Source organism: Colias philodice, chromosome 18, assembly GCF_061535455.1.
Source record: "Colias philodice isolate Cphi_HAF_F1 chromosome 18, ilColPhil1 Martin Lab GWU primary, whole genome shotgun sequence".
NCBI lineage: Eukaryota > Metazoa > Arthropoda > Insecta > Lepidoptera > Pieridae > Colias > Colias philodice.
Window position 1 is genome coordinate 530,931 of NC_143103.1, and position 535,052 is coordinate 1,065,982.

General features: G+C 32.5%; 8 protein-coding genes and 2 long non-coding RNA genes across 11 annotated transcripts; 3 read left to right on the forward strand and 7 right to left on the reverse strand.

Annotated features, from left to right (window-relative positions):
* Positions 1-17,532: 17,532 nt before the first annotated feature.
* On the reverse strand, positions 17,533-18,670 carry LOC149480213 (uncharacterized). The gene has a single exon (XM_089706450.1). It carries the CDS (start codon positions 18,574-18,576, stop codon positions 18,016-18,018), a length of 561 nt encoding a protein of 186 aa, XP_089562576.1. The 5' UTR covers positions 18,577-18,670; the 3' UTR covers positions 17,533-18,015.
* Positions 18,671-129,463: 110,793 nt separating this feature from the next.
* LOC149480214 (neural cell adhesion molecule 2-like) lies at positions 129,464-170,847 on the reverse strand. Its single transcript, XM_089706840.1, has 17 exons — positions 170,313-170,847; positions 153,547-153,679; positions 152,836-153,044; positions 152,389-152,499; positions 150,102-150,305; positions 149,150-149,301; positions 147,795-147,936; positions 144,418-144,548; positions 143,941-144,100; positions 138,528-138,684; positions 138,025-138,164; positions 137,442-137,578; positions 136,681-136,846; positions 131,844-131,997; positions 131,331-131,491; positions 130,112-130,260; positions 129,464-129,779 (listed from the first exon to the last, which is right to left on the reverse strand). Exons 1-17 carry the CDS (start codon positions 170,845-170,847, stop codon positions 129,636-129,638), a joined length of 2,985 nt encoding a protein of 994 aa, XP_089562966.1. The 3' UTR covers positions 129,464-129,635.
* A 7,502-nt stretch (positions 170,848-178,349) lies between these two features.
* LOC149480215 (uncharacterized) lies at positions 178,350-186,991 on the forward strand. Its single transcript, XM_089706841.1, has 2 exons — positions 178,350-178,377; positions 186,369-186,991. Exons 1-2 carry the CDS (start codon positions 178,350-178,352, stop codon positions 186,989-186,991), a joined length of 651 nt encoding a protein of 216 aa, XP_089562967.1.
* A 61,603-nt stretch (positions 186,992-248,594) lies between these two features.
* On the reverse strand, positions 248,595-366,249 carry LOC149480216 (uncharacterized). The gene is made up of 4 exons (XR_016317086.1): positions 365,989-366,249; positions 319,872-319,887; positions 288,648-288,679; positions 248,595-248,752 (listed from the first exon to the last, which is right to left on the reverse strand). It is a non-coding gene; the product is annotated as an uncharacterized LOC149480216 (long non-coding RNA).
* LOC149480217 (general transcription factor II-I repeat domain-containing protein 2B-like) lies at positions 262,056-265,503 on the reverse strand. Its single transcript, XM_089706589.1, has 2 exons — positions 265,103-265,503; positions 262,056-264,117 (listed from the first exon to the last, which is right to left on the reverse strand). The coding sequence occupies exon 2, from the start codon at positions 264,114-264,116 to the stop codon at positions 262,254-262,256; it is 1,863 nt and encodes a 620-aa protein (XP_089562715.1). The 5' UTR covers position 264,117; positions 265,103-265,503; the 3' UTR covers positions 262,056-262,253.
* On the forward strand, positions 274,476-276,029 carry LOC149480218 (uncharacterized). Its single transcript, XM_089706900.1, has one exon. It carries the CDS (start codon positions 274,476-274,478, stop codon positions 275,973-275,975), a length of 1,500 nt encoding a protein of 499 aa, XP_089563026.1. The 3' UTR covers positions 275,976-276,029.
* On the reverse strand, positions 332,075-336,071 carry LOC149480219 (uncharacterized). Its single transcript, XM_089706409.1, has one exon. The coding sequence runs from the start codon at positions 334,882-334,884 to the stop codon at positions 332,941-332,943; it is 1,944 nt and encodes a 647-aa protein (XP_089562535.1). The 5' UTR covers positions 334,885-336,071; the 3' UTR covers positions 332,075-332,940.
* A 20,852-nt stretch (positions 366,250-387,101) lies between the features above and the next one.
* Positions 387,102-388,765, forward strand: LOC149480220 (G protein-activated inward rectifier potassium channel 4-like). The gene is made up of 2 exons (XM_089706796.1): positions 387,102-387,186; positions 387,570-388,765. The coding sequence occupies exons 1-2, from the start codon at positions 387,102-387,104 to the stop codon at positions 388,643-388,645; spliced, it is 1,161 nt and encodes a 386-aa protein (XP_089562922.1). The 3' UTR covers positions 388,646-388,765.
* A 15,459-nt stretch (positions 388,766-404,224) lies between these two features.
* On the reverse strand, positions 404,225-486,336 carry LOC149480221 (cell adhesion molecule CEACAM5-like). Of its 2 annotated transcripts, none has more exons than XM_089706960.1 (17): positions 486,219-486,336; positions 470,966-471,398; positions 444,074-444,197; positions 429,441-429,649; positions 428,914-429,027; positions 427,793-427,975; positions 427,137-427,285; positions 426,662-426,806; positions 413,687-413,823; positions 411,598-411,757; positions 410,383-410,540; positions 409,334-409,493; positions 408,008-408,168; positions 407,455-407,650; positions 406,722-406,905; positions 405,956-406,122; positions 404,225-405,514 (listed from the first exon to the last, which is right to left on the reverse strand). In XM_089706960.1, the coding sequence occupies exons 2-17, from the start codon at positions 471,036-471,038 to the stop codon at positions 405,432-405,434; spliced, it is 2,403 nt and encodes an 800-aa protein (XP_089563086.1). In that variant the 5' UTR covers positions 471,039-471,398; positions 486,219-486,336; the 3' UTR covers positions 404,225-405,431. The 2 variants fall into 2 exon arrangements, with proteins under 2 accessions (XP_089563086.1, XP_089563084.1); XM_089706958.1 differs by having other exon boundaries at positions 404,225-405,517.
* On the reverse strand, positions 420,293-422,889 carry LOC149480222 (uncharacterized). Its single transcript, XR_016317052.1, has 3 exons — positions 422,288-422,889; positions 421,716-421,852; positions 420,293-420,903 (listed from the first exon to the last, which is right to left on the reverse strand). It is a non-coding gene; the product is annotated as an uncharacterized LOC149480222 (long non-coding RNA).
* Positions 486,337-535,052: the final 48,716 nt, after the last annotated feature.

A 535,052-nucleotide genomic window follows, 5' to 3' on the forward strand; every position in this document is an offset into this window, starting at 1 on the left:
AAGATTAGTAGATGTTTAAACTTGTCTGTTTAAACATGACACGCCTTTGGAGTTTGGGAAACAAAAAATAATGGTTTATCAACTACCATCTTGAGATTATAAAAATACGTCAAAGATAATAATTTCGTTTTGGTCCTATGAGTTTCAGTGACTATTTTATAAAAATATCTTAGAAAATAGAAATTATACGTACATACTTATCAAAACATACATATACCTAAAACATAATTATCTCAAAACTCAAATTGGAAGAAGTTCAATATCTCGCGATCTAAGCCACTGGGAAGTACAGATATGAGCACAGTTTACGGCCCCGGCACGCCCCCTCTCTCCGCGGGGCCATTAGACAATTTTATGGACACAACTTTTCAGATAGTGCAATAAAAATTTGCCCAAAGATTTCGCTGAATTTGGACGCGTTTTTGAATTCATGATGGTGATGTGTTTATGGTTGTTGTTTGATTAGCATGAGATGAGTTTGTTCCGTTCCGTGTAATTTTGTAAAAAGGATGAATGAATTGATGAGAAAATTATTTAAATATCAAAATCGAATTGTATTACTTCGTGATTCAATACATTACAGGGATTTTGGAAGAGACCAGTTTTTATTTTAAATTTCTAAACTCACTTCGTAATATTATGTTGAACTGGAACTAGTCGCCACACAAATAACATATTTCCAAGGCTATCAATCTTAACAGAAATTTACAATGTAAAGGTTAAAGCAATAATAATTCATAAACGTATAAATAAAATTCTTACTCCTACCTAGTATAGTATATTATCTTATCACTTAACAAAGTAGAGAGGAGCTTACACAGTTCCTTAGATCTGAATATACGTAACAGAGAACAAATAAATGAATACTATTTGAAAATGCATATTTTAAAGTCGCAGAAGAACGGAGGATTATCTACCGCAGCTAAGTTGCTATCCAATGGATGTAAATGAGATTTATTTAAGAGCGCTTCAAGCGCTTTAGAGCGCTCTTACTGGAGATATTTCGCGCTGTATTATTTCGGTCGCTTGTATTATGTTTCGTTTAGGTATATATTATGTTTGATTGTGCATTTTGGGTATGTGAATGAACTTATTGATTGAATAGGGTGATTATTCAACAATTAAGCTTATTTGAAAGAACATTGAATACGAGTCCGCTTAGGTTTTTACTTTATCAATATTAATATCGGTAATAGCTACATACAATTAAATAGAGCAAGGTTCTAGTAGATTCAATTTCTGTTCGGCATTTAAACGAGGTGGTATTTATACCTAATGATAATATTTATTGTTTAAGTTTGCCGAAAATCATTAACTACTTCGAACAAATGGATAAATACACAGTATGGGTGCCTCTCTAGTAAGGAACGGAAAAAAAAACACGCTACGCTTTCAGATACAGACTTAACAGTTTCCATAAACATCTTCAAAACGAATAAGCCAGTCAAAACGTCGCAAATGTAAAAAGCAAAAGACATATTGAGTCCCATATTGTCACACGCAGTGAAAATAAGTTTTTCACTGAGGGCCCTTGAATGCGGCAATCTGAGAATGATAACATGGCGATTCAAATAAAGGGACGATATTTTGCGGGGCCATCGTAAAGTACACGCGTCGGGGAGACGAGTCAGCAGTTCTGGTGGATGTTTACTGAATACGATAAGACGATATATTATTATTATCTACTAGATACGACACGATTTTTTATCGTACTGATTATAACCTAATCGAGTGTAGATTCTCCATTTGTCTAGTGTTCTACAAAATTTATCTTATCATTATGAAACGCATAATTGAAATCTTGAAAACTTAATAGACATTCTAATTACTTTTTCATAATCTTCATAACATTATACTACATCTATACAAATATTATAAAGAGGAAAGGTTTGATTTTTTGTTTGTTTGTTTGTATGAATTGATTAGGCTCCGAAACTACTTGGCAGATTTGAAAAATTCTTTCACTGTTGGAAAGCTACATCATTTCTGAGTGACATAGGCTAGGTTTTATCCCGGAAATCCCACGGGAACGGGAACTATGCGGGTTTTTTTTTGAAAACGCGGGCGAAGCCGCAGGCGGAAAGCTAGTCAATAATAATCTCTAAAATCAAAATTCTTACTTTCTATCTTAACCAAACCATTATAAATATCGTCAGTTCTAAACAGCCCACATAAAACAAAAACCACGAAAGCATGAGTAAAACACGAGTAAAGTCGCGTTTGCATAGAATATTATTGGGAAATATTGAAATATTGCTGTTTTATAGCCCAATGGACATCGCCTGTGAGTGAATGGCAATAAAACTTCTTTGGGACGCATTTGGCGGAGTGATTTTCGATGTCGACGTGTTACTGTTTATCCTCTGAGTTTTAAAGTTTATGACCGGAGTGTGTTTATTGTATTTGAATTTTTGACAGAAATTGATCATTTTGCGACTTTAAAAATAAACTAAGAATTAGCTAGCTCTACATGACGTATTTTAGGAATTTGATTTTGCGTGGATTAAATAAAACTAAGCTAGAGAATTTTACTTAGAACTTTTAGAACTTTTTACAAACTTTTGGCAAGTTTGGCAAGGGATATACAAACCACTCTAGCTTTTAAATATTATAATATGATAGGTTATATGTTATAAATAAAGTGTGTGTAACCAAATTATAGAACAAAAACAAAAAAAAAACTATAAAACTCATAAACTTTCAAATAGACACAACACAAAAATATCCACATTTAAATGAAAAAACAAAACGTAGGTGCGAATTAAATCTCGCAGGTTCAAAGAAAATACGCGCAGACGAACTGAAAGGAGCTTTAATGAATTGTATATGGGTCAAAAGCGATTTCATATAATTTTTCACGAGCGTCAGAAGGCGGCTCATTACCTCGCAGAGGTGAACGAGGTTTCAATGTGGGGCTATAAAACGTGTGGGTCGATTTTAAACTCAAACATTTATTTGTTTGATTGGACTTGCTCTATTACTTTTGAATCGTCATAACATAGTTTTACGATTTGTCAGACTTTTTGTTGAGAATTGTTTATTTAACAATATTCTTCTATTATAATAAAATAAAAGATTATTTTGTACTTTGCTTGAAACGATGAACCTTCTGTCGATTCGATTCGATCGAATCTATTTTAAATTATACTTATACTGTTACATAATTAGGAGTTAAAATACGCTGATTGTGGTGTTATATGCATCAGCTAAATTAGTTTAAAAATAGTTAACACGCAGAGTTAAAATAGTTTCGTTTATTAGCAGAAACTGTTATATTTTCAATGTTCTTTATCACGCTTATATAACTCTCTGTAATTTTACATTGAGAAATGTTATTATTACTTTTCGAGAATCAAGTACAGTATTGAAGTGAAGATCTGAAATTATGATTAACTGCAAATGGGCATAATAAAGTATTTAAATTATTAATTAGGCAATAGAAGTGAAAAAAATTAACCACTTCATACAATGTAACCGCTCTTTTCATAGCCCAAAGTACGGTATAGAATGAAGTCACGGGCGGCGCGGCGCGTGACCACATGAAGGTAATTTGGAGGCCTGTCGGGGGTTCATTATATACAGAATACTCCATTTTTTCATACGTGCGTCCCATGGTACGTGCTTTTGGGATCTGACATTAGTTTTACTGCTTTTGAGAACGATCTAGCGCTTTTTGACAGTTTTTGAAACTAAAAAAAATGGCAGTCTTGTTTTAATACAATAATCGTACAACTAGGTAATAAAGAAAGAAGTATATCAATTATAGACAATCTTTTAAAGTATCTAGATTAATATAATTGTATGGTAAGGAAGTACGAGTAAACGCTTTTTAGTACCTACATGCATTTTCCAAGCTCGAACTGCAATGATTCACGACCGTCTAATTTAAATCTTTCTAATCTTCGGTACTGATTGTAAGAGATAGTTGATGCTACGAATACATACCTTCCTCACTCTTTTTATATTGCGAAAAAATAACAAATGAGCAGTAAAAATGGAATACAGCGAGTATCAACTTAATCGTCACTAGTTTAAAGTATCACAGGAATTTAAAGAATTTTATTTCGACAGCACACGAAATACGTTAATTGAAGTACTGTAAAAACATTGTTTATCGCATTTTCATAGCGCATTTGTAATTTAAATTCTCAACACAACGTGAGTCGGCTTTATTCCAATACGAGTGTAAGCACGCAGCTTCGTCTGTGTTAATAATTCGTACATTTTTGCTAGTATGACATTTATTTTATATAGTAATAAAAATTTAATCATGTCTGTTATAACAAGCTTAAGTTAACTAATCAATATTATAAAATGAGCTGTGATTGAAAGAAATAATAATCAAAATAAAAAATATACCTTAGTCTAATTACTTATTCCTTAAGTGAGTTCATCGTACCAGTCATTCTGGAAAGATGCTGTAACAAAAAAGCAGGACAAACAGCAAAATTTTACATACTTATGTTTTATATAAAGAGATGAAAAAATGATACGGTCTATTAAAGTTAAAAACAGACATTTCAATTTTATTTATTTGTAAAGAGTTGCGAAATACATACGTGAATGAAATCATGACGAATTTAACGCCCTTTGTTGATAAATAATGCGTCTCACGGAATAATCTGGGGTTTTACAGGTTTTCAGGCTTTTTAGGCATATTATTATGTCAATTTGTGTGACTGCGGGTACAGCAGTTAGGGTGAGTGACAGAGAGGTCACGGGTTCGTTCCCAAGTGGAAAATGATATACAATATCGGTGTCTCTCTGTCTATTTGTTCATAAAGAAAAAAATCAATCAACCAAAGAGATGAGAAATTAAAAACAGATGAATCCTAATTTTCAACTGCAGCTTATAATTGGATAAATCAAACAGTTGCTACAGCAAAAAAAATTGTTTTAGTATCTTTTATTAAAACCATTACGAGTTAACTTAATTTACTTTTTTTACTTAATTGTTTAGTAACAATAATTCCTTTACAATATTCGAGGATAAAGTTTCCCAACACCGGGACTTGTCAAATCACATAAACGTCATTGTTTAAAGCCCATTGACTTGATGGCTCACAAACTGTTTATCGTTGAAGCCGACTGACCTCTAGGGTCCCTTAGGAGGTGACAATTTTGATTCAATTGATAAATGAACTGTTAACTTTGAAACGATATTCAAACACTATTGAAAAACAATCTTTATTCAGGCTTCAAGTATATACAATTATACAGTACGATTAAAACTATGGAAATCTTGTGTTATTAAGACAAAACAAATATAGAGCTAGAGCAAGAGCATTCTTTAGTGATATTTAAGTGTAAACGAAAATTCGTATTCAGTGTTGTTCAGTATTATAACATTGGATAGAAAGCCTATCTGACACGTGCTTAATAAATATTATATAATTATAAAGCTGAAGAGTTTGTTTGTTTGTTTGTTTGTTTGTTTGTGTGTTTGTTTGTTTGTTTGAACGCGCTAATCTCGGGAACTACTGGTCCGATTTGAAAAATTCTTTCGGTGTTAGATAGCTCATTTATCGAGGAAGGCTATAGGCTATATACCATCACGCTACGACCAACAGGAGAGGAGCCACGGGGGTGAAACCGCGCGGAGCGGCTAGTATTATATAATTTATAATAAAAATTTTATAGAGATTATTATCAAACTATAAATATATACGGAACCATCAAACCATTGATACATTTATTAGTTTTTAGAGAGCGAGCGCCATTTTGTTTATATAAAATTTAATTTGTAATAAACCCGAAGGTTCTAAAGTTTATTAGCCTAGTACTTAATTAAATCTGCTCCTGATAAAATACATTTTAACTACGTTTCCCTTTGATAAGAATGTTGAAGTATGATAACATGATGAAAATGAGCAAAATATTTGTCAAATAAGTCAATTTCAATAAAATATAATTTCTTCCTATCCCAACCAAAATTCTGCTAGCACAATCCCTCCTTTTACCCATACTTGACTACGCCGATGTCAGTTATGTTGATATTTCCGTAGACCAATTAAACAAGCTCCAAGTCTCCAAAATCTTTGTATCCGCTTCATATTTGGTCTGCGGAAATATGACCACGTCTCTGAGTTTCGTTCTCAGCTCAAGTGGCTACCAATTCGTTTACGCCGGGATGCTCATGTGCTGCAACTTCTATATCAAGTTTTGTTTAACCCCAAAACACCAAAATATCTCAAGGAAAATTTTGTGTTCAGAGGAGAAAACGGAGACTCTGTCCGCTCATCGGAAATGCTCCGGTTAAGAATGCCAGCTCATCATACAGGCTTTCTGGGTAACTCCTTCACTGTTCGTGCGATTAAATTATGGAACGCATTGCCGGAACCAATCAAGAAGGCGCAATCTTTGAATATTTTTAAAAATATGGTTCGTGATCATTATTTTTCTCAGTTACCCTAGTATATATGTACATATATTATGTGTAATATATTATATATTTTATTAGTATATACTTAAGTATATTATATTATTTTTATCTCTTCTCATATGCATGAAATCTATTTGTGTGTATGTATTTTATTTAATCTCTTAATTTTGTGGCTTGTATATTATGCTGTTTTTATTTTATTTCAATTTTTATAACTTATTATTTATTTTTTATTTTTGTTCATATATTTATTTATGCTCTGCCCTACTCCTATCCTTTACTTAATTTCTCTCTGTACAACCGGTTGTCTGGAAGAAATCGCTAATTAGCGATAAGGCCGCCGTTTGTTACAATGTATCCTAGAATAAGTCTCAATTTGTAATTTTTAAGAGCAATAAAGTAATAAATAAATAAATAAATAAATTATATAGATAATTACATCTTTAATATTAACATTACGATGATTATATTTTGTTTATAAAATGTAATGGGTTCGTGACAACTCTTTTAAATGAAATTCTTTATTTTCATGGTATCTTTATTATATTGTTATAATGTTAAGAACAAACGAACATATACATGGCATCTATTTTAAGAATTTAATATTTATTATTGAAGAAAAACCATACGAATCACACCCAGGAAGGATACCATTCTTTTTGTGAGCGAGGCTCAAAGGAAACTTAACAAACGAAATTAAAAACTCCGCAGTCCACAAGCAACGCCGCGGCTAACAATTAGTGCAATATCGTATTTCTGTTCCAAAAGTTATGGAGAGAAAAATATTTTGTTTATCTTTCGTCACAGACTATTAAATTGTGCATAAGGATAAAATGGTTTAATAGTGAGTAAAAAATATCGTTTGCTTTAAAATTCAGTGCAGTTTGGATAGTGGGAATATTAAGGAATAGTTCGAGAATCTTATATTACTTATATAGGGATAATCTTTATATATAAAAATGAATCGCAAAATGTGTTGGTAAGCGCATAACTCGAGAACGGCTGAACCGATTTCGATAATTCTTTTTTTATTATATTCCTTGAAGTACGAGGATGGTTCTTATGTAGAGAAAACATAAACATGTACCACGGGCGAAGCCGGGGCGGACCGCTAGTTTATCATAAAAAATCAAACTCTTAACGAATTAAAATATAGCTGTTTAATTTCACGCGAGTATTATACATTTAAAAATTAAAGACTTTAACGGATTTTAAACGCGATTTATTCTTATTATCTCGACGTTAGAGGCTAGAGGTCTAGAGTGACCACGCTCACTGCAAAGTTTGCGAAATGTCGAGATAATAACATACTGAATAAGTTTAAAATCGGTTAGAATCTTGAATTTCTAACTACATGTCATAAATGGAGGTTCAACTTGGATTCAGACAAATGCAAATACAAAAATTCCAACAATTCTTTAAGTAATCAACGCGAAAGCGTCCATAGCAAAATATCTGTAAAACAATTTTAAAATCAACAAATAGAATGGCATATAAACAGAAAAGATAAACACACTTTAACTTTAAATTATTTTCAGTATCTATATATAGACAAACATAACCATTCTTTGTCACATTTTAACAAAAATATTTTTCTCAAAAGATTTGCGAATAGCAATTTGCATCTATCCCACTATTCCAGACGTATACCAGACGCGTCGCGCCATAAAGCGGTTAAATCGTTCGTCGCCATTTGCATAAACACGAAACAAAATGGCCGCCATAAATGATAACGCTGCACTATCGATAAAAACAAACGAAGCATAAGGTGCCGATAAACGTATTTTCTCTATAACGTCGCATTTCGAGCATACGGAGGTTTTACGAGGTGAAAATCTACTTTAATATGTTGGTTGCTATTTTGTAGGGATTATTTCTGTTTTAAATGACTGGTTATAAACAAGTCTTATTAAAGAGAACCGTTTCTTGTTAAAGTTATTTTCATTGAACTTGAATCAGCACCATCGATAATTTAATAATAAAAAGGTGTGTTTATAATATTAGCAAGATAAACATAGATAGATGTAGGTATAAGAAAATGAGCTTTATGCAAAAGCCTTGGTTTAGAATCTTGTATGGTATTATTTGAGTGAAAGAAAATGTTCATCAAAAAGATATTTTTATATTATATCCTAAATTTACATTATTTATAATTTACCATTATAATTTACTCGCACAAACTAGCTAGTTAGAAAATATGATAAACAACACCAATACAGTTCGTGGAACAGAGATTCATACCTTGCAAAAGATCGCAAAAAAGTCACGGAAAAAATCGACGATACAAATGGACGGCGGCGTGTTTTTATCAATTTTTATGTTAATTATATTTGTGCGGGTACATTTTTCCGTTTCTAGCGAGCGGTTGTTCTCTGCACAATTTGAATTTCAAATTATGAACAAATCCTGTGGCGCGGTTGTTCAAATTTATATTCTGTGAGCCCAATGACGCAGAAATATGGGCGCGATCTCTCATTTTACGGACCGATTTAAATTGGACACACTTTTGTACGTGATTAGACCTTTTCTTGAATTACAATGTCATTAATATTTACACTTCGCCGATTTTTACGTTGTGTACACATGGATTTGGATTTAATTAGCTCGAAAAGCGTAATTGTTCACAAATTGTTCAGTGATTGGATTAACTGGCAATTGACATATTTTTTCAATTTTAATAGAAAGGTGGATGTACCTATGTATGCATTACTATTTTTCTGTTTACGGCTACATCAATATTAATTTATTCTTATTCATTAATTAGAGATAATTCTCTACATTCCTTCTTATTAATAATTATAATACTGATTTATAAGACAGTAAAACTTGAAGCTGTATAGCATTTGTACATAGAAATGTACAAAACAAAACAACAATGCAATAAACTAATTACTAATTTGCTCTGCTGACGGTACAAATCTCCGCTATGACATTTCATACACTACCGTCTGCAGATTTTATCAGCAGATTTATTAAAGTCATCCGACAATGCTACGTCTATACGTACAGGTGCTTCTTTGAGGAACTTAATTGCAGTACAGTCAACAACGAAAGCTCATTAAGGTTCTCTTCGAGACTTGCCTAACGTTTGATTAATAAACTCTTTTGCTCCTGTTTGATTTCATAATGAATTTAAATTTAATTTAGCATACAGTATTAAAAGCAATGGAATGATTGACTTGCACAAAAGATCTTCTCTGGAGAGATATTGAACAATCTTTTTTTGCTCATTGAAACTATGTTGAAGTATATTCTATTCAATTAATTAGGTAATTAAATCTATGAGAATAGATACTATTAGGTTACGTAAACATTACATATTTCATAGTTTTCAGAAAATAATCTTTATCAGAATAGCTTAAAAATATACTACTATCACACCCCGGACACTCCCTACAAAATTATCGTTTTGACAGTCACACTGTAGAGACTGCAAATGTGTGTGTTAACGCTTTATGGTTGGCACATTTGTGACTAGCGTAAAAAAAAATTTGCGTTTTTCTGATGAAATACATCCGTAAACAGCACAATATCTAACCATTTTCTACGAAAAACGATAATCACAAATCTAAAATAATAAAATTACTTTATGTCAATCTGATTAATGTTGTCAATCTTCGTTGCGTATCGTCCTTGCAGAAAAATGTGGACCATTTTTAGACTGATCCTGCAGGGTGAGGTAAGTGTTTAATTTTGGCGGGAGGCGGAGAGTGTCCGTTCTGTAGCGTTTAGCCTACTATTATGTATTCTGTGCTACTATGATTGAAACCGCGAGTAATTAAAAAAAAATAATTAATTAATTCAAATAATTATTTTGTAATTCTTACAAAATAATTATATGAATTATCGCACTATAGAATAATAGCTACAACTGATTTATAACGTTGCTATACATATATCTATCGTAATGTTATTTTAGACTAAGGATTTTAAAAGGCAGCTATGTCGCCAGCAACTAATTATTATAATGAATCACTTCGGATGCTTTGTTACGATACGTATAGATTTATTTAATCCTAATAGAAGTTGAGTGAGAAATATTACACCTTATTCGTTTCGCTTTAATTAAACTTTCGATAGCTGCTCCTCGTCCGGTTGTTGCGCTGTGGTATATAACTGTTAATAATTTTATTTTTATATTTTCTAAATTATATGTTATTTTAAAAGCATCTTGTAAATTTTCAGCCGCAACAGGGGTGGAGAGACCAAGAAGTGTATTTCCAAGCTATGTCGATTACAGTATCTTAAATGAAAGAAGTTTTAGAAATGTAAAATGGTACAACTTATTGTTTGTTCAAATAAAATATATACTATTCTATTCATATTTCTGTGTAAAGTTATTTTCATATTTATGCATGTTTTTCCTTTTTATTTTGAAAAATATTCTTATCAACAACAGAAGACATATTTTTAGTAAGAAATGAAGAAATTTGCGCATCATCAAATCAAACAATCTACACACAGCCTTCAGATTTAATGCAATTTGTTAAATACTTTTATTTTCGTTTTTATCTTTTTTTATTACAAACCACAAAATAACACGTTACTGAAACGTTATGAAACATGTTTGTATATACGTTGTTCTTAATGCATCGATATGCCACACTAACCCTTCCAGTTCCTTCTACATACTACCACAGCGCGGCCAGTTGAAAGCAGTGAGCGTGGAAATTGGAGCGGCTTTCAATAACTGAACTGATCAATTACAGCTTTCAAATATTGAGTGTACCGAGTGCGCCTTATTGAATATCCGTTACAATGCGACCTTTTTATTTCTACGTGCTTTTAGCGCCAGTTAAAAAGTACTCGAATCGATTAAAAATGAATAAATTGTGATAAGGATTGGGAGTATTCGGGAGCGGCGATTGTTCAATATTTTTGTCGCGTTCGTTGTGTATAATTGCGTTTTTATTATTGGAAAATTACAGCATACTGTAGATTTTGACTCAGTTAACTTTTGTTAAGCAATGGGGGCCTTCAAGCGTAGAGTGAACAGGTACCTTCCGGGCGTTCCACCTTAGTCCACATCTCAGCTTAACATCAGGCCAGATTTTGGTCAAGCGCTTCTCTATTCCCAATAAAAAAAGCAAAGTTATTATATTTTATATTTAATTAATCAATACTGTCCGCGACTTTGTACGCAATGAACTTGCTTCTAAAAATCCATAAATGGGCGAATATTAAAAACCCTTACTTTTATAACGTATGTAGCAAAGTTTCAATTTTCAGTACCTGGTAGTTTGTGCTCTAGCTTGCTCAATCTGTTTTCCCTTATATGTATAGAGATTTTATTATATTGTGGCGACTCAACAATTGGTCAGTTAGTTTAGGTGCTCTCAGCTTGAGAGGTTGTTGTTGACTTTGGAAATGCTATTCAAGTTACAAATATAGTATACATTAATAATATAAGAGCTTTGTTTATGCTACGAGTACTTTATGAGTGCTTATTAACATGTTAGCAATGAAGTATCTATTGCTGTCAATTTAATTGAAATTAAAAGTAATTGTTGAATTATTGCAATGTTTAAAGAAAACCAAAAGTGTATTAACATAAATATTGAATTTTATTTTTAATTAACTTGATATTTTGCGAATAAGAACAACATAACTAAATAAACACAGTTCCTACTTCTATTATTAAAACGACATTTTGTAATAATAGATAAATGGTTTTCCTCATTAGCTGATAAACATATGGGATATTTATTTATTTATTTATAATACTTCATTGTACAAACATGAATGGACAAAGCAGAAAGAAAAGAACAAAATTACAAAGGCATCATTTGTACAAAAGGCGGCCTTATTGCTGAACAGCAATCTCTACCAGGCAACCTGGTAGGAAAGGAAATGTAAGGTCGTGGGATAGCGCAAAATAAATGACTATAATTACAATTACATATAACAATACATTGCAAATAATGTAAAATAGACACATATACACACATATTAATATAAACTGAATATTACATATTATATATGTACTTCAAAAATATGTAAACTAAAATGTATACTAAAATACATACATAGAATATTACTAAAATACATATTGTACATACACATACATAATATTAAATACATACTAAACATACACATACATATTACAAAATACATACTATACACAAGCCATAGTACACAGATGATAAGACATTCAAAAACAATGGTTACAGTTACAGATGTCAGCAAGCAGAAACAGAAAGGTAGGGAAAAAGCTACAGTAAGGAAAGGTAGTGATCTTTTAACAGTGATTTAAAAGAAGAGAGCGTTTTAGCGCATCTAACACTCTCAGGTAAAGCGTTCCAAAGTTGGATAGCACGAACAGTAAAAGAGTTGTTGAAAAAATTGGAATGGTGGATAGGAGTGCAAAGTAATAACAGGTTGGAAGAACGAAGAGAGAGGGAATTGCTAGAGCTTAAATACTCAAAGTTGTCCTTTAAGTATTGCGGTGACTTAGGGCTAAAAAGAATAGTGTACAGAAGATGCAGCAAATGAGTATCCCGGCGTTGGCGGATGGGGAGCCACTTTAATCTTTTCCTAAACTCAGAGACATGGTCAAATTTACGTAGTCCAAATATAAATCTGACACAGAAATTTTGAAGCTTCTCAAGGGTGTCCAGCTGATATTCACGAATATCAGGATAGCAGGAGTCAGAAAAATCAAGGAGAGGAAGAAGGAGGGATTGAGCTAACGCAGTTTTGGTTGAGATTGGAAGAAAGTTGCGTAAGCGCCGTAAGGAAAAAGCAGAAGAAAAAACCCTTTTTTTCACTTGTTTAATTTGCTCATCCCAGGAGAAGGTTTGGTCAAGAGTCAGGCCAAGATTTTTAACCTGCGTGCTGTACGGGATAAGTACACCATCAACGATGACGTTCGGAAAATTGGTCCAGTCGATTTTTGAGATTAATTGCCTACTTCCGAATATAATAGCCTGGGTTTTGAGAGGATTAACTGTTAAACCATGATTTTTGCTCCATCTGACAATTGCTGCAAGATCAGCGTTTACTTGGAAAATCGCTTCAGGAAGTTCAAGGAGTGAGGCGTGGTTATACAATTGAAAATCGTCTGCATACATATGGTAAGGTGACACAATAGAATTGGAAATGGAATTTATAAATATGGAAAAAAAGGAGGGGAGACAAAACGCCACCTTGAGGAACACCAGCGGGCACATTGCACCAAGTTGAGGAAAGTTCCTCAATTAGCACACGCTGACGACGTCCCTGTAAGTAGCTCCGTACCCAGTCAGCAGCCGAGAGAGATAAGTTAAGAGAGCGTAAAACAGCTAGCAGTACATCATGATCTACGCTATTGAATGCATTACTGAAGTCAATCAGCGTAAGTATGGTGAGCTTTTTGCTGTCGAAACCTCGGCGGATGTCGTCAGTAATTTTAATTAAGGCAGTGGTCGTGCTGTGCCCTGGTCGAAAACCAGACTGGAAAGGATTTAGGAGTTGGTTATGATTTAGGAAAATGCTTAGTTGTTCTTGAACCAACCGTTCAAGAACCTTGGATAGGAAAGGCAGGATAGCAATAGGGCGGAAATCAGATGGGGTCGCAGGATTCGGTTTTTTAGGAAGAGGAAGAATATGAGCATTTTTCCAATCACTAGGAAATTTTCCTGAAGAAATTGAAAAATTAAGGATATGGGTAATGATAGGATTAATGATGGGAAGGATTGGAATGATCATGCTTCGACCAACACAGTCACTACCAACAGCCTTCGAGGTAATTGACAACACGCTCTTCTTAACGCTACACTCAGAGAACCGACGGAATACGAAAGGAGGCGTAGTAGGGAGGGGTAAGGTATTAAGATGGGTTAAGGTGTTGGATTTTAAGTTAGGAAGGAAATCAGAAGTGGGATTGGAGAAGTGGGAAATAAGGTCGTTGACATGGACTGTACTAGGATAGGAAATGAGCGGGGATTTACCAAGACCAAGGGATCTAAGGAATTTCCACATTTTCGACGGGTCACCGTTGTCAATGGATTTGGAAAAGTGCTGACGTTGTGCATCCCTACATAAAGTATTGCAGCGATTTCGAATTATATTAAATTTTTCCCGATTGGTATCCGAGTTAGACAATTTTAATTTAGACTTTGCTCGCGCCTTCTTTCTTAACAGTTTTTTTAGATCATCTGTCATCCATGGAGCTGGTAAGTGCTTTAACTTAACAGGACGGAGCGGGGCATGCGCATCGTAAAGTTGAATAATCAGAGAATTAAAAAGAGACACTTTCTCATCGATATTATCGGCTGAAAAAATAACCGACCAATCAGTCTTACTTGCGTCTTCAGAAAGGCGCTCTGTGTTTATTTTAGCAAAATTACGATGCATGGCAATTTTTGGTTTTAACTTAGGGGGTTTTAAATTATACGAAAGGAAAATAAGGTCGTGTGAGGAAAACATGTCAGCCGAACACTGACCATGCTCGGTGACATGCTCTGGAGAGGAAACAATGACAAGATCGAGGAGAGATGGAATACAGTTAGGAGCGGTATGGGTAGCTTGTGAAGGAAGGATTTTCAGATTGAAAGAATCTACAATAGATGAAAGCCTTTTGCTGCGATGATCACCCTTGAGCAAGCAAGTGTTAAAGTCTCCCAAAAAGATAATATGCTTATAAAGTGGTGAGAAGGATTCAAGGATGTGATCGAAGGACGGGAAATAATTAACTGTAAGGTTGGGGGAATAGAAGACACCAAGAAGAATTTTAGTATTCGAGGAAGTAATTTCGATAAGAAGATGTTCGGCCGCATCGCCAGGTGGGGGCTGAGGAGATAAACTAATAATGGAATAAGAAATTTGAGACCGCAAATATATAGCCACCCCGCCGCCTGCTTGGCCGATGCGATCATTTCTAATCAAATTAAATCCTGGAAGACTATAAGAAGAGGAAGGGAGACAGGGTTTTAGCCAGGACTCAGAAACTAAAATTGCGTGAACAGGGGTGGAGTCGAAAGTAGCTAGGAGATCGGGATAGTGTGCCGGAATACTCTGCGCATTAATATGTACAATATTTAAGGTATTCTTAGCATTAGTAAAAAGGGAAGAAATGCAAGGAGTAGGAGAACAGGTTGTACTATGGAAGCTGTCATCTTCTGAGAAATCATTGCTTGAATTTAGCGAAATGAAACTTTCATTCTCTGTACTACAATTTAAATTCATAAATAATAAAATATAATATAATATAATAATATATACTACGTATATATATTTAAATAACTAATAATAAGCAAATAAAAATATAATAAGAAATCTAACTCTCAAACATAACCTTTACCACCAGTTACATAAAATAAAAAATAAAAATTACAACAAAAGCTAAAACAATTACTGTCTGTGCGAATTCAAATATGCTAGTATCCACGCAACTGATAATATTATAAAAGTGAAGTTTGACATTAATTGACAAATGACAATAGCCAAAGTGCTGTTTACATTAATAAATTTACAATCGGGTATCTAGCATTAAAATGTAAGGGTAGTAATATTATTATGTATTAACTATAACTAAAGTAGGTACATAACAAGATAAGAATATACTAATTACTAAATTACAACCAAAAGCTCATATGTGGAAATATAAAGAAGCATAGCAAATTAAGGGAAGAGATATTAACATAGTGATAACTCCAAGAAACTGAATTAAATAGCTAAACCATTTCTGGGCAAGATATACAATAGAAATAAACATGCATTGAATGCTTACTTAACTTTGCCGAACCTCTTGGGCCTTACATTTGAAACCGGCTTCGATTGATTGGCTTGTGGCAAATTTGTGGCTGTTGAAGCTGAACCCCCGGCAGCTGAAGGAATGGTTTCAAGATCTGCCATTGTTGTGATCTTATGTCTTGACCCATCTGGAGCTTGAACAATGATGTAACCATCTTTGGACCAACAATTGGCTACACCGAAGCGGGGGTAAAACTGTACATTATAGGGCGTGGAATTTGGGGGTAGTGGGGGGTGGAGAGAGGGGGGGTGGGTACTAGGAACTTCCCCTGTAAAGGGGGGGGCGCGAAAATTAATAGTTTTCGAGATATTTACAAATTAAGTTTTGGTCCGCCTAAAGCAAAGGGGGCGCAAAGTAAGGACTTAGAAAATTTTTGATCTAAAGTGAAAATTGTATAGGAATCATAAAATACATAATTTTTATTCAAAACGCTAAAATAAGCATGTTTTATAAAAAAAACTTTTTCTCTAAAATAAAAAATGGCCGAGATATTCGCCCTCAAAGATTGATGATAAAACCTAACCTAACCCTTTCCCTATCTCCTCATGTCTTTTTTATATTGTCTCAGACACTGCCTTAGCTCCGGCGCTACGGGAAGTGCAGCCCTTCCGCCCTTGCGTGACAAAGCACGGTCGCCCGTACTCCACTTCGCAGCTTCAGCTTATTGGTCGCCTTCGGCGACCAGCCTCAGCCGCTCCGCTCCGCACGTCTCCCTAGCTTTGTCACGGCGGGCGAGGGCTGCTCTCCCTCCGCGCCTCCGGCTTTTTACATACACTCTAGGGGTAGGGCAAACAAGACCACGTGGAATTCGGGGTTGACAGCTTCGGTTCTGTGGCAAGTCTTATGATAATGCAATGCTTATTTTAGCGTAACGTTTTTTAGCTAGATTCGGACTTTCGCAGCTTAATATTGAATACATAATATTCCATCATTGAAAAAATTTACATTTTACAATCCGTCATGTATCTTGGTAATTATCAAGTTTAGAGAAAAGTTGCCCCAACAAAACATGCTTTTATTAGCGTAATCTTTACGATAAAACAATAATAAATAGGTGTTATAATGATACCAACTCCATCAAAAATTTTCTAAGTCCTGCGCCCCCTTTGCTTTAGGTATTTTTTTCCAGTTCCACATTGATCTGAAGCAATTAATATTAATTATTACTTTACAATAATAGTTTTCAATACTAGTAATATTGCATTAGCTCTTTGATTTGAAATATGACAGATTTAATGTAATAGACATTAGTATGACCTGTAGTTTTTTTTTTGTTTGAGTGGGAATCGCCCTAAAGTCGCTTCTGGCACTCGCCGGCCGCTGCCTATAAACCTATAATACGTGCGGCAGTTCTCTAAAGAAACCCCGATAACCTAACTATATAAGTTAGACTTAGATAAATAGATGTTATCGGACGATTAAATTATTTTATTCATCCGGTAATCGGACGACTAATTTATTTTATTCATCCGTTTAGCGGACTACTAGACACTTCGATTAATATTTTTGTTAAATTATAAATTGCGAATATTAATAATTTTATTTTATTTAATCTATTTTACAAAAACTATACTTAATAATAATTATTTTTAATGTTGTTGTTAAAAAATATACAAATTTCATAAATAAAATTTAAATTATAATATTTTTTTTGTTAGATAGAAATGTTTTACCTGAAATGAAACGCGTTTGACAATCGCTGTAGGTCAATTTGACACTGTCATAACAGTAAGTTCGCGTTTCAAAGATAAAATGGAGTAAAATTTTCCGATTTTCAAAAATTCGTGACTCAAAAACAAAAAGTTTTCGCGCTGTGAAATTTCAGATTTAGGTTCCATAGGACAATAGCTAACCACAAAAAAAATTACGACTCTCAACTCCACGCCCTATAATGTACAGTTTAGCCGAAGCGGGTTCTTGCAGAGATGAAAACATCATGTCTTTCCTTAATAAGAAATTCTGACAGTGTGTATCCAGTGCCCTTCAGAGAGGTCTTTGAAAACCAAATGGTGTCTCTTAAAGCAACATCTTTAAATTTAATAATAATGGGCCTGGGCTTATCAGACTTCATTGAACCTAAACGATGGCACCGGGAAATAGCTTCCTGATTAAACTGAGATACTTTTAAGTTATCCACCACTACTTTGGCAACTAAATTCGCAGGATTTTCTTTTGAGGTTTCTGGTATTCCATGTAATAACAACATTTTCCTCCGACTTCTTATCTCCCATTTGATATACTCATTTGAGAGGAACTCAATTTGCAGTTGCAAAGTATGCAGAGAAGATACAACAAAGGAGCGAAAGGTGTTAAACTCCGCTGCTAATTTTGAAGTGGGGCTGGTAGAAGCAGGTTGGGAATTGTTGGTGTTATTAACATTGTGCAGGTCACGCTGGAATTCAGCCATTTTAGCATTGAACATCGCTGCCATGTCTGTCATAGATTGTTTGACAGATTCCATTGTGTGGTTCCAAAAGTGAAGTAATAGTTCTAGTGTGTAATTGTTGGATATTAATATATGGAGATTTAACTGGTAGGTGAAGGTGCAAAATTAACACATACAGGTAAATTAAAACTATGTGTTTGTATGTAAAATTGAATTTTAAATATAGCTTACAAAAAAACGTGTGTCACTTTTTGCTCCTACCCTCGAAAAAAAGTAACTCGGAAAAGGGATAATTTTGCACGGTTATAAATTTTAAACATAGCCCAATATTCTTTTAATCCAAGAACAAGGCGAGTGAAGCCGCAGAACATATCTATCTTTATTATTGTAAAATTAAAAAAAGAAAACAGTTTTAATAGCCTTGCAATGCAGCGCTCGTAGTGCAGTGCTACCGCAACGCTACGCGCTATTTGCTACGAACGTGCTACGCAATCGCTACGTCGTAGGCATCATTTTAAGTAGATATTGTTTTTAATGTTTTTATGTATTCTATCTTAAATACGTATTTATATATCCATAAATATTTAATTTATGGATTTAAAATAGAATACAATATTATGCTTAAACCTTACCAGGCTGAGAATTTTTTTTTGTTAGTCTCTACCAGATATCGGAATTAGGGCCAAAAAAGCGTGAAAAAGTTAATCACTGTACAGAGGTTATGAATAGAATACTTTGACAAAATTTTTTGAAATATATTACGTAAATTATTCCACAAAATATAATTATAATCGGAACATTTTCATAGTTTTTTCGTTAACTGCATTCACTTCATAATTTCGTCTAATTACTATTTTTCGCCAACTTTTCGCATAAATTTTTATACACTAAGAGCTGCGTAGAATTTTAATAACCTTCAAGAGTAAACTAGTTTTTAACTTATTTTTGAAATCTGAATTTTAATTTAATAAAAACCGGCCAAGTGCGAGTCGGGCTCGCGCACAAAGGGTTCCGTAGCAGCAAATATAATAAATTACAGTTAAATCAACCTATCTCAAAAACTATAAGAGATACTTTGATCAAACCAAAAATCGTTGAAAGAGTTAATTAGCATGCATCACCTCTATTTTTTTTAGAATTTTATACCCCGTAGTTATAAAAATAGAGGGGGGGGGACATACTTTTTACGACTTTGAGAGCTGATATCTCAAAAACCGTTCACTTTAAGAAAAATGTTTTTTAGAAAACTTTATATCATTTTAAAAGACCTTTCCATTGATACCCCACACGGGTATGTACATCGAAAAAAAAAATTTCATCCCTCAGTTACATGTATGGGGGGCCCCACCCCCAATTCTTTTTTTTACTATTTAGTGTCATATTTTTGTAGCGGTTCATACAACACATATTCCCATCAAATTTCATCACTGTAGTACTTATAGTTTCCGAGTAAATCGGCTGTGACAGACGGACAGACGGACAGACGGACAGACGGACATGACGAAACTATAAGGGTTCCGTTTTTGCCATTTTGGCTACGGAACCCTAAAAATAGTCTTATTTAAAAATGATTTCTTTATTTCGACCTATAAAATTTAAAATTAAAAAAAAATAGTATGTGCATTTGTAGTCATAAACTTTAGCACATATAATATTATTTAGAATTCAAAATCAAACACTTTATTTGGAACTTAAAACATAAATTCGCATAAGTTTAATTTGCGATGACACCTGTAACAACACCTTAGATACGGCTCAGGTTCTTAAATATGTCAAGGGCACCAACACCGCTTTCATAAAATGATTGTTAAGATTCACTTATTAATATATTTGCAGAAAATATGCTTATTATAAGTACAATACATAGTTTCATGATGAATAGAATAAAATACAGCTATAAATTGGTTAATCAAGTTAATCAACTGATATAAAGTGAATATTACTTAAAGAATCGAGCAATTGTAATTTTCTACAACAAAATAATACAATTTCCCGAATCGTCAGATGTATTGTTAAGGATGATTTAGGAAAAACACCTATTCCATTCTAGGAAAAACACCTTTACATTATAATAGTTGGCTCTTAAACTAATATCGCTAACATTTTAAAGAGCCTTGTTAGACTGTTGTATGCATAATAATGAATTACGTTCATTGCGGTGTTCGTTAATTCGAGCAATATAACAAATGTGAAATGAACTGTTTGTTCGTTACGTTTATGTGAATAAACTTCGTAACAGAAATGGATAACAAATGATTTATGACTGGTGTTTGCATGTTTCTTGTTACAATTATTTTTAATGTTTGCTATTCCATAATTAAGTGTTATTTACCTTTTTATATTAATAATCTACTTATCTTTTTAGTAATAAATCATTTTATATAATTGAGAAGTAAATATGATAAAGGTATTCGTTTAAACTATATTTTAGTTTTCACTCAAACATAATATCAATGTGTGTAAACGTGTAACTAACACTTGAGTCTTGGGTGTATAACGATCACAGATTAACAAATTGTAAAACTAACAACCACCTAAAGCCAATGAATTTGTGAGATTAATCCTTTTAAAAGCTAATTTTATAAATTGCATGGATAAAGATATTTCAATCGTCCAATAACAATTTATGCTAGAAAGCTTTACTTAACTTCCCTAATTTCAATAAATCGCAGATATAAAATATAAAATATTTGCCACACTTATTTCCACTCAAAAACAATACAGGTATTGTCTTAAACATAACAAAGATGCTCAATCGTTAACAATAATGCAGCGATAAATAACATTGTATATTCCATCATTTAGTTGAGAATATTTATGGAGTGAACTTTAATTAAAATATAGATTGAAAGTAAGCTCCCGGGGAGTGGGAGGAAACAATCGCGATACAGGGAAATAAATAAAATATGAGACGCTATGAAACAGCAGTGATGTAAGGGTAAATGTTGTTGTCGATGTTTTTTAATCACTTCCTTATTCCTTCCAAATTATGTTAAATCTATACTAATATTATAAAGCTGAAGAGTTTGTTTGTTTGAACGCGCTAATCTCGGGAACTACTTGTCCGATTTGAAAAATTTTTTCGGTGTTAGATAGCACATTCATCGAGGAAGGCTATAGGCTATATTATATGATCACGCTAAGGCCAACAGGAGCGGAGTATTGCGGGTAAAACCGCGGAGCACAGCTAGTTTTGAATATTACAGATTTTCATGTTGTGCGTTTTAAAAAAATCCTTATCCTATAAAATATTATGAATTTTTTAAGCATTTATAAGGTACTAAGGTTACTACTGAATACCTAAGGAATATACTACGCTTTTTAAAATGTAATGATTATTCACTGCTTATTGACTAATTTATATCGAAAATTTGCATACGCTCAGATTTAGCTATCGGCTTCATGGTATTTGAAAAGCTATATCTATTTAAATTTGTATCATATCTATTACTACTTCACCTTAATTTACAACAAAATCAATACATTTTAATTTCCAGTAAGATATCGACATTTTTGTATCGGTTACATCACTAGTAATGCCGCGTGTATTGTGTATGAAATGTAAGCGCCTTGTAGGTTCAGGCAAATTCAATAGGATTTCACAAGTCGTCAAAGATTGGCGAGATTTTCCCGCATGACTAGTCCCACTTACATATAAAGCAATGGATTTTTCGTTTTATCCATCCGGAGTATTGCAGCAATATTTTACTTTCGTTCAAACACGAATTTAGTATTGTTTTAGCTGCCTGCCTTTGTTGAGGTATGACTGCTTGATTTAATTCCTTATAACCGTAGATAATACCCATTTAAATTTAATTGATCGTCAAGCAGGTTCGTTGGGGGATAGAGTGAAGAAAATGCCCTGCTTCAAGGTTTTGATAAAAATTGAATTTTTACCAAGTATCTTATAATCCAGGACAATCTGATCGAAACTAGCCTATAAATTTATATGAATAAGAATACAGAGACATTTTTGCCATACAGAGACATGTTTGCATAATTGAATTAATATGTTACAGATATCATAGATATACCAAGTTATTTGTTAATTCACAACAACTGAACAGTCAGTTCACACCAGACGAACACATAATTTAAAATAATCAACTACATAAAACAACATAACCCGAACAAATTCACCAAAAAATACAGCTACAAACCAAGTGAACCGTGAACAAACACGTTTCACTTAATCCACTCGTTTCTGTAATGAATTAGAAATAAACATTCGATCGGTCGTGTTTGTCCGGGCCGATCTCGTCCAATTACTGTGGATCCTCACCTCGTTCTAGCGAAGAATTCCGTGTATGGCCAGCCTTTAATGGCGGCCGTCTGTTACACCGAACTGGAAATGGTTAAAAATATTTATTCAATCAAATACTTTGTTTATAAGCACTTTTTACAATAGATCATTTAATTTTTCCAAGGACTCGGAAAGCGTTGCGTTATTTATGCGGCGACAGTTTTGACGTGCGTAAAACTTATTTTCTAAGTGATATTAATTGCGAGAGTTTAAGTGAAGAAAAATGTTTGTACCATAGTTACGTAAACTATATATATTTTAGTCCATCTCCTTGCTAAACAATAACAGGCTGTACCATAATATTATGAACCGTGATATGTATCGCATTATTCTTTCTAATGAAGTGCCGCTTATTGTTAATTGCACTATTCTTCTGGTATTGTTTATTTCATAGTTATCGTAGTTATAACGTAATAATACAATATGAGTCAATGATGAATACCTAAGTCTATACTTTATAAGTTTTTAGCTTTCACAAAAATAAATATAATATAATATATTGATTTAGTTAAAAAACTGTTCGGTGTGACATGCGGCGTTAATCCGTCTCACAAGTGAGCCTTCAAAGCAAGTGTTTGCGAATGTCACAGCGCTGGAAACAGGTTTTCTTAGCGTTGATAATCTGAGATAACAGCTGAGTGTCTCGTGTGGACTCTGTTACGTGCCAGTAATGTACCTCTGCTGGTTTGTTAGTGAAAGAAACACATTGGTCTTTTAAACAGTTTTTTTTATTCAAGATATTTATTTGTATTTTTTAAATCTAAATACGTTCATTGTAAATTTGGACTAAGTAACATTGTGTCCAAGAAATATGTGTTATATATATATATTTATTTTATTTAGCATGGTGTTACTAATGTTTATAAATACTTTATCTGCTAGATCTAAAGTTTCATCTACTTAAAGATTAGCTATTTAAATCTTGATTAATACATTACCAATTCACATATTTGATGAACGTAAGTTAAGATCTCTGTTTATTAAAACAATCTGCATCAATTTCAACCATTTAATACTTAGATAAACAGCCTACAACATTCCTGGCCAATGGTATCATAAAAACATGAACAGCAGAGCCATAACAATTCGTAAACTACAGCACAATATTTGTCAAGCACTCTCGATGTGATCAATATTAGAGTATCGTAACAGATAGGAGGGTCGCTCGAACTTAGCGGAGATAAATCTAAGAACGGATTCTGGGCGTTTGTTATGGGCTATATGCGCCATTTGCAAGCAATGCGTTTTGTGTCCTTTTTTTTGTTTTGGAATAAGGGTTAATTCTCTTAAAGTCTTTTCTCTTAAAGTCTGTTAGGAAATTGAACACTTTTTAATTGACTTTAAACTGGATTTTTCGTTTCGAATCGTTTAGAAAACAGTGATGTCACGGGCAGGCCGGGCAGGCCATGTGATGTATTGAACGCTAACTTTTTTTTTAAGATCTACCTACCTATTTCTTCACAAAGTTAAATGTTCTTAAAACAATATTTTTTATATATCACTACATAAAGCAAAGTCGCTTTCTACTGTCTGTCTGACCCTTTGTATATTTAGATCTTTCAAACTACACTATTATTTTATTATTTTGTTTAAACTATTATTTTGTTCCTTTTTCTAAATAGATACAGTGATTAATGACGAACCTGTATGTAGGTATATAGCACACGCACGAAACCCGGGCGTGTCGCTAGTATTTAAATATCCTTAAAACCGCTTTTCCTTTCAATTTAGCCGCTCAATTTGTCCGTCCATCACAAGCTCGCTATAATGGTAGGGTTCCCAAAGATTATGTTAAGCAGATTCGGTTTTATCAGAATAGGTTGGAGTATCTTTTGTCATACCTACATTATTCAATACATAACGATATTATTACCTACTAGCGGTCCGCCCCGGCTTCGCCCGTGGTACATGTTTACGTTTTCTCTACATAAGAACCATCCTCGTACTTCAAGGAATATAATAAAAAAAGAATTATCGAAATCGGTTCAGCCGTTCTCGAATTATGCGCTTACCAACACATTTTGCGATTCATTTTTATATATAAGACTAGCGGTCCGCCCCGGCTTCGCCCGTGGTACATATTTACGTTTTCTCTACATAAAAACCATCCTCGTACTTCAAGGAATATAATAAAAAAAGAATTATCGAAATCGGTTCAGCCGTTCTCGAGTTATGCGCTTACCAACACATTTTGCGATTCATTTTTATATATAAGAAGATTTTTTAATCCTGATATTTTCTCTGGTATTAAAATATGTAATAACTTAAAAATAACTCACTCGGGAAATGTTTTTATTTTTTACCTGTTTTCAAAAGTGGTGATGTATCAGTAATAAAACACAAAATTCCAATGAAAAATATTTTTGTTGCATTTCAATAATGTTAAAACAAAAATCGGAATTACATCAGTACATAGAACTTCTAGTATTATTTTTAGTAAAACAATTCGTATTCTTTCGTAACTTAACAGGAAAAGCTAAACCGAATCAATATATTCCAGATATTTTATAAAACGCTGATCTTCAAAGCATCTCTGACTTAGAAAACATGCAAAAATATAATATGCATACAGCATTAAATAATCGGTATATTTTTGTTACAAATTAGTTTTAATGTATCATGTATTACCAGAGTAAAACTGCTTAGTACTTACTTACGAGAAAAATATATTTTACTTAGGTATGTTTATGTTTAATCATGACTACCTTGAGCCCGCGACTTCACTTGCGTTATAAAATTTACGGTCACTTATTTTTTACTAAACATCCATTCAAACTAACAAACTTTCTCGTTAATATTATTAGTATTAATAATGGTCACGGGTTCAAATCCAGCCTCAGGTTCGAAGTTATCTATTCTTTAAAATTTGTTTACATTCCCCTCATACAAAAATAATTTACGTACAACAGTATAAGTACATAATATAATTCAGTCTAACAAGTACCGTATCCTCCCCAACGGTATATAAACCGGCTAGGGTCCAATATTTGAAAACGATCAAAAATATATTTGTTCGCACATGGTAACCCTATTGGATGGGTCCCTACATTGTCCCGGTAAATTGTTGCAATCTGTGAATATTTAAAATTTCTTTAACATTGTAAACGCGAACAAACTTGCATAAATTTTATATTGTTGGGAAAATATTTGAAGTTTAAACTTCTAAATATTAATTATTGGTGTTTATTAGAAAACATACCACCATTCTATAATGGTGGTATGTTTTCTAATTTCTAAATATAACTACACTATTGTAGTTATTAATATAATTATTTCAATAAATTTAGTGTTTAATATCATATTTTTACCTTTTCTCTACATAAGAACCATCCTCGTACTTCAAGGAATATAATAAAAAAAGAATTATCGAAATCGGTTCAGCCGTTCTCGAGTTATGCGCTTACCAACACATTTTGCTATTCATAATTCATTTTTATTTATTTTTGATTATCATTTATCAGATTCCAATTTATTGTTAATTTGTTATGCAAACATTTATTTTATCCATTTATGAGTAAATATAATATCAATAACATTTTTTACGAACAGAATTATTAATTAATACAATTATGAATTTATACACAAAACCACAATATCTAGGAGTGTCTGTTGAAACGCGAAATAACATTTACCACGTAAACGAATTAATTCACTTCAAAGTTCAATTTACGTTAATTACAATAATTGGTGCGAACATATTAATATTTTATAATGTAAATTTTATTTATTGAATATTTTTTTTATAATATTATCAAACGTACCTAACACATTTTAATCATAAACACTCACATAAATATGATGCATAAGTTAGTCAATTTGAAGCTTGACACAAACGCACACACGCACTCACCCACACAGACAATCCACCACTCTTTAATAAGTTACTGTCAAATATATAAGCTTTTTATTTATTTGTTACTGTCAAATAATTGTAAAACTCGTATCTAATTGGCGTATTGTTAAGCATAGATATAATAAGACTAAGTTAATAAATTTGTAAGCTGTGAAGTTTTCATTAATAAATTAATAAATTTGTTATATTATAACCATTTGAAACATATTCGAAATGTTTGCCAAAAAAGTATTTTTTTAACCCACTTATTTAACTTCGTAAGATATTCTGGGAAGCAAGGAAGATTAATATTTTTATCCAAGAAATAACATAATGAAATATATTTTGTATCAAAGCTATGTGATATTATGTATCACTTCTGTCTTTATTTATGCTTATATTTTGACACCTATGCAACGAATTTTTATGCGGCTTTTATTATGAGATAGAGTTATTTAAAAGAAAGGCGTATAATCTACCCAGCTCATTCTATAAAAAACAACAATAAGGCTGTAGTTGTCGACTTTAAAATAATATTCAGCAACTCAAACGACATCCGTGCCACTTGATACTAAGAAATTGCGACTTAGGCAGGCCAATATAGGCAAATATAAAAAAGATACGATGGTGTGTAAACCATAGACGTGATGGGAATAAATCACCTTCCCCAGGACCGTTATAAATTTTTCGGTCAAGGAATTGGTCAGACGTGATATAGGACCTTCGTCATGCTACCTTCCGTACTGGGCTTGGATTTATTGGAGCAATATGTGGACTGATGGAAACATCGCCAGGGACGGACTGGGCGTTATGTTTTAGAGGCTATTGGGACCCTCTGATATTTTGAATGATAAATTATGCATCGATTTCAGTTAGAATTACTGGTGTACATGATATGATTAAAATCATAGCAATAATAGCAGTAATGCAAATAAAATATGTAGAATATTTTATCTATGATATTATTGTGGTTTCAATTGTAAGTATCGATCAAATTTTTGACGAGATCTAAAACCCAGAATTTTATATTTGTAATTAGCTGAAAACATGAAAATAAGTGTTAAATTCCAATTAAATTCTTATTTTTTATTGACAATAACGCTTGACCATAATCTCGCATGATAAAAATATGGTATGATGGAACGCGCGATGGTATTGTAAGGTACAATATAAAATTCTAAAATCGTGTCATCGAGTGCAAAGCGTCAAATTGACTAACTTATGCATCATATTTCTTGCTACTTATTGACAAACGTAATAAATACAGACGATTAAAATTTCAATATTCTGGTTTAGTATATTTTAATAAATAAAATAATTGCCTTATGTACGTTCTAGAGCTAAAAGTAATATAAACTTTAGGGCCTAATCGTGTTTAAAGCAACTACAGTCCGACTCTGTTGCCTTATCACTCACTGTTACACACTCTATTCAGTACTTTATCGCATTGAATTAAAGTTGAAAATCACTTGAAATCCTTTACTGGGTTAATTTTGTATTCATTCTTGTATCAGTTAAATTCGCTCAAAAATATTTCAATAAATGGCTGCCTTATATTTTCGGGCGTTTTGCAATTTATGAGGTATAATTTGATGTTGTTAATAAATATTTAATTTATAGTGAATATTGAGGGTTGTCACTCATTTAATAATATATTATTATACAGTCTTTAATATAGTACATTTTATAATGTTAATTTAAATAACGAAGTAATAATATGGTGCGTGGTAAGTATTTATGTAGTATGCTATTAATTAGATTAATAAAGGCGTTCGGTGTATGTAGTTACATACAATGTAGTTGATTATACGCAAGGTATTAGGTATATATTACAGTCATATAGACGCCTTATTTATCTTGAAGACTCAACTTGCAGAAAAATCAAGCAGTTTTGTCATAAGTTCTGAAATTACTCTCGAGTCGTAGTTTGTGAGCACATTTTCCATATAATATTTTCTAAAATTTGAAATCGGTATGCGCAATAACTCAGTGTTGAAATATATGACCAGTGAACAAAGTTTATCTTGTAATGGAACGATTTAATTGAAGAGGTGAAGCGATTTTGGTATGCTAATTTTATTTTCTGCGAAATTTGTTTACAACTGATTATATAACTTCAGTTGTTTTTCTAGGATTTTAACTATCCATACTAATATTATAAATGCGAAAGTAACTTTGCCTGTCTGTTACTCAATCCCGCCTTAACTACTGAACCAATTTGCATGAAATTTGGTATAGAGATATTTTGATACCCGAGAAAGGACATAGGCTACTTTTTACCCCGGGAAATAGGATAGGTTTTATCCCGGAAATCCCACGGGAACGGGAACTATGCGGGTTTTTCTTTTACTGCGCGGGCGAACCTGCGGGCGGAAAGCTAGTATTAATATCCTGTGATTAATATAGTTAAGATAAAATGATTGATTCTAGTGACTTAGAATAGTTATCAAAATTATTAAGCCAGAAGCCTCGTTAATATTCGTCGTTTAATATTCTTGACTTGTGCAAATATTTAGTGATGTTAAAATGTTGTGTAGTTGTTCGTTTTTATGTAGGTATATAAAATTATTAAAAAATATAATATGCTGCATTTTAAATAACACATCTTGCGTAATAACGCTTAGAATAAACTGTAATATTATATTATACTAGCGGTCCGCCCCGGCTTCGCCCGTGGTACATATGAAAAATAGATGTTGGCCGATTCTCAGACTTACCCGATATGCACAGAAAATTTCATGAGAATCGGTCCACCCGTTTCGGAGGAGTATGCAGACTAACATTGTGACACGAGAATTTTATATATAAGATTATATATATTATACTATACAGGCATTCTGGAAACTGTTATCATATATATTTTTTACTCTTTTTTTGATATTTCACAGGAAGAAAAAAAAGTCATGAAGCAGGATTCGAACACGCGTCTTATGCTCTATTGCCTTATACCTATACTTTACCTGAAACGCTTTATGTCTATCACTAGTACCACCACCCCTCGCAGAGTTTCACAGATATTTGCATACAAATTGCCTTCACACTTCCCTCCACTCACCGATCTAGTGCGACGCTTATAAAACCTCGATTATGCATACCGATATCACTATTTAATCGATTTTATCTGCGACTACGTGTTTTCTAGTTCAAGAGATTATGGTATAATTGAAAATTGAATAGGTACGTAATCGTAATTGACCTTTAACTGACGTGGTATACGTCTCACAGACGTCATTATTTTTATTATGACAATATTTTTCAAAAAACGCGACGCGCAGCGTTACCCCTCCCGCTACCTTCCCATCCCGCCATCTTGTTGCCGCCAGTCGCGGCCGCGAGCGCGACGAGTGCACAGGTGTTCCCACAGGAGCGATCAGCGTCTCACAGACGTAAGTACGGTGTTTATGTACAAAAACTAAGCATGTCTCTTGGTCGTCACCTCTGTGTTTACGTAGGTAGCCACATAGGGTCTCGTTGACGTCACATCGGTTTTAATTTTATTCAATTTCGCAGAATGCCTAGAAAAAAGAAATCTGCACCAAAAAGTATGCCACAAACACCTATGCTAGCTAGGAGTATGCCAAGGAAACGGGAAAGAACCCCAGTTGAAAGATCAACTTCTCCACCGGCACTGCATTGGACCAACCGACATGCCTGAACCCCTCCGTCTCTAAAAAGCCAAGCTAATCCGGAACCTGGAACTCGGAAGACGTGTGCAATATGTCCAAGTCGCCTAAAAAGAAGAACAAAGTACTATTGCTATCAATGCAGCTAGCCAATGTGTCTTACATGCTGTCTTCAAATATGTAATGACTGTATACTACGACGTTGAAAATGTACCGAATATGTGCCTTGTCATTTTTTTTGTTATTGAAGAAAGACTAATTATTTTTGTTATTTTTTAATTATAATACAAAGAAGTAACGATTATTTAAGTTCATTTGTCGATTGATGAGTAGATTTATAAAAAAAAAGAGTTCCTAAATTTAGCTAAGCAATTATAGTGTATTCATGAATAAATGTTGATTATTATTAAATTAAGGACAGTAGTTTTATTTTATCTGTAATAAATTGTTCTAAAACATGTATGAATCAATTTGTAAAACCGTTACAGTATAGTATTGTTTAATTTATATTATTTTATTTCAATTTAATTTTTAACGTCTATGAGACGGTACCGCGGCGTTAAAGTTACATTTAGACCAGGTCGTCAGCCAAAGGTTGAGGAGAAAACTTAATACTCTCATACAAAACTCAAACATTTATTTATTCAATTAGACCTCTTCCAGAAGCACTTACGAATCGTCATAACATATTTTTACCATTTACAAAACATGGACTAACTAAAAACCGGGTCGTAAACGTATTAAAACCATGGTCTTAGTAAAAGTCTTATTAGTTATTACAAAATATGTTTTCGCGTTAAATCATAGAAGGAAAATAGGCAAGTACCTCTATTCTATAAAGTTAAACCATATCTGTAGGTATACTCGTGGTTTAAACCAGGTTTTCACAAGTTTTTATATAAACGGTAAGGATATGTATAAAAAATATAACTGTGTTGCTAAAAAAATCCATGGAATGTCCTCTCTTGAATAAGGCTTACCGCAGTTGAGTAATTCTGGGTTTGATTTCCGATGGGACTAACAAAAAGCAGGATCAAAAAGTATCGCCTACTTGGCCGTGAAGAAAAATCGTTCAATGAAACAGATGTGACATACATTTTCCGGTTTCAAAGATACACGAAATTTGAAATGCTAATTTATTTAGATATTTTTGCACCATAATAGTCATTAATATTTGAAGAACAAGCATTGAACTTATGAATATCCTTAAATAAAGAAAAAAAGATATTTTGTTTTTTTTTCTGTCACTTGAGTATACAATATATTGTATGGCTTTGAAAAAATAGATAATAACGTATAAGAAATCATATTTTTATTAGGTCAGTTATTTATTTACCATGCTTTACTCCCCCTGGGGCTTTGACATGATGGCTATGGCGTTACATGGCGGAAACTTATTTCTATTCTTATTGGGCTCGCATTTTATGGTTTTCCTTATTATATTATGATGGGGATAAGGCTCAATGAATTGATAAGGATAAAATATTAATTGGGATTATGGTATTGTTTAACTATAGGCCGCCAATATGGTCGCTTTGTTCGAATAAATCCTCGTATAGAAACATAATATGAAATAAACGCTATCACTGAAGAACAATGTAAGTAGGTTTTTTATTTCTAAAAGCATTTTTTTGAGCTTAGTCGCAACAAACAAAAAAATCAAACCTATGTGACATTTATTTAAATTCGTTAAGGAATAATCTAGCTTCCCATTGGTAAAAATTATTGTAATCAATCGGGCAGTTATTCTACTATAAATCGTAAAAAACAAAAAATCTAATCTTTCCTCTCTATAACATTAATTTAGATAAGCATTGGAATAAAGGTAACCGTAATAAAGTTAAACTATGAGCATATTATGAGTGCCTACAGTGAGGGATCCAAGATTATGACATCATCTCAGGCGCTCGTTCAAGCGTCTGTGATAATGTTTGTAAACATACAGATGTAAAAACGTATTTTTTTTGCCAGAAAAAAGTTGAATAATGTCGTTAAATGTTCCATAATTTGTAAATATATTATGTATAGATAAAAACGTAGTTAAAAGTTTATTTCGGTGAAAATAGTGAGAGGAGCAATAATTTTAAATGACAAAAGGTTTTAGTTTTAATATAAGCGTGTTACTGCATTAGTTATTTCTTATTCAATGATACAGTGTAAATAGTAAAAAGGGGGAACGTATTAAAATATAATTTAATTAATATAGGTACGTCTATGTAATTATAAGTAATCGCCATCGTGAACAACCTTAATAAAAACTTACATCATTAACTTATGTAGACACCAGAAATATATCTCTATCGGAGTGTTTTTAGCCAAAAAGAAAATATGTTCCACCAATACAAGGTCGTGTATTCCAAATATTTTGATGACTGGATAAGTCGGCAAACAGAAATCGTCTCACAATGGATCCCATCGGATTATCGAGACATCGCTCACAGGCGCGCCTTTGTGATCTCAGGTGATGTACCGACAATACTTTCGCTTTCTATACAATTCGTTTGATGATTATTTTTTATTATGTAGGTAATTTATAATCAGGTTTTTATATATTGTAGCGGGAAAGTGCACGGTAGCGTGATTGTAAGCGATCGCCATTGCACCGCCCATGAAAATATTATGCTACCTCTTTTATACCATTAAAATATATGTTCGCCTCTATCTTCCATTAACAAGGTACTTTAATAATATTATAGAGATAGCACAGTTTCTTATGGTTAAAGGATAAGAACGGGATTGTTAACGGGAATAAATGAATTGACTAAAAAGAGTTAGGAAAATGATAGAGGCCTACGAATATTCACGGAATGCGTAATGTATTTATTTATTTACTTACTTGGCTTGCTGAATTTCAGCTTTGATACTTCATACGTAATTATATAAAAACAATGTCCTCATCGTAATTGGATATTTATATTTACTACGAGGGTTGTGCCATTATCCACAAGTGCGTAGGCAGAGGCAGAGGTCGTTGCATTTTTTTGTTTCTATGACACAGCGGTTCTCTGCACCGAGTGGGGCGGTAATGATGCGGATAATGTGCTGATAGATTTAAAAATTAATTTAAGGTTGTGCCCTTGTTCATCTCGAACCCTCAAGCTTTCAGATGATGGATAATAAGACAAGATATTGTTTCTTAATATTATAATATTCAAAGTCATGGGAGTGAAAAAAGTGAACTAACTTTATGTAAATTCAACGAATTTGAATTTTAAATTTAAATGTGGTTAGTAATGTAAAGAATGCAGATTGGAAATTTAAACTAAATATTTTCTTAGTATTAAAAAAGCGTTTCTTAAAAATGAAATTGAATTTGCTTTGTATTTAAAAGAGGCGATTATGTATTTTGTTTCATTGTTGGCTTGTTTCCACACTTGTATTCCTAATAGCTTATAGATTCGATACTTTTAGCGTATATTTTCGTACAATATTAAATTTAAATTTACCTGACAGATTAGCTAAACATAGCATATCCAGAAGTTGTGAAACTGGCATAAGTATTTATTTTAACGTTTTTCTTCATGTGATTATGACGTATATAGTTCTTAGGTTTATCCCAATATAAACAAAGGAATCTTTCTCTATTGTATATAAATTTAAATACAATGATATTATTCAATACAACGAATAAGCTGAACACATAAATTATTATTCATAAGAACACACAGTATTAGGTAAAAGCCTTAAAAATACAAGAGGAGCGGGCACGAAATTTTTCTAAAACAATTTCCTCGGCGGCTTCATCATAAAACAAAACAATTCGTGTTAAAACAACAGAGAGCTTAAGAAACTAATTTTCGATTCAAGAACAAGCAGAACCCTGTTTTTTAAATATTTTAGATACAATTTAGGTAAAAAATTCTGAGAAATCAGTCAAAACTGCGGTAAATAAATATGTTTTCGTTTTAATGAGTAACTTATTAATCATTTTTTTTAACTCTGTAATAAATAAATAGATTTATGTAAACTTTTATACTTCGATATTATTAATCAGAGACATGTATTTGCTTTTAGACAGAGTCTGGGCGGGCGGCTAGTTATTCATGTTACTGAATATTATTGAGCTGGACAATATTATATAATTATCTTTGTTTAATTTATCATAATATATTTTAATTCATCCATTCATATAATTGCGTGCACCAGCACTTTATTTAATTACTAGATTTCCGCCCGCGGCTTCGCCCGCGTTTTCAAAGGAAAACCCGCATAGTTCCTGTTCCCGTGGGATTTCCGGGATAAAACCTATCCTATGTGTTAATCCAAGTTACCCTCTATATGTGTGCTAAATTTCATTGTAATCGGTTCAGTAGTTTTTACGTGAAAGAGTAACAAACATCCATACATCCATACATCCATACAAAATTTCGCCTTTATAATAGTACTAGACTAGATTTTGTTGTCTATAATAAACGACTTTTCTACATTAAGGTCGTATTTTATAACAACTATAAATATACATTACTTCTTTGTTACATTGTTTGCTGTACTAAAACTTATCATCACTATCACTACATAGTATTAAACGAAGTCTGTCTGACTATACCTACGTACGGTAAGTACGCAATCTTTGAAACTACGCAACGGATTTTTATGTTTTTTTAATACAGTACCTAGCTCTCAAGGAATGTGTTATGTATTATCAGCAGACTTTATTTTCTTAGCTTTTCAATATAACACAACTTAGCCTTTATAAATAAAAACATCTAGAAGGACATCTACACCATTTATATAACAAAATTTAACTTTCTAGAACATCCATCCTCTTCAAGTTTCCAGGGAAAACAATTCCAAATTTACACCTCCGCATGCCCAAGTATAAACAGTTAGCATCCAGCCATGTTCGTTAACTGCGCCGTAATGACCCGGCGGTAATGAGAACAATGCTCTCATTACTACAATACGTCTGTCTGTATCAATTTATATTTTACTAGCTGTGCCTCGCGGTTTCACCCGCATTGCTCCACTCCTGTTGGTCTTAGCGTGATGATATAATATAGCCTTCCTCGATAAATGGGGTATCTAACACCGAAAGATTTTTTTTCAAATCGGACCAGTAATTCCTGAGATTAGCGCGATCAAACAAACAAAGCTTTATAATACTATTAGTATAGACAGAAGGAAGATTTGATTGCGAACTGATTAGTATTTTTGCGGTGGTCATTTCCTTAATTTGAGGTCGTTTAGTTTCCTTAATTTGTCTATTGTGTGATTTGACTTCTTTGTATGGGATAGCGATTATGTTAATTATTTTAATTAATAATTGGTGTATTCTTTATGCTCATTACTCTATGACAAGCCAGATTACGAATAATTAGGTGGTATTATTGAGGTATTTTTTTTGTAATTCACTTTTAATTTACTCTCAAACAGAGTCATTTATTACTAAAGTTAAGAATAAATTCAGATACTTGAGGTATACACTTCTCAAAAAGTATTAAGTAGTACTATTATTTCACCCATTGACTTCTTCACTACCAATTGCTTTAAGGTTAACACAGCTAGGTAGCTTCCAGTAATTTTTTCTCGTTTCTTCGATATATTCTTACCCATTTCGATTTCAAGGCCTATTTGCCCGAAAAGCAATAAGTTTAAGGAGCTCTTGACTATATTCAATTACGCAGATAAATGATAGTTGAAGATATTATTTATGTTACTCCTTTTAACGTTAAGACACTTCTCTCGACAGCATTGCTCCGACACCTCGTCGCCTGCATTTTATAAACTCCCCATAGGTATTCTGCTAAAAACAACGCCCGAACTAGTTAGGACCGGTTAAACGCGGTGTTTACCAGTTTACACCGGCTCGGAGCGTTCGAGCCAGCGATTACAAGGTACTGCAGTAACTTCGCGAAGCTTATTAAACAGCTATACGTAGAGTAAAATGTAAATTAGCAGGCAAATTGCGAGCTGCCGCCAGAGTTAACGACCCTTATCCTCTATGTCATACTTGAGCGCGCCGTAGCATCCAGAATCGCGGCGAGAATTTCCTTATAGCGCAGACTCGACATTTTGAGCGCTTGGTGTTAAGTTAAATAGGTTGCCGGCGACACGTTTGATCTAGTTACGTTTTATATTCTTATTTGGACCGGAACAAACATTTGCAGGATCTTGAACCCAGATTTGGCCTTTACAATTTTATTTTTTGGTACCCTCTTTCACCGTCGGTCGTAATGAGCACTTGACAGAAATGAATCTTGTCCGACATTCATGTTTTTAGACCAATGTTATACATAGCAGAAGATAAACAGTTTGCATATAATGTACTCTGCACCTAATGAAAGTTGAGGCAAACTTATTTTTCCGGCGACGCGGCTCCGAATCGAATTACCGACTTGTTAACTGTTAGACGTCCTTGGTCACACGTTATACGCTCTTTAGCTAGTTGCTAACTCGCTTACTTAGTTTGTGGGACAACATGCTCTTTCCAACTAACATTCAATCGCGTGAAACTTGACGCTCGCCTCCAGGGAATACGGGCTATAATCGCGTGAACGCTCTGATAGGATTCTTTCGTGGTAATGGAAGTATGACGCAATCTTGTTGGTCGTGAAGTTTTGAATATCGGAGCTGAGAGTACTGTACGTAAAGGGGTTTTGTCAAGATGAGCTTGATTTTCGATTACGTTATTCATATTTAACGAACTACGTTTCTAACATTTGTTGTATGGATAAAACTAAATTAAATTTCTCCAACAATGAAGTTGAACAAGATATCAGTTTGGAAAGGATTTATATGTCATAATATGATTCGAATAAACTTTGTCTTAAGATTGTATTTGACGTGGCAGATCTTTGTAAATAATTACTTTTTTATGCTTATTTTGATGTCAAATAATGTCAAGTAAAAGTACTAATAAATTATGATCGTTAATAATGAAACAGTATCTATCTCAATATCGTATCATTACCCCAACCCTCCAGACATCGTTACGCTCATGTTAAAACAAACACATTATATTATTATCTCGATCTCAAAAACAACAGCTTTAACCGTTTCATTAACCGCCTCCATAATGTTCATGTAAAAATTCAGCACATCGTCGAAAAATCCATTAAACCAACAAACATGAGGACATTAATCTTCATTGAAACTGGCCCGTCTAAGCCCAGTGAAATAAATTACATTTTATTGTGCGACACCCATCGCTTGTATGTGCGGGGCATATTCGTCATGGTGTAGCGAATTTGGGGATCGATGGGGCCCCAAGATTGGTTTCTCCCAAAAAAATACATTCAGTTTCAATGCATTTTTTTCCGTAACAGATATTTAATCTAAAGTTGATTTTAAGATAGCTTGTTTTACCGAGTTTTAATTGGAATGATTAATAGATATTGATTAAAAAACGACCTCTCCATCACATGATGAACTTACACTTGTGTAGCTACACTTCTGAAACTTTTTTTAAATACCTACCTATATCAAAAATTTATGTTAGTAATGTCATATTACAATGAATTATTTTCGATTTGATAAGAATCGTATCTAAATTTTAGTCTAAAATATTAGAGTCCAGGAGCTTAAGCGTATTATTGGTAATTTAACATTACCTTGCGGTCTGAACCTGTAAAGCACTAATACTTTTATAATTATTAACATTATTCCCCCGTTACCCTCATTTCGAGTCCATTCTGATCGTGCAATACGGAATCGACTTCAATGGACCCGATCATCAATCTTGTGGACAATGACACTTCATTTTGACGTCGATATAATGCAACTACGCATTGTCATCTGAGTGCTGTACTATGGGAAATGGATAACATGCAAGTATTAGATTTTTAAACTATTGCATAGCTTTTATCTCAGACTTTGAGCGCGGCGACCGAATGTAAAAATTCCGTAACGAAAAAACCTAACACACCCCACTCCAACCGGCACAGCGATGAGATGCTATGCAATAGCTTTACCGCGGCAGTCCTCGAGTGCCACACGTATTTTTTTATATATATTTTCAGCCACACCTCAATCTATGTGCACTTACATGGTAATCAGTATATATATAAAATAATATTTATTTGGTCAAACACCTTTTTTTATTTATATTATGGTAGAATAACTATTTTATCCAATTTAAAAAAATATTCAGTCCAATAGTTCGATTTTATTATTTCTGATCCGGCTCGAAGGACCATTTCATTGTTAAAATATTTTATATCATTATACCTAGAAATAAAACATAATTAGAAATCTAATTATACAAGCCATTTAATAATGTTATGATTAACAAATTAATATACCCGGGATTTCAATGAATATTAATTACTAGTGGTCCGCCCCGGCTTAGCCCGTGGTACATAATATTTCGCAATAAAAGGTAGCCTATGTCCTTTCTCGGGTATCAAAATATCTCCATACCAAATTTCATGCAAATTGGTTCTGTAGTTTGGGCGTGATTGAGTAACAGACAGACAGACAGAGTTACTTTCGCATTTATAATATGGATATCAAAAACTAGCTTTCCACCAGCGGCTCCGCCCGCGGCCGCGGTTTCAAAGAAAAACTCGCATAGTTCCCGTTCCCGTGGAATTTCCGGGATAAAACCTATCCTATATTACTCGTGGATAATGTAGCTTTCGAATGGTGAAAGAATTTTTAAAATCGGTCAGTAGTTTATGAGCCTATTCATTACAATCAAACAAACAAAGTTTTCCTCTTTATAATATTAGTGTAGATATACGGTTGTTCGTTTGACACCATTATTATTAATTATAATTTGATTTCTAGTTTTGAATGTTAAATTCGGATACGAAATTGTTTGTGTAATTCTATATACGTTACTGGCTGTTGAACAGTGAAAATTACAAATAATTGCTTACATTTTGCTTTGTAGATTGTTTAATTATTTTATTAATATAATTATATTATAATAGGTTCTATGTATACATAAATATCATCATACATTACCCCCTGGATTCGTTATCCCTTTCTGAGATGTATTAAAATGAAGGTCGTTAAGTATTTCTATAATTTTTGTGTTATTCTGTTAAATAAGCTACATTACTGCCAAGTATTATTAAAAGACATTCAGTGGTTTTCCCATGAATGAGCATCAAGCATACACATTACACATTCATCCCCACATACTTTCGAATTTATAAGCTAGGATAGAAAAAGAGAGTCGGCCTCGTTGTCAAAAAGACAACCAAAGCAGTCGAGATCATCAATTAGTCATATTATAAACTTACTTATCGTAACTTAACAAAGTTAATCAAGCAGATGAACGTGATAGCTTCAGATTCCACTTGACACCAGCGGTTACTTAGTGTCCGAAAACTTGGCTGCGACTTACAAACTTGAGCTTAATTAAATTGTGATTTAAGCATTGATAGTAACAAGAATTGTTTGATCACATGCTTTTTAACTGGATTATAATTCTAGTAGACTTCGATAGCTGATGTAATAGGCAAACGTAGAGTTAGTTGTTATTTTATCGAGGAATTTATTTTATTATAGTATTCGTAATTTTTGTTATTTAAATAGCACGGCAAGACGTTTTAGCAATATGGACCTGTCGATGACTTCACTTGCCTGAAAATACTGATCATCATCTAGCATCTAGAATTATCGATTATGTTTGTGTTTTAACATTCATATAGGTATTTAAAAGAGCTTCAAATTTGTACAATACCATAATGTACTAATAATACAAAATATCTTAAACTATATTATGAAAAATAAGTAAGTTGAATTATACAAAAAAATGTGTCATAGTATAATTCACTATACGACAAAGCTAAAATTATATTAAAATTAAAAGGTCTACTAAACCCTAAGGGTTAATATAATATCTATTTCCCCATTTCAAGACCACGTTTATAACAATTACGCACATCAAAATCTATTTTCATACTTTACGAAGCATACTAATTAAATACACCTACATCGCTCGCTTCGAGGAACACTGTAATTGTTTAAGTCTCTTAAATCCCCTCTGTATAATTTCTCTTGCCAAAATATAGAGAAATAATTTTAACTAAAACGAACCATTATGAGATTGTTAAAGGAATTTCTACAGTATATAAGCATCTTAATTAAATGTTTACTTCCGTTGATATTTGTTTAAGGGAAGTTGATTTTTTAAACGCTTTTAAAACTGAAAAATAAATACCTTTTATAATTAGACAGAAAAATCAACGATGTCGATCGAAACTTTTCCTCCAGTAACAATTAAACGTTTAAATAAACTACCCACTATCGCAATAAAATTTAATGAAGCGAATTCGATAAATCAAACTCTTCAAGTGCAGACCGAATTTCATACAATTTACGAAACGGAACGCAGAGCTACAATCTGTAAAAATCCGCCTGCAAATGAACAAAGCTCGCTCGTTATCTTCGACGGAGCAGTAAATCGGCCCAGTTTAAAACAGAAAAACAACAATTTACTCCCAAAACTTCCACTGTATTACAACGTTTCCACATCAACGGACGCGCCACAGAATAAAGTGGTGGTTCACCCGAAACGCTTACCCTACTGGAGGTTCCGAAAAATTACCCAGCGATCGATCCTGCTCTGTGGCCGTACTGTCTTATTATGACAAGGTCCCAACTCGAGCTAAACGAGAAGGCATTTGTAACTAATTACGACTTTTTCTTTTTACGTTGGGTTTAACAGCGTCGTTCAAGGCCTTCTGAGATAATGTACTGACATTTATTGGTTTTGGGCGCGTTAAGGCAAAAATTTGTTAGGTATCTGTTGGAGATAAAAAAGGATGGCTAATTTCGTTGTTAGATGTTATCTAAAAATTTAGGACAATGGCTTCGAGAATCTTCTCTGAGAAATTTGATAGCGACACGTGACTGAAGATAAGTGGGACTCATTATTTTCTATCAGATTTTGTTGAAAAAGATAATGTTGGCTAAAATATTTAGATAATATTGTTTATTAAAACCTTTGTTTCGGCGAAATTGGATTTGATAAATTATAGTGAGCTGATGGAAGTTGATCGTTTATTTGATGTAGAATTTAGTAGTTTACATAATATAAATGGAACGATATTATTACATTGTCCTTAACATCTCTATTTTTTATAAATATTAGGATACATTATGAGATTATTTTGTGAATTCTTGTTTTTGACGAAGAAGAAAAATTAAGCAAGCTAAACACAAAATCGAAAGATAGGTTAGATTTAGATAAAGATATTATGTTTTCTCGTATTGCTTATCAACAATGCTACTTTAAATTTAGTCAATCAATCAAGAGCTTCTGAATATGGCACACATATTTTATTTATTGCATGCATATTGCATAATATTATGGAAAGATACAAAAAAAAAATATCGGGGTAGAGTCGGGGCAAATGGCTAGTCACTGTAGAGTGAATATTTAAAAAAGCTTTTGGTTACATTTCTGAACTTTGAAGCCAGATAAATTTTATTCCAACCATCAACTTACCGCGCTCTTTCTGTAAGTGTTTGACTTCATGTTGAGTTTAACCCACTTTGCTTCGCTTATTCAATAAATGCTGGAAACTTTAGTGTTTTAGCACTTATAATTAGTCAACTGCCTTGTTGTTCTAATAGTGGAGCTTGGAGTTAGAGTTCTGATTCAAAGCTTGATATTTTTTTGTTTGGTGAAGAAATTAGTTATTATTTAAGACACTGGCTGTGCTCCACGGTTTTACCCGCATTGCACCGCTCCTTTTGGTCTTAAAGTGATGATATAGAGCCTTCCTCGACAAATGGGCTATCTAAAACCAAAAGAATTTTTCAAATCGGACCAGTAGTTCTTGATATTAGCGCGTTATAATATAAGTGTAGATTCGGATTTCCACTATTGATAATATAAGAAATTTGTGTAATAATAGTCTGATTACTTGTCTAATTAGTTTTTAGCTTGGCTTTGTGTTAAATTACTAGGAACTTTATATAATTATGTTCAAATTATATCAAGATGCAAGACTTGATTACAATGGGTATGATTCTGCGAACACAATAGAGCACGTCTATATGTCTCCTCTATAGATAGTAACTATATATTATTATTGCGTTATATATTATATTGATTGTTATGCGTACACTCTCGTTTAATATATGGCAGTAATAAGGCGAGGAAATTAATTAAAGAATAATCTTTACTGACTTATATCTGGGTAACAATTATTTGTGTCTTTTTGTTTTTTGATAATATATGTATAACATGAAAATTACATTCTGTAAGTATGTATAGTAACAATTATAATTCTTAAATATTACAAAAACTAAATTTCAGTATTTCAGAATCATTTCTTACAACTAATACTTATCCAACTTTAAAGAATAAAAACAGGAGGAGGTTTAATAAAACACTTCAGGAAACCCCAGACTAATCCGAACTTAGAACAAAGTTGACTAAAATAGTCTCTTCAATTAAATGTAAGTGCTCATTACACAATTCCAATTTTACAGCGAGATTTTGTAGGAATTCCGAAGCTGGCGTTTTTCTTTGCGGTCAGTTTCAACGATTTTATGGGAGATAAACTTGATGTATTCTTGCGATTGGTATTAGTGACTTTTATTAGTTGGAGATGCCAAGATTTGTTGGCAGTGGTGATAGTAATGAAGTATGGTATAGCAAATCTTTCACATTATATGATGAGGATTATTTTTGTTTATATTTGGGATTGGAAAATAGAATATATTATGCTCTGGTTGGTGGTGAATAGTGCGTATGTTGGTTGGTGTTACAAGTTATGATTAGATTTCGTTGTTTGTATTTTCAAATTATTTTAAAGTCAAACTGTTATGTAATATTCTCAATTTTACTTACATGAAAACTGTGTAAAAAACATTGATTTTTACGTTGTATTTAATATGATATCTATATGAAAAATTCGTAAGTTTTGCAATTATTCCGCACGTTGAGTCTAATATTATAATAACCAAAGGAACTAATTGCATTTTAAAGTTGAAGAAGAAGAATTTGCAGTGAATATCCATTAAATAAAACTATCTTTATATTAAATAATTTATTTTAATAAATATAATACATATTGTTTCATTGTTTACAATTTTCTCATAACCAAGAATCATCTTTTGTTTCAAACACGACGCATAACTTAGACAGGACAAGTCTTAAACTTAATTTACTAATTGTATTTAAGTAATTATGAAGCTGCAGCCTGCTAACTTAATTCCTGTTTTAAAGTAAATTGGGACTGTTTTATGCTTTACTTATTCATATTTATTATAGAGCGGGAAGTTCGTTAAAATCTGGCGAATTCTTGCAAAAGATGTTTAAATAATTACTGCAGGGGAACGGGTATTTATGAGACAAATTGTAAGGGAGCTCGAATGTAATTTGATTTTGGATGTGTTGCCTTTACTGAGAACATTGATAAACTTTCACCCACATTGCTCCTATTGGTTTTAGCGTGTTGATATTATGAAGCCTTCTTTGATAAATGGGCAAATACAACACCGAAAGTATTTTTCAATTTGATCAACCAACCAAACAAACAGACTTTTTAGTTTTATAATATTTTTATTCAGATGTGGTTTCATCTGTAAAGATGATAACATGAATATTCGATGAATAATAAATAATGCTTTACAATGTGTAAATTGAGATTTCATATTATCATCTGTAGAAGATAAACAGTTTATAAATAGGTACAGCATACATATACAAGTGCCCTATTTCTCTGTATTATCTCCTATTTGCTAGTGAATTTCAGCGAATCCTCAGAATAGCTTGAACTGTGGTTTTGTTGCAGATACCTACTATATATTATTATTAATCTTCCTTCCTCTTTCTTGGTACAGTGCTTGACGCTTATGCGTAGAACCTAATGGTTCGATTCCCGGTGGAGACGAAGAAAAGAAATGTCGGGTCTGGTAGGATATAAAAGCTGATCACCAACTTATCCATAAAGAAACAGACGTATGCATATTGCATCTGCCCCACTAGGGGACACGGGACTTCTCATTTTCTTCAATAATTTTACCTTAGACACTTTTAATAATGTTATTTACATTAAATTCTGTCAGATCACGAAAAGACAACCTCTAATCATAATAGAAAGCCAACAAAACATAATTCAGCGCACAAAACCTTTGTTCCATTGACAGCGCCGGCAAATATAGCTTTTGTTCAGATCACCTACATTGAATACCACGGTTCAAACGTGACGTCATTGGCAGGTTCGGTCAAAATAAAAAAATACGGGATCCATTTGAAATAACGAAATGCAAGGATATAAAAACGTATATCTTGTTAGGGGTAACGATTGACACTTTGTGAGTTTAAACTGGTGATGGTGTGATGAATTGTTAAATGAAAAGTTAAATATCAATAATTATGCATGTTAAGTTTAAAGTGCCTGTTTTTTTTGAAATTATCGCTGATTCGGAACAACGGTTCTACTTGCAAGAATAGAAAATATGAATAAATAGTAATTCATTCATTCATTTTTTATAAACACTTTTTTGAAAAATAGAATTGAAGTTTTTCAAAACATCTAAATAATCACTAGGTACATAGTATAAAACAAAGTCGCTTTCTCTGTCCCTATGTCCCTTTTGAATATTTTCGAAGATATTACAGATTTAAAAATTGCGGGACGTAGCGTTTGCGGCGGTACCGGCCGGCCGCCATTGCACCCGTGCGAAGCCGGGGCGGGTCGCTAGTATATATTTTATAAAGTGAAGAAGGGACAGAGAATATAATGGGATAATGTCGCTCGATAAGGAACTGTTAACCATATGATTTATTTAAATCAACAAAGATCATATTATTATAACCAACGAGAGATAATAGTCAGACCTTCAACAACGTGTTCATTGTTCACGCAGCTAAATTCTCGAACATTCGTTTATTCAGTTCAAATGAATCCAGTTGTAGCCAGTTATTGTCCGCTGCAGGAATATGCCCCTACCCGCCGTAATAAAGAATATTTTCAATTTTTCCCGCGGTTTCCGCATTTGTTCCAAGTGACAAATGACAGCGATATTGCCTGCGAAGCAGTTTTCGGGCTTTTTTGCGAGTCAATAAAACATGTAAGTCATTTTCGTTTACTGTGTTGGTGTGAATTGTAATTACACACACGCGTGATAGACTTTATGAGCTTACGGTTTTTCCGCTTACTGATAATGTCGGTAATAGGCTATTCAACATTATACCTATGTTTTTGTACGTTATTTATCTTTTAAACTATAGCTAGATATCTAAAAAAGATATTCATAAAGTAAAGCTTCCGGCTTGTTCAGATATTATTCATTATTGATTTTCATCAGACAGGGACGATAATTCTTTCGGGAAAGTATTTTTCAACTTATTGCTTTATTTATATTCTTAATAAACTGCTGTGAAGTTGTCATAAAACTTTTGTCAAATTATTCAAAAACTATTTAAGTATGTATGTAATGAAATCTGTTCATTTCAATCGGTTCAGTGTTTGAGGCGTGAAGAAGAGACAGACAGACAGAGTTACTTTCGCATTTATAATATTAGTTTGAATTTGTTCAAAGGAACAAGGTTACATACTACTTACTACTCCTAATCATTTTATGAAATACCTATAACGTAACAAATTCCAACAATACATACACAAAACAATAAACACGAAACCTGGTTTCCACTAAAAGCAAGTCGGTAAAATCGTCATTAATCATTAGCAGAGGAACCGTAGCGCGAATTCATATTAATGGTCCATTGTAGGCTGTGCGTCACTATTTGTCGGCTTTCTGTCGCCTAATTCAGATCGAGTTTGCTTTGAATATTATCCAACTGTGTGAAAGAGGGTTATGGTTGTGTTTGGGAGTATAGAGCAATGTATCTAGAAATGCCAATGACTTTCAGGGTAACTATATTCTTGTCTAGGCAATGATACTTAGCCGAATATAATATTATGTAAGGCAGGTAAACTACGCCGTTTAATAAAGATGCTAGGCTATTAATTGTACGGCTGATTTAGGTGTAGTTATAACAGTAGGTATCTATAGCATTGTTAGAAAAAAAAAAGACGGGTTGCACTGGGGGAGTGCCGGCGGAAGTGAAAACTTGGTTATTAACGTTGAGCATGTTTGATATTTTGGAATGGTATCCGTCTTACGCTTTTTCGATCAGGTCACGTGTCCTGACGCGAGTTTAAGATTTTATACCCATTACAGAAAAAGTGCTCAACGCCGCTAAAGAAGTTTTCACTTCAAAAAGACGTGTGGCACTCGGGGACTGCCGCGGTAAAGCTATTGCATGCTATGCCTTCAAGCCACACCTCCGTGCCCGTCGGAGTGGGGAGCGTGAGGTTTTTTCGTTACGGAATTTCTCGATTCGGTCCCCGCGCTCAAGGCCCGCGATAGAAACTATGCAATAGCTAAAAAATTGTATTTCCCTTTTTTGTTAAGTGTGTGTATTTAATAACATTAAAATTGTAGATTGCAGAAGTAGGTATAATTTATTCATTGCCTCATTATGAAAATATGTAGTACACAAACGTATTAATGTGGATATGTTATTCATCATAATCTCTGTTGATCGCAATTAATTATATGCTTAATTGATACGAGTTTAATCTATTAGAACATTGTATAATATTACAATAATAGTATAAAATAATTTGGAATATAATATGAGCAATTTGTGGCACAGGACTTATTTATTTATTTAATGATGTTCCCATAGTTAGATACCCATAATCATCATCATCATTATCATTCCAGCCTTTCAGGACGTCCACTGCAGGACATAGGCCTCCCCCAAAGATTTCCAGAACGACCGATCACCAGCGGCCTGAATCCAGCGGCTCCCCGCCACTTTGATCAGGTCGTCTGTCCATCGCGTTGTAGGCCGTCCCACACTGCGACGTCCTGATACCCATAAAGGATATATTAATTACTAGCTGAGCCCTGTGGTTTTACCCGCATTGCTAATATAGGCCATAGCCTTCCTCGATAAATGAGCTATCTAACACTGAAATAATTTTTCAAATCGGAGCAGTAGTTCCTGAGATTAGTTCGTCTAAACAAACAAACTCTTCAGCTTTATAATATAATAATAATTAATAAAATAATAAATAATATCTAATAATAAGTATAGATTATTTGGTGTTAAAACGTATGTATAATATTTAAAAGGTACTTACAGTTAAATCATCGAATCAATTTCATTTCATTTCATTTCAATATTTTGGTCCATAGCATTAGTTACAGTAGAACTGAGAAAAATAAGATGCAAAAAAACGTTTTCTTAACAAGACACAAGTTACATACGCCAAAGATATTCGGTTCGAGCCAGATCCAATGGATCAGTAGCGGTTTGGCGCGACGACAAATCGTCGAATAAATCAGTTGAGCCCCGGCCTACACCGTTTGTCTGATTTATGCCGCGTTTTAACTGCATTAGCCTGGGCGTCGCATGCGACCTGGTATAACTCCTCATTGATGCTCAAATTGTAGTGCGGGAGATGGCTGTTAAATTTCTTAATCATTGTTATCTTTCAAAATTTTAATATCACCGCTGCTCGAAACGATTAAGGAAATAACGTGAGGAAACCGGCATGTCGAAGAATCAAAAGTTCAACGGCGGATTATGGCCTGCGCCCAGAAGGCCGGTGGGTAATGGGTACATTAGTTGAAACATAATATTATAATATGGGCTGATGATGATGATTTGTCAAAATGTAGTTACCTAGTCAAAGGTTCTGTTCATGTTTATAAGGCCAGGAAAGCTCTTGCAATACTATCAGTATTCTGGACGTATTATAATATATCTGAATTTATTTTGCTTCACTTCACATTAGTTAGTTATTAGACCACAAGCTTTTTGTTTGCTATGCCATAAAATTCCCCGCATTTTCTCTACAATCTTAAATGCATTCTTTTATACACTAAAAAGTAAGCTCCACGTACATATTTTACATCCTTCAATTATACCCAGATCATTTGTTTTTATACCTGTGTTATATCAACCCGTTGTCAATATAACAACATAGTTGACGTCATAAAACGTCAGCCACGTGCACTTTACGGTCCTTTTAATGGTCCTGGAGACGCGACATTGTAAATAATTACAAGTTTATTGCAGACCTTTGCGAATGGTCCTTCGGGTATTGTAGTGGTAACAAGTCGTGGTAATGAGTAAATTCTATGATAGTGGCGTTTTAGGTGAATAAATTAAACTGAAACCTTTGTTTATTTTACTTGGTACCTTTGTCGCTCGTTCCGCGCTCTCGCTTGCACTTTCAAGCCTTACATGGAACGCCTCAGAGCGAGGTAACGCCGCATGAGTCATGTTTTTTCGTGCGTGCAGCCGGCGCTATCGAATTATAAGACGTTGTCACGTCAAAAATGCTAACGCTGCTTCAACACGAAAAGAACTTGAACCTTAATGTCTAGAAGGAATGGTTGGACTACATCGTTTAAAGTTATTAATTATTATACGAGACCTGTATTGTGTTATTAAATAATGAATGGAAGACCAATTCAACAAAAAAAGGCAAGGTTAAGTCATTTGCTGGTAAGTAAAGGAGAAGAAAAGTACGTCTGGCAGCGCCTTAATATTTTCCCGTCTCAGCGCGGAAATAAATAATTTTTTATATATTTTTCCTGCTTATATTCCCAACGTGAACTATGCATGACCCGGTGAAAAATGAAGGTCGGGTTTCATAAATTTCCTTTACACTTTACGATATTTTTCTTGAAATCATTATAACCGTATTCAAGGAGTAGAGCTGTAGAGAAATTGTTTATAAAATAAGGTAAAGCGTGTGTTATATTTAAAAAGGTTTTATCTTTGTTTTAATATTTTGTATATGTGTGGTATTTATTTATATTATAAAATATCAGTAATACAATAATCGAGTTTGGTGCCATCTATAATAGTTAATGATAAGAACTCAGGATGAGTCTTCTTTTAGCCGCTAACATAAAATTATAAATTATACTTCGCTCATTGATAACAATAACATACATGATACAACGTAGAATGTCTTGTACATAATACTAATCATAAAAAAACATTGAATTAACCCAACCACATTCGAGAATACCAATCTAACAACATTCCTTCTTTCCATCTTCCCCGATACCTTTACACACGACAAAATATCGTATCGCAACCCATAAACACGCTTATATTTATGATGCAGTGGCAGTGCACATGGCGTCAACCGCCGGCCATGATTAATAGGCGAATTACCGACGACACCGTGTGCTCTCCACTTAGGAGGCTAGTGTGTGCACTGCCTAATTTATTAGCACCTACAAGCCAGCCAATTAACAGTTTGTTGTTTGAACAAGATGAGCGTGCGGATAAAATTCCTGATTAATCTTTGTTGTGGTGGATTGTTTAGATAAATGGTTTATTGTTTAAAGTCTGGTAAAGCAAGACATTATATTTTTTGATACTTTAAAGCAGTATCACGTTCATTAGGAAACATTACTGTATTTACTATATTGGTATATCAAGCTGATAATTAAACTTGCTGGCAGGTCCCTTCCACATCATCTAAATTTATATTAAATACTAGATAAAGACTACAATCCAACACATAAAACTCCATCAAAATTAGGTCCATTTTAATCGTTTTAATTTACTTGAAAATGACATAACAACGCCATTGCACATTCATAACATCAGTCAAGCGAACTAAGCACATTAAATCTCAACAAAGCCTAAACTTCTATAAGGGGTCACAAAATTATAAAGAAGCATGACATATTTCCACATAAAAAGTACAAAATGGTACCCCAATGAGTCTCTAAGTGAGAAACTTTAGATTAATGGCGGACAGTTTTCAACTGCATTCTGTATGTACGCTTCTAGAATTACTCGAATAATTGCAATGCGGCTATGAAGTATTATCGTTATTTGTTTACTCGCTAGAAATTTTTATTCGCGGTTCTAGTAGAGTTTTGAGCTTGTTTGCGAGTACTGGTTATATTTTAATACGAAAGTTTACGTGGATATGTGTATAGCAAGACTTTCGCACAGGTAGAGAAACGGTAGCTCTTATGCAATATAAGTGATTAAGACACCACACACAATAATATTACCCTGTTAAAAATCTGATTAGTCTGCTCTTGTTAAATGCGACAATAAAATGACGTATTTTCGTATAACAATGTGGTGATAACAAACTAAATAGACCGATCGTTGTTTTTAAGCTATTGCATAGCTTCTATCGCGGGCCTTGAGCGCGGGGACCGAATCCAGAAATTTAGTAACGAAAAACCTCACGCTCCCAACTCCGACGGGCGCGGAGGTGTGGCTTGAAGGCATAGCATGCAATAGCTTTACCGCGGCAGTCCCCGAGTGCCACACGTCTTTTTTTTATTTTGACTGAATTATCTCATCCAACATTATCATAATATAGTCAATACAAACGATAGTAATTAAGCAACAATCCGTTATTTTAGCAACCGATAAGTGACATATCACACTAGCGGATTGCGAGCGGTTTCAAAGCGGAGCGGGTGCGCAACGAATACGTTGCGGGCGCGCAACGAACACGCCGCGGTTGCGCAGCGAATTCGTTGCGGACGCGTCATTTTGTATACTCTCGCACAAAAGCCAGCCCTTCCGCCTTGCCTAACTTCCATTCAATATTTCCATCGTTTCTGTAGCACTCAATTTTTTAACCGTACTGTGGAAATGCACTTACTTAACAGTTAACTAAAGATGTAATAACAACTGGAGTTGTTAAAAAAAGGTGCTATAAAATTGAATTACTAGGACTTTTAGAATGTACCATACATTCCAAAAGTATGTAACGACTGACCAGTATAATCTCTCCCATAGCAACGTATGTTATAAAGAGATTTTGTGAACCTAATTATGAGCAAAGTGATAGTGAGTTGCTGGTTGCTTGATAAAATTTTCTATTCACTGCTATTTATCTAATAATAAGATAGCCCTGTTTTAGTTAAGGAGCTTTAACATTTATTTCACTAATGAACTTTCTTAATGAGCAATTAAGTTATCTGATTGCATTTCGACCAAGATTTAATAGATAAAACAATACCCTAAACATTAACATGTTATGAAACTCGTAAAAAATAATGATCTCATAATTATTATACTATCACAAGTTATAAGTAACAACCAGCACGGATTCCATTTTGTTAATGAGTGTACATGACTGCGACGTAAACGTTGCGCATCTGCCACGCGTCCGCAACGAATTCGCTGCGCAACCGCAACGTATTCGTTGCGCACCCGCTCCGCTTTGAAACCGCTCGCAATCCGCTAGTGTGATATGTCACTAAGGAATCGATTATATTTTTAACTTACCAGAGCAAAAATTGACTTACCAGATGATGAAATTAACTTACCAGAGCGAAAATTGAGCAAAAATTGATTGAAAGATTGTACACTTTCGATAAATAACAGCTGTAAAAGCATTGCATATGATGCAACATTAATGATGAAAAATACAAGAAATACCGTTTTATAAATTTAAAACGGCCAATGCAGTAAATGACGTATCGCAAACGATATCAATCACGTCGAGTTATTGCATTAAATAAAGCTTACACATGACGGATGATAATAACGTCTATTTGCTGTAAATTTGTATTAATGGGCGCGAAATTCAGTTAACTGGTGTTTTATTTTGTGTTTTACTGTTGATGATAAGTAAGTGTATGGAAAGATTTAGACTACAGGCCCATGTTGAAAAATTTATGGGTCATTTGAACCACCAGGTGACCCATCTAGAACGATATAAGAGCATAAAATAATAAGATTCACCACTATGACGTCACTTTTAAGCTGTCCAACTGAGTGCAGATGAGAATTCGAAAGTACAGGTAGAGATTTTTCCCCGTGTCTCCATGATTTTTGTACGGCGTTGCGGAATAATGGATTAAAAGCAGTATAGAAATAGACACAGATGCCGCACATTTTTGCACATTTTTCAACGTGGGCCTGTAGTCTAATTGACAAATGATTGGAGATTAAGAAAAGTTATTCAATGGGAAGTGTAGTGTGTGGTATGAAATGGAAACTATAAACATTGTGTATGTGTTATTCTCCCCTGTAAATAGGTACCTATATAAGATTTTTAAGGTGTGTAGTCATTAGTTGTTAACTGCGTATTACCATACCTACTTTGAAATTGCTTGTAATCATTCAACATCAGTGAACCTGATTATCTTTGTAAAAAAGGTCAGAATAGTATCCTAATATTCCAACAAATATATTGTATGCATATTATACTTCTGAAATTTGTTACAAATAGTACGATAAATAATATAAGGTATATACGCCAAAGACTGCAACAAATAGAGACAAAACATAAACATAACTGCAAACCGAAAATTAATTAAACAGATTATTATCTCAGCTTACAAACTCAAACATTAATATAATAGCAGCTTATATCATTAATTCATTTGAAGACGTCACGGCATCAGCCAAAGCTCACAGCCATTAATTTCCTGAGAGAGACCACACCACCTGTGACTCTGTGATTATATGTCTTAGAGCAGCTCAGTGGTTAAAGCCTCAAGATTAAATAACAAAGTCCCAAGTTCGAGACTGGAAAGAAAAATGAAATTGCTTTTTTTGTAGTTGAATTCCAAATGTCCGAAAGTTATTTTTTTTTATTGCAGATTTCTTGATGATGTTTTATAGCTGACGGATAAATATTAATTAGTTTAGTTACTGGTATGCCAATGAAAAAAAGGTTGACGGGTGAATTATGCCTACTTGGTCAATATGGTGGAGTCGTGGCCTATGTAGTTGCAGTAAGCAAAAATATAGGCTGATAATATTAATAAGCTTGAAAAGAAAAAAACGAATTGTTTATATCAAGTATTAGTTATTATATTATTTATGTTAAATTTAAGCAAGCAAAGCAGCTACAAACAAGTTGTTTAAAATCACTTCTTTGAGTGAAGATATAAAGTCCCATGTCCCCTAATGGGGTAAGGGGCAGATGCATTTATACATCTGTTTCACTGATCGATTTTCTTTAGGGACAAGTAGGTGATCAGCCTTCCTAGTGAATATATAGGTATGCTAAAATTGTTTGTTTCAAATATGATAACATAAAATGATACAAGATTCAAACAAAGATGTTATTAATGACAAAGCCATTATTGAATATACTTCTAACAAGAGTAAAACATAATAAAGTACTTTATTATAATGTTAAATTTATCACAGTCTGTAAAATCTCAATTCAAGCAAATAGAAGGAAATTTTCCAAACCTTGACATAGTATACGTTCTCTGGATAGGGTTGGTAAATCATTACATATATTTAAATTCATGATATATATTTTAGTTAATATAAAATAAATTATATATTTAAATTAATATTATCATCATCATCAGCCCATATATGTTCCCACTGCTGGGACACGGGCCTCCTATGAGGGTACAGGCCATAATCCACCACGCTGGCCAAGTGCGGGTTGGCGGATGACACATATCGTCGAACTTTGATTCTTCGACATGTCGGTTTCCTCACGATGTTTTCCTTCACCGTTCGAGCAGTGGTGATGTAACAACATGCGCAGATAAATTGAAAAATCATTTTATTTCCTGCGCGCTCGCCAAATCAATTTAAATATATATCACATAAAGAACAAATATAGGAATTTTTACTACAGTAAAAATAAAATGTAGTGATATTTATTTGTCGATTTTTTTTGCCTTAGATTTTATTAAAATCTTATGTGATATAAAATCTTATCAGTAAGATATACATTTTATTTACACACCAAATATTTAAAATTATTTACTGTAAATTGAATGGCGGTCAGACTAAAAGTTCATAAAGATTTGATGTAGTAAATGAATTTTACAACACACCACATAATATCACAGCTCCTTCCTAAACACTTGTAAAATCTATTCACATTAAATTCGAATGAATGAATGAATATTTGTGCCAACCCTACTCTTATAGAGATGACACATTAATCAGTCACAGTGTAGCGTTGATGACTGTACAACCTACATTTTAAAAATTACTTTCTGAATGTAAGAATTGAGATTATGGCTTTTCTAAGGCTCTTTAGAAAAGGGGAATTTAGAGCATTATGTAATATAGGATTTAGATTTAGAAATGTAATTCTTTTGTATGTATTGTGTGTTTGTTTAGCTAATATTAACAATCAGTTAAAATCGTCAAAAAGTGGCAAATAAGCTATCAGTGATATTATCAGAAGGAAACGGTTAAGAAACTTTAGCTTGGTTTTTTAAATGAGAATTAAGCGCGTCACTTTATTGACATTTCAATTTCTAACACAAAAGTAATGTGTTTATTTTGTTTGTTTTAACATTACTATAAGATATTATAGTTACACAATATCTTTAACTCTATCGCATATAAATACCTACGTATTTAAACTGTACCATAAATAAATAAACCGCATTTGCCAATATATCAGCAAAGTATTTAGGAACTATTTAAAACTAAAAATTCTTGCCAAAATTGGTTTTATGTGCTTAAAACCATTTATGCAGCGAAAAACAAATTCGGTTAAAACTCGGCTTAGCTAGTATGTCAAGAGAAAAATTGTTGGATTTAAAATTCAAATACAGTAAGCGGATTTTTTTTAGCAAATAAAATAGATATGTGTGTATTTAGGATATTTTTCTGTGACCAAAAAGTAAGTATACAAAATAATCTGGTTCATGCTTCAAGAGCTTTTAAGTAGCTTTTGCCAAAAGCCAATAGTAATAGTATGGAATACATAATTTAATCTAAAAAAAATAATATTTACCTCATTGCCGGTTTCAAAACATTTTTTACTGCAGAAACCATTTTTAGGATAAATATATTAATTACCAAATAATTCTGCAGGGGAAATTTGACGATACATTTTTAACTTACTTGCAATTATGTATCGTTCCTGAGTATCATACGTTATATTTTATTCTGTTGTGTGTATCCCGGTTCTGCCTGAGCAGAGCGGTAACCTACTAAATAAAGATGCATCTCAAAAGCAGCTTCTTCAATATTTCTTCACACAAATGACTATGAAAATAAAATTTATAGATTAACAGCACAGGTGCCAGGTCAATTCAACAGACCGCGTGTGATTAATATGTCAATCCGTCAATCTGTCAACATGGAACCGATTGGCCGCACTGTGATAGAGTGCTGTGTGCTTTGGGCAATGGTCATAACAAAAATCTATTGGATTGGAGTTTGACCTACTTGGTACAGTGGTTAACATGTTAATGAATACATAACTTATACCTAAGTTCGATTTCTGGTGGAGGAACAAAAAAGATCTTGGTCTGGCAGGAAATAGACGGCTGATATCCTATATTTGCTGTGAATGGTTAAGTATATAGAAATTTACCTTAAAAGAGGGATTAGATTAAAGCGCGTCACACACGGTGAAGATACTATAATATAAAATACTAGCTTTCCGCCTGCGGCTTCGCCCGCGTTTTCAAAGAAAAACCCGCATAGTTTCCGTTCCCGTGGGATTTCCGGGATAAAACCTAGCCTATGTTACTCGTGGATAATGTAGCTTTCGAATGGTGAAAGAATTTTTAAAATCGGTCCAGTAGTTTATGAGCCTATTCATTACAATCAAACAAACAAACAAACAAACAAACAAAGTTTTCCTCTTTATAATATTAGTGTAGATTACCGTATCTTAAGATAAAATATTATAGTATCTTCACCGTGTGTGACGCGCTTAAATCTATAACCACGGTAATATCTGATAGTACCTATAACTGTGCTCTAACTGAGAGTATCCTATAAAAAAAAAGTTTAGTAAACGCAATTATTTATATTATTATTATAATATACAAACTAAATATCAAACAGTTAAAACATGAAAACCAAGGGATTTCTGGCACGAAATCTCACTCAGTTTCCTGTTTTTAAACCCTCACAAACACACAAATGAAAATCCTATTTATATTATGCAACGCAAAGGGCGTTGACCAACTAACCATTGTTTGAAATTGTTTTGAAAACGTGTGCAGGGTAAACGAGCGTTTTTTTTTAATATATTTCTATGTACATACGTACGCTCGTAATAAGATTTAAAAAACTAAAAACTTTTTAACGGATTTTACGAGTATTTCTATCCTGACGAACGCTTTACAGCGTAGCTTTATAGCGAGCATGGTCATGGGGAGTCAGAAAGTATTCAAAACACCGGGATAAAATAATATAATAATAAAAAAATCACGTTTAAAATCCGTTAAAAGTCTTTAATTTCTAAATGTTATATTCGCAAAAAATCACACGCAAGCATTTAATTCATATTTATCAACTGTTTGTTTCATTTCAATACTGCAGTCTACTGTCGCACGGGAAGAGTTAGAGAGAGGTTGATTTCTTTCTAATGACCGAGCCTTGAGTTTAATCCCTGGGCTATACTATAAAAGAAAATCTCAATAACGTACAAAAATGGTGAAGATGCAGGTGTGAAATCCCTGATTTAGTCCATTGTCCGGTGCGATGAGGCGGCGTGAGACGTGTTCCGCTTACGCCGCTCCATGAGGGTAGAGCAGGCAGGCTCTTAGCTTGTTTGGGCCCGGCGACGGGCTGCCGCTGATGGGGTCACGGAGGAATTCTACCAATACCCGTGGCCCTCTCGTTGATGCTGCTTGACGGAACACAGTGGGGTTTTGGTCGGTAGGAATCCGACATAACCCACGGCCCCTCCCCCGGAGGCCGTGGGTATCTATGCAAGATTTCCCCACTAAACAAAAAAAAGGTGTGAAATCCCGCTGCACTGGTCATAATATAATTATCTAGCAATTGCATTGAGAATACACTGAGTAAGAGTACCTACGTCAATACGTAAAATGCATAATTTTTGTAGAAGCATTTAAAACGCTCGTCTACTCAACCACGCGAAGAATATACGTGAATTTTTAATTACGCTCACTGCGCGTATTGTCATGTGTTTCATACTTTTGAGATTTTATTTTTTATTTTTACAATAAATACGAGTGGAAGAATATCTGTAAACAAAACATAAATAGGTTAAAAATTTTAAAGGTTCGTATCATCTACATAAGTAATTTAATATCTGAGAAACTAGCGATCTATTATTATACTGGTTAAAATAAAGAAATGAAAATTTAATTAATTTCTCAAAATATATTTCCTATAATTCAAATTATATTTCCTCTAGATTTGGACAATATCGTTCGTAAATTGATTTTTGCTTATGAATATTTTATAATTGAAGTAAATAACCTTCGCGTGTAATATTATATTTTAATTAAGAGTTACTTATTTATTACTGTTGGTTTATTAATTTCGATAATTTTATTTTGATTATTAATTATTATACAGTTTGGAATAATAATTATTTTTCAATATATTATCTTAATAAAAGTGACGCATATACATAGACCATAAATTATTTCAAATTTTGATATAAAAATATAAAAATTTCGAAGCTCCATTTATTTTGAATAAACATCCGGAGAGTCGCGTTAACAATTATTAAAGTACACAACAGTTAAATAAAATAACCGAGCATTTTAATTCAGCACAAAATAAGCGGTTAAAGAGCGAAACTATATAATATATACGCGAGTTAACTTCGGACAAAAGGTTCAAACATAACATCCCATTTTCCGGCCAAGTTAAAACCGGCAGCGTTTTACATTAATTACCGCAGTACAATACATGGTTTGTAGTATTACACGGAATACACACGGATCGCATGTTTGGCAAGCTTCTAATCGAACTAAAACTTTAAAATCTTATAACTGTATGGTTAATAATGTGGGTATTTTCAAGAGGTGAGTGAATTGGATACCTTACAGTAAATGTGATTGATGAATTTAGACCGTTTTCCACTTTCTATCAGCTCCAGTTGCCTTCTCTTAAATTCAAACTCCAACTCAAATATTTATTTATTTCATTTAGACTTCTTTTAGAAGCACTTACACAATACATACTCTACTGAGTCGCCTGATGGGATATGGTCAATACCGGCCATGGATATTGGCAGAGGTAGGGCTTCTGCAAGTGCGTTGCCTGCTTTTAACGCTGTCATTAATAACATAAATCAAACGCCTACCATTTATTTTATTATTAAATGCAATCATTACGCTAATTGTTCGGTATAAGATATTAATACGAAAATATTGATTGTTGAAATTTAATTGTCATGTATTTCTCTTACCGTATAGAGCTTATGAACAGATAAACCTACAATCCCTAATCTTTTGCTAACCATTCATATAGAGATTATAAGCACCCAAACTACAAACCCGTCTGTCTGTTGCTAGCCGCTCCAAAAATCTGTGTGTATGCACACAGAGCGTGCCAATGCGACTCCAGTGCAGTGTGGATTTACGAGCTGCATTTAAATCGCATACTTCACACTTGCTCTTAGCTGTACATTATCCCAGTTATAAATAACTGCTATCAGCGATGACTGACGCGGCTTTATCGATTTCGTACTGCTGGAATGATCTGGAAAATTATGTCATGTTTGGTTGAAGTAAAACTCTTTTACGTGTATTTTTACTTGGATAAATAGTGATTAACATTCTTGTGAATTCATAGTATGTTTATTATAGGCCAATCTTGTTAAAACGACAAGTTCAGGAGAAATTGTTATGTACGTTATATCGTGGTTCAGAGTCATATATTTGGTAGATAGGCAAATAAACAAATATACATAATATATATTATCAGTGTAACTGGTGAAAGGGTGATTTTAAAAGAGCATTGTAATCAATGCGCTTTTATTCAACAAAAGCGGAATCCTTTACAGTACAAAGTCTTATTAACTACTTACTTATTACTAAAGTACATGAGCCTTAGGAATTGCAAATAAAACTTACTGATAAAACACCCATTTCAATTTGCTCACCAATAAAACTAATATGCAATGGAATCCATAGATCATTCAAATTCGGAGATAAATACGAGGGTTGTCGGTAAGTTTTTCTAGAACGATACTAATCAATTTGGAGGAGGGCGTAATGGCCGCTCTCGCTCACGGCCGCAATCGAAACATACGTCAAGCAGATACTATCTGTGAACCAAATTGTATGGATTTAAGAACACGATGTTATTTTGAGATGAAATCGAATATGTGCGTACTATTGCAATTGTTGCAAACGGTTAAGTTTTAAATATGTATAGTGTGAAAAACTTTATGGAAATGGAAATTTAATATAATTACCGTATTTATTAAAATTGTAATAGGATGGTGGATGTACAATAAAAAAATTGAGTTATATCAGTGCATTTTATTTCAACTTTAATATTAAATTATATTCTAATGCGAATGGAACTCTATTCTTCGTTACATGTTGAAAACAAACCGATGAATAGGTTAAAAAACATTAAAGAACTATCAGTAGATGATATAATGGCAATGTGCATGAAGTCTATTTTAACGTAAACTCAATACTTCTCTACTTAATGATACAGAATATCCACTGTTCCAAACAGATCGCAATCTACAATTCGTTTATCGGCCATTGTTTCTAAATTCCTATTGAGCGATTAAGGTACACCTTCCGGATCGAAACGAATGGTGGGATTAGGTGGGATTCATTTGAGATGCGGGATTGAGATCGCGACTCGCATACGAAGTAGGCGCTGATTGAAACAAAATGTTTTTAGTTCAGATAGACGTAGTTTTGTGGTGATTTTATTGATTTTTAAATATTGTAAATTAACTGTGTTAAGAGAGAATAAATACATTTTTATATATACTTTTTATTATAGGTATAGATCAAAATGATAAGATTCGATTGGTAAAGTGATGATGAATCGATAAAGTCAAAAACTATTTCATAGTTTTTAATGATACTTTCTCCATCTTGTACATAAACAAATATTTTGCGGCACGGTAACAATTCTAAACATTAATAATAATCATACGCTGTGGAGTAGGACTTGACATTTCACATTTGATCAATCCTTCTAACTTACTTTATTATTATTCATGCGCTGCCTTTTATATTAGTACTAGCGGTCCGCCCCGGCTTCGCCCGTGGTACATATGAAAAATAGATGTTGGCCGATTCTCAGACTTACCCGATATGCACAGAAAATTTCATGAGAATCGGTCCACCCGTTTCGGAGGAGTATGCAGACTAACATTGTGACACGAGAATTTTATATATAAGATTTTTTATTAGACACAATAGGACATATTATTATAAGCAATAATGTGGTACTGAATGAGAGAATTAACATCTAAATGCAAGCTAATGATGAATAAACTCATTTATTTGCAATAAGCTGCGGATAATGGCTCGTTCCCAGTTTATTAAAATTTATTCATATTGGTAAAGTAATAATATTTCCCATAGGGATTTTCACATTGTTCTCATAATGCTTATAAACGCTTAAAAACAAAATTAATTTAACCGAACGAAACAAAAGAGCCTTTTTAGGTTAAATGAAATGGTTTCCTTTTATATCAGTTTTATGTCATGATATTATGTGTTATGTATGTTAGTGATTGTTTTTTAACAATGACGGCTATTGATTTGTTTTATAAGCTTTGTAATAGAGTTATTATTTCGCTTTATGCTTTCTTGGACTGCAATGTATAAAATAAAGCTAACCATTATTTTTTTGTAGGTTACGACGTCGATTTAAGTATCGGTTGTACTTAAATTTTTCAAGTTATAAAATACTTAGAAGCTTCAACATAATTAACGCTTCGAAGCTTTAAAAAGTAACACATACTTCTATTATCTAACTGTAAACAATATACACTACTCAAAATGAACGCATAAAACAACATTACGCGAATCTAGTTTAACAGTTTCAAACAAAAGCATTTTTCAACCACAAAACAATGCAAATTGTGGCCATAATTACGGAACGTTCGTGTCAACAGTTTGAACAATAATCTCTTCCAGTAATCACAGCTAGGAGGGCCCTTCAGCCGAAACTGAAAAACATTGCACCTCCGAGCACTTGAAAATAAAATGCATGGTGAATTCGCGAGGTAAGGGCCTGACTAATTTGATGCGCTTTTGTGACAGTTTCATACTTTTGTTTTGTGTAATTGGGGGACATGAATACTATTTTATGTGTATTGTGTATGTTAATATAAGTACATTAGTACTTAACAGCTTTTCCTAGCTACTCGTACTTAGCAAATGGTAAAAAACTAGGTACTAAATTATAACACAACTAGCTGTACCTTGCAATTTTACCCGCATTGCTCCGCTCATATTAGTCTTAGCGTGATGATATTAAGCCTTCTAGCCTTCCTCGATAAATGGATTGTCAAATACTAAAATAATTTTTCAAATCGGATCCGAAGTTCCTGAACTTCGCACATTTAATCAATCAAACAAACAAACTTTTCAGTTTTGTAATATTATTATAGATAATTATTTCAAAAAATATTTATTTTATTAATAAATCAGGATTGAAACGTAAACAATAAAGATATTGCAATAAATAAAATTCAATTTATTCATTGTTATAACAGAACAAAGACTGTAATGTAGGTATCAAATTAAATTTTCTCCCTGATCACGTTCCCGTAGCGTTGAATTGCTTACAAATATACTTATAAGTTTTACTGATAATAATTAATTAATCTTAAAGTTACAATTTCATTAAATCGAACTATTCGTTATTGATTTATTTATTACTAACATTCAAAAATAAATGTTTATAATTCTTACCGTAGCGTTAAAATATCTCAATCCACATCAGAAATCAGAAATACATTATACATCTTATATTATAATAACTACAATTCTACCAACCCAAACTAAACACTAAACAGTTAATAATATCAATACCTTTGATAAAACCTGCATATTCGCAAGCAAAACAACTCGAATAGCAATCATTATTGCACCAACCAGGTAATTACCTCAATATCCAAAGGTTGAGAACATTGTAAGTCTCATAATTGTACTGCTTTGACGCGACTCCTTCATTCCCTAGATACCTAGCTGCTAGAGCTAAGCTATTAGATTTTACGGCAAGCCCTGACATCGTGTGTTAGTTCTGCGAACATTAGGAATTCCAAACTTCGAAATGCAGTAAAGTTTGGGAACAGTTTCGTACGGGGAATAAATTCAAATCGAGCGAGAAACGATGCTTGACATAGAGTAGTCAGGTGATGTTAGTGAACTTAGCAGATCATTTTTAGCAGATCAAAAAAAATGTGAGTTCTTATCGCGTGCAGTTGAGTTCTACAGTTCCTGATACTTTTTAGAAATAGTTCTGGCGTTTTTACCTTAAAAAACGACATTTGAAAAAATGATCTGCCAACTTCCCGTAGTAGATAATTTTTAGCAGATCAAAAAAAATGTGAGTTCTTATCGCGTGCAGTTGAGTTCTACAGTTCCTGATACTTTTTAGAAATAGTTCTGGCGTTTTTACCTTAAAAAACAACATTTGAAAAAATAATCTGCCAACTTACTGACAGTTCCTGATACTTTTTAGAAATAGTTCTGGCGTTTTTACCTTAAAAAACGACATTTGAAAAAATAATCTGCCAACTTTCCGTAGCAGATCAAAAAAAAATGTGAGTTCTTATCGCGTGCAGTTGAGTTCTACAGTTCCTGATACTTTTTAGAAATACTCGCGTAAAATGAAACACTAGAAAATTTATTTATGTCATATTTCATCACGCCGTAGCACCATGCCGTAGCATCATGCCGTAGCATCATGCCGTAGCATCACGCCGTAGTATCATGCCGTAGCATCATGCCGTAGCTTCATGCCGTAGCATCACGCCGTAGTATCATGCCGTAGCATCATGCCGTAGCTTCATGCCGTAGCATCATGCCGTAGCATCATGCCGTAGCATCATGCCGTAGCATCATGCCGTAGCATCACGCCGTAGCGTCACGCCGTAGCATCATGCCGTAGCATCACGCCGTAGCACCATGCCGTAGCATCATGCCGTAGCATCACGCCGTAGCATCACAGCGTAGCATCACGCCGTAGCATCACGCCGTAACACATGCCGTAGCATTACGCCGTAGCATCACGCCGTAGCATCACAGCGTAGCATCACGCCGTAGCATCACGTCGTAGCATCACGTCGTAGCATCACGTCGTAGCATTACGTCTTAGCATCACGTTAAGCCGGGTCCAGGTCGGGTTTTTTCAAATGTCGTTTGTTAAGGTAAAAACGCCAGAACTATTTCTAAAAAGTATCAGGAACTGTAGAACTCAACTGCACGCGATAAGAACTCACATTTTTTTTTTTGATCTGCTAAAAATGATCTCCTACGGGAAGTTGGCAGATCATTTTTTCAAATGTCGTTTTTTAAGGTAAAAACGCCAGAACTATTTCTAAAAAGTATCAGGAACTGTAGAACTCAACTGCACGCGATAAGAACTCACATTTTTTTTTGATCTGCTAAAAATGATCTGCTAAGTTCACTAACATAGTCAGGTGTTGCAAGTTTTGTTTGTTATGGTACTTTTAATATCAAGGATTATAAGTTTAGTGGTCTGTGAATGTGTGCAGTGTGACTGTAGGTCTGGTTTTATTATCATTTAAATAGGCTCTCAACTGTTCCTTGTGAAGTTATCTTCGAGAAAACTACAACGATACATACAAATAATTAAAAATGGTATTAAGAGCATAGCAAATATTCCAGAAATGTGTTTGCAGAATGTATAATTTGCGATAGTATTTTAATTTGGGCATATTTTACACTTAACACTCTTACCAATGCGCAAAAGTAATGTCACAAAAGACTTCCTTTAAGATTATGGCTCTACATTATATGCCAAAAATTCATCAAATAGGTCATCATACTTACGAAAGATGTTTCCTCCTCTCTTTTAAACAAATTCCACACAGTTTCTATGCCACATCTGCGCACATAATCTTTGCCGTTTACGCAGCACTTTACACCTGCTATACCGTCAAACGCGAGAATTTTATTTGGCATCGCATGTACACTGTACAGTGTACAGGTGGATTGTTTGAGATGCCTCTACTGTGGAATAGTTTTATACATCTTTGTAAAAGCAGCTGTATATTTTTATATGCCTGAAAATATTGCAAACGTGAAATATTATGTGTTGCACCTGTCCTCCAAATATAGTTATTCTGTATTTTGTAGACAATTCGTAATAAATGTAGTCAATTAAGTTTTGATGATTATAGTGTAATAGATAACAGAATGCGAAACATTCTAATACTACTAGGAAATAAATAATTACCTAAAAACGACAAATAATAAGTAGACAATATTATTACAGAGTTAACAACGCTTTCACCGGTATATTAAGGAGTCTTCATTCAAACCAATCCACGGAACCCACTCGTTATACAATAATTAATCATGCATCAAATTATTTAGTTTACCAAATTATTATTTTAACAGACTTTCAGTTTCATACCTCCGCACTCTTTGACAAACGATTACACAAAGAGATTAAATAACACAGTGCGCCAGTAATATACTGAAGTACAATAATCACACAAATAACGAGCATGAATGATAAAATAAAATCGTGAAACACGACCCGGCAGAGCTTCCACTCAACTGAAATTACAGTAATTATAAATTAAACATAACATTAACATTGCCTACAGTTATATACGTATACTAGCTGCGCTCCGCGGTTTCACCTGCGCCTCCGCTCCTGTTACTCTTAGCGTGATGATATTATATAGCCTATAGCATTCGATGAATGGGCTATCTAACACCGCAAGAATTTTTCAAATTGGACCAGTAGTTCCTGAGATTAGCGCGTTCAAAGAAACTAACTCTTCAGCTTTATAATATTAGCATAGATATACGCTATGAAACAGGCAGTTGGAAAACTCTATAAAGCAAAATGGATAAAAGTTAGCGAACATAAAAGGGAATGAGTGAAAATTGTGAAAATACCAAAAGTTGTATTAATTAGTGACAGTTTGTAGGTAACTATGTTGTGTAGTGTTTTCAAAACATTCATTACGGTATGACAGGCTTTGCCGAGCATGTTGGGCTTGTGTTTTTAGAAACAGCTTAATAACTGAGTTTCAACAATAAATATGTTGTCATTTTATTAGAATTGTTAAGTGCAATCTGGTATTTGTTTTTGTGTGTGATTTTTGTTTGAAATTTAAATATGTTTTGAGAGGTTTTGAAATAATTATTATGAAATAATTGCACATTTGGGTATCTTACAAATCAGGTGAAACGATTATCTACGCCAATAAAGTAAGACAAATATTAATTTGTTGCATAATATAAAAATAAAAATCATTTATAAAATATAGTGTGTTGTTATAAATTTCTACAAGCCTATAATAATTGAAATTAAAAACCTACCCTTCCTAAACGAGTCGATTAAAAACTCGTTAAAACAGAAGCTTTATTTGAAAACAAGGAATAGTTAATTTAAAGCAATATAAATCTGTAAAAGTGTTACGAAATGAACGACAAAGCAGTAACTAAAGACATAAACCTAAGAACTGTGCAGTTTTATTGCGCTGTTAAAAACCAGTAGCGTCTCGCCAACTTGAAACTTCAATATTAAAATGCGAAATAACTTTGTAAGCTCATACTTTACTTATTGACTGAGTTTTTAGTATTTTAATCTGCATTTCAAAGAGATAACGGATTTTGTTCTATGTTTAATAATCATTTGTTTATGTAGGTAAAAATTAAAAAATGAAATGTAAGTTCATTTTAATAATAAAGAAGTTTATACTTAACTAGCTGCGCTCCGCGGTTTCACCCGCGTGGCTCCGCTCCTGTTGGTCTTAGCGTGATGATAATATAATATAGCCTATTAATAGCCTTTCTCGATGAATGGGCTATCTAAAACCGAAATAATTTTTCAAATCGGACCAGTAGTTCCTGAGATTAGCGCGTTCAAACAAACAAACTCTTTAGCTTTATAATATTAGTAGGTATAGATTGAGATACTAAAAAAAATGGAGCAGAGTCTTAGTATTCGGAAATGAAAATAGTCTTTTCTATCGTTTTTGTTCTTGTTTTTCTAAGTAAAATTACCTACGTTGCGAATACGGATGACCTTTCGGTTTCAGTATTGAGTACTATACTGCACTACATTACGTCGAGCTTTCAGTATGTAGTTTTTAAAGTATTGTTTTGATAATAGTTTAAATACATCTCTTTCCGTACATATCAAAGAATAACCAGGAAACGTTCGCACTGCGATACCTAAGCAATCGATCCTTGATTGGCCAAGGACACAACTTTTTTCCCATTTCCTTTAGTTGCCTTATTCTATTATAAGTGTGTCCCAAACTCAGCCCAAAGGACAATGTATGAATGATAAAACACGAAAGTTAAACAGTTGAAAACTTTCAGTGACTTGTCAGCTCTAAGTTGGTGCGATAAACGGCTCCAGGGAGCCATAGGAACTGGGGAAGAGAGTTATTGATATAAGCCCGAATATACTGGAAGTTTTTATATTATTTAGGGGTTTGAGTGATTCAGTATGTACTGCGCTGAATCGAGATTAAAACAAATCTATAAATAATCTGAAGCTGAAACTAAAGTTGAAGAATTTGTTTGTTTGTTTTCTTGACCGTGCTTATCTTAAAAAGTACTGATCCGATTAGAAAAATTATTTCCCTGTCAGATAGTCCATTTATCTAAGACCAATAGGAGCGAAGCAATACGGGTAAAACCGAGAGGCAAGCTAGTATCAAATCAAGCTATAGGAATGCAGCATGTGAATCAAATTCAAATTAAAACTATTTAAATGGTTTTTTTTATTCGAATGAACTTCAATACATTTTTTTAACTGCTGTTCTGGAAATTATTTTATGTACCTATAAATATACGGTTATATATCAGATTAAAAGCTTTTATCGTTAACAAAACGGCTTATGTAAAAACGTATTTTTTTACATAATTATAAATTAAATAAGTATGTTTTACAAATCGTGTAGACGTAACTTAAGTATTTACAAAAATCCACCGCTGCTCAGGAAATTACTTCGTAAACAAGTTAGTCTGATTTATGAAAGAAGTTTAAAATATATATTTTTAGAGGCAAAAGTTAGGAGGCAGGTGTCCTCTAATATTTTCACGGGTGTCGTTGAGTAATGCAATTATGTAAATATTATGACACTTTTTCCTTTCTTCCCTGAATGTTATGATGTAATGGATTTCTAATCTTTCCCGATTATGGAAACCGATAGTTCAATTTTTTATCGAGTTTCTTGTCGGTTTTTCTCCATAGATACTCCTTTCCGAATCGGTGGTAAATGTTAAAAATGTGTTATGACAATTTAAAAGTGCTTCTAGAAGAAGTCTAATTGAATCAATAAATCTTTGAGTTATTACAACATTTTTTTTTGTTTTTTTCACTGGAAAAGGAAAATAAAATTTTATGAGCCGTTCATGATAACTAGTAGGAACTAATCCTACTATCCTTCTTAAGAATGGAAGGATAGATATTAATAACTCAATACCTTCAGAATGGCTACACGTATCTAAAATGTTCTGCTTATATTTAAACATTCGTTATACAACTTTTCATTTTCATTAAGTAGAATGAGTTATAGCAGCTTACTTGTAATAATGTAATATTAATTATTGCCTAATACATAACCTAACTTTTACCGGATATACTCAATAAATATCAATAATAACAGCACTTCATACGAAAACTTCCAAAACTATAAGACCGCATATTATGGAACAGTTATAACCAATAAGTCAATAGTCCAAAACTAATAAACAATCAAGTGGTCAAATAATATTGTTACGATACCTTAAGTCGGAATCATAAAAAAACTTGTCCAATAATATGAAACAGAATTACTTGGTTTTGCCTTAAGCCCATAATAATCCCGATATAGTAACTAGTTGCCAACTTTCCTCTCGAGACGAAAGTTTCTTGTGTTAGGCGGTTTACACACGAGGCGTAGTTACGCGTTAATAACTTTAATAAACTAAAAACTGTATGATTCATAAATGTATAAACTCTTTTGAATATACATATAATATTTCCCATTCATAATATTGTGAGTAATGGTTATACGATAACATTACACCAGACGTAGGATAATAATTTGGTAAGTATAATATTTATTTAACCACGTTTCTCTTCTTCTTCTTTCAAGTGAGTACTGTGCAAAAACACAACTGAGTCTGAAGCAACTCAAACCCCAGTAAGACTGTGGCGACAGGGAGCGAGACGGAATGAGACTTCGTAAGGCAGGATTTTATTCGCACACAAGATCGCTTACAAATTGTCTACGCAGTGGTCTTCACGTATATTGAAGGAATATAAAATGTACATTATTTCACTTACACGTAGTGAACGTTACTATATTTTGAATATTGACTTTCAATCGACTCTAGTCGTCTAGTTTTATACAATTATGAAAGTCTATGAAGCATGAAATAAACGCCGCGTTTTTTCCGTCGCATGCTAACGAACTTTATATAGACTGTAATTTTTACAGTTTTATTTACAGAGAAATGTTCTTTTGAATTAAATTATTTAACTACTAACAAGGAGAGCTAACAAATGATGAAGTTTCAAGTTTGTGGAGTAGATTGATTGCGTCATAAAAATTATGAGATTTTATATTTCTCTATTGAATCTTTTTCTTGTGTCTGGATTAAGCGTATTTTATATTGAGAATTAAAGTATTTTTATTAAATTGAAACGCATTTTAATCATTCTATTATTTATCCCGTAAGTTTTAATAGCCTACTTTACAAGACTGAAGTTTTTTATAAGTGAAAACTACAGCTTAATTGCGACACAGGATATAGAATAAACAATATATTACTTACGAATAATTTGTATATTAAATAACTTGAAAGTTTTAAACATGAAATAATTTTCAGAAAATAATTTAGTTCGTGTATAGCCTAGTACTTATTATAGCAAAACAATTTATTGACTACAATATGTTCAATTCCACTGTTAATTTTAAAAAGTGTTAAGTGACTGGACCAGTTACCTATGAAAGTAATTAAACAATAAGTTCTCCTCGCTTTTAGAATCCTTACGTATCCAAAAAACTAATTAAAAAAACTTGTGTACCGTCAACAAATTACAAAAACGTCTGAATTTATATTAAATCTTCGCTGAAAACCGACAAGGGTCGAGACAAACACACAACTTTACCCTTTGTAAAGCAATAACCGATCTGGATCAAAGGCACCGTAGCTGATCAAATGAAAAAAGGAAATTTTGTTTGCCGACGCTATTTGCCCGATAAATATTGGGTGGTAACTAATTTGCTGGCTGTGGTTGGGGCTGCGTTTTTAATTATATAGGGATGTTTACAGCATTATCTATTTTTAGATGTTTACTTTTATTACTCTACTTTGCGGAAAAATAATTGGTCCATTTTTTTAGACAGAATAATAAAAATAGAGTTAATAAACCAATTAAGAAATGATTGCCTGAACATAGAAATAAACATAGGTGACTAGTGATTTAACAGTTATGAAAAGCAATTCCCTTATTCCATGCTAGAAAAACAAAAAAAGGTAAAACACATAAATAACGCCACTTACCATATAAAAACATAGATGTTGTAGCGAGTCGATTTCCCTTAGGGCGATCGGTGTTCCTTACAATTGCGTCTTGTTCACTATCAAGGCTTTTTTCCTAAATTGAATGTATGTAATAGAAATTATTTACAGCTGTATCACTTACTGAGGCTAAGAGGCTAGTTGAAAACTGTTGAAACAGAGATACTTATTATTTTTTTTCTTTCATACAATTTTTTATGTTTGTCCGTATAAAATAAGGGTGAGCTGAATTGTTTATAATATAACAAAACGTAACTATGATTCACACTTGAAACAAAACTATAAAAGCATAATACTTAACTTTTTTTCATCAAATGAACTAACACGATCAATAATATTCTTCACACGAATCAAAACCTTCACAAAGATCCAACATTGTTTTCAAATACGTAAATCCGATCGTACCGTAAATAAATTCGTTTACCCTAATCATTCTACCCTCCATTACGCTAAAACTATTACTTTCAATGCAATTATTTGTCCATACTAAACGCTTGTCATTTTCAATACCAATTCATAAACAAGAAAGCGGATCTTTCGGGCAGGTGTCGGACGACAAAAATCCTAACCCCCTGAGGCACTGCGTTGCGTCAGCACTATCAGCCCTTTGTGTTATAAGCGGAAGCGATTGTGGAATCGCTTGCGCTTGGGCCTTATTCTTGTGCCATTTTGTGCCATTTAAAATGCCATTTTTTATTTTTTATCTCTATAGCAACACTACTGGAGAACCTAGATACATAAATAATTATAATTACAACAGTAAATTTCTTTCTATAGACAGATGTTATGGTCTTTTACATATTGTAAGATACAAAATGGATGCTAGTGTTTTTCACGTCAGTCACATTACATAAATTAAATGGAATATTAAATCTCATGTCACATTCCAATTATATGGACAATAGACACAAATAGAAATAATGACCAATACAACATCGTGTTTCTTGCCGATTCATTTCAGTAGAAGTGTGCTAGAAGTGACCTTTCAAATCGATTAAAAATTGATTCTCTATAACTTGTAAAGACATTGTAATTTTTTAATAGATTGACATTATTTTCCCTACCATCTCTTGCTCTCTTGCTCTATCCCACACAAAGCCCCTGACAAATTGAATCTTTTCCCGCTCGGGGCAAGACAAAGGTCGATTCACATTTTATTTGCCATCTGATTCCTTCGGTTGGGAGGCTCCTTCATTTTCATCACTGGTAATGGGATTTCAATTACTTGGGCGAAGCGATATCTCCTTAAATATAACGTTGCTTTTCTGGACTATACACTTTCTCATTTATTAATGGCTATCGAAATTTCTTGGATAGTCACTGTTGTTGGGGTGACCGAGAATTGTAGTATGTTTACAGAATAATGTACTAGCTGCGCTTCGCGGTTTCACCCGCATGGCTCCGCTCCTGTTGGTCTTATCCTAATAATATATATAATGGGCTTTCTAAGACCGAAATAATTTTTCAAATCGGACCAGTAGTTCCTGAGATTAGCGCGTTCAAACAAACAAACAAACTTTTCAGCTTTATAATTATATTGGTATAGATATATATTTAATCAATATAATAGTATTCCTTTAATCACAGTGGAAAAAAGCAGTAAAAGGCATATTAGTATTTAAAATTTAAAATAACTGCGAATTTTTAGTTCTGCGATACCTAAAACAGTTTTAAAATGACTTGCCTACTAAAAGGCAGTGGCAAATAAACATATAGCGCTATACATAGAGCGCTTTTTATAATTCCAGTAATGATATTCTATGAAAGTAGCTGAAACAAACCAATCTAGCAGTACTTTATATATGAATTATTTATTACTATATCGTATTATAACTAACAACACACAAAAATCCACATGTCGTAAGTAGGCACGTGTTACGAAAAATGTGATAAATATATTTCTAGAAAAATCTTTTGCTTATAAGAAAACAGAAGAATCACGTAGTAACTCATAATGCCGTCTTTACTCATAACATGTAAATTCGAGTGATTTAAGTAAAAAAATGTAGCTTGTAATGAAAAATTCAGACAGGCTTATCGCTTTTGGAGACATCGATGAGCATTTTGCTTAGAATTAATAGGAGTTGTATGTTTATTAAAGAAACGTTGATTAGATTAAGTTTCGTTATTAAATAATTGATGTAGATGTACGTACCGGAGTATTGCAATGGGTTTAAATAGTAAGACATAATTATGTATTAACTAGATTTCCGCCCGCGGCTTCGCCCGCGTTTTCAAAGGAAAACCCGCATAGTTCCCGTTCCCGTGGGATTTCCGGGATAAAACCTATCCTATGTGTTAATCCAAGTTACCCTCTATATGTGTGCTAAATTTCATTGTAATCGGTTCAGTAGTTTTTACGTGAAAGAGTAACAAACATCCATACATCCATACATCCATACATCCTTACAAACTTTCGCCTTTATAATATATATACTTATATACTTATATACTTATATACTTATATACTTATATACTTATATACTTATATACTTATAATAGTTAGACGATTTTCTAGCCTCTATGTTAATGAGGCTGTAAATACTCTATGATACGATACAATATAAATATGTTTGAAACAAAGTACTTATAAAATAATTGTACAGAAACAAATAACATTACGAATCCAAGAAGTTATAAGTCTTAAGATCTTCTTCAGTAATATTTCGCAAAGAACATACTGATCCTTGTCTTTTAGGGTTCCGTAGCATAGTTAAATAAGATTTTATAAGGACCTAAGCAGTTGCAAAAGTTCTCTTTTTTTCTAGAAAAATTGCTCACATTTTCCTCAAAATACTTTCAAAACGTCCTCATGGTTTTTTTTTCATTTAATTCTTGGATCTACAAAAATTTCATCCGTCTTATTAATTTTGAAACTTTGAATTAAATTAGCGTTTAACAAACAAAATGAGTAAAACGATTTACGAAAACGGAATCACGTTAAAATCTAAATTAATTTACTTCGTGTACGGGCATAATTCGTCCAAATCGTATCGAGTACACAATTAAGTTTCATTTATATAATAAATCTCTATTTAAAACCGCTTCAATTAGTGACAAAATGTGCTTATTATTTCTATAAAAGCATCCAATTAAAATTCCCTAGAAGCATCATGGAAGTGCATTCATTGAGAGTATTATACGGGGGACGTTAAGAAAAAAATGGCGCCATTTGCCAAACCATTAATTCCTGTTCCATTTTAAAAGAGAATTAACATTTAATGTGGTTAAACGTATCTGTGGCTGGATCGGACTATGAATATTAAAATATTTCGATCATTATTAATCGGTCTGAGCGCTGGTGGGTGATGGGGTTCTGTTACACCGTTGTGTAACCGCGAACATAGGTAATCAATTTATTTTGGATAATATTTTGGATTGTAGAGATACAGGTTTATGCATGTGTAGGAACGTACCGACGGCGTTGTATGTACTGTTACAGTACTGCAATATTTTTATTTGATTGTATGATATACATGATTGGATTAATATTCAGTTAAGTAGCTTTATGACCAGTCGAAATAACATTAAACTAGCAATAGTGCAATGTAAATAACGTGAGCATCGTAACTTTGCTTAGTTATGTATTTACTCAAAAACCTGTACTTATTATGAAATAACTGTCATTTCAGTTATATTTTGATTGCAGTATCGCTATAATCAACGAGTTCAAATCGCGTAAATAATTGCAAATAACATCAAATGCTCTTAGTTTATAATTGCTATTTGAAATTATTGGATGTCAAATTATTGTTTTAAAGTAACAATTAATTAAAATGAATTAATTACCATTAATCATTAGGCTTTAAGATGCACTTAAACTCTATAATTATCGAGTTTTAAAATTATTGTGAGAATATTTATAATACAATTAATGTACCTAATATTATATAATAATATATAAAAACAATAAATTTTAATCTAGGTACAAGTAATTTGAACATTTGAAATTATATCTTCTACAATTATTACGCTCAAAAAATACTGCTTGTTACAACACGGTGTAACAGAGGACTCAATAAACCCCCAATCGGAAGGCAAACCGCTCGAAGCGCCGATCTGGAGATAGGGAATAATTTTTCACCATTATTTATGGAGGTTCGCTGGATGCGCACAAGACATTCCTTAATTGCTTGCTATATTAATATTGCAAAGATATTCGGTGTGATAGAATTTTTCATCATAGTTTTACATTTAAATGGTTTTTATTAGCTATTGGTTTGATCAAAAATAGGTACTTAAATGGTTGAAAGGTTTTCGACTAGTCTATACTAGTGACCTAAACTAGTTAACAAAACTTGAACTATAACAACGAACAATGTATGCGTATTCAAATTTCAAAAGCTTTCAGATTTATAATAATCAGCTTCTTCTTATTATTATGACGATTAAGTTTCTTCCATGTCTTCATTACCGTAGTATTCCCATCTTATTAAATTTGAGTAGTATCAAGGTTTTACTATGAATTCATACTATATTTATCTCTATCAAATTACTTGAGCTGTTCTTGTGGAAATAAGAACCACACTTCACTTCTACCATGTTTAAAACTAGTAAGGGGTACAAAATCATGTTAAAATGAATAGAATATAAAAAATAATAGTTTAAAAAAACTAAAAAACACGCTTTTTATAGAAACCGAACTAAAAAATGGAATAATTTTAACAAATTAGTGTATTGTCATCGGTCCTCAATAAATCTACAAAGTTTGAACGAAATCTGGCCGTTTAAAGTGGGTCAAAATCGCGCCCAAAGAAGTCGGTTACAAACATACAAACATACAGGTGAAGCTAATATAAAGCGTGTAAAAACAGTTATTATGGTCATAATAAGTCTATTTTAGTTTACCTTAAGAACAGGTTTAAAAGATATTTACATCCACAGAAGCTAAGTGGGCGCTATTTTTATAAAGCTGTTTATTTCTGCCCTTTGCCCAGTATTTAAAAACCTTATCAAGATGAATTTTCTTGAGGCAAAACTGTAAAAGAGATATTATATAAAAACATTGGTTTTCCCGGAATCGCTAAACAAAATATTATTTGAATCTTGTACCGGCTGTTATATTCTATCTTATATATAAAATTCTCGTGTCACAATGTTAGTCTGCATACTCCTCCGAAACGGGTGGACCGATTCTCATGAAATTTTCTGTGCATATCGGGTAAGTCTGAGAATCGGCCAACATCTATTTTTCATATGTACCACGGGCGAAGCCGGGGCGGACCGCTAGTAATAATATAATTACCTATAAGAATACTTACGCTAATTTTGGCATTCACATGCTTTATAAAAACTTCATAAGAAATTCCGTTCTTGGTATTTTTTCACTTGTCTTATATCAACATTTATCTTCTAACACATGTAAGTTAACAAAAAGCAATATTAAAATACTATAAAATAATTAAAATTATACGCTTCCTGTTTAAAAACAATGAACATATTTAGTCTTTATTATGAATCTCAATATAAAGTTAAATAGAGCTTAACTATGAAATCTAATATTAGATAAAATCCACATGAAATATTATTTAGTTCTACCTTTTTTCTCTATCTTTCAATACTTACCAGTAGCATATCGATATTAGTAAATAGTTTTCAATTAACAACTCTACAATTAAATAAAAGACATAATAATATCACTACAACATAACATTAATTTCATCATTTTATTCGTTCCTACAGAAGCCTCAAGAAATATTTTAACAACATATTACCTTAAAAGAGTATTAATCAAGTGATTGTTGATAACCATCTGATAACGGATAATATAACCATATTTTGTTCGTTCATTATAAGAAACATCAGACCCCGTACCATGATGTCGTATAGCAGTATTATTTCCAGCGTGGGAAAGTGATGACGCTATACGAAATATATAGCTCTGTCTCTTTTTCCCACTGGAAATAATACTGCTTTAAGACATCATGTATATGTCAACATTAATGCAATAATGGCTTCGAGACCGGAGGTTCGAGACCTAGCGAGCGAGCAGGAAATAAATTGATTTTTAAAATGATCTGCGCATGTAATAGCATCACCACTGTTCGAAACGGTGAAGGAATATATCGTTAGGAAATTGACATGTCAAAGAATCAAAAAACTCGACGACATTTGACATCTGCCAACACTTGGCCAGCGTGGTGGATTATGGCCTGTACCCTCATAGGAGGCTGTGTCCGAGTAGTGGATCATACATGGGCTGATGACGACATCATGGTACAGGGGCAGGTGCCATAAATCTTTTATTATTACCTGCATTTGAAGAATCCGCAAATTACTATGCCAAGAAATAACGAGGTGATGGAAAAATGGTCACAAATTGCAATAAGTGGACACTCTTGCAACATTTAACCTTTAGCGGGAGCCTTTAAGTCTTGTTATTTTGTATAATGAACGGTTGGTTGGAATTTACGAGATTCATCATGTGGTGATGGAATCTATATGATAATATGTGTTAGTGCGAAAACATTTTCTTCATAAGGTGCCGCCGGTAAACTTCATTAAAAGCTTACAATTCATACATATTCGGTATGTAGCATAATATCTTCGTTTTTAGTCATCCAAGTCACTCACTTGCGTACAATGTACGAATGTTTGCACGCATGAATGGATAAAACATTTTCAAATGAAGTTCTACACTTGTGGGTTTGCCTATTCGTGCCAATGTGAGTGACCGACATGAGAAAAATAAGAAATGCAGAAAAAAACAAATATTTTTTGTAATGATTATCTCGTTCTGTATTAAAGGCGCTACAGTGGACATAAAAAGTATATATATTAAAGTGATCTGTCTGTAATTCTAAATTGTAACTGCATTTCTAAGGTTGATAAATCTATTCTAGGAATAATGGATCAAATAGCATCAAAAATCGTCTTATTTCACACCCACATCAACTTTAATATCTAACAAACTATAAATAACAAGTACAATGAACAAATAAAAACTTCTACAAACATTAATTTACCATATCACAAAAAACTCTGACAATAATAAGATAAACTTCTTTGAAACAAAAACGAAAGAGAAAGAGCATCTATTCAAATATCCTTAACTTAGAGTAACATAAATTGCTAGCAAATGTATTGAAAATAGTTAAGTTTCTTCGTAAGCTGAAACTAGACACGCAGGGAATGTCAGGTGCAATGCTATACTCATCCCGAGCACCTGCCGCTTTACACGAAATTTAGGTTATGGGTACATTAATAACGGATAGCGATTTGATACATTTTATTTGAAATACAGATTAAATTGCTTTTTGTGGACTTAATTTAAAATGTTTTTAATCACATACATAATATTTGGCTTGTGAAGATTAAATATGACAAAAAATAAAATGCATTTCCTTCTTTAAAATTGGATATGATTGACTGGACTGAATTTGATTTTTAGTGATACATAGCAACATTTAAGCTAGGCTAGAAATTAAAATTTCACATTAATTCATATTTTAAAAGTTTATAGCTATACACTTATTGGTAATTATTGTCATAGCTATTAATCAAGGACCTAAAAGAAGAAAAACATCCAGCAGGAGTGTACGTTGCCTGTTCATGAAAACAATGCAGTTTACGGTGCTTAAAAGCTTACATATAGCGGATAAGAAATCGCTATATAACATTAATATACCATCACCCTTAGCACCGACAGGTAGCTGTGTTGATGTCGGAAGTATTTTGCTCTAATGATCAATACAGTGAAGGTTTGGCTATTAGTGCTGAAATATCACTATCATTCACAGAATTTCCTCTTAATGTGAATTTACAGTAAAATATGTTATTAACACTGGCAAAAAACATGTAACAATTCGATTTTTAGAAAGAACTAAGTAATTATTATTTTCATGTGTAATGATGTGAAATATGAATTCTAGTTCAATTGAAATTCAGCTCTTTGAAAAAATGACCAATGAGCACAGAATACATTTTTACACAGTGGTTCATTACAACATCATAGCGTTACTGGGTTTGTATCCTGAAAGAGAGCATGAAAGTAATTAATCTCATCGTTCCTTAGTCCGGAAATAAAAGGTTGAAGTGATACATAGTGATATATATGATATATGATGTCAATCAGTCAATAAATGCATTTTTTGTATTTACGAAAATCAGGTCCTAAATTTACGAAGTCATCGACGTGAAGTGTCTACAACGAAGATGTATTTAGAGTTATAAAATAAGACAAGTGTCTCCTTTCTTCTAATTAAACTTCACCCAGTGTTTCATACCTTTCTATATCAAATCTATATAGTACACTATTAGTAAATAATCCCCTAAAAGAGAAGTGCTTCACAATCCTTAATATTTCCACGCCATTTATAAGCACATACAAAGATTCAATAAAAATTGAACGTAATAACATTCTAACTTCGCTAAAGAGGGGTAAAACCTCATTCATCTCCGACACTCGTCTTGTCGCTGCATCTAATTGGCTTTGAGCTATCTTTTTAAAGAGCTTAGATGTAGTGCGGGGCTTTACCACTACTTTATGTTTTTTTATATGATGCATGATATTTTTTTGCATTTAATAAATTCTTGTGTTCAATTTTATGTAATTCGTGGGTGATTTTAGGTATAAGAAAGACAAAATATACCTAAAGACGATTTTTTTGTGCTTATCTGCGTTAGTGAACATCATAATATCAGTTCGCTTCATTTTCCCTTTGCTTGCCCTGGTATGAAAAAATTTTTCAATATGTTATCACATAAATATTGAACATCTCAAGTGTGCAGCCCTAAATTTAATTAGGGCACTTCAGGACGAGTAATGATTCAAAGGTATAAAGTTACATTCTTATGCTTTTCTTACAAACAACCAATTTCTAGTAATATTAAATTGCTCCTAGTTCCAAAGCTTAAACCAATATAGCACCTATCGACGCATTTATCACTCAACTCTTAACTGACTTAACTCAAGACAAAATTTGTCGTGCACAGCTCCCAGAAAATGTCCGTAACCAGTGGCAAACTGCGCACTTAAGCCGTCATTGACATCGACTGCATAGGCCCATTCATCCCGCTCAAAATATTGACAACCCCATTCAGCGCTTGAAAGCGCTCGAAAATAAAGGCGAAGACCCGATTTTTTCCTTACTAAGTCCCTTCAATGGAACGCATAGGGAGTTTCCCGAATAACTCTTTCCGCAGTAAGCCTTTAAAAAAGTGTTTTCGGTTGAAACAGGCTTTAGGAATCGTCGAGATCAAAGATAGAGGATCCTGTAATGAGCATTTTGAAGGACTATTCATGGGAGCTGACTATTTGAATATTATAGTTATGTTTGTTTGTTTGCTGTCGTTTGAAAATCGAGACTGAATCAAGTTAATTTCTGTCTCTTATACAATACTAGCTTTCCACCCACGGCTTCGCCCGCTTTGTTTAGTCCTTTCAGCCTAAGTAACCTAATAAATTATACACTAAAACCTTCGCCTTCAATCTCTTTATCTATTTAAAAAAACGCCTCAAAATCCATTGCTTAGTTTTAAGCATACATAGGGACAGAGAAAGCGACTTTGTTTTATACTATGTGATACATGCCTTGCATAGGCATTTCTTATTAGTCAAGCTGTATCACACTACCAATTAATTCCTTGTCCCAGTAAATCCCTTACTGGGCTTATATTTTAAATAATCGTGCACTTAAGTGTTTAATTATCAATTCCGGTGAGCACGTATCACGCGTGGAGAACTGTCGGAAGCTGTTCATTATGGGCTATCTGATGTTATCAGTTGTTAAATTACACCTCACTGCATTTTACTTTGCGTTTAAACTGACCTGGAATAGGTCTTCTTGCTAATATTATAAACGAGTATGTGATGTATGTTTGTTCCTTTTCCACGTGAAAATTAACTTTGTTTTCACGAAAAGTAACCTATGTACCAGATCCAGTTTATCTATATAATAGGAATTGGAAAATGTTTAAGAATGCAAAAAAATGGGTATATAATAAGTACCTTAGTATTTTTTTCATAAGATAAAAGATAAAACGCGTAACGCCTTGAGTAAGAAGGGTGATAGATCCATAAGACGTGTATTCTTATTATTTTAAATTAAAAGCAAAATATTATGGAAATAAAAATTTCCTCCAAAGTTTACTAGTATTTGTACAAAGTTGAACTCTTCTACTTCATCTGTCCCTATGTAAGCTTGAATCTTTAAAACTACGCAACCGATTTTGATGCGGTTTCTTTTAGCAGATAGAGTGATTCAAGAGGAAGGTTTTAGTATATATTTTTTTAGGGTTTAAACAAAGTGGGCGAAGCCGCGGGCTAAAAGCTAGTCCTTTATAAAAATTTAATACCACGAACAAAAAAAAATCCTACACTGCACATATTAAAAGGGAATGTTTTAAAATCGCAAAATACTAGAAAGTGTTAAAACGGTTTATTTAACCAAATACACATAAAGTGTTAACTATTAAAACATCATTTTAAACGAAAGCATAATAATTATTATGTTTAATATAAAAACGATTTTCAACCGAGTGAGCAATAAAAATAAATAAAATAAATACAGTATCTGTGAGTATAATTTATATTTATAGAGATTTTATTTATTATAACTGTATAATTTCGTTACAGCCAGTAAAGCGTGTGTTGGTTTTAAATCGATTTTTCATGATATAGGAGTCCTTGTGAATTTATTATTAACTAGCCTCTTGTCCCGTATTTGCCTGAAATGACCTGAAATAAAACGAATATTAAATTCAGACTCAGTACAATAGCTATGTAGTGCTAAAAAATTTTCTTAAATCGTCCAACAGTTTTGAGCTAAATCATAACAAACGGAAAATTAAATCTTCTCTCTATAAAATTAATTAACAACACAACAGTCCAATTTATCCCATATTTATTTTTTAAAATTGAAATTTTTTTATTAAAGTTATAGACCGTAGTAGTTTTCCAAATTTTTCAACAATGCAAATTATTACATAAAAGTTGGTAATTTTAAAGCTTTTATTTTCTGAACACAAAACTTTTGTATAAAACCAATCTCGCGAAAAATAATGATAAAACAATTAAATGATATTAATTATTTTTAATTATTCCTTTTTGTGGAACCCTAAAGCCAAATAATGGCTTATTGCATCTGTTTGCTGAGATAAATGAACTGCAACGGTAAATTCTTATTAATGCCTCTGAGTTATGTCGATAATAATAAGCTTTTTAATTTTTAATTTGTACACATTGCCTGGATGATATTGCTAGTTTGAAATAAGGCAGTCTTTTGGGCTATTTATAAGTACAATTATAAGTGTTGCATTACTTAGTATTTATAATAATTATGACCAAAAAAATAATGATGTATGAGTTTAGTTTCAATTTCTATTGAAATCTTTATTAATTAAGTAGTTGTCAAACGATAACCATAAACTGTTTCCCTCCATTTAATTGAAGCTTCAAATATTCAAAGAAAAATAGTAAACGTACTGAAAACATTCAAATAAATGAGTACAGCAAAACTAGAATACAAAACATTTCAAAAGGGGAAATATACGTCAGTGTGAAAAGCCCTTAATCAAATTTCGATAGAGCCATCTCAGGTGTTGTGTATAATAAAACGAGAATTAAGCTATACGGTCTTGACCAAGTTTGCAAAACCCTTTTCTTTCAAAACGTCGTTTATCCATAATCCGCGTAAAGAATTTTCAACTTTATATTAAGTGAATAGAGTTGAAACTCTATTGTGTTTGTCTCGCAGTTATGTGTTGTGTTTTAATTTGTTTGAGTGTCGATAGTCGAAGTCTTGTTACAGTTTCAATATGCTGTAGTTTTGAGGGTGTATTATAGAGAGTTCCAACTCATTTACGATTAGTTTGGGCTAACTTTGCCAACAATTTGACTAGATATTAGCCATTGTATGGAATATTGCATTGGAAATTTCCAGATTATTCGAATTCTTTCTCTGATTGTGATGTTGTTCAGAATAATTGCTTGTGGTATTTTTAATGATTGTACTAATGGAGTTACATTTGCTTTGTTTGTGTGTGTGTGTGTGTGTGGTATCGTTAGAATCGTCTCTTTTGTTGAAATATCATGGGTTTGGTTACATTTAAAGTCAGTCTTTTATAATAAATAGCTTGTAAATTTATTTATTTAGGTAATAAATATAATTATTTCGTGTTATTGGTAATATAATTTAAGATTAAGTAGGTAGGCTAGCCGCTAGAGTAGGGAGTCATGTGTAGGCTATGAAGCTTGAATCCTATGAGAATTCCCTTTGATCACGATGGCGATGCCGATGCCGCCGCGCCGCGCCTATAAAACATAGTAGTTGTATGTTACCGGAAGAATATTTAAAATTAATTTTATACCTACCCACTTTACTCATTTCTCACAAGATTATTCATATCTAAAAATTGTTAATTACGTATAGCATCCGTTCTATATATCAGTACCACAAATAATATACTTGGTACATACTTATAGAGTACTTTGTATTCTGAACATTGGATGCACTTCGCTTCTGCTCGCTTCGGATTGGATACGTGATAGCGTGCAGTAGAAATTTCATCAGTTCTATAGAAATTTTAGACTATTCCGCTGTATTGGAATGAGTATTACTATGCTAATGTTATGTGGAAAGTGTGAAAGTGTACGTTTTATATTCTGATACTTATTAACACGTACTTATAGTTTAAATCACTGATTACACGAATATAATAAACTTGAAATTAGGCTATTTGATTTTCTTGTAGGATATCCTTTGTGTGACATAAAAAAATGATTATATATGTATTATAGAAACCGAAAACACACAATAATGATAAATCTTATTAGCTACTGATGTAGCTCCATGTTGTTTACTGTTCTTGTTATTACAAGAATGAAATAATATATCATTTACAAATAGAAAAAATCTATATACGTTGTGTTAAATCCAAAAGTATCTAGATTCCTATTTTTTACGATATTAAGGAAATTCTGTATTTTGCTCGTCGAATCTTCCTTACTCTGCTACTGTTACATACCTACTTTATACCTATTTCTTCCAAACTCAGAAGTATTAACATTCGCAAGAAACACTTTTTCCAGAAAACATTTATCGCTGTTTATTTTTTCGGACGAGCGCCTCGCATATCTCATGTATTGAGTTTCATATCTCCCGATCCATTAGACACCCCTTCCGGTTTGGCTGGATTCAATGAACGACGTTGCTGCGTCTTTAGTACTATGTTTTAATAGTAAAAAGGTTATAATAATTTGCTATCCTACTTTTAAAATCATAATTGATCGCCCAATTTGAAAATTATATTATCAAGGCAGCTCTATCTTTACCGAGTAATATAGGTTAAATTATATTTTTCTATGGGTGAACCCAGGCTAAGGGGCTAGTGTACAATATAGATGCAGATGCAGAAGCAAACAAAATGAAAGTAGCTTTTCCCTACTAGGGCTTGCAGGATTACTGTATTTGGCCTTGTTAGAGAGCAGAATAATATAACCTATTTACAAATTTAATAATCAACGTAAATCTAGATCATGCAATTTTAGTACACATGTTTTAAGAAAACTTATAGCTATTTCATTATATTATATCCTAAAGTATAAAATATAATACCACAACCGTGACAATTTGAAATACAATGTGTAAACAGCCTTACTCGTTCCATTTGTACCTTCCCATTTTGCCAGCAGACCAAAACGGTTTGATACATCTCTATGTTTTATCAGCAAGAAGACTATAATATGCTATCCTACTTATCCTAATAAGCAATACAATAGATAAAATAATTCCCTATCCACCGAGGACCACCCAAAGCACAATAAATGATAAATTCGCTGTACAAAATCGCAAGAGACCATTAGCCCTTCACGAGTTCCCCGCCCTTAAGTGAAATACCACATTAATATGACTTATCGAAGCCTCGCCATAATTGTAGTGTCCTCAGAATGACAAATGCTTGCTTTTTATGGCTTTCAGATATAGTATGCGATTTATGAGTGGAGAAATCAAAATATACGTACGTTGGAGGTTTTATGGTATCTAACATAATTTTGAGGTCTATCCACTTTTTAATTAATTCTCTACTGTCCACCTTTAATAGGAATTATGTTTATTGTACCCATTTCTTTTAATATTATAATGACTGAATATACTCAAAAATAATTTGGAAAATCCAAAAGTGCACGCCTCATAATTTTTTTTTAATAAATATTTATTAATTATTATTTTTGTTTATTTAATAACAATTAAACCACATCGAATCAGACCCTGAAAAATGAAAGGGTTCTATTCCTGAGCATACTCAAGCGTAAGAGAAAAAAAAAGACTCGATTAGTAAAGTATTTCGGTCGCTATCGTGTTAACAAGAAAAAGGATCCGCACATACAGACACACGGACGTCCAAGACAGAACTTTTTTAAACTGTTTTTTAACTAGTTTAAAAAACAAAAATGACATCAAAAATATCATGAACGTTAAAAATAGTGTTTTTTCTTAATATGTGTGTGTATGTATTATCTTACAAGTGCAATGTATGATACATAAAGACATTTTAAGTTTGAAAAATCAGATGTTTTGCGCGAAGTGACAGTAGTACCCACCTCAACGCTTCGCTTATGAGGCGTGCAATATTACTTATGATAACACTCCTATAAAAAGAACTGTTCAGGTCTAAAACATTTGATATAGACATTATATCATACTCCTGATTAGCGTGCTTTTTACACGGTCACGAGGTGAAAACCAAAGGTTTCATTTAGTGTTAAATATTTGTTACTTAGTTTGTTTTTGATTAGTACTATTAATATTAATTATATTTATCGTTAAGATTTCGTAGAGATAAAACTCGAACTCAAACACTTATTTATACAATTAGACTTCTTCTAGAAGCACTTTTGAATCGTTACATATTTTTATCATTTACCACCGATTCGGAAAGCAGTATAAATTATGGAGAAGAACTTATTCGTTTAATTTAGTGTTTAATATTTCTTGCTTAGTTTTTATTTGATTAGTACTGTTAATTATATTTATCGTTAAGAGTTCGTAAAGATCTTTGAAGATAGCCTATTTCTGAGTTTATTATTGCTTTTATTTTATCGAGTTCGCTAACCTGATTTGTTACACACAATGAGTACACCTTTGGTAAGAAATATTGTTAGTTATTCACAATTAATTTCAATGTATGCTAGTTTCTTTGTAAACGGTTCATATCAGGTATTATTTTTGTATAATTTTGAGTAAAAATCTTTCCTTCAATCTTCCGGAACATTCTTTTTCTCGTACAGATCTCTACCTAAGATATTGGTACCCCAATAATATAGGATTGACTAAAATAAATATTATAATGTTTAGTGAATTCAAAAACCAAAACAGTAAACCTAAACAATTGATAGTTGGTAACAAGGAACCGAAAGACATATTAGGCCAATAATTAAAGTCGCTCAGGGACGTCCCTAATGGTCCCAAAGGTACCATCTGTCCCAATCATGGTGACGTCACGGGCTTTGATCGATCAGACTTAGTTCTTATGAGCTTCCTAATGCTTGCTTAATTAATTTGGGTCGCAGGAAGGTGAGACTTGTGAAAATTTCTAGTTGATTCTCGATGGTTGATTCATCATTTGGTGAGAAGTGGTGATAAACTGGGAGTGTTGTTAGTTTTCTGGTCATTCTGATTATTTCGTATTCATTTCTAGTTCATCAAGGGTATAATATTTTTCGTTTGTTATATCAACATGATTTAGTAGTTTTTTTTAGGTCCAATATTTTTAATAATAAATCAGTTATTCAGAAGACCTATCCGTGGAAGCGGCCATATAGTTTCACAGCATAGCTATTTTATTTTCATAGCATATCTGCGTATTACATCTCTGGTGGCAATGCACCCTTATTTTCGAATGTTTCATACCAATTGCAATTTAAGATGTATCCATTATACCATTAAACAAATCCAAAGAAGTATTTCGGACAAATTCGCAAAGTTTTCTCGATCAAAACTCGTTAATTCGTTTGAATTAAAATGAAATTTGGAATCATTACGATTCCGCCATCTGCTTGTAATTTCGGGAGGGGTGAGGGGAGCCCTTCGGTTACTCCATTAATGAGCAATAACCGAATGTTCTAGCTAATTCGAAAAGAAATGTCGTGGTCCTTGGTGTAAGCTTCAAGCTTCCAGAGAAAGCAAAATAATTATTATAAATTTTTTGAGAAAATACTTTTCTTCTGAGAGAAAAATCATATAAGCACTAATTAAAATATTATGTTGTACACGATTTAAAGGTATTTGACCAAAAATTTTCTGTATAAAAGTGTGATAAACAAGATATGAGGTAGAGCTTTAAAGATTATCTATTATCAGACCAAAATAATGACTCATTTATATATCCCAGAAGCACGTGGATATTTTAGGAAGAATGCCTCGAACATAAATATGCAGAGAAAAATACTATATTTTGTCTGTATTAAAGTAAAGTTTTAGGGACGGCTTCATCACAAACTGATAATATCCCTGACAACTTTTCAAGCGAAATTTCATACAATTTGTCTACTTAACTGTCAAATAAGCTAACCAAAACAACCAGGAAGCTGTGGAACCTTCTAGTCTTGTATTATAAACTGGTATACATTATAATCCCCTTGAAACGTGACACTGTTGCTATTCACCGACCGTCCATCTTGGCTAATTGTTAATTGAAAATCGAGCCACGGAGGTTCCCTAGAAAATTAGAGTATCCGTCCAGTGCCAATGTCAACTAGAACTGTTAGGGAATAGCGATACATACATACATTGTACATACATATACATACATTTCTCGTGTTTGCTTGGTCGCTGTTTTCATTGCTTTGGGCTCGTGGAACACAAATTATATGTTGCTAACGTGAAGTTCGTGGAAGTTCGCATGATAATAATATTTGCTAGCAAGCTGGCCGCGGCTTGACTCTCATAATATGTTTTAGTGGAAGGCGAAGTGGTCTATATATTATGTATCATATTAAATTTACAATCTGAATTTACGTATTTTCAAGTTTCTTCAAATGTTCATACCCCGTATTAATTAATTCCCTCATAATATAATATTAGTTAAATTGCTAAAACAAAGAATGTGTTGTCTAATTCTAGATGCTGAATTAAACTTCTTCGTGAGAGCGTAAATCAAAAACAGATTGATGTTCATATAGTTACATAATATTTTTGTGGTTACAATTGGTTTTATATTTATTAATTTCATCTCTATTCTTTTTAATAAAATATCTTACAGTATTAATGCAAAATTTACAATTCCTTGGACCACGCTCGTGACCGCTAAAATTAACATTAACAAATTAGCTGATTAAGCCTCCAAAGGACCCAATTAGTGAATTGGAATTATAAAATTTCGCTTAACGTATCGCCATCTGGCGCTTTGTGATCTCCGTTTTATTGTAATGAATTTATGATTTACGATTACTGTTTTATTAGGGATAATAGTATTTTCATTAATGTGTTAATTATATTTTGAGTGGCTGAAATCGGGTATTAAAGTTTAGAAAATTAGGTTAGTGTGGTTTTGATAATAAAATTTATCATGATACCGTATAGTATAAAAGTACACAATGACATAAATAAAAATAATTTGGAAAATCCAAAAGTGCACGCCTCATAATTTTTTTTTTAATAAATATTTATTAATTATTATTTTTGTTTATTTAATAACAATTAAACCACATCGAATCAGACCCTGAAAAATGAAAGGGCTCTATTCCTGAGCATACTCAAGCGTAAGAAAAAAAAAAAGACTCGATTAGTAAAGTATTTCGGTCGCTATCGTGTTAACAAGAAAAAGGATCCGCACATACAGACACACGGACGTCCAAGACAGAACTTTTTTAAACTGTTTTTTAACTAGTTTAAATAACAAAAATGACATCAAAAATATCATGAACGTTAAAAATAGTGTTTTTTCTTAATATGTGTGTGTATGTATTATCTTACAAGTGCAATGTATGATACATAAAGACATTTTAAGTTTGAAAAATCAGATGTTTTGCGCGAAGTGACAGTAGTACCCACCTCAACGCTTCGCTTATGAGGCGTGCAATAGTCCATAAAAAACAAACTACGCCCATTCACACCAAAAATATACATCAGTCCATAAATAATATAATATGAAATCATGTTTAAAAATGTCTTGTATAGCAATAGAAAGGTCTTAATAAAAAATAAACCCTATTTTGTGAACAGGGAATAATTTATGCAGATATTTCTGTCGATTGACTGTGTTATATTTAACACACGTGGGTTGAAAACCAGTAAATTGTATCCAGAAATACGTATGATAATTTAAAATAAATGCTAATTAATTTGGGCTGTAAATTCATTGTGTGCGACCACGACGTTCTGTGCCCTCATAAATCTACTGCTTAGAGCAGTCGGTAATTAGGTATACTGTGATGCTGAGCTTACACGAGACGAGACAATGTTATTTCTAATACCATGTGATTTATTGTTTAATTCGGGCAAGAATATGTTTTTAGCTCATTGGGAGTGTACTGCTTTTAGTTTGGAATGCAGTTTAGGTTGCACAATTGGAGGAGAGAAAATTTGGTTGAGAATGTTGTAATTTTTATTAATTACTCCGTTCTTTCTCACTCACGCAATTATAGTTAGATTTAAAATAACGAAGACGAGTTGTTTCTTATCCAATTCGCACATCTATGATGCAAACGAATGTAATTAAAAACATAAATATAACGATCTTAAGATTAAGATAGATTATTCTAATTCGAAATTCTCAGGAGTATGCCGGAATTACAACAGAATCATCACTATCACTATCACTACATAGTATAAAACAAAGTCGCATTCTCTGTCCCTATTTCCCTATGTCCCTATGTCCCTTTGTACGCTTAAATCTTTGAAACTACGCAACGGATTTTGATGCGGTTTTTTTTAATAGATAGAGTGATTCAAGAGGAAGGTTTATATGTATAATAACATCCATTAAATAGTGGAGAAGTACTGTTATTTTTGAGGTTTCTAATGTTATGTCGTAAATAATTACATTTTTTCCGCTTACATTGCAAACGCAGGCTGAACCCTACGAGTTTTATCAAAATAATGTACTAAGTATTGTACACATTGAAAAGGTCTACAGAAAAGTCCGCGATGGCATATGTCTATCTCTTATGGATAACCCACAATAACTTTTTTTTGTCATTTACTTTTTACGACAAATAATGGCTAATTTTCGAAGCGATTTTAACCAATACAGCATTAATCCTTAACCAATTAAATACCTTGAATACATTGTTCATTTAATATAGATCTATATGGCCCTTTACACCGTATGATTTAAGAGAATATTTTCGAAGATATTACAGATTTAAAAATTGCGGGACGTACCGTTTGTCGCGGTACCGGCCGGCTGGGCCGCTGTTTTTATATACAACGTTAAAAGTTTTTTCTCTAACTGTGTATTTAGTATCAGCATTGCACCCGTGCGAAGCCGGGGCGGGTCGCTAGTTATATTATAAAACAGTGATACGTTACAAACATTAAATATTTTCCCCATATTCTGCATAAGGCTTTACTAGACCCACAAAAAGGGTCATTCACAGATCGTTAAACTTGCATCCTTAAAAATACATAAACTCAATATTTCGTTACAAAGACATCCTCAAATAAAAGTAAACAAAAAAGCGAAATAACCCTACATTATACGGAATATAGTCCCCAGGTGACCGTTGAGCGAATGACCGAACGAATGAAGGAAATGAATGGGCCGGCCCAGTTAATGGGCGACGTCAAGACTTCTTTGTGGAATAAAACAAATACGGGTAATATTTATTACGAAGTGTACTCGAAGTGGTCGGGTTTTTGATACATACGCTTGTGAAGTTGTTCCACCAGTGAATATAGCGAATCCTCTGACTCCTCAACCTACGAAACGAATAAAGTATTTTAGGAAGGTTAGATGCTCGTGTCTACATAATTTTATTTATCAACTGCTAGTCTCAATCGAGATTTGCCACCATGACCCGAAATTCCTCAAAATAACTATAAGGCACCCAAAGTCTATACACAGTCTATATGAGGATGTTTTCTATTATAAATGCTGTGTTAAAATACTTCAATTGCGATTCAGATATTTTAGATCCTAAGAAACTAGTCCTGCTGATAAATGAAAAAAGTATGGTGTGTATAAAGGACATGAATAATTAAAAATGTCCTATTGTTAATCAATGTTATAAAAGTAGCGTAAGTTGCTAATTTACTCTTGGGATAATATAAAATTAATTATTTCTTTTTGATGACACTTTAAATAATACACTGAGCTACTTACCAGAAAAATCACTTATAGAAAAAAGTTAGAGAGATAAAATATAACACTGTTTTTCTATACAATAATAACAAAAACATTCTCGAGAAAATCTGTTTATTTTCACATCGAGTGCCTTAATACTAAAGCGCTTAACATAAAACAATAAAATATTTTGTCTAGACTAAGGTTCTAGTTTTTCCGGGCTGGTAACTGCATCCGGTTTCCGGGGTCTCTGCCGGAAGTTTGTCCGGACGGGCGTCCGGTGCGTTGTCCTTGCGAGCCTTCGATTATTTTGTACTGTATTTAGTAATTGGGTTTATTGTTTAAGGTAAAGCTATTTAAAGGACAGTATGAGCTAAAATAAATAAAACACAGCTGCTATTTCAGACCAATTATTGTCATTTAATTGCGATAAAAAAAAAATTATTTACTTGTGCAGAATGTGTGTCGCAATGTCTAATTTCATTTCGATTCATATAATAATTTAAGTTGATCATGGTTGGCAATGTTTAAAACTACAAACTTTGTAGTCATAGACATACTACACTAGTTTACACTTTCCCGATATAAAATTTATTTTGCCATCAGTCTTTTGTTTTATATAAAGTTCGTCTATAAAGAATAAAAAAAAAAAAAAAAAAATTTCGTCTATAACAAACAGAGATTAATTAACTTTATATAAACTAGAATAACTTTATCATTATATACTCTAAGCATTAAAAACTAAAGCAATTAGTTACGCCTTAGTCAATAAACGCATGTCCGTAGAAGTTGGAGTAAGTTCCATGTTGTTGGATTATTGAGTTGCTAACCGGGAGGCGACAAACTATTAGTCGATTGTAATTATGGGTTAACTCAAACTCAAGTTCCAACTCAAACTCGAATTTGTACTTGTATGTATTGAGATTATTTGAGAAGTTTTGAAACTCTGTAGATGGCTCTTTTAACTGGTATGTAATATGAAGATAAAGAACAAAAGATTTTGTTAAAGAATGCTTTAATCTGGGGGCACGGCAGTGCCCCCGCCAAGTCGAGCAAAAAAAAAGCGGCACGGCCGTACCATCCTTTTCTCGAAGCAATTCGGGCCTTTTTCGACCCCCTATAATTCGGTTGTGGATAAAGCAAGAAACCTGAATCTTCAGTAACTAATCCGGCATTGTATAAACACGGAATATTTAAAATTTCAGTCAATTTGAACCAGTAGTTTAAGAATGACAACTTGTTAAAGTTTCTAAATTTTGTCACTCACTGACTCACCGATCATCAAAAGTCCAAGGCACTTCTAGCAGACTTAGAAGCTTCATATTTGGAATACATATAGAGTTTAGTGTCTTAATCATGGGAAAACTTAAATATTTTGTAATTTCGGTCCAGTTTTCCAAATACACCAACTGCATCAATAACTTTGTAATCCCATATAAATATATAGGATTACAAAGTTATTTATGCAGTTGGTGGTTGGTGGTGGTTATAAATTTAATAGGTGTAGATAGGTACCTACCATATGAGGCAAGGGAGGGGGTATAGGGTGGGTAAGGGTGTGTTTAGCACATGAAACTGAACAACATTATTACTTGTAAAATGGTCGACGTAATGAAAAACACATGATTGGACATGTCTTGAAGTACGAAAATCTAATAAAACAATATATTATAATTTAAATCTGTTATATATAAATTGTTGGCGCGACTAGCCTCCTTACAGACAGACTGGCCTCTATTTTACTTTATGACTGAGTAGATGGTATCAAAAAGAAAGGCTCTACAAAAAGAAGTGAGATCCCATCAAAAACATCCTGTAAAAAACCCAAGTCTCGCAGCTCAGTCTTTCTACCGTCAAAAGTTGTGAGATCCATGTAATACCAAGTCGGTTAATCTATTTAGTGTCTACTTGAAGGACCTTCTGTCTTAAGTTATTACATAAGTTATTATCATGCCAATATTAAAAATATTTAACGTTTTAAACAAATAGATCGACTTGGACATCGCTTGATTTGATTATTAGTATGTATCACACTACACAGCACGACGGGCCAGCGACCAACAGGAACGAGAGTTTCAATCGCGTGAGGCGCGAGAGACTAAAGAATCTAATATAATATTGTAATATTCATTTTGTTTTCATGCGATGTCCAAGTCGATCTATTTGTTTAAAACGTTAAATATTTTTAATATTGGCATGATAATAACTTATGTAATAACTTAAGACAGAAGGTCCTTCAAGTAGACACTAAATAGATTAACCGACTTGGTATTACATGGATCTCACAACTTTTGACGGTAGAAAGACTGAGCTGCGAGACTTGGGTTTTTTACAGGATGTTTTTGATGGGATTATTTTTTAAACGCCAGTAGGTACCTAGAGTACCTAAATATCTTACGTAATATCGTACGTAACTATAATAGGATATACTTATGTAACTCTAGAGGTACTTTATTAAATGGTTCATAATTATTATCATAATTAATTTGTTTATAAAATTTCGTTCAAGGGGAATAAATTAATATAATCTTAATGAACATCTGTGTTGATAACTTGTTAACACAACTATAACTTTTAAAATATAATATTATCTCGTTGTAAAATTTATCTAAGCGATTAAAAAAACTATTATAAAGCTTCAAGACAATGTTTCTTACTGTGTCAAACACAGTATCAAAGCTTAATTGATTAATACGCATTTTCAAATTCCAATTATTAGTTTATGATTATTCATATTAAAATAACATTTCTAAAAAAAATCTTTTGCTATGTCACATTTTGACTGCCATAATATGTAAGCACATAGCACTAGACAAAACATAAAATTTAATTCCGCTCTAATCTAGGTATTACAAACCGTAAATTTACCATTATGCCCTCACTATATATTCTATTTGCTGTATCAAGTGAAAGTAAAACTCAAACGATGCTAATTAATCGTGGTTTTGGTGCAACCACAGCAGTATGTGTGTATTCATTTGGAAGCGCGTGGTTTTTAGGGTTCCGTAGCCAAAATGGCAAAAACGGAACCCTTATAGTTTCGTCATGTCCGTCTGTCCGTCTGTCCGTCTGTCCGTCTGTCACAGCCGATTTACTCGGAAACTATAAGTACTACAGTGATGAAATTTGATGGGAATATGTGTTGTATGAACCGCTACAAAAATATGACACTAAATAGTAAAAAAAAGAATTGGGGGTGGGGCCCCCCATACATGTAACTGAGGGATGAAATTTTTTTTTTCGATGTACATACCCGTGTGGGGTATCAATGGAAAGGTCTTTTAAAATGATATAAAGTTTTCTAAAAAACATTTTTCTTAAAGTGAACGGTTTTTGAGATATCAGCTCTCAAAGTCGTAAAAAGTATGTCCCCCCCCCTCTATTTTTATAACTACGGGGTATAAAATTCTAAAAAAAATAGAGGTGATGCATGCTAATTAACTCTTTCAACGATTTTTGGTTTGATCAAAGTATCTCTTATAGTTTTTGAGATAGGTTGATTTAACTGTAATTTATTATATTTGCTGCTACGGAACCCTTTGTGCGCGAGCCCGACTCGCACTTGGCCGGTTTTTTCTGTATTCTCGAAACGGTAACTTCGTTTATGTGTACATTTATAATGGGTCTAATTAAAATGTGAAATAGTAAATTCTATAAAAGGGTATATTCAAATATGTATTCAATATTGATGTATCCTATAAAACTCTGTTGCTCTGGTATTCATGCCTAAAAATCAAATATAAAAGGGCTCAATAGTTGAGATTTTAATTGAAAATGAAGTATACAATTCGTTTTTGAATAATCTACATTGACAATGATGTTGTAATAATATCATTGAATCAGTCTTTTGATATGGTTATGAGCTATTTCTTCTGGAACTCGTAGCAGTTATTTTGAATTAAAAAGCCTCTTCACAGACAAAGCCACATAAAAAATAGAACCTGTTCATCGCTGTTCAAAAATACAAAGAAATTTAAAAATTATGAGAGAGAAAAGAAACTAACGCAAATTTTAAACCGGGGAACAATCAGTTGAAAGTTCAACCGGCAATGCAAGAATTACAAGGTTGAGTCCGTTTTAATTAATCCTAGTATGTCCCTTGGGTGAGTTAAGTTTTTCCATTTCGGATTGTAAGAAGTCTGGGGCTAATTCGCATTTGATTGCCTTTCCTGCGACGTTGATTAGGTAAGGTAGACAGTAATCCAACTTTTAAAGAAGGATTTTGCTAGGAATTCGATGGTTTTGTTTTGGTGTTAAGGTTTTTTATTTAAAGTTATATTTTTTGTAACTTTTTAAGCAAAGTAGGCAAACAGTTGCTTGTTATACTATAAAATATATTATTTACTTACTATTTTAAATAATAGAGGTGGAAAGTTGAGGAAGCCGGCATATCGAAGCTTCGAAACTTCGACGACATGTGACATTTGTCAACCCGCACTTGGCCAGTGTGGTTGGTTATGACCTGAAACCATCCTAGGAGGCCTGTATGTGTGTCGTGTGAAAATGTATGACCTGATGATGTTGATGATTAATTATAACTGATAGTAATATAGGTAGGTACGATGGTTTAAAAGGGTCTGACAACAGACACTTTAAAACATCGATTTCATCAGATAAATCACGTGCTCAGACTGTTAGTTCATTAATTAACACATAAATATAACATCTCCATTAGATTCACAGACAAATTGATACATTTGCATTAACATAACCTCAAACCAGTTTTAACTTCAATTACAACCGTATAAATAAAATATCACCATATTAAAAACCTGCCTGACAGCGAACCATTAAAGTTAACGCAGTCGTTTTATAATTTCTCACTTTTTTTCTCAAGGCGAGGTAATTGCGTTAACCTGTGAAGCCTCGGGGCGTAATTGCGATCACCCCTTTACTTGATCTGACAGATATTACACGTAATTTTGCATGTTTGCGCTTTATTACACCGCATAGTCCAGGAGGCGGTGGGAGAAATGATATAGACTTCGGTTTAAAGGAATATTTTAGCACTACTTTGCCGGACAAAGAAAATTTAAATCGTGAATAACTAATTCATACATTGTTTCGATAACTTAAATATGAGTATTTGTTTTTAAAAGTATAAGATACTTATTGTTTATCTATGCGCTGGTGAAAATATAGAGTAGCAGTAATAAACTTTATTTTATTTTCATAATATGCAATAGTATGAATTATCACTTCTTTGATACCCTAAGCTATAAATAGTTTGTTTATGTACACTGTAAAAGCATCTAAAACATATTTTATTTTTGTTTGTTAATAATAAACAGCTTTATCCACAATTTAATCTCATATTCCACAGCGAGCTCCTGGTCTATACGAAGAGATTATCGCTCAAGGAATATTTATGCGCCATAATACACAGGATATCAATAACGAGGAAATTGCGGTGAATTATGTATTATTTTAAGACTAGAACGGTGTTATATGTATTAAATATTAAAATTAATGTTGTACATTTACCTATTTGTAATAGTTGTTATTCTGAGCTAGGTATTATGTTCAATACAATAAAAGATAACCTTTCTTGTTTTATTTAATCTACAGTGTACAATGGTTTTTAAATTAAAGACCATTATATTAAACGTCGGTTTAAAATTGTTTGTGGACCATAAAAGTGTACATGGGTTTTATGTAATAATTTTGAATCCTTTTTCATATTTCCTAAATATTATGTTGTATTGAAAAAAATACGTTACGTGAAAACTACGTGAAAATTTTCAAGACACATTTGAACGGTAAAATCAAAATTTTACAAAATTTTATCGCACCTTGTTTTTTATTCTGCCCTAACACAAACATAACAATAATTAAACCTGAAACTTATATTTGTAAAAAGACTTTTCCGGATGATGTCCTCATATTTCCCAACAAAAGAAAATACTTGTAATAAGAAAAAAAAACGTAAAAATGTAAAACTGGTGCTGGGGTGCATAAAATAAACGTCGTTGAAAGGAAACTTCAGAAATAAATCGAAAGGGGACCTTTTATGTGTATCTTAATGATGTATCACATTGTTGGTTTTGATTTAGGGGAATACTTGTAAGTATGGCCTTTATGGTGACGCATAATTTGATGGATTTTGCTTGACGATAGTCGATAGGTGGGAGAGTTAAAGATGCATACATAAAAAATAATGTTTCAAATTTAAATGTTAAAATTAAAACAAAATTGTTTTATTTTAAACAATTAATATATAATATAGTAAGAGTCAAATAAAGATCCTCTACTTTTTGGAAGCATGTAAGCTTCTCAAAATATAAAGTTTCATCCTTCCTTTATCGAAATTACAGTAGAATTTAAAAAATAATAAATAAGTAGAACATCCAAGGTACTTTTTATTGTTAGGTATCGTAAGTTAACGAAAATATCACATATGAAGTCGGTTTTATCTATGTTACAGGTTCTATTTTAAGTTAGTTCCTCACAAAACCTCAGGTTACTAAAATTAGCCGCTCTAGTCTAGAAACTGGAGTCTGTTTCTTGGAACAGATATAACATGGTCCACTGATCGGTTTATTTATTTATTACGAGCCAATATCATCTATAGGTACATATAATAAATCTGTAGAAGGGTCAATTCTGTACATTGAAAATATTGAAAAAATAAATAGCAGGGGGTGTTACTGGATCGATACCAAACCCAAATATGTGATTAAAAAAAATTTTGTCTGTCTGTCTGTCTGTCTGTCTGTATGTGAAGACATCACGTGAAAACTAACGGTTCGATTTCGATGAAAATTGGTATAATTATACCTTATTATCCTGGGCGTAAAATAGGATACTTTTTATCCTGGAAAAAAACGTAGAAAAAAAACAATCCTAATTTTTCAGTTTTATCCATAGACGTTGTTCTGTAGAACTGCGAACACACGTTGGGTATTATTATAGGCCTAGCCGTATTTGGGTCCAATAGATATTTATAAGATGTCATTGTCAGAGTTACTCAAAATGGAGAAATAAACCATCCACGCGAAGACCGACATCCGCGCAGACGGAGTCGCGGGCGGAAGCTAGTATTACATATAACGTTAGACATTCTTCTATGTCAAGATCTCAATATAATTTTTGTTTATGTTTGTGATAAACATAAAGACTTCTTAATTGATTTTTGCATTATTTCACTGTATAGTCCATTTATCACTATGCTAACACCAATAGAAGCGAAGCAATGCGGGAAAATCGCAGGGCACTAATAGTATAATATTTATAAAATACTAGCGGTCCGCCCCGGCTTCGCCCGTGGTACATATTTACGTTTTCTCTACATAAGAACCATCCTCGTACTTCAAGGAATATAATAAAAAAAGAATTATCGAAATCGGTTCAGCCGTTCTCAAGTTATGCGCTTACCAACACATTTTGGGATTCATTTTTATATTATAGACTAGCGGTCCGCCCCGGCTTCGCCCGTGGTACATATTTACGTTTTCTCTACATAAAAACCATCCTCGTACTTCAAGGAATATAATAAAAAAAGAATTATCGAAATCGGTTCAGCCGTTCTCGAGTTATGCGCTTACCAACACATTTTGCGATTCATTTTTATATATAAGATTTTCTTAAAACATGAGTGCGGTAATTAACAAAAATGATGATTTGTCAAAATGATAAATTTGTAACAAGAATTTAATGCGAATAGGACCCGGTCAAAATTTAGAGATCCTTGGGCTATAATAATGCCGGCCTCCCGTTGGTATTACCTGGAATTCATTGGAGAAATATACAGGCGTTTATTTTGCTTTTGAACGTCGCGAAACGTAGATATTGTTTGAAATATAGTGCTTAAAATAATTAGAGCAACACTAGGTAAACTGCAAGAAGGATTTGTAGAATTTACATAAATACAGTGTATTGTACTTACGTAATATTATTATTACAATTTAATGTTTCCAGTTAAATGAGCTTATATAGAAGCGCAAGACAGCGTTCTCTATTTTCTAGCCCTAATGAACAGTTGCAAAACCATACATAATATATTTTGTCTCAATACACTATTTACTTGAAGTATTCTTAAAACAATTATCATTAATCTTGTTTATTTATTTAACTCTTCAATATGTTATATAAACAAAACACAGTATAGTGCGTAGATAAGGCCGCCTTAATAGGCGGCCTTATCACTTAGCAGTGGTCTATTCCAGGCAACCGGGGCACATGGTAACCAGCGCAATAAAATTCAATTGGCATATCGAAAGAGACATAGTGATGTGAACAAGATAACAACAATACTACATACAATAACATGACCAATTCTAAGGAGACACGTACAAAATTAACACCCATGTATTCAAAAAGTATCGTTTTTCCTTTCGATTAGTCGAGATTAAATTACCCGTTGATCCCAAACAATGCCCTCGGGAGCCCCCGTCTGGTGTTTAACCGTTTCCAAAGGCCTCTGGAGGATCGTCTTAAATAATTCGTTTTGTTTAGATTATTGTTAGAATCTTTAGAACTGAAGGTATAGAGGTGGAGTTGGGAATATATTTAGAAGTGCTGATTACGGCAAAGAGAATTGTAAGAAGATTGTGTTTTAATGGTATGTTTGTGATGGTTTCTGTATGGTTTGTGACGAAGTTAGCTACTACTACTATTATTGGATTGATTTCTTCCTTTTAATTCTAGTTTTATATCTAAAAGATAATGTTAACGTAAAAGCTTTCCTTCGTAGATCAAAAAATCGTTAATAAATTAACCAATCTTTGACGTTTCATTAGATATACAACACTATACAATTCACTTTTATCACAATAACAACCCCAAGATAGGACTAATATATTAATTCACGTCATCGCATGCGAAAACTGTTGTAACAAAAGAGAAACGAACTTTTCCAACAAAATCGTGCCCCGCCTTCGATACTCCATTTCTAACAAGACCATTTAAAAACACAAAAAGTAACAAATGAACGAAACAAAAGCGGCAAGATTTAGCTGCAATGGAACAAAAACGTTACGCGAAATAGCGGAAGTGGTTGTTCCCGCCAAATGGGAGAATCCACTTCCGGTATGGCTCCACCGGATGTTTACTTAGCCGCCACAACCTCACGGCCGGATGTAGGTATTGATATATCGGTTATCTATAATTTTAATGACCTTTTATAAAGTTATAGATGAAATGCTTTGGAGAAAGCTCCTTTCTTAACACACACATGCACATTTAATACATCATAATTCATAATATTAGTATTGCAAGAATGTTTATTTATGTGAATTGTGAAGATGATGAGTTGGATCAATTATCGATTCTTAGTGTTTCAAAACAGGTACTAAATAATTACTGAACAGATTTTACTGACATTTGTTTCTAGCTAATTGTTACTGAGAATATAACTGTCTAAATTAAATCAGTCTCTGCAATTAATATGTCAAGAATACGATTTTAAAGCTTTTAAATATACTAGAGTGCAAAAAAATAACAGCTATGACTTAGTCATATTTCCAAAACCACACTCTAAACACTATAGTTACAAAAATTATTAACAATAATAATATTATATAACGCAGATACCTAGTTTAAATAACGAAATAGACAGTTAAGTTTTAACGTGATAAAACGCGAAACACAGCTAGTATCGCATAAACTGTCGTTCTAAACAAGCCACATAAACAGAGCCAAATTAAACAGGAATATAAAGTATTTGCGCAGCGGAGATAATGAAAAAACTTCTAAAATGATCACTCGTCCGTACCTTAGCAGGGGACCTGACTTTGTTCAACTCTTGTGACTTTTACGTTAAACACGACTAACAGTGTACGGGGGATTTTATTATGAAACCACTTTGATTTTTAGTACTTTTTATTAGATTTAGTTTGTATGTACGGATCTTTACTTAGTCTGTTTTAGACGCATTCCGCCGCTCAGTGGTGTTAGCGTGATGATACCTATAGCCTATCCTCGATAAACTACATAACAATGAAATTTGTTATGACAATACAAAAGTGCTTCTAGAAGAAGAAGAAGAGTAATTGTATGAATAAATGTTTGAATTTTTTAGATATTTTTTTTCCAATCACACCCGATTCCTGAGATTAGCACGATCAAACAAGCAAACAAACAAACTCTTCAGCCTTATTTATTAGCATAGGTGACCTTCAAAAAGACTGAAAAAACCTTTCAAGTTACATAATTTATCTCACGATCTTGGCCAGGTGACTAGAACATTTCACGCATACAATAAAAAAAAAAACACTTTAAAATGCTCTTCTAAAAAATATGAAAATAAAATCTAAAAACACGCTGTAGTTTCATGGACGACCAGTGAACTATTTGTAACATTTGATGTCAAGCACCTCACGTTTTTAACAATCGAACGCTCTATATTTAAAATTTGTTTTCTATTTTTATTCTGAAATGTATTTTTGTAGTTTTTCAGAGTATCAATAAAAAAATAATTATATAGTGGTGCTTGGCAAGGCTTTGTTTAGGTGAAAACTAAACACATACGTGCAATCAGGGTATAATTGTCTATATTTATCAGTTACATAACTGATAAAAAATTTTTTCAGCAAGAAGTCGATCAGTATCTTGTCGCCTTCAAAATACAGACAAATAACTCCTATGCGAATAGTTAACCAACTCTATCAAAACCGTACAAAAGTACAGCATTTCCGACTACAAAAATAGTTACATAAACTATACACTAAAAGATTTATAGCACACAAACCGGACAAAACAATGATGCGTACAAAATAAATGGTGGGTCTAAATATTTTAGTGCCGAATTGGAGCGAGCCTCCCAGAGGCAATCGCTCGGAAACTCAATGACAGTTATTGGTCCTGTAGAACTCTTTCTATGCAAATATTTTAAGAATCCGCCAAGTTTACGGTTAGCTTGTTGATTTTTTAATCATGCGAACAATTTATTTTAATTTCTCCTTTCAGAGGAAAACGTTTGGAAATGTATTTTTAGTGTAAAGAATTTAAGGGTTTTAGCTTGAATATTGATAACGAAGCGCAGAATAAGGCAATCTGCGCTTCATATTATACAGTAAAACGTTATAAAAAAATCTTATTTTGTCTAAAACTAAAAAGTTTGTTTGTTTGGTTGGTTCAATTAGTTATCTTATATAGTTAATTATGAAACATTATTAGACAGTCTATTTATAGTTATTGTTACGTTTCTAAACTTTAACGTTACGCTTTATTTGTATGTTACTCGCCAAAAATAATTTAATTAATATTTCTTTTAATTCCTCAATACATTCAGACCTATAAAACTAAGGCTTGTCACACATGTGGTTAACTCCCAATCCCTCAGGGGATACGGAAGCGATGTTACCTTTTAAAGTTGTCAACCCTTCACGACCTGTCTCCCCTTTGGATTGGTTTACAACTGTCCCCAGGGCCCCTTAATGTGTGAGGGTAAGCAAATTGTTACCTTACCTCGATTATGACATGCCTTGCGTTTTTAGCCAAAATAACGTAATCTTTGTGAAGTATATCTCAATATTTTTACCAAATTTACCAGTATAATATATTTCATATCTATAGATACTTACTAATACTATATAATATAGCTGAAGAGTTTTTTGTTTGTTTGCTTTAAGCCGCTTATTTCAGGAACAAGGGGTGCGATTTGAAAAATTATTTCACTTTTACATAGTCCATTTATATCGAGTATGGCTGTTAAGCTACAATCATCACGGTAAGGCCAATAGGAGCGGAGCAATGCGGGTAAAGTCGCGGGGTACAGCCAACATTTTATATTATAAAACACAAAAAATATATCCCACTGTGCATTACGGACATAAAATCTACTAAATCATTATTATTTATTTAACTCAATGTAAGTCATTAATCGTTGCAATTTTTAGGGCAAACGAAAGAGCAAGTATTATAACTTTTAATGAGCAACTGTATTAACTTAGCGGAAAAATAATCCCCAACCAGGGGATATTGCTAACAGTATTTTAACGAGCTCAGAAATTCATAGTATTAATAGTTGTGCAGCTTTTGTTTTTCGCCTGACTTTTATACCTACATATCTTTTTTTTCAATGTAATGTACCTATTAAGAAGTTACTCTTGGATATTGGTGTGAATTTTAAAAAATTTAGGGTTCGAGTTTGAAATTCAAATTTAGTTTGTACAATATTTGTGTCAACTTTACTGAAATCCAAGGAAAACATACTAAAGTGTGCATTTTATATTACAATTATTTTCAATATCAAAACTAAAGCACCGCCGAATTGTCAAAACTGGACAAAATTCAAATGGGACCAACAAGAAGGCACTAGCTTTTAAATAAAAATATAATCATCAAAATCGGTTCAACCAGTTGAAAGTTCTGAGAAAAAAATTACAGCCGAATTGGAAGCTTTTCCATTTTTTTTGAAGTCGGTAAAATCAAAGTTCGACGACCTTGGGTTAGCTTTATGGTATAATTTGCAATGAATAAGCTGTGATTACTCATAAAATATCAGCTCATAATGCGCGTTTATGTGAAAAATTATGTTTCCCATTTAGAATACTAATATAATATTGTGCTAAGAATATAATAAACGTGAAATATTTCCAAGAAGCCGATTTATAACACACTAGCCGCGCCCCTCTTGTTATTAACTACTTTCTGACCTTTTTTCTTGTAACTTGGCCGAGTTTTGAGGCCTCAATTGCCGTGATTTTAAACGACCCACTACCTTCCTCAAGTATTACGGTAGCAATTTTTCTGCCAGACTGAGTTTCTGGTAAAGATGCATGCAAATGATTGTTATCTTGGTATGATATTTTGACTACTTTAGTAGGTAATCTGTGAATGGGCAGTTTATTGGCAAGGATAATACTTTTGTTTCACATTTGTACAATGTAATAGCATCAATAAGCTTTTACTTACGTAATAATATGCCTATGTAGCTTATAAAAGCGTGTTAAAAATTAATCATTACGGCTTTTTTTAAGTGACTGAGCAACAATCTTTCGTATTTATTAAGCTAAACATCTACAGACTCATAAATAAAATGTTAAATATGATCTAGAGGTAAATTCGCGCTCAAAATACCGCAAAAAATCTTGAAAGCCAACAAGAATCAAATTTAGCGTAATCCCATAGATTACACAATAAATTTATTGTAATAACGGCGGTGATCGCGTGATCGACATTATAACATGGCGTCGAATTAATACTAACAATTACTCCCGTCGCACGCACAAAAAAAGCGGACAAATTGCTTGTGTGCGTGCGTTGGATGTGTGGGGGACGAGGTGTAAGCTTTGGGACATTATATAATATAATACATAATATAATCTATACTAATATTATAAAGCTTAAGAGTTTGTTTGTTTGTTTGAACGCGCTAATCTCGGAAACTACTGGTCCGATTTGAAAAATTTTTTCGGTGTTAGATAGCCCATTTATCGAGGAATGTTATAGGCTATATACTAATCATTATGCTAAGACCAACAGGAGCGGAGCCACGCGGGTGAAACCAGGAAGCGCAGCTAGTATGGTAATAAACATAATATGTATAGGTTTTGCTATAGAAGCAATTAGATATGGGACAGATGCTCGAAAGGTAGTACATTAATTAATGCATAGGAAGGACGCGATTGTAAAATATAATTATTATTATTTTAATGTTAGGAATGCTGAAACCGTAGGTATTGTTTAAGCTGATTCAAATAAAAAATAAGTTATCGCTTTTGCCTCTAACAAAAGATTATTTTTGCGTTTCTTCTAAACAAAACTAGATGAAGGAACTACTAAATTTATTACGTTAATTTCATGTCAGTTAAATGGCATAAAGCATCCCTCTTCTTTTTTCATCGTTGATACTTGTACACATTCCTTTGCACAATATAATATTTATAAATTAGGTAGGTACTTCATAATTTTGTAACAGGAATACAATAGTAAATCGCTCCCGCTTATGACTTTAACGCTTATAGGTTGCGGCGTTCTTGATATTCGATTAGATCAATTATACAGTAGCAATACGTATCGCATATTTGATTAGTGCTATAAAATTATTGATGAACTTAAATTTAGATATCATTAGTTAATATTGGATCAGTTAACAAGCTTTGTAAGTGGAAGTGGATATGATAATGAGCGTCGCGTTTTAATTGGACATTTTATTGGGATAATAAAAGAATTTAAATTAATGAACTCATTAAGACTAATGTAGTGATGGCTCAGTGGTGAGGACCACAGGCTTCAAATCGATAAGTCGGGGCTTCGAGATCAGGCGAGCGTGCAGGAAATAAATTGGTTTTTCAATCTGCGACATGTTGAAGAATCAAAAGTTCGACGACATGCGATATCTGCCAACCCGCACTTAACAGAAATAGTAGTAGTAATAGTTTAATTGAAAAAAAAAATATTTACTGAAATAAGTTTCATTAGAACATAACTTGAAAACAGAGCTGAAATTGCAGCTTAAAAAGTACAAGACCACGATTACAAATAATCCGTTGATTACAAAACATCTAATACCATTGGAAATGTATTATATTTTTATTTACTCCTTTTTCAATTAGTAACGGATCTCAGCTTCTTTTGACCCTTGTCACGGAAAGTCCGCGCCGGTTTTACTTCGAAGCCGGCAATACGTTTTTGTAGAGACGTATTTACTTGGCTGAAATGGAAAATGAGGTAAGTCGAAAGGAAATAAAAAAGTACTAGATTTTAATACGACACTTATTAAAAACGGTATTTATATTATGACAAGTCAATAACTGCGTTAAAAACAACCGACTTTAAACTTGCACTTGCAACATTTACAAATACAGACAAAAATGCTCATAAAATAAAAACTACTGAGCCTATCCGAATAAAAATTTTATGGGACCAATTCGACACCATCCCGCATCGAACAAAAAAAGAATCACGTAAATCGGTTCAGAAACCACGGTGTAATAGGTGTACATACATAAAAAAAAAACATACCGGCCGAATTGATAACCTCCTCCTTTTTTTTGAAGTCGGTTAACAAAGCACTATAATTTACTTGGGTGAGCTATAAACGAAGAAGAAGAAGAAGAAAATTATATTTCAGTTATAAGGAGTCAGGTTTAATAAAATAATTGATAATAGTATAAAACCTTTTGTAGCGGCTATAATATAGAATGCCAGAAAGATTATGCCATAAAAATAAAATTAAGTAAACTTGAAACTCCTCTTTGTTCACGATTGTACAAATAGTTTAATTGTGTTATTTACATAGAAATCATCAACATTTAACTATAAAGAAAAAAAATAGATTTTGTTCTTTTCAGGTGCAATGCTCATACGATACTAATAAATATAAATGAACCACAAAATAAAATGTCCCTTACCAAACGTTAAGCTGTTACAGAAATAAGTAAATACAGGCAAAATATTACACGAGGATACAGAATCCAAGCGGCACAAAGATTCAAACGAATCCCTTCGTAATTAAAATTTTAATCCTGACTTTATGCTTAGTTTTAATATGACGACCCTTTGGGTGAAACATTTATAACATGATTATAGAATTACTATACTTTTGTAAGCCGATTAAATGAAGATTTGTGCTGTTGTTTTGTTTTTCGCGTGTTTATGCATTGGTATATTGGAAATTACTATTTAAGCTTCTGCTTAAATTGTAATAATATATACACTCATAATAATATTATGATAATAATTACTTAATAATTGTAATTTATTATACTCATATTAATTATTTTTAACAGTTGCTTTCAAAAGAATAAGCATGAGATTTGAATTAATCTTTAAAAGTAATTTCACTACATAGCAGGTAAGTAGTTTTGAAGTGAAACTTCTTTAGGCGAGTTGACCGTGAAATTTCAAGGTCACGTCTTGGCAATACCGTCACGTCATGGATTAAGGTGACGATTTTGGTATCTTTTAATCTTGCTAAAGTAGTTTCACTTTTGATACGTGTGCTCGGCACACACGCTCTTTTTTATAAATTTCTAGTTTTTACATTCATTGGTTACCAGTCTACTATTCCTGTTGCATTTCTTTTTTCAAAGTACCTACCAATTAATTTTTATTCACTCAGCAGTTCAGTTATAACACAAAAACAAAGCCCGAAAAGAAAATAATTAAATACAAGTATGTTATTAAAATGTTCATTTAAAAACAGCGAATTACAGATGTATCAAAATGAACTCCCGCCCACTTTATTTTGTTCATTTGACCTTTCTTTTCACATCAAAAAAGCAATTATCGAAGCTTCTTCGTTATAAATAAAGCTCATATTCCTTTAAAATATTCGGTCTATGTGCGTCTATTGCATGATCGTTTTTGCCATAGAAAATTAAACCTTATCTTTATGTACTAAGGTTCATATTTGCGTCAACAGTTTTTGGATACGGTATGAAAAAAAAATCCCTTTGTATTAGATATAAATATTGAACAGGAAGCATTGTGACAGAAATTATGCCATCATATGTGACGGGAGCGTTTTTATTCAATTTCGTTTTTTTCGGTCACGTTGTGGTATTATTTTGTTGTACGGTTAGCATAGAAATTCCTTTCAATTTGTATAAAGACTTATTTGATTCTTTGCTGTTCATAAGATTAAATGATTGTGGTGCCTTTCTATACTGCATGAATGAATTTGAATTAAATAAAATTATTATTCACTATTTATAGCGTTACTAATTGAATATATGGTTAACTAAATTATTAATGATTATCAAATTAATAACTATTGTGTACCACTGTCTCATTGGGCGTATTTATTAATTAGGCTTTTGCCTCCCAAGGTATCACACATCGATGTCCATATACTGAGCGCTTACATTATTTTAAAATGATGACGTTAAGAGATCGCCGTAAATTACACGACCTGGTATTTCTTTTTAACTGTGTAAATGGTTTAACTACCTGTGAGGATATTGTTTCTGGGATCTCTTTTCGAATCCCGTATAGTTTACCCAGAAAACCGATTAGTAATCTCTTTGATCTACCAGTGAGTCGAACTAATTTAGTACGTCAAGCACCATTGCCTCGAATGTGCGCAGCATATAATCAAATTGTCACATCTATACCGGACCTTGATATATTCTTTGGATCTCTTGCACAATACAAACATAAAATTATTAATTGCTTGATTAATAATAATTGTAAAAATACTTAATTATAGATAACATTAATTAAAATAAAATTCATAAATAATTCTATATAATTTCGAGAACTATCTATTATTGTAAATGCTGTGTACACTGTACACCTTTCATTGATAAGTACATAATATTAATTAATTAATAATGTTAATTTTATCATTGTCAAATGTATTTATTGTTGGTGTGCCAAATTAAAATAAATAAATAAATAAATAATACCTAAAAATAACAACGATAACAATATTACAAACAATATTATCCATTTATTAATTCGCAAAAAATCTTTGGTTTGTATTTTCTAATCGACGTAATTTGATAAAACTATTTTTTACTTAATATAAAAGCCCAGCTCTGATTTGTTATCAATTGGTTAGGTAAACCAACAAAACAAAATACAATGGGGTAGTAAATATTGATTATTATCACTATTTTTATAAGGTCAATTCACAAAACATTTATTATCTCCGTTATATTTTCTATTTCATTATTGCGTTGCTGACTCTACATATTCATTTTGACATTTAAATGTGTTTCGCCATGTTGCCGTAACAATTGAATTGTACCAGCCGCATGCTATCTTGTACTGTACAGTGTTGTAGTAGCGTCAGCAACGTAAGATAATAAACAAACTTGGTCTTGCATACGACTCTATTATGGTGATTTATGGTGACAGTAAGGCATATATTACTAAATATTTATCGATAATAATACGATGTATAAAGAGGAAATAATTCATTGTTTATTTGTTTGTTTATGAACAGGCAATTAGATCAATTTGAAATTTAAAAAAATCTTTGACCCCAATAAAGTAAAATTATCCCTTTTTTTTTTTTTTTTTTTTTTGTGGTGTCTCTCAATGTTAGCCAGAAGGGCTTCTACATTTTAACGCGGACGCGGGGGTGAACTGAAGGTTCACCCTGGTAGCGACATGCACAAGGGCGTCCCCCCTTGACGGGGACCACGAACCTCGGCTTGAGCTGTCGCTTGAGTGGAGGAGGCCAGAAGGGCCCTAATCGGACGGGACCCTGGACGGGAAAATTATCCCGAAGGAACATGAATATAAGCACTGTGTGTGTAGATAGTTTCCTACCCCTCTTATTTACTATCCTATATTCCAAACAAAGTATTTTCCTTTTTGTGTTAATTGAATATGATAAAAAGAGCGGAATTAAAAAATAATAATAAAACAAATTAGTCATAACACCGTCTTCTCAAGCCAATCATAAAATATTATCATGCGGTTTCGGTATATCTCTTGCTTATTATAATATAATCTAAAGTCTAAGATAGTACTTAGTAACACAGATTATTTCGGTCAAATTCCGATCTAAGCCACGACCTCTATTGCTCGCTATTACAGATCACTGGACAAACCAGATCGTCAAAATATACCAATAAAAATAACATATCAAAGAAGGGAAGCAATAAATTCGCAAAGTGAAGGTTTATTTCAACAAAACACCATAAACTCCCACGTACAGTTATTTTGTGGGATATAAAAACATTCCGGGATTCAGTTACATCGATTTATAAATTTATCATTACCGTCGCTGTAGGATTTGTGAGAAAGACAAATGTATACCAGTCTGGTAAGGGCTTATTCTGGGAGATTTTAATTCGAGGTATTTTATACAATTTTTTTTTTTAAAAGTCGCATTTATAAGATGTATGAAATTTAGTAAAAACATAAGAATTAAATAATAATTAATTTCGATTGATTTACTTCCTTCGTAAGAGTAGGTTTTTATTTACATAAATTATTTTTTATATATAATTTTGAGCATTGTTATGAATAAAAAAAAATTAAGTATATTGTACCTACAACTAGCAACCTGACTGATAGATCTTATGTGCCATTAAATTAAAGAGTTACCTAGATGTTGATTAATTAATTGCCTAGCCAAGTCATTCAAAAGGAAAATGCCGCAAAATTTAATTTATACATTATATTGATGTATAGAGCACAAATAAAAATATTTAATAATGTTTTGTCTGATATTTTATAACAGCCGGAAATAGTACGAAGTTAGTATTTAGAAATAGTTCAGAAGATGATATAGCTTGTGTATACAATATAATAATCGTTATCTATGAAAGGTTTCGGCCAAACTTTCGTTTCTGATAATCTATAAATTGGTAATACCGAGTATTTGACTTGATAAAATCATACTTAGTATGGGAATATTTACTTGTTTGCTCCTAAACAACTGTTTAGTCAATAATTTTGGGAATTAAAACATCAATCATTACAAACTAACGCTTGCTCTTCGCCTGGGATGAAAACATATCTTTAATATAGTTAACAGATTAAATAATAAATTAAAACCAGATATCAATATTTTAGTTTATCAGAGTAATTTTTTACAACGTCGATAGATTAAGAATAACAGTCCCAGTTGAAATGAGAAAAATTCCCAAAAAAATTACATAAAAGTGTCAACTGCAAGGAAACTGCCTCTTATTAACATAAAGTACAAAATAAAGCATCAGAATAATCCTTCTAAAGGTTATTACAAACCAGTCCGGTAACTCGATCGCATGTATTGTGTATTTGTTCTATGACTAATGTTCATATCCAGCGGTTAAGTTAATGGTCTCACTTTAACCTTTTCTTTATGTTTTATCGAGTTATTCCCGTAATTATGTTAAAGGAGATTTAAATGATTAGGATTATTTGTAACTAGTTAAATTGGAAAGGAGCTGAATGATGGTATGTGAATTTAACATAGAGATGTAATTATAATGTTTTACGCTGCCATTGATAAAATAAATAAAATTTTCGTGTCGCGATGTTGTAAATTAAACTTTTCTGAAATCAGATGTTTATGAGTTTTTGTGTGAATAGTGTAGGTCTGTGAACCGGACAACATCTATTTTTCATACCCGTAAGTGATATTAAGGGTTTGGTAGAGCAACGTTTGCCGGGGCATCTAGTATAATATACGCTCTATATTAATATTTTTTAAATAATGAAACTACTTATAATTTAATGCATTAAATCTAGTCTTAAATCGAGGCAAAACAGCTTCTACAAACACATCTACCGATTCCAAAAAATCTGACAGAAACATAAAAAGTTAAAACGTGGCAAAACAGCGTCTGAAAACACAGCTATTGATTTTAAACCAAATCGGGCAGAAACATAAACCTATAGTTTTCACAGATCTAAAACAAGTCTAAACTTAAAGGTACGAAAAAGAGCTATTAAGCGGATAAATACTTGCAGTTTACAAATGTAACAGGACTCGTTAGAAGCCCGCATCCATCTGTTTGACCAACATTAAGTGACTATTGACAATCGTCTGATTGCTACCTCTTAGTCTTTATCCAAGCTGTATTCCTTTTAGTTGAGAGATTTCATTGATACTTGAATCGTTTTAAAATTGTGATTTTAAATAGTGAATAGGGATAGATACGTTGTATCACATGACTTATTATTTAAATTTGTACACGTAATTTTATCGATAATTTAATCCTTATTCGTCGAATAAAGTATTAATAAAACCGTTTCGAAAATGTATCCTTTTATTCGATTTTTCATTTATTTATAGATTTTATGTTTATGATATTGTAAATTACTTTATTGGACGAATAAGTAGTAAAATGTATTGAAAAATCGCCTCGTAAAAGTAGCCTGCTTTTGATCTTGGTCTTCGACTGTGTTCATTCAAAATTAATCTAAATCGGTAATGTAGCCGTCAAAGTCTAAAAAAGATAATATTCTCACATTTTTATTAATATCTAAACATTTCGAGTAACTAAATTATGTTAAGCTCAAAATGCTACACTTTCCAGATGTTAGTCTGCACTCAATAGGTCAGCTGAATGAAGGTTTCAGTACGTGACACGGTGGATTTTTATAGTTGTCTATTTGATATTACTAGCGTGAATATTCTGGGAATCAGGTTTGAGTTATGTTAAAGGAGATAGTGTAAGGAACGGATTCAGTTGCAATGTTAAATTGTAGTTTACCTAATTATGATGCATAATATTATAACTTTCATATGACATTAACAGTTTCTTTCAATATATCTATACTAATATTATAAAGAGGAAAAGTTTGTAAGTATGTATGTATGTATGTATGTATGGTTTTCACGCAAAAACTACTGGACCGATTTCAAAAATTCTTTCACCATTAGAAAGCTGCATCTTTACTGAGCAACATAGGCTATATTGCATTTTCAAAAAAATTAGAGATCCTTACCAAAAATGCAATAATGTAACCCAAGGTGTAAAAAAATCCTCAATAAAACTTCTGTCATCGCGTGCGCTGCGGAATCTATTGAAGATAGAACAAAAAAATGTTCTACGGTATTATAGAATGGATCAATATCTACAAGAAAGTCCGCAATACCATATGTCCATCTTCAGTAGTTATGTTACTACAACAACTTTTTTACGTTTTCAAAGTAAATAGAAGTGCCGACAGTAATCAAACCATGTTATCCATACACATATATTAATCCTTATCCCATTAAATGATGTTTTATTATAGACTGTTTCAATACCAGCAAAATACTTTTTAAATGAAAAGAATTGGATATTCCATTCAAAAGATATAACGAATTTATAAAAGTGTCAATCTACAGAAAATAGTAGGTATACTGTTCGAGCAGGCCGTAGTGCGGGGGTCACGGAGGAATTCTACCAATATGCGTCTTGACGGAACACAGTTGGGTTTTGGTCGGTAGGAATCCGACATAACCCACGGCCCCTCCCCCAGAGGCCGTGGGTATCTATGAAAGATTTCCCCACTAAAACAAAAAAAAGGCCATAGTGCGGGAAGGGGTAAAGGTGATTTTCATGTGATTAAAAATTAAACCTATAGTCCGAGCTATAGTAGACTTTTCACTGTAACGATATCGCTATCTATGCGGGTGAAACCGCAGGCCATTGCTAGTTATGTATAAAAGATAAAAATATAATTAGCACATAACATGATTATTGATTTACTGCTCTGTTCTTTTTAAGTTTGTATGAAGTTCCGAATCACCTTATAGGCTATAAGGTAAATGCATTTTGCAACAGTTTTAGTAATTTGATTTCTTCCTAGTTTTCTGTATCCTTTTGGAATTGGGAATCGAACCTGCGACCTCCATGTTTCTTTCTCCGTATTAACCACTATACCTAGATTCAGTAAAGTTTTTTTAATACCTTTGCCCTCTATAAAACTATTGCCCATATCTCACACTCAAATAACATCAATATAGTGTTGTAGGCGTTATAATTTATCGATGTGTTTACACTAATGACGTTTCTTTTGTTTTATTCGTATACTAAACCACTTTCATATAAAACTCCGTTAAAAGTTATTAGTGCGTTCGAACCGCGCATCACTGAACAAACCCTTATTTCAAAACTAGAGCATCCGCTTGAAGCGTTCTCAACTGGAGATGCTTTTTAAACATTTTCCGTTGCATTATTGAGAGTGCCGACAGCTCCATCGATTGTTTGTTCATAGATTATGTGAACAGGTGCTCCAAACTATGACAGTTTAATGCCTTGGTAAGCAGAACTCGGGGAGGAACTTGCTTGCTTTCACTTGCTAGGAATGATTTATGTACATTATACACTCCGTGATGTTCTTTTTTGTTTGGAGACAGCAGTTGTAAAATTGTGTAACAAGATTATATTTTTAATAAGAAACTAAAAAAGACATTTATAAGATATTAGTTTCATAGTAATCTTCTTATTATTATGCTGCACGTCACGGCCTACTCTATATGTCTACATTAATTAAAATAATATGTTCTCATTTATTTTCATAGAGACCCTCTATTACAAACACGTAATGACAGCTGGTAACAACAATTCTTACATAATATTTAATTGTATATATAGACGGTCGAGTTTACATACATCATTTAACTAAATATTAATATTTTTTAATACCAATCCGTAGTATACAGGGTGGAAGGTTAAGATGGGGCATGAAGGGCAGGTACCTTAACCGTTGTAGCTACATGAAAACGTTCTTATGAGACTATCCTTAAATTCTTGAGAAATTTTAATCTGCATTCACAGATTTTTGAAAAAATGTACGGTCAGCAAGGAAATCGGCAGTTTTCAAAAAAAATTTTTCTAATGCCAATCGATCCAGTTTCTCATGGGGATCAAAACACTCTAAAAGACCAACTGAGGTATGAGTACTAGAAAAGTCAGAAATCGCGAAAAACTATTTTCATTCATGAGCAAGTAAAAAGACAAAGGCACAGCAGCATAACATGCCAGCGACGCGGGGCGTGAGCGGGCGGTGGCTGGCAGCTCGTGCACGAGATGAAAAATTATTTAAATTTGAATATCGAACGAACAGGTCACATTTTTATGGCTTATTTAACAATAACACATAGAAAACAAAAGTTACCAAAAGTTACTCTGTCTTCACTAAAAATGTCCTTAAATAATTTGGAACGTTTAGATCTGTTAGTCGCTTACTTTTTAAATACATAAAAAAAACCCAACAGTTGCATTGGAATGGTACAGGAATAAATACCCAATGCGACATGTACCGACGCGAAAGGTAATTGCGAATCTTGTAAAAAATCTTGTCAGCTGCTACGCGCTCAGTAGTAAAACGAACAAACCTATGTTTACGTCAAAACGGTGACCACTTTGAGCATCTCATATCATAAGTTTTATGTAAATTATTTTAAAAATTATAAATTATTATTATTAATTCAGGAATTATCACCACTTTAAATGTTGTTTTTGTTATTATTTTGTTATTTTTTATTTTCTTTGACAACCGTTTAATTAAATTAATGTTTCTTCTTATTATCAATATGTGTTTTAATAATCAGAAACAAAAAATATTGAAGCCTGAAAATCTCTTTGGAGTTTTCTATTAGCGCATCTTTTGTTGAATCACTTATTTTCTTAGTGAATGTGTGGAAATAGTTTTTCGCGATTTCTGACTTTTCTAGTACTCATACCTCAGTTGGTCTTTTAGAGTGTTTTGATCCCCATGAGAAACTGGATCGATTGGCATCAAAAATTTTTTTTTTTGAAAACTGCCGATTTCCTTGCTGACCGTACATTTTTTCAAAAATCTGTGAATGCAGATTAAAATTTCTCAAGAATTTAAGGATAGTCTCCTAAGAACGTTTTCATGTAGCTACAACGGTTAAGGTACCTGCCCTTCATGCCCCATCTTAACCTTCCACCCTGTATAGGTCTATCAATCCTATAGGTCGAAAGGACAAAGAAAAAATAACGGCACACTAACACATTGTTTGAAACCACATACCACATCTGTTAGTTTATTCTTTGCCCCAAAGATGAAGTCTACTGGAAAGCGAGTGTAATATAAACTTTAGGTTTTTCCGTTTTTATTTGTCGATGCTCAAATACAGTCGCAGATAGTTCTTGTGTCGGTCTTGAGCACAAATTATCGCTTATCGTACTTTCAAGAAAAAATCTTCCAATAGGAATGTCTGAACTACGAAATAATTTTGCGAAGAACCAGCGAGTTTTCTTGTTATTTCTTTCAAAGATTTTTTTATCCCGAAAAGAGCCATATAAAAATGAATCGCCAAATATACTGCTAAACGTAAATCTCGAGAACGGCGGATCGGATTTCGTTCTTTTTTTGTAATATTCCTTGGAGTGCGAGGATGGTTCTTATGGAGAGAAAACGTAAACATGTACCACGGACGAAGCCGGGGCGGACCGCTAGTACTATGTATACATATATAGCAAGATTAGTTTAACAGTTATAAGTTTTAAATGTAGCATTCATAACACAACTCTAATTTCTGAGATAATAAGAGATAGTGTGTCTTAATAATTCTACTATTCATCTCGTTGCTTCATCAAATATATCTATCGAATAAAATGTATTCCGACTTCTTGATGGAATTTCATTATAAATTGCTTAATAAAATTAACCAATGCTTCCATTTCATTTCCAATTATAAAACTGTTTCTATAAATGAATTCAATTACCACTGGCTTCCACAAACGGCGGAGAGGTGATATTTTTAAACAGCTTTATATTTACTTGTTTAATATCCATTTAAGTATCGTTTAATTATTTATAATATCATTATCATCATCATCATCATCAGCCCATATATGTTACTAGCGGTCCGCCCCGGCTTCGCCCGTGGTACCTAGATGTTTAAACTATCCTATCTCTCAAGTTGGATCGAACTGCATGGTGTGCGAATTTTATTATAGGAGTCCATTGAGGACAAACATTGTGACACGAGATTTATATTATATATATGTATGTTATTATGTTCCCACTGCAGGGACACGGGCTTTTTTTGCTGGTATATATCATGAAAACAACGTTAAAAATGTCACATAATTGTTATTCTTAGTCATAATATAAATCTAACGAAGTAGTGCTACTACTTTGTACCTACTTCTTACTTACGCCGACTATTTCGAGCGTTTATGAACAAAACTAAACCACAAACTTGTTAAATGTATAAATGTCTAACTTGTCTCATATTTAGGAACAATTTTGACTCAGTTTTGTAACAGTCTATTGGCTATTTGGCAAAAGCTTCCAACAAAAACAGATAATATGATTTCGCGGAGTTTTCATAAGTGGCTAAAGAACTTCCGCATAAAAGAAAGGAAGTCGGATTCTTTTATTTTTTCTAACTTTCTTTGTGCAGAAATTGCTGTTGGAAATCTCAATTTGAAATGTATTTTGGCCTTTGAGTAATTTTAATGTTTAACCATTAGGGTGCATGGGATTTCTTTTAGGTTTTATGTATGAATTTATTTTATTGTCTGTGTGTTTTGGTGGTGCTATAAAAAGGCTTTTTCGGTAGTTTTAAATGTGTGTACTCTATGGTGGGATAAACTAATTTTCTTTATTTCTAAAAATAGATTATTTGTATCTGACTTTACATACGTCATCATGTCATAATACCAAACTATTTTCGATCCATGATCCGACCTGCATAATGCTCTCTTGTAACCTAGAAATATATTTCTCTGAGATTTCTTCTTCTTGAGATCTTACATAATTTAATCAAAATTAAACTATAGCTTTATATGCAAAAGATTAATTATCAAACAGACAAACACTTATGTACCTACATATTTTCTACTCCCCTTATACATTAGGTAGTCTCAAAAATTGTTTTAACTCATTTATCAAAACAACAAACTTAATCAAAAATTCAAAATCCCTTCCGCACTGCAGTCAAATCATAACAGTTTCATAAAAATGTGATCAAAGGTATTTTAAAAAATAAGAGAAAGGTAATTTTTTTGTGCTCGATTAATTTTCGTTTATCAATAACTCAGATGAGAATGAGTTGTCATTTCAGAGCATAATTAGTTACGGGATTATGGCCCCCGTACAAAGACGATCGGGCTATTAAATATATTTTTAATCGGAATGATTAATCTATATAAAAAATGTATTTTTTTTCTAGTGTTTTATCGTGTGTGTAACTTTCTTTGTAGTAAAATAAAATTGGTTTTTATCTACAGAAATTTTAGACAATGTTGAACCTAAGGTTATAACTTGAAATAACTATAGCATCCCCACATAAGAATCTAACCAGAATCTAATAAGCAGTTTGTTATATAATTGCGTTCTTAAATGAAATTCTGTAAAGTAAAGCTATTTATCAAAGTAACTACAAAAGAAAATCTGGTAATTTGCATGCAATTGACGACTGTTTCAATAATCCCCTTAACAGACAATTAAAATAATTATAAACAAGTATTTTTCTTTCTTCAATCAGGAATAGGACCTAGGATCTTTAATTCACAGCTTACAACATTCCCTGAGCCAGTCAAGTTCTTAACATAATAAATGTTTACTAATAAACCAACTCCGTATCTTAGCTCACGATAGCCTTAATCAATACAAATGTATCCCCTTTTCATCCCCATAAGATTTATTTTCGTTACCAAAATCCAAGATTGAGTTTTTATCTATGCATATACCTAAAAAATAAAATTATGTTCTTGTATGAAAAAGTCACAGAAACAGACACAATAAGATTTTTTATTATATCTACTAGGCGCTTGCTCTGGCTTTGCTCAGAAGCGGGATGCAAACTATATACATAGCCCATGTCAGTCATGAGTCATCACTACAGTAGATTTATACTGACAAAATATTTCAAAATAGATTAACTTGTTCTTGACTTTATTCTATAAAAATACACAATAAACTTTATAACAATACGGTTACAAAACACATTTATAAAACCGTACTATACTTATGTTAATCCTTAACCATAAGCGGTAGCGTTTTAACGTCCACCGATCGCGGAATTAATGGCCCCATAATTAAGTGACTAAGTAATTTATGGAGCAGTTAGAACGCAATAAATTAGGAGTTAAGCCATGGTTGCCATTAATTACATTGATTTTGGTAACATCGGCTATAGGCTATAGCTCTCAATAAGCTGCCATGTTGCCCAAATATTCTAGTTCATCAAATAATACCTGTATTTGCCTTACCTAGTGTTTAATTGAATAACAGTTAAGGATATCATCATAAATAAGTAATAACGACAGACTAGTATTAGTCGTTTCAAAATCGAAGAATCAAATCTAATGAAAGAAATAAAGAATGTCTTGAGAAAAATATAGTTAGGTACACATAATAACATCGATAATGATGACGGGATTAATACTGGACAAGGTTCAAATTGAAAAAAAAATCTCTATAATTTCAATGGTAAAATTAAGGACGCGTTTACGAATCTGACAAAAATACGCAGTTTTTCAGTGCATTTTGCGGCGAAATAGTACAAAACCAAATATAACTAATAATTACCATAAATAGATTACTCCTTAATCTTTAAATGGTACTATATTTTAAGTCGAAAATTTTGGTTTATAATATTGAAAAAAATAATTTCCGTTGCCTCTTCACCCAAAATTGACAATATCGTGCTGAATAAACGAACATTTTTCTTGTATTTAATAAAACAAATTGATTTATTTAAAAATATTTTAAGTAAGTAGACATGTCTAACTCAAAAAGGTACTAGATAAAACTATCAAAATGTTACAAATAGGCTGAGAAAAAAATGAAAATGAAACCTTATTTTTTCACATATTTAGTTGTAACGCGTGATACTTATTGGATTGAAATAAGGGTTATTTTACCGGCGCATCTTGATTTATTGCACAAAAATTTGTAATGAAATATTTTAGTCTGCGCCAAAGAGTACTATAATAATACGGGTCTGCGCTCGGCCGCCGTTGTGAGTGGACACTGTGACGCTTGTAAGCAGCTCCTCGTTTACGAAAAGATCACTGTACGAATACAAAATATTTCACCTAATAAACTTGATCCTTCACGCATTTATTTTATTTATAGATTTTATACTTATGGGATTATAAATTTCATATTTAGTTTCTGACTTGATGGAGTGACCTGAACGTATACTTCGAAGACTGCTACTGGAACTAATAGACGAGTAGAGCTAGGTATGCCGAGTTTGGGCTCGTTTTGTTAGTTATGTTGAGACCTTACCTCCGGACTTGATGGAGTGACCTGAAGGTGTACTTCGAAGACGGCTACTGGAACTAATAGACGAGTAGAGCTAGGTATGCCGAGTTTGGGCTCGTTTTGTTAGTTACGTTGAGACCTTACCTCCGGACTTGATGGAGTGACCTGAAAGTGTACTTCGAAGACGGCTACTGGGACTAATATACGATACGATGATAGTGGTAATATAATGTATCTATCTATTTATAATCAATGTGTAGAGTAGAGTAGTGTAGGGTAGGATAGATAGGGTAGGGTTATGTAGGGTAAAAGATAAAAAAATGGATAAAACTCACGAAAAACAATTCTTTTTAATTAATTCTTAGTTTTCATTATATTACTATGGCAATTTGATGAATGTTCCTGTAGTTCCATATTTCTTTTGAATCTTGGATCGGTCAATTCTGGAAGGAGGCTGTTCTTATAAAATGGAATTAAATGTGTCTTCATGTTCTCCTTCAAAAATTGATCGTCATATCTTTCCAGTTGCCCTTCGGGTGTATCATCACGACTACCTTCACGTAGCTCTAATCGTCTATTAGTCCCAGTAGCCGTCTTCGAAGTACACTTTCAGGTCACTCCAGCAAGTCCGGAGGTAAGGTCTCAACGTAACTAACAAAACGAGCCCAAACTCGGCATACCTAGCTCTACTCGTCTATTAGTTCCAGTAGCCGTCTTCGAAGTACACCTTCAGGTCACTCCATCAAGTCCGGAGGTAAGGTCTCAACATAACTAACAAAACGAGCCCAAACTCGGCATACCTAGCTCTACTCGTCTATTAGTTCCAGTAGCCGTCTTCGAAGTACACCTTCAGGTTACTCCATCAAGTCCGGAGGTAAGGTCTCAACATAACTAACAAAACGAGCCCAAACTCGGCATACCTAGCTCTACTCGTCTATTAGTTCCAGTAGCCGTCTTCGAAGTACACCTTCAGGTCACTCCATCAAGTCCGGAGGTAAGGTCTCAACGTAACTAACAAAACGAGCCCAAACTCGGCATACCTAGCTCTACTCGTCTATTAGTTCCAGTAGCAGTCTTCGAAGTACACCTTCAGGTCACTCCATCAAGTCCGGAGGTAAGGTCTCAACGTTACTAACAAAACGAGCCCAAACTCGGCATACCTAGCTCTACTCGTCTATTAGTTCCAGTAGCCGTCTTCGAAGTACACCTTCAGGTCACTCCATCAAGTCCGGAGGTAAGGTCTCAACGTAACTAACAAAACGAGCCCAAACTCGGCATACCTAGCTCTACTCGTCTATTAGTTCCAGTAGCCGTCTTCGAAGTACACCTTCAGGTCACTCCATCAAGTCCGGAGGTAAGGTCTCAACATAACTAACAAAACGAGCCCAAACTCGGCATACCTAGCTCTACTCGTCTATTAGTTCCAGTAGCCGTCTTCGAAGTACACCTTCAGGTCACTCCATCAAGTCCGGAGGTAAGGTCTCAACGTAACTAACAAAACGAGCCCAAACTCGGCATACCTAGCTCTACTCGTCTATTAGTTCCAGTAGCAGTCTTCGAAGTACACCTTCAGGTCACTCCATCAAGTCCGGAGGTAAGGTCTCAACGTAACTAACAAAACGAGCCCAAACTCGGCATACCTAGCTCTACTCGTCTATTAGTTCCAGTAGCCGTCTTCGAAGTACACCTTCAGGTCACTCCATCAAGTCCGGAGGTAAGGTCTCAACATAACTAACAAAATGAGCCCAAACTTGGTACACGTAGCTCTAATCATCTATTAGTTCCAGTAGCCGTCTTCGAAGTACACTTTGGCAAGTACTTGTTTACCAATCAATCACTGTCCAATGAAATTAGGTAAATGGTATCTACTTTTGTGACCATTCAACGTTACAAACAAATCAAAGTAAATTAAAAAAAAAAACATGGCAATAAAAATAAGTTCAATTATCAAGTCGTGTCAGTTTAGTCATAATTTCGTCGTTTCTCGCATTTCGCTGTGTGTGTGAGCCGTGCACGTGTAGTAGTAAGACTCAAAACGTAAAATTGATGCGCGTCAATTTGTATATGCGTCCTTAAATTATATTAGAAAATTATTCCACCACTAGAGCAAACAAGGATGAAGGAACGATTAATGAAATACATAGAATAAAAAAAAAACGGAAAACGGAAGATATTCTACATGTATATATTTTATTTTATTATAGAAGTTAAAAGTGATCTTATATGCAATTCGATAATATGCAATATAAACAATAAAAAATAGATTTAAATCCAGTGTCAGAATATAGATTTTATCGTTCATCAGAAAACAGATCAAAAGTTTTGTTTAATTCAATTCCTTCTCACGTACTAAAGTTTTATTAGAAGTTATTAAGTTCAACAGATTTATGTTGTCTCATTTCAAATTTTATGGTGTTTATAAATATTTGTTAGGGCCATAGGCCATTATTCGAGTGTACCCACTGTGCATGTCGATATCGAAGTGATAACTCTTGTTTTTATAATTGAACTGATGAAACGAAACTACTGTAGAATACTTACTGTATTATAGCTGGGTTCATCAAAATAGTAGTAGCGACCTTGTCCAGGAAAATAAGGTAAGATACAAATACCTATACCTATTGTATGTTTTTCTTATATAAATTCAGAAACTAGAAGAACACAATTTTGACTGAGCTATTTTCAACAAAATAATATTCCTTTCCATTACCTAAGCCGTACTACTTCCTTTTCATTTACTATATTTAAAATCATGTAAGTGAGTGGGAATGTGGATAATTAAGCTGATAATAATTTAATCAGAAAGCAAAGCAAAAGCGCTTAGTGCGTAAACACTCCTATACGCATCCAATTGAAAAATGTTGTAATTTGTAAAACAATTTATTGTGTTTATTTATTACGTCTAAATTCTAAATATATTTAATAAATCCCACTTTAAATTCATGTTTGAATCGCGTCTCTTAATTAATTTGTTACTAAGTAATCTTAATATATTATATAAATCTCGTGTCACAATGTTTGTCCCCAATGGACTATAACAATGGATTATAATAAAATTCGCACACCATGATGATCCAACTTGAGAGATAGGATAGTTTAAACATGTAGGTACCACGGGCGAAGTCGGGGCGGACCGCTAGTTATTTATAAGTACCTAGTACCTACTTTACATATTACATGTTCAACTTGTCAAGCGGTATTACGTAAGAGTTGGCCACTTAAGTATAGGAATATTATACTTACTCTTCTTTATTTAGATAATAATAATTAATTGATTCTGTTTTGTAATTCTCATAGATCAAGCTGTAGGTACCTAAGGTAAATATCAGAGAAATTCAATTCTCAAAGGGAAAAATAAAAATAAAACACGAAAAACCATTAATGCTCGATATTTTAATTGAAAACATTTACAGAAACAAATTTGATTCTCCATTCAACAATAAACCATACTTTGTATGAATAGACAATTGACGTAAGTCTATTTGTGTTTATTTTTACAGTTCTTAGCACCGTTAGCACTAATTTAGACTAGACATTTTATGTATGTACATATTTACAATATTTACAGTAACCTTAAATTAATATCGTGACGATATTTTTGCGATATCGTCACGATATGAACCGCTTATTCACTAATAAGCTAATGTTAATATTCAGAATAATTTACAAGGAAATTAATTTAATTAATCTAATACAATAATTTCGTATGTAACAAATTCACAATGACACATTAAAATAAACATAAAAATACAGAATACTTACAAAGAATAAACAATAATATTAAAAACAGTCTTTGAATACTGAAACATAACATTACTCATAGTTTAAAATTATACAAAAATAAATATAAAAATTCATCAAATTACCGACAACTAAAACTTCATTGTTACATTAAAAGAAGTTTCTCGAACATGATGATAAAGGCTTTTAAAACAATATATTTCAAGACAAATGTATGCAAAATTTCATCAGTATCTTCTTATATATAAAAATGAATCGCAAAATGTGTTGGTAAGCGCATAACTCGTTCGACGGCTGAACCGATTTCGATAATTCTTTTTTTATTATATTCCTTGAAGTACGAGGATGGTTTTTATGTAGAGAAAACGTAAATATGTACCACGGGCGAAGCCGGGGCGGACCGCTAGTATTCCTATAAAATAACATAGAAACAAATACTAGGAGACATTTGAGAGCGTTATCTATGTAGCGTCAGATAACATTCTATGACGTCACTGGTTCAAAACGAACTGGGAATATGTATTTTGACGGAATAGCTAAGTTTTACTGTGACCAATTAACTTTTAGACTAAAATTGATAGGTATATAATATATATTATTTTCAGATATTTAGAAATTAAAGATTTTGACCACGTGACCACGCTCGCTGCAAAGTGTGTGAAACATAGTGAAAATAATATTTAATGAATAAATCGCGTTTAAATTCCGATAAAATCTTTAATTTTTGTGTTAAAAAAATATATAAAAATGCTTCATAGTTTTACCAATATAATTTAGAATATCGTTAACAAAAACCTTTACCATCACATCAAAAGTAAACTTCACATTTCACCCGGTTTCACATCAATATTGTCGTTAATTTGCTAATAACACTTGAGCGAAGTATTTACAAAAGACCTAATTACGGCCACACACAGCATCAATACTAAAATTATAAAGCTGTTGTTTATTTGTTTGAACGCGCTAATCTCAGGAATCAGTCCAATATGAAAATTTCATTCGGTGTTAGATAGCCCATTTATCGAGGAAGGCTATAGGCTATAATCATCACGCTAAGGCCTAAGACCAACAGGAGCGGAACACTGCGAGTAAAACCGCGGGGCACAGCTAGTTATTAATATAACGCTATTATAATAATATATACTCCAATAACTTTGGCATACATTGCATGTTTTAACCAAGACAATAACGCTACATCCTAACATTTGCAGAAATGTAATACACATTCTCTTGAACAGAGGTTTTATTAAGAAGTTCCGCACATTTCAAACACAAAGCCTTTGCAAGTAATATCATATAAATTGCTCAAGGTATGTCTTTAACGAACGTAAATCTTCTTATATATAAAATTCTCGTAATGTTAGTCTGCGTACTCCTCCGAAACGGGTGGAACTCATGAAATTTTCTGTGCATATCGGGTAAGTCTGAGAATCGGCCAACATCTATTTTTCATATGTACCACGGGCGAAGCCGGGGCGGACCGCTAGTATAATATATAATTTATATAGCATAGTTTCTAAAACAACAAAGACGTCTAAATTATTACAAACGAACCTAGAAGAAAGCAAAGAATTATATTATAGTCTGTTTAATTTTCTTTTGGTTTAAAATGTAAGGTAGGTAATATAAAACCACGCTTTTTCAATGGTCATTTATTTCACTTGATAAAATAACTGTAACTCTTCTTTCACATCATGATTATTGTTTTTAAACTAAGAAAAATAAATATTTACATAATATTTGTGACTTCAAAATATTTCAATTTATTAACAGTATCGCACGAAGTATTTACTCTATTAACTATTTGGTCTTCAAAGTCCCGTGGGATCTAGAAAAATCCACGAAATCACATCTAGTTGACATCTGCATCGATAATTGGGTGACAAACAAACAAACAGTTTGACAACTGACCCGCCTTTGACAAATGACAGACTTGTTAATTTGAAGTGAAACATGGCATACATTTGTATAGAAAAGTGTGAATGCCGACTTTTATAGTAATGTGGATAAAATATTTTATAATATTTATGCTAAATTTTCATATTTATTTATTGATTTTAGGACACATGTTTATTTAAGTATTTGAAGTTGGTAACTAAAATTTTTAATAAATAGAAAAACATTTTTTGATCTACAACATCTAACAGTGTTTCTTTCATTTGTTTTACTTTATTGGTAAAAAAACAAAAATCAATTGTCTTCAAAATATGGTCTCGACATTATTTAAATGGGACCATCCAGTTTACCAGGAAGGTAAACCATAAAATACAGTCTAAATGAGAACCTCCTCCTTTTTTAAAGTCGGTTGAATAAAATCCACAAAACAGTATCAATGCACGAAACATAACTAATACTATTTAAAAGAAGCGAAAAATCAATCTCAAGATGGCGATCTTCAAACAAATTGCTGAACTTTGTTTTTCAATCAAATAAATTATCGTTGAAACGCCTCTCTTGTGAAGAGCCATTAAATTGGTTCAATTTTCTGAAAACCACGTCGAAGAAATCGCTGATAAATATTAGTGTTGATTTGATTTGCGGTCACGACCTTGTTGTAACTTTTATAACCTTTTAGATAACGCTATCTTACACATTTACTTATCTAAATAATATTCAGAAGCAACCTCACTAATATTATTGTGTATTTAGTCGGACAGTCCGACTAAATACACAATATGTTAGATAAAATACACAGTATGTTTGATATCCAGTCCGACTCGGACTGGATATCAAACAATACTAAACCACTGGACAGATTTTGATATAATCAAGTATTAGAAATAGTAGCAAATTCTATATCAAACGTAAATTTTATAAAAAATCATCCCCATATTATAGTATTAAATAAATCAAATAAACGGATTTCTAGGAAATGGTAAAATTTTAAATCTTAACTATTTTAAAAGTTTAATTAAAATTTTACTGCAAACGTTCATAAAAATAATATAATCCCAAAAATTATTACACATAATAGACTCTATTACCAGATATAAATAGCTATTCCAAATGACGTTAATTATCGTAATTTAAACGAAAATGGTTTAAAAAAATAATTATCTGCTATAATAAAAATTCTCATATAAAACAATCATGAAGCTATACGGCCTACGATATCCGGTATTGCATTGTTTAAAAATTAATAGCTTTGTGACAACATAACGTATTTATTCTACCTTTATATTCAATGACTTGTAATAATTGTAGATGACACATGAAACCAATTATTATTATTGTCCTATCCTATTAATATTATAAAGGCGAAAGTTTGTAAGGATGTATGGATGTATGGATGTATGGATGTTTGTTACTCTTTCACGTAAAAACTACTGAACCGATTACAATGAAATTTAGCACACATATAGAGGGTAACTTGGATTAACACATAGGATAGGTTTTATCCCGGAAATCCCACGGGAACGGGAACTATGCGGGTTTTCCTTTGGAAACGCGGGCGAAGCCGCGGGCGGAAATCTAGTAAAGAATAAACCATTATTTTAAGATAAACCCACTTTGACTTTGTGTTGAAATAATGTTTGCACAATTAAATTACTTTTTGTAAAGTAAAGGAAATTTTCTGCATTCACACTTGCAGCACATACCATATTATTTTTGATGAAATATTTTGCAATCACATATTTCCAATTCATACAAAACTAGTTTCACTAAAACCCTTTGAAGATTATGTTTTTATCAGATAAAGACGGACAGAAACTCGTTGATTTCAATTTACGTAACACGACGTAATATAAGAGACAAGCTTGTAAATGAATATACGTTGGACAAATGGAAAATTGCATTTGGTCGCGTAATGTCTTGGAGTGGCCGTAATATCTCTGAGGACGTGGCATTACTTTTTCATGCAACTCTGTTTTATGTCTGATAAAATGTTTGAAATGTTAAATTAAGATATAGCTTTGCGTTATTTCTGTGGACAGTACTTTTGAAACAAAATAAATGAAATTTCATTTCAAATTACGCGAGAAAGAGTACCTAAACGTAATGCAGTGAAATCGTAAATTAAAATGTAATACTTTATGGATATTATAAGAGATTTTTGATTAACTTTAAGATATTTTTTAAATAATATATTTCAATATAAAAATAAATAAATACAGTTTAAGTAGATAATGTACTGTTCATTTAATATTGAATGTTTTATAAATATTAAATATAACATTTTGTTTTCAAAACGTGTATGTAATACTGTGGCATCTGGGAGACACCTGTTAACTCCATTTTTGTCAAAATTTTGTTAGATACATGTTTGATAAGTACAGAAAGCGCAGATTTTTTTGATCCAGGCGTGATATCTCTACGTCCACGGGAAGTAAATGAAAAAGAAATGTACACTCCTGTTAAATCCAAAATTTTTTGCTACAATCAAGATATATTATAATTATCATTAATATATCATAGTAACTTTTGATGCCAAACCTGATAACTAATATAACAAGTACATAAATGTTAATTCCAAGCTTTATGCCTATGGACTAAAACTTGTTAAGTCCCAGTTACCGCGTATGTACCAAAAACATGAGATACCTACATGTTAATTAATGCAACTTATCAGATTTGGATTTATATTTCCAATTTGGTATATATAACGGTGACTACTAAATAATTAAAATACAGTGTTATTTTAATGTAAATATCTATTTATTTTCAAAATAACCACCATTTTGCCGATGGGGGATAATTGATGTGGCTCCAGGGTGACTAGGAGAGTGGCGGTTATGAGACTGTTCAATCGGAAAAATTTCTTCATCTGTGAAAAAAATATTATTCCACGCTTCACCAGCGGAGCGCGCTTTCAGTAAGCGACATATTTCAAGGAGTATTGTTTTATCTTTATCACCCAACCGCTGCGCTTTTCGCAGCTTGTATGCTGTTAACTTGAGTTAACAACGTTGAATGACTTACACCTAAATCTCGAGCCATTTTTCTTACCTTGGCTTGTGGATTGCGGGTCAATCTTTGTTTGACGATATGTCGAAGCCTAGGCGTCCTCAGAGTTCTTTTTCTGCCTCTTCCCGGACGATCACCAAGATGGCCAAGCACATCGTATTAAAGTCGCAGTATCTCGCACTGCCGCTTACCATATAAGGATGTTATTGCAAAAAATTACTAATTTTTAATTTATTCTCTTCACAAATAACTTTAAGTTGGCGCCAAATCATGTGAAAATAATAATTAAAAAACAAAAGCAACGCAGCATGTCCCATTTTTTAAATTTATTATTTTCAAATTTGTCAACTTAATTTAGAACCATCCTGTACCTATATTACCTGTTATGTATTGTATTGCATTGGCTCAAAAATCTACCCTTAAAGAAATCCACCACAAGTTTCTCGTGCCAGGTCACACTAATTTTATTAGAGTGTGATCATGCGTTGATAGAAAGATTTGTTAAAGAGTACAACCCGAATATTGCAGTTGAATGTTATAAAAATGATAAGCAAAAATTTCTCGGTGAAATTTATGACACAAACCGAATTTTACGGTTTTTCGAAAGTACTAAGAATTTTGTCAAAAAAATATTGACACTTCAAAACAATCTTTTGCTTGGAAAAGTATTTTCTGGATAAAATTGGAAAAAAAATCAGCGGAAGTAAGTTTTAAGTATTCATTGGAGAAATCAGAGCCTTTTAGGACATTTTCAATGAAAAGAAGAGGAAGGCAAAGTATATTTTATTTAGAAACATTACTCCCTGAACAGGCATATGTCGGAGGATTGGCGATTGATCCATTAAATCTTTAACCAAAAAGTTTAAGGATTTAATGGATCTTATGCAATTCATTGATCCAGTATATCGCGATTTCTATTCTAATTTAAACCAATCAGCTTCTGTTTTGGAAAACTACTCAGATAGCGAAGAAGATTATGATTAGTATCCAAATGAGTGATTCTTTTGTTTTGGTATTTATTTGATATGTGCCTTTATTTAAATTTTTCGTTGCATGTGCACTCCTGTTAAGTCCATACTTTTATTAAAATTAGCCATAAGAGTGATTCCATTGTGAAATTAACTTATAAATAAAGAAATATAACAAAAATAACGTAAAATTGTTTTAATTAAATGAATAGCAATGAAATAATCATTATTTTTATTTTGCTCATTTTGAGATAAGTCCATTCCACTGCAATATTTTTTTTTTGGTTAAAATCTGATAAGTCACATAATTCGCTAAACTACTGCGTCAATTTTGTAAACTGTACAATCAAAAAGAGGGTTAATATATGATATTTCATTATAATTTGACATAATTCATTTATATCTTATATCCGATTTTTAGCAGCCAATAATATGTTAAATTGCTTCTCCTGAAAATTTAACTTTTTGGAGTTAACAGGTGTCTCCCAGATACCACAGAATTTATATTTCATTCAATTAAGATTTTATGAAAGTTGAATGAAAAAGTAAGACCATGTGCCAAATTAACTTATAACTACAGTTCGAAGTAAAAACATTTTTACACACGTTTAAAGGAACACAGTCATCTTATTTATATTTACATCGGAGGGATTTTGAGCATTGCTATGAGTCAGTTTTAATATTTTTGCTATATCTATTGTACAAAGGTAACGTCAGAGCAAGGGAGCATTATGACGTCATGTATTTTAGCTACAGCTATCACTAAGAAAATACTTAAATAATATACAACGTTAGCTAATCTGGTTATCTTTAATAAGAAAAACAACAGTAAATTGTCCAAAATATAGGAATTATTTCATCTAATCGCGAAAATCATTTCTAAATATAGAGCAAACCTAATTTTTTAACTTTTAATTTTTTGTATAAATATTTGTTCATTGCAACCACTGAATATTAGAACAACAAGCCATTTCACAAATTAGCAAAAAAATGTCATATTTATTTTCAACATGCGTTGGTACTCCTACGCTATTTGCAAAATGTTAGAAACAAGATACAAATCATATTTTATCAAGGAAAATTTACAAAATTGTATATTATTAACAGCGTTGTTATTTATAGCAGAAATGACTATGTTGTTCTTGAGGTGTATATTGTTGATAATTTATATTTTTAAACACGCCCATGTTATTTTAAGATGTTTATCGATTTCCTTTTTTAGCAGGTGACTAAATCGTTAAGATCGTTAATATTATAATTGCTTATTAATTAAATATCGAGACAAGCAACTCAGTTGTTGTTTTGTTTAGTGTTGAAATAAACTGTTGTTTGGTCTATTCAAAACAGACCTGGTGTTCTGAAATAAATGCGTAAAACATACAAATTATATATTGCAAATTACAATTATTCAAGTAACATTTCTCTAGTTTACCCCCTATTTTGATACAAAAAAAATTTAATGGGCCCTCCACACAATGGGCAGCGTGGGGCGAGTAGAGGCAATCACAATAGTGTAGAGGGTCTAAATGTCTATGATTGGCCGTCATTGTGATGTTTATTCATAGCGGTAAACATCGCTGATTTGTTGGGCCAACACTGCCCATTGTGTGGCCCATAAAACCAAGTAAACATCATCACAACAATGCTCCACAAAATATCTAAATGCAGCTCTCTTGCACGCGGTGCGACGTGGTGACGACCTCCGGCCGCAAGCGGTGCGCGGTAAGTGATGACGTCACGCCGCCGCCGGAGCTCGGGCTGGTGGTTACGCCCTTGTTCGCGCGGCCGAGGCTGTGGTATGACTGTGGAATGCGGGTAGTTTGTAAAAAAATATTTTTTATGCGATACAGAAATTGAGATACTGAACATCATTACAGGTACTACATGATTGTTATAATGTTATTTAAAATTTTAGACACAGAACATCGATAAGCTACATTAGAGGAAGCTGAAAACGCGATGTTATCACAGAAAAAAAAATCAAATCTTATTCTTGAACTACGGCTAATGGAAAGGACTAAAAATTATGCAAGTTACATGGCTAGATAAAATAGAGATCTATATTTATCTAAATAGAGAAATCATTTTCCTGTATCAAAAATAATTTAATACCAGATAAAAGTCAAATACTCACACTAGTTAAAGGTATCTTATAATCTTTCTTCCTAAAGTCGTAATACCCCCCACCATCAGGCTCCGATCTCGCGTCGTCGTTTTTACTTAACTTGCTGTTCGATAGAGGGCGCTGAAGGCTCATGTAGCCATTCGATACTGGCCGTCGTTCTGTGTAAATAAATTATTATATAGAGAATCAAGCTACTGTTATAAATTAAGTGAAATTTTTATGAATTAATAATTGCTCATAGAGATGAAAAATTCTTCCTGATTTTTTTTATGTAATCGAATATTTTCCACTTTGTATAACATTTTTACATGAATATTCAGATGATAGTAATTTCCTAAATTCTCCTAAATTCTTCATTAAGGAATAGTTTTTAATTGACTGATGAAAACAGAACCTAACGTTATATTTTAATAAATTGGACAAAAATTAAAGATAAAATCTGAACAAACAGTAACCAAGATATTCTATTTTATTACTTAATTAACAGACATTTTTTCCAATATTTTATTCCTAAATAATTTTATTTTTCGATAGGTAATGTAGAATGTACACGTGTTCAAGTCAGCACCCAATTAACGTTGGAACAAATATTTGCTTTACAACCTTCGTTGTATGATTAAATATTATCGACATCAGCATCGTTAACAATGCTTATTACACTTCGATAGTACAGTAGCGTTTATAAATTTAAAATGTATAGGAATATAGCTCTTGTGATAGGTGTAAATAAGGTAGAATATCAGGTTGGGCGTCCTATTATACAATTATTTAGATAGCATTAAAATTGTACAGGAATATAAACCTTATGGTAGGTGTTAATAAGGTATAATCGGGATCACCGTCCTATTCGACGATTTAGATAGCATTAATATTAAGAAGAGTGTACCTTATGCACAATACAAATTAGGTATAATATCGTGGTCAGCGTCTTATCATACAACTAATTGATATAAGAATCGTATAGGGATATCAACCTTACGTATTACATAGGTATATAAATTATTAGGAATTATATTGGTGTCAGCATCTAACATAAAAATGTAAATAATGATTCGAAATTCAAAATTCTACAGAATTTAAGACTGCGCCTTCTATTCCAGAATAGGAATGAAGACCTTACGTGCCATTCAAATAAGGTCCAATATCGGGTAAAGATTCTTCTAGGCACTAATACATTTTTGTTTCTTATAAAAATTAAATATCGCAAAGGAATATCGACCTTACGTACCATATAAATTAGGTATAATATCGGGGTCAGCGTCATCCTGCGGCTCGTCCCGTAGTAGCGCACCGCCCGCACCCGCCGACCCCACGCTGGACACCTCACCTCGAACTTCTTGCTTAACTGGCGTGGGGCACTGGCCAGCGCGTTCGGTGTACATTGCTTCGCTATTATGAAAAAATTATGAAATGAAATTGGTTAAGGAAATAGATGGTTCGATGTATGCTAAAATTGTATATTTTGGATTAAGTATAAATACATGAAGGTGACTGGTATAATTAGGTAATTATTATGCGTTAATATTTTTCATAAAAGTAACTGTAGGTCAGAAAAAGTTGCACAAAAATAAAAAAAAAAGTACTTGGTGGTAAAGGTATTCTGAACTGATTTTAAAATGAAAATACTATACCTAGATACAAAATGTATTATTTACGCAAAATTTCAAGTAAAATATTATATTACTATAGGTACACCAAATAAATCTGTATTGAACGTAGTTTATTACGTTAACAATCTCACCTCAAGGGAGCGTGTTTAGCGGGCAAGTGGCGGTGCCTGCTGGCGTGCCGCCGGTACAGCACAGCGAGGATGCCGCACACAGCCGTCGCCAGCAGTGCTGACATCGCCGCGATCGAGGCTAGCACTGGGGATACGCCTAGCGAACTGCTTTCACCTACGTAAAAGATAGCACGTTATTAAAGACTTGGGTGGTAGTGGATGATGGCCTAATCAAAAGGAACAATGGATTTATAGAAGAGCAAATATTATGAATTAGTTGAATTATTATATCGTTACTGTAAGTGAATGCTTCAGCAAAAATCTTCTTAAGGAATAAGACACTTAATCGCGGTAAACAGTAGACCACTTTTATATGATATAATTTTCAGTAAGTAGTTGTAAACTTTCTTGTTTTTAAGTATTTGCTTACGAATAAATAGTGGAACCAATTAATGTAATAATCAATCAATTTTATTGTTTAAAGAAATATATCACACAATCAATAATTATGACTTTCCATAGGATAAGCTTGGTTTAGTCACAGCAGTAAATCAAACACTAAATATGTACACACATAATGTATTTCAACTACAATCTAGATCTGTAATGATAATATCCCTAAGCTATAATACCTGACATTATGCTATCTAGGATTATAAATAGCACCGAATAGCTTAATACAATGATTTGTGTATTACCTATAGGTTTACATAAATTACTAGCTGAAGTCTAGAATTTCTCATTAAGCTTTCGTGTTGGCACGCGATTGACTTCTTTCGGTATTTCTGAAATTGCATACGTAATTGAGACGTTGTAATGCGCTGGCTAATAGTTTTGAAGGTGCTGTGTCGAATGCAATGTCAGAAATGTGAATATTTTGCATTTCTGTATAAATTTTTGATGATTATTATCTAATTAACAAAGCACTGCAGTAAGTGTTTGATGTTACAAATGACTAAGCAAAGATTACAAATAAGAAATTATTAATAATAGCCAAGAAGCTTATATCTAATACACTGGAGATTTCGGTATGAACATTTGACGTGTAACAAGAAAATTGTTGTGTTCTATCACTTTCACACCTAACTTGGTATTGCCACTGTTAATACGAAGTTTTCCCAAGGCTACTATGTATGCTGTAATATTCTGTGCAAAAGGTTAGTTTTTGTACATGAGTTTCTTGATAAATTGCCAACAACGTCATTCAGAAGCATTGTTGGATGAGACAATTATTATTTATGCTAAATAAAATAAGTATCTGAACCAATTATTAAAAAGCGATATTCCCTGATTATGGGTAGTTACCATAATAAAATTGTAGCAACTCTCACTTTGACAATATGACATAAGTGTCAAAAAAATTGCGTCGCTTCGAATATTTAAGTTAATATTGTTGCGTATTTAATAAATATTTTCCGAATATTAATAATGTATTGCATTGTGAAAAATTGCAGAAGTTTTTGGACACCAAATTCTGGCCTATAATTTCACAGGCAAGTGTATATTTACGTTATTTACAATATTCCTCAATACTCATGAATTTACCTGTTTAGAATCATTTTAATGGCAAAAATCGTCAAATTTATCATCACTTTACTAAGCAATCATGTTAAATAAGTTCTTTTCCTAATACTTTCATCATTTTTCAACAAGTTTTCAACAAACAAATTTAACAAGTAAGGTAACCATGATGATGGGTTTTTACGGATAGCGACGATAATATATGGCTAAACAATATTATGATGAATATTTAGAACACCATTTTAAAAAAATTTATACTAGTAATGAAACAACACACGACATCGGTATTGCACTCACATGTTGTGGTTTGTTCTTTTTTACATTGAAATTTATACTTTTTAACCTAATATTTTTTTGTTTTACGTATTTCAGCTTTCCAAAAATGAAATAAAAAGAAATAAATGGCTGTCCATAGTGCCTATCAAGGGTAAAATTTATCAACATGCCAGAATATGCAGTTTGCATTTTAAGCCTGAGGATTACGGTCCAGAAAAAAAATACCTTTTGAAAAGTGCTATACCTTTTTATTTACCACATTCTTGTTACTGCGTCTCAACTGATAAAGTAATTTTAATTATATTATAATTAACCACCATGAAACCATTAGTAACCGTAAGTACAGCTCCTGAAAGACATACGAATTTCTGAGAACTGTAATATCGTTACCATACATCAACACTAGCGATGCAACTCTCCCTTTGGAATATTGAAAAGTTTTAGACTGAAGCTTGAGTAACCAAAACGATGTTTTAATGTATGTAGCACTCATTTTAATTAAAAAATCGTAGTATGAGATCAAAAGTTATCAAGCGTTATTTAAAACTATCATTCTCTACCAATTAAAATGGTATGTACCTATAAAGATGATTATTATTCATGTAAGTTGACCAGTAATATTATAATATAAATACTGTTAAAAATATATGTCGTTATTATTTATAGACCATGATTTTTAGTTTTTTTTATTTCGAAAAATCCTGAATATACAAACCAGTGTGGTCACCCACAGAAAGAGACAAAAAACAACACTGACGTCATTCAAGGTTATATTTTCTTGTGACAAGTTAATGGTCATAGTGCAATCTCCAGTGTATTAGATATAAGCTTCTTGATAATAGCCCTTTTGTCTTACCCCTCTCTATTACCTATGGAAAAATGTTGTAACAGGCATAATAAAAAAAGAACTACACAATTAATTACGTAAGTTAGTACTGTGCTGTTATAACATTTCATAAATTAAACGCCCACCATGAAAAACCACTGAAAATAAAACTTATCCTAATCAAAGATTAAACGCAAATCTTGTCGCGTCCATTAAAAACCAACAGAATTTTATTATCACAATTTACAAGGAATAAATGCCTTTCAAAATGAAGTCATTTCTTTTTCCGCAATGGCGTGACTCTGGTTCCAAGATTACAAGCGAATTCACGGCTTTATTATTATTGGGTAGTAAATAAACGGTCCCTGAATTAGATTGGGATTATCTAAACAAAATTGCACTTTATTTCCATGGCACACGACTGGATTTCGAGCAAGCGCCCAGTGTGAATAAGTAGGTTGTAATGTAATTATAGTTTTATAGAGGAAAATTGGCTGAAGATTTTTTTTAGCCAAAGCAATCCGAGTTGAATTAAGGATCACAAAATCTAGACGTAAGTTACTGCTATAAAGGTTAACACTGAATAATGATACTTACAATTTTCTTTAATTTTACGGAATAAAATAAGCTACTCAAAATAATAGTAATAAACACAAAATTTATTTTTAAAACTTACAATTTATGTGGAGGGGATTGAATTCCCTTACATGCAGTTATTATATTAAAGAAGAAAGTCAAAGCTTTGTAAAACGTGTCCTTAATTAATTGATTCCAAATTGTAAACTGGGAAAACCTTGTTCTTATCTTTTCTCTTTTCTTTTCTTTTTTTACGATAAATAAAGCTTGTTACATTGTGACTAGGGAATCCAATCCCGCAAACGCGGGATCCCGCTAATGCGGGATCCCGCACCTTTTTTGCGGGATCAAAAATGCGGGATTACTCATGCGGGATCCCGCACGTTCGCGGGATTGAAAAAAAGTAAGAAAAATAGGCTCAGACGATGATCTGAACTATTATCGGACGGAACGGAACGTAATCAATGTCAGTTCCAGTAGGTACTCTATGACTGGGGATTCCCCTACGGCGCACGGGGATTTAACTTTGCGCGTACTGAATGGGTGGCAGAGTCTAGAGCTGCTGTGCGTGTACCCACTCGAGATAATTCAACTGATTTGATATTGACACTTTTTGAATGTGGAGGGAATAGGGGGAAGTATTTGGAAGCTGTTTATACTTATGTAAAGTCAATTCCGCCTACAAGTGTGGAAGCCGAGCGTGCTTTTTCCGCCGCTGGTTATTTATGCAACAACATAAGATCAAATCTAAAAGATGAAACGTTAGATACTTTATCATTTCTTCGAAAGTATTTTCAAAAATGCTTTCGAAGAATGTTCTATTTCAAATAAAAATCTAAATATGAAACGTGAAATATTGTGAATATTGTATTGTCTTAAACATCATCATTATATTTAATTTATAATATACTAGCGGTCCGCCCCGGCTTCGCCCGTGGTACATATTTACGTTTTCTCTACATAAGAACCATCCTCGTACTTCAAGGAATATAATAAAAAAAGAATTATCGAAATCGGTTCAGCCGTTCTCAAGTTATGCGCTTACCAACACATTTTGGGATTCATTTTTATATTATAGAAGAAGTGATAACTTTGCTTCATGTTGATAAGAATAATCATAAAAAAAATATTTGTGTGTATTTTCTTTCTTTAAATTACATGAAACAAAAATAATAATAATTAAAATCAATCCCGCAAATCCCGCGGGATCCGCGGGATTGATGATCTTAATCCCGCAGGCTTGCGGGATCGCGATTTTGATGCGGGATTGGATTCTCTAATTGTGACAAGCTAGTAGCGTGGACACGATTTTCCTGCTATATGTTCTTGCTATTATGATTTTCTTGCTATTATGTATATTATTATGTTCGCAATTTCGGATATCTATTATCATTGACCATATTACATAGTAGGTATACATAGTATATTATGAACAAAGTTGATGTATATGTCGCAGGCCTCTGTTCATCAGTTGAATCTGCTATTTGATGGAATGATTAGCGCGTTTATTGAATGACGACATTTAATTGAACGACTAGCCAAACGTTAACAGCGCAACGGATTTTGATGCGTTTTTTTAATAGAGTGATTCGAGAGGAATGTTTATACCTATGTATATAACATGCACTGAAATGTTAGTATTTGTTTATTATTACTTACCAGTGAATTTAGCCTGTCCCTTTAACGTGACGTGTTCGATCGTGGACACGTCGCTCCGGCCTTTAGCGTTGACGGCATACAGGTCTATCCTGTAACTGACCCCTGGTGGAAGACCACGGATCTCGAAGTATGGAGGTGTCCTGTTTGTTGATACGTTGTATCGTACCTAAGGAACGATTTTGAAGCTTTAGCGATTTTGAAGCTTAGCCAACGATCGTGGTTGCGGGGTTTAAAATTCGTTTAAAGTGTTTTATTACTTACGTAGTACGTTACGTAGGTATAATACTATGGTAAAAGCAAACTTGTTCGGAATAAATAAACTACAAAGTGAGGATATTATGAGGATATGATTAAAAAGTAGGTAACGTCTTGTTGTATTCTTATGGCATAAAGTAAATGCTTGACTTTACTTTTAAATGATATTTTCCATTGATATAATTTTGAAATTACTTGAAAAATAATTCTTCAATCTATACTAATATTATAAAGCTGAAGAGTTTGTTTGTTTAAACGCGCTAATCCCGGGAACTACTGGTCCGATTGATTTGAAAAATTCTTTCGGTGTTAGATAGCCCATTTATCGAGGAAGGCTATAGGCTATAATTATCATCTCGCTAAGATCAACAGGAGCGGAGACTGCGGGTAAAACGGGTAACTAGCTGTGTTCCACGCACAGCTAGTTATAAATATCCAATTTCAGCTTTCATAAAAATGCTCCGAAAAAATGCAACAAAATTGGCTTTACTAGGCTTTACACTTACAATCAAAGAAGGTAGTTCAAGCAGTTCCATGAGGAAGGTCTGTGGGAGGCCACCATCGAAGTTCTCAACGCACTCCACGTATAAGGAGTCGAGACTCTGGTTAGCTACCGTGCAGTTTTGGAGCTGGAATGGTCGACCTGTGAAGACATAGGAGATTGAGAATCTTCGAACTGATATAAATTGTTTAATACAAATTGTTATATAAATAAATACGAGATATGTGTATAATCATGTGTTTTATTTAAATTCAACTATTACGCCTAAATATAAATTAAAATAGATTGAATATTAATTATTTAGTATTCCTCTGCAACAGTGCCACATGACTTAGATCCAGATTTTCGTATTTACTTCATACCTCAAAACACAATATATTGATCGAGGGATTCGTATCAGATGAATATAAAAACAAACATACATTTAAAATAAGGCAATTTTTCACGAAAAATATTAAATGAAATAAAAATTATAACACCTGAAGGAAATTTAACTCACTATACTGTCATAAACTATATACATATTATATATTCTTAATAATTGTTTACAATCACCCTAAATAGATAATAATTAAAGAAAATCTCACCAGCAGCGACCAACTGGAACAAGCATGGCACCTTCTGCTGGCCAACCGCGTTCTCGCCATAACACGCGAGGGTTCCGTACTCCATGTCCGTTGTTGGTGTGTAGTTTAGCGTGGATGTGTGCCCGTGGGTGCTGTATAATCTGTGGAATTGAATTTATTAGTAAAGTATTTACAAGAAAAAGAGTGTAAAGAGTGTTAAAAAAAAAAAAAAATCGCGTATGTTTTGTCTAGAGTAACATTTAAGGCGTTTTGGCACGTGTCCAAAGCAGATTACTTTTACAATTGCAAATTTAAGATGGGATAACCTTTTAAAAAACTTTGAAGTTCTCATTTTTCTATAGCTATCATCAAGCAATCTATCATTTAAAAAATTGTATGTAATATATGTAAATAAACGGTATGACCACCGTCTCTTTTGATTCTCAGTTTAAAGGCAATAAAGTACAAATACAATATTATATCTCTACATGCAAGGAAAGGATCATAGATTAAAAAAACAATACCGTGGCGGCAGTTCAGACTGTTCCCCAGAGTTGTTAAACGTCCAATGGAAGGAGACAAGCGCTGGGTTCGCGTCCACAGAGCAATGCAGCAGTACTGTTTCGTGTTTCAGCGCGCCGAAGAGCTCGTTGTCTCGCCTCTCAGCGCATACTGGTGCATCTGTGGATTAATAAGTCTGTTGTATATGGAATAAGGAATGTTGATACAAAATAATTAAGTCCTGTGTTCATGGTAAAGTTTAGCAACATAGATGAATGAACTGTTGAAGAATTTATTACAACACTGTGTGTTGCAATGTTGAAAAGTTCTAACCCGATACATTTAAACAATATTTTCAGCAAAATTATAGATAAACTAGATTTCCGCCCGCGGCTTCGCCCGCGTTTTCAAAGGAAAACCCGCATAGTTCCCGTTCCCGTGGGATTTCCGGGATAAAACCTATCCTATGTGTTAATCCAAGTTACCCTCTATATGTGTGCTAAATTTCATTGTAATCGGTTCAGTAGTTTTTACGTGAAAGAGTAACAAACATACATACATCCATACATCCATACATCCATACATCCATACATCCATACAAACTTTCGCCTTTATAATAGTATTAAGATTGTTGCTCAAAAAATGTTTACTATGAAAATTTTGAGAAAAGTCGTAGAATGCATCCGTCTGATAGCACCTACAGGGAATCACTGCACTTATTAAGTAAACTACAAAATATAATATCACAAAGATACGCATAAATAATATTATGTGTATCATAAACTATTTTTCAAGAACGAATCTATCAAATAAAAATTCTTGTAAGTAGGTACATAAATCGATAGTCTAATAAGTCAGTATAAGAATGAATAATTATAAATTTCCAGCTTCTCGACTAATCAAATATACGAACAGTAATAATAGTTAATTAATATTATCGCAGTGAAATAAGAAATGGACGCAAAGTCGAAGAAATATTCCAACTTCCTATCAAAAGACTGAAATAAAACATAATTAAACAAGAATTTCAAATGCACATTGCGATTCTAATAAAACTGTAGTACCACTTTAGAAAAATCTATTCCGTACACGTTTTTAAAATTAAATAGAAATCTATATGGCAGCGACATGCGGTATTAGAGGGAAAACAGATGAAATATAAAGGTGGTATTACATTGTGCATTAATTTTGCGCAGGTTAATTATTAATATTTTTTTTTTGTGGTTTCTTTTTTCGCATTTAAGTTTCTGTGTCGATAATAAACTGCTTTGTAGGTATTCGAATAATGACTGTATATTTATCTTATGATATATTTGTATTACATCTTGTGAAATATTATATTGTGCTTTTGATTTATTTCATTTTATTAACAAGAACAAATTATTTGGTTTTAAGCAACGATACGTACTAATTAATATATTTAGATTTCTCTTATTTCACTAACCACTACAGCTTCTATTGTGGGATGAACTGACTTAAAAATAAAAATTAACGACAAAGCTTATAATGTAATATTTTTTAAATCGTTAGAGTACTCCTCTTTGTAATATAAGTCTATACTTATAATTTATTATTAAACTTGCTACATTTATAAGCATTTAAATGAAATGTTACCCAATTATCCACCTCACTGAACTTTCCTAATTTATTTGGACAGTATCCGCGTAGCTGAATCAGTATAGATAAAAATTAAATAAATTTAATCTAATGCTTGTAACTGTGCCCAATTTATACTTCTGATTTTACACACAGTACTTGCGAAGAAGGGTAAAGGTTCGATTCCCTTTGCACAAAAATGTAGTGTGGTATATTTCATTTTTTAATTACTGTTTGATTTATTTTTCTTTAGAAAAACATTCACTAAGTTATGTAACAATAGGTACTAGATAACTTTTCCTAATTATATAATTTCCGCCTAAATACACATTTAATCGTGACACACACACACACACACAAACACACAATTACAATATTTAAATAACCATACACCTACAATTCAAAACAGAAGATGTAAACCAAGCTTTAGTTCAAGGAAACAATATGCACCTACCTTTTCATTTGATTATTGCGATCAATGATTGGCTCGCGAATACCAATTGAATATTTTGTTTTCATTGTATGAACCCTTTTGATTTCTTCTAATTGGATTCCAGATACTGATGTTTCTCTGATCACATTATTTTTACGTTCTTTTTGAATTACAACGGAGTTATTGTTTCGTTCAGTGTGTTTTATTAGATTGTAGAGCTGTGTTTTTTCATCTTTAAAAGTTAGAAAGGTATTTTTTAAAGAAATTTATATTGTATACTTACTTTAGGAAGAATATTAGCCAAATCTTAGCCAAATTGAAAACCAATATGTCAACGTAGTTACGTTCTTTTTAAAAATTGTTAAAAATTGATTAAAAAAGTCTCCAAGGATTCAAAAATTATCTTGAATACTACTTACCTAAAAATTGCATGGCTTTAATTATTGTACTTAACTTGTTGATATTTTTTTTTATTTAACGGCTATTTAGGTATACCTATGTAATTTTCAGCCAACGTGACCAAAATATGTTATTTTCCTGGTTAAAATGCGCCTGGTCAGAATGAAATGAAATCTAATTTGTTCTAATCTTGCCATGTCTAAAGGAACACTTCACACCAAGATTTGTAAACCACCAGGTCACGCGAAAATCGAATGCTCGTTTCCATTGTCAAGCCCGTCTCATAATTGGATTACGTCACGTGTTTTCCCGTATCGTGCCGTGAGCTCAAACGCCCTAGTTTCTAGTTTACCACATTTTAGCGTATTAAAAGTGTACTGCGCTTTTTTCCTTTTGTAAACATGGTTGTGATGAAAAATTCACAGAAGTTTGATATTATTAAAACGTTATAGTTTGCTTGCGAAAGATGAATCTACGAGATTTGAAAGGGTTTTGTTATTATAATAATGATTATAAAACGTAGAACGACTATAAAAGTATCTTATTACTAGCTTTCCGCCCGCGGCTTCAGCCGCGTTTTCAAAGAAAAACCCGCATAGTTCCCGTTCCCATGATATTTCCGATATAAAACCTACCCTATAGGTTTATCCAAATTACCCTCTATATTTCATTGCAAACGGTTAAGTAGTATTTGCGTGAAAGAGTAACAAACATACATACATACACATACATCCATCCTCACAAAATTTCGCATTTATCAGATTAGTAGGAAGGATTAACATCATTACTAAAAATTCTTTACGATTTGAGAACCAAATCTATCTTTTTCATTAAGATAAACATTGCAAGTTCGCTCTAAAAATGTATAATAATAATTTTAATAGCCTCCAGTTCTAGTGTGTGCTGATATAAAATGTGCATTTAGTAAAGCAAACAATTTTCATGAGTGATAAAAGTTTACGTTAGAACGTCGGCCATTTTGTTATGCTGTTCAAATTACGTGACCGGTGCTCTGAAATTTTTATGTAAAATTTTTAGCAGTGGAAATATTTTAGTAGTGTCTACGTGCTAATTGTGGATAAAACATTGTTATTTTGTATAGAAATAAAGTTTTTAACACTTGATACGAGGTAACTTTTTGTTTGTATGTGATTTACTGCTCTAATTTCTTGCGTTTACAAGTAAATAAATTAACGTTGTTAAAATTAAAAGTACGCAAAGTTCATATAAGGTTTAAGTTTCTTATTATTAATTTAAATTATGATGTTGTTGCTCTATTTTTCAGAAAATTCACAGTATAAAATTTTTACACTTGTCCGAAAGCTGGAATTACTCATCATCATAATAATATACGAATATAAAATGCTGCTTCAGCAATAATACATTGAGTAAATACTTTAGTACACAACTATGTTGGTAGATAAATTCACTGATTCTAAAAATAAGTTAAAAAATACTCCTTTCATATGACGATTTGACACCAAGTTTTTATATAGGATCCATTGCCCTCGCTAGGGTCTGAAAGGGTTTCTGTAAACCCTACTTAGTCATTGTTACCGAACCTGAATCGATTGACGATAGATTTGAGCTTTTATTGTTTTTATCAGTAACAGATTGATCGATATTTCACTTAAATGTGAACACTTTGAGATAAATCTTGAACTAATAAGTTTGAATCTATTTCCAATATATAATTATATAGATCAAGAGCCCACGACAGCCAGACTTTCCTTTCTTTAGGAAAGTTGAAAGTTTCTCTGTATATGTCTCCGATAGCGATTATCAAGTCTGGGTTGTGGTTACTTTGGCAGGAAACAGGTAGTAAAGGTGTATAAAATTGTACCTAACTTTCATTATAGTTTAAAAGCTAAATTTTATATATGTTACTTGGGGACGTATAAAAAGATGTTTTCATGATTCTTACATATTGCCAGGCACATTTAAAAAATAACTAACATAATATCATAAAATTAACGTTACTATCTATTAAAAAACTCGTCAAAATCCGTTGCGAAGTTATAAAGATTCAAGCATACTTATGGACGAACAGACGACGACAGTGACTTTGTTTTATACTATGTACCTATGTAGTACCTAATAATCTAGAATAGCACATGTAATTAATTTTAACTACACTGAAATTAGACTAGTAAGTATTATCATGATTTCCTTAATAGGCCACATGGCAAATGCATTTCGTATAACTGAATCGTATTCACTTTTTTAAGCAGATTTACCTGCACTTAGCCTGAGAATAAATAGATGATCCAACTTTAACTATGAGAGGCTAACAGGCAAATGAATTTCACAATTAAATTATTACTAAACAGTTTGTAGACTAAATTGTCCTCCAATGGTAGATTTTAGCCGCTCTAATTGAATCGGGTTGGGAACCATAACTACGCCATGTGGGTAATATATGGCATAATTTAACAAGTTATAGTATATCTGGTGATGTTTGATAATTGTTTTGAATCTATTTATTTTGAAGATTGTCTAAATTAAGAAGGTATATTGTAACTGTAGCAAATAGATGAAAGATTAATCTTAAGGTAATTAATTACGTCATTTACTACATTTAATTATACTTTTTCAATTTATTTTTTATATAAGGTTAAAGTTCGCAAAACTAGCCTTAAGAAATATTCATATTCCGCTTAATGCTGTTCGTTCCGGCTCCTCCCAATTTTTTATCATTCTTATTTTTTATCAATTCTTATCATAATCCCAACGAAACGAAAACTACTTACTTACGAAAACTACTAGCAAAAAGTCATTAAAATCGCTTCAGCCGTTCTGCAGTTATCAATAGTGTAACTAACATGACTTTCTTATAGGAATTAATGAATTTAACATATTTTAAACGCGACTTATTAATTAGGTATATCATTAACCCGACATTTCCCATACTTTATTTTCTAATATAGAAAGAATAAAAGTGAAACTAGTGATGTTGTGCTTCTTTTAAAAATCTTAACTATACATATATACATAGAAGATTCACTTACATCGAACCAGCAAAGAGACGGGATTACTCGTCCCTTTTCCCTCACTGTTCGCAGCCATACATGTGTAGTCGCCTGCCGCCGCTCGCGTCACGCTCTGTAGTACTAAACTCTGAGCACTTAGAATGATGCCGGCCGCTTCATTGTGGTATATTTCTGTGTTCTAGAAATAAAGCATTGTATAAGCAAATAATTATATGAATATTTTTTTACAGAATTAACAACACACACCTGTTTTAATAAGTTTATAGTTACTGTATTAACATATTTGGCATCGGCATGATAAATATTATTAAATAAAATAAGAAGTATCAATAATTAAAATGAGCATTAACAATCTCATGATCGCATTCAATCACCCAAAACCTACATTTCAAAAGACATGTTTTTACAATGAACTTCATCTATGAATTATACCATTTACAAATACACCATAGTAAAAATCTTATCGGAATTTGGCTTATACAATTTCGTACTTACCCCATGAAACCACACCAGTCGATGTGTCTTAGGATTTGCTTTAACAGTACACTCGAAGTACACGTCGTCCCCTTCTTTTATCTCATCTGGGTTTAAATTGGATCCCATCTTCAGGTCCACGATTGGTACATCTGTAACAAGATAATTTTTATATTCTGAGTTACTGGAAAGCAATATTACATACTGCTTAATGAGAAACTCATACAACAGATTAGTAAATACTAAATCGTTACTTTTACTTTATAAACAACTAGCTAACCGCCCGCGGCTTCGCCCGATTTGTCTAAAACCTAATAAATTATATACTTAAACCTTCCTCTTGAATCACTCTATCTATAAAAAAACCGCATCAAAATTTGTTGCAGTTTTAAAGATTTAAGCATACAAAGGGACATAGGGACAGAGAAAGCGACTTTGTTTTGCTATGTAGTGAAACTTAAGACAGCGGCTTATATTACACGTATAGTAGTATGTATCTTCTATTAATTTAAAATAAATATTAATATTATAAAACTGAAGAATTGGTTTATTTGTTTGAACGCGCTAATCTCGGCAACAACTCCCATTTATCGAGGAAGGCTATTATAATATCATCTCGCTAAGACCAACAGGAACAGAGCAATGCGGGTAAAACCGCGGAGCACAGCTAGTTTAAAATATATAATAGTAGTATCTACTATAAATAAAAAATGTATATATAAAACTTTTCATTTCAGTTCATTCATTTTCAGTTCATTTTTTTACAAAATTGGGCGTAGGTATATAATTTTGTTCAGTAAGTTATTGTTATAACAGCATTTAAAACATTCCTACCAACAATATCTGTAAATGAATATGAAAAAAGTTACTCTCTATCGTATTTTATTATAAGCAATACTTTTTTTCCAATTGAGACACTAAAATACATGTTTATTTCAACATAAAAACTCTACCATCACTAAATTATATTAAGTAGAGTTGAAACCTATGATGCTCTACCACCCAAAAATTTAAGTACAAATTACATTCTACAAAAAACTTTCCAATAACCTTTTCTCTGTAGACGGTTACACTGAATTCCATCTTGAAATTCAACTTTATTAAAAGTATTTTAATTTAAAAATAATTATGTAAAAAGGTCCCTGGATTTCATTTTAAAACACAAGAAATCTTTATTATTTTGCATTTAAAATGTAAAAGGTTCTACACCAAAACTGTATTAAATGTTTATTATATAGGTATAGTATTTTTAAACCATGTTTAGTTGCAAATAAACGATTTATTTAAGTATTTATTTATTTAAAAAAAAAATAAGAAAGAAATGAATTAATTATTGGTTCAGATTTCATTAGTGAAAAGATTAACATAATATTATTATCAATGCTTCTTTTCAATGATTTTTTTCGTTAGTATCTTAACTTTATAATTTGAAATTAATCAAAAATTCCTGTGCCACATTTGATTAGTTTTTTAATACCAAATAGACAACTATAGGTTATCTTTTTTCAGGTATATTTATACTGTGTCACTGAGTCATAATTAAAATACGTCTAAGTCTCATCTTAATTGATGAAAAACTCGACAGTGAAATGGAAAATTGTTTTAGATCGTTTTAATTATATGAAAATTAAGAGATAAATGTTGGTAGCGATGTTATATGAGTTTTGAAATAAGGCGTTTGTAGACTGATGTTTATGCTGAATAAATTTATTTTCATAAAGTTGTTATTCCAAGACTTTGAAAGAAATTATAAAAACAAAAACAGGACGAAAGTTCAGATAGCGTAACATATTATTTGAATTTAAGTTTTAGAATTATTCATACTGCTTAGTTTTTTGTAATTTTTATTTTATAATTTTTATTATTCGTTGATAATATGTGCATAATCAAAGTTACTTCTTTAATTTATAGTTAAATGTATGCTTTATCACTACATAGTATAAAAAAAGTCGCTTTCTCTGTCCCTATGTCCCTTTGTATGCTTAAATCTTTAAAACTACGCAACGAATTTTGATGCGGTTTTTTTAAATAGATAGAGTAATTCAAGAGGAAGGTTTTAGTATATAATTTATTAGGTTTTAGACAAAGCGGGTGAAGCCGCGGGTGGTAAGCTAGTATTAAATATAAATTCCTCTACATGTATTTCACTTTGTGTTACTTCAATTCCGGCATTCCTATTCCCTTTTCTTCATTTATAAACATTTCACAATTAAGAAACGTCCTAAAACTGAGAAATATCATTAAAAACGCTCGCGTGTATCCCGCCTTATGAATGAATATTATAGTTTCCCCGCTGTACAAGCAAATGAATTTTTAATTAAGTCGTAAGACTTATATTTGCGTAGGACTAGATTGTCTTTGCGAATACATTTTTATTAAAACATTTAGCAGTAAGTATTTAAGCGTTTATTTAATAAGATAACGACTTTACTCACTTTTAATCTTCTGATTTAAAAACACAGCTTTTCTTTGTAAAAAATAATTGATACGAAGTGGCTCTTATCGACTTCGAAAAAGGAGATTATTAAATTGAGACGTAAGACGTCCGTTAAGAGAAAATTCTCTATATTATTACCTATATTATATAAAATAAAATAATTAATGGAAAAATAGGATTATAAAAGAATATAGGTACAACGTTACATAGGTTTAGGATTCCGCTTCGCATTTCTCAAAAAATCTTCATCGGATTGAGACTATTCTTTGTATAGATATAGTGGCTTATATTTCTGACTAGACCCGCGGCTTCGCTCGCTAGTCGCTTCGTCTAAAACCTAATAAATTATATACCTACTATAATTATGTACTTTATTAGTCACAAAAAAGATCTAACTAATTGCTTTTTTTTGTAAAAAGTTTTCAAATCTCAGCTTAGAAAAACTTTTATTTAAATGATAAATATTTTACGATTCTAAACGTAAACATTTAGAATACTTTTTTCTAAAAATCCTGTAACAAAACCCGTTACTGTATAGCAGAGTACTCGACTGTTTCATACTGCCTGTACAAATATTAGCTTTAACCTATGACCTATATCTAGTACTCACAGCTTTGTTAATTATGCGCATATGTATATGGGAATGAATAGAATTAACATTTTAAAATTGTTTTTCTTGTATTAATTGTGTTTTATGTTGATACTGTTGTATCTAATAACAGTTTTGTTTATTAGATTTCTTACACTTTCACAAGGTAAACAGTATGATCGTACTTTTTGTGTAGGTATCTATAGGTTGATTATTTAAGTATCTAGGCTTTAGGTATAGGTCGCGTATGTATGTTATATACGAACGTATAAAATATGTATCTACAATCTACATAATATTTTTTATAGTTTTTGTTTCATATTTATATTCTAAAAATGTGTTATTATTAATATAAATTATATTACTACTTACAATGCACGTTCAACCGCCATTTATCTTCAATAGCAGAGTCTGGTATGAACTTGTTCTCAGCTCGGCAAGTCAAATACTTGCCGTCATCTTCCACACTCGGTAATAGGCTTAGAACACTAAGTGTTTCGTTGTTTTCTGAGAACTAGAACAAGGAAACATGATTAATTATTTAAACATCTATACATATATCTATACTAATATTATAAAGCTGAAGAGTTTGTTTGTTTGTTTGAACGCGCTAATCTCAGGAACTACTGGTCCGATTTGAAAAATTCTTTCGGTGTTAAATATCCCATTAATCGAGGAAGGGTATAGGCTATATATCATCACGCTAAGACCAACAGGAGTGGAGCGACGCGGGTGAAACCGCGGAGCGCAGCTAGTATAAAATAAAGCCGGGTTTGTTACAACACATAACTCCTTTCATTTTGCATAGCTTTAAAGACCAATAGTAAAATGCCATAAACAAACGTTATTGCCAATATATCACGAAACTTTAATTTCATTTTACGGGACTCATATTAAACAATAACAAACACCATCCATTATAAATTATAATTAAAACAATTTACCGCAAAACAGAAGCGTTATAATGTTAATAATCTAAATGAAAATCTAGACAGATCTTAACAAAAGGTACCTTAATTAACCGCCTATCTAAGAGAACCAAACTTCGCAAATATTAAAGGCCTAGCGGAAAATTTGTTCCAGACAATAGTTTTTCAAAACGAAGGAAAAAACACGAAGAATCCCTTGCGGAATTCCCATTATAGTTCAAGACGGAACGAAATATCGTTTATGCAGCTCTAATTAATTTACAACTTGATAAAACGGCGCGGATGTAATTAAAATTTATTATTCTTGCAGTTTCAAGTTAATTTATTGATTGAAATCACTATATTTCAATGCTTTTAAAGGTATGAACTAGAAATAAGGTATTGTTACTTTTAGGGAACATTTTATAGATAAGGTCATTCATTTAAAAGCGAAATTCTCAAAAACTACATTTTTACGTTATTAAAAATTTAATACAATTTATCTGACTGACAAGATAGAAGTTACCCTACTATTTTCTTCTTCTTGCATTATACCAGAATCTACATTTTAAATTAACCTACATTCTTATCTTAATCTTTATCTAATGTCTAATCGAATCTCTAAAGAGATAATGTTTACGCCAGTTTTAATTAATGTATAATGAATTGTTTTATTGTATTAAATAAATAAAAATAATAATGTTTTACTAAATAAGTTCCTACATATTGTATAGTCATCACAACACCGAAAACTCTTACTCCAAACAATACAGAATTCGCAAGAAAGGAATCTATCAATTACAACAGACAATAGCTCACATTTTTCGCCATCCGCTTCAGTTGCCTATTGTTCTTCCACCAAGTGACTGACGCCTCCGGTCGGGAGCCTGTCGTCTTGCATTCCACCTCGTACCGTTTGTCAGCGGAGACCTGCCGCTCCTTGGTCAGTATGGCCACGGTTATCGGCTTCACTGTTCAATGAATTAGATTTATTATAAGTATTCGTTGATGCTTGAAGCGTGTCGTTTGTTTGGATTGATTTACGGTTAAGGATTTGTAATATGTTACCTGTCTGATAGATTTAATATAATGTCGAATAATATGAACTGTGACCTTTTTCTTTTTGGGTACTTTTATTGATACATAAAACTAATCATTTTTTGTTAAAAACATTAATTTCATGTAACACATTATTATTGTAAAGATATTGACAAAATCATCATGTGAAGAAGATATTAATACGTGTAACTATAATAAAAACAAAGCTGTTTTATTGCTATTTAACAGCTTGTTTAAAACGATCATAAAAAAGCAGTAAAACTTACAGTATAATTATCTGATCACTGTTTTGTGTTTATCATCATGATCAAAGCAGAAATTTATAATGTATTTTATATGTAACGCTATTTAAAGCAATTACTGTAAATATTAATAAAGTTTATGAACAAAATTTAATTTATAATGAAATTATTGTACGTACAGATATATTTATTTTATAAAACACGTTACATTTTGTCTTTTGCATATACGATAAATGAAATAAGCAAAGATAATTCATTTTGACGTGACAACGTCTTATAATTCGAATATAATTATAAGGATGCGGGTTCGAGTCCCGCCTTGTGATCGAATTTTTTTCTATTCTTTATAAATTTATATTTATAAAGCATTTGAATGCCATAAAACAAAAAATATCAGTTTCAGGACATGAAAACCAAAACAGTGCCACAATCAATTATTTTACCAATCAAAAAACATATTATGTACTCACAGTTAATATCTAGTATCAAAACTTTGGTCTCCGGCGGTGCAAGGTTGGTATTGGACGCCTGGCACACCAGTCTTGCATTCAAGTGTTGTCTGCCAACATTCGGGAAAGTCAGCGTGTTGACCGTGATCCCATCTGCTCTTTGCTCGAAGGAGTCATCTATGACCACGTTCTCGAGGTACCACGTGACGCGTGGGCGTGGTCGACCTGCGAAAGACATTAACCACATTTTTAAGAGGTTCTGTTAAAAACGGAAACGTTATTTCGTTTGAGGTAAGGCTACTATGGTTCAATTATTTATTTTGACATGCTATTTCGATCAAATAATTTTATTAAGAGTTAAGAAAAAATACTTATGGAACTTGTAACAAAAGTAAACAGATATTCAAACTAATGATAGATTTTCATCTAATTTATTTGTATCGTTCATTAAAAGTCATGAACAAACACATAATTTAACCAACCAAAATGAAACTACCAAAGATTTAGTACCATGAGAATATTCACACATATTTTCAAACATTTCATACTTTCAAACAATTGCTAGTAATACAGACTTTACTAAGAAATAAACCTACAACCCATACAAATCTAAATTATCTACACCTCTTCCTTCACTATTCACAACAAATTACAAGCATTGTTTGAAATTCAAAGCAATTAAGCCGCCCATACACGAACATAAAAACGCGCGTGTATAATTAAATAAAGCAATAACATAATAGTTTGTATGTTAAGACAATAGACACTTCTCAGTTATAATGACGACCACGTTTGGTCTATGCCATGTTCGATTTCATGTAATGATCCTAGAAAATTACTTCCCACCTAATTGAATGTTTGGTAATAAAGTATCGTGTTTAGTTGTGAGTTAAAGATATAGCAGTGATTGTTCGACATGACGTGTAAATAATTGAGTTTCTGTAGTTATGTATTGCCGAGTCAAAACAAACTACGATTAAATACAATAGAATTACTATGAAGGGATAAAGCTATTTTTTGGGATTGAAATAAATTTTGTTTTCTATTTGAATTATTATTTAAGTAGGTATTAAAGTAAGTGAAAGCAATTATGGAAACAATTCTATAAAGGATATTAATAATTTATAAATTTTATAAGATTGAATTAAAAAAAATTAAAAATTCTTTATTCTTCAAGACACGTACATTTTAAAATATTATTTTATTATTTCCTGTTATTTTTATATTCGCATATTCATTCGCATTCGATAACAGTTTACCTCTTCTACAAATAATATATCACAATAAATCATTAAATAAAATAACAGGTCGAGTATAGCCAACACCGATCCCACAAACACAGGTAAGCCCAGGGTGGTCGTTTCTTTAATGATCTGATAACAATCAAGATAATATAGTGATATGATACTTAATGTGTGCATAATGTGGAGGTGTTAAATTATGGACTTTAATTATTTATAACGAAAAACTGGTAATTTGTGGTATTTTGGGAAATTAGGTTTGACTTTGTAGTATAGTGTAGGTGTAAGAAATGTTAATTGTCCCCTTTTTTAGAAGAAAATTCTGATGATGTATAATTTAAACGTTTTATTTGTTCTTAAATTCCAATTTATTTATTGATTTAACACTATTGATTATTGATTTAAATACGTATTTAATTATTTAAAGAAATAGCTGCGACTGAAAAAAAAATTGCTGAATTAATTTCTCATAGTTTGTTATGGATATTTATCCTAAATTATCGAATTTGATCCATTTATTAAAATGTATTCGACGTCTTATTTGGGCGACAAACTAATAATGCGTTGAACAGCTCAAAAATGCACAGTTAATCACAGTTTAAACCACGTTTAAACAGAACGTGAGGTTTAATCAATCATTTGAAACTAGAGTGTCAGAAAGCACAATGTATCAAACGAAATTTTTAGCCAGTAGCAATTTACGGGGAATCAATAATACGTGATTACTGAGCTTTGTTTGCCAATTAGCTTATTTCAAACCACTTTATTCAACACTAGCTGTGCCACGCGGCTTCACTCACGGATGAACCTACAAAATCAAGTATTTCTATAGCTCGTGTTTTATTCTGATTACCTATATTACTATAAAGTTTCCATCAAGTCTGTACAGTAGTTTGTTCGTGAAAGAGTAACAAACATACACACATCCATCCATTATCACAAACATTCGCATTTACAATATTAGTAGGAGTAAGAAGTAGGTTGTGTGTTAGTTTTAAAGATGTTATTAAATTAAGTTTGATAGTTTTTTTTAATATAGATAGAAATTAATAAAGTGTTTAACTCACCTCCCTCGACTTCGCAGATTAATAAAACATTAGAGCCTTCGTTATAAGGCTCTACGAGTTTCGTTCTGTCTCTTCTTTTCGCGTCGTATATTGTAGGTCTGCTGGGTGGGACTGAAATTAAAGTATAATTTAATTACTCTGTACAATAAAGTTACATTTATTTTGATGTTACTAATAAGTGATGACTTTTTTGGGTTATTTATTGATTTTTTTGAGTTGGTAATTTATTTTGGTGTTTTTTTATGTTAAATGTTCAGTTAAAATTTGATAAATACACATAGATAAATATTGTTGTGCTGATTTAAGCCTAACGCATTTTAATTTCATAATATTCATCCATATATAACTATTTGTATTTTTTTTAATATTGTAAATTTTTAACACAAGAATTAAATACAAACTTTCAATATACCAACTATACTACTACATATAATATTATATACTTACTTATAACAGTAAAATTGACTTTCAAATTCCTAGTCGGCGAATTCTTAAAATCCACCCTACATCGATAAACGCCCGCATCCACGGCCATAACGTTGTCTATCATAAGCACCGCTGGCGTGGCGCCCCCCCTGAAGTACGCCCTGTTCCCGAAGACCAGAGGGGAGGACCAGAGCTTGGGCTGGTTGTAGGAGCGGCCTCGGATATCGTAACTGGTGAGAACAAAAAAAAAGCCCTGATGACATAAATAAATAGTAATTAAACCCTATTTTAAGAATAGAAGAATAAGAATAAGAATAAGAATAGGTGTTGCATTTCATGTTTTCATGATAATATGTAACATGATCGGTTACTCTTCAGTAGGTACCTACACAGAGCATCGCAACAAAAAATTAAAAATCACACATCCAGCAAAGAATCTGCGGTCCTACCAACCCCCTTTTAATACATAATAAAGCTCAAACTACCACGCACCTGTACAGCGGTTCACCATCAGACTCCTTGAACCACAGCACCATCACAACCGCGTCGTCAGAGTGCAGCGGCTGGATGTTGTACGGCAAAGATGCCACGCTATATTCGCTTCTAATATCAGACAATAAAGCTCAAAATCCCACGCACCTGTTATATAGCGGTTTACCATAAACGGCAGGCACAGATACCAAGCGAACTTCGCTTCTATCAACACATAATAAAGCTCAAAATCCCACGCACCTGTACAGCGGTTCACCATCAGACTCCTTGAACCACAGCACCATCACAACCGCGTCGTCAGAGTGCAGCGGCTGGATGTCGCACGGCAATGACGCTTTTTTGCCGAGCACCCCTTGCACGTCTGATGTTGGCACTGCAAAGAGAATACATTCAGTTATATAGGGTGTTATATTTAACACCAAGAGTAATTCAGGTGATATGTTCTGTATGGGGAAGGATAAAGTTTAAGATACTAGCTTTCCGCTCGCGGCTTCGCCCGCGATATCAAAGAAAAACCCGCGTTTTCAAAGTTCCCGTTCCCATGGGATTTCCGGGATGAAACCTATCCTATGTTATCCAAGTTACCCTCTATATGTGTGCTAAATTTCAATATAATCGGTTCAGTAGTATTTTCGTGAAAGAGTAACAAACACACACACATCCTCACAAACAGTCGCATTTATAATATTAGTAGGATTAGTAGGATGTATATCCTATCCTGTAGGATAGGATAGGATATGCTATTAAGTATCAGGTTAAAAAATATATACCTACTTTTTTGCGTAATATTTGTAATAATAGATAAACATTAATTAAACATTAGAATACTAAAGTTAAAGAAAGTAAAGTACGTATCTTTTAGTTTTTACTTTATAAAATACGGTTTAATTGTAATCTTTATTGAGCCAAAGAATAAAATGCTTGTTATAAGTACATTTAAAAAACGTAAACTCGAGATGTTTAGAAAAATTTGAAATTCAAAAAGAAAGCCTAAAAAATTCACATTCAAATAGGTCAAGACGACTTCAAAGAAATTGTAGTTTATCTCGTCTTTGTAAAAGGTATTCAAGTAAATTGACGTTTTTACAACATTTTAAAGTATTTTTGTTCTAGAATTGAAATTTCAATTGAGGCTATAGTTATTGTTTTAAAATGGAATGTCTTGAAGGTATGAAGTTCAAAAGTTTTCCTTCATTCAAGTTTTTAAAATTGCCTTTGAAGACTAACTAGAATCCAAAAAAGGTACATGTCAGACTGATGATTCTCAAAATAGAAAAATGATAAACCGCATAAAGTGCGCACCGGGAATCGAACTTAAACCTTTTCTCTTGTTACGCTCAAATACTTTAGTTTATCTGTTATAATATGCACATTAAATTAAAATACATTAAATATTAATTACTATATTGTGAATTAAATTAATAAGATTTTTAATTCATTAATTTTAATCATTGTTTATAAACTCTTCTTGATCTCGCTTTAAACATAGAACACAAGAAATGAAATACTTTTTAACGGATTTTAAACGTGATTTATTCATTATGTTAATGACAATTATATAATTGCTACCTATCGTTTAAAACCCGTTAAAAATAATTCATTTTCTAAATGTATTCACTCGCGTAAAAATACATGAAAATACGATAGCATAAAAGCCTAAAAATATATAGCATGTTTCCCTTCAGTTAAATCCACATCAAGGCTTATTCTTCGACAAATATAGTCCAGTTATAAGTGTAATACGACGAAGAAACGACGTTGCTCTGAAAATACATTCTCACTATAATATGAAACAGAAATACGAGTGTCTGAAGCTTTGTGAATGAAATAGGAGATATTTCACAGATTAGGTGCAAGTATTTCACATAATAATATTATGAGTAGTCGTTTTATTTTGTTATTTTAATGTCAATATATAAAAATGAATCCATATTATTTCCCTTGGTCACGGCATCACGCGTGAACGGGTAGACCGATTTCGATAATTATTTTTGACGTGACAACGTCTTATAATTCGATAGCGCCGGCTGCACGCACGAAAAAACATGACTCATGCGGCGTTACCTCGCTCTGAGGCGTTCCATGTAAGGCTTGAAGTGCAAGCGAGAGCGTGGAACGAGCGACAAAGAAGCACAATCGGAAGTTGTCACGTTCAACTATCGTCAGTAAACCGACTTTACAGACAACCAATTTTTTTTTATATTCCTTGAAGTACGAGGATGGTTCTTATGGAGAGAAAACGTAAATATGTACGACGGGCGAAGCCGGGGTGGACCGCTAGTACGTAGATGATAAAACATTATAGCGAAGTGAAGTGCATTCTAATAGACAAACAAACATATCAATTGGAATGAATAGAAAATACAGGGAAAAAATGTGAACATGAATTTTAAGTGCTTAATAATTATTCGTCTTTATCAATAAGTCAAAAATGCTTTAATATTTTAGATCCTGATATTAGTAACTTACAACATTTTCTGATTGTACACTACCTTGACATAAGCTCGTAATCATCATTTTGAAAGTTCATCTGCAATATTGTGTTGCCTTTTGTATGCAAATTTTTGTATGTTCCTGATTACTTATATTATAAAGAGGAAAGGTTTGTAATGATGTATTTATGTATGGTTTTTACGCATAAACTACTGGACCGATTACAAAAAGTCTTTCACCATTAGAAAGCTGCATCTTCACTGAGCAACGTAGGCTATATTGCATTATCAAAAAAAATAGAGATCCTTATCAAAAATGCGATAATGTAACCCAAGGTGTAAAAAAATCCTTAATAAAAATCCTGTCATCGTGTGCGCTGTGGAATCTATTCCTTGAAGTACGAGAATGGTTCTTATGAAAAAAAACGTAAACATGTAGGTACCACGGGCGAAGCCGGGGCGGACCGCTAGTTACGAATAAAACGTCTATTTATACATTTAATATCCGCATGATTTCAAGCCAATAAAAAGTAACTTAAACACTTCGATGTTCTAACAAAGTAAGGCAGGAGTGTCAGTGTTACTTTATTAGCAATCAAGTATCGAAGACTCGGTCATAACTTACTTGTTACTAAATAAGTCACGGATGTGCTTAGGGGTGGGGGTACAGTGGGATTATTGGTATATTTATTTAGTTTATTATAAACTAACATTAAGAATATAATTTAAAAGAATTTGAGCGATGTGTATAATATTATTATTGTTACACTAGCGACCCGCCCCGGCTTCGCACGGGTGCAATGCTGATACTAAATACACTAAAGAAAAACTGTAAACGTTGTATATAAAAACATAGCGACCCGCACCGGACGGCCGCGGTACCGCCGCAAACGCTACGTCCCGCAATTTTTAAATCTGTAATATCTTCGAAAATATTCACTTAAATCATACGGTGTAAAGGGCCATATAGATCTATATTAAATGAACAATGTATTCAAGGTATTTAATTGGTTAAGGATTAATGCTGTATTGGTTAAAATCGCTTCGAAAATTAGCCATTATTTGTCGTAAAAAGTAAATGACAAAAAAAAGTTATTGTGGGTTATCCATAAGAGATAGACATATACCATCGCGGACTTTTCTGTAGACCTTTTCAATGTGTATAATACTTAGTACATTATTTTGATAAAACTCGTAGGGTTCAGCCTGCGTTTGCAATGTACGCGGTATGTACGCGCAAAAATGTAATTTTTTACGACATCACATTGGAAACCTCGAAAAAAACAGTACTTCTCCACTATTTAATGGATGTTATTATACATATAAACCTTCCTCTTGAATCACTCTATCTATTAAAAAAAACCGCATCAAAATCCGTTGCGTAGTTTCAAAGATTTAAGCGTACAAAGGGACATAGGGACATAGGGACAGAGAAAGCGACTTTGTTTTATACTATGTAGTGATAGTGAAGTGGATATATTTACAAATTTTATTTGATGCCACATTGATTGAAAATATCTACTACACATGTAACTGAAGATATCGCTAGTAACAACAGATTTAAAAGGTTTATAAACGTGTTAATGACGTAATAGTGCAAAGGCAAATAGAAATGATAATAACAGATTTTTGGTACATCCTACTAATATTTTAAATGCGAAAGTTAGAGGGTAACTTGGATTAACACATAGGATAGGTTTTATCCAGGAAATCCCACGGGAACGGGAACTATGCGGGTTTTACTTAGAAAACGCGGGCGAAGCCACGGGCGGAAAGCTAGTGCATTATAAAAATGAAATATTCAGAATAATTATTATTGTTAAAGAATTTTATCCATTAAATGTAAGCAGACAAGTTGTCTGACCCACGTAACTTCAACTTAGCTGAGCACTGTCATTTTTCTTTTGTTTGACAATACTTGTCTTGATCTCAGACTTGACAATGGAATAATCCTCCCACAGACTCGGTAAAAATGGCCAAAATAATCGTGATTTAACTTTATTTATCGTGTCGTCTTTGTATTATCTTCTTTGAAAGAAATTTCAAAAATTCTATGCAATTTTAAGTTATAAAATAGGATACTTCATTGCAATAAACGCTTAAGTAATTCTTTTTATTTCTAAAATACCTGCACACAAGACATTATATCGTTTGATTATACATTTACAAGTTATCATATTTGATCCACATTGACCTTCGACTTAGCTAATAGAAAAATAATAGAACTTTAACTTAGCTAGACAAGCAAACGCCACGATCTGATACCAACTGCTCATGTATCCCCGAAGCACGCAGTTCGTTACCCCGCGTAACCCGCGGCTATGTACCCCTTAATAAAAGCCCAGTGTGCCACGACCTTTATCTTTTTATTCACCTGAATGGAGTTCGGACACGCCAATAGGTGTGCACTTAATGTCTGACATAATGTTTGTTGATAGTAAAACGGTAGTTGAGATATAACGATGTTCCAAAGCGTTGTTAGCACGAATAGGCTGTGTTAAGTTTTATTATGTAGACGATGGTAGGATAGTGTAAGTGTGCAGTTAATCTATGAATAACGAATTAGTCTTTTGATTCGGTTGTATTTTGTATTTGAGATGTAGAGTTAAAAATTGCTGGATCGTAGAGTTAAATATAATAGCGTTATCGGAAAAATTGAAGAAAAAAACAGTGTTTGTTTCACAGATCTACACATCACAGTTAGTCACTAAGAAAGTTATTTTTGGTAGCTCGTATATCACATTTTAATACATAGAAAAATAATATATCAATTAGTTTGATATTTATAAAATGTTGACATGTTCAAGTACTTCATGTTTGAGGAAGTTAAAACTATTTCCGACAGTAATTAATTGCAATCGACTGTAAATAAACAATATAATTCACTATAATGAAGCAAAACAAACGTATATTCGTAAATCCTTTTACTAGCCCTATCATTCCAAATTGACTAAGCCTATACTAATAACTGCTTTTTATGTCACTGTTTGTTCACCAATGTTTGTCAAACATTTGTGCGTCGAGTGGCTTCTTGATCGATGTCAATCAAATATTAAACAAAATAAACATTTCTATGATTCTTGACATACATTTTGATTGGTAAAAACTTTCTTGTTTGCCCATTGAACACATAATATGTGTGTTGAAATAAAATAGAAGGTTGTAAAAGAAATCAAACAATTAGGAATGATTAAGTACGTTGTACTAGATATCGAATTTTGTATGCACAATTGTGTAGGTGTATACAGGGTGTAATCGTTAAGTGTGCACAGGAGATTATTCCGTAACTATTGGAGATATCAAAAAAATTTAAACTGATATCGAAAGTACTTAACCTAATGAGTAAAATGGCCATAATAAATTTTTAAAAATAAAACGAGAAATATCTTAAAAACCATCCCATACATTTAGTATAGTTGGATATTTCTCGTTTTATTTAAAAAAAATTGTTATGGCCCTTTTACTCATTAGGTTAAGTACTTTCGATATCAGTTTAAAGTTTTTTGATATCTGCAATAGTAACGGAATAATCGCTTGTGCACACTTAACGATTACACCCTGTATATGTATGAAATATGTTTATTTCATACATTGTTCTTCTTTGAAATCTCATGTCGTATGTGTCGTCTCATTACATATTTTCATCTTTTTAACTATTTTTTGAATTACAAGCCAGTTTGTAAACATAACTTAGCATGATTCATTAACACACTTTTTTCAATATCCGTGGTACTTGTATATTCTACACCCACGTGGGTGTTGTTGTTACGTAACAATAAACGCGATTGTTACACATTATAACGTGTAACACAGCAATTTTACCAACAAAAAATAACGATAAACAAGTAATTATCATCTGTAATAATAAAATGACACAAGAAATAATCAATCATCACAAGGACGGCTACGACATCTCGCTACAAATGAGTGTCTTGTAATGATGTAATCGTAAAAATTGAGTCATATTTTTTGTGGGAGCTTTGATTAATTTGAATCGGTCAAGGTTTTAATTTTAAAGCGAATTTACATCCTGTTTATGTAATGACGAATAACAATAGCTCCATGGGATTTAATAGTAATCATATGCAGGATTATGTTCTTAGAAATCGTAAGTATTATGACTATTTTTTTGTGCAATGAAAAACAAATTAGTACATGCACTCTTTGTGTGATTCAATACCGGAACAATTGTAGGTACATACACTTAACTATAAACTAATCTTCTTTATTCTATATGCTTTTATGAGTGCTCATATTTAAAACTGTATTTAAAATAACAACAATAATTCTTCTCATAATAATTGCAATTTGTCTAATTGTAATTGTTGGTAAGTCGTTTCAAACAACACCTCGTTTTATATAGGCCCCTTCCATTTCAAAACCTTACTCAACCAATAATCCTCGTGGTGAGATCTATGCTATCTATTACAAAGCATATATTTGTCCCGTTATCTCATTACCATCGCTCGTGACACTACGGTCAACTAGCTTTGCTTTGCGGCTTTGTTTGATTTCTAATGTTTGAGCATCCATACTTTGCGATTTTGCATGGGTGCAGTGAAATTCCTACTAATAGAAACGAGTAAGAGTTTCTGAATTTAGTATTGATTTGATTTAAGGTATGAGAAAGCTCAAGAAAATGTTTAAATCATTTATGTATAATTTGAGACGTTCTAGGATGATTCACGCTACACTCACGAAAAATACCATGGGAATGGGGAGTTTCCCTATGACTTTGCGAGCGAATCTGGGGGCGAAAAGCTACCATCACACCATAGTACAAAACAAAGTCGCTTTCTCTGTTTCTATGTATGCTTAAATCTTTAAAACTACTCAATGCAGTTTGATACAGTTTTTTTAATAGATAGAATGATTCAAGAGGAAGGTATTAGTATACAATTTATAGGGTTATAAAGCCGGCAAAGCAGCGGGCGGAAAGCTATATGTTATCATAAAAATTGTTAATCACATAGCTTGATACTAAAAACTATTACGCTTTTAATAATCTATCTATTAACTTCTAACTCAATTAACATCCTAAGATCCCAAGGAACGTTTACAGGACATGAACCGATGCTGACAGCGAAACGGTCAGTAAAGTGGCTTTAACAACTTGTCAGTGAGAATTACAATCGCTTTTTAGTTAATTAACAGTGGCCCTTCGATCTGAGATGTTCTTGGAAGGGTTTTAGCTGATTATTCGATCTTTTGCGAGGTATTTCAGTGTTATATTTTAATGATATTAGATATAAATAAAGGTAAACAACGATTTTGTAAACACTAACGATTTTTTTATCGATTACTTTTACTAACATTGATTAAATTGACAATATTTAAAAAATAAGGTTAGTTTTAAGAATATAATCTGTAGTATGTTGCCTGTTAAAATGGCTCTAATATACGTAACTTAATTTATTGAAACAATAAGACCAATTTGGTATTAAATATATTTATAACATAATCAATTATATTAAAAATGTACTCCGTTTAAGTTAATTTGAGTCTTTTAAAATTATTAAAGTGAAACTTTTATTACATCGTCTCAAACTTTTTGGTCTGTGTAGCGCATGTCGCGTGTATCGCGGCTGCCGAGTAGGTATACCTACTCGGCAGCCGACCGCCACGCGACATGCGCTACACAAAGCAGTGTTCGGAACCGTTTGAACAGTTTCACTTTTACCGTGGTTTCATAAAACCTCACAACATTTTTTTCTTAATCATTTCCTTTGTTGTAAAGTGTAGTTCGCCAGTAGTATCTTTGAATCATGAAATTTTAACATACCATCATTCATTTAACAACATCAATATGTTTTATAATCGTGGGATATAAAATAGGATCGATATCCCATCACAGAACACGACCAGCAGCCACTAAACTTAACCAATGACCTAATCCTGCGTCACTTACGGTCAGAATTAATACAATAGCGTAAGATCTGTATCGGATTAGTTAACTAAGATTACATCTGCATACTGCAGTGCGTTCACTGTATGAAGGTTCATGGCAAATGGAAAACGGTAGCGTACTGTGACAAATAGCTAGATTTACTTATTTATGAACAGTGGGAACGTTTTTTTAATGAGCTATACCTCCCTACTAATCTATTATTATTTAGGCTGAAGATTTTGTTTGTTTCCCGGTAAGGAAAAAACGGTTCGAAGTGAAAATTTGTTTTGATTGTTAAAACAGAAACAGCTGCTTAAGAATATAAGGACATTAGCAGCGAACAATTAATGTGTGAATTATGCAAGACACTATTATAGTAAACTAGCGGTCCGCCCCGGCTTCGCCCGTGGTACATGTTTACGTTTTCTCTACATAAGAACCATCCTCGTACTTCAAGGAATATAATAAAAAAAGAATTATCGAAATCGGTTCAGCCGTTCTCGAGTTATGCGCTTACCAACACATTTTGCGATTCATTTTTATATATAAGATTATTATAATTCCTCGGCAATTAATTAGTAATTCCACGTCGGTAGCAAAATACAAATTTTACCATAAGCTCAAACAGATGCACAAAAACTGAGTATTTACTTTCTTATTAATTTCTTATTAATTTCACAGAACTGAATCATTAAGGATAACTAATAAACTTAAGAACTAATGGTAGTTCTATATGGATGTGTTTTACTTCTATCTTAGCATGGACAAAACATATCCCTATTATCCTATTAATTTACTTTAATCATGCCTGTAAATAGAGGTTTTGTGCGATATTAAAACCCCACTATTTAATACAAAGCCGGTACTTTATCATTAATCTATATGAGAGACAGTTTAATAGATACATATCATGGGCGTTCACTTAATTTGAAATTACAGCGTAGTTGGTAGTATAGTATAGTTTAAGAACTGATGTAGGAAATTTAATATGTATTTACTATGAAGAATATTAAAGTTACTTGGTCTAATGATAACTGTATTGTAACGGGATTGATCTTTATATTCTCCTACTAGCTTTTTACTAACCAGTTGAAATATCAAATAATCATGAAACGGGTTTACTAAAAATTATTAGAAGAAAAAAAATCGATGCTTAAAACAGAAATAATGGTACAAACGTTAACGTAATTGTAATAGTATCTAATCAACATAAGATTTCTTAAAAATCCTTACATTTTATTTTCACAATGTAACAAAAACTATGGAACTTAATTAGTCCATACATATTTTAAGCTATTGCATAGCTTCTATCGCGGGCCTTGAGCGCGGGGACCGAATCCAGAAATTGCGTAACGAAAAACCTCACGCTCCCCACTCCGACGGGCACGGAGGTGTGGCTTAAAGGTATAGCACGCAATAGCTTTACCGCGGCAGTCCCCGAGTGCCAAAGGTCTTTTTTTTAATGTGACAATAATAGCCCGCAAGTTGTATGCAAAGATCGTGCAGAATATTATCATCGGCTCTTTTACTATACTATAACTAATCAAAGCTTACTATACTATCTTATTACACTAAACTGGGCGTGGATTGATTAGCCATTCTCTTAGTTAGTACTTTACTACTTTAGTAAAATATTTACTGTATTACTACAAAATAATTTAAAATCTAATTAAACACATGTTTGGCTTAACTTTGTCATAATCTAAATAAGAGTTAAACATAATATTAATGTTTAAAATTTACTAACAAAACGGTTTTTTAATGTTAAACTACGTCTACAGTATACATAATCACAGTATTAAAGACACAAGAACAACAAACTTATTTGGTACAACTTATGTTTTTGTAGAAATATCAAATAACCAAAATATTTTGATATTTTTGTTCGCGACTTTAGTCTCGAGTCCTATATTATGATATCATTTCTTTATATTAATAAGCATAATACACACACCATAAAAACACTCAATCGATTTAGAAATTATTATAGACTTTAACGGATTAAAAAAAAACGGTTTAAAATCCGTTATAGTCTTTAATTTCTTAATGTATAATACTCGCCTAAAATCAATAACAAGAGAATACTAGACTCAATCGTATTGGAAATTATTCACTTCTAAATCTAAACCACACTAATACGTGCCAATACTATCAAATACAAGCCTTCAATACACCATCTTACCATTTACGAACTAAAACCAAAGAAGTTTTGAAAACATTCCAACTGAGCTATCTAACTCGTCTATCTCATGCAATTTCCACTCCATAATGAAATAGAAAATTGAATTATTTCTGCGTCTCAGTTCTGAACAAGCCATTGGTTGGTTCGTCTAACCGTTCAAACGGAATAATTAAAAATATTTACCGTTGCTATTCACTTGTTTTTAAAGCTTAATGTTATATTTTCTCTTGAATTTATCTTTGAATATTCGGAGCAATTAATTTAAAGTGAAACATGGCTGTAATTACTTATGTTATCTGAGATATCTATTTGATATGTGTTAATTTAATTTGTTTATCATTACAGGCTTTTTAAATCTTAAAAGTAGCTTCAGTATCAGCCATTTCAGTTCACCTATTTTAATTAAAACGTTAAACAAAAATATATATTAATGAAATAGATGCATAATGCTTCTCTTCTAAGAGAACACTAATATTTATTTGATTTGTTATTCTGGAACATTCTGGATGTTTAACATTTCTTTTCTCATAACACCTTTCACCAATTGGATCAGTGATGTTATAATTGTGCAGATAAATTAAAGTTCATTTTTACAGCTCCTTCACTAACAAAGCCAGAATCCAGCCATCTATTGTTCATTCTTTAATTGATACCAAACATCCATTTGTCGTGTCTTCCACCAGTTTTAGTAATTTACTCAATAATCCTCTTACAAAGGCCATATCAGTCGTGGATAATCAGTAATAGACTTGTTGCCTTCAACAACCTTAGTACATAATGAAGTGATTTACTCCGACAAGCCGTATTATGACTTATTGCTGTACACATAGGGTGTACATTGGGATGATGGATAATTATAATCGGAATGAAGACATCAATTTCTGATTTCACGGGTGTACAATTCTATGCGTGGCAGTCGAGCCTTCCTAGCTTATCGTAAAGTAGGATAATGTACGAGCTTTCTCTAACTAGAAAAATGTAAAAATTGCCTTTAAGTACTGTGGAGATAAATAAGGAAATTCTAAGGTTTTTGTGGCTAATAATATATTACTTAAAAAAGTACTTATACCAAATGTCATATTAATTGCACGAATACGATAATACGGAAACTTTTTTTAAAACCATTGAGATAATATTAATATGGAGACGACACCGCCTACACTACTTATGTTCCACTCAACATACGCCATGTGGCGTATGTTGAGCGGTTTTTTTTAATGGTTTTAAACTGAAACGCATCAAATATGCCTTCGTGTGTGTTACGATATTGCACAAATAATACAAATAATACGGAAAAGTGCAAAGGAATAACTTTCATCGGTAAGTACCTAACTAGCTAATAATTTTTAAAACTTAGTTAGAGCAAAAAAATGGCGCACAGATTTTGTTCGTGGTGTCTCCTCCATACGTAGTAATATTATCTCAATGTTTATAACTTAATAATATGACAAAATGTTTCTATCTAGCAGTGCTTAGAAAGTTTATTACATACACTTCAGAAAATCGATAAATCAAACAATAGATTGCATCTACCCTGTACGCTACAAGGGATAATGTGTCTTGATACTGATATAATAAAGTTTAATTTTACTAACCACGTTTTTATAAAAGACTTTATCAGAGCAACATTTCGCATATAAAATCTGTTGAACTTTTATCCGCAATTGTTTAATGTTAAGAGCTTACAAAAAATATACTGAAAGCGCTAAACTCAGACAAACTTTAAATTAGCGACAAAGTTAAAATTAGCGTTAAACTTTTTAACTGAAAATAATTATAAATTCCTTTTTTTTTGCGCTATTTAAATAATTAAGAATGGGTTCATGGAAGATGTATGTATAAGAATCATTTCAAGATTAAATTCACATAAAAAAATTATAAAAAAAAGTTCATTTATTTGCCTTCACAACTTAAACTATTACAAAGGAACTAAATATGTAAACGTGTAGCATTTTCATTGTGAAGGACTCCATGACGTGACGGTAGTGCCATGACGCGATCTTGAAATTTTATCCTCAACGCGCCTAAAGAAGTTTCACTTCAAAAAGTTCATTCGTTTAAACAGGCAAACACACATATACACATACATATTTATTTAGCTTACAACTCTCTATTTCATACGCAATCATAAATGGTTTACCACAAGCTTTTACGAGGATCTATCAATTCCTAAAATTGATTACGTTTACATTAAAACAAATTGCTATATATACTATTAGCTTTTGACCAGGGATTTTGCCGTGTAATCTATATCGTATTCCAGAACATACCTGCGACCTGCGTATCAAATTCCAGTAATACCGTGAATTAATCGTAACTAACGTTTGTCCAGGATGATGATTTAAAGGAAATTGTGGGAGGAGCGACCTGGAGAAGAATAAAAAGGCAATCGTGGAAGAGTTTGGAGGAGGCTTTTGTCGAAAGGCAGGCAAGAAACCCAGAAGAAACCTAGTTAAGCTATAATTATTTTTACATGTAAATTATCTTGCAATAAAATCTTTCAAAGAACAACATTTTACCGTCGCGACGCGCTTTTGTGGACTGACATAATTTGACCTAGTATTGCTGACTAGGATGTTCGGTGGTCATTGCACCGAACACATTCATTCAACGTTTGTCCATCCGTCCTTCATATATTTATCTACCACTAGCTGCGCTAGCAGACATTTTCTGCGACAACTCACTAATATAATTTTAAATCATATTTTCAAAAATAAAAAAAGCGAAACGAAATAAAACTATTAATTACAAGATATTTGTGATATAAAAGCTTGTCGCCAGGCTTACTAATTTAATAAATAAAATATTTTTCCTAGAATTATTTACGCAGAATCAAGTTACATTGTATTCTTGTTTACAAAATATATTCTTCCAATAATTGCTAATAAATATTTAATCAAAGATTCCAAGTAATATAATTGCTCTATTTACATACTATTTGTGCCGCGCGGTTTCACTCCTGAATAAAACCACGTGTAAAAACTATCATCCCTCATTTCATTAATTGGGGGATTGATTTTGAAATGAAAAGTCACTAATGTTTGGCCCTGGGTCTACTCTATCTATTTTGTTATTAAATTGATTTTTTTTCAAAATCAGTTGCGTTGTTTATTCGTTAAAGCGTAACAAACATACGAATAGACTTTTGCATTTATAATAATAAGTAATAGCTATACGGATATTGGATATAATATTTTTAACCCTCATCAAAAAAGGAAGCTATTGTTAAATTGGACAATAGTAATTATTCTTTAATTTTGAGCTATATGGCATTGCAACGCTTTATAAATTACTAGCTTTCCGCCCGCGGCTTTGCCCGCGTTTTCAACGGAAAACCCGTATATTTCCCGTTCCCGTGGGATTTCCGGCATAAAACCGATCCTATGTGTTAATCCAAGTTACCCTCTATCTGTGTACTTAATTTTATTGTAATCGGTTCAGTAGTATTTGCGTGCAAGAGTAACAAACACACACATACACATCCTCACAAATTTTCGCATTTATAATATTAGTAGGATTAGAATATATAGTTTTTACTTTTTATTTCACTTCAGCACCGAAAATTAAAAAAGAATCTACTTTTTAACACAAAGAAAGCAGTATTTACTAAGGAGACAGGATTAAGTACTAAAAGTAAGTTAGTACCTACTAGCGTATCGCACGGCTTTAGTCAAAGTAGTTTTTGGATTTATTTTATCAATTTATTTAATGAACCTTGCTAAAGTATAGTTTAATTAATTTAATGGATTAATTTTGGTTAAATTTATAAGGTTACTATGGGAAAATAAACTTTACATTGATACGTTTTATGATTTGCGCTTTTAAAGCTAGGAAATAAATAATATTAGGTGGTGGTTTTTCCAGACTACGTACCTAGTAGGTAACCCACCTAATTGAAATCAAATTCCATCTCACAGGTAATCAATTATCAGTCAGCGATTTCTTTCTATATATTTTCTTTAATACGATAATTCATAGACTTCTGTTATCTTCATAGAATTTATTAAATAACATTATAAACAGTATAATATAAACACGTAATAAAGAAAATTGATAAATGATGTAAATTAGATGTTTTCGATAATGGAGCATGTTCCTTTATCGAATCGGTCACGCTGATATCGTCGTTTTTTATAAAGATAAAATGTAAAGTATAATTATTACCATATAAAATCCCAACACGAATCCTATTTAACCACATGTATCACTACATAGTATAAAACAAAGTCGCTTTCCCTGTCCCTATGTCCCTATGTCCCTTTGTACGCTTAAATCTTTGAAACTACGCAACGGATTTTGATGCGGTTTTTTTTAATAGATAGAGTGATTCAAGAGGAAGGTTTATATGTATAATAACATCCATTAAATAGTGGAGAAGTACTATTATTTTTGAGGTTTCTGATGTGATGTCGTAAATAATTACATTTTTTCCGCTTACATTGCAAACGCAAGCTGAACCCTACGAGTTTTATCAAAATAATGTACTAAGTATTGTACACATTGAAAAGGTCTACAGAAAAGTCCGCGATGGTATATGTCTATCTCTTATGGATAACCCACAATAACTTTTTTTTGTTATTTACTTTTTACGACAAATAATGGTTAATTTTCGAAGCGATTTTAACCAATACAGCATTAATCCTTAACGAATTAAATACCTTGAATATATTGTTCATTTAATATAGATCTATATGGCTCTTTACACCGTATGATTTAAGTGAATATTTTCGAAGATATTACAGATTTAAAAATTGCGGGACGTAGCGTTTGCGGCGGTACCGGCCGGCCGCCGTGCGAAGCCGGGGCGGGTCGCTAGTATAATATATAGATCAATAAAGGATTTTACAACTTTCATATCAACATACGATATCGAGTTTGATTTAACTTTATCTAACGTGATAACAATACAATAAAAACATATTATTGTATTGACGAGTACAATATGGGGGTCTTCAAGCGAAAAGTGAACGGGTACCTTCTAGGGAAGCGCGCTCCATCTTAGGCCACATCTCAGCTTACCATCAGGCGAGATCGTGGTCAAGCGGCTTCCCTATCATACAATAAAAAAATTGTAGTCTTTATGCGTGGGTGTAAAATTAAACTATATCGATATATACTTGAAAAATCGATTTTAATAGTGATTAATTCAAGTATTGAATGTACGTGGGAGGCTCGTGAAATTCGGCTTGATTTTTATGTATATTAATCAGAGATAATAACCGCTATAAAGTATCAAAACTGTTAATGTGATGTATGGTTTAATTTATTAAATATGTTATTTATAACTGGGTTCTATCGATAGTGTGATAATTAATTAGTTCAAACGATGATTTGTATAGTTGTAAGCTTTTTGAGCGATTTATCTCAGAAACGACTGATCGGATGTGTTTGAAATTAGACTCGTAGGTATTAGCCCATAAGGTCATTTTTTTTGGTTCTCAATTATTGTTTATATACCTACTTTTTGTTTAATGTATCATGTTACAATGAAATATCCTTTGACTTTACACCTATAGCATGTTCTTGTTAGGTCATGGCAATCAATTTATAATTTTAAGCTAGTTTTTAGACGATTTTGACAATCTTACTACCTTCTTGATAGATGTATTTCTATTACAAATATTCTGTCAATTCTTTTACCACAACTGTTAGGTTCAACAACATTGTAGATCCAAAGCTATTGTACAGAATGGACCCTGACGAAGCACATTACTTAAAGCCCTAAAAAACGTCCAAATCATATGAGGTTCGAAAAATATTTGTGATGGATGAATTATCGTAACTAGGTATGTTTAAAAAAACGATTAGGTTTTATATTTTGTAAATGTTCATTTAATTTAGATATTACGTACTTAATTTAGTCCGTACTATTTGAATTACTAAAATGTACACGAAAGAAAGAGTAATCACTATATTTATTATTGATTACCTACTTATTTTTATAACGTTATAAGCCACTAGAAATTTGTATTTAGATTTAAACTTCAATTAAAAATCCGTTTAGAAATACACACCTTTACCGTTGATGAGATTACAATATAGTTAAACTTTGCGGGAGCGATTTGACTTTTTTAAAAAAATAAAATAAAATTAAAATTAAACTTATTTAATTATTAACTATAACAAGTGGACGATTTGGAGTCACAAATGTTAATGCCAGAATTACATGCAATGCTACAATCGATACCTTATTGCGAAATAAATGTTTTTCAATAACTGCAACGCTTATGCTAAATTGCAAGAACTCTCCGGTGGTCTTGCTGAGGCCAGCGGAAGGCTATTGCTCAACCTAATACAGAGGGTTGGGGTGGATGCGTAACTCCTCCCTCCTTAAGTGCGAAATTATCGGTTTGTTCATTTTTAATAACTATCCGATGATTTCGCAGACATGTTACATTTAATATCTTATAACGAAGTAAGTAAAGTAAAAATAGAATTACAAGTACAAAGATTAAAAATAGAGACGTATAGCCTAAAGTAGCACTGAATCTAAAATTTCTTTCACTGTTAACCATTTCACTATCACTGAACACTGATTGCTTTAATATCGTTGACATATATTTAACTTCGTCCAAGTTGATGCCTCGCATATTGAGTACACGTGTACTGGATAATATTGGAGTTCTATTCACAGGTAATTGCGGCAAAACTATAATTTTTGTTGGTTCTACAGGATCATTCTCAGTGATTACTTGGTGAGGGCGAATCGTTATATTCTGGATCTCGATGCTACATGGTTCGTCGATGGTCATTATGTATGTGCCCACGACAGGATATTTACTGACATCACCATTGCAAATTTGAGTCAGAGTATTTCTGTATTTTGAGAAAAGTATCCAACTTATAGGTGTGATTCTTTGAATTCTCACATTCTCTATATTGATTAGCTGTTGTTCGCAGTGCATTGGGTTTCCTTCAAATTTAAGCAGTTGTTCTATGCAAGTAGTTTCAGGATATGGCGTTTGATTTTGTTCATCGCATAGAAATTGTTCTCCAGCAGCGAGCGATCGGCACGGTTTTACGATCGGTAAGTATTTCATCCCCTTTGCCAACAGGTAAGGATATTTAGGAAAAATGGAAACGATATTACTATCGGATTTACGGTACATAGGTATAGAGTATAATTTGTAATAGTTATAAGTATAATTATCTGTAATTGGAACCTCCATTATGAACGTAATCTGGTTTTGTTTAATATACGATTTAACATTAATAGTTTCTTCTAGTTTTACTAAATTTGCCTCACTCGCTTTAAACACTAAATTTTCAGTTTGAGATATAAGAATTAAATGTTGCAACAGTTCAGTAGAATTAATAATACTTTGATGTAATATGGATACTCTACTAAATGCTAGAGCAGTCTCTATTTCTCCTAATTTTATAAAAATAGAACGAAAATTACTAACAAATAAATTTAAAAGGCTTACAACATAAGTAGTATAAACCCAATGATTATCCTTAGATGCTAATTCCTTAATCATAGATTCTACAATTTTTAAACGCTTATCTAATATATTAGAATTTTGATTTAAGACTTCAGTAGAATTGATAAAACTATCGAGCATTTTAGATATTAAGGTAATTTTATTTCTAATGATAGTCTGATCGTTTTCAAGTTTAGCTGTAAGTTTATCGTATCTAATTGCGTCACTATAGTCTAAATTTCCCGTTATAATTTTAATTAAGGAACCCAGAGGGTTGAGGATACCTCTTTTGACGCGTTTGTGTGGAACTAACTGTTCGTATTTCTGAACCGTTATGTCGCGAATATATTCAGCGTGATATTTTGCCACTTGAAAATCGTGTAAGTATGAAATATTCTTATTAATTAGACTATCGAATTCACTGTATTTGCTAATAATAAAATTTAAGTCATCATTTATCTTATCTAAATTTAAAACCTTAATTATAGTCCAATAGTCTGTTTGGAGATATGCTTGCCCCTCTTTCACAGGATAAATTCCCGGGTTATGTTGAAGAAGTTGTAGTTGAAGGGCCAGCGCGGACCTCATCACTATCAGCCAACACCACCTGCGGAGGGCGTTTTACATTTATAATAGGGACCTTAGTCTTCCTTTTACCAATCTCTATCGGTATAACGTTCCTTGAACCTTGTCCTATAACCTTAGCTTTATGGAATCGCGGCTTATCCTTGCTTTTTCGCTTATTAACGTCTTTCGCAAATATAATTTTTCCTGAAGGGAGACTGATTTGATCTTCACCACCTCTCCTATCCTTTACCTTTTGCTTAGTTTCGATCATTTTCTCTGCTAAATGTTTATATAGAACCTTTAAACGTTTTGCATGGTCCTTAACCAATTGCTGTACATAATGCTTCTCGAAATCTGCGTTAAATAAGCTACCTGAATCCGTGTGACCAAATACTACTTCAAAAGGGGTTAAGCCCGTAACTGAATGAATTGAACTATTATAGGCAATAATTGAATACATCATTACTGATGCTGCATCCGTACATTTCTCTTCATATTTCGCACATCTATAAATTTCGCTAATGGTCGAATGTAAACGCTCAATTAATCCCATTGAATTAGGATTATTAGGTGAACCGATATGAAGCTCAATTTTATGTAAATTCAAAAATTCTTTCATTAGCTCGTTGTTAAATTCACTACCGGGATCTGAACTAATCTTTCTAGGAGTGCCGTAAAACGAAAAATACTTCATGAGTGCACGCACTACCTCTGCCGTTGATCTATTATCTATTGGAATGGCTTGACCTAACTTACTAAATGCGTCGATAATTGTTAAGTAATAATTTCCTTCTATCTGAAAAATATCAATAAATATTTCTTGGAAAGGCGCGTCTTGTGTTTGAGTTAACTGTAAAATGGGTTTAAAGGGATTACGATCATACTTCATTTTAGAACACGTTTCACAAGCATTAATAAGGGCTGAAATAGTTTCCTGCATATTGTGCCAAAAATAGTTTCTACGTATACTTGCTAGAGTCTCTTTAATACCGCGGTGACACGTTTTGCCTTGATGGTGTTTTATTATAATAGCCTTTTGTTCCTTCTCATCTTCTATAAAAACTACACGCTCCGTACATTCAAATAACAATACTGTATCCTTTCTAAATAATTCTATGACAATGCTAGTGAACTGTTTGCGATGTTCATCATCTTCGAAATAAATGAAATACTTAACTTTCGGTTTAATATACTCTTTTAAAAATTGTTTTACTAGATCTGGGTTATTAGTAGGCAAGAATACTTCTAAAACCTTTTGCTTTTCACGTGAAAGGTCGTGAACTTGCATTTCGTTCTTAAACCACGTATATACTAAAATTTGATTTGGTTTCGTATCTATTGCTTCATGTAATATAGGTATACCGGACGATTCTACTATATTAGCTGAATGAACTGTATCCGATTTTGACGTTACAGATGGTGACCTGACTGGGTAGTCAGATGTTCTAGGAGAACTTAGCGCCGATAAAGTTTCAGAGTCGGGAATAGATATCGTTTCACTAGAATCGCGTTCTGATATAGTAATTGTACTAGAGTCGTCACGCGCTCTTGGCCTATTGTCTCTATCGCCTATATTAACAACCATAGATTCGTTTTCATTATCGGAATGCGTAGCGTTAACTCTAATTCTAGATGGAGCGTCCGCGTTAAAATTTTGCTTCCCAGTTTCAATAAATTTGGAATTAGTTTCAGGAATATAAATGTGTGGTAATTTCAGATTTGGATCGCAATTTAATTCTATGATTTTTTCTTTATAGAGGCTTTCGTTTGAAAATTTTCTTCATCAGACGGAAGCACATTAATGTCCTGAGTATCGTCAGTGGGTGTATAAATCTTATTCTCATCGTATTCGTAATTCGTATAGTCGTAAGGATTACAGCCATAGTAATTCGTATAGTCGTAAGGATTATAGTCATAGTAATAATTGTCATATAGTGAATTGTCGTTATGTAAGTCGGTTTCATTCACTCTAAAACCTGGCTGAGTTATATTTTGTGGTCGAGGGGGTGCCGTCCTCATGGAAACGTCAGTAGACTCAAAGCGGTTATTTTGAGGAGGTTTTTGACCGAAATTCTGTGGCGTCATACCAAAAGTTTCAGGAGGCCTATAACCAAATTGCGGGTTTTGATTAAATGTTGGCCTATAACCAAATTGTGGATTTTGATTTAATGTTGGTCTATAACCAAATTGTGGATTTTGATTGAATGAAGGCCTATACCCGAACTGTGGGTTTTTATTAAACGGTGGCTTATAACCAAATTGTGGATTTTTATTAAAAGGTTCTTGGGGTGTGAATTTAAAACCAAATTTTTGAGGTACATTTGGTGTCCCAAAATTAAATCTTTGTTGAGGATTTTGTAAAAATTGGGGCACCGTTGTATTATTATGGGTACGATTGCGCGACTGATATTGTTCGTGAAAATTAACTTCTTCTAACACAATTTCTAGAGCCTGTTCTAATGTATTAGGCGATTTTAGTCTAACAATTCGCACCATATTTTCGGGCAAATTATACAAGAAAACGTTCAGGGCTGTATGATTATAAATCGCAATTTTCGCGCGTTTAATTTCCGTATCTACCGATAAATTAACCTTCGATATTAGTAACGATCTAATATTCTGTATCCTATTACAAAATTCAAGATAACTTTCCCCGGATTTTATTTTACAGGACTCGAGAGAGATTTTTATGCAATCCTCAGTTCGCGGATCGCCAAAATGTTGTTCCAGTAATTCTTTTAGCGCGGGCCAAGTGTTAATATCTTCGCGCTCGGATAATAACGCGGCGGCATCGCCTATTAATCTACTAGTTATTGCATGTAAAACGTAAATATTCTGCTCTTCATGCCCTCTAAATTTATTAATTATATATTCGCATTTTCGAAAGAATAAATTCAAAATTCTTTTGTCTCCACCAAAAAGAGGAATAAGCTTTAACATATCACTCGGAATTGTTATTACGTTTACGCTTTCCATGTTAAATAAGTACAGAGTAATTAAAGTTCTGAAGTCTTTAACCAATTACAATAATTTCGAATTATAAAAATCACACACACACAGAAATCAATTTAAAACACAATATAATAAAAATTCTTAAAATATAGCACAATAAAAAAATTATATGTTATCAATTACCATAAAAATTAAAACTTGAAGTAAGGTATAAAATCACATATAAAATATAAAAATTATTAATTGAATTACGATCGATTTTGAGATCAATTAAATCAATTAATATTAATATTTCTTTATGCAAAAATCATTTAATTTTCTAATTTAAAACTTTTAATTAAGTTACACTCTATAGTTAATTAGTCTGTGCAGAGTTTTATGCAAGACAATTTCTTAGAATTAAATACGATATTTCTTACGTATAACTAACTAATTACTGATTTAATAGAATTTCATATTAAAACCAGATCCGTTATAATGCGAGACGTTCAATCCCAAAATAACAGTTAAAAATAGTTAAAAGTCAAAATTACACTCTCGTGAAAAGGATACAGGAATATATCAGAAAGGATGGCAAAAAGTTTTACTCACCAACCGATCGTCGATCCCATGTCCTCGTCGTGGTCGTTTAACAAATTTATAATTCGGTTCTTTTAGGATAGCACGGCCTTTATAGCAATGTTCTAGGGCTAATTTTGAAGACCTCTAGACATGCAGACCTTATATGGCTATCCTACCGGCTGCGCCAGTTAAACTTTGCGGGAGCGATTTGACTTTTTTAAAAAAATAAAATAAAATTAAAATTAAACTTATTTAATTATTAACTATAACAAGTGGACGATTTGGAGTCACAAATGTTAATGCCAGAATTACATGCAATGCTACAATCGATACCTTATTGCGAAATAAATGTTTTTCAATAACTGCAACGCTTATGCTAAATTGCAAGAACTCTCCGGTGGTCTTGCTGAGGCCAGCGGAAGGCTATTGCTCAACCTAATACAGAGGGTTGGGGTGGATGCGTAACTATATATTATTTAATCCTACGAATTAATCATCAAACTTTACTATAAATATACAGTTATCACAAACCAACTGTTATACATGTATATGTATACACATAGTTATACATAGAAATGACGAAAGGTGTAAAAATATAAACACCAATGTTTACCTCGACCACGGACCACCCGTGGCGTTTACGATTTCCATTCTATTGTTATATATTTTTTATTGTACAGTTGACAAGTTAGGTGATGTTCGTGAGATATGTATAATTGGGTCTGCTACTTAAATACCAGTTTTTGATGGTGATTTATGATCTAGTGGAACAATTATCAATGCTATGATGAATAGTGGTGTTTCGTAAGTAGGATTAGGTTTAGGGCAAATTTAGGTATTTTTTGCAATATATGCACGTGTATTTTTATGAATTTTATAATTTTAAAACATGAAATTCTAGAGATTCTGCTATTAAAAGCTCTACCTATTAATTTCAGGTTTTTAAAACATCGTCATCCAACATTTGTCACCTGTTTCATATATATATTGTTGTTCAGACTACTCGTTAAAAAAATATTTTACATACAATTGATCTGAAATACTGAAAGATTTATTTGATATTTTTGTTTTATAATAAGTATCTATCGTTATCTTATTAGTACGATTCTTTAAGATTTAAAAATCATAAGTTAAATACTATGTAAGTTAATAAAGTTAACTGCTAAACTTCATGAAAGCACAAAATATAGAACTATAAAATTTGTCCATTTAAATATGTATATGTAAATCTGCTTTTATATTCATTACTGACATAACGTTAAATACGCTTTCTGAACAAAATTGAACACATAACTTCTCTTTACGCGTCACAGGTGGGCGGCAGATACCTTTTGAAATAGTGTCCACCCTGCCAGGCTATAATAGCATCTTAAGATATATCAATATACGTCTTCAAGGACGATTTTAGCATATCAAGGATTGGAGATACGTCGTTATGGTTTAACAAGATGCTACACAGATTTGGGAGTATTCGTCACTGCGAATTTTGATTGAATATGTTTTGAGTTTCTTAGTTCTGTGCGGTTTATTGAATTATATTTTGAGCGTGTGCTCCAAACCTATAAACTTTCGTAATGAATGTTTAATAATTTCTTAGTTTGTTAGTGGAAACTTAGAAATTTCTGTGATCGGCTGCCGTGCGATTAAATTTTGTAATATACATAACAAGTAATTTATACTAATTATAATATGACAAAGAGGAAATATGAGAGATTTCTTCGATTTCCCTTCATGTTTATATCTATTCATTGAAACTGTATAAGATAGATCGTGGAGATAAACATACGAATTGAAAAACGCATTCAATAAAGAAGTCAGACGTATCCTTTTGAACATCAAGCAGAGTCGTTCAAAACTGTATGATGTGCAAATATATCACCATGATTTTTCGAAAGCGAATGCAATATACAATATAAGTACATATTATTTTGGAAATATGTTTTTAGAGTGAGTTGTTTGGGAAACCGTTTCTATCATAGCTTTCTAGCGGATAGACTAATAATTACAGTTAGGTTCGATAATCGAAACTTTAACGTAAGAATTTTTAGTATTCTCTAAAATATATTTTCATCAAAATACGTATCGAAATACTTAAAAATATATTGCTATTGTAAAAATACATGTAACGTATGATGTTGTATGATAAAATGAAAATTTAAAAACATAATAACAGATAAGCTTATCAATTCGATATCCAATCGATTCTTTATCCGAAAGAATCGTAAACAGATGTAACTACGATGTAAAGATAGTGCGGAGTATCGAGTGGAAATAAATCGATATCAGATTTGAATCGTTACTCGAATAATCGAATAAAGTCGTGTGATCGATGTTTCCTTACGAATATTGAACGTGTTAACATAAGTTTTGATTTCTATCTGCGTGGAATTTATTTTCTTATCATCTACTAGCTTTTCATTCGGCTTCGCTTGTGTGTTTGCGGTATAATAGCTAAACAAATTTCCACTGAATGTTTTTCCTGTTAAGTTTTGTGAGAATAATAACCTATATTCTACGTATAGAAATACTTCAACAAAATCGGTCAAGCTGTAGTATTGGTATGACAATAGAATAAAATAGAAGCAATATGTTTGAAAGGTCTAGAAAATAACAATAAATATATGGAATGAATTAACTTCTCAATAAAGGAATTACTGACTACAAATTGTTCACTTGAAACTCTACATTTTTACAGTATTTGTATAATATTTCGAATCGCTTTAATTGCTACTAACAATTTTCTTCTCCTTTATTTGCACTAACGTAGTACATTCAATATCTTTACAATATTATAAGGTTTATCCTATGTTTCACCACTACATACATCTCACATAATGTCTCTCATATAATTTTTAAAGCATGGAATGATCTCGAAGCAACTAACCATAGTAGTGGCATGTCTCCTGGCTTTAAGTAAACACTATTTGGGATTTGGTTATTTCGTCCACCATTATCCGACCGGTTGCGTAGTCCACATCACTGTACAAACGTGATGCATTTTGTGTATTTTTAATTTAGCCGCATTGTTTTGAATTGAAATGGCTCATTTGAATGTGCAGTGCACAGGTATTTATGGGAGGGGCTTATAGTCTGTATCTTAAAGACTACAGGAAAAACATTTTTAAAAAATGTTAATTACATCATAGTTTTGCTTATTAACCGGAACCTGTGAATGATTTATGAAATGTATAAATTATAAATTTTGGGAGTCTATATTTTTCTATTATTTACCGAAACGGTATACAATTGTAAAATATATTTCACATATATCTACATGTTCTTTTACTATGAAATTATTTAAGAAAAGGACTCTACAATGGTTTTAAATCCGAATAATTCATTCCACCGCAAGTCTCGACCTCCGAGTGTGGTCACCGGCACATACGATTCCAACAAAAGGCTTTTAGACTGAAAAAATAAAACAAATAAAATGGCAAACACTGTTAAACATTTATTTATTTAAACATACAATTGTATTTACAAACAAATTTGGTTTCATAATTCATTATTTGTATTATCTCTGTGTATATCTGAAAAATTATGTAGGTACTTTGATAGAACTTGGCCACAGGACACATGGACTAAACCGCGTATTTAATCTTCGTTTAGTATCGTACTAACTTCCGCCCGCGGCTTCGCCCGCTTTGACTAAAACCTTATAAATTATATTATACTAAAACCTTCCTCTTGAAACACTCTATCTTTAAAAAAACCGCATCAATATCCGTTGCCTAGTTTTAAAGATTTAAGCATGCATAGGGACAGAAAAGGAAACTTTGTTTTATACTACCTATGTAGTGATAAGTATTAATTTATTTTAGAAAATAATATCCAAATATCTCGTCACAATGCACAAAATTGCATTGCATTGCCTTTGAAGCTGTAAAAAACCTGCATTTCATATTATACCGTCAGTTTGGGCTTTAAAATTTTATATAGAGACGATAAAATATTGTCATCGCTTATGGAATGTCATTGAACATTATGAAAATTTTAATATTAAATATCTGATAGCTGCTAGCTTTTATAGTCCAGTATGTATGCAGAGAATAGTCAATAGTATTGTTATATTGGAATAATGCTATGTGCGAATGAAGAGTCCTAAATACATATATAGAGGAATAAAATATGATTCGATTGGAATAAAGCAAAGGTAAGAAACAGTATAAATTTGTATGTTTGTTTGATTTTCTTGTATGAAATTAATAGGTACCTATCGAACAAAATTGTATGTAATATATATAATTGTATGTCTCTTTGTTTTAAATATAAAGTCAATATATTCAACCGGTTCACGACTTGCATTTTGTAGCGAGATAACAAAAATAATTTTTCACCTACATGAAATGAGTTTCAAAAATTTCGAAATACAGCTGAATTTGGCTGATATCCACGAAATACTTAAATGTAATTCCCAAATAGCAAAAACCAATAAAACAAAAGTAAATAGACATTTAACGGCAAATATTTGCGAACAAATAAATAAGTAATTATATCAGTATTGAAGCAGGATCGTGACAAAGTTCAAATTTATTAAATCTCTTTTGAGAGGGCAACACAATGACAGACGTGGAATTATCTTGTTTTGTAATAAAAATATATTCCAATGTTTTAATGAGACAATTTGTTTTATTTTGTTCAACTTTATTTGGAAAGCTAGGTTCTAAGTTTTTGTTCAACTTTATTTGGCTATATTGAAAATTAGGAATAGCGCAAATAATAATACGTATTAGAACGTAATTAGGACTTTACATAGTTATAATATGTCGTATAGTAGTATATATTCGACTGTCTTTCTTTTACGCTTACACGCGTAAACCACTGAAACAAGTCTATAGATGTTTCCAACAGGAATAGTTTAGACTTTGGCATACGATATTATCGGCTCTTTTTTCTCAAACAAGAAAAAAAACTTTATGGAAGAAATATTATGTATGACTAATAACGTAAAGTTAATGTAAGGAAAGTAAAAATATCTCAAGTTCCATAGAAAATTATTGTGATCTATGTTTGATTATTACGCAAAATTATTGAACAAATTTTCGAAGAGAGAGTGATAGCGTTACTTATTTCACTTTAGCTATCAAGGTAATTGAAACCATTATTTGTACGAAAATACAATTTAAATATTGCTTCACAGAAACTGGTGAGTCACTGGTTTTGTAATAGTGAATTAATGTCACCATTAACAATATAGTTTCACCTTCAATGTTATTATTTATTAGACTGGTGTTATGCAGTGAAACTTAGCGAAATGCGGATTGCTAAATTTTGAACCCCCAGTATAAAATTAAATAATATTATTAATTGTTCAATTTTAAATAATAGCATGAAATTAAACCAGTTAGAACAACTATCACAAATTGAAGGTAGAACAAGTAAAACTTATTATTAACATCATCAAATCATCGTCTCTAATCACTCCACAAACGAAAACTACAATAAACAAAAAACCACTTCAAATCTTTATTTATTCTATTATCTATCTTAAAAAAAAGACACAGTGATTATTTCAATCAGCAATTAAGTGTGTAATAATTAGTAGACAATTCAGCTTTAAGAACTGAAGTCTTATATCGTGGTTTTTTATAAAATCGCTGTCGCCTATACAATATAAACACACCCAAACTATCGAGGTTATACTTTTAAAATGTGGGTGGACAAAGCTTGACCCGTTATAATCCGCTTGCGCTACAATAAACTTTTTACACTAAGATATAATCTCTGTCAATATTATGAATGTATTGGTATTATTTCGCCAATAAATTTGTGCTGTAAATGCTTGAATTATTTAACTAATGATATATTTTATGTGGGATTAGTTTATACTAGTATTTCGACCTGACTTCGCATGGAATTTTATTTTTCTGTTGTTACAATTAGATGAAGCTGAATTACGTAAATGTAATGCGTTTCATTTTGCATACCTATATATTATACTAGCTTTCCGCCCGCGGCTTCACCCGCGTTTTCAGAGAAAAACCCGTTCCCGTAGGACTTCCAGGATAAAACCTATCCCATGTCCTTTCTCGGGTATCAAAATATCTCTATACCAAATTTCATGCAAATTGGTTCAGTAGTTCAGACGTGATTGAGTAACAGACAGACAGACAGAGTTACTTTCGCATTTATAATATTATAGTATGGATTACCCATAAGTATATATTATGCACACAGATGTACAAAATTGGTTTATCTAATGCAATAATTTGTTATAATAAACATCCTCTATGCTTGTATAATATATTCGATACATAACTATAGCTTCTTCGAAATAAAATGTATACAATAGATATAATAATTTTCATTGATACATAAAACAATTATCTGGGGGCACGGCAGTGCCCCCGCCAAGTCGAGCAAAAAAAAAGCGGCACGGCCGTACCATCCTTTTCTCGAAGCAATTCGGGCCTTTTTCGACCCCCTATAATTCGGTTGTGGATAAAGCAAGAAACCTGAATCTTCAGTAACTAATCCGGCATTGTATAAAGACGAAATATTTAAAATTTCAGTCAATTTGAACTAGTAGTTTAAGAATGACAACTTGTTAAAGTTTCTAAATTTTGTCACTCACTGACTCACCGATCATCAAAAGTCCAAGGCACTTCTAGCAGACTTAGAAGCTTCATATTTGGAATACATATAGAGTTTAGTGTCTTAATCATGGGAAAACTTAAATATTTTGTAATTTCGGTCCAGTTTTCCAAATACACCAACTGCATCAATAACTTTGTAATCCCATATAAATATATGGGATTACAAAGTTATTTATGCAGTTGGTGGTTGGTGGTGGTATCAAAAAGAAAGGCTCTACAAAAAGAAGTGAGATCCCATCAAAAACATCCTGTAAAAAACCCAAGTCTCGCAGCTCAGTCTTTCTACCGTCAAAAGTTGTGAGATCCATGTAATACCAAGTCGGTTAATCTATTTAGTGTCTACTTGAAGGACCTTCTGTCTTAAGTTATTACATAAGTTATTATCATGCCAATATTAAAAATATTTAACGTTTTAAACAAATAGATCGACTTGGACATCGCATGAAAACAAAATGAATATTACAATATTATATTAGATTCTTTAGTCTCTCGCGCCTCACGCGATTGAAACTCTCGTTCCTGTTGGTCGCTGGCCCGTCGTGCTGTGTAGTGTGATACATACTAATAATCAAATCAAGCGATGTCCAAGTCGATCTATTTGTTTAAAACGTTAAATATTTTTAATATTGGCATGATAATAACTTATGTAATAACTTAAGACAGAAGGTCCTTCAAGTAGACACTAAATAGATTAACCGACTTGGTATTACATGGATCTCACAACTTTTGACGGTAGAAAGACTGAGCTGCGAGACTTGGGTTTTTTACAGGATGTTTTTGATGGGATTATAATATAATCATAATTTTAACATACGAACCGACGTTTACGCCTGAATGCAATGATTATTTGGAAGTTTTAATATATTCATTTAAACAAGCTCCGGTTTAAACTTCACGGAAAGATTAACTGCGTCCATTAGCTTAAAGCTTACAACGATAGTATCGTATACAGCGAAATTTAAATGGCAGATTAAGTAAGTAATACTTTTGTGCACTAAAAATAGTCTATTTTAGGAAATACTTAAATTATTTCACATTAATTGAAGGCAAAGCATTAAGCAAAGGCAATGGGTCCACATACTTACAATATATTAAAATACACTCAAATTGAATTTGATATTTTTTGTTTTATAGCATTCAAATCTTCTTATATATAAAAATGAATCGCAAAATGTGTTGGTAAGCGCATAACTCGAGAACGGGTGGACCGATTTCGATAATTCTTTTTTTATTATATTCCTTGAAGTACGAGGATGGTTTTGATGTAGAGAAAACGTAAACATGTACCACGGGCGAAGCCGGGGCGGACCGCTAGTGCTTTATAAATATAAAATAAAGAATAGAAAAAGTTCGATCACGAGGCGGGATCGATTATAAATTTATAAACACTCAAATGCCCTAAATTAAAGTTTGAACTATAGCAGTCTAATTTAACTTATCCTTAAGTTGTTGTTAACCTATTTAGGGCCGATTTTTTCAATGCTTGGATAAAACTTATTCGTCGAATAATGTATAAAACAACCATTTTAAAAAAAACATATTCTAATTGCCCGTATTTGACAGTTTACGTGACATTTTAATATTATCGTGTAATACTTTTTCACGTGTTATAATATAAACTATTTTATAAACGTTATCAAGGAATATCATGTTTGATTTACACCATAATATAACAAAGAAATTTACTAACAAAAATATATAAAAATCCGTGAATACGTAACTAGAGAAGCCACTGACAGTAAATATACTGTTTCACTGTGTCGGTAGTCAGTGTATCTTTTATATTTTGTATCGTAATGTGTTATTTAAAACCAACGCCAAAGAAAGATGAAATTTCAAATTTATATAAATATATACACCAGAATTTCATAAATCTACTAATCTACCTTGATCGATTTTTTTAAAATATTTACTCTCGAAGATAATAGATTTGAAAATAAATCGTAGATTGTTTTCAAATTTAACAAAATATATTATTAACTCTCGGTGATAAGGATTTTCTGATCGAACTGGCTACAATTATTATGGGCTAATTATATTTATTACCTGGTTTTAAAATCGCCTAGACTCTATGTACTAAGTCTATTAACTAAGTTTGGATTTTTCCTATGTATTCATTACATTTTCTTTCGTACATTGGCGCCTATACAAAACTTGGTCTCTTCAATGATCATTAAAAACACAACAAACGCAAGCGAAAAAGTTTTTTATAAACACAATACAAAAACACACAATTGATGTTCGTTAGAATGTGTGGGTGTATAGAATTGTTTGAGGCGATAATATGTCAATTACGTATGTAATTATTTTGGATGTTGTATTGTAATGTGTTGTATACGAGGTCAAAGTGAATATGAATTTCACACTAATAGTGAAAACATCATGACATCAGTCATTTGTGTAGGTTATAAAAAAACTATATTAAGGCATGTGCGGTATCTTATCTGTGCTTTAATTATTTCTATGTAGGTCTACTTAATCGCAGCCTATAGATAAATGTCATATAGTTAGCTATATGATGATATATACATAATATAATATCAACTGACAATAAACCAATCAATATTGTGTGAACATGCTTGTAAGAAATAACGCATCTAAATCGCTACAAAAAGTATTATTTATCTGTTTCGCAACAAATAAAATATTGCTCTACTATTTATAGAGCTATCTTTATGCCAAATTTCATCCAAACCTGTTCAGCCATTCGCGTGATTACAAAAACAAGTACAACTTTAACGCTTACAATAAAGAAGGATTATAACTAAAATGACAGTTGACACTCGTCAAAATCAAGTGTAGTAGGCTTTTGTTTCTACAAGTACAAGACATAAAGACAAAACATTACACAAGTATAAATCAAATACTTATATAACAGTTAGTATTGTCAATCCGTTTGTTGGACACCTTGTTAGCTGCATAATCGCCTTACAATTTAATTATATGTAAATACTGTCGGCGTCTGTTTGTAATGTGTCCGTTAGTTTTGTCATTGTAATAAGCGATTGACGATGTATTATTTATTTAAAGAAAAGTATTCAATGTAGGTACTAGTTTTTAAAACAGGTATTGAATATAACTTAACAGTGACTCTGAAAAAACGATTAACGAATGCTTATATTATATATCCATAGATTATATTGTGTTATTCTGATACGCTGCATCACTGGCGAGTTCCACCAAATGTTGTTGAATAGTTCTGGAGTGACGGAGCAACGAGCAATCATTCTTACTAACAGCGAAACTAAAAGAAAATAATAACTTACGCAGATATTTCTACTTACTTTTAAACAAATTATTTTAAAACGTACATTACAATCATTCATGTTTTTCCTAAAACGACAATTCTTATTAATGTTATTTCTATAATTCCTAGAATTCAATATAAATAACACAAATATATAAATGAGAAGCTATTCTTAACTTCGTTTACACCTCAGCGTTACCAACAAAAATCTAATGACAACTCTATACTCAAATATAAACTTACAGCAACAATGCATAAAAATAACACCAATGATTTATGATCGTTTATTATGCCATTATTTATTATTTATTTCCGTTTTACTGTATTGTCGCCCACAATGCGTTCATTCTAAACACGCCATATAGTACTATGACTCCCACATACACAAAAATTACAAAAAGACATTACATATAGAACTAGATGAGATAAGTGTATCAATTATAGGTGTCACTTCCAGTAGCGATATTCCGATATGGCAAAGATCATGAAAATCATCATGGAAAATGTTGAACATTAATATTATATTCTTCTTAAATTAAAATGATAACAAAAATGATTTTACAATAGTTAAGATTCATAATAACAAGACTTTGAGGAATCAGACAGACATTTTTACGATTAAAATGGAAAGTTTGTTGCTATTTATAAGTATTATTTATTATCAATATATAAAACATGTACGGTATAATCTTAGAAATATACAACAAAATAAAAAATATTAATCTATGGCTTCATAACATCTATAGTCTATACAATACGCTCGTCCTACTAGATTTTATCGGATATCTTTTGTCAATGTGTAGAGACATTTTATATAAATTAATCCAACGTTATTTGTGGGTATACAGCCTCGTAGAAATAATTTCAAACATTTATCTGAAAACATTTAACATTTTTCTCTCTTAAAAAATTAATATCAATAAAAGTAACGCTCAATTTAATAACGCGTTTCAAAATTAATAACTTTTTGTTAACCATTTTTTAATATTTACACATGGGTGGCCATAGTTGCTCATAACAATCATAAAACATGAAAACGATAATATTTCAAATACGAACAAACAAAGTAAGTTTTTAGGTATTTACCAGTAATTTAAAAATGTTTACAATGTAATTCTATAAAACTGTATGTAGAACATATTTCTATATCTCAATACCATATTGTTTAAAATCTCATGCAAAAATTTTCCTAATGCATTAATTCTATTTCACAGTGTCTTCAACAGTCATCATCACGTTATTAATAATCAAATCCATGTACGCATCATGGCCGAATCCAGAAAACGATACACTCATATACATAGCAAATCCAGTCGAAGCAGATTTACCAGGCCACTGGATGCCTCTCAGCGTCATGAAGATAATCCTCGGAGGAACTACGAAAACCACAGCAAAGAAGTTAAAACAAACGCAAGCAACAACAGTGCCGATGACAAGACCAACAGTTAAGATTACAACAGTGAAAAAGTTTGAAGCACTTACGGAGCCTCTTACGTCAACAACAGAAACGTTACCACCTCCTAAAGAAACAGACCCACCATTAACAATTGAAGCTACAATTGAAGCTACAACTGAAGCTACAACGGAAGCTACAACGGAAGCTACAACCGAAGCTACAACTGTAGCTCCTCCGCCACCAGCATCTGAAGAACCTCCACCTCCACCTCCGCCAACAACCACACCAACTACTACTACTGAAGCAACAACAACTACCACAACTTCTACTACTACTACTACTACAACTACTACTACAACAGTGCCCCCTCCAACTACCAAGAAGGGACCACCTCGAAAACCAAAACCGGCCACTGATGGACATGAAAATTTACCTAGTTAAAATAACACATAGTAAAAATAAATTACCAAAATTTTCCGAAGTTTTTGTCAATTATGCAGAAACAAATCATTTAAAGTTTTGGTTTTAAAATTAAACTTAGTAAGCATAAAATTAAACAACACAACTGCATTATGAAAAGACAATTAATGATGTAGGTATGAATATAACAACAACCACAAACATTGATAACATAAGATTTGTAATACAACTTGAAATTATTATAAAATTGTAATAAAGTGTTCCCAACATGTCACAGGATCATCTAACCAGATCACGAAAATTCTAGAAGCGTCAACAAGGACACATTTCAACTTTTTACGCGCCAAAAGCCGTTATTCTTCATAAACCGCCCCCAGAGCGAGGCAATTCAAAACTCGCGACACCTGCAGGTGGACATTTTAAGAACTTAAACCTATAAACTAGGAAACGGCAGATTGCGGAAGGTTTAAAGTTTTCGTGTTATTTATAATTTTGTCATAGAATTCTTAAATCGACTTTGTCAACTAGTATTCAATCAGAGACACAGTGTTTATCCCATTGTATATTTCGAAATATAATTTAATTTATTAAATCCCAAAGAAAATTCTTCATGAACTCTTATTTCGTGTTGCTAACGAAGATACATGACTGAATTAAAATAACCCGCTTATTATCGAATTTTGTTTAATTTTGGGTTACGAAAATTTCCAAGCCTCATTCAATTTTTTGCATAGCACAAATTAATATTCTCGAACATTCATGATATCTCATATAGTTCGCTTTCATAAACCGACCAGCTAGAACTTCGTTTTTATAAAAAAAAAACGGCCCTAATTTTGACAGTTCGAAAAACCAGAATTTAAAGGATATTCCGCCAAAAATTGAAATTCGAATACGAAATCGAACAAAGCCGTGCGGTTCACTGGCCAGTATGAAAAATAATCCCGATTTTGTCTTTCACAAACACTGACTGGCAAAGAAAAAAGTAAAGCGCGGTCGTTCATAGAGAACAAGTGTGATTCGTCTATTTGAAATAAATTGATGTGTGTCTATGGGTGGAAATATTGCGAAAACTGTCAAAGTCACGGGACGAAAAGCCAAAAGCTTTAGATTGTCATTCGTGTGGTTGGAATTTGAAGTGCGAATCGCATATTTCTGCTTTGATATGAACAATACTATAAAATTAATACTTAGCTAGTCGTTTATATAAAATATATTATGTAGTACCTATTGTGATACAAAATATCAATATTTCTCTAAAAAATATCCAATTCATGAACATTGATAATTTTGTAAAACTATCGAGATAAGAAAAAATAATTTCAGATAACCGGAAAAAACTTTACAAGTTTATAAGAAATCGTCGTAGCCTACGAAATCCAACCACAATGTGAGGTTAAAGAACGATATTATAAATACACCAATTGTATCAAACAGGATGTTAAGGAAAATAAACAAATGTGGAGCAAATACAAAAACAAGTGCAGCGGCGATTGTTTATTTAAACGGAACGACGACGGATGGTCCTCAGACTTCTCTTGCACACGTTTTAGCGGGAAACGCGGTATTTTAAGACTTTTATAACCATGTTTAAAGTGGTAAAGAAACAACGATAAATAGATAGGCTTAGACGAAAAGCGTTAGATTGTTGAAATAAATAATAATTTAAGGAATCAGTCGTATTTAAAATCCGTGAAAAAGGCTTTAATAATTTATGTCATTAAAATAAAAGAACAGAAATTGGTCCAGTTACTAAAAATGCTTTGGTTATTGTTAAAATTTGATTAATATAGGTTTCATCTAGGTATTCCCATTAACAAGACAATAATTCTGGCCCTTATAAAAAGCGTTAATGTGTTATCATTCAAAAAGTAAAACACACATGTGTGGAAGCGTGTGTATGCGTGTTTGCATGTGTGTGTATTTGTAACAGAACGTATCATATTACTTCACACTAGAGCACAGGAAGTCAAAATCTAAATTCCACTTACCTGTAAGGCGCCGCGTTTATCAATTCACACGCATAAGATCAAAAAAACAAATCAACCATAAAGTATAGCATGTGTAGATAACATAAACAGATTATTGTCTTATGCGCAGCTGTTCGAAATTCAAATATAAGAACTTTTTTCTCTCATTCCGCTTTAGTACCCCGCGGTGAGAGGACGCGTTTGATGTTAAATGAGATCTGTATTTCAACAATAACTTTGTTCTTTCTCGCTTTTACTTTTCTGGGAGGTTATTTTTTGAAATAATATAAACACTAAAATTCACTTTGTTTAATGAAAGTTTATGTAAAGTTTTGTACAAGTTATCTAGGTCGTTACGGCTTTGGAATATTCCTTTGAAAAAAGACATTATGCGAAATATATTCAGTTTGAAAGTAAATTTATTTTTATGGAGAAAGAAAAATACTTAGATATACCAGAATAATATCTTGCCTATTCTAAATTAAAAAAGACGAAATCCATACTAATATTAAAAATACGAAAGTATTTTTATCCGTTACGCTTTCACAGCTAAAGATCCACAACAATTTCTATGACATTTGGAATGAAAACGGACCCAGTCATGAATCATAAGCTACTTAACTCAAAACAAAATCAATGCAAGGATTTGTTACATAAAAATCGTTTCCTAATTATAATTTATTAACCTCCATTTTACTCGGTCAATTAAATTGGTTTAAGGCGGTTAAAAGAAAGAAAGTACATATTATAACCCTTGAATATTGATGATCCTATTTATATAGAATTTGGTGGATAATTATAAACTTAATGGTAGGTAACAGCGGGATACAATCTCATAACAACGAAGGATACTTTAATGAATCAATTTTAATGCTATTCAGTTGAAAGAAGCATTGTTATTTAATAAATAACAATGTGTTTGTACTTTTTATATTGTCTAGTCACGAGTCATGCAGTGGTTAAATATATCTGTTTGGTTATATTTCCTTTTGAAACGAATATCGGGACGGATTTTGTTAAATTCAAAACTTGATGATTAACAACAAATCATCTATTAAACTGTTGAAAATAATATGTCTGTTGAAAATGGGTCTGTGTCATCAACTAACATTCTTGTTTTAAACAATAGCAACATTGAAAATATAATATTAATCAAAAAAAAAATATTCAAAAACATTACTTCGGAATCTAATGTTACGTAAACTGCTAAACTTTATTCCAACAATTTAAGTGCAAAATCATTGGACGGACAAATTAAATCCGAACTTAGTAAAACAATGAACACAAAAGAAACGAGTCTAAAAACAAAAATGAACTACAAATTGAATCACTAGGCGGAACAAACTTTTTCACATTTTTTTGCTTCTAATTCTTTAACGGATATCGATTTTAACTTAGCTATTTGGGGAGATTTGAGAAAATAAAAGCGGTGACGTAGATGGCAATAGAACATCAAAATATTTGATGCAAAACTTGAAACTAAACCTAAAGTATAATACACTTTTGTATTTATTATGAAGTGCCAAAATTTTTATATTAGTATCAAATGTAAGTGAAACGTGAAAACAATTTTTAGTGAATTGTTTTGCTTTCATAAACATGTTATGTATGTTATAAACCATTTCATTACATTTTGAACACAGTAAACCCTTTAATTCTTCAACTAACGTTTTAATCACATTAAATACAGCCATTCCAAACTTCAGATTTATTTCTGTTTTACTGCGCATGTTGCTTCATTACGGAAAATCCAGAAGCTCAGAAATATGCCTATAAAAGAGAATAGGTTTTTCATCTTAAACAGTTAAGGAGTAAATAGGTTCAGGTGAATAAAACTGAATTACTTCCCAGATTTCCAACTCCACCTCGTTTCGGCGTTATTAATATTTTATTTTACCTCAAAACGTAGGCTAAAGTATTACATTAAACTTGCATAACCTTCCGAATATTTAACTTGGGAAGTTTTGTTAATAGGCTTATTTTACTTTGACTTGCACCTAAATGGTTCTGTTAATAACTAGTGTTATGGAACCTTGGAGTATTGAGGAGGTAACTTTATGGTTAATAATGTTTGAATGTAGGATCAAATTGGCTAACTTGAAAGGACATTTCAGCACTTTTCTTTTACAATTGTGGCTAAGCACCATCTTCTCTCTTTCATCACAGCTTGATCTGTACGTTAATTCGTCTAACGTACGGTTAAAAAGTTCGGTTGGTCGGGATAGTTCATACTGACCTGAATTGTATGATTTTAACAACAAGAACACAGAGAACCTGAAAAACTGCTTAGCTGATTTTAAAATTTGAATTGTAAACATTCACATAACAGAAAAATAATGAATTTACGGATATGACGTTAACTTTTGATAAAACTTATTTATCGTGTTGTAAAATATTTTCCAAATTGAACATTCATTTAAAAAAGAGCTCAGGATAAAATAAATGCCATAATCATAATAAAATTTACAATTTTAGCAGCATTCATAATATCTTAAATACCTTCATAGTACACAGATGCAGGCAAACTAGTTTTCCAACTGTCCTAAATTAAACATAATGACGTTAGCAGTTGGAGTGAACAACAGAGATTGTAGTCATTCTAAATATATTTAATGCTATAATGGAGATCTGTATAAATTCAGTAAAATTAAATTCGTTTGTGAAAACTTAAAAAATTGTTGATAATTGAATAACAGCTGTTATCGAAGAAAATATATATTTCACAGAATATTGAGGTGTTTCCCTGAAATTCAATCCTTTAAAGTTTATATTTGTTTGGTTTCCGTTAATTTCATAATTTTGGTAAATAATACTTGGAGTTAATTATGGTGATAGGTTAGTTTGAGTAACGTTTTTTCCAGAGCTCTATAGAAATTTCCTTTTAAATAACTTCAATATTGAAGATACGATCCTCATTCATGGCGTGATGAATATTTTTCCAATGTATTTGAAATTCAACTAGAAAATGATGTGGATCATCCCTCGAGGTAGGTACATTTTTTTCATCTGACTGACTACTTACAAATGGCGGGGTCGCACAGGGGACGATATCGGGGCCGCTTTTGTAAAGATGCGTTCATTGGATGTGAAATGTTTTGAGATAGATCACGATAAGTGATTACTTTTGAGAATATGTTGTTGTTCAGGAATGATAGTTCAGATATATCGGAATTGGTGTCGATATTTCTTTAGATAAATAAAAAAAATTCTAGTAAAATTAAAATGTTGCTCCAATTTGCACTTATAAACGATACTATAACTAACTGACTTGAGTACTCCAGTATTAACAGTTATTTTATTCTAGAATATTAATTTTAATAGTTGATGAAAGTTGGAGTGCTAAATTAATTAATATTGGAACATTCAATATAATTTGTACGAAAGATAAATCTGTGTACCGTTTCATTAAATTAAATTAATCATTTTATCGTCAAAAGCGTTAAGCCGTGAGTAAATCTAATGGGTATAATGTTTTAACAAGCTTTATCCTGCAGCTTTCGGCTACAGATAAAACGTGGGTGAAAAACTTAATACAGCTAATTTTTGATAATTTTAATTTTAATTTTTTAAGTATGATAATTTTTATTTCATTTTGTTTACGTCAGAGCAAACATATTATTCATTTTTGTTGAAATTGATATTTTTTGTTTTTATGGCATTCAAATCCATACCTACTAATATTATAAATGCGAAAGTAACTCTGTCTGTCTGTCTGTTACTCAATCACGCCTTAACTACTGAACCAATTTGCATGAAATTTGGTATAGAGATATGTATTTTGATACCCGAGAAAGGACATAGGCCACTTTTTATTGCGAAATATGTACAATAATATTATGTAGTAGTTAATAATATCAAATCTTTTTTATTTCTTACTTTTCCGTTTTTGAAGTCGGTTGTTTTTAACGCAGTTATTTTTATTTAATACTTTTTAGTGTATTTTTCAACACGAATCAAACGAGCCCAAACTCGATAAAGTTGATTCAATATATTACTGAGTTCCTATGGCCACCTTCCGATTCCATCATCAAATCAGCTTCATGTCATGATAATGTTTCATCGCTATCAAATTTACATACGTATTCAAAATTTCAGCTCAATCGGTTACCGGGAAGTGAATCAAAGTTACTTGCTACATATCAACTTAGTCATCGAGTACAGACAAAAATGCTCATAAAATAAAAACTACTGGGCCTATCCGAAAAAAAAATTATGGGACCAATTCGACACCACCCCGCATCGAACAAAAAAAGAATCACGTAAATCGGTTCAGGAACCTCTGAGTAATCGGTGTACATACATAAAAAAAATATATATCGGCCGAATTGATAACCGCATAAAATCGCATGGAGAGCTTAATTTTCATTAAAGGCTCTAATCGCACGGAAAGCTAAATTTTCACAAAAAAGCTCTAATCGCACGGAGAGCTTAATTTTCACAAAAAACTCTCATCGCATGGAGAGCTTAATTTTCACAAAAAGCTTTAATCGCACGGAAAGCTTAATTTTCACAAAAAGCTCTAATCGCACGGAGAGCTTAATTTTCGCAAAAAGCTCTAATCGCACGGAAAGCTTAATTTTCACAAAAAGCTCTAATCGCACGAAGAGCTTAATTTACCCAAAAAAGCTCTAATTGCATGGAGAGCTTAATTTTCATAAAAAGCTCTAATCGCACGGAAAGCTTTATATTCACAAAAAGCTCTATTCGCACGGAAAGCTTAATTTTCACAAGAAGCTCTAATCACACAGAGAGCTCAATATTCACAAGAAGCTCTAATCACACGGAGAGCTTAATTTTCATAAAAAGCTCTAATCGCACGGAAAGCTTAATATTCACTAAAAGCTAATCGCATGGAGAGCTTAATTTTCATTAAAGGCTCTAATCGCACGGAGCTTAATTTTCACAAAAAGCTCTAATCGCACGGAGAGCTTTATTTTCACAAAAAACTCTAATCGCATGGAGAGCTTAATTTTCACAAAAAGCTCATATCGCACGGAAAGCTTAATTTTCACAACAAAACTCTAATCGCACGGAGCTTTATTTTCACAAAAAACTCTCATCGCACGGAGAGCTTAATTTTTCTCATTAAGCTCTAATCGCACGGAAAGCTTAATTTTCACAAAAAGCTCTAATCACACAGAGAGCTTAATATTCACAAAAAGCTCTAATCACACGAAGAGCTTAATTTTCATTAAAAGCTCTAATCGCACGGAAAGCTTAATATTCACTAAAAGCTAATCGCATGGAGAGCTTAATTTTCACTAAAGGCTCTAATCGCACGGAGCTTAATTTTCACAAAAAGCTCTAATCGCAAGGAGAGCTTAATTTTCACAAAGAGCTCTAATCCCATTGAGAGCTTAATTTTCACAAAAAGCTCTATTCGCACGGAAAGCTTTATTTTCACAAAAAAAACTCTAATCGCACGGAGCTTTATTTTCACAAAAAACTCTTATCGCACGGAGAGCTTAATTTTTCTCATTAAGCTCTAATCGCACGGAAAGATTAATTTTCAGTAAAAGCTCTAATCACACGGAGAGCTCAATTTTCACAAAAAGCTCTAATCGCATGGAGAGCTTAATTTTCACAAAAAGTTCTAATCGCATGGAGAGCTTAATTTTCACAAAAAGCTCTAACCGCACGGAGAGCTAAATTTTCACAAAAAAGCTCTAATCGCACGGAGAGCTTAATTTTCACAAAAAACTAATAGCACGGAGAGCTTAACTTTCACAAAAAGCTCTAATCACATGGAGAGCTTAATTTTCACAAAAAGCTCTAATCGCACGGGGAGCTTAATTTTCACTAAAAGCTCTATTCGCACGGAAAGCTAAATTTTCACAAAAAAGCTCTCATCGCACGGAGAGCTTAATTTTCACAAAAAACTAATCGCACGGAAAGCTTAATTTTCACAAAAAGCTCTAATCGCATGGTGAGCTTAATTTTCACAAAAATCTCTAATCGCACGGAGAGTTTAATTTTCACAAAAGCTCTAATCGCACGGAGAGCTTAATTATCACAAAAAGCTCTAATCGCATGGAGAGCTTAATTTTCACAAAAAGCTTGTCGTAGGACATAGGCCACTTTTTATTGCGAAATATGTACCACGGGCGAAGCCGGGGCGGACCGCTAGTGCTTTATAAATATAAATTTATAAAGAATAGAGAAAATTCGATCACGAGCGGGCCTAAATGACTAATAACTTTCGTCATTGTATAATATTGTGTTTATTCATAAACGCCGCAATGGTGGCAAACATCGACGATCATTTATTGGGCCAACGCTGCCCATTGTGAAAGCCCATAAAATTTCATCCAATTTGGTTGTACTTTAGCAGTGAAAACAGAACAAACTTTACTCACAATATTATTATAAATTCAGAATACCCTATTTAAAGAGAAGATTGATAGCAGTTTGAGGAATAGAATCCTATGTTTGTACAATGTATGAACTCGGAAGCTCTCAATTCATCTCGTCAGCTGGTTTCAGTTGACGTTGGATTTATTGCCACCTCGTATATTACATCGACGGTTAATGTCTGATAGAATTGGCGGGGAAAGGTGTAGAGCGGCAATGGATAGCGAGTTTTAATTAAACACACTTTTTAGTATACGATTTTCTAGTAAGATTAATTTATACTGTGAAAATGAGTACGATAGCTGATGAATATATTTGTGCATTCGTGTGGACACGCGTAAATGTGTGAGTAAATATTTAAAGTAATAGATTACGTATATTTTGTATAACAGAAAATTGTCTTATTTATCGTACTCACCTGAGACTTTTTATTACATAACTATAAATTACTAAATCCAAATACTCTTCTGTTATTCGCATACAATCTTGAATGTATAACATTTCTTAGTTACAATACACACTAGAATACTAGGTATATGTATGCAGATAAATATTTGATGTGAGAATTAAGATTTCTTTACTCCACTTCTGTTTTCTAAAACAACAGGCCTGTTTTTCTATCATACAAAAATACATTTAAGTATTATTCTAACAACAAATAGTCAACATTTATGTATGTACTGAATTCTCACATTGTAATATTGTGAAGCGATGCATATGTAAATTCAGTCTTGTTTATATAACCGTTTTATGGACCTTTATTTAAACGAATACATTGTGGATAATTTGTTACTTTATAAGTTGAATTTTAAATAAACCGACTGTTATTAAGTTATTGTAAATTAAGCTCTTTGTTTAAATGAAACTGAGCCTGCAAAGAATTGGCTTTGTATAGCTATCAAAATGGTTTTTTTTTAATTATGAGAAATTTACTTAAATAACGCCTAAAGTATTTTAAGTTCTTTTGTTTCTGAAAGCCAAACACACGCTTTACTTATTTCATTTTATGATATGCATTCAGTAAATAATGGTTTATAAGCGCTTTGCGGAATTAAAAAAAAATATATTTTAATAGCATTGAAATAGTTTCTTTAAATATTATATTTTTAAGAATAGCTGAAAGATTGGTCAGGTCGTCACATTACGGCGAAAGATGCAGGTTCGACAGCCGCCTTATGATCGCATTATTTTCTTTTATATAATATGTTTCCAATTTAAAAATTTCTCACATAAGCGCTCTTCAACTTCTCCAATATTTATTTTATACAAAATATCGAATCACAGACCGACAAAACAAATAAACAAATATGTTTCTAATAGAATCTCATAACAAGCCATAACATCTCGTTATCCTTCTTCAAAACTGATCAAAAACGTCGATCGAACTCCGTCCCTTCTAGATTGCAAGCTCGTAATATTATGAGAAATAGAAAACTTTTCATATCATTGACAATTTAATCAAAAACTCAAATATTTACTTATAAGTTTTTAATTTATACTAATATTATAAAGCTGAAGAGTTTGTTTGTTTGTTTGAACGCGCTAATCTCGGGAACTAGGTACTTACTGGTCTGATGTGAAAAATTCTTTCGGTGTTAGATAGCCCCTTTATTGAGGAAGGCTATAGGCTATATAATTATCATCACGCTAAGACCAACAGGAGCAGCTAGTAGAGAAATAAAAGTTGTTATCTTAAAAATTAGTTATTTTACATGATTTTTCAACAAGTTAATATATTATACCAACAATTAAGAGTGAATAATTATAACAACGACACCTTGTCACTACTCAAATCAACTCCTAATTATTGTTCTTTGGAATCCGTCCTCACTGGGATCGCGAATTGCCATATAAGAAAGAGAAGAAGAAGAAACATTTACAAAATCTTCAGTTTCAATTCACACTCAAGCCAAGTCGGAAAAGTTAAAACCTCCAAAGAACATGAAGTGAAAACTTATTTGTTGGATTTACACCAGTACATAATATTATATGAAAAGCAGTGGTAATTTATAACATGTCCGGCACAAAGCAAGCGCCGTCTTTATTCGAGCCGACATGAAATATATGGGAGTGTTTACTTAGCGACAAGAATTTAAGACTTCAGGTGTATTCATGGCTATAGAGATTAATTTTATTTGCGTTTCCCTTTAATCAAACTGACGGGGAACATTCGCTTGTTACTTGATACGAGTGCGAGTTTTTGCTCGCCTTTTACGTGAAAAGAGTACTGCTTTTAAAAATTATGTAACAACTAAGAGTACACATCGATACGTGAACCGTGTTTTAGTTGTATGTAATGTAAAAAGTACACTAAATGTTAATACAACTATTCCAAGTATAGTTACAGAGAATTATCGTCTTAAATCTTGATTTAAATCACTTTTACGGGTTTGTAGTAAAATGCTCTGCCTGCACATGCGAATTTTATTTACATACCGCGATTGTTAAGCTATTGCATAGCTTCTATCGCGGGCCTTGAGCGCGGGGACCGAATCCAGAAATTGCGTAACGAAAAACCTCACGCTCCCCACTCCGACGGGCACGGAGGTGTGGCTTAAAGACATAGCATGCAATAGCTTTACCGCGGCAGTCCCCGAGTGCCACATGTCTTTTTATTTATTTTTATTAAGCTATTGCATAGCTTCTATCGCGGGCCTTGAGCGCGGGGACTGAATCGAGAAATTCCGTAACGAAAAAACCTCACGCTCCCCACTCCGACGGACACCGAGTTGTGGCTTGAAGGCATGCTATGCAATAGCTTTACCGCGGCAGTCCCCGACTGCCACACGTCTTTTTTTTTAATAAAATTGATGGATACAATCACTTGATAATAATATCCATAAAAGTTTTACAGGAATATACAACGAAAATCTGGTAAGACCTTAATACTGTATCTACTTACCTATACTACATACTTTACTTCTATAATAGTCAAACTACACACCAAATCAAAAATACCCAATCTACAACACACTACACTCCCAACCTGACAATTCATAAGTGTTTATTTAAAAGCCATAACGTAATCTTTGCAGTAAAACTGAGGGTAATACGCCCATTTGGTGACTTCCCAAGCGTTAAATAAATCAGTTGACTCGTAAATGCTAATCTCATGCGATCTGACTTCACACATAGTCCGAAATTATGTCTTCATTGGCACCCTGTTTGACGAGCTGGGTGCAAGCGATTTATGAAAATATACTAATCAATATACTGACTACTATTTTTATTAATATTTTAAGTAATTAAAATTATGTTACGAGTTCGCTTTTTATTTCTATGATTTTCATTGAGAATAAATCGGTGAATAAAATACCAATTACCAACATAAATAAAATAATTATTGATAATATAACTCCGTGCTATATTTAAATATATGAAACTATCGGTCCGCCCCGGCTTCGCCCCTGGTACATGTTTACGTTTTCTCTCTATAAGATGGTCCTCGTACTTCAAGGAATATTATAAAAAAGAACAATATATTTAGCCATTCATTTTTATTATATAGAGAAGATGATATTATATTGATCATATAGAATATAGATAGATATTATATTATAAATATAAATTTAGCATTTCCAAAATATTGGTTATAATTGAAACTAATTTTAATAAATATAATTTCCGATATATTAAACACTATAAGCTTATAACTTGCCCCACACCCGGGTGAAAGGAGAGCCGTAAAGATAATGCAGAAGCTGATCTCATATCTCAAGAGTCGGGAGATTTGAGTACCAATAAAACTTATTTAACTGCCTCTACAGGATGCAAGGGACTAACTTTATGCTCCATATTGATTTAAATTACGACGGTGATGATTACCTGAAAAAGAAAGAAAAATCTTGATTACTATGTGAGAAAATAAAATACAATCTTATCAGTATCAGAACGTAGACCGTATACTGTATAACTTTAAATCAAAATTATTACATTACAGAAAACTGTTAAGGCCGAAACAAATAATAAAGTTATGGATGTAAGTACTGTTATTATAATTATCATAAATTAAAAATTAATACAAGGTTATTCACAATTTTTATATAACAATATTTACTCAAACATGATACCCGTGAAATCAAACTAAAAAGCGAAAGATAGAAAAAGCCACCGATCATTCAAATAAATATTATTACAATACTCCAAGATGTACAATTTATCTAACCGGAACCTTACAAACTTAACCTAAAACATAATTCTACGACGGGAAAAGATTTAAAGGCTGTTTGATTAAAAGGCAAGTAAATTGCGTTTTTAAAGCACTTCTAAGGGCTGTGGGGCAATAAATTAGGACCTGATGTGTTTATATCGGGGTTTTTTTGGGTTCAGATAAATCTCACCTTTGTTTATTGGAGCTATACGTGTTGTGCCGATGTTTTATGTGTTTTGGGGTTTTAATGAGGTTGGTTTAATTTGTTGTGAATGAATGATAGCACTTTAATTATTGCAAAAATAATAACAAATAAACTGTAGAGGGCACGAACACTTAAAACTTATTGTGAATAAATATCGGTGTATTAAAATTATAAGGTACTAATTGTGTAGTTAACTATTTGAAATCAATTTAATTAAAAATATTTACTGACTTGGTAAACACGATTTTTATAAATCTTTCGAATAAGTACCTAGTTTTTAAGTTGAATCGAAATAAAACATAAAATCTGCTTTATAAAATTGTTTTAAGTATTTATTAGCAGCCCTTCCTCTATATCTATAAAGGTATGTCCATCAAACAATGTCATTCATATAATAATTAATATCAAAGACGAAATTATTTCCTCGAAAATGCAAGGGACTAGCGTTAAGGGAATACCTAATTCCCATAACTGGAATTCTGGCGGATCTTAGACCTTAAGATTCTATTGTAGGGACCTCCACAGCTTTGAGTTTAAATGTATATATTATAATCAGGGTTGTCACAAACGTGTTTTAATGAATTATAAAATTACATAGGTAATAGTTATCATTGTTATTTTCTGGCTGTCAGTGTTTCTTAACTTAATATTATGTACCTATAAAAATACAGTCAACAACATGTAAGTCTTGTGTGGAAGAAATCACTTCTAAATTAATAAATGGTAAATTTCTTTCCACTTGCTCTTAGAAGAAGCCGCATGCAGTATTGCGGTAGTAGCTTTTATAAAAAAAAGTTACTTTAACTAGCTACAAAATTTTATAAACGTACGCAAGTGAACGAATTTTAGCAAAGAGATTAAGTTTGACCTATAATCCACACAAATTAAAAATCGGTATAACGCTGTGCCAGCCCTAACCACAATTGGTACTCTTATCTAGTAGGATTATAAGATAACGGGCCGACTCGGGCCATTAGACCGAATTTTGAGCTGGTTTTAAGAAGCCATTGTTACAATGTGTTACGGTGTAATAGATTTTAATCGTTCTTAATTAGGTAATGGTGTTGAGGTATTGTTTGAGATGACTCGGATAATATCAACAGAAAACTATACAATAGTGATAATATTCTATTATTCTATGAATATACGGAAATAAAAGTACTTAGAGCTGTTGTTTTTTAAATGACCGGGTTTTTATGAATAGAAATAATGAGCTGAGTTGTTTTCAAATAGAATCAAATGTAGATAGAGCAACAAAATTAATTGCTATTTTTATATTCCCAATTTATTTCCAAAATATAATTTAACTAGCCGCTCCGCGCGGTTTCACCCCCGTGGCTCCTCTCCTGTTGGTCGTAGCGTGATGATATATAGCCTATAGCCTTCCTCGATAAATAAGCTATCTAAGACCGAAAGAATTTTTTAAATCGGACCAGTAGATCCCGAGATTAGCGCGTTCAAACAAACAAACAAACAAACAAACAAACTCTTCAGCTTTATAATATTAGTATAGATTTATACAACATACACAATACAATACACACCTACACCTCGATATAACAACAAAGATTCTTATAATAACCGAAGTCTATCAAATCCAAAGTTAACCAATAACAAAATTTCCGTACGAGAAATATTCATTCGTCGAAACACAAGTAAAGTTCCCGTATTATTCATTCAAGAGTGAACAAGTTAGTACATTTTCACAATATTCAACGTTAAGTGGGAAAGAGTTGTGCGCATTTATTAAAAGTTCCACGCAAGTGTGGAACTTTCTCGAACTTTCTGATACTGTATGGAAATAAGATTATATTTTGTGGAAGGAAAAAGGGAGATAATTTTGCGCGACGATTTACAAGTAGGTATGATGGTTTTTAATGGAAACATTTGCATTGATTGCTTAAGTTAATAATCTTGTGATTAGATCAATAGTCAAACTCTTACTTCTTACTCTAGGTGACTGTTATCATGCAGATTTATGTCAATATTTATCACAGGAATCACTTTCTTTTATAAATTATTATTTCTAAGGGAAGTTTTTGTGTAAAAAAAACGCTCTCCATATCAGTTCTTTAGCCTATGTATAGTATAATATGATAAATTTGAATAACATGTAGGTATGTAATACAAAGTAATCATCAAATATTTCCGCCACTTTCATTTCCTAAAACTACACGTGTCACAAATACACTCAATTTCGTAAAATAAACAGTTGAACAATCTATAAATTACCGAACTACAAACACTCGAACTTAGAAAACGAAGCTCAAAGTATTTTCCGCAAGCATTCCGATATTCTGGAACATTCCAATACGAGGCAATGAATAAATGAATTTCATTATACTTTCTTTGTACAAGTTGTAAGCCGAGGAATTTATTAAGGAAACCACTCAAAAATTGCTTTTAGTTACTGAATTTCGGAGTTTGTGAATGTTTTAACTTCACAAATCTGTTGCAGAGATAAGCGAAAAGAGTGCTGAAATTTCATGGTTTCCTTTTTTAATACAAAACACAAATGAGGGATGTCGTTAGCCTTTCATTTTATAAAGTAGTTTCCTCCCGCGGCTTCGCCCGCTTTATTTAAAACCTAATAAATTATATACTAAAACCTGCACTTGAATCATTCTATTTATTAAAAGAAACCGCATCAAAATCCGTTTCGTAGTTTAAAGATTTATGCATATATAGAGACATAGGGACAGAGAAAGCGACTTTGTTTTAAAACCTACAAATTCGTCCAGATCCACTAGAGTCTAGATCAAAGGCAAGTTTGTAATAAATCATCTGAAAGATTAATAAATTAATCCAGTAGTATACGCCCCAAAACATCAACTTCAACAAATGTCAAAAAGGGGTCCATTATAATCCATTGGAAAATGGATCAAATACTGAAAAACGAAACATCCTAAACCTATATTTTTTAATTGTAAAAATAGCTTCAAAAATTTGCTATTCATAGGTACTGTTGGTTTCGTGAATGAAGATTGTTTCAAAGCAATTTCAATGTTAATGAGAACTGGCCAATCAAAAAGCAAGTTACGTAAAAAGTATGTTTACATTGGCCCTCATTTCGTGAGCAGTCACACGCAGGTTACGTTAATTTTATACGAACTTTTACACGAAATACAGAAATTTCTACACAAACGTATGGTTTTCCTATAAGAAATGGTTTTGCTATATCTGATTCCTGTAAACTATATTCAGATCTAATATAATATATTAACCTTCTTTTCCTATAATGTATTTTTGAAGTGAAACTTCTTTAGGCGCGTTGAAAGTAAAATTTCAAGATCCCGTCATGGTAATACCGTCACGTCATGGAGTAAGGGACGATTTTGGTATCTTTGAATCCTGTCGAAGAAGTTTCACTCCTAACACGTGTGCTCGGCACTCACGTATTTTTTGTTAATATTGGTTAGCTTACGCAGCAAATCTTATTATTTTCCAAAGAAGTGAATTAATTATCTGTGGTTGTGATATCTAAAGAGCTTCTATAAGTTTAGTCAACGAATTTAAATTTGAATACACAATCCAAAAAATATTATTTACTTATTGTTTTTAGCTATAACAAATCTATGTTTTTATTAATAGAAATAGGAACGACAGTCCTACATTATTATTATTATTTCACAGATGTTTTTAGTAAGACCTATAAATAGAAAGAGGGTCATTAGATAACTTTTAAACTTGAATAAATAATAATAAACTGAACCATATTCCGAGCTGACCTTCAAAGAATTCCGACAAAGGGCAAAACAAGCCACTGACATCTGGGGTTAAAAAGGTAACAATAAAAATAGGCTATAGTTCACTGACTTAAAATATACACTCCTTAGGTTAGGTTAAAACTTATTCGTCGAATAATGTATAAAACTACCATTTTAAAAACGTATTCTAATTGCCCGTATTTTACAGTTTACGTGACATTTTAATATTATCGTGTAATACTTTATTGTACGGATAAGTTTTATCCAAGCATTGAAAAATCGGCCCTTAAAAATAATAAAAGAAAGTGTATAAATATTAAATAAAGGGTTTTTATGACGATTTAAATAAAATGCGCACATGTTGAATTATCCGACTGTTCTGAGAAGGAATGTAATGAAAATCATATTATACGTATTCGGAATTTATCATCTTAATTACTTTTCCAGCTAAAAAATATGACATTGTATGTATGTAATAGGTATATAAGGCCGGACATCGATGATTTCCAAACGTTATTGCCATTTTACGAGAAAATGAATGATACACCAATTGAATTTAACAGTAATTAAAAATAACGTTTTACAATATAATATCATAATTTTAATGTAGAAATTTTTTATATACTTAACAATGAGCTGATCGCCTCCTTGGTACAGTGGTTGACGCGTGAGCGTAGCACCGAGGGGTCCTGGGTTCGATTCCCGGTGGAGACGAAGAAAAAAAAATGTCTCGGTCTGGCAGGACACAGAAGGCTGATCACCTACTTGTCCTTAAATAAAATCGATCAGTGAAACAGATGTATAATGTATCTGCCCCTTACCCCACAAGGGGCATGGGACTTCACTTTTTTAACAATGAGCTGCGTTAACGATATTACTATTAAATATTTATATCTATATTATACAGTAATTTGACAAAAATATAAAATCTGTCTTCATGCTTCCTACTAAACGTATAGATATACCCCTTGCTACTTGGTAGGAAGGAACAGCAGCGGAAGGCAACAGTTCTTTCGTGGTGAAAGAACTGTTGCCTTCCGCGCACTTCTCATAGTAAACACAGTCTTTTTGCAAACTATCAAGTCACTCTCATTTACCCGCCCATAAATTTCAATCCATTTACTTGGCAATCCTTATCGCGTTAATAATAATCATTAAATTAAAAGCGAACAGCGAAACTGTGTTATCTCGTAGGAACAGCTAAGTACAAGTAAGTAATATTCGACACCAGCGGAAGGCTTTGAAGATGATTGATGACGCGACAAAAGAAGAATGTGTGGTGCAAGTCATGAGCGGCAGCGAGATTTAAAAAATATTTATGTACCTATTGTATGGTTTTGTAAGGTAGGTAATAATTAGATACGCACGAAAGGTGTATAATAAAATAATGTGTATTGTTTTATAGCAATATAATGTGTACGTATAATTAATTAATACATTTGGTAATATAAACTTCAAATCAATTATTAGTGGTAAATCAAAGGTTACTAAAATTTAAAAGAGAAATTTCTTTTGCGTTAGTTGCTCGCTTGTTTTGAAATCCTTTAGGCTCTAGCACTAGCACGTCCTATATCGTAATTAATAGTAAATCGCTTCCACCACTAACTTAGACCACGTAGTAAAGAGTATCACGCGATGTAAACACCGAAATGTCGTGTTGAATATTGAATTTTGTTCGTGCTAAGTAAAGTTGTAAGCTGCCCGTGTGTGGATGGCATTATGTTGACATCTTAGTTCATTTCGCACACATTATACACACACACGTATATAATATGTGTGTGTGTGTGTGCGTGGCGTCTTGTGTGGGGCAGATGCAATATATTTCACTGATCGATTTTGCTAACAGACATAATAATATATGATATAAGGCTGTACTAAATTCTGTGTAATAATTTTTAAGACAAGTTTTTGTAATAACAAAATATCAAATAATAGGGTACAGGCGTACAGCGTACATTTTTGCTTTTTTCCCTGTCACTTGATTGTGTCTGATATAATTTGCAGGTGAGATCAATTGAAAATATTTTTATATAGCAGAATATAAAATGAAAAAATTGTAGAAGTAACGTATGAAATTTTAATTTATTTTCCATTGTGAATCGAACTGCGAACCTTATAACTGAAGCCCCGGAACCACAGACACAATAGAAAATCTATTGTGTCTGGGACCGATCGGGCCGCTTGGGGCTCAATGGGTTAAAAAATTGTTACACTACTAAAGTTACGGTCAATAAACATATTATGATTTTGTAATAATTAGAACCAGTATGTGCTTCAAAGGATTTTATTACATCGAAATATGAACTGAGAATGTACACTCGATCTTATTTCAAGATACATTTCTATTCAGATATTTAAATATCAGATTCGAAGTAATGTTACACGGATATATCACGGTTATACTAATGATTTCGTAGGAATTATCGAGTATATTCCTTTCTTAAAAATGTTATGTGGAAATTTATTTAGTATCGAAAAGAAGAAAAGCGAATACCTAAATTTCTTTCATACATTGAGATTATGAACTCAAGAAATGGTTCGTACGTCATTGTAATACTTTTAAATAATAGGTAGTACCTTCTATAATGTTCTTTACTCCTTTTTTGGTTGTTCAAAATTATACTTAATCGAATAAGATAAACACACGTCATAATTCTTTAAATTCATCATTCAGACAAAGCATTCTTCAAATTTCCATACACATTAATTCAGTAGTTTCCGGGCAACAGACACACATATTAACATCTGCAAAACCAGGAAATACAGCAATGCGCAGTCCAAACGGTGGCAGTAAAAGACCTAAAAATACAAGTACAAACTTAAATAATTTACGAGTTGCAAATAGCGTCGAGGAGATAAATTAAACACAAAAGGGTGAAATTCTGGCCAACGGGGCGGTCATAAATAACTGGACGTTTAATATACCCCGGTCAAAGGAAAATTTAGGTTCTTTATGATCTTATAAACTGACTTAATGCTTCAATTTTTTGTGGAATTGAATTAGAGGCTGTGGTTTGTGGTATTGTTACTAGCTTTGGTACGCGACTTTACTCGTAGTTTTATGTAGTTCCATTCCTTATGCCGTGTAAAAGTTAAATCAGTGGTGGGAGTGGCTACTAGCCTAAAAATAGAACTCCATCATATTAAAAACTATCCTGGACTATCAACTAGCTTACTAGATTTCTAGCTTAGAAATGAAGCTAGTTTTGTCTACTCGAAGCTAGAGGTACTAGCTTAATAGCTTACTGATAGTAGCTTGCTATCCTAGCTTGAAAATCTATGCTCATGTATCCCGGGCATTATACTTCATTTGTTATTTGCTATTTTATTCTGTACCAAAGTCTAGTCTACATGTGTATATAAACTTAAACTTCATGGTAATCGATTCAATAGTTTATGAGTGACAACATAACAGACCAACAACGCTATTTTTCATTTAAAATACATATTATGTGGGGATAGGGATATCGGATGGCTGATAATATCATCACATGTCAACATAATCAAGTTGTGTGGCCAACTTTTAAAATATTTTACGGGATTTCACAACGTATTAAAAAAGAAAATTGATAAGGCCTTCAGAGTTGTAGAGTGTTTTTCTTTACACTTCTTTAAGCTTAAAAAAGTGACAAGGTAACCTTACAGATGTTAAATACAGTAATATTGAATACCTCCACTTTTTCAATTCGATTAATTATTATAAGAATAAATGCTATACGGAGTAAGTGGAATGTTATGCAAGTCTTTGAATATGTATTAATAGTCAGAATTGTAAGCCAAAGTTGTAAGTAAATTGAATATTTCACTCATACTGAGTTATGAAACGCGTTTTACTAAGTGATTCGCAAAATATTGGCTAATTTATTCCGTCGAACGTAAAAAAAACTACCATAGCCCTAAGTAAAGAAATATTTTCACGTAGAAAATTATTTATGTACTTAAACAGGATCAGGCCTACGTAAACAATAAATGGACAAACTGTAATACAAAATAAAATAAATTTTCAAGGAACTCGCGAGGATTTCAAGAAATATTTAAGCTTCTGGTGAAATATGTCGTTCAATATTAGTTCTACGATTTATATTGTGAAAAATAAGAATCATTTCTCTGTTAGCCGGGTCTCGGAGGCCACCTACCTGGCTCGTGCAATAAAGAGTGTTTAATTTCAACCAATGTAGTATAAGAACTTATTTTGACCTATATTTTTAACACAGAAAGAGGGGTGTTCTAAGTTTGATGTTTGTGTGTATATTATGTGTGTCTGTATGTAGCACCATAGCTCTCAAATGGGTAAACCGATTTTGATAATTTTTATCTGGCCTTATGCAAATTGATTGCCGACTTTGATAGGTATAATATAAAGAAACGATTGATGAGGGGAACAAGGACTGGTATGGAATGTGGATAAGAATGCGGGTACTCGGATATTGATTTGTAGAACGTTACAGACTGTATATATGAAACATGTATACAGTCTGTAACGTTGGTGACGTTTGTTATAAACTTGACAAACATGAAAACTTTTTTGTATGAAATATTTTATTAATAGGCATTTTTTCTTCTAGCATCAGTAAAATTTAGGATCTAGTTCATTTTCCACCACAAAAAGCAGTATTACGTCATCGCGCACTAACCCCGAACTAAACACGTAAAACATTAGTCAGCTGTCGCGTACCAATATACGTAATTATCTTTTTTCGAGTACTTTACGTTTTTTCGGTAATAACACATCAATCCTGACGTGTGACGAGCTTGAAATGGCGACTCAGCGTACATAATGATGGATGATGACTTAATACTCGACTTTTTTAGCAGAGTCGTCGTAAATAATTGACGTAAACTGGGTGTCTTTGGTATTTGGTAATCGATACTTTGTTGTCAGCGAAATTCCCTTATAGTGTAATTGATACTTCGTTCTCTTCCTTTTGAAATTCTCTTATAGAGAAATCGATGGTTCGCTCTCTTGCCAGTGAAATTCCCTTATTCTGTCATCGACACTGTCATTTTCATTTAGTGGTTCAAATTCAATGTTTTTCTTTAATTCTACCTGTTATCCATTAAAAGACATAATTATTTATTGGTACCATACCAAACTTGCTTGCGTCTGTGCTTGCGTTAAATTCGGGAGTAGTGATTCGGTATTTTTAAATTAAAAGTATTCATTCAGTCTCAAATGCATAAAATAATTATTCCTAAAGCCATGTAAACTATAAGGAGTTAGTATAATTCTATTACTTTAGATTAATATCTAACCTAATGCTTTACTTGACAGGGACTATTATAGTGTGTAATGAAACCTATCTAATTGAATTTTAATGTAGTCAGATTCATAATCACATTGTTCCAAGTTCCTTCGTAACTATAAGTAATTCCCCTTAACAATACAATAATATAATACAAATATCTCGTAGTAATTCTAAATTCTTAATTGTAACGTTTGGTGGTCATTAAAACGCAAAATTTAATCAATCTGGGAATCAATTCAGTCCATTAATTAAACATCAGAATTGTAATCACGATTGTAAATATTATTTTAAGCAGAACCTTATAATTAAGTCAGAATAGACCGTTCTGGTGGAGTCAGTTAAAATTGTAAGTTTTTAATGTAAATGGTTTGACTTGGTTGTTCTTTTTATATGCGTAGAAATTTTCTAGCAGGCGTAATGTGTTATATTTAAATAATTAATATTTACTCCTACTTTGAATTATAACCATTATTGAAGAAAACTTCTTGAGGTGCGTTGAGAGTCAAATTTCTAGGTCGCATCATGGCTATACCGTCACGTCATGTAGTAAGACGACGATTTTGGTATCTTTAATTTTGCCAAAGAAGCTTCACTTCTGACACGTGTGCTTATTAAATTTAATAATTGTCGTCAGTGTCATAAAAAATCACTGACGTGACGGCTAAGAGAGAGCCTAAACACAATCACCCATCTCATTTCATTTATTTTTGACGAAATGAGTCGAAAATTCAACACAATGGCTAGTCTGCTTTGTCTCGTGAAAATGGCGAAGACCGTAATCCTGGTTTTATTCAATCCCATTTTATTAAAACTAGAGAATAATTCTGTGGAAGATATTAAACATTTGCGTAGGACCCTAAATATTCATATAAAAGTCATATTTTATCTAACAGACCAGTAAAACCAGCGTCTAACGGCATAGCTCATTTATTTTGCGGTATCTTTGTTTATTAACAACTAAATACAATAAATAATAGATAATGTTTTTAACGAATGATTTATTTTTCTTACAAAGGTAATGTATGTTTTTTTTGTAAACGAGCGAAAGCTGTAATAACGCACAGATATAAAAAAAAAAACTAAATATTTGTTTATACTTAAATTTCCATAGTTAACTCAACTTAACCTGTAGGTAATTATTTACCTGTAGTATGATTTACAGAAACGAAAAGCAACAAACAAAGATGCTATCAAAATGGTACTTAAACCAATTATATCCCCTAATTATTCCAATTTCCAACCCTTTAACAACATTACCCAACAATATAACAAACGAGTTGAAATTATCATAATTATTGGACGAGAAGATACATCTGTCAATTCGAATCGGTCCTTTGTAGGGGATTAAATTATGCAAATCACATCGTATTGGAAATATAATGGGGACCATGTTCCCAGTTATAGCTTCCATGGACCGTCTTGCGAACGGAATGCTAAATAGCCGGGTGTATTTAGTAAAATCATAATTTCATTTGGAATCTTAATGCTCAGATATTTCGGTATTTAGATGTCCAAGTGAACAGATTTTTAAGCTATTGCATAGCTTCTATCGCGGGCCTTAGCGTGGGGACCGAATCCAGAAATTCCGTAAAGAAAAATCCTCACGCTCCCCACTCCAACGGGCACGGAGGTGTGGCTTGAAGACATAGCATGCAATAGCTTTACCGCGGCAGTCCCTGGGTGCCACACGTATTTTTTATAAAGGTCTTACTTAGTACCTATTGTATAAGTATACGGCTAATAGTCTTGAGTCGGCTAATGAAATAATACAAATTAATTATGAACCATCAGCTATCTGTTCTTGGAGAACAATAATTATAATACTTTTTAACATACCTAATCATACATTCTAATTTGTGTTAATTTTTTTGCACTTCGATGCACTTTTATTATGTGATATTACCAATGTAATTTGAAGTGAATAGAGTCACATACCAATTACGGACACTATTATAATACCAGTAAACAAGTTTGCTCCCATAAGCAAATCGAATAAAATCTGCTTTTCAACAAAATGTATTAATAAATCGCACAATCACTAAAACATCAAGGCGTTTTCAATGAGAATAAAATCCAATGCTAAAACCAAGTGACAGCAATTAGATTGTAATACGCATCAGGCTGATCAACCAAAAACAGCGAAATACTTGAGACAACCGAAACGGATTAAGGGCGACCAACCGTTTTATTGTTTTCAAATATCTAGTGCAGGAGATGGCGATAGTTTCTCCTTTGTTTTAATAGTATTAAAATTTTCGAAGTAAACGGAGTTTGTAGAAGAGGCTACAAGTACAAATTATGTAAAACTAGCGGTCCGCCCCGGCTTCGCCCGTGGTACATATTTCGCAATAAAAAGTGGCCTATGTCCTTTCTCGGGTATCAAAATATCTCTATACCAAATTTCATGCAAATTGGTTCAGTAGTTAAGGCGTGATTGAAAAATTAAGCTCTCCGTGCGATAAGAGCCTTTAATGAAAATTAAGCTCTGCGTGCGATAAGAGATTTTTGTGAAAATTAAGCTCTCCGTGCGATTAGAGCTTTTTGTGAAAATTAAGCTTTCCGTTCGATTAGAGCTTTTAATGAAAATAAAGCTCACCGTGCGATTATAGCTTTTTTGAAAATAAAGCCTCTGTGCGATTAGAGCTTTTTGTGAAAATTAAGCTCTCCATGCGATTAGAGCTTTTTGTGAAAATTAAGCTCTCCGTGCGATTAGAGCTTTTGTGAAAATTAAACTCTCCGTGCGATTAAGAGCTTTTTAGTGAAAATTTAGCTTTCCGTGCGATTAGAGCTTTTTGTGAAAATTAAGCTTTCCGTGCGATTAATTTTTTGTGAAAATTAAGCTCTCCGTGCGATTAGAGCTTTTTTTGTGAAAATTTAGCTTTCCGTGCGATTAGAGCTTTTTGTGAAAATTAAGCTCCCCGTGCGATTAGAGCTTTTTGTGAAAATTAAGCTCTCCATGCGATTAGAGCTTTTTGTGAAAATTAATCTCTCCGTGCGATTAGTTTTTTGTGAAAATTAAGCTCTCCGTGAGATTAGAGCTTTTTTGTGAAAATTTAGCTTTCGTGAAATAGAGCTTTTTGTGAAAATTAAGCTCTCCGTGCGATTAGAGCTTTTTGTGAAAATTAAGCTCTCCATGCGATTAGAGCTTTTTGTGAAAATTAAGCTCTCCGTGCGATTAGAGCTTTTTGTGAAAATTAAGTTCTCCGTGCGATTAGAGCTTTTTGTGAAAATTAAGCTTTCCGTGCGATATGAGCTTTTTGTAAAAATTAAGCTCTCCATGCGATTAGAGCTTTTTGTGAAAATTAAGCTCTCCGTGCGATTAGAGCTTTTTGTGAAAATTAAGCTCCGTGCGATTAGAGCCTTTAATGAAAATTAAGCTCTCCATGCGATTATTTTTTAGTGAATATTAAGCTTTCCGTGCGATTAGAGCTTTTTATGAAAATTAAGCTCTCCATGTGATTAGAGCTTCTTGTGAAAATTAAGCTAACTGTGTGATTAGAGCTTCTTGTGAAAATTAAGCTTTCCGTGTGATTAGAGCTTTTTGTGAAAATTAAGCTCTCCATGCGATTAGAGCTTTTTTGTGAAAATAAAGCTTTCCGTGCGAATAGAGCTTTTTGTGAATATAAAGCTTTCCGTGCGATGTGAGCTTTTTGTGAAAATTAAGCTCTCAATGGGATTAGAGCTCTTTGTGAAAATTAAGCTTTCCGTGCGATATGAGCTTTTTGTCAAAATTAAGCTCTCCATGCGATTAGAGCTTTTTGTGAAAATTAAGCTCTCCGTGCGATAAGAGCTTTTTGTGAAAATTAAGCTCCGTGCGATTAGAGCCTTTAATGAAAATTAAGCTCTCCATGCGATTAGTTTTTAGTGAATATTAAGCTTTCCGTGCGATTAGAGCTTTTTATGCAAATTAAGCTCTCCGTGTGATTAGAGCTTCTTGTGAAAATTAAGCTCTCCATGCGATTAGAGCTTTTTTGTGAAAATTAAGCTTTCCGTGCGAATAGAGCTTTTTGTGAAAAAAAACACCGATACAATAATCATAAATCGTAAATCCTTCTTCAGCTCTTGGCCATAGAAAATTCCAGAAGGGCGTTTGAATTACTGCGTAGGCTTTGCGTATTGTAATTATTTATCTGTCTGACTTGAAATACTGCGGAAACTGCTCGCTGGACTAGAAACTTGCCTTTCAGCGCTTCGTTTTGTATTAAAGGGTTGAGATGTTAATGTTTTCGAAATGTTTCTGTGAGGAAAAGTGATTTGGTAATGATATTTAACTAGCTTACCGCCCACGGCTACGCCCGCTTTGTCTAAAACCTAATAAATTATATACTAAAACATTCCTCTTGAATCACTCTATCTATTTAAAAAAACCGCATCAAAATCCGTTGCGTAGTTTTAAAGATTTAAGCATACAAAGGGACATAGGGACATAGGGACAGAGAAAGCGACTTTGTTTTATACTATGTAGTGATGACAATTATAAGTTATAAACTTATAAAGCTGGTATGATTAGTAGAACTTGAACTTTCACGGTTTTATGTAACAAAAGTTATTGGAAAATTAGTTATATTTTGTGAGATTTCCTGTTTAATTAGCAAGCTAATATATTATAAAGTAATTTTTAAAAGATGTATTGATTTCTCTAATTAATACTAGCTAGCAATGTTCTTTATATTTAAGCGTCGGTATGTAGAGAAAACACCCTCTTATTTTTATGTAGAAATCGATATTCATCGGATTTTGTTGCTACCAGTATCTATAAATAGCCCCACTTCCATAAATTTAACCAAACTGAAGGACACAGTACTTAACATCACCGTAAGAGGTTCATATATAATGCACAAGCTGAATGTGTCGTTAATTATATGGAAGATAAATAATATTGCATCCAAACCGCAGATTTGATTGGTACTGCGGTTACTGACTAATATTCTATACTGTATCGCTTGGTATCTGGATAAAAGTATACTATGTGTTTATGTAGATTATTGTCTATCTCTATCAAATTGATTACTGATCTGATTTGATGTTTTTGCGTGTAAGAGTAATTCTTGCAAACGTTTTTAAAATACATAGGATTTTTCTAGTCTCTTAAAGAATTTAATATTATGGCATCTCTGTTAAATATGCCTATAATGTTCCACTATTTGATTGTGGATTACCACAATACCTTGCTTCAGCGTCTCATTATTTCGTCTTTATTGCTTATAAATAAAATGGCTTATGTACCCGTTATTCTCATAAGGAAAAATGTTGTGTGGTTTTATGAAACCACGGTAAAAGTGAAACTGTTCGAACGGTTCCGAACACTGCTTTGTGTAGCGCATGTCGCGTGTCGGTCGGCTGCCGAGTAGGTATACCTACTCCGGCAGCCGCGATACACGCGACATGCGCTACACAGACCAAAAAGTTTGAGACGATGTAATAAAAGTTTCACTTTAAAATAATTTAATAAAACCGTATATCTATCCAACATGAAATAATAATCAAAATAAACGCTAATATCAAAACAACAATGATACAAACATAACAATTGGTACCTCCAATCGCTTTGCCATTTAAAAGTCAGGGCTATTACAGTTACACAAAACCTTTTGATGAATAAATACTTGATAGTATGGTGACATTAATTGTCATACAAGCTCCCACGGTTTGGGAAACTTCCAAAATGCATCAAATTGTATGTATTTAAATTCGTCATTGAATTCTTGATAAATGAGTTTAGAAATTACTATGACGTCACAGTTAACTACTTAAATATGAATGTGACGTCATTTTAATTGACTTCAAAGGGGAGGTTTGTTTTCTTCTAGAAAAGAAATAGTTTCTTCATAGCATTATATTATGTACTTTAACTTTGTCATCACTGCAAGTTTTGTTAAAATCAGTGTATTGGTTTACATCGTACAAAATAACAAAAAACTGGTATTTATTACGTAATTGTAATATTTGACCATCTTTAAAATTTACTATATGGAATGAAACATAAATAAAAAATTTCTAGTTAAAAGTCGCAAATTTCAGTGAAATTTACTTTTAATTTGCTCTTTGAGAAGCAATCTCAAGCAATTACCTTCGTTTCGAAGAGAGGTCACCTTCTATTATATGAAACTTAATTGGTGAGATTACGGCCTTACTACGAACGGAACCTCTAGAAGACCCTATTGCACATTTTCCGTGAAAATTAATATTTAAAATTTTATCTCTATAATATATAAAAATGAATCCCTATTATAGCGGGTGAACCGATTTCGATAATTCTTTTCTTATTAGATATATTCCTTGAAGTACGAGGATGGTTCTTAAGGAGAGAAAACGTAAATATGTACCACGAGCGAAGCCGGGGCGGACCGCTAGTTAATTTATAAATAATAAGTAGAATTTAATATATTAAATATATTATGTATTTTATAAACATTACATCGCTATATAATATACAACAAAGTCATTTCCCGCTGTCTCTATGTTTTTTTTAGATCTTTAAAACTACACATGTATTTTGATGTGGTTTTTTATAGATAGTTCAAGAGGTAAGTAGTTGTTTAATGAAATAAATAAATAGGTACGGGTTTGTAATATCTTTTGTTTCGTAAAACATCCAAAATGAATCGATTGATTGTAACTTTATTTCGATAATAGTTAAAAGGTCATTGTCAAATGAAATCGTAATTCAGGTAAATTAATAATTGAAAAACAATTGATATCTACGGATATATAATTATCTGGCAATAAGTAACAATAGGGTAAGACATTTAACGTTCTTCTTTAAAGGTCAAAGTGAGTTATATAACTTATTATTTCCAAAATATGTTTTACTAGCGATTACATACAGAGATATATACCTACAAGGATTACGCACAGATCGACGGGTGTAAGAAATTTTGTAATAGGTCGCATAGTTCCTGAGATGCATTCAAATAAACACGCTTTATAGTATTATTATTCTATACTAATGTTATAAAGCTGAAGAGTTTTTTTGTTTGTTTAAACGCGCTAATGTCAGGAACTACTGGTCCGATTTGAAAAATTATTTCGGTGTTAGATAGTCCATTTATCGAGGAAGGCAATAGGCTATATTATAATAATTATAAGGTCTTAGCGTAATTATTACGCTAAGACCAACAAGAGCGGAGCTATGCGAGTGAAACCACGAAACGTAGCTAGTAAAATAAATATTGCATAATATTTTCCTCAACTAAAACAATATATATTTGCATCTTCATCCACTTAACCCTAGAAGCCTAATCTACGCCTGCGAGGCGTACAAGAATTCGAATATTGGATGTCTCTTTCTAACGGTTGAAGCTAGCGTGTCGAACTCTTTAGTTATCTCAGTGGCCGACGGGAGCTAGGTGACAATGCCTGTATCATTAAGGTAAGTCCCGCCATTTTTGATTTATCGAAGTGTTGCACGCCTGTGAGACGTATGTTTAGGCTTTGTGTAACTTTTTACTAAGATTGAGTGATTTTATTTTTGATTGTTTTTCGTGTATTTTATATCTTTTTTCGGAATTGTTTCAGGTATAAATATTTCACGGCCCAATATATTAAATGAAGACGACATTATCGCAATTTTGAACGGAGAAGACGTCCTTCTCACGAGGATTCAAATTCCGAAGTTGTGAATGACCAGATTATCGACGACGTTCAAAGCCAGGACGAAAAAAATGAGGTGTTTGAGTTCGTTGCGTCATTTCAAGAATTTGGGCCCTCTGAAGAAACTAATCCAATCATGCATTTCAAAATTACTGTGTAATAAATGTAAAAAATCTGTGTGTGGCGAGCACAAGGTTGATTTATGTGTAGCCTGTTCCTAAAGTTAATCTAGTCCTTTAAAGTCTGGTTAGTTGTAATGTTTGATCTAAGGATATATAATTAGCGTAAAAAAAAATTGATATTCTATAAAAATAATTTATGTTTAGTTGATTTTGAAGAAGTTAATTTTTTTGTTCCAATTTATGCATATTGTTTTTTATGTTGTAATAAACAACTGTGATTATTGTTATAATTGATAAAAGTGTGGTTTTATTTTTAGTTTATTTCCCAAATTCAAATTTCCGCTTTATTAAAACAATAATAATTAAACAATATACCTTAAATAAGGGCTTTTATATGTGTACGCCTCTGAGACGTATATTAAGGCTTTGTGTACGTTCTATATAGATTAGGCTTCTAGGGTTAAACCGAAACACTTAACTAGAGTCTACAATAATGAATAACCAGAATTTCTTCGAACCAATACCAACACAACAGAATTCCTAAAAGCTTTAGAACATAACAAGCATTCAGAATCAATTGAACAACACTAATTGTTATCGTTTGCAAGTCTATAAATCTTGGGCTACAATTAAAACAATGCTTCGAAATTTACGGTATGTACAGACCCTTATCTGGGGGAACGCTTCATGTGACCTTGGGCTTAGTTCGGTTAAATTATTGGCATAGTAAAGTTTGTTACGGTTCCAATTGAACGTTGGAAAGAATTTATTGATCGTGTTTAAGTTAAGTTTATATTGAATGGCGTTAGAAAACAATTGGTAAATAGTTTGTGGTAAAGATAACGACATTACAATAATAAAATTATTGTTATTATGTGTAGGTACTAGATTTCCGCCCGCGGCTTCGACCGCGTTTTCAAAGGAAAACCCGCATAGTTCCCGTTCCCGTGGGATTTCTGGGATAAAACCTATGTGTTAATCCAAGTTATTCTCTATATGTGTGTTTTTCATTGTAATCGGTTAAGTTAAGTAGTATTTGCGTGAAAGAGTAACAAACACACACATCCTCACAAACTTTCGCATATATAATATTAGTAGGATAGAATATTGAGAAAAAAGATGAATTATTATGTTATTTTACTCCATACTTATAAATAACCGTCTTCTACAATTTATGCAATACAATCGTAGTTACAAAAATCGTTTTAAAATATGAAGGAATCAATTATAATACTTTGTATTCGGTAGTTATAGTTCGCAAAATCTGGTCATCCGAAAAAAATATATCATTAAACAGAGATAAAATTCATTTGTGCCATCATTTTCATGTTTCTTTTGGCTCTACCATACAATAACTTCGATATAAATTATCACTTATCTCTCTTCTCTCTATTTATTTCATTCTAATTAAATCTAAGTCGATCTGACAAGTCGCGCTGATACCCACAAGACCATTCTAAAACAACAAAAAAGTCTGTCCATTTCATCGATTTTTCAATGCACAGATTCTTCCAGAAGAACGTTCCATAATGAAATCCCGCTCAATTATTTACGAAGCACGTCGCAAATTCTACCCGGTAATGCCTTACCGGGTAGAATTTGGCACGTAATTCATCCCACATAGGCACCACTAAATTGACACTCAACAGACACATGCAGTGCAATCTGGGTGCGGATTACCCGTAGTATGAATCGATCAAATGAATTTAAGAAGAGATATGTGCATTTATCATTCGAGATTGAAGGATGGTGGGTTTTTTGGCAATTTTGTTAGTAGCTTACGGCCTCGTCTCAAGTTTAAAGGAAATTCCCGTAGTAATCAGATACAAACTCGGGAAAAATAGCCTATGCCTCTATCCTAGACACAAATATCATGAAATCATTCCGTTACAATAGAAAGAAAGACAAACAAGCACCCTTTTCATCTATTATAAAAAAATAGTACAGAATTTCCATTGTTTTGTCTATGTGACGTGTACTTTTAATTTTTGAAAGAAAACGTGCTAAATCAATAAAATACAAAAATTATTAAATTCTAAGAAATAAATTGAAAAATTGTATAATAAATGTATAATATTCATTCTTGGATCATAATGAATTGGGTAGCTAATGCGATTACTACATATTAAGTGGTATATAAACTCTAGACACATTAATCACATTCAAATTTAAAGCTTAACACATTTAACTTTAGAGTCTACTTTTAACCGTGTTTTACACTGTATATGTAATATATTTAAACGGCGTAGATTATATAGCCACTAGACACTACAAATTACGATAAAAACTGTTTCCCCTACACTCTATTTCTTTTAGGGTGATTATACGCAAGCGACTGCCAAATTTATTTTATTTACTTTTTTTTTAATTTGTAATATTAGATATATTGTTTAAATGAAAAAAAAACTATGGTCTATAAATTTAAAGAACACTGCATTATATAGGTTCTTATTAATTATTGTTATATCATGTAATAAACAAAAGTAAAGTTAATATTAATTGTTTTAAGGTTATTTTTAGAATTAGATTTATACATTTTTTTCTTATAATACTGTAGCCGTACATAGTATTTCAACTAATAAGATAATTTGCATTACTCTATATTTTCTAATAACGAATTAATCTATACTTAATCGCAAAGTCGCTCGTCTGCACCGCCCTAATGAAATCAAGGAGTGTCTCTCCACACCCCAGGGTTGGTTGCGATGATTACGACTCGTTGAGACGAGGGGCTATAAGACGTTTCAGTCGCACGTCTGTGCATTTTAATGCTTTTTAACTAGTTCCTGTGGAAATAGAAAGCCAGAACTGCTAGTCATCTTTGAAGGGGATATCTGGTTAAAATTGTATATCGAAAAAAAATATGATTAAGTTTGTGAGACGAAAGAATTAAAAAATTTATTTAAGTATGATTTGATAATAAATATTTTATTGGATTGTCAATCGCGTTTTACTCTAGTTACCTAGTAGCCTTTTAATAATTTCGATATTAAACACTGACTGATAATTTTTCAGGAAAAGTTTTATGTTAAGTCTCATGATGAGAAGCTATCTGAAACACTAAGTTAGGTTTATCAAACGAACAACAATCATTATCTTCTAATAGTTGGAGTTGGATATTGAAAAAACTTACCACGACCACAGAATACATAATAGTAGCTAAACGCTACAGAACGGACACTCTCCGCCTCCCGCCAAAATTAAACTTACCTCACCCCCTCGCGATCAGACATAAAATGGGCCATATTTTTCTGCAAGGACGATACGCAACGAAGATTGACAACATTAATCAAATTGACTTAAAGTAATTTTATTATTTTGGATTTGTGATTATCGTTTTTCGTAGAAAATGGTTAAAGATATTGTTCTGTTTACGGATGTATTTCATCAGAAAAACGCGAATTTTTTTTTACCCCAGTCAAAAATGTGCCAACCATAAAGCGTTAACACACACATTTGCAGTCTCTACAGTGTGACTGTCAAAACGATCATTTTGTATGGAGTGTCCGGGGTGTGCCACGACATACCGTAAAAACTTAATAAATTAAGCGTCACATTTGTCTCCGTTACAAGAAAAGAAATAAAAACAATAATGAATAAAACTGCGGTATTTCACACATTCAAATTTAGGAAGCGCTTACAATTTACGACAACAGCAAGAAATACTCTAACATCGTTAAACAGTGCGTAAACACAATACGATGTCCATTGCTTGCCACCTATCTAACTTAGTATTAACACTCTCTAATATTCCTACACGAAGAGCGATGTATTTCGAATAATGATAATCGTACTGTCGCAATGGGGCTTAGTACAGAGAGAATCGCGATTCGCGTGGTTAGGCGGAGAGCCAGCAAGTTTGAGGTTTTGTTGCGATAATATTACATTCGCTTTACATTCGGTTTCGCTCGTAATATGAACGGGTGTCATACATTGCGACTCATTTTGCGGTTGGTTACATGACTGTGTGAAGAAATATAGGCATAATGAGACTATTCGTTTCAGAGAATTGTTAAGCTAGTGGTTCAGAACTTTGATATTTTATTTGGGAAACTATGAGAATTGAATTTTCTTGTATAATGGTGATAGAAATCGCACGAACTATGTTATTTTTATAGCATTTCACTTTTTTATTAGAAAGTAACTTATTATTCGGTCTATGTTTTCGTGTTTCAACTTTTGTGCTTTTACTTCTCTATTTTTTATCTCCGTTGTGCATCCATCATTCTAGCGACGGTATACACCATAAGGCTTATATAGTAAATGTTATGTCCCTCAGCGCCATTTGGGCATAAATAAAGTAACAGAAACGAAATATTGAACCATTCTAAAAACTTTCCACGGTTAATTTTGTTTAATTCCAAATTTCACCTAAAATATTTCGAATTGTGTTTCAGATTAGAATGTTCCAGTCCTTTATTGTAACGGTATCGGTTGACAAAGTTAAAGCCAACATCCAACAACGTTCGCAATGTACCCTCAGCAAGCTAAACTTTCTTAATTTATTCATAACACGAAACCTTCTTGCAATCCTTAACAACACGGACGGGTTACCAAAATAATTCTCAACATGGCTATCGTGGTACTTTTCTGTATTTATGTTTTTAGCAAGATTCAACTTTAGGGCACTAGCTGTTTCTGAAATTCATATTTGAATTGCTGTGTTCTTTAGATAGTTGTCTCTTTCAAGAAGTTTATTTATTTTCTGTATTCGAATGGTATTTCTTAAGTTAAGTTTTTTATTTAAAACTAATAGATTTATCAATATTAGGACAGAAGATGTAATTTTACTATATTGGCATATTTTCTTATGTCTGATTTATCGTTTTCATATCGGATATAATCGTTTTCATCGTGCACCCGTTTATAAAATATTTTTCAATTATTTGCATTTAAATTTGTTCTTTTTCTTCGTTTATTTTTTGATGGAACATCAGTATAAAATACTCTTAACTATAAGGAATTTCGAACCAAAATGAGCCGAGGATAAAAGAAAGTTGATATAAAATTGGAATATATAGTGTCCATCTAATATTATATTAACTTCATCATCCTTTTACAGTCTAATATTTTTCTTGAAAGCTTATAGAAAAGTCTAGAACCGCTTTTTAAGTGACTAATAAGATTGCAAGTAATAAGTTTGTCAGACGCAGACACTGTTTACGCTGCGCGCACCCAGTTATTGTTCTAGCGAATGCTCTTTTTGGTTGAGAAAATTTCACGTTACATCATAGGTTTTGTTACCAGACATAGCTTGAACTGTGCTTCTTACCGTGAAGTGTACTTTGTTCAATATGAAAATATCTACTTCAGGTCTAGTGCAACGCTGATTTTGTATTATGGTAGGTTTGGAAGTAGGTCAGTGGTTTTAAAAATGTATTTTGAATGCTTAGGGCTATAGGTACTTGTTATAAATAATTTGCCTGTAAAAGCAGGCATGTTTAAAAGTGTAGTTCACTGAAATGCCTGGAAACTGTTATAAAATATAATATAGGTATATAATGTTTCACTAAAACTATAGTACTTACGTTTTAATAAACAGTTTTGTAGTCACTTAGAAGCATGTACAAATTTATTATTAGTCACACAAAAAAGTTACCTATACCTTGTATACGTTCAAAAATAGACCATAATATTATCAATCTAAACTCTAAAGGATAAACACCAAACTAGTTTGTACACAGGTAAATAACGAGCAATTAAATATCGCCTCTGTATTTACCTACTCTGTAATTCTCCGTTGTTCCTTACTATTCTAGACCTGAACAACCTCAATTTTTACTCCTCGGTAAACACATTTTCGCAGCAAATGAAATTACTGTGAGTTAATTACAAGAGACTCCGTAATATCTGGCTTTCAGCTAATTTTTTTCCTCCTTCCTGTTCTTCATCAAGCCTTAAAACTGTGAAGCCAGCAATTATCTTGCTTATTTATGTTGTAATATATTTGTTTAGATAATTCTGAGTAAAATGTCTTATTTACGCAAATTTCTTATTCGAGTTTAGCATAGGCACGCTACTTTTTATACATATTTCGATCATGTATACTGTTTTTCTATTCATTCGATTTTAATGTTTATTTTGTCGTGTTATTATCTTGGTGGTTGTTAACAAAACGGATTATTGATTAAAAGCAAAATATAAAATTGCATTTCATTGGCGTCATTAGGCGTGTACCGCCGTATTCCTGAGTCGAGCTACGATCTACTCCGAGCTGCTTTTCGCGGAAAAATTTAAGTAAATGGTCGTAGAAAGACGTAGAAAAGTAGCGTTATTCAAAATAATAACACATAAACTAACTTAATATTACAGAGTAAAAATATACTAGAATTATAAATATAATTTTACCACGCTTTATACAGTGCTCAAAAAGGTTATCCATAATAAGATATTATATTCTTTACGCGGCCATACCTAAACGAATTCAAAAACTCATACATATACGTACTTACACAAGGAAAATACGTTAGCGTAAAATATGTATTACACCATAATAATATATGATACAGTATGATATTTTTACTCAAAGCCTTACAAAGTTAATTTCCCGTTGGCGCCCAGGACAATTTTATCGTAGGGCGTACTGTGTTGTAATGGCGAATTTTGTCCGCTCTTACTTTGAGTCCGTGTTGGGGCGTAAATTGAGGGACAAGGCATAAGTGGAAGCGATTGGTTTGAAAAGGGGACTGTTGAAAGTAGGTAGAGCAGTTTGAGCGAAATGGGAGAAATGTATTGTTAGATTTGTATTATATTTTGAATCTAAATACATCTGCAATAATATATTGATATGTAAACGAAATATATCGATATAAGAAAATGATGAAACGAATAACTGTTCATTAAAATTAAGGAATATGCCCCCGAAAAAAATATCCTAAAGTGCAATGCAATGCAATAAACATTAAACATATACTTCTGTTATTATAGATTTTTTTTTCAAATAGATACCTATACAAACTTTAATTATGTAAGACAAATAAATAACAATTGTTCCTTCAAATACTAGATAGTAGAACATGCATTCTATGATGTAATGTATAAAACTCGCTATCGCTTATCACTTCCACTAAACTCTATTGCACAAAGCGAGCCGAGAACTTGCGTAATTTATTCATAGTCAAGTAATGACACTCGATTACTTTAACGTTAACCCTTTTCATTTCAACGAGGTTTTTTGAAGCGTTTTTTAAAGAAACGTAGGGTCTGTTTCACCCCACAGTAATTATGCTGGGCTTAATGAAGGCTGTATTAAACGCGGCTTTTTTATAGTATTTCTATTTTATAATATACTAGCTGTGCTCCGCGGTTTCAGCCGCATTGCTCCGCTCCTGTTGGTCTTAGCGTGATGATATAGCCTATATTCTTCCTCGATAAATGGGCTATCTGATACCGAAAGAATTTTTCAAATCGGACCAGTAGAGAGACGACGAGTGAGATTAGTGCGTCCAAACAAACAAACAATTTCTTCAGCTATATAATATTAGTATAGATAATAATATATTCCTTTATATTTGAACGTTTTAAATATGAACTCTATTTTGATATGGGAAGTAAATGATTAAAATGCTAATGAACTATGTTAATGACTTAATTACTTTTACGTTAATTTTTTATTCAATTTTTAATCACATTTTAAATGTTTTATTAGATTTTCTACGCTTATAAAGATACTAAAATCCAATCAAATAAAATAAATCAATGATAATAAAATGCGCCTATTATAGAATGGAGTACTTTCCGTCGTTTTTTGGGAACGGTTGAAGAATAACCATTTACTTTAAACGATTATGTTATCATATTTCATCGTATGACACTCGTGCATTAAAAATAACCATAAATATTTTTATTTACAAAACTATACTTATTTTTATATAAAAACTAGCTTGTCACCCGCAGTTCCAGTTCCCGTAACATTTTCGGGATAAAAACTTTCGTATGTGTTAATCCAACTAACCGTCTATATGTTTGTCAAATTTCATGAAAATCGGTTCCGCAGTTTACCGTGAAAGAGTGCCAAATAAACACATAAACTTTCGCATATATAAAACTAGTAGGATACAATTGCCAGCTTTCTAGAAGCAAACTCGCGTATCAAACTAAAATCCTCTTGTTGTAAAGCTATACAAAACGGTCATTCAGTCCCATCTTCATTAATTCAAAGCGCAAAAACGTTGACATCCTAAGATTGTGAAATGAAAACAAAAAGCTTGGCAAGTCTTTTTGCTTTTAATTCCGTCTGCCTTTGTCGAGACGTACAGTCCCCACTGTATTGTTGTTGAAACGTAAGTTCTTAAAGGGACTGTGTGATATATTGTATTATATATCTCAGACTAGCCGCTTGCCCCGGCTTCTCCCTGGATAAAAAATAATGTCTCTGTTTCTTGAAAAAGATTCTTTCTGATGGTCAGAGAATTTTAAATTGGATTGAGTCGGTACATAACATAACAACAAATAAAAATTTAAATAGTAGGTACATAACAACAAACAAAAATTTTCTTTACACTTTCCTATAACAATAAACTATCCTATGTGATGTGATGAAAGTACCTATTTTGAAAATCGGTTAAGTTTGAAGTTTATCGACTAAGTACTTACAAACTTTCATAATCATACCCTTCTTTTTGTCTTACTGTTACTTATTTGGAAATAAGTTCATTTGACACACAGATCATAGTAATGGAGGTATTATTATAAAAGGACATTAGTCAGATAATATAAAAGAGATGTTTGATAATGATTTGAGTTGGTAATTAACCAAAAACATACCTTATTTATGAAACCTTGCGTGACAAAATATATCAAAACAACGATTGCCATATTACATTAAAATATAAATGTTAATTAATATTCAGAAAGTTGAATCAATATTTTAAGGTCAATAAAAAAAATCTTATAGTTATTATATTCAAGACTTTTTTGTACTCATTTATTTGATTTAAAGCGCATTTTATAGACGATTTGAGGGACCTAAATCCAAATCTTTCCATTTCAAATTATTCATGCCTAATTTTCTTTTAAATTTTGTATAAGACCCTTTTACCTGAATAAAACAAGCATTTCAACGCAAGTTCATATTTTAAATATAAAGTTTTTGGTAGGTTATAATATTTATGAGCAAAATTACTGTTCAAAAGAGCGAGTAGTCTGTTAATTACTTAGAAGGTATACTAAAATGATAATCATAGTTTCCATTTAAAATTATATAACACTAGCTTTCCGCCTGCGGCCTCACCCGCATTTTCAAAGAAAAACCCGTATAGTTCCCGTTCCCGTGGGATTTCCGGGATAAAACCTAGCCTATGTTGCTCAGTGAAGATGCAGCTTTCTAATGGTGAATGAATTTTTGAAATCGGTCCAGGAGCTTATGCCTGAAAACCATACATACATACATACTTACAAACCTTTCCTCTTTATAATATTATTAGTATAGATTTAAAATTACACTTATAGAAGAGTTATAGAGTTCTGAAATCTATATTTACTATACTTACCTTGTACCTATTAGATACGTTTATATTTTTAGTCCATATAACAATTAATACAAATTTATATCTTCCTACTCTTGCGCATAAAATTTACCCATAAGTTAATTATAAAATGATTCCATTACAACATAAAGATTCGATAAAAATCACAGATTAAAAATTAAATAAACGCTTCAATTTATTTGCGTCACTATTTCTAAACATTTACATCATAAAAGCTCTTTAAACATGATTTATAACTAACGTTAAAAACAAATTACTATAAGATCAACAACTGCGATGTTAACATTTTAAAATGAGGCCATTTGACACGTGTTTTAACGTGATTTTCATAAATACTTTACACAGGTGTTTGATGAAAATGATGTTTATAATACGATTTTTAAGCTATTGCATAGCTTCTATCGCGGGCCTTGAGCGCGGGGACCGAATCCAGATATTCCGTAACGAAAAAACCTCACGCTCCCTACTCTAACGGACACGGAGGTGTGGCTTGAAGGCATACTATGCAATAGCTTTACCGCGGCAGTCCCCGAGTGCCACACGTCTTTTTTTTCTATTGGCTTTCTGTCTTCTCGGAGAAATACATATTATATAAGCTTAATTATTGACAAAAGAAAGCTTAGCCTACATTAATGAAGCATGTACATTGTACGCTTTGCTTAAAATTCTAAGTTACTTACATTAGTAGATAATATTATCTACTCAATGTGCTAAGAAGCAATAGCATAATTTCTTAAAGAGTTATTGTATAAAAAATATGCTAGGCTCTAGGTATGATCCATTGTAATAAATTTGTGTATGTGTATTATGAATATTATGGAGACAAAAATAACACAAATAATGAAATAAATAATGGTTTTAGGTTAGGTTAACTTATATTTTTATATAATATCAACCACTTATATTTTTGACTCGACACGCAGACTAGCTGTCTGAAGTAGCACGTTACCTTGTAAACAACAAACGAAAAACCACGTTCTAAATCATTTAAATATAATAAATATAATATTCACGCAAAACCAGAAACATCTGCCAAATAAATTAAATCATAATTCAATATTTTTTATAGCGATCGACTGGATTTTAAATGATAAATTAATAAACACAAAAACCGGTTGTTTGTGAACGTAGGTAGGCTTAAATCAATTTGACACTTAACTAATGTACAGTGGCATCAAATCTGGACATCAAATAAATATTTCACATAATTATCTTCCAAAATCAATCATTAAACTACGAACAAAATAATGTGTTCATAAATCTTAGTCATTTTATTAGAGGAGCATAGTTATCAATTATCATTATTTTTACATCATTGCATAATTTAAAATTGAAGTTATTTCTATCGTGGGCAGATTTGTTTCACTGATTTGAATTTACTTGAAGAAAAAAAAAGCAAGTGAACATTATAAGAAGCAGTGTAGTATATAAGTTTTAGTATCCAAGAATCGAATCTAGGACCCCTATAAAATCACCACTACACTAGCACTAAGTCATACTAAAATGAATCATATTTTGCAAGAGGGACTAGTTTTCCGCCCGTAGTTTCGCCCGCTTTATCTAATTATGTACTAATAATACCTAGTAAATTATATACTAAAACTGCGCCAAAACCTTTCGATTGAATCACCTATTAAAGAACCGCATCAAAATCCGTTGCGTAGTTTTAAGGGTTTAGGCATACCTACATAGTGACATAAGAACGACTTTGTTTTATACTATGTAGTAATGTTCTAGAAATGTCATAATTACGTCATATAATAGTAGATATAACAAGTTCTATTCACAACATAAGTAGAGTTTAATTAAATCGTCCTTCCTTAATTGTTTAAGTAGCAAATTATATACTTAATATTCTATTTGAATAAACTACTTTCGTCTAGTGTATGCGTTTCATAACTATTTTAAGAGTCGACATTCTTGATGTGATATGCTTTAAGTGTTACCTATGTTATTTTAGTTATTTTTTCTGACATCGAATTAAAGACCGCATGGATTAACCACGGCATTGGATTTTTTATATTATTTACGTACTTTTGTATTTTAAAATTTCAATGCAATCTCTACAACTGTAGAGTTTGAAAAAATAATAGTATGATGATAGCCAACTATGTATAATATTTTCTTATTTGACGTTTCCACATTGATTCTTAAATTAATTACTTCTTATTATTTTTCTTATAGATAAAAAAAGAAACATGATATAAAAGGCAAGAGATAAAACATTGATTAAATTAGTAGGTAAATACTAAATATTAATTTTTATGTCTAGTAAGAACTATAATTGTGAAAACAACACACGATACAAACTTTTACAATAAAACAAATAAGAATAATATAATTTACAAGCATAACTCACACAGCTTATTAATATTAATTCCGAGCAATGAATATTCATATACCATCTCGTTTCGGTTAAAAACTGGTTTTGAGGTCAAATAGCAGTTTACAAATCCGATATTATGTGAAGTGACCTTTGGAAGGACGTAGCGTGATAAGAGATTAATTCATAAGTTATTCGTAGGTCAATTTACTATATTGTTCTTTAGAAGTTAAAAATAGATATAAATGTCAATACACTATGTAAATAGGCACCTTTGATAGTCATTTAACGATATCAAAATGAACAAGTTAATCTATTGATACTATTTACATAATTTTTTTATCAACAAATAGCATTAAATAAAGTACAGACTGTTCTATATGCGTTACTTCATTCATAAAATGATTAAGCAAATCATTGAATGAAAATTGCCAAATATAATTTATAATAAGTGAAAATGGCATCAGAATTGGTTTCTCAAGCGCAAAAAGTCACAGATATTCTTATCATATAAATAATTAAACAGTTTTCTGTCCTCTCTCTGTATATAGACAGCAATCAGATTCATTTAAATTATAGGTATGCAAATAAATTAAAGATAGAAAAATTAATGAAAGAGAAAATAAGGAAAATCGTATACTTACTGACATACAATGTTACAAATTGAATAATAAATTAACGAAATTTAAGGTAAAAAAGTAACGTAAAGTATAATAATCAGTACCTACTTACCAAGAGTGACTTATTTATTTTGATTTAATCTAAAATTATTGTCACCCTATTACAGATAAATTTGTCCAGTAGATAATGCAGTTCCCGATATTCTCGGAGTTACCAAACTTTTTCATACTATTTCCAAATACAATGCTTAAATATATTAATCTAAGAGAGTGACCTATTTATTTTCATTTAATTTAACTCCCTCAACCATGAAAACAACGTAACAACAGTATTTTATACCCTAAAATTAAAGTTCGTCCGTCCTTGAAAAACATGTCAACCTATGCTTCTAAAGGTCAATCGACCTTTGAACTTTATAGCAATCGAATATAACGATGTTTCGACGTTACGGTGCATTTCCATCAAACGAACATAAAGCTAGAGCAAGAGCAAGAGCATTCTTTCGTGATCTTTTAGTGTGAATAAAAACTTGAATTACGTGTATTCGGTATATGAACATTTTATAGAATCTTTTCGAACGCACTTAAAAACGAAAGAATGCTCTACGGCCTACGCTAAAATAAATTGACATAGTGGGGTTAGAATGAGCATTCGCTCGTTTGATGTAAATGCACCGTAAGAATAAATCTATAAAATTGATTGCTAGTTGCGCACCTGACTTGTTATATTGAATAAGTTATTTTTAATTTGGCTGGGTTGCATTTTAGGGTTCCGCTTGCTAGTTATAAAGACTCAGTAGATACTGGCTTTGCTGTGAATAAAAGTCTACTGTTAAGAACTCAGTCTATATTTATATGGATAGGCCATTTCAACATGGCAGTTTATCTATAAGTACATAATATGTATAATAAATCTGTAGAAGGGTCAATTCTGTACATTGAAAATATTGAAAAAATAAATAGCAGGGGGTGTTACTGGATCGATACCAAATCCAAATATGTGATTAAAAAAATTTTTGTCTGTCTGTCTGTCTATCTGTATGTGAAGACATCACGTGAAAACTAACGGTTCGATTTCGATGAAACTTGGTATACCTTATTATCCTGGGCGTAAAATAGGATACTTTTTATCCTGAAAAAATACGAAGAAAAAAAATAATCTTAATTTTTCAGTTTTATCCATAGACGATTGTTCTGTAGAACAGCGAACACACGTTGTTTATTATTATAGGCCTAGCCGTATTTGAGTCCAATAGATATTAATTATAAGATGTTATTGTCAGAGTTACTCAAAATGGAGAAATAAACCATCCACGCGAAGACCGACATCCACGCGGACGGAGTCGCGGGTGGAAGCTTATTTTAAATAATTTTACCTGTCATTAAAACCTTTGCCAACAAATGAGTTCTATTTTACTGAGGTAACTTAACATAATATTTTACTACACTATTTCAACTTTTCATAAATAATGTATTTTAAAGTTTTTTTTTTTAAATAAAGCATATACTAGAATCATGACAAGTTAAAATTTATGACTCATTTGATAGTGATTTTGACACATTAAAATAAAACTAAGATAAAATGAACTCAACAGCATATTAATGTTTATTTTATGCTTATGAGCAAAAATTAAGGACTGTTTTGATATAATTAAAATCTACCTACGCAATACCTTTTGATTCTCATTTACAACACAGAGTATTTATCTATACTAATATTATAGTTTGTTTTGAGTTTGTTTGTTTGAACGCGCTAATCTCAGGATGTACTGGTCCGATTTGAAAAATTCTTTCGGTGGTAGATAGCCCATTTATCGAGGAAGGCTATAGGCCTTCTATATCATCACGCTACGGCCAACAGGAGCGGAGGACAGCGGGGAACAGCTAGTTTAAACATATTTCTTTAGGAATTTATTAAAAATACATTCACTTTTACCTTTTTTTAACGTTTAATTGCAAAATGATTCGTCCTTAACCTACTTGTATACAATTTTCTCCCCAGCGTACATTTTTAGACCTAATGTGGAATTTCTATACAAATGTATACTAAAAAACTTTAAGAGTTATTCAACGCACCCTATTTAAGCTAGATACATTAGTACAAAGTTTTTATATAATATACCTACTTGCTTTCCACCTGCGGCTTCATCGGCGTTTTCAAAGAAAAACCCGCTTAGTTCCCGTTCCCGTGGGATTACCGGGATAAAACCTATGACTTACTTTTGACTTATTGTCCTATGTCCCCTATGTGGGGCAGAGGGCGTCCACAGTGCGCCGCCATCGCGTTCTGTCTTGGGCTACGCTCTTCACCTCCGGCCACGTCAACCCAATCGCCTTAGCTTCCGCCGCCACCGAACGACGCCAGGATTGCCTAGGACGGCCACGCTTCCTTTTCCCTTGGGGAGTCCACTCCAGGGCTTGCCTGGGTATATGCGATGTGTTTCTTCTGAGAGTGTGGCCGATCCATTTCCACTTGCGGCGTGAAATTTGGCGCAAAATCAGCGTCTCGTGGCAGCGTTCCAGCAGTTGTTCGTTTGATATTTTCTCGGGCCAGTAAATTCTTAATATTTGGCGGAGGCATCGGTTGACGAAGACCTGGATTCTTTGCGTGATAGCTTTAGTAACTCCCCACGTTTCACTACCATATAATAGGACACTTTTTACGTTGGAGCGAAATATTTTAAATTTCACTCCACGTGTTAGCTTCTTCGATTGCCATATGGATCGTAGCTGCGCGAAGGTTGCCCTTGCTTTGGCGATTCGTGAAGCGATGTCCTCTTCGGTTCCTCCTGTATTGGACACCACACTGCCTAAATAAGTAAATTGCTGGACACGCTTTATCTGCTGGGATCCTAGTGTTAGCGCTTGTGGATTTCTTCCTTCGGTTCGCATTTCTTGCGTCTTCAGGGTGTTAATTTTTAGTCCACATAATGCAGCCTCGCGTTGAAGGTCGTCGAGTTTGGATTGCATGTCAGCGTGTTTGTGACTGAGCAGACACAGGTCGTCAGCATAGTCAAGGTCATCTAGTTGCTCGGTCAACCCCCACTCTATACCGCGTCGCTTTCCGTCGTTGACTTTGTGCATTATGCCATCCAGAACAACTAAAAACAACAGAGGAGATAACAAGCAGCCCTGCCTTACCCCTGCGCTGACATCTATATCATCGGAAATAAGCCCGTCATGTGCCACCTTGCATGCGTATTTTTTATAAAGTGCTCTCAGCATGTTGATGATCTTGCTTGGAACGCCTATTTCCTCAAGTCGGCACCAGATACTACACCACGTGACTGTGTCAAAAGCCTTTTCAAAGTCGACAAAGGTGAGATAGATCTCCCGTTGCCATTCTGATGCTTCTTCCAGTATGATTCTTAATGTGTTTATCTGGTCCGTACATGAGCGGTTAGGGCGAAAGCCTGCCTGCTCCCTCCGAAGAATAGGTTCCACAGCCTTAGTTATTCTATTTAATAGTATCCTTGTGAGCACTTTGGATGGAGTTGAGAGCAGGGTGATGCCTCTCCAGTTACCGCATTGGCTGAGATCTCCTTTTTTCGGAACCGTTATAAGCAGGCCCTTGTTCCACTCATCTGGCAATTCTTCCGTCGTCCAAATTCTCTCCAAAAGAGGTGTTAGTGCTCGGGCGGAGAGTTCGATGTCCGCTTTTAGCATTTCCGCCGTAAGAAGGTCGATTCCCGGGGCTTTGTTATTCTTTAGGGAGAGAATAGCCATTTTAATTTCCTCCTTTGAGGGGCTAGACGTGTTGATGTCCAGAAGATGAGATGCGAGTGTAGTACCCGTTGAGTCCTGGCGATCCGTCGGTGATGAATGAAATACACTTTTGAAATGTTCACGCCAGCGGGCCAGCTGGCCTTCAGAGGTTGTGATAAGACGGCCGTCAATATCGCGGAGTGCACGTTTTCTATACCCTCGTTTTCCAGTAAGTGATTTCGTGGCATTGTATAGGTCTCTTACGTTTCCGGCATCAGCGGCTCTCTGTGCTTGTTCAGCGATACCATTAGCCCAGTTTCTTCTATCTCTTCGGATACTGCGGTAAATACTTCGACGTAGTTGACGATACTTTTCTCTGGCGTCTGCTCGTTCGCTATCATCCGTTGATGTTTGGATTTTCAGATTCAGTTCTCTCCGGGTTTCAATTAGATCCCAGGTAAAGTGAGAAATCCATTCATCACGCTTTCTTGGTCGGTGCCCTAGGATAGAAGCGCTTGTTTCCTGGTAGGCTGTCTTGATGAATTTCCACGTCTCATCTATATTATTTGTATCCAGAGGAAGTCCAGAGAAGCGGTTGCGCAGCTCTAATGCAAACTCTCGTCGAACTTCGGGTTCCTTCAGTTTGCTCACGTCATACCTTCGTCCCATCTTACTAGCACCGGATGTTCGGTTTACAGTTGCAAGCTTCAATCTGACTTCAGCTACCATCAGCAGGTGATCGCTGTCGATATCAGCACCTCGTCTGTTTCGGACGTCCAAGAGAGAAGTGCGCCAGGTGCGGCTAATTGCCAGATGGTCGATCTGGTTTCGTGTCACTCCGTCCGGTGAAAGCCATGAGTATTTATGGATGTCTTTGTGTGGAAAGAGGGTGCCACCTATAACTAGGTTATGGTTCTGGCAGAATTCGACAAATCGCTCTCCGTTGTCATTTCGCGTACCAAGCCCTTGCTGTCCCATGTGCTTTTCACAGTTTAGGTTGTTGTTGCCCACTTTAGCGTTCAGGTCTCCCATCACTATCACTATGTCCTGTTTTCGTATGTTACTCATGGTTTGTTGGAGGGCGCTATAAAAGTCATCCTTATCCTCTTCTGACGCGACATTTGTTGGGGCGTAGCATTGTACTACCGTGATCTTCCGCGCTCTGGAATTAAAACGCGCGGTGATTATTCTTTCGGAGACCGGTTTCCAATCTATCAAGCTCTTTTTCGTCGTTTCAGAGAGGAGCAATCCTACCCCGTATTCGCGCACGTCGTCTTCGTCTTCCTTGCCGGAGTAGAGAAAAGTAAGGCCATTTGGTGTTCTAAACTCTCCAAAACCGTTTCTACGCACTTCACTTATCCCAAGTATTTGCAAATTATATCTGATCATTTCGTGTTCTGCTTGTACCAGTCTACTGTCGTCATAAAGAGTTCGCACATTCCAGAAAGCAATTCGTGTCCGTTTTACGACACCGGATAAAACGATTTTCCGGACTTTCGACGGATTTTCCGACGTTTTTCCGGATAAAACCTATCCTATGTATTAATCCAAATTACCCTATATAAGTGTGCTAATTTCTTTGTAAAACTTACACACATACATCCATCCTCACAAACTTTCGCATTTATAATATTATAAAATACGTAGAATACAAAAAAATAAGTACGTACGATTTTTTATATCTATCCGTCAAAATTCATCAATGAATAAAAGAACTCTTCACTCCTATTAATTATTAATACCTAGATAAACAGAACTCACAGAATACACAAACAGGTACCTACTTAATGTAAAAAATTTCACGAACATTTTTTTTACCATCATCTGGACTCGAACCCGCTACTATTTGATTGAAGTCAAAGTTAACCACTGAACTACTGATCGAGGACGAGAAACTAATTAATTATTAATATTTAAATGAAAAGAGGAATCACGTGTAATATTACATTATTAAAACTCTAAATGAGGTTCACGAAACGTTGGAAATATGGTTTCCTTGTGAATAAAAATAATTTCCCAAAGTTTAGTCTACTAGGACTAATTAAACTGACTTCGCATGGAAATATATTTTTATTTTTTATTATAAGAATTATTATTCATTTTTTTTTTGTTCCAGATTTGTTCCAGTGCTAAGGGAGTGCTGACAGAAATGTTCTAACGATTTCAAGAAACCACCATCAGTTTTATATTATCACTACATAAGTACATAGTATAAAACAAAGTCCCTTTCACTGTATCTATATCCCTTTGTATGCTTAAATCTTTAAAACTATGCAACGGATTTTGATGCGGTTTTTTAATTGATAGAGTGATTCAAGAGGAAGGTTTTAGTATATAGGTAATTTATTAGGTTTTAGACAAAGCGGGCGAAGCCGCGGGTGGTAAGCTAGTTATAAGTATAGAAAAGAGAGTGTGTGCCGAGCATACGTGTCAGAAGTGAAACTTCTATGGCAAGATTCAAAGATACCAAAATCATCGCCTTAGTCAATGACGTGACATGTATTGCGGAAAAACAGCCACATGAGAAGAACTGTAATATTTATACTCCACTAAAACTTTACAAAACTTCAATTGTCCAAAAAAGTTCGATACAAAGTTTTCGGTGAACACACTTGTTAACATGAATGAGACTCCCTTGTACTAAATTCATGGTCACCTAACTTTTGTTTGAATTATTAGTACAATGACGCATTGCGGCTATAAGAATTGTATTTGGAAAGAATATATAAGTTTGGTAACTCCGAGAATATCGGGAACTGCATTATCTACTTGATAAATATCTGTAAGTAGTTATTAGGACGTCAGCGAACTTTAATTCTGCATACTTAATGTATGGAGCTGTGCCCCGCGGTTTTACCCGCATTTCTCCACTCATATTTATCTTAGCGTGATGATATACATAATATAAGCCTAGCATTCCTCGATAAATAGGCTATCTAACACCGAAATATTTTTTAAATCGGACCAGTAGTTTCTGAGATTACCGCGTTCAAACAAACAAACAAACTCTTTCACTTCAATAATTTATTTAAGAGCATTTGTAAAAGTTGACACGATTATAGTTTAGAGTTATGTTTTACTTATACTTTATGTGAAAATATAATATTGTTATTATTATACATTTATTATACTACCTATTTATTTCTCTTTGTAGCTTCTTATATGGAGGATCTTGAAGAGCACATCCCCTTCAAGTGTGGGTTTGTTACCTATAAATTTACTAATAAATAAAATTATAAATACAGATTTTAAATGTCTTTAAATTGTTCTTAATTTAACAAGATATTACGTTTTATTGTTTTTGAAACCAGTTAATACTTAACGAAATATTTTTATTGCAAAATTATTCGATATTAAAACACGATAAGATATACATAAAACAACACGTTTGCTTTTTTAGTTAAACTATTTTTAACGAACGAATGTTTTTTAGGAGATTATAATATGATATTTATGATATAAGCTTACTATTAGTTTTTAAGTTTTAATATTGATGAAATTAAATTGTTTTTCGCACAAAAAATTAAATTCAATTTTTTATTGACTCGATGTTACGAAGATTACTTTTATACAATAATATTATTAGCCGCAAATTGTTTATATTAATAACTAGCTTTCCACCCGCGGCATCGCCCGCGCAGTCAAAGAAAAACCCGCATTGTTCCCGTTCCCGTGGGATTTCCGGGATAAAACCTATCCTATGTCCTTTCTCGGGTATCAAAATATCTCTATACCAAATTTCATGCAAATTGGTTCAGTAGTTAAGGCGTGATTGAGTAACAGACAGACAGACAGAGTTACTTTCGCATTTATAATATTAGTATGGATTATAAAGTAGTATTTAAGGGAATAGTGAAAATAAAACAAAATTATTTAAAAGAAATACGAAGGTTTTCCTCGACTATTATGTAAAAAGGAAGAGCACAACTGTGAGCACAACCTAATTATGTTTTTAAAAATACTTATAAGTCCAAAGCCAAAAAATGGAATCAAAAGAAAGTATTTTAGCAGTGGATTACAATCAAAATATTTTTATCATTTTAACTTAATTTTGTTCAGTTTAGCCATTGTGTTTTTTATTTATACGTATATTATATTTTTAAACATTCTTCAATATCGTCGTGGGCGATCTAAATCTTTATCTTTACAGCGGCCATATTGTTATCTTTAAAGATAGATTGTGTGTAACGTGGGATGTTCCCGTTAAATTTTAATATAATTGCATGTATTCAAAAGCTGATCCATATCGATGTATATTGTTATCATTTAGATAACGTTTTGGCTATTATTATATGAAAATCAATTTATTTATCAATTTGTTTGGAAATTATGTGTTGGTTTAAAAATAACATCTATTATTCAAATTTAAATGTATCTGGATTAATTTTTAAATGCTTTTAATTTACCGTTTATGAGATATACCAAAAATAGTCGGTTAGATGGGCAAACATTTATTAATTGTGTTTTATTGCCTGTCTTCACATTAAGTATTTAATTGTAATATGTAAATTGTATATTTCCTGAATAAATTATAAATAAATAAGTTTTTAATGTAATTCTTAATTGTTATAATACTTTTGGTTATATTTTAATACATTATCCTGTTATTAATATTATTAACTGAGTTATTTCTCCCGTAAAAAGACAAGCTATATCTTCAGTAGACCTTTCATGGTATTATGATAAGAATTTTTATCAACAAGCCGCAAAGACATAAAGAAAATTAATTTAAAACACAGGCCATAGTTCATGCGCCGCAATAATTTTTACTGAAAGAACCCTTAGGGTAAGAAAATTTGCAATGCGTATAACAAAGTGCCTTGTAAATCATTCTTGTAGTTTCATATATTATACGGTATGTGACTGAATATGATAATGACCGCCTCCTTGGTAGTGGTTGCCACGTGAGCGTAGAACCGAGGGTTGGGTTCGATTCCCGGTGAAGACAAAGAAAAAAATGATAGTACAGTCACAGTAGTTTCTGAGAGCTTTATTAGTCTATTTATAAAAAAATGTAAGTATAAGGATGCAAACAAAAAGATAACTGTGATTTTTATTAGAAGTTATCAAAAGGAGTTTTATTTTATTCAATATCTCAATAATGTTAGTACATACACCAAGCAAATGAAGCCACGGGATAAAACAAGGTAACTAGTTATTTTTAAATTTGCAAATAGTTGGGAGCTTACTTAATCAACTTTAGATAACTTTAATTTAATTCAATAAATGAACCGTTTATTTCATCATTTAGATTAACACAACAAAGATGCAACAAGGTACGAATAAATGTTCACGAGTCTATCTCCAGAGCTTCTAATTAAGCCGAAATGTATTATATTATTGCATGCAATCTCGAATATTAACAAAGTTACATGTGTCGGCTTGAGGAGCTCGAATTACTTCAAACTTGTAAAACACATTTCGTATTAACACAACTCGAGCAAAAAGTATGAAATTTTGTCATACAGAAACGCTGTAAACAAGCACTAAGGAAAATTAACTTTTGGAAGTAGGTAATCCCTAAAAGGGTAAGGAAAAGATTAAAGGTAGAAAAGTTTAAAAATATTAATCCTTTTCTGGGGAATTTACCCTTCAGCAAAATTTTCGAGGGCGGGGTTTTGCTAAAAGGTTTGCAAATTCTATGAAATATTTCTACATTAAAATTGAATTAAAGAATGTCATTGGAGGATGAAAATGCTGTTTGTAATTAAAGTTTAAGTGGATTCCGATACTAATTACTTTAACCGATATTGACAAAAAGATGGAGGTGAATTTATAATATTGTATTGTATTCAAGGTATTGGTAATTACTTAGACATATTTGTCGAATTGGACATATTTTGAATTTCGATTTAGAATATTACGAAGTCATTGAAAGAAGTTTTGACTGGCCGGTTGGCTTGGTTGGTAGTAGCCCTGCCTTCCAAGCCAGAGGTCGTGGGTTCGATTCCCACCCGGGGCAAATATTTGTGTGATGAACATAGATGTTTGCTTTGTGTCTGGGCGTTAATTATCTATATAAGTATTTATTTAAAATTATACATGTATGTTTATCAGCCATCTGGTTTCCATAACACAAGGGAAAGCTTAGTATGGGATCAGATCGTGCCGTGTGTGAAATTTATCCTGAATATTTATTGAGTTATTACAGCATTAAGGAATATATGGAAGATAAAAACCCATGGAGGATTGTCGCGTAAAAACCACAGGACAGTTCTTTGGCATACTATGATAATATACAGTTACATATTTTGTAAAATTAAATTGTAATACTGAAATGATTTAAAAGAGCAACTATGGAGTTTCTTGCCGGTTCTTCTCCATAGATACTGCTTTCCGAATCGGTTGTAAATGTTAAAAATATGTATTGACGTTTCAAAAGTGCTTCTCGAAGAAGTCTTATTGAATAAATAAATGTTTGAGTTTGAGTTTGAGTGTTGAAAAAAGACAGCGTTATATACCTATGTCTAGCGCCATCACTTTCCGACACTGGAAAAAATCCTGCTATTAAACATCTCTGGTTACTATACTACACCTTTTTGTACATAAGCGACGTAACAACAAATATTTACTAAAACAACACGGTAATAACACTATTCCGTTTAATTGTCACGTGAAACCTACATATTTGAGGGTCCGGGGTCCGTCCCAAATATTTGACCCGGGACCGTATGGGGAATGCAAGAATTACAACCCCTTTCTTTGTAAACTATTGGATATTATGCGGTATTTGGTTACATTTTGCATCGACAGGGTAAACAGGGTTGTTATGGTAAATTAATGTGTGATTATTATTTAGTTTTAGTAAATTAAACATGTTAATGTAGGCAAGAACGAGTACCTAATATTAATTCTTGCCTAATGAATGCTTCCAAATACAGAAAGAATCATCAAAATCGGTTCGTCAAATCGAAAATTCTGAGGTAAAAAACCCAAAAAATACAGTTGAGAGCCTTCTCCGTTATTTTAAAGTCCGTTGAAAAAGTAAAGAAAAATCAATACACAGGCTGTAATGTAGGTATGTTTATCAGCCATCTGGTTTCCATAACACAAGCGAAAGTTCAGTATGGGATCAGATCGTGCCGTGTGTGAAAATTTTCTGAAATATTTATGTATTTATAAAATAGTTATTCATCAATGTCTATGGCAGGTTATTTTAAATCAACTAAATTTGTCTATTAAACTCGTCTGATACGATCGCTACTGAACTGTAAAACAACGCAGGTTTCAGACAAGCTATAATAAACTTTAATAAACTAAACCTTAATCTAAGCTACGTAATTATATTCGTAGGTATATCGACAAAGATGAAAGCTCTACCTTATACCAAGTATAAAATATGCGTATATTCTACTACCTGCCTAGTTAATATATTAAGGGGAAATAAATACTAAAAACAGCGACTGAAAAAAGTACCTACTCCGCCAAAACGATCTAATTGGAGCTTAGAAAACAAGGTAACTTTATATCGTATCAATTTATTATCAAATACAAACTTAATACGAAGAATATGTATAAAAATTTACAGACCGCTTGGCTTAGTTGGTAGTGACCCTGCCTTCCAAGCCAGAGTTCGTGGGTTCGATTCCCACCCAAGGTAAAAATTAATTTGTTTGCTCTGTGTCGGGTGTTAATTATGTATATGAGTTGGTATGTGTTTAAAATTATATATTGTGTATGTTTATCATCCGTTTCCTTTCCATAAAACAAGCGAATCGAATAGTATGGAATCAGATCGTGCCGTGTGTGAAAAAATGTCCTGAAATATTAAATACTTCTAACCGAATTTCCAACAAAGGTCATATTAGGATAACCTAGGAAGGTAACCTAGCCAACTAGTTATATCAATCTAAAATCGCAAACAAAACTGCATTACCATCACACCAAATAACTTCGTCTATAAAACTTAATACAGAAAATGGATATCACTAGCGAATATTCGTGCTATGAAACTCACATCAGACGTTCAATTTAAACTGAGTTTAAACCAAGGTGCGGAATAAAATGTCTAAAGTGCGATGCAATTTGCTAGCACGATACTCTGCGGTGGAACTTAATGGGACTAATTCCATGCAAGCCTGTTTTTCTTGAGGTTTCTAAGTGATTGGTTGAACGTCATGGTGGATGAAGGGAGTAACATTGATTGAAATTGTGCGGCGAGATTAATTAGTTTTTTGGGCTATATTTGGGGTTTATCATGATCATTTAAATGTCCAAATTTAACATTTTCCCTCTATAACTTTTATAAATGCTATTGAAAGCAAGAAGACGCAAAGAAATAAATCATTTATTCTTATAGAAATTAAAGACTTTTTAACGGGGAGACTCTCCCCGTGACCACGCTCGCTGTAAAGTGTTCGAAACGTCGGGAAAATAATAGAATGAATAAATCGCGTTTAAAATCCGTTAAAAAGTCTTTAATTTCTAAATGTATAACACTCGCGTAAAATCAAACATCAGAAAATACCATTTATTCTTATGTCACAATGTCGTACAACAAAAAAATATTATATGAAATTAAAATGTAGCAGCGTGGCACAGAAAAAGAGACAGCATAATTATGAATTGAATCCGTTTTAAAGGAATCTTGAATCAGAATTAAGTATGATTGATCAGAAAGCAGTTTTAACAAAGAAGGGCACTGAAGAAACTTATATTATACAACTAGCGGTCCGCCCCGGCTTCGCCCGTGGTACCTACATGTTTAAACTATCCTATCTCTCAAGTTGGATCGAACTGCACATGGTGTGCGAATTTTATTATAATCGGTTAAGTGGTTTAGGAGTACATTGAGGACAAACATTGTGACACGAGATTTATATATATTATAAGATTTCCAGTATTCATATATTTTTACTTCCTGAAAATGTTCGCATGATTGGTTTATTGTTAAATAGCAAACAAAATCACATACCAAATGTAACTATTATCCTTCGCAAAGAAACCGTATATTTACATACCTTAATAAGTCATCAGGTTACCCAAAAATACACAACCATTTATCTGGTTAAATGTTATACTTTATGGTTCGTTATCACGCGAGAGCGATAAGGTTTTAGTATCGTATCATGTTATGTTGGTATGACGTAAATCGTAAACATGATTCCGTTTTCTTAGGTTTTCGTTATGTTAATGATATGTAGAATACAAGGGTATATAATATACTAGCGGTCCGATCCGGCTTCGCCCGCGGTACATATTTCGCAATAAAAGGTAACCTATGTTCTTTCTCAGGGTCTAAAGATTGTCTGTGCCAAATTTCATCAAAATCGGTTGAGAGGTTTAAGTGGGAAAGCGTAACAGACAGACAGACAGACAGAGTTACTTTCGCATTTATAATATTAGTAGGGATATACAAGGTTATAGAGAACATAAATTACATGAAAGGTAAAAAGGAATAGCGCTCTAAGCTATACTACATACTAAGTAGAGAATTTCATAAGTTTACTCAATTGCTGAAAGCAGGTGTACAGGGTTCAAAACATCCTACTGATATTATTATAAATGCGAAAGTTTGTATGTTTGTTAGTTACTTCTTGACGCAAAAACTGCGGTACCGATTTTCGTAAAATTTGACACACACATAGAGGGTTGAGTTAACACATAGGTAATAATATATTAACACATAGATAGATAATATTTTTATCCCGAAAATCCCCCGGGTAATATACGATTCCATATTCAATAAGTGCGTATTCAAAATTAAAATGGTTAAAGTAAGTCTTATGTCTTTGAAGTAAAGAGTAAAATAGTAGTAGTAAATGCATAATCTTAACAGAAATAGATACAAATAGGTCAATCCAATATTCTAAAACCGGAATCTAAACTTAAACGGAAGGTAACAATAATCCAAGAAATAGCATTGGTCAGATACCGGAATTCGAGTTCATTCTAACGATTCTCGTTCGAACGTATCAAGATGGAACATATATTCAACAAATCTGCATTGTAATATGAACAAGGATATATGTACTTATCACTAGATTTCCGCCCGCGGCTTCGCCCGCGTTTGCAAAGGAAAACCCGCATAGTTCCCGTTCCCGTGGGATTTCCGGGATAAAAACTATCCTATGTGTTAATCCAAGTTACCCTTTATATGTGTGCTAAATTTCATTGTAATCGGTTCAGTAGTTTTTACGTGAAAGAGTAACAAACATCCATACATCCATACATCCATAAATCGATACATCCTTACAAACTTTCGCCTTTATAATATAATATTAGAAATATTAGAATGGAAATTAGAAATATTAGAATATTAGATTTCTATATTATTTCGATGGTATACTGTTAAATACGCAAGAGAAATTGTTCGTATAAAAAACTAGCTGTATCGCTCGATTTCATCCGTGGACGAACTCGGGAAAAATCAAGTATTTCTATGGCTCATGTGTTTTTATTTTTTAATTTTATTTTATTTTATTCATAATATTCTGGTACATAAGCTACATCACTGCCAAGTATCATCAATATCCGTTTCGCTGTTTTCGCGTGAAAGAGTACATACATCCTCAAAAACTATTGTATTTACAATGCAATAATCGTATGATTTCTTTATGTTAAAGGTAAAATTCTTAATGATATAATTAATAATTATTATGTTTACTTTTAATAAACTAAAATACCTTTCAATAAGATAAAACTCATGAAATTACTGTATTGTAACCGACCCTTGATAAATGTACAAAGTTTAAATTAAATCTGTGTGTTTAAAGTGCGTCAAAATCGAGTCTATAAAGGACAGCCTACAAGTCCTACAACCTACGAACATACAGGAACTTAATAAGCGTGTCAAAAGTAACAAAATATTCAAATCGATTAATCCCTCATATAAGTAGTGGAAAAGTAGAAATTGCCGTCAGCTTTTGACTATTTAAACACGATTATATTGGCTTATACAAACATATAACTATGTATATGGTTTAATTTATTATTATGCGTCGATAATTCGATTGAAAAGGGGATTATCAGCCATCATTTTGGTTTTATCTGTCAAAATATTTTGGAAGCTATTTTAACATATTTATGTTGTTTTATATGGAGTTATTATCGTACAAGCTATTCGACCTGGTGTCTCTCGCGTATGTAGTTATATATTATGGAAGTGTAATTATTATATGTTTGTGTCGTTATAAATAATAAGAGAAAGAATGAATACAAATCCAGCATAAAATGTTCGGTAAGAATTTAATCTACACGATGTTAAAATATCTTTTGCGTGATTTACATGGACAAACAAACAGTAATCACTACATAGTATAAAACAAAGTCGCTTTCTCTGTCCCTATGTCCCTTTGTATGCTTAAATCTTTAAAACTACGCAACGGATTTTGATGCTGTTTTTTTAATAGATAGAGTGATTCAAGAGGAAGGTTTTAGTATATAATTTATTAGGTTTTAGACAAAGCGGATGAAGCCGCGGGCGGTAAGCTAGTTAATAATAATTAATTAAATATTCTTTATCTATATAAACTGTAACGAATTTTTTAGTTGCAAATTGACCCGTTTTATGCGATATAGATATCATTTCATTCATTTCTATTAATAAAATCTAAATTTGTATGAAATTTTACAAGCTTTTATGATGTAAAGATTAAAAATTATTCAAATGGTAATTTCAACGGATTTCATTCATATAAAGTTTAACAGGTGCCTTTGAATAGAGGTTTTTACGAACCACGTTAAAAGTTATCCTAAAACTTTTTGTATAATTTCTACAAAAAAACTTTATTTAATATTTTGTGGGATCATTTTTTTCACGTCTGAGTACTGAAATAAAAAAATCAAATGAAAGATGTAATTTGCTGAATGAATTTGAATAAAATTTATGATTTTATAGATCACACTGACTCATGACTGCAAAAAGTGGCTGTATCGTTTTAAGGGGCCCTTGTTCAAAATGTATGTTTCTAAATCATGGTTTTTGGATATAAATCATCATATTTAAAATCCTAAAAAAATATATAGCACAGATAAACGTTTGATCTAGTGACTTTTTTGGATAAAAACACAATATTAAACATTTAACTCGATCAAAAAAAAATCAGAAGTAACATCGATTTTGAAAGCATAATCAGTTTTATGAGAATTAGGGGAACGCTATGTTTATGAAAATTTTACATTTCATTTACTAATCAGGTTTTACAGGGAAATTTTTGGATAGATTTATAATTTAGCCCTTATTTTTTTCTATATAAAATATAATACGTAAAATGCGACTCGCGCGCACCACGTCAGTGCCGCCAGAGTCCAGCCGGACGTCATCGAAGGAGGACCTGTGCTAGTTTTGCTCCCGACCACGTTGTAGTCGCCGCTCGCGTATTAGAACCGAGCGGCGAGTAAAACGGCGAGCACGTCACGGTATAAATAAATCAGTAGTTTGATTTTGTTTGTTATCCTAGGATTATTGTTGTAAATATAAATTAACTTCTTATTCTATTAAACGAGCAATATTTGCATATTAATATATTTGTTTGTAAATACAGTGTGGAAATTTTCGATGGGCCCTGGGTGAAAGTACTAGAAATACTGGAGATAGCAAATTTCCTTTATTTTTAAAAAGAAATAGAACTGCATTCAAAGATTTTCAAAAATTCATTTTCTTCGACCGGGAATCGAAAGAACTATAAAATCCGTTGCGTAGTTTCAAAGATTTAAGCGTACAAAGGGACATAGAGACATAGGGACAGTGAAACCGACTTTGTTTTATACTATGTAGTGATTTAAAAAAATTACCTTGTAAAATGTTTTAAAAATTACCTTGTTGTAAAATAGTCACACTTTTTTAAGTTGGTTGAATACACTAACATACTTATTACATACTTATATTCAATTACATATTATTTTGCCTTTTTTATTTGTTTTACTTTTAATTATTATTACCAATATTTTCAGAAGAAAATAAATTAATGTATCCAGAACGAGAGTTTAATTTTAAACTTTAAATGTATGTATAAAATAGACCAATAAACCAGAAGCGTTCTTTATGTTGAGATGATGTTGATTCTACAATAAAAATGTTAGATTCCATGATATTTTTATTTCTAAGAGCAAATATTTTTACGAGAAATTAACAATAAATTATCTTTTATATTGTTTCTATCGATTTGAATAATAAAGTAAAATTTGAAAAAGGAATGTTACCTTTCAGAAAAATTTGCTATCCCTGTATTTCAAGTACTTTCCATTCAGGGCACATCGAAAACTTCCACACTGTATATATACAAACAAATATATAAAAATGCAAATATTGCTCGTTTAATGGTATAGGATAAGTAGTAAATTTATTTATCAAATACATTCCTACGATAGCAAATAAAATCGAACTACTGATTTATTTATACTGTGGCGTATTCGCCCGCCTTCATAGGTCACCGGAGTTCATGCCGCGCCGGCTCCTGCGCAACGCGGGCGCGAGCCGTCTCGCAGTGCCTAAAATGCCTAAACTTTCAGTATAATGGGCTCTTAAGTGATGTTTGATTTGAATCTTCGAATATTATTTACTATAGACTATAGACTATAGACTATAACTATTGACTATAGACTATAGACTATATAACTATAGACTCTATATTCCTGATTTAACATGTTATGTAAAATAAACCTCCGTAATTTGGCAAGTATGTGGATAAAAATTATGAATTAACCCTTAAATTGTCACCCCTAGATAACTTGTGTTTATAATGTCCAAATTTGGAGGATGTGTTGGAATTAGGATAGAAAAGAGGAAAATGAAAAAAAAAATTAAAAATTTTAATTTTTTCTATTGTTTTCACTATGTCACATAAAACGGACACTGCCAATTATATGTACATGTTCGAACCGTCACATATAACGGACATGCACATTATTCCTGCAACCGTGGTACATGAATACAATGCACATTTTCAACTCTGTAATTCAAAATTATTATCAAATTATAATTATGGACGATCTAGAATAAGCTTTCCAAACATCTGTCTTAAAATGTTGGTTAAAACTTTAACGATATCGTTAAAAATAATGGATTTTAAAAAAAACGATACTACCAAAAATCACAGCCTAAGAATATGCTAAGAATTTGAATATAAATAGTATTACATAGCCTGAGAACTTATCTAATACACCAAGAAAGTCCTCTTCCCATTCCTTATATTGTACAGATTGAAATGTGTTTGCTTCATCGTATGCAAAGAAGTCGTATACCATGCCTGAAGTACCAAAACAAACAGGAAATTTAAATCGCTTTTTTTTGGATTCTTTGGCATATATTATATCCATTTTCTGCCAGTTTTTTAATTTGTAAGGTATTATTATTTTAATTTTTCAACATTAGTGGTATTTCTGGTAAGTAACATCATGCTGTGGCTGAAGAACTACTGAGAAGTAGGGAAGATTCATCTCGCACCGCATGTAATGGCTGTAATTCTGCAGCAATAATATTTTGTTGATGGTAAAAATTCTGACTTTTTGGGTCTTCATTGTGTCTCAAATCAATATGTCGTATAATTCCGAAGGTATGGTGCTGGGGGTAAATGATTGACACTGTTATCATAGTGAAATCACTCCCGTAGGTCTACATTTCCTTCAAAATCGTCATCTCAACTCAACGCCAGACTCTTCAGCTTCCGCCAGAGATAGGTAGGGAATTTTTTATTGATTGCCAAGTCATGCTCCTCTAAAACATATTAAAAATAGAGAAAAATATATCAAAATGATGACGTTGAAATTGGATGGCCTTATTGGCAACGTCCGTTACATAGGACATGTGAAGAATACCCTGGTATATACTCCAAGTTGTCAACGTCCGTTTTATGGGACATCGTATATAAACTAAGATTTGTATTGCAAATATTGTAAATTATGTAAAAATTATGTCAAAATACTATACTTACAATCGTATTCTAACTAATAATATAACATTATAAGCAAAATAGCCAAAATACTTACAGTTATTATCAATTTTATCAGGAGAGTCAAGAGATCCGTTTTTTGCAATTTTCAAATGGTCACCATTCGCGACTGTACTTCGCTTTGGTAAAACAACCTGCATGTACGCGAAGGACATAGCTAGTCCCTTCCCAATATACCGATTAGCAAAGCTTAGGTCTGCTATAACAGCGCCAGCATGTGTGTAAATACTATGTCCTTTAAAACGGACGAAATCAATTTAAGGGTTAATACTATAATTAATGTATATAGGTACTTGGTAAGTAGAGCAATAATTTCAATAATGTTATTCTTATTCATACGAAAATTAAGTTGAATTAAAAAATTAAGTTACGTTGTTTATATATTTTAACTAGCTTCAACCCGCGGCAACACTTATAATACTGACCTTCTAGATCATAAACTATCGCTACTACATTCAATAGTGTTTACATATAAAAACACCTAATAATACAACCTTACTAAATTCGATTTCTCATAATTATTTTAAGAAGAATAATATTAAGCTTAGTTCTATTATATAGCAAGATTGTTAGTTCACAAAATGTTGTTTTGACATACAATAGATATGACATTTTTACGCCTAGAGGCTTCTGTTCTAAAAATGGATTCCCGTTGCAATCATTTTTCATGTTCCAAAACTGTATAGCATTGAAGCTTCTGTTTCATTTGTGTGTGCAATAAAGAATGAGAGTATTGTTATTTGTAATTTTGTTACTTATGATACTTTGTTTTTATATTTTGAATCATTTGACTTTCACTGTTTGGCAAGATTTTAGCCGCGGTGTTATGAACAATAGTTTTATAGGACCGATTTAAACCTTAAGTTCAATGTAAGGTATCAATATGCATTTTAATTTTCAAAAATTTCAATAATTGCTTATGACAATTAGATTTTTTAAATAATTGTGATGTATTATTTATATAATAATTCGCAACATTACAACTAAAATACCCTGTACATTCAATGTAGGTGTAAATGTACCTAGTATTCGGTTTTGATGAAAACTTGTCTTACCTTATAATTAGGATTTTTATCATGCGCTTTTATCTTGCCGAAATGCAAAAACAATCTAATATCTATATATATACTCTTGTAGTGGGTTATGTCCTTGTTATGTCGGATACTTACTGATTAAAACCCTACTGTTGGAATTCTTCCGCAGCACAATATAGCTCGGTAACTATCTAGTACCGATTATTTTGTCAAATTACCTGGTTTATCCAAATCACTCAAGAACTCCTCAGTGTCCGTGTACGCGGTGGTGAGTCCCAGAGCGAGGGCCAGCCACGCCCACGTAGCCCCCGGCGTCCTCATGACCTCACGAGCACATCACTACACTCACAACACTATTTGTCACTGTTCTTTTGTACCTGAAACAAGAGAAATATAATTATCAGCTTGGTTTCTAAAATTATCCTACTAATATTATAAATTTTAATGTTTGTTTGTTTGTTCTTTCACGTATAAACTGCTGAACCGATTTTCATGAAATTTAGCACACACATAGAAGGTAACTTGGATTAACATAATTTATCCTGAAAATCGCATGGCAACGGGAACTACGCGGGCAAAGCTGCGGACGAAAAGCTAGTCAGGTTATATTTTGGGAAATCTTGAGTTGATAGTTTATATTTATATAGCTATGTTAATATAGTCTCTGACTTTGTTTTTAATTGAATGATAAACACAACATGAAATTAATTGAAATTGCTTAGTTATCTTTTGCACCATTAAAATTGAAATATTACGAAATATCTTTAAGTATCTAACTGATGTCCTTGAAATAAATGTTTTTTCTTTCTTTCTTTCTTTCTAACTGATACAAAACAAAATGAGAAACAAATTGGGAACTTAAAAAAGTTATAAATGATGTAATGAATGAAAGTTAAGAGTTTTCATTCATTACATTGCTATGGTATATATTCTGATTTTAATGAGACAAAGATTACTCTGCAACATTGACACAATTTATTCCTAGTGCAGAAGACAAATGAGCACCAAACCAATAGCGTTCAGCATTTGAATAGATTTTCGCTGGACAAGCTGCAATGACGTCACCAATTCACATTGAAGCATGCTTCACATCTACAAATATACTTCATCTACGTTCAAACTTACAATAATAGTTAAAATATATTGACACGGAAAATCTATTCGTGGCAGTAACAATAGCCCATTGTTCCAGCGTTCAAGCGAATATCTTGTTTATCTTCAGCAACTCGATATTTTAACAAAAATAAGGACGTAGATACTGCGTTATAAAAATTTTCCGAAATATTTTTCTTTCCGGATCTAATTTACTTTCTTCAGGAAAGGATTTGTTTAAGTTTCGACTTAAATTTCAAGCTTTTTCGAGCATGATTTTTCTGCACGGGCGGACTTTTGGTTTATCTTTAATGGATAAATTTCTAACGTAGGTACTCGATTATTCGCTGTTTCTTGTTTTTGTCTAATGATATTTTTATTAGAATACTAGCGGTCCGCCCTTGCTTCGCCCGTGATACATATTTACGTTTTCTCTACATAAGAACCATCCTCGTACTTCAAGGAATATAATTAAAATATAATTATCTAAATCGGTCCACCCGTTCACGCGTGATGCCGTGACCAAGGAAAACGGGTTTCATTTTTATATTATACTAGCGGTCCACCCCGGCTTCTCCCGTGGTACATGTTTACGTTTTCTCTACATAAGAACCATCCTCGTACTTCAAGGAATATAATAAAAAAAGAATTATCGAAATCGGTTCAGCCGTTCTCGAGTTATGCGCTTACCAACACATTTTGCGATTCATTTTTATATATAAGAAGAAGAAGATTACTAGCGGTCCGCCCCGGCTTCGCCCGTGGTACATATTTACGTTTTCTCTACATAAGAACTATCCTCGTAGTTCAAGGAATATAATAAAAAAATAATTATCGGCCCATAAACTTTTCAACATGGGCCTGTAGTCTATAATAATATTACACGCATCCTTAAAAGATTGTTATCTCGAAAGGAATTGAACCGAGGATCTTTAAATTGTGCTCACTTTTACCACTTGACCACTGAAGCAGAAACATGACCAGTCAGTGGTCAGTTTGACAAATTTTATCGAACGTATTACGTAAGTAACGACCTTAATGTCTAATTGATTGATTAAACGAGATTATTATCAATTATTTAATATAATTAACATGTCATAAAGATTAAATGATAATATTATTATATCTCTATTAGGTTTTATAATTCTTACTTAACAATATATATAATACAATCTAATTAATAATTATTTGCGTTACACTTTTTATGTGCTTTAAGATTTCGGCAGATAAGATTTTATTTGAACGCGCTAATCTCGGGAACTACTGGTCCGATTTGAAAAATTCTTTCAGATAGCCCATTTATCGAGGAAGGCTATATCGTCACGCTAAGACCAACAGGAGCTAGTGTTCTATATATTTACATTAACTGCTAAAAATAATCTCATTACAAACCACAAATTTTAACAAAAAGTTACTAGTATTATAATATTAACTAGATAGACTTTAAATTATAATTTGAAGCCACTAAGCCGTAAATTATGTTCAATAAACTATGATAAGCCAAAGGCTAAACCGCACCCGATAGTTCATACAAATGTAATGTTTTAATTAAATATAGTCACTAGCCGTGACTTGTTGGTCTGTACCACAGATCAAAGAAACTAAAGGGAGATATGGTTAGGGGGCGGGGCCGGTGTCGCAGCAATATGCCCAAAAAAAGAACACATGCTGTTTGTTGCATTCAGTTGACGTTCGACCGTCGGCCGGGTATTATTTGACAATGCCGTTAAAGTTTGTAAAAACCGAAGTGAAACCAGCAACTTTAAGTCAAATGGAATCACATACCATCGTTAAGTACTGAAAATTATACGATTTTCTTACTAAAATTTCAAAAACAATATTACGTAGAGTGATTTCTTGTCTTCATTATGTGACAGAAAAACAGTCACAATAATTTATGTAAATAGTTTACAATGCTTCTTCTGTACGTGACTCTGTTCAAACGCGAAGTTCGAATACCGCAATGTATAATGAACATAATAAAGCTAACAAAACGTTCGATCGTGTAGTACAGGCCGCTGCTCGCGGTCGTTAGTTGAGGATGCGCGTCGAGTGTGTCCATGTCGATAAGATTCGGATTTTTTATCGTATTATGTATTATTTTACTACCTTATTTTTATATCATAATGTATTACTATTAGCTTAATATCTGATTGTATTATTATTATTTGATAGGTACTCGAGCAATAATTTTATAGTAATTATTATACATGGATTAAAAAAAGAAGTCACTTATTTCATACTTATATTACTTTACAATAAGTCAATAGGCAATGCTTTATGTACTTCATCACCATGAATGCTACCATCAAGGTGTCCATTTCTATTTTCTACGTAGTTACTGTATTGCCTATAAATTGTTTTAATTTTAACGTTTCTCATTTTATCGACAAGCAATCCCTATCGTAAACGCATATCTTGCGGCTGTGTGGTGCTGTATACGTACGTCACTTACAATCTAGTGTGCGAACGAATAGTCGCTCTTAAATTTTTGTGTGATGACACGCACACAACGCGAAGTATTGTTTTTATTTTGTTTACTGTTGTGTGCGTAAATTTGTTATGAGACACAGGTTTCGTACTCAGCGCAAGCGATTGGCATCTCTCTAGATCTCTATGGTCTGTACTGTGATGAAAGCAAAAAAGAGAAAGAATAATAATTATATTACTACAGGGTTTTGTTAACTCTAGGGTATACGCTATATGAGTTTTGTAGAAATAGGAGTCGTTATGGTAAACTATCTGACCTTTGAAACTCAATTCACTTACAGTCGTGAAGTTTTCTGAAAATTTACAATTGTCCATACAGTTGTAATAATTTGTTACAAAGTATTAGACAACGTAAACAAGAATGATGAAATATAAGAGCAAATTCTCTCCAATCATTCAACTAAGAGAAATAGGTTTCCTTTTCATAAACACAGTAAAATCACGCGTTATCAAACTTACCTCCTGTTATAATACGCCACCAATCACTACATAGTATAAAACAAAGTCGCTTTCTCTGTCCCTATGTCCCTTTGTATGCTTAAATCTTTAAAACTACGCAACGGATTTTGATGCGGTTTTTTTTAATAGATAAAGTGATTCAATAATTTATTAGGTTTAAGACAAAGCGGGCGAAGCCGCGGGCGGTAAGCTAGTATACTATAAATTATCACATTAAGTAATTACACCTGTACGAAATCTATTAACTTTACCGCTCCCTACGGAACCTTTTTGCACCTAAAAAAGAGAAAATGTAACCTCCAAGATTCAGCCTGTGACAGACAGATGGGTGACGAGGGTCAGAGGAAACGTGACCAGCCTTCTGAGTGGGTTGATGAAACGTTTTTATACTATACCACTATGTCAATTTTATCATCTCGAGAATTGCTACTGTGGACTTCTGAATGTTAAGTGATTGGTGTTGAATCGTTATTTGTATTAAATTTTTTGTACAATGTCTGAATTATATATTTGAAAATGTTAATCTAGAAAGAAAGAAAAGAAAGAAATCATTTATTTCAACACACACAACTCACAAGTACATAATAAACATTAATCTGTATCTGTTATCATAAATTTTATGTTATATTTATATTTTCAGCGCTTGGCTTCATATATTATATTGCTGTGTGTAGGCTTTGGCCTATAGATTATAATAAAATAAAATGTATTAATATCTGTAACAACAAACCATGTAACGAAAACTAGTAGAGTTCACTCTACAAATGATTATTTCTGCACATTTTGTATTAAAACTTCCCTAATATTCCATTTTTTTTTCAAATTTATATTACTGCAAGCTATGTGCTTATTACAAGATGGTCAATTCGAATCTCGTCTCGTCTATAAAACTTTAACAAAAACAGACGTAACTCAAAAAGCGAAACTAAAAAGCAGAACTTTAAATTACGCCCGACTTGCAGAGAACGCTATCAATGTCGTATAAATTAGACCTCCTTACCAAGTGGAGTCCCAACGCAATGTTTGAGTAAAAACTTCATTCGTATTCAAGAGATAGGAATTCCCATAGCGGCCAAGTGCGAGCTGGAGTGGTGATAACGAATTAGTGAACATACTTCACTTTTTACAATGTGTGTGTGAAATTAAAGAAGAACTATACGACGCTTTGTGAGATTGAATAGGCACCTTCTTGGTAAATGTGTGATTTGATATTATAGACCGAAACATAAACTTATATGTGTTTATGATAAATCTGAAGAGTTTCTTGTTGATTTGCTTAAACGAGCTTATCTTATGAACTACTAACAAATATAGGCATATTATTATAGAGTTAGACGTTATACGCTACAAGGAAACGGACTCATTAAAAGTGTTGCAAAATGGTAAAAAAATCACTTTGATTTATAAAAATGCTATTTACCTACCTACTATCGACATTTTTATAATAATTCAATATCACTAGAATATAACCGGTAATTTGAGTATGTTACTCTAAGCTCTTACTTATTTGAAAATGTTGTGATAAATTATACGTCTTAATTTCTTTATCATAAAATATTTTATCGATAAACTGTCTGATATATTACAGAATTACACTATACAAATTGCTTACAAATTTAAAAAAATAGTCACTTCCACCTTAAACATCACCAAAACCTTGTCAAGCTTTAGACCAATCAAAATAACGTGTCATAAATTCAAATCGATACTTTCGAATACATTTCGACCGTTTAAGCGCTCATAAACATAATGTTTTATCGTTTTCAACATAACCAGTTTAACTCGATTGTCAGCTCATTATGTCTGGTCTATTTCCCTAATCTTGTTTTTCTGGCATTATTCATTTTGATAGTGGTACCGTTAAATGAGTTAATTTTGAATAGTAAATTCTATTCACACGAAGTTCATTATCGATGTTGTATTTATTGCATTTAATCATATATTGTGATTTAACGGTGACGTTTGGAGATTGTAACTGATTAGATATTAAACAGATATAGTGTGACATTTATGGTAGTTATATTTTTTATACATATAAATGTATAAAACATTATATATTATGTAAATAATAACATTTTTTCTACATTTTCGTAGCTCCGGTCGCTTAGATTCCCAATCGGAGCTTATAAAATTTACTGCTGCAAAGCTACACAGGCAATTCTTATTTCAGAACACATTTTATAGTAGTAACAATTTATTCTAGAGCTGTAAAACATTATTTTTATCTATTTGAATATGATAATTTATGCAGTATTTTCATGTTAAAAATATTACCTAAGCCATTCTCTACAATGCTTCTTATATAAAGACATATTTTAATACTCCAAGACACAATCTCTATAAATTCCAGTTACACATAAATTATTTGACTTAAAATTAAGCCTAAGGCGTCTTAATATTTCATAAAGTTGGCTTAAAGTTCACAACTCAAATAATAAATAATAGCGAAGGCTAAACAGACAAAAATAGGCTATAATCTTAAATAAATTGACTCTCCCTTTTATTGAGCCTTTTTTAATACAAATTTATCTATAATCTATACCAATATTATAAAGCTGAAGAGTTTGTTTATTTGAACGCGCTAATCTCAGGAACTACTCGTCCGATTTGAAAAATTATTTCAGTGTTAAATAGCCCATTTATAGAGGAAGGCTATAGGCTATATGTGATGACGCTAAGACCAACAGGAGCAGAGCAAAGCGGGTGAAAGCGCGGAGCAATAAAAGCCGTACAGATATAACAAATATATCCAGAATGAAATGTATAAAGCTCTATGCTTTATACTTCCTATTATACAGGGTTAGTTTTCAATGACCGGCCAAATTTTCAGAAATGGTTCAGAATCGATAACATTTTCGATCTAATGAAAAAAAAAAAACGTTTTTTTTAATTAGATTTAATTCCTGTCCGCCACTAAAAAGCGAACGAACATTACAAAAGCACAATTCAGTTCAACAACCTAGATAGGTAGAAGTTAGCACACACATAAATTTGGCGATTCGCGCACGCACACAAGTGCATTGATTCTCAATAAGTAAAGCTTATATTTATATCTTTCTCAATAAGCTTATACCGGTTTTTTTTTTTATTCGACAATAATATTTCAAATGTACCTTTGGTTTAATATCTAGATCTTAATTTTAAATTTTGGCTGGTCATTGAAAACTAACCCTGTATACTTCTTCTACTACGATTAACATCTAAGCAATCGTATCATTACTTAGATATAAAAAGCTTTCGTAGACCAAATGGAATCTGACAGTTACATGTACCAGTAAAGAATCTCGTAGAGTCAATACACAAGGAAAAACTAAACATGTGGGTCATTAGTTACAATTTCCTCCGACAAAAAGATTCTAGTTCTATAGTCTGTTGAAAAACGAAAACAATACATTTGTCATTGTTAAAAGACTTGCAGTTAACTAGTTTTCTGTGGTGTGTGTTCGAGTTACGTTAGAACTGGCACATTTGACATTGCACGGTCAACATCACAATCGGATATCTGATCATGAGTCAATTACAATTGTTGTATCGGGAGTGCGATAGCCTTGTGTTTCTGTTTTTGCATGAGAAATGCTTTGTGATCGGTTTTTAGATATTTGACATATCAAAAGGTTTTTTGTTATGGATATGTCAGCTGTGAGCAAATTTGGAAACGGAATAATCTGATATTTGTGTTTTTGTTTGTATTTTAAGCTATTGCATAGCTTTTATCTCAGACTTTGAGCACGGCGACCGAATGTAAAAATTCCGTAACGAAAAACCTAACACCCCTCACTCTAACCGGCACAGCGATGCGATGCTTTGCAATAGCTTTACCGCGGCAGTCCTCGAGTGCCACACGTATTTTTTTGCAGACATGCACCATACTGATTATTATCCATTTAACTGTATAGCATTTTGTTATAAATTTTATCTATGCAAGAATTATAAGCATATTATACCCAAAATTACATTAATTTATTTCCAAGAGGTATATAAACCACGTACAAATAAAATGTAGGTATTATTATGTTAAAATACCGAAATTGTTAGACTACGATCAAACAAAACTTTGAATACATACATTATGTATGTTTCATACATTCTACATAAGGGTCCTCGCCAAATTTGAACGAGCTTACCTATAACCAAAATAGAAGTGACAACTATAATATATTATTATAAGCAGGTTGAGACGAATGTCAGAGTATAGAATATGGGCGTATTCAGAAAGAAAGCTTGAAACTTATAAGCGCTTATCGGCGCTTGTCATGTTCATATATTTTCCTGCGCGGGTTACCAGCGCTGACAAGCGCCGATAAGCGCTCATAAGCGCTTATAAGTTTCAAGCTTTCTTTCTGAATACGCCCTAACGCTAAGGAATAGAAACTGCTAACGTTAATTATTGGCATAATCTCATGACATTTTTGGTAATGGTTCGGTCCTTAGGCAAAACATCATACGCTTAAGTGAATTTGTATCGATAGCGTATTCTATTTCTTAGCGTTTTGACGTTTGTCTCAGAGCTAAGGTCTATTTCTTGGTCTATTTGTATCTTGGCTTGACTTGATGTATTGAAAGAAATAAGCTTATATTCTTGACATACATAAATAGAAAGGAAACTGAAATATATATTTAAATCTTATATAATCATATTATTACGGTCTTGCGGTGCATTTATAGATCAAACGAACATAGAGCTAGAGATAGAGCAAGAGCATTATTTCGTGATCTTTTAGTGTAAACGAAAATTCAGTGTTGTTCAGTATTAGAACATTGCATATTATAATCTTTTCGAACGCACTAAGAACAACGAAATAATGCAATTATAAGAAAATAGATTGTACTTAAACTTAACAGCGAAGGTGGTTGCTGTCAAAAAATCAGAATAAACTGTCTGTTAAAACAGTCTACCTTATATAGAATCCTCAATCTTTCCGATTCCACGAAGTATTTATTTTTATTTTTGCACAAGGTAATACAGGCCATCATAAAAATAGATTCTGAAAACATTTTGTCTTACATGTGTCCTCATTCCACACACTTCACTTTTAAAGTAGGGTCGGCAGATATCAAATATTGACGGCACAAATACTCGGAACGAAGGAAAAGGTCTTAAAATCAATAAGGAAACCTGGGATCAATTCTGAGACCCTGGTAGTTGCAGAATAACATGCTGTACATATGTGGTGGGTACTTCGATTTGTATTTATTATAAATTAGTTATGGTAACAATTACAATATTATATTGCTATTGTTTTTGAGATATTTGTTGACAATAATTGGAAAATGTTTTTTATATTATAAATAATATACGAGCTTATTTAAGTAATTTATTAATTAAGTTTCATACTTTAAAAACAGCATGTCTAAATATCAATTGTAATCTCCTACATCGGACATCTAATCCCTATCCATCCGACCTAAAATTACTTTTATTTAACAAATCAAACGACAAACTTCAAGTTAATATCTATAAAGCTAAGAACATGTTACATCCTCAACCTGAATAAGCAAAGAAACAGGAACATGGCCCGGTCACAAAACCAAAAACGTGCGGCGTGAAAACAACGATTCATACAATAAAGTAATAACTCCCTAACTAACCTAACCCCGTAACTTCAACATATTAATTATCTAGACAATCAAAGCTAAATCCTTTAAACCATATCTCATTGTTTATGCTATCACGGTTCCCAATTTACTAGACCGTAAGATAGATGGTGTAATCTTCACTGTCGCGAAAAAATAACGCTAACAAAGGAAAGGAATTTAAAAGGCCATATTTCACTGTACCTCTCCGAACCCTTTCCGGTCCCACAATGTTTTCACGAAACGAATAAATCATGCTGTTTCAATTATACTACACTTACCTACTTTATACCTCTGCAGTGTGTATTATCGTATTTAGAAATATGGCAGATATTAACATTTTAAGGTAAGGTCAATTGAAAATAGTTGAAGGGTAAAATTACATTCGTAAGTTCAATTTATAGGTATTTTTAGCGGAATTTTGATCAACGTGACTAATCTGATTGAGATAGACAACTGCGCAAGAGCCAGTGTAAAAAACCCGAGCTGTCCCTGTTCAATGGACCTCACACAACTGAATCGTGAACCTCTTTTGGTAAATTTTTTATCGGACTGTGAAACTGTAATATTAAAAGTAATTTTACATCCGTTTATACTGTTTCCAGTGACAAAAACTCTTATTTTTAATCAACATCTACAATTGATATCCTCCCGTACCCTTCTTCATGTTGATTCTTAATATCATACATTACAATAAGTGAGGAAAAATCAAATTCGACCCGCGTATCTCTTTCCGAAGCCGGGGTACTCCACTGTATGTAATATAGAAATAAATCATAATAAATGACGCCACTGCCGCCATCTTCAACGTAATCTACGTCTACTGCCGTCTTATAAATTTACTTTTTGTGATAAAACTGTTATGAGAATTTTTGGGACTTTGTTTACTTCCATTTTTATTTTAAGAGCGAGCGCGTCGTTTGGAGTCTTCGCGGATGTCAATCAAGGAAATATACAATAATAAACTTCTTGACAATAATTAATCCATATAATATAATATATACGATTGATTTTTACTTTCACATAGCAAAAGCAAAGTTAAATGTAGGAATATCCATTATGTGACATAATATATTGTGTGTGTTCCATAAGCCTTCGTGATTATAAAATGAACGTTTTGCAACCAAAAATAAGAGAAGATATTAAAAAAGTGTAAAATGATTTTGGTCGTAAATTAATTTAACATGTTCAAAAATATTCCCTGGTAAACTGAAACTGGTTTCTTTGAAAATAGTTTATATTTTAAATACATATTATGTAATAAATATTAACAATTAAATAGTTGGTTTGTACTTAACAGTAAATTGGTGAAAATGAATTCATGTTTTCTTTTTATAGATTCGACAACAGCATACACTCCAAATACCTTATATTATTAGTAAAATTCTGGAACAAATTTTAATTAAAAACAACAATAACAACACACCAGCACCTATAATGCTTAACCGAATGTTATGAACAAAAACAAACATTACATTTTCATCAGATAATGTAATGAAAGAATAATATTTCTTAATTCCTTATTTTACCTATTACTAATGTCGTCTTGAACAATCTTAGAACAAAAAATCTGTCAAGTGTGGGTATAACTTACCCCAGAGGATTCAGAGATGTTTGTATATGAAAACGGAAATTGAATTAGGAGAAAATAACTTCTGTTTTCTATTTGATAACATCTTGGAAGAAACGTTAAGTCCTATAGCATCAAGAGGCCATACAATTTTATCTAATGAATATCTATATTAAAAAAAATATGAAAGTATACAATATCAGTTCATAATAAGTATTTCTAGACTTGAATTTTTTCGATACTCCAATCAACTAATGCACGAATCAACATTTACGTATTTCATCGAAAATGATGTGATATCTACTTTCAGAACGTATAAAAATATCTAAAACATATTAACCGGCAAAAGTACAAGCATGTATCATACTCGAAATAACAATTTATATCAAACCCTACATCGTAATAAATAAAGGAAAACTTGGAAGCCATATTATATTCCGCCAATAAAATGTTTTCGTACTTCGATTACGCATTACATCTCGACCGACATGCCGATAGCTTGATTTATTCGAGATGAAAACATTTAGTACAGTCTAAGGTAAATGTAATTTTGGCTTCTGACAACCGCTCCGCGATTGAGATTAAAAAACTTTTCCCACGAGGCCCGTGGCGTAGAGGGAAAAAAATATTAATGAAAATTTTTGGGAAACCACCCGATGACCGAACCCCCGACTTCATCAAAGTATCCTCTGCAGTGGATAGGCAATTAAGAAATTCAATTTTCTGTTACTTCCTCGGAGACTGCGATTACAATACAACATTGAGTTTGCGACTTGTTAACGACTGGATTACGTTTTGTCAAATTAATGCAAATTTCATCTTTTGCCCTAATCTCGAAGATTTCTCGAAAATTAAATGCCATTGCTTCTTTAATCTTTGTGATTATCGCACAATGAAATTCTGAATGTCTAATTCATATTTCTGCTTTGATAACCTCAATCCTTTCCATAATATCGATAATGAATTAATTTAACTTCAAACATATTTCGAAGTTTATTTTATCTTTATGCAGGTATATATGTATTTTTTTATATTTAAAATAACAATCAAGTACATGATAAAAGGTCCAAGATTAATTTGTAAAGATAACCAAATTCTAAAACTGAAGTTTGCGAAGAAAAATACAGAACGTAATATCAGTCTGACCTTGGCGAACTCAAATAACGAAGAACCGTCCAAGTTTAAGAATTAATGATCAAAAAGTTTGCAAGTCTAGTGAAATATAAGTAAGTAAATATTACAAAAACGCTGAGGATTCAAGAAAAAAGGTCGAAAGCGTGTAGGCAGACCGAAAGGATTCTTGTTAAATCCGTTTATTACCTACATGTATGGGCGAAGAAATGCTTCAGCCATTTCATTGAAATTCGAGTGGCACATAAACCGGGACGTAAATTTCATCCACTAATGTTTGGTTTTTGGGTCTCGACTGCTCGGCTTTATCTGTGTTTATGGGATCGCTTCTCGGCTGAGCTCGATTTTTGCAAGATACATTCGGTTGTCCTGCTTTATTTAATCACAATAGCGCATTTTGGCGTCTTCTTTCGCGTGGATATTGCAATCCCCAGGGAAATACAGGAGATGAAAAGCGAAATCCGAGTCTAGCCTAGCAATGGCGCCGTTGGAATACTAAAAACATTTTTGAAACTACTCCGTTGAGCACCACTGAGGCTCGTTCGGAGAATTTTACCTTTTTAATTTTCCTTTTTATTGTACTTGTGTAAGAGCATTTACTTTTCATATTTGGATATAATATTTTCTAATGATACATACATGTTAACATGCTCTAAAATATAACAAATGACTGGATAGTTTTGTATTTATATGACAGATAAAACATGACATGTAAATGATGAGTTCCCGTGAAAAATGTACGTTTGAAAATATTAGCAGACAGGTCTGGATCAAGGGGATTGAAATAAAGAATAGTAGCAACGAGCGAAGAGTGTATTATAGTTGTGGACAGGTTTTGTTTCCTCAGCCTTTGTTCTAGCGCGACCCAAATATTCCGTGCCGTTTTTCTGTAAACAGAGCTGGCGACAAAATGAGGCATTCACAATCGAATCTTCTGGAAACGCTAGTATTCAGCAACAAGTTGATTTATTTGAAAACGTGATTGAGTTGAGTGGATTTCGAGAAATCGTAAAATTTGAGGGTAAATTTACAGAGCGTTTCGAGTGTAAACGGCATTCTGTGAAGCAGGTTCCTGATTGATGCTTATTTCCGCTGTTTTGGTCTGATTTAATTTCAATTTTCAATTAATTGAACTTGATTGTTTATATTTAAGCCTTCATACTATTAATATTTTCAACTCTATTGGTAAAGTTTTATCAGTCTCAATCACTGATACATAAATGTTCGTCTACTGTATCCATTGGGTTATGTAGATTGTAGATGCATTTTACAGCATCTCTTACCGACATTCTGTCAAGTTGGTTATCAGCCTTATTCTCAGCTCCTCTAGCGAGATTTTATTTGGTTCCCACAAGGCTGCTCAACCTTTTTAACAGTTGGGCCAAACAGAAGATTCAGAAATCTTCGGCGGGCCACTGATGGTTCCTATTTAAGATACTTATAGTGAGGCTTATAAAATTAAACTCCAGTATTATAAAACATAATGTTGTTTATTGAAAAAATGAAACAAAGAGCATCTTATGCCCAATGTCAGAAATCACATTGACCAAACACAGAATTGGTCAATGTGATTTCTGACATTGTTTTTGCTCTAATAACTTTTTTATATTAGGCGTCAAATCAGACGTTGATAGTAAAAGCAAGTCGGAAATATGTTGCTCTGTTAGTGATGTGCGGTATTTATTTTTTACATAAGTAAGACTTGAAAAAACCTTTTCACAAGCATATGTTGATCCGAAGCTACTTAAGAACTGCAAAGCCAGGTCAGTTATTGCAGGAAAATCTTCTTTTGGTACCAATTTCCAAAAATCTGAAAAGTCATCTGAAGAATTTTGAGGTTTCGAAGATATTTTTTCAGCAAAAAGGTTTTTTAGCGCAAAATGATTTTGCAATTCAGTGAGTTCCAGTTGAATATTGGCAGGATAACTAATTATTTCACTCAAACTGATTGTGAAAGGATTCATAAAAATTTGGATATTTGGTTTTTTACTCTCAAAATCCTGAAATCTGCTCTCAAACGACTGTAATAAGCATCTAATTTTAAATTCGTACTTAGAGCAATTCATAGTGACGATATTGAGGTTTTCTTTCAAATCTTTGAGTGTTGGAAAAAGGTCAATATTTTCTGTGGCTAAATTCATTAAAAATAGATTTAATTTAGCTTTGAATCCACTTATCATAGTAAACATAGTCGGAAGTGTGCAATCTTTGCCTTGTAATTTAAGATTCAAAATATTAAGGTAATCCGTAACGTCGACAAGAAATGCAAGATCACCCAACCAGGATGTATTCTTCAGTAATTCGGTTTCCAAAGGTAATGCCCCTTTTTCCTCTAAAAATTCTATGACCTGCTTCCTCAAGTTGAAGAAATGTTTCAACATTTTTCCTCTTGAAAGCCATCTTACAGCGCAGTACAGTTGTAACTCTCCATATTCACCGATTTCTTCTTCAAATAAAGCTCTGAATTCACGTCTATTAAGAGCTTTTGCACGTATGTAATTTATGCAACGTACTACTGGATCCATAACATCATCCAACTTCATGTCTTTTGCACACAAAGCTTCCTGATGGATAATACAATGATATGAAAATAGTGTTCGACCCAAGAAATTTTGTAAAAAAGCTACGCAACCATTTTTTTTACCAGTCATTGCAGGTGCACCATCAGTGCAAATAGATATCATTTTATCCCATGGTAAGCCCTTTTTTTCAATGCATTCCTTAATTTTTAAAAATATGTCTTTTCCTTGGGATGTAGTTTCTAGGTCACAGAATTCTAGTAAATCTTGCAATACATTCCAATCTTCATCAACACACCGTACAAAAATAGCCAACTGAGATCTACTCGTTAAATCACAAGTTTCATCTAACGCCAATGAAAAATATTTGCATTTTGATACGATCTCTTGGATCTGACCGCTAATATCAACTGCCATCTCCTCCACCCGTCTTGTGACAGTGTGCCGTGAAAGTGAAACACTATCGGCTTTAGCTTTGACACCTTTATCATCACAATTTTGTGCAAAAATTGTCAAAGCTTCTTTAACAATTTCTCCATCAGAAAAAGGTTTCTTCTTTTTTGCTAATAGCAAAGAAATCTCGTAGGATGTTTTGACCATGGATTCAAATTGGTCATGCCTTTTAACGAAAACATTCTGTTGATTGAATAGTTCCCGTTTCTTCTTCTTTAAATAATCTTCTCTGATTAGACTACCGACGGGATAATCTTTTTCAAAATTTATATGATTTTGCTTATAATGTCTTTCTACATTATATTTTTTTTCAACAGCTACTGTAGTGAAGCAAAGTAAACATATGGGTTTATGCGCCTTGCTTTCAATAAAACAATATTTATTTTCCCAGTCAGCATGAAAAACACGGTAGGATTCTGTCGATTTTGACGAACTTGGTTTGCTGTGAGCCATACTAAAACAAAAAAAAAATATTTTACTTTCAGCCAGGCTAACATAGCACACAGAAACATGGCACAAGTAAGACAAGCCAAGACACTCTTTTTACCTAATACGGCAAGACAAATGAGTGTCTGGGCTTGTCTTTTCTTTCTCCACTAAGGAAAGGAGATTGCCCAAGTGACTATGGCACTTGGTATCGCAATCAAACTTATTGTGTCAAGATGAAATATAGCTCAATTTAAAGCTTGATGTTAGTACTTTTAGAAACGATTAAAGTTTTTATGTAAATAAGCCGCAGTTGGCGACAATAAAAATAAAACAATAGTTTTATTCAACACTTCAAAAAAATACTTTATCGAGTTTAAACTAACGATGAACGTTAAGTTTTACATTTATTACATAGGTAATATTTTAATTTACAAGACAAATGTGAAAAGTAAATCGTAATAAACATTATTTCAAAATAAATAACGTCGAACAATGCGTCGAATACATTCATTTCAAACAGAAACTGACATGGCGCTTGCAAAAGAGATAGATATATATGTGTCAAAACAAAACTTTTACTTTTATTTCTATTTATTCGGTATAATTACGACTTAATAGTGATAAATATGATCATTATAAATACAAATAGGAATTAACAATATCACGAACACGAGACACAACTAGTAGGTATTTTACCGATTCCATACGTGGTCATACATGTTTCAAAACACAAACTTTTACTATTATTTCAATTTATCCGGTATAATTAAGACTTAATAGTGATACATATGATCATTATAAATACAAATAGGAATTAACAATATCACGAACACGTGGCAAAACTAAAATTTTACCGATGCCACCCGTGGTCATTCTCCTTTGTTTGACTGCCTCTTTGGAAACAAGAATCTTTTGAAAACCCAAGTCTTCACTTGGCATGTAAAAGAGAGAGAAAGAACAGGTATAAAAATACGAAAACTTGAATAAGCTAATAATAATAAATAACTTACATTTCAACGCCAATTTGAAAACAGGACAACTGATTAGATATGTCCAATGTTTAGTTCAGTTCTTCTCGTCATAAACACAACTTAAAAACTTTAATATCGCTTTGAGGGAAGAAAATTACAGTAAATAAATACGTGCGCGTGCTATCTTTTCTCGAAACACAATGATATGGATGTGGAAGTATGATCGAAATGGGCGGGTGGCGGGTGAGCGGGGGGAGCGGGGAGTCGATCAGTTGACCGCGTGTGAGTTTCGGTTCACTCATGTCTCATTCTTTCGGCGGGAGGGCGGCCGCGGCGGGCATAACATTTTAGACCTGGGGGGAATTTTCGAACTTGCTCCCGCGGGCCATTTGAAATTCGTTCGCGGGCCATACTGTGGCCCGCGGGCATAGGGTTGAGCAGCCTTAGAATATTGTTTATCAACTGGTGCTCAACAAATGTTTACCATGTGGGGCTTTATACATTTGCCTTTTCTGGAATTTGTCTGATTCATCAAAATACAGTACCGGTTAAGGAGAAAAGACATCGGTTACGTTCAGTTAATTAAATTTATATTTACATATTTTTTATACTGAATTAATTAATTGATATCTTGAATTTATCTTCTTATATATAAAAATGAATCGCAAAATGTGTTGGTAAGCGCATAACTCGAGAACGGCTGAACCGATTTTGATAATTCTTTTTTTAATATATTCCTTGAAGTACGAGGATGGTTTTTATGTAGAGAAAACGTAAATATGTACCACGGGCGAAGCCGGGGCGGACCGCTAGTAATTTATATAAAAATGAATCGCAAAATGTGTTGGTAAGCTCATAACTCGAGAACGGCTGAACCGATTTCGATAATTCTTTTTTTATTATATTCCTTGAAGTACAAGGATGGTTCTTATGTAGAGAAAACGTAAATATTATGTACCACGGGCGAAGCCGGGGCGGACCGCTAGTAATTTATACAATCCACAATCATGTTATGCCAGTCTATATTTTTAATCTACAAAAATATTATGTCAAATGGTTGGATAAAGAAAATTTTTGATTTATATTTACGAGGGTTTATACCGTGTAAGTAGAATAAAAGTTTGATAAGGCATAGAGGACCGACCTATCTTTATAAATAACTACAGCTACCTACATAAATACTAACAATTCTTTTTACATACAAGTTATTCTGAGGGATTGGGTTTTACGACTCTTGGATAAATCAGGTTTCTTTTTAGATAAATTTGAAAGCTTTCCAAAATTTATTTGTGGGAAATAATATAACTATATTCTATTCCCTTCAAAAATCATGGAGGTTTTAATACGTTGAGTTTTTATAAAACAATATATATATTTTTAAGGCTGCAGTCTAGCAAAATTGCGTTTTCAACAAGTTATTTGACAATTTTTTCCCGGCTAATGAAATGATAAACTGAATTTTTTTTTCTTGTTTATCAATTAGTGTTATATACGCAATGCGCGTGAATTTTTTCACATTTATAAAGTTACTTTATGTTACCTTAATCAGGCCTTCAAGATAAGTCTCTTTCCCCCAAAGACATTTCGAGCTAACTTTGTGCACTCACTACGTTGCAACCGATTACAATTTACACAATCTGATCAGCGCATTATTATCCTTATATAGTCGTTATTAAAAACTGCTGAATACAATTGCCGAAAAACTTATGATTTTCTTAATTAGAACGTTATAAATTCATTAAATTTCCCATTTTTTGCCTTACAAAATCTATTGATAAATACTGCTAAAAGTTATTTTTTCCATTAATTTATTCGAGTTGGTTGAAGACCAATGAGTATTAATCCTTTAAAAAAAATTTTTTTTAATTTCGATAATTCTTTAAATATTTAAAAAATATTTAAAATAATTAGGAAAAATCCTAGCGAATTTCTTTAGTCGCGCTCCTTGGGCCGGAGCGTTCTGACGTGTGCTCCACGCTCGATTTTCCTTCATACCGAAGTGAAAGTTGCTCTACTTCATTAAATTTAATATTTTTGTTAATTGATTATTTTTATCTTAGTTTTGTGCAAATATTCGTATTTTTAAACATTTGATTTCGATATGGAAAATAAACGAAAAAAATATGCGTGTAACTACTAGAAAAAAAATTATCTTCGAACATAAAGTTAATGAAACCAAATAGATTGCAAAGGTGATTGGCAACAATTTCTTTATTTTACGGGGTGTCAGTAAAGGGATGTATATTTCTTTAAAACTAAAGTAAGCTCATAAATTTTCTTATAATATAATTTTTTTGAAGTTCCAAAAATGTTTATTTTTCGTTTGAGAAATGCATACTAATATTATAAATGCGAAAGTAACTCTGTCTGTCTGTCTGTTACTCAATCACGCCTTAACTACTGAACCAATTTGCATGAAATTTGGTATAGAGATATTTTGATACCCGAGAAAGGACATAGGATAAGTTTTATCCCGGAAATCCTACGGGAACGGGTTTTTCTTTGAAAAGACGGGCGAAGCCGCGGGCGGAAAGCTAGTACGAAATATAATATAAACTTGTATTGAGAACTTGAACTTCCCAAGTTCATCCGGGGAAATCCCCATACGGGGAAAATGATTTGTTTACTCCAAAATTGATCCGAGGTGTTTTAATTTTTTCTTCTAGTCATTTTCAACGTAGCGGCATTTTGTTTGATTATTAATTTTGTAACTTAAATACAGGATGTTGGTTTTATATTCTGATCTTACAGACGCGCTGACAAATTTAGTCCGCCATTTCTAGTTTAGTCTACCAATTCTAAGTACCAATATTAAAACGAATGGATTATCATCACATCATCAAAACTCAGATGTAATGGAAGATCACAATAACATAGAAAATTCAGTGGGTGTTGAGAACTAAACAAACAGAAGTAACAGAGACGCGAAGAATAAAAAAAGAGGACGAAAACGATAATTCGTTGATGCTTTCCCTTTTCGACGTATTGTTAGGGTACATCAACAATCTGCAAAAAACAAAACTGATGATTCCCAATTGCTGATTAAAAATGAAAAACAAATAATCGACAACAGTGGTGAAAATTTGCTGATCACAATGAAACATCCTTCAGTGGTAGCAGATTTACTCATTAAAAATGTATCGGTGAACAGCGTAAAGGAGAGGAGGACAGGAAAACATTATGAATGTGGATGGTGGATTGTATACAGGGTGTAATCGATAAGTATGTGCAGGCGATTATGACGTTATTATTGCAGGTATCAAAAAAATTAAAACTGATATCGAAATTACTTTATCTAAAGAGCAAAATGACAATAATAACTTTTTAAAAGTATAACGAGAAATATCTAAAAAATTTACTTTATACACTCCCATATCAAAAAGGGAAAATGGGACTAGTAGAAGTTAAATGTCTAATTCCGGCAAAAGACATGAATGCGGAAGATGCGGTTAAAAAAAAAATTTAATATTTGAAATACAATGCAATTTTTTGCATTGTATTTCAAATATTAAAATTTTTTAAACACTTTTGTCATAGATAAGAATCATGACTATTTTTTCCAAATTCAGGGACAACTAAACGTTGCAGAAGCAGAAGTCTGCTTATTTGCAGTTTGGACTGGAGTGAATCATTCGTTAAAAATAGAATATATAAAAAAGTATGTAACGTTTAGGCAAAATAAAATGATGGACCATTATCAAGATTTTACATAAATTGCCTACTGTCAGAATTGATTGATTCGAGACTTCAGCATTCGATGTCCATCAAGGACCCATCCTATATCATTCAAGCGATTGAAAAAAAAGAGATAAATCCAGTGCAACCGATAAAGCATCAGAATGCTAGCAAAAGATTTATTAGGTTTATCAATATAAATCTATATATTATACATAATATAATAAATCTGTAGAAGACGCGAAGACTGACATCCGCGCGGACGGAGTCGCGGGCGGAAGCTAGTCAGAAATAAATATCTTTTGTTTTCATTTGCGTATTTTTCTATTTTATAATTTTTTAACACAAACATTACATTTTTTTTATTATATACAAAATTTGTTTATCCGTTTTATTAGTTAAACTGAACAACTTTCACTAAGAAACTTAGGTCGAAAAAAATGTATAGAGCTATGCATTTTGTATGGAAAGCTTATTTTTTTTTATATTTCGTCCAAATTTCTTTGTAAAAGTTGATCAGTTATATAAACATGAAGTTGAAGATATCAATAGAAAGTATTCGCAAATTTTGTGTACTGATAAAAAAAAAATCACCCGGTGTAATTTTCACGAAAATTGTTTCAAATTGTCATTTTTGGTACTTATTACGAATATTAAATTATGCATACGAATGATTTAATTTTTAAAAATTAAGTGGAGCAACTTTCCCTTAGTACATTTGTATTATTTACATATAGGATGACAGGATGCATTTGTTTGCACTACTAGACCAAGCCCTTAAAAGCTTGGTAATTTTATATGCGTTTGTTACACGTACAAACAAATTAAAGATTATTTTGGCCATATACTTAGAATTGTATGTACCTAATTAAAATTAATAAAGATAATATGAGCGTAAAATTATATAGGGTACTTACATAGTTATTTTTCATCACGCTACTTATAAGTTATTAACGTCATTGCTCTCAATTTCTAAACTCTTCAACTAAAAAAAATCAATGGCAAATCAATTAAGAACTACAAATCAAAAAACAATAAAATACAAAAAGTAAAAAGTTCAATGCTTCTATTCAAATACACTAACAAGTCGATATTATAAAAGTGCTAACAAGTAAGTTAATTATGAATCTCATCGAATCGAGAGATACTTCGTTAAAATTTTCCCGAGCGAATCAAAACATCAGTCGGAATATTAGCATGAGTTTCGCGTAAAACAAAAATAAAGCGGCCATTTTGAATTCTTTTTCGATTAAAAGATAACAATTAAAGTTTAAATTGGAAAACTTCGAGTGGACAGCTCCGTTTTTATGTCGATTGATATACTTTATGTTTTTCTTCGCAATATTTTTACGGAATGAAACGGATTTTTTACGGATTTATTGAAAATGTTTTTTGTATGAGAGCGATATTTTTACATTGTGTAGGTGTTTGATAAAACACCTATTGTTTTATCCCTTTTATCCGTGATTGAAATTTTAAATATTTGGATATTACATAAAAGTGGGACCGCCTCCTTGGTTGACAGTGGTTGACGCGTGAGCGTAGAACCGAGGGGTCCTGGGTTCGATTCCCGGTGGAGACGAAGAAAAAAAAATGTCTCGGTCTGGCAGGACACAGAAGGCTGATCACCTACTTGTCCCTAAAGAAAATCGATCAGTGAAACAGATGTATGAATAATGCATCTGCCCCTTACCCCACTAGGGGACACGGGACTTCACACACATAAAAGTAATAATATTGAAGTTTATTTTTTAAAAGTTTGTCTATCAAAATTAATTTATAAGCCAACTAGCTTTCCTCCCGCGGCTTCGCCCGCTTTATCTAAAACCTAATAAATTATACCTATAGGGTAAGGTTGCTCAAGTCGTACCACGGCGTTAGTCGTACCCCACCAATATCTCGTCTGATACCATTGAATTGGGCCATCTAGTGTTGTTAACGTGAACTATTTAGTCGCGCGAGCAAGCGTAAACAAGTGGTCAGGCGGTCGGCTTCGTGCAGCGAAAATAATTCAAAAAGTAAGTTTTTTATCACTTTTCATGTAAAATTAACGACTCATTCATAAGCTTTTTACGGCAGGAATGTTATCTTTATATTTTGTCTTTGTTTACAACGATTTTTAATGCTTATCTGTCAATCGTTTGGGCATACTCAAACAGGAGAAAATTTTTAGGTTGTGTTAGTAATTTTATTTTTCAACCTCAAAGATAAGTATGCTTAAGTCGTACCTGTTAAAAATTCTTTACTCGTACTTCTATTTAGGTCTAAGATTTTGTTATTCACTAAAATAATTACCAAATAATATGCTTAAGTTCATCTCAGACTGAATTATTTGTAATATATATCTTCACTAAAGTGTATTTTCTAAGTACGACTTAGGCTGTATGTGGTACGAATAGGCAACTAGGCGCCTTAATCGTACCGAAGGTATGTTTTTGAAAAACGTTAAAATATATATTTTAATATTAACATTGTTAGTTTCTGTGATTTTTTAATAATAGACAACTAAATAAAGATTCAGTAAATGTGGATTATTTTGTATTATTTCAATTGTCGTGAATATTATAGCATAATTTCCTTAGGGGGTACGACTTGAGCAACCTTACCCTACTAAAACCTTCCTCTTGAATCACTCTATCTATTAAAAAACAACACTCAAACAAAACACCAACACAAAAACATTACCCTCCATACGCAGTCGGATAAAATAACAACACTGCCCTTTATCCACTCAAGAATATTAACCATCTCATACAACAAGCAAATTTTCGTTAAAATAGTTTGAATTCAAAAGAACCCATTCGTGAACCGCTTCATTGATCAAAGTAATGAATGTGCAAAGGCTTTCTAGCCACTTAAACTTAGTGTTGTTTTGATTAAATTTTCATGTTCCTATAAAGTAAAAGGCGTGGTACAGTTATTTTAATTCATAGTGCACGGTATAAACGTTTTTAATATTTTAAAATGTGGAATAGAATTGTGTACATTTTAAGTACCTTGTGGCATCTGCGGTTTAAAACATTACATGAACATTATGAACTGCTGATGAAGATGTTATTACAAATATTATTTCGCTTTAAACATCACTTTTATTTGGTATTTCTTCACGTTTTTAACATATCTGGCTTTACCGTCAAACAAAAATACGCGCAAACTTAGTACGGATAGAAAACAAGTCAATAACTGCGTTAAAAACAACCGACTTCAAACTTGCACTTGCAACATTTACAAATACAGACAAAAATGCTCATAAAATAAAAACTACTGGGCCAATCCGAATAAAATTTTTATGGGACCAATTCTACACCATTCCGCATCGAACAAAAAAAGAATCACGTAAATTGGTTCAGAAACCACGGAGTAATCGGTGTACATACATAAAAAAAAAAACATACCGGCCGAATTGATAACCTCCTCCTTTTTTTGAAGTCGGTTAAAAAAACAAGAGACTATACGTATAGTTGCCATGATTACTGCAGACAATTATTTTGGTAGTAGTAAAATGTTAAAATTTCAATTATTTATTTTTCCAGGGACGTCTTTTCTTCGAAGTACCATCTTAGACCACATCTCAGCTTAACATCAGGCGAGATTGTGGTCAAGCTCTTCCCTATCGACAATAAAAAAAAGTTTTTTTTTCTATAGACATACAATATACATAGTTTCCCTTTGATGTACGAATGTTAATTATTCCTAAGTTTTCATACAAATAAAAAATATGTATGTTATCTACTTCATTACATGACGTCAATACTCAATAGTGGTTAAACACAGAGGTTTTTGGCTCAATTATTTCAACATTCAATCAATTATTTAACAATGGTATTAATGAAAATACATAGATTTGCGCAGTTAAATGCACTGAGATTAATCCTAAATCAACAAACCGTTTTCATATTTGAATTGGCAGAGCGATAAAAGGGCTTAACATTTTTCAATGGATATGTAAATTTTGTAAGTTTTTTTTGTATCATTATACATTCATTGGACTTTTGAATTATTGTGTGAATTTTTCATAACTTCTCTCATTGTTCGATTTATCTTTTGTTATTGAACAAATGCTTTGAATTTTTAAATTTACGAAAATGTTATAACATTTACGTCCAATTGAAATAAAGTAAAGAAACGATGGAATGTTTTATATTGAAGGAATTTATAACAATAAAATACAAAAATGTTTGTGCTATAAAAGGGACCTACACTCAGCTATATTAAAATCTAGAGACTCAAATATTATTTAATACTACACTCATATTGGTAGTATCAACCGAATAGGTACTTTAATTAATTAAAACAAGAATTTATTAATTTTACATCAAATCCTGTTGAAGTTTTAGATTTAGATATTTATATTCACGAAACAAATAGTATAGCAACAATTTCCAAAATGTATGAAAACGATTTGTTTAATGAACTTCAAATTTTTCATCTAAACAGCTGCAACTAAATTGGACTGCTTTATCGTCGAAAATTTGATACCTATGTGTCGTCATGGTAACGAATACAAAACACTGTTATGTTTGGTAAACTAACAATAATTGTAACGTAGTTTCACGACTTGAGCTATCGTACGAGTGGCTCAGTGGAACTAATGTGGAGCGTAGATCCGCGGGTCGTAAGTTCAAATCCACACGAATCTCAATGCATTTTTTATAATTATTAATATTTTTAAGAAACGTCTGGAAATCCTTATACGATGTCATTGAAAGGACAGTGGTCGTTGAGCAGTGGATCTCGGCACACCGTTTGTCGGTGTAATTTGTTTGAAATAATATCATTATTATAAGTGTGATTACATATTCTAAGTTTGTGCTATTATTTTCGTGCGAGAAGGGGTAAGTTATAATTTTAGAACTATAATGTTAAGATAATTAAAACTCAAAAGTAAATAAAAACTAAAATTATGTCTTGTTTGTAGCCTGTATGAAACGCCTTCAATCTCGCGATCAAAATAATACGCGTTCGATATCCATGCGACTGATTTTTACTACCTGGAGCTAACTAAAAGGCAGGGATTGGAAGGATCCCGTTCAATAAATAAAATCCTCCTGGCGCCCTCACTAATTTGCTAAGATTACTTAGATATAAGTCCTATTAAAATTAGTTACGTTAGTTACTACCTATTAGTTATTATCCTCTGGTTAAGTCTAACTGTTTTTTTTATAATAAGTATATGTACCTAGTTCTTACTTTTAGTTAAGATTTCTATTGATTGTGTACGTCAATGAAATAAAACGTTTCCTTTATAATAGCTTAGTTGTTTTGCTTCATATCACCGTGTGCTTAAGAAAAATAACCCATAACAAAATGGCGCCCAACGCTAAAACAATGGGATTATTTATTTAAATTAATGTATATTAATTTAACAAAACTGTGCTTGTTATTTTTAATTAGCTAGCGGGTTAATCTCAATAATAGATACTTGATTAATTCGTTTAGTTTTAATTTAGTATTTTAAAATAGTTTAAATACATTATTTTTTGAATACATGTAAGTGCTTAATACTTGTCAAAATAAGATTTCTATTCATTACTATTGTGGATTTGGTGTAATATTATGTATATTATATGGAATGATTGTTTATAAGAAATTTGTTGATCGAATATAAGATTTAGTGTTACATGGATAGTGATCTTTTTATACACACTTATATGTAAATTATTTGAGGATACAACTTATTCTTTCTTGCACGGTTTTATAAGCGCATTAGATTTTATAGTATACCTACCTTTTAATTATGGATCCACAGTATTTGTTAAAGGATGAGGTGGAGTTTGAACTCGCGTGCCGTGGATACGTGCATCCAGGGGGCTTAGCCTCAGCATTAAAACTTGTTTTAAAAAAAATGTTACATGTTGAAAATTTAAAACTGGTTTCTTATGAATTAAAAGCACCCAGCCAATGTAGTGAAAATCCTAGTAATGAATTAGATATATGCTCAGATAAATTAGATTGCATTTTACGTTATGTATCCGAATTAAAAGAAAAACCCGATAAGCAGCTTTATAAACGTTTAGTCTCTCGTTTAATTCATGTGATGAATAGGTTAAAATTCATTGAAGCAGCTGAAACATTAGATAAGGAGAAGCACAAAGCTTTGTCGGATAAGGCTGTTATATTACTTAATGATTTAGAAGCTAAGGATGATATGGAGGATGATGATAAAATTACTAAGGAAATGAAAGAAATTCTACAAAAATCATTGGGTGAAGATAGTCATAAGATACTTAATGAATTGGATGTTGACGTCATTGGGCCGTCGACATCTAAAGTCCCCTGCGAAACGTATTTAAACAAAGAATGCACTTCGAAAGTAGACTTAGAACAAAAGAGAGTTAGCTTTGCTCATGATGATTTAGGCATTCAATATTTTCATGATAAATTACCGGCGAACGTTTTTAATTCGACGTCAGTAAATGATGCTCAAGTGACCCATATATTAAGACACAAGTTGGTGCCTATTAGCCAATGGGGTGTTCAGTTCTCGGGCGACACTAGTTTTAGTGTTAACGCTTTTATTGAGCGAGTGAATGAATTGAAATATGCTAGAAATGCAACGGATGAAGATCTTTGGAGACACGCTATTGATTTTTTTAAGGGAGATGCTTTAATTTGGTTTCGCGCTAATAGAGAATATATAGAAAACTGGAATGAACTAGTCATCTTATTAAAACGTAATTTTCAGTCGCCGTACTATCAAGAAGAATTGCTGGCTGAAGCGAAAGCTAGAACACAGGGTTCTAATGAATCTGTAGTTATTTACGTATCCGTCATGCAAAATTTATTAAATAGACTTCCAAACAAAATTTCGGAAATGGAGAAAATAATGATAATTATAAAAAATCTTCAACCGTACTATCAAAGAGCCGTATGTAGGGACGTATTTTCTTCTATTTCCGATTTGATTAATGTTTTGAGAATTTTGGAAAGAACCAAAATTAATTGTGATAACTTCAAAGAACCTAAATCATCTTATAGATCTATGGAACCGGATTTAGCCTATAAGTCTAGTATTGAAAATAATCACGAGATACATGAAGTAAAAGCTTTAGTTCCAAAGACATATAGTAATAAATCCAGATGTTGGAATTGTCGTGAATCTGGACACTCATTTCGATCTTGTGCAGCGCCCAAGCAACGACTTTTTTGTTATAGATGTGGTCGATTTGGCATTACATCTAAAGAATGTAATTGTATGGGAAACGAGAAAGGGGAAGGGCAAGACACTGCCAACTAACCTTTCCCCTTAGTCGAAACAGTATTGAGTGGCAGAACTGGTTAAATTACGTTCGGCTATTCATGTCACAAGAAGTAATTTCGCCTCTGACCTTTCGGAAGGGGTGTGATAATAGGTCATACGTTTGTATTAACATCCTTGGTAAAAGATTCAGTGGCTTATTGGACTCGGGAGCTACTAGATCCGTGGGTAATTTAAGGTTTATAGAATATTTAAAGGTTATAAACTTAAAGACGCAGAAACGAGAACCCGTTTACATTTCTACTGCAGATGGAACTAATCACACTCTTTCTGAAATTGTTGATGTACCCATTAAATTTAATAACAAATTTCACGTCATGTCGATATTGGTAATGCCTAATCTGTCTCAAGACCTGATTTTAGGCAAGGACTTCTTTGAATTATTTGATATAGGGTTTACATTTAAAGGTTATGATATAAAAGAGGGTTTACATATTAATACGGTATCAGATGAAGAACCAGCAATTATAAGTGAAGAAAATTTAAATGAAAATGAGAAAAAGTCTTTATATGAGGTTATTAATTATATTAAGGAAGAAATTGGGTCAGGATTAGGTAGAACAACAATTCTGAAGCATACAATAGATACCGGTGATAGTAAACCGATATACCAAAAGCAATACAATTTTTCTCCAGTTATTAAGAAAATTATTGAACGTGAACTAGATGAAATGTTAGCCAAGGATGTAGTAGAGCCATCTTACAGTCCTTGGTGTTCTCCAATAGTACTGGTTAAAAAACCAAATGGCTCCAATAGACTCTGTTTAGATAGTAGGCAGTTGAATAAGGTCACTAAAAGAGATACATACCCCTTGCCTAGAGTGGCTTCTATATTAGACAATTTGCGACACTCAAAATTTCTTAGTACTCTAGATCTCAAAACTGCTTTTTGGCAAATTGAACTGGATAAGTGTAGTAAAGAGAAGACAGCGTTTGCAGTGCCTGGTCGAGGGTTGTATCATTTTAAAGTAATGCCTTTTGGTCTTGTAAATGCATCACAAACACAACAAAGACTCATGGATATTTTGTTTCATGCCTTAGAGGGCAAAGTTTGGGCTTATCTGGATGACATTGTTATTTGTTCAGAAACGTTAGAGGAACATCTGAACCTTCTAAAACAAGTGTGCAGCATATTAAAAGATGCCGGTTTAACAATAAATATAGAAAAATGCAAATTTGCGCGTTCAAGTATGCGTTTTCTGGGATACATTGTAGATAAAGATGGATTGCGTACTGATCCTGAAAAAGTGTCAGCTATTATTAATTTCCCAAGACCTAAAAATTTAAGAGATTTAAAAAGATTTATTGGAATTGCAAGTTGGTATCGAAGGTTTGTTAAAAATTTTGCACTCATTGCAGCACCCCTCCATCAGTTGACAAAAGGGAGAAAATCCAAAGCATTTAAGTGGACTGATGAGGCAGATAACGCATTTGTTAAAGTAAAGACACTCTTAACCACGACGCCAGTGATTTGTTGTCCTGATTTTAATAAACCTTTTATTATTCAATGCGACGCTTCAAATAAAGGTATAGGAGCAGTCTTATGTCAAAAGGTTGACAACGTCGAGAAACCCATAGCTTTTCTTAGTAGAAAACTTAATGAGCGAGAACAATTATATACGACATCGGAAAGAGAACTTTTGAGCATTGTGTATGCTATAGAAAAATTCAGACCCTACATAGATGGATCGCATTTCGCAGTCGTCACTGATCACAGTGCACTAAAAATGCTTCATAAAATGAAAGACCCACATGGTAGACTTGCGAGATGGGCCATGAAATTGCAACAGTTCAGTTTCGATATAATCCATAGGCCCGGTAAATCTAACGTTGTTCCTGATGTTTTATCACGATCTATTGATGCCCTTGGAGACTGTATAGGAAGTAACTTTCTCAGCAATTTAGAGAAACATAAGGACGAATGGTACAGAAATAAAGTCTTAAAAATTACTAGTGGTAGCGAGGTTCCTAATTGGCAAGTGAGAAATGGGTTATTATATAAGAAAATTCATCTGAAGCAATATCCAGATAAAGTTAACGACTGGAAATTGTACATTCCGCATGCTCTCAGAGGTGATGTTTTGAAACGTTGTCATGATGATGTCACTGCAGGTCATTTGGGAGTACGGAAAACTTTATTTAGAGTAAAACAACATTATTACTGGCCTGACATATTGAAGGATGTTAAGATGTATGTCGGGAAGTGTGAAGTGTGTGCAAGAGCAAAAGTGTCGCAACAATTACCCTTAGGGCATATGGGTAGTCATCGTACAGTCACTAGACCGTGGCAAGTGATTTCATTAGATCTCATGGGACCGTTTCCTAAAAGTAAAAACTGTAACACTATGTTACTTGTCATTACATGCTTATTCAGTAAGTTTGTTCTTCTATTTCCGCTACGAACAGGAAAAGCCGATAAGATTTGTGACATTATTGAAAAACAGTTTTTACTGTTTGGAGTGCCTCAAGCGATTATTTCAGATAATGGGAAACAATTTGAATCTCATTTATTTAAGGATTTGATGTCAAAATACAATACCAGTATTTGGTATACGCCCAGTTACCATCCCCAAAGTAACCCAACAGAACGCGTCAATAGAGTTGTTGGCACTATGATCTCAACATATATTAATAAAAAAAAACATAATGAATGGGATGTACATTTACACAATTTTGGTCATGCCATTAGAACATCGATTCATGAAACAACAGGTTTTACACCATCATACTTATTTCTTGGTAGGGAGACTGCTGTGCCTCCAAAAACCTTAAATTCGAGGGATTCGCAAATAATAGATGTTGACTCTATCGTCATTAAGACCGATGATTATTTGATGGATTTAAAGAGAAGAAGCCAACTTTTTCACGACGTTGAGCATAAAATTAAGACCTCACATTATAAAAGTTCAAAATTATACAATATTAAACGTAGGCGGGCAAATTTTAACATAGGTGATGTAGTTTGGAAAAGAACTAAGTTGCTTTCTAATGCTAGTAATAAATTTATGGCAAAGTTAGCACCTAAATTTGAAAAAGCCATAATAGTAGCTAAGTTATCAGATAACATCTATCGTCTTAATAATTGTCATGGTAAGTCAATAGGTATTTGGCATGCTAAAGATTTAAAGCCTCTCTGGCGTGAACATAACGCATGAAAGAAATGAGATGCATAAACTATGACATCTCATTTCTTGTGTTGGTTGGGGGAATGTTATGTTTGGTAAACTAACAATAATTGTAACGTAGTTTCACGACTTGAGCTATCGTACGAGTGGCTCAGTGGAACTAATGTGGAGCGTAGATCCGCGGGTCGTAAGTTCAAATCCACACGAATCTCAATGCATTTTTTATAATTATTAATATTTTTAAGAAACGTCTGGAAATCCTTATACGATGTCATTGAAAGGACAGTGGTCGTTGAGCAGTGGATCTCGGCACACCGTTTGTCGGTGTAATTTGTTTGAAATAATATCATTATTATAAGTGTGATTACATATTCTAAGTTTGTGCTATTATTTTCGTGCGAGAAGGGGTAAGTTATAATTTTAGAACTATAATGTTAAGATAATTAAAACTCAAAAGTAAATAAAAACTAAAATTATGTCTTGTTTGTAGCCTGTATGAAACGCCTTCAATCTCGCGATCAAAATAATACGCGTTCGATATCCATGCGACTGATTTTTACTACCTGGAGCTAACTAAAAGGCAGGGATTGGAAGGATCCCGTTCAATAAATAAAATCCTCCTGGCGCCCTCACTAATTTGCTAAGATTACTTAGATATAAGTCCTATTAAAATTAGTTACGTTAGTTACTACCTATTAGTTATTATCCTCTGGTTAAGTCTAACTGTTTTTTTTATAATAAGTATATGTACCTAGTTCTTACTTTTAGTTAAGATTTCTATTGATTGTGTACGTCAATGAAATAAAACGTTTCCTTTATAATAGCTTAGTTGTTTTGCTTCATATCACCGTGTGCTTAAGAAAAATAACCCATAACAACACGCACACACAAATTGAGTGTAATCAGACCATAATATGAGTAATTTCAACTGATATAGTTCTTTCTAATACCAGCTGATGCTGGTATCTTGTAGTCATAGGGTATAGAATATTCTTTCTTATTCCAGAATCATCATAGTATAATCACGGTAGATATAATTTCATATTAATTCTTGCCATTTCAACGAAATTTTCTACTTTATCCAAGTGCGTGTTGCTAGTGGCACCTATACTAAAACCATACCAGTTTATGTAGTGATAATGATAATAATACCATCACTGATTAGAACATAAATAGATCTCCTATACTACAACATTAAAAGAAACCCAACACATCAAAAAAAATTGTAAAGTCGACCACTAAAGCGTAAACTGATGACCCTCACAATATGCGAAATAATAAAAGCGAATTACAAGCACTTGAATATTCAAATACAATCAATGTTGAATTAAAAACTCGTATTGGAAATACGATTCGAGATAATAAAATTAGCATGTAGATATTAATTTCTCTCGCTGGAACCCCAAATCGCTTGTTGAGCTTTGTGCCAATTTCAAATGTAAATTGGCAATTTGGTATGCGACGATTTACAGACTAACCGACGTTGTAGACAATGTATTTAACAATATATGTGCTTTAAAAATAACTGAAGATATTGGAAAATATATGGTTGATAGAAGAGTACTGAATTGAAAAGTTTGGTAGCTAGGCTTAGCGTTTGATTATAGATCTGAGATCGTTTACAAATCATATTTAGAGCTAAAACTAAACTTCATTTTTGTGAATTTCAATCAAATACACGAGGATACATTAAAATACAGTAGTGTAGTAGTGTAGTTGAATGTTGATAGTAGATAGGGATACAACATTACTAGATGTCGTGGCAAATGTTGTTCTGCTACTCATATCATAGGGGTATGACAAATAGATGTTGGATGGGCACACAAAATGTCATGAGAATCGTTCAAGCCGTTTCCAAGGACGGTATCTAACATTGGGACATGATAATCTATACTAATATACTAATATACTAATATTATTATAAAGAGGAAAGGTTTGTAATTATGTATGTATGTATGTATGTATGGTTTACAAGCATAAACTACTGAACCGATTTCAAAAATTCTTTCACCATTAGAAAGCTGCATTTTCACTGAGCAACATAGGCTATATTGCATTTTTTTAAAAATTAGAGATCCTTACCAAAAATGCAATAATGTAACCCAAGGTGTAAAAATTCCTCAATAAAACTTCTGTCATCGCGTGCCCTGCGGAATCTATTGAAGATAGAACAAAAAAATGTTCTACGGTATTATAGAATGGATCAATATCTACAAGAAAGTCCGCGATACCATATGTCCATCTTCAGTAGTTATGTTACTACAACAACTTTTTTACGTTTTCAACGTAAATAGAAGTGCCGACAGTAATCAAACCATGTTATCCATACACATATATTAATCCTTATCCCATTAAATGATGTTTTATTATAGACTGTTTCAATACCAGCAAAATACTTTTTAAATGAAAAAAATTGGATATTCTATTCAAAAGATATAACGAACTAGCGGTCCGCCCCGGCTTCGCCCGTAGTACATATTTCGCAATAAAAAGTGGCCTATGTCCTTTCTCGGGTATCAAAATATCTCTATACCAAATTTCATGCAAATTGGTTCAGTAGTTAAGGCGTGATTGAGTAACAGACAGACAGACAGAGTTACTTTCGCATTTATAATATTATTAAGTATGGATGTGCTATTTATTAAATTGGTTTGAAGTTGGTGCCGAACATTAAGCACTTAGTATTAAGCCCGTGCACCGACATCAAACCTTTTTAATAAATAGCACATATAAATAATATGTAGTAAATAATAATGTCAAATCTTTTTTCCGTTTTTGAAGTCGGTTGTTTTTAACGCAGTTATTTTTATAAGTGAATATTAAGCTTTCCGTGCGATTAGAGCTTTTTATGAAAATTAAGCTCTCCGTGTGATTAGAGCTTCTTGTGAAAATTGAGCTCTCCGTGCGATAAGAGCCTTTAATGAAAATTAAGCTCTGCGTGCGATTAGAGATTTTTGTGAAAATTAAGCTCTCCGTGCGATTAGAGCTTTTTGTGAAAATTAAGCTTTCCGTCCGATTAGAGCTTTTAATGAAAATTAAGCTCACCGTGCGATTATAGCTTTTTTGAAAATTAAGCCTCTGTGCGATTAGAGCTTTTTGTGAAAATTAAGCTCTCCATGCGATTAGAGCTTTTTGTGAAAATTAAGCTCTCCGTGCTATTAGAGCTTTTGTGAAAATTAAACTCTCCGTGCGATTAGAGCTTTTTGTGAAAATTAAGCTCACCATGCGATTAGAGCTTTTTGTGAAAATTAAGCTTTCCGTGCGATTAGTTTTTATGAAAATTAAGCTCTCCGTGCGATAAGAGCTTTTTTGTGAAAATTTAGCTTTCCGTGCGAATAGAGCTTTTTGTGAAAATTAAGCTCCCCGTGCGATTAGAGCTTTTTGTGAAAATTAAGCTCCCCGTGCGATTAGAGCTTTTTGTGAAAATTAAGCTCTCCATGCGATTAGAGCTTTTTATGAAAAATAAGTTCTCCGTGCGATTAGTTTTTTGTGAAAATTAAGCTCTCCGTGCGATTAGAGCTTTTTTGTGAAAATTTAGCTTTCCGTGTGAATAGAGCTTTTTGTGAAAATAAAGCTCTCCGTGCGATTAGAGCTTTTTGTGAAAATTAAGCTCTCCATGCGTTTAGAGCTTTTTGTGAAAATTAAGCTCTCCGTGCAATTAGAGCTTTTTGTGAAAATTAAACTCTCCGTGCGATTAGAGCTTTTTGTGAAAATTAAGCTCACCATGCGATTAGAGCTTTTTGTGAAAATTAAGCTTTCCGTGCGATTAGTTTTTTGTGAAAATTAAGCTCTCCGTGCGATTAGAGCTTTTTGTGAAAATTAAGCTCTCCATGCGATTAGAGCTTTTTGTGAAAATTAAGCTCTCCATGCGATTAGAGCTTTTTGTGAAAATTAAGCTCTCCGTGCGATTAGAGCTTTTTGTGAAAATTAAGCTTTCCGTGCGATTAGAGCTTAATGAGAAAAATTAAGCTCTCCGTGCGATGAGAGTTTTTTTGAAAATAAAGCTCCGTGCGATTAGTTTTTTTGTGAAAATTAAGCTCTCCGTGCGATTAGAGCTTTTTTTGAAAATTAAGCTTTCCGTGCGATTAGTTTTTTGTAAAAATTAAGCTCTCCGTGCGATGAGAGCTTTTTGTGAAAATTAAGCTCTCCGTGCGATGAGTTTTTTGTGAAAATTAAGCTTTCCGTGCGAATTGAGCTCTTTGTGAAAATTAAGCTCTCAATGGGATTAGAGCTCTTTGTGAAAATTAAGTTCTCCGTGCGATTAGAGCTTTTTGTGAAAATTAATCTTTCCGTGCGATATGAGCTTTTTGTGAAAATTAAGCTCTCCATGCGATGAGTTTTTTGTGAAAATTAAGCTCTCCGTGCGATTAGAGCTTTTTGTGAAAATTAAGCTCTCCATGCGATTAGAGCTTTTTGTGAAAATTAAGCTCTCCATGCGATTAGAGCTTTTTGTGAAAATTAAGCTCTCCGTGCGATGAGTTTTTTGTGAAAATTAAGCTCTCCGTGCGATTAGAGCTTTTTGTGAAAATTAAGCTCTCCATGCGATTTGAGCTTTTTGTGAAAATTAAGCTCTCCGTGCGATTAGAGCTTTTTGTGAAAATTAAGCTTTCCGTGCGATTAGAGCTTAATGAGAAAAATTAAGCTCTCCGTGCGATGAGAGTTTTTTGTGAAAATAAAGCTCCGTGCGATTAGTTTTTTTGTGAAAATTAAGCTCTCCGTGCGATTAGAGCTTTTTATGAAAATTAAGCTTTCCGTGCGATTAGTTTTTTGTAAAAATTAAGCTCTCCGTGCGATGAGAGCTTTTTGTGAAAATTAAGCTCTCCGTGCGATGAGTTTTTTGTGAAAATTAAGCTTTCCGTGCGAATTGAGCTTTTTGTGAAAATTAAGCTCTTCATGGGATTAGAGCTCTTTGTGAAAATTAAGCTCTCCGTGCGATTAGAGCTTTTTGTGAAAATTAAGCTTTCCGTTCGATATGAGCTTTTTGTGAAAATTAAGCTCTCCATGCGATTAGAGCTTTTTGTGAAAATTAAGCTCTCCGTGCGATTAGAGCTTTTTGTGAAAATTAAGCTCCGTGCGATTAGAGCCTTTAATGAAAATTAAGCTCTCCATGCGATTAGTTTTTAGTGAATATTAAGCTTTCCGTGCGATTAGAGCTTTTTATGAAAATTAAGCTCTCCGTGTGATTAGAGCTTCTTGTGAAAATTAAGCTCTCTGTGTGATTAGAGCTTCTTGTGAAAATTAAGCTTTCCGTGTGATTAGAGCTTTTTGTGAAAATTAAGCTCTCCATGCGATTAGAGCTTTTTGTGAATATAAAGCTTTCCGTGCGATTAGAGCTTTTTATGAAAATTAAGCTCTCCATGCGATTAGATCTTTTTTGTGAAAATTAAGCTCTCCGTGCGATTAGAGCTTTTTGTGAAAATTAAGCTTTCCGTGTGATTAGAGCTTTTTGCGAAAATTAAGCTCTCCGTGCTGCGATTAGAGCTTTTTGTGAAAATTAAGCTTTCCGTGCGATTAAAGCTTTTTGTGAAAATTAAGCTCTCCATACGATGAGAGTTTTTTTGTGAAAATTAAGCTCTCCGTGCGTTTAGAGCTTTTTTGTGAAAATTTAGCTTTCCGTGCGATTAGAACCTTTAATGAAAATTAAGCTCTCCATGCGATTTTATGCGGTTATCAATTCGGCCGGTATATATTTTTTTTATGTATGTACACCGATTACTCCGAGGTTTCTGAACTGATTTACGTGATTCTTTTTTTGTTCGATGCGGGATGGTGTCGAATTGGTCCCATAATTTTTTTTTTCGGATAGGCCCAGTAGTTTTTATTTTATGAGCATTTTTGTCTGTACTCGATGACTAAGTTGATATGTAGCAAGTAACTTTGATTCACTTCCCGGTAACCGATTGAGCTGAAATTTTGTACACGTATGTAAATTTGATAGCGATGAAACATTATCATGACATGAAGCTGATTTGATGATGTAATCGGAAGGTGGCCATAGGAACTCAGTAATATATTGACTCAACTTTATCGAGTTTGGGCTCGTTTGATTTGTGTTGAAAAATACACTAAAAAGTATTAAATAAAAATAACTGCGTTAAAAACAACCGACTTCAAAAACGGAAAAGTAAGAAATAAAAAAGATTTGATATTATTAACTACTACATAATATTATTGTACATATTTCGCAATAAAAAGTGGCCTATGTCCTTTCTCGGGTATCATAATATCTCTATACCAAATTTCATGCAAATTGGTTCAGTAGTTAAGGCGTGATTGATTAACAGACAGACAGACAGAGTTACTTTGGCATTTATAATATTAGTATGGATTTTCAAAAGTGTCAATCTACAAAAAATAGTAGGTATACTGTTCAATACAAGGAGCAGGCCGTAGTGCGGGACGGGGTAAATATTTTCATGTGATTAAAAATGAAACCTATAATAGTCCGACCTATAGTAGACTTTTCACTGTCACGATATCGCTATCTATGCGTGTGAAACCGCAGGGCATTGCTAGTAGTATTATAAAAGTCAATACACTAATAATCTTATTTACAAGTTTAAAAAGTTAAGATTTACAACGTAGTAATTCATATAAAATCCAAGTTTTAATGGTGGTTTGTAAGACTGGTCTGATTTCATATTCATAAAGTACTTACGTAATACATCTTTTAAGAGCTCATCTTTTGAACATTAAATATCGCACCTAATGCATAAACACCGCTGCGATAAAATAATGGATATCGTACTAGATTGAAAATAAAAAGATATTATTAATTAAGAAATACGTTAAAGATTTCTTGTTTTATATATTATATCTATACAGCTGGTGATGTATGTAGATACCTCACAAATTACTATCTTACCATACCATTTTAGCAAGCAAAAACTAAGCTGCAAAGTTTTACTAATTAAGTCCGCTAGTTTCAGCAAACATAAGTAATTTAGTTTTTGCGGCGTCCCACAAGGGACCCTTCTCGGACACTAATTGTTCCGTTAGGATTATTATGAACCGGTTATTCGCAGTGCGAAGGATTTTACGTGACGGTTTTAGATATATTGCGTTTTAAGATGAAAAGTTCAACCGTTTATGGCATAATTTACATGTGTAAGGACGTTTTGTCGGCATGATTTATGTAGTTTAAAATTTAGATATTAACACTATATAATTGCAGTTTTTCTATTGCCTATGATTGATTTGTAAGTTGGTACATATGTTATAGGCAAACTCCGAAGCTCCGGCGCTCCTAGGTTGGACTGGTCAATCCTCAGGTCAGACTGAATGACTTAGTCAAAGCCCAAACAAATGTAAATTTTCGGCCTTTGACTAAACAATTTTCGTCAAACCTGGGAGAGACTAATTTGGTCAGGCAAACGTCAAAACACAATTTTATTAAATCGGGGTTTGACGAGTCAAACTCCGATATAGGTATGAAGTGTCTTATCTTCGTATATTTGGAAGCATTTTATCATTTAAGCAGCTTTCAAGTCTTAAGAACCGCTTAACTCTGCCAGTTCTGACACCTGATTGGTCAGCTTACGTGATTTTCACTTTTATATTTGAGATGCTTTGAGAGAATGCCGTGTGGCATTAGGCCCGCCTTTTGTACGATGTGCAATAAAGTATAAAATAAATAAATAAATGCTTTGGAATATACGGAGGTTAGTTTGTATAAGATTAAGTATAAAAAAATAACATTTTTAAAATTTTGATTATTAAAACAATAAATGTTTTAATAATTTCTTAAGTAATTAAAATGAAAAATTAATCATTTTTCTGACATGGTGAGGCATTAATGTTAATTGTTTTAATAATTTCTTAGGTAATTAAAATGAAAAATTAATCTTTATTCTGGCATGGTGAGGCATTATGACATTTAGAATTACACAATACATTAGACCTTTTACATTTGTATAATTTTGAAAAGCATTTTTTATTGCAGTGGCATTTTATAAAGCCTTGGCCACCAAATTTTGAATCCTTTGCACTGATTTCTCTAAGAGACAGCCGAACGTCAGGCACATCTTCGATCTTAAGAAATTTTTCAACGTTTGACCGAGAATTGCAGTCGCTTCTAGGATTGACTAGGCCAAAACCGAAAGAGAATAATTTACTTTCGACGTTTGACTGAAAAGTTAGGAGCTAACTAAAAATACTTCAGGCAAAGGGCGAAATTGAAATGTATTTCGGGGATTGCCTGATGGCTTTGGCCAAACCTAGGATAAACCAGTCCTTCCGCGAAGAGACTGTGTATCGGACTTTGACTATAACACATAATATAATAAATATTGTTAGTAATCTTTGAATGAAGAAGTGAAATTAATGTGTCAATATTTTATGTCTATTTGCTCTGGCATATCTACGAAACGGCTCTACAGATTTACAATCAACTTTATGAGGTCACTGAAATCACTCATTCGCTTCATAAACCATAATTTTACAAAGCGTTTATCTACCTTTCACACCATACATCCACAAAAACAGCTACACCTCATACATACGAATTCACGAGTCCACAAAATAAACACTTAAATTCGCATTTGGTTCACAATACGACGATTTAAGTACACAGTATCAGCATTACAATGGCCCTTGAGTACACTGTGGGGTGACAGGCGGGCGTCAAGGCATCATTAACGATGGATAAACATATGATTTACAAACGCTTTGGCGGGAAAGGGTATGTGGGATATGGGAGTATTAACCGACTTCAAAAAAGGTGTAATAATTCGACTGTACTTTCGACTAGGTAAACCAATATTGATTCTTATTCTTATTTAAAACTTTCCTCCCGTGCGTGTTTAGTTTACTAATTCAGGAGCCTGATATTTATTTTACCTAGGTATTATTTATGTTTAGTTTTTTTGTTAAAGCTTCTAATAATACGAATATAGTTATTATAGTAAGAAACTATTTAGTACAAGAACTTTTGAATCCTGACCTGTAGGTCTGTAGATCGTGATAGCAATTATCAAATCAGAATTCAAATTCGATTTATCAAAATAATTTAGTATTTGACGTCAATAATTTATATTTCAGGTGCCCTAAGCCCTTTTGATGTCACGAAGAATAAGTATAGAGAGTTGTATTTAAATGACAATTGATAGGTCGTAAATTAGAAATGTATTACTACCTATGTGACTAAACATCTGCTCCTACTTTGTCCGGATTGAACTAGTAGGGAAATTCAGAAATGACTTTTCGAGAAGAAATCTATTCTAAAGGTATAATTACTTTTACATAGATGTTAAAATTTAAAGAGCTGCGTTTTGCATAGTATGCAACTAGCCATCTACCCCTGCTATGTCCGGATTGAATTAGAAATAGTAGGGATATTCAGAAATGACGTTTCGAGAAGAAATATTTTCTATATTATTTTGAAAGGTAAGTTGGTATAATTAATTTTACGAAGATGTTCAAATTTATAGAGCTGCGTTTTGCGTAAAGTTTTATTTATTAAAATATTTGTATTCGCGGAATTGGTATTTTCTTTTATAGTTAAATTGCAAAGCTTCATAGTACTTACATTCCTACATGATGCGATTACACCCGTCCAACCTGAAAACAAAGGAAATTTTATGAGAAAAATGTATTATTTAAGAATATTAATTCAAAGCTCTTAATAACTTATTATTTTTACGTCTTATATTTTGTTATTATTAGGATAATTTTATGTCTCTTAAATACAACAAAAATTGCTTGGAATTTTCCTATTAATCAGGAAATAATACAAAAAAACCTCCTTACTTTTATGTTTTGCTATAAAACTCATCTAAATAATATAAAAAATAGTCGTATTATGTAAACACTAAACATGTTGATAAAAAAATGAAATACTTAGTTGATTAAATGTTGATAAAATATAGTTAGTTCAAAATTCAAACGATGTTAGTCTTAGCGTGATGATATAGCCTATAGCCTTCCTCGATAAATGGGTTATCTAACACCGAAATAATTTTTCAAATCGGACCAGTAGTTCCTGAGATTAGCGCGTTCAAACAAACAAACTCTTCAGCTTTATAATATTAGTATAAATATAGTATAGATTATTGAAGTCCCATTGCATACAAAACAGAATATAACACAACGATAAATTCTAGACAAAGAAGCGCAGAATCCAACGCTTAAACCCTTATTGAACATAACCTATAATAATCTCTCAGTCAACAGCGGAGCGTGACACATATGATATATTTGGGATTTCCCATCCAAGAAAAAAGGATTTGCTATCAAAACGTCGATATACTCTTTGCACAGTTTAACGGTTATTATATGCGTTATATTTTGTTTGGAAAAGGCTTAATTTTGGCAATATTGCAAAGATAATATGCTTCTAATTGAGGTATTATATTTAACTAGCAGTCCCGGAGCAAACGTTGTTCTGCGTTACTCTTATCACTTCGGGGTAAGAAGAAAGATGTCCTATTCTCAGAACTATTTATGCACACAAAATTTCATCAGAATCGGTCAAGCTGTTGAAAGTTTAATTTGGACAATTTATTCAGGACAGATTTCATGTTGCTAATTGAGGTATTATATTTTCACGGCAAACGTTGTTCTGTGTTACTCTTATCACTAAGAGGTATAAAATAGATGTCCGATTCTCAGATCTATTTATATGCACTCATAATTGCATGAGAATCGGTCAAGCCGTTTCGGAGGAGTTTAACTACAAACACTGCGACACGAGAATTTCATCTAATCATTATATTTATTGAAAACAAAACTACATTTCTAAGCTCTATTTGAAGTAAATTAAACAAAAAAACATAACGTAAACATTTATTTTTTATTGTAACTATAAGTCCCTAGAATAGACATGAAATAATATTTTACAGCTAATATGTTTACACACTTTATCGATAAATTAATTATTGGTTTTCTATACAAAACATGACCGCCTGCTCGGTACAGTGGTTGACGCGTGAGCGTAGCACCGAGGGGTCCTAGGTTCGATTCCCGGTGGAGACGAAGAAAAAAAATAAAAAAATGTCTCGGTCTAGTAGAACACAGAAGGCTGATCACCTACTTGTCCCTAAAAAAAGAAAATCGATCAGTGAAACAGATGTATAATGCATCTGCTCTTTACCCCACTTGGGGACACGGGACTTCACTTTTATACAAAACATGGAACATTTGAGTATATAATATGATGAATACGACTGACTGGTTGGCTTAGTTGGTAGTGACCCTGCCTTCTAAGCTAGAGGTCGTTCAATTCCCACCCAGGGTAAATATTTGTCTGATGAACATGGTTTGCTCTGTGTCTGGGTGTTAATTATCTATATAAGTATTTATTTGAAATTATAGGTAGTATATGTATGCATCAGCCATCTGGTTTCCATAACACAAGCGAAATTTTAGTATGGGATCACATCGTGCCGTGTGTGAAAATTGTCCTGAAATATTTATTTTATTTATTCATATGGGTTGTTTAAAAACAACTAACTGTAATGCCACAAATTATAATTTATGCTTTATAGGGACATATGTTTTCATTTATAATCTGCAGTTTTCAAAAGCATTGAAAGTTGTCCTTTCATAGTTTTTATAAAAGGAGATTACGTGAATTAATTCAGTGATTTATTCAGCGCCAAAATAATTATACGTTACAAAATAATATTTCCTCTCAGGCTTTGTGAATCTAAATCTAGTTTAAAATATATGGCGTTTTTATTATTTTTTTATTATGGCCATGTAGTTCGTTATCCCTTTGTAAAGTTTTCAGTCGGAATTAAAAATGTATAGATTTATACTATTTATGCATACATTGAATCATTTTTCGGTGATAACTGTAAAATATGAAGGCGAATATTTTGATAACATTATGGTTTTAATATTTGTGTTTTTTTAATTTGGACAAGAAATACTGTTTGTATTATATTATTTTTGGAGCTACTCTGAAAAACGATAAAAGTTGAAATTAATGTATTTATTTATATTAATGAAGTCGGTTAAAAAGCTATAGTTAAGTTTATTCATCTGTTATGTACAAAATACATTGATGAAATTAACGATAAAGCTGTAATTTGCTGTATTCGGTTGCTACACTTTTGTAGCAACCGAAGTAAAAAAAAATAGGTTTTGGATAAAAAGGGTAAACAAACAGTACTTCCGAGAAACCTGCTGATGTGTTTATTTATAGAAATGCTTAGTAAATCTCGTATTGTGTTTGAACCAATTGTTAAGGTCTAACAATAGCTTTGACGATTAACATTGATAAGCGAAAAAAGGCTCTGAGAACCTTCATGTCTTTTCCTGTCTATTTGAAATCATGATGTGAAACTTATTAGTTTGATGTCTCTTTGTATCTGTAATATCAGGTTCTGAATAGAGAAGCTATTTGTTTTAGGGAGATTGCTCAGAAATAGTACCTAATAGACTACAGGCCCGTGTTGAAAAAATTATGGGTCATTTGACCCACCAGGTGACCTATCTAGAACGATATAAGAGCATAAAATAATAAGATTCAGCACTATGACGTCACTTGTAAGCTGTCCACCTGAGTGCAGATGAGAATTCGAAGGTTCAGGTAGGGAGGCAGGAAGGTTCAGATGCCGTACAAAATCAAATGACCAAATTTACCCCGGCAACTGTCGAAAAATAAAAATAAATTCCGACTTTGTGGACCACCATTTTTGTACGGCATCTGTGTCATACTATTTCTATACTGCTTTTAAGCCATTATTCCGCAACGCCGTACAAAAATCATGGAGACAAGGGGAGAAAATCTCTACCTGAACTTTCGAATTCTCATCTGCACTCAGGTGGACAGCTTACGAGTGACGTCATAGTGCTGAATCTTATTATTTTATGCTCTTATATCATTCTAGATAGGTCAGGTGGTGGGTCAAATGACCCATAATTTTTTCAACATGGGCCTGTAGTCTATAAGTATATTTTAAATTGTTATTTTTGCCAATAATGTTTCATCTTCTAACCTGTTATTAAATATTATAAAATATTAATGCAATCTACGTTACTAACAGTAAAGTTGCAGATTTTTACAGTAAAATATATTTTTTTACGGTCGAAGAGTTTATGCGTTTAATCATTAAAAATAAAAAAACAAATCTTTCCTCTTTAAATGTTTAGATGAGAGTGTCGATCAATAATATTTTCTATCGTTTGAATCGCTCTATGTATTAAAGACTCTATATTTTTAACCTTAATCTAGATAAATCTTCACAAAGCATAACAAAATATCACCTTATACGAAGATTCAAAATGCGTAACCTCAATCAAAATTTCAATCTCAAATTCGTAAGAAATTGCAATATAAACTCTTGTTAATGTTTATTTTTCATTTCGACCTCCCGCTTGAGGAATCGCGGCATTATTTATTTTTTAAACAACTTCTCCGGGACGGACAAATAAAATAACATCCAACCATCTTGTGGAAACTATGAAAATATGATTATTGACTTTTCTTTCTGCTTTTCTAATATTTTTTACTAGCTGTGCTGTGCGGTTTTGCCCGCAGTGCTCCGCTCCTCTTGGTCTTAGCGTGATGATATATAGCCTTCCTCGATAATTGGTCTATCTAACACTAAAATAATTTTTAAAATAGGACCAGTAGTTCTTGAGATTAGCGCGTTCAAACAAACAAACTCTTCAGCTTTATAATATTAGTATAGATTAGATTAGTATAGATAAATTGAATGGATGGATGTATGGATGTTTGTTGCTCAAGCACGGCACTATTGAATGGATTTTGATGAAATTTTGCAGTGTTGTAGTTTATGTAACACAATAATATACTACAGAAGTACAAAATCATTGTTTTGTAATATCAATCATGCTTTGTATTGTATGCCAACCAATCAACCAATGTGTAGGTACATTAATTATTATATTATGCTTTGTACAATTATTTGCATTAAATATATTAAACAGTTATTTGTGTTTATTTCAGTATTATTCCATCACAACCGTCCCTTGAGATAACAATATCAGGTAAGTATAGTAAATAATCTATTTTCTATCGTTCTATTACCCAGTTAGTTCATTTAATAAAGAAAGTTATATAATAACAACAATAGTAGACGTGAAAAAATATGAAACATTCCTTTTGAAAGCGAACAAAGTTGAATTGAATTTAGTTTAGATAATTAAAACTATAAACGATATAAAAAGTACTAAACTCAAAGCATTACATTGCCTCCATAAAGCCTTACAACCTCAACATCAATTATAGATAACATTATAAGTAATAGATAACATCGAGGTTTAATTGTTGGTGTGAACGTGAAAACATACGGGACAATGTTGTTTTAATTAACGTGGCGTCTTTTTGTCAAGTTTCAACAGCATAATAGTAATATGTATGACATATGCAATTAACTATTAAAAATATAAAATCATCAAAATTGTCTATTGTTGATATATTTGAAATTACATCAATTACCTGATTCCACAAAAGAAGCAAGTCAATTATTTAGCCAGAAATTTAAAGCATCAAAGATGATAAAAGTTATACAAATTGTTATTTGTTTTTTTTTTAAACTTCATCTATAATTATAACATTAATTTAAATCAATGACAATATAAATCGAACATTGAATAAAAACGTAACGTTAATAAACCGAGATATTACCCGTACGTTTTCTAGTCTGCGTGTGGTCACAACCATCTTCCCGATTAGAATCGTAGTCGATAATCGATTGAACGAATTAAACGGAAGCCGATCCGATAAATTTTATTGACCGGTAATGCTGCCCGTTATTTATCGATTCGATTCGCGATAACACTGTAAAATTCCGATTTAGGCAATTTGTAGCGACACGGATGCAAAATTTGGGATGAGATTTACGGTTCACGGTGGAGAGAATTATAAATGAATTTCACGAATTATTTGAGGTTATTTTTTGGAATTGTGTATAAGCTATTTCGTATTTTTTTGTTTATGCTACTTAAAACTCATCTGATCCCATTTTTATTTATAGTCTGTTTGATAGAGTTAAGGAAAACAAACTCATTATTTTTTTTTTTTGATAATTTAGGACTTTGAATAAAACCTAATAAAATAAAAAAAAACAAAGTACTACTTCAAAACACCTATAATTGCTTAGGTATAGAAAAATAATATATTATTTTTGTGTAAAGTAATATATAAATACACAAAAATAATACATAATATTATAATTAATATGAACATTTATTCAAAAGTTAACTACTGTTAATAATAACCATTAATTAATGAATAAATTAAACAATTAATCTACACTAATAGAAACAAAGTACTAGGCTATCAGAAATCCCAAGTGTTACTATCAAAGCACTGTTTCAAGGATTATTCCGCTCTTGTTTACATTTCACTGAAGTGGATTAGGGAAAATTATTCTGCTATTGTAGCTGGACATGATAATATTTTAGTTATTTAAAATATACATTAACTAGCTTTTCGCCCGCGGCTTCGACCGCTTTGTTTTAAACCTAAATTATACATATACTAAAACCTTCCTCTAGAATCACTCTATAAATAGATAGAGGGGTTTTGCGTTTGCGCTCCCGTATATAATCGAAAATTCTAGAGAACTTTAAATTATTCCATTACTTTCATAAAACATATAATATGCATTTTTTTATTACAAATTATTTTAATGTGTATTTTTTTAACTCTGTTTTATGTACAAGAAATTCGACGCCATATACGCATAAAATTTCATCAAAGTAAGGCTATTTTATCTTAGATTTTCTTTGAATTTTTGAATAAAAGTACTTAAAATTCCTCGAACACTTTTTAGGATGTCTCAGTGTCTTTATTGTTGTATATTTTATAAACTACAAAGACACGATCGTCCCGCATTGAAAAAATTGAAAAACGCCTCAGCTTATTGGCTATTAAACAAACTGGACAATGAAAATCAATGAATTGTCGCGGACACTTTTTAGATATTGAATAAATCTTTAATTTAAGATATTATAACACATTGTTGCTAACTTAGTTTTCTTAAACGAGCTCCTAAATAATTACAGAAACAAGTCAAAATCACTCTAAAATCGATACGGCCTCTTAAGCATACCTACATAGGGATAGGGACGGAGAAGCATACGTTCATAAAGATAATACAGACTTATATGGAAGTAAATATAAACAAAACTCTTCATTACAATACATTACGAATTAACTTCAATTCAATATGGTTTAGGTACCTATGCCTAAATCAACAAATAAAGATAATCCCCAAAACAAATGGGCTGATTTTGATAGACTTTATTACAAGCAAAGAACTCTTATATATAGACGTCTACTTATTCGTTATATTGCAAAAACTCATGTTTAATGATAATATTTCGGTACATTTTTGCAAATACTAGTATACGATGTTTTTTGTCTTGTTACAAAATATTTTTCAGCGTTACTGAATGAACTACCTAATAGTTATATCGTGGAATTTTTTAATCCTTTCAAATGGATATATTTTTATCTGTTTTAAATGTATTTAAAACAATACAACGATTGATATAAATACACATTATTATAATTTAATTATCAACTCGTGAAATGTTTGAATTAAAATAACTAAATAATGGAGGTATGCTAACTAATTATTCGTCTCATAATGTTTGCGCATAGTTTTGATGATTTCGTCCCAAACAAACAGAGTAATGTAATGAAACTCGATTGTTTTGTTTGTACTTATATGAAATTAATACTAGTTGTGAAAATGGTTGACAAAATGGTATTTTATAGGCGAAAATGTAAAATATTATGAAATAGCTAGGCGTTATTTTAATTAACTTTTACTGTTTTTTTACTATTTATACTTTTAAATGTAATATTGAAATAAATCATCACAATGTGAAAAAATATCGCAATACCGTCACGTCATGGAGTAAAGCGATGACTTTGGTATCTTTGAATCTTGCCAAACGCTCTTTTTATATATTTTCTGTCTAAATACTCGTTTGGAGTTTCAAACTATTATTTTGCTAGAGATAACTTAAAAAAAAAGTATATAATATTTATGCTGTATGATGATGATTATCCAAACAATATTTTAATATCAAATCGTTTCAAAAATAATACCGATTAATGCAATATACTAAAAAGGTTTGATTTACGAGAGTAACTTTTATCAAGCCTCAAATATTTCACTCTATATTATGATTTAAAATGAAACATTCAAATCATACCGACAGATTTCGATATCATCAATGTTACTAAAATATCGTTTATACGACTGATTTTTAATCAAATAAATATTGCTATTTGGCAAGTCAAACACGTTTCTATGGTTTTATTATAATAGTTCTTCAATAGGTTTAGTTAAGGGTTTAGTATGTTTGATCAATTTTACCCGAATTGAACTACATAATACAAAAATGGAATGTATTATTGATTTATACCGGAGACAAGTCGAGTCCTTTGCATGTATTTAATATTTAGAACCTAAAATCGCTTCAAAGATATATAGTTATTAGTTATAATAATTTTATTATATAAAAATGATTTCAGTCGTTAGAATTGCATCCAAATTGACAAATAATATATACTATTCTTACGTACATAATCTTAAGTGGCTTGTATACTACGCGAAACTTTGAGCCGCGGGTATCAGATAGTATTACATAAAGAATCATTAATAACTAACACCAACGCATCAAATTGCAATGTTGCACAAAATCATTTGACAGATTGCTACACGACAAAAATAGATTGACATGTCGTAACGATATCGTGTCAACGATTGTTGCGAACACGTTGACGTCACAGCGCGACAATTATTTTATTTCACTGCACACACAAATCGTATTGAGTACTCAGTAATTGCTGTCCAATTATGTCAGTTGATAGTGCAGTTTTATGCGTGTTTTCATCAATATTACATCGTTGTTAGTTTCCAAATATGATCCATTTATTAACGGTATCACTATTATCATGTTCGAAATATGTATATTTATTTTTGAGAGACGTACACTAAGTAGGTATTATAATTTTAAATCTAAAACTTTGTAGTATTCAATTTTAATTTATAAACATAATACCGTACCGGAGAAACATAGAACCAGATATAAAAACCAATGCAACACTATAAATTCAGCAACAGTTTTAGATAAAAATCTTACTTTATAAAACACTAGCTGTGCCGCGCGGTTTCACTCGATGATATTATATTATAGCCTATATTACTCGTGGATAATGTAGCTTTCGAATGGTGAAAGAATTTTTAAAATCAGTCCAGTAGTTTATGAGCCTATTCATTACAATCAAACAAACAAAGTTTTCCTCTTTATAATATTATTGTAGATTCTAGAACTCCAATTAAGCGGGATGTAAATAGTTTAGCGCGCATTGTCGTTAAAAAAGGATTATAAAAACTCGATGTTCGATCACCACAGATTGTGCCAACATGTAGAAACTACATGTACAACAGCTACTCTCGTGCAATGAAAATAAGCCTTGCTTATAAAATCTGCGTATTTACATAACATTTTATAACCTCCACAAAGCATCAAAAGCACCTAAATTATTCATACAGTCACAAGAATCGTAAAAAATAGGACAAAATAATAAAACTATGGGTTTATTTCGGTTTTATAGCGAGCGATGACAGGTGAGGCTTACAGGCCGCAGTCTTCAGTGCCGCGGGTATATTTTTATGCCCCATATGGGTACTGCGATAAAAATTGTACGAAGGACACTTTACATTAGACGGGATGGTTCAGTTTTTCACTTTGTGTGAATATTGTTTAATACTTATTGAATATTTTTTCAAAAATATAGTTTTCATTTTTCAAATTTAGGTACATACTAAAATATTTCTATCAAATAAAATGTCGTTCAAAATATCTATAAGTACAAAGGGACAGAAGTAGGAAGCGACTTTGTTTAATAGTATGTAGTAATATTCCATTTCATCAATATTATTTCTTAAATTTAGAAAAATTATATCCAACTTTCCAAAATCAATATTTACGAATGCTAACAATAAGTAAATATTTTAAAGGCCTCTCGCACATTCTGCCTAAAATAGCATCCCACAGTTTCCATAGAGTTTTTGTATCAAAGATAACAAACATATAATAACTTTTTTATTTATAAAACGAAAGGTTGAAAAGACCACCGTTTATATGAAGGGAGGATCCTTGCTTCAAGGGGTCAAACAAACAGTAACTCTTAAAAGGTTATGAGATGGAAGGAACCGTATTTATCTGTTTGTGAATATTTCAAGCGACTCTGCTATGTTTTATACCTCATATATTCTCCATTTTGTGCGAGTTAAAGAGATGAAATTTCATTTAAAGCTTAATAATGTCTAAATAGCTTAATCTTTCATGGCTTTGTATCTTGTTAAATATTAATCTATAGTTATTTTACTAGTAAACTATATAAAAATAGGTTCTTCATTCAACTAAGGAAGAAAAATATATCGCTTACAAACTCCTATATTATTATTATTCATAACCAGCTGCGTCTCGCGACTTACGATTATGATCAAGTGTGTAAATATATTTCAAGGCAACGCGTTATTTTTCCGGGATATAAGCGTGTTGCTTTAGTTATAAAATTAATAGGATTATTCTGTATAATAAGCTTCAACGGTCTTTGTACGTAGATTAAATGTCACCTCAACCTAAATCGACATTTAAATAAAGATTTAACCAAACATACAATTAATAACGTATGGTAAGGATGAGCTTTACATGTAAACTAGCCCCACTTATATCCAATACTGTATATAACAGTAATATTGATATGCCCAAGCGCTGAAAGAATAATTTTCGGTTAATATATAAATGCAAAAGTTATTGCTAGAAAGTACACGGGGCGCAAGGTTCGATATTAGTTTGAACGTAAGAAGAATGTACTGCGATTCTACACAACTCCCTAATTGATGTAGACAGTTGATAAGAATACGCGGCAAGTCAACGACTATTAGCAAAGTGAGGGTAGTCGGGTCAAACGTCGTATAATCAACTATTCATCCACAAAAATATAAAATCAAAAGTAACGTCTAACATTATTATATATAATTTAAGTTATATTAAGACCTTTAACTTTAACTATATTTGTTGCTTAATATAAAACAGAGATGTCAAATATTCTTACATTATCAGAAGCTTATGCAAAAGAAGCCTCGGTCAGTAATAAAGCCATGTTATCCATACATGGAGGTATTACTTGAGCCCAAATAACCTTATCCAATTTATTTGGAACGTTGGTAAATCTTTATTTATTGGTTGGCTGAGTTACATCTATTTGTGTCCCGATTATTGGAGGTAAATTAAAGGATATGGAGTAACGACCCGAGTAGGGAAAGATTGTGGTCTCTATTGAATTATAATATTTGTTGGAATATAATAATATAATGCTAACTCAGTTATCACTAGGTACACATGTCAAATTAAGTTTGGTATTGGTCTATTACACTATTTTGTATTAAAAAAACATGGTTCGGTGGATGTCCGCCCTAAAAATAAAGGATATTACTTCCCATACTAAATCTGGCATTTACAGCCGTTCCTGAGGTATAAGTGGTCTAACTAACACGAATTTCTTTTGCAAAATATAATATGAAATGGTGATTGAAATTCGACGAACATACATCATCGTTGACACATTTGCATTGTAATCGTATGATGACAGTGAAATATGTATCATAGGGTAACATGGAAGAAATTTTCTCAAACATGCTTGAAAATAATATTCATTCATTCAGGCAAATCGATTTTTTATAGTGGTACTAATTGATGAGCATATTACATATACATTCTATACAACAAAGTGGCTTTCTACCGTTTGTGTGGCTGTGTGATTTTGCTGTGGTTAGACTAGTCAAGAGCAATGTTTAAGAATATAATTTATTAGATTTTAGAAAGATCGGGCGAAGCCGCGGGCCTTGTGCTAGTAAAATATAAACGAATAGACGTTGAACGATTCTGAAACAATACTGGCTAAGTCTGGAGAGGAAGGCGTCGATCGTCTTGTGCTAAAGATTGACATCTCAGGGGAGATTGTGGCCAAGCGCTCCCCTATTGTACAATATATATAAAAAAAGCTAGGCTTCTGCGTGTTTTTAATCGAATTTTAAAATATTATATTTGTAATCTAAACACTAAACTAAACAGTTATTCCCAAAAATGATAAATACACAAACCAATTCAAAACGGCATTGCATTTATCAATTCATAAACATCTTACAAAACATTCTTTGTACCGGCGAATAATTTCCTTAAATATTAAAAAGAGCCTAGGGGCAGAAATCCCTTAGTTCGCGAACTCGTATATTATTCACGCTTCCTTACCAATACCCTTTTCCATTATATCCACAAAGAATAAGCAAGAAAGTAGCCGCATCTCAAAGCAAGTTCGCTATTGTTTCAATATTCACAATCTTAAAGCTTCCAAACTTTGTGCACGTCGAAGTATGTAGTTGTTACAAACACATTAGCTTGAAAAACATATTAAAATCATGCTTGAAGGGATAGCTATTGTTTTGTGAATATCTCCGCAAACTTAGAGATCAATGTAAGGAGCTTAAACATTTCTAAGAAAGCTTAGTGAAATTGGAATATAAATTTTAGAACGTTTGCAGTATTGTAAAGTTTTGTAATTAGCTTCTTTTGAGAAGTGTACGGGGTTAGTATAAAATATAATATGTGGTGTGACAATGACAAATTATAAGCCGTATATTGAATAATATTTATCTTATACTAGCTGCGCTTCGCGGTTTCACCCGCTTGGCTCCGCTTCTGTTGGTCCTAGCGAGATGATATATAGCTTATAGTCTTTCTAGATAAATGGGCTATCTAACACCGAAATCATTTTTAAAATCGGATCAGTAGTTCCTGAGATTAGCGCGTTCAAACAAACAAACTCTTCAGCTTCATTAGTATAGATTGAGAAGTGAACATACAAACGTACTTCTGGATGTTTAAAAAATACTATTAATAAAATAAGTTAGTAGAATCGTTTCATTTTAACAATATACAATTTCTGTATAAATGATTACGCACGTGAGAGTTTTGGAAAGTTGTCAAACAGAGACTTTTAACTTCAGGGAACGTTAAGCGGAGTTTGGATACGTGAGCAAAATTGTTTATTCCCAAAGAATACATCTATTGTCAAATGTGATAAATTCTCTTTTAAGTGCCTCCAGCTTTTTGATGAAATTTGATATTATGAAGCAAGAAATTCACAATATTTAGTTGATAATAAACATGTATTATAGCATTAGGAAAAAAATGTCTCGGTCTGGCAGGACACAGAAGGCTGATCACCTACTTGCCCCTAAAGATAATCGATCAGTGAAACAGATGTATGCATTAAACATCTACCCCTTACCCCACTAGGAGACACGGGACTTCACTTAAAAAAAAATATTACACGTTGGAATAAACGTATCAATTATTCAGATATAAATCGCTAAGAGGTGATTTTTTATGCATCAACACATTCGTAAACCAAAACAAAAATAAATAATGATGACGTTACATTTAATATTGATTGACAAATCGAGAAGAACACAATACAACAACTGCAATGGTCTAATATCCGAAAATATCCTGTCCAGGATTTTCCCAGTCAACCCATTTTTAATACATTTTTTAATAGACTAAATTTATTATAAAATTGGTCTCATTATATTATCACGCCGGTCGGTGCAGGTCGACCTATGTTCGGATCTTAGACCACAACCAATATTCGTTAAAACCAGACATCAAATATCTATCATATACATCAGTACAAAGACTACACCTCTATCGTGTGGCCACTCAATCAATAATTGCTTTAATCATCACCCAATGGCCATGTTTGCACGCGTCCCACTCTCTAATTGGCTTTTACACTAAACATAGGTTTGTACAGAAACCAATTACTGTACGATAACTCGATGAATACAGGATTAATCTGGGGTATCTTAGGCTATGTATGCAATACATCTGTACTGTGTAGGTAACTGCTGTAAGCGCTGGATCTATAGCCCTGTGATAGTTCGTTTTAGACGATTTTGATAAGATGTTACCTGTGTTTGTTGGATAAATTGGAGTGTTTACTCGTATGGTAGTCATCTAACTTTAGAAGTGCTTCTGAATCGTCCTATTACATTATAATTATAGATTATATGTACCTTCAATCTAATAGCAAGCCGGTATGGATCTGTTTGTGTTTTTCTCAAATAAAATAAAAGTAATTAAATTGCACTGAATATTAAAAAAGGACCCGCCACTACTATAAAAGTAATAGTGATTCAGTCTTAAGAATAAGCGACTTTGAATTCATTTTATAGCTAAATTTAAACACAGTATACTTATCTACTATTAGAATCATACACAACATCAATCCCACAGAGGCTAATGAAACAGCAGCTGATAAAATATAGAAATTTTAAACTTTTCCTACACATTATCGATCGATTTATAGTAAAACCTTATAATAAAATTATTTATTCATATTCATGTTATGGCCACAAGTTATAGTCAGTTAATTAAATAAATGCCTTGTAAAAAAACAATTATTCCAGTGGTATACGATTGTCAAACAAACTACCACTTTCACAATTACTTACAAGTTTTCATAGCGCATAATTGTGATTGTAAAATTGCGAAAACCTTCAATAGGAAATCCTTCGTATTCATTTCATCAAAAAGTTAATTGCCTTAGTTTTATGAACAATAGCAATTACGCTGTGTGAACTAACCCCTTTTACGTCAGATTATAGCTGAATTTCCTTGATTAGAAATGACGTGACTCGTTTGCTGTAGTTCAAGGCAATTTGGGGCAAACGTCGATAATAAGTATTTAGGAATATTCAAATTACCAATATTGTTTGCTATAATTGATCACTTAATACAGCGTTCGGTGAATTGCTATTTATAGCTTCAAATGGCTGGGCTCATTATTAAAATTTGTCGATATAATATTTTGATTTTTCTAAGCAAAATATACTTAACTAGCGGTCCGCCTCGGCTTCGCCCGTGATACATATTTCGCAATAAAAGGTAGCCTATGTTCTTTCTCAGGGTCTAAATATTATCTGTGTCAAATTTCAACAAAATCGGTCCAGTAGTTTATGCGTGAAAACCATACATACATTATTATTAGTATAGATAAGACAGAGATAAATTCTAAAGTAAACGAACATTCATGGTTAAGGATATTGTGCGTCTCCTAGTGATTACGAAATATTGACCTCACCAAACTATATGACGAGAAATAAATAATGTTAATCACTTTCAATTTGAATTGACCTCCACAACTTCAAATGATGTTTTTACGTTTACAATCTAAATTAAACTTGGTCAAATGAAATTTATTCACCAAATTTACCAAAATACCATGAGAAGTACAACATCACCGTAAAATGATTCGTCATCAATCCCCTCAAGATCTGATAGCGCGAATTCGTGCCGGTATAAAAGCCTCGAAAACTTTTGACGGTGTTTTGATTCGGTGTTAGTCACGAAATACCCTCATTTGGCTTTGATCTTCCACGTCTGTAATGCTTTCACGCTATTGTGTTTCATTAATGAAACGTCGATTGATCGGATTGACTCGATGGGTCAAGTTTTCCAGTTAGTACCCACCTCTACCGATAGCTAATGTGAACATAGAATCTTACCTCACAATTTTACCAGTTAATACTACTCAACTGTAGCTGTATGGCTTATAGCCATAAGGCCGCCCACTGTATGCCGATTGTATCTTTTATTTTGTGTCGTCTTAATCTTGTATTTCCTATACAGTGAAGAATAAATAAATAAATAAATAAACTGTAGCTAATGTAAAATGGAACCTTTCTTCATGAGAATATCAATTATTAGTTGCTGATAGTTTCGAACCTGTAGTTTATTTATGGATCCGATAGATGCAGTGTTAAACAAAGATAAATTATTTTCAGTTTTGACACTCACTAATCAATTATGCTATATTATTGATTATAATTTTTAATTAAATTCTAAATGCATAGAACATATTTTGACATTAAATGGTATATAATATGAGCTACTAAATAACTCACGTTTCAAAATTTCTGAAATCTACACTAATATTATAAAGAGGAAAACTTTGTTTGTTTGTTTGTTTGATTGTAATGAATAGGCTCATAAACTACTGGACCGATTTTAAAAATTCACCATTCGAAAGCTACATTATCCACGAGTAATATAGGCTATATATTATCACGCTAAGACCAACAAGAGCTGAGCCACGCGGGTGAAACCGCGCGGCACAGCTAGTAGATAATATATATGAAATTATAAAATTTCCACTGAACTGTACCTACACCATTTTTTTAAATTACTACCACGTTCATGCTCAAATAATTGTATCCACGATCAGCAAACAAAATAAAATTGCGGCCACAAATGGCCTTCTGTATACCTAAATCGATTCCAAAGAGACCATGACAGTTTCAACGAATCGCCCCATCAAGTAAACATTGCATTGCTGTCACGTGAAGAGTCCATCATTAGGTTCCAAGTTAATTGGCTCTGGATCAACAAAGATTACTGCTTTTTGATAGACTCCAATAGCTTCCTGGAATTCAGTAATTATACGTATAGAATTTAATGGACATCCATCATTTTATGTTCGTGTTGTTTTAATGATAGCAGAATTTACATTATTTGCTAATGAGGCTAAATAATCCTCTTAACGAAATGTAGCTTCAAGTTGAAGTAAACAAATGATTTGATCATGTTTCTGTATTCTAATTGTTATGTTATTATCTGAGTAATAGAGATCAAAATCGAAACGCTTAGGCTTTGTTATGCTGAAATTATTAACATTGAGCAATCTAATACTTCCAATAAAACAATACAAGTTTATATTCATTTACTTAACAATATATTTGTTACTCTTTTCATGAAACGGGTTAGTAAATTTCTGGTATTTGTCAACTCAATTCATGATAAAATTGAAAAAAAATATTTTTTGTCACAACTTCCGAGAAACAGAAAACGACAAATAAAGAACATCAAAATTTGAGGAAAACCGCGACTACAAACCATCATCAGATAATATTCCTTCGATAAAAAAACTAAATTTAAACCCAATTATAAACCTATTTCAAGGCCTATTTTCAGCAATACAAAAGTAGAGTCCATTCCAACAGCTGACCACTCCAAACTATAATATATTTAAACTAGATTCAATGCAAAAACAGCCAAATTATACATTCGCAAGCCTACTAACCTACTTACTATCGCTTTGTATTTCGTACCCTTAAATAATCGAGGCCTATGAGTAAATAATAAATATTCATAACTGGTTTTCCGGACTACTCGCTGAGTGCTCTTTCTCCTAAATTGCTAATGTGATTTATGAAGATTACATTAACTAGCTTTCGTCTACGGACTTAATGAGGATTTATTTCGAACTTCTTCTTGGACTTTGGTAGACAATCTGGTGACAACTTGACCTTCAGACCATATTATGGTGTGTAATATTTAGTTTTATAGCATTCAAATACTATAAATCATTTGAAGAATGAAATATTTTACAAACATTAGAATACAAAAAATTTGGTCCTTCGTCTTTTTACCATACCGGGGCAACGCCTAGACTTTAATTTTGTCTAATCATTTGTAATTTTGAAGTTCATAATATATTCTAAATAACTAGGTACTATTATTGTTATTTGAATTATTAGTAGTAAGTACCTTCAGTAAGTTTATTTATTTTTTGTTACTGACTGACAGAGTACTCGCCCACTCTTCTCTGTTATGACCTTAGGTTATGAAGATTCAACAATGCTTGTAGAAGAAGTCAAATTGAATAAATAATTTCAGTGTCGTCTACGAATAAACTTGATGATAGTCTTGTAACAGATCCAGGTAGACGTCAGCGAACCGACTAGTTGCTATAAATCTACAAGTGACTCTTAACAAGGCATTTTATTTGCTACACGCTCCACATTGTCCGTGCACTTATATAAAAATTGTATAACTTTGCGAGCGAGTCATATTCCGACATCGCCATTCTTCAGCTTTCAAACGTAACGAGACACGGACGTGAGTTTCCTTGCTTTTATATTTTCTATTCCGTAGCGATGTAACCAGGTGAAGAATTGGTGTTTTAAACATGGGTTGAATGTTTGACAGCTGTTTTGCTGATGTTACCTGTATCACTACCGAACGGTGGTGCTCTAGTGATCTTTTTGCTTGCATCGCCATAAAAATGACGCAGTAGTTTAAATCCTGATAGTGGAAGGAAATTGTAATGAACATAATATTCTTGTTATGTCTGGATGTAAATCTGTTTGATTACAGGGAAAAATTTATGTTTTTGTAATTTATTTATAAGCTTTCGTAGTACAAGCCTTGCATTGATTGGGAGAAGGTGGTATTTGTCATACCTGTTGTAGTAAAAACATGAAGATAATGAACATAATTCATATGATAGAATTGTGGAATAAGTATTATGGCACTTTTTGATGATGTTCTAGGTATATTTAGAAAAAAATAATCAATGATTAAACTCAAAATAAGTACTGAAACGTGAATTACAGAAATAAAATTGGTATGCGAAACATTCGCTGTAATATAAAGAGCAAACGAACGAAGCCAAGCTAGTAAACACGTAAAATGATAAAACACATTCATTTTAAAATGAAACAGTATTCGCATTAAATAAAGTAGCTTTAAAATCGAAAAGAAATTACTTGAAATTTTACTCAATCCAATTAAATTCTTATTGAAATGTAATTTCGATGTCTCTGAACTCTAAGCTTTATCTGTCTAGACTAGATTAACCATTTATGGCTTTTTTATAGCAATATTTATTACCCGATAAGATATAGAATTGATCTTAATCTTAGTTGTTGAATGTAAGCGAAGTTTTATTAGAAATAATATAAAAATGAATCCCAAAATGTGTTGGTAAGCGCATAACTTGAGAACGGCTGAACCGATTTCGATAATTATTTTTTTATTATATTCCTTGAAGTACGAGGATGGTTCTTATTTAGAGAAAACGTAAATATGTACCACGGGCGAAGCCGGGGCGGACAGCTAGTTAGAAATAAAAACGATATTGTATATTACTAATAATTACTAGGGTCAACTCATCTAGAGGAGGCAGAGCGGGTGCGCGAGAGGGATCCTCACGCGGACCCGATCCGGCGCAGACGTCTTATTGGGCGTCGTCGCCGTGTTGCGGCCGCTTTACACGGTCGCAACGTGCCTCCTTGACGAAGGGCACCGGGCGGTGGAACGGGGAATGTAATCCATCGTCCGGTGCGGTGAGGCGACTTGAGACGTGTTCCGCTCATGCCGCCAACGGGAGGGAAGAGCAGGCACCTTTCCTGTTCTTGGCTTGCGCCTGGCCTGGAGATGGGCTGCCGCCGAGGGGGTCGCGGAAGAATTCTAACAAATACCCGCGGCCCCATCATTAAAGCGGCTCGACGGAACACAGTGGGGTTTTAGTCGGTAAGAATCCGACATAACCCACGGCTCCTTCCCCGGGGGCCGTGGGTATCTTTGGAAGATTTCCCCACTATAAAAAAAAAAAAAAAAAAAAACCTATTTGCCTTTAATACCACGACGCATGACGTACATAGCTGTAAAATTATTAAAGATAATATATTGAAACAACAAATCTTGATAGATGCGTAGCACAAAAGCAACTGAAGAGTTTTTTGCAAGCTGTTCTTTGTAAATACTGTTTTCCATATTTCTCGCACTATAGGTTTTATAGAATTCTTACCAAAACATTTTCTATAATATTAATACATGGATAAAAATGTTTATTAACAGATTGTGGATGGTCGCACGAATATGTTTCTATTAATAAAGTAACATTGATGCATTTCTATTCTGTTTTTAAAACACAGCATCAATTGCAACTAATGCTGTTAAACTAAAACAAAAACCGATTGTCAAAACTGAAAAAAGCTACTGCATCCTTGATTAAATTCATCCAAATTTGAACTGTAAACAACACACATTAGGTTGATTTTTAATTGGCGTCCGATCCTAATCAGCTAACAAATTGACGTGTGCACGCAACATCAAACAGAGGTATTGAATAACCGAATTTCCAGCAAGTTCCAAATTAAAGCCGGCTCCAAACTATTTTCCTTTGTTTCCTAATTAATGGGAATAAGGCATCTGACCGCGTTCATTAGTGAGTGTCTTGTGTAAGTTCTTTAGGTTTAATCGTGGAAGAAGAAATGCTGTCTTTGTTTATAATTAGGCAGGTCCACACAGAGCGAGCAGCCTCGCGAAGCACACAGGTGCAAGCAAGCGAAATGTTCTCAACAAAGTTCTTATTTCGCAGAACGAAAGATGTTCTTAACAATTTTTTTTTGTATACTATTGCACGCCTCATAAGCGAAGCGTTGAGGTGGGTACTACTGTCACTTCGCGCAAAACATCTGATTTTTCAAACTTAAAATGTCTTTATGTATCATAAATTGCACTTGTAAGATAATACATATTACATACACACACATATTAAGAAAAAACACTATTTTTAACATTCATGATATTTTTTATGTCATTTTTGTTATTTAAACTAGTTAAAAAACAGTTTAAAAAAGTTCTGTCTTGGACGTCCGTGGACGTCAGGTATGTGCGGAGGATTTTCTTGTTAACACGATAGCGACCGAAATACTTTACTAATCGAGTCTTTTTTTTTTCTCTTACGCTTGAGTATGCTCAGGAATAGAACCCTTTCATTTTTCAGGGTCTGATTCGATGTGGTTTAATTGTTATTAAATAAACAAAAATAATAATTAATAAATAATTATAAAAAAAAATTAAAGGCGTGCACTTTTGGATTTTCCAAATTATACTACTTTCTTTTTTCTCCGTTGTGTAACTGGTTTCTGAAATTAAAGTTTATTCTATTCTGTTGTATTGTATTCTAAATGGCAGCACACACGTTATCCTCGGCCGAGCCTTTCCACACATACCGACTTGCTTCGCCCAGGAATTGCCTCGCGAGGATGTTCGCACTGTGTGAAGCTGCCTATTGTAGATTTGTAGATATTATGTAGTGAAGAATCTTTGACAGTGTACAGTAAATGATCTTAAATAATGACGTCGCAAAATGATGTTGTGGTTGGTTGGAACCTCATTTATACCATCCCTTATTTTTCTAACCACAAGGATGCTATATCCTTTAAAATTATAATATTATGTGTATCGAGTAACAAAATACCGAAAATATTTCGGTATTTATTTTCATAAACAAAGGTCGTTAATAACTATTACTCTAAACCCTATTATGTTGGGAATTTGAGCGATTATCACGAGAACCCTTAAAACTGAAGGACCTTACCTTATTCAGCCTACGCAACAAGGCGTAACAGGAGCAGAAAATATAATACTTATAGTTTAGGAGCTAGTGAAATACTATACTTATTATAATTTATATTTATTATCGGATCAGCGAGGCACACGGACAGACATGTCTTTAATACAATATTGAATTCGATATAATAATATTATGTAAATGATATTATACCTACTATCAAACATTTCTCTAAATATCTTAAGTGTACAAATATGTTACATTTTAATTATAGTGTTGTGAAGTAGGTAATAGCATTTTTGATGATATTAAACACTTCTAAGTTATAAAAGTTACTTATTTTGCTGAAAATTATTTTGCTAATAGGACATTTATTGGGTTCCTTATATTATACAAATGAAATCATAATGTAACTAATGTGATAACTAATTTTGATCAGCCATATCAACTATCAAGGTTACTAAATATATGTATGAAGAAAATATAAAAAGAAGCCGTGTTTTATTTTAAATGTTAACAGAGATATCTGGTATGAACGTTGTATTCAAGCGTACATAACAGTTGATTGAGCTTGCATTTTTTGCTCGGGCTTTAAAATCTTTTGGAAACTTTTGAGTGAGTGAAGTGAGAGTCACGGGTATTGATGTGTTCATAAATGTTTTATGTACATTATACATTGATGAATTAATTAGTGTAATGAAACAAAAATTATGAGAATGTGTGTACTTGTGGTGTGGTGTGTATAATGTTTTATATATAGCTAGAGGGTAAAATAATATATTAAGTTTATTTTTCCTTAATTTGTGCTTATAAAATTGAAGTGGCTATTAAAATACGTTTTTATTTGGAAATAAAAAAATGACGTAGATACATCATTGATACATGAGAAAAATTTAACACTGAGAAATAAAATGATATTAATTATAAACATAATTAACAGTCATGAACTATTTTATAATCAACGATAATGCAAGATTTTCAATAATTTTATTAAACTCATAATGTCTCAAACCTGAATGATCACCTAATTCATAACCTAAATATATAACCTAAAACATAAGCCCGAAATTATTCACCAGCTCTCAGACACACGTATTACCCAACAATTTCCTTTCAAAATCCTCAATTGACCTGACCACAACCTCCTACCCATTGTATGGGCTTAATTTATGATCCAGATAATATCGTACTTTGATCTGCTTCGTAATGGATGCTAATGTTCGAATTATTTCTGCATATACGTAGTGCAGTGGAGTATGATATTTCCTATGATATAGTGCAAGACATATTAAATGTTTTTATATAAAATAATTTATAAGAATTCAATAATTTATAAAATAATTTATAAGATTTCATCTTATTAGAAACATAAATCATTTCTTAATACCTTAAAAGTTGTTCTTTCTATAGGTAATAATAAAATATTCGATCCACTCATTCACAAATCCATTCCATTCACTCAGACTCTAAATAATTACAGCGATTAGATACAAACATACATTTACGAATCAGGCTTTTAATTGTATTTTATTGGTCAAATGTTTCCGTGTTCTTGTTAAAATCATTCCACTCCTTATCATTTTTAGTCCCAGAATACATTCTAAATTGCACCTTGCAAGTATAGAAATAGAGTCGATATTCCCATGTAGAGTTTAGAAGAATGACAAATGTATGGAGCAGATAATGTCTCAGTGTTTGGGAAATTTTAATAAATTGAAGGGGATAGGAGAAATAAATTGGTTGCTGATAATGTGATGTTATTCTTAATGACAAATTGTTGTGTATAGTAATCGAAGGTAGGTTAAAAGTAATTGGTCAAAAATTGTTGTTTATAGTGTTTTAAAATGTATCTATTATTTAAAGATGTATTAAGTGCATAATATTATAATAATTTATTTCTGAAGATGATGAATATAAGCCAATCTAGGTATCAACGTTCGACTACCTATCAAACGATTTTTTTATTTCAAATCACGGATCCATTCCTTCGTCCAAAATAATAACATTTTTATTGCGAATATCAGCCATTATTTCGCTGTTTCAACAAAAAAACAAAAGCTACACTAAAGATGAAACTTTTGCTAATATGAAGCAGTTGAATTTGATCAAAACAAACAGAACAATCACTCCTCTTCATACTATGTAAAACTTTAGATATATAAATAAGGTATATAAAAATCTATTAATATTTCCTCTTCCTACCACAACCTTAGATATACATACATAAATATCTATTAATGTGTGAGGGATGTCCCCTCGTTTCCGCAGCAGACAGTCTGAACATGGGGTGACAAATTGATAGACAGCCACTTTTGTACACCCCATCATTTGTACATTTGTATATCTGTGATACTATTTGCTGTTATTTATAAGTCTGATGAGTTTTTAATCACAAGTAAATTGAAAAACCCCCTACCATTGCGATTTAACCAAAATACCGTATATTTTCGATATACTTATGCCGTTTTATCTTTTCGATTGATAACATTGTACACTCCTACCACTTTACCTATCAATATTAACCAAACATAGCTAAGAACCAACGCAAGCAAAGTCGGTCCATCTGTTTGAAATCTGCGATACCACAGACACACGCACACGACATCGACCTTAAGCTTATATCACTCCACCTTTTGCTTCGGAGATTAACAAAATTGTATTATATTTTTGGTTTTTATGGCATTCAAATGCTTTATAAATATAAATTTATAAAGAATAGAAAAAATTCGATCACGAGGCGGGACTCGAACCCGCATCCTTCGCGCCATTCCGGGGCGGATGCTTGACCAACTCAGCCACTCGTGATCCGCCAGAGCAATCGAATTTATTCTATTCTTTCAACAACTATTACTAATAACTATTTCTATTCTTTACAATATTGTATTCACTGAAAAGTGCTTCATATTGGTTGAAATGGTTGTTAATCATCTCAATAGATGGCGCGCGGTGTGTCCCTTCAGACACATAAAAAACTGAAAGAATAGAATAAATTCGATTGCTCTGGCGGATCACGAGTGGCTGAGTTGGTCAAGCATCCGCCCCGGAATGGCGCGAAGGATGCGGGTTCGAGTCCCGCCTCGTGATCGAATTTTTTCTATTCTTTATAAATTTATATTTATAAAGCATTTGAATGCCATAAAAACCAAAAATATAAATTCAACAAAAAAGGTCGTGTTCCATCGTTACAATATTGTATTCACTGAAAAGTGCTTCATATTGGTTGAAATGGTTGTTAATCATCTCAATAGATGGCGCGCGGTGTGTCCCTTCAGACACATAAAAAACTGAAAGAATAGAATAAATTCGATTGCTCTGGCGGATCACGAGTGGCTGAGTTGGTCAAGCATCCGCCCCGGAATGGCGCGAAGGATGCGGGTTCGAGTCCCGCCTCGTGATCGAATTTTTTCTATTCTTTATAAATTTATATTTATAAAGCATTTGAATGCCATAAAAACCAAAAATATAAATTCAACAAAAAAGGTCGTGTTCCATCGTTACAATATTGTATTCACTGAAAAGTGCTTCATATTGGTTGAAATGGTTGTTAATCATCTCAATAGATGGCGCGCGGTGTGTCCCTTCAGACACATAAAAAACTGAAAGAATAGAATAAATTCGATTGCTCTGGCGGATCACGAGTGGCTGAGTTGGTCAAGCATCCGCCCCGGAATGGCGCGAAGGATGCGGGTTCGAGTCCCGCCTCGTGATCGAATTTTTTCTATTCTTTATAAATTTATATTTATAAAGCATTTGAATGCCATAAAAACCAAAAATATAAATTCAACAAAAAAGGTCGTGTTCCATCGTTACAATATTGTATTCACTGAAAAGTGCTTCATATTGGTTGAAATGGTTGTTAATCATCTCAATAGATGGCGCGCGGTGTGTCCCTTCAGACACATAAAAAACTGAAAGAATAGAATAAATTCGATTGCTCTGGCGGATCACGAGTGGCTGAGTTGGTCAAGCATCCGCCCCGGAATGGCGCGAAGGATGCGGGTTCGAGTCCCGCCTCGTGATCGAATTTTTTCTATTCTTTATAAATTTATATTTATAAAGCATTTGAATGCCATAAAAACCAAAAATATAAATTCAACAAAAAAGGTCGTGTTCCATCGTTACAATATTGTATTCACTGAAAAGTGCTTCATATTGGTTGAAATGGTTGTTAATCATCTCAATAGATGGCGCGCGGTGTGTCCCTTCAGACACATAAAAAACTGAAAGAATAGAATAAATTCGATTGCTCTGGCGGATCACGAGTGGCTGAGTTGGTCAAGCATCCGCCCCGGAATGGCGCGAAGGATGCGGGTTCGAGTCCCGCCTCGTGATCGAATTTTTTCTATTCTTTATAAATTTATATTTATAAAGCATTTGAATGCCATAAAAACCAAAAATATAAATTCAACAAAAAAGGTCGTGTTCCATCGTTACAATATTGTATTCACTGAAAAGTGCTTCATATTGGTTGAAATGGTTGTTAATCATCTCAATAGATGGCGCGCGGTGTGTCCCTTCAGACACATAAAAAACTGAAAGAATAGAATAAATTCGATTGCTCTGGCGGATCACGAGTGGCTGAGTTGGTCAAGCATCCGCCCCGGAATGGCGCGAAGGATGCGGGTTCGAGTCCCGCCTCGTGATCGAATTTTTTCTATTCTTTATAAATTTATAAAATTGTATTATATCATTATATTATTATTATGTATGAAAAGTGAAAAGCTACAGTGTTAAAAGTGCCAGTCGCAAATTAACTTACATTAGTCATCCAAAATGTTATTTAGAATAATTAATCCCGTCACAAACTAAGCTTAGACTTAACCGTCACCAAAATTATTATTTGCGTGAGTTATTTCACTATATTTCAGAAGTAACTTCATAGGAATTACGTTCTACAGTAAGTGCTTTATGAAGACGGGCAATTATCTAAATCCTCAGCCTATATCTATAGTTATATATTATACAAGTAAGTCATCTTCTTAAGACTTCTTAATAGTATGCATGCGCATGGGACGCTAGTATACTAGACACCGAGTGATCTTAGTTTGCATAAAACTACATTAAAAATTGATAGTGAAACTAATGTTACGTAAGATCAACAGTATTAATGAGAATAATGTTCCAATATATTAATTTGTATCAATATCCATTTAACCAAAAATTTATTAAACATTAAGAAATAATAATAGAGTTTTTATCTGTAATAACTGCTTTCCAAATCAGTGGAAATCATGTTAAAATTCATATTTGTTCCAAATACATTTCTATAAGTAGTCTGTTTCAATAAACAAATGTTTAACTTCGACTTTGAAACAATTGACTGCTATATAAATCATAAACATATACGATAAAAATCCACGGTCACATCAGATCGGTAAAAGCTCATATAATATACGATAACCTAAACCAAAGGGTCTGCAGAATTGGCAGCGACATGTCACGGTATGTCACTGACATGCGAATCCACGATATATGTATATTTATGATTCCGATAACATCTATTGCAAAAATCGACTTGTATGATAAGACGATAATATGGTTTTCTTATGTAACTGTATTCGATTCAAATTGGATTCAAACGATCCTTCTAATTCTGTTCCATACCATATAATTATCTTAATGTAGTATTATTTCCTGTGTACAAAAATGACAGCGCATAGGTCTTCAAGTACCATCACGTTCCCATACTGGAAATAATATAACTATAAGACATCATGATAACTCCCCTAGTTTAAAACCTTCTTGTAATGTAGAAATGGGAAGAGTAGCTTGCAATTTAACTTGGCAGTATTATACTTGCATTCATACTTTCATCTTCTTATAGGTGTTACTCCAATAACTATTAAATACAATACTAAAAATGTATCGCTCATAAATAATGTCTATAATTCTGATCATGTATTACATCCTTAATTATGCTTCAGATAGCTATCTTGCCAAAAGTCTACACTTGGCGTCTCTCCAGTCGCATTGAATTAAATGTATGACTAATTGTCAGTACTTATGCTCTATATCGTCGATAATATTAATAAGTAATGGGCTGTGTTTGGTTCCAAAAAGAACTGGGAACATTTTATAGAAGTATTTTATATGGCAGATTTATAGGGACAATTTTCTTAATTTTATAGAGCTATAATCGTTATACATAGTATATTGTTTACAATACGTACCTACACTAACAAGTACATCATTTTTTAGAACAATTAAAACTTCTACCCAAATTCCTACTATAACGCAAACGAAAAATATCCCTACACTCACAGAATAAACCCACGATTTATTCCAAGTAATGAACGTATAAAAAATAACAACCGACTGTTTATTCATACGACGCATCTAAAACACACAAACACCTGTCAATTCATACCGCCACGTAAAAACGTATTCTGTTTACGCAGCCTCCGTTTTATTTATGTAGGATCGGCTCAAAATTCAAATTTCGTATTGTTTACCATAAACAAGGAACATCACATATGATGCATATTTTTAATCTTGCCCGAAATTTCACAATGTACATAAACATGTGTTTATTACCTCCCGTTTCGAGCGAATATCTCTCTTTTATTTCTCACGTATGAAGGATTAAGCATACATTTTTCAAGCGACTGTTATGACAATTGACTCTACAAAAAAAAATCGAATGCTGTGAGAATATAAAAAAAATAGTTTTTAAAGCTATATTCGCAATATGCTTAACAAAGGAAAATAACAGAAAATGTCACTACGATTTATTAATACTTAAACTAAAAATATAAGAGCGTACCTATATCAAATACTTAAAACAATACACGACTGTACCCTACTTATGAATGTACAATTAAACGCAATATACCCTTATTAATAACCGCTATATAGAACAAGAATACATTTAAAGGGGCGAGGCAAATATAAAATATTACCCGGTCCGAATCCGACATAGAATCGAGAGCCTGAATATTTGATGAAAACCACGTACTTTAAGAATCATCTAATGATAAATTCAAATCCCAAATCCTTTGGCGAAGCAATCGGACGTCGAACAAAGGTTACGTAGAAACTAGAAACTTACATTCCTCTGGGCCTCGGGGAATGACGCTTGTTCCGATCAATTGTAGTCTTCGAGAGCTCAACTGGGGTAAAGTATTAGTTGTCAATCCAGCGGTGAACAAATATTTAAAGTATACAGAGAACGAAGGGAATATATTACGAGAAATAGACGTTAAATCTCGTATACCATATCGTTATATTAGTTTTCTATGGGATGCCAATATTTCTCCGCGATAAAAGGTATCCTATGTTACTCTCCTGTAACTATTGGAATACATAAAAATCATAGCATAGTCGCTTCATTGCGATATGATAGCAAGACAAACAAACAGACACACTTTCGCATTTATAATGTTATAAGTAAGAAAATATGTTCAAAACGAGTCTCTTGGTTGATTATTATTATAATTATTAGGGTATTATCAATGAGATAACCTTGTTTTTAAATAGCTATAACTGTGTTACTACCGAGTTCTTTCACTTTTTCTAAACCTATATATTATAAAATGTGTAGGTAATGAAAATGAAAAATAGTAGTTTAACTAAATATTCAATATCTTATTTCATAATATAATTACAATGTCTTGTTAGATATTTTAATGCGAGAAAAGAGATTTAAATAACAATTTCAAGTAAAGCATACGCAGTTGACGTACGCAAGGTACCGAAGTCAAGTTCTGAAAGCTTCGAGACTAATTATACATTCAAATCTTGATCCTTTGGGAGTTGAACAATTAGAAGATGCGAGTTACAAACTCGAAAGACAACTACAAGGTTTTGCTGATTAAAAAGAGCCTCTTGAAATTAGTTTGTTTCTAGATTCGCGGTAATTAATTTTTTTAATTCCCTCGTCTTTAATCACGTAGTTGTTATCGACGGTCCTAATGAAATTTCTGAGATTTCAATGATTAGCTTTGCGTGTTAGTTTGGATAACGGTCGAGATGGGAACGACCTTTGGAAAAGTTTGGCTAGGTCGAAATTAAGTTTTGGTTGCCAATTTGTAGAAACATATATATACAATATTTAAGGTATCTATACATATTTATTATATGTATAGATACCTTAAATATTCTGTAGAAGGGTCAATTCTGTACATTGAAAATAGTGAAAAGCAGGGGGTGTTACTGGATCGATACCAAACCCAAATATGTGATTAAAAAAATTTTTGTCTGTCTGTCTGTCTGTCTGTATGTGAAGGCATCACGTGAAAACTAACATTTCGATTTTGATGGAAATTGGTATAATTATACCTTATTATCCTGGGCATAAAATAGGATACTTTTTATCCCGGAAAATTACGTAGAAAAAAAATAAATCTTAATTTTTCTTAATTTTTCCGCGCGGACGGAGTCGCGGGCGGAAGTTAGTTTGAAATATTTTATTAAGAATATATTAACGAGTGTTATAATAAAATTAATGATGCTACATTTCCGACTTGAGAATCCAATAAGGGTATAATTTTTTATTCTCACAAACGCAATCATATTTTTTGTTCGTCATGAAATTAAACGACTGATATAATTACTATTCTAGAACACATTTTATGTGTACCTATATAAACATAAATATTATCAGATGAACACACAGACACAAAAAACATTATATTCATAGGACAATTTTCCAGTAGTAGGGTCCACGCCCTCTAGAAGAATAAAATTAATATATCACGATCTTAAAATATTAAGGGCCGATTCTTCAATGTTTGGATAAAACTTATTCGTAGAATAATGTATGAAACTACCATTTTAAAAACGTATTCTAATTGTCCGTATTTGACAGTTTACGTGACATTTTAATATTATCGTGTAATACTTTATTGGATGGATATTAAGTTTTATCCAAGCATTGAAAAATCGGCCCTAAATCAAAATGGAAATGGATTTACATAAAATAAAATTCATCTGACTAAGACGTTACTAAACAAAGAAATTACGAAAAGCGATTGGTCAACATTCTGACGGAAGCGTTGAAATATCCAAATCCAAAAGATTCGAGAAGATTCGAGACCACGGGAATACGTAAAACAAATAATAACTTGAAATCTTCCATCCAGCAAACCCAAAGTTTCAATTTAATGTCGAATACTTGATCTTAAACACAAATAAGAGACTTGAAAAACTTTTAACTCTGGTCGGGGCTAAGTCGCCCGTTCAGCGAAGTAATTTGGAGTTTGTTTAAATATTTTAAGGCGTTATAGAATTATAATGCTGAGGGGGAAGCTATCTTCGTTGTTTAATTACGTATGTTTTGTGCGAGTTTTTGTAAATGTTAAAAAAATTTACAGGCATATAAAAGTTTGGGTGTAAGGTACTGAATATACTTGAAGTTATCAGCTTAGCTTTCCTACATTAGGTACCTAAAAGATCTCTTTCATTTCGTTGATTCCTGTACATTTACCATCTTTTATCATTTTATAGTATAAACAAATATTTCTACCTGTCTTAATACATCAATTGACATGTTTACTTCCTAATGTGTGCGCGATTCTTCATACAAAAGTTATGTATTGATTAATATCTATTGTATTTCTGCTGATAACCTTCAAATATTACCGATCCTTTATCCTCGTTGAGCCAATTAATTTAATTTTCTGATATATTGTATTCTGGAATATTTTCTACATAATATAACAAAAGGTCATGACGATATTTTATGATAAACGTACCTATATCGTTTAATTGGAATACAAGTATGTGGAATTAAAACAATGTATATAGAAAATTCTTAAATGGATTGCTTAATGAGGTATATTATTTATTCATTAAAGACGTAATTTTATACACATTTTCAAAGATTGTACCCATATCGCTTTTGAGCATTGAAATTTTACAGCTTTTTTTTCATTTTGGTTTCTATTCCTACAATATTCATGGCAAATCAAATTAAAAAGTACACAACAACTGTGTGGTCTATCAATTATTTAAAAACAATACCACCCAGAACGTCATACTATAAAACAAATGTTTGTGTCAAATTGATTGGCCATAGTACTTGCTATTGTAATAACAATCTTATTCCCTTAATAAAAGATGTATTTTCGCTTATCACGAATGAAAGGCCAACCATTCCTTCGTTTGACCGAATGATGGCCATTGAATACGTTCATTGAATGATTTAACAACGTTTCGATTAGTTCAAATTGGTTTACTGGGATTGTAAATTGTTGGAAATGAAATGAATTTGAATTTTTGTCTTGCTATTATTAGCTTTGATATATATTATATTTATAATTGTAATCAGTAGGTATGTATGTGAGTTCTAAACGTCTGTAAAGATAATGACTATTTTTTTAATATTTATGAAGATCTAAAAATGTCTATTTTATTCGAGAATTTTATTTTTTTAAGATAGCTGAATGAATTATACTTTTAATTGTTATTATACAATAGAATGACATGGTGTTAAAATTAAATTGTATTGAAATACAATTGATGAACGTTGACCAATGTATAATTTTATAGAAGCTGGCATTTCCAATACAAGCAGCAGCTTATCCAAGACGTATAGTTGAAACTTACATGATCCAAGAAATACCTGTAACAGAAGATTTTCAATTAGTTATAGAGGTCTATTAATACCTAATTGTATTTTAATTAACATTAAATGAATAAATTTTCATATAAGAATCCAGTGAGCGGTGTTTACACGGGTGACTAAAGCCGCACGATTTCCGCCGCACGGCGAAAATCGACCGTCTAAATGGCGATTCGGCTAGGCCGCAAGTGACTAAAATCGCAAGCCCCAACGTAGACTAGCATCCGACTTTTGCCGCGCGGCGACCGGTCGCATGCGGCTGGTGACTAATATCGACCGTGTAAAACGATCAGTTGCAGGAGATGGCTCGCTGCATGTAACCAATGGTTGCCATCCATGAATAAAAAAATGATCGAGCTGCGTGCAATTTTAGTCACCTGTGTAAATAGGCTAGCGATGCGGCATGATGAGGCGATTTGTCAAGCAACTAGCCGCACGACGAAAATCGACCCGTGTAAATCCCGCATAAACATTTAAATATTATGTTTTTCATCTGCTATAATACTATGTATGTAACAGTGCTTTTATTCACACGTCAATATAGATCGTATTACTTACAGTAGCATTTTATAAATGCATTTTTTGTTATGTAACATGATATTTTGGCTGCTTGTCGGCGGCTTGTCTTATACAAGCCGCCTTTTGTGTTTTAATCCTGTTCGATCTGATATAATATAAAAAACTTATATGATTTTATTGTATGTTTGTTTGTAACGATGGAACTACAAAACTACTCTACTGTTTTAAAATTAGATATTTCAACATCAGAAGGCTATATATTATCTAACCAAAAGCATATACTATTTGTCAAGGCGAAAGATTCGGATTTGAATTCCAGCTCACTATCGTTTTTTAATCATTTATATTATAGGCTAAATTTTTAATAAGCCGGTACAAGTAGTAAGTATTATATGTATACTTGAGCATGAGTTTATGCTTGTTCTCAAGCTCACAGATCTTATCAATATTACTTCTTCGCAAAGAATCAGTTTTTCTTTCTTTTTCCTTGCGTTTTATCTATTCTCTTATCCCCGTTTAGTTTAAATAGTGTCATGGCATTGTCTTTTTAACATTAAAGCACATTTAAGCAGTTTTACAAATTATGCAATAGACTGAAAACAGAATAAATATACCTATATCGGTTCGACTTATTACCCTGTACAAATTTAGTATCTATAGATAGATTTTATATTAAGTAATGTATTATTATTATGAAATTAAATAATCTTTATGAGTATTCATCTACTTTTTAGTAAAATATTAATTTTAATTCAACGATTTCAACTTCATAATATAAAACCTCAAGTACTTAGATTATGGATTGGTCTCCGCGCGCGCGTCGTAGCGCGCGCGCGGAGACCAATCCTTAATCTATGCTCAAGTAATTATTTCACTAAAAACGTATACCCAATCTATTGTTTAGCTAAGTTAAAAAATATGCAAATAATGAAATTATAAGCTATGTACTACATACTGCGTGTAATAATATGAGTAGATAATGTCTAGGTCTACAACTAGTGCTTATACATACGACTTTTCTTACGTATATAAAAACAATCAAAGCAAAACAAAACTATAGACAGATGTCTTTATTTACACAAACAAACAAATATAATGATAAGATTTATCAGTGTTCAGCTCAAGTTAAATCCGTGGAAGTGTTTGTTAGATCACACTTAGCGGAGCGTCGGATTTGAATTAAATACAAGGCTTACTGGATAGGGGCGTAATGGCGCGGAATAAGCTTTACCTAGAGCATTCAATAAAACTGCTTGTGGTTTTGCTACATGATACGGTTAGGTCATTTTAGTACTGACAACCTTTTTAGTAATTTGTGTCAAATATTGGATATTTATGCTTGATGTTGCAGTTTGAAGCTATAAGAAATTATTCGTTGATCGTCGAACGTTAGATTAATTGTTGCGGAGAAAATATCTGTAACTTATTCTTAAACTCTGGCATTAATGGGTTCATACGTTTACCAATACTTCAAAATACAATGTGACAAATTAATATTCCTCACACATAATTCTCATTCTGGCAGTTAAATGAGCAAAAAGTAGCTTTTATCCTTCTGAACTATTCTAACTTCCTATGTATTAAAACTCACCCAAGCTCTTTCACTGGATTAGGCATAAAATGCATTTAGTATTGATATTTAAGATTCTTAGATTACTAAAACAGTAATTACACGATAATTTCATCATACAAGTACCAGTCTCAAAAATTAAAGTTCAGTATATCCAAATAATAACGGACACACGTATACGAAAACCGTAAGCCTCCACAAAACCACTACCCATGATAAAATAATGTTCTATTATGCACCCACGCACTTAATGCACTATTTATTAATTCCATCACACAATTACGGGCAAGCTGAATAGGCTTTTATCCTCTAAAATAACCTTATCATGACCGTCGCACGCTTTCCGGCGACCCCGACTAACATACATATAAACTCCATCAAAGCATAGTTTTTGGTATTGTTTAATTATGTTTTACATAGATATGCAATCTTGTAGTTTATATTATTTAAAAAATGCTCATCTTGTTAGTACTTTACGTTTAATATTTTTCTGTTAACATAAAAAATGTGTACCAAGTACTGTTTTATTATCCATGTATCCGAGTGTTATCCAGAAGGACGCTGTATCCCCACTGTCATGGGCTTCACCGGTAAATCCAACCTCCTTAAGACGATACACAAAAAAAAATCTACTGCTTGGCGGGCGGAGTCTAATAGCTCGCTATCGCGAACGCGGGTGTGCGCGAAGTCATTCTTGCAAACTCGCCGCACTGCCGCTGGCCGACTCGGGACAAACATGTATGGAGTCGTCAAACAGTTATAATATTCTTATACATATATTTAATTGTTGATTTATTGGTTTTATTTTCTTGCTTATAAACAAATAATCTTCTTTTTAACAACTACTTAGACATTATTAATAATTATTATTATTTCGTAATGTTTACTTTATTACAAAATAATACAGGTTATAAATAATCTTTAAAATAACAAAAAATATTGTTACTCTGAAAAAATGAAATGGTACTCAATAACGCGGACTACTGAATGGATTTAGATAGAATTTGATGCTGACGTAAATATTACGTCATGCCCAAAAATGAAAGGTAATATTTCTGAAAGAAGTTATAAACCCTAATTCTTCTCAGTCAAAGTCAAGAGTGGAAGATATCACTAATACAGTAAAACTGATGCGAAACTTTGGATGTTAATTTGTATATTTTTTTGTTAGTTGTTACTTAATCACGTCAAGACTACATTACCAATTTTGATAAAATATAGCTAATTGCCTGGATTTACACATAGGATACTTTTTATCCGAACTGAACACTTCTGTGGGATAAGACAGGATTCACGATATAATCTAATTCCACGCGGGCAAAGCCGCGGTCGGAATGATATTTTTTTAAATAAAAAAATTGTTTAAAAAAAACACAAAATATATTGACGCATGTATTTATTTTTTGCACTCTATTATAATTGTAATTATTCATTACAAATAATCAAAATAAAATAGCCAGAACAAAGTTAGGCCCTGGTAGGGTAGGTAGGCATTTACAGCAATGTGAGACGAACACTGGCTTATTTATACCAATAATAATGTATTATAAACATTAAATTAAGTTTACTTTCTAACAACAAAAATACATAATATTAGCTAATGTGAAAGCGAATCAACCAATCATCCCACAAAAATGAAATGTGCACACAAATATTCATCCAAATCGGTTCATGTCATTAGGAGGAGTGACTGCAGCGCCATCTTCCGGGCCCAATTGTGTTTCCAGATCACCCAGGAACTCAATTTAATATACTTACACAAAATTTTTCGAAATGAAAACTCACATTACTATGTAAATATGAATATAAACCTGTTTTATTACTAAGCAATTTCCCGCACAGGTGTAGTAAGTATAAATGAAATAAATATCAACATCAAATTCTTTATACAACATACTTATCTACCACCTTCTAAGAAATGTAATTCTTGAAATTATTTCGTATTTTTTTTAAATATAATACTACTCCAATGAGCTCCTGTTCCATATTATGTCCGCCATACTTCCACTAAGTTCACCATGATTTTTTATTTCTTTGCACTTTGTTGCTTTTTGCTAAAAATGGAATCATGCGATAAAACCAGTAGAGCTTTGATAACATACATTTTTGACTGAATAAAGGTACTTACGAAGGACTGGATTCACATTGTGAACAATCAGTGGGTTTATTTTCCTTCTGGATTCCGGATTTCTGAACAGATTATTTATACTATAAATGAAAAAATCTTACACATTCGTTATGTACTTAAAACAGGGGTACATATCAAACATCGTCTATAATACAATTATCATCAAATTTAAAATAAAACCAACTTACTTCATTAATTTGTTCCAATTGTAAGCATTCTTTTTCCTCCAACCTTTATGTTTCTTCTTCTTATTTTCTTTATTGTCCCCATTTGTCTCATTTTGTCTTATCGTGTTGTCACCCTTTTTTACGATTGCGCGAGCGACACAAGTTCCCCGTGTGACGGCCGTAGCGGGAATGACTCGTGCAGCGATCGGGGTAGGAAGGTACAGGGCGGCTCTCGCTATATTGGCTGGTCGCGCGCTAATTTCAAGTATTTCTTGTTTATTTCAAAACCATCGCATATTTCAAAATTCTAACACGGTAGACGTATAGGTTGTATATTTTATAGTTAATATCCAAAAAGTCGTAACTTTACGTTTGTTATTTTGAAGATGCCAGAGATTAAAAAAAAATAACAATGATAACTTTGTATTTTTTTTCTATCGAGAAAATATCATGGAATCATGTTTCTAAAACGGTAGACGTATTGTGTTACTATTGAACTTTCTTGTCAAGAATTTTCATCACGATAACTTTAATAATATAAAAATTACGAAGGTTTGAAAAGGGCCGTAAATGTTAGAAAAATTAATTCATCACCTTAAATATTGTTTTAAGGAGGTAGGAACCAGCCCATTACTACTAAGTATTTATTATTATGTTTATACATAATTATGAAACAGGATTAACCATACGTATCAAATTGTATGCTATTAAATATGAAAATGACCTCTTCTGCATATCAAAAACACAGCCTCTGCTACCGATTTTAACTACTAATTCAAGGTAACTATATTTCAGCTCTTTGTCCACATAAAACCTCTATCTATGACGTCACGCAAAATACATTCACATTATCACATAATATATTGTTTATTAATTTAAAAGCTTTCATGCCACTAAAGAAATACTTTTAATAGAAAAGATAGGAATTGGATTGTACGTGGGTTGATAATGATTATTTTAACGAATTGAAATAATGGTATGAGATATGAGAATGATTTAAAGTGACAAATTAAGAAGAACTCACACATTTTTCATCATTGCTTCATAGGAAAATCAATTTTACTGTTGTTTTTTAATGGTTCTATATAAACAACTATTTTGGTTTTATAAAAAAAAACTTCATAATCGTATTAACTTCTTTATTACTACTTTAAAAAGACAATCGATTAATTACTATTTAATTTGTGTTTCAAAATAAGATTATTCTCGAATTCAATCACATTGGAACTAACCAATGAACGAACTCGAATACGGTGTATTTAAGTACTTATACATAATTGATTGACAATCTTCTAGCAGCCCGTTTTTGCGGTCTTCAACCCGGACTTTACACTGAAGACTTAATTCTCTACAATAGTAAATACTCACACAATTGCAAATATAGCTAAAAATCTTATGCATTTGTTTGTAAACTCAGGAAAACTTAGTGATAATATGACATGATCATTTGGCAAAATCCCTTTCAATACATGGCGTCTCACCACTTATCCTATATTCAGTAAAGTGTTGAAAGTCTTTCAAAAGTAATCTACCGTTATCTCCAAAAATATACTGTAAATGGGGAGTATTAGAGTCCCTTCGGCCCATTGAGGTGACTCCATTATGTAAATTGAGCTAGTGATATTTTTATAAAAATATTTCGTTGCTATATTATATTAAGGTTATCCACATGCAAATTTCTTAATGCACGCCATCTTAGGGGACAAATGAAAAGTTCCAAAGAAAAGATTACATTAGCATATTCTTATGCTTATAATAATTTAGGATGGTTAAATCCTTATCAGAAAAAAGATAAGAATATGTGGTACTTTTCAAATTGGCTTGAATTAAGCGTCCCCTCTATAAGCAGTTAAATCCAACTAATTGACGGAAAAAACCAAAAAGCCCCATCACCACGCTTTGACTCCACAATCCTGTTCCAATCTCACACTTAACTAAACCCATAAATAAATAAAAAGCTCTAGTTTTTCTCGAACACATTTCGCGACCTTTAAGCATTAACTGACTTAAGCCGTAGTGGGCGGCCGCGACTACTTCTTGTTGTTAGAGGTATATGCCCCTCTCGGTCCCTTCGAAGCCCCGTAATCCCCGCTGATGTCATCATTTACAGATAATTTTTTTCGTAATAACGCAAGAGTGTTTCCAGAAAAATCGCTACCAGCATTTTTAGGTACGCTTTTAGAGGTTCGCTTTACTCGTTCGGAGCTTAGTTAAAAGCTTTTAAAAAGGTTAAGCGTTAGAGTGAAAAGTAGCAAATAATTTTTGTCTATTTTTAACGTGGTGACGGAATTTTAAATAGGTCTTTATCTGGCTTGATTCTTAAATGTACTAAAAAGCTTTTTGGTATTTTGTCTGTATTTAATCAAACAGCAATATAATTATATTCCAAAATATTAATAACACAAGTATAGTTCTAGGCAGTTTTACTGTTTTTCATACCCACTTTACTGCAGTGAAGCAATGACAAATTTGGCCATTTTTCATCCGGCCTTACGTCTCAATATTTTATGCTACCCTTTGTTGGATACGGTGACATGAAAGACGCAAACTAGCTTGGATATCTAACATTAATTTTAATTGTTTAATATATATATATTGTTATAATCTATATTGTAAAAATGTATGATTTAAATGCAATTCATATTGGAAACATTTCTTTAGGCTCTAAGGAGAAAATTGATGATTGAATTGAAAAAAAATTATCCTTTTTTAAGCATTATGTATTAATAATAATATTAAGGGGAAAGAAGATCACAATCGAACATTAAAATTTTCGAACTACCCTCCAAAACCCGAAGTAATCACCAGATCTAAACTAAACTGTTATCTGGGATAAACAAAACCGTGTGTAAAGTAAATATGAGGGATAATGTTATAAATTCCAGGCCATGGATGTTCGATACAATATCTTGAAGTGTAGGGTTGCCATGATTTTACAGTTTAAATATTATTCAACTTTTAGCAGTGATAAATGTATGCAAAGTATATTTTATATAACATTGAGAAGGCTCTATCTTATCACTGAGCTTGTTATAATCAGTTGATTGATGTTCTTTTCAATTATTATGATATATTACCACCATTATGTACCATTATTTCATCATAATTATGACCAATGAGTAAATTGGGCACAGTGTCAATGTTTCTAAACCAAGCAATATTTATCAATTATTATTAAATATATCAATTATATTCTTATTTTTATCAATTATATTTTTACTTTAATATCGATAATATTAGTTAACGAGTTTCTTACTTATTCTGGCAGGTAGAAAACACATTACTAATCGATTAAAAAGGGACGAGCTGAACGTAAACACTAGTTAAAGTCAATCAAAATCAATAAAATGTTTTTTTTTTTTATGTTTTAGTTTTACTTTGAGTTAAAGTAGAAGTTCACAACTCTAAATATTTCAGAATGTAATATGTAACTATCACACCAACTTGTTATCATGAAACAAGACAGTCCCATATACTGCGAACGTGTGGCAACCCTATCTACGGAACCACTTTGAAACTAGATACGGTGAAGGGTCGCCATCAAAACACGGACACCGTCACAATTTCGTATTTATCATTTTGCTAAATTTTCACTTTAAGTGGCTTAGGAGTTGGGATGAGTGATACGGGGTTAGTAATTAGTCTTGTTCTAGTTGCATATCGTGTTACGTTTATTTTGGATTTATCGATTATTTTCTGGTTTATATTATTTTCTGACGTAGTAGATTATTATTTGGAACGTGTCGTGTTTTGGAATTAATAATATTTTTTTTTACTTCTTAATTTATGAAGCTTTTCTTTCATTAAAAAAAAACATGTAACTGGAGATACTTCGACATGGGTTGAATCAATAATCGTGTATATTTTACTAAAAGTTATAATCATCATCATCTGATGTCCCAGCAGTGGGAAAGGCTGATGCCCATGTACATGACGGTTGTTTTTGTGAAAACTTAAGTACCATTTTATTATATTGTGATAACAAGAATATAACCTAAACCAACTTTTAATTGATATCAAAAAGAGTTGATTAATTGGCTCGATAGATAGTTATTAAAAAAATTGATCTCTTAAAATTTAATACCGACAAACGAGTTTTGATCAACACACTAATAAAAACTTTGTTTCTTATTAAAATCGACACATAAAAAAGATGATTTGATCGACACGGATCCGATAATATCTCACGGTTCAATTTGCATTCAAATTAAATTAATAAATAATATAGTTAAAACAAATATCTCTTTTCAACGCAGATATGAAGAAATAATTGGCATAGGTAATTACAACAGCTTCATAAATCATAACTTGACTGTAAATCTTCAATAATGACGCACATCATTACATCATTATCAGCCCATGTTTGTCCACTGCTGGACATAGGCCTCAGTTATGGAGCGCCATTGAGCCCGGTCATTCGCTCGTTGTCGCCAGTTTTGCCCAGCAACCCTGCGGATGTCGTCACTCCACCGTGTAGCAGGGCGTCCTACGCTACGTTTGCCGAGCCGCGGTCTCCACTCTATACATGTGTGCCCCAGCGGTTTTCCGTTCTGCGGCACATAATATTATGACGCACACATTGATACAATTCATACACACACGCATAATATTCTTACAGTTACGGTCTTGCCCGGGAATAATCCTGGATAAAAAAAATCAGCGTGAGTCGAACTCTTAGACACTGAGTTCCGTACAAATAAACATAAGAGCAATCTCTAACTTTCTAATTACCATAGTTCATGAGATACACTCTGGTGACAGATGAACGGACGGAGAGACAGGACGGACAACGAAGTCTCTGTAATAGGTTGCCATTTTTTCCTTTAGGGAACCCTAAAAACCGGTAAAACAAAAATATTTCCTCTCAATAATACACCAAACATAATATACACAACCTGGCAAAATATGAGCTATAAAGTAATATAATTTCCTCCTATTAGCATTTTGTTATATTTTTACCTAGTAACAGAAAAGATACGAGGAATAAAATTATAAGAAGGCTCTCATAATTTATTACCAACAAGTTCTTTCAATGTATACCTAATGATTCTGTAAATGAATTAATTGAAATTCCTTTGATATTGCTACAAATTCTAGATATTTTGGCCAATTTATATTAAACTAGCTAAGATCTTGTTAAGTTGACGACGACGCGGTCGTCTAAGGCCCTTCGCTCATGGAGCTACTCAAAAAGAACTAGTCACAAACTCAAATTACTAACGAGTTGCCTGAGCGTCACAGCCCATACATATGTTCTATGGAGATTCGCACACGACGCGACTAGTTACTAACTGGTGAGTAACGCGTTAGCAACCAATCACGCGCGACGCGTCGTGCTGGTCTCCACGCTACTGGTTTCCCGAGTTTCTTTGTTTTTTATGATAAAAATGAACGAGCAAACATTGACAAGTGACTGAAACCTTATAACTTGAGTAGCGTTGTATGCGAGATACAATTTGTAACTGGTTTGTAATCGTAATTACTGATTAGTTCAGTCATTTTTGAGTAGCTCCATGAGCGAAGGGCCTAAGTTGACGACGCGGTTGGCGCAGTGGTAAAGTAACTGCCTACTGAGCCGACGGTCCCGGGTTCGATCCCCGGTCAGGGCAAATATTTGTGGGATGAACTCAATTATTTGTTCTTGGGTCTGGGTGTTATTATCTATATATGTATTTATAATATTACTAGCGGTCCACCCCGGCTTCGCCCGTGGTACATGTTTACGTTTTCTCTACATAAGAACCATCCTCGTACTTCAAGGAATATAATAAAAAAAGAATTAACGAAATCGGTTCAGCCGTTCTCGAGCTATGCGCTTACCAACACATTTTGCGATTCATTTTTATATATATAAAGACTAGCGGTCCGCCCCGGCTTCGCCCGTGGTACATATTTACGTTTTCTCTAAAAACCATCTTCGTACTTCAAGGAATATAATAAAAAAAGAATTATCGAAATCGGTTCAGCCGTTCTCGAGTTATGCGCTTACCAACACATTTTGCGATTCATTTTTATATATAAGATATTTATCGTCGCCTAGTACCCACAACACAAGTACTGTGGGACTAGGTCGATTTGTGTAATAATGTCCTATAATATTTATTTATTTATTTATTATCTGCCCAGGTTTGAACCGGGATAGGAACAAAAAAGCAACTCAAGATTTTGAAAATTATTTAATGTTAGTACTCTTAATTAACTCTACAGTAAAATATTGCAGTTAACTTTTGGTATTTCTTAATTTTATCACAAATAGAGGAGTTAGAGGGATATACAAGATGTTTAACAACACTAGATGATCTGTATAGCGCTGTGAGTTTTTCACTGGAAATTATACTGGCTACTGCTTTAAAATATACGGCAGAGATCCAAAATATCAAATTCCCTCATGATATTATTATAGTTATAATATTATAACACCTACCATTGTCCCATTAAATCCCACAAACTTCGTCAATGCTTAACAAACTTTATCCCAAATCCCACTAGGCTGTTGGAATTGCAACACAATAGCAGCCATCTTGCTTTTTGCATACTTCAGAAGTGGGATAACAGTCGAAACAAAGACAATATGGCTAATCTATGTAAAGTGGGAATGTTATGTTGTCGTTACTTATGATTATTTTTTACAAAAATTTCAAATCATTTAAGAACTTTACTGTCCACGTCTTGCTACTTATTATTATTATTGAAAATTATTCAATGGTAATATCATAGAAACACGAAAGTTTAAATTTTTTAGATGCTGACATATTGAATAATTTATTATTAAAACTTAAATTGAAATCTGATATCTAGATCTCGATACATGGTGATAACAAAATGCGTTCGAGAACATTCCATATTAAATTAATATACATAACGTATTTTCGAACATTTGAAGACATTATAATTCAGCACTTGATCCGCATTCAATAACTCGAAGCGTGTAAGCCTTGTCATCGGAGGCTTAACCAAATCTCTTCAATGTTACCTGAACTTTTTTTCCTTATAAATAATAATTTTATATCCCAAGATTCAACTGAGGCGAGTGTCCTAAGCGAGTATCGAAACTTTCCCGGCCATTCTCAAAACACTGCATGTAGTTTTAGACTTCATTTTGAATTTTGTAAGCTGGTAAGCTTTTTATTAATTTTCTTAAGATAGCTTTTGTGAGCTTTTTCGATACAAAAGCTATATTATGAGGTTTCTTTATTTATTATTAATTTATGTACATTGATTATAATATGAATATCAAATAAGTTTTGCACCATCTTTTATTTTATCTTGTCAGGCATTTTACAAAATGTATGTGCATTTTTCATAAGAATCTGTTTGAAGTAGTTAGCGCGAAATGTGACAAAGAACATTGCTTTATTGGGTTTTATGAAAAATGAAATGATAAAAGACTGTATATTATAGTCTAGGTATACTAGTAATGGCTCTAATTTTGCTTCAATTTTATTAGAAGTAAAAATGTGTAGATAGGTTATCCAAAATATTCTGTCTTCAAAAACGGCAAACTAACGCACACGATTAGACGTCATACGATGTCATGATTCAACAATCGTGAGCGAAAAAAAGACAAGATAAGTAAAGTATAATTTTAATCAATAAGTAAAAAATTATATCTAATGAAAAATGTATTTGCATGTCGTTGAATAACGGCTAAACATGCTGAAATAATGTATCTTATTCTTAACACCTATTGGTCGCGCCAATATAAAAAATATACGTAAATATATTCTCGATATGAAAGTGGACTGTATTTTGATCTACGTGGTGTTAGCAAAGAGGGATAGACAGGATACACACGGCACGTACCTCGTCGGAGGGAGTAGCGTCCAGAACACACGCGCCGCCACGCGGTCAGGGTCCTCCAGCTCGCGGCGGGCAAGAACGGCGTCCAGTCCCACACTCCACACAAACACACACGCGGCGGTGAGCGCGACCAAGGGCCGGGGCACGGGATACCCCGGTGGTGTTACAAGGGCACAATGCCTGATGATCTAGAGAGCCTCGTGGAAGCTCTCCGGCGGTGGCCGAGTCCCGAACCTCGCGAAGGAACGGAGCGAACCCGACTAACTGCAGCGACACGAACGTCGCGTTCACGTCTTATTGGACGTGTCACGTGGTTAGTGACCACGCGGTGATTGGTTGTGCTCGTATGTAGGGAAGGATGAAGGAACACACCACAAACAATAAACGTTTAATTTCTACATTTACTATTTTAATTATATTGGCGTTACCATATCCACCCGCCCTAAATGGGTCACCATTTAAAACCAATCATAAGATACAGCGAAAAACTATGACTCTAGGATCGCATAATGCGCGCGGGTTAATAAAAGTCCTAAGAGCCACGGCGGTAATATAAATAACAAGTTCTATGGCTCTAGGAGCGCAAAATGCGAGCGGGATAATAAAAAATCCTAAAAGTCACGGCGGAAATATAACTAACAAATTCTATGACTCTAGGATCGCGTAATGCGAGCGGGTATATAAATTCCTAAAGTCACGGCGGTATTACAACTAACAAATTCTATGACTCTAGGATCGCGTAAAGCGAGCGGGGTATAAAAAGTTCCTAAAGTCACGGCGGTATTATAACTAAGAAATTATAAACGAAAGCGGTGCAAAAACTTAAAATTAAACTTAACTAACTGCGGTAATATACTAATGCGGTATAACTATTGTCTTGGAAGCGGACATAAACGAACGACCGGGCGAAGGTAAGTTCCCTTGGCGGTTCTAACTGTACAAACGCGCGCGACGTCGTCCTTTGAAGGATGTACTTTCTCTACGACGGCTAAAGGCCAGGTTAGGGGCGGTGTATTATCATTTATTACAACCACTACCGTTCCAAGAGTAATAGGTGTGGAAGGCGTATTCCATTTCTGCCTAACCTGCAAACCGTGTAAGTATTCCATTCTCCAATGTTTCCAAAACGACTGAACTAACTTGTCCAGTAGCGAATGCCTATCAAGCAAACTGACGTGATCAGATTTGACTTGCGGCGCGGGTAATGATAATAAAAGCGCGGTAATTAAAATAACACGAAACAAATGCGTTTTAATATACATATATTTAATATGATAATAATCAATGATCATGATAATTATGTGATCATTGCGCGGTGATATCACTGGATGCTTATGTGCATATTCCAGGGCGGAATCGCTTAGACGTCCGATGAGGATAAGTCTGTTGCGAATAAAAGGCTTCGAGCGGTTGAGAGCCTGCGAATAAAATTTATAAAAGAGTATATTATAATACTCCTCTGCAAAATATTTATTTTGCAGGGCGGGAATAATTTTATTCTCAGCGAAATTAGGTTCCTCTACGGTCATCATAACACCGCGGCGGGTTAATAATATAAGGAACCTATAAATATAAAATACACGACGCGACGAGACGCGAAGGGCGGTATCGTATAAAGCGCAATGCTTTATAGGCGAGCACACAGTGTGCGCTAATAATTTTCGTTCGGGAATGTCTGCAATAGACTCACCATCGAGACTCCTAAGAGGCCAATCAGATGGGTCCGAACGAGCCCACTGGGGTCCGTGGAACCACAGAGGGTGCGGTACGAGATTTTGTGGCGAAATGCCACGCGAAAGAATGTCAGCGGGAATTTCAATACCAGAAATATGGTAGAAGTTATCTGATGGGATTTTATACACGACTGTGGGAGCAACGAAGCCCATCATGTCCCACAGACGGGCGGTAATTGACAAGATGGAGTGCTTAGTGCACATCACATCGGCGGGAGCGGTAATTTTAAAATGAAAACAATCATCAACGGTAGACCAATGCAGACCAAGTAATTTATGTTGCACGGTCTTATCAAACTCCACCGCGGAGGGTAAAAGTTTGTGCGAAGCGGGAAGATTATCTAACACATTTTTGCTATTACTATTCCATTTAACTAGATCCCACTGAGCTCCCTTAAACAAATCGATGAGCTGCTGCGACGCGGAAACTGCTTCACATTCCGTGGGAATAGAGAAGGCGATATCATCCATATACAACGACGAAGATGCAATGCTACTCGCGAGCGGATATTTCGCGCCGTCATCTTCTACGAGCTGTCTTACCGTGCGCAGTGCATGATAAGGACTAGACTTGATGCCGAAGCAAACTCGATTAAATTGATAAAGAAACAGCGGATCCTGCGGGCTGAAACGATATAAAAAACATTGAAAACGACGATCAAACTCACGCACGAAAATCTGCAGAAATTGTTGGCGGCAATCGGCGGTCATGGCAATCGCGTGGAGACGAAAACCTAAAATTATTGTAAACAAATTGCCTTGTAAATTCGGCCCAACATGCAGAAGGTCATTCAATGAACGCTGGCTTCCAGAAGTTGGCATGCTAGCATCTAAAACCATGCGCAGCTTAGTCGACGATTTATCCTCGCGCAGAACAGCATGATGCGGTATAATGTAAATAGGTGTAGGGTCACGCGGATCATACGGAGGCGCGGGTGAAATATAATTTTTAGTTAGATAATCTTTTATGACGTCATCATATGCCAACCTTAATTTAGGTGAAGCTTGAAGCTTTCTTTCGAGGCACATGAAACGTTTTGCGGGCAATATTAAATGAGTCACCGAGAGTGTAGAAATCATCCTTAAATGGAAGCGAAACAATATATCTACCACTCACGGGGTCGCGGGTTGTAGTTAATTTATAATATTCTTCACATTCAACATCATCGGGATGTTGAACGGGCGGTGCGGTAGGAAGCTCCTCGAGCTCCCAGAAACGCCTGACTAATGAGTCAATAGCGGCGGTCTCTTGAACGTGACAACACGTCAAGGGCGGTTTATGTATGTTAGGTATGGTGGGTACTGAACCCATTATTACATAGCCTAACACCGTGCGCAATGCAGCGGGCGCCGACGAGTCACGAGATGCATGAACTACGTCGGGGAGAAGCAGATGAGGGAACAGAGAAGCACCGATTAATAAATCGATTTTATTTGGCGTACCAAAACTCTCATCTGCGAGCGGTAAATGCGAAATATGCGATAAGACAGAAGTGTCTATAACAGCGGTAGGTAGTAAATCCGTAACATGATCAACAACTAGCGGTGAAATATTAAAAGATATGTTGTTGTCAAGACGTGAATAAAATTTTATATTTATAGAATTACTATTTATAATTTTTTCTGAACCACCGAACCCCTTAATAATAGTACGTTCGGTTTTCTGCGGTTTAATACCTAAACGTTCACAACATTCATTCGTAATGAAGTGACTTTGCGAAGCGGAATCTAAAAGCGCGCGAATAACAAGCCGTTCGCCTTTACAATTATAAGATACGACTTCAGCGGTTGATAATAAAATAGTACATTGTTTATTCGCGGGCGCGTTGCATTGAAATGCATTATCAGTATCAGCTGTATAGCTAGCGGTACATAGCGCAATGTCGGAGCGGACGCACTCGCCCGACGCGGACGGCGCAGGCAACGGCGGTGTGCTGCGCGGCGGGGGGTGAGACGCAGGCGCGGGAATAGAAGATTCGCGTTTCAAATGTAACATTGTATGATGTTTTAATTTACAAATGCGACAATTAAAATTCGACGAACAACTAGAAACTCGATGTTTTATACTGAGACAATTTATACACGCGTTTCTATCCTTTACGTATTTCAAACGTTCCTGCGGACTCATTTTATGAAAACTCGAACATTTATATAAATTTTGATGCGTAATATTTGTACAAAGACAACTATATGCGGAATCAGCGGTTGTTACGTAAGACTGATACTTAGGCGGAGCAGACGAGATATTATTTGAACTGCGGTTATAATTATTATTATTCTTTCGAGGCGGATTATTTATTCCCGAATTTGTGGAAGGATGAATGCGTTCTAAAACCTTCGCACGAGTTTGAATAAATTGAACTAAGTTATCAAAAGTGGGCATTTCACTACCAAACTTAGTCTCGAAAGCGCGAACAGTATCTGAGTCTAACTTCTTCAACGCGATATGAACAATCATTAAATCTGTAATATTATCTAACTTTATATTCTGTAAGGCGCGCACTGCGCTAATAAAGTTATCTGTAAATAAATCAAAGTTTGTTGCGGACGGAGAATGCAAAGGTTTAAAATCAAACATTTGATTTAAATACGCGGAGACCAACATACGTTTATCATCATATTTATTTTTTAAAGTTTGTAAAATTAAATTATAATTTTCAGCGGAGGGGGTTATACCAGCTATAACAGTTGTGGCCTTCCCCGTTAATTTACCTAGTAAATAATATAAACGCTCGGCATCTGTAAGGCCGGGATTGTTGTGAACAATTGATTCAAAATTCGAAAGAAACAGCGGAAATGAGCGAATATCACCCGAAAATGGTACTAATTCGATAGGCGGTAATTTAGGCCTATTTTTATGCAAATTATTAATATCTCCGTGTGACGGACTTGGTTGCGAATATTGCGATTTAATTCTTATAACTCTGCTATATAAAGACTCGAATGCAACGAGGCTTTTATAATCAGGTTTCGCGGTAGGTGTTAATAATAATAAGCGAGTATTGTATTCGTCTAAACACTTTTCAAATCTTTCACGTAATGATTCTATCTGCGCGGACTCGTCAAGGAAACTTTCCATAAGCGAGGCGTTGTTATGAACGTTTAAAGACAAATCATACATTTGTTGCACCATTTCGAATATAACTTCGCGTTTAGCTAATAACATGGATAACTGCGAATCATTTATATCTTCCGAATCATTAACATCCGAAGCGTCACTATCAGGTAACTTAGTTATTTTCTTAGGCGGCATTTTTAATAACAAAAGTATATATTCAAACAGAGAATGTTACAATACAAGTTACAATAACAAGTAATACGACTAAATAAAGTAGGTCAGCGACGCAAGCGTAATATGAACCGAGTATGAATTTTCAATATGGTCGGATTATAACAGCGGATCGCGGAATGACCTAGATAACGTTATAAATTTCGAGCGCGGGTAGCGGGTAAATAAATATGATGAAATATGTTCGATTTATAATGATTTTAGCGTTATAACTGCGGATAAACAATATGAATATAGTTTTAATTAACTATTTTAATAATAATATACGCGTAACTTAATGTTACGGGCGGAATAAAATATATTTTAAGCAAAAAATAATAGATGACGCAATGTCGATCTATGCGGTATATTATAGTTATTTCACAATGAATGTACTATTAAATCGCTTATTAGGGCCTACAATGAGTGTCCTAATAAGGGCGGGTTTAAAATATATTTTATATGAATAGTAGAAGACGCATTGTCGTTCTATTATATGCGGTATATTAAATAGTATTTCGCATTGAAGATACTACTAATCGCTTATTAGGTCCTACACAATGAGTATCCTAATAAGGGCGGTGGAATCATCAGGTATTATCCTGCTCGAAGTGACCACTCAATGGTTACTATCCGGGTCGAAGGTACCACTCAATGGTCGCGCCAATATAAAAAATATACGTAAATATATTCTCGATATGAAAGTGGACTGTATTTTGATCTACGTGGTGTTAGCAAAGAGGGATAGACAGGATACACACGGCACGTACCTCGTCGGAGGGAGTAGCGTCCAGAACACACGCGCCGCCACGCGGTCAGGGTCCTCCAGCTCGCGGCGGGCAAGAACGGCGTCCAGTCCCACACTCCACACAAACACACACGCGGCGGTGAGCGCGACCAAGGGCCGGGGCACGGGATACCCCGGTGGTGTTACAAGGGCACAATGCCTGATGATCTAGAGAGCCTCGTGGAAGCTCTCCGGCGGTGGCCGAGTCCCGAACCTCGCGAAGGAACGGAGCGAACCCGACTAACTGCAGCGACACGAACGTCGCGTTCACGTCTTATTGGACGTGTCACGTGGTTAGTGACCACGCGGTGATTGGTTGTGCTCGTATGTAGGGAAGGATGAAGGAACACACCACAAACAATAAACGTTTAATTTCTACATTTACTATTTTAATTATATTGGCGTTACCACCTATGTATACCATGTTTACTTGCAAATAAATGATTTATTTATTTATTTATTTAAAGTGTGGCTACTTGGCCAGTGGCCACATTTGGACGTTCACACCTTGAGCGCTAATATCTACATAAACTTTTATAAATAAAATATCATGGCCTGCAGGCAAATTATTACAATTTCTGTGGTTCACGAGTGAACATACATGGATTAGGGAGTGACTATCACTTTCACATTAGAGCAAAGATAGTTCGTAGTTAGCAACCAGAAAGAATTTTCTCAGCGCGTCAGAACCAATAACCTTTTTCATTTATAACCTGTATACATCTTTCGCAAACAGAAAGTCACGCGACCCGGTCATAAGTAGCCGGGCAAGAATTCTCTAATTGAAGCTGACGGGAAAAAGTGGCCCGGATGATTTACCGGGGACGAGTGTCCGGATGGCCCGGGATAAACCGAGCGTACATTAGTGTGGATCCCTTTATGTCTTTATTTTTATTTCTTTTATCTTGCGACGTAATTTATGGGTATTTTCTGTTGCGCGGTTAATTGTTTCCTTGTTTTTGAGTTGCTCTGGTCTTGATTAATTTGGGGATTTTGGGAACCGGATTGGAGATGGTGATAATAAGGGTTGCTGGATGTTCTTATGATGCAATTCAGTCGTTAAGTACAAAGATTGCATAAGGAAAATTTACCTTAGCTTACCATATTTTTCTAAATAAATATTAGATATATTATAAATAAAGATATGTACTTAGAAACTTCCATTTGATTTATAACCTAGACCTAAAATACATCTTAATCATCATCATTAGTAGGTAATACTATCCATACTAATATTATAAATGCGAAAGTAACTCTGTCTGTCTGTCTGTTACTCAATCACGCATCAACTACTGAACCAATTTACATGAAATTTGGTATAGAGATAATATTTTGATACCCGAGAAAGGACATAGGCTTTTTTTTACCCCGGGACATAGGATAGGTTTCATTACGGAAATCCCACGGGAACGGAAACTATTCGGGTTTTTCTTTGACTGCGCGGGCGAAGCCGCGGGCGGAAAGCTAGTACTCTATATAATATATTATAGTATTTTTTTGTCCCTAGATATTTAGGAATGGATGGAAATGGAAAGGAACAATACCTACCTAAAATATCAACGTGAACTTCGTCAAGTCGTCTTTTACAACCTGAATCTATAAAAAAACCTCCTTCAACATAGAAGTCATAAAATCCCCTTCAACGTTGAAACTCCATTTATTTCTGCATCGTTATGCATTGTAAATCTGCATACCCATTGCTCGAGCGGAGTCCTATTTAGCTCTGTGATTGATGACGTGTACATGCTACCTTGTAACAATGTGTTGTGGAAAAGTGCACATAACTTTGAAGGATATTTATATGTTAGAAATAACAGGCTATAGATACAAAGTTCTACTAATTCTACTAATATTGGATAGTGTACCTATACGTATGCATGTTTATGCGTAATATATGCTTGTTTCAAAAAAAACGCTCATAGTTCCCGTTCCCGTGTGATTTCCGAGATATACCTAATATATGTATAACCTATCCTATGTGTAAATCCAAGTTACCCTCTATATGTATGCTAAATTCCATTGTAATTGGTTCAGTATTATTTGCGTGAAAGAGTAACAAACATACATACACATACACATACATCCATCCTCTCAAACTTTATCAACGCGAAAATCACAGAACGAATTTCAATGATACTTGACAATGATATGGCTTATGAAACAAAATAGCACTTAAGTTAAATAAGTACCTACTTTGCAAAAGGGGTACATTCATGAGTAGCTAATAAATTAAACTATTTAGGACTTTTTAAAATCCAAGAATTAAATAGACAAAGCGATTTCTAAAATGAAGTATATTTTATGATTATGTTTTTCTTGACCTTGTTACAAGACATTTTCAAAACAGAACACCGCATGGAATTTCGCCAACGAATTTTATACGTCTAAATCAAGAAATTTCAGGGATTTTCACGTGTAGTCAAGTTAAGCGATTCTTGGAAGCAAACCTTATAGAATCACGTCATTCACATACTAATGAGAAGTATTGTGTTAGGTGGTGTTAGTCTGTCGACTAATGCTTTTGTGAGAAATAAGAACACATTTGTAATATTAATGGGGCTCTTTGTCGAGTAGGTTTTTCAATTTTGTTGGGTGTGCTCGTGTAAGGAGAAGTGATTTAGGTTTTCTTTCTTTTGAAAATGAGTTAGGGTTTGCTTCAAATTTAATGTTTGACTATGTATATACGAGAGTCCTGAGTTCACATCTTGTTCACATGCTGATCATAGGAATATTATCAATTTTTAAATAACAACTATTAAACATATTTAATTTGCTTAATATTGTCTTATATAATTGAGAACAAACACATACAAAATTCAAACGTGTCATTATTAAAAAATCACCTCATCTATAAATATAGTCACGGCATCACGCGTGAACGGGTAGACCGATTTCGATCATTCTTTTTTATAATATTCCTTGAAGTACGAGGATGGTTCCTATGGAGAGAAAACGTAAACATGTACCACGGGCGAAGCCGGGGCGGACCGCTAGTGTAAAATAAAACCACATTAAAATGTACTCAGCAACAATTTATGTACTTTTAATTTAAGTATTTAAATTAAACAACAATAGGCTTCAGATTTATTTATAAACAATCTCACCACACGACGAATATCAATAAAGAAATGAATTTAATTAAGCCACGAGGGCGAGGTATTCGAATTTTATCGGATTTTAATTAAAACTCTTTGTTGTGATAATGAGTCTGAGCATGCAAATAATTTCGCCGCGTCAGTCATTCACTTTAAATATTTTAATATGAAAGCTTTGACCAAGAATTTAACTCTAGCCACTTCATTAAAATGGGTCCAGTAGTTCTTGAGTGCTTGTTACAACTTTATTAAACGTAAAACAACCTTCAAGTAGGTATCACCTTCTCATTTATTTTTTGTTCAAAACTATACGTAATGATTATACTTAGTCGATGAAAATGATTATTGTATTAGAATTAAATTCTGCGTTAAAAAGTGTATTGGAATGAAACGGAATGAATCTTTTTAAGAGCGCATATTCAATTTAACGCAAGTCAAAAACTCCGCGATCTATTACGATAGATCGCGGCTTGCGCTATCCTTTTACTATGAACAGCATAGGTCCGCAGGAGAGCGCCGAGCAACATGTCCTCTCTCTGGAAAGGCTCGCTGCCGACTGATTTTAATCGGGTCGCGCGCAGTGTTTTATAGTACTTTAAAAAAATTTGTAGAAAAATAATAGAGGTACCTTAGTTGATTTTTTAAATTTTATCTTATAAGTAAGACATTCTTTTATTGCAATATGTATAAATTATATTCAATTAAGTCAAATATCTTGGTGAAAATAATCATTTTGTCGACTATAATTTCTAAAAAAATTCACATTGTTCGGATTTTAATTTCGTAAGTTAGGAGTCCAAAATAAAAAAATCTTTTAACTAACTATTTTAATAAGGATTTTTGCAGTTAGTTAAAAATAATTGTGTGTTAGATCTGTCAGCAATTTCAGATATTTTTAGCTTCGAAATTGACACTAAAAGTGAAATAAAGGAATCATCGGCTCAGTTATCTTGATGGTATTCAGAAATACTGTATTCATTGAAAAAAACTCTTAACTAACTACATAGACAATAAAATTTCCTAAAATTATTAGTAATTCATATGTTTGTAAGATAAGTGGTTGATGGACAATCTGGTTTGAAAAATCACATATTTGAGCCAAACAGCGCACGGACCGCGTACACGGCCTTAATATGGACGCAGGGAAACTTTTTGTATTGTCTATATTTTATTAATGACTAGCGACCCGCCCCGGCTTCGCACGGGTGCAATGCTGATACTAAATACACTCCAGAAAAACTGTGAACGTTGTATATAAAAAACATAGCGGCCCGGCCGGCCGGTACCGCCGCAAATGCTACGTCCCGCAATTTTTAAATCTGTAATATCTTCGAAAATATTCACTTTAATCATACGGTGTAAAGGGCCATATAGATCTATATTAAATGAACAATGTATTCAAGGTATTTAATTGGTTAAGGACTAATGCTGTATTGGTGAAAATCGCTTCAAAAATTAGCTATTATTTGTCGTAAAAAGTAAATGACAAAAAAATGTTATTGTGGGTTATCCATAAGAGATAGACATATACCATCGCGGACTTGTCTGTAGACCTTTTCAATGTGTATAATACTTAGTACATTATTTTGATAAAACTCGTAGGGTTCAGCCTGCGTTTGCAATGTAAGCGGAAAAAATGTAATTTTTTACGACATCACATTAGAAACCTCAAAAATAACAGTACTTCTCCACTATTTAATGGATGTTATTATACATATAAACCTTCCTCTTGAATCACTCTATCTATTAAAAAAAACCGCATCAAAATCCGTTGCGTAGTTTCAAAGATTTAAGCGTACAAAGGGACATAGGGACATAGGGACAGGGAAAGCGACTTTGTTTTATACTATGTAGTGATTTACCTTAGAATTCATATTATATTTTAACCATTTTACGTCATTTATAAACAAATGTATTTTCCTTTACAAACAAACAACCATTTCTAACTTCTGGCCTAGTAAACCTCTCCCTACGTCCTCGACCTGTATAGCGAGATGGTGTAAGGGCCTTGATCAGTTCACTAGATCTATGAGAGATTGAATTAAAATGCTGTAAAGGTAAGTCTATATCTACTAATATTGTAGAGATTTGATTGTTTGTTTGTTACAGTTTAAATGTTATTAAATGATGAACCTCTACGTTGTATGTTTTTAGGTAGTCGTACATTATTGTATATTATAAGAAATTACACGCGAGGCCGGGTTAAATATTAGTTTGAATGTAATGAGAAAGTACTGCGATTCTACACAGCTACCTATAAATTGATGTAGGTAGTTGATAAAAAAACGCAGCAAGTCAACGACTATTAGCAAAGTGAGGGTAGTTGGGTCAAACGTCGTATAATATAAACAACGTCCGAGCCCCTAGGCACGATTCGTACGAATGCACCACGAGGAAAGCGGCAATTTATAGTTTTCGACAGCAACATGTTTTGACAGGGAATAGTGACAACTATTCATCCACAAAAATATTAAATCAAAAGTTACGTCTAACAATATTGTAATTGATCCAAATGCTATATTAATTTTAATTGGCTTCTTCGAGAGATTGAATTGAAATGTATTGCTGTAAAGGTAAGTCTATACTATATTACAGAGATTTGATTGTTTGTGTGTCAAACATGGCAAGAATGGTGTGAAAATTAGATACGTTTGCTATTTGGAAGATCTTTTCCGAGTAACGTTTGTTGTATTCTAGAATTATAGTTTTAAAACAGAAATTATTTATCGTGGCTGAAGTAGAGAAGAGAGAGATAAATGCGTAACATAAAACTATTATTTTGAAAAAAAATGCCGAATTTTCGCATACAAATAAACAGCAATATTTGAAGAAGCAGATGGCATGAGCGTTTATAATAAGTTATACATTTAAATAATTTAAACCAATCAGAAATCGTAGATAATAATTGAAAGTTCCCGTAATCACCGTTGGCATGTTACAGCTCGTCTTAATTTTACGATCTTACTTGACCTAAATTCAGAGAACCATTTTCGATTATATCCTTCAAAAGTCTTGACATCTTTGATAATCCCTGGAGCTAGTCCATCTTCAATTATTTCAATTTTGTAAATTACTTCAAACCAGATTATAAGGTAATTATTATTACATTGAAATTTACTTAATAATGCAAACGAATCGAAGGAAAATAAACATAATTATGTTTCTTTGTGACTGTTTTCCTTATTTTTAAGGAAGCTTTTTCTGTAAGTATATAAAAAAAGGTAACGACATTTTGATTAAAAAAATGCAAATAAATTTTATTTTGCAAACAGGATACAGAAGGTCTTTTTTATAGAAAGGTTTTTATGGTAAATCAACATAATTAATACAAATTGCCATAGAAATGCATTTTTTATCCTTATTGAATGAAGCACGATTTCCAGTAACATTACCCCGGTTAAAGTAATCTATATGTATAATATATACGAGCGGTCCGCCCCGGCTTCGCCCGTGGTACCTACATGTTTAAACTATCCTATCTCTCAAGTTGGATCGAACTACTGCACATGGTGTGCGAATTTTATTATAATCGGTTAAGTGGTTTAGCGGTTGAGGACAAACATTGTGACACGAGATTTATATATATCAAGATTATAAGATATAAAAATGAAACCCGTTTCGCGTTGTCACGGCATCACGTATGAACGGGTGAACCGATTTCGATAATTCTTTTTTTTATTATATTCCTTAAAGTAAGAGGATGGTTCTTATGTAGAGAAAAAGTAAATATGTACCACGGGGACCGCTAGTGTTAAAAAAAGAAACAATCTATGATTCAATAGATCGATTAGTAGAATTATAGGAAGCTTTTACCTATATGTTACAAGAACAGATGCATATCTATGATACTAATTTTTATTTTCCAATTTTCTATTTCTACACTAATATATTTTCCAATCTTCTATTATATAGGCGATGTGTAATTGTTATTTGTTTGTCTCCTTCACGCAAAAACCGCTGAACCTATTTTCATGAAATTTATTTAATAACATAGATGGCAACTTAGATTAACAAATATGATATGTTTTATCCTGAAAATCCCACGGAAACGGGAACTATGGTTTTCCTTTGAATACGCGGGCGAAGCTGTGGATGAAAAGCTAGTTATTATCTACATATAATATTATATTGATAGTCATTACAAGCTTCTAGTCCTAGCTTTCGTCTTATTTATATTCGTTAAAAAGCCTTACCTCTAAAGTATCATACATATAATATATTAATAGTAATTCGTTGTTTCTAAATCGCCAGTAACGTAGATCCTCTTAGCCTATATCCAAAGGACGTAATGGCTCTTACCCCGCAAAGCTTTTACTGCCTAACTATTGTACCGGAAAACCCCCCCTTAGCACCATTACCTTTTAACTCCCTTTGTTTAATTAATTACGGTTCATTTGGATAGATACGATTATTTCTAATGGTGACCTGTTTCGATGTAGTGGTAAAATACACGTGTGTAATAGAAGTAGAAGAATAACTAATTATTAAATTACTAGCTGTGGCCCGCGGTTTCACCCGTATTGCTCCGCTCCTATTGGTTTTACGGTGATGATAATATATAGCCTATAACCTTCCTCGATAAATGAGCTATCTAACACCGAAAGAATTTTTCAAATCGGACCCGTAGTTCCTGAGATTAGCGCGTTCAAACAAACAAACAAACTCTTCAGCTTTATAATATTTGTATAGATTTAGATTGTCATAAAATATTTCATCTTGTTATTTTGAAGTGTTACACTTATTAATTCTTTACAGTTATAGGAATGATTAATTTGATGTTTATTTTATAATACAATACTCATTCAAAATATTAGGTAAACATCTAGGAAGAATACACTTAGTATTAAAAATTGAACGAAATTACATATACGACACAAAACATAATTATTATTATACGAACTTAACAGAACTATCAAAACTGAGCAACAAACATTAAAATACAAACTTGCACAGTTTTAAATAAACGTCATGAGTTTAAAAACGAAATTACGCGTGTTCAAATTTCATTCGGCGCGTGCTTCCACTTTTATAGTTTCCTAAATCAACATGATGCGAGAAAACATCTGTCGCGATTAAATATAAAATTATTATCAAAATACGGTCAATGCAAATACGTAGTCCAGGAACCGGTTTCGATTTCTACTAACTCATCACGTTTGCAAATGGCGTATAAATAATGATTAAACAGACATTTATGTTACGGTTCGGAATTCACTTTTGTTTGGAATACATTTTTCGTGGATTTATTGATGATGATGGCAATTGGATGTGGAGTGATATTTTCATAATAAACCAGAAATTAAAGCTCACATTAAAGTGCTTTTGATATAGTTTTCTCTATGATGAATAAAGATTTCATCTATAGAAATGATAAATACATGTGTTATACTTAAGTCTAAATGTGATTTTAATTTAATAATTAAGAAAGTTTCCTAAATCATAATACAACATGAATACATTATCAGCAATCGAATATCAACCCATAATAAATGAAGAAGAAAGAAACATGTTACATTTATGGTTCTAGAAAATACAAGGAAACGCGTTGATCGCTTTTAAGCCATACATAATTGATGATAAGCACTCGAATCTTCATCCACCATCAATGTGCCCAAGCCAAATTAATTATTCAAATGGCAGATGACCTACCTAATCTCGCACCGAGCTCCCGAACTAAAATAACTTTCTTTAGCACAAACTGTTCTAGATTTTACGTGTCCAACTTTAGTGATAAATATTGCATGTAGGCTATCGTTAACTCCATTGTGCGCTTGTCAAATTCATGTTTTGATTGTGGGTTACCTAATGTGACTCTTGACATTTGCGTCTGCGGAAATTGAAAAAGAAATATAATGAGACGGTATGCTGTTCCGTTGTTTTGTTGCCACTTCTCAAGGAGAGCCGTGTTGATGATTGTATGAATTCATGTTCGTATTTATGTAGTTGTGTTCCGAATTTTGGTATTGTAAACCAGGTATTGGAAAATTTTCGAAGTCAACTTCGACGGAATAAATTTTAGTTACCACAGTCTCTATATGTATGCATGGTTGTAGAGCATATTTTTAGGTTGACGTGTATTGTAATTATTGATCCAAATGCTATATTTAGTTTTAATTGGCCTCTTCTTAGATCTTTTTTACATGTCCCAGAATACGAATCGAACCTCTATAAGACTTTCATATTTTCACGTGCGCTCAAGTTAAACATAAAAGAATAAATTTTCTCAGAAATAAATTTGAAGAAATCATTCAAATTTTCCTTTACTCTTATTTATATGCTTCTAGGAATCAAAAAAAAAACTATTATACTCGAACTAAAATTACATTCCTTTTAAGTTCTCGACTCTCTTTAAACAACCTCCAGCTACTAATAACATATTATCCCCCTGGTGTATGTAACAATTACATAATCTCCAAAACAAGCCATCAACATCTTTACACTAAAATCACTAAATACGAGCACATTAATAAAGACCAACTAGGGCTAAACGCTCCCTTACGGATTATGCTAATTTAGTAGAAGATATTTTGTGCTCATTTCAAATAATTTCCGTCCCGGCCGAATGTATAATGAGAATTAGGGTCCGCTTAGTTTGTTTGTGTATGTGTATGCTACATGTTACATATACACACATATATACTTTGATTTACGTAATTATTTTCAAAGTAATTTGCGTTACGTTTAAAATTTTTTGCTGTCAGTTAAATTTACCATCATGAGTATGACTATTCTTTCCCAAGATTACAATAATTTACAGCTTAATTAGCGATCGAGATTTTCGAATTATTTCTTATTTTTATTTGATTGACAGTTTTTATCGTCATCATCAGTAACTATTCTCCCCCTTCAATTAACAATAAGCCTACTGATTTTGGCTTCAATTCAATAAGATATTATCTATATATGATCCCAGTAAAACCTGTAATCTAATTTTTTCTACAACACAAATTGTCCTTAATGTGAATTACCATATTATCACCATCTACAATCAATTATACATAACATAGCTTTCTATACCTAATTCAAGTATTACATACGTATGTGTCTATTGCCAACATACACACGTTTCAAATTTATAACACCCCTTTCCGTTGTCAGGTGAAAAATGTGACCAAATTACATTGTAATTCTGGGACCGTTACGGGAAAAAATAGATACATACGTTATTCCTTCCAGAGATAGTGAGCTGAATAATCTAAAATGATCGTTCGCTTTAACATGAAGTCAAGACAAAGACATCTTTGATCTGATCTTGACAGACACTTATTTGTATTGGCATCTGTTCATCCTTTGTCTTCTTTCTTTTACAATATTTACGGAATGGTGAATAAGCTTTTTTGTATCTTTTACAGAGACGCGAGTAAAATACATTGACATAGTCATAGGTACCTTTGGATTAAGGGGTGTAGTCTCAGAATTACACTATAGTATAACTAGAAGACATGTTCCAGTATAAAGTATATCGTAACTATCACAATTATATTATTCGTCCTAATAGTTACTACAAGAATAGACCTATGGAGGCTTAGATCATAATCGCCTACAACGGCTAAATACTGGTTGAGTGTAATACATAAAATACATAGTTAATAAAAAATTTAACTAGGCTCATAGTATCACCAAGTATCACGCTATTAGTCTATTACAAGGTGCCCTTTCATATTCACTGTTCTAGTCTAGGCCATGCCTAATATCAGATATAATATCATACTTTTAAGGTAAAGTAAATGTGTGATAAATTGATAAGAAAATTCATTCTTGCACGCACTCCCAATTTGTAATGTCAAACTATCGTTTTAGTTAAAACACAGGTTAAAATCTCTGTACTTAGGTCGTTATTTGTCAATTCTATTTCCAACCACAAAAAACTCCAATAAAAATGTTTCTGAAAATATTTGACACAAAAATTGCGTATATGGGCGACGCATTCGCCTTAAATAGATGTAAAGAAAACTTTTAAGGTGAAATTTTGAATCGGAGTAATTTGCCGTGTATTCCGATACAGGAATCACGCAAGCAAAAGAAAGGTAGTGGCTTAGAGCGTATACGCACTATGCGGGTAGCCGCATTGCGGGTAGCCGTCCGGCTGACCGCAAGCACAATTATGTACGTAATATTCATTTCTATGCGCACTGTGCGGTTGCGGTAGCCGCATCGCAGTGCGCATAGAAATGAATATTACGTACATAATTGTGCTTGCGGTCAGCCGGACGGCTACCCGCAATGCGGCTACCCGCATAGTGCGTTTACGCTCTTAGATGTGCGGTCATCCGTCAATATTTACATTAAGGAGGGTGATTTCTCGATTCATGTTTTCCTTTCGAGTCGAGAAGACTTTCTTGTTTGTCTTTTGTTGTGTTTTGTTTTGCCATGAAACAGGAATATGTTGTCGGATCGTGATGTGCCTATGTTAAACATTGGCTTGACTGTTCGTGAATTCAAAGTATGGGATGACTGTTTGTAGAGATTTCATGGGTGGGTTTGTTTTGTGCAGCGTATATTTTGTTTTAAAAAGTATGTTTATTTATGAAAAGAAACAAACATCTTAAACTGTTAGAGCCTTTTTTGTTTTACAATGGTATCACTGATCATCCAGCTTTTATAATATAATTTTTCATTAAGATCTAAATTATCATGTAATTTCTTTGATTTTATTCATATCAAAGTATATTAAATTATATAAAAACTTTATGAATAAAAATCAAAATTTTTCTTGTTTTAGCATAACAGCATCAATCCAATAACATAATAAAATGTTTTTATTCATTGAACATGGTACAGTGTACTCCACCCCAAACCCTGTATCCACTATTCAATGCCCCATTGCAAGTGTATCCATGCCTTTACATTTATAATGAAATTACGTCCCTCCTCTTGAAAAATATGAGTTTTTGATTACTCCATCTAACATACCGAGATTGAATATGCAAGTACTTGTTTACAGTGCTAGGGAAAGCATTAAATGAAATATTGAAGTGTTGTTTTTATAAAATACTAGCTTACCGCCCGCTTTGTCTATAACCTAATTAATTACTATACTAAAACCTTCCTCTTGAATCACTCTATCTATTAAAAAACCGCATCAAAATCCGCTGCGTAGTTTTAAATATTTAAGTAAGTATACAAAGGGACATAGAGACAGAGAAAGTGACTTTGTTTTATACTATGTAGTGATTTTTTATTATCTTACTATTGTGGATTGTATTGATGGATAAATTAGTTTTTGTTTTGCCACTTAAAATCCTGTCACGTTCGTTTTGAATAAGGAAGATTTTTATGGAAATAAAATCTGTTACAAAAAATAGTGTTAATTTGTTTGTTTGTCATAAGCTAATTTGTTATAATATTTTAACAAACTTTTCACTTTTCATGGCATATGAAGTAAAAGTATACTTTATCAAATTTTGCAGAGAATTTAATTATCAGTAGAAACCACACAGTTTATTATTTCATTAAATAAAAATAATAAACACAGACATAAATAGCATTAATTTAAAAACAATAAACGCCGCAAGGCGAGATTCTTCGTCAAGTAATTATAATAATTAATCTTTATAAAAGAAAAACTCCTTTCATTATTCCACTTCAATTATTGTATGAATAATATAAAGTTTCACAATTTTCTTTTATCTTATTATTTAAGTATTCTTTGGTTTTTGCTTGGAAATAATTTATTTTCTACCCTATATTTACCTAGGTAAATACTAGTAGATATTCTCCGACAATTTGGCTCTCTTAAGTAATAACTCCTGTAATGCCTGATCTATTGATTATAATATATTCTTCATTATTTAAATAAAACAAATTATTTATATACTATTACTAGCGGTCCGCCCCGGCTTCGCCCGTGGTACATATGAAAAATAGATGTTGGCCGATTCTCAGACTTACCCGATATGCACAGAAAATTTCATGAGAATCGGTCCACCCGTTTCGGAGGAGTATGCAGACTAACATTGTGACACGAGAATTTTATATATAAGATTATATACTATTATTATTCCATAATGTTTCTTCGTCTTTCTTACTCAGTTCTTCTGTCTAAAGCATCAAACAAGAGAATACTTCTGTAAGAACGTTTACGTTAGTTTTACAATGTGTAGGTAAACAAAAACAAAAATATATTTTTATAATTTACTTTTAAAAATAAGTTAATTTCTAGAACCTAAGTAAGTAAAAAAAATAATATTAAAAACTATCTAATCTAGTAAGATTTTCGATCAAATTACTTTCTACTACGATACTTGTACAAAACTAAGCCATTTTCTCATCAAAATTATCCCAGTGTAAAACTTCATCCCTAATTAAATATTGTAATATTAAGATTCTTGTATTCTCTGTGAGTGCTAGTTCGTAACGCTTACAAAGGATACAGTCCTTATATAATAATAACTATAGCACTAACTACAAAGGGATAAAGCAATATATAAAAGAATCTTCAAAGATAGAGAATTGTGTATAATATTTTGTGGTTTAGAAGTACCTAACGATTTTTATCAGTAAATCATAAATTGACATGCTGTTACCATATTCCTTTTAAAACCTTTTATATTTATGTCTAAAGACTATGCATACATAATTCTAGTTTGTTTTTACCTTTTATAATAAAAGGATAACATAAGAATAAAACCATTTAAATTATAAGTCTTAAAACACAAGATCTAGAGTTTTCAAATGCATCGCTGATCATATTACAATACGTTGTCATGTAATTATTCAGTCTTTAAAACAGAATACACATTCTCTATTCCTTTCATTAACAGCTTCCAGTCAAACTCACCAATTAACAATACAATATTAAAAGATCCATATCAACAAAGCTACAAGATAGCATAATTAGCCCAATTTCATTGGACGCAAATTACGCGGTAATGAGATCATAATTAAAGGTATCGCAAGGGACCTGCTAAATGACCCTACGATTACGGTAAGATTTTATGTTCACTACAGCTTACAATTTACGAGAATAAGGGCCGATTTCAAAGCTTCAGGTTATGGTATTTAATTGAGCAATGAGCATTCAAAACGCTCCTTATTTGAGAAATTTTTAAATAATGGAAAAGCCAGACGGGATTCGAACACGCGTCTTTTGCCTTCGTTAATTGCTCTGGCGGGATCACGGGTAACCGAGAGGCTAAATGTCGCTCTGGTATGGTGGAAGGTGCGGGTTCGAATCCGGCCTCGAATTATTTCTTTTTCTTTAGATTAAGTTATCTGTCAGTTAAAACTAAAAATAATATTTGAACATATACGCCACAAAGAGTCAAATGAGCCTATACACTAACCTAACACTCTTTCAAGAAGAGATGAAACAGGCCCTTAAAACATTAATAGAGAGAGATTAACCTATCTATTGTATGTTCTCATTTCTACATTCACAGATCTATTTGAATTTAATTAATTTGATGACTTTAAAAAAGGTTTGTGTAAAAAATATGATTGTTTTGTGTAAAGGGATTGTTGAAAGAGTAAATAAAAATGGTATTAAGTCAATACAAACGTACAAACATGAGATAGCAAATAAAGTATGAAATATTTCATTTAAAAATGTACAGAAAATTGTAAATTTATGAATGAAATATACTCATAAAGGAATCTCTTTATTGTTTTTAAACATTCACCTTATTTAATACAGCGCAATTAATTGTACATTGAAACATTGAAACGATAGCAATTTGTTAATGGTAGATGTTAATACATAGAAAAGTAAGACAAAATTTCCATTTAAAACGCTCACTATCAATACATCAACCCAAATTAGTATTGGCCCATCAAATACATTAACAAGCCAGACCACAGTTCCACCTGATTGGCTCACACTATATAGCCAAAACAATAACCTATAGGTATAAATAAACAAAAGCCTACTAAACGCGAAATAAATTGAAATGTAAAATAATCCGCTGATGTTAACCGGCTCGTTAATATTCATGTGTTTTACCGATACCATTATCATGATAATTATGGTAATTTAAGCATTGATTATGACATGTATAATCGTTCTAATGAAATAATTGAGGGCTGTAGTACATCAGATGGTATGGCTTATTGGTGATAAAGAACGCATAATGTTTGTTAATCCGTGGTGTTCATGGTTATGGTGCTTTTGAATCATTTATTAACATTTTTGTGCATGAACTGCATTCGTGATTACAGAACGATAGAGAGTGTAAGTACCTACCTAAGCCATAATATATATTTAGAGAAGAATAAATAGCAAATTATTATAAGTAAAAGAAGATAATATTATTATAATGGCGACATACAACTTGTTTTACATATTAATAGAGATTAACATTTCGATAATAATAAGAAACTTAAATAAGTAACTTATAACGATAACAGAAGTATACATATGCTACATATCATACAATCTTAATCTACAACTAATACAAATGAGTCCAAACTGAAATCTCGTCTGTGTATATTTTAATTATATTAATTATATGGGCTACAAAGTGAAGCCTCACATACAATATCGCAATTATAATAACAAAATAATCGTGTTAAACAAAAACAAATACCTTTTGAAGTTGAAAGGGATAAATAACCAAGGAACGTAAGCTATACATTTCACGGTCGAATCAATAAAAGCATCCAAATAACGGGATTACGAGAACAAGTCTAGTACTCTTCACTTAATCATTTTACACGAAAACAGGGAAACATGAAAATAGCCAGATTCCGGAATGTTCATTATTCAAAGGACCGCTAATTTAAGCTATTAATCTCCCAAGATTACCTTTGAAGACCCTTCTAATTACATTTTTATTATTCGAAGATTCGACAACATTAAGATCGCGACGGAATTTACCGTAATCCGGTTTTATTTCGGTAGTTTGAATATTTTCTTCGATTAGCAGCTGTTTGTGAGATTATACCCGTTTTAGTATTCTTTCTTCATTCTTTAAGTAGTAGTGAAGTCCCATGTCCCCAAGTGGGGTAAGGGGCAGATGCATTATGCATACATCTGTTTCACTGATCGATTTTCTTTAGGAACAAGTAGGTGATCAGGCTTCTGTGTCCTGCCAGACCGAGACATTTTTTTTTCTTCGTCTCCACCGGGAATCGAACCCAGGAATCCTCGGTTCTACGCTCACGCGTCAACTACCGTACCAAGCAGGCGGTATTTCTTTAAATATTGTATTGTTAAAATTGTTATAACGATGCATTTTGTTCATCATCATCATCAGCCCATATACGTTCCCACTTCTGGGACACGGACCTCCTATGAGGGAATTTGTTCAGATATTATGTTTATTTTTACTAAAATAACCATTCAAAGAATTTTCTGGTAAATACTTATTTGAAAATAACATAAGCTTCACAGGCCCAACTTTTTGAAGCTCCAATCGATATTTCCACCCACACGTTCTAAAGGCACTTATGAACAATGTTATCGGTTAAATAAATTATTAACTACCTAATAAGGTAATAAGAGTCAAGTAACCTAATCATCTTAAGAAAATATTAACCCTTAACTAGAGTCGTGGGTCCAATGGACCCAGGTTGAGTTTTTAAAGTCTCGTTTAATCCACGGCACTTACCGCAGAACCTCCCACTGCTCAAGACCTTCCTATAGTACGCCGGAGCGTATCCTGTGAGACAGACGTGTTCGGCTCGGTACTCCTTAAGGTAGGTACTGACCTTTACAGGGGTCCACTGGACCCACGACTATAGATACGTATCTTTTTTATTTTCGTTATTAAATTTATTATTGTATTTTTATTTAGTTTATCGCTATGTAGAATCCCAGAAGTATATGTGTTGATAACGAAGAGATGTTAGAACAATGGTTAAATGAAGAATTGTTAAGAAATGATGAAGACTCCGATGAAAACTCAACACCTACCCGTATTGCAGAAACTAAATCAGATAATGAGTTTTCCGATGATGATGTAGATTTTGTTGTTAGATAAAAATAAAAGGAAGCGATGTTCATTCTGTTTGCCTGGCAAAAGAGCAAAAACTGTACATTTATGCACTAAATGCAGGGAGCCTATATGCATGACTTGAGCAAATATAATTTGTAAATCTTGCACGTAATTAGGGATTGCTATTTTTTTATATATAAGAGTTTTTAGTTTGTTTTTGTTTTTTCTAGGAAGCAACATACTTTTTTTAGTTAGATAAAAAAAATTGATTTAAAAAAAATAAAAATTTCGTTGAGATTTTTAATTTTTGTAAGACGCCTTTTTGTTGTATAAGAAAACAACGACTGATTTTATAAGTGAAATTATGTTAAGTAAATAAAAGTTCTAATTGTTGATTTTTATAATATATATTCTTCATAAACTAAAATATCATATTTTATTTAAATTTACATAAATAAATGCATAAATAAGTAATTATGACCATTTAAAAATACATGGGTCTAATGGACCCACGACTATACACACGTAACAATTGTTCACGACTCTAGTTAAGGGTTAAATATCAGTAGCCTAGCTTAGCCAGAGAACGTGTTATGCATGTTTTTTTTTTTATGATACCAAATAAGATTTATAAAAAAGTAACCATAACTACTCTATTGTAACCTCGTCTATTTTCCTTTAAAGTTTCTTCAAAATTGTTCAAGCTATTTTTGAGATATACCGCCTTAGCAAAAAATATGTTATTTGGCTCTAGTTCTAACTTATACATTTAACGACGATTCACTTTATATATTACTTCAATGATAACTTCAACAGAAACTCAAAAGCCTTATCGATTCGCCTAAAAATAAATCACACTTGAGAGACGCTCACAGCCTACAATAATAAAAATCTGCAAAGTGAAAAATCTTTTTACAAAAGAACGGAATAAATCGTCAGCGAGATAAAGTAAGCAAAACTCGCATTTTTGTTTAAATACACTCGCTATTTATTAAGTTAATTCGTCAACCAAAGAGAAACATCAACTCTACAAATTTAATGATAAATTTGATGACTGACCGGTTGGCTTAGTTGGTATTGACCCTGCCTTCCAAGCCAGAGGTCCTGGGTTCGATTCCCACTCAGGTCATATATTTTTGTGATGAACATAGATGTTTTGCTCTGTGTCGATTATCCTTATAAGTATTTATTTAAAATTATATATGTTTATCCTATGATATATAAAAAAGCTAGATACGTTACCCGCTCTCTATTTTGGCAAGAAAAAACTCAGCTAAGTGCCCGAGTTTCACTTAGTCACGCACCATTCAGCGTCGTGGCTGGACGTATTTTAATCGGCAGTTGTTAATTGTTATTACGAAGTACATGAGTGAGACATGTATTATGTCTCGTGCGTGAGAGTGAAAGAGAGAACAACTGTATTGGTGATAATGCGTTAGTAAGTAGGTATGTATTAATTAAATAATTACGCTGTTTTTTAGTGCAATGATGTTGGCGTATGCCGCGTCTACTAGTATAATAGGTCATTGTGTTTATCAGCCATTTGGTGTTTCCATAACACAAACGAAAGCTTAGTATGGGATCAGATCGTGAAGTGTGTGAAGATTTCCTTAAATATTTATTTATTTAAAATTTAACACATGACGATATACGGTACAGCATGGCGGCGAAAAGCTGAAGACCGAGCTCTATGGCGTGCCTTAGGAGAGGCCTACGTCCAACAGTGGACGGAGAAAGGCTGAAGAGAGAGAGAGAACACATTAACTATTTTCAAAATGCTATGTGTACTCGAGGCCTGTCACATTTATCAATTAATAAAACGAACATGGTTGTATACTTATTTTAATGAATGCCCGGAATATCTCAGCGTATTTGCATGTAGTTCCATATGCAGTAGTGTTTGTAGTTATAAAATTGGAAAGCTTTTGTGGACGTAATGTGGAACGTTAGGAAATTTGTGTTTGATATGAAAATAGAGAAAATCACTATGATATTTTGTTGATTATTGATTTTCATCGTACCTTCATTTTTTTAGCGCTCTACATTACTAAGTTGAAAATTACTTTAAACGTATAAAATATATATTATGTTATATACTCTCTAGTTTCCTAACCATCTTTATACACAAAAAGCTCCGTTACGAAGTGAAGGAAAGCCAAACAAAGAAACACACTTTTACATTCGCAATATTAGGTAGTGATGATATTAATTATTACGCTACTGTTAAAATGATCAATAAAATACATCTTATACATATCATAAACTGTATAAAGTAGTGGAAGTATAAAAAAGGATTGATTACAAAACAGCAATAAATCAATTATTTTAAAATACGTGAGTGCTGTTAATTCACACAAGTATATTTGCCTATGTGTGCGTGCGATTAAATGATTAAAACCAAAAAGTGATTGACCAATCACGTAACAGCAGTCAAGTAAGCCCGTAATGAGATGTTTCAGTCCAAACAATTAGTGGTCCAGCCCACGTATTCGGAAATAACTACTGATTCTGTTTTATCGATTTTTTACTAGCAACTAACAGCATTGTTGACGAAGCTTTCCATACCTACTATGTGTGGAGTGTGCCGTTTTTATTTCTTGAATTATAAATGTATAAACTATGGAGTCATATTTATCTTCTTCTAGTCTGATTATGAGAAAATAGAGTTTTCGATAGAATAATAATTAAAAAAACCAACATCGAAATCATAAAGGACAAGTCTGTAATATTAGCCAAAAATATGTATACTTTAAAAAAAAGCATTAGAAAACAATTTGTATTCTCAGCCAACATCAATAAAGAGCTAAACGATAAATTTAATACATACTACCTATATGAAAAACACGGTATTAAAAAGTCTTCAAAGTCTATATTATAAAATTGCACACAATGACCGAACTTAATAAAGTCATTGAAAGAACCCTCGTAAGCAACATTTAATCTCCGATTAAGCTCCCAAACGCAAATTATAAAATATAAATGAAAAGAATGTTAATATCAGGCGAATCCTAAACCTCTTAGAAATTTTAATCTCCCCTTTCTGTTTATATATCATCCCAATTCAATCCTTCAGATTTTATTTACATTAAGATCCATTTAAATGTTTCTTACAAAAGTGTTTTAAGCTTTGTTTTTTTCTCATTTCTAACGAATTCCTTCTAGATTATTAGACTTTGCATTAACATTGTTATTTCATTTCCATTGATTTGAAAATATATTTGTCGATTTAAACCTTGCTACGGCAAAAATAGTTTTTGCATAACATTATCTCTGTATATAAGTTCATAGCTTTCTACCCGCGTTGTATTTGTACAACAACAAATTATCTACTAGAACCTTCATCTTGAACCACTCTATCTATTAAAAAATCGCATCAAAATCCGTTGCCTAGTTTTAAAGATTTAAGCAAACAGGGCCGAACGACAGCAATTTTGTAATAAACATAAAGATAATAATTTAAATTATTATATTATCTTTTGACTAAATTCGAAATAAACTTTAAATGAAATTAGATTTTACGTAAAACTTTGCTAATTTCAAATGTAAATTATAAAGAGAATAACTACCTACGAAGAGAACTTCATTATTAACCGACTTCAAAAAAAAGGAGGAGGTTATTTTAAACATAACATATTTAATGTTTAAAATAGTATTTTAGGTCGAATAGACTCATGCAAAAACCGTTGGAGCAAACGATACTTTGTGGTTAAGACCACAAAAATAGCCTCGCCATTACTCGAACAAAAAATATAATTGTATTCGAGTACAGTTGTAAACTCAGACTTATTTGAAGTGGTTTAGAGGAAAGCATTGTTTTTTTTTAACAAGGACCATTATTTTCAAAATAAACATTTTGAAAATAAAACATTATGTTTCAAATATTTTCCATGCATCTAGAATTCAACAAAATAAAGACAGAGATAAACAGATATTTAATACATTTTTTAACAAATTACCATTACAGGATATCAATATTATAATATTTTATTTATCAACGCAAAATCCTAAATCTAAACTATTATTCTACAATATCCACCCCACTATGTCAAATTATTTTAATATAAACAGTCGTAGAGCATTCTTTAGTTGTTCTTATCGCGTTCGAAAAAATTCTATGCAATGTTCTAATACTGAACACTGAATACAAATTTTCGTACACTAAAAGAATACGAAAGAATGCTCTTGCTCTAGCTCTAGCTCTATGTTCGTTTCATGTAAATGTACAGTAACAGAAACTCATAATTTATCCATGATTTTTAGTGAGTGAAACTATGAGGCACCCCTAGTATAGATTATACTAGCTTTCCACCCGCAGCTTCGCCCGCGTTTTCAAAGAAGAACCCGCATAGTTCCCGTTCCCGTGGGATTTCCGGGATAAAACCTATACTGTGTGTTAATCCAAGTTACCCTCTATATGTGTGCTAAATTTCATTGTAATCGGTTCAGTAGTATTTGCGTGAAAGAGTAACAAACACACACACATCCTCACAAACTTTCGCATTTATAATATTAGGAGGATGTATAGATTACCAAAGAGGTAAGCTATATTTATAAAATGTTATATAACTTTAAGTTAACGTGAAAGCCGTCGAGATGCGACGTGTCGGGAATCAAGCAAGAGTTTGTAAGTGCGTATAACTTTATGAGTAACTTAAACAAGCACTTAAAAGTTAATCACACTTGTATAAGATACGTCAAAATCTGTTTCTTGAGAACTCCAGGCATATTTCAGCTGGTATGATAGTTTAATCTGTTTTAAACTTAATTCAAATTCAAAATTCGCACTTTTCGTTATAATTTTCGTCAAAAATGAATTTTTTTACCTTTGTTACATGATTATCTACTACTGGAGTGACACAGTTCCATTTCTTTTGGAAATTATAAAATTACATGATATAGTTTTTTGGAAAAAATCATCTATTTTCAATACATTTTCCTAGTTTCTCAATAGTAGGTAAACTGCTGTTATTACTGCATTTACCAATCTTGGTATTTTTGCAATTTCCGACTGCTTTTTACAGATGTTTCTAATACCAGATATTTTGGATAAATAGGTAATTTAACACGTTTCACCTTGATACTTTTACATCAATTCCCTCAAGATAATTTTTGATTGAATTTCAAAAGAATGTCAAGCTTTTGTGACGGTTTGCCCTTTGTCACTATACTATGACCGAAGTGGCTTGTAAAACACTCAAACCCTGGAGGTCGAGGTTGTCTGTCAAGTGATTGTATAAAATAAACTGTCACTTTAAACGTATTGACAAGCCTCTCACCCCGGCTCTACCCGGGTTGTCGAGCGAAAAACAAACATAAAAGCCGATTTCGTCCAGGCGTAGTATAGATTTATTCGGATGCAATACATTTTGAGTCAACTATTATAGAAAAATACAGGCAAGCCAGGTGTGAGTGAAAGTTTGGTTGAAATCGATAAAGCCATTATGGTAATTATCCGGAACAAACATACATGTATAGATAAGATTATTCCGTACTTAGTAATAAATATTGTACACTAAAAATTACTGGTCGAATTTTTACAGGGATAGATGAACCTATAGAATTACATAAATATATTATTCAAATACGTAACAAGCTCTTTTATGATGCCAGTTTTAATATAATTGATAGGTATAGCTTCGCATTAGGATCTAGGACATCAACGGTTCTAGTCTAGACAATATTCAATTATTAATCTTTGTCAATTGGAACCAATCAGTTAAGGAAGTATCTTGAAGAAATCGGCATGTGACGTATCCAAAATGTTCCACAACATTAGACATCTGCCAATCTACACTTTATCAGTATGGTATCTACTCACAATATTATTATTTTTTCGTCTGTCCTTTCTTTTGATTGTACAATAAAGTGTTGTAAATAATTAAATAAAATTCTATTTCCTAGTAAAGGGACCAAAAATAGCAATAACTTATGGTAATAAATATTATTTATACCTATACGTCCTATTAATATAAGCAATTTGTCAGTTCCCTGATAGCCATTATTTTTACCAGCAATGTGATTACATTTTACCGAAAACAAATGATATTTCTGTAGCAATTTAAATCGCCCTATCATTAGAGTAGAATTAGGCTTGTACTCGTATCCACAGTTAACTATTTCACCTTGACCCACTTCTGTAATTTTGTTAAAGGATTTGTTATATATTTTTGGGGCGTGAATAATTGTTACAGTTCCGGATATAATTTTAAGTGTAATTACTGCTCTTTGACCGAATCTTTGGTATGGTAAAAAGAGGGGGGGCTAGGTTCGTTGCCTGGTGGATAATAAAAAAAATATCTATCTATATAGTTTATACCGCACCAATTTGTACCGTAAAGAAAATCTATCAATTAAACTGATGGAAAATGTATATATCTTAATATCTATATATAAAACTCAAAGGTGACTGATATAGTGATCTATCAACGCAGAGCCCAAACCACTGGACGTATCGAGCTGAAATTTGCCATGCAGGTAGATGTTAGGACGTAGGCATCCGCTAAGAAAGGATTCCCGAAATTCTTGCGGGAACGGGGAAAAACGGGGATGCACGTACAAAGTCGTGGGCGGAAGCTAGTTATATATATAAATCTCGTGTCACAATGTTTGTCCTCAATGGACTCCTAAACCACTTAACCGATTATAATAAAATTCACACACCATGTGCAGTTCGATCCAACTTGAGAGATAGGATAGTTTAAACATGTAGGTACCACGGGCGAAGCCGGGGCGGACCGCTAGTAAATGTATAAATATTTATCAAACCCTGTAGAAATATCTCAGTATAAGCTACTAGGATTGAAATAAAAGATTCCTTGTAATATTTTCTGAAGACGTCAAACAAAGATTTTGCTGAAGAAAATAAAAAAGGCAATTGTGGAGTAAAAAAGCACTTGTAACCCGAATACGCAGAAGTATGTTAAATTTAGTGGCAAAAGGCACAAGGGAATAGATATTAAATGTTATAACAGATTCTTTACGTTGTATTTATAATGTCGAAGTCGAGTGTATATTTAGAAATGTCATTATTTCGAGTTTCTTTCTATTGGAAAGTTAAGCTTCCAGTTTATTAAAATTATTTTCTGTTCTTCATGAAACCTTATTTTCGTATACTTTTTTATTTTGCTTCGTCTATCTTTAGGTAAGACTACTAAATGATATTTCTGTGTTAATTAAATTGAAATGTTCATTTACCTACGTCTTCTACCTTTTATTCATTAATTATTATTTATTACTTATTTTTTTGATAGTAGAAGTTGTTTTCAATACTGGTTAAAGTTACTTAAAATAGTAAAAGGTTGCTCATGAGTCATGACCCAATTAATTATTTACAAATTGATTACAATTTCAAAATTTAATTGAATAAAATTAAATATAAATGAGGCGGACATTTCAAGCAACGCCATCTCGTGACAAAGTTAGCAATTGTTATTGGTACTATGCATAGTAGAGCAGTAATCAAGGTACTAAAAATATTTTCCATAATATAACAGATATAATTAAAAATACAGATTCATGGGAATCGAACCTTTGGTGATTCCTTGGTCATTGTCACTTACCACTGAGCTAACTAAGGTGACCTTCATGTTGTTCATCTAAACTTTTAGGAAAGATTTGGTAAGAAACGATTTTTCTGTTTGTATCAATCGATAGAAAACCTTTTTGTATAAATACTAGCTTTCCGCCCGCGGCTTCGCCCGCGTTTTCAGAGAAAACCCCGCATAGTTCCCTTTCCCGTGGGATTTCCGGGATAAAACCTATCCTATCTCTCAAGTTGGATCGAACTGCACATGGTGTGCGAATTTTATTATAATCGGTTAAGTGGTTTAGGAGTCCATTGAGGACAAACATTGTGACACGAGATTTATATAATATACTAGCGGTCCGCCCCGGCTTCGCCCGTGGTACATAATATTTACGTTTTCTCTACATAAAAACCATCCTCGTACTTCAAGGAATATAATAAAAAAAGAATGATCGAAATCGGTTCAGCCGTTCTCGAGTTATGCGCTTACCAACACATTTTGCGATTCATTTTTATATATAAGAAGATTAAGATAAGATTATAACCACAATTATAACGTTACAATAGTAGTTTAACATAATACTTATTTGTAGAGAACTATTCAATATTTCTTGCTCACACTAAATCCTGTTACTTAACCAATAATTTATTTCTTTTTTAAAAGGTCTGAAAATTAAAAAAAAAGTTTTCATACAAGATACTTCGTGCCTTTGTTTCGTCTCGTTATGAGGAAATACGTAAATATTGAGTTCATAGTAATCCGTTGAGTTCGTTCTAATTACTTCTAACTGAACGAACTTTTGAAATTAAAGTTAAATTTAAACTCTGAGTTAAACTGTAGTTGTTACTTTGCGAACTTTTACTACCGTTAGATTAAAACATTAATTTCGTATAAAAATGAATGATCGATATTCTAGAACTTTCAAACTGCAGCAGTTTGTCGCAGTTTTGCTGCAAAGATAATTAACTGTATTCTTATATTATGTATAAAACAATTACCTATGTGGTAGGTATAGGTACTACCATGACATAATATGTAGGTACATAATCGTCGTCTCTTATATACGATACTAGCGGTCCGCCCCGGCTTCGCCCGTGGTACATATGAAAAATAGATGTTGGCCGATTCTCAGACTTACCCGATATGCACAGAAAATTTCATGAGAATCGGTCCACCCGTTTCGGAGGAGTATGCAGACTAACATTGTGACACGATTTTATATGTATATAAGATATACGATACTTTAAGTGACTATTTTATTAACTTAAACGTGTCACAATTTTATAGGTAGCGCTTGTTTCAGATTATTTTTTACTTTTTTATACTAATAATCCTAAATCCTAAAATTCGATATGCATAAACAAAAACGCCGAAACAGTTTTATATATATTAAGGCTTTACATATTATGTAATCTCATAGATATAGGTTGGTTTGTTACCAGACCTTGGCCTAACTTGCGGATGGAACCGGAAGACTGTCAGCCTTGAGGCGAGATGACGAGAAGAAATACTCTATCTATGTACCTACATTCGCAAATACATATTATATGTATGTAACTATATATTCGCAAAAAACATGCATTTTAATTTGATTAATATGGTGTTCATAAGTAAGATATAAGAACCATGCATGCCTTTGGTTTTCAGTAAAGGATATGCGTATAATATAATATAGGATAATAAAAAAATATATGATTTAGTTTTAAGTATATTTGAAAATGGCATTAATAGAGATTCTTCTTGGCTGTTTTCTGTAGACACAGATTCTTAAAATCGATAGTAACCGGTAGTAAACTAATCGTTATGTAACATATGAGTCCAAAAAGCTTGTAAAAGAAATCAATTTGAATAGAAACATATTTTAGTTTTGTCAAAAAAAATCCCTATTGATACATATTTCTAACTAGATACAAATAGTTACACACATATGAAATTGCTAAAACGAATACAATTACACAGGAATACATATAAATCTCTCTCGTGAATCTAGTTTAACATAATATAGACTCAATAAAATGTCAGTACACTATTTACTTTAGTGAAAGACGGGTGGCAAAGTATGTTAACAGTGTTGGTCAATATTTAAATGGCTGAGTGTTAAATATAAGAAACTAGTGTTTGACTGCGGTGTTGCTGCGTTTATAAAAGCTATGTATTGTCATGAAAATTAGCAATATCGTTTGAAGATAGGGTGTTGTACTAATGCGTTAAAGAGTAACAAACAAACAAATTTTTGCTCCAGTGAAAAAATCCTAAGCTCTTACTCTTCACTACATATTTACAAAATAGAATGGACTTTCTTTATTGAAATATTTTTTTTTAAAGTTTTCGGATTTTCCGATATTTTATATTTGTGTAATTTTAATTGACCAATGAAGGTGTAACTGTTGAAAATAATATTATCATTTTGATAGTGTCACGTGTCGCAGACGAACTCAAACTCAAATTTTTTTTTATTCAATTAGACTTCTTCTAAGCACATTTGAATTGTCATAACATATTTTTAACATTTACCACCGATTCGGAAAGCAGCCTATGGAGAATAACTGACAAGAAACTCCATAGTTGCACTTTTAAAATCATGTCAGTATTACAATTTAATTTTACAAAATATGTGCATACAATATCATAATATTATGCCAAAGAACAGAACAAAATAAAATTTGTATTGACATAAATATTATAACGAATAAAATGTATTAATTCACATCGCTCATAAATAATTAATTAAATCCAATTATGTTCAATTAATTTGAATTAATGGCATTGTTACGTAACGTTTTGTTAAATATTTTTTTTTATTAAAAGCACTACATCGATTCTCTATATTCTATAATGTATATGTCTACGAAGACTTTATTAAACTAAAATTTAAACAAGGATATAGTATTATATCCCGGCTCTACCCGTGTTGCAATGAAAGATCCCATATTAATTTTCAATCAAAATAATATTCACAAAACTTTCGAAAAGATGACCTATGTGATAAAATAATAAAAATTTTAACTGAAGTTAGCAGTTTTTGCTAGTTGTAGTAGTCGGTGATTAAAATACCCGAATTCCCACTACCTATATCTGAATACTACATTATTGTAAAAAAACCTACCCTTATTTAAACTCAAATTATAATTATTAAACTTAATAATAACAGAAGTACGATATTCTGTTGAATAGACAAAAAATTGCAGCGAAATATTAGTTTCAATTGAAAACATTTATATTTTTTACAAGCGCAATAACCTTGCACAATTAAGAGCAAGCATTTATTTGTAATAAAAAATAATAGAGCCAAAATGCCAAAATAAAAGGCACGGTAGAGCCTAGAGCTTTATGTAGAGCGATAGAAAAAATGTATTAAACATTTTGTACAGCCATTTTTTGGTAAAACCTTTATATATAAAACAACAAATAGAAGGAAAAAGATTTTTTGCATATAAATTTTATTGATTATTTCGATGTAATATTTAAAGCTTGTAGTATCTATGTTATATCTCAAAATATATATTTTTTCATGTTCAACTCTATATATATTTTAAATCAACTGCAAAAATCTCTACCAACGATAGAGATATAGAGTTAGAGTAATTATATTTTTCTTGTAGTTTTCAACTTAGTGAAAAAACTATGTACTTACACCAACAATACACCTAATTAATTTACACTTAGCACAAGCACTAGTTTTTACACCAACCAATTTCGTTACAATCAATTCCAATTCGATACACACAGATACACAACAATCACAACACTGCAAAATCCGCAATCCTGGCAACTAACAAAAAAAGACTAATTCCACATAGATAAATTAGGAAAAAAAAGAATTGTTCGAAATTTTTTAATTACGAATATTCGAACGCGGCGGTTTCTAGCGTAGAGACAATGAATGTACATTACACGCTTCTCGCTCGGCTGGCAGAAGGGAACTGAGCGCCGATACCTGCAGCGGCACGCACACAGACACAAAGCACGCACACATCGGAACAATATAATATTCTTACGATTTTAAAGCCCGTCTTCACGTGCGGAGCTTTTGTGTATTTTGAGTCTAATTCACACGCAGTGCAGTACTACCTTTATTATTTTTGAGCAATTTAGAAAAATGTGATGATATAAGAACTTAACTAAATGTTAGATAAGAATTTACTTTAAAATACTATAATATATATGATAGGTAGGTACTTAATTGGCTTTCAGTACAACAATGATAGATAAAAATATTAAAATTTCATTTTAAATAACGATTAGGTACTCATATATTATTTAAATAATTTAGTATCAATTATTTTTCTTTAATAAAACGTAAAATAAGTATAAAATCTCTGTTTTTGCTTGAATTATTTGCGTTTCAGTAAACACAGCGTACATCGGATAGCCCTTGTCAAATAATTGAATAACGTAATCAATCTCACATAATGGATTTACAAAACCTCTCCAATTACACGGAACCATAAAAATAATTGTTGCCATACAAAATTAACTCTACTGTTACGAGCCCATCAAGCAATAAAGTGATGTTTTTTATCTATATTGTGCATTTTTACGAATTAAGTTGTTAACACATTACTGGTGTTGGAAAAATTTTTCATTCACATGTACTATAAACGTCTGCTATCACGCCTAAATCGTTAAATTATTTTTGATAAGTATAGAGTATTTTATAGATGGAAAGATAGCTCTACATGCCGTGATAGTGAAGGTCACAGGCATTTTCTCACAAAAAAAATCTTGAGGACGGTAAAACATACTTATTGTTCGTCGTGTATTTGGTTAAATATACTCATTGTTCGTCGTGTATTATAACTAGTAGTTTGTCCCGGCTTCGTATACCTAAGTTTACACGAAAAAAAGGCAAAAAAACTGTAACTCTACATAGCCACATATTATAAATGTAGCATTCTACATACCTAATCGAAATCGATTTAGTACGTATTTTTCGGGCTTATTTGGTGTGAACAAACAAAAAAATTATTTCTTTCATCAGATTTATTTTAAAAACTTACAAAAGCTCTACAATTTATTAATTTTAAAGTTATAGTGGGTAATAGCGCAAGTAGGGTACAAATCGTATTTAAATTTCACAGATAATTTATATCTCTATAATATTTAAGTAGAGTATGGGGCAAAAGCATTTTACGTCTATTTTACAAAAATTTTTTTAGGACTTTTTTTTACAAAGTCGTTTGGAGATTGTTTCAAAAACTCTCTAGTTAATATGCTCAAATGGACACAACAAACGGTATGGTTTTTTTAACACCAGGATAGAAATATATATAAAAAAAAGACGGGTTGCACTCCGGGAGTGCCGGCAGAAGTGAAAACTTGATTATTAACGTTCAGCATGTTTGATATTTTGGAATGGTATCCGTCTTACGCATGGAATATAAAAGCTAAAAAAAAAGTCCGTCTTACGCTTTTTCGATCAGGCCACGTGTCCTGACGCGAGTTTAAGATTTTATACCCAACGCCGCTAAAGAAGTTTTCACTTCAAAAATATGATTGTGCTTTTTCACTAGAAAGAAAATATATAATTTTGACTTAACATCAGGTAACATGCGTTGTCCAATTAATATTATTTGTTATTATTTGCAGTCACAAATACAGTTATTAAGATAAATGTAATAAATATAACTCAATAAAAATTCTTTAATATTTGTTTGCTTTTTGAAAAAACTTGGCGTCCTGGCGTCTGTTCGATGTTCGAAGCTCGATACTCAAGCCAACTCTGAATATTTCTTGAACCTATGAAAAAATACAATCAATTGAAGTATAAAGGAAAAGGATAGGGAATAAATAAAATTCGTTTTATATAATAATAATATATTAATATTGAAACCATTGAGATAATATTACTACGTATGGAGGAGACACCACGAACAAAATCTGTGCGCCATTTTTTTGCTCTAACTAAGTTTTAAAAATTATTATTTAGTTAGGTACTTAACGATGAAAGTTATTCCTTTGCACTTTTCCGTATTATTTGTATTATTTGTGCAATATCGTAACACACACGAAGGCATGTTTGATGCGTTTCACTTTAAAACCATTAAAAAATACCGCTCAACATACGTCACATGACGTATGTTGAGTGGAACATAAGTGATGTAGGCGGTGTCGTCTCCTATTAATATTATCTCAATGATTGAAACAAAAATATTCTCACAATAAATTGTATATCAAAGGATTTCCAGCATAACATAGAATTTAACAAAGAGAAGCCAGAAATATTTTCCTTACATGTTCTTACATGATTTTTTTAATAAATTTCTAAAGGGAAAATGTAATATAATAGACAAATCAAGTTAATGCAATAAATACACAATATGTAATTTGAATTATTAGATACAATACTTAGAAATTAAAGATTTTAACGGATTTTAGTCTCCCCGTGACCACGCTCGCTGAAAAGTTTGCGATCAAGAAAATAATATTATAATGAATCGTTTTTAAAAACCGTTAAAATCTTTAGTTACTAAATGTATAGATAATACTCGCGTATAGTCAAACACTAGGTAATACAAGATACAACTTTTATACGAACCAATTTAGTCCAGGATCGAAACTATGATTATTTTGCTAAAATACTTAATACTATTTTATGAGTATAGTTTAGTTGAATCCAACAAATGATGTTAATAGTATTATTAGGTAGGTACAATATTACAAAAACCTTATTAACCTACATATAATCAAATTAGAATTTATTTTAACAAATTATGAAATAAATGGACCCACCAAAAGGAAAATAACGTATTACCTATCCCTACATAGTATAAAACAAAGTCTCTTTCTCTGTCCCTATGTCCCTTTGTATGCTTAAATCTTTAAAACTACGCAACGGATTTTGATGCGGTTTTTTTAATAGATAGAGCGATTCAAGAGGAAGGTTTAAGTATATAATTTATTAGGTTTTAGACAAAGCGGGCGAAGCCGCGGGCGGTAAGCTAGTAGTATTATAAAGTATTCATAAAATAGATAAATGTAGTATAATCATATTATTTATTATGGAAAATATACGCAAAATTATACTATATTCAGTATATTCCTGATTCGGTTCATTTGCATAAATAATTAATTATATTAATTGATAAGTCGTGAGGTTTTGTTATTAATTTTGCGGTGTAGGTATATTTTTGTTCCCAATCCATATATTATGTGTACATAATATAATATGATAATATCCTTTATTTTGTTTACATTTTACCATTATTCTACAGAATTTAATAAAATATTAATTATATGATTTGGACATAATTTGTAGATTATATTATAATATATAGTTGTGTATTTTTATGTTCTATGTATGAGTTTTGAGTTAATATAATATGTATAAAAGTCGATACATTTTTAAGACATTTCTTTGTAGCAAACCCGAAAAGATATTTTTTGAGGTTCTAACATTTCAATGTAAAATATAAAATATGTTGTTTGTATGAACTTTTACGATTAGCCTGTAAATGACTTTTATTGGAATTATTTTCACAATCTTATTCTGTAGTTCCTCTACAGAATAAGATTGTGAAAATAATCATCATCATCATCAATTCAATCCCAATTAATAATATAAATGGAAAAGTAACTCTATCTGTCTCTCGATCTCATCTCAACCACTGAACCGATTTTTAAGAGATTAAGTACTGAATAACAAATATTTTGTCCTAAAACTCTTCCTGTAACGGACTATTTTTTTTTCAGTGGTTTTTCAGTGGTTACCCGGACGAAGCCGCGGGTGGAAAGCTAGTGTGAAATAGTTTTGAAATTCACTTTCAAGTATAATATTTCAACGTATGTCTAAACCGACTAGCCTGGTATTAATATGGGTTTTATCCTAAAGCTATGCAAATTAGTCTCTCTAAAACATAGTCTAGAAGGGACAAGGACAAGGGACTCCGTGTTCATTCATTATCTATATTATTTTATTAGAAGTTTCAAACAACCTCTTTCTCTTATATTATTACTAGTGGTCCGCCCCGGCTTCGCCCGCGGTACATATTTCGCAATAAAAGGTAGCCTATGTCCTTTCTCGGGTATCAAAATATCTCCATACCAAATTTCATGCAAATTGGTTCAGTAGTTTAGGCGTGATTGAGTAACAGACAGACAGACAGAGTTACTTTCGCATTTATAATATTAGTATGGATTGGCTATTTTAATTTCTCGCAATAGGTTTTTAAATTATTGTTAAAAAGTAAGAACTGTTTTTTTATGATTATGATATAATCCTTTTTCATCGATTGCTGATAATGCTTATACTAAATTACATTTCGATAATATTTGCCCTCAAAAGTAAACCAAATTTAGTAAAAACTGGTACCAAACTTGATAACTTTAAAGCAATAAACCGAATTTCCAACTTAAAGCTTAGCTATAAAATATAATTATAATCTGCTTCCAAAAAACCCAACCAAATATAGTAAAACAGATATATAACTTTCATAAAACTATAAATCAGTTTTACAACATTTAACTGTATAACATTAATTATTTTATTTCACGCCTACGCAAAATACACTCGTATATTATATACATACTTTTCTATACTAATATTATAAAGCTGAAGAATTTGTTTGTTTGACCGCGCTAATCTCAGGAACTACTAGATACCGATTTGAAAAATTATTTCGGTGTTAGATAGACCATTCATCGAGGAAGGCTTATAGGCTATATAACATAATATAGCTAAGACTAACAGGAGCGGGGTCATGCGGGTGAAGCCGCGGAGCGCAGTTAGTTTAAAATAAAATCAATAAAAATATTATTATAATCGAGGCTAAATTAAAATAATAATTGTATTTGAACACAGGATCAAATGTCATTTATTTCGTGATAATGTCGACGTGATATTTTTGAAATAATTGCTTCTATAGTATCAGATATCTGCAATTAATTTATTATATTACTTTGAAATAAATTGAAATTTTAACTGATATTTAAAACGTAATAAGCAATAACAGATCAATAATTAAAAAATATATCGTAAAAACGGAATAAAGTAGGTACCCTTTGTACCTACTTTATTCCGTTTTTACGATAATATATTTTTTTTTGTACATATTTTATAATTAATATCTTCTTAATAATATACTACATAATAATAGACGATAGTGTTTTAGTAAGTAAAGTGAAGATCACGATTTCTCGAGTTAGAGCTATGATCATAAACATAAACATTTTTCCTTAAATTCTGAGATTCACGCATTAATGTGCGAACTACATTCAGAGACATGATATTATACCTAGGTATGTATTATATATATTTAAATATATAATACTAGATTTCCGCCCGCGGCTTCGCCCGCGTTTTCAAAGAAGAACCCGCATAGTTCCCGTTCCCGTGGGATTTCCGGGATATCCTGTGTGTTAATCCAAGTTACCCTCTATATGTGTGCTAAATTTCATTGTAATCGGTTCAGTAGTTTTTACGTGAAAGAGTAACAAACATCCATACATCCAGGATACATCCATAAATCCTTACAAACTTTCGCCTTTATAATAGTATTAAGATTGTACCAACCATTTAAGACATATAAAAGAAACATCAAACCCTTCCAAATCCGGATGTTACCCAATCACATAGTCCCCATATAAAGCACACGTCTTTTCAATCTACTCAGTTATTCGGTTATTAAAATCTGTTATTGTTTGTGCGAAATTAATTAACTTTAATTACATCGTGATAATGGAATGTTCAATAAAGCCGTAGAGGGAGTTAAATGGAATATGTTACCTTTTACGTTGTTGTACGATATAATTAATTTATTTTCGAGCGTGTGATACACTGGCTTAAAAAGCTGTTATTGAGATCTCGTTGTTTCCATGGCACACGGTTCGTCTTTAAAATCGTTATAGTAGACATTTTTAACTAGTTAAAAATAAACCAATTATTCAAAATAAATTAATGCACATGGAAACAGTTGTTGATTATATTTTTAGGCAAGTACTCTGTAACAATAATTGACAAGAAAAATATTATGAAAGACGACACAGTCGCAGTTCTATTATACAACAACTTATTAAATCAACTAAATAAATGAAAAAAAACAAAAATTAACATATCCGTGCACCTTTTTAAGAGATTATTGAATATTAAATTGCTACGCGAAACAGCTCGGGCTATGTGGAATCGGCCGAAAAAAATGACAGCACATAAACATAGTAAAATTTTATTATAACACGTTTCGAGGCAAGATCCTTTATATACGCTCACTCAGATGTGATCCAGATAATGACGGTGTTTCAGGCGATGGTCGATCCATCAGATGTTTGGACTATTTCCCATTTATTGTAAAGGAATTTCATCAAATAAAGTCCTTCTGAACCTGTACCCGTGTATAAGTTGAAAAAAAAAATGCCGAAACGCTCTATCCCGTGCCTTGGGCTAGCAAAAATATCATTGAATTTAGCAAAATTTCGTCCGTCGATCTATCACTGTCTCAGAACAATTTCAATCGATTACCGTACGGGCACAAGTCCGGATTATTGGACTTGTATTTCTATTTCCAACTAATCCCTCACCCTGGCTTTTCTTGAAAGCAGTGTACTGATTAAAAAGTATCCATCTAGGTAGTTCAAGTGAATGTACATTTAAAACATTGTCGCTTTATGTAATCTAAGGCAACAGAAATAAACATTTTCATGTTTAGTTAGATATTGTAGTGTACGTGTAGAGTTTAATATTTTAATTATTAATTTATTGTCTCGATTTGATTGAATTGTGTTGTAGTTTTTTGTATGTATGTATGGTTTTCACGCATAAACTACTGGACCGATTTCAAAAATTCTTTCACCATTAGAAAGCTGCATGTTCACTGAGCAACATAGGCTATAAAACATGTAAGTACCACGGGCGAAGCCGGGGCGGACCGCTAGTTGTTAATATTTCTATTCATAATAATATAGAAACCTTAATATACAAAAATCTAATTACATAAAACTTTCAATTCTCTATAAGTAAAAGTTGATACCATATCAGTAAACAATATAAAAAATCCTTCAGTTTTCCATTAAAAACTAGCTGTGCGTCCCGGTTCCGCCCGGGTCGCAATATCTTTGTTTGTTTCTCAAAATGTTATCAGTAATTATCCTAATTCTAATGACGAATCCAATTAAATAAAAAAAATATTAAAATCTGGTAATTTTGAGTTATTGTGGTAACTAACACGAGATAAAATCTCAATAAACATTATTTCTATCTACAATTAAATCAAACTACCAAAACAATAGAAAACATTGGCAAAGTAGAAAAACATTCGCCAACGAAACGATGAAGAAAAATGTTACCGTCTAACATTACACCGCATTTGAAATTATAATAAGCACACTATAGCAGTCTAACTGAGCGTCTCCAACGTAAAATTAAATATTCAAATATTCTTAAAACAGACACAGATAACATTTTACTGGTCGTTTTGAAGTGTTCCGTGGACTCTTATCTTTTACGTTGCGAAATTTCTGTTTATTCGGATTAATAATTGCGATGGAAAATGGTGTATCGATTCATGCATGAATTTACTTTGGATAACGAATGAATTTACTTCAATTTAAGGTTTGACGTTCATAATTATAATTTTATTTTACTGCAAATATAAGTCTCTGTGTTAGTAATCTCAATTTGTATAGTAAGAATGAATGACATAGTTTTTATTCTCTTTAAAATAATATAATTATTTTAATTTCAAAACAGAATTCTAAATATTGATAAACAAAATAGCGAAACGTAAAATTAAAAAAATTCTTGATCAAGGGAATTTGTAAGCTTCCTATTAAAAGTAAGATATATAATAATATTTTAACTAAAAAAAATATGATGGTTCGAAAAACAATTCAAAATTGATACCAAAAATTTTCGCAATATTTTTTTTTCTATAGTCTCGAAAGCTTGAACAAATTAAAGAAACAGCAATGTTTCTTAGCTCTTTAATGTGTATAATAATTTAAATTCTCCACAAATGGAGAAATGATAAAGAAAACAAAATTGTAAACATTTTACAGATGAAAGTTAAACATTTCAATTCTTAACATGTCTTAATACAAGTTACATGTTAACAAGTTTTAAACTCTTGATAAAATTTATAAATAATTTAAAGAATATATTTTAGAATAAACTTTTCTTTGTTAATATTACTATTTCTTATGTATTTAACATCTCTATCTCAATAAAAAAAAATCGTGATTATCGGATCATTCTGTCTCAAAAATTGATGAACTTGTTTTGATTGCGTTTTTTGAACCGAAAGACATGGAGATTGTTCTTAGCCATTCTTAACGATGTTTCATCTCGGAGAGTTCTCGAATATATTCTTGTCTTGTCTTCTATGTCTTTGTTATTAGGCCATTTTCAACATCATGTTAACTAACGAATTATAATTATTATACATATTATGTAGATACTATGTCGATATATTTTAATGAATACCATATAATAATAAGTAATAACCTTTTTTAAGACAGAACCGGGCGAAACCTGGACCAACGGCTATTTCCATAGTAAATATAATGTAACTTAGAAGCTTTTGTTTTTCTATCAAAAAGCACTCGCCTGCCTTTCATGCTTACTGTGGTATCAAAAATAAATCCTATTATAAATATGTTTAAGAACATTATACATTAGCATAAAATAATATGTTTGTATTTTATAAATTGAAAACAAACAATATATATTTTTAAATGGCAAAATCTCTCTCTTTTACAGATTTATCATCTATAGGAGAAATGTAAAATATTTTTTTTGTCTTTATTTTAAAAGACAGAAGGATTCGAGTATTTTAATTTCCGGGTTTACCAGGAGTTGAGAAATTGACACGAAATCTGCAATAATATTAACTTTTCGCTTTGTTATCGTAATATTATGAAAGAGTATTTCAAGCTTAGTATTTTTCAGTAACGATCGTGAACCTATTTATTGAAGGTATGTATTGAAGGTTTGTAACAATTCTTCAACCTTCTTATTCAATTTCTTTTGTGTAAAATATAATTTACTAAATATTTTTTTTATATTTAAAAGTAAATTAGTATTTCGTCTTCTTTTGACAATATATTGTAACGTTATTATAGTTTCCAAATTGACTATCAAAAGAGAGAGGTAATGTCTACTCTAATACTTCCAAACTAATCTAGCTGTTAAGTTAATCTACCTGCAAATAATATTAATTTGCTGCAGTGTTAAAATATATACGTAATATGAATTCGCGTCAGCACTTGAGATTATACCAGAGTTTCCCTTTTGAATACAAAGCGAACAGAATGTTTGCCTTCAGCTGGTTTTGGGAACATTATTATTTGTTCCTTTGATAGTGAACTATTTAGTTTGTTCATTGTAATAATTAATAGCTTGTTAAACTTTATGCCTTTTGATATTGGGTATTAGTATGGACTAGCTGATGCCCGCGACTTTCCTTAATGTAGGTATCTATAAATGAAACTTTATTGGAGGTTATAGTTATTTTCTACAACTTCTTTGTAATCTACATAATCTGTTTACTTATTTTTATTTTTAAATTAATTTCCTACTTATATGTATGTATTTATTCTCTGTAAATATCGAATCATATTTAAGCCGAGTGTTTAGTCTATCTCTCTACAAAATATCATCAACACCGATGCAGTAGTATAGACGAGAAATCGTAGCAGACAAACACACACACACAATATAACAAAGGATAATATACTATCTAAAGTTCTCAAAAGAACTAATTAATTTTAAGGTAAAGGTAGTCCTTAAACTTAATTATTTCAATATTTCCACCAAAAGTGAGTTTTGGGTTACATCATTGAGGGAATACGATCTTCATTTACAGTTTAGGATCTCTGTTGAGTTTCACTGATCCCATAAGCTGATACCCGATACTTGTCTGTAATATAATACAAATATTTTAAGAAATTTGAAAGTCGATTTTTCAGTTTTTCTTCTATAAATCTCTATAATGGTATGTCGACTTTGTTGTGCTTAATCTAAACCGTTTTCAACATAAATCTGCACTAATATTTTTAGGGAGCAAAGATTGATATAGCGAGTAAGTATGTCATACATAATATATTAATATTTTTGACCGGTAAAAGCTTAATAATTAATCTCAGAAAAATATTTTCCTTAGATTTTATCCCACATCTTATGAATGCCGCCGAACTATTGTATATTATGAAATACGCAGACATTCGATACAACCCCATTAAATCTTAAACTAATCTTTTAATGTAGACAACCAATAAGCATACATAAACATTTCTGATAAACATTATATGAATTATAAATACACAAAATACATATTCTATCAACACTCACACGTGCAGAAAAAATATAATATAAAATTATTTACAATAATTTTATTAACTACTTCCAGAATATTGAAGGTAATAAATAATAAACCGTGTTGTGTTTAAGTAAAATATAATAAAGTTTCAAAAAAAATAAATTACGAACAAGATTCTTGGAAGCTTTTTGTATTAGTTACCTGAAGGCAAAACAATACAGGCATCGATACCGGTTGCCTGCAATGTAAACTAAAACGCAACGTTTCAAAACTTATAGCTGTTAGCGAGATTGCAAAAATTACAAGTTCCCTACCATCTTACACAGGAAATTTATAAACGATTTTTCAGGATGAACGGATATTTCCAAGCGCCTGTTGAAAATTTTTAGCAAACACGATTACAACGAACAGTGGAATTTTATAAGGCGTCAAAATATGTGGACCGCAAACAAAAATGTTAAGGAAAATAATATTCGTTCGTTGCAACGCTAGATGAAATTAAACCGCACGTAGCAGGCTAAAATTTGTACAAATATCTGGAGATATCTGCGTTGTAGTGCAATCATGAAAAAGCCAAATTAAAGAATGTCCAGTGGAAACATTAAAATGGAAAAACACGGGTTGCACTCCGGGAGTGCCGGCAGAAGTGAAAACTTGATTATTAACGTTGAGCATGTTTGATATTTTGGAATGGTATCCGTCTTACGCTTTTTCGATCAGGTCACGTGTCCTGACGCGAGTTTAAGATTTTATACCCATTACAGAAAAAGTGCTCAACGCCGCTAAAGAAGTTTTCACTTCAACAACTAAAACAAAATTCCGCTCAAGTTGGATATTTCGATGCATCCATAAAAGCATCTACTTTATGTTCCATGGTCTGAAAAAACTTCTATATTACTCAGAATAATTATTAACGATTGCAAAAACAAGACACAACGCGTACCTATCTAAAGTCTCACTCCTAGATTAAATATAGCTTTAAATATCAGCCCGGTTTCACTAGAAATTCCCGAATAAGCACGTGTTCAGTAACATCCGGATATATCCGGTTGAAACCGGCTCGCACCTGAACGGAGCGCTAATTGAATCCGCAGTACCAACATATTAAGTTTTCATACGGCATTTAAAACTTTCGCAGCAAAATGCTAATTTTTATTTAACCCACTCGACGATGACAAAAATAAATAGCATTATTTCTGTTCACTTTAAATTGCAATGAAGTTGGATACTGTTATTACAATTATTTGTTGTATTGTGAAATCGAATATTGTATACTATGGAGCTTACCTGTTTCCTCTGTAACAGCTGATTATTATAAGAAGATTGACGTCAATTTATATTGTACCTATACAAATAAATAGAATTGGAGTGTCTATTTGTAATGTTCAAACGTACATATTAAGTATACTATATTGTTTACAACCTATTACTTTCTTTCACTTTCATAGCCATATCATATAATGTTTATAGTGACTTCTTTACTTTATTTTTAATAAGAGAGCCCTGATTGATTGAGAATGATTTGAGTGTCCTCTACTAATTATTATTAGAGGACACTCAAATCAGTTTTTATCCGAATATCTTTATTGATATATGACTATTTTTCCAATCGTTTTTGTACATATAGAATGATTCAAAGCCTCAAAGGTACTACTTAAAAAGTCTACTCTCTCTCTCTTCAGCCTTTTTCCGTCCACTGTTGGACATAGGCCTCTCCTAAGGCACGCCATAGAGCTCGGTCTTCAGCTTTTCGCCGCCATTGAGTACCAGCAACCCTTACTAAAAAGTCTACATTATTTATCAATAAATAAAGTTTAGATGGGATAATAATAATTCTGACAATGTTTTCATGAATCTATGGACTATGACGTATCTACGACACCAATGAATTATTGTTACAGTTTTATAATCGTCATTCTACACTATCGCTAAAAACGTTCCATTTTAATTTCACAGAAGTTTCGTTACACGTTCCTGTAACACTAAAACCAGCCTCCAAGAACTACCTGACGTTGATTAAACCCATACTTTCTCCAAACTAGAAGTCGACTTCCTTTGAATGTATCACAATATGCCGCCGTTTCTCCCTATATCGTATTTTTATTGAGCTGATTGATCGCCTCGGGAAGCATTTCGATTTCAAAATAAAATGTTATTTTTATAGTTCCCTTACCCGGTAAATGTGGGGTTACACAGATTCCTTGTACATTTGTTTTCTTCCTGTATGTCAACATCAATATTTTATGATTGAGATCTGTATCGAGTCGCGGGAAATTCTCCTTAGCGACAGTGTTTTTATTTCAATTTTAATTGTGTTGTATTTGATTTCGCTTTTGTTTTGATTTTACAAGAGCATTTTATTGTTTGTTTTGTTTCTTGTGCTTTGTTCTGCTGATGAAAGAAGTTAAATTGATTAATTAATCATAATTTTGTGTTTCAACTTTTTATAGCAAAAATCCACAAATTTATTTTTACGGTAGATAATATGATCTTGTTCTTTGAAACACGCAACAGTAATAAATATAAATAACTATGTAGTTTGTTTGTTGCATGTGTTTCTCTGGAACTGCGACTCGTATATGTTATTGTTTTTTAAGGAAATATCGGGGTAAAAGTAATATTGAGTTTTAAGACAAATTATTGACTTATATATTAAGATTTAAGTCCATCAACGTACTGAAGGTACGAAATGAATGGACAGCCTTTCATAGGTAGGATCATCTTACAACTTTAAACCGATTACTAGCTTCGAGCCAAATTGCTTCCGTCGAGTTTTGTTTTGGAAAACAGTTTAACTGTTATTTTATCTTCTTAATAATAATGAAAGTAGACATAGGTACATCATAAAATGAAGTAATAATTAAAGTAGTGTTTGCTTGCTCAAACAGATTATTCCGAGGCATTTCATATTTTTTTTATTTAACTTTCGATTCACCATTATTGAAAGAGATTACCATTATATTATTATGTTTAGTCTTTGTTAAAAATATTATTTGGTATGGACCAAAAGTACTTACATAAAATAAATAATGAAATAAAACTTGGAACGTTTAAAACGACCCATTTAACAATACAGATTTACGCAGGAGGGTCTTACTCACGTCCAAGTCATCCCCAGGCCAACTTTTAAAACTAAGACAAATCTTGAAGTTAAAGTGTCATAAATATTATCTATCAGCAAGTGAACAAGCCCGTGTTAATCTGAAGAGCTTAACGGCCAAAGTTGAGAAGATTTTTCAAACTTACGAATTGGCCCCATTAAGTGCAAGAGGTAGATAAGTTAGGCATTCGGTGTGTGGCTTTAATCTTATTTAATTTGACACTGGCTGTGACCCGTGACTTTGACTGTGTTTCGTTGAATTTGCTCTAATTTATAGCTGTTTATCTATTATATTTTGGATTTTAATTTAGGTATGTGTGCTTTTTAAGATTACGTTTTTAAATTAGTGTCGATACATGCAAAGAAATAGTTTTCACAAGCCTTACTTTGAAAATATACGAACAGTTAACCTGTTTGTATGACAGTAAGGAAAAATTTAAATACATTAAAATTTCACCAATAGATTTTATTCTATAATGTATGTGTGGTAACTGGTATATTAGTTAAAACTTTCTGATGAAAATGTACAGAGTAATTTAATCAAGTATAGTTAGTATTAAACCTCTACAAATATTCTAAACCGTACCTATATGTATAGAGGCAACAAACATGATTAATGAGTGTCGAGTGATATTCATACATACTCGAATTTAAATCAGTTTGATACGTTTCATACAAATTTCTGTAATACAGTTTATACTCTTTGAAAGCTCGTGTAATTGCATTTGATTTAAAAGCCAGTGTATTTGCATTGGAACATTGTTGGGAATAATATTTATTTCTATTTGTTAGCGCAATACACTCTGTTTAATTCAATACAACTGAAATTTGAATGAACTATATCTAGATATTTATTTGATGTTTCGATAGTGAAATTAATATTTCTTGATTATGAACATTTGATAGACTCAAGCGAAATTGAACCTTGTGAAGGTCAGTTTATAATTTTTTGAAGTGAAACTTTTACAAGCGCGTTGAGAGTACAATTTCAAGATCACTTCATGGCAATACCGTCACGTCATGGAGTAGGGCGATGATTTTGGTATCTTTAAATCTTGCCCAAGAAGTTTCACTTCTGACACGTGTGCTCGGCACACACGCTCTTTTTAGATATAGGTTGACTGGTATGTAAGCTTTTTGGGTTTTTATAATCTATCTAAAAGCTGTGACTTGCCTTTTTGCAGAAAAAATTATTAACATAGATCTTTCTAATATTATTAATTTATCTAAAATATTTCAATGACACATTATCATTAAAATAACGATTTCTAGATATATTTTCATACTGCGCTTTGTTAGCTTCACAATATTATGTATTGATATTTATGAGATAATAGTGTTATGGACAATGGACATAACAGTTAATGTACATTTTCCTATGTTCCATATATATCTATTACTAGCTTTCCGCCCGCGGCTTCGCCCGCGTTTTCCAAGAAAAACCCGTTCCCGTAGGATTTCCGGGATAAAACCTATCCTATGTCCTTTCTCGGGTATCAAAATATCTCTATACCAAATTTCGTGCAAATTGGTTCAGTAGTTAAGGCGTGATTGAGTAACAGACAGACAGACAGAGTCTTTCGCATTTATAATATTAGTATGGATTATGTATTATTTTAGTTGTGAACTTTAATTAGAAACTCAGTTGATTTAGTGTATTTAAACAAATAAACATGGATTTTAACTCAAGTAATTATAATAAAAAAAACACTATTACAAGCCTAAATTATTCTAAAGCTAACAATATAATTCGAATTAAAAACAATCCCGTCGGATTTCTTTGTAAGCGCATCTAAAATTCTATTTAACGAAAACTTATGTAAAATAACTTACACTAATTAGAATGAAAACTTAAACAGGGCAAGAGGCTTTTTTCTAACATATTGCGAGTTTAAAACTATAAAACGGCAGCTATGTCGCGTAGTTACAACTTTCAACAGCAATGTTTATAATTTCAATGTTTATTTAAAACCTAAACTTTGTTTCGAACTATTTAAAATTAAATTAATATTAATATTGTTTCGATACAATATCACGAAAAATGTGTTTTATCCCAAAAAATGGCAATAAATTTTAAAATTTTCACAATAGCGCGTGGTGTTAATAATCTGTAAAGAAGAAGGTAGAGATTAAAATAAAGTTCTAAACTAGTTTTATAGCATAGTATTCTATTTGACACAATCATAAAGCTAACTTGTTACTAATTCAGACAAGTAAGGAAATTCATTTCAGAGCCTAGATTAGCTAAACGGGTTGGGTCTGGTTATAAAAATCAAGATAAAATTATGAGAATAAAATATTAATGTTACTATTTCGATTAGAAATACGTTTTTGAAAATACTTAAAAATATCTACTTGAAATAATATACGTACTCTATATTTTTGTTAAACATTTACATAGAGAGTGTTTTAAGCCAGAGTATTGGATTCGATACTAAATGAATTTGATATAAATAAAAATAAGAATCATTTCAATTCTTCAATATATTGAAAATAATTAATAATTAATTTTCCATGTTAGGACAGAATAGGTATTCTGTATTTTTTTATATAATTTTTGTACATTTGTTGTTGTTCTAAACAAAGTATTTTCATGTAAGTATTTTTATTATTTTCTATACAGTTTTACAACTGAGAAAAACATGAAAATTTACCAACGTTAAACGCACCAACATAAAGGAGGTACAAGATGTGAAGTTAGTATTGACAAGAGGTTTCAGTTTGTTGCCCCCTGATATAGGATCTGTTCATAATGACGTAAAAACAAATAAATATATTTATAATTCAGTTTAGGTAAAAAATGTTAGAAATACCATTTAAATATTTTTAGGTGTCGATTATCATTTATTTATTGAATAATTATGTTACAAGCTGTATCATGTTCACAATTAGATATTAAACGATCTACTAAAAAGTTCTAAAAAAGATCTTACAAAATTTTCAGAGGTTTGTCTTATTGATGCGCGAAAGAGGTTACGTTATTATGTCACACCTCTGAAGAAATTTCAACAGCAAAAAACAAATATCAGAAGGAAAAATAGCTTGAAATAAAGGATATTAACTTGTATGTGTGGACTAAGCGAATGTGAAGCGAAGTCTTACTTACTTATGTTAATCATTAAAAAAAACTAATATTTTTATTCTAAACTACCGCTACCAAATAAATAAATATAATCCGTTTACTGTGAACGCGTCCTAACAACTGCTCGTTACTTCCAAAACGGACGTCGGATATGAGATTCTTTGAGACACAATGACTGATGCTCCAAATACAGCCTTCTGAGCTCAAATGAAATTCTTGTGCGTATTTTTCACGGTCGTGTATGAAAAATATGTATTTTCCTGCATCTGATTAGTTTATGTGTACTTTTTCTATTATGTTTTATTACTGGCACATAGAGTTCATCTAATTTAAAAAAATTTATAGGGTATTGTATGTAATCTATACTAATATTATAATGCTGAAGAGTTTGTTTGTTTGTTTGTTTGAACGCGCTATTCTCGGGAACTACTACTGGTCCGATTTGAAAAATTCCTTCAGTTTTAGATAGCCCATTTATCGAGGAAGGTTTTAGGCTATATATAATCACGTTAGGACCAACAAGAGCGGATCACTGCGGGTAAAACCGCGGAGCACAGCTAGTCAAAAACTATAAGTTAAATTCAGTATTGTATACCACACGGCACACGCACAACAGTCTGTCGGTATTTACGGTTAGTACAACTGATACCAAAAATCTCCAGTGTTATTTGATTGTTATTTTTCCCTTATTGATGTAAACATGTTTTATTGTTATGTATAGGATGTAAAAAATTGTCATTGTGAATCTTTACTATGTATTTAAAATAACGTGTGTAGATGTGTTATATATAACACAAGCGAAAGCTTAGTATGGGATCAGATCGTGCCGTGTGTGAACATTGTCCTGAAATATTTATTTGTCCTGAAATATTTATTTATATATATGCAAACAAAAGTTATATTCCCAGCTATAAATGTTCACCATTCCATTAATCACGAATGCATAAACATTAAATTTCATAACGGACTCCTTGCAGTCAAAATACTGTTAAAATTACAATATTCCGAACTTCCCTTTGTTCAAGTAGGCGAGCAGTTTCTTCAAGTACTTTTGAATAGTCATTAAAAAAGTTGAACTAGCTCAAGTTTTCCTGCGAAGTGGCCAACGTACTTACTAGTTATTTCTTGCAGGTAAAATAAAATATTTAAGGATAGCCTGTAAGATGCATGTTGACCAAGATGCTTTTGGATTCGGACATTGGTTAAATTTATGCAAGTCTGCGCTGCAGCGCTGATGTTACGTTTTTTGAGTTACCTATATTATGTAGATTGTGATATGTATATCATATTATAATAAAGGGAAGATTTTGTTTGTTTGTTTAAACGCAATAATCTCAAGAACTACTGGTTCGAATAGAAAAAATATGTGTGTTGAATAATCCATGTATCGAGGACGATGTATGTAATTTTATGAAAATATTATAATCCAAATTTAATATAAATAAATTAAAATATATACCTACAGACTCTTGTTTCTTTGCAAACTTACGTATGGCACTTCACTTTTCCATACACTAAATCACATTACAATTTCTATTCTTTTTAGTTTTCGTTTAATTACTCAGTAAATAACTACGCAGTACTTGCCATTGAACTCTCTATGTACAAAGAGAAGCTCCACCCTAACTCCCCGGTGTCAGTAATTCATTACAACATTATCTGAGAAGATATTGTTTGGAAAACATTCGAGCCGATATAGAGAACGGTGTAACTAGAAATTAAGAAATAATTTTATGATTTGATAATTAAATGTCTAGTGTCTAGTCATGTGAGATAGAGCCGTTTTTAAATCCTTTTTTATGATCCTATTCGTCCTTTTTCTTCCTTTTTTTATGATTATAACTCGAACTTGAACATTTATTTATTCAGACGATTCCAAAAAACGTCTATAAGACTTCTTCTAGAAACTCTTTTGAATCGTCATAATCGATCGTTCATATATTTTACCACCAGTTTCTACATAGTAGAGCCGATACAAAATTGTATGTCATATTTAGATGTTCGCATTCAGTTTTCATCGTTTATCTATACTAATATTATAAAGCTGAAGAGTTTGTTTGTTTGTTTGAACGCGCTAATCTCGAGAGCTACTGGTCCGATTTTAAAAATTCTTTCGGTGTTAGATAGCTTATTCATCGAGGAAAGCTATAAGCTATATCATTTCGCTAAGACCAACAGGAGCGGAGCACTGCGGGTAAAACCGCGGAGCACAGCTAGTTTAATATATTATATAAAACATGAAGCAGATCATGTAATTGTACTTCATATTTATATTCTTACTATTCAGTGTAATAATTTAATTAATACATTAAAATTCTACGTTACGCCCTTTTCCTCTTGAGCCGTGTCAAACGACAGGCGATCGGTCTACATCATTGTTTGTCATTCTATTAGCTAAGCTAACATCTTTCATATTTTTCGACTTAATATCCGGGGACTCTTAATTATACTGAACACTGCGAATTTTCGTGGACAAGACGCAAAAAAGGACAGAGATTATTTTGTATTAAATCTTTTTTGGACATAAATTGAATAATTCCATCAATGATAATTGATTTTTAGTAATTATTGATTCGAATTCTATATTGAAGTTTAATTTGTGATGGTATCAACCAAAAAGTGTTGTGCCGACGTACATGTTACGTACCTAGTACCTTAACTATTTAGTATTTAGTAAGCTATGCTACAGGGTCAAATGAACGTTTATTTGCTTGATAAAATGTATTTAAAATATAATATCTACTTCAAACCTAACAAGTTATTGTTCCCTTTAATAAGCGTATAAATTCAAACTGAATCCCAGACAGCTTGTAAAGAATAAAATTCATGACGAGTGAGTCTTGCATAAAACTGCAAGTATACGACCCGACTCAAAAAACAAAAACATTACGCGGTCTTAAACAAAATCTGCTGCAAATACAATAAAACCCTTATCTTTAATACGGCGAGATGTCGTCTTCTTCGCTACCGGATTACTTTATCTTAGTGCTCTGACATCTCCCTTTTTATTATATTTATAGAAAACCTTGAGGGAAATTTGATTAATTTCGCGAATTTGTTGTTTAAGTGAACGTTGGGTTTCGAACTCTAATAACTAATTATGTGGTTTAGATGGTTTGTACTTTCAGCGCCTATAAATAAATAAAATTTATCGCATGACTACTGTTCTTGCGCGACTTCGCTCGCTTCGTTTTTCATTTAATAAAGGTTTTTTGACTGTGTCAGTTGTTTTCTTTATTAATAATATATGGAATTGGCGCATCTTAATGAAGAACCTTTGCACTTACAAATTCACAATCACTGTTTGACCCTCCTTTAAGAAAATGTTTTTTTTAGTCATTATTGTAATATTTTTTGGAACCTATTTTATGTACGTGGCTTATTTTTAGAAACATAACGCTTGTCAATTATAACCTATTTTATTTACAATAAAATTATTTACAAAATAACCTATTTTATTTACAATAACCTGTAGTACAATTACTTTATTAAGCCTTGCAACATTGTGGCTATCAGAATAATTTCAATATGAAACAGTACAAACATTGCATATTTTCAAATTCAACGCAGTTTCATAATGCACATACGTTCGCAAAATTTCTTCTATTTGTTTAAGATTCACAAAATCAAGGCTTCTGAATTCTGTGTTTGCTTTCTTAATGCTGTTTTATTTTTATCGTCTATAATTTATCTTATCGTTAATATTTACTCCTACTTATTTAAATACGTAAGGTTGTGATGTTCAGTTGTTTCGCGCAGTTGTGACTATTGCTAAAATTCAATAATGGGTGTATCTTTGTACAGTCACATGAACTATTCTGCAGTTGAATGATTTTAAGGGACACTAATTGGAATCAACGTAAGTAATTATTTATTTTTTATCCAAGTGTGAGTGTAAGTGTCTGCGTGTGTGTGTTTGATATTGACGTGTGTGTATGGAAGTGTTATCTTCTTAAGTTTTGGGAAAATAAGCCACGACCATAAAATAAGTTATACCTATGACGTATTTCATTCTCATTAATATGATAATAGAAATACTATTACTTCAATCATAATTTAGACTTCAATTGATAAAGATTATCTAGGCAAGATATTTATAAAAAAAAACTCTAGGTATGTGTTAAAGGTAGGTAGGTACCTGAATAAATCAACATAAAAACAAATGTATGCTTGTCAGTAATAATGTAACTTTCTTTATAAATCGATACAGTCATTTTAGAGTCAATCTATCACAAACAAATAAGCCAAAAAACCTCTTTATAACATTAGTACAGATTTAACCACTTATAAAGAAGATATGTTACCCGTTTCAGGAAAAAATGGACCATAAAAGCGGATCAGCAATGAATACACATGAAGGGTGCGACACACCCATAGTGCCTGGAATTTATCGTCCAAAAAACAGTAAGTGAATGCACCGTAATGCGAGAAAATAAAACCGCACGCGAGATGTAGAGTGAACTGAGAAATAAAAGATCTAAATTAGTGCATGCTGGGTAGTTTTTTACCGCGGGGTCAAAGGAAAATGCATTTTATTTATAGATGTTTAAGTATTTATAATAGAGAGTAATGCAGTGTTTTATAGCTACCTACGTGTTTTTGCTAAGTATTTTGTAATATTTTGTTTTTGACATTTTAAGCATTTGAACTTCCATATATTAATAAGGATTTAACAATCCGAACATTTTTTAACGTCATTCAAATAAGCAAAGCTTATGAATAATAATTAGTACCCTATTGTAGATATTAATGGTTACATTTAAAAATCTTTTACTAATTTATTGCAGGAGTACCAGTCTCCGATGTAGTACCACGAAAGTACATGCGGGCAGTGTTCAAGAATGGGCAATTAAACATAGAAACAAAAACGAATCGACAAATTCGGCTCTTTTCCAATTACATCGTAGCCCTCGTAGAAACCCGTTGGAGGTGGACCCTCCTCAACTACTTCACAGCTTACCTCTCCGTTTGGCTCTTCTTCGGCACCGTGTATTGGATAATCTCCTACAACCACGGCGATTTCACCATCGAACACCTCCCACCTAACCAGAATATCTCGAATTTCACCCCTTGCGTCAAAAATCTTTACGGATTCACGTCAGCGTTCCTATTCAGCATAGAAATTCATACGACTGTCGCATATGGAAAGCGAGCAATCACCCTCGAATGTCCTCAGACAATAACAGCGATGTGCTTACAGTGCATTGTCAGCTCGATATTCCAGGCAATAATGGTTGGCATACTTTTTGCGAAGTTGACCCGTCCGCGAGGCAGAACCCAGACAATATTATTTAGCAGACACGCAGTTATAAATCTCAGGAATGACAAATTTTGCCTCATTTTCCGAGTTGGAGATATGAGAAAATCCAGGATACTTAATATTAAGACTCAAGCTTACGTAATAAGATTCAAAACGGAGGAAAAAGAAATTGAAATATCTGATCAGATAGAACTCAACGTTGATATCGATGAGTGCGAATCGACATTCTTCCTGTGGCCCGTTACTGTTGTACATTTCATAGATGAAAATAGTCCATTCTATAGACTATCGGCTGCTGATTTGTTGTGCAGTAAAATAGAGATACTGGTAGTTTTCGAGGGGATAATCGAATCGACCGGTCAATCTGTACAGGCGAGGTCGAGTTTTACTGAGTATGACATATTTTGGGGTCACCGCTTCGCGACGATGGTAGGTTATGATACCGCGCGGATGATGTATGATGTGGATTTTTCTAAACTATCAGAGATTCAACAGGTGGATACACCTTTGTGTTCCGCGTGTGAATACAGCTGTCTGTTATCGATCCTGCCTGACACCCCGTTAGAATCCATTGGATCGTATGAATTTAATGAATGGACATGAAATGTATCGCCTAACAAACTATTGTTAAGAATGATCCAAAGTTGTATTTATTACTTGCAATTTATTCGAAGCTGACATTCAAAGAAGTATTGTTAACAATAAACGATAGCTGATGATCCAATTCTGAATTCTTTTGATTATTGCTTGAATAAAGTATTGGAATACATATACCTCCGTATTTATTTTTTATACGTAAAAAGCAATGTTATCAATTGTCAAAGAATAGATAAATGTGATGGAATTACCAGGAAAAAATATTGTATCCTTTTAAAGAAATAATGCATTTATTAACATTTTCTGTGAAACGCATTATTACGAATGTAGCTAGTATTAATAGATACACTCTTATTAAAAACGAAAGATAAAAAGTAATTTCAGCCTAGCTTATAGAATTAATATCGTTAATTCGTTACGTGATTTTTTGCAATGTTACAAAGCAAAGCTCCATTTAATTAAGGCAAGTTTTGACTACGTTTCGCAATTAATTGGCAAAAGGGCTTTGAATCAAAACTAGGTCGGAATCGAGCCGTATTGTGTAATATTAACATGAAAATTACGTTATAGGAAGCGCTTGTTGGTGTTTTAAGATGTTATTTCTGGCATGCTCAATTATATTTTGACATTTGAAATAAAAACTGTATAATTAAAATGTTAAATTCACAGAACTTTAAAAAAATGTGAAATACATGTAAACCAACTACAAGTAGTAAGTACCAAGATAATTTTCATCATAAAAAATCGCGCCTAACGTTTTTATACCGTCTAAATTGCTTTTTAAAAAGGGCAGGCGTAATTTTTCTTAGCTGTTTATGAATGTCGACGGTCAAACGACTTTCCTGTAACAAGATAAAGATTTCAAAGTTCTTAACGAAATTTATGACGTCACTGGAGTCCTACTTTTATCTTCTTTTGAAATGAAACACAAATCACTACATTGTATCAGAAGCGTAGCGTGCCTTGGCGGGGCCCCGTATAAAAATTTGTTTGGGGGCCCTTAGGAAGGGTAAAGATTTCTCACAAAAGCGCACGTTGGGGCCCCCTTGGCGCGGGGGCCCCGTATAATTGATACGGCAGATACGGCGGTAGCTACGCCCCTGCATTGTATATTTGAGATTTTTTCGTAGCACAAGTTTTACAATTATTTAATGTGTAAGTACTAAAGTTAAAAATGTATAATTATTATGAATTAAATAAAATGTTGTAGAGAAGAAAAAATATATTCTTCGATCATTTAGAAGATTTATTTGTTTGGATGCTAGTTACCTTTAACTAAGTAGTTCCCAAACAATTTAAGGTTTATATTATATTTAAACTGTGCTTTCTTTTTTTGCATTTTGTACAGGGTTCATGCAAGCCACGTGATTAATAACTTTTCTAGGTATTTCTATGTTTTCGAAGAACTTGAAAAGTATGATGCTTCAATTAATGCTGATACTGAAAATACAAAAATACATAATTGGATATTTATTAAAACACATTTCCAATACTATTTTATTTAAAACAACCTAGCTATTAGATATAGGAATACCTAGGGTATGATCAATAATGAAAAAAAAGTTTCATACAAAATATTTCTTGTAAGTACATATTTAAAAAAGATGAATACAATAATATGTGCCTAATTTAACGGATCACGTTGTTTTCTTGGTTTATAAGTACTCCCTTGTGCACTATACTCTATACACTCCACTGAGACTTACCACCATGTTTGTCATGGAAGCTCTTAATCATTATATAGTATTATATAGTATATACTTTTGTTCAATAATAAATATAGTAACAATACAAAAAAGAACTAAAAACTAATGTTTTTATAAGAAGATAATCTTACGAAATTATTCTATTGTTCGATCCTTAAATATAAAGTTTCAACTAAAGTTCCTTAAAAAGAGTTACACAGAAAAATAGAAACATACAGCTGCTAATATAATCGTGTTAAAAGTGTACAAAAATATAATATAATAATATGCAATAAAAAAGCAACCTCTATAGAACAGAAACTAAACTTCTTAGATCCCAGATTACGAGCTTAGATACTGACACTCGTTTCATGGAAGCTTCTATTTCCACTAAACATAACTAAGAACTATCTCGACAGTCGAGATCTTCGAGACAAAGGCGTTCAAATCCGAATATTCATTTGATAGAACTAGAACAAGCATACACACAGAATACACATGTTATGCGAATGTACCACGTGTTTGCGTAAGGAGATAAAAACAATAAACTTCAAAAAGGGAGAAGGTTTTCAATTGGACTGCAGTTTTTTGTAACCTTACAACTTTCGATTTAGTAAATCGATTTTGGTGATTCTTTGATATCTGAAAGCTTCCTTGTTGTCCATTTAAATGGTTTAAATAATTTGAAGGTGGTTTAGTTGTTTGTTAAAAATGATTAATACAGTATCTACATCCACGTTTCTAATTTGGTCACGCATTCAACAAGCAAACTTTTAAGATACCAACTTCAAAACCTTACGCAATTCTCGTCCTTAAATCATGGCAATTATGTTTACAATTGTGTACATAATTAATAAACGTGAACGTCATTTCGTGCACGCGTGTACAAACGGTGAAATTAGCTCTGCCCGTCATACGTGTAATATTGTACGTGACTGTACCTCTCTGTACCTCACCTGGCATTCCTGGAATGAGAAATGAAAAGTTTTTTATGGTCCATATCGTCTTCATAATAAGGGTTATATCGGCTATAAACTGTTATGTGTTGTAGGTACACTTGTGTGGAGAAGTAGGAATTAAAAGTTCCTCCATTCTAATATAAATCACTTAATATTACATAAGTACACACTATTTCGTTTCATTTTATAAGTTTAACAATGATATTTCTGTGTTAGGCCTCAAACTTCAGTAATGACAGTCGGGAGTCGAGACTAGACGAGTTAGTAAAAATTGAATTGATTTTTCAGATAATCTGTTCGCTCTTCTTATCGATAATAATACATCATGGGAAACTGCGTAACTTTTGTTATACCTATTATAAACCACTTATAGGCTGTACAATTAAACACTCAAATATTTTATTCCGTAGCTTCGTAACCCTGTAGTAAAACCTCTACGAACTTAATAATGATATTAATCTTTGAATGATATTTTAATTCATAATACATAAAACTACTTTATTATCTCTATAACTTTTTTTATCTTTCGGTAGATTCTGCGCCAAGTGAAATTAAACGACGCACGTGCCAACGTATATAATTTAGCTGGACGTAGAAGCTTGGAAGTTGAATGTCTCTTTTAACTTTCAACTTCTACGTGATTCTAACATACACACGTCTAGAGTAGGTATACTCTTAAATTATGATTATTTGCGATTATTATCTTTTTATCTGTTGCAATTACTTATTAGGTACCTACGCATTATTATATTATTATCCCTGCAAAGTATAAAACAAAGTCGCTTTCTCTGTCCATATGTCCCTATTTTTGCTTAAATCTTTAAAACTAAGCAACGGATGTTGATGAGGTTTTTTTAAGCTATTGTATAGCTTCTATCGCGGGCCGTGAGCGCGGGGAGCGAATCTAGAAATTCCGTAACGAAAAAACCTCACGCTCCCCACTCCGACGGGCTCGGAGGCAGTCCCCGAGTGCTACACGTCTTTTTTTTAATAGATAGAGTGATTCAAGAGGAAGGTATATAAATATAATTTATTAGGTTTTTGATAACGCGGGCGAAAGCGGGTGGTAAGCTAGTTTATTATAAGTTCAAAATATAATTTTATATTGTTTATATAAACAGCAATAAACAGAGAGTTTTATTGTTTTATGTTTAAGACAAGAAAATTCGTATAAGTTTAAAGTAGAAATAAGCGGTTTGGGCGCGGCGTCTCAGAGGTCGCGATAACATGGCGTAATAGGACTGGAGGGGTGTGGGTTCGATTACAGGCTGACGCGAATAGTAATAATATTAGTGGCATATATTAAAGTAGATGATTGAATATTTACTAACTGCTCAGCGTGTGTGTATGGATTGTTTGCGAATGTATTTATAAATAAAAAACTAGAAATAAAAAACTAATCGATTCTAAAAATTGTTTCACCAATAGAAAATTACATTATTCCCTACGTAGGCGATATTTCAAACCCAGGCGGAATCGGGGCGGGTCGAAAACGCCAGTGTGTTACGCAAACGTAAGTGATTAAGGCTTTTTGCAGATTTTTAGAACATTTATTAGCATAACATGATGTTTTAAGAAGATTGTTTTCGAAGTTTTTGTATACAATAAATACATAAATAGTAAAGCTTAAAGTCCATAATTTAAGTTACAACTCACACTTAAAAATGTTATCTATCTACAACTTAAAAATGTCATCTTTATCTAATTGTCCTAATGTGCAAAGATAACAAACAGAATTCGTATTAATAAGTATGAATAAATCGTTCCATTCTCATAAAACAGACCATACGGCATACAACATTTACTAGAACTTGTAAAAGTGATTTTGAGTTTAAAGTTTGTAGTGAAAATAACAATGTGGTGCGCTTTATGTTATAATCTTTGTGTTATGATTTAACAGATTATAAAACAAAGGTTGACATCAGGTAGGTGATTAAATTTATTAAGAAATTTTTAATTGATTTTTATTTAATAAGATATGACATATTTTAATGTTAACGATAGTCTAAGCGGTCTAGGCGATAATATTACTACAGGATATTATTTAAGTGGAAAAATATGACGCGTAGCGTAGTAGTTAGTGTTGCTAGAGTAGAGGATAGCAACGGAAGTTAATATTGAAGTGAAACTTCTTTATCGGAGTTGGAAAAAAATTTAGTATAACATTTTATCGTTACGCGCCATCTTGTTTTTATCCCTAAGGGCTCCCACACATAAACACGATACGACGTCGCGTCGTACAACGATGCGGCGTCGTATCGTGTGGGAGCCCTTATCGTGAAACGATACAGGGCGATTCGTCCTCCCAGTAACCCGCCCGTATTAGCGGGCGGCGCCAGCAACCTGCTGCAGAGGACGAATCGTCCTGAACAGCATCCCCCACGCAGCCTCCTTCGGAGGCCGCGTGTGCGAAACTGCGAAGACCACTCGCGCGTGAAACGACGCCGCATCGTTGTACGACGCGACGTCGTATCGTGTTTATGTGTGGGAGCCCTTACACGCGTGATTGACGTATTTCTGTAAAGTTGCATATACATAGTACATTATTTTTTGAAAAATAAGGTCATAAAGAAGTTTCATTTCTGACGTGTGTACACTAGTACACGCACACATTTTTTTTTAAATATTATATTTTATATAGTTAGGTAGGATAATAAATATAATTTGCATTAGAATCTAAACGATTTTATTCTTAACGGGGGCTAATCATTGTATTCTGTATGTTTTTTGTTTGTCAAGCGTTCAAAATATCAATATGATTAATAAATAAATTGCAATTACAATATAAAATCGTGAATTTTAAATTTTAAATACAGTTTTATAGTCCATATATTTGCCTAGTACATGTGAAGATCTTAATGTAAGGATTGTGTTCATGTTCAGGTCATGAAACACGAAGGTGGCTAGTCAGATAAACATAATTTTCCATTTCTTTAATTGTTATACTCGTAACAATAAAAAACATATAAATAATATTATTTTGTCATAATTGCAACACAAAATCGACTCGAATCGACACTAATAGTTATGTTTCCGAAATAAACGTTACATAAATTAATGACTTTCCCCATAATATAAATACTGCAGCTGTAAATACTCTGATTTATTAAACGTTATTGATACGTATTACTATATATATAAAAATTACTTTTGTCTTATCTATGAAACACGGTCATTGGCTGTTTCATCGCTCACCTTTCATAACTCTAGGTTGTAACATATTATAATAAAAATAAAATAAATTATAAGAAGATTTCTAAGAACGATGCTTTTCATTTATAAGAACCTACTGATCATTAACCGTCTATACTTTGCTCTTAAAACGGAACAAAAATAATAAAAATGGAACCTTTTCATCTATAAAATGTGTAAAAGTCAATAGCCGTTACGACCTTCGTAACGAACATAATACATATATTAAAAAGAACAGATCAAAAAACTTAGTTTTTTATGAATAGATTTTTTTAATAACTTTGAAAATATTATGCTATCAATACCTACAGAACTTAGTTGACTTTTTATAACTTTGCGTTTTCTCTTATAAATTAAATAAAAAATAGAAGATAGAAACCACACTTATAACTTTTCACTGTATTTTAAGAACATATATTTCAGAGTCATAAAAAGCAACTTTTATTATGGTATATAACTGCCAAATATCATCAAATGAATCAAAATCCGTTCAGTGGTGTTCACGTGAAAGATCCTCAAACATTCATCCATTAAAACCATACTTACCGTCACTTTTATGTTGTTGAATAAGGATATTAGCATAATATATCTTCACAAACTTTCTCATTTATAATATTAGTAAGAAGGATATTATCAAGGAAATATATTCAAAATGAAATATTCGCACATGTATTGCGTGCTTAACCTGCGGGTCACTTTACGACGTAGTGCAGTTCAGATTTACTTCGCGCCAACGATATAAATCAAGTACTACGTTTTATAGTGCATCGAGCTTACGACGGATTGTCGCATCACTAGTGTTGCCAATTTTGCAGCGTACATCACTAGTGAAGTTTGGCTGTTGCCAAGTGCTTCTTGAGCTTTTGTTCGAATATACATATTTTATGAAGATTTTTCTTACTTATCTGTAACATACTATAATATTATGATAAGCAGATTCTACTGGTTTTATATGTCTTTTCATATTTTAGTTCAAAACGCCTTAAATATAATATGTTTTTTGTGATGGAGTTTACAAAGTTTTAATTTAAAAAAAATATTTTAATAAATAAAAAATGTATTTTTCACAATTCACAGATTAAGTATTGACTAATAGAATACAATAAATAAATAAAATATCTGTTACGTGTTTTCATGCTATTACGGCTGCATTATTAAAATTAGGGCAGATACAAAGCGATACCGGAAAACTGATAGATACAACAAAGGTTGAAGTTTAGTTTTGATATTTTGTGCATCTACGTTGAGAAAAGTTTGGCAACATATTTGTATTTATTCCAAGTATAGAAGACTAATAATATTACAATATATATAAATTATTATTTAAATTATGCATGTTGCTTTAATTTTTTTTAATAGCTTTGATCCACAGATTTTCTTGCGTAGTACTTATCTAAAGTAACAGAAGCACGATGTTACGGTATATCCATTAGGAAGTTTAATTTTAAGCAATGGAAACAAGCACATTTTTAACTTTTTGCTGGCTTAATTAGCCATGGGATAAATTCTAAGACGTTCTATTTAGTGTTAAAACTAAGACATCCTTTAAATTACTTAAATATTATCTTACAAACACAATACAGAGCACCTCAAATCTCCAAGAAAAATCAGAAATGCATTTCCCAGCAAATGTTCTATATTTTTTATCAGCAACTGGGAACGCGTATGTTAGCCTGAAATGTTTTATTACCGCAGCACCGCTGAGATGGGCGAAAGCTTTTACGTATCTCCGTTCGATATCGTTCCAATAATTCACAATTGCGTCTTCCTTACACAACAATTCCATCTATTGAACGTATAGCGGATGTTGCGGGGAAAGTGTCGATTCGAGCGGTTTGGAAAATGTCCGGTTATTGTAGTTTATGAAGATTAATTGTAGATTATTAAGATTAAGATGATAATGAAGACATTTACGCTTAATATAAATTATTTGGGTTTCGTTTGGTTTTCTACGATATAAAACCTAATTAAATTCATTATTGTTAGACGAGTCTATCATCTAAATAACTAATATGATATTTTAGGACAAAATATATGAAAGCGTTTAACATTAATAGGCCTCATATTTCTTAGAAATACAGAATGCCTTCTAAATTGGGTATCGATAATTTATTCTATAAATATCACAATTTATATACAAAAATACACCCACGCAGATCGTCTAGCAGTATCAAAAAAAATCTTATTGAATTTTTGTTTTTATTAGTAAAAAATAGCACCAAAATATGCCCTAAAACCATTCTTAGTATTAGTACAAACAAAACAATTCAAAAATAACTACAACAAAAGACGGTAATTATAGCAATGTTCTGTCTTCTAAATGTAATATTTTTAACTTCTTCGTAAAACGAAATAAATTTTCATTTAACTGAGAGTCTTTAGAAATTTTAAAACTGTCCTTATACGTTTTATATTTAATGTTTTGAACAGAAAATTACAAAGAAAAATATAAATTAAATGATACTGAGTAAGACTGGATTAATACATTGAAAATAAAAATTAGCCGGTCATTGTTTTATTTTATATCTTCAAACTACAAACCTTTTTAATATGAAAACAAGCATTTTTCCTCATTTCCATTAATCTCTTCAATTTTCTTTAGCCTTCATAATAAAAAACTATAACAAGGCATTTTCAAAATAGTCCGATTACTCATCCAACTGCAACACATGTATATCACAAGGAATGATGTTATTGCATCTATATTTTAGCCGTGGCACATGTCGATATTACCGTGTCGTGACGTACAGCTCTCAAGTTACTCTTATTAGATCATACATGGTAGTACAAGACTATTATGCCTAAGACATTTCACCTTTTTTAATTCATTAAATAATTAATTTTGGCAATGAATAACTAAGTATTTGTTACATATTATGTAAGGACGATTAAAATGATTATTATCTCTCTTTCTTGCAGATTATTTCAAATATGAAAAAAGTAAAAATTACATAATATTATTGAAAAAGGGAAACATGGCCCATACTTTGTAATACACTACATGAGCGTGATCATCGGCGGACTGAAATCATAGTTCATACCATCAAATTAATTTTATATCAAATACCTTAATAATACATGGTAACATTAAAATAATAGTATGAAAAAAAGCTCACAAATTCTTCCTCTTTTCACACACGGTAAATGATTATAATACGTCCATATAATACGATTACGCATAAATATCGTATTGTGATTTCCTTTTAAAGTATTTACAGTACAGAAGAAATATCTTAACATTCAAACAGTAAAGTCAAACGTCTACAGGCGAGAGGTTTTAGGGTCAAGGCCTCTGATAAATCAAATCCATCCAATTCTTTTCGAGTCATTGTTGAATATTTGTACAAACAGGAGGGTAAAGTATGAATTATATTTTCTGTTGTGTAATTTTGTTAAATGGGTATAGGTAACTATTATAGTGAACTAGATTCGGAAATAATAGCTAAATACTAGTTTTGAATCTTCTAGGTAAAAACTACGAATATCAAACGTGTCGAATTAAATATAGTCAGTGATAATCAGCTCAGTGAATAAATTAGAAAATACAAACATCCAGAACTGTACGTTTTTATTTTAAGTGATATCCATGTTACCTTTAACACTGCTAGTTAAGAAACATCAATATCACATAAATAAATTATAACCGACCGATCGGCTTATTGCAACAAAATGTTACGTGTCACCGTATTCCGACAGATTGCAATCGCAAGTTTATAATCGAACGGTTTTTACAACTTAACTGCGACATAAACTTGCTCCACATTTTAGTTTAGCATTGTCTAAAGTAATACGAGCGTCTAAATAATAAGCGCGATATGAGCAGACACGGTCTTAGCTCACAGCATCCAATAAGCATTACGTATGAACGACAATGCGCAGACTTCATTTTTGAGAGCGACAATTTATTTCCTTTAGATCGGGCTATGAAAGCCACGACTATGTGCCTATGAAACATTCTACTTCTATAGAAATTAGGCTATCTATGCTAATATTATAAAGCTGACGAGATTGTTTGTTTGCTTGAACTCGCTAATCACAGGAAACACGGGTCCTATTTGAAAAATTATTTCACTGTTAGAAATGCCATTTATCGCTAAGGCTTATAGGCAAAAATGAATATAAGCAGAGTGCGGGTAAAATCGCGGTAAATTTATGATTGTTATTTGGATATTTGTTACTCTTTATAAATGAACCTGTAAAGAACAGAATGAGAATTGGCACAGAGGTAAATTATTTACGCATTTAGCACATAGACTACTATTTTTTTGGGTACCACGCGAGTAAAGCCGGGGATATCTAGCAGTCGAAGCGACTCTTTAAACTTATAACTGCCTCTTTTTTGTCTGTACTAAAGAACAGTACGTTTGAATTTTAATTTTAAGACTTCGAATGTCACTCCAGAAACAGTTCAATCATTTGTTAATTTAACTATTTAGTCCTAATAGTAGTAGTGAAAACGCGCTTTTCCTCACCACCGTGAAGACGAGTCACGCGGCGTTAGTAATACGACGAAGTACGTCGTCGCTTGACTCTCATTCACGGAATAAGTGACGTCCACAAAGGATAACAAAATGTGCTCCGAATATTGATGCTGTGGCATTAACGCTTAAATATTATTGAGATTGTGTTTTTAGGGTTACGATTTTTTGATCAAGGCTCTGTGTGGCGTTGTTTTTAATCTAGTACCAAGTACGCGGCTTGTTGTAAACTTTTTTGAAGTGGAATTTCTTTTTTTGATCAAACGATTGAGTATTAATGTTTTATGGTGCGTTTTATGTTAATTAATAACCCAAAAGCTCTATCTTTAAAAACATTACCTATGAAATATTTAAAGACTCAGAAGTCAGAGTTCAATGAAATTCATAGAATTAGTCTAAACTCTAAACACTGAAGAATTGTTACACTACAAAACAAAAGACAACCCCTATACTTACAAATTTTCGGCCGACGTTAATAATGTTTTATAAACCATCAAAGGGCTTGCATAAAGCATCTTCAAAGTTATTAACTTTAGATTGCAATAAACTTAAGTGCGCTATACTTTTATAGTCAAATTAGGAGACGTTACATAGACGGCACGACCATTTTAAATGAATTATTATGTTGTGGAAAAATAGTTGTTATGTTGATGGATTTAGGGGTCGTTTCGTTTGCGCGGATTATGTTTGTAATGTTGTGTTTATGGTGAGGTTTAGTAGGGAAATATTCCTTTTTTACGAGGTAAGAATGGTGGGTCGTGTGTTGACGGATATTAATACTGTTTACTCAGGCTCGTCCTCGAGTTATGTTGAATTTGTTAATTGTTTCCGCTAGTTAGATATCTGGGGATTAGCGGAAATAGAGTCATATTAAATGGGGAATGTATCTTTGTTCTTCATTCTTTGTACGTTTATAGTTTGCTCCAAGTGGGATGAAAAGTTATTTGACATTTGTGTTTATCGTAAATGTATATTTTCTTATTTATTATAAGAATGAAATGAAAAAGAAAAGCTTATATTAAATAGATATTAACAACGTATAAAGTCTGAGTGTACGCCGCGGGCTAGTTGATATTATAAAGAGTACATGTGGAAAACCTTGAAAAACGTAATTGTAGTCATTCCCATGTACAACATGAGCATGAAAAAATTACAAATGAAGAAGCTTACACTTTTTTATACGAGAGTGGGCAAATAAGCATGTGGATAGGCAATCACCTTTATAAGTTTCAGATAAGCAAATCTAACTCCAATAAGCATCTATATACATAGATAGAAGATATGTTGCTGACATGTAGTAATTATCATTTAGTAAATAAATAAATATTATGCATAGGTAATGTAAAAAGAAGTAAAATTTAATTTACCACAGTGTAATGCTTACGTGCATAGATAGGATAGAACACTCTAGAACTCATACAAGATGACCAAATATAAATTAATAAATTATAGAGCCGCTATTATAAATCCACAAGCCACTTCTATACGGAACGTTGCATGGAACGAGTAAATAATAAAACAGGCATTTCAGCTAATATTGCTAGGTCGTGCCAAAAATATAATAACTTTCTAAGTCGCCCGCGAGAAAGATTTAAAAATGATTTATGTGCTTATAATGTCTGCCAGAAAATAACCTTTCGCTGTAATATTTTATATTTTTCTTGCGTGATGAAGTGGTGTTCATAAGTGTAAGTAATTTAATACAAATATGTCCTGGGAGAAAATACGTGTGTTATCTTTTTATTTTTCGGTTTGTTAATATTCATTTTATGATATCTCGACGTTAAATTGTCATAAATTTCCTTTTTACGTAGATACATGTAGGCGTTAGTCGCTAACCAAATTTCGTAAACGATTCAGAAGGAATATCGCAAACTACTTCAAAAAAGGTATTTGAATTTATATTCAACATACATAATACCTACATATATACAACATACATATAATTATGTAAGTATTTAGAGTAAACGATGCTATTACCGTTAATTATTGTTTTCCCATTTGCATGCATTTTTTTAACCTACGCTTGTGAAGTTTTTTATTAAGTACCTACATACTTTTAAGTAACAATAGACAAATATTTTTCCTTCATAACTCTTCTAACCGACATTTTACATATAATTTATACGTATCTTTTGTTATTTTTATAGAATTAGCAATTATTGGTTTGGAAATACAATTAATTAAGTACATAAATTATTAATTAGAATACCACTCTAACCGCATTATAAATGCGTTTAAATTCACATAAATCACTGAACCACGTAAACGAAAACCAAAATAAACCTCCATTACTCACACAAAATGTATCAATTTTACAATAATTCAGCAATCAAACTACGCGGAAAACTTCGGGGATTGAATAAATCTGTCTTCGCGGAAAGTAACGTATGTAAATGAGTACGGAACCCAATCATATAATTTAATCAGAACTTGCTTGACACGAGCGCAGCCGACGTGGAGAGGATGAAAAGTTTCCGCCCAGTACCAATAATTGGTTTTATAAATTGATGTTAACAGAATATTTTAAATTGTCAACACATTTATTGAACTTTCACGTACAATGCGTGCTATACTTCTTTAATTACGTCTTTATTTATAACTAGCGGTCAGCCCCGGCTTCGCCCGTGGTACATAATTACGTTTTCTCTACATAAGAACCATCCTCGTACTTCAAGGAATATAATAAAAAAAGAATTATCGAAATCGGTTCAGCCGTTCCCGAGTTATGCGCTTACCAACACATTTTGCGATTCATTTTTATATATAAGATTAGAAATTTAGATTAACATGAAATTAGTCTTGCAGGCTAGTGTGTAATTATTAAAAGGTGTATTCTACATTAGCTTTCTTATTAATTACTAGCTTTCCGCCCGTAGCTTCGGCCGCTTTGTCTAAAACCTGATAAATTATATACTAAAATCTACATCTTATATCACTCCATTAAAAAAGCTGCATCTAAATCTGTTGCGTAGTTTTAAAGATAAATACGTAACAGACAGACCCAATAAGGACTGCTGTAGTCAAGAAATACTTCTTTTGTGAGTAAGATGTTAACTGAAAACTAATTAAATCAGAATAAAGGTCATCTTAACTCGTTAAGAGTCGTGTTTATCCAACCTACGTCTATTGGTAACACCATATTTATTATTATCTAAATTTTAATACGCAGAGGGCTGTCTGCTCATTATAATATTATTTCAGCAACAACATTATATAGATACTTCAAGTGATACTTAACATTGTTCGCTCCAGCGCTTGCGATGTACTTAAAACTGCGTAACTGTATTAGATTTTGTATAAATCATTTAGACGAAGTTCTATACAAGGGTAGGTACCATAATAAAATAATTATGGGTATATATTTTAATCTTTGATGGTATCTAAACCTACAACGCTACGCTACTAACGTATAAATTAACATACCTACTATTTTTTTCATGTTTTCTCACTGAAATTCGTATAATAAACTTTAGAGGCATTCTGATAGTTCATTATTCTTTTTCAATCAGTTGTATTGTAAGAAATTCAAGTCTAAAAAAATGCCTTGATACTAAATTTCCATAATTTTTTCCTTATTTCGTGTTATGTTCCTTCTTTCGTGAAATTATTAATGTTTACTTTATCAAAAACTTACCTTTGTATTTGAATTTCAAACATTCAATTCAAAATTCTTATTTAATTCTTATTTTACCTATTTGATAGATACATCACACACTTTATTCGCATTAAAACTGCACTAAAGTTATTTTCCGAAAGAGATTATCTTTAATAGTGTTTACTTTTAACCCATCGGGAATTATTGTAATGGTTCAATAAATTCCACGCAATTGTTATGGCTTGCTGGTGCCAAATTGTAATGTACGCTGTAAAAATATTGTAAAATAGCTCAACTTAAAATATGCTAAATTACAGAATTGGGGACATTTATGAGAGGAACATGAGAATTCTTAATATCATTAAAAGTGAAGTCCCATGTCCCCTAGTGGGGTAAGGGGCAGATGCATTATACATCTGTTTCACTGATCGATTTTATTTAAGGACAAGTAGGTGATCAGCCTTCTGTATCCTGCCAGACCGAGACATTTTTTTTTCTTCGTCTCCACCGGGTATCGAACCCAGGACCCCTCGGTGCTACGCTCACGTGTCAACCACTGTACCAAGGAAGCGGTCCTTAATATCATAGTCTAGTGATAAACTTCAGGTTAATGGTTGTATAATTTATTCATATTGGTGTTAATAAACATTTAACAGGTGCAACGGAATGGCGAGGAGTGTTGAATTTAGGAGATAAAGACCCGAGTGAACCAGCTTCGTATGACATAAAAAACTGTTTTTAATATAGATTTGGAATTTAAATTATTTGTATTCCTGAACTTAATATTAACATATTTATCTCGCTTAAGATTTTCAAACTCATCCCTCTTCTTTTTCAAAATTTCCACACTATATTTCATACTAAGAATCTGATATGTGAATAACAGTTAAATATCTTTTTAACTTTTATATACCTAACCTTATAAAAACAACGTTTCATAAATAGCGAAGATATAATATAAATTATCAAAAATAATTTTGATCCACGTACTGGGCTCTATATTGGACTCTATAAAATAAAATTTCATTCATAATTCTAAACAGAATTCATAATTTTCTTCGGATATAAATTTCTATAGGATTCTATTCTATCCTAGTCTTGTAAGTTTTGTAGCTTTGCGTAAAGAAGAAGATAACGTTTTCTAAAAATTCGAGGAAGATCCATTTTGAATATAGTTTAGCAAAAAATAACCCAAGGGCGGCGATTACCATTTCAAAGGTCTAGTTTAGTTTTTGTAAGCAAATAGATATTTCCCAAGAAAACACAAGAAAAAAGTTAAAACCAATCTCTGACGTTTCTTTCCAACAAAGTCAATAGACAAAGTGGAAAGAACAAATAAGTGTGAACTAAACTTTATACGGGTCTTAAGGCGGTTGTGGAGCTCTCAAGTCTACATTTTTATTTTACATTGTCACAAGCGACTTTTGAAATGGCGGTACAGAGATTTCTAATTTTGTAATAAATTTCCTTAATACAAAAGAGAAGAATAAGAAATACGTTAGATTTAAATCTGTCTTTTCTTCGTGATTGAAAGCGTAGGTTCAAATCCAACCTACCAATATATAGCTATTTTTGTTGTCTAAAAAGAAAAGTATTACTTAGTACAAGTTACTAAATAAGGGCATAAAAAGGAAAATAAAAGGCAGAGTAAGTAAAATATAAATATTTATTTATTTCTACATATTTGGTGTAATGTAATACTAAAACGTATACATCCGATTGCTTAAATGCAATACAAATTACAGAATTCATTACTGGTAAATAAATAAGTTATGGCATAGCTATGGTATATAAATGACAGTTTAGATTTATTCATTTGTCAAATTTCGGTATAAATCATCTTCATCATCAAAAGTGGCTGATAAAAGTACCTATATGATCATAAAAATTTGTCTAAACAATATTACAAAAAATGTAATTTGCAATCTATTTATTAATTTAGCAATAACTTTGGCATTATAAAAGCCGAATCCTAGCAATTTTACATGTAATAGCGGACTCCACAATTAATTCAAACTAAATCATTTCAAACATACATATTCATGCCGCGAACAGCATTCGAAAACAACCCAGTTAAATAAAACAAAGGTTCAATCTATAGCTGCATATACTCACAATAAATTAAAAACTGCACAATACAATATCGGTGAGATTAAACAGTCCCTTATTCTAGTAATGGAAATCAATACCCGTATTATAGAAATGTAATCGCTGTATAAGCTGGTAATCTTTGGTATATATACAAAACTAAATACGAAACTAAACATTATCACGCTAATAATACTGCATGCATGCACATCACTAACTCCAAAAATTATGGGAATACGCTTATCTAGGATACTTATGTACAACATTTATATATTCATGTTACTAAATTCTTGGTATGGTAGGGAAACATTTCGTTATTTAAACTGAAAGTTCCATCATATTATGTAAAACTATAAATAAAACCGATGATGAATCACTACAGTTATTAAGTTTTTATCTGTAAATCAATTCCCGAATTTGAATAAAGAATAAATACTCATAATAATTTTCACATAATATCATCCTTCTGTAGATAAAAGACTACTGCATTATTTATATACTTGAAAGAAACAATATTCAATATTTACATTCACATGTAGCAACCGCAAATAATTATAAATCACAAAATTGCAATATTTCTTTAAAGAAGTATATGTGACAATTCATATTATTATCTATATGTGTTTTATTACAATAATCTCTTGTGGAGAACAAAATGATCACTTCTCTAAAAACATCCATAATAATATAAGTTAAATGGTCCTTCTTGTTCATAATCAAGATCATATCCGCTTAAATATCTATAAGCAGAAGGATCTAGAATGTACAAATTCTTTGAGTCACTTCATTTATCTAAGAATCAGTTTGCGTTTCCATATTTCCGTGTCTTATAAATTCAGTTTCGTGAATGTCACCGTCGCTGTGGCTATCTGTGTCTGCTGTAAAAAATACATTATAAATATCAAACAAAAAATAAATAAAATAAATACATCGTATTCAATTGCAATCGTATCTTTGAAATTATTAATTCTGCTGTCTTTGGTTCAGAAAATATTACTAACACAGAATAGTAAATTACTAATAACAATGTCAGAAAGAGTGGTAACAACACAAAAATAACAGCTTAAAATAACAAAAATAAACTCATATAATAAACAGATATAACGTGAAATTAGCACGAGTCAGATCGCTAACCTGACGCCGTGCTATGACGGCGAATTGTATTACGTGGCAAATACTAAGCCTAAGTATTGACACAAATGAAAATCTATACCTACGTAAACAATGACGTAAACGTTAAAAATACTATAAGAAATCACAAAAAATGCTCAATATATAATTGTAAAGTCTCAAATACTTTAAATAATATAGCATACCATGAGATCGGCTGTCGAGCGCCAGCACAGCGAGCGGCGTGTCGTCCAGCACGGCGGACCAGCGCGCCGCGAGCACGCGCGAGCCGCGACCGCGCACCAGCACGGTCGGCGCGCGACTGGCCGGCACGCCGCTGTACATCGACACGCCGACGTTGCGGGTAGTCGCGCTGAGCGGACGATATACAGGGTGTTATCGTTTATTTTGATGTTATTGTATAATGAAATGATTAATTTTTCACTATTAATTATTGTGACATACTGTGTTTTCGTTAAGTAGTAGGACTATTTTTCCATTTTTTATGAATTAACCTAGAAAAGACCGTGGTCGGTCGCGGGGTGTTCACCGCGCACTGTCTCTGTCGATAACTATACAGGGTGTAATCGTTAAGTGTGCACAGTCGATTCTTCCGTTACTATTACAGATATCGAACAACTTTAACAACGATATCGAAATTACTTAACCTAATGAGTAAAATGGCAATAATTCGTTTTTAAAAATTAAACGAGAAATATCTTAATCAAGGAATAATCGCCTGTGCACACTTAACGATTACACCCTGTTTAGTTATCGATAGAGACAGTGCGCGGTGAAAACGTGCGACCCGCGACCGACCACGATCTTTTCTAAGTTACTTAATTCATAAAAAATGGAAAAATAGTTCTACTACTTAACAAAAACAAAGTATGTCACAATAATTAATAGTGAAAAATTAATCATTAATTCATTATTCAATAAGATCAAAATAAAATAATTTCAACAACTTACTTCGATTCAATATCTCGTCTCGGTCGTGTTTTCTTCTTGCACATGACGACCATGGTCACGCAAATGGTCGTTAAGATGGTCAGTAGAACTAATGACAAAGCTGCTCCGACGAGTAAAGCCACGCCGTTGTCTTGAGGAGCTATGGGCACTTGCGGTGGGGCAAGTGTCATGGTTTGCAGCGAATCTAATTTAGTGTGAAATACATATTGTAATATACCTAAATAAATTAGTAAATAACAAGTAAGAGTTTTTACCATTTAATATTCTTATAGGTTTTTGTCGCATCCAAAATAATTAGAAAATAAAGTTACACAATACACAAGACGTATATTATATTTTTATTTATTACAAAATAAAGATCTTATATTTTTAAATAAAACACAATTTCATTGACTATAACATTATTTTGTAGATATTAGCACCATAATACTAAATCCAAAATTTATCTAATTCGTCGATAAGGTACATCATTTATCCATTTAAATATCAGTATACACTATACATATATCCAAGATATTTTTTAAGCTATTGCATAGCTTTTATCGCGGGCCTTGAGCGCGGGGACCGAATCCAGAAATTTAGTAACGAAAAACCTCACGTTCTCCACTCTGACGGGCGCGGAGGTGTGGCTTGAAGGCATAGCATGCAATAGCTTTACCGCGGCAGTCCCCGAGTGCCACACGTCTTTTTTTATTTATATTATACATAACCACTATATAGATCAGGTACCAACCAGGTCTATCCAGATCATCCACAGTCCTAACAGGCACGCCATGTAAAGCCGCGGGTCGTAGAGACCTTCCTCTTGGGTTCTCCGCATAAATGAGGAATGTGTATCGTCCCGGCGATAGAGCGTCTAAAGCGAACTGCGGGGACGCGTCGTTGCTTGTTTTGTACACTGTTTCGGTTAAACCACGGCCGGATATGCCCTAGAATAATGATCTAAAGTTAAAATAAATAAATAATAATTTAAAGATTTTGTTAAAGTTCTAAAAGAAAGAATGCCAAACTTACAACTCAGGTATAATTTTATGTTACGACTATGGGAAAACGTCTGTATAGAGATGTAAAAAAAACTAAAAATGATGGTTTTGTTAAATAATTTTAGTATTAAGAAAATAATACTTTCTGGATATTCCACAAAGCCATCCGGTTCTTAACTAAAAAATGTTGTGTTCCGAAATTAATTGAAAATCTGCAAAATTCAAAATCATTCATTCATTCATTCATTCACAGAACACAGTCAGCAATGACCCTACAATGCTTAAAACACAATTCCTGCCCACCTGGTCATTCATGGTGGAATCGATCTCATTCCTCACATGTTCGTACGGCTTCACTCCCAGGGCTTCCATCACGAACCACTGCGGAAGGCCTCCGTCATGGCCGGCTTCACAACGGATGAAGCTGCCGTCTACTTCACACTTGCTGGGCGGTTCAGGGTAACCTGGTAATATTTGTAAAATTTAGAAGAGTAGAAAAAAAGACGGGTTGCACTCCGGGAGTGCTGGCAGAAGTGAAAACTTGATTATTAACGTTGAGCATGTTTGATATCCATCCGTCTTACGCTTTTTCAATCAGATCACGTGTCCTGACGCAAGTTTAAGATTTTATACCCATTACAGAAAAAGTGCTCAACGCCGCTAAAGAAGTTTTCACTTAAAAAATTCGATTAAAATTCTTCAGAACATAATGCCTGTGACTCCACATAATCGAATTTCTTATAGGTGTACTCTTTCTGTTTTATGTGCCTATAGGAATACACCATCTTTTGAGATGTTGGTTAACCAAAATAAACATTATTTTGATGATGTATTGATGAAACTGGTGAATAAATTTTATAAGAATGATTGAGATATGAGACGTTGTGTGTTCTCCAAGCCACATAAAAGAAACTAACTTCTATCAAGTACATACATACTTGAGAGCTCATGGCATAATATTATGTCAAACTATATTAGAAGTGATCTAGGAAAAATAACATTTTAATTTTCTAGGAAATAGTATTTCCTAGAAAATCGAGACGCATCGAGAACTATACCATTTGCACTATTTGATTTTTAAAGAGGTTTATCTCCAGGAAAAATAATATTCCCCAGTTTTCCTGGTATCTATACAATAGCGAGAACCAAAACCAAACTCTGAGAATCTTTGAACTATTAATATGAGATAATACATTTTCTACCACATGAGTCTATTCGCAGAAATCTTGTATAGCTTGCATCTTATATAATTTCAATTTATCAGAAAATTAAAGGAGTTGTAACGTACACTATTTGTTTAATGTACTATTAATATCAATATTAAAACTAACTTATCTAGTGTACTAATTTACCTCTGAATGAAATTTCATCCAAATCCGATTAGTGATCAGATTTTATGCGTGAAAAAAGGAAAAGAAACACATTGCAAATTTGAATTTATAATTCAGTAGTGATATATATATAGTGATATATATAAATATATATATGAGTAGGAAAGTAATCTACTATTTATTTATTTTTTTTAAATTATATTTTTTACGAGATTTATCAACAATTCTGTCTATAATAACATTACATATTTTTTACGCATTTGTATTTATACAATTTTTATTATCGCAAAATACATACCAGCAGGCATAATCCTGAACAAGCACGGTTCCCGTTGATTCCCGATATCGTTTCTGGCCCAACACGCGAGCCAGCCCAGATCCTCTTCATCATCAATACTTGGCAGACCGTGGATAACTGTGCTGCTTGATCCCATTGTTGTTACGTTGGATACTGGTATCTATGGTAATATTTTATGGGTTGTTTTAATATGCACGTCTTAATATTTAAAATTTTAGTATAGTTGTCGGCACGTAACTTGGCCACTTTTTAACGTAGTAGGGGAAGCTTGCGCATATAAAAATGTACTAAAACTTGATGCGCAAACTTCCCCCACCATGCTACTTTTTTGCCAAGAAGTTTGCCGGGCGCTATATCATCATCATCATATTTTAGTTAAGAGATTTTTTTGCATATTTCATTTACGTAATCTTACACCTATTATTTTATACATCATGCAATACTCATACAGCTTCAGTTGTACTAATATCTACTTCTAAAAAGATGTTTCTTTAATTTAGAAGAATTAAGATTTAATTCGATCCTTTGCTAAGCTTTATTGGCATAAATGTCTAGATTTTACTGAATAAGTGTTGGCTCTTGAATTTATTTGATATTTAGGGTAATTGGATGGAATGAATAAATATCGAATGTTGAATATTAAATCGTTACTTTTGAAGTTTTTGAAGTAATAGCAAACACTCGATTTATCTGTAATCAGATGTCTCATTACTTTTTTTACTATTTTAAATAAAACTGACGTTTTGTCCCGGTTTCAACTGTATTGACCAGTAATAAAAATATAGATAAATTATTCGATAAAGATTTGGCTTACTAATGGTTAAATAATTTTTAAAATTGATCGTAACTGTTCGAGAAATATCAACCAAAAAGTAACTAATTCAACCTATTATTTGTAAAGTTACAAATTTTAATTAACAACAAACATCCTATCATTTCGCAAGTTTACCATTTAATTATTTTCTTCATCCATACCTCTACCATCCCAAAAGACAACACTCACCAACTATACCATCACAGACCTCACCAAATGACCATCTTATACTCACAGGCAGCACATCCTTAGTCCCATTATAAGTCCAATAGAACTTCAAAGGCCCCGCGTCCCTAGCTGAGGGCGCACTGACGGAACATCGCGCACGGACCTCCCCCCCGGGGGCACCCGCGATGTGCTGGACTACACTGCCTGCTGAACATTCTGGTCGAGCTGTTTGACGAGATAAGTAGAAGTATATTTCGCATTTATAATATTAGAATCAAATACTAATAGTATAAATGCGAAAGGTTGTTTGTTTATTACTCCTTCACACAAAAACGGCTGATTTTTAAGAAATTCGATACACATGGTAACTTTGATTAAGATTTAACACATACGCTAAAATCAATAGAGTATATAAATAATCAATAGAGAGAGAGAGAGTAATCAATAGAGTATAGTAGTATTCTTGTTCGTATTCAGTAAACTGTTAACACAATTGAGTTACAAAGATTTTCACTTGTTAGTTAGATTTATCAGTTTTCCTAGAACAATTTATACAGAGAAGTATGACGAGTAAATACTAGTCTTTTCAAATAGTTAGAAATATATTAATAAAGGTTTGCTTTGCACCAACCGTTCGCTTTTCATCATCGATTCTCAGAAATTAATATTTTAAATTAATATTCCAGTAATGCTTTTCCTGTAAAATGTAAATCGCATTTCATTCAGTTTGTTTTTATTTTAAACTATGTTTATAAAGACACTAAATCTTATTTGAGTTCATTTATATCTTTAAAAATAAATTTCCTTATTGGACTTTGATCCATATCCCATAAAAATCATCCAAATTAATTCATGAAAACATTAATCTTACATTTCAAATACGTATTTTCTAAATCACAAGTCAAAAGTAGGTAACAAATCAATTTTATAAGCTTCTTTTGCTTTTGTTTTTCGTGTTTTATATCATGGGATTGTACAATAAAGCGTTTGAAATAAACATAATTAATAAAGTTAAGAAACCCTAAAAACACGCTTTAAATAAATGAAATTATTGTATTGTCACCGATCCTTGATTTAAATGCACAAAGTATGAATTAAATCTCTCCTTTAATAACTCAGGCCCCGGAATCACAGACACAATAGAAAATCTATTGTGTCGTGGACCGATTGGGCCGTTCGGGGCTCAATGGGTTAAAGTGGATCAAAACGTAAGTCAATTATCTACATACAAACACATAGGCCTACGTACTTAATATAAGCGTATAAAACATTTCATACTTACACAACACATTTAAATTCATCGGTTCACTGAGTCCACTGCCCTCCGAGTTCCACGCCCTGCACCTGTATCTCGCGGAATGATGCCTCCTCAGGTTGTGGAGGAACAGCTTCTGGCCCTCTATGGATATACCTCCGATAGGATCATCTCGTACTAAGTGATCCTGTTGATTTTTTTGGGTTTTAATAGATTATATACGTATTATGAAAAACTTACCTAAGTAAGCTTATACCAGGATTAAAATTAAAATAATATTTCGTATATTATGCTTGAAAAAGGGTAAAAAATATTTCGGCTGCAGTTTGGTAAAAGCTCATGTTAATTTTTGTGGCGAATGTATAAAACTAATATAATCCTCGCATTTATCCTCGCAATGCATATTAAAATATCTTCGATACTAATTTGTTCATCGAATTATGTCACATAGTCAAAAGCAAAGCCTCCTTGCATATGTAATTCAAAAAATACGGGTCAAGTACCTACAAGTCAGTATACAATAAAATATTCTATTTATTTGTCATGTACCCTGGTCCCTGACCCAACAACCTTTGCGGATAAAGTCCCTCAGACATAATGATTTACATAACATACATAACATATACTCCGCATATAATAAATGAAACCGTTTGATCGTCGAAAAACTAATTTCACAGCGCGCAGTAAATGGAGCGTTATTATAAAGTTATTACTTTTACGGCATAATAAATTGAATTTTCATGTTGAATTAATTTAATACTAATTACTCGGTCACATGTCGTCACGCCACGAGTTACTTGTAGACTTAACTTTCAATTTGCGTGAACGACTTCACTACGCTCTTGATTTCGAGGCTTTAAAATTTTATTATTGTAAGGACTGTGCTTGAGAGTGTGCTGTAATACGACTGTATAAACACCTCGCTAGAGTCTCTTCTGAATTTATAATGCTTTATGTTTGTAATAGTTAAAATGTTATATATCGTACTTGAAAATGAGACGCCATCATGGAAGTACATTTACATTGATAGAGTACCTATTTATGCAAGCTCCGTTTTTAAGCTATTGCATAGCTTTAATTCAGACTTTGAGCGCGGCGACCCAATGTAAAAATTTCGTAACGAAAAAACCTAACACCCCCCACTCCAACCGGCACAGCGGTGAGATGCTATGCAATAGCTTTACCGCGGCAGTCCTCGAGTGCCACACGTATTTTTTTATTTTTTTTTTCATGGATTTTTATAAAATGATTATCATATTGACAAATTAATAATTTAAGTAGCCGTTTGCCGTAGAAACTCAAAATATGTTTGAAATCCAATAGTAAATAATGTTAATTTTTCTAATAGCCCTTATCAGTTTAATGTCTAGATTAAAACAAAAGCTCTAATAAAACTTATACACATATTATAATAAATTAAAAACTAATAAATGAATGTTCATTAAGTCTGTATTTCAAACGCTTAAGGCAAAATCGCGATATTACATTATCATGAAACATGAAACTAATGTTACCGATACAGGATTATTAGCTAATACCTTCATTATAATTAATTACGACATGGGAAGGAATAATCAAGTTTGTTTAGGCTCAAACATAACCTTACTGAAACTTGTTATCGTATCTCATTAAGAAGTTGTGAAAAACTAAATATGTTCACTGATAACAAGCGAACTAACGTTAATTATAATGTTGAATTATTCATTAAGAATATCCAAGTTTTTTATTTTTCTATGCTTGCTTTTTTGCAGTAGCGAAACATGTTTTTGTGCAAAATAATTAATGTAGTCAGATGTAACGTAATCAACACAGTGATTCAAATATTCTAGCTTTTTGTGTGAATGTGAAAGGATTTTTAATAATTTATGCGCTGAATAAAAAATGTATTTGATACACATATTTCACTTTTTAATTTCAATTTTTTATAGACCCGTTTTTTGACTTAATCTATATCATCTATAACTTCACTGCTAGCCATTTAGATTAAAATGAATTAGTTTATTTTAAGAAGTCAGTGTGGACGTGGCTTGGCCGAGGAAAACTGTGGCATACGCGCTTTCCTCGTTCGAGATGCTCGCTCTAAGTGGACCTACCTTATCTTCAATTGTTTCCATACCTCGAAGCCCTTATAAAAGGAGAAGTTATAAGCTGGTGGGGACGCATCAGCGGAACACAGCAGGACGGCATCTTGGTCCTCACGCAGTTGGCGGCTGTCGCGCGGCTCGATTAAAGATATTTGAGGGATTGGTGGATCTGTAAGAGATGTAGAAATGTATTTGTTTGTAACAATGATAAATCTATAAATTAAATCATCATATTACCCCGACGTTTTGTACACTTTGCAGTGTGCGTGATCACGAGCAGACCTTCTTTAATTTCTTTCTATACTCGCGTAAAATCAAACACAAGAAAATACAATGATGGATATTTTACTACGTTTAACTACGACTTGGTAGCTCCATGACCTAATATTATGTAGTGAGCTCTACAGTGTAATGAGCTCTTCATTGAATATACAATTTATTAATTAAAACCATCAACAGTTATAAACATATAAACATTTAACTCAAGACCTTTTTCATCTAGATAATTAAAAGTTTATAAGATTCCGAGTGAAATTAACGCTAACTTAAGTCTAGGACAACTAAGTTTAGGTAACTTTGCAAACAGTAGGTTAGCTTGTGACAAGAATACTGTAAGCAATTAAAAAGCTCGTGTTTGTAATTATTAGGTGCGAATGAATTAACATAATTAAAAATATACAAACTCATGTTTGGGAAATTGGGAGAGAATTTTTTATGGTTTTAATATTATTGGCTTGTTTCTCTTTAGTGGGAAGAAATAAGGTCTGATGATGATGTAAGACTAGCTTACTGCTCCAAGCAGCTCAACCATTTTTTAAATAACTAGCGGTCCGCCCCGGCTTCGCCCGTGGTACATATTAAAAATAGATGTTGGCCGATTCTCAGACTTATCCGATATGCACAGAAAATTTCATGAGAATCAGTCCACCCGTTTCGGAGGAGTATGCAGACTAACATTGTGACACGAGAATTTTATATATAAGATATTCTAGATTTTCAGGATAGAAAATATAATCTATCATGCAAGAAAACGTCAATTATTGCTCTACAATTTTTTCTATTGTTATGAATTTATATAATATTATGTAGATGTAACATTATTGTGGGACTAGCGCCAATAAAGACAGTGTGCAACTACATAATATAACCCGTGTTGTTTGTTCCTTCCCTCCTAACAGTAAAATATCATTCAGTTAAAGACCCATATATACGTAATTACTAATTACTAATTACTAAACACACGTTTGATTTTTTTTTCAAGTTTATCAACACCTTGTCATATTATTTCTTACAAATAAAATACCATTCTTATTTATAAGTTGCGATACAGCAGTTTGCACTATAAATCACATTGAACTTTTTGCCGTAACCGTTCCGACTGACGCTGTTTCTTATTTCAATTTATGTCCATTCCACTGGATCTTGGAATGATTTTTATTTACTGAGTGAGAAAGTAGGTCTGTTTTTATAAAAGGATCGCTTTTTGTGGGTGAAATTTTGATTTCTATGGAATCCTCGAGTTCATCTGTCTTGATGTTTTCTATTCCACTATCCTTATGAATTTAGAGGTAATTTGACAGACAAAAACTTGAGATTTATTTACAACTAGGTTTCCGCCCGCGGCTTCGCCAGCGCAGTCAAAGAAAAACCCGCATAGTTCCCGTTCCCGTGGGATTTCCGGGATTGCGTCATTTTCCCGGGAGAAAAAGTAGCATATGTCCTTTCTCGGGTATCAAAATATCTCTATACCAAATTTCATGAAAATTGGTTCAGTAGTTTAGGCGTGATTGACTTTCGCATTTATAATATTAGTATGGATATTTTATTTTTAATTAATAATTTATCTTTAAACTTTACCGTTGCAACGATACATTTTATAAGGTCGGGTAATTACCCGACACATATACGTAGATGGCTTACCTTTTGTTTTGATCTGTGATTTTTCTCTCAACTTTTCATTCATATCAATTGTGATAACCAGTTGACGTGCAAAACAAGATTTCAATTCTATTTTACACGAACAACATCGAATCCATAAAACACGTTCGATTAAATTAAATGCTACATGCAGGAAACCACGACTAAAAGCAAATTCCTATTATAATATCATAAACGAATCTGTATAATATATTAATATTTATGTAAACTGGATCAAAGCATTCAATATTGATGCATGGATTGATATTATTATGTTATAAATAATTAATAACTAACAATAACTTCTAATGTTTTATATAGTGAAACTGAACAATCGATTGTGATGAATTTTCTGTGTTTTTTAACAATAGGTATTTGTGTAGAAACTGCATTTCGAATTAGTTACTTATTGCTATGAAATGAGTAGTGAATTACACACACATTTTTAAACCTACCTAAATTATTATTGAAATAAAGTCCCCTTTATATATAGAACATAATATAATATTAAAACTCGTATGTAGATGATACAATAAACGACGTCGCAAATTTATATTACCTTAAAAATAAAGAGAATGAAAATAAACCAACACAGAACATACCTACACATATTATATAATTATTAATTGTTGAAATTAATATCTTCTTTTTGTCAAGTCTTTTTTGAGTTGAATTATTGTTCTTACGAGAATTAAGTTTATTTCAGTTAAAGAATATTATAAATGACTTACAGCAATACCAACATACACACACACAATATATAAAAACAGATATTACCAACCTTCGGTCCATTGCATCTATTCAATTATGTCTAAATTCAATTGTTTATTCGGAACGCGTCGCGCTGACAAAGTCCGCACAAAGTATGCAATTCTACAATTATCGCGTTGTTTGTACTGTAACTTTGTTTATTGTTTAGTACGTGCGTTCATAAACTGTTTACAACCACTGCGGTTTGAATGTATCGGTTTGAATAAATATAACTGTACAATGTTGTAATGTTTTAGGGTTTATTTTTGTTATGTGAAGTAACAAAGTATTGGTGATTTAAAAGTAATTTTACATGATACGACAAAATGTTTATGATTTATAGAACATCTAAATGAGATGGCTAGCTTCCCCAAGGAATATACAAGTTTGTTTTTTATGTGTTAAAATACATCAGTTTTCTTATTATGAAATGATATTGTGGAGCTTTAGAATATAATTATAAATACCACATTTATAATTTTGTTACATCTAAATATATTTCTATTTAGAAAAGCTGTTTATTTAGTCTGACAAAAAAGGCATGCAAAACAAGCACAGGTGTATATGATTAAACGGAAAACTTTCCTCACTTTCATCTGCATCTACCACAATGTTCATACTTCACAGTCTTTCAATTTAAATCCCTTACTACATTTTAAAAGGCCTTAATCCAGTAAGTTTTATCTAGCAAGTTAAAACCGCACCGGTCGCTTTGTCATTCAACCAAGTTTTGTGACGTAATCAACTTCTTACGCTCGGCTAATTTCAAGTAGTTGGATAGTTAAATTTTTTAAGTGTCTTTTGTGGACGTCTTCTTTTAATGTGGAACCAATGACAATTCAATCTTGTTTAAATTACACTATTTTTCATAATGGATAACTCGCTTGTATTGGTAGCCCAATAAATTTGATTAAAATTATTATAGTTCTGCAATGAGTTTCAGAAGGTGTTCAAGCATGTAAGATGAAGGAATGGTAGTTTATTGAATAAAGATTTTGATCATAAAGAAGCTATTCCGTTATCAATGTTATTATATTTTTTTATTATTCTAGAGCAGCTTTATTTTAAGACTTTTTAACATATATTGTTACAGATACCTTATTTAACAGTACATTCTTCATACTATCAATACTAATAATGAGGAGGAAGAGCCGGCATTCTAGAATCAAAAGAAGTCGGCATTCTAGAATCAAAAGAAAATTACCAAACAACCAAATAAGCCAGCATTGAATTAGAAGAGAACCCCATACATGATTTTGGTATGGCATAAAAACTTGATGTGCGATAAAAAACTATTTCCCCATTTAATAAAACAGAAGTATTAATACCACATAAACGTAATGTATTAGCCAGTTATCAGCTTACGATAAGAAGTATATTCTAGTGGAAGGTTCGCGATATGCTGGCACGATGCCACTACTTGAACTGAGGTAAGCGACAATTTTTGGTAAGCTGTTAATAGCTACTTTCTATTGGCTGCGACGGTTAGCTGCAAATAGTTTTAGTGCTAAAACTGCTGTGGGAATGATATTTATAGTATAGGTACGAAATGTCTAAGGTATGGGTTCTTAAAAATATTTTTTCTGAGGATGCGTGGTGGCAAATTGTGACGGTAATTTAATTTTATATATAAGAGGAATGGTATGTAGGTACTTAGAAGAGGAATGTTAGATTGTTTGTTTGTACCAATGAAGCTCGGAAACTGCTGAACCAACTTTAGATATACAGTGGTGGACGTTTAATTAGAAACACGTAACAGGATGAAGTAGTCATCAAATTTATTTACTTTTGTGTATTAACGTATTAGTGATTAAGCATTATTTAATATGTAATAGAACACCCGTTAATCTAGTTTTATAATAAATTGCTTATTTTTAATCAAACGTCAGCTTAAATTAATAAAATTAAACAACTTTAAGTGAAACCTGTAGGCGTAGTTTCGACACATTAGTCGACATCGATCTCGACCGAAATCGGTCGGTAACTAACGATGTTCAGTAACTATAGTATGGACCTAAAAAATTTAGTGTTGTTTTTCCAAGAAATTTACCCTGATATTATGGAATATACTTATAGTAAATTAAAATTAGTTACATAAATTTTTCGCATTATTACAAATACAATTGCATATGAAAAAAGCACATGTTATGCACAAAAAACATGGCAGTTAATTTAATTTTAATCAAATTCAATATTTTTTTTATATCAATCGTTTAATTAATGTTCTATTTATTACATATTCATGGAATCCAAAATTCCATGTATGGCAATCTTATTATTTACTTTTTTGACATTTGACATCAATCAATCAAAATAATATTTCTATCAAAATAAATATAAATTTTGTGTTTTCAAGAGGATAATTTTTAATTATATTCTTAAAAATCCTATAAATCTATTGGATAATAAATATCCTAAGAAAATATCAGTCTGCTTTATGTTTTTATATAGTTAAAGCTATTAGTTTTAGTTTAGTAATATTTTGTTACTTATTTGTGAAGTGCAATAAAATTCTAATCAAAAGACTCTAAAAGATCTACAAGATAATTCTGCTCAATTCGATAGCCTTTCGAGAAATCTTTAAGACATCATAGAAACGGACGGAAGTTTTAGGACGGAACGTATAATTTGTATCACTTATATTAATTTTAGCTTGTATTATTATGTGCATCATTGTATATTTTATTACAGTTAATAAGCAAAGGATGAATATATGCAATTGATTTAGCGGTTCACGGGTAATTATTTATGTAACAAATATAAATATTTATCTATAAATTTTATATTTTACAGATGAACAAGTTACTAGAATTATGTTGGTGAGAGATGATGGTTTTGAGCCAAATTTTCAACTACGCTATTATAAACTGTTAAATTAAATTTTTTTAATAAATTTTTTTCGTAATTGGATCGTTTTTATTTTATGTGTATTCATCTGTATAATTTTATTATCCTAGAAGTTCAGAAAGAAATTAATCGAATATGAATGCAATAATTTAGGCTGAATAAATGCAGAAAGCAGTACACTACATATTTTAATATTTATTTAATACTAGCGGTCCGCCCCGGCTTCGCCCGTGGTACATATTTACGTTTTCTCTACATAAAAACCATCCTCGTACTTCAAGGAATATAATAAAAAAAGAATTATCGAAATCGGTTCAGCCGTTCTCGAGTTATGCGCTTACCAACACATTTTGCGATTCATTTTTATATATAAGAAGATAATATAAGAGGCTTCTTAACATTTTCAATAAAATTTTGAAACCATCTTAAAAATAAAACATTATTTGTTTATTTTATTTTAATTGCAATAACATTAAATAAGAGAAAACAATATTGCGTTAAATCATGTAGCATCGGAAGTTTGAAATATCTTTTTTATTATAAAATTATAATAATCTATAATTTTTCAGACATTATCAACCGTATCTACAAATCCACACAAACCGTAGGCCCTTATCCCATTACGATACTTCTAGAATACGATACTCGAGTAGAATACTAGTTAGATATTTGCTCGCTAGTCGCTACCCGATGCTCACATAATATTATGCGACTGAAAAATGACTAAATTCATCATTATTGTGCCTCGTTTTTGTAGACGGACGCTATGTCGAGCGATTCCAGTGACGATGTAAAAGTAGGAAGTAGGTACTGCAGGATTCATCCATATATTGAAAGAAACATAAATTGTAGTTTTTATAGCCGCACGAGAACTACAACATGATGATAAGAATTTTTTATCTTTCTACCGAAGAGATACGCGCGAAACGCGACGCAAAAGCGACCAATTAAGGCGAAATACAATCATGCTTGTGCACCTTTTGGGCTACGCCCCCTGGGTGGAGCATAAGAGCGCGCGGGACGCTTCACAAAAATCCCCTCGCCACGCCACACAACTGAATAGATGACGGAAACATACGGAACTAACGGAGGTTCAATGAACTTTACTTATATTCTAATATTCGCGCGGTTAAAGCTGAGTAAAGCGATCCGGCAACGTCTTTTCGTTGCCGGGCCCATCGAACTAGAAAAATCGACCTTTGTTCCTTTGCACGAAGGTCGATTTTTAATTGGTACAAATCTGGTTACAAAAAGTGAGCTTGTGACTAAATTATTTTATGATGTAATTATTTTTTATTGTTAGAATTGTCGCTACCTACGTTACTAGCTTATTTGCAAATCTTTGTAAACAAATTTTATAGTTTTTCGACATGGGGACTTTACGTACAATATGATAATAAAAATACATAATAGAATAATGCTATTTACGTTTGTTTTTTTTACATTATTATCGGTTTTAAAAGATTTAAAAAAACGGGTTTTTGTTTTCATATCATATTTATTGAAAAAAAAAACAATAATAGACAAAAAAATATTATTTATGTACAATTTTGATTATTTTTGAATAAATATATCCGACATTTTGATATACTTAACATCAGATATTTTCGAATGCTGGTTTTGTTACCATTTTATTGTTTCAATGTTTATCTTCTTGATACGACTTCTTCTCCTTGTTCCGTAAATAAATATGTCTCTTGCCCGTTACTTTGAGCTATCCTTGTACATTGAGGTGCTGAAACAACCATAATAAGTTATAATAGGAGAAAAATTAATTGATAATACCTCTTATTAAAAAGATACTGCCATCAAAACTAGAAAAAATTGCACAGCTGTGTACGTTCCTTTGTCGCTTTATTATCCTAGCCCGCAATAAACTAAATTGTCGGCGTCATACATAGCAAACTTTCTGAGAAAATCGTTCTTTTGTTTGCAAAATTTTACGGTTGACCGCAATTATTATAACAAGTGCTTTCATAAAAATTAGTAAAAAATTTCGCAGCTGTGTCCGTTCGTTTATCGCTCTATTGTCCTAGCTCGTAAAAAAAGTCGATTGTCGGCATCATAGTTACATAACTACAAATTTTTCAAATATTTTTTATATAAAATTTATAGGTAATTATGCTTATGCATAATATGCAAATAGTATTCATAAAAATAAATTAAAAAACTACTCATACATACATTCATTCGAATTGATATATGTATAAATAAATATCCTTTATCTAGTCCTGTCTAGATCTAATCCTTGTCTTGGGATTGCTCACATGTGTATAGAATTGTTAGTAGATCAGCAATAAGCCTAAAATAGCATGATATCTAATAATTAAAAAAAATACAATTACCGGTGCAGTGAAAGACCTCAGACAATAGTTATAATACAATAAAAAAAAAACAAAAAAGTTATACGCAATAGGGTTGAAATAAAAATTGTTTCTGATCTCACTGGTAATTACCTACCCGTCAGTGATAACTTATATTAGTCTGAAATATTCCACTATCTTCAATCTTATGACTTATAAATAAATGACATAAGAATAAACTTACACAAAAAAAGTACTATGTGAAACTGTCTGAAGATCCACATCAGTTTCTGGTAATCATGGTTGGTCTTTTAGACCAACGTGTCTTTATTGCGTCCTGGCTTTCAAGCTGCACATCGGATTTTTCGTGGTCGCGCTTCGCTATTAGAAATAAACATACATACACAAATCAGTAGTATATTTATTGGAAAATGAAATCTCAAAAAACAACTCAAACATTACCTATTTGTACCAATAATAAAATTATAAATAAAAATAAAGACAGAGTGCATAAAATTATAAAATCTTGATTTGTGCGTTGCTAAATTCAAACTTTGTAAACATATATGTACTAGTACAAAAATCATAAATAGGTACCTAGTAATCAAATTATAGGAAGATGAAATCTCAAAATATGACTAAAATAATATTACTTATTACAAATAAGATAACTATCAAATTTTCATTTACGCATTTCTCAATTTAGACTTGTAAACATATACCTAGTAATCAAAATATTGGAAGTTGAAATCTTTGGACTTGTAGCGACCGAAAGACATAATAAATATAAATAAGCATGATAAACATTAAACTTACCTATTTAGGTTCAATAACTGTAGTTTCTTCATCTGCCTTCGCAACATTTTCTTCCTAATGTTCTCACCATCAATGTTTTGGCCACCAAAATTCACCATGTTTATGAAAAACTTTAGTAACACTAACACTAAATCACGTATGCGAGTAGACAACGGCACCGCGCGAAAAAGTTGTACAGGACTGCTCTCTAAGACGCGTTGGCGTCGACTAACAGGAGGCGGAACGGCGGAAGCGACCGGCCTGCGCGCAATTTTTTGCTCATAGTTTATAAATATATTTTTTTTAAATTACTGATGTATTAATTGAAAAATCTAATCCCGCACGTCCCTCAAGAATTGAATGGAAGTGGATGTGGATAAAGTTTCATTGATATTACTTTACTATTGTCCAAATGAAATTGATTCTCCGTTTAATTTTTGGGCAACTTCACAACGTTTTTCTATCGAGGCAAATTTTGTCAATCGTGTTTCGGTTCCCAAACGCCACTAAACAAACTCTTCAATTAAATAAATCGATAAATAAAAAAAATCAAATTCAAAGTTTTTGAAGAAAAAAATTAATTCTCCGTGCGCTCGAAACGTCTGTTTTGGGTCTCATTTCGCCTTAAACTAGTCGCGGACGTGGAGGATACCGATAGCGTAATGGGAGAAGGGCCTTCGAAATCTTGTCGAGATCAAACGTCGGTATCATAACGATTGACAATGTCAAAGAATAATTTGTTTTGACAATATTCGAATGTGTTGCAAAGAAATGATTTTCCAAATCCATGAAATCTATATTTTATTTATTTTTCATATATCTACGGAATTGAAATAATGATGTTATTAATTTAGATAAAAATGCATTACTACAAGGCTATTATCATATAAATATTTTGACGCATTACGGAAAGTTTTGTGAAGAATAAAAATTATAAACAAATATGTATCCATTGTATACTTCCATCAAATTAGGGAGAGGTATTAAGCGACATCATTTTCATTGCTGAAGACGGGACTATAAATTAGTTATCGGTAATTACCGACTAATTTGTACAGACTAGGGCCCCTGATTTTCAAGCATTTTCAGTCTGGACAACAAATTAGAAACAGCATGCTTCGAGTGTTCCAAAGTCAAAGCCTGTTGAAATGCCGACAATATTTTTTTCTTCTACAAATATTTGCACCGTTTTTTAAACATTCCGTATAAAAGTTTCTGAAAATTAATTTGTTTTGCAGTATAAATGGGTAAAAGTAACAATTGTGACCCATCAACAAGAAAAATAATTTTAAGTTTACATTTTGACAAAAACTGGAGTTACAGGAAAGAATAAAATCATTTAGAGTGTTTGATAAAAAGATATTCAATGCTACAGTTTATTTAAAAGAGCATGGTACTTCTGATTAAGTGCCTAAAAAAGCTCGACCATGAAAATCACTGCTTGCGAGCATAAGCAAATAATTATTTTCTCAAAATGGATCCATTTAAAGGTTCCAATTCTATTAGAAAATATGTTTTTGCAAACGTGTTAAAATCTCATACAATCTAAGGCACGACGTTGTAAAGCTGTTGTAAAGTGTTGTTGTCTATAAAGATTATAACAGTCTAAAAACAACCCCATAGATGCCCATACTATAATGTTTCCTCCGCCATGCTTAACTGATTATTTATTATCTAAGGCCTGGTTAACTTAACGACGCGTGTATCCTTTGCCATCAAAATTGATTAAATTAATTTTAGTTTCATCCCAAAATAAAACTTTTTCACTGGCGTACTGTCCACTAGCATTATTTCTAAGTAAATGAAACACGTTGTTCCCTTCCTTGTAAGAAGCTGTACTTTCCTGGCGTCTCTCCAAAAAATTTTGCCTCAAATTACCGCCTGCGAACCGATCTCATCGACACATTGCGAGGTTCATCTTCGGAAAAAACTAATTTTATAATAGAATTTGACCTTTTAAATGGATCCATCTTTTCCAAAATAATCATTTGCCTATCCTCGCGTGCAGTGGTTTTTCATGATAGAGCTTTTCTAGGCACTTTTTCGGAAGTACTATGCTCTTTTAAATAAACTATAGCATTGAATATATTTTTATCGAACACTCTAAATGATTTGCAATTTTCCTGTAACTCTAGTTTTTGTCAAAATGTAAACTTAAAATTATTTTTCTTGTTGATTGGTCACAAATCATACTTTTAATCATTTATACTGTAAAGCAAATTAATTTTCAGAAACTTTTATACGGAATGTTTAAAAAACGGTGCAAATATTTGTAGGAGAACAAAATATTGTCGGCATTTTAACAGGTTTTGACTTTGGATCACGCGAAGCATGCTGTTTCTAATTTGTTGTCCAGACTGAAAATACTCGGAAATCAGGTTTCACTTAAAGTTGTTTAATTTTATTAATTTAAGCTAATGTTTGATTAAAATTAAGCATTGTCTTATAAAACTAGATAAACGGGTGTTCTATTACATACGAAATAATACTTAATCTTTAATACGTTAATACGTAAATGTTAAATGAATTTGATGACTACTTCATCGTGTTACGAGATTCTAATTAAACGTCCACCACTGTACGTTCACCATAAGAAAGCTACAATATTTAAAAGTATAATTATTTGCCTGTGTTTGGTGGTGTGGGTGATCTGTCATCATGCATACCAAATTATAGATAATATTTCATTTCATCTGTTTCATTGTATGTTTCAGTACGACAGCAGTATTTTAAAAGCTTTAATATTATTTAATACGATTTCATGTTTTGATTTTTTTTATGCGTTTAAATGAAATAAGTATGTAGATCATTTTTGTTAGGTATGTCATTTTGCACAATTTATAAAATCGTGCGATATTGTTTCAATGACTTTTGCCTTTAGGTTTCTGGTTCTCAGAAGTTTGTAACAGGTCAAATTTGTAACAATATTTCGCAGAAATTAATTATTATTAGTTAATACTATTGGTTGCCAACTTGCTAACTAATCGTTTCTGAATATTGTTTGTGCATTGAATTTCTGTAAATGAAAATTGGGTTTATTTGTGTTTAGGTTACACGCACAGGCTACATTTGTTTCGAATAAATTTACCGAAAATATACTATAATAATGTATGAAACTTAATGAAATTACACGCTATTTTTAAAATTGAAATGGTTATGAAGGTTAGTTTTGAAATTAAGGTTAATTTTAAGTTTTTAAATTGAAAATCCTTTTTTGATAATAATTCCAACAAATGCACAATATTATGCGTTTCTATTATAAGAATAATTTTCGAGTTTATAATATGAATTCTAGTTTTAATTACTACCAAAACTAACAAGAACAAAGTGAATAGTTATTAGTGAAATAGCATTCACGCGTGTGACAAGTTATAATTAGTGATGTTATTAACAAACACATTATTACTACTCTATTTTGATATTCGGTAAACTTAATGAAATTCGTAATACATGTCACTATGTTGTAGTTTACAGTGTTTAATTGATTTCAGGAATTCACGGTTTGAATATAAAATTTGAATGAAATAACATTGGAAGTTTGGAATTTTAAACATGCAGTAAATTGAATTTTTGGTGTAACATTAATTGTTTGTTGTTTAGATTTATACGCATCTAAAACACAAGATTGCAAATCATCGAAAAATCCTGATACATAAAAATATTTTGCTTACAATTTTAATGCACTAGTTTTCGTTTAATTAGAATCTATCCAGTAAATACCCTCTGAATAAACCGTTTTACAATAATTTTACGTATCCGTATTACAAAAGTTTCATGTACTCACACATATATCTAAGTATATTTACTTTCACATCATCTCTGTGGGAAAGTATATGGGCTGATGCCCATATACGTTCCCATTGCTAGGACACTCGCCTCCGAGGGTAATCCACCACGCTGGCCAAGTGCGGGTTGGCGGATATTACATATCGAACTTTTAATTCTTCGACATGTCGGTTTCATGATGTTTTCCGTTCGAGCAGTGTTGTTTACATATACCACAGAATACATAATAGTAGCTAAACGTTACAGAACGGACACTCTCCGCCTCCCGCCAAAATTAAACACTTACCTCACCCCGCACGATCATGCTATAATTAATGGTCCGCATTTTTCCGTAAGGACGATACGCAACGAAGATTGACAACATTAATCAAATTGTACTTTTATCACAAGTAATTTTATTATTTTGGATTCGTAATTATCGTTTTTCGTAGAAAATGGTTAGTTATTGTGCTGTTTACGGATGTATTTCATCAGAAAAACGCGAATTTCTTTACGCTAGTCACAATTAATGTGCGAACCCTAAAGCGTTAACACACACATTTGCACTCTCTACAGTGTGACTGTCAAAACGATAATTTTGTATGGAGTGTCCGGGGTGTGCATACTCACACAAAACTTCCAAAACAATAGAATCCTCCAATGTATGCGCCGGGAACCACGGGTTGGACACGCGGCAGGCGAGCTCGCGCCCGCTGTCCTCGCGCCGCACGCGCCATGTTAGAATGCTTTTGGTTATTTCACCGTCTACTTCTACCTGTTAAAAATATAATTTGTATGAATTACTAGCTGCGCCCCGCGGTTTCACCCGCATTGCTCCGCTTCTGTTAGTCTTAGCATGATGATATATTATAGCCTATAGCCTTCCTCGATAAATGGGCTATCTTACACCGAAAGATTTGTTCAAATCAGACCAGCAGTTCCTGAGATTAGCGCGTTCAAACAAATAAACTCTTCAGTTTTATAATATTATGGTATATAGTATAGTATATAGTTTAGATTATAATATAATCAGCAGTTTTATAAGCTAACATAGATTTATCGTTTAGCACCGGAAAAACAACAACTTTTTTGATATAATTCTTACCTGCGTTAAAGAAGAGTCAATCCTCTGGGCATTAATAAACCAGTCAACATTAGGTGCTGGTTTGGACCCCCGCGTGGTGCAGACAAAAGAACGTTCATGACTCGCTCTGGTTGGACCTCCTCCCGTCACTCGCACGTATTGAGGTTTCACTGTATAATAAATAAGTGTAAATTGTGAAATTTAGTAAGTGTAGTGTTAAAGTACGTGCTACGATTAATAATTAATCGTTATGGTCGTTATGGTCGTAGCACTTAGCTACGAAAATCGTAGCTTCCTTAACTTTCATTCGCCATTTATAAGGTAAGGAACTTATACCGTGGATAATGATCCGTTATGTGACTAAAAATTGTTGTATCACATTGTCAAATAAATATATAATGTAGCTTTTGGTGAATTTGTTTAAGAATAATTTAAGTAGCTAGGTGCCTGTCCATCACAAACGATACAAAAAAATAATTGATCCTTGTTTGTTGCACTAAAACTGAGAAAGTTACTATTTGGTTAATTTTGACTTGAAAATATTAAGTTGAAAATATTAGTAGGAAACCCAGAAAATAGTTTTTACAAATACATTATGTTAGTCATAGGAAGTTGGACAAGGCAAGTTATTACTTGATATTTCACGATACTCTGAACAACTCACAAAAAAAACTCACAATACAACTTCAAAGTGACATCCCTGACCATCGTCTTCAACAAGGGCGGGTCGACTCGGCACCTTAGCTTCGCGCCGCTCATCTCCCGCGACAGAGTAATGCGCACCAGACAGCTGCTGGCGTCGCGCGCGATAGCGAGCCGGTCGTCCCCGTGGTACCAGGTTATGTCTGGTGGGGGTTTACCTGTGCACAATAGAAGATTGGTAGAGAATCTCCAATATTTATTTATTATTTATTTTATTAACACTTTATTGTGCTGGCATACAAATAAATCCTTAAAATTAAAACTTATAACTAGTCCAGCACAGAAGACGGCCTTATCACTTAAGAGTGATCTCTTCCAGGCAACCTACTGTGTGGAGTAATATTATGATAGAGGAGGTAGGTAGGAAGTACAAAATATATATATAATATATACATAGCCATATATGTTCTATAATAAATACATACATATAAAATATTATATATATTACATATAATATAATACAATTTAATACACATTAAAATAATAATTATAATATTATGATGAACGTTACCTTAAGTGATCGAATACTTTTTAAGGGGACGTACGACATCAAAATATCTGAAGAAATATTGGATACAAAACTTTTATTAGAAGCCTGTTATGTGAAAAGACTTTTTTAATAGATGTAGATATAATATAACCGTAATACACGAATTGTCTTAATATGGAATTTCGTTAATTTTAGTGAAGATAGGCAAAAGCATTTCATGATTATTATTATCATCCTCGGTAAAAAGTGTTTTAAAAGCAGATGTCGATAATTTTAATAAACATCATAGATTAAATTGTCAGTTTATTTCCACATTAAACATCCCCATCATCACCACTGCTAGGACACGGTTCTCCCGTATTTAAACATAATATTATGACTTTACGGAATAAAAACTATCGCTACTATAAAAAAGACGTGTGGCACTCGGGGACTGCCGCGGTAAAGCTATTGCATGCTATGCCTTCAAGCCACACCTCCGCGCCCGGCCCGTTGGAGTGGGGAGCGTGAAGTTTTTCGTTACACAATTTCTGGATTCGGTCCCCGCGCTCAAGGCCCGCGATAGAAGCTATGCAATAGCTTAATATTATGATTTAAATAACATACCACCATCGGCCTGGCAAGTCAGCTTAAGCTCCTGCCCCTCTCTGTATGGCCCAGCCAGGCTCCCCTCCACCTCCCTTCCCTCGCTATCCAGAACCCGAGGGGATTCCGGAGGGACTAACAAACAAACATTATTAGTTATGTAAACAGAAATGATTAAGTTTATTCTATTTGAAGGTAAATGTAACTTTGTTTACAGCCTTTCTTGTCATTTAAAGTGTTTAGTTTTGCTTTGGTGGTTATTAATTAGATTTTGTATGTTCGTATGGAAAAATTGGGAAAATACTATTTAATTCATTAGGAACAGATAAAAGATAAGAGTCAAAAAATAATTACTTAAAATTTTCACGGTATCTAGAATTATTTTAATGAATTTCATGCAGGTAACTAAAATGCTCTTTAAATAAAATAAGCATGTATTTCAAGATACGATACACGTTTTCATTCCGTTAATACAATAAAGAAAGTGCAAAAAAGGTACATTAGAACCGCTTTCAAATCCTATACCTATTAACAAAATATGTACTTACCAATTACAGTCAAATTCACTCTATAATTCCTAGTAGGTGCATCAATATAGTCTATCCTGCATCTATACACCCCTTCGTCAAGTTGCGTCACCTTCTCAACCACCAGGTGAGCTGATGATGGATCCGACTCGTTCAGAACGAAGTGCGACCTGGTTCCGAACTCGCCGGCTACTGCCCAGTGGATTGGTGGACCGTTTCTGAAGTCTACCCTGGAAGATTTAAAGGTTAAACTGCTATTCAAAAGAAAATTAGGGATACTTAAGAAGTAGATCACAAATAATATGACCAATTGAATTATATTTCAACATTGATTAAAGTGACTGTTTAACAATTATAAAAAAACTTGTCATTGGTTTTATTTTGTTAGATACTTATAATTTAAACTTATAGTATAAACATAAAGATTTGATTTCCGACTACAAAACAATTTTAAAAATTTTGAGTATTAAGTTTTTGTTTGTATTTTTACTTTTTTAAGTTATTTATCCCGGGTCAACCTTGGCGGAGTTAGAGCAAGCAAAATTATTATTATTATTTCAATAAACCCGTAAGCCTATGTTAATATCATATGTTATTTTCTATTGTAATACAGGTTTTTAATATTTACATCAGATAATATAATTGGTAACCTGCTCAAGGCAATACAATTTATTCGGATTAGCGTCCAATATATCAGTTATCTGGTATCATAAATGTCATATTATTTGCTGTGTTTACTACGTTAATATCATAATTCCTGAGGGAACAACGTCTTGTTATAACAAGCAATTGAAGCTTGATCGTCTCATTTCTTGGATTCGATCAGGAAACTGATTAAAATGTACCCTAATTACCATTTTACGGAACTTAAATTTAGGAAGAAAATTTATGCAGTAAATTTTACATTTTATTGGGCTTTGTCTTCACAAATATGTAAAGAAATGTTTGATTGTTTGCAAGTTGGTTACTCAAAACTATACTGATTTTGTTAACTTAAACTGTAACTGGATAATATATTTTTTTTACCCATGAGGAAACTGGATCAATTTTGTTCCCAAATACAATAAATCCTTAACAGCTGCAGAAAATACGTCAATATCTTATTGCTGGCGCTTATTTAACGTATGAATTACACAATACCTCAAAGCAAATAGTCAAAATACAAAAGCCCCAGCGTATTGTTAAAATGCGGCTACAATTTTTTCCAATTCATATAACACAAGTGATGCCAAAATGCACACTTCGAACTGAGTCATTTTAAAACAACTCTTTATGTCGGAGGAAGGAAGCAATACAGTCTTGTTGGAAACTGTCCAGTGCAAAATGTTTGATCGTAAGAGGAATCAATAAAGTTTGTTTGCGATATGTACCGTGTTTGTTTTATGGCGATTGCTTTTTATATGACGTATCACGTAGTTGAAGGCTTGTGGACTTGTAAGATCTCGTTAAGTAAGACATTTGAAAAAAAACTTCTGTTTTTTAATATTAATCACTAAAAACAACATCGGTTAAATAAAATTTTTGCGCGATTGGTCATGATATTATGAATAGCCCAATAAAAAAGTTACTCAACTATTTTCCTAGTAATTTTTGATGGATGTAAATTTTGAAATCGTTAAAACTTCAGAATCATATTACACAGATTCTTTAAAATAATATTAAATGAAAATTTCTTAAATTCAATAAGAGTATGAAAATGCTTTGCTTGGTTTCGGAGTTCTTGGAATGTTTATTCTATTATTTATTTACCTTATAAAGACTGAGTTGTTAAATTCAAAGTAAGAATGAAAAGGCTTTGAAGATTGGGCTTTAGACTTACACGTGCTAAATATATTGTTTATTTTTCTACGAATTTATATTTTTTAGTACTTTTATGCGTATTACTAACTTTAAACATAAGTTTCTTTCTTTCTTCCCACCTATGATCGTAATAAAAATTGATTGACTGATATTCATAGAGAAAAGGGTGGTTCTTGTATCTTTGGTATACAGAATCAACTTTTTTTTCGCAAATGATAATTGGGATCGGCTTTTGTAAGAGAAATGCCAAGTTTCTGTACAACCTAAAGCGTTTCTCTATTGACAAAGGTAAAAGAAGTTGCAATGGGAGTTTTTATTTAAGATCTTTTTTGGAATCATTACCTAAAATTTTTAAGCTATTGTATAGCTTCTATCGCGGGCCTTGAGCGCGGGGACCGAATCCAGAAATTCCGTAACGAAAATAACCTCACGCTCCCCACTCCGACGGGCACGTAGGTGCGGCTTGAAGGCATGCTATGCAATAGCTTTACCGCGGCAGTCCCCGAGTGCCACACGTCTTTTTGTTATATATATTTCAGTCATATTATTCCATGAAGCTGTCGGTATGTTTATTATGTCCTTAGATAATGTTTAGTAAATAATACGTGTGATAAAAATGACTTTTAATTTAAAATGCTTTTAGTAAATAAAATAAATTAATGTTGATAAAGATATCCGTTAAACAAAGGTATCATTAAAACTGCTCATAATTTTCCACCACTCAAGTTATCTTTCTTTTAATTTGCGATGATAAAAGCAAGTAGTAAACGGAGTCACAACTCGTTTTATGTGGTACCCGAGAATACTCTTAAAGTTAAAATTCACAGTATTTTTATAATGACAGTTTAGATGGCTTTGATACTAATTGGGTCACGCAATATTACGATTCTGAGGTCTAATAATTTTAGATATTTGCCTAAAGATTAGTGACTAACTAACTCAAAGATGATTTGAACCAGGGACTGAAAGAGATATCTTTACAACTAATATTTATGAACGGTGACGACGTAAAGTTCGAAATAGTATTGACGTCCCTTCCAGAGTAAGATGTTATCAGGTAGTTTTGTGGTCATATACAGTACCATATTATTTATGTAGGTATTATTTAGGTAGGTACGTGGTTAGTACCTAATATTACCGTCAATCAAACTGTCACCGGGAAAATTCATAAAGTCGGAATTTAAGATGCCAAAGATACACATAAGCTACACTTATATTTGTTACTACAACAAACATATTGAATTCCATATCACATAAAAACAATAGTTATACGTCTTCCTAGAAAACATATTTTCTTACACAACATCCAGATTTTCGTATCACACAAATTATCATCGAAGAAGTAATTACCAGCGCAATTATACAAGAATAATATATAATTCTTAACGGAATATGATAATTCAAAGTAAACAAGACCTTCTGGTTTGTTATTTAAAGACGCCCTTGCCATTTTATATTCATTATAGCTTCCTTCAACGGTTTCGCTTGTTATTCACGGCCTGCATACAAATATTTCGTCGCAAGTTTTCGTCTTGTAAGAACTGGTCCTTCGAGGTTGTTTAAACTTCTCTACCAAAAGTTATGCACTGATGTATTGAGATATCATAATAGATATGGTTGTAGTCCTTATTTTTTTGTTGAAAAAAAGAAGCTATATATTAGGTTATATAATAAAATAATAACTTGAAACGATTAATATGAAGATAGAAGAGTGATCTGCCCCCGTAGTCAAGTGGCTTTCTGTTAGCGTAGCGTTCAATAGAATAGACTACGAATGTATGAGATTGACTAAGCTGTAGATACGTTTATCTACAGCTTACGTCAATCTCATACATTCGTAGTCTATTCTATTGAACGCTACGCTAACAGAAAGCCACTTGACTAGGGGGGCAGGTACCTTCTAGATAGCGCAATCTATTGGAGCACAGATCTTAGCTTTATATCAGACAAGATAATGGATAAGTGATGAATGATAACGACCAATGAAATGAATGATAAGATTTCGAATTAACACGCTAAGATACTCGCAGCCAATTCGCAATTCATAGGGTTGTAAAAACTCAAGTAATGTCGTCTAGTGCAGTCAGCTCGATAAATCGCCACGGGTGAAGCATTACCCATCGCGAAGATTTGGCGACTGTCCAGTGGCAACCCTGCCAGGGCCTAACGACTGTTATTCTAAGAGATACATCATTTCCTTGCGTGATAAATATTGTATGCAAACTTTGGAAATGGATTTTGATAATGGTCGAATGAATTGTATATTTTATGTGGTTTGATAATATACGGATATATGGATGTGAAGGTATTGGTTCTGCAAGTAAATGAAGTAGATGTTCGCCGAAATAAAATGTAAAGGGCGATGATATAACCTATTTCAGTGCAAAACGATACGGGCAACTCCTTTTTATAACTTCAAATTCTTCAGTTATCGAAGATCGAAATATGTGACGCATTTGATTTGAAAATGAGTTTATATTGTTTGTGATCGAATTCCCCTGTATTAAAAAATTGACAAGTTTCGAAACGAAACATGTGCAAACAAAATTATTTTTAATTTTAACCCTTAGCCCTTATTTTTTAATTAATAACTCAGTTAAATTTTATTGCAAGCCATTTGATATTCTCGGTAAAACCATTTAGTTCTTAATACATTCAATAACTCGCTATGAAATTACCCAGGTTACTAATTAGTGCCGCTTTATTCATCAATTAAATGTCAATTTAAATATTGCCTTTCACATGCACCCTTAAGGGCTCTTGTATACATGCCACAGAAGCATAGAAATTACTAGAACGTTTTAAACCTAGCAATTTCCATATTCAGAGAAATTATTTATTAGCACTTGAGTATTCGATGAAGTTAATAGCATCAAATTATTGATGTGAATGGTAGAGTGTGATTTTTGTTTTGATTATATATTTATTTAAATTTGTTCTGACTTCTGTCACAAAACTACTGATAAATGTGTCTATATGATAATGTATATAGGTATACGCCTTTTTGAAATTATTTGTTAGTTTAGGGCCGATTTTTCAATGTGCGGGTAAAACTTATTCGTCGAATAATGTATAAAACTACCATTTTAAAAACGTATTCTAATTGCCCGTATTTGACAGTTTGAGTGACATTTTAATATTATCGTGTAATACTTTATTGGACGGATAAGTTTTATCCAAGCATTGAAAAATCGGCCCTTAGAGGGCAAGACAACTTTAAATTTAAGGAAATGAGCGAATGTATTTTATTTAAACATTTACTATTAATTATGATAGGTAATAAGTTTAATTTTTTTTTAAATAACATGTGTCCTCTTAATTTTCCAGATACGTCCTATTTATTTCCACGTAGTTTAACCCAGACGGAGCCAGGTCAACAGCTTGTACAGATAAGAAATTAAACTCTGTTTGCATGAATCAGTCGGCTTCCATTCATGCTATAAGATATAAATCTCGCGACATTCAAGTTTAATATACTTGAATCTTAAATAGAACTGTTTAAATGAAACGCTCGTCATTCCGTCGTCTCGACGAGTTATTTCAAAGTTTTAAATTCATTTATGCATCTTAAATCTCTTTTAATTAGGCGGGCGATGAACGAGCGGTGGGTTATCATGGAATTTTGTGTGATGATTAAACGTTCATGCTTTAAAACAATTGTACACTTGTGTTTATAGAATCGTTAATAATTTTAAATACAGTTTATTTTTTATTGCTTTCTGACTTAGTTTTTGTCGCATTCACAATATCACATTGCATTATTACGTTTTCTAATCCAACGAAGTACTTTTGACAATTCGATATTAATAAATACATGTACTTAAATACACAAAATGTAACTACAGATAAAGAATACATAATAATATGTTAGAAAAAATCCAATTACCTTTATGAATGTTTTTAGTCTGCTATTTTTCTCAGTTATATTATAACTCACGTTATACATATATTATAGCTTACGTTTTCATCGCTCGTGTATAAACAGCCTAATGCTCCTTTGTTATGCCCGCTACTTGGGTACTAGCCAAGTTATATGCAATAGATATTTGGCAAACAATGGAATTTTCATTTTATATTGACATGTAAATTATCTAAGAATCTAGACAGAAGGATTTTATGGGGACCTTTATCTTCTACTTTCTTTGGTTTTATTTCGTCATCTATTATTTTTTCACTGATCAGCAATGCGTGTACTAACATTTATTTTTTTAGAATTTTTGCCTTTTATGGATTCATTACCGGCACAATCTTCATCAGTAAGTGCATATTTATTCCCACTGCAGTTAAGATAAGGGTAAGTGACACTTATTTGTAACACTGATAAGCGACACTCGTATAATACGTGACACTGTGATATATGAACCTACCAATAAAATAACCCATAGGTTACTAAACACTAAAGAGCTCATTAAAGTTTTTATCCAATACCAACATCAAACTTAAAATTCAATCCTCAATGCGACTCAAATAAATTCCTAGCAATATTATTAGAAAGGAAATAATAGGATCTCACAATGATTCTGTCGTTAAAGTTAGAAGTAATTTAAAATCGCTGTATGCGGTCGTGGTTCAATTTGCGGACAAAGGTTGCAATAATGCCTCAAAGAGGGCGGGAGGGGTCATAAAGTTACCTGTTTTAATGCCGCTTCTAGGCTATAAAGTGGGCCCTGGGAGTGCTGAGCTAGACAATTTTACGGCACTAAAAATTAATGCTTGATTTATGTTTAGTGATTTCTTTGAGTGTTTGGTTTGGAGTGGTCAGTTGTGTAACTGTAGAAGCCTGATCTGCTAATGTAGCTCTACTAGAGAAAAAAAACTATGTCCTTACGGGTACGGGGGTATGTTCTTACGGGTACCTATAGTAATGTGTGTTTAATATCTGGGGGCACGGTAGTGCCCCCGCCAAGACGAGCCAAGCGAGGCGCACGGGCACTACCTACCTTTTCTTGAAGCGCTTCGACGTTTTTTTGAACCCTCATAACTTGGGTTTGGATTATGCTAGATCAACAAAATTTTCGGGATATATTGTCAATAGCGGACTTATTGAACATATTAAGTTTTAATTACATTAGCTTTTACACTTCAGATTTTATTTATATCTAAAAAACGCTAATTTCGTCACTGACTCACTGATGATCATCAAAATTGTTAAGGTATTTCCTAATGTCCTAGAAAGCTGAAATTTTGTTTATAAGCTAGTATTAGCACACAAACAACAAAAAAATTATAAAACTTGTAACTTTCATCCCCCAACCCCTTAAACTAGGGGATGGGAGTTTGTATGCGACCTGTAATTTTAAATTAAATTTTGATGACGCTAGAGGTCTAATCTAATAATTAATCTAAAACTTGGTTACCCTAGATATATATATGTATAGGTACTCCTTGTTAAAAAAAAAAATGTTACAAACAACTTACAAAAAGAAATGAAATCCCACCAAAAACATTTTCATGTAAAATGTTGCCAAGACGAGCTCTGTCAAAAAGTTATCAGATCTCATGTAGAGCCAAGCTTCTAACACTACACGCCCTAACTCTACAAGGCCTAACTTCACAAACTCTACACCTTAGTCAAAATATGTGGCTTGGCCGTTCGTTACTACAAGAACTATTGTATAACACAAAAGTAATGAACAGTGAATTAATTTTTCACCTTACGCCGATGTGAATGTGAATGTAGCTCTGCACTAATGAAAATATGAACTAAGCATGTTCATATTTTCAGATAATCTTTCAAAAAAAATATTTTTAAGTTTTGTTTTTCAATTTATTTTGTAAAAACATACCTACCTTTAAATAAAGATATTAATACACTACGTTATGACTTTAATAGCAGCTTTGTTGCCATGCAACGTAGACTTATGCAAAATGTATGTATCTACCTGCGTCTCTCTCGCATACTCATACTCTCACCAAGATGACAAAAGCCTAAGTGGTAGGATAGATGCATGTTAATTTAAAAGGCAAATATTGTTAAGACTTTACTGTACATTTATGGACGCACACAATATTAAATAGTACTATACTTATATTTTTATTATTTTACAAAACCATAACACAATAATAATAAAATATACATAATAATACAGATATATATATGCACATAATTTCTACAGATTTCATATGATGTTTTTGTAAAAAAAATATAATGCTATGCTGCAATATGCGTAACTATGTGAATGTTTTCTATCTAACAGCACTGGCTGTTCATTCAAAACACAAGCATCATTTAAATATTATTTAAACTTCATACCGCACTCATATTGAAATATTGTATGAAAATAGAGTAATTGAAATATAAATAACAGACTTGAGGTCGTAAAACTGAGTCCTGCTACGAGCCTTAACTTTCTGTCATAGTGGAGCGTACATTTTATTTTATGACCGCCATTTTCTTTTAGTTATAGCAGATTCTTCATTGAGAGTTAGTTTTTGAAATCTTTTACGTGTATATGAAATCTCTTTACTTTGTTTATGTGTTATGCATTTTTTTATGTAATTTTGAGTAGGTGATTGTGTGTCGCTTTAAAAAATGTATAAGTTCAATGTGTGTTTGATATTTTTTAAGGAATGGAAAAAATACTTGATTAAATTAATGACTAGAAATGAGTAGGTACATAAATAAAAAGAAACTACGTAGGTATAATAGAAAATGATGCGGTAGAGTGCCCTTTTTATAAGCTTTAGAGTTTAGACTCTGTGAAAAGATCACTATAGAACAATGACGTCGCTTTTTACAAATACATAATGTGTTTAGGTATTCGTTTTTCTAACTGTTTTGCAAATAAAGCGTTAAAAAAAGCTCTAAAAGTGAATTAAGTTAATCAGTCCCATGCAGGTATAACAAGCTAGAACAATTATTTTGAACAATTCACTTGTTTATTCAGCTTTCCGTAATTAAGGCACAGGATTCATTTCAGCCAACGCTATCATCTGTATTGGCGTACCTTCGTAACGCTTTTTGGACAATTGCCAAGCCCTTACTGTTGAAACTCACTTTTTTCTCGATTTTGAATTTTTATACAATTATTGAAATGACACTGTGGGTTGTCATTTTTTTCTCAATTTTGAATGTTGATACTGTTATTGCTACATTTAGCACTTTTTCGTAAGGAAATATATAATTACTAGCGGTCCGCCCCGGCTTCGCCCGTGGTACATATTTACGTTTCTCTACATAAAAACCATCCTCGTACTTCAAGGAATATAATAAAAAAAGAATTATCGAAATCGGTCAGCCGTTCTCGAGTTATGCGCTTACCAACACATTTTGCGATTCATTCTTATATATATATAAGATTATAGGTTTGCGTCACCGACATGCTAATCGCGTGCACATGTTAATATTAAGTATTATAATATTAAAATTCTAAATTAGGTAAGTTTTTTCCATTGGCAGTCCCTTTGACTTTTTATTAAAGTACATAAAATTAAATTACTATGAAATGATGATATAGTATCCTTAAAATATTTACAGTTGCTAATTGTTAGGTGATAGGTTTATATTAATAAACATACAATTATTGTAATACGATTATTGAATGAAAATTAAACATGAGGTATAACTATGTACATGCTATTTAACTCAAGTTGTATCTGTATAATACTTCGTCTTTTCCAAGAAAAAAATCGTATTTCGTTCTTTTTTTCCGCAACCAAAGGAAAAACTTTAGTAAGAGTAATGAACAGAATGTTTTCAGGCCTGTATTTAAAATTCAATTCGTCTTAATTTCTTCATTTTATCACAGAGTTCCCAGGCTGCTGACAATTGCTTGAATACGGCAATAAAAGTATTAGACGAAATTTTATACTGCGATAAAATTTAAGCTAAAGAAAATGTTTATTTTTTTTCTTTTTTATTATGAAAGTGTATTAAGCTTGTTTAAGTGAAAACGGACAGATTTGAATAGTGCTCGAAATGTTTTAGAGTGAAGTATTCATTTAGAATGCTATTTATAAATAGTATTTATGTATTGGTATTTTTAAGTATTTAAATGCGAATTCTTAATAAAGTTCTTAGTATAGGTAATATAATATTATAAGGATTTATTAGCAAAACATAAAGAGCAAATATTAGCTTATTTGTCCATAAAAGGCCGGCAAAGCACCTGTAAGAAGTGTTACAGGTGTTTATGGGCGGTGGTGACCACTTAACATCAGGTGGCCCACCTGCTCCTTTGCTTGTTCTGACATAAAAAAAAATATTCATTTGCTCCCATCTGTTTTTCCTTTTTTCCATATGAATGTATATATTTTATGGCCTTGTCTAAAAGATAAACTATTAATGTGGTTGTCACAAAGATCCATAAAAACCATAAAAATATATCATTGATTCGGAATTTCGCATCTACCAAGAAAAATTGGCAACAAACAGAAGTAACTTTGTATCTATAATCTATATTATGTAAGAATTGATAGAGTATGAACGAAATATGTATTAAGAAAATAGCATTGTATTTTTTAAACGCAAAACATTTATGACTTTCAACTGGTATTCGAACAAAACTGTGTATTTTTTTATTTAAACTTTTATAGGTAACACGATGATTGCATCAATATTCAACATATTATTATATTGTGCAATATCTACGTATGGAAACAATATTTACAAATTGGTGAAAGTATATTTACATAAAATTTTCCAAGGGATCGTCATCACGCACATAAGGGTCTGTATCCAATCAAAAACATGGTATTCAATAGCTATACTGACGTTTGTTCAAAATATATAACAGAAAATATTAAATTATTGTTTTCAACATATTGTTAAAAATAAAACTCAAAAACTGCCGTTTACATACTTATCTGTCCGTGGTCGTGTCATATTACATTATGACCAAGTTTTTTTTTGTTATTAAGGTATCTGCTAAGAAGTTTTTCATGGGGCCACCTCATGCTGTGGTCACCACCTCCTTTAAACACTAGGAAGAGCTTTGCCGGCCTTTTAATGACGAAGTGTGCTCTTTTATTGGAGACCCTAAGGTTGTGATTAATTAATTGTCTACACACAACAGATTACAACATATTGTGCATATTTATTGTCTGCTAATTACGTTTTTTGGTAAAGAATAAAAGTACGAATTAATCCAAACCTGTATTCAGCTCGTAAATAAATAAATTGGCAAATTGTTTAAGTAGTACACGTAGCAGAAGCCAATAGAAGCTGCTTATTCGTAAGATCCTGCGTGATTCGTTGCCCTGGCGACCGGCCAGGGCATTAAGCAGCATCGTTCGTGCATTCGCTTATTTCTATTTAAATCTACAAAACAAATATTAGATATCCGATAAAATTGTAAATCTATTATTTAAAGTTTGCTTGAAATGCTCAGCGCGGAAAACAAGGATCGATTTGATAAATTATATCCGAGTTGAAAATTTACATTTTTGGGAAAAGCTCTACGGGTACGTGTTGTGGTGTTTTATGTTGATTACGTCAAAAAAAATGTAAAAAGCAGAAAAAAATATTATTTTAGGGAGAAGATGAAGTTCCTTGGGTCTGTTTGTGAATTATATTTTACTAGCTTGTTCTGTCTACACCCGGTTTTGACAAAAAAAGATTATGTAGTTATCATTCAGGAATTATGTACCTTTCTGCTGGTGAAAGATTTGTTTGAATCGATTTGTAGTATTATTTCTTTTATCGATACGATAAAGTAAACCTATATTAAAATACAAAACAATATAAAAACAAAATTCCATAGTGAAATATTATATACTTAGGTAGTTATAGAAAGTTACTATTGTTCAATTGAATATCGATACACGTATACACATTTTTAAAGTGAATTCGCCAACAAAACTAAAGAAGAAAGAAATACCCAAATATCCTACGGTCGTAGTTTGCCAAATGCGTTCATATATTGTGGCAGGCAATACAAAGGTTGGTGCACTTAGTAGATTAACAAACAAACTTGTGTTCCAATTTGATACCCTAATAAATAGCCTTTACCTGAGAGACTATAGTGATATATTTGATTTTGCATCTATAGTGTATGTATGCTGCTTAATAACGTTGCAGTTGTTCATGACATAAACTACGATCAATTGATTCGATATGTATAATATGATTATAATATTTACGTATTACTATCTACTAGTTCATATAGCATTTGATTTTCAAAAGAATTAGGACCCTTTTAATTGCTTGACGCAAAATCGCACGAATAAAATGTTTGTAATTTTCATCTAATAGGTGCTTTTCACATACATACTCGACAGCTTATAACGTCATTCACCTTAATTCCTTTAAATTGGTAGAAGCTTGTTATTAAACATTACTACAGTTAAATAATATAAGCAGGTAAAATGGTATCACTTATATAAAGAAAATTGAAATCTTAACGGCTATTACTTCCCCAACATAGAAATAACCATAATTAAATTACGCGAGAACTATATACTTATCTTTTATTGTGTTTTGAATGTTTTGCGAACGTTATCGATAATTTTATGAGATGGTGTTACGTGATCTGAACGAATATTGCTCATTGCGACGATCCATGGGGATTTGTTTTGTAAATTGTTATGGTGGTAGAGATGATGGCAATAAAATCTGTATTCTGTATGTATAATATTTTGCCCTGTATTTATTTTTTCTTACTTCTTCTCTTCTTTGTTTATGGCCCAATCCAATAGGATTTGTTACTTATTAAACTGCTGTTTTCAAGTCAAACTATTTAACAACCGCCAATATTTTACATTACATTTTTAGGAATTTTTACGTCAAATAATGTGCCTGCAATTTTGCTCAGAACCTACCCAGAACCTACTTCAAGTATAGAAATAGACAGATCTAAGACTTAATTACAGCAAAAATTACAATTTTACCCAATCCCGTTACTAATTTCACAGAACATTTACCAAACCGTAGTCCTAGACTGTTCAATCTATAACTAGGTACGTATATTCATAGTCAGATAGCAACAGTGAGACAGGTACAGTTAATTACAAAGGTATTTACTGGAATACGTATGGTCTTGGTTGGGACAAAGGCTCAAGCACGATTTATAGAGCCACTCGTTACGGTATATTGTTATGGACGTCATAAGTTAACAAGATGTGTTTTAATTATTAGTCACTGAGTAAAAGGATGGGGGAGTTGTCCATAGAAAGAAATAGATGGATAAAGATCACGAATCAATCGTCTCAATACAGGAACAAACTAAACTTAGTTCCTGAGTTGAGAACAATGGGATGCTAGATAAAATGTCCCTAGTAAGGGCAATATAATAGGATAATAATTATGTATATGTATATGATAAGCATGTATGTTAATTAGATGAAAACAAGTGATAACTGCGTTAAAAACAACCGACTTCAAACTTGTACTTGCAACATTTACAAATACAGACAAAAATGCTCATAAAATAAAAACTACTGGGCCTATCCAAATAAAATTTTTATGGGACCAATTCGACACCATCCCGCATTGAACAAAAAAAGAATCACGTAAATCGATTCAGAAACCTCCGAGTAATCGGTGTACATACATAAAAAAAAAACATACCGGCCGAATTGATAACCTCCTCCTTTTTTTTGAAGTCGGTTAAAAATAACTACCATTCGGTTTATTATTATTTTTCATTGAGTTAAAGGACTTGATACTAACGTTACCTTATAGTCAGATATAAGTTAGAACAATAGGGTAAAATTTCAAAAGTTATAATATAAATATACACTTATTCATAAGGACCTCGTATGAAAATACGTGTATTTTATCATAAACAGTAGCATAACATGCGTACAAAGTCACAAACATAAACTAGTCAATAAAGTCAACATGTCCAAGATAGTTGTTCATCCATCAAAATCCTGTCACACATCCGCGCCTCGTTATTAATTACCTGTTTTGTGACGTTTTGCAGCTCGATTCCTCAATCGTATGCGTACAGTCGGATGGAGAAATGATATCATCAATCTATACTAATATTATAAAGCTAAAGAGTTTGTTTGTTTGTTTGTTTGAACGCGATAATCTCAAGAACTACAGGGCCGATTTAAAAATTCTTTCGGTGTTTCATCACGCTAAGACCAACAGAAGCGGAGCCACGCGGGTGAAACTGCGGAGCATAGCTAGTATATAATATAATAAGTAAATGGGTAAAGATTTATATTAAGAAAGAACATTAGGATTAGAACAATTATTATCAATATAGATACCTAATGTTCTAAAATAATAAGTATCTAAATCCAAAATAATTTGTTAATTTCTGTACTACGGATCATATTCTCCGGCACAAATAGAAAGACCGTCGTTTAATCTTTAAATTCCAGGAATCCTATCTCAAAGGAAAACTCGAGTTAAACTTATTAATTATTTTATTACCCGTAATTCCTTTTCTTCTCAACTGTACCTGACGATAATTAATAAAGATATGAAACTGTCAACACGAATATACACATAGTTCAGAGCGTGTCAACGCCTCGCACGATAATTTATCGTGACCCCGTGTTATTTGCAACTGTTACCAAATTAGTTATCTGCACAACAGTACATAGATTTGAGTTGTAATTAAATAGCTAGGTGCTTTTGTGCGCGACTGTACATGCCCGCAATTGGGATAGGTCAGGTGTTTTGACACATTAGAACACGTGTTTAAAGAAATTATAATTGTAGATGTTGATGTGTATTTCAAATACGATATTATTAACACGACGTTTAAAACATACACAAATATAGAAGTATTGTACAGTATACCTACGCTGTATATACCGCCTACTGTTAAATAATACATATATACTGATTTTCAGTCAACATACTCAGGACAGATCATACCATAAAATCGCTCCAATGCGATGTGAAAAAAACTTACCTTCAAAGAAGTATACTATATTATAAATTAAGAAAATCTTACGTATATATGGGCATCCTGTCGCCATCTTTGAACCACATCATCATGGCGACATCCCGAGCTGATGCTGCGAGGTCGCATGGCATGCGGGTCTCCCCGCCTGGCGCGGACCACACTTGGATTATATCTGAAAAATAGCGACTATAAGCACTTGATTTATTGACTATTGACTATTGACTCTTATCAAGTAGCATTTGGAAATATGACAAAAAATATCACCTCACATTTTCATAAATCATACACAAAATATTATACAACACTTTTCAAAGCTTTGATGTCTAAAAATACTCTTATATAATGTTTTTTTCCTTTATATATCACAATAATATCTCCGCAAGTGCAGATTTAAAATCGTAAAGGCTGCCAAGAGGCGTAAGGACGTCGCAAGCACGTGGAAGTGTCCATTGTCCATAAGCAGTGTCGCATTAGAGCCTCGTTTACTGTACTCGCCTGGTGTAATCAATTGTCATTTATTTGGCAGTAAAATTTTGTCAAAATAATTTTATCTAAACAGATATGAAGTCACAAACACTTACGTGTGGGTATTAAATATTCGTTTATATAATTGGTGGTATGAATTTAGTGAATGTGATTAAAAAACGGCTTTTATTATATGAAATATGAGTTTTATAACAGAAATAAAAATAAACTAAAAGACATATTGTTTTAAGCTTATTTAAAATAGTGGTGTTTTTAATTCAATATGAAAAGATACAAAACATGTCTTCTTAAATTAGGAATTATATCAAGCGTAATTAAATTAAATAAAGCATTATTAACATATTATCATCGAATATATCATGAATGAACTATTTCTTGTATATTCGATCCTATTCTGTTAATTTTGTAGTTCACAGCTAAACAAAAAGTCGAATCTATTCACACCATTACTTTAAATCCAATCCTATAACTGGCGCTATTAACTGGACCATGTCAAACACAGGTCAATACAAGTAAACCTTGAATTTAATGACGCCTCTAAGGCTTTTGTCGCGAGTAACAGGATTCACACGAGATCTTTGATCTTAACAACTTTGAAGAATTAGGCCTTTGTATTGCTCGTATTGACCCGATTAGAGGGAAAGGCCTTTTGGGAAGTGTCCAGGAATTGTTAACGTTTTTAGGTTATGTTCTATGTGTTGAGAACATTTTTATCTAAATGGTACAGTAATTTCTAGAAATTAGTGAAATCATTCATTCATCTGCTTATCTTATTACATATACATATACATACACCACTTATAACTCAATAACGGCTGATCGGATTTTAATAAGTTTCGGTTTGTCGGATTCATTTCCAATTTGATTATGATAACAACTGAAAAACCTGCAAAAATGTCTACCCGGACGGAAAAGACGAGCAGCTAGAGTTAAGAATTTATTTTGATACAGCTAAGTACATACAATAAATAATTTGGAAAATCCAAAAGTGCACGCCTCATAATTTTTTTTTAATAAATATTTATTAATTATTACTTTTGTTTATTTAATAACAATTAAACCACATCGAATCAGACCCTGAAAAATGAAAGGGTTCTATTCCTGAGCATACTCAAGCGTAAGAGAAAAAAAAAGACTCGATTAGTAAAGTATTTCGGTCGCTATCGTGTTAACAAGAAAAAGGATCCGCACATACAGACACACGGACGTCCAAGACAGAACTTTTTTAAACTGTTTTTTAACTAGTTTAAATAACAAAAATGACATCAAAAATATCATGAACGTTAAAAATAGTGTTTTTTCTTAATATGTGTGTGTATGTATTATCTTACAAGTGCAATGTATGATACATAAAGACATTTTAAGTTTGAAAAATCAGATGTTTTGCGCGAAGTGACAGTAGTACCCACCTCAACGCTTCGCATATGAGGCGTGCAATAGATCAATGTCAGTACTCAGTATGAAAAAAAGGAACAGTAAGTGAATCTCTACAATACGTTGAAGTAATTCGATATATTTGCAAACACGTTGTAGTCAGGAATTTAATAAATGAAAGACAAACTTGTAAACAATGACGTGGAACTATCTTTGCCCATTAATGAGTACTAACTGAAATTGAAGATGGCACTTAACAAATATGTTATACGAGTCATAAGAGAGAGCGATTAAAGACTATGTAAATTAGGGATTATTCCATGTTGGTTATTCTTTACATTTATAAGTACAAGTCTATTGTCACCAGCTTGTCACAATTGTTGTTGTTTTTAATGGTTGATGCAATGCTTATTAATTTCCTTGTCAATTTTATTATCTCGTAAAAATCACTGCCAGTAATAAAGAATCTTACAAACGCAGTCCTCTTCACTTTGCTAATCAATTTTTAACTCTATCAAATACAAATTATGATGTTCATTTGATTTCTCATAAAGACATTCTTCCTTTAACCTGCCTTTTAATAAAATCGTTCATCTTGTCACTTATACCAAACATATTACCATTACTAGCGTTGTTTGTGTATTCTCGTACTTCTGATATATAAGCGGCGTTCGTGAGGAAGGCCCATATGATTATTTCAAATTACCCCCATTTACGTGAATAATGAAGCAAAACTATTACACACATTGTGCTATTTTATTTGGATGCTGTTTTTTTATTACCTATATGGAGCAACATATGGCTTTTGGTATTTGTCTTGTGGGAAAAATAGAGACGGACTTTTTACCCTTAATATGTTTTACGAAAATTAAATCAGCACCAGAAACATTGCAACATTAAAATTATATCATTTTGTGTAAACACAGACTTTGCAAATCAGTCCTACAATTTGATCACTGAAAAACATTATTGAAGAATTTGCGAGTATCTGTATAATAATTGTTATTATACGGACATAGTTATTAATTAATAAATATTTACTGATTATTGTTTTAGACCTTGGACCCATTTTAAATGAAATAATGAGAATCATATTCATGATAATTCTTATTCAAATACAAGCATGTTTTATTGACTCGATTAATTGTGGTTTGTGAGAGAAAATTATTAGAATACTTACCCACTGCGCGAAGTGATATCGATGACTATACGATATAAATAAACGCTTTAATAAAATGGTTCTTATTTGTCTTTATATTACTATTTAGTATTTATTGTGTTCTTAAAGTGTTGTTCTATGTATGGAGACAATATGAATTGTTATTTTTCTATTATCAGAGATACATATCTCTGTCAATTATATTTAACATTATATAATTTCACATTCTTTTATTTAAACAGTTTTCTGAATATTGCATTTTAAGTTAATAACTTATTTTTTAAAATTTGCAAAAACGAGGCAGGAAATTTTAAAAAATGTTAAAAGACAAACGTTATCAAGAAGTCGCAATAGACAACCATAAAATTATTTGATATTCAATAACACTTAAAACAAAGAAGATGAACCTTTAACTTTACATAATATTGTATAGTTTCACCTATAGATTACCTATACAGTTTACAAGTATTATGTTAATGTCTTAATCCTTAATCTTCGATATCACACTGCGTAGTGAGTCGAGCCCTTAGGGCTTCATTATAGTGAACAATTAAATCATTGAAGCGATGTTCATTAACCATGGCATGTGTGATACAATCATGCAAAAATGTAACCGAGATATTCAGTGTTTGTTTAATACATTACGTAGAACTGCTTTTAAATTAGAGACTTGATACTTGCGTAGTAACTCTTTAGTAATTTGTGGTGATACCGATGTCAGTGTTCCTTATTTTTAAATAAAATAAGGTTTTTTTTCTTTATATTTAGGGATTTTGTCCAGAAGGACGATGTCAATCCCATCGTACCTTCTGCAAAGATGTTACACTTAACAATGTCTACATTATTATTATATATTATTCAATGCAAATATAATGAATGAAATTTTATACAAGCAAGTCTCCTAAAAGTGGTTATAATGAAATTGATGAAGTTATAAATATTACTTCAGGCATAATATAAAAGTCTTAAAAAGTCGATATCTAGCTTGATATTTCTTTCGATATAATAACAAAATTTCTAATATTTAATTAAATGTAAATTAACTCTAAAACAAAATATTATTCTGTATTCATCATTCATCATTCCAAATAGAAATGTAAACTCATTCCAGTAATTGCTATTTTGTTTGCTTTCTATTTCAAAATTGCATCCTAGCACAGATAAAGCAAAATATGTTAAATTGCTTCCAAAACCGTACTGAAAGCTGAACACAAAATCAATACAAGCGCAGTTCAATGCAGTAACAAACTTGAAATACGTAATTTTTCACACAAAATCCGATCTAGATCCACTATACAAGAGATTAGTTAGCCTGGTTTGTATGTAAATCGTGAATTCACCGCTAACAATAAATGGTGGACGTATCGAAAGCAGTTGATCCCCTCTTAATAACTGGACTTGTATGGATATATCATTTATTAGGGCGATGTACATTGCTACTGCACTATACAATCAAACCAACTGGTCTGTAACAAAACCAGCAATGTATGTTATGCAATAGAATTTCGCACATCGAAAAAAAGTTCGATATTATTTGGTACGAGGTTTGTACAAATGGAATAATAGAGGTCCCTTTTTAATACGTAAGCCCTGTAATACCTTTTGTATTTTTTATTGGTAACTGTATTTATTATTTATTGCTGTAGCAATGATATCTATTGTTACTTATTCATCTGTAACGTAAAAATAGTTTGGTTGGACAAAGAATATCGATCAATCTAATAGAATTGAATGTACATTGGAGATGTATAAGAAAAAATAATACCTACGTTATTTGCATTACCAGTAACAGGCATGTTTTATAGTATCACCTTGTATATTATGTAATAATATTTTGAAAAAGGAGAACATTGTTAAACAAGAAAATAGTTGAATTTATTTTTCAGATTAACGATAGTTACAAAAAAAGATACCTAGTTACTTCTTCCTAGAATCCATTAAAATTGCAAGAGAAGTTAATACTAAATAATCCTAAGAGACCATAATTTAAAATATAATTACCAAAACCAAAATACAACCTAACGAGCAATTGCTATACCTTAATTTCTCTACCTCGCAAACGCTGCAAATTTCTAATTTAAACACCAATCGGAAAGCAGCACTCGACAATTCAAATTACTGGCAAAAAGCGAGCCGCAAATATAATAGACCGGGAGATACTGACACAAAATTTCGAGTCATTTGTAACAGGATGGCGGTTCTACAGGGGTCTTAGTACGCAATGACAAAAAGAAAAATGATGGTGTGAACGCTGGTACCGGTGGGTTAGTCGCGTGGGCGTTAGTCGAACTCGTCGGAAAAATAGCGAAAGTCAAACGATTTGTAACACAAAAATTTTAGAATTTACCGATAGCCCATAAAAAAGAAGTAGGCGGTAGTGTCATGCCATACTTTTCCGGTATGACTTACAGCCCGCCATACCGACGCGAATGTGTTGATTTAAAAAAAACAATTATTCAACCATTTGTACCAAGCTAACTTTTGCACAGGTAACCATCGTCGTGCAGCCATTTACGAAAATCGCCATGCCATACTTTTCGGACGATTCCAAATGGTCGCCATACCGCCGAAAATCTGAAATTTTTTTTTATTTCGCCTATCTTTTTGTACCAGTATTGCATTTGGCTTTTTGGAGAGTATTTGATAAAATGTGACCATTATTATATTTGCCATACTTCTAGTAGGGGGAAAAAGTGCTGTCATACTTGAAAAATAAATTTATTATTAATTTATATAAGTGAAGATTTCCAACACCTAGATCTTTGAAATTTTGTATTTATATTCGTTGATCCTCAAACTTACAGGAAAAATAAGTGCCATACTGTTACAAATCGTTTGACTTTCGCTATTTTCCGACGAGTTCGACTAACGCCCACGCGACTAAGCCGCCGGTACCAGCGTTCACACCATCATTTTTCTTTTTGTCATTGCGTACTAAGAACCCTGTAGAACCGCCATCCTGTTACAAATGACTCGAAATTTTGTGTCAGTATCTCCCGGTCTATAATTGGTGGTCGCACTCAAAACTATGGAGCTAATTGTGTCCCAGCTTGAATATGTATGGCATCGATCGATCTGATGACGTCAACTGTCCTCTGGGCTTATCTTATTAATAAGTCATCATCAGAATATGACGTGGCCAATCTTTGTGGTTAAGCCGCTTGAAGTGGGAAGAGCATTAAAATGGGCCGTGTTAATGCGATGAACGAATGCGGAGTATTTTTTGTTGACCAATATGTATAAAAAACTAGTGGAAATCTTGAAATAATAAGAGCTCTTTAATGGGCATGCCAAAGAACCTAATAAGACGACATAAGATATATTCAATGTGAACTGGTTTAATAAAAGTTCAATAAATCTAATTTTTCATCATAATTATTTAATATATATTTTTTTAATATACGACAGTTTAAGTTGATCGTTAATGCCGAAAAGAATCGACAAGATATCCATACATACTGAAAACATATGGAAAGATTTTAGGTCCTCATTTAATAAGTAATTGTTACCACTCTTGCTATAGTCAGCTTTTTCGTTAATAACAACAAGTAAAAAGTGAAAAGAAAAAAAGTGACAAGTCAAAATACCAAATTTTCCTCAAACAGTGTTTCATAAGTTTTCATCAAATTGCTTTATCTCAAATCATAAGAACCTTATTTCTACAATATTTTCGATACAATGAAAAATAATTACCAACGAATACTTAACGCAAGGAGAAATATAAATCCTTTATTAAAAATATGACAGCACTAGCTTAACAGGAAGCACAAATAAAACTGAACGAGGATATTTTAAAGTACTGTAGACGAAAATACGAAGCTTATGGTCAAGAAAATATTAACTCAACTATAAAAATTAAGGCGTACAAATATACACACACAAACACATAAAATCATCCTCGCATTAGGATAGAGTCGAGAAACTAAGTGTTAATTTCGAAATAATTACGCATGACATAAATCGGGAAGTGCAGATAGTATAGTAATCCTGTCTCTATAATGTTCAAATCATGGCGGCGGGGGACCACGGGAAAAAATTACTTTTAATTCAAGTGCCCGTAGACCCACTGTCATATCATTCTATAGCAGTGGGTCCACGGGGAAAAAATATTACCCATAGACCCACCAGTTGGTCATAGCGGGGGGACCACGGGTAATACGCCACAATTAAGACGTGTAATTAAATGACTATGCTTGTTATATACAAAATTGCTAGCTGCTTCTGATGTATTAAAATGCAAAAGAAAGGCTTTACAGTTTCTATTAAAACCCATACAAAAAAATGGATTATTCAGTTAGTTTTCCCAATGAATTCAGCAATTTTTTAGATAATATGTCGTACAATTAGCAGAGATGTTCCCTTTATTTTAAAGCCAGACAAATAGCAGTTGAATTAGTTAGGGGCCATAAGTCGTATTATTTTCGAACTGTTTTTGATTATCCTGAATAGTCAAGTGAGTTTTAAAAAACAATTTACAATAAGCAGACATATTCCCTTTACTTCAAAGCCAACTAAAATATAGCAGTTGAATTAGAAAGTAGGGTTGCTAATCAGTCGTCCTATATTCCAACGTTTTCTGATACTTTAAGTGACTCTTGAAAGAAAATTCAATTTCCTTTAAAAATTTACATTATAATATGTAATAGACGCGTATAAATCTTCAATCGAACGGTTGAAAATAATCACTAATGAGTAAACCAATGGGGGAATAAATACACATTGAATATGTATGAGATCTCCCGCTTTACGAAAGACTCCTATATTATTGACACACGTATTTTCCTTGCTTTTTATACTTTGTACCATTTCTGGTTAATTGTGAGATCTTCTGTAATGGTTTGTTTTTATCATGTTTCATAACCGCTTTTGCAAGGGATTGTTAACATGAGTCACAATTTGTTCTTATTTATTTTTCTTCGATTTCGACGGATACTAGAACAGATTCTTTCACAATTGAAATAATGTTATTTTATTACTTACAGTATTACTTTAATAGTAGTGAAGTCCCATGTCCCCTAGTGGGGTAAGGGGCAGATGCATTATACTTACATCTGTTTCACTGATCGATTTTCTTTAGGGACAAGTAGGTGATCAGCCTTCTGTGTCCTACCAAACCAAGCCATTTTTTTTTCTTCGTCTCCACCGGGAATCGAACCCAGGACCCCTCGGTGTTACGCTCACGCGTCAACCACTGTACCGAGGAGGCGGTCATAATACATTTTGTAGATAAGAGTACGTAACAGTACTATACATAAATAAATATTTAAATTTAGGCATTTGAATCTTTCACATTAACTTTATAATTAATACAGATTATGACGATGGTGGACTGTCTGATATTCCAAATGTAAAGCATGAATACAGAATAATAAATTTTGGAATTACTTAATGACGCATTAAATAAATGATTAAAGACTGTAATGGACAGCAGGTCATTATTATTACAGTATCGCATTACCAAAATATGATAATACGATAATATTAAGTTTAACAAACAGATAGTCCTGAAATGATGATACGATTACTAAGGAAAAAATAATTTCAAATTTAACAACTGACTAAAATATTAAGGCTCTTAAGTATGTAGGAGCCATAAAAATATTATTATTAATTATGTTTCCATTATACCAAAAACCCTTTTGTTCCTACCAAATAAACTGCCCAATCTCCAAAAAACTAAACTCATCCAAAATCTATTTCTACTGATATAATATGTGATTAATATTCCTAACACGCAAAGAATAACTGCGTTTCCCAGGAGATTGGGTAAAATTACGCGTTCCTAGAATGCTATTAATCTAAAGGTATTGTAACAAAGGCGAGGTCAATCGGTATTTCATGAAATGGCTAAATAATATCAACGTTGGAATAAATCAATTCTACTTATAAGTAAAAATCGAATAGTCTGACGGCGTAGATTGATAAATCACATGATATTTTGTTGATGAAATAAATCTTAATAAAATGAACGCTTCTTCTCTTATTTTAGCGGTAAACTAGCTGGAAAACGTGGCATCACTCGCATGATCCTCGGGTAAAAAAAAACAATAATATGTTATCACATTATAATCTAACTATGTACCATTTTTTTATACAGATCCAATCAGCTATTTTTACGTATACAGTAACGAACTAAATTGATGTTTCATATATCGTTGCCTTCGAACTTCATCCTTAGAATATAATCAGCCTTGCTTGTTAGAAGAATAAAAGAATAAAATTGCAGCGTTTAACTACTTTTATTATGCCAAAGTACTTATAATAACACAATTCAAATTCAAATTCAAATTTCATTTATTTACAAGAATGTAGTTACAAAAAAGGTGTTATTACAATTGAATATGTTTTATATTTTATTTGCTGTCTCCTTGTCTTTCCCAAATTAGACCGATGTTTACGCAACTGCACTTGCTGGTATGTTATAAAAAACTTCTGTTTTGAAGAAGATTCGATCAACGATAGTTAGATATTATTCAACATAAGCACTCAGGGAAATTGCAGTCCTAATTTACAAACTAGAAATTCAAACATAAAGACATTGTATACGCACTAAAACAGAAGGGTTGCTAATTAATAAACCGCCAGTCAACTTGTCTGTCCGTCGCCGTTTATCTCATTACGTTAGATAGTTGGGCTGTACTAAAATTTGAGGCTTAGGGCAATAGATTAGATTTTAGATAGATGCTCTATGGCAAGTTATTGCCTCCTTCAATGGTTAAAAGAGGCCGTATGTTAATAGTACGTGTGTGAAAGTTTGTGTATGAAGTTTAAATGGTTTAATTCTTTTATTGTAACTTACGTGTCATTCAATATATTTTGTTAACTTTACAAACAGCAGTTGGTATACCTCTAAACTAAAAACATTAATGCCTTGTCGTACTAATGAACTACATTCAGAAAAAAAATTCACTTGCTGTAGGAGCAAACCAGGATGATAATATTATCTTTTCATGTTATTTGAGATTCCATTTCAGTAGTAATACATAATTTTTGTACCTATGTATGACATGTTTGCCACTTTATGGAAATTATAGACATGTATTGTTGAAAAATTCCTTTTCTTGTCAATTGTAGTTTGTGGTATGATGATCAGGTAGTGCACATTGTATTTCTAATGGATGTGTAAGTCGTAACTAGCCTTGGATCATAAAATGACCAAAACTTATGCCCTAAAATTATGAAAATAATATTAATCCGTCCCTGTAGAATTCTGAAGGAGACAATTAGTAGGAACTTTGTCACAGATGCAACTTAATTATGTTTATTCGGGACGCATGGCACTAAAATAGGAATTGTTTAAACAAACGCCTTCAACGTTTACTAAATACACGAAATATTCATGTTAATTTAAGTACATGACATTTTTGATTATGAATTTATCAAGATGATTACCGTATTATGAAACAAAATAAAGTAATTTACATCTTTGTGATCTCTGGATAATAAGTGATCTTTAAATTGTCCCTTTGAAGTTTCTTTTAATGTTTTATTGATTCAATTTGAATTGGATTTGTGTTACGAAGTCGATCTATATTCTATATACTCAACTGAATGTTCCAGACGACTGAAATTCAATAGGACATAAGAAAAACCCAATAAAAATAGCACACTAGAAGAAGTTTCTAAAATAAACATAACAGTAACAGTAAAATAAAATCCACAAACGCATAGAAGCATAAGCAATTCAAAATATTTCCCCAGCATTGAATGCAGTTTTATACGAGAGTGCTATCAATAGCAGCGATTTCCTTAAAGAAGTGCTGACTAGAAATTATTCCAATTGTCAAGTAATACAATTACATGGACAGAAGGCTGGTCTCCAACGAGGTTCATTTACTGAGATAGCATTCAAAGTTGCTCCGTCGATAGCATTGTCTTCAGTGCAGAATGGTAATATTCTAGACGTGTTTTAAATGCATCTGGGTGCAAAATTAAAGATTTGTTTGATTTTTATAATAGAGTATGAATGGGAGATGATGTAGATAATTAATTTGTTGCTGTTAATAAATCTTTGTTAAATAAAAGCTAAGTAAATGATGATGCCTACCACGTTGCCAAAAATAATGTGGTTAAAATAGAACCAATTTAATCTTCTTATATATAAAAATGAATCGCAAAATGTGTTGGTAAGCGCATAAACTCGAGAACGGCTGAACCGATTTCGACAATTCTTTTTTTATTATATTCCTTGAAGTACGAGGATGGTTTTTATGTAGAGAAAACGTAAATATGTACCATCTTCTTATATATAAAAATGAATCGCAAAATGTGTTGGTAAGCGCATAACTCGAGAACGGCTGAACCGATTTCGACAATTCTTTTTTTATTATATTCCTTGAAGTACGAGGATGGTTTTTATGTAGAGAAAACGTAAATATTATGTACCACGGGCGAAGCCGGGGCGGACCGCTAGTTGTCAATAAAAATACTGTAAAATACATTGCTTTTGAACAACAGTACAAATAAAAAAATAACAACTTAAACTATAACGTGACAAACAATCAAAGCAGATTATCAAAGTGCTTTAAGAGATTTCCCTGACAAGCAAACGCAGTCTGTGCCGCGAAGTAGCAGCGTCAATAAATAAAAACTTGCAGCCATTCCAGTCTCGTATTTACTTAGCTCTACGAACTTCGATAGTATTGTACTCAGACTATTTGCATTCAACAATACAACGACACTCATTTTTGCTACTTAAGGACGTTTCAATGTAGAACTGTAGAAATCTATCGATTCATTGTTAAGTCTTGCTTCAACATTGTTTTGAGTTCTATTGTTTAGTTCGGTATACAATGTGGTTATGCGCACAATGTATTTTGCTGTCCTGTTAGATGCCTTCAGTTTGGTTTAAGTTTCAGTTGGATTTATTGTTACGGGGTTCTGAATGTCTGGTTTGATTAGGTTACGTGCTTATCTATTTTATTTAGTTTAGATTGATGTCAAATGTGGACCGCACCTGTAAGAAGTGGACTGATACCAAACAATACATAAAAAAGACGTGTGGCACTCGGGGACTGCCGCGGTAAAGCTATTGCATGCTATGCCTTCAAGCCACACCTCCGCGCCCGTCGGAGTGGGGAGCGTGAGGTTTTTTCGTTACGGAATTTCTGGATGCGGTCCCCGCGCTCAAGGCCCGCGATAGCTTAATAATGCTGACTTCTAATACTCGACTGATAGCTTTTTTGTAGTCAAATGAAAAGGAACTGAGTACGAAATTTAATGATGGGTTAACTCTCTAACAAAGTAGTAACCACACCATAATTAGTTATGTAATAATAACATCATTATCACTTAAACAACATAAGCTATTTACATAACGTAACAGTCTGACCGTTTTAGCGCACAAATTAATCTGTATTGTGGTATTAATTCTAATTTAATGAGGTTTCGACCTGTTTCGCAATTTGGGACCAGGGATATGTATGTATGTTAATATATTGGGCTTGTATGTACGGAATGTGGGACGCCAAGGTCGTTCGCAATGGCTCATCCAATTTTTGGCTCAATTATTCTATCGTTGGATTATATTGTAATTATTTTCATATTTACTCATAAATTATTTGTGCTCGTGCACTTTTAATGTAAAGAAATGGACAAAGCTACTAACAAAGTATTTTTAAATAATGGTTTTCAAATCTATGCCCGTAGTAGATATCACGCTGAAGAACCAGGTGCATACATACTAATGGTTTTGAAATACTTGCTGCCAAGATTATAATTCACAAAGTGTAACAATATAAAGTATATACTCTGGATTAGCACATAGGCAACTTAATATCTGAGTACTACGCATGGCTGTCTGCCAGTTTAAGATTATGTAAATAAATGGAAACTTTTGCGCTGATCTGTTATATCTACGCTGTGAAGGTTCAATGTATAAAGATAATAATTCTACATAGCCCTGTCCCTCTCCCTTATAGCTTTTTGGTTAATAAATTACTAACTTATACACTTATGTATTTGTTATATGAAACCTGTTCTTTTTTCCGAAATATATTCTCCAGCAAGTACATACCTACGAAGATAAAAGAGTGAACGGTTACCTTTTAAGCGCGCTCCATCATAGACCACATCACAGCTTACCATCAGACGAGATCTTGGTTGAGCACGCTTCCCTAGAAGGCACCCGTTCACTCTTAATTTCGATTATACTTGTCGTTAACTGAATTATCTCGGTACGTAACATTTCGGCACAAAGAACAGGTCTCATGTAACAAATACAGTAGTGTTAGCATAAACGTACTGTACATAATAGTTACATTCTCCAGCACTTTACCGAGGCGCAGCTGCGTCGGCATTGAAGTAGGAAATTGCAATACATTGCACCTACAATCAAATCTATATTATAAGGACGGTTGCACATGTGGCTGCTCTTTAAGATAATAATAATATGATGTTTGCATACTTTGCATACATATTTTATCGAGAAAACTACATTGAGAAAACGCCATAAAAAAGAAAGAGTCAGTGGTGAAAGTTTAGTCAAAACATTGCAAATACTAAATAAGAGTTATTAAAGATTAAATAGACGCTGTTAAAATGATTAAACGGAGTTAGGTACCAGTATTTTAACGAGTAGTCACAAAAATATTGCCCGCTTAGGTTCGAATTTATTAGCCTAAAACAATAAACACGATTATTGAGTAGGTTACTTTTAAAGAAGTTCATCCAGGTGAAAGTACCAAAACTCGTTATTATAGCTCCATGTCTCAAAATCGTAAAATCTCTAAAGGAATAATTGGTTCCGAATAATTATGCTAGTGTGGCGATACCCTAAGAATACATTCGTCTACGTAGCACGTTGCTGTGCTTGTACAACAAATGTTTATTTAAAATTTAAATCTACCCACATTTATCCTTGTACTTTACTCATATTATTTTTAGTAGGAAATATATTATGTAGCAATAATATTATAAGGAAGCTTTGGTTTGAGAGATAATAAAGCAGGAATATATTAGAGACTTTATTATAACCTTTAAATATGACTCAATGTTCAACACGAAAGCTTTATGTATCTAATAACTAGCGGTATAATATTACTAGATTTCCGCCCGCGGCTTCGCCCGCGTTTTCAAAGAAAAACTCGCATAGTTCCCGTTCCCGTGGGATTTCCGGGATAAAACCTATCCTATGTGTTATTCCAAGTTACCCTCTATATGTGTGCTAAATTTCATTGTAATCAGTTCAGTAGTTTTTACGTGAAGGAGTAACAAACATCCATACATCCATACAAACTTTCGCATTTATAATATTAGTAGGATTAGTAGGGATAATTTCGGCATACATATAACATAAACAACATAACCTATTAAATACTCACTATTTAAAACATAGCATCCAAACATAACACAAATTGAAAGAATTTACCAATTAATCACTACTTACACTAAAAACTAAATAGTCTTACCGATCCCGCTTTTAAAAGATCAGGCGCTAAACCCACATTCTAACGCCCAACTATAATTCTAAACCACATAAAAAATGTGTGCGTGTACTAGTGTACACACGTAAGAAGTGAAACTTCTTTATGACCTTATTTTTAAAAAAATAATTTACTATATTATGCAACTTTACAGAAATACGTCGAATCACGCGTGGTAGGGATAAGAAAAAGATGGCGCGCGGAAAAATTGCACGCGTAACAAAAAAATGTTACACTAATTTTTTTTCCAACCCCGATAAAGAAGTTTGACTTCAATAAAGATTCAATGTTAAACGAACGTATCATAACAGTACTAAATAAAACTAAAATAACAATTTCAAACAAAATTGTAAACGAACATTACATAATTTCATACGTTGCAATTCGTACGTTTCATCTTAAACCCGAAAAGCCTTAATCCATACTTGCAACCTCACTTGGCCTACAGAGTAAACTAACACTAGACGCTCCCGTAATTTCCGTGCCACGTCTGTCCTTCGTAGCTCTACATCGATTTATATCTGCTGAGCGATTTTATACTCTATTATTTGAAAATAGAGTTGAAAATTAAAATTGGAACGTAGTGATGATTCAGATTTTACTTAGAGAACTTGATCCAGGTTTTGAATTACACGAGTGTAGACAGAGTAAGTACATAGTGTAATAAGCTGTTTTTATCATTGAATATTTGGGGATTCATAAGCGGTTTTGGAAATGTATTTATCTAAGAAAATGTGCAAATTGGAGTTTGAAAACAAATACTGTTATTGTTATTACAATTTTGTTATTGCACGCCTCATAAGCGAAGCGTTGAGGTGGGTACTACTGTCACTTCGCGCAAAACATCTGATTTTTCAAACTTAAAATGTCTTTATGTATCATACATTGCACTTGTAAGATAATACATACACACACATATTAAGAAAAAACACTATTTTTAACGTTCATGATATTTTTGATGTCATTTTTGTTATTTAAACTAGTTAAAAAACAGTTTAAAAAAGTTCTGTCTTGGACGTCCGTGTGTCTGTATGTGCGGATCCTTTTTCTTGTTAACACGATAGCGACCGAAATACTTTACTAATCGAGTCTTTTTTTTTCTCTTACGCTTGAGTATGCTCAGGAATAGAACCCTTTCATTTTTCAGGGTCTGATTCGATGTAGTTTAATTGTTATTAAATAAACAAAAATAATAATTAATAAATATTTATTAAAAAAAAATTATGAGGCGTGCACTTTTGGATTTTCCAAATTATTTCAAGTATGTTTTTTCTAAACTAAATTTTAAGTAGGTAATAACTACTGCAGAAACTTAATATTAACCATGCAAACAGAGAAACTAAAACCCTACTAATATTATATGTGCGAAAGTAACTCTGTCTGTTACGCTTACAAACATAAACAACTGAATCAGTTTTGATAAAGTTAGGATCAGGGATAGACTTGACCATGGAAAAGGATATAGTATGTACATTAAACATAAACACGGTTTGAGTTATGTCGGGGATGAAAATATCATGTATGTCTGTCACATAAAAAAGTGTGCACACAAGCAAAGCTGAGCAGAAAGCTAGTATATTATAATTAGAACTTATTTCGGCCTACTTATTGTTAATTAACATGATTACAATTTTAATTGCGAGTCATTATGAAAGGTGTAAAACGCTTAATTTTCAGAGTTAAAATTAAAAAGGTCATGTAAAAAATGCAGATTATATTTTAAAAAATTCAATTTAATTATGAAGTCTATGTTATGAATTAAAAAGTGATAATTATTTAAAATGATAACAATGGACTATGAAATTTCAATATAGTACAAACATTTACTTTCTCTGTGTGTGTGTTTGTGTGAGTGAGTATGAATTCATTCAATATTCTCATTTGTTACTCAGTAATTAATTAACGGGCAATATATAAAGCTATTAAATATATAATAGGGGCATATATTAAACATAATATTATTACGATCATATATTAATTATTATGTGAACAGTTGGCAAATATTATAATAATGTTATTTCGAAACACGTTTAATAAATTAATATTATTACAAACATTATGATGAATGATTTTGTATCTATATTACATAATAATATATTTTATGTTTAAACAGAAACAGATAAAAGGCTTAATGTTGCTCAAAATGATAATGATATTAAGCGTTTGAGTGCATAAAATAATTTATTTAATTTAATGCACAGAGTAGGAATTAAATATCAATAAACTTTAAAATAAGTATTAACTTAAAGAATTATAAGAACAGATCCCATAAAAATTTATAGCCTAAGCTTTAATTTCGCACTCAAACCAATCAAAAATAAACTTTATTTGATTTCTTGGACACTGCCAAACGTCACACTTAAATATTAATCGCAATTCACTTCAATTAGTCAAAAGATTATTATCAGTTCGACGAAGTTTTTCGGCCCTCCAGTAGCAATTATACTAATTAACGGTTTATAGGAATGATGACTTGTCAAAAGTCACTAGATAACTTTTAATAGCAATTTTAATTGGCAGGAGCGTTGCAATCGGTGAGGGTGCGTTTCCACCATGTGCAAGGGAAATGTGTCTTACGAGGATGTCTAGCTGTGCTGTGAAAATGTGTGGGGCTTTCCACCAAAGCTGTACGAAAGTGTGTGGTGCGTTGCGAAGATTTGAAATGTCTTATTTGTAGTATTATTAAACCTTTAGCACTTTCCTCGCCCACATCCCTCGCTTGTTTTGTATGCGAAAAAAATGTAGCACCAATGAGCCATTTCCACTAGAGATGTGCTGACCGAAGCGAGATAAATTAAGCGATAGTATTGGTTCTTTAAAAAGACATTCTTCATTACGCATCCTCGCACATCTCTGGTGGAAATGCAGCCTTATTATATGGATTTTGTGTGCAATTTAGAAGCTTTGGAATTATGAACACATGTCGCTTACTGATGGTTAATTAGAGATAAACCTAGGTATTAGTTATATCTATTATGTTACTGTTCGGCAGCTATAATAATTAATGTACTATGAATTCGTTTAGATAGTTATTTCAGTTACATAAAATAATAATTATATGTTTTGGCATTAATACTAACATTCCAATTAATGAATGATAATTAATTATCAATTAAAATAATGCAGTAATCTAACTAAATTGAAACTAAGCGTGTGTACGAAATAAATTAAATTAATCTACAAACTAATTATAATTAAATACATTTGAATTACTCAATTACATATACCCGAAACATACATATTATTATACTCGTAATTTTCCGTTAAAAAGTCCTATTAATTTACAAAATTGTTTCCTTTATACATATAGGTTAAATGTATTAATAACTAGCGGTCCGCCCCGGCTTCGCCCGTTGTACATGTTTACGTTTTCTCTACATAAGAACCATCCTCGTACTTCAAGGAATATAATAAAAAAAGAATTACCGAAATCGGTTCAGCCGTTCTCGAGTTATGCGCTTACCAACACATATTGCGATTCATTTTTATATATAAGACTAGGTTTCCGCCCGCGGCTTCGCCCGCGCAGTCAAAAGAAAAACCCGCATAGTTCCCGTTCCCGTGGCATTTACGGGATTGCGTCATTTTCCCGGGATAAAAAGTATCCTATGTCCTTTCTCGGGTATCAAAATAGCTCCATACCAAATTTCATGAAAATTGGTTCAGTAGTTTAGGCGTGATTGAGTAACAGACAGACAGACAGACAGAGTTACTTTCGCATTTATAATATTAGTATGGATTATAGCCTTTTTGACGGACTCTGGATATGTTCTATTTAGCTTTTAAGATAAAATTACTCTAATATATACTGTAAATAAAAACTGGCCCTTTCAAAATTTCTAAAAATCATTTGGTTTTTAGGTGTAGGTTGGTATCAAAGAACACAATGATAGTTTCCGTTCAATGTCTAGAATAGCAAAAAAAAATAGGCTACAATTTTTTTATAATTAGCATAAATGAAAATAACAGACAGTTTAGTGTTAAACTGTCACCAGAAGATTTAGAAATCGAGTTAAGATATAGGGTTGAATTTAGGCTTAAGAGGGGTGAAGATTTAGCCTTATGTACTAATGATTTTAGGCTATATTAATATTGAAAATTAATTTGAATATTAAATATGGTTACACATTTTATAAGTTAAATGTATCTATCTATTCATTTTAACACAATTTATATATTAACACTTTTAAAAATGGGCTCGATTTGTTATAAAAACATGTAATTTTTGTTGCTTTTTTTAATACAGTCGAATTGAGAGCCTCCTTTCTGATGTTGGTTCTAAAGATACTTGTCACATTTTTAGTCTACAAATAAAATATTCAAGACTAACACAGATAAAGTTTTCTTAAAAACCTATTGAGAGTTAGTATCAAATTGTTTCAATATGAAAGTAGAATGAAGTTTAGACGTAGTGTCTTGCACAGGCTAGGAACGTGTTACATACAAAGGAGCTCTAGGAATTGAGTTAAGAGACGTTTGTTTCCATTGTTCGAGGAGGCACGTGATTTCGTATAATAATAATATGATAATTTAGAATTGAGTGGTTTTCGTTGTTTGGATATTTGTTGTTTTATGGCGATTATTTGGGTATTTTAAAATGTATTTAAAATGTTGAAGGAAGGAAAATGTGTTTTATCTTATAACATATTTATTTTATTCCGTTTACTATACATACTTTATAACACTTTTTAACGAGAAGACATCGTGCTGCGAATAATAGGACTCTTTTAACACTAGTATATGATTTTTATTTACAAAAAACTCACTAGATTATTACAAAATCCTGTTTTGTCAAGTATAAAATTGTGCTTTTTCATGCATAAGTATAATAGTTGTTTATATACAGACTAATTCAAGAAAAAAAAAATATTTAAAACCATAGATTAATTCAGCCATAATTTATCATGCTGTGTGACAATGCAGTTTATTTACAGACTAATGCGAAAAAAAAGCTTTAGCTACTTAAGCGATTATTTCCCGTTCCGTGTAACAATGCAACCGCTCACCACTCTACGCACCACGTTATTAGATCATAGGTGGCGTTATGCGGCAAAGAGGCTATGTTTTATGTATGCGGCGTCCATCCGACAATAACGAGAGGCCGATATTAGGTTTTTCTCACAAATATGTTGTTTCGCTGTAACGGAGGCTTTCGTCTCGATGGGATATGGGAAACGATTTCGCCTTTGAAATATTGATACATTACTGGGCACGTCATTTGGTGGTTCGTACGTGGGTTGTTAGTTGGGGAATAAATGGGATATATGTAAAAAGTGTTGGTATTTCAGAATAAAATCCACCGTAGTAAACTGGCAATAGTAAAATGAGCAGAATTTGATAAATAGATGACTGTTCGAAATAGTACTAAAACTTGTGTAAGGTAGAAGTTGGAAAATAAGCAATGGGAAAGTCAGCATTCATGATCTAGAACATAATTTTAATTGCTAACTGAATATCTTGTAAGGTTGGGATCACATGTGCAACATTTGATGGAAAATTTGGAGTAGGTATTAGTTACAGTATTAATAAAGAATAGGAATTAGTATTGAAGTTACTACTTAGAGATATAAAATATCATTTTGAAACATGCTTACTACGGACAATAAGAAACATAATCTGATGATACGAAAACTGTAAATTGAATTCTTAAAAATCTTCCAACAAAATCCACACTTCTTTCATAAAGTATATATGCTAAATGAATAAACACACAAAATAATCAAACACGATTATATTAATATGCATAACATGATCCAATTTAAATTGTTTGTTTATTAATAAATTAATACTATACAAACAATCGCAAACAATAAAACATTGCCGGCGTCATTATTCAATTTAACACGTAATATTTTAAGCCGGCTATGCTTTATGAGTATGAATTTTTAAATGGTTTTTCGATTAGGAGGATTTTAAAATTACTCAGCAGGTTTTTAGGAGAAGCTAGATTTGGAACACAGAATGGGGGTTGATAAGAATGTATTTTTCATTCAGATCTAACTTCGTGTTCGTGGTTTATTTTTTCAGTTGTAATTTATTCTCTTAAGGATGCAATTGTAGAAGACCTGACATGTTTATTTTCATCAATTATGGGAATTCGTTTTGACAAAAAACCGTTCTCAAGTTATAATGTACTAGAGGCCCGCCCCGGCTTCGCCCGTGGTACATATTTCGCAATAAAAGGTAGCCTATGTCCTTTCTCGGGTATCAAAATATCTCCATACCAAATTTCATGCAAATTGTTTCAGTAGTTTAGGCGTGATTGAGTAACAGACAGACAGACAGAGTTACTTTCGCATTTATAATATTAAGTATGATTAGAGTAAATATCGTGACAGTAGTTTAACTTATCTAACTGCCTCCTATCTATAGTACTATAGTCTGTAGCTGCTATAAACAAACAATACAAAAATATCATTCGAAATATTCAACCTTACTACCAAACTGCGGACCGTGTCATCGTTTCAAAACAAAGTTCTCTCAACTAGTCTAAATATATCGGCCTCCCCCATGAAAAACTGTCCTGAATACAGAATTGCAGTGACATCAGATATTTTTGGATCGGCATATCTTGGCCACTCGCCAGAGATCAGACAAAATAAGCGCCAGTAATAAAAAACCACAATCAGCTACTAAGTTCGATGTAAACTGCATCCAGTATATTTGGATTAAGACTATGCAAATGCATTGGTAAAGATCCAGAAAATTCCAGCTCCATAACTAGTAGTATAAACATTTATAGTCTTGAGTAAAAATATAGTAAATATTTATTTACTATGACAACAAATGGTGTCATTAGAATTAAAAATGTGTGGTTAATCCTTACTACATCTCAATTAAAACCCAAGAATGTAAATTCTTCCAAAATAGAGGTATTTATTGAATGTGCATCTATTCTTACCAAATAGGAAATACTCAACATTGTCGTTAACTATCTCAAGTATTTGGTACTACAAAATAACGGAATTAAAGCCAATTCGTTCGTCTGTCCAAATTCGAAAATTAAAAGGCACAAAAAGGCTCGATACAAATTAAATTTAGATGTTCTCGAAGCCAGTTAAAATCAAATGAAGCAGGAAAGGTAGAGTAAATAGATACGACGCTGGCGATACGCCAAGAGGCGACAGTTTTAGAAGATGCCACGTGTCACGACAATTTTGCTGTTTCGCGGCAATTTTTTATCAAAGTCCGGGGACGCTCTGAGCCAAATAGTGAAGCGGTAAGTCCGACAATTTTACGTATTTCGTGGATCTTATTTTAATAGGTTTTGATGTTAATGCCCTTTTATTAGAATCACTTTGTTTAATGTGTCTTCATTTTAAGCGATTATTTGCCCACTTGACTTAGCGTTTTCACCGTTCATCCAAGTTCGTTCTGTCCGTTCGTCTCTCCTCTCAAGTTAATCTCCCATAAAATAGATGTAGTTATTTACTCATACAATAGTTTTTAAGATCGATGCAGCTACAGCCATTTGGTACAAAAACCATTTTTATTTCTATATAGGTAAAAAAGGATCGCATTTCTAAATTTCTGAGTGAAAAAAATGTAGTGTGAACAGGATTTGTGAATATTTTACAAAGGTATTTTCAACGTTGAGGTTTAAAAAAAACCAAACTTCATTGTTTTTATTTACAAAGCTGATAATAGCCATTTTACAATTAGGCATAAATATTTTAAATTAGGCACTGTTTCTTAACAAACACATCCTCGTATCTTCTTTTTGTTTATATTTAAAATATTCAATGACAAGCCGAAACATCAGTCACTGGCGGTCGTTCTCCGACGATAAATGATTACTTTAAGGCATTTCTTTTTTTTGTACAAGTAAACACCGTCACGGATCATTAAATAAACATTTCTGAATATTAACAAAGACACTAACTTTTATACTACTTACTACATTAAGATTTTTGTACAGCAGAAACTGTTCTTTGTAGAAACTGCTTTCCGAACCTACGGTAAATAATTATTTATTTTTGTATTTTGACAATTCGCAAGGGCTTCGATTTCATTTAGAAAAACTAGTTGATTAAATAAATGTAGAATGTAGAAATATAGTAAACAATAATTTTGATAGTGGCTTCATGTTTTGTTCTTCCACAAGAAATGAATATAGGCAACATGATCCCATGCTTCATAAATACTGAAGTGACAAGAGTGTAGCCATTTCGGCTCGATGCTAACGACCTAGCGCTTATTTTGTACACCTGCACGATATAATTAGACGAATGGTATTTTTAATCCTGAATGGACTAATGAAAGAACTATGTTGTTTGGTAGTAAATTCAACGCTGATGGTATTATGTTAGAAATGTTTAAATAAAATGTCTCGAACGATGCATTAGAGTAATTTGGTTACTTCGAATATTAGCATGTTTTTTGTTTGTTACACATTGATGTTTTTATAATTTCTGATAATTTCAATAATCGTCTTTACTGTAACAAAATTAAGTAATAAAATTTAGGAATTACCACACACACTTCCTACATTAACAAAACTTTTAATTCTCACCAATAATCATGCTTAAAAAAATATCTAAATGAACTTCTACCAAAAAAAGACAATCTAATAATAAAGTAAATTTTTAGAAAAAAAACAAAAACCGACTTCAAGACTATACCTATATGTACATTGTACAAATTTAAATAATTTCTGATAAACAGTGTATATGCCTACAAAATTTGAGGGTTTCCCTCGATTTTCCCGGGATCCCATCATCAGATCCTGACCTGGTGCCAATGGGACCACCTCTGACGTATGACCTACCAAATAAAAAAAGAATTATTCAAATCGGTTTATAATTGCCGGAGTAATCGCGTAACAAATATACAAAAAAAAATAAAAATACTGTCGAATTGAGAACCTCCTCCTTTTTTGAAGTCGGTTAAAAAGTAACATATATGTATATCCGTCATATCCACTCCATATTTGCTTTCCTATTATCTTCAAACACAAAAAATCCGTTATAACAGTAGCCAGTGATACGCAAAAAAAGGTTATTCAGAAACTGTCGCACAACGAGCAATCGATACAAATCGGTTTTGTTGCAAGTTACAGAATTAAGGATTCAATCCGATCTAAATTCAATTCTGCCTGAAACCACTATTCACTTGAAACTGAAACTACCTTTAAAATAAAACCATTCAGTTTAATACCGACAACGCGAAAATGGAAGTGAAGTTTTTAAATCTCTACGAAACCAGCAAGGCTGGTTATTTCTTTTGGGCAAGCGTTTGATCAGTGAATTTGGTCTGGTAGTAGTGTCCTCCTCCTATCGTTGGAATAGATACCGCTATATCGTAATTATTAAAACATTTAGGCTTTTTGTAATCATTTTTTAAATTAATACCCAAATGATTTCTTTCGCTAATAATTTAATTAATGCGTTAAGTACTATAAATAATATGCACTGATCCCCAACCCTTAAAGACTCACATTTGTGCGATGCATAAAATATCAATGACGATATTGTTTTGAAATATGGGATCTATCCCATAATTCATAGGTACTTATTTATAACTTCAACTAGATTTCTTTTAGAAGCGCTTTTAATATAAAGAAATTATTTGCCAGAAACGATAAAAAATCTATTCCAATATCTTTGTAACAACAGTAAACAGTTGTTCATGCATCAAAGAATAAATTATTATTTTTTCTATCGATGCTTTTTAAGATTCATATCTTTAACAATCTTGACCTTAACGTGATCATAACTTCGCGAGTAATAAAGGAACACTTTAAAATACTTCAGACGTCCTGGGTCAAAGGTCGATGGTTTGAAATAATAACCCCAGAAACAAAGTTCGTTTGGTCTTATATTTCAAACAAGTTGAACAATTATCTTACTAACTTTTAACCGCAGATTCACTCTCTTATAACTCCTCTGTATTGGACATTTGAAAAGGTTTTTATGCACATAAAATTATTGAATCGATTTGGCTGATTTTATATATTGAATCGAATTCAGACCGAATAAACCTACAGTGGGTTTATTATAATTAAGGGACGATTTTTCAATGCTTGGATAAAACTTATTCGTCACATTTTAAAAACGTATTCTAATTGCCCGTATTTGACAGTTTACGTGACATTTTAATATTTTCTTTATTGGACGGATAAGTTTTATCCAAGCATTGAAAAATCGGCCCTAAATGAAAATATATGACACAATATTTATCCTACACCTACTACTATTATAAACATAAAAGTTTGTTTCAATAGATCAATGTTTGTTACTCCTTCGCAAAAATAACTTTTCGAATCTAGATTAAAATCAACATGAGATAGGTCATGGTTAAACCTACATAATATTTTATATCCAAGTATCACGCAAGCCCACGTGCCAAAACTAATCTATACTAATATTATAAAGCTGAAGAGTTTGTTTGTTTGAACGCGCTAATCTCATCAATCAATCTCTCATATATTATTGTTCAAAATTAAAGCCAGGTTGACTGACAAATATACAAACTATAGATTTTTCTACAAGCCAATCTATTTAGATTTTAAGCCCAGTGTAGTCAGGATGGGTGGCTTGTGTTAAAATAAATCAATGTCGTTCTAATTACGCATCAATTCTACAACAGGTGTGAGAAACATTACAAGACATAGGTCGTTAGCCCGAAAGGTAGATGCGAATATATCACTTATCTATTTCTAGGTCTTGGTATACAGACTTTGGATGTGCCCTAAATGTTATGGTGCAATAAATTATAAGTCTAGTCATTATGAGCTAGTATTCTATCTTACTTCTGTAATAAAAGCACGTAAGATTGTGAGGATTGATGGATGGATGTATAGGAAGTTGCGTCGCTACGTGCACGCACTTTCTTACTAGCCCATAGAGTTGATGGGAGAGACAAAATAGTTGCGGAGACAAAAGTTGCTCTTGCGCGCTAGCTCTTTGACAAAATGGTATCCGGATAATATTCTGAATTAAGATTCGAACAAACATGTTGCCTCATTTATTTCTGGGAAGTCGAAATCGGAAGCAGAAGCTTGTTTAGTAAACACAGCAAAAATAGCAGTATATTTTAATGAGGAAATCCGTAGATGGAACATACATAACTAATACAAATAGTGTCGTTAAAAATACAAACTGTACTTTCATAACAATTCCCCAATAATCTTAATTATACATGAAATAGCCAGTATTAACCCGTACTTCCAGTTATAAGAAATAATACCCCATTCGCGAAACTCGATTCTAAGCTTACTCTATAAAATATTTTAATGACCAAGATATAACGTATCCGATGATAAAATACGACTTAAATCGTACAGTTATTTGCTATTACTATTCTACATAATCTCTTTAAGCCACAACACTCGATATATGGCTCGTAAAGTGTACTTTAGACCTGATATATGTAGTACAAAGCTTTGTAAGTTGTGTTTAATTTTATAATTGTTATTTCGGTTCCCGTATGATGTTGTATGGACTTGCTTTATACATTATTTTATGGGTTAGGTTTGCATGCATAGATTTGCATGCGGCTTTGTTCATGGTACATACCTGGTTAAAACAATTTCTTATTTATAAATTTAGAATTCTACATTTCAACCAGGATGGTAGTTACATTACCGTGTATTTATTGTTTGTAAAATGTTAATTTCATTGTTCCTTTATAACATGTGCCTATTTATCATCTAAAATTAAAAGAAAGTGAAACATCAAACTAGCCATTCGCCTTGACTCCGCTCGTATTTACAGGAATTTGATCTGATGATCTTCCATACTTTTTTTTGTATCGCTAAAAATTGTCCCACTACTACCCTCGTTGCATTGACTAGGTCATAAATTAGTCCAACATTTGAGTTATTTTTTATTGACAAGTAATGTAATATAACGGAGTCGGCCGTGCACCAAAACATCATTTCAATTTGGCGCACAGCCAGAGAAAGGCCGAATGCGACACTGCCTGCGAGTAGATACAGAAAATTCAATACCGTGCATACAACCATGGTTTAAGCGTAGCCTCTAATTTTGGTGAGCTAAGGCACACTTTCAAAACCCTCAAAGTGTGCATTTGAGTAACATGATACTTGTGGTCAACGCATTTTGGATTGGGAAAGGTCCAGTCCAGTTTATTATTTCTATGCCGATATATTTTTGGGATATGAGTTAGTATTTTATTGAGGTGACCTGTATTGCGAAGAAGAGTTTTCATTCAAAATGCTTGAGAGACAATACAATCAATAAACATAATTATTTCAAATAAATGGAAACATCTGCAAGAAGCGCGATAGTAAAAACAAAATTAACAAATTGCTACACTAATAAAGTTACTTGAAATTCTCAAACATTCCAGAATTTTTTAATTGTTTAATAACTCAATCTTATCAATATACAGAAACATCAAAATAATCATTACGTTTTGAAACGAGAGAACAGAAATAATCATCTTGAGCGTGATTAATATCAATGTTTTTGGCTTCCCCTTCAACTCAAAATATTTAGAAATGCTATTAATTATTAGCTAAAAAAAAATACTCACTTGATTCCACAATCTCCATACTTGTCCTAATTAGAATCACCAACACAAACACTATTTCACTTAAATTCGCCATTTTCACTGTATCCAATCACTTTTACACCACTTTTCGTATCACCATCACGATCTTCATTATTATCACTATCTGTTTTATCCATAGGTATTGTGGTATTTATTTCGATGAAAACAATCTTAGGTACATTTATATTTGTATCTTTTTTTGTCTCATGGCCTTCATCTACAGCTGTTATTAATTTCTTAAACTAAATCCAGTTCAACTTTTTCATTATTTTTTTCTGTCTTATAACGAAACCAATTATATCGCATGCTTCTTGTCGTTTTCTTTAATTAAACTTGTCTATTTTTATTTCACTCAAAATGTCATATTATTTGGGAGATATCCAAAATTTCACTCCTCACCAAACGGAACTGAAATCTGAAAATAATATTTGTTATTGTAAACAAAATTCAATTCACTATTTAGATTTATAGAGTTTGCATTTAAATTGATTGTGTAAACATCGGAGTTCTTTAATCTACGTAATATCAGTTTATTTAAATAGAAGTGACTAATCTGAACTATTTTCGTCTTAATTTTTCTATTAGTCATCGCCTCTTAAAGCCCACCCACTAACTAATATGAATTTGTTCGGTATAAATAAGATTTGCAGAGAGTGAAGCTATTGAAATCATTGAATCGTTAAATGAGACATTAAATGAAATTTTTTGTTTTTAGTTCAGCTGCCACAAAATTTTCAAAAAAATTACACATATTATGCGTCGTTTTCAGTTTTTAATGACACCAACAGTTTTGTTAAATTACCGTCAATTATATCATCTCCAACTAATACATAAATTTAATGAAAACAACCATTTAACAAGACACTCACATCAAACGTTACGCATAGTATCCGTGAGTCACGCGCGGGTCACAATATTTTGGTCGTTTGTCACATCCGCCGCGCTAATAATAAAAAGTCCCTCCGGATGTATCGTTTCCTTTGCCTTGAAAATAATCGGATCCATAGTACCGGTTTTGGTAATTAGTGAAATGCTCTTTTGTGGTGTATTTGAATGTTTTTGATGTTGGATGATGATACAGATATGATACGTGGAATATTTCTTCTAATGTTAATATTGTAATAATGTAAATATGTATTCGCGTACTTATTATTGCAGGCTGTGTTCACCTCTAGAAGGTCTAGCACTTATTACTTGTGATGTATCATAGAATAACCATATCTATTTTTGTAGTGCTATGTCCAGTTTGGTGGACCTAATAAAAATAAAAATAAAAATAAAAAAATGTTATTTCTTTGATACATTTTCGTGATTTTACTCCCAAAGACCGTTAGAAGAAAAACTACCTATATAGTTGTAAGTTAAGTACCTATATACTAAATACATAGTATAAATTCCTTATAATCCGAATATTCCTTAAAAAGCTTTTAATCTAACCTGTTTATTAATACCAATAAAAAGATAATGAACTCAAAAATTCCTCTTAAATATTTGTTTTTAAATTTTCTTACCAGAAATTATTCGTAAACAAAATAATTAGGTAATCTTACAAAGGAAAATTAAAATTATGTTTCACGGAACTGTACAATAACTTGCTTGTTAGGGAGAAATTGATAAGGATCATGAGGGTAGCATAAATTATATTATCATAAAGAGAATTATTTAATTTCTGTAGGAAGACTTTTTAATTAAACATTGTTGGAAATTAATTTGTAGATAACAATTTGTTCGTCTATTCATTTCAATTATATTGCTTTTAGGGAAACATGACATTTATAATCGACTACCCGCAGCTGATTTTGCGTGTCATGAAATAAGGATGGACAGTGGACACTCATTTTATTTGTATATAGTTTGGGGTATGGCTACGTAGTACGATTATTTATATTTTTTTAGTGCACTCCGCCGCGGTAAAGCTATTGCATGCTATGCCTTCAAGCCACACCTCCGCGCCCGTCGGAGTGGGGAACGTGAGGTTTTTTCGTTACGGAATTTCTGGATTCGGTCCCCGCGCTCAAGGCCCGCGATAGAAGCTATGCAATAGCTTAAAATAATTAAGGACGTACTATGAGTATGTACATATAGTATGTACAACATACGTAACAAATTGATTCAATCAACAACTAACAGCTCTTTGACTTGTCAATAGATCATTGTCCAAAGAGTACTATAATAATACGGCAGTCATTGTCAAACTATTAAAAAACACAAAGTGTATTCATTCACACTCGTAATTATACTTGAAAGAATCTATTAGAAAACGAAGCTATTTCTAACAACACTAATCGAAAAACGTCACAACAACGGTGGGGGGACTTAAGCTTCTGTCATCAGCTAAAAAAGGAACTTGCATCTTGACAAACTTCGTGCAGCGGAGTTAAATAAAGAATCGAAAGATACAATATGGTAAGTCATTATAATACCTTTTGATGTGAGTGCTTTGATGTGTGACGTTTGTATACTGAAGATGATTTGCCTCAGTTGGAACTTGGTTATTAGAGGTCGTGTACACTGGTTGCAACTAATGAAGAATTTAATTTTCCATTTTTACTAGGTAGGAAGAAGAGATTACGTAATGTATTCTATATTGAGAATTTAAACTAACTAGTGATGATGATTTTCATGTTTTTCTTGATAATGTACTGTATCTAATTAACAAGATTATCCATACTAATATTATAAATGCGAAAGTAACTCTGTCTGTCTGTCTGTTACTCAATCACGCCTAAACTACTGAACCAATTTGCATGAAATTTGGTATGGAGATATTTTGACACCCGAGAAAGGACATAGGCTACCTTTTATTGCGAAATATGTACCACGGGCGAAGCCGGGGCGGACATCTAGTAGCATATAAGTAAATTTATTTATCTTCTTGAATTCCTGATAATTTTGAATGTATGTGTCATCGTCTCTTGTTATTTTCTATGAATTATATACTCGAATTTTGTAAAATTAATTATTACGTTTATCTTTCAAAAAACGTTTACACCAGGGAATGCAATCCGGATTACCCGAAATCCGATAAATCCGGATTTTGCTCGAATTTAAATAGGCTTTTAAATCCGGATTTAAAGAATGGAATCCGGATTTTTCGAACATATTAGCACAGTATTTATATTTATAGGTTCTAATGTTTCTTGCATTAGACGATAGATGGCACTGTAAGTGCATCCCGTTCCCGCGCAAGCAGTCGAATTTGGCGCGAATCGCGATACGTCGCGAAGCGGGCCTAGAAATAATACGTTTGAATTTAGATCTTATCACATTGCATTACTGTTGACTTTTGTTTACAACAATTTATCACCATTCGAAGCGTCGACTGGAACGTATTTCAGCTTACGCTGAGAAATAGAAGAAGTAATTTGTAAAACTGTGGACTTGGAAAGCCGAAATAATCTTCAAGTGTCTGAGTCTGAGGCTAATACAGTCGAATCGTCGACAACAACATCGAGACAACGCGAATTGACTGAATCTCAGCATCTTAGTTATAGAGACAAATTGGATCTGGAATTAACAAAAATAAAAATGATTGGAGTTGGGGAAGAAAATGTGCCCAGACGGCAGCCAGAAACTGACATACTCAGCTTAGTGCGGGTAGAAATGGCATTATTTGAGGAAAGTGGTTCGCGAGGCCGATACTTGGAGGCCGCCTACAAACATCTTTTATGCATCCCACCAACAAGCGTTGAATCAGAGCGAGCTTTTTCCGCAGCAGGAATCATCTGTAACCGAATTCGCAGCCGGTTAAATGACACTACATTAGACGCATTGTCATTTTTGAGGTCTCATTTTATGTCTCAAAAACAAAAGTAATTTTAGATTATATTTTAGTAATAATCTGTTTGCTCGTTGTGTTCATGAAAATTTGAATTTTGTTATTACTGATTTTGATAAAAATAAGAACTCTGATGGAAAGACTGTCATCATTACCTACTAATAAAGAATGAAAAAGCAAAATAGGATTTTGCTTACTGATTTAGAAAATTGAAGCTGTTTCGTTTTATATGTTTGTATATGATGAAAACTCTGTTTGCAATTTATGTTGTTTCTATTATCTAAGAAAATATTAAATGTTTTGTTATAATGTTTATGTCTGATGGATGTGACAAGGAGTCTGCTTTATGTTTTTTCTTTACCAAAGTGTAAAAGTTTTTATTTTATTAGAATTTTAGAGTTTGTCTAGTTAATTTCTAGGTATTGAAAAATATAAATACATTTGATTTAACTAAGGTTCATGTTTTTTATTGATTTTACATAATAATAAACGTTTCAAACGGAAAAGTTAAATTTTTCATTAAAAATCCGCTAAATCCGGATTCTCCGGATTATTGTATAAATCCGTTTTTCAAAATCCGGATTTTGTAAAGTAAACGGATTTGCATTCCCTAGACTTTACACTCCTTATCCGTTTACTAATAAAAAATTGTCACCATTTTTTTCAGAATATTAAAAGTATTCAATACCAAACGCTTTGAGGTTAACCGTGGCAAGTGGCGAGCTTATAATGAATCTAATTATAGACGGTATTTTCGTCGGTATGTATAACGACGTGTTGACTGACGTACCCCCCGTACGTTTAAAATTTAAATTAATATACGAGCACTTTCAAATGAAGTAAGGGAATAGGGAGTGTTAAAAATATTAATGATTTAATGGCAACATTAAAATGAAATGTTCCGTAATTATTTACAAGTTTTTATGGCTTTCCTCCGGTCTCTATTTTCAGTGTTTAAATTTTATAGTTTTTGAACATCTTCACCTGTGGTGGTGAAAATAGTTTGACATGAAATAAAGCTTACGTATTCTTAAAATATAAATTTACTAGATTTCCGCCCGCGGCTTCGCCCGCGTTTTCAAAGAAAAACCCGCATAGTTCCCGTTCCCGTTCCCGTGGGATTTCCGGGATAAAACCTATCCTATGTGTTAATCCAAGTTACCCTCTATATGTGTGCTAAATTTCATTGTAATCGGTTCAGTAGTTTTTACGTGAAAGAGTAACAAACATCCATACATCCATACATCCATACTTACAAACTTTCGCCTTTATAATAGTATTAAGATTAAGATTTCTTATTTTTTTTAAGAAGACAAAACCGCTATCTAGGATAAGATATCAATGAACATAAGCGCTAAAAAAGCGCGTGATTAGTCACTAAGTAGATTAATTTTTTAGCACTTATGTTTCTCCATATTCACTAACCTTTGTGGATCAACAAAAGAAATAATATTTTTTTTTTTTGTTTCCAACTATTTTTTATATATCCTGTCCTAAATGTAGTAGAAAAGACAGCCTTCATTTTACAAAAACAAACTCTTAAATTACACATTTTTAAATACAACTTCCACAAACATAACATGTTTTATAAAATAACATTTCTAAGTATGTCACGCGGTCAGCTAGAAGCTAATTAAAACATTTTAATGAGTACATTTTAAATTAACTAACATCTAAGAAAAATTATGCAATCCTCAATGTATAATTTTCTCTTTTAAGATCTTACAGCATCATATCGTATTACATGATAATAAGCCCCAAAAACATCAAGAGAATAGCTGATATTATTCCTAGTTTCAAACTTCGTGTATATTCGTTGTTTTTTCAATGGAAGTACGGAAATTCGTTATATATTTTCAAAATTAAGATATTTACGCTGAATTTATTTTATGTGTTAGTTGTTCATGAAGGAAATGGTCTATTGTTGAAATGATATTATTTTTTAATAAATGGTGCAAAACGTGGAAGTGCAAAAAAGGATTCAATTTTTTATTGAACACACATATTACCAACTAGATTTCCGCCCGCGGCTTCGCCCGCGTTTTCAAAGGAAAACCCGCATAGTTCTCGTTCCCGTGGGATTTCCGAGATAAAACCTATTCTATGTGTTAATCCAAGTTACCCTCTATATGTGTGCTAAATTTAATTGTAATCGGTTCAGTAGAATTTGCGTGAGAGAATCAAACACACACACATGCTCACAAACTTTCGCATTTATAATATTAGTAGGATAGGAAGTGGGATATTAAAAGGCGTAACATAAGCAATGTAAAATAGGTAAAGACTTATCGTGAAATAATCGAAATACATCGGTTGTATATAACAGCAAGTATACTCATATAAAAAACGTCAAAAACTCGCGCAATATCAAAGACAAACAACCTCTCGACCATATGATTACGGCTACAACGACAGACCAAATACATATATATTTAGAACCGACTTATTATACCGCCCTAATCTATTAGTTTTATTTTTACACAACAAAACTAAACGACGTTTAAATCTTAAGGCGGGAATACTTCGATGTATTTACGTTTTGTTTCCATTTTAGTAGATCTATTACTAAACATTAGTTCTTGGAAATGCACCGTGTGGTTTACGCTCGGCGCCGGCGCAATTAAAATCAAGAATATTATGACCGGTAAAGCTCTTTGTACATTTATCATTCATATTTACATATAAAATTTTGTAGTACTTCAAGGATACGTGATATTTTCAAAAATAATAAATTGAAACTTGTGCGACATGAATGCCATAGATGTTTAATTGTAGAACTATATTAAATATTTTCTTTTTTTTAACTATCATTTGTTTATTCTAATCAATTATAATATTTACGAAAATAAATTAATTCACATAACATTAATTCAACAATATGATAAAAGATACTCTAACACAAAATGAGCTCACGTAAACAGAAATAACACACCAATTTATCGTTGATGAAATTGAAATTGTCAATTAAATACTTAACCAATGCAGCTCAGAATATAATGGCTACCATTCGTGTACTTATCACATGCCTATCATTGACTACACGAACCGCGAACCGAGCCTCCAGCATGCAAAGCGATTTGAACCCTGAGCCGTAGATACTGCTTTCCGAATCGGAGGTAAATGTTAAAAATATAATGTTATGACTTATGACCATTCCAAAGTGCTTCTAGAAGTCTAATTGAGTAAATAAATGTTTGAGTTTGTTTGAGTTTACCAAACCTTTGTTCTCGTCTATACGCTAGCCGCGCTCTGAATCGAGAACCGAAACTTTCACACGCAGATTTTTATTTCATGCAAGAGGAGGCAACAGAGCAGACGCTTCACCTGATGGTAAGCGCTTCACTTCGCCCATATGCGCCCACAATGCCAGAAACATTGTATGTGGCCGGCTTTTTAAGTAGGAATAAGCTCTTCTTGAAGGTCGCCAGTTCGTAGCTGTTTGGAAAGTCTACATGAGGACGTTTTTTTTACATGTCACTGGCGATACGTCAGCAGCAAATCTGCAGCTCGGTTTGACTGGACTGCAGTTTGTTGCTTATGAAATGTGTGGAATTTTTTTGTAGCATTGAATTGCTTTATAAATATAAAGCTTTACATAATAAGGATGACCAATCCATGGACAAATCCATCATTATAAACTTTTAAAGAAAAGACTATTTGCTTTGCTCTGGTGGGATCACGGGTGACGAGAAGACGCGGGTTCGAATCCCATCTCGTGACAGAATTTTTTCTATTCTAAAAGTTTATAATCACGGATTTGTCCAGGGATCGGTACCACTCTGGGCGCTTTCCGTGCGTGTAGTGAATGGTAAGCATAATGATTAAACTGAATAGTAAACCTAGACATCTATTAGCCTCGTTCATCTGTAGTGATCAGCGGGATCGTTTAAATTATTTTAATAGCAATTTGTCACGTGTCAGAATTATCATGATGCCAATTACAGTAGTTTCGTATGACGTGAGTCAGATGTAATGAAGGTGCTGGCGCCTGGAGATCATTATTAATGAACAAGGGAAAGAATTTCTGATAAGAGAATATGTAGAACCGCCTGCGTTAAATGAACTTTGAAGATCGTTACTTTGATACACCAGCCTTGGAAAAACTTGCATTTTCTTCGCTCAACATCAATTTAATGCTCTATGGTGCAATTTTAAACTTTTATAATATATAATATATATAGGGATCAGTTTATATCGTATTTTGTATCGCTTTTATAATTTTATTGACTTCTTTAATTATTTTCTCGCAGTCATTTATTCCTTCTTTATGACTTCCAATTCTACGTACTCTATTAAAGCAATTGCATCTTACTACATAAATTATTACGCCACAAACATTACCTATGTCCTACAAACGGTATAAATTAGTGGCCGTCGTGTTTATTCCCACAAATATCATATGACATGCCTATTATGATGTTTAGACAAGTAAAATCGATCGTTTCAGAGCATTCCTGTTAACAAACCAAGCCATTGTCATGTAAAGCACTTTAAAGTGATGTTAAGATAGTTTCTAAAACCCAGGTAATTAGGGAAGTCGTATTGTTTCTAACGATACGTAGAATTCAAACATCTAATCTGCTAGCACATCTTCTATCTAACGTGTCTTCTCAGTAAGAAGATCTGGTAAGTACCTAATGCCAAATAATATACTTTTTTATTGAATACTAGAGGTCCGCCCCGGCTTCGCCCGTGGTACATATTTCGCAATAAAAGGTAGCCTATGTCCTTTCTCGGGTATCAAAATATCTCCATACCAAATTTCATGCAAATTGGTTCAGTAGTTTAGGCGTGTTTGAGTAACAGACAGACAGACAGAGTTACTTTCGCATTTATAATATTAGTATGGATTTAACGATTTCTCTTTTAATATTTAAAGATAATTTAATTAAAATTTAAAATTAATATTTTCTAGAAAATATTTTACAAAATAAAGTTGTTACCTAATAACGTTAACTTTTCTTTTCACTCGTGAAATTATACAATTATCTGGCTTTCTACTGATTCAATTACTGTAATTTAATATCGCTGGTCTATGTCAGCTTATAATTAATTTTATGAAACGACGCTATACCTATTTGTGATATATTTTATAGTATTATTTCAATATAAAATAACATTTAATAGAAATGTGACTGAATTTTATTTCGATTTCTTGGTATTCATGATACTGTTGAATGTAATTATCTTGTTATTATAATATGATATTACATATTATTTTTGCAGTCTTAATATGATAGGAATTTCTTAATTTCTCTTATTAAGTTCCAAGTATGACAGTTTTTTATTAATCTGTATATTTTTATTGGGTATCGATCATGCTTCAGTATTTATTGAACCACGCTTGCTCCAGAAACGCTAGTTACTATAGTTATCATTCTGTGCCCCAGAATATTTTGGTAACCAGACTAATGATACTTTTTGAAGGTCAAGGTCGTGTCAAAGTTCCGTGACCCTTGTTTAGCATGAGGCAAGCATTAACAGTACTCAATCTCGAATTCGATTTTTGTATCGTAGTAAAAATTGGATTGTCGTCGATCAGATTCTTCTTTGCCAGACGAATTGTAGCTACATTATAGGTTCTTTTCCCACATAGACATATTGTAGAAGCCCTTAGAATTGTCTTAATATATATAAATATTTAAAATAGGGCAACAGTTAGGTTATCTTATTAGTAGGTTCACATATCCTAGGCTAGCCAAATCGCAGTTCGCACGTTCTATAGGGGTCCCACCTGCTCGCTTCCTCCAATCAATTTGTAGCTAGTGTCACTTTATATTGTGGCCAATTTGTGACAAGTGTGTCACCGTTGATGTGTTCATGATTTATGATATATATTTCTTGCATTTATCTTGTTCGTCGTAAGATATTTGACTCACGCAGCACACTATAAGAGGGATGTTTTTAATTGCTACTTATCTATACTATACTAATATTATAAAGCTGAAGAGTTTGTTTGTTTGTTTGAACGCGCTAATCTCAAGAATTACTGGTCCGATTTAAAAAATTATTTCGGTGTTAGATAGCCCATTTATCGAGGAAGGCTATTATAGGCTATAGGTATATCATCACGCTAAGACCAACAGGAGCGGAGCAATGCGGGTGAAGCCGCGGAGCACAGCTAATATATAAATATTTCGATTCATACATAAATAGCAAAGTTTTTAGGGTTAAAACAATTGGTTGACTGATATTGATTTTTTTACGAATTTTCATTACCATGAGTCTTTTGACTGTTAAAATATATCTGTCGCTTTGATCACCATTTACACTAATATGAAAATATTTTACCAAGCTTTTTTCATGTAATTTATAGTCAAATTAAAACATTCCTGAAATTTAATTTACATACATGGGCTACATATTTTGTTTCATTCCAGTACATTCTTGAAAGAATCACAGTGAGCGGTCAATAGCCACTAAAAAAAATTGTTTAAGTTGGTAAAAAGTTGTTTTCGGTTGCAGTACATAGAGAACGGACACATTATATTATGTTTTACAAATTTATGTTCATAGGTGGTAGGTAGTTATCACTTACCACCAGGCGAACCACTACACTAGGCCAACACGCTTTATTATTTATACCTTTGTTAGCATGAATAGAGATCTTATTAAAAATTAATTGAGTTAAAAGCATTTTAAATAGGTTAATCGAGTAAACTTCCACATCTGTGGAGTATTTGGTTATTTATGAGATTTAAGTCGCTGAAACATGTGGCAATGTGACGTATTTTTGGATGGAAATAAACAAAAATTAATTGTTCATATTAATGAATTTATTTTTAAGTGTCGACAGTGGTACCTAGTGTAGACTGACAGGCAGGTTTTTGAACTTTGGTATGGATTAAAATACGCTAGTTACGTAGTTTAAAAATACCGACAAAAAATTACCTACTTTCAACATTTTTCACGTGGCCGATTAGCAGATAGAGATTTGTATTTTTTTTAACAATTTAGATTATTTTAATGTATTCCATGTTATAGTTTTATAATTTAGAGTTAGAGTTTAAAGTAATTTTCATCATTTCTATCACAATTATATCTGCTGGCCACAATTGACACGACTTATTCAAATTCTAAAAACCAAGAGCAAAGTCGACAAAGCATTTGAAGCGGTATTAAAAAGGAGCATTAAGGATCTCAAATCGTCGTCAGGAGGGGGGGTCCGTTTGCTTTTGTTTTTGTATTCGCAAGTCTTAATGGAATGTCCAAATTACCATTCACTTTTGATAATGCATTTCAAAGGGAATATTTGTTTGTAATTTAACGTCCAATCGTTCGCAACGTATTTGTTATTTCCTCAAAGCGAAATGTTTATTTGGCATTTAATTGGATATTTTATTGCTATTCGCTGCCCGATAAACAATTCCTTTGAAGGTTTTGTGACGGAGATTTTATTCAGATTTCGATTGGACGGAATAAGTGACCCATGGATTTTCTTAACATTCTAATGTAATAGATGTGTAGCTTTGTTTCGTGATTGATTAATTCTGAGCAATTCTTCGTATTTGATTGTGCTGATACAATTTTTTTTTATACCGATAAATACTATAACAAAGATTGTTTACGAATAATTCAATACTGAAGAGACGAAATCATTGGTATAATATACCTACCTACCTGTTTACTAATTTCATGTATAAATTTTAAAACCGTACATACCGCCAAATGATAATTTCAATTTTTATTGTAATTTTTTATGATTACGCCTGACTACATTTTATATTTTTTTTTAGTTTTCTATAGATTATTCATTTAATACAATAAATAACCAAAACCATCTTATTTAATCTGTATTCCTCCGCCTCTTTCGTCAATTTATTTTTCCTCTGAATCTTTTAAGCCCAGATAACATAGCCAACCCCGCAGTCGAATCCATTTAGCGCTTTTAAAAGGTTGACAAACGTGATTTTTTTTATTATATGATAGTAGATCAATCACAATACGAACCACCCCCATGGCCTGTACATTTATCATTCGTTCAAGTACTTCCGTGTTTGTCCGGGTTACATTGATATTAATTGAGGCCATAAATCTTGACTGATAGCATTTCCCTTTTCTGAGTTCTTGGTACTAACACTAGTATTAACCGACTATGTGAAAAAGTAAGCTAATGCTGTGTGTATAATTATTATAGTATTGCGCTATAATGGATGTCTTAGTTTCGCATGTTTTCATGGAAATGTGGTGAGGTACATTTTCAAATTCTAATCTTCTGTCCTCTCGTAAATTATCTTAATTGAACTAAGTTATTAAATAAGCGAAAAAAACTAAGTAACAAGTAAAAATTAAAGTCTGTTTTTGGTCTGGTCTAATAGTTTCAATAGCATATTGTCCGGTGTCCCTGACCTTGCGTCCATTACATTCTACTGCATAACAGCGGTTTCCTGTACAAATTCCTAATTCAAGCCATTACATTATGCCATCACATTTATCTATTTATAGTGGTGGTCACATAATTAAGAACGATCTGAAGTACTAGAAATTTTTATTTAAATAATGTCATATACAGAGATGTTCACCTTCTGAGAAGCAACTAGTTATGTCATAAAATAGCCACATTAATAGAGCAACTAAGTTTAAGAATAAATAATAAAATAGCCAACATAATTTTTTCAAAAATAATTTATTTTACCAAAGCAACACATTCAAATAATAGTGAAGCTGGACAAATAATTAAGAACGATTAATTTATCTGCTCGGGAATTGTTTTGTATGACACTTTCATTTAAAAAAATTACCATAATACGTTGCGAGAAAAATTTGTAAAGCAAGTTAATACATTTTTAACTAAAATTAATATTTAATAGCATGTCCACGGCTTTTAATTACTGTTTTACATCGGCGAGGCATTGACTCTATTAATTTTTGACATTTTGCTAGAGAAATAGAGTTTCATTCTTCTAAGAAAACGTCGTACAGCTCCCTTAAATTACGACACTGTGTATTTGAAACCTTTTTCTTTACTTCGAAGAACAGATTCTCTATTGGGTTTAGGTCAGGGCTGTTAGCTGGCCAGTCCAAAACAGAAACTGACTGCGCTGTTAGAAATTCCTTTACAGTGTGTGCAGTGTGCTTTGGATCATTATCATGCTGGAATGTCCAAATAACCGGGAGAACTTCTTCAGCATAAGGTAACATTGTTACTTCCAGTATATTTTTGTATTGGAATTGATTCATGTTACCTTCTATCAACTTTACAGGTCCAACACCATATCCAGAAAAGCACCCCCAAATTTTCACATTTCCACCACCGTGCCTTAATGTAATTTTCGTGTACTTAGGGTCGAATTCTGTATTCGGAGGACGTCGAACATATCGTTTTCCATCGGAACATACTCTGTTTATTTTCGTTTAGTCAGAGAAAAGTAAATTTTTCCACTGTCGTACAGTCCAGTGTTCATATTTTCTTGCAAATCTAAGCCGGGCTTGCCTGTGGCAAAGTTTCAACATGGGTACTTTTCTTGCTATCCGACCGTGCAATTTTTCTTCTACCAAACGTCTTCGAATAGTGCGTGCTGAGATTGTTGAAGGGTTATTTTCGCCGAAATATTCTTTTCTCAGCCCATTGGACCCTTTAAAGGGTTTTGTTTCACCATACGGACGATGTTTCGGTCATCTTGAGGAGTTGTTTTTTTCTGTCTTGGCATACGTGGGACATCCGAAGTTGTTTGATACGTATCAAAATGCCTTTGGGCGTGGAAAACCATAGTTTGAATATTGCAGATGCACTTTTTATAAGACCAATTCTTCCCGCGAAGTTTTATTATAACTTCCCTAGTAGATTTATCACAACTTTTATTTATTTTCATTTTTTTATGAGAAGTAATCACTTTTAATCTTTTGCAACACTTAATGGCGCCAAAATTATACAAACAACCGCAACACACAACAAATCGAGTCGAGTGTTCTCTATTGAAATTTGAATAAAAGTATAAACTATTTAGCGTTCTTAATTACGTGACCAGCTAGTAAATAGGAATACTATGTTTAGAAGTAGTGTAAAAAGTTTGTCTATTAATTTTTAGGCTAATCACGTGTATTAATGAATACAGTGATTTGTTGGAAAAGTATTTCTATAGCTAGAAAAATAAAAATAATTACATGAAATTAGTTATGCATCTTAGTCTGAAAAAAATCTTCCCTTTGTATCAGCGTTCTTAATTATATGACCACCACTGTATATTAGGAAATATTCATATAGATTCTGTAATATATCCAAGAGTTAGTGCATAAACATTAATACACATAGATTCTTAAACATTATCTGTGTATATTTTATTTAATTTTATAATCTAAAACAATCCAGAGAATTACGAACCTGTCTACAACCAGGTAGGTACAAAATCAAATCGCTAAAAGCTGACGAATGTTGACATAGTCTTTGTTTAAACCAGTCCAAATATTTAGACTACACATCAAATGTAAGACAAAACGGCTTGTAATTCGCACATGTGATCTCCTATTCCATAGGTACATTTAGATTTTTTGCTATTTATAATATGACCTTGGCATTGTTACAGTTATTAGTACTTAACAGTAGGTATAGTTTGTGCTAAAGTTGATAACATTTTTTTGCTTCGGCATCTTTAAACTGACTATCCTACTAATATTATAAATGCCAAAGTTTGTGAGGATGGAGTATTTATGTGTATGTTTATTATTCATTCACGAAAATACTACTGAACCGATTACAATGAAATTTAGCACACATTCAATGAATTAATCGGAAAATCGCACGGGAACGGGAACTATTCGAGTTTTTCTTTGAAAAAGCAGGCGAAGCCGCGGGCGGAAAGCTAGTATATTATAAATATAAAGTACTAGGTAGTAATTAATATACATAGTAAAAACACTTATTCTAACAATAATGAAATAAACTTCTACGGTATCGAAAGAGAAGAAAAAGTAGATGTATGGAAAGAATTGATATCCAAAATTGATAACGAAGATTTAAAACCTAATAAGTATTATGTAGGTATATAAATTTGGAATTCATGTTTAAGGAACAGCCCTTCAATATATAAATATTTAGATAGTTTAAATTAGTACCTTTGTTAAAACTGCGCTCCGATAAGAAGATAGAATTCCAATTTTTTCGATATTTACACAAACAATAACAAAATAATAATGTAAACTTCTCTTAAAATTAAATACAGTCACATAATGTGCAGCCTTCTAGAACCTATTGAAAGAAATTTGAAATTAAAAAAAAATTTCAATATTTTTCTTTTTATGTGTAGGTTGCCAGTTAATTCCAGAAGAAAAATTATTAACGAAACAATAGTTTTTTTTTTACTAAACAGCAAATCTTTTCATTACAATCATTCTAATTCCAAAAGCGAATAAATAACATAATAAAATTTTATATTATTTATCTACCACTAATCACTATCTACAAATAAACAAAAATTCCAATAATCATATAAATCCAAATTAAACATTCCGAACACATACCAAAATAAAAAAGAACACTCCATAAAAAAACACTAAACGTCACAATTCCCGCCAACATCGATTGACCACAGATTATCAAACGTCACTGAACCGCCATTTTGACGCGCGCGCGCGCTGCGTTCCCACTAACTACTGCCCGTGATTACCATCTCGATTACTATAAATAAATTTATCTCCCTAGTGTGGGATAGTATAGCCAGAGATATAAAACGCTATGCGTAGGCGTCTACGCATTTGTCCTTTGATTTTATGCATTTTATTTTGCACAGCTGCGACTTTTCATGGAATACTTTTGTTACTTTATTCATGAAGATATTTGGTGTAACTATTGGTCAAGCATATAACTACATTCTCTACGTAAGTAACTAACGCACTGTTTATAAACAATTTTATTTTATTTATTTACATACTTATTGACATTAAAATTTATAAGTAGTATAATTTATACAATTTATAGTAAAATGACATGTAAATATTGTAAAATGATATTATAATGTAATGTACTAACATAGTAATTAAGAAATTATTAACAAGTAGTTTTATGATGTTCTGAAAAAAAATGAATTTAATTTTTTAATAATTCAACAGCGAATGTAATTCTTTGTAAACAATTAGTATTATAATCTGGATATTCATTATTATATAAAAGAAATGTGGGTGGATCGCTGTTCCTCAACCTCAAAAAATGATTACCAAAAACCTAACAAAATTCTTTATTATATTTGCAAATAACATTGTCTATAAATAGTTTAATCGATTTAATATTCCAAAACTTTTAATAGCAAAATCTACATATACATAATATTATACTGTTTTCATGTTAGGTAAACGATAAAACTTCGTGAAAACATGAAAACTGTCTAGATATAAATCACGTTGTTATACTGAATACTTTCAGATTTCTCTTGTTATCTATCTATACATATAATAAAATCGTAGGAAAGTCAAAACTGTACATTGAATATTTTTTTAAAAGAATACATAATCCATGATCTATAATCGATATAGAAGCCAAAAATATAGTTTTTAGAATTTTTGTCTGTTTGTCTGTTTGTCTGTTTGTCTGTTTGTCTGTATGTTTGTCCGAGCTAATCTCGAAAAGTACTGCATAGATTGACTTCAAATTTTGCATGAATATTACTAACAGGTCGTGTGAGGTTTTTTTAAACATATTATCATGCGATCACCTCCGGGGGAGGAGCTGTGAACCTTAACTTTTCTTACGTATTCCGTGTACTACGACAGCGTACAATCTAAAGACTCATGTTTAAATGTTGTTTTTGAGTAAGCCATGCTATTATCTAGCTTTACACTATAAAAACTACGTCATTTACGTAATTTGGGCAGAGAAACTGTTTAATGAATCTTAGTACTATAAATACAAATTTGATTCAGCGCCATCTATGAGATTTCGTAAAAATCAAATCAATTTACATGTTAACACTACTGAACACAATGTTAAAAATTAATAATTTAAATATAATTATGTTATTTATTTATTTAACTCTTTAACCCATAATAAATCTTCCCTTCCCTATAAGGTGCGCTTATATAATTCGTGTGAATATACTACATTTTTAAAAGTGAGGGTAGATGTATATTATTTTAAGTCAAACTAGACACCATTACAGTTAATCTAATATTGATTGTGTTCATTGGTTACATTTTTAAAAATCTTCGTGTTTTAATAATTCGATCACGAGGCGGGACTCTAATACAAAAAGGTTAGTTCGTTGATAATTATTATTCCTTCATCATTTACATGTTGTTAGTAAAAATATACTTTGACTGTTAATACTTTTGTTCAGTATTTATCTGTATGATTATTGCTTGGTAATTAATATATTTTCATGTCGTATACCTAATTATAAACATAAGTGTGATGTGAAACTAGCTGGATTTATTTTTACACACTCACAGTCTTATATTTTGTGTTAATGTTAAAATAGTATTAATAGTGTAAATCATAATATTTTTTCAAAGTTAAAAATATTTCCTTTTTTCTGATGGTGTTGCCATCGAATTAAACCGCGCTGTCGTTTCGTTCACAAAAAGTCATGTTATTAGGACCGAATATGTAGCCGCCTCAACTTACGGAAACGAGAGTAACCTGCGTTGTCTGTTAGTTATTGTATAGTCGAATTTAACGTTACATGGAAATTGGAATCTAAATATATGTATACCTACTTATATTAAATCTGTAGAGGTCAATTCTGCACATGAAATATATTTCCTAAATAACTATCACGAGGTGATTAGAGATCGACATCGACGTCAAAAATGTTTGTCCGTCTGTCTGTCTGTATAACCGTTATAGAAACAAAAACTACTCGACGGATTTAAACGAAACTTGGTACAATTATTTTTCATATTCGTGAGCAGAGCAGCAACTCCATTTTTAAGCTTTCGTCGCGTGTGCGTTCTTAATGCGTGTATCTTAATGGTTAAAGCTACACAGAAATCAAGTATGAAAGAAATGTTCTCCATATTATATAAAAAATATCTCCCGACATCATAAATGTCTATCTTTTATGGTTGAGCTTAGGAGTTCAAAGCTTTCTGATTATATTTGTCTACTAGCTGTCCCCGCGACTTCGTTCGCGTGGAATAGTGACTATGGGACCTATGACCATGGGCTCAGGGTGGGGCAACAATAAAAAATCATTTTTATTTTCATGCTCCCACTCCCGCGCCCACTCGCACTCCCACGCCATATGCCACGTTCAGTCCCGATCCCACGCCCACGCCCACTCCCCTTCACAATTAGTACCTACCAGATCAAAGCCAGGGTAAGCGCCCCACCCAGCCCCACCGTGGCTACGCCCATGCTGAATTACTACTTAACATACAATTATTGAGTAAATACGTACAACCATACTGTACTGTTGTACTACCATAAATAATTAAAAGAATTGTTATTAAAATTTCTTACTAAACTGAGCTAAAAAACTTACGTACCAAATTATTAAAGAAAATCAAGAAATGAAATGCCTAACCTATACCAAATAGTTACTACATATTGTAATTAAAAATTATGATTAGTATATAATATCGAAAATCAAAAAAGAAATGCCTAACTAATTCTACGTAAAATTTCTTTTAAATTATGTCATATTATTTTTTAGGAACCAGGGGGGGGGAGAGGAGCAAATTCTATTTCCTTCCTTTCTTAAACGGATGTTTTTAATAATCTATGGTGTAGCCAGTAGCCACTGATCAGCTTAATCGATACTCAGTTTTTATCAAATCCAGAAACAAATCCAAATTAGATCTTTCCTGTCTCACGCACGTAACTAAAGGCTGAAGAGAGAGAGAGCACGTAACTAAACCGTTTAGACGAAGAAAAGTGTATAGAAAAAGGAATAAATAATTTCATAAACTTCCCGACGATCTTTAAAAATAAATTATAACTTTCATTTTTTTCATTCCCACTTTTACCCCTATGTAGGTATAATAAGTGGATGAACCAATTTTGATACACTTTATCTAAGAACCAGCGTCGGAAAATATTCTGCCTAACAAAAAAAACCGCATCTAATTCAGTTTACCTGTTAGCCAGCTACGGTGCCATAGACAGACACACACACACACACAGAAATACATAGCGGTCAAACACATAGGTAACACCAGTCTTTTTGCGTCGGGGGTTAAAAATATAATACGACATAATTTAAAGGACATTTTATGTGGAAAATTTACCTATACACCAGGGTAGATAATTTTTGAAACAAAAAAAAATCGCAGTAGGATGAAACCCATTAGAAAAGGATATGATAAAAATGTAAGGAAAAATAAATTACGGTCAATCGGAGTTCGGGAAGTGGGAGGGGGGGAGCTTTTAAGAGAAAAAAATGGTTTCTCTCGATTTCTCGATAATAATAACACCTGCTAATTTTTTTCTACATATTTTAATTGTACAGACATCACTTTTCCACAATTTTATTATATGTATTGATGATGATGATTGAGATTATAACACTCTTAGTCCGTTTTAACTTAATTTTTATCACCCGCATCAGTGCCACCTAAAAAATCTTTATACATCGAAATTCGAGCAAAGTTAAGAAAATGAGAAATAAGAGTTCTCAAGGATCGTTAGAGATAAGAGGCTTACTATTGACCGAAAACAACATGTGTTATGCCGAACCTGAAACCGCTTCACAACGAGAATTGCGGCTCACAGCTGACCGCGAACGGCATGTACTATCCTGTGAGACCGAAACCATCACTGAGAGGGTATATATAACGTCTCACAGCTGATCGCAAATGGCATATTGTACTATCCCGTGAGACCGAAACCCTCACTGAGAGGGAATTACGTCTCACAGCTGATCACGATCGTCATATTTTATCTCGAGAATTCTGAAACTTTTACTCAATATGAAGACCGTTTGACAAATAATAGGGTGCACCATAATATTATTCGATCTCTCGAAGATGAACATGAGCATAAACTAGAGTAGGGACGCGAATATTACCATTATTTGAGACAAGAACGATTAATAAGTTTGTTTAATGAAAGATTAAGAATTGAATCTATTGGTCTCTTTAAACGGACGAATAGCGAGAGGCCCGTCTTACTGCAGACAGATTTCGACATAGTCTTAATGACTTAGAGGTAAACATAGAAGATCAATCTACAAATTCGGTGGTGTGGTCCGACAAAATAATATAAAAGTGGGTTTGCTTATAACCTCACAATTGATTACAGATCATCTTCTGTATAGGCGATATTAACGTAGTATGTTCTTTTTGTAATGCTTTAAAGTGGAGTAAGGAGTCGGCTTTCGTTTGAAGATACGCCGGAACCTTTGAAGTCACTACTTTTAAGTTTTAGAGGAACATGTGCAATCCAAACAGTTCTTAGACAATATTAGCTCTTATAGTATTGCGTTTTAAATGATCCTTTGGTGCTCAACAATTATCAGATGCTCCTATCATTCTTACTTTTAAGATACAAGGTCAAGTTTATCATTTGATAGGATCCCTTTTGCCTGAAGGCCAACCTAAGTTTCTTTAAATATATTTTGTATTCGACTACGACGAATAATCGAATACAAGAAATCAATATTTCTCGAATTTAAAACTGAACTCATTTCACAATTTTAGAACATGTTAATTCATCAGGTTAATCCGTATATATGCGTTTTAAATCGACATTAGAAGCTTTTCCTCAAGATGGTGATATTAATATAAAATTGGTATAAATGCCGATAGACGGAAGTCTATCAGCACTCAGGAATTCCCTGAGCGTGTTATAACGCCCAGGCCACAGTATTACAATTTTTCCTACAGTAGGGCGACGAATGTATTTTCGCATAGCAACGGAGGGGAACTCGTGGGGGGTAAAGTGACGCGGGCCACGTACCACAAACATGTTTAGTTTGTGGTACCGAGCGCGAAAGAAAAACATCGTGTTTTTAGTAAAGTTACTATGTAAACTAACGTAATTTATTACTTAGGTACATATTCTATAATGGTGCGCTCAAACTGTTAATCTACATTTAATTTAGATTATTATTTTAATTACTAAGAAATGTAGAATTTAAATCACATTCATTCATGTTTTCCTCAGATATTCGATGTCTATGATTTTCGATGATTTTAAGATTTTCTTATCAGAGTATTCAATTTTAATGTAGTTAAATTTTATAAGAGACAATTAAGAACATTCAAAAATAAAGTGACACGTATTTTTTTTAAACGACGAATGACGAAAAACGACCGAATCGCGGACGAAGTCGCGGGCAACAGCTAGTCCTTAATAAAAATATTATTATTTTATACTAGCACTGCGATATAAATAAAATAAAATAAATGATTGTAAACTCATCAACTCAACTGCTCAATTATCCACTAAACAATAAAACTCTTCAGCCTTATAATATTACTAGCTTTCCGCCCGCGGCTTCGCCCGCGTATTTAAAGAAAAACCCGCATAGTTCCCGTTCCCGTGGGATTTTCGGGATAAAACCTATCCTATGTGTTAATCCAAGTTACCCTCTTTATGTGTGCTAAATTTAATTGTAATCGGTTCAGGAGTATTTGCGTGAAAGAGTAACACAGGCTTTGCCCGCATTTTCAAAGAAAAACTCGCATAGTTCCCGTTCCCGTGAGATTGTCGGGATAAAACCTATCTTATGTGTTAATCCAAGTTACCCTCTTTATGTGTGCTAAATTTAATTGTAATCGGTTTAGTAGTATTTGCGTGAAAGAGTAACAAACACACACATACACATCCTCACAAACTTTCGCATTTATAATATTAGGAGGATTAGTATAGATATTCCAAAACTAATAAGTAATAACAGTTAGAGTAAAACATCCGTATTTCAAAATCGCTCGCTACTCATAACTCAATATAAACAGCTAATTTGCATACATTATATTTGTTTTCATATGGTAATATCTTCTTGAATGTTTTTTGAAATCTCCGCGCTATGAGCAATTGTTAGTCGAGAGCATTCGTTAAGGTCATTTGCTTGAATTTAAATAAATATGTCATTCAATAAGATGTTAGGACGTAGAATATAATATGCGGTCTTTAATGAAAATTAATTAAAAGAACAATTATTGTTCTTTGCTTTTTACAAATTATAATATGTATCAATATAACATCCTACTAATAATATTCAAAATGCGAAAGTTTGTGATCCTCACTTGTGTGTGTGTGTGTTTGCTACTATTTCACGCAAATACTACTGAACCGATTACCTACAATGAATGAAATTTAGCACACTTATAGAGGGTAACTTAGATTCACATAGGATAGGTTTTATCCCAGAAATCCCACGGGAACGGGAACCATGCAAGTTAAATAACAACATTAAAATAGGTAAAATTTCTGTACTAATCGTTTATGACAGCTAACAACTTTTTGTACGCCCTATTTTCCTTCTCAAGATGCTAATTTATAAATCATTTTTCCTCTTTTCAGAAGCCTGGGTCCAGGTTACAGTTAAAACTAGCCAGTGGACAAAATACAGTCATGACATACTATAACCAAACCAAAATTCAGTCAAAACAATTTGAAACAAAAAAGCACTGAAGGCTCTTCTCTCTAGAAACTGATTTCCGAACGGTAGGTAAATAATTTATATGTATTATGAAATTTCAAAAGAGCTTCTAGAAGAAGTCTTGTTGAAATAAGTAAGTGTTTGAGTTAGAGTAATCTTACCATACTAACACATACGTTTTGAAACGATCAGGTTTATAATAATAATAACTAGCTTTCCGCCCGCGTCTTCGCCCGCGTTTTCAAAGAAAAACCCGCATAGTTCCCGTTCCCAAGGATTTCCGACATAAACCTTTCCTATGTGTTAATCCATGTTACCCTCTATTTGTGAACTTTGAAATCGATTCAGTAGAGTAACAAAGAGTAACAAACATACACACCTACACATACACATACATCCATCCTCACAAACTTTCGCATTTATAATATTAGTAGGATTGGATATTATATTTCTCAAGACTAGCCTTGTCGCATTATTAATTTGACAGCCTCATGTAGGGGTTTATTATGAAAACATTGAACCATATTAATTTATTACCCGGGCTCGTACAAGTCGTGAATTAATTATATTAGTTAATGTTCTCTTGCGAGTTTCTAAAGCTACGTAATAACCGTACTTTTATGTTTAGAAATTCTATGAACAGTTTATTTATTATTTTTTTTTTAAATAAGTTTAGTTAAAATAATAATGTTATTTGGATATTTATTAATTTATTTCCCAACAGTTCATAAGATTTTATAAAAAATTTATAAGAACTTTATAAAAATTAAATATTAAAAATATCTTGCCAAATACTATTAAAGAAACTCACACATACTAAGACGTTACGAACTTTCTAAATTTCCTACATTTTTGCACCGTCATGCTATCCCAAACTATCGACTTTTTGATATAAAAGCTTCACACTCCTTATCAACCTAAGCCTTATAAGTTATACGTCCCTCTTAATCCTTATAATATTAAAGAAATAGATGCATTGTACGAAAAAATACAATACATTCCTTGAACAAAACACTCGATTCAAAAACGCCAATACAGCAAACCATTAAAATGACATGGGGCCAAAATGGACTCATAAACAGACCTCGATAGCAATTCAACTAATGGTCGCTTCTTAATAAAAGAATGTATTTACGTTTCTTTTTATTGTTGGTGACTTATTGTTTTTTTATTGACTATTTCGGAAATACTTAAAATGTATTGGTATTCAAATTCTGACGATGTTTGCTGATCAAACGAAATGATCAGTGTTTTCACGTATTTATTATATCTTTACAAATAATTTAGTGTACTTTTTTGTTTGTATGTCTTTCTTTGATTTTATGATACGGTTTTTGTTAATTAACGTTTGACGACGCGAGTGAATCCCAGAAAAACTTAAAAAAAGTGCTTAGATTTATATTTAAAGACTTTATTACTCATAAAAACAATAGTTAAACGAGTTACATGCTATCTTTTATATAAATTAAACTTATCTCTAGTTTAAGTTAATATTCATACATTGCATATTTTACATTTTTTTATATTTTATATAAAACAAGCTTGAGTTGTATTCTACTTTTCTATTCTAAATTACAGTGTATATGATACTTAGATAGAATCAACGCTATAGTAGTTTAAACAATTTCGCTTAAATTCACAATTTATATCGAGTTTCAAATCATTTGAATCTGATTGTATATTTTAATAATTATTTGCCTAAAGTATTGTCCAAATATTTAGAATAGTTACGGTAAATTGTTAGCGTATTTTCAAACCATTCAACATTTACATATGCTTAGAGAATTATTGTACAACAATATCATCCGATCATTATTTATTACAAAAAATATTATCATTTCATTTTTTGTAAATAAACGTCCAATTTGCTGATGATGTAAGGATGCTCTTTGACACAATTATTATCTTAAAGGATTTAATAATTTCTTAGCTGTCTTTTTCTCAGACAGATTGATTAATTGTATCGTGGTAATTTACATGAACTTTTTTTACAATAAATTTTTAATTCATCCAGAAGGTGCCAGTATGTTTGGTGTTATATATTATATTTTGAGGCGGACACAAATATTTAAACTGTTATGAAATAAATAACATTGCAATCAATATTCCGTTCGTATATACGTTCCGTTTCCGTTCCGTCACGCCCAAATCTATTGAAAAATTTATAGAGGTTTAAATATATATTTTTGTTCCATGAAAAATTTACCTATTCTAGTTTATGGAAATTTAAATGAGGGCATGATCACGGTTCAATCCATACTAATATTATAAATGTGAAAGTAACTCTGTCTGTCTGTCTGTTACTCAATCACGCCTTAACTACTGAACCAATTTGCATGAAATTTGGTATAGAGATATTTTGATATCCGAGAAAGGACATAGGCTACTTTTTATCCCGGGAAATAGGATAGGTTTTATCCCGGAAATCCCACGGGAGCGGGAACTATGCGGGTTTTTCTTTGACTGCGCGGGCGAAGCTGCGGGTGGAAAGCTAGTATAAAATAAATATTATTTCGCTAAAACACTTTAAAATGAATACTATAAAATCATCAAACCCATCCCTAAGCAAAATGTTTCGTGAAAAATAACTTATAGTAATAGAAAATAACTTCAGCTCTTAAATATAATGTGATAAAACGTAATCTAAAAAAGAGACAAAACAAAACAAATAATTTAATATTTAAGGAAACATTCCAACAAACTTAACGAAGAAATGACAGAAAAAAAGCAAAAAGTAGCACGACAAGAATACAAAGACTGAGGAAAAATTAAAACAATAGGGACAAAGGAACAGGACAAAGGGCGATTCAGTTATATAGTAGAGAAACCTTAAATGTCTTTGATATATTTTGATAATGATGAAACGCTTCTATATTTGGCACAAAATTAATTTATACTTCACCGTATATAGTATACTTCGCCAATTGTATATTAATTTCCGCGGTTTGTGTTTATTTTTGTATTGAAATATCTATATATATATATCTTCTTATATATAAAAATGAATCGCAAAATGTGTTGGTAAGCGCATAACTCGAGAACGGCTGAACCGATTTCGATAATTCTTTTTTTATTATATTCCTTGAAGTACGAGGATGGTTTTTATGTAGAGAAAACGTAAATATGTACCACGGGCGAAGCCGGGGCGGACCGCTAGTCTATATATAAAAATGAATCGCAAAATGTGTTGGTAAGCGCATAACTCGAGAACGGCTGAACCGATTTGGATAATTCTTTTTTTATTATATTCCTTGAAGTACGAGGATGGTTTTTATGTAGAGAAAACGTAAATAACGGGCGAAGCCGGGGCGGACCGCTAGTTGTAAATATAATTAAAAAATCTAGACTACTACAATATAACTTAAAGACATATTATCCTACATTTGTATCTTTATTTTAGATACAAATGTAGGATAATATGTATATATTATGTATACTCGGAAATAGCGCAAACGAACCGGGGCAAGAGTCTAGACTAGTTAAACCTTTAAAATTCAACACATAAATTATTTGTCAAAACCCCATTTAACTTTCAAACCCACTCCCTAAATCTAATACAGTAGCACCTCTATAAGTCGAATATCAAGGGAGACGCCAAAAAATTCGAGTTATAGAGTTTTCAACTTATGGAGGATTTCGACTTAGGCGGATTTTGATTCGACATAAAGAGTTTGAGGTTTATTCTTATAAATTTTGAGTTAGAGAGGTAAAATAAATTAAAATTCAACTTGCAGAGGTCACAAACATGTTTTTATTTATTATAAATCAACATTATTTCAAATCATTTTAAAATAAAAAATATGGCATTAAAAAGTCAGTAAGTACATATTTTGTTTGCTTTAGATAATTTGGTTGTTCTCTAGCATTTTATAATATGGTTTTTTTTTAAAACTTTCGTAAGGTATCCAATGCGGTTCTTGCCTTTTTGATGGAAACCCATGGAGCGCATGTACTATTTATGTCTTCTATGTCATCTTAATCATTAGTATCGGTTTTCTGAGCTACTGAATCGATAATTTCGTCATCAGATAGTTAACGCAAACACGTGTTTCGTGAGTCATAAATTAATTATCGTATTCTCCTAAAATGTTTTCTAAGAAACAATAGTGTACTTGCACTGTCGGCAAATTCTTAAAGTCGGTAACTTATTTTTGTTCGAACAATAGAGGTAATAAATTCCAAATCATCAAGTTATAAAGGTTGTAAAATAAAACGTTGCTATGTTCGAGATACAGAGGTCAAATTTGATTTTTCGAGTTATAGAGTGAAAATATGTACCAAAATGGCTTGGAGGGACTCGGTGATTATTTCGACTAACAGAGGGTCAAAATTTCAAGTAATAGAGGTTTTCGGGTTTGAAGGGAAGGGAACAAGACATTTTTTCGAGATTTGGAGGTTTTTGACTTATCGAGGTTCGACTTAACGAGGTGCTACTGTAATACATCACACAATATACATAAATTAATTCTAAAAGACTTACGTAAAATTTAATCAAAACATCACTTTATAAGCGAACCTGTCATCTAGTTAAAAATCCCTTGTTAATCTTGGTTATTGTTACATCGAGATCGTTTATGTGAGAGTTTTCACTTATTACAATGTGTATTACATTAACGCATGTAATTAATTCAAAGAAATTGCCTTATTCTGGCGTTTCAGAGTGATCCTGCCTATTTAGGTATAAGCAAGTTGATATTTTGTCGTTTATTTTGTTAGGTTCCTAGAAATTCTATGATAGCATATTTTAAACCTGTGTTTTAAACTAATTAAAGGTAAGTTATGAAATACATGAAATATTATTGCGAATTAGTTAGTAGGTGCAAAAAATTAGATATATTTTTTAAAATAATAACAACTATTGGTACCTCTCCAGTAATCCCTCAAGTTCCAAAATTAACATACATCACAATACACATACAAAAATGCTATTATGAAAACTATTCTTAAGTCTAAGATCGATGATGTGATGTTATAACTTTGTCTAGCTCGATGTAAATAGGATTTATTTTTTTCACATGATCAAAAAATCAAATGAAAAAAGGCTTTTTTCAGAGACTTATTTCATACGACCCGCTTTCGCTTCGTCTCAGATTTTCAGATGAAATGAAATGATGTCGTTAATTTAAACCAGCAAAGACCTTTCGTAATAAATGAACTAACTAGAAAAAACTTATTCGGAATCTGCTTATCACAACATAGTATAAAACAAAGTCGCTTTCTCTGTCCCTATGTCCCTATGTATCTTCTATTAATGCTTAAATCTTTAAAACTACGCAATGGATTTTGATGCCATTTTTTTAATAGGTAGAGTGGTTCAGGAGGAAGGTTTTAATATATAATTTATTACGTTTTTAGCGGGCGAAGCCGCGGGCGGAAAGCTAGTCGAATATATAGAGTTAACATGCATTAATTTAAGTTGAAGGTAAAAGAAACGTATTTAAACAAATCATTGCCAAAAACATTAAGTTGAAACATTTAAACATTAAGTTAAAACATTTAAAAACGGCTTTGGTGGAAACCCCCACACATCTTCACAGCACAGCTAGACATCCTCACACGACACATAATATTCGTCGCACATCTCTGGTGGAAACGCAACCTAGCATATTGCAAAGCTCCTGCCAATTTGGTGGTTTATTTTGAAAAGCACCCTAAAAGCTTGGCTAAAGAAACAACAAATAAAATCTTTCTTATTACGTTCAATGAAAATAAGATATCAATATTTATTTATTTACTAGCTATGCCTCGCGGGTTTACCCGCTTGGCTCCTCTCCTGTTGGTCTTAGCGTGATGATACATATATAGCCGATAGCCTTCCTTGATAAATGGGTTATCTAACACCGAAAGAATTTTTCAAATCGGATCAATAGTTCCTGAGATTAGCGCGTTCAAACAAACTCTTCAGCTTTAAAATATTCGTATAGATAGTATAGATAAGATTTCAATAATTACCCAGGTTACATTATAGAAAAGAAAGAAAGAAAGAAAAGACATTTAATTCAACCTATTATATACCTATTATATTATAAACCTATTATATACCAATTATATATTATATACCTACCACACAAAAGTAAATACCCAAGATTGTGAACTATGTTTACCCCACAATGCATTACCGAATCTTGAAGCAAACATACGAACTCCCGGGAGGCACATTAGAGATCCACCGTGAGTCGTGACTCACCTTTATCTGTGTTGCCATGTAATTCCTATGTAATATATCAGGAAAGCGTAAATTACACACGTTTTATATAACAAAAAGGTTTTATTAAAAAAACGTTTTTTTTACCGCACTTGTCCGTTTCTGGATTTGGTTTTTTGAAAGGTTTTATTTTTAATACATGTAGGTAATATTATCATGAGCTTATGTTTTGTTTTAGATTAGCAGTAATGTATAAAGAATATTTATTACTATATTATATTTTTGTGACATGTCAATTTTATAATTTGTATTTTTAGATTAATTATTTATTGCGTAATTTAATTTTAATTTTTATTTTTATTTAATTTTTCTGTGATTTTATGTATTGATTATTATTATTTGTGACATGTTAATTTTATATTTTATGATTGTGAGCTTAATTTTATATGTGTATTAGTGATTTTTGTGTATTGTATGTAAAATGAGTCTCTGTTACTCTTAAATAAAGAATTTATTATTATTATTATGTGTATCTCACTTCCATAATACTCGGGTACCATCATAAGGAAGGCACCCGGTCCTTTGGAAGGCTTACGTGGGGACACGGATCCAACACGCAGAGGCCCTTTAGAGAACTTTACTGTGTTGTGGGACACCAGCCGCAGCCTGCCCATGACTGCACTATAGAGATACAGTCCTGAGCAGTCCGCGGCCGATGTAGGACTATTTCAAGATATGGAAAAACAAAATAAACTGGGCTATAGAGTGGGATGTTAAATGGGCCGGTATTTGGGGACTATTGGAAACTATGGCACCTGCCTTTCTACTAAAATAAAGTAAAAATATGTTGGCAGGTGGTGACTCGCCCTCTCACTGTATGGGCCCCCGAAATAAGTCGCTGCAATAGTGCGACAAGGGGGCAACATATTGTGAGCAGCTAAGGGTGGAGAGGCGTCCCTGGACTTTAAACTACGATCACGCGCTCCCTGAGGGTCCAGCATCACGTGCCCACTCGCCACTTACGATTCGCATCCACCCTTCGAGCTAAAAGCTCTCGCGACTCCACTCTGGCCGGCCGGCTAAGGCAAGCCAGAGGTGGGGGTCCTGTCCTCGTCAGGCTTCACTCCGACCGGCCGGTGAAGGCGAGCCGGAGATGAAGACAGGGGCCTCCCCCGGGAGCACTCGGTTCCCGCGGGGTCGCTACTCCCCGACACCCCGCCACAAGGTGTCCTGCGGGTTGACTGATTGCACGGGTGGAATATCTGTTGTCACGTAGACAACAGATATTCCAACCGCGGGCGATGGGGTCGTCACATCCCTACGCCCTTATTATTATTATTATTACTAGCTTCCGCCCGCGACTTCGTCCGCGCGGATGTCGGTCTTGGCGTGGGTGGTTTATTTCTCCATTTTGAGTAACTCTGACAATGACATCTTATAAATATCTATTGGACCCAAATACGGCTAGGCTTATAATAATACGCAGCGTGTGTTCGCGGTTCTACAGAACAAAGTCTATGGATAAAACTGAAAAATTAAGATTAATTTTTTTCTACGTATTTTTCCAGGATAAAAAGTATCCTATTTTACGCCCAGGATAATAAGGTATAATTATACCAAGTTTCATCGAAATCGAACCGTTAGTTTTCACGTGATGTCTTCATACAGACAGACAGACAGACAAAATTTTTTTTAATCACATATTTGGGTTTGGTATCGATCCAGTAACACCCCCTGCTATTTATTTTTTCAATATTTTCAATGTACAGAATTGACCCTTCTACAGATTTATTATAATTATATTATGTAATAGAAGATACGTATAACGTATAACAACGTTTTTAAGTAGGTAGGTACTAAAACGGCAATAGTTGATACAAAGGTTTATATTAGTGTATTAATTAAATATAAAGTTGCAATCAATATAAGAAAATAAATTAATAGGTATTTACTTTGGTACATACAACCCAATTTTAATATGTAAACACAATATAAAACAACCGTAATTTCCAATACATCCATGACGGAGGCACTTAAACGATTCCTATTTAACCAACGTTATTTGCCAACAATAGCAAGCATTCAATATAACAATAATTAAACGCATATATATCTTTTAAATTACCTACGCAGTAAATGAAAACGCCACAATACAATTATGTAAGGTAAAATTTTAAAGCCGCAAAAAGGAAATTGAATCGAAATTACAATAACCAAATGCGGAATACGGCAAAATTCAACGACTATCAGTGTGTTATTAAATTTAATTATAGCTCGGTATTGGCGGAAACTTTTAATTTATGTTTATATAATGCGTGGTTTATCAATCGATTCTTATTTATTCAATTATTTTCAAAAAATTAAATGTTATTTTATCAAGGTTTAACAAGGTGTGTTATTTGTTAAAATGATTCAGAAAATAGAAATCTGGCAGTCTTCGTAAAAATAAATAATTTATGACAAAGAAGAAGATAAACTGATGGAAAATAATTTTACGATTATATTCCATCGGTTTGTCTTCTAGTGTTGTAATTTAAAATAAAATTTATAGTGATTTAGATCAGTGTTGTAACATTTCTCGTTACAAATATGTACAATATTTTCTGCATAACGCAAACTATCATAACATTGGCGGGTTTTTCTTTCACAGAAGGTGAGTTTATTCTGACACAGATAGTAAAAAGACGTCAAAAAAACGGTTCACAAATTCGCAGACCCCGGCACAAACAGTTGTCGAAAATCAAAGTAAAAATCCCACGTTTCATCTCAATACAGCGGGCCTCAATTTCACGCGGCGCCGCTCAAAAAGGCAAGGCAAAAGGGATAAAAAGGCAAAGTAAAAAGGTCGAAAAGACAAGGGAAACGTGTGGTCCTGGCCTCCTTTGACAACCGGCCGGGTAATACGTGTTTTTCCATGTCCAACGTCTGAACTTCATAAACGTTTTGTCAAAGCGAATTTTTGGTATTGTTATTCCTTGTTAACATCACCCTGTCTAAATTGACTATTGAGACTGAACTTTTCCTGGACGCAGTTAATAATAGATCCGTTTTTCGTAGCAGTTTTTCTGTTAAAAAGTTCGTATCCAGTTTCGTGTTTGTAATTGCCACTAGATATATCACTGGCGCCAAACATAAAGAACATATTAGCCAAATACGGAATAGTTTATAGAACGTGCAGCGTTCCGATTGATTAAAAACTTCTCTTTTATTTTTGCATCCGTGGAATTTAGGGCAAATATTTGTTTTACGTTTTGATATTATTGGTAAACTGTTGATATTACGAACATATTTTATGTAACTTCTATAAAGAATATTTAGAATTTTAGACAAATATGCACATAGATGTAGTAATTAATGACATGATAGTTATTAGATGAAAGACATTCTTCTGCTATTTCAAACGCAACACGATGCGTGTTATTATCCATTATCATTAGCTAACTTTAAGTTATTTTAACTTCCAGTTCACATTATCGTGTGACAGACATTATCTCATTGAAATTTCCATCATTTTCATTCACTTTAAGCCTCGCTTTCGTGACAAAGGGGAACATATTATTATTATGTTTCCTTGTCTTAGGTTCAGCATTCAAATCCTATGATTTAATTTCATTAGTAGCCTTTAAAAACAATCCTCTTGATAGACTATTAACTTTTGTGTTTGTAGTATGAGTTTAGTTACCGATTTGTGACATTTACGTAGCCGGAATACATTTTAGCGTTAAATTTTGTAATATGATAACCGATTTATCACATTTTCGTAGGTAAACTATAATTTCAGCGTTGAATTTTGTCAATTGAAAGACTATCTTTCTTCCTAAGACTAAAATAAGGGAATTATTACTGCTGGTGACTCAAGCGAAAACTATTTTTATTTACAGATAAAAGACTGTTTCGCAGCAATATTGATTGCAATCAAAGATAATGTAGCACATGGCTACTATAAAATACGTCCACATAAACGAGCCGTCTATGAAGATACATGTTTATAGTACAGAGAACAAACAGATTATTGGAATTACAAAAGGGATTTTCACAGAACTATTTACTTGTGAAGGTAACGATTGCTTTATTTAGCAAATAATAGATAAAATATACTTTCTTTCTTTATATCGAAATTCCCTTTCCTTTCTAACTTCCGATTTTTCTAATGACGAATTATATGTATCGACAATACTCCTATCAACTGAGATTTTAAGAACTGCTATACACTATACAATATTTTATTCCACAATAAAGAGTGGTAGTAACTATAAATAATTTGGAAAATCCAAAAGTGCACGCCTCATAATTTTTTTTTAATAAATATTTATTAATTATTATTTTTGTTTATTTAATAACAATTAAACCACATTGAATCAGACCCTGAAAAATGAAAGGGTTCTATTCCTGAGCATACTCAAGCGTAAGAGAAAAAAAAAGACTCGATTAGTAAAGTATTTTGGTCGCTATCGTGTTAACAAGAAAAAGGATCCGCACATACAGACACACGGACGTCCAAGACAGAACTTTTTTAAACTGTTTTTTAACTAGTTTAAATAACAAAAATGACATCAAAAATATCATGAACGTTAAAAATAGTGTTTTTTCTTAATATGTGTGTGTATGTATTATCTTACAAGTGCAATGTATGATACATAAAGACATTTTAAGTTTGAAAAATCAGATGTTTTGCGCGAAGTGACAGTAGTACCCACCTCAACGCTTCGCTTATGAGGCGTGCAATTGATTTAATAACATTAGAATTCAAGCGTTTATCCTTAAATGTCTACAGCAAATGTTATTGTGGTTGTAACATCGCGAACCTTCAGTAGACGATGTTGTTCATTCGCCGAAATTTATGTATATTCTGTTTAAGTGAGAATGTTACTTTTAAACCCATTTTTATCGAGTTCTGTGTTTTTTTAAACGTAAAAGATTAATAATTATAATTGATGTGGTATTCAAGAATGAGATTTATTAAGATACGTGTATTAGCGAGAAATAACACCTGGGAAATAAAACAGTTATTGAGAGCTTTTTCTTCATTATTATAAATTGCATTAAAATTATTAGAATCCGTTATTGATAGTTATTATCTAGGATTCTAGGATAATGCTGCTACGATTTAAATTTATATCAAGGCAAATAATTGGCAATTACTTCTCGAAGTTTCTATTTCCAGTAACAAGATATCAAGATTTATTAATTATATAATTATTTTGTATTATAATGATATTTTGAAGTATAAATAAATGAGATGAGATAAATAAAATGAGATTTTATCCGTCCTAAAACTAACAAGCACGTGAGATATATATACATTTTGCCTGAACCTTTGATAGCAAAGAAAATATTATGTAACAATTTTCTATATAGTATCATCCTAGAGCTATCAGCCTAGTTACATACGTAACTCTAGGTCTTATTGTTTTAATGCCAATAGACCTTGCAGGACCTTACTAGACGGCGACTTTGGAGCAGGGAATCGAAACCAGGTCCTTTTTCCTAACTATTGTAACACTGGCAGACGGTATGCAATTAGATATTTTTATTTCTATACGTATCAGATATCACACAGAAAAAAACATGTGAAAGGCAGGTGGAATTCCTCCTAAAACGATGTTCCCCTGCCTATTAGACTTGAGACTGGAAAGTAAGAAGTTCTATACAAATGTTATGCTCTGTAGCGCAAACATTACAGCAGCAGCTAGCCAAAAAATTCATATACGGCCTCTTTTTACAGTCGGTAAGGAAGGCTAAGGTAAAAACACATTCGGTGATAACGCCCCTAACGAGCAAATCGCATGCCCCATATGATCGCGGCCTATTCAGTTAAATCCCTAATATTTGTTATGTAATTAAAGCTAACTCGGTTACGCTATCATTTGTTAAAGGTGAAATTACGATTAATGAATAGTGAAATGGGTCAAAATGTTTTGTTAATAGAACTTGTTTTCTGCGTGTTGGTGAGAGTGGAATTGGCAATACTTTGGTTTGAAGATCTTAGTTGTAATTAAAAATATTTTTCATGCTAAAAAAATACAGTCATGTCATTGATGCTGATGAGCTGTTTATATTCCCAAAAAAGGAAAAGGTTCTCAAATTCATATAATGTTTTTTTTTCTTGTCATCGCTTAATTAATCTATTGGAGCATTAAAAGTTGCTATAAAAAGCTAATTGCTTCAAAAATAATAAAACTTAACAAACATTCATTTAAGTAATTTACGCGCCCTATTCTCATATCACTTGCTGTTATTTATTCCATCAATAACGTTATTTCGTTTTATTTATTTTCGTTAACTAAAATTTATTACAGCTATAACCACTGTCGAATATTTTACTCTAATATAAACAATGCGTTTGTCCGTCTTAATCGATGTATTTACGTCTACCCTACATAAACACAATTCGTCTCCCGAAATACTTGAATAAATAACTTTAAAAGGCATTTCTTTGTACTGATCGCCTTAACGACTGATTTGTGAAGGGTTTGAAATCTGGTCATAGATTATTAAACAGATACGTCGTGTTATATTTAACCGGGGCGAAGATGTTTTCAATTGGAATTACTACATAAAATTTTACATGTGAAGGTATATAAAAATATTATTACTTAATTTACAATTTACTTTATAAACTCTCAATTTGTTCTATCTGCTGTGGATTTTTTATAAAATGTCCTGATTTAGCAAAATGCGAAAAAGGAAAAAGAATCAAATTATTATTGTGTTTCAGGTGCAGTTGTAAAGAACACATGAGGACATCCAACAGAAGAAAAAAATTGTAGATCCTTAACTATTATATTATATTATGTACTTCAATGTTTTTTAATTTATTGTTACGTTGTTAATAGTAATTTATCAGCATCCCCATTATATCTTACTTTCCCATATTTTCATAATACCGCATCTGTTTCTTAATCTATGATCCTTTTAGCTTATTTATAGGAGGAATGTAAACGTGCAGGATTATTATTGGCACGCTCCATCGCGTGCTGAGCCTGGCCTTGACGACATATGAACTTACATCTATTATCAATGCTTTACTATGGACTGTGAAGGTAGGAAATTGTTTTTGACATATCTGTTTACTAATGCATCTATATTTTATGGGTATATTTTTTATGTGAGATAAGAATTTATTTGTGTTTAGGATATTTGTATTTTGATAAGGTCAGCCGAGGCAAGTGTGACATAAATTTAAATGGTACAAATTTTTTTTTTAAATATTTCGTTACCGTAATAGTCCTATGCCGATATTTTAATTTTAATACATTAATTATTCATTTGTTCAATGTTTTAACAATGGTTTGTAATGTTCCTAGAAGTTTTGTGTGACATACGTAAGCAAAAAGAAAGGAAGGTTGGAGATTGACACACTTACCCCAGGAATGGGGCAAGTGTAACAGATAGCAATTTTTATTTGTTCCTCTGGTTATTGTTGCTGGTCTCTTACTGAAATAATGAGATATTAAATATGTCAACTTAATTTATGATCTAATCCAATAACACGATAGTCTATTCTTGCTTGCAACAGATTTATATTCTAGAAGGGGTAAGTGTGACAGATTTTTCGAGGACTAGTGATGTGACAGTATGTTACACTTCCCCCGGTAAGGTTTAAGCATAATAAAACGTAAATATGTACTTATTAGTTAAAAATTATATTTAATTAAAAAAAGTAACTATTACAATTGAAGCCATATTTCTTCTCAAACTCCTCTGAAAAAACTGTTGGTCTCCCATGAGATTTCGATTTTACACCACGAACACCATTTACGTGTGAAATTATAGTTGCTCTAGGAACATTGTAAACTCTGGATGCTTTCAAAGCTGTCATATGCTGCTCCCGTACTGCTTTGACTGCTTCGCGTAGAGTTTCTTGAGAGTATTTATCAGTAGTTTTTCTTTTATAGTATCGTACCATCTAAAACAAAACAAATGCTTCAATTTTACTTTAAAAAAAATCGTTGTATAAAATATATGCTGTCCCATCACTATCATGGTATCCTCATACAAAAGGCCTGGGGTAAGTGTGACTGTGTCACACTTTCCCATGTTAGGTTAGCGGGTGAGGTAAGTGTGACAATGCACATATGTCAAAGAATATCAGAAATTTGGGCACAGAAACATATAAAACTTCAAATACAAAGCGTAATACTTTGTCACTTACCTTTATTTCCTTAAAACAACACTCCAAAACACCAAAAATCACTAAACGCGACGTCCCAAATATCACGATTCAATCATAATTCAATCATAATTCGCTTTGTTTTTCAAAATGGCGTATGTCGGTAAAACAGTTGAGTATTTGCTGTGTGTCAATACAAAAATTAATGATGAAAAAGTTCTTCTAACGTACGTTAGACGGCGTTAAAACAAATAAACGTGTTTAGGGCGCGTAATTTGAATTTGTTACACTAGCCCCACTGTCACACTTGCCTCGGTTGACGATATAGTAGGAACGTGGTAACCTTACAATAACTAAGAAGTTTTGGATTATTTAAATGAATATTTACTACGAAGAGTAATAATTTTGTCTATACCTACTATTTCATACAGTATATAGTTTTAAATTTCAGGTAAGTATTAAATAAACGTTTTAGAATAAGTGTACCATTAATTTTATTATTTCATTTCATTTTAGTTCAATATTTACGATACTCAAATACAGACATTGCCAATGTATTCCGCCTTCATTGTTTTCCAAGTTTCATGAAAATTTAAGATTTCCAAACGAACCCGTTCTCATAAAGCAGCCAAAATATAAAAGCACACTAAATCATCAACATAAACATATCTCACAAACATTGTAAAGTAACATTATTAGGTTATTATTGTGTTTAAGCTTTGTATGCAAAAAGTCCCACCTGTTCTCAACGTTACAAAAAACTATAATGGTCCAGACAACTTTTAACCTTGCCACTACACTTTGAGGTCCAAAATTGCATGCACAGATTTTTCTATTGAAATACATGGGTACACACAGCAGGTTTAAGATCGAAATAACGTAAGAGGAATTTTGGTTCCTATCGCTCAGGTGTTTGAGGCCACAATTGCGTGGAAGGTTGACCGTTTAGATGGAGACATAAGGCTTGAATTCCTATATTCTGTTTATTTGCTTATGACAATATTCTCATAACTTCTGCCCCAGTTATGTTCGTGCAGCACGTATGTTCATTTCCATGATATAAATGTTAGTTGGAAAACTTATTTTGTACGAAGTTTTGTATTGAAACCTTTTTTATGGCAGCCTTTTTAGGGTTCCGTAGCCAAAATGGCAAAAACGGAACCCTTATAGTTTCGTCATGTCCGTCTGTCCGTCTGTCCGTCTGTCCGTCTGTCACAGCCGATTTACTCGGAAACTATAAGTACTACAGTGATGAAATTTGATGGGAATATGTGTTGTATGAACCGCTACAAAAATATGACACTAAATAGTAAAAAAAAGAATTGGGGGTGGGGCCCCCCATACATGTAACTGAGGGATGAAATTTTTTTTTTCGATGTACATACCCGTGTGGGGTATCAATGGAAAGGTCTTTTAAAATGATATAAAGTTTTCTAAAAAACATTTTTCTTAAAGTGAACGGTTTTTGAGATATCAGCTCTCAAAGTCGTAAAAAGTATGTCCCCCCCCCCTCTATTTTTATAACTACGGGGTATAAAATTCTAAAAAAAATAGAGGTGATGCATGCTAATTAACTCTTTCAACGATTTTTGGTTTGATCAAAGTATCTCTTATAGTTTTTGAGATAGGTTGATTTAACTGTAATTTATTATATTTGCTGCTACGGAACCCTTTGTGCGCGAGCCCGACTCGCACTTGGCCGGTTTTTTTTTTACATTGTCCTCAGAGTATTTATTCTAGTTCTAAGGCTGGTAAAAACTAGGACATATCCGTTTACTTCTTTTGTGAAATACTGTTGGGTTTCGGGAAAAGGACTTGGGACAAAGATATTTCAATTGAGTTAACACAATGTTAAAGAATAAGGGAATCAATAGATAAGAATAGGATTTCACTGGAAGAAACGTTTGCTAAATAGGAGCTGTAAGTTATGTGTCTCATTTTGATAATAGTTTTTTTTAATACTTTACTGTATTATTTATTAATCATATAATACATATAATATATTGATGTGAAATTAAAGTCGGATAAGTATAATGTCGTATAATGTTTAATTATAATATTTAGTTAGCATTATGACTAATTAAAAAAAACGCTTCTTATATTTAGCCCCGAATCGTTCATTATTGCCTCGTTTTTAAATTTTGAAAAAGTATGGCATGGTATCTCTATCAAAATTGGCTCAACATTTATATCATATAATTACTAGCCGTGCCCCACACCATAACCCACTATGCTCCGCTCCTGTTGGTCAAGTCGTGATGATAATTTTATAGATAGCCTTCCTCGATAAATAGTCTATCTATGACTGAAATGTTTTTTTCAAATCAGACCCTCAGTCCTGAGTTTAGCGCGTTCACGCTGTTCAGATTTCATTTATTTTTTCAAAAAAATTTATTTTTTGAAAAACATTTATTTTTTCAAAAATTCTTAACTAAAGTATTTTCAATAGTCCCAACGCTACCCCACTTACATTTGTAAGATTATTTTTGCCGTCACCCCTCGAGGGAAGCGTCAGTTATAATTACGAGCTACACTAATGGTTGATTAGAAGATCTGTCATCATTTCGTATTTTTGCCTGTAATCAACAGTTTTGATCAAACTAAGTGATTTTTAATTGAATATTATTTAATTAAGTAAGGTTTAGTAATGTACTTCATTTAACTATTTACTACTACACAGTGGGTTGCTTGGAAGAGAAAACCAATCTATACTAATATCATAAAGCTGAAGCGCGCTAATCTCAGAAACTACTGGTTTGATTTGAAAAATTCTTTATGTGTTAGATAGCCCATTTATCGAGAAAGGCTTAGGCTATATATTATCTTGCTAAGACCAACAGGAGCGGAGCAATGCAGGTGAAACCGAGGAGCACAGCTAGTTTGTAATAAGACGGCCGAGACAAAAGGCAAAACTGCAATTTCGGTTGGATGGGAATTTTTATCGTGGTTGTCGTCGTCGTTGGTAGTGACTGAAGCAGTTTCTATTCCTTGGCGATTTTAAACGAGGTCTTGTATGTAGATAATAAATGAATTTTTAATTATAAAATTATACCAGAATGATGACATTAAAGACTTTAAATTATTTATTCTATTATTGTACTCGTTACGCAAAAAGTAAGATCTTTGAAATTAAAAGTTTATCTTAAACATTCCCAAAATAAATTAAGCTCTATCGATCAAAAGATTATTGCTAAGACAACTGGTATTTTCCTTTTTCTAAAATTACTATACATCCCGACTTTGAACTGCCTCATGAATTTTCTTTATACATTTTTGTCGAGAATTTTTCGGATATTTAAATAGATCCTTTGTTATTTGGAATAACGTAAAACTAATTATAATATTATGATGTCTAGCCAGTTTATCAAGACAAGACGAAGAAGATTTTCTAAGTATCTGATTTAATTATATTTATTTGCATATCAAGCGAATATGTTTTAGATCGCGTTTGAAAAGTATTTAATTTGCAAAAAAATTTCGTTTAAAATCTCTTTTGAAGATATATCGAAAGAAGGAACTACATGTTTTGGTAATATGTATTCATTTTAATATTCCTCCAAAAATATATAACACCAAACGCTAATTGAATAAATATTTTAAACAGTTCACGAGTATTGAATAAAAAACACCCAACGCGTTCTTTGTAGCCTCCTTTATTGAACAAAACAATTACTTGTATTATTCGAACGGGAGTCCCCACAAACGCTTTTGTCTCCAAAAACTAGGCCATCCGATAAGCACTAATTAACGGAATCAATTGCTATAATCCTCGATGAAAATTAGATAAAGTTAGGTCTCATAAATCAGGTCTATAACTATTCCTGTTTCCCAAACTTTCAATTAGGAACTTCACCTGGAGTGATGCCAGATGACGTTGTATGAAGTTTGGGAACTCTTACGTCAAATTTAATTTATGAATCCCACTGCAGTTGCGTCTCTCGTGCCTAATTAACAAGGAATAAATGTTTAGTGCATCCATTAGATTCATACGTGTTGTAGTTTGTTGGTTGATTTTTTAAATAATGGTGTTTTGAATGTTAAAATTTATACTTCTTTATTGTGTATTATAAGGCATAGTACACATTACTAGCTAGCACATTAGGAGGAAAGCACTAGGCTTTCCTCCGTGTTATTTAGCAGTTCATAAAATACTGTTAATATTTTTATATTCTACACAATATATTTATTAATTTATTCATTCATTCAAAAGCCATATACAAATACACCTTGTAAATACAGTTCACACACAATACATGTAGAAAAAGCAAACAATGTTTTTTAAAGGGAAACTAATTGGAAAATTAATGAAAGTAAAACAGCGATGCCGGTTCAATAAACCCTGTTCAATGGATGTGAATTAAAATCCTTTACTGAACCATGTGTCTATTGGTATGTTACTGGTATTTGAAATAATAAAAAAAAGACGTGTGGCACTCGGGGACTGCCGCGGTAAAGCTATTGCATGCTATGCCTACAAGCCACACCTCCGCGCCCGTCGGAGTGGGGAGCGTGAGGTTTTTCGTTACTAAATTTCTGGATTCGGTCCCCGCGCTCAAGGCCCGCGATAGAAGCTATGCAATAGCTTAAAAAAAAGAAACAGAAAAAGATCGATTCATAGTAGGGTAAGTTTACAACTATCCTTAGGATATAATTGTTACAATTTTATGGTTATTGTTATATGTAATTTATTTTTAATCATGTCTGTATTGAATTGCTATTATAGTACTAGTACAGTATTATATTATCTGTGCTTATGGTTTGCATGAGAATTTATGAAAAATTATTTGATTGGAGAATGTTCACTAATTTTGATTATTAGCACTCCATATTCTCTGTCAAAAATAAAAAATACTAGTGAAAAAATTACTTCGATACGTCAATTAGTTTCCGATTGAAGTAAAACAAGTTGTAAACGCCCGGTGATGGTGTGACGTCACACCACAACACGCTCAATCTGGCTCACTCAGTCCGCTAGCGATCGCGCGCCCGTGCCGTCGAAATTATAATTAAATACTTTTAAAAATGTCCAATCCAAATACCAGAAAATCATGTGTTGTTCCTAAATGTAAAAATACAACTACCAATTCGCCGGATAAGTTGTTTTTTATAGTTGCAAAGGACGTAAACAAAAAATAGTCAGAGGTGTACCTAAAACCTTTGGTGTCAGAATTTTCCGTGTTCTTACATAGTACTACATATTATTATAACATATTACAAATCTGCGTAGGAGAAATAGCCTGTTCAGAACTTCTTAGCTTAATAAATTATCGCATCCCATCCAGATCAACACGCTCAAAAGACTTATTTCATATACCTACCGCCAGAACCAATATGGGTCTTCGTGTGCCTCTTCACAGAATGTCTAGTTTTTATAATACCTATATGAATGATCTTGATGTGTTTTCTTGTTCCTCTTCGTCTTACAAATTGAATGTAAAAAAATTGCTATTGAACATAATATAAGAATGTTAATATGTAAAGATTTTGCAAATACGTAGACCTATTTACCTCCGTCTTTATGTACGCATGAAAATATTAATCAACGATTGTCTTTTGTGGTTTTTTCCTTGTCTCTCCTACTGCTGGGTGTTGGCAAAAATAATATTATATGTTCACAGTGAAAACACTATAAGGAGGCATTTTCATGTATTTTTAGTTAATAAGATTTTTTTTTTGTTTTATATCTTATCTCTGTCTTTGTATCTGTATATTTTCCAATAAAGAAAATAAAATCAAATAAAATAAAAAATATTTTGAGAACATTGCAGCTGTTTTGCGTTATCCTTTGTTTTCTATACAAGTTTTAATATATACTAGACTGTGCTTCTGCTCTGCTCGTATGGGCTAGTATAGGTATTTGGCTAGTAAGATTTTTTCTTGTTTTAAGTTGAGAATGATATGGAGAACTATACTAAAATATAAGTTGGTCGGGGGAAGAATTAAACAAAAACAGGGTATAGTTCCACACAAATTCAAATGTCAACAGGAAAATGAAGATAAACCTCAGAGATCAGCAGTGCAAAAACGCAATCGTATAGAATATTTTGAGAAACTATTAAATAAAGATGAAACTTTGGCATGACTGTTATTTTATTAAACGAATAATAATTACTATTATTGGACTATTAACGAAATTCGCGGACGAAAACCCATCAAAATACTGCGCAAGCTATAACACCTACTACAGCGCTGCCGACTTGATACTAAGCGCGGGGGCGCGACCGCGCGGCGCGTTGTGACGTGACGTCACAAGCGGTCACGTGACTATTAGCGGGACTCGATATTTTTCGAAACTTTGAATGCGTTTAAAATCAAAACTACTTGGTATTTTTGAATACGACAAAAACTAGTGTATTTGTATACATACAGGCTTTACTGAGACACAATTTCAAGGGATTTGGCATACCTAGTAACATTCTTCATTCTTAAACGTTAAAATTACTCAACGGATTTTGATGCGTTTTTTTTAATAGATAGAGTGATTCAAGAGGAAGGTTTTATTTTATTAGGTTTTAGACAAAGCAGGCGGAAGGCTAGTATATTATATTATTCTTAACTGCAAACTGACAAAGTAATCAATATTCCACGAATTTCTCTAATCACATGCACCTTGCACAAATTCAATCACGTCGGTTTGGTAATAATTTGTAACTGTTCCATGTCTCTTCAATTAAATTTCTAATAAATACCTTTAAGTATAATTAAGGGAGAAAACATATTAGTATTTTAACGATTATCTTAAAGCTTTGGAAAACAATTTATTTTAAACATAATTTAAATTGTAATATTTTGATGAGATAACTGTCATTTTCCAAATCATTCTTAAGCCTCAATTTAATGGGATCCTCTAAATCCCCATCACGGGGATTAATTTTGCATTGAGGGTCGTTCTCTGTTTATAAATTTCGTTTATGTTAGATATTTTATTAGGATTACAAATAATATACCTACATAAGAATTTATATAATATGGTATCATTGTGCCGGTACGGTAGATTTTTTATGGAAAAATATATTGACCGTTTTGAATAGACTAATTTATAAATACAAATGATTTACAAAATGAATGTCTGTATGTTTATTGTTAATACATATGTGCAAACATGCAAAAATTGCTTCAACAGCAATAAATCAGATAAACTAGACCAACTTTATGCTATTGCGCTGTTTCTCACCCTATTTACAGCACAAAATAATCATGGCACGGTCAATACAACTGGATTCATGGAATTTTATTTACATACACCATCTGGAACCAGCATGCTCAGTTTTGGTGAAATAAATCATGCGTACTAGGAAACGGTGCAATAAAAATTATTACGTACTCATTAAACCACAGCGAACGCAGCTTTCTCACAAACTTTACATTTTATTTTTAATCTGTCGTTTTTCTTTTTAATCTGTCCTCGTTTTGTTCTTTATTATCTGTGACAATTGACGTTCCATTACGTTTGAGAAGCTTTGATGCCGCGCAGATGTTTGAGTGTATGTCATAATATTGTCTTTTTTTATGTTTTATTCAAGAGGGCATTTTTGAATCGGAGATTTATCAATTCTTGTTTTATTTTTATTAAAGGGTCCATATTTACAGTGTGGCTTGAGATTTGACATCGTTCTTAGATTTCTGAGGTATCTAATCTATACTTATTATACCTATATCAGCTATAAGATTAAAGTTCGTTTGAAATAATTAGGCTAATTGTATTAAGTTTTTTGTCCTTCTTGATTTTCATAATTTAGCAGTTTGGGGTCAAAATGGCAAATACTCTTCAGTCTGAATACCCACTGCGGCAAACCATTTGCCAAGTTGATTCCAGTTGGATTTTGATTCAATGTTGTGGTGGACGACAAGCGACCTAAATAGAATAACGGAAATAAAACAGTTTAATTTCACTTTAAATTATAAAAATGTGTGTTCAAATAAATATTTAACAAAATAGTGTAGTCACTAATTTAATCTAAAGATTAGTATTATCTAGCCAGGCTGACCCGCGGTAAAAATAGCCTTTGTAATTACTAATAGTGAAGCTCTCTGTTGGTGAAGGAATTTTCATGATCAGATCAGCACTTTCGAAGACTACCCTTAACAAACATACAAAGTTAGGCACTTTACAAATATGTGTGTTTGATTAAGTTTGCAAATGTGTATGTACCTATACCACAGAATACATAATAGTAGCTAAACGCTACAGAACGAACACTCTCCGCCCCCCGCCACAATTAAACATTACCTCAACCCGCACGATCAGTCTAAAAATGGTCCACATTTTTCTACAAGGACGATACGCAACGAAGATTGACAACATTAATCAAATTGACTTAAAGTAATTTTATTATTTTGGATTTGTGATTATCGTTTTTCGTAGTAAATGGTTAGATATTGTGCTGTTTACGGTTGTATTTCATCAGAAAAACGCGAATTTTTTTTTACGCTAGTCACAAATGTGCCAACCATAAAGTAACGCACACATTTGCAGTCTCTACAGTGTGACTGTCAAAACGGTAATTTTGTATGGAGTGTCCGGGGTGTGCATATACCTATGTACGTTTATAGCTACAACTGTTGAACTGATTAATTAATTCATTCATTTATTTAAGAATTTCCAACAAAGGATACAGATTACATTTATTACCTATACCTATAGCTTATTATATAATATTATACTGTACCTTTAATACAGGAAATTATAGTGTTTTATTTTTTTAATTTAAACATTCAATTATTCGTCATTTTATAAAAATAGTATTTTTTCATATTAAATCATTAGGTAATTAAATTAACAATTTCAATGATATTAGGTATACAATAAAAAATGAAAAAGAAAGAAAAACTAATAAAAATAATTATTACACCATTAGAAAGTTACTTTTTTCCAAAATATCAGACTTCTTATTAGCTTTATTCTGTCATCGTGTAGCTTGGGTGGCCTGCAACATATTATAAGAGCGTTAAAACCAAAAATATAAATAACTCGCCAAAATGTAACATCATTTAAATTGCTGCGAAACATCGAATAGGCGTAACGGTGTAATATTTTGCAACAAAATTTCTTCGAGCACTTTTATCTTCCGGCGTACATTGTTTTAGTCATACAAAATATGTTAAGTCGTTTATGTTAATAAATACAAATTAAATTCAATTTGATGCAGTAATGATGTAAAATGTAAAATTTCTGTAAAATTTCTAGAATGTGAAAACATTTGGAATATAAGCTATTTATAGAAATATGACTAGTTGGTTCCGGTGATAATTTGAGATTAAAAATTGCCTATGTTACTCGATTGATGGTAAAGACGTAGCCTTTTAATGGCAAAATAATTATAATGGTGCAAAATCGATAGAGTAGTTATTGAGTTAAACCGTAGCAAACATAAAAAATCAATTATTCCCTTTATAACACACGAACAACAAAAGAAATTTATTTACTACAAAGCAATAAAACAAAATATGTAATAATTTACTGTTAAAAAGTATTATCGAATGCCATTTGTATAGACTCTAATCTATGAAAGCAAAGCATAAAATATTTTTTATTAATTCTAATTGTATTAATCTTCACTATCGAACAAAAGAATGTCATATCTATCTCTGCCTATATAGACTGGGGTAGAAGGGTCGTTTTCAAAATAATTGTACATTACTACAAAATGTTTGTCCCCCTAAAAAATCTTCGAAAAAAATATGGTTACGACTGAAATAAATCATTGTTAACGTTTTACAGACTAAACTTAAGCATACTGCATATCATTTCTGATGAAAAGCAATGAATTGCGATTCAAATTCTTACATAAATTTAATGTGAAAATAAAGTAACAAAAAAAGCTCCATACATTTTTTTATTGTCCCCTATGTGGACGACAATGAAAACCAATATTTTTATCAGAATTTTTGTATGAAACTTCCTATTTTTTTGTATCATAATTAAAAAGCAATGTTTGAAGTGTTATATCTGATAGATTAAACTATTTAAATTACCTTAAATAAACGAAGAATGACATATTATAAAATGTCCCTATCAATCGTTACAATTTCGTGACACTGATATATTGACATAATTAACCAACTTCTTGTATCACAAAGAAGAGGAATCTAACTCTAATCATTGGCAAAACTGGTCATGTCACGAAAAGTAAGGTCACATTAACGCGCCGCCATTTTGTTCGTCGTCCAGACATGGAAGAAGTCCTGTAGTGTGCTGTGCAAAAAATTTAGTTACATTTTCCTAACGACGTATTCTCAACAAAAGTAAGTACATTTTGAAGAATTCACCTACCGCAATTGTAATATACTTAAATTATGACTAGAGTAATAGATTACACTTTCAATCTAATGGTAAATGTGATTATGTTTTGTGTAAAAGTATTTCTTAGGTTATTTTTTACATGTTACTGACGAACAATTTCTTGACATTTACTGACGTCAGTAAATTGTAGACGGTAAAGCTGTGGTCTCATGTGTAAAGTATGAAAATAAGATATTAAAATGTGTGTTAAATTAATGTAACGAATAAAAATAAAGGAGAAAAACAATAAATCTCTCAAGATTATTTTTTTGTAACTACAGGCCATACTTTTTTAAACCATGATGTAGGGTTAGTAAAGTCGGGCTTAGGGACTTGACTTTTCCTGGGATCTGATAACTTTTTTATAGTGAAAGCGGATCAGTGAGTCTTGGCCTCCAATTTTACAAGTGGTTTCTGATGGGATAACGCTTGCCTTATTGCATTTAGTGTTGATCGCTTTTCCACCCACACGAGTGATGCTTACTTTTGTTTTTATTTTTATTCAAAATACATATATCCAACAGCTTTTTTTAGTTTCAGAATGCCGCTAACCGGTGCCGAACGGCAAAAAAATACATTGAAAAACTAAAAAAGCAAAACCCTGAAAAATATGAAAAGAAAAGGAAAAAACACCTCGAGAAAGTGAAACAAAGACAAAGAAAAATATCAGATCTTAATGACAGTGAAAAAGAAGCTCGAAGACAAAAATGGAAAGAAGCTAATGATAGAAGAAAATAAAAGGGAAACCAAACAGAGAATTATAAAAATTGATTGTTTCTTGATTATTTTGTAACTAAAAATATATTTTTTTTTAACTAGTGACTTCTTACTTTTTTATATGTTATATTACCTTATTCTGAATGCAGCCTTACTTTTACAACTTCCTGACATTCCCTAACGAAACAGTTTACTGACAATTTCGTGATGTACAAATATTTTGAAAATGACCCAGAAGCCTTTAAAAATAATGAAAAGACAAAAAAAATCGCAGTCGGATGAAACCCATTAGAAAAGGAGGGGAATATGATAAAAATGTAAGGAAAAATAAATTACGGTCAATCCGAGTTCGGGAAGCGGGAGGGGGGAGCTTTTAAGAGAAAAAAATGGTTTCTCCTGATTTCCGACAAAACTACAAGTCCTATAGAAAAAAGTTCAATGCAAAGTTGTAGGTAATTAAAAGTTCTACAACTTTTGTATTCACAATTTTTTCACATAACCTAAAAATTTAGGTGAAAAATCCAAAAAACCAAGTTTTTGGTCTTTTATTTTTATCTACTTCAAAATTTATTTTTTTTCTACGAAATTTGGTAGAAACTTACTTTATTATGTCCCAAATACACTGTAATTTATTTGATTGAAAATATTTATTTTTTCGCCTTATTTTGAATTAATACCAAAAAAACAACCTAATTTTCAATCGAAAAGTCACCCGTCAAAATATCAGCTTTTTTCAAAAACTTGGGGTGCCTTTTATTCATTGAAATCTCTACTTTCATATGGTGTAAGAAAAATAAGCACCACTATAGTAAATGTTCTCAGGAAATGCATACAAACAGTGTAATAATGAGCTTTTACTAAATCAGGCACACTTCTTGAACTCTATATCTTCTCTTGTATCGGCTTTTCGGTAATATTTCAAAAGAATAATAATTATCTGTTCTAAGTTTAATATTTTACAGCATATTCAAAAGCAAAATGATGTCGATAAAAACATTTCAGGTAGTTCAAGAAGTGTGCCTGATTTAGTAAAAGCTAATTTTCACACTGTTTGTATGCATTTCCTGAGAACATTTACTATGGTGGTGTTTATTTTTTTTACACCATATGAAAGTAGAGATTTCAATGAATAAAAGGCATCCCAAGTTTTTTAAAAAAACTGATATTTTGACGGGTGACTTTTCGATTGAAAATTAGGTTGTTTTTTTGGTATTAATTCAAAATAAGGCGAAAAAATAAATATTTTCAATCAAATAAATTACAGTGTATTTGGGACATAATAGAGTAAGTTTCCACCAAATTTCGTAGAAAAAAAATAAATTTTGAAGTAGATAAAAATAAAAGACCAAATACTTGGTTTTTTGAATTTTTCACCTAAATTTTTAGGTTATGTGAAAAAATTGTGAATTTAAAAGTTGTAGAACTTTTAATTACCTACAACTTTGCCATTAAACTTTTTTCTATAGAACTTGTAGTTTTGTCGGAAATCGAGAGAAACCATTTTTTTCTCTTAAAAGCTCCCCCCTCCCGCTTCCCGAACTCGGATTGACCGTAATTTATTTTTCCTTACATTTTTATCATATTCCCCTCCTTTTCTAATGGGTTTCATCCGACTGCGATTTTTTTTTGTTTCAAAAATTATCTACTCTAGTCTAATATTGAACTAAGCAGACATATCCGCGCTCCAAACTAGGCTCACTAAATCCACTACATAAATATTCAGCTTCCGGACCCAACTCTATCTGAACTCAATTTGTTAGTAATTGAGAAGTTTCCAATCTGTTGTACATGCTACAGATGCAGTTAAATTTAATACCTTGTAAGGGAAGAAAGGAAATTGCTGTACAGGTTGCGTTTAAATGTAGGAATAATAGTTAGACGTTGGGAAGTAATCCTGATCGAGAATGTACGTAAATTAGTAATAAATAACCCTTATTTTTGTGATATAGATAATAAGTATAGATGTTAAGGTAAGGTATAAATGAAACAAAATCAGTATTCAGGCGAAATTTTATTTAAAAAAATTATTCATATAATTACACAATCTGGAGCTGTGCCTGGAGTATGTACCTTAGGCTTCCATAAAAACAATATCTCGTAGATTTCAGATACTTAGCATTACTTCTTACGTAGACGACGTAAGCACATAGTAATCAAACAAAACCGCTAAAATATATAGTTTTACTTAACTAAAAGCAATGAATACAATATTACCTAATAATTCTTTAGCAGAACATACGTTCAGTGCACTTTTATAATAATTATAAGGCCAATTGCTCACTGCAGCCAGGGGATTTTATTGGCAAAGTTCCTCGCTCGTTACGGGATGTGAACCCAGCTTTATTTAGATTGCCAGTTCTAGATTCTTAAGCTGTACTTGTAAAGATGTGTTCGAAACAGTTTGAAACTATATTAATTTAACACTATTTTTGTCTTTCATTTTTTATGCCTATGATGATTTCCTACCTTTTTTTTGAAAATTATGAGAAGAATGTTATCTACATTATTGATCGTTCAAATAAAATACATACCTACGTTAAAATAAACCCATCACATCAGGTAAATATTTCAGATTTGATTCCAACTGGAAATCATTCTTCAGTAAAAAAATGCATTCATCACTATTAGTATAACCGGACTAAATCATACTATGTTATTTTGGAAGTAAATTGATCAAATATAACATACATTAATTCAGCTGTAATTATTTGACAGAAAACGTTGAGCCCTGCACCTGACAGCTCACAAACTTTTGACAGAAATCGTTGTGCAGAAACTTTTGTTTTGTTACAGTTATTTCTGTATTGTGTAGGTTTAGATTAAAAATTATTTATATTGTAAGCTGTAAAAATTAAAATAAGTATATTTAATAGGCTAAACATAAAATTACAAATAAGTAAAACGATGTGCACGATGTTATATTATTAGGTATGTGACGAATCTAATCTAGGTAACAAATAAAATAAAAGGGTAATACTGTAGAATGAAAAACAGACAAATATAGAATATTATTCATTTATTAAACACACTCGAACAATATTATAAAACTCTGTAGTAAGTTATGAAAAGTTTTATAAGAATCATATTTTCATACTTAATATTATATTTTTATTCCGATCTTTACCGGAATGAGGCTTGAAACATCTGTGTTTTATAATTATATTAAGTATGGCTTCAAGCAGCTTATATCAACAAGTTCCAATAACATAAGAAACATTTCTTCGAAGTTACTTCAAGCGTGATTTATCTTAATATTTTCTATCAGAAATCCCTTCAGCAGTAACTATCAAACCTATAACCTGGATAGAATACAATAAAATTGAAGTATAATAAAGAATATTTACTTTATACTGTCATAAACGTGAAGCGCTTACGAAAATCGCCGAGTAGGCTCTAATAAAAACATGAGGTCCATAACCTTAGCCGATTGAGCGCATGTGGGTTCCGCAGGACTAAGTTTCACAAGTTTATTGTAAACCGTTAAATTTTACAGCCCCGCATAAGCTGAGTGCTTGATCAAAGAATAAGGGTCAGATGTAGCACGGTGGTATTCATTTAAGATTGTTTTTCGAAGATTCACACACTTATTATGCTCGCTATGTCTTTGTTTAGTTGTAGTGCAAGAACAATGATAATAAACAATTCAGCTGCTGAGCAAAAGGAAAATATCTTTATTATTATCGACGAAACAAACATAAAGATATTAGAAAAATATAGCTTTCCCCACACAGTGGTAATAAATAACACTTTTAATTTTTAATTTACCCTTCTAATCCATAACCCCTATTATAATAGTCTACTTACCCATCTTAATATTAATTTTACATCCGTTTACCGAGAAACATAAAACTCCGAGGCACATCTGCGCCTCACCACATTCTTTGCCCCACTGACCACGAAGTCAGAATTTTACGTCGCCTGCCATTTTCTCTTTTTATCCCGCGAAGTTGGTAACACCGCGTCACGTGTCTCCATACACACAACAGTTGCACGATCGAAGTTTAAATTAAGCTTCACATTTAAGTATTCAATATGGGTTTACTTTCTTACATATTATTGGATCAGATTTCTAGTATTGGAAAAATCCGATTGCAAAAGTATGCCAATCGAATGCTTTTGAAATTTCTACTTGCCAGTTCTTAGAAATGTCTAAAATAATCAATAATTGTAATAAAATTAAGTTTTTTTATTTTACCGAAGAACTTGCAATAAAAATTTAGTAACAGATGTGTTCTCACAAAAAGCAGTCTCGAAGGACCAATCTAAAGTTTCAGTAGTTCGTATAATGACATTTGGTTACAGAAATATTCTATACTAGTTTATACTTTATGGTCAAGTCTGTCAATTTATGTATAAAGTTTACAAACATATGAGTAAAGTAGGACAGGAATTAAAATACACAACCGCAACTGCCTCAAACATACTGGGTTATAAATGTATTCATATAACACAGTCTTAATTACGGACCTATTAAAGACATCCGACAATGCAGTAATATGGGCACACGTGTTCATCATTACATTACGTAATACTATAAAATTCAATTACTACATTATGGGATGAATTTGTAGAGCATTTATTCTGTACATTAATGTTCGGTTTATTGATAAATGATTTTTGAGTATGTTTACTCATGGTTTGTGCTATTAATATTCATTTGGTATAACTATAAAAGTCACTAATAAATGGATTAATACTTCCGTTCTATATTATTATTTAATTATTATTGTCAAGACATTAACTTACATAAGCAAAATTATATTATAGCCAATTAACATTTAATGCTATGAACGGTTATAAACTGAATTCAATTATCCTTTACCCAACATCACTGATTCGATTATCTATTTCTATAATGTACTACATACATCATCAAATCACTGACATTATTTTTAATATTTCTCATTAGTTAATAGTTCTGTTTTAGACTCGATTTTTACTCACTTTAAAAGAACAGATTTAATACAAACTTTATACATATCATGGATCGATACATTAATTTCATGAGTTTCAACTATATTTATTATCTATTAATAGCTTCTGCATTCACATAAGCGGGCTCTATTTATTTCTTTATCTTCAATAAATAAAAGATCCAATCACAATCAACTTACATTAACAAAAGTTCTTCAAAACATACCCTAAAATCTAGCTCACTTCATACAAGTCTGACGGGTAATATTTGTATACAATTTCTAAACATTCTTCAAGTAAATCCGCCCAAGGCGCGGTCGGAACATTCTCAGAGCTAAATTATTTTCGCAACATCTTACGAGTGTGTACAGCACATGAGCCTGAAGCGTACCTTAAACAATTATGAAGTTTTTGAGCTCAGCTCAACTTTAACTAGGTTTCAAGTTCCTATGTATTATGCCTATACAAATGTTTAGGTGAAAGAAGGCAAAGCTTCATAAATCACGACGAATTTGGTACTTAAAAAATAAGAAATAAACTTGATTTATATCTTAACTACTTATCGCTATCTCGTCATACTATTGGCTCCACTGTGGGCTCCACTCATCTTGTATACAATCGTCTATTTTATAACATTCGAAGTATTAATTGTTATATATTATTTATTCAGCTTTTAAAGAGTGAAATACAACCTCTTTACAACATTTTAAAGCATAATTCAACTGAGTTTACACCAGCGTCTTATAAAATCATATCATCACATACCCAAAGCACTTTCAACAACAAATTATCGTCACGAAACAATATCACCAGCTCATGCCATACATTACGTCTCATTTGAAACATCTCAAACGATCAAACGTGAACTTTCATCAAGTTTAATAATCAAGCCTTGATGTCAATGGAAGGGATTTTATCCTGCCTTAAAAGTGCAAATTTCACAAAGGCATTGTGAACGGTTCTGAATATGTGTTATGGGTTCGTGAGTGATGAGTTTTCGTTGCTTTGCTTGCTTATGGATGTTTCCTTTGACTTCGTGTGTTTGTCCTGATTATTAAACTAGTTTAAGAGATTCAATACTGAAAAATCCTGTGTGAAAGATTTTTTCTTTGTTTATCTGTTCTTAATGTAAGTTTAACCAACTAATTTTTCGTCATTGTTATGAATATTCAATGTTGTAAATGTTATAACTAAATCATATCTATGTACTATGTACGTTCAACAAACCCTTGTTCAATGTGATTCTTAGCAATTCTACGAACTCAGTTATAAGCTACTTACTACAATAATAATAATTAATATCGCGTAAGTATAACTTATACCTATGAAGATTTTCTATGATTTCATTAAAGCGGATGTTGAGTTACTAATGAAATGAAGACGATGTATAAAGTGCAAGTATAAGATTGAAATGCAGAAATACCTTTCATAGAAAACTTATGTCACTAATTAATTTAATATAATTCACTCATATTAAAATTAAACCACGATTTATTATTTTATAAGAGCAACTAAAGAGCTTCTTGCATGTTCTTCTCTGTAGAAACTACTTCCCGAACCGGTAATAAATGGTAAAACTATTCAAAAGTTCTTCTAGAAGAAGTCTTATTGAATAAATAAATGTTTGAGTTTCAGTTCATATTATATAGACACTACGTCATAGTTAAGCATACATTTTCAGAGAAACCAACCATTATTTCGAAGATATTTCACGAATTTCCATCCTGACTGCTCCCACAACATCAACATGGCCTAGAATAATAAATAATCTGGGCTTAAAATGTACAGAAAGCAGATTATCAATGCGCAAACGCTAAGCACCGCTCGGGTAACTTCAACTTGGGTTAGATCGTTAAATTTTACAACTTTCAAAACGTATGAAACCTCTGAATTTATATCTGACTCAGCTTATATGAGAGGAATATAGTGTACATAAGTTATGTATTAAATAAATGAACTAATATCATTTCCGAAGTAAGGTAAGGAAGTAAGCACTAATTTTCCTATTTATGGAATATATTAACGACTTACAATAATCATACAATATTATATGTATAATTTATTTCATAAAAGATGAAGGATAAAGATATACAATATAAAGGCAACCCTATCACTAATTGAGGACAACTCACAATAAAAATAATAAGAGTAATCTTTTAATTTCATAAAGCTTTAACCATACCAAGTACTTTTCTCAAATGTTATGCAAAATACAAACGATGCTACCCAGCTAAAACTTGATGTGTTTATCAAAATTATTTTCTACGTACAAACGGTAAAATAAAGACAATACCCCAAAGCATTAAAATTCCCCTCGAATAAAGTCACTTTCCTATTGTTTTTCCTGGCACAGCATGACATAATACCCGACTACCGCGATAATTTTCACTCAGCATTTTTGAATTCTTAAAATACTCCCAGAGCAATCATAGCATCATAACGAAAATATGGAAAGAGCATATTAAGTGTCATTCAGCGAACAAGACGCAACAAAAAACTCCATCATCTTATTTATTCATCTTTCACGCGAATATAGCTTCTATGCGACGGTGTTAGAGACTCATCGGAATTAAAAGACATCTCTGTTTCACAAACATAATTGTGGAACTAGTAGTTTCGATTCTAGACCCTATGTCAGTGGTGTAAGGATTGTTTAAGATGCAAATTTATTTGTTGCAAAATGTATAAAGATGAATGATCTTTCTCGCTAGGTGGTCCCTGACAGACAGATGCTCCTTTAAACCATACATCACAGTTTGCGTATTTTTCCTCTTTTTAGATTTTCAGCAACTGGCGTTTATTAAATATACGTTGGAATGCGAATGATGAAAGTTTTTAGTGACTAACGTTTTATCGTTTTAGTGGCTAATGCTTTGAATTCAAGTTGAGTAATTAAAATGAAAGATTAAGATGAAGATCCTTAAAATCAAATAATTATAATAATAAGTCTAATCGAGCAACTTTCGAGTTTACTGATTACGATACGGCATATACAAAATTATTAGAAAAAAATCTATCTGTACTTTTGTTAAGCGAAAATCCGGACATTATTATAGAAAAACTAACTACGCAGATAAGGCATTCACTGACTGAGAGTAAAATAATTAAACATGTACCAAGATCAAAGCGCTGCATCAAACCCTGGATAACACCTGGAATTCTGCGATGTATTAAGAATAGAAATAAATTGCAAGCTAAATCAAAATCGGCTCCTTTTGATGAAATTTTAAAAATTTCGTATATTAGATATCGCAATTTCTGTAACAAGTTAATTAAAAAACTAAAACGTAAATATGACATAAAACAGCTGTCTCTGAACAAAAATAATCCTAAAGCACTTTGGAACACAATAAAAAATATAACTTACATTAAAAATAAAAAATCTACTAACGATCACTTACTTAAAATTAAACCAACCGCAAATGAAGCAGTCGAATACATCAATGACTATTTTGCGACCATAGGGAAAAATCTAGCAAACAATATAATTAATAATGAGCCACAGATTATGCTACATAACAAAAGCCCCGTTCAAAATCGTCACTCGTCTTCCTTTGTACTATTAGATACAAACCCAACGGAAGTTGAGAGTATCATCTCGAGATTAAAGTCGGAGAGTGCGCCTGGATGGGACAATATTCCAACAAAATTTCTAAAAATTTCCAAAAATATAATTTCACCTATAATTAGTCATCTTGCAAACCTTTGTTTTAAAACTGGCTCATTTCCCGACATGCTTAAAAGATCTTTAGTAACACCTATTTATAAGGGTGGTGCGAGAGACGATGTCAACAATTATAGGCCCATTTCTGTTTTATCTGCAATCTCAAAAGTAATTGAAAAATTAATAAGCACTCGTCTAATAAATTATCTCACTAAATTCAAACTTTTATCACCTAGACAATTTGGTTTCAGGAAAGGGGTCTCAACCGAAAACGCCATTGATTCACTTACAACATTAGTCTCAAAACAACTTGATCATGGTAAAAAGTGTTTATCTGTCTTTTTAGACCTTAAAAAGGCATTTGATACCGTCTCTTTACCCACCCTTATAAACAAACTTGAAAATATAGGTATCAGAGGGACTCCACTTAAACTTTTTAAGAGCTACCTACTAGGCCGTAGCCAAAGTGTTAAAATTGAAAATCTAACAAGTAATTATTCAGACATAACATTTGGAGTTCCACAAGGAAGCGTATTGGGTCCAACGCTGTTTTTAATTTATATTGATAGTTTATTAAATCTTAATATTGAAGGAGGTCAAGTCTTCTCATATGCTGACGACACTGCCATAGTTTTTACAGGTTCATGTTGGGAGACAGTTTTTGATTCTGCTGAAAAAGGACTTTTGGTAGTAGCCAAATGGTTAAAAACAAATCTCTTGACATTGAATGTTAAAAAGACCAATTACGTATGTTTTTCATTAAATAAGAGATCTCAACCAAAAAGTAGCCTAACTTTAAAAATACACCAGGACTGTACAGCAAACTCAATGAGCTGCAAATGCGATACCCTTGAGCGATTACGTTCCGTTAAGTATCTGGGAGTCGTTATCGACGACAGGCTTTCGTGGCATGATCAAATTGATTTTGTTAACGGAAGGCTCCGCAAACTAATATGGGTTTTTAAATTACTGCGTGATGTGGCTACAGTAAAACTATTAAATCAAGTATATTTTGCTCTGGCTCAATCTATACTCACCTATTGTATTTCAATATGGGGCGGTGCCAATAAATCTAAAATAATATCTCTTGAGAGGGGCCAGCGATGCTTATTGAAGGTCATGTTCCATAAACCAACTAGATTTCCTACAGAAGATTTATATAAACATTGCGGTCTCTTGTCTGTTAGAAAATTGTATATTTTAAACTCTGTCTTAAAAACTCACAAAAACTTGCTATTTAATCCTTCGCTAGATTTTGATAGAAGAAATGATATTATTAAAATTCCGCATACTAAAACATCCTTTGCTAAATCACAATTCGCTGCTCAATCTTCAAACTTATACAATAAAATAAATAAAAAATTAAATGTAGGTAAATTGCTCAATAAAAAATGTAAAAAAGTATTAACGGAATGGTTGAAACCTTTAAGCTACTCAGATACCGAAGCTTTGCTCCAATATAAAAAATAAACGTGCTGTCACACACACACACACACACACACACACACACACACATACACACACACACACATACACAAACACACACACACACACACACACACACACATACACATACATACACACACAGAGATTTTATTAAATTCTTTCTTTTCTTTTATGTTTTTGCATTGTATTCATTCATATTGTTTTATTTCTGTTTCTGTAATAGTGTTAAGGAAGAGCGGAACCTCCTGACACAAGCATTTTATTTGCTTACTAGGAGTGTTCCAATCACAAATTTGTTTAAGACCTGTTGTAAAGGAAAGAAATAAATAATTTTGAATTTTTTGAATTTTGAATTTGAATCTATAGACAGAATAATAGTGTTAGACTTGGTCAAAGCTGGTTCGTGAATTAGGTCAAGCTCGCTGCTAAATCTACGACTTAAAACCTTCGCAAAGCGTTCCAGTAACGTCATGTAACCAGAATGATAATTTGTTTTACAAAGACATTGTTGTTTCAAATGAATGAAGATTTGATGCTCCTTATTTATAACTGAATAATTTTTTAATGCATCCCTTATCTTCATTTTATCAAATCTAGTTAAATTTATTTTGAATGAATTAAAATTAGTATACATATCACTAAAATTTATGCAGTAGGTAGTTAAAACACATATGTACGTCATGTAAGTCTAAATAATCGTCCAAAACGGCACGACCGATTTTTATGAAAGTGTGGCTCTTTTTCTATCAATCTATTTTCATAACCCTAACTTATAGTAGGCAGAACAACGTTTGCCGGGACAGTTAGTTTTCTATATATATAATAATATTCTTAGATCCGTTTCATACATATTCATACTCACAAGCTTCAGCGATATCTCATACAAACCAGACCATATTAAAAAACTAGTACAACATTTCAAAAACATCGTATTCGAAGGTCATATCCAAATATTGAAGTTTTGTTCCTCAGAGCGGATCGCAAGGTTCCCAGAAGGGCTGTTTAGATAATGGAAACCCATATATTGCGGCTTAATAGACCAATATCTTGTTGCTGTTAAGGGCCCTGTATAAAACTGATGTGATCAAATATCAGCAACAAATTTGTCTTCTATCCCTTTGGTGTTTCTTGGGTGTTAAGATGTTTTATAGCTTGCTAAATTTGGACGGACGTGTTAATAATATGTAGATATGTTATGTTTTGAAGTTATATCATTTTTTTGTATACTGATCGAATAGGTACACAATAGGATATCTTATGCTATTCGCTCCGGATTCGCCCATTCTAAATAAAATAGTCAGATTTAATTCAACGTATTAATTTTTACTACAATAATTACATTGTGTTTTAAGTATCTATTTTATACCACTCTAGTACTTTTGAAAGAAAATATAGACAACATTTAATTTAGTTTTTTTTTTCTTTTGTTACAGATGCAGTGCATTTTCATATGCCTTGAACAGTTGATATTTTACCAACTAAACAAACACTGTTTTATTTTACCTACAAATTCATTGAAAGGCTACCCAAAACCAAAACGAGAAGTGCCAATTAAGCAAAACCATTCAGGTTTTAGCACCTCGAACTAACAAGGTTGGAGCAATTCGAGTTATGGATAATTATGTTGAACGTTTATGTGGCGATGAGGAAGTCAGATGGCCCACACAGCGTCTCGGTTGACAACTGTATTTAAGGCCAGGTTCTACAACGAGCTAACGGGAGTTTAAACTGACCGTTTTTAACTGACTAAAATTTAACGGCTTTAGTATGCCAGTACTCTTATTTCATTGTGACATTAGGATTATTAGTAAATATAAATTATTATAAATTATTTATGTAATTTTGAAACTGCACTAATAATAAAATATTTATGTTATCAAAATGTGTGGTTTTATTTTATACCATGTTTGTATTTTTCTGACCTTTACTCAATACTCATATAATATTTTGTCAACAATAGATATTAATAAATAATTTTGGGAACCATGTAAACGTCACCGTAAAATTTGTAAAGTCGATTAGGTTCTAATACTCACATTAGAAATATTCTCAACTGTAAGTTTACAATAATTATTGCATTATTTTCCATATTCAATATTCTATCAAGGTCATTATTTACAAGAATTGTTAAATAATAAACTATTTTCGGTAAATCCCCGCCCAGTGCAGCGTCTTTGCGTGGTGTGCTATAAAGTAACTTAGGTGCATATGAGATGTAGAATATCGTAAAGTCATAATTAACTTTAATTATGATTCTAAGATAACCGCTATTTACTAGGCATAAGTTGCAAATAAGTTCATAAATTTTTTTAGTAATAACTAGGATTTATACTAAACTAGCTTTCCGCCCGCGGCTTCGCCCGCGTTTTCAAAGAAAAACCCGTTCCCGTAGGATTTCCGGGATAAAACCTATCCTATGTCCTTTCTCGGGTATCAAAATATCTCTATACCAAATTTCATGCAAATTGGTTCAGTAGTTAAGGCGTGATTGAGTAACAGACAGACAGACAGAGTTACTTTCGCATTTATAATATTAGTATGGATGTATACAATCACGTATATTATAATTATCAATTATGGTGTTAGTAATTAATAACAACTTCTATTCATTCCAATGAAGTTAATTAAATTGTGGACATTCAATTAATGTTAAATAACTGCGAATTTAGCAGCAATTTCATTCGATGAGATTTAATTTAATTGTATAAACTGGTAATAACATTTAGTCACCAATGAAGTATAATTAGAATTTAATTTGATTAATTCTTGGAAAGAACCTGAAAATAGATTTAATTTTAATTTTGTAGGATGAAATACGTCTCCTTTAATGGAAATTTTCATGTCAGTTTATAATTGTAAATGTCGTTTTCAACGTGATTTAAAGATTATCTGAAGAGTAAAGAATCGCTTATTAAAACAATTTTCATTTTCACAAAAATCAGTTGAATATTAATTGTTGTTAAATGTAGCTTAGATCTATTTATATAGCATATTTTATTTATTGTTCCGATTATTAAATCATTGTTTGTAAGGAACTTAAAACAATTAAACATAAATAAATGTGAGCCGTAACGGGACGCCTGGCAGATGTGAAACATCGACATTATTTTGTACGACGAATTTAGTGAAAACATTTCTGCATATTATGACTATGTATATTATATTATATCGTCATAATATAGGGGGGTGACGCTTCGCCACGCCAAAAATCGGTTTAACGTGCGTCTATAGATGTTTCACATCAATATCTTATTTCACTACATCCATAATCGGATAAGCTTTCTTCTCTTTAATACAAGGCGTTTAAAACTGATCTCCAATTAGAAATACCAAATTACGCGTAATCGATCTAGACGAACTTGCACCGTCTTACATACGTTGCAGTGATTAAACTACGATTAATCCAACCGTGTCTCGTGCCAACGGCCCTCACTAACAATTTATCTTTCGCGTACGCTTGAGTTTGACGCACGTAACAAAGACCACCATTTGTTATGCTAAGTTACAGTGACGTTGACGGTTTTAAATTCACTATGTACTAATTGAGTGGTTCAACGACCGACAGACGGTATTGTTTCGTTCTTTTAACGTTTTGACTGGTTTAACCAAGTTTAACATTTCTGATTTGCAGTGGGCCGATGTAAGTTTAAGGTGTTGAAAACGAATGAATGTCTGTGATATTAATGCAGTGAAGAAGTGTAGAGTACCGATACATTAAGAGTGCTGTTTTTAGTTTCTGTGATCTGTGGTGCTGTTAAATTTAATTTAACCTAAGAGCCATTATTGTAATGTTTTTATTTTTTTTAAGTAGGTCAACTGATACGTCAAAAAAACGCAATTTACGACTATGACCAAAAAGGAAAACAACGTGCTTGCATCAGAAGAAATGACGTAAAAGTTGATAATATTGACGATGAAACTGCTATTTAATATGAATATTTTTATTTACATGAATGACGTATAGGACCTTATCCTAACCAAATCCTAACTTTCAGGTTTCGCATTTAATATTATAAAAATAAATAAGTATAGTCAATTAAGCAACAATTTTTCAAAATATCCTTATTAATCCTTATTGCAGATTATAATATTAGCCTCTGGAAACCTTGATATTCTTAAAAAGTAATTATGTACCAAAGTAAACGGACGTATGGTATCCTTATAACAATAGGAATTTTTATAAGATATATTTTTAGACAACAAAAATACGGAAGATAAGGAAAATTCTTTGTTATTTTTTGCCATCGTATGCCGTTCGGTTATATCTACATACCTATCACATTTCAAATCGACTGAGCTGTTTTATTTATTTGCGTTATGATAGATATGCGGAAGGACACGAATGAAACGCTAGACGGCTGTTAACGAACTGACTTTAATGTCACGTAAGATGACAAATCAATGCACATACATAACAGTCCCTCCCCCATAGTGAAACATAATTAAAAATACTTTTTGAAGTCAACCTTGGGACGGTTGCGCTTCTCACGCGCGTTAGGGGCCGATTGGTACGGCTGGACTTCATCGCGCTGCTGCTGGCTCGCTTCCGCGTCGTGGAAGCACTCGTCTTCCACATCGGTCTCGGGCGGGCGCCGCACGCCTCGCGTCGTCGTCACCCACGACGGCCGCGGCGGCGAGCGCTGCTGTCCGTCAGTGGCCGGTTGGGGCGAGCCGCTGTTTACAGGTGAATCTGTCACCCTGTCGTCCCCTCTCTCATCCGCCTCTGCTCTCGGCACGGACGCTTCTCGTGTCGCGGACGTTGAAGGCGTCGGAGAATGCGATGATAATGTGCCCGATACGTTAGAATTTTCTAAGTCCCAAGGTTGCTTATCTAAAATATCGCCTTTGTATAGAATTATTTGATTCTTGTGTTTTTTAACTATCGAATTTGTTACAAAATCTTTAATACAGTATAACATTTTCCCCATTTTCCTTATAATAGTACCTTTATACCATTTATAGTCTTTCTTATTAAAATGTTTTTTATATAAAACGTATTGTCCAGGCATAAATACTACATCTCTTTTATGTACATTTTTAGTTTGTGAACACTGATTAAAATATGTTACATTACTATTAGCGGATGCGGTCGATGAAAGCGGAAAACGAGTATGATTCATTATATCAAAACGGCACCTCAGCTTGCGCCCAAACACTAACTCAGCCGGAGAAACATTTGTTATCGAATGCACAGAGTTACGGTAATCGAATAAATATTTGAGTAAATTTAATCTACTATCTTTCATGTTTTTATTACTCAAAATACTAGATTTAATGCCTTTTTTTACAATTTTAACGTATATTTCGGCTTGGCCGTTACTAGCCGGGTGGTAAGACGGTGACGTTAGCTGATTGATACCGTTTAACTGACAAAAATATCTAAATTCTGTTGACGTGAACGCTGTACCATTATCAGACACTATCGTATTAGGTAGCCCAAAACGAGATATAAATTCATACATTTTATCCGTTACGGCGCTCGAGTTACAACTACTCATATCATAAACTTCGACCCATTTACTATAAGCATCCACTATGACCAAGTACATTCGACCATTTAGAGGCCCAAGGAAATCCAGATGTATTCTATAGAATGGGTGCGGTGCGGCGGGCCACGGAACAATAGGCGCCTTTGGTGGTGATGACCTTAATTGATTACAAACATCACACGTACTTATCATTTTTTCAAGCGTTTCGTCTATGCCAGGAAACCAAAATCTCGCCCGGGCTTCCGCCTTAGTTTTAACTATACCCAAATGGGACGTATGCAATTCCTTTAAAACCTGATTACGCAAGGAACTAGGTATAACTATCTTGTGCCCGCGCATAAGACACTCATTTTCATATGATAACTGCAACCTACACGCAAAATATGGTTGAATTAAAACATCGCTTACCTTTCTAGGCCAGCCGTTTAATACATAAGTAATAACTCGATTCAGTATCGGATCTTTAATAGTTGCTTCTCGCAACTCGCACATAGTGATCGGTAACGCGCCCTCAAAAACAAATCGAATATACGCTGCGCGGTCGCAGGTGTCTGCCTCCCCGCGCGCTTTCCCCCCGTCCGCTGGCGCGAGCGGTAGGCTCGCCCGCGATAGATAATCAGCTGTATTATCTTTACTCTTTACATATTCAATCTCGTAATTGTAGCTACTTAAAAATAACGCATATCGTTGTAACCTATTTGCCGATACTTCCGGAATGCCCTTATATGGACCGAATATTGATAGAAGAGGCTTATGATCAGTTCGTAAAATAAACGGTGAAGTACGACCGTACAAGTATTGATGAAATCGCCGCACACCAAAAATAATAGCGGTAGCTTCTTTTTGTATTTGCGAGTAATGCTTTTCTGCGCTATTTAAGGTACGAGACGCAAAAGCAACTGGTCTTTCTTGCCCATCACCCGCTATTTGGGATAAAATTGCCCCTAAACCACTTGGTGATGCGTCCACCGTTAAAATAATTTTTGCTTCTGCGTTGTAGTGTGCTAACACTTGATCGGAAGCTAATATTTCCTTTATTTGGATAAAC

What these genes read in the sequence shown, in the direction of transcription:
- LOC149480219 (XM_089706409.1), bottom strand. Translation starts at nt 334,884, where the DNA reads ATGATTTCTACACTCTCGGTGACTCATTTAATATTGCCCGCAAAACGT.
- LOC149480221 (XM_089706958.1), bottom strand. Translation starts at nt 471,038, where the DNA reads ATGGCGAATTTAAGTGAAATAGTGTTTGTGTTGGTGATTCTAATTAGG. An exon ending in TGTCACTTTGAAGTTGTATT is followed by an intron (nt 427,286 to 427,792) that starts GTGAGTTTTTTT and finishes TTTATTATACAG; the next exon opens with TGAAACCTCAATACGTGCGA. An exon ending in GGATGATCTGGATAGACCTG is followed by an intron (nt 406,906 to 407,454) that starts GTTGGTACCTGA and finishes ACACTAAATTAG; the next exon opens with ATTCGCTGCAAACCATGACA.
- LOC149480220 (XM_089706796.1), top strand. Translation starts at nt 387,102, where the DNA reads ATGGACCATAAAAGCGGATCAGCAATGAATACACATGAAGGGTGCGAC. An exon ending in AATTTATCGTCCAAAAAACA is followed by an intron (nt 387,187 to 387,569) that starts GTAAGTGAATGC and finishes AATTTATTGCAG; the next exon opens with GAGTACCAGTCTCCGATGTA.
- LOC149480218 (XM_089706900.1), top strand. Translation starts at nt 274,476, where the DNA reads ATGGATCCACAGTATTTGTTAAAGGATGAGGTGGAGTTTGAACTCGCG.
- LOC149480217 (XM_089706589.1), bottom strand. Translation starts at nt 264,116, where the DNA reads ATGGCTCACAGCAAACCAAGTTCGTCAAAATCGACAGAATCCTACCGT.
- LOC149480214 (XM_089706840.1), bottom strand. Translation starts at nt 170,847, where the DNA reads ATGAAATACTTACCGATCGTAAAACCGTGCCGATCGCTCGCTGCTGGA. An exon ending in TGATAGTGAAATGGTTAACA is followed by an intron (nt 153,680 to 170,312) that starts GTGAAAGAAATT and finishes TTCTCTTTGCAG; the next exon opens with TGCCAACATCAGACGTGCAA. An exon ending in AGTCAATTTTACTGTTATAA is followed by an intron (nt 152,500 to 152,835) that starts GTAAGTATATAA and finishes CTTTAATTTCAG; the next exon opens with TCCCACCCAGCAGACCTACA.
- LOC149480213 (XM_089706450.1), bottom strand. Translation starts at nt 18,576, where the DNA reads ATGGAATCTGTCAAACAATCTATGACAGACATGGCAGCGATGTTCAAT.
- LOC149480215 (XM_089706841.1), top strand. Translation starts at nt 178,350, where the DNA reads ATGGCTCATTTGAATGTGCAGTGCACAG. An exon ending in TTTGAATGTGCAGTGCACAG is followed by an intron (nt 178,378 to 186,368) that starts GTATTTATGGGA and finishes TCTATTTCACAG; the next exon opens with TGTCTTCAACAGTCATCATC.